This window comes from Schistocerca piceifrons, chromosome X (genome assembly GCF_021461385.2).
Source record: "Schistocerca piceifrons isolate TAMUIC-IGC-003096 chromosome X, iqSchPice1.1, whole genome shotgun sequence".
NCBI classification, from domain to species: domain Eukaryota; kingdom Metazoa; phylum Arthropoda; class Insecta; order Orthoptera; family Acrididae; genus Schistocerca; species Schistocerca piceifrons.
In genome coordinates this window covers 262,258,494-262,835,209 of record NC_060149.1, presented here as the reverse complement: position 1 = coordinate 262,835,209, position 576,716 = coordinate 262,258,494, and the positions used below count along the sequence as shown (strand labels likewise).

The following is a 576,716-nucleotide window of genomic DNA, read 5'->3' as shown; positions in this document are numbered from 1 at the left end:
TTGTTACAAAGATCGTGATGCAGAGATGTTACATAGGCCTACATTGCTCAGAGATGTTATTTGTTTTTCTTTTTTCCATATATTAAATTCGATATATCGGCAAATAATTTAATAAAAACTGGCACTAACATAAGAGCTCAAAATAAAATAAATAAATAAATAAACGAATTCCTACATAAACAAACTTCGAGTGATCTAATGTCTTATTTAATGCACATCGGGCATTATGTGACATAAACAGTTAACTTCCAACTGAGCATGCCCTCATTGGCAGGGCAGACAAGGGCAGCACAGCTATTTTCATATATGAATCAGATGGTTTTAACAAATGTTGTGAATTCTTCATAAATAATAACACAAGAGGTATAGCTTATGACCCCAGTACAAAACCCCAAGATAAAATTAGAAACTTACTTAAAAACTGCAACATCCTGTTGACACCAACTGAAGCAAAAGCACTGCATATTGATGAACCCATCACAACCAAAACTCAAATTATAATCTAAAATCCATAAACCAGAATGTCCAATACATCCCATTGTGAACTCCATCAACAGTCCAAGTTATAAAAGCACTAGGAAACTTAATGAAATTATCCACAAGGCATGTGTATTTGAAAATAATTTGCCCATCAAAAGACAGTGATGATCTCATGAGTAACATAAAGAATATCCCCACCCCAGTTACAGCTAGGTTTTCATCTCTTGACATACTCAACTTATATATGAATGGACCTGTCAAGGAAACAATCTGTATAACAAGAAATAATTTACTCAAACATGGAACAGTGGGTAGAGCGGAAATGTACAAACTCACTGAGATCCTGAAGGTTATACCATCTCACACCTATTTCCAGTTCAACAACAAGTTTTACATTCAGGAAGATGAATTGGCAATGGGTAGTAGTCTTGCAGGCCTGCCAGCAGGTATATATATTAACAATTTTGAAAACAATTTTTAGATCCTAAACCCAACAAAAAAGTAAGCTGCTTTATTATGCACTATGTTGATGACTCTCTCAGCCTGCTCAATGGAACAACATAAGAAATAGAAAATTTAGCCAAGGAATTTAATAATTACATCATAAACTTCAATTCACTGTAGAACAGTGAACACTAGAAGCCATTAACTATATTGATTTAAAAATCAAAAGCATAAATTTCAAATTTTCAGAAAGCCAACAACCTACAGTATTATGTTACGTAGCTCCTATTGCCATCCAGACCAATATAAAGAAGCATTCTTCAGAACAATGGTTAATCACATGCTCCAAATCCCAATGGCCACAAGTGAAAGAGAAAAAGAAACAAAAATTATTAAATCAGTTGCCTCCAGCAATGGGTAGAATTCTGCTATAATAGATAAACTAATCACACAACAAAATTAAATCCACCAACTGCTGAACAGCCAGCCACAAACAAGAGGGCCTTATTTATAAGCCTGCCTTCCCTAGGGAAGATTTCTCGCCAAATTGCCAACCTCTTCAAGAGATACAACATAAAAAGAAGCTGACTAGGCAACAATAAAATACAAAATAAAATCATACACAGGACAAAACCACTATACAACAGTATCAGAAGTCAGGTGTATACAATCTCATTTGCAACTCATGTCCAAGCTTTTACATTGGACAAACTATTAGAAGCTTCACAATAAGATTTAAAGAACACATGGATGCACTCCCTCTTAACAACCTGAACAAATCCACATTTGCCTCACATCCTGCCCAACACAATCATTCTGCAAAAAACATAGAACAAAACCTCCAAATACTCCATTTGATACTTGACCTTCTTGCAGAAACTGAGATGTTTATCAACACAAATACAGCAACTTACTAGTTACTCAATTACCAAACTGAAACTAGGAAACAAATTATTCCTTCAGCACTTCGGAGAGTTACTAGTTCAAAACAACAAATCAATCAACCAACCCTACACTGACTCCCAAACCCCCTCCCCCAAACTTGTCCTCCTATAACCTCCCCTATCTGACTCTCTGCATTCTAACACACTGGTGCCAATGTACATATCCTACCACAGAATAAAATCTGTACTATATTTATAAATGCTGAAGCTCTCTACTGTCGAGATAAAACAGTGCTTTTGTACATATTACCTCTAGCTGAAAAAAACAGAATCTGCCTTTACTAGTATTCCACATCATCTTAATGGAGAAACAGAAATAAGTCAGCAGTTCATTTGAAACTTTGGTCTTTTTTTAAATTTAAAGCTATTCCTCATATAAACAGCTGCAGTTCATTGCAAATAGTATAACTTTGACACATATTGCCTGTAGCTGAAATGTTAATGTAAGAACAGATGTAAGTCAACAGTTCATTTGGACTTTTGTTCTTGGTTTTAAATATAAAGTTCATGGTCATAGAAAAAGCTTTAGTGCATTACAAATACTATAACTTTTATATATATTACCTCTAGCTGAAATAAACAGAATCTGTCCTTACTAATATTCCAGATCATGTTAATGTAAGAATAGGAAGAAGTCAGCGGTTAATTTGAAGTTTTGTTATTGTTTTAAATTTAAATATAAAGTTCATGGTCATACAAAAAGCTGCATTTCATTGCAAATACTAAAACTCTGTATTTTTTCTTCCTGGGAATTCATGTTAATGCCAATCTTGATTAAAGTATTTACTCATAAAGTGACTGTGTTATATGTTAATATACAGTCATAAATAAGACATCAGATGACTTGAAGTTTGTTCTTGTAGTAATTCATATATTTATTTATTTTACTTTGAGCTCTCATATTTAGCCAGTTCTCATTAAAGTATTTGCCCATATATTGATTTTAATACATGCAATAAAAGAAAGGAAAATACATATCTGAGCAAAGTAGGCCTATGTCATATTTTGGTGTAAATATCTTTGTAAAAAGCAACATTTGTATAGCTCATGCTGGATACTGGCAAAGTTTCGCTGTCACAGTGTAATGTATAAGTGTGTGAAGTCATGTACCAACTGGTTATTACAATGGAAGCAGACAGATGGACACTTATAGAAACAAGCTGCCCACACTGTCATAGTATGTATAAAACTAAATTTTGTATTTTTGTAAATGGCGATATATTAAAGCATATTCCATCTTCATGTTACAGTGTCAGCAGGAAGCATTATGCTACAAATAGAAATGTTACTTCTAGAAAACCATCTGAAGATGAACCTGAAAAGTTTCAAAAACCAGTTCATGGAATAATAAATAACTATTCAAAAAAGTGACTGGTTGATGCTTCATGTATTTACTTTTGAATTAACAGACACATATTCTAAAATATCTGTAACAGACAAGCTTAATGTAAAAAAAATATTAATAGCTTCTTTACATAATAAATATAATTATGTTATTCATTATAGAAATCTTCAATTATATTTATCCATAGGAAAGAAAGCTTTAAAAATTAAATAACCTGATTGCTTAAAAAGTATACAGATTTAAATAGAAAAATGAGGACAGAGCAAAACATGAGTTTGAAAAAGATTTCTTCAAATTGACGAATGATTCACTATCTGGAAAAAAATTGGAAAATATACGAAACAGAGTCGATATAAAATTAGTCTCAGTTCCTGTGAACTGTAATAAATTAATAGCTAAACCAAATTTTTAAAAAATAGAACATTGTTTTAATGAAAATATAGTAGCTATCCGTATGAAAAAACAAAAATTTTCTTTAATAATATTGGTATGGCAATACTCGATTTATTGAAAGAAATGGTGAATGATTTTTCGCTATAATGTTATGAAACCAAAATATGCAGAAAATATTAAACTTTATTATCAAAATACTGATAGTTATATCTATAATATAGAAACCAGACTTTTATAAAGATACAAAATCAATGATTGATTATTTTGATACAAGTCATTATCGAGAAAATAATATTTATAATATATCTCTATTAATTAAAAAAGTATTAACAAAATGAATCATCAATGTGAAGGATAAATAATTGAAAATTTTTGTTTAAGACCGAAAATCTATGCTTATAAACTATTTATTTAATAATGAAAATGTATGCTTATAAGGATGGTGAATAGGAAGAGAAAAATTCAAAACTGTCACGAAATATATCATAAGGAACAAAACATGACTACAGCGACTGTCTGTTCAACAATACTGAAAAATATTGAACAGTGAGCATGATTCAAAGCAGAGAACAAGAAACCTATGCAGTTAAAGTAATAAAATAAGATAATACAATAGATACACTACTACACAGACATTACAAAATAAATAATTAGATTTTAAATTCTCAATTATTCTATTAAAAAGTAAGTAGCCCAACTCCATCTGTATTCATTCTATGATTTGTAAAAATTGTGAGGTTGAGACATTTAATTCATGGAAAGTTACAAAGGACAATTATAGAACGATTGGTAGACCTTCTTTAAATGAATGTCGTAAAAATATACTATAAAAATCAAATTCCTTATGTTTGTGGAAAAAATATTTCTAAATATTATTACAAAGAACATTTAAAATGAATTCCAACTGAAGAACACACAAAAATGTTATCATCTATGGAAAACATAAAAAGTAATGATGAAAAGTCTTCTTTGGCTGATCCTAGTTACCAAATATTTGTAAACTGTCAAGAAACGAAAGATTTAAATTGTTTTTATCAGAAAGTTACTTGTAAGGATAAATATTTTAAAAATGTAAAAATTGTATTCTAGAATATAACAGCTCAGGAGAGCTTCTGTAAAGTTTGGAAAGTAGGAGACGAGGTACTGGCAGTAGTAAAGCTGTGAGGATGGGGCGTGAGTCATGCTTGGGTAGCTCAGATGTTAGAGCACTTGCCTGCAAAAGGCAAAGATCCCAAGTTCGAGTCTCGGTCCAGCACATAGTTTTAATCTGCCAGGAAGTTTCACATCAGTGCACACTCCACTGCAGAGTGAGAATATCATAATGTATACATTTAATAGTGTTTGTATCTTTCTTCAGTGATATCTAATCATGTAGTAATCATACTCAAAGTCATTATCAAATAATTGTAGAATAACAGACAAGCAGCTACTCAAGTAGGATGCATTCTGGAGACTGCTACAACAGTCGCTGCCTTCAAACTGCACCTTATTTATCAGATCAGTATCTCCAGTTGGTACAATGACATGTGGTTGAATTTTGATAATTTGTTCTACAAGCAATTTTTCCCATCTTTTTCAGTTTTGAATTTCTTCTCTTCATTTCTTCAGCACACACATAGCCATTTATGTAACATTTTGTGAATTGGTTCTTGTAAATTGTCATTTTTTATTGTAGTTTGTATACATCGTTTTCGAATTGAAGTCAAATTTTCTTTAGTTACCCATTTAGTAGACTTTCTGGCAAGAGGCATATTTGATTTAAATATCAGCTTGTATAATCCAGATTCATTAATAAATAATGTGGAAGATGTAAATTTTGAAAGTGCCCTGAATCAGGCCCTTGCTACAATCAGTAAAACACATTTTATCTTCATCAACTACATGTGCTTGTGTAATATCTCTTGGTTTCCCCTGTTCTAAAATTTCTGCTGCATATTTAGCAATAAACCACAGATTATTCTCTTCATCCATTATCGCAAGAATTTTTTACTGTTATAAACAATTCTCTTTTTATTCTGAAATTACTTATTAATGGTGGTTCTGATCTTGTGGCAGTTGAAGCAAATGTACTTGGAGTTGGCTCCATTTAAAAGAAATCAAGTTTATTAGATTTTTATTTTTATTAATAAAAGTTTTGTATATAAATTTAAGTTGTTATTGAAAATTTTAAGATTTTTGGTATTGATTATAATATTAATTCTGCTAATTATTTTATTAAGGAAGGTAGAGCATATTTTGATACTAAGATAAAAGTTAATAGCAATGACAAAAGGTCAGAATTATTTGAGAATTTTAAATCTGAGTTGGTTCACTCAGATGTTTTTAATGAGTCTGGTTTATTACATGTAAAAAAACGTTATGAATGTTATGTTGTTGTTGTTGTGGTCTTCAGTCCTGAGACTGGTTTGATGCAGCTCTCCATGCTACTCTATCCTGTGCAAGCTTCTTCATCTCCCAGTACCTACTGCAACCTACATCCTTCTGAATCTGCTTAGTGTATTCATCTCTTGGTCTCCCTCTACGATTTTTACCCTCCACGCTGCCCTCCAATGCTAAATTTGTAATCCCTTGATGCCTCAAAACATGTCCTACCAACCGATCCCTTCTTCTAGTCAAGTTGTGCCACAAACTTCTCTTCTCCCCAATCCTATTCAATACCTCCTCATTAGTTATATGATCTACCCACCTTATCTTCAGCATTCTTCTGTAGCACCACATTTCGAAAGCTTCTATTCTCTTCTTGTCCATACTAGTTATCATCCATGTTTCACTTCCATACATGGCTACACTCCATACAAATACTTTCAGAAACGACTTCCTGACACTTAAATCTATACTCGATGTTAACAAATTTCTCTTCTTGAGAAACGATTTCCTTGCCATTGCCAGTCTATATTTTATATCCTCTCTACTTCGACCATCATCAGTTATTTTGCTCCCCAAATAGCAAAACTCCTTTACTACTTTAAGTGTCTCATTTCCTAATCTAATTCCTTCAGCATCACCCGATTTAATTTGACTACATTCCATTACCCTCGTTTTGCTTTTGTTGATATTCATCTTATATCCTCCTTTCAAGACACTGTCCATTCCGTTCAACTGCTCTTCCAAGTCCTTTGCTGTCTCTGACAGAATTACAATGTCATCGGCGAATGTTATATAAAATTTAATTATGGAAAAAGTGGTTGAATTTTCACATTTTGATGAAGACTAATTTTATCATCTATCAGTTGTTGTTGTGTACAGTCATCCAAAATGTTGTAGTACTTGTAACAACCAATAATTCTGAAAGTTTCTTTCATACTTTGGTATCAATTTATTGAATTGTTAGTCTTTACATTTCTTCCTAATTTGGGTGTCTAGCATCGATTCTATATAATTGCCTTTGTCAGTTTTTTCGTTGTGCTCTAGTGATATAATAATTATATTCAAAGTTTTATAAAATTATTTTAAAAGAACGAATGTTGGTCTTAAATAATGGTCTTCAGGTTGTTGTGCAATACATGGTAAAACTCTTTCTGTTTCTTTGTCTTTTCCTTGTATTATTTCCAAACTGTTATCAATTATTCCATATAAGTTTTGTATGTGATGTTCTTGTGAGTCTCTTTCAGATCTTTCATTAATTCCTTTTTAATTTTATATTCCTCATGTTTACAAATTAAAGTTAAAACTTTTTCATTACACCAGTCTTGAAAATGATCTGCTAATCTCATTTTTGATTTAATGATTATTGAGTATAGACCAGGTACATTAATAAAATTGATGTCTGGATATTTTTCTGCAACATGATCTGATATTGTCTTTCTTGTGGTTGTGAATTCTAAAAGTTCAATCATGGTTTATTCTTTTCATCAATAACTGCGAACACTTGCTCATTGTTATATGTATGCTTGTTGATGAAGTCAATGACTGACACTGTTTAATAGAATACATTATTTATTAGAATTTTTCGTGATTAAAATAATAAAGACTGGGTTCTTTGATAAAATGTGTTGATTTTTGTATGAGTTTAGGTAGCGCCACTTCGTTAGTCTTTGAATATTTTTTTAGATTCATCTACATCTTGTTATGTTTTAAGTGTATACAAATGAAGGTAGTTGTACTGATGTTGTTTGTGAAAATAATAGTTGCAGCACCAGCTGAAGCAGGCTTAGACCAGCAGAAGGATGGATAGAGGAAAGTACTAAAATATTTGAATTATTATGGTTACTTAGATATTCAGGATGATACAAAACTTACTCAAGTGAATGACGATGTATTTACTGAGCCTTTAATGTTATCTAAGTTAACACACCATCTTGAGGTAACTGGTGAATACAGTGAAGATACTTTAACTTTTATGAACAGATCTAGATGTCATGTAAAAGATCCATTTGTTAGCTAGCACACTATTAGGTATAAAATGGACTAAGAAAAATATGAAATGGAATTATAAAGGGGCAAATGAAAAAGTATTAGAAGTATCAGAGGCACCATTTCGTTTACGGCAAAAATATACTGTTATTTAATTTGTCTGTGACAGTAATATTCTTGATATTTTAACTACAAGTAAAAGGAGAATACACACATGTGGAATTCCTGGTCACTCATGTTTATGGGCTCTAAATGGAAAACGTTATTTATTAGGTCCAGCGTTTTTCTCAGATATGAAAAATGATCCAGTAGAAAAATATATGGATAAAGATGAGATGTAGCACTGGAAACTGATGGTAATACACCAAAAACTAGAAAATTTCACTTCGTTGTGATAAAAATTTTTTCTATATAATTGTGTACCATGAAATCTAAAATTTGAAAATAATGTGGAGTTGAAAATTCTATAGGTTTGTTTAATTTACAGAAATATGAAAAATATGGTTGTAGGGCAATGTGTAGACAATGTATAAATGATTATCATGTAAGAGTATGCAATAATAAACAAATTCATTGTGTGTGGGGAAAAATGTTTCTCTATATTATTATAAAAATCATTATAACGAATTCCAAGTGAAGAACATTCGAAAATATTGTTGTCAGTGAAAAATTATGAACAACAGACTGAGACTGATATCACATAAAAGAATGTTTTGATCATCAAGGAATTAAAGTTTTAGATTATTTTTACTCAAATACATTGTGTAAAGACAAACATTCAGGTACATGTAAGAAATACACTCGAGAAAATGCGAAAAACAAGAAATCTGAGAGTAGCCCATTTTAAAATCCGTTTGTAAATTTATTTTTATTAAATAGAAATGTAAAACGGAGCAGTTCAGTATTGCCCAACTTCAGGATTATTGTAGAGGAAATAATTTTACTAAGTAAAACAGATTAAGTAAATATGAATTAATTAATCTAATAATATCATATAATTTACCTATTCCTCTAAGGACCCTCAATAATATGTACATAGCTGAACTTAAAGCTGGAGATAAAAGCATTGGTATTATAGGCTACAGTAAATTAAAGAAATCAGAATAACTAAGTCAATTATTTACAAGATTTGTCATTTCATCAAGAATTATTCCAAAAGAATGAAATGAGACGCAATAATATAGCTATAATAAATTATTTTTACTGATTTGGTGATGATGTTGCTGAAAAAACTCGACCACCAAGATAAGAAAGAATAGTGAGGCTAGATGAAATATATCCCTTCAGTAGTAAACTATTTAATCAAGAAAAAGAAAACAAACTGTTGAAAAACGATTTATTTGAGATTATAAAAATAAAATAGAACTTAATAAAAATTTAAAGCTTGATCTGTTGACTATAAAATTGTCTTCAACAATGCTAATATTACTAAACTTGATACCATTAGTGAGAAAACAGGTTATATAATGAAAGCACTTAATTTTATGGTACAAGCAGCTAAAACTAGAACTAACTTCAGAAAAGGAGAGAAGTTTAATATTGCAATGGCAAATACGAAAATGTCTTATCCAATTTCTACAGGATATACAGCATCAAATAATTCTGAACAATCTGTTCAAGTGTTGTGCAATAATATCAGAGTTGTATCAACATCTGATGAGACTACTGATACAGCAAATACTACATTTAAAATAGAAATTTTTAGCAATTCCAAGAAGTAGGAAAGATAATAAAATAATAAATTCAACTGATAATAAAAAGACTAAAAGATGTATTACTAGAATTAATAATAGTGAGAACTTACATTGTCCTAGAGCAATAATAATTGTATTAATATATCACACCGAATTGATCTTAGGCAGAGAATTAACTACTGGAGAATTTAAGAAAATTAGAAAAGGAGATAAATACAAATTACAAAAGGTGTTAATCAGGGTATTAAGTAACTCATTAGCTGAATACAAAGATGAAGGATATACTATAGATGATTTTAAAAATGTTGAGCAACTGTTAGATATTGAGGTAAATGGTTTGGGCACTAAAAATTTCAAGTCAGCTGTCTATAATGATGATGTGTCGACAGAAGTGCCGACACAGTGTTATTTTGAGGTGGCCGATAGGCACGCTATCTAACGCAGACGGGCGTGAATTCTGGAACAGGATAAGTAGTGAATTCTCATAAGAAAAGTATGCAGCTCCTCAAATACTTATCTTTTATTCTTTGATGAATACAGCATTCTCGATGAGACATTTCATATGATAACTTTCAAACTAGGTAAGGCTAATGGCGCCTTGCTAGGTCGTAGCCATGGACTTAGCAGAAGGCTATTCTAACTGTCTCTCGGCAAATGAGAGGAAGGCTTCGTCCGTATTGTCGCTAGCAATGTCGTCCGTACAACTGGGGCGAGTGCTCGTCCGTATCTCGAGACCTGCCTTGTGGTGGCGCTAGGTCTGCGATCACACAGTGGCGACACGCGGGTCCGACATGTACTAAATGGACCGCGGCCGATTTAAGCCACCACTTAGCAAGTGTGGTGTCTGGCGGTGACACCACATTCCTCCCCCGCAAATCGGCGAACGGTCGTGAGATAAGGCTTCCGCCCGCCGTGGGGAGGACCCCATGTTGACGTATGCGATGAGGTGGGGAGCCTAACAACAGGCGAGGCTGTGCCACCCGCACCCGGCCATTCCGTCCGAGGGGAGCTAGGAAACGCCTGAAAACCTAGTCCAGGGTGCACGTCAACATGCGGTGTATGCGCCCGTAAAGAGACAGGAGGGGCCGAAGGGTGGACCTCCATTGCGTCGAGGTAGCCGACGCGCGATGACGTCATGTGGTCCGGAGCGGGCGGGAGTTCCATGGCGGAGGACAGCTGGTCACGGGAAGCGATCGGCGGCGCGTGACCCAGGGAGGCGCTTGGCGGCTGCAGCGAAGTGTCGAATGCGGGCGGCGCGGGCGGGAGAACAGGCAGCGGCGGCGGCGGCGGCGGCGGCGGCGGCTGCTGCGGCGGCGCGTCGCCATGAGGCAAAATGGAAGGCATCGTCGGTAACACCTGGGGATGAGGCGAGCCAGTAGATGGGTCCTCAGGGCGCTGACCGGACGGCACCGTCGCTGAAAGCAGACGGGGAGCGGCAGAACCCGTGCGACGACAGAGGCGCAGCTGATTGAGATGCCGACGCACCTCACCAGAGGCCCCCAAAACCAAATACATCGCGCGGCCGAGGCAGCGAAGAATGCGCCCTGCGAGCCAACGCCGTGAACCTCGATAGTTGCGATAAAATACAACGTCGCCTGGAGCAAAAGCAGGAGTCTGCCGCTGCACAGGAACCTGATGCGGCGGATGCAGCAAAGACATCAAGGTTCGATGAGGCCGACCATGGAGCAACTCAGCCGGCGAGCGACCATCTCGAGGCTGAGAGCGATACGAGGACAAAAAGAGCAACAACACGTCCTCCCGAGAATGCGACTCTTTCAACTTCAACATCCGTGACTTGAAAGTCCGGACCAATCGTTCAGCGGCACCGTTTGACTGAGGCGAAAACGGCGCGGATGTCAGATGTTGAATACCATTGGCCTGACAGAATGACTGAAATTCTGCGGACATGAATTGTGGGCCATTGTCGGAAACAATAGTCTGCGGAAGACCTTCAATGCAAAACATAGCAGACAACGCTTGGATGGTGGCGGAGGACGTCGTGGAAGACATCCGGACAACAAAAGGAAAATTACTGAAGGCGTCGACCAGAACCAACCATCGAGCATTCCAGAATGGACCAGCAAAATCAATGTGCAAGCGTTGCCAAGGGGAAGTGGCTTTTGGCCATGCAAAGACTTTCCGCGGCGGTGCGGATTGTTGTTCGGCACACGCCATGCAAGAAGAACACATATTCGTAATCGCAGCATCGATTCCGAACCAAGTACAGTGCTGACGAGCAAGTTGTTTCGTTCGCACTATACCTCAATGGCCGTGGTGAAGAAGCCGTAAAACAGAGGACTGTAACGAACGTGGGACCACTACTCTGGACTGATCATTATCAGAACGCAGCAACAAAACACCACGTCGAACAAAATGTCTCTCCTTGGCAGCAAAAAATCGGCGAACCAACGGATCCTCGATCCGAGACTTTGACAAAGGCCATTGCGTAGCAACAAAACGCAAAACAGTAGCAAGGACAGGGTCAGCAGTTGTGGCGGTAGCTACACGACGAAAATCAATCGGAAACGATTCGACCACTCCATCGGTTTCCGAATCAATGAACAGGCAAGCAAGTTCGGAAGAATCGAATGCTTGATCCTCAGCAGCAGGCAAACGGGACAACGCATCAGCGTTGCCGTGCTTAGCAGTGGACCGATACAAGATATCGTAGCGGTACTGCGAGAGAAAAATAGACCAGCGAATGAATTTCTGCGCTGTACGCGGAGGTACAGGTTTGTTCGGATGAAAAAGCGATGTCAAAGGTTTGTGGTCTGTGATGATGGTAAAGTGACGACCATACAAGAAATCATGGAACTTAGTAACACCAAACACGAGAGCCAAAGCTTCTTTCTCTATCTGGGAATAATTTCTTTGCGCAGATGAGAGCAACTTTGACGCAAAGGCAATAGGGCGATAATGCGAGCCAACCTTGTGCGCAAGCACAGCACCGATCCCGAAATCCGATGCATCTACCATCAACAAAAGGGGTTTCCGGGGATCGAAAGGCGTGAGGCAAGTATTAGAAAGCAACGCCGATTTCAACTGGCGCAAGGCGCGTTCGCATTCCGTCGTCCAGACGAACGGAACACCTTTACGGCCTAAGCGATGAAGCGGAGCTGAAATGGAAGAGGCGCGCGGCACAAATTTATGATAATAGTTAACTTTCCCCAACACACTCTGTAGCTGTTTCACATTTTGAGGGGAAGGCAAATCTTGTATGGCACGGAGGTGCTCTGGACTCGGATGTATGCCTTGGGCATTGATGACATGGCCCAGGTATGGTAAGTCACGAGCAAAAAACACACATTTGTCCTTCCTCAAGCGAAGACCATTTCGTCGCAAGACCTGAAATAACGTTCGTAGGTTCGCAAGATGATCTTCTTCTGTCTGTCCGGAGATCACTATATCGTCCAGATAGTTTGCTGCAGTAGGGACCGACGCACAAATAGTTTGTAAATATTGCTGAAACAAGGCAGGGGCGGATGCACACCCGAACGGCAGTCTTTTGAACCTGTACAATCCAAGATGCGTGTTAACCACCAATACGCGCTGGGATTCGTCGTCCACCGGTATTTGCAAGTACGCATCGGCGAGATCCAACTTCGAAAAATATTTTCCCGGGCACAGTTTAGCAAAAAGATCTGGCGGGCGGGGCAGAGGAAAAGTAGCAGTCACTAGTTGTGGATTCACTGTGGCCTTGAAGTCCACGCAAAGTTTCAATTTTCCGGAAGGTTTTGGCAAAATTACTAAGGGTGAGGCCCAGAGAGAAGCTTGCACACGTTCAATTACACCCTGTGATTCTAGATCGTTTAATGTTCTTGAGACCTCATCACGCAATGCGTGGGGAACATTGCGCGCTCTGAAAAATTTCGGTTGCGCGTTTACTTTCAGTTCCAAATGTGCTTCATAGTTTTTAGCGCAACCTAAGACCGGTGCAAAAATGTCTGCAAATTCGTCACACAGACGAGAAACACTGTCGGAAGGCACAGTTTGATTCACTGATAGGACCTGATTTACAATAGACATGTTAAACAACTGAAATAAATCTAAACCAAACAAGTTCACTGCAGAAGAAGAACGAAGAACATAAAATGACACAAGTTTTGTTTGTCCCTTATATGTTGCAAGAAGGCTGCACTGTCCTAACACAGGTATATTCTGTCCTGAATAACTATGTAACTTAACATTTGCGGCATGCAACGGAGGTGCGCCCAGTTGTTTGTACGTGTCGTGATTGAGCAATGAAACTGCAGCTCCGGTATCGAGCTGGAACGGTATGACCCTGCCATTAAAGTCCAAATCTACAAAAAGTTTATTGTCCTGCTGACGACAAGAGCGACTGTTTTGTGCAATTTGAACAGACACTTGTACCGAATCACTTGCTAATTGACGTGATTTCCGGCGACGTCGATGCACAGGTTGTGTGGGACGAACACAGTCACTGTTAGAGAAAGTGGCACTGGACGAATCGGAATTAACTACATGAATGTCCATGGGCGAAGGTCCACGAGCCTGAGCGTCCTTGGTTCGATTCCGGCGCGAAGCAAAGGGCCTGGAATGATTGTGATTGTCTGATCTGAGCTTTTTCTGGCAAACACTTTGAACATGTCCTTTCCTATTACAGAAAAAGCAAATAGCTTGGCGTGACGGGCAATGTTCACGCGAATGTCTAGTAGCACACCGCGGGCATGATTTCACTGCATTTGTGGGCTGGCGCGGCACACCTGGTTTAGAGCGCGGCGGCAGCTGCGTTTGTGTGCGCGAGGGCAGTTGACCGGGCCGCGCAGCTCGCCCGGCGGGCCGGTTAATGTTACACACTGCTGGCGAAGTTTCAAAAGATTCCTGCGCACAGTCAAGTGTGTCTTGTCTATCCAATATGTCTATCACTTGTTGAAGGGAGGGATTAACTAGTTTCAAAATTTGCTCCCGTATGCGAACATCAGAAATGTTCTGGGCAATTGCATCACGTACCATTGTATCTGAATAAGAAAGGCCACAGTCACAGTCAAAGGCACAGTCCCTAGTAAGTCCTTGCAATGTTGCTACCCACTCCCTATTAGTTTGACCGGCCGTTCGTTTTGTACGAAAAAACGTATACCGTTTTGCAACCACATTAACTGTTTCTTTGAAATAGGCATCTAAAGCAGACAAAATTTCCTCGTAGGACAGAGTTGCTACGTCGCGTCGGGGAAACAATTTCACTATCACACGGTAGGTGGACACACCGACACAAGAAAGCAAAAACGGCTGCCGCTCATTACCTTGAATTCTGTAGGCGGCTAGATGGAAGGCGAACTGGCGGGACCACTCGGTCCACGACTCGTGCGCCGGGTCGTAGTGCCTAAAAGGCGGTGCAACTGCGAGTTGTGGCTGCGGTAGCGGGGAAGCGGCGGCTGCTGCATGGTGTTGCAGTGCACGTTGACCCTGGACGAGCTGTCCAAGGGCGTCCAATAACGCCTGCGTCTGCTGATTCTGCAAGCGATAAAATTCGGACAGTACATCTGGAGATTGTGGCGAAGCCATGACACAAATAAATGTAAGCAATCAGAAAGAACACTTTTCCTTTAAGCCTCGTCGCCAAATGATGTGTCGACAGAAGTGCCGACACAGTGTTATTTTGAGGGGGCCGATAGGCACGCTATCTAACGCAGACGGGCGTGAATTCTGGAACAGGATAAGTAGTGAATTCTCATAAGAAAAGTATGCAGCTCCTCAAATACTTATCTTTTATTCTTTGATGAATACAGCATTCTCGATGAGACATTTCATATGATAACTTTCAAACTAGGTAAGGCTAATGGCGCCTTGCTAGGTCATAGCCATGGACTTAGCAGAAGGCTATTCTAACTGTCTCTCGGCAAATGAGAGGAAGGCTTCGTCCGTATTGTCGCTAGCAATGTCGTCCGTACAACTGGGGCGAGTGCTCGTCCGTATCTCGAGACCTGCCTTGTGGTGGCGCTAGGTCTGCGATCACACAGTGGCGACACGCGGGTCCGACATGTACTAAATGGACCGCGGCCGATTTAAGCTACCACCTAGCAAGTGTGGTGTCTGGCGGTGACACCACAAATGATCCTACGAAAACAATAAAAATTAAGCTGTATAAAAATCGGAGACAGATATAATTAACAGTATGTTAGCATTATTAGGGTCACTATATATTTATGTGATAAATGTAACAAAGCAGATAAAAACAAGAGTGAACATAACTGCAAAATACGAAGAAAAATATGTATATTATGCAATGCTACAGAACACAATAATGTGGAAAAAAGATACACTGTGAAAACTGTAATAGATACTGTCATAATATAGAATGCATAAACAATCACCAAAATGTTTGTCATATATCTTATAAATGTGAAGAATGTAAAAGGATTTGTTGAGATCGAAAGAACATAAATGCCACTTTGAAATATGTAGAAAGTGTGATCTCAACTTAGAAATTCAAAATCATAAATCTCATATTCAATACAAAATACAAAAAGGTGATATATTTGAAAGAAAATTTAGTGAAGAACATATGGCCAAGGTTAGTAAAAAATGTAGTAAAAATTGTTGTTATGTTAATAAAGAACATTAAAGTTATTATTTTTTAATGTTTGAAATGCAATAACATAATTACAGACACATATTTTTGAAAATAATTCCCAAAGAGAATTCCTTGTACCTATACTGAAAACACATCTGGGTTCATTATGAAGCTCAATATGAAATAGGAATATATAATTCAAATTTCCCAATAGCTCACAATTTTAATGGTGATACTGTTTTGAAATTTAAAATGAACAATGAATTCTGTGGGTGGATGACATTTGAAAAGAAAACAGCAATTATACATTTATGCTAATAGTTATGATTCAGAATTCATTATGAAGTATTGTGTTGAAAATACAATAAAACCATGTAGTATCAACACAGGACCTAAATTAATGTTTTCCCCCTTGGGGAAATTCTCAGCCCCCTCTTCCTGGAGAATCCCCATCCCTTCCCCTTTCTCATCTCCCCACAATCTCTCTCCCCCCTCACCCCACCCAGCAGGAAATGTGTTGGAAACGCTCAGTCTGTGCTGAGCTGTTGGTATGGAAGCATTTCATTACACAAAATTCAAAAAAATGTTGATTACATTGTTGAGGATATGTCACTTATTTATAAAATTAAGTTCGCATGTTCTTTATTTAATCAGTTGCAGGAGACAAGACTCATCCTTCCCACTTCACCTTCCCTCCCCCACTCCCCCCCACCCCCACTTTCACTCGAACCCTCACTTGTGAGTTGGTGGGAAAAATACAAAGTCTGCACTTAGCTGCTAGAGAGAAGGGATGTAAGGTACTGTCTCTGTTTATCTGTTTTATTTATTGTTAAGGGTGTTAGCCTGCTGCTGGTCTGTCCTACAGCTCCCTACTCACTCGCAAGAGAAACGACTAGATTGGAAGGTACAGTCCTCAGATTTGTCGGGAAATTATTCACTTGATGAGATGTTGGCATTGGACAGAGAGAAGTTTATTAAGTCTATTACATTTTTCGAAATTGCACTCAACGAGCTCGAAATGGATACATGCATCGTCCACCTCGTCATCGCAAGTACAATGAAAATGACGCTCGTACTCTTACCATTATCTCCTGTGTTCAACTGGATCCCGAAATGAGTAGTCGTGAGATTCAGAGACAAGCTGGAATGCCGAAATCAACTGTTTTGAGGATTTTGAAGGCACATAAATAGCATGCATATCATATCACACTGACACAAGCATTTACGCTTAAAGATATGCAAATACGCGTGCATTTCTGCCAATGGGTCGTGGAAATGATAAGAGGTGACAATGATTTTTTTTAGATACATTATGTTCACCGATGAAGCCACATCCAAAACAATGGCGATTAAATCGTCATTATTGGTCCCCTATCAATCCACACTGGCATAGACACGTTGACCCAACACAAATGGTCGTTAATCGTCTGGTGTGGAATTTTAAACGCTTACTTGATAGGACCGTTTTTTTTTACCTAAATGTTACTGGGAATCTTATTTACAACTTCTCTGCCATGATTTGTTGGAGCTAATGGAAGATATTGATTTAGAAACTAGGCAACGAATGTGGTTCCAACAAGACGGAGCAGCTCCCAATTATGCTAAAAATGTGCCGAACATTTTAAATTTTCGGTACCCTGGCCGGTGTTTAGGACGCGGCAGACCAGGTTCAGTGGGCTCCACGTTCACCAGACCTAACATTTCCTGATTTTTTCTTGTGGGGTTAATTAAAAAATATTGTTTATGAGAGACAGCCCACAACCCGAAACGATATGGAGCAGAGCATTCGAAGAGCGTGTGCAGCCATACCACGGGATGTACTGCTCAAAACTGTGGACAATTTTCGCAGACGATTGACTTTATGCATTGAAGCAAATGGAGATAATTTTGAACAATTTCTTTTTGGCTAATTTCATTAATTAAGCACCCCGAATTGTGAGAGGTAAGGAGACTCAGGCTAACGAAGCACCCCAACATGTGAGGGGCAAGGGGACTCACACTAATGAAGCACCCCAGGCGAATATCATTCTACTACGTCCATGTCGTTGTTCCTGGATAATGCTAAAAGTAGGATACAGTATACTTTGTACAAAAACAGCTTAATTTGGCGTAACGAAAGAATTGGTGCACTATTTTTCGATTTAATACGTCTTTCTCGGATAATTCTAAATAAGTCAGAGTTCTTCCCCACTTTTACATTTTTGTAGATTTCAGCGACAACTGTCGATGGTTTAAAAAATGTTTCAGACAAAACTTTATTACTTTTTTATGGAGACTCCGAATCTGCAATAAAAAACTGGTGTTCCCATTTAAGATTTAAAAGCTTCCCCCCGCCTCACCCAGGGGTGCGGGGGCTGGAGGTCACGTGTGGTATCGTCTGATGTCCCCCTTTGAACTTACAAACTTGCCTTACCCACTATTTTTACCTGATGTATAGTTTTCGAGGTAATCTCATCTGAAACTTCAGATGGACCATCCCGTATGTTCGAAGTGCTCTCCGTTTGCATCAATACACGTTTGCAAATGGGTAACTAGAGAGTGTTGCACAGATTGTAGAGTTTATACAGATATTGCCGCACACGCCGCAGTAATATGATGTTGCATATCCTCTACTTTCTTTGGGGGGTTCTTGATACACACTCTCACTGCGCCCCAGAGAAAGCAGTCTAATGGCGTCAAGTCGGGGGACCGTGCTGGCCATCGCGCAGTACCTCCTCGCCCCATCCACCTATTTGGAAATGTCGCATCTAGAACGTCTCTGGCAGCTTTTGCATTGTGTGAGGCACATCCATCATGTTGGAACCACACTGAGAAGAGTGATCCTAGAAGAGAGATCCTAGATCCTCCATGTGAAGCGCAAATGTGTGTTGAAGAAATGATGCATATCATTCTCCATACAGTGTTCCATGGTAAGAATAGGGACTTATAATACAGCTAGCAATGATACCGCACCAAACATTGACACTCCACTGTCGTTGATGAGCAACTTGGCGAATCCAGTGAGGATTTTGCACTGACCAGTAGTGAACGTTCCACAAATTCACATAACCATGATTTGTAAATGAAGCCTCGTCCGTACACAACGTATTGCTTAGGAATACTGGATTACCTTACAACTGCTGAAGTGCAAAACAATAGAATGAAATGCGGGATTCAACGTCATTCCCGTACAGTTCTTGGTGCAGTGAGATATGGAACGGATGAAACCGATGCCCATGTAAGACTCTGCACACACTACTGTGGCTTTTTCCTCCACATCGTGCAATTTCTCGTACACCCACCTGAGGATTGTGCGCTACGGCAACCAGAACAGCAATTTCGTTTCCATTGCCATTCGCTGGAGTTGTACGTCGACATTTTGTGGGAGCCCAGCTTCCTGTTTCCTTGAGTGTCTTGCAGATGTTGCCAATGGTTCGACGTGACGGACACCACCGATCTGGGTAGTGTACAGCATACAGTGTCACAGCTGCGGTTGCATTTCTGTCACATACGTCATAAATTAAAATAATATCTAGTTTTTCTTCGTTACTGAAGGCCGACATATCGACTAGATGACGGCAAATGTAACAAGCCACAAGAAAACAGGTTTTAATGTGGCAACGTATACGAATTACGTTACAGTGTGAGAGTAGACCACATTAGGACACACTTGTACACTAAAGGTAGAGCATGCCGTGGCGATATTGGTATGTTTACGGCAGGATGCAGGCGCCAGTGCAGGCAACCCCTGAAACCCCTTAAAAATTTAATCCTTGCAGATGTTAAATAAAACAACAAAAGAGAATTAACTACTTTAATCTCTTTCTCCAACCAATAATTGGAAGAAAAAATATAAGTTACACCCCTATTGGGTAGGGATCTAGAAATATCCTCACAATTTGATTGAAGGTGAAATACGGCTCTGTATTAATATTTCATGCATCTGAATTTCATGTAATACCCCCGCGCACGACACTTTATTTACAGGACTTCCACACACATTAGTTTTGAACGCAAGGAACGCTCTCAGCTATGACAATTTGTTTATCAATTTGAAAGAAATCGGTTGTATCTGTTCTCATGGAGCAGTAAGCGCTTTGTTATTATCGCACGTGCGGTTTTTTCAATAGCTGGTCCGTTATAAAAGGTAAGTGGACTTTAGATACAGTTGTTTCACTAAAAATTACCGTCACGATACAGCTTATAACGTAAATGTATTGGTAGATTGTTTTTGGAGATTAAAAGGTCCACTCTTACTCAAATGAATGTTCCAAAATGACAAGAACATTCTGCTGTGATAGGTAGTTTTCACATCAAAATAGTGGAAGTTTTCGATTCATTAAGATACGTTATCCATTTTATACGTGGTAGGCTTGTACAAGAGATACGTGATAGGTTAATGCATGTGAAAGATGTATCGTTATAGAGCTCCAACCTTCGCAGTTTGCTCATCCGTCATCAACATCAGTATCATAGACTGAGTTCGTACTTCTACCCAGTTGGATGTCATGAAATAACGAGGAGGAGTGGAGAATGATAATTGTAGCTTGCTGTTGAGTGCAAAAATTACTGTGTTTTTTTTCTGACATACGAATAGATAACGTGAAAGCTGCTGTTCTCTATTGATATTTGTGTGTCTGAAATGTATGTAATACCCACAAGCATGACGATTTGTGTACAAGACTTCCACAGACACTAATTTTGAGTGGTTGGAGGGTACAGGCTGCCGGAAATGGCTAGCAACAATAGGTATGGGAGAGCAGTCAGTGCCAGATATTAATATTCACCACTACTGAAATCTCAATGTGGTCTCGGGGCCCGCTCTTTTTGCAAGTACACCCCCTGGAGCTGTCTCTTCCCAAGGGCTGTAGCATGCTATTGGCCATTTTTCTTCTGGAGAAATGTCCATGACAAAGAGTAAAGTATTTCATCATTGTTCCAGGGGCTGGCATTTCCTAGAAATACATCTGATTTTTGCAGACCTGAAACAGTACATAACTGTCAACCAACACCAACCAAAGCAGAGCATTGATAGCAGATGAATCTGTTTGAGTACCCTCAGCAAGAGATTAGAACAGGTCTTCCAAAAGCAGTATCCCTACTTATGGAAGGGTGCAGCTGTGCACTGGGCACAGCATACCAATGTCAACCCAACACGGACCAAAGTAGAGCACGTGCAGTGGATGGACCTCTTTGTGTACCATCAACAACTAGTTAGAAACAGCCTGGTAAACCAGTATCTCTACCTACGGGGGTAGAAGAGGGAGGGAGTAGGGGAGGTATGACTGGTTTGAAGCAGCTTAGTTTTTATCCACACGTCGATGTGAAGACACATGCACTGTTCTGGTGAAGGTTTTCTTTTATTTTCGATAGTTTTGTGATGTTCTTACAGTGTTTCATCTTACTGTAGAAGCAAGGCCAGGATGTACTTGTAACATGCCACAGCTATGTCATGCGAGTTTATTTTTTTAATAGTTGCTCAGTTATAACAGCATTGTGTCTCTCTCCTCCTAAGACACATTGGTACCATTCACGAGAAAAACACGTCAATCCCTCTCAGACCAGCACTACATTATTGGTGGAGTCTTCTACTCACCACAGTGTATGGAACTTACTAGCTGAATGTATGTTTAAGGACTGTTGGATGGTGTTAAGTGCTTATGTTGTAGTATATTAAATGCAAGATTCAATGTTCATAGTTCAATGTTCGTTGTAGCAAGCTTGATTTCATACCACAAGAGTGAGTTTACATTTATTAAACTGGAGATTTCATTGTTATAGTACTATTTCCACTATATGCACTGTTTCCATCACTGTATTCATTTTAGAAGCGGGAGATTACACCCTTTGCACCATGTGAGGTGAGGTCTGTCGGTAATATTCGTTGTAGCAGGCATAAGACTCACATGCGGAGAATATATGGTGGTAATAATTTATGCTAAATATGGTGTGATTGAGTTTATTCAGTCACTTTTTTTAAATGAATGAGCTTAAATTCCAGCAGTTGAGCTGATAAGAACGGCAATACTTTAGGAGACACGTTCGTGTGTTACTCCACGAGGAGCAAGAGACATGTGTAAAATTCCTCCACCATCTGTACAGCACGAATGCCTCTCTTTCAACACCAACATCACTCAATGGTTGTATGTGCATATTCCTTCCAGAGCAGGTTTCAGCCACCCATGGATGTACCTAGAGCACTGTGAACAAAGCCTTTTACTTAAGTGGATCTTCCTAAATAGCAGAGATGTCTGATGAGAGCAGAATAACCCATCCTTCCAACGTATATGAGAACACATACAGAAAGCTGTTATTCAGTACTGTGGAGCATCTGAAATCTCTACCACACAGCCTTCCAACAGTTTACATGAAGAAGTAGAATAAACAAATGTGATGATGGATTATAACCGCATACAGCAGGGGAGGCTAGCTGGTGTGGACACTACTCTCCACTGATTGGTGGCAGAGTGGGTGGATTGGCACACAGTGAGACTACTAGTAAAGAGATCCTTGTGTATCTAATTGGCATGAGAAGTATTATTTCAATGGTTTTCCTACATGAGACTGATTTTACTTAGCCAACGATCACTTTCATGAATTGCTGGCACATTTCTTCATCCATGACAAATACTCAGAAATTTCGCTGTTTTTCCAGGGGTGGGGGCAGTTTTTCCGAGAAATACGTTTATCAGCTTGCAGGAAGCATCCTTTTCTTGAGTCTTTTGTCCACCTGTGAGTGATTTCTGCAATCTGGAAAAATTATATCACTTCCAGCAGGTGGAGCTCTTTGTGTGCCAGCAGCGACAGGTTAGAAAAGGCCTGGAAAACCGATATCCCCACCTGTGGTGGAGCGGGGGGGGGGGGGGCGTCGGAAGGGATGGCGAGGCAGGAGGGGAGGTGAGACTGATTCCAAGCTGCTTAGTCTGTATCCACACACTGATGTGAACACTCACGCAGCTGCCTCCACTCTCTCCTGCAGTCGGTTTTTGTGGTAGTTATCTTATTGTAGTGTTTTCCTCAATTGCCAGTGCAAGGGTTGCATTGTGGTCCGTTGTTTGTGAGTGGTGGTTTTTTCATGACAATTTCGATGTGTAATTAGAGCAGTGAAGCGTTTTCTGTCAATAGTGATAGAGTGTATTGGCCTTCCTACATTTCAGTGATAGTTTGCTGCCCTATCCCTTCTTGACATGTATCTGTGTATAAGCTATACACTTATAGATTGATAGGAGGCAACTCTCCCTACACTTCAGTGATAGTTTGCTGCCCTATCCCTTCTTGACATGTATCTGTGTACAAGCTATACACTTGTAGATTGATAGGAGGCAACTCTTCCTACAATTCAGTGATAGTTTGCTGTCCTATCCCTCCCTATCGTGTACCTGTGTACACGTTCCTCAGCAGCTATAGAATTGTAGATCGGTACTTCGGTAAGAGGCAACTATTCCTACACTTCAGTGATAGTTTTTCATGATGCAATAATTTACCAACAGCCGTATGATTTGTAGAAGTTTATTTTATTTTATGAACTTCTATGTGCTGCTACCAGTTTCGGCATTACATTGATACCATCTTCAGGCCCCACTCGTCATAGTCGTAAAATCGCTAGACACTCAAGGAGCCATATAACTGGATACAGTTCATAAAATAAAATAAACTTCTACAAATCGTACGGCTGTTGGTAAATTACTGCATCAAGAAGTTCATGCCAGCCGTCGTCCCACGATCCATAATGGATCAACGAAGATGAGTGATAGTTTGTTGCCCTATCCCTTCTTATTACATACCTGTGTTCAAGTTCCTTAGCAGTGATACCCTTGTAGATCGATAGGATGCAATTCTCCACACACATCAGTGATCGTTTGCTGCCCTATCGTTACCATGTATCTGTGTAAAAGTTTCTCAGCAGCTATACACTAGTAGAACGTAGAAAGTAATTTTTCCGGCAGCGTCTGTAGAACAGTTTCCCGCCAGTTTCGAGTGGTATTGTGGGCTATGGCACGCAGCAAGGTGAACGTATATGTACACGCGATCGTAAAGGGGAAAATACCCGTTTCAAGTGTCCTTAGTCGAGTCCCATACACCAAGGCAGGCACCTTTGTTTCATTCAGTCTGGGGAGAGGACAAAGTTATGGGTGGGACCTAGGGGTCACGTGTAGTATCATTTGATGTCCCTCTTTGAGCTTACAAACTTGTCTTACCCATTAGTTTTACCCGATGTATAGCTTTCGAGGTAATCTCATCCAAAACTTGATATGGACCACCCTGTATGTTGACGTGACACAGTTTCACAGGTTAAGATGTGGGTGTATTTTCTATGCTGGATCTAATGCACAACAATAAAGTTTCTGTGGGCGACAGGGCACTAGTACATGTGTTTAGCAAAGTGAATTCAAGTGTGTTATCTCTAATTGTAGCTCTAGTTATCATTTCGCTAGAATAAACATACATTCACAATTTGAAAAACGGAACTTTGGGTTGGACGTGTTACTTGTTTATTTTTGTGAATTGTGCAAACCTTTCCATTGTGTGAGCCTCTGACACAGGCAGCATGAGGTACACGCTTGTGTCTCAGGACGTGCAATAACTGTGCACTTCATTTGTTTCAAGTGTCAACTTCGCTTCACAATTTCTCGCGATGTAATCGACGTATTTCGATGCAACCAACGCCATTATTTTTGTGATTTTTCATGCTATTGATTGCATACGAAATAATAGGGGGTGTCCATTTAAAAATTCACACGTTTGTGTTGAAAATAGTATTTGTTTACGTTTTAAAATTTCACATAGTATTTGGTTTCCTAAGCTCCTGCCGTACGTTCATGCTGGTGAAAACCGTTTTTGAATATCTATTAATATTCCAGAGATATTTTAGGTGCCAGAGTTCGGTGAGACACCCTGTATAAGCATACAGTGACTGTGTAGCACTATAAATCGAGGATATTGAATGTGGCATTAAAGTGTGATTTACCTCGGCTGTGTGGGAAATGTTATGTCGTGCAATGCCATTCGTTCACACTCATATGGCGACAGACCTATTTCGTCCTCCTCCAGACATTCACGTTGTGGGTTAATACTATCATAGATATGCACAGGGATGCAGCACTCAAGGTAAAATCAGAGCCTCCATTTACTTATGTTATTAAGTGTTATGAACTTATGTAACAGAGGTGGCACGTTATGCATTGTGTTTGACAGACTGACTCGATGGCAGTCACATGTAAATGCTGTAATCACTGATGTTTGTTATCTGCATGAGTACCATGCATGGGCTGATGACCCAGAACAGTGTTTAAATCCATGTGTCTACACAGTGCCAAAGTTGGCTGCTATCAACCCTCATCATCATTAAATCCATAAAAGCTGAATTTACAGATAGAATACCCAATTTTCATTGCATCTGTCTGTATGAACGCTATACAAACTGCATTTAGCGTGTATAAGAAATAATTATTTGAGAAACAGTGTAGGCCCACAGCTGTTGATGTAGTGAAGAAAAAGAACCAATGGACTTTTTTAAAGGATGAGGGGAAGTCCACTGGACCTGACGGGATACCAATTCGATTCTACACAGAGTACGCGAAAGAACTTGCCCCCCTTCTAACAGCCGTGTACCGCAAGTCTCTAGAGGAACGGAGGGTTCCAAATGATTGGAAAAGAGCACAGATAGTCCCAGTCTTCAAGAAGGGTCGTCGAGCAGATGCGCAAAACTATAGACCTATATCTCTTACGTCGATCTCTTGTAGAATTTTAGAACATGTTTTTTGCTCGCGTATCATGTCATTTCTGGAAACCCAGAATCTACTATGTAGGAATCAACATGGATTCCGGAAACAGCGATCGTGTGAGACCCAACTCGCCTTATTCGTTCATGAGACCCAGAAAATATTAGATACAGGCTCCCAGGTAGATGCTATTTTTCTTGACTTCCGGAAGGCGTTCGATACAGTTCCGCACTGTCGCCTGATAAACAAAGTAAGAGCCTACGGAATATCAGACCAGCTGTGTGGCTGGATTGAAGAGTTTTTAGCAAACAGAACACAGCATGTTGTTATCAATGGAGAGACATCTACAGACGTTAAAGTAACCTCTGGCGTGCCACAGGGGAGTGTTATGGGACCATTGCTTTTCACAATATATATATAAATGACTTAGTAGATAGTGTCGGAAGTTCCATGCGGTTTTTCGCGGATGATGCTGTAGTATACAGAGAAGTTGCTGCATTAGAAAATTGTAGCGAAATACAGGAAGATCTGCAGCGGATAGGCACTTGGTGCAGGGAGTGGCAACTGACCCTTAACATAGACAAATGTAATGTATTGCGAATACATAGAAAGAAGGATCCTTTATTGTGTGATTATATGATAGCGGAACAAACACTGGTAGCAGTTACTTCTGTAAAATATCTGGGAGTATGCGTACGGAACGATTTGAAGTGGAATGATCATATAAAACTAATTGTTGGTAAGGCGGGTACCAGGTTGAGATTCATTGGGAGAGTGCTTAGAAAATGTAGTCCATCAACAAAGGAGGTGGCTTACAAAACACTCGTTCGACCTATACTTGAGTATTGCTCATCAGTGTGGGATCCGTACCAGATCGGTCTGACGGAGGAGATAGAGAAGATCCAAAGAAGAGCGGCGCGTTTCGTCACTGGGTTATTTGGTAACCGTGATAGCGTTACGGAGATGTTTAATAAACTCAAGTGGCAGACTCTGCAAGAGAGGCGCTCTGCATCGCGGTGTAGCTTGCTCGCCAGGTTTCGAGAGGGTGCGTTTCTGGATGAGGTATCGAATATATTGCTTCCCCCTACTTATACTTCCCGAGGAGATCACGAATGTAAAATTAGAGAGATTAGAGCGCGCACGGAGGCTTTCAGACAGTCGTTCTTCCCGCGAACCATACGCGACTGGAACAGGAAAGGGAGGTAATGACAGTGGCACGTAAAGTGCCCTCCGCCTCACACCGTTGGGTGGCTTGCGGAGTATCAATGTAGATGTAGATGTAGAATTACTGTACCCAATGTACAATTTTTACTGATGTATCAAATCACATAATATTTTCTTACAGAATTGTTCTGTTTGTCATGTAACGTGATTTAATAGTGTCTAAAGGTGTGGAGCCACTCTAGTTCAATGAGTAAGATGTTTTCTTCCTAAACAGAAGGCATTAGGCAGAGGCATGAGGACCCTCTAACCGACTTGCTAAGCTGTAGTGACTGCTCATTTTTTATGAAGAATTTATCTTATTTGCTTCTTTTTATAGCCTTGACAATGTGGCATAACAGGAGGAGGTCCTTCAATCTGACATTGTGAATTCAAGTCATAATTTTTATAACAATATTCACACTTGTAAATAAGCACATAATCCTACTTTTATACAAGAAAGTAAATATGTTATTTAACTATACATCTCTTTTCTGTAAGTTGCATACTCTGCGACAAATTAGACTTATTAACACATGATGAAGAAATGCTTTCTCCCAGTCATGTGAGAACTCTCAAAGGGTGAAGATGACGAAATGTGAAGCAGCAGTATAGCTCTCATCATCTGCAGTGAATGCAACATCTAAGTATTAACAATGATGGTGCTATTAAAATGCAGTTTAAAATTGAGAAAATCACTTATATTTCCTTCTTCTTCATGATGCTGAGGTAAAGGTGTCATCATCGTCACTGCAGCCACAAGATGTGAAAATAATGTTGTTTAATAGAACGTACAGTTTAACGAACAGTGAAAGTAAATACATTAGTGTTGGCATGATATCGGATAATGAGTTCCATTCAGTAGTTGTTTTAGAAAATATTCGATGTAGTGACATGAAAGTGACATTATCCATGGATGAGTGCAATTGTCTATGTAGTACTTCATGAAGATTTCCGCCTTGAGCAATGAAATAGCTCATGTTCCATCAGAGATATTAGGTGACTGTATGGTTACTGTGGAGGAGTTTCTGTGAACAGTTAAACTTTTTAACAAGAGAGAGGGTGCACTTATCTGCGAGAGCATACATTTATAAACCAAATGTATGCCAGTTACATGATTTGGGATGCTCTAACAAACTACTAAGCTAGTAGCCATATGTGTATAGATTGTACAAGAAGATATCGATCAATTTGCCGGAGTTAGGTCGTCAAACCATTTTCGTATAGAAGGAATCATCACTCATTATCATGATGCATGTTGTGTATCAATACAGGAAAATATGTATGAATCTACCATGCCAGCTGCAGGCATGGAGACACATTCTTACTTAAGTATGTTCATATGCCCTAACATATTTCAGAGCTTATGGAAAAAATAAAGTGTGTGTGTGAAACCTAGATATGTTTTTTCTCTATATAAAATCGCATGCATGCAAATGTCAACACTTAGTCATTAAAATGGCCGAGTTGGCGAAACATCCATATCACAAGAACTTCATAATAACTGACTGGTCCTGCAGTACTAGTGATAATATACATGCAATAATTGTTGGCACATTTGACTGTGACAAGGCGAATATTGTGTGTGTACTTTCAAACGCACTATTTCAGTCTAAATATCAGCTATTACCGGATTTACTGTAAGGTATCAATTGTGTCACATACTCGGCATTCAGTGTAAGCAGTGATACCCCATCACCTGGAAGAGTAAAGCTGAACAGTGTGTTCATGTCTGACGATGTGGCTGTAGAAAACAAGGAGCAAATACGGAAATATTTCTAATGTGGTCGGCATATTGGACGCGATATCTTTTATTTGAGCCAGACATATTCTAGCATTTCGAAAGAGACATAATGCTAATCTTACTATCGTTTTAGAACAGGACAGTTCGAATTGAAAACACGTTTTTGAATGTATGTAGAAGCTGACATGACATTCAATTAATTTTGTAACCATATGTTGGGATTCCTGGAATCACACTCAGGATGGGCTCCTGCTTATTAAAGAAACAAGAAAATTGAATGACGGATGATACAGATGAAACTTCCAAGAGTACCTTTCAACTTAAAATGAATATATGGTAATGAATATTCGCTGAAGAGCCAAAGAAACTGGTAAACCTGCCTAATATCGTGTAGGGCCCCCATGAGTATGATATGGCATGGACTCGACTAATGTCTGAAGTAGTGCTGGAAGGAATTGACAACATAAATCCTGTAGGACTGACCATAAATCCAGAAGAGTGCGAGAGGCTGGAGATCTCTTCTGAACAGCACGTTGCAAGGCATCCCAGATATACTCAATAATGTTCAGGTATGGGGAATTTGGTGGCCAGCGAAGTGTTTAAGCTCTGAAGAGTGTTCCTGAAGCCACTCTGTAGCAATTCTGTACGTGTGGGGCGTCGCATTCTCCTACTGGAATGCACAGTGAACATGAATGGACGCAGGTGATCAGACAGGATGTGTCACCTGTCAGAGTCGTATCTAGATGTATCAGGAGTCCTATATCACTCCAAACGAACACCATTACAGAGCCTCTAGCAGCTTGAACAGCCCCCTACTGACATGCAGGGCCCACGGAATCATGGGGTTGTCTCCACACCTGTACTCGTCCATCCACTCGATACAATTTTAAACGAGACTCGTCCGACCAGGCAACATGTTTCCAGTTATCAACAGTCCAGTGTCAGTGTTGACGGTCCCAGGCAAGGCGTAAAGCTTTGTGTCGTTCAGTCATCAAGGGTACACGAGTGGGCCTTCGGTTCCGAAAGCTCATGTCGATGATGTTTCGTTGAATGGTTCGCAGGCTGACACTTTTGATGGTTCAGCATTGAATCTACAGCAATTTGCGGACTGGTTGCACTTCTGTCACGTCTTCAGTCGTCATTGGTCACGTTCCTGTAGGATCTTTCTCCGGCCTCAGCGATGTCGGAGGTTTGATGTTTTGCCGGATTCCTGATATTCACGGTACACTCGTGAAATGGTTGTACGGGAAAATCCTACTTCATCGCTACCTCGGAGTAGCTGTGTCCCATCGCTCGTGCGCCGACTATAACACCATGTTCAAACTCACTTAAATCTTGATAACCTACCTTTGTAGTAGTAGTAACCAACGTAACAACTGCGCCAGACGCTTATTGTCCTGTATAGGCGTTGCCGACAGCAACGCCACATCCTGCGTATTTAAATACCTCTATATTTGAATTAGCATGTCTATACCAGTTTCTCTGATGCTTCAGTGTAGGTAAGTACATCAATATACTTTACTGCATGGACAAATTTAAATGTATGTCAAGCACTCAACCCAAGTGTTGAAGAGTGCGTAGACAGAACGTTAGTCCATACGTGAACGTAAACGACAGTCTTAAAAGCTGTACTGCAGAAATTGAAACTGTCAACAAAACTCTTAAACATCACACTATGGGAAGACAAATATTGAGAGGTGTCATGTACTACATGAATACAGTAACTGTAAAGCTCCAGGATATTGTGAAAACGTTAGATTAAAAAAAGACCTCTTATTAACAATAGTAAGGCAAGAAAAGATCGGGAAGAAACCAGAGGAACCTTTCTGAGGTTAATCAATATAATAAATGCAGATATTGACGGGACTGAGAACATTTTAGACATACGACAAGAAAACCCCATTCAGTAGCATGTACAAGTTCAAGAGACTATATAATCCGCATATTATATCGAAGTCCATTTAGAACTTAATTTTGTCGACTACTGTCTGTTTCTTCCATGACTGTATTACTTAAATAAACAGCATTCACCTTCAGTCACAAACTGTCACAACTGCGCATTGAAATAATATCACAGCTTGGTATGCGGTAATATGTCGACAAAACGTAAAATCATCGAGGCACGTAAGAACCATAGCCGCGATTGCTAAGATTAGGATACTTTTAATGAGGTTAGTCTCTCAGGGAAATGTATAACCGAGCTACTGCATCTATTGAACAACTTGTGAAGGGGAAAAAAGAGAAATGTCTGATCAACACTTTCGTTAACGGACACAGTGATACTAAAATAGATAAAATTTATGGTGTTGATATAGGAAGAACGTATACGTTGGGTACACTGCTATAGTGATCACTCAGCAGCTGACGCCGTTCACGTCCCTTATACAGGGTGTTACAAAAAGGTACGGCCAAACTTTCAGGAAACATTCCTCACACACAAATAAAGAAAAGATGTTATGTGGACATGTATCCGGAAACGCTTACTTTCCATGTTACAGCTCATTTTAGGTTCGTCCACCTACGCTCAATAGAGCACGTTATCGTGATTTCATACGGGATACTCTACCTGTGTTGCTAGAACATGTTCCTTTACAAGTACGACACAACATGTGGTTCATGCACGATGGAGCTCCTGCACATTTCAGTCGAAGTGTTCGTACGCTTCTCAACAACAGATTCGGTGACCGATGGATTGGTAGAGGCGGACCAATTCCATGGCCTCCACGCTCTCCTGACCTCAACCCTCTTGACTTTCATTTATGCGGACATTTGAAAGCTCCTGTCTACGCAACCCCGGTACCAAATGTAGAGACTCTTCGTGCTCGTATTGTGGACGGCTGTGATACAATACGCCATTATGCAGGCTGCATCAGCGCATCAGGGATTCCATGCGACGGAATTCTTCAGCGATTTGTTCTGAGTATTTTGGTGTAAGGAATCTATGGCCTCCGATGGTTTGTTAAAGAGTAAATGCATTTTGTTTGATTTCTTTCCACCATTTATCTTCCTACCTCTACTGCACTCAATGTTTCTACAAAGCAATATAAATACTAACGTTATGTGATGCGTGTCTCATTTGGAGGCGGCCTTGTTCCATTCAACTACGTATAGTAATGCCCACCTTACTCATCCCCTTCAAGCATCCATTAAGTACTGCTCGGTTTGCTTTGTTTTTCTGGCAATGTTAGTTGCACCGTAACAGCGATACGTGGTGGTTAGTGTAGATTTACTGATGAAGAATTGGCATTACTTATGGGTTTACTGAGTGTAATAGAAGAGTGGCGCCAAGGTGAGATACTGAGCTATTCCTGAAGTGACAGCAACCACATCATGTACATCCATTACTTTCGTATCTTAAGGTTGTTGCATTACTCTGTGTTTTGTGTTGTACGTTTTTGTGCGTGTATATTATAGATTTTTTCACTGTTATGACGTTATTTTCTCAGAAAAAAATAATCGGGGTAACAAAGTGAATAAATCGAAATTAGTTTATTACCCTGTAAAAGTATTTGGGAACAACATCCTAAATTTTGCGGGTAGAGTTCGAATTCAGCTTTTATATCTTAATGAACTTCAGGTAACTGAGCTATTACGGAAAGTTCTGGACTTTTAGACCAGTCCAGATATCTTGCAAATGCACCGAATTTGAAACCCACATTACAACTGGCTGCTGACTGGGTGTCCTCAAAGAATTAACTTCATAGTGTAAGGCGATCATTCGAGCAAGTTCCTGCATTGTAGTAGAAGTCAGTACAAAATGGTGCGTCAAGCTAAAAGAGGGGCGTTTAAGGCGATTTTTTAGTCGTTGTATACCGCCTTAATCTGCATTGTCCGCTCTGCACCGGTGCGTATTCATTTTACTAATTGCTCAAAAACCTCAAAAAAAAAAAAAAAAAATCCTCTGCCTGGTGTAGGGCGACGAATAAGTTAACTCATTCCAGAAAAGCTATAAAAAATTGAATGTACTGGGCGTGTCACTAAACTGCTCCGTATTATCTGTTAATCTGCTGTATTCTTGTTGCACATTTCAGATCTAGACCTACTAACTAAATACACTGAGGTGCATAGCTTAAGAGAGAAAGTAACTTTTGCCGCGCGGGGTAGCCGAGCGGTCTAGGGCGTCTTGTCACGATCCGCGCGGCTTCCCCCATCGGAGGTTCGAGTCCTCCCTCGGGCATGGGTGTGTGTGTCGTCCTTGGCGTAAGTTAGGTTAAGTTATATTAAGTAGTGTGTAAGCTTAGGGACCGATGACCTCAGCAGTTTGGTCTCATAAGACCTTACCACAAATTTTCAAATTTCCAAAAGTAACTTTCGCATGTTGTGTCACTGCCAAAGTAACATAGTTCGATTAAACTTGGACCATAATTCGAAAGAGCTGCTATAGTATAGTGAAAAAGGTAACTGAAGGAAATACGCAATGAGACACTTTTATTCGAAGACAATAACTACACGGAATTTACTACGATTCATGGTCTCCTGGACATTGCAAACGGCGAGACATGGTTGTTAATAGGATGTGTAATCCCCACGGGCGACAATGCATGCAACATACTCCCATGGTAGCCACAATCCATTACTCCACCAGCGCAGTTGACAACAGTCGTATGGCCGTTGGTGCATTTGGAAGTGCTGCATTGTTTCTCTGCAACGCATCCCACACGTGCTCGGTGAGATTTAGGCCGGTGGAACGCTCAGACGACACCATACTTAGAATATCCTCTCATTCCAACAGCTTCTCCACTTGTGCAGTCCGCTGTAATTGGGCATTGTCAGCCATAAAAATGAAGTCAGGGCCAAATGCACCCCTTCAGAGACGAAAATGGGGGAAGAGTACAGTGTCACAACAATACTGGTCGATGAGCGTACCGTGTCCTAACATTTAAAGGTCAGTATGCCCATGCAACATCATGCCTCCCCACATCATACCACAAGAACCACCAAACGGATCGTGTTCGGCAATGTACTGTATGACAATGTAGCCCCATCTGGACTGTGCTCAAAAGTATTCCAACGACTTATTATACGTCGCACACACTTAACGAAGTATCTGAATCGCTTGAAATGATGAAAATATTGTCAACTGTTTTTTCACTACTGACTTGAAAAAATCGTTTATGGACTGGTTCACCAGTCGCATCAGTAAATTGCATTGGAAACTGTACATCATTTGCTGTGGAATATTAGAATGAGTATACAGCATACTCTCTGGAAACAGCTAAAACTAACGCTTTGCTTATAAAATGTCATTAATAAATTAGCAATAGCAGAATAGCAAAGATGGAATAAGAAACTAAAGATACCAATGACAAACAAATACAGTCAGGCACCCCAAACAGGCAGAGATACTCACTTCAATTCTACCCAAGTCTCATAAACCTTACAGACACCAGACTTAAGGATGAAGAAACACAGCTGTTACAGAAAGGTTTAAAACACAACGTAAACAAAAAGGTAAATGAACATTTCATAGAAAATCTGATCAAAGAATTTGAGAACATACTGCCTCAAGAACAGTTCCGTGAGCATAGGCCTAACCAGTGAATTAACAGGCAAAGCAATTAAAAACATCGTCATAGATTCAAGACATGAACACAATAAAACAAGAGAGATAACCACAGAAACCAAAACTGAAAACCCTTAGAGAAAAGCTGCACAAAGACAACATAATCATAACGAAGGCCAACAAGGGGAACACAGTTATTCTTATGGATATGCCAGAATACGGGATAACAAGGGACAAGGATTCATAAAACGAAAGTGAGACCCAACAAATAGGTTCCACACAATAATGAAAAATGTACTAAAGGCAACAGCGCACACACATGATGACAGACAAAGAGTCCATACGACACGTATGAAGCCTAATATCTGAAAAATCTGGGACTATCCAAAGCTTCATAAAGTAAATACCCCTGTGAGACCCATCGAAAAGATGGAATAAGAAACTAAAGATACCAATGACAAACAAATACAGTCAGGCACCCCAAACAGGCAGAGATACACACTTCAATTCTACCCAAGTCTCATAAACCTTCTGTAGAAAAACATTCTCATACACCCTTGTCACACGTATGATGAACATATTGACACAACAGTACAAAACACAAAATGAGAAAACAGTTAAGATACAAAAGAACTAATAAACCACATAAAATGCTTATATATTCCAGATACAGCTATTTTGGTCTCACTTGATGTAGAAAACATATTGCACAGTCCAAGTCAAAGAAAAAATGAGAATAATAGAACAGGACCTAGATATTTCCAATTAGTTTCCACGGGAGCACGTAACAGAGGTAAGCACACTCCTAAATCTCATTACTTACCAAAATTACTTTGAATTGAACGAAACATTCTACCCATTATCAGGAAAGTTAGTAAATATCTTCATGAACAAAGTAGAAGAAAAAATGTGATCCACAGATTAAACAAACTACACCTGACAAACACAATTGGACATAATTAGTTAGATAGCAAAGAATAACGGATACCAAGAATCCCTAGTAACAAAACTGAACAAGAAAATCCAGAAAAACACGAAGATTAAAGAAAAACAACAAAAAACCAAACACCACACAAAAGCAACAAAAAACCAAACACCACACCGCAAATACACACCAAAACATCACCACCACTGCACAGCAAGGGCACATCACAGACATTCAACAGACAAGCTGTTACACACTCAAATTTGGAAAAAGTCTGCTGTACAGAATTGGGAATATCATCAAGAAACAAGGAATAAAAATAGCATACCAAAGCAATAACTCTACACAGACATGTCTAAAATGGAAGATCACACTGACAGCTATTAAAAATCTGTCATTTTCCAATTTTGTCGTAACAGCTGTGATGGGGTTGGAGTAGGGTTGTTTGGAGGGAGACCAGACAGCGAGGTCATAGGTTTCATCGGATTGGGGAAGGATGGGGAAGGAAGTCGGTCGTGCCCTTTCAAAGGAACCATCCCAGCATTTGCCTGGAGCGATTTAGGGAAATCACGTGAAACCTAAATCAGAATGGCCGGACGCGGGATTGAATCGTCGTCCTCCCGAATGCGAGTCCAGTGTGCTAGCCACTGTGCCACTTCACCCAGTAACAGATGTGATGCTCTATGCTTAGGAGAGACAGGCAAAACTTTTGAAATGAGGTAATAGAAACACAAAAGTGCATGGAAATATAGGCCCAACCATTCAAAATTTGCAGAAAACCTCTGGTAAGAAAACAACCACACTACAATATAAAAGGACATGAAAATATTCAGATTCAGTAACGAGGGACGTCTCCTAAACTTAGAAGAGAACTTCCAACTTCAAAATGGTTCAAATGGCTCTGAGCACTATGGGACTCAACTGCTGTGGTCATAAGTCCCCTAGAACTTAGAACTACTTAAACCTAACTAACCTAAGGACATCACACACATCCATGCCTGAGGCAGGATTCGAACCTGCGACCGTAGCGGTCGTGCGGTTCCGGACTGTAGCGCCTTTAACCGCTCGGCCACTCCGGCCGGCCTTCCAACTTCAAAAAGCAATAATAGAGAAGAAACACATAATGAAGAACCGGACAAACTTCAGCTACTAGACAGTATTTAAACCAATGAAACATATTGTAGAGAAAGAACCAACCCCGCGTCACCACAAAATAATATCAGAAACTAGGTAATGTTCCCACCCTAGATCATCCATTACCGTACCATAGTAATGCAATAATCTACACACACAGTAGTTAGGTCATGCTCCCTTTACACACACACACACACACACACACACACACACACACACACACACAAGGCAACAGAAGATGTTTCCACTACTACTACTACGTACTACTAGTACAAAAAATAGAAAAAAAACGCATTACTCAACAGCAAAACAAAACACACGAAATGAGATGACAGTGGTTCTTCACAACCTAGAAACATGAATATATTTAGTGCAGTGAAACTGCTGTGTGCTAAAATTCAACCATATACATCTGGAATAACAGGAAGTATGACGTAAAGAAAAAACATCATGAGTAACGATAACAGTTAACACTGTTTGTAGCAGTAAGTAAAGCATATGAACTGTTCACGATCTCAGAAAACAAAACTGTTAAAAAAAAAACATATTGTTACAGTGACTACTGGAGATGCTTTAGAATAAAACGAAACGCGTTTGGTATTAATAAGACTTTCATTACAGTTGTAGAAGAGAGTATTTAACTTACACAACTTGCATATCTGCAACTGCGGGAAAAAAAGAGGCCAAAAAATTAAGAATACAACATGTGTAGCAATACATAGTTGCTGAATATGAATTTTTTTAAAATACTATTCCGTGAAACTTGAAATCCTGCAGAACAACACCATGCCCCACTGTGCATGAGGTAGACGAAATAACGCTCTCTGACATGCACAAGGTGTGTGTGACAGTGGCGGAAAACCTGTTGAGAATGCATCAGTGGTACCTCGGCTCCTGCTCAACTTCGGAAGCACTCTATGCCGACAGCATATAAATGACACATCCGCTATAGGAACCTTGGGTGCTCTCGCCACACAGCTGAGGATGGGCGAGTGAGAACAGCCATACCCACCATTCCTGGCCCTCCCCGCTGTCAGCACATCTAGCCCCCACTCAGTCAGTGGTTCCAGACACGCCACACAGAACGTAGGTTAGTACAGCGCACTCCACCTCGCCAAGCAGCACATTGAAGGTAGATACCCCTTCCACAGAAAATTTTCCACGGTCCAAAGCACAACTACGCGTAAAATTTGGTGCATTAGTGTGCCAACAGGGCAGGTCGCAGCTGCGCAAGGTAAAAGCGGCCTGTCTGAATGACAAAGAGAACCTCTTTTGCCTTGCCCTACATCGAGCTGCCCTGCTGTCACTCTGATGCAGGCAAATTTTAAAAAATGGAGCATGTCTTCCTTATCTTTAGCTCTCCATTGTATTGATGATGTTCTCTGAATAGTAGATTTTGACTAGGTGCGGTGTGTACGCCTGTGGTCTTTTAAGGTTGTGAGTATATTTTAGACATTCCTGAAACTGTACTTTGCTTTTTACCATGTAGGTTGCACCTGATGATGTGGCTTTAAGCCGCAAAACCCACTGTGTTTTAACAAACAACAATTTACCAGCTATAAGCAGAGTTTTTCCTAAAATCATGCCTTTCCACAGCTGCGATTGCTCAGAATATAAAATAGCTTGTGACTCTGTGGGGACTAAAGAGGTCTAACTCCCAAACAGTGTATGATAGATATCCGATGCCAAATATTCAGGACTTCATGCCCGCCGGCCGGAGTGGCCGAGCGGTTCTAGGCGCTACAGTTTCGAACCGCGCGACCGCTACGGTGGCAGGTTCGAATCCTGCCTCGGGCATGGATGTGTGTGATGTCCTTAAGTTAGTTAGGTTTAAGTAGTTCTAAGTTCTAGGGGACTGATGACCTCAACAGTTAAGTCCCATAGTGCTCAGAGCCATTTGAACTTCATGCCCTCATATGCAGGAATCACTGTCTTCCTGGGTGATCGACTGTGAAAAAGCATACCTCCAAACTGCCATGCACCGAGATGACGTTGTGGAAAGGGCGATAATCACACCATCTAGCCTGTGTGAATACCTCTTCATGGCATTTGGCTTGAAGAATGCAACCCAAACATGGCAGCACTTCATACACAGTATATTTTTTAAGTTCGACTTGTGCTGTGCCTACTTAGATGAATTCCTCATTTTTTAACCACACCCCTGCAACACAACTAGCACGTTATAAAATTCTCACTGCCTTACAGGCCAGGGGCATAGTCATTAATGAACAGAAGTCTCAGATGCCAAAGGCTGAAGCAACCTCCATATGGCATACAGTAAACACCGCGGGAATCAAACCTACAGCTGACCGAACTGATGTTGTCAAACAACTCCCTCTTCTTCTGAATTTCCATGTGCTTCGATGCAACTTAGGGATATTGAACTTCTATCTGCGTTACCTACCACAAGCGGTACAAGCACCCCTAACTGATACCCTTGCCATGATGAACAAGTAGCGGAAAAGAGAAGTTTGTACCAATAAAAAGAGGGATGCATTTGAACTTGCTAAGGACTGTCTAGCAAGGGCGATTACACTGGTTGTTCATATTCCAGAAGCGCAGCTCACAATCTTCACAGGCGACAATAACACCAGGATCGGGGTTGCACTATAACAATGCGTGGGAAGCTAGACACAACCAATATGCTTCTTTTCGAAAAATCACACAGCTTAACACAGTCGAAGTTGTCTGCCTTCGACAGTGAACTACTAGTTGTTTGTGAGGTGGTCAAGTGCTTCAGGTAAGACATTGAGGGGAGACACGTCATCATGTTCACAGATCACAAGCCACTCTCCTATGCGATTTGCCACCCTTCAGAAGATGTCAGCCTCCACTGCTATACAGCGTTTCTGGACTCTAAAATCCCTAAGGCGGCCAAAGAAAGACGGCCACCGCAGGTTATCTAAAGCGCCAGTGATACCCATCATCATCGCTACAGCGTACGTGGAATGAGTATCTGTTGCGAGCGAGATCGTCTTACTAATTGCGCCTTCAGCTGACTTGCCTGTTCTAAATCCATACTGGTGAGTGCTTATGTCGTGTAGCAGCCTGTGAACTTGTAATCTTTTGGTTAATAGTTTTTCAAATATCTTGCCGTGAACGTTCAAAAGACAAACTGGACTGTAGGATCTGGGTATCATTGGATCATTATCTTGTCCTTTACTAATTATTACTTCAGCGTTCTTCCACGGTGCAGGGACCCTTCCCTATATAATCGGTAACATACTGTAAGGCTTGTATTACTTTGGCAGAGATTCCGTCCGGTCCTGGAGATTTTTTCTTTTTCAGTCTTAAAATTGTTTGCCTAATTTCTCCTTGTGTGAAGGGGTAAAAAAATTTATTGTTTCTATATTCTTCCCGTAACATTTCCCGTAACCTATTCTGATCAGCTGTCTCGCCTTCTTCCCTATCGTCAGGTAGTAGTGTTTCCATCAGCAGGGCAGCTGACTGTTCCCAACTTTCTGTTACCGTCCCGTCATTCCTTTTAAGCTTGGATAAGACTGTTGGTGATCGTATTTCCTCGCAGACTATTTTATATGGTATAGCCCAGAGATTGGTTTCTATGTTAGCCTCCACGAAGTGCGTCCATCGTTCCATTTTTGTTTTCCGCAACACTTCCTTAAAACGTTGTTTAATGCACCTGTATCTACGCAGCATTCGAACTGTTTTCTTGGGTCATGCTGCTCTGATGTAGCTACCTGGCTCTTCTTGTTTCACGTCTTAATTTCTGCAGGGTCTCGGTCTAGATGCAAGGTACTCCTGTAGAATGACCTCTGCTGACAGATATCGATGCCTCCATTGCTCTATGTAGAGCCACTGTCAGCTCTTGCTGGATGGAATTCCTGGACACTGAAACACTCTTTTTAGTTCTTCTCAGTTAGCGTCCTTGATCTTATATTTGGGGCTTATGTGCACGTTTGCTGTAGCGACTTTGACTTCTCTTCCAGTTATGAATAGTGTATGATATTGTGCTCACTCGATGTCATTCCACTCACAACCTTGCACCCTTTCACACGGCGCGCCACTGCTGTATTTGCTAAAGTCATACCAATATTTGACGTTGCTGCGACCCTCCCTTCGTAGGTTGGCGGATTGCGAGATGCGTTCAATACCTGTAGGTTGAGTTCCATGATGGCTTCTTGTACGAGGGTCACTCCAAACAAAATGTACATAATTTTTTTTAAAATCCATCTTTTATTCTACATGTTTGAAAGTTTTACAGTGTGTAGATACATCCTTTATGGACAATATTTTCATTTCTCCACATAATTTTCATCCCTCGCAACTGCCTTACGCCATCTTCGAACCAGCGCCTGTGTACCCGCATGGTAAAATTCTGGACCTACCTGTTGGAGCCACTGTTTGGCAGCGTGCACAAGGGAGTCATCATCTTCAAACCTTGTTCCACGAGGAGAGTCTTTCAGTTTCCCAAAGAGATGATAGTCACATGGAGCCAGGTTAGGACTGTAAGGCGGGTATTTCAGTGTTGTCCATCCGAGTTTTGTGATCGCTTCCATGGTTTTTTGACTGACATTTGGCCGTGCATTGTCGTGCAACAGCAAAACATCCTGCTTTTGCCGATGTGGTCGAACACGACTCAGTCGAGCTTGAAGTTTCTTCAGTGTCGTCACATGTGCATAAGAATTTATGGTGTTTCCGCTTGGCATGACGTCCACAAGCAAAAGTCCTTCGGAGTTGAAAAACGCCATAGCCATAACTTTTCCAACAGAAGGTACGGTTTTGAATTTTTTTTTCTTGGGTGAATTTGCATGATGCCACTCCATCGATTGCCTCTTCGTCTCTGGTGAAAAATGATGGAGCCATGTTTCATCACCTGTCACAATTCTTCCAAGAAATTCATCTCCACCATTCTCGTACTGTTCCAAAAGTTCGCTGCATACCGTTTTTCTTGTTTCTTTGTGAGCCACTGTCAACATCCTGGGAACCCACCTGGCACAAACCTTTTTTTAACGCCAACACTTTCAGTGTTCTGCAAACACTTCCTTCTCCTATCCCAACGTAGCGTGACAATTCGTTCACTGTGATACGTCTGTCAGCAGTCACTAATTCGTTAACTCTCTGCACATTGTCTGGAGTGTGTGCAGAACGAGGCCTGCCGCTGCGAGGGGTATCCTCAAGATTGCCGTGGCCGCTTTCATCACGTAACCTGCTTGCCCACCGACTAACTGTACTGCGATCGACAGCAGCATCTCCATACACCTTTTTCAACCTCTTGTGGATGTTTTCCACTGTCTCGTTTTCACAGCACAGGAGTTCTATGACAGCACGTTGCTCCTGACGAACGTCAAGTGTAGCGGCCACCTTGAAGACATGCTGTGACGGCGACACTCACGGGAACGGGTTGAACTAAGTTTGAAAACAAGTGGGAAGGATGTATCTACACACTGCAAAACCTGCACACATGCAGAATGGAAACTGTATTTTTACAAAAATAGTGTGCATTTATTTGGAGTGACCCTCGCAGTTGCCTTCCACGGTCATCAGTCAGGTGGCTATGCCGTAATACTGACATCGCATTTACATCAATGGTGTATACAAGAGCCTTAGTCCGTCCTAGGTGACTAATATCCTTTAGTTTTTGTAGATACTCGTCGATCTTATCCCTAAATTGAAAATACATGACCGTGTGACCGCTACGGTCGCAGGTTCGAATCCTGCCTCGGGCATGGATGTGTGTGATGTCTTTAGGTTAGTTAGGTTTAAGTAGTTCTAAGTTCTAGGGGACTGATGACCTGAGATGTTAAGTCCCATAGTGCTCAGAGCCATTTGAATTTTTTTGAAAATACATGGAAACCAAGACGCAACTGTCCCTCCTGTTTAATATTTCCACACAGATTACGTGTTATGAACACTGTTGTGATATTTTTGTCACTGTTGTGGCCTTGTTAAGTACTATTATTACTTCCGTAGGACTACCTGGCCAGCTATTGGCTTACTAGGGATCTTTTCTGCCTTCGTTTTTGGTTCTTGGAGGCACAATACATCTAACTGCAACTCTTCTGCCATTCTTCTAGCCTCACGCAATACGCTGACACTACTCATGGTATTAAGCTGTCATATCTTTATCTCCATTACGGGTGATGGGTAAAGATTCGACAGTCTTGCCCTACTCGCCTGTAATGGAATGCTATAAGACCATGCGTCATCACAAAGTGCTTGTGCAACGTATCTAAGAAGAATGAATCATTTCTTCTGGCAGAAACCTGCTTGAATAACTTATCCAGTTTCCCACTTCTGTTGGCAGATTGTTTAGTATGAGATGGATTCTGTCTACGAAATCAGGTACTGGAAAAGTAATATACTCACCTTCTGGATGCTCACACCTTACTAGAGGTCTTAACGTTGTAGTAAGCGTCATCGGCTCTTCCAGTCTAGCAAGTTGCATAACGTTCAGTATGCTTTCATAAATCTGCCGTGGACCTGTTCCGGTCTGTGTTTTATTGATTACTTCTTTGTAGTAGGTGTTTGTTTCCTGTGCGAAATGGCTCTGAGTCTCGTACTGTTTTTCTTGCAGATTCACATCCTGCATTGGCGAAGCGTCTTTTACTTCTGTAGGCAGCGCAGTGTATTCCTCCGGATGCGTGCTGCCGCATTCTATGTACAACTGCCCAGCTTGTATCACCAAATCATGATCGCCTATATCATATGTCACTCCTACATCCGTCTCTGATCTTATCTTCTCTGTTATATCACATAGTTCTGAATTTTCGCCAAAAACTTCTTTCCCGCCTTTTCGTAGGTGCATGATGCTCTACTTCGGTGTGTGCCGCATGCTCTGTTCTTGGTACTTACTGCTCACTTTTTGCCAGAAATTCCTCTCTCTTGCGGCGTCCCTCCTTCTCCTCGATGATGATTTGCGTTTTTTTACATAGACGGCACTTGATGGTGTCATTAGAATTCTCATTGACTGCTAGTGTTATGAGACGCCTGCCCATAATCTGTTCTTAAAATCTGCCTTATTAGCAGTGTTTGATACGTGTGACATTCGTCTGTGTTCTCTGTGCATTTTTTACCCCTATATTTACATGGCACACACACTGCCGCTTCTTTGATTTTATTGCAGTCTTTTCTGATGTATCCTTCTTCCCCACAATGTCCACAAATTACTACTTGTTTATTGCAATATCTTGCCAAATGACAAGGGTCTTGGCATTGAACGCACCGCCTCACTACTAGATAGCCTTTCACTGGAACCGAATGAGACCCAAGATATATATTTTGTCACTTCATGGGAGCTGTTCTAACCTCAGGGCTCACTTCAATAACTTGATGGACCACTTTTATTCCCCCACCGAGTTAAACAGGTTTTCTGAATATTTTCGATATCTTACTCATCTCCAGAGTGACTAATCCTTAATTGAAAATTATGGCCTGTTTAAAATTGGGCCTGGTGATATAATCTTGGGCGCTACAGCGCCCCCTTCCATTGATGAACTACATGAATTTCATTGTGGCTTCTTAAATTTTCCATGTTTTTCCCAAAAATATCATTATTCGTTAAGTTAAAAGATCTTTCTCAATGTAATGCGTCGAGAGAGGCCTCTGGTATTAACATCAATATACTCATTCAACCGGCGGGTCTGCTTGAAGGAGGTGTTGCGAGTGACTAAGCAATACCATTCACAGGTACACGTGAGAGGTTCCTATGGTGCATTATGTGTTACTGTTCTCCCCCAGCGTTGTTGTTAAATTGGGGATGGGACTGCTGCACGGAAATAGACTCTCCGGACAGAGGCAGACCACTGTGCATGTCACGCACTCAGGAAGAATATGCCACAACTACCTCCATGACATATCCTTCACCAGAACCAGTTGTCACATCCATGAAATCATCTAACCTGAGGATGACATCTTTGGATAGCCACCAAAACTCTCCAACAGGTAGCTATTGTTGCATGGCATATCCATATAAGTTTTTAACATCGAGGCACAAGATATAACTCTCATCCTCAGATTCTTTGAAATTTCCACTCGTTCGTGGGTTTTTAGCCTTGGCATGCCTATGGCACATCGGTAAAGTCCGCCATGAGCGCCGCATTCGAAAAAGAGCAGCATGTCGACATCAGTCAATAACGCAATGTTGACACATATTCATTTCAACATTGAATCTCACGAAAGTCCTAGTCCAATGCAATAGAATGTAGACAGAATGTATGTGATCATGCATACACTCTGGCACTTCTCGAAAATATCCGCTAATAGTCGTATGTCAGTGTACATATATTGCTTTACATATTTCCCTAAATCAGAGATGTTGAATTTCTGCCAAATATTCACCACATGCCCATGGCATTCCGTTATAGCATTGCTGTACGGTTACTACTGAATGCGGTTACGTTGGGCAGTGCGATTTCGTTGAGTCTGTTTATAGAGTCCAGGTACTCATCAGGAAAGACCCCTTCTTCGTTGCGAGCTGGCACTTTGCATCACCGGGAAATGGAGCTCTAGTGAGAAGCACTTCCTCCTGAAACAACCTCTCAGTAAGTTTCTAAAGCGTTAAGCGCATAAATCGATGTGAGTCCAGAAACCGTAAGGTGATGTTAGGTGTCATCTGTTTGGAGAACGAAATGTATCTCTCAATGCTCTCAGGTAAGAAATTTACGTGATCGTTGTTTTAACTGAAATCACCCAAGTGCTCAATGATAAAGTGGGCATCATACCAGCTCAAACTGGGGAGAAAGATGGGTATGTGTCTTGGCACTTTGTAATTTAAATTGCATGCACTGTGTGCTGCACCACGGATCTTCCTCATTAGATGATAGTGGTCTCTATGTGGAGTTTCCAATGTTCTGTCTAACAGCAGCCTAGAAATATGGCTTTTGATGGCTTTGTCATATAAGGCTTTATTCTCCTACAAGTTGGTCATGGGGATGTTGATGCCATAAATGCGATCGACTTCCCATGCAAGTCTTTCGAGCTCAGTGAGCAATCATCTCGCAGGATTATCCCCAACATATTATCTGAAACGGTTTTTACCTGTATCGTATGAACACACAACCTTGTATGTAGCAGCATACGGGTCATTCTGCTCTGTGAGTTTTGTTTGGGAGGCAGTGGGGTCCTTTTCCCTGACGTTTTCCTGCCATACATCAGGAAAAAAGCATCTAACGTATGGTGGAAAAATGTACTGATTAATTCATTATAAAGATTAAGAGCTTAATATTTGCTAATGTTAGTGTCTGTTACTGCGATTTTCATTTTGAAGTAGATCTTCATTACGAAAAGGATGAAAAGTTGGTTTTATTATTAAATATCATTTTTAGACCATTTGTGATCTGTTGATTTTAATTTCAAAATTTGACCTCTTTTCATTAATAAAAACTAAAATTGGATTTGTTATAAGCTTTTGTTTTAGACTACTTGTTTGGTATGGCATTTGCTTATTTGTAAACGACCGCCAATGTAGTGTTTCTGTGCATCGAGTGTGGCCTGTGCGTGTTGTCTTATTTATAAATGGACTTCTTGGTTCAATTTAAGAAAGTCTGTACAAAGAAACGACGTATGAGTTCTTATTAGTGTGACTTATACACGCATGTAGACATTATTTTGTTGTATTGATGATGATTATGGTATGCAACAAAGACTTTCCTAAACGTTCGATAGGGTCACCGCCTGCAGGAAAATTTTCTCAGGCTGACCAAGGATAGGCTGTCAGTTTTTGTTTGTATCCATTTTCATGATCACTTGCATTGTACTCCTTTGGATAAAGATTGTCATGATTTTTGCTTTATAGAATAATATCTGTTCTAATTGAATGGTATGTATTTTTATATTTAGACATTGTACTTTGTGACACACATTGGCTGTTCAGTATTTTATGTAACAAATTGTTACTTTAGCGTATTGTTTCACAAGCTGATTCAAGAATGGATTATGATTAAAAACCCGAGACTAATCATTATCAAATAATAAAAAGAGCTCTTTTGCAACTTCGGCTCTTTGTCATATTGAAATAGTATCACAAGTTGCTGATCCTTCAACATCCCAGCATGCCGTAAATCCTTCACTTCTTTCATTTCCTGCACAGTGTCCTCATCTTCTGGCTTACTTTCCTCTTCCTTCACGCTATAAACATGAACTGAATAATGTGGCTTCTACCTCTCGAATTTAGGTATATCCTGCAGTGTCATGGGGAATGAGATGCCATTAAAGTTAAAAAGCCCACAAACATATTTCATTCCGTATGTGGTAGGATACTCAGGATGACCAGTATAATGTCCTTCACAAGCCAGTATTGACCATGCGAAGCAGATTCGGCTTTATTATTCTGAACATTGATGCAAGCCCTTTTCTTCGCTGTATCCTGCAGAAGTTTGTTACAGCTGGACCCCCATTTAATGGGTCAAAGACATGGGTGTGGAAATTCAAGTAACATATATGGTAGAATACCTTACCGGACACTCTTTCCTGCATTTTGGAAAACTGGCCTAGTATGACACTCGAGATGAAATCATGGAACCACTCAGTGATTGAGTCACCCCATGTTACCACGTCGATTTCCTTCTAATGCAGATGATAACTTTCTCCTCAACATCACTATCTTGTTAGGGGGTACATTAATTTGCAGCATAGTACAACGCTGCAATTTATGGTAGGATAACACAGATCTCTTAAGATTTTAGGGAGCTCCCTTTCCAGAATGGGAATCTGTGCATTGAGGAACAGGTCAGGTTCTATGTACCCCACAGTAGAAATTCCTATGAAGGCATATGAGATCTGCTCTCTAAATGCATCTGCAGTCACAAAGTACACATACACTATATGATTAAAAGTATCTAGACACCCACAAAAACATACGTTTTTCATATTAGGTGCATTGTGCTGCCATGTACTGACATATCAGCGTCCTCAGTAGTCATTAGACATCGTGAGAGAGCAGAATGCCTCGCTTGGTGTAAGGAGCGTAAACATTGAACGATTGAACAGTAGAAAAACGTTGTGTGGAGTGACGAATCACGGTACAAAATGTGGCGATCCGATAGTAGGGTGTGGGTATGGCGAATGCCCTGTGAACGGCATCTGCCAGCGTGTGTAGGGCAACAGTAAAATTCGGAGGTGGTGGTGTTATGGTGTGGTCGTGTTTTTCATGGAGGGACCTTGCACCCCTTGTTGTTTTGGGTGACACTATCACAGCACAGACCTACCTTAATGTTTTAAACACCTTCTTGCTTCCCATTGTTGAAGAGCAATTCGGGGATGGCGACTGCATCTTTCAACACGATCGACCACCTGTTCATAATGCGCGGCCTGTGGCGGAGTGGTTACACGACAATAACATCCCTGGCCTGCAAAGAGTCCTGACCTGAATCCTGTAGAACACCTTTGAGATGTTTTGAAACGCCGACTACACGCCAGGCCTCACCGATCGACATCGATACCTCTCCTCAGTGCAGCACTCCGTGAAGAATGGGATGCCATTCCCCAAGAAACCTTCCAGTACCTGATTGAATATATGCCTGTGAGAGTGGAAGCTGTCATCAAGGCTAGGGGTGGCTCAACACCGAATTGAATTTCAGCATTACCGATGTAGGGAGCTATGAACTTGTAAGTCATTTTCAGCCAGGTGTCCGGATACTTTTGATCACATAGTGTATGCTGCCATGTGATTGACCTGGTCCAATCCTATAGGATGGGTGAACGACTTGCTACTAGTCAGCTGGTGACTGTAACTACATGGCGTTGCAGGGTACAAGTGATGCCATGACGGCCCCATGAAAGGTGATGACCCCACATCCATGAGGGTCCTGGACACAGGTAGTGTAGCCACGAAGGCCCTGCATACATTGATGGTGGTGGCGCTGGGTACATTAATGATGGCTTAAGAGACGGTGTTGTTGTTGTTGGCTGAAGTCTGCCTCCAGACGCACCAGATAGTCTCAGATCAGACTGATACAGCCCAGCCATCACGTTATTTTCAACCAATCAGAGACGATAACGTGGCCTCCGTATTCTCCCCCCCCCCCACCACCACTACCAATCAGAATGCAGGACGCCTGGATGCAGAACAGGGTGACATCAACGCCTCCGGAAGGCTGGAACTGGAGTATACCTGACGTAATATGTAAGCCAGACATACAGACAGCCAACCTGATTGGACCTGTTCCAAAGAGTCCGAGTGAAAGCAATATACTGCTTGATAGAGCAGCTATTGATACTGCCCATGAGTATTTCTGGATGATGTAATAAATTTCTGTATCACACAAACGCTGCCTGGAAGATTTGATGCATCTGGCTCTGCCGCAGTAGGCGGACGCTTCTGTACAGTAAATCCCTGTGCATTGTGTAATGAATTTTTAACATCCACCAGAGCAAAGTACTCCAATAAATTTCAATACCGTCTGCTGAAGCGGGTGCTGATGTAGCATCAGAGAGATAAGATGCTACAGTACAGTTCTAACCAGCAGACAGTGTCAGTACTGAACTGGGCTCAGAAGGGTTCTGACTGTCTGGACCTGCTACATACGTAGACAAGTATGTGTTTTGGTGATAATATAAGCCCTTCACAGTTCAAGTGATCTTAACAAATGCACTCATCTACCCTGCTCTGATGTGAGTGGGGAGTGGTAAAGTCAGTTAGACCATGTCACTCTTCTTTAAAGATACGCAAGCACCTCGCAACATACAGTAGTGGACAATGTATCACAAACATCCTAGTGGTCTGCTAATATCTCAGCGAGCTTAAGAGCACACAAAGTGACATAAACAGATATGGGAGTCTCAACCGCTGCGCTGTAAACAAACTGGGACTGCTGGTCACAGGGAGCCACCAGCTACATCGGTCGCTGTGCCGGTCTGCAGCTATGGATGTCATGGAATATAAGAAGCGTGTTTTTTTCAGTGAATGTTGCAATGCTCTCCACTTAATGATTGTATGGCCTTACGCATACTGGGCAGCTCGTGTAAGAGAGTGGCAAACGAACAGTTTACCGATACCAATTTTAAAAACGCATTCGGGAATTACATTAAATAAATGCATTAAATGTATTCGCAGTTGCGAATATGGACAATCATCATCTGTGGAATGGAATAACGATAATAAAAATTTGCGCTAGACCGGACCCGGGTTTCCCACTTATCGCGAGCGGTCGCCTTACCATTTGGCCATCCGTGCACGACACAGGGCCAGACCCAATCTTCCATATGTTGTCAACCATGCATCTACAACCTGTACTTGTTCATCCATTATGTCTATTCCCGTGCAGGTGAGTTATTTTACTTGAAAGTCGCTTGCCCGGTGTCGGCGGATGCATAAGATATTGCAATGCCTGTGTTATTCCGAATTACGATCCAAAGTTCCTTTGGACATGCAGGAAATTTGCATCGTAATTCAGAATAATACAGCCACTGAAATATTGTGTACGGGAACTGTCTCAAATTCTGTCTCCAGTTCTAGAACACAAACACGGAACATATGTGGAAGAATTTGCATTTTCACCATTGAAAAATCTATTGGTAAGAGAAATAAGTCAAACACATAATTTGGTTAAAAAATTCATTTATTGGTCATTCAGCTTAAAAGTAATTTCACGTTATTTGAAGCATAAATAAAAACATTGTTCTCTTCATCATCGTACATTTTCTTGAGTTGGCGGATCGCCAGACAACTGCATGATTGAAGATAACGTACTGAAGTGATCATAAATATTTTATTCATGTAGAACACTCTGTCACTGCCTTTGTCGTAAACTACACTATCGATGTGATCAAAATACCGACATGTCGTCAGCACATGCTCTAGAGACATACCAGATTCGTCCTAGTCCTTTAAATGGTGATTTAATGTCAGCCATAATATTGTCCTCGGAGTTTTCTGGGAATTCATCCTCCTGAATGGTTTAGGAGCCTCAACAATCACAGAGAATATTGCTATTACACTTCCAGCCTTCGTAAAAGCTAGACATACCAAATTTTTGTACATCAACTGTCCAAATGCATCTAAGAACTCTGGTTCACAAGAAATAATATTCACAACCTGAGACTCCATTGTGAAGTAATGTGGATGTGGTGTATCGCTTGTTAATTTATACCTCCTGCTGCACTAGTCCAGTCATCGGACAATAATTCAACACTCTATCATGTAAAAACAATGCGAATGTGGCAGTTTCTTTCGGGATATTGTCTGATGACCCAAATTCTATACGAATATTAACAGTTGCGCCTTTGATGACTTCGTTGTGCTTCGATGTGTCTATAATAACGATCGGCGCCAATTCCTTAAACTTCTGCGGCTTCAGTATGCATCCAGATCTGTCGTCTGACTCTTAATAGGAGACATTTATATGAACAAAATTTCATATAAATGTCTTACAACAGGTTGTGCACTGTATTACTCCAGTTCAGCTGTACGTCATTGTATAGGTAGAATTCGTCATTTAAAAAGACCTTAGCATTTGCTAGTTTACGGTTTCCGAATATGCTTGACTTTTTCTTCACGTTTCCTTCTCATTTCGTCTGCAGCGCCAATATAATGAAATGTGAAGTTTATAACTGAACAGTCGTTTTAACTGTCCAAGACTGACATCCAGTAATCACGAGTGCTGGATATTCATACAGTTCCCATGAATGGAAAGACAGTGATAGCATAGCAGAGAAATTCAGTACCCAATAGAATTGTAGGTGCTATTTGTCTGATGCTGCAATGTGATACATTTTCCAGATGACCTTCTCCAATACTATTTTATTTTCTTCTGGATTTAGCTCTCGCTGAACATAAAATTTGTCATCCGTCGCACTTCCACTAAAGTCCATTCTTGTTTTGAGGGTATAATTACACGTCTCATATCTTCAAGGAATTCCATAAGCACCTAGAGCGGCAAGCTTACACTAAAGCGGTCGTATTCACTTATCGATCTGCCAGTGAGACACCCTGCATTCTGCAGGTAATTGTCATCAAAAGTTGATGCAGAAATGGTTAATGGTTGATATGATATGCACGTTGCATGAACACCATATAACCACAGGGATGGAGATGATAAATATCACGGATTATAGAGCTGTATCATTTTCGTGTAGAGTTAACATGGAATAAGGAGGAGTTACAACATATGTAAAAGTTGGATAAAACGTCAAAAATATTTAAACAAATAGTTTTTGTGTTGCTCAGAATTAAGAAGCATTTGTTCGTGAGTTCCTACTGCAGAATACTTCTCTGATAATTATAATAGTCTAAAGATGCCCTCTAGGAAAACATTAAGCTATTTATGATAAATATAGATGCATTACTGAGCAACCTGTCAGACACTACGAAACAGTTAGTAGTTTGTGGACATTTCAATGTAGATTTATTAAAAGATGCAGACAGGAAAAACGAACTAAAATTATTATTTCTGTGTTTCAATCTAATTTCAGAAGCAATTTTCCAACTCATGTGCAACTACATAAATAGTAGGACACTTATTAATAACATTTTATACAGTGTACAAGCTGAAACAATTAATGTGTACACATTCGCTAATGGACTGTCTGATCATGATGCATAATTAATGAAAAAGAAACAGTATGGCACATTAAAACCTGGAGGCAAGTTTATACAAAGCAGTGAGGCTTGAACAGGATACAGTGTTTTAAGAGAAAGCTAAGAAGTATGGAGTGGAATGAGGAAATGTAAAAAGAGGTACTAATGTAATACAATTTATTCCATAGTAAATCAATATTTGATTGTTGCTTCCTAAAAAATTATACAAAAGATCCATTAAAATACTAATAAGCCGTAGGTACCTAAGGAAATGAAAATCTCATGTAAGAGGAAGAAGGAAATTTATGTAAAAGTATGCATGTACTCACAGAAATAAATAATGCACATAATGAGATTAAAACTATATGGGACATTGTCAAATGGGAGACAGGACAGCCAGTCAATGTTCAATACTCCATAAAGTATATGACAATGTTCTAACTAATAATTCACAAGTCGCAAGTACTTTTCACAGTCACTTCCTAAATGTGGCAGCAAATATAGAATTAAATGGTTGAAGAAGCAAGAGAATGTATTAAAATGTCATTCCATAAACGTGTAAGGAACTAGAAGTAGCATCAACATCCTTCACTGAAATTAATGCAGTCATAAAAATTCGAAAAAACAAAAGCTCTTATGGGGTTGATGGTATTTCAAACAGAATTCCGAAAAGTTGTTCCAATTTAACAAGTAATGTCCTTGGAGATATATGCAATGTATTGCTGGCACAGGGAATTTTTCCAGACACTTTAATACATACAATTATTACAGCACTTCATAAGAAAGGTGACAAGACAGACTTAAAAATTGTCGTCTACTTTCCTTCGTGACATTAATTTACTTAACATATCACAGTATGGATTCCAGAAAGGTTGCTCGACTCTGAATGCTACTTATACACACACACACATCGGATCCTACACACATCAAAAAAAGTTTTGCATCACCTCGGTTACGAGAGTTCCGGAACCCGTACAGAAAATTTGAATAGAGATCAACATAAACATCATTTACGCCCTTTTTATTGCTCATGAAAACCACACATTTCATGTTGTACCACCATACAGTGAGACCTTCACAGGTCCAGATTGCTGTGCACATCGGTACTCTAATATCCAGTAGCACGTCCTCTTGCATTGATTCATGCCTGCATTCGGCGTGGCATACTATCCACATGTTCATTAAGGCACTGTTGGTGCAGATTGTCCCACTCCTCAACGGCGATTCGGCATAGATTCCTCAAAGTGGTTTGTGGGTCACGTCGTCCATAAACAGCCCTTTTCAATCTATCCCAGGCATGTTCGATAGGGTTCATGTCTGGAGAACATGCTGACCACTCTAGTCCAGCGATGTCGTTATCCTGAAGGAAGTCATTCACAAGATGTGCACGATGGCGACGCGAATTGCCGTCCATGAAGACGAATGCCTCGCCAATATGCTGCCGATATGGTTGCACTATCGGTCGGAGGATGGCATTCACGTATCGTACAGCCGTTACGGCGCCTTTCCATGACCACCAGCGGCGTACGTCGTCCCCACATATTGTCACCGCAAAACAGCAGGGAACCTCCACGTTGTTGCACTCGCTGTACAGTGTGTCTAAGGCGTTCAGCCTGAGCGGGTTGCCTCCAAACACGTCTCCAACGATTACCTGGTTGAAGGCACATGCGACACTCATCGGTGAAGAGAACGTGATGCCAATCCTTAGCGGTCCATTGGGCATTTTGTTGGGCCCATGTGTACCGCGCTGCATGGTGTTGCGGTTGCAAAGATGGACCTCGCCATGGACGTCGGGAGTGAAGTTGCGCATCATGCAGCCTATTGCGCACAGTTTGAGTCGTAATACGACGTTCTGTGACTGCACGAAAAGCGTTATTCAACATGGTGGCATTGCTGTCAGTGTTCCTCCGAGCCATAATCCGTCGGTAGCGTTCATCCACTGCTGTAGTAGCCCTTGGGCGGCCTGAGCGAAGCAAGTCATCGACAGTTCCTGTCTCTCTGTATCTCCTCCATCTCCGAACAACATCGCTTTGGTTCACTTCGAGACGCCTGGACACTTCCATTGTTGAGAGCCCTTCCTGGCACAAAGTAACAATGCGGACGCGATTGAACCGCAGTATTGAGCGTCTAGGCATGGTTGATCTACAGACAACACGAGCCATGTACCTCCATCCTGGTGGAATGACTGGCACTGATCGACTGTCGGACCCCTCCGTCTAATAGGCGCTGCTCATGCATGGTTGTTTACATCTTTGGGTGGGTTTAGTGACATCTCTGAACAGCTAAAGGCCAGTGTCTGTGATACAATATCCACAGTCAACGTCTGTCTTCAGGAGTTCTAGGCGCCAGGATGATGCAAAACGTTTTTTGATGTGTATACACACCTTAAATATATCACCAATTGGTATTTCTTGTGATCTCTCTAAGGCCGCCGCGCGGGATTAGCCGAGCGGTCTAGGCGCTGCAGTCATGCACTGTGCTCCTGGTCCCGGCGGAGGTTCGAGTCCTCCCTCGGGCATGGGTGTGTGTGTTTGTCCTTAGGATAATTTAGGTTAAGTAGTGTGTAAGCTTATGGACTGATGACCTTAGCAGTTAAGTCCCATAAGATTTCACACACATTTGAACATTTTTTTCTCCAAGGCCTTTGATTGTGTACCCCATTTACTAGCAATAAAAACTCAGTTTCTGTGGTAATGATGGGTGATTTGAATCGTACTTGAAAAACTGAATGCTGAAAAATGCAGACAGTGTCGGAAAGGTAGAAAAATTTAATGAGTTCGGTAAAATCATGAAGTGAACCCCGCAGAGTTCTACTTTTGGTCCACTCCTATTCCTTACATATGTGAATAACTTTTCACTTAACATTCAACAAGCAAAATTGGTACTTTTTACAAAATGGTTCAAATGGCTCTGAGCACTATGGGACTTAACTTCTGAGGTCATCAGTCCCCTAGAACTTAGAACTACTTAAACCTAACTAACCTAAGGACATCACACACATCCATGCCCGAGGCAGGATTCGAACCTGCGACGGTAGCAGCAGCGCGTTTCCGGACTGAATCGCCTAGAACCTTTCAGCCACAACGGCCGGCTGGTACTTTTTAGAGACAATACTAGTGTTATAATTCATCCCTTTAGAGACAAAGCAACAGTAGAGTTAGTAAACGATATTTTCCAAAGAATTATTTAGTGGTTCTTTGAAAATGGACTCTCCCGAAATTTTGAAAAAGAAAACACTATATTCAGTTACGTACAACAAATGGAGGCATATCAACAATTGATGTATCATGTTAGCAGGAGTCAGTAAGTAAGGTAGAATGTTCCAAATTTTTGGATGTACATACTGATGATAACTTGAACTGGAAGAAGCATATTACTGAGATTCTCAAACAATTAAGTTGAACCACTTTTGCTCTTCGTATAATTGCTATTCTCGGAAACAAACATATCAACATCCTGACAATGTTTGCACATTTCCAATCAATAATGTCGTACAGAATAGTTTTTTGGGGTAGCTCATCACTTAGAAATAGAGTATTGATTAGACAAAAGCGAGCAGTAAGAATAATATGTGGTGTTCACCCACGGATGTCATGTAAGTACCTCTTCAAGGAGCTGGTCACTTTAACTATGCTGTCATAAAACATATTTTAGCTAATGAAGTTCGTCATAAATAATCCACCACAATGTGAGAAGAGCCGGCCGGAGTGGCCGAGCGGTTCTAGGCGCTAGAGTCTGGAACCGCGCGACGGCTACGGTCGCAGGTTCGAATCCTGACTCGGGCATGAGCGTGTGTGATGTCCTTAGGTTAGTTAGGTTTAAGTAGTTCTACGTTCTAGGGGACTGATGACCTCAGAAGTGAAGTACCATAGTGTTCAGAGCCAATGTGAGAAGAACAGTGATATACATACCACAAGTGACCTTTATTTCCCTTTGTTAAAGCTGTCAGTGGGTCAATAGGAGTTCAGTACGCAGCAGTAAAAATATTTGATCGTTTGCCCAAGAACATAAAATGTCTGACGGATAGAGAAGCAAGTTTTAAATCTAATTTTAAGTCATTTCTCCTAGACAAATCTTTCCATTCCATTGAGGAATTTCTACTTATATTTGGTAGCCAGTGAAAAAGAAAAAACTCGTTTTTAGGCGTCGTTGCATGAGTAGGAATAAAATGATAGTGCGTCCAGTAATGTTAACACTAATAATGTATATATACTCTGTAAACTGTGTGCCCGCTTACATGGCTGGTAACGTGCTTGCCTCCCGTGCTAGCGGACCCGGGTTTGATTCCCGGCCGGGTTGGAGATTTTCTCCTTTCGTGGACTGGGTGTTGTGTTGTCATTTAATCCTCATCACCGGCACACAAGTAACCCAATGTGGCGTCCACTGAAAGAAGACCTGCACTTGGCATCCGAATTTCCTCGGATTGGGCCTCCTGGCCAATGATGCCATACGCTCATTTTCATTCATATCCATCCTGTGAACTGACTCGTTCCACACCATTTCGATAAAAGAATCGTTCAGATGATCTATGGAACGTGTAACTAACTAAGTGACTAGTGCAGTTGATTTTTGATTTCATTCATTTCATATCGTATTTCTTGAAACACAAACGCGAACGTGTTGATGTGAGTTTGGAAGTGACTGTAGGCTCTCGATCCTTATTTAAAAATCGCCCTTCCAAATAAAGGAAACTGCTTCTCAGAAGTGTTAGTAGTCAGTAAGTAGGGTAGAATGCTCCAAATTTTTAGATGTACATAATGCTGATAACTTGAACCGGAAGAAGCATATTACTGGTATTGAATCAATATTCGTGTTTCGTCATTACTATTAAACGTCGCTGAAGCAAACGGTGTGTGGGCAAGATACTCCTGGAGATGTAAAGCTATCTCCTGGGCACGAAAATCAACTAAATTTCCGTCCTTAGCTAGAATATTAATCTTGAGATGGTCCAATGTCTGGACGGTTACTAGAAGATATATTGGACTGTGTGAAACTTGTAAAATCTTGTGTCCTGGGCCTACCGTAGGGTAGAACCCGGTGGTATGTTAATACATACCGGACGTTCAAATATGAATTCGTCGCAGTATTACACTCGAAATGGATTATGTTTACCGGTAATATATTCACATCTTCTGCCGTCTCATAAAATTTATCAGATTTCTTCTGTAAAAGTTGACTCCTTCAGAAACCAACTAGCGGTCCTATCGAATCTTTGTGAGTCAAGTTCATTGACTGCGCCATCGTTTTTATCTCTGTTTTAAACGTGGTAATGTTTGCGCGTAACTCAAACAGTCTTACAAACTGTTATATATATATATTCATTAAGGTTGTCAAGGAGGTATTTCCCAAACTTTGCCTCTTGCTAAATGAAGCTTGTTGTTGACCTCGGTGATGTTCAGAATGCTATTGTATGTTTCAAGACTGATCAGTACAATATGCCATTCTCCCTTGCTTATATCTATTTGCGAAAAGTAATCCGCTTTTAATACTGATGATCGTTCTTTCAAAGTTATGGTGTATGACATGACATCTGGATATCGAATGATGCTCTGATGTACATGCAGTTTGTTTTTGTGCATTTTTCAGGCGAATCATTAGACAGAAGTTACCACTGACATGGTTGGTTGGTTTGGAGTGCCAGGAAGTAAACTGCAAAGTCATCAGTCCCTTCATCCGTTAAGTGGCAAACCAGAATGGTCGTCAAACGAAGCAAAAGGCAAATCCTGGAAAGTCTAAGAGTAAATAACACAATACAAAGCCTAGAAGACGGACAGCACAGACAAGTCGTTAAAAGATCTGTCAAGACAAGGCATTAAAACCAAGAAATGAAAAACAAAAAGGTGGAAAGGGTAGAGGACAGGGTGGGCCACAGAGCAAGGGCCAACAAGTGACCTCTAGGAGAGGGGGGGGGGGAGGGGGAGCAGCAAAGGGGTGCCCACCAATCCCTCAGATTGTCAATGAGGCCCAAAAGACCCTACCTAAGAAAGATGAATAGAAGCCACCTTCGCAGGCAAAATATAACACCAGATCAGCTGCTTTTTCATCGTCTGCTAGCATCAGAGGTAGCGTGTCAGGAAGATGAAGATGCCGCCTCAAAGCAGCAAAATAAGGACAGTCTGTGAGTAAGTGGCCTATTGTTAGGCGGGCTTTGCATTGGTTGTGAGGGAGATCCTCATGTTGGAGACTGTGGCCATGTGTCAGGCAAGTGTGACCAATGTCGAGTCGACAGATAACAGTGGATTTCCTGCGAGAAGCATGCAGGGCAGATTGCCATGTGGTCATGGTCTCCTTAATTGCCCTCAGTTTGTTTGAGGACATCAGGGCAGATCATTCTGAGTTCCAGACTTCCAACAGTCTATGGTGTATAAACGAGCAAAGGTGGGTTCTGGGATCCCCATTTGCAAAATCGGCATCCTGGTCGCCGGCTTGGCCAAACAGCTCATTCATTTCCTGAAATCCCAACATGACCGGGGCTCCAAACGAAAACGACTGGCTGTCCAATTTGATGGAGGTCAGAGACAAGATCCTGGGTGGCCATAACCAGTGGGTGAGAAGAGTAGCACTGGTCTATAGCCTGAAGGCTGCTAAAGGAGTCGCTACAGAATAGGATACTCTTGCAAGAACGAACATGGACAATGGCCACCAATTCAGCAGTGAAGACACTGCAGCCATTTGGCTGAGAGTGGAGGTCACTGCACTGTGCATGTGCGTATGCAAAGCCTGTTAGTCCATCAACTGTTGAGGCATCAGTGATTACCATTTCCAAATCCAGATACATCTCAATGACAGCCAAGAACACAGGATGAAAAATCGTGCAGTCAGCGACATATTCTGGACTAAAGGAGGCTTAGAGACAAATCCAAGGTTGAGGCACATGCCATGGGGGCAGATGCGATGTCTCCCTGACCAGAGGTGACAGTGGAGGAAGTTCAATTCCAAACAGAGACACTGGAGGAGTACAGGAATTGTAAACCCCATTCTGGGTCGCTGTTGTGGACGGTGGAGCTCCATTCCAGGGACTATAACATGGTAGTTGGGATGCTCAGGGAACGTACAAATGTGTATAGGGTAATTCAACAGCTGTTGTTGGCGCCTTAAAGGTAATGGAGGCACTCCAGCCTCGACTTCTACGGTGTTCACACGGCTATCTCAGCAGGCTCCTGTCACAAGGGGGATCCCGCAATGATGAATGGGGTCCAGTGTTTGCAATGCTGAGGGTTGTGCTGAACCATATGCAAGACACCCATAATCAAGATGGGACAGAATCAGGGCTTTGTAGAGCCAATCTGTAACCCAGCTAGTGTTACTGAGGTAACGAAGTGTATTGAGGTGTCACCAGCACTTTCGCTTAAGTGGGCGAAGGTGGGGAAACCACGTCAGCTGGGAGTAAAAAAAAAAAAAAGGTTCAAATGGCTCTGAACACTATGCGACTTAACTTCTGAGGTCATCAGTCACCTAGAACTTAGAACTAATTAAACCTAACTAACCTAAGGACATCACACACATCCATGCCCGAGACAGGATTCGAACCTGCGACCGTAGCGGTCGCTCGGCTCCAGACTGTAGCGCCTAGAACCGCACGGCCACTCCGGCCGGTTGGGATTCAAAGATCAATCCCAAAAAGTGATGCGTCTCACCCACAAGAAGTAACTGGTCGTCTAGATAAAGTTCTGGGTGTGGGTGGACAGTACGATAGTCAGAAGTGCATAGCACGAGTCTTGGTGGCTGAAAAACGAAAGCCATCGGTGAGAGCCCATGACTGCGCTTTTTGTGCAGCACCCTGTATGTGACACTCAGCAACACCCTTACTGAAGGAGCAATAATAAAAGGAAAAATCGTTGGGATACAAGGAGAGCGATACTGAAGACCTCACGGCTGCTGCTAGACCATTGATGACCACCAGAAAGAGGGGTATCCTCAGTACAGAGCACTGTAGTACCCTCTGTTGACTTGGATATGGAGGGTACTGAGTGAAGCACCCACTTGAACCCAGAACGTACAGTGCGACAGGTAATTCTTGACAAAAGTCGGGAATCGTCCTCAGAGGTCCCACGCATGTAACGTATTTAGGATGTTGTGACGTCATGTCGTGTCATAAGGCTTCTGTATGTCGAAAAAGACAGTGACGAGGTGCTGACGACGTGATGGACTCTAGATGAACTAAATTGTCAGCAGTGGAGCGGCCTTTGCGAAAATCGCCGTGAGATGCAGCCAAAAGGGCCTGGGACTCTAGGAGCCAACACAGACGCTTGCTCAGAAAGCGTTCGAATAACTTACAGAGAAAGTCGGTAAGGGTAATTGGGCGATAACTGTTCATCTGTTGTGGGTCCTTAGCCGGTTTCATTACCAGAACTATGGCGCTTCCTCACCACTAAGATGGGCACTCACCCTTGTTCCAGATCTTATTAAGGAGGGCGAGGATGTGACGCTGACAGTCCACTAAGAGATGTTTTAGCATTTGGTTGTGGATGTGGTCTGACCCTGGGGTCATATCAGGGCAATGGACTAGAGCACTGGAGAGTTCCCATTCAAGATTGGAGCATTATATGACTCCAGTTGGTGGGTAGTAAAAGATAAGTGCATTTGCTCGACCTGCTGTTCTATGAGCCAAAAGACAGGGTGGTAGTTGTCAGTTGCAGATGTGTGATCATAATGCTCAGCAAAATGTTCGGCGACATCGTCTGGGTCAGTATAAATGGCACCATCTAAGGGAATACCTGGTAAACCTGCATGGGACTCGAAGCCATAGAAGCATCTGAACTTTGCCCAGGCCTGTGATGGCCTGTGATGTGGCCACAGAATGAGGTACTCCAGTGAGGTTGCCGCTTATAGTGTTGGCGAGCCCACCTATGCTCTCTAATGGCCATAGCGATCTCTGGAGTCTACTTGGGTACTGCCTTCCGATAGGAGGATCCCAAGGAAGAGAGGATAGCTTGGTTGACTGCCAAAAGAATGGCTGCCATTGTATGCTGAACAACTGTATCAGTACCCCCTCGCAATGGGGCAAGCGTCCAAGGGAGCAATGCTGAGGGAGGGACAGGAAGATCGATAAGTGGTCACTATCACACAGGACATCGTCGGCCCTCTGGTGGATAGGTGGTAGAAGACCAGGACTGCACAAGGAGAGATCAATGGCCGAACAAGTTCTGTGTGCCACACTGAAGTGTGTGGGGGCAACAGAGTTCAAGAGGCAACGATCGAGCTGCTCCAGTAAAGTTAAAGTTTTGATGTCTTTACCATGACTAATGATCATTGTACCTCGCCACAACGGGTTATAAGGGTTGAAGTAGCCCAAGACCAGGAAAGGTGGAGGGAGCTGAGATAGTATTGCAGACAGTACATTTTGGGACAGGAAATCATCAGAAGGAAGATAAAAAAATCCTGATGTGCCATTACCCAAACAACAACAGTCTACAAAGGTGTATCAAGAGGCACAAGGTCACTGTACATAGAGTCCAGCACATACATACCAACTCTACCTGATACCCTCTCATAATCTTTATTATTCTTAAAATAACCTCAGTAGCCATGAAGTATAGGGGTCCGCCTTGCTGGAAACCACGTTTCCTGCATGGCAATACAGAATGAAGGATAAGTGCTTAAAAGCTGCTGTAGCACAACAAGGTGGTGGAAAAATCCGTTACAATTCCACTGGAGCATCGGACTGTGTGAGTACTGTGGGATAATGAAGTGACTGTGGGTCAGGTTATGACCCAGGGTCATTTGCTGCCAATGGTTGAGATGTCAGGGGATCCACTGACATATTGCGTGGGAAGATCTGGTGTTCCAGGAACCACCGGGATCTCCACCTCGGTCACAGAAACAGTACATGCAGAGTCCAGTGGCGGGGGGCCCACTGGAGTTTCCTTTGTGTCAGAAGACTTCTTTTTGTCCTTCTTGTCTTTCTTCTCCTTAGAAGATGAGGACTACGAAGGTGTCCTTGAATTTTTTTTGGGGACAGAAGAAGAACAAGAAGTCCGACGGCCAGCTGCCTGTGGTTCCTTCAGCCACTGGCTGGCTATGAATGAGCAGGAACATGGAAGGAAGAGTCCTGAGGGACCTCTTCCTAGCCAGAGAAGCCAGAGGAGGATGAGGCATCTCTGGCTGGGGGATGGGGACTGGTGTCTCCGGCAGGTGGGGAGCCAGTGCTCCCAAAGTGGGTGCGGTGGGAGCCCTAGAAGGGCTCCTAACCGCCTGGGGGCAGCTAACAGTGGGCAGCTCTGAGGGTCCACTGTAAGAGGAAGGAACTGTCGACAGAGAAGGCAACGCTGTTGCAGCTGATGTGGAAGATTGTTTCATTTGTGTGGGTTAAGATGTTCATACTTTTTTCTGGCCCCTTGATATGTGCGCTTGTCCAGCGCTTATACTCCTGGATTTTCATCTCATGCTTAAAACTGAACCATGTGGTGAGCAGGGAGAGTGGAGGTCGCCACAGTCTACACAGATGGGGGGAGGGGTACAAGGAACGTTTGCATCCAGTGAACTTCCACAATCCCTGCAGACTGTGGTAGCCGTGCAACGGGAAGACGTATGTCCAAACTCCATTCACCAGAAGCATATCAAAGAAGGAGGAACATAGTGTTTCACATCACATCGGTAGACTACGACCTTGACGTTCTCAGGCTGTGTACTACCCTCGAAAGCGAAGATGAAGGCCCAACTAGCAACTCTGTTTTTCCTTGGTCCCCTATGGACATGACGGTGCCCTGGGCCATGCTGAGACTCTTGTGGGAAGTGACAGTCACGGGAATGTCAACCAACTTTTCGCAAGAGAGCAGCGCCTGTCACTGGGCAGGAAATGACGTTTTAATCAGAACGGAACCATTCTTCGTCTTAGAGATGGCTGAAACTTCCCAGCATTGTCTCCAATGTGTTCCATAAAAAACTAAGAATTTGTGGCCAAAAAGGTGCCCCCATCAATCCTTGTACAGACTGGATGTTGGGGGCAGGTTTTTGCTCCTTGTCGTCTAATCCTGCATTCCTCCCATGGCGTGGTCAAGGATGGGAGCAAATTGGGATCGTACTTTGTTGCATCATACGAGGCCTTTCCATTTAAGAGATGCTAGGACCATATGACCACCAATGGGAGAAAGTTTAAGTCACTTCATGTGCGAACTATCCTCCATGTTGCCACCAACTCTGAACAGGGGCTCTCCGCATGGGTGCCACCCAGATACAGCAACGCCTACCTGGCCGGTTATCCACTGTGGGGAGTCCCCATGCTCCCGTCATGATGGGCACAAATGGTTCAAATGGCTCTGAGCACTATGCGACTTAACTTCTGAGGTCATCAGTCGCCTAGAACTTAGAACTAATTAAACCTAACTAACCTAAGGACAACACACACATCCTTGCCCGAGGCAGGATTCGAACCTGCAACCGTAGCGGCCGCTCGGCTCCAGACTGTAGCGCCTACAATCGCACGGCCACTCCGGCCGGCTGATGGGCACACATGAGGAGTGAGTTTTGGAGACACCAACAGTATGATCCCTGTGTGGCCAGGGGGCTACCATCGAACAGGTACTTGACAATACCCCCGCAATAGAATGGCTACCATGATGGGTTTTGGGTGTAGTATGACAACAGAAGGAAGGCTCCCAGGGTGGGAGGTCACGAGATGCACCTCTATGTAACTTTGAAAAGATGGTAGACCAGACCCAATAATGTTGACCATATAGTGGTTAATGGAAGGTGAAGATAGCGCCAAGAGTGAAACCAGAAGTCAAGACCAGAATCGTGAACCATGTCCAGGCAGGGTCTGCACCTAAAGGACCACCTGACAGAAAGCAATAGTCGAAGTGTGGCTTTCCAGCACAGAAAGAGGAAGAAGTGCTGCAAAGGCTGGAGCTCTGTGGTGTACTCACCAAAGAGTGATGAGCCCTCTGAGGGCGTCCACAGGGATTTGAATCGAAGTCTTGATAATGTTGAAAATTGGAGAACACATGGTTGCTGTCAGTAAAGCATCGGCGCAGTTCTTCTGGCAGATGTAAATTACTGTACAAATCAATGTGGTACACCTTAGTCCTGTTCTTTTTAACATATCCGACCCAGTGAGTTCCAGATCCTCCAGAAACATTGAGATTCACAATGCTGCATTCTCCACTTTTCCAAATCATCTCTGGGAGCTCATCTTTCGTAAACACCTCACAGAATCGTTGGATGGGCGATTTTTTGACGAATTTAAGAAGATCTGTATTTGTAGATGGTCTCTCAGGTGGTACGTTTATGAGCTTGTTTTTCCGTTATGAGCAGTCCATGCCATTTCCTGTATGGTTTTAAATAGAGTCCTCTCCCGATAGTGATAGATGCCATAAGCTTCTTATGTCTTTGTGATTCCCAAAGTTGCCGTTTCACTCTCTGTGCTTCCTTCACAGTCCGCACTATGGCGGCAGTGCTGCCGGCCAGAGACCCAACAGCTTATAAACCAGCCAGGGCTGGTATTAGAAATGGAATAATTCCACACGATGTCTTAGATACTGATAGAACTGGGGCATTTTAGCCCATCTCCTTTTTACTCCTTTCCACTTCAGAACGCTTTTAGCTGCCACCAGCAAAGACAGAACGCAGTTTTTTAAACACCCCAGAGGTTTCTTCACATTCCTAAGCGGTCAAGGAGTGGCTTTCAAAGCCTGTTTGAAATTTATCCCAAAGCCCAATTTAAGTTTGGCATGCACTGTGTTATCAACTGCAAATGCTGCATAACATTCACCTATGCTTATATCACCTCTCCCACATATTTGCTTCACTTTATCCGCTAAAATTCGATCTGACATGAAGTTCTGGTAAACCATTACTTGCAGAGTAGGTTAAATCATGCTCATTACATGCTTCATTTGTTAGATTAATCCCCTTATGACTGTGCACCCGAGGCTTTTAAAATTTTGTTCCAGGCCCACAATAATTATATCCCAGTATGTGCTATTCGATTGACAAACTATTGAGAATACTGCCTTTATTGTGCATGATACGCATCTTATGACATGCATTATGATAATGCATGTTTGGAAGGTTTGGGCGCATTATTACGTACTCCGTCTTTAGCAGCTACCCAGCTGTTACACTTTGCACGGTCAGTCCAGCCATTTTACGAATGCCAAGGTCGCCTGACGTCTTGTAATGCACTCTATGAGAAACACGTTTATTCCCTGTAATTCATCTGTCTAGGACCATCAGCAATTTCTGCACCTTTACTGTCTTTTAAGATGTAAGTCCTTCGGTTTGTACATTGCGTTTTGAAAACTGTAAATATCTCCACTGACCAGTTCGGTAGGTATGATTTCTCAAACACTGTCTTGTATTTTGAAATACAAATCGAGTCGCCTACATTAAATTTCCGCCTGCGTGGATTCAGCATTTTACTTTCACTTTATTTAGAAGCTTATTGTCACTGATATCTATAGGGCGCAGTTTAATGGTTTGATGTTGAGATCGTTTATAGTTTGAAATTATTTGTTGGAGAATATTGAGGCATTAGTACGATCCTTGAAGGTTAAACTGAACCCACATATGGTTTTTTCCTGTCGAACTCAAGTGTTCCACAATACTCACTTTCAAGTGAGTGACTGTCGAGAAATGATTTATTTTCTACCGATCCATTATTACATTGCAACAGCGATTGTAGAATTCATCTCCACGATCAGTTTGAAGATTGTTAGGGCAGCAATTCATCCCTGTCTGTGGCAGTTGTTAAAGATGTCTGCTACTTCCTTACCAAATCTTCTCAGGCAGAGCCCAGGCGAATTTCGAATACGTATCTATAACCATTACAATATTCTTGAAACCTTTAGTTGCTTGTGAATACTGACACATATCCATGTGGCCTGGTTGCCATAAATTATCCAAACCATGTGCAGTAGGTCGTTTACATTCAGATGTCTTTTCCGCTGATTTATGGAGTTCTCAGACAACTGTCTCCCTAATTATTCAATAATGTGTCTTTCTTTTATGTCGGAGCTGAGTGATATGATTTCGTTTGTGTGCACTGTACTCCCAATAGCAGATGATGCTGTGAGCAGCTGTAACCATTCTACAATTTCGTTAGGGTTGCCATAGTGTATGTGTTCCGCAGGCTTCTTGTTCATTTTCCTATGCTCCATATCAATACCATTACCCACATCACGTACAGCTTCTAATGCAGGTGCAATAGCATTAACGTATTTCTTGCTCTTGGGGTGTTTATTTGTCCATCTGGCGTGTTGTTCAGCGTGTATGCGTCAGTCATACAAAGTATTTCACTATAAAATCATATCTCTTTGGGGAGGTATGTGCTAGGATTCAAAGTTTTTAAAAATATCAAATCCACTAAAACAGGTGTTCGCTCAAATTCCTTCTCTCCAACGTCTATTAAGTACCTGGTTAAGTGCATAGGATGCTTTCCCAACATATACAGTTTTTCCTGGCGGTTCAGTATGTCTTATCTGTTTTTCTTGCACTGTGATGGTTAATGCAGTTGGTAACAGTATATTCCCCCCCATGAACCATGGACCTTGCCGTGGGTAGGGAGGCTTGCGTGCCTCAACGATACAGATAGCCGTACCGTAGGTGCAACCACAACGGAGGGGTATCTGTTGAGAGGCCAGACAAACGTGTGGTTCCTCAAGAGGGGCAGCAGCCTTTTCAGCAGTTGCAGGGGAAACAGTCTGGATGATTGACTGATCTGGCCTTGTAACACTAACCAAAATGGCCTTGCTGTTCTGGTACTACGAACGGCTGAAAGCAAGAGGAAACTACGTCCGCAATTTTTCCCGAGGGCATGCAGCTTTACTGTATGATTAAATGATGATGGCGTCCTCTTGGGTAAAATATTCCGGAGTTAAAATAGTCCCCCATTCGGATCTCCGGAGGACGTCGTTACCAGGAGAAAGAAAACTGGCGTTCTACGGATCGGAGCGTGGAATGTCAGATCCCTTAATCGGGCAGGTAGGTTAGAAAATTTAAAAAGGGAAATGGATAGGTTAAAGTTAGATATAGTGGGAATTAGTGAAGTTCGGTGGCAGGAGGAACAAGACTTTTGGTCAGGTGAATACAGGGTTATAAATACAAAATCAAATAGACAGTAATCCAGGAGTAGGTTTAATAATGAATAAAGAAAATAGGAGTACGGGTAAGCTACTACAAACAGCATAGTGAACACATTATTGTGGTCACGATAGACACGAAGCCCACGCCTACTACAGTACTACAAGTTTATATGCCAACTAGCTCTGCGGTTAAAGGCGCTGCAGTCTGGAACCGCAAGACCGCTACGGTCGCAGGTTCGAATCCTGCCTCGGGCATGGATGTTTGTGATGTCCTTAGGTTAGTTAGGTTTAACTAGTTCTAAGTTCTAGGGGACTAATGACCTCAGCCGTTGAGTCCCATAGTGCTCAGAGCCATTTGAACTAGCTCTGCAGATGACGAAGAAATTGAAGAAATGTATGATGAGATAAAAGAAATTATACAGGTAGTGAAAGGAGACGAAAATTTAATAGTCATGGGTGACTGGAATTCGAGAGTAGGAAAAGGGAGAGAAGGACACAAAGTAGGTGAATATGGATTGGGGCTAAGAAATGAAAGAGGAAGCCGCATGGTAGAATTTTGCTCAGAGCATAATTTAATCATAGCTAACACTTGGTTCAAGAATCATGAAAGAAGGTTGTATACATGGAAGAACCCTGGAGATACTAGAAGATATCAGATAGATTATATAATGCTAAGACAGAGATTTAGGAACTAGGTTTTAAATTGTAAGACATTTCCAGGGGCAGATGTGGACTCTGACCACAATCTATTGGTTATGAACTGTAGATTAAAACTGAAGAGACTGCAAAAAGGTGGGAATTTAAGGAGATGGGAACTGGATAAACTGAAAGAACCAGAGGTTGTACAGGGTCTCAGGGAAAGCATAAGGGAACAATTGACAGGAATGGGGGAAAGAAACACAGTAGAAGAAGAATGGGTAGCTTTGAGGGATTAAATAGTGAAGGCAGCAGAGGACCAAATAGGTAAAAAGACGAGAGCTAGTAGAAACCCTTGGGTAACAGAAGAAATATTGAATTTAATTGATGAAAGGAGAAAATATAAAAATGCAGTAAATGAAGCAGGCAAAAAGGAATACAAACGTCTAAAAAATGAGATCGACAGGAAGCGCAAAATGGCTAAGCAGGGATGGCTAGAGGACAAATGTAAGGATGTAGAGGCTTATCTCACTAGGGGTAAGATAGATACTGCCTACAGGAAAATTAAAGAGACCTTTGGAGAAAGGAGAACTACTTGCATGAACATCAAGAGCTTTGACGGAAACCCAGTTCTAAGCAAAGAAGGGAAAGCAGAAAGGTGGAAGGAATATATAGGGGGTCTATACAAGGGCGATGTACTTGAAGACAATATTATGGAAATGGAAGAGGATGTAGATGAAGATGACATGAGGGATATGATACTGCGTGAAGAGTTTGACAGAGCACTGAAAGACCTGAGTCGAAACAAGGCCCCCGGAGTAGACAACATTCCATTAGAACTACTGACAGCCTTGGGAGTGCCAGTCCTGACAAAACTCTACCATCTGGTGAGCACGATGTATGAGACAGGCGAAATTCTCTCAGACTTCAAGAAGAATATAATAATTCCAATCCCAAAAAAAGCAGGTGTTAACAGATGTGAAAATTACCGAACTATGAGTTTAATAAGTCACAGCTGCAAAATACTAAAGCGAATTATTTACAGACGGATGGAAAAACTGGTAGAAGCCGACCTCGGGGAAGATCAGTTTGGATTCCGTAGAAATGTTGGAACACGTGAGGCAATACTGACCCTACGACTTATCTTAGAAAATAGATTGAGGAAAGGCAAATCTACGTTTCTAGCATTTATAGACTTAGAGAAAGCTTTTGACAATGTTGATTGGAATACTCTCTTTCAAATTCTGAATGTGGCAGGGGTAAAACACAGGGAGGGAATGGCTATTTACAATTTGTACAGAAACCAGATGGCAGTTATAAGAGTCGAGGGACATGAAAGGGAAGCAGTGGTTGGGAAGGAAGTGAGACAGGGTTGTAGCCTCTCCCCGATGCTATTCAATCTGTATATTGAGCAAGCAATAAAGGAAACGAAAGGAAAGTTCGGAGTAAGTATTAAAATCCATGGAGAAGAAATAAAAACTTTGAGGTTCGCCGATGACATTGTAATTCTGTCAGAGACAGCAAAGGACACGGAAGAGCAGTTGAACGGAATGGACAGTGTCTTGAAAGGAGGGTATAAGATGAACATCAACAAATGCAAAACGAGGATAATTGAATGTAGTCTAATTAATTCGGGTGATGCGGAGGGAATTAGATTAGGAAATGAGACACTTAAAGTAGTAAAGGAGTTTTGCTATTTGGGGACCAAAATAACTGATGATGGTCGATGTAGAGAGGATATAATATGTATACTGGCAATGGCAAGGAAAGCGTTTCTAAAGAAGAGAAATTTGTTAACATCGAGTATAGATTTAAGTATCAGGAAGTCGTTTCTGAAAGTATTTGTATGGAGTGTAGCCCTTTATGGAAGTGAAACATTGACGATAAATAGTTTGGACAAGAAGAGAATAGAAGCTTTCGAAATGTGGTGCTAGAGTAGAATGCTGAAGATTAGATGGGTAGATCATGTAACTAATGAGGAGGTCATGTTCTGAGACATCGAGGTATCACCAATTTAGTTTTGGAGGGCAGCGTGGAGGGTAGAAATCGTAGAGGGAGACCAAGAGATGGCTTCACTAAGCAGATTCAGAAGGATGATGGCTGCAGTAGGTACTGGGAGATGAAGAAGCTTGCACAGGATAGAGTAGCATGGAGAGCTACATCAAACCAGTCTCAGGACTGAAGACCACAACAACAACAACAACAGTATATTCCTCTTACTACTTTGCTTCCTCCTCTCCTTCCTCCCATCTTTTGCCTCCATCTTTCGTGTGTGAGAACCTGTTAAGACTATCGGTTACTGGCTTAAACATATCTGAAAGAGTATTATCTTGCTCTGGCTGTTCTTATTTCAAAATTGATAGTTTACGGCGAGTAGCATTTTGCGCCACGGTGATTTTGCGTTTTTTTTGGCATATTGCTACATACCAAAGTTACTTCGAAATGGTATACAGCTTATATATACATTGATATATAAGAATTTCCTTTCGTATGTCTAACATTCGCTCAGTCTCGTTAATCTATGCATTTACTACATTAAACTCAGAATGGTGCTAATGTTCCTTCCCGTGCATTTCTTTACTCAATATTTACAGAAGAAGTTTTTTTTCATATCCTCGAATGTCGTTTGAGTCGCATGGGTCTTTACAGTTATCGTTTTGAGGGTGACCTTTTCAGTAGAGCTTTTAAGGCTTTCAATTTTTTTGTCTATGTCAGAGGGTTGCCCAGAATGTAAGTCCCGATTGGTAGCGAAATGGAAAATACTGGGAAAATCCGGTAAAGCTTTGCACAGATGTGTTGGGCAGTGTCTCTAGTATGCCCGTCGATCGTGTCGCGGTGCTCTTTTCATTTTTGAGTGAACAGTGAGCACGTAAAGATGCGTAGCGAATAGCGTCTCCCGCCAAGTATGAGGGCCTGGTTAGAGTTTTCGCCTGTGTCATGCAGCCCACATAACACAACTGTCGAGCAGTTCCTTCTTCATGCCAGTTCTCGGCCGCACACTGCAGGGGCAATGAAGACGCTCCTGCAGCGTTTCCAATGAGCCGTGTTTGATCACCCACAATGCAGTCCGTAATTGGCTCCCCCTGAGTCGCAGCTCTGCTCACAAGAACCACTGGCTATGAAGACAAAATTTTACCATAGACAACGAGCTGCAGACCAGTGCAGATAACTGGGCGATAGCATAGGCGGCTGCTTTCTATGGCGAGGATATTGGAAAGTTGATACAATACTACGAAAAAACACGAAGTTGGAGCAGCGACTATGTAGAGAAGTTGGTGGAATGTGTACCTAACTGTTGCAAATAAAACGTTTCTGTTTTCGCTGTGGTTCCCATTTTGCGACCGATCGTAACTTACTTTTTGGACCACCCCGGTAGAAAGTGATGTTCAGTCTGTGTTAAAAAAATGTCCAAATGGGAGTGAATTCCTAAGGGACCAAACTGCTGAGGTCATCGGTCCCTAGACTTACACACTACTTAAACTAACTTGTGACAAGAACAACTCACACATCCATGCCTCAGGGGGGACTCGAACCTCCGGCAAGAGCGTCCGTGCAATCCGTGACATGGTGCCTCTAACCGCGCGGCCTCTTCACGCGGCTTCAGTCTGTGCATCACACCCTCAGAATGAGTGCATGACATCCTTGAGAGCCTCTCCAGAGCAAACAATGTACTGGCACAGTTACGTATTGGTACAAAAAATGATTCAAATGACTCTGAGCACTATGGAACTTAACTTCTGAGGTCATCAGTTCCCTAGAACTTCAGGATTCGAACCTGCGACCGTAGCGGTCGCGCGATTCCAGCGTATTGCTACAGCATCTAGTAACAGGATGTCCTCGAAATTTCGTCTGCACCGGCAATCATTCAATTTCCTAGTTTTATCGATAACCAGAAAATCATAATGAGAGTTATTCCAGCAGTCACCGCATATGGTGACGAATTCATTGAATGACATGTTGGTTCCTTCAAGAGCTTGGTAAATATGCTTTACATTCGTATCGTCCTGTTTGAAGGTGATAATAAGTTCGCATTATCCTGAATCAGCTGCTTTGGGTGTATGAAATTTGGAAGAATTAACCCTTTCTTCTTCATTTCGGCATCATTGTAGGACCAGTTGGCTACTGCGAAGTCCTTGGAAAGAGGATGTTTTGCCGACTCAGACATGGTGATAACTGCAAGTTTACATTAGCATGCAGGGGATTTTATAGAGAGAAAACACGTTTTGCTCTTATACTTTTATTACTTTATAAATTCTTACAAATGAGTGGATTAATATACATTGTTAAATATGATCATAGTTTGGTGCCAACATCAGACATGGTTGGTTCATACATATTCCCAAGTACTGAACACAGCATGCGTCAGAGTTGGGCAATGATTTCTTATTCCCAAGTACTGAACAGATCATGCGTCAGAGTTGGGCAATGATTTCTTCCGATCGTTTTGAAGTTTGATGTACCAACTCCATCTGATTGGTCCACATTTTCTTGTAGAATCTGGACACATATGGTTGCATGCTTAGCCGTCTGTCTAGAGTGCGCTGAAGTGCGTAACTGGCATACATTGAGTTCTTCAGTGTCTGCTCCTGTAGATGCGTCCACTCCTTTTTGTTACAAATTGTAATTGTTCCTGGGAACTCACCTGTGGCAAGAGTATGGTCACCTAGTATTACTGAGGGAGCTTGACTAATTCCAGTGAATGGGGTGGAAGTTTCATATAGACGAATCCAATCATCTAAGGATATGAAATTACAATGAAATGAAAACCCTTAGCTACTTACAGGCGTTGACATACGTCAACGGGGACAGATGAAAATGTGTGCCCCGACCGGGACTCGAACCCGGGATCTCCTCCTTACATGGCAGATGCTCTATCCATCTGAGCCACCGAGGACACAGAGGATAGTGCGACTGCAGGGATTTATCTCTGGCACGCCTCCCGCGAAACACACATTCTCAACGTATTGTCCCGCACTACATTCGTAGTGTCCCAGCCCATTATACTCATTACTCGCGGCGCGTTGCCGATTCCCGTAAGAGTTCGGGCACTGTTTGTGCATCAGCACAGAAGAAGAAGATGGTCAAGTGGCCGATGAGCCTTAAATATATAAGATGGTATCTGTTCTTTCGAACATGTCCGAAAGAACAGATACCATCGGTGACCATGCAGCTCGTTAGAATGAGATTACAATGAAATGAAAACCCTTAGCTGCTTACAGGCGTTGACATACGTCAACGGTGTGACAGATGAAACGAGGTGCATGGTCACAGATGGTATCTGTTCTTTCGGACATGTCCGAAAGAACACATACCATCTTAGTATATCTAGGGATATTATGACTGATATCACTATATCAGGGATTTTCTAAAACCAGTACTGGGTAGAACTCATGATCTGAGACCATTCCCACATTAGCATGTTTGCTGTCATTGGTGTTTACGTTGTAGGTGACGTTACGTAACATAATTCTAAGATCTGATGGTTTTGCCTCAGCTGCAGGAAGATAAAGATATGTGCATTAGATTCATACATGTATCGTCACGTCCTTTTTTTTTTACTAACTCCAGTACGACTAATGCTTAGTTGTCGCCTGCATTGAGGAGATGATCTGAGATGCACAGTTCGACATCATTTCCCTTTAAAGAGTTCTTACTCGACTGAAACAAAGCTATTTTGCATCTCCGTTAATACACATAACGACCACAGCAGTGTATGAAACATTAAGAAACAAAAAAATACTATATGTAAATCGTCTTTGGTTTCAGGTATATAAGATGAACCTCTCAGAGAGTGTAACAGTCAGTTCTCGCATGACACATATTGAATAAGGCCTGATATTAGACGATAAATGCGATAAGAAGAGAGTAATGGTATTAGTTATTAATTTAAACGTAGGCGATGAGTGAATACTGCAAGTTATCAGCACTGAAGCGTCTTTCAACTCACTGTAGTCAACCATTAATACGCTGTTAAAGGAGAATAACGATTACAGAGCACTAGTGATTTTGGGGAATCTGCTAAGCCTAGGCATTCTAAATATTCTACAACAAATTATACCAGAATACAAGACGATAGTGCGCTAGAAGACGACTATTGGATTCGACAAAACAGAGTGTTTACACATATTGCATGTTCACATAGATTAGATCTAAACGTGTACATAAGGTGATGCTTGAAATATGAAAGGAACTTATGGATGAGTGCTATAATTTGAATAGTGAGGATTACTACTTGTTTCCTAAAGAACCGATGCATACTATATATAACATTAGACACATATATGACAAGCTACCACCAGCGTTTCAGTCTGATGAGTTTATTTCCAAGCACAGCAATGGTGGTAAGCATTTTCAGTAGCATGGAGATTGCGAGATTGATGGTCCACCTTCTATTAAACTGTGATGTGAAGGCTGTAAGAAAGCAAATTGAATGAAAAATAAGTGTTATTTTTTTATATGTCTTCATACTCTTTTCATATAAAATGTGTGACAGATTTAGCACAATCAGCTGGTAATGATGGGGGCCACTCACTTCCTTTGCTCTATATACAGGCACCTTGCCAACTGTGCTACACCAGTTGCGTGCCTGTACGCACTGCGGAGAAAGTGTACATCCTACAGTGGGGGCCAAGCGGATACACTGCAGTCCAGCAGAGAGAAGCAGGGGTGGACAGCACTGACTGCACAGACAGCCAGCGCACTCCCCCGTCAGCTGCCTGCCCACCACTGTCTACCGATGCACCACCATTGCAGCCACAGCTCATGCACTGCACGTCGATCATCTACCCTCCTGTCTGCTTCCGCTTCGGTACAGGACGAGAAGAAAATGAACTTTATAGATAGCCTATCCCAGTGTTGTTTACTGTAATATTAGAGTAGCAAGAGGATATTAGAAAAGTGGTAAATAGTCTTGGGGTACATTATTGTCCTGGAAATTGAATAAGCTTCATAGTGGTAGCAGTGTTGCCCAAGTGAGATTCACATTAAGAATGCCAGTCTCAGGGGACACTAAGGAGCAGTGGGGGTAGCGGTGATGGTGGTGCCGGTGGTGGGGTGTTGGGGGAATGGCCAATAGCACCACAGTGGAGGCATTGGGGACACAAAGACATATTTGTTTAGATTCTTAAATTACTATCATCAATATGACAGTAATCACTTTAAGCTAAAAGCTTTAGATGATGATGATGTTTGGTTTGTGGGGCGCTCAACTGCGCGGTTGTCAGCGCCCGTACAAATTCCCTGCCTTTGCTCAGCCCAATCTCGCCACATTCATGAATGATGATGAAATGATGAGGACAACACAAACACCCAGTCATCTCGAGGCAGGTGAAAATCCCAGTCCCAGCCGGAAATCAAACCCGGGACCCCATGCTCGGGAAGTGAGAACGTGACCGCGAGACCACGAGCTGCGGACTAAAAGCTTTAAACACCTGAATAAACATCAACTATGGCCGTCACCTTGAATATAAATTATGGTAATTATTTTGACAGTTTTTGCCTATTATGTTCTAAATAAAGAAAAAATGTGGCTAAGTGATCAGTTTTGTTTATACAAGGGTCATCAAATTAGGCTAGTGAAACTCGGCAGTTTGCTTACTTAAGATATAAAGGGATTGTCCAGAAACCGACCAACTCTCCCCCCCCCCCCCCCCTCTATCTCCACACACTGACACAGATGCCCCTGTTGACGCACCACCTCTTCAGCTGTAGCCCGCGGCCCAGCTAACCTAGTCCGAGTCCCGGTACGATCGCATCAGACAGCTCCTGTGCCACCTGCTCCTTACCATCTGTATGACATTAGTGCTACTGGTGACACCTCACCAAGAAATGGTCCAGCTGTGTCTTACTTATGTGCTTACCCATGGCATGACCTGTCAGGCGCACCTGCGCAATGCTTTTCTGAGAAATGACTTACACATGCGTGTGCCATGGCATGACTACTGGTCAGGCGCATCTTGCGATGCTGCTATGAGAACTGGTTCAGCCGTGCCCCTCTCATAACTTTCCCCAATGCTCCTCGCTACAGTGGAGGAGGGGGGGGGGGGGGGAGTGCAGGTGGGCTCTGTGAGGGTATTGACATCGACAGCATTGCTTGGAGGCATACGCATCTGTGGGCGGAGAGAAAAGGGAGACACAGCAGGAATATCTGCACAACAGACAAAGACTTCAGAATGATGTGAGACAGTGCAGTGCAGTGCAGTCACGCTTTTGTGTCATTCGATCGCAATCAAGTGTTCTTCGCTCACAACCGTCTCATCTCCATTATTGGAACTGTCCTGGTCGGGAAACCTTCCATAAGTATGTACAACCTGATGATGTGTACTGTGATCGCATAACGTTTTTCACCACGAATTAAGGAGGGGAGCGAAGATAATGTATCACTATAAAAATAAAATTGATAGCAGTTGATTTTTATTTGAAGTGACTGACTCCAGTTGACATCAAGTACGAAACGGAACTGCTGTAGTCAGGGCTATGGCTTTCCAACACTGTAATCAAATACGAAATAACGCCAGTATTTAATAAAAAATACCACACACACACACACACACACACACACACACACACTTGTACGGAGGAAACGCCAATACTTACATATGACCAAAGAGATGTAACATCAGCAGAGATGATGACAGACTCAATGTCTTGAAAGTAAATTGTATGATAAAATTATTTATCATTTATCGAATACAAATACACACACAGGCAGGTTGCATATCTTAAAACGCAAGTATAATTACAGATCTCTATGGAAATTCGAATAAAATAAAATTGTATTATATATAAGACCTTATTCAGTTTTTCAAGCACGGTCACCCTTCCAATTACATATCTCCACACCTAACTTGCCTGTCTTACTCATTACATTTCACTCAGCTTTCATATTGGCACTACTGATAAAAACATTTACGTTAAGCAGCACTCGTTAACGACGAAAGTTTGTTATTGTGCAACACTTTTTGAGCTCTATTAACCAACAAATTAAATATTCCTGCGTTTAGACTGTCTGTATAACTTATTAAAATATATTGGCACTATGTGAATAAATTATGCGAAGGTGTAATGAAAAGTAGTGCCTTCCAATTTTTTATGTGAAAACTCTTAAAGATTATTAAACAGAACAAATCTTATTAACGTTGTACATCTATAGTTTTCATGTCTGCATTTTATTTCCCAACATAGTCACCCTGGTGACGAACACATTGCTCCCAACGAGAGATCAGTTTGTTCATACAGACACTGTAGAATGTTTGACTTTATTGACGGAGCCAGAAACTCACTTCTACTTGCACTGCTTCATTACTATCAAAGGAAAGTCCTCGAAGGTGTTACTTAAGTTTTGGAAACAGATGAAAATCGGATGGGGCCAAGTCGGGACTGTAGGAAGGATGATCGATGACAGTGAACCCAAGACGTCAGCTTGTTGCAGATATCGCAGTGCTCGTGTGCGGTCCATCGTGGTCATGCTGAAGAAGAGGGTGCTGCTCCACGTGTGGAAAAACTCTACGAATAAAAAACTCGATTACAGCACGCTGTTTCTCACACATCGACATAGCTATGTTACACACTGCCACGTTACACGCAACAACAGCAGAGGGTTGCATCTTGCATCAGCGAAGCGTGAAAATTGACTGAGTTTTATGTAGGGCCTGTAATACCTCAACCGATACTGAGATGAGAATAAAAAATTCAGTGGCATTACTTTTCAACGCGTCTTTGTATTATGGACAGTAAAGAGAAAACAGACGAAGATGAGATGGAGATACGATACTGCGAGAAGAATTTGACAGATTACTGGTAGACCTAGGTCGACACAAGGCCCCTGGAACAGACGACATTCCCTCAGAAGTATTGAGATCCGTAACATAATAAATCATGATAAAACTAGTCCTCACGATGCGCCAGATATATGAGGCAGACGGAGTACCGTCAGATTTCAAGAAGAATGTAATAATTCAAGTTCCAAAGAGGGTAGGTGCTGACAGATGTGAATATTACAGAACTATGAGTTTAATAAGTCATGGCTGCAAAATACTCACATAAATTATCTACAGAGGAATGGAGAGAATGAAAGAAGTCAACTATGAAGAAGGTATGTTTGGGTTCCGGAGAAATGTAGGGGCACGCGAGGCATTGCTGATCTTAAGACATATCTTAGACGATAGACTAAAGGAATGCAAACCTACGTTTACAGACTCTATAGATTTGAGAAAGATTTTGACAGTGTTGAATATAAAATGCAGAGAGGAAAAGATTGTCGACATTTGTACAGAAACCATTAGTACAGAAACCTGACTGCAGTTACAACAGATGAAAGACATGAAAGGTCGCGCGGTTTGAGGCGCCATGTCACGGATTGCGCGGCCCCTACCGCCGGAGGTTCGAGTCCTCCTTTGGGTATTATATTAGATGAGATTAGATTCAGTTTTTGTTCCATAGACCCAAAAAATGAGATGATTCTCGCGGGTGTGGAACATGTCAGAAAGTATAACATAAAAACATAAAACTTTTCAATATAATAGTTACTATCCAGACCATTTGTCAGGAGATCGTCGAAACAGGTGAATATAATACGGGAAACTGGAACAGCTAATAATTACAAAATTAATACTCTGTCAGAATGACACATTGTTGTTTTTTTTTCTTTTTTTCCACTATGGGACTTAACTTCTGAGGTCATCAGTCCCCTAGAACTTAGAACTACTTAAACCTAACTAACCTAAGGACATCACACACATCCATGCCCGAGGCAGGATTCGGACCTGCGACCGTAGCAGTCGCGCGGTTCCAGACTGTAGCGCCTAGAACCGCTCGGCCACCACGGCCGGCTGAAACATTGTTATGCACTATTAATAAATTTATGATACACAAAATACCTATCTTGACTGTTGTGACTAGGTGCTGTCAAAACCGAAATATAACAGATATCTTTATTTAAGCTGGCTTAACAGCCTCTGTTAAGATATTCTTCTATGGAGTAGAAGGAGTTGCCTATCAAAAAGTCTTTCAGACTCTGTTTAAACCGGGCTTAATCTGAAACCAAGTTTTTAATGGTTACTGAAAATTTATTGAAAATGTGTGTTCCTGAGTATTGGACCTTTTTTTGGACCAAAGTAAGTGATTTTAGGTCTTTATGTAGATTGTCCTTACTCCTAGTATTGATACTGTGTATTGAGCTATTTGTTGGAAACAGAGATGTATTAACTGCAACAAATTTCATTAAGGAATAAATATATTGAGAAACAGTGGCTAGAATACAAAGTTCTTTGAACAAGTTTCTACATGATGTTCTTGAATTTACACCACAAATGATTCTTACCACACGCTTTCGCACCCTAAAAACGTTTGCTCGGTTTGATGAGTTGCTCCAGAATATGATCCCATATGATTTTAAGGATTCTATGATGGACGCTACTTCTTTGGGAGACGTGAGTGTCATTTCCATTTTACGGAAGCTATTTTTAGAGATTGGTCTCAGATACTCCATTGCACTGTTGACCGAACCTGATAACCCCAAGCTGCCAGTAACAGAAATGAAGCACTTGTTTAAGAGGTTTGCAACACCACATGTACTTGTTACCAAAGTCTCATTTATTTTTACAGCTATCTGTTCCTCTTCCCTCTTGGCCCCACCTGTCTCTGTCTTCACTATATCCCATACGGTTTCTATTTTGTTGCCTGATGTAATTATCTTACAGCTATCTGTTCCTCTTCCCTTTTGGCTCCACCTGTCTCTGTCTTCACTATATCCCTTACGGTTCCTATTTTGTTGCCTGATGTAATTATCCTTTCTTCGTAATAAAGGTGCTTCGATTTCTGGATTGCTTGCTTCAATATTTCCCTGTATTCTTTGTAATACATTACAACTGTAACATCACAGCTGTTCCTAGATAGTAGAGACAGTCTCCTTTTTGTTCCACATGATATCTTTATTCCTTGTATAATCCACGGTTTATTTTGTTGCTTCTGTGTATTTTAGTTACCTTTAGGGGAAAGCAATTTTCAAAAGTGGATGTAACTCTATTAATGAATTCTTTGTATTTTCCATTGGAGTTAGAAGTATTGTAAACAACTATCCAGTTCATGTCTTTGAGGAATTTCCTGAATTTCCCAATTTTTTACTTATTTATTACCCTCCTGTACTCAGATTTAATAGATTTTTTTTATCCTGACAAGTTTCAACATTTAACACAAGATGCTGCATGTCATGATCGGATAGTCTATTTACTATTCGTTTCGTGATATGACTTTTTTCCCTAGATTTGTCTACAAAGATATTATCAACAGCAGTCTCAGAGCCTTTACATATCCTAGTAGCAAAGTTCACAGTAGGAATTACACTGAATGATAGTGTTATTGACTGCAATAATTGTTCACTGACAGAGATTTTCAGTAATTCCACATTAAAACCATCAGCAACCACTATTTCCTTGTTTTTTTATCATGAGATGGGACAGAGGAGCTTCCAGTTTCTTTTATGAAGGGGTTAAAATTTCCTGAAGGTGACCTATCTATACCTACTATTATAAAGGACCTATTAATGAAACACTACTTCTGTTGCACAAGCTTCTAAGTTCTGCTCTGAGCAATCAGTATTCTTGAAATCAAAACAGTTTCTGACAAATGTGGCAACTCCTCCTTTCTGCACATTTCCTCTACAGAAGTAAGAAGCTCACCTGAATCCTTTAATATTTAACATATCTATACCAGTGGCCACATGAGGCAGATTATATCGACAGGTCTGCTCAATTCTAATTCTTCAACACAAATAAGCGACTCATTAAGCTTACTCCCTAGTCCTCGGATAATCTGATGCAATAAAGACAATTGATTTTGTGCACTGGCCGAATTACAACTGGATGAACCTAATTTTCCTGCCAATTTTTGAGTATCTCTAGTTTCAGAGGCTGTCTGCATGAATTGTGTCTACTAAAATTTGTTTTCTGGCTGCCTGTTTTATCAATGTGAATGTCATTTTCAGCCTGTCTCTGAACATCTTTTGTTTCTACTCACCCTACCCTAAAAAAACTGCTGATCTGTCACTTGTAACCACTAGTACTTTACAACTTGTGACAGTGCTCCCCCCCCCCCCCCCCCCCCTCCCTTAAGTTAATTGTTAGTAGCCCAGACAGTTTTCCCTTTCCTGTTCAAGTGAAGAGTGAAGGCCGTACCTAGTATAATCCCATCTGCCGATAGAGTCAGCAGAAACCACACCGATATGGGACCCCATATCTGATCCAAGCAGCCCTTCCACCTTTAAATTAACTCTCCTATCAGAAGAGTTTAAATGAGGCCAGTCATGGCGCCTCAGAGCAGACACAAGCCCAACACCAGTAAGTCTCGTTGCAGAAGCTATCTTTACCAGGCCACTCTCAATTGAATAATTAGGGTTCCTATCTATGCTGTTGCCCGACCCACCCACTATTACCAGTCTTCCTTTGTGAAGTCTTTGAAAAGTGAACCTACATCCTTTATCACCTGACCCAGATTTGCACTAGATTTAAAAAAACTTGTGACCTGGTAACCTGACCCTAGTTCATCCTGCAACAGTTGGTCAACACCTCTACCATGTGAACCATCTAACAACAAAACTTTCTTATTCTTTACAGCTTTTTCTGACTTCTTAATTTTCAAACACTTTTTGAAAGTTTGTTGTGTCACATCTGCTGTAGATCTATTTGTGGCTCATCAGTTTCCAACTGTGACAAGAGGTCAAACTTGTTTTCCACATTCACAACCACACTGTCTGAGAACGTCCTATTCCTATTTCTTCTGTAACTTGTTGTCACTTCCCACCTCTCTTTTCCCTTCTCCCCCCTTAACCTTTCCAGATATTGTTTCGCTTTATCTATCTCCGCCTAAAGGGCAACAATCTTCTTCCCCTGTTCCACTATCTTCCTATCCCTACAGCTAATCCTACACAACCAATGACCCTTTTTTATTTCCTCAATTCCCACGCCACTACAGTCACCCACATGAAAGAAACTGCAAAGAAACTGCAATAACCCTCACACCACAACCCGGAACTAACAGTCCTACGGCAAGTCATACACTTCTCACTCATGGCAAACAAATTTTAGCTTTAGACTAAGTTAAAACAACAATAACTCCTTAGACTACTCAATTAATACATAAAATTTCTTAGAAAGCTTAGGCCTAAAGTTCGGATTCTAATTCAGAACTTCTGGGGAAACAAAAACGATATAACCTGTATTGTTTACGTGACGAAACAAAAAGTAAACACAGAACTGAGCCTACACTATATAAACTCTTCACTTATTTTGGAACCTTTCACTTCGGCTACTTACTAGAGAATCGAATGGATAGCGTATCATGGGTGTGTGTGTGTGTGTGTGTGTGTGTGTGTGTGTGTGTGTGTGTGTGTTGTTCTTAGCATGAGTTAGTTTAAGTAGTATGTAAGTCGAGGGACCGATGACCTCAGCAGTTTGGTCCCTTAGGAATTCACACACACACACACACACACACACACACACACACACACACACACACACACATGAAGGGGAGGCGTAAGTTGAGAAGGGGAGAGGGAGGATGTAGCCTGTTTCCCATATTACTGAGTCTGTGCACTGGGCAAAGAGTAAAGAGAACCAAGAAAAATTTGGAAAGAGGACTAAAGTTCAGGGGGAAATAATAAAAATCAAGGTTTTCCGATTACATCATAATTATACCAATGTCAACAAAGGATTTGGAACAGAAGTTGAAAGGAATTCATAGTGTCTTGAAAAGCGACTGTAAGATGCACATCTTCAAAATTAAAACAAAGCCATGTAATGAAATCGAATTCAGTCAGATGATTCTGAATGATTAATTGGATTAAGAAATCAGACAAGGGATGTAGTATATGAGTTTTGATATTTAGTCATCAAAGAAACCGATGATCATTGTAGTAGAGAGGATATAAAATGCAGTCTGGAAATAGCAAGAAATAGCCTTCCGAGGAAGACGAATATTTTGACATCTAAAATAAATTTAAGTATTATGATGTCTTTTCTGAAAGTATTCGTTTGGAGTGCAACACTGTATGACAGCGAAACGTAGACAATAAACAGTTCAGACACATAAAGTTCCACGTTCTGGCCCTAGATGGGTCATACTCTGCCCGTGGCGTCATTGGATGTGGTGTGGTCAACATACCGTTCTCTCGGTCCTTGTCGGATTTCCCGCTACTAATCGGCCGAGAACTCGTCCGATCGCCGCACAAGGCTGACTGCAACCCGTTGCAGTACTCCCACGAAGGAAGAATCCCTGGCAGTACCGGGAATCGAACCCCGGTGTTCCGTATAGCAGTCAGCCATGCTACAGCGACGGACAGTTCACGCAGAAGGAGAACAGAAATTTTTGAAATGTGGTACTACAGAAGAATACCGAAGATTAGATAGGTAGATCAGGTAACTAACGACAAAGTTCTGAATCGAATTGAGAGGGAATTTAATTTACGGGACTACTTGACTACGAGTAGGGATTGACTGACAGGACATATCCTGAGGCATCAAGAAATCGTAAATTTGGTAATGGGGGGAAGAGTGTGTTGTAAAAGCAGTAGATGGGGACCATGGCAAGCTTCTTCAAACGGATGCAGGTTACAGAAGCTGCGTAAAAATTAAGAGGCGGATACACTAGTCTAGAAAGTTGCGTGAAACCAGTATTCAGACTGGGAAAACCACAACTCTTCTGTATTCGTAACAATAAACGTAGACATGTATACAGAAAATACGCATTGCTCAGCAGAAATGCAGACATGACAATGTTTACAATATTCAAGAAGTCTTCATATACACCATAAAGTTGTGGCAGTGCCAACGAATACATCGAGCCTTGTGATTACTGACTTTGTTGGAGTAAGCGTAAGACGTAAAAATCTGAAGAATACTCTCAAATCTGATAATATTTAGGGGAAATTATGAAAGACATTATGTATCTGCATCTGTACGAAAAATATAGGACTGTGGGGCGTCTCCAGTGGAGTGCAATATGAAAGGAAGCTTAAGGAATCAAACTGGTACTGCTGTGACAACTCTTTTATTAATAAATATCAGATTTTACAGATAATTTATTTATTGCTTATTTAAATAAAACTAATGACATATGGTACATCTGGTGAAAAGTTATTATAAGATAACCGTCAGAGCATGTTGTGAAAATATTAAGCTGACAGTTCCATGCCATAAGGAAGGTGACAGACATTAAATGAAATGGAAGAAAATGAAAAAAAGAGCTCAGCATTACACAGATGGTTAGCGCAAACGCGATGATTTTTGCCAAAGTGTGCAGTGCTGTTTCCGATGGTCTGCTGGGAATGGAAACGAGGAAATGAAGCGAAGAGTGCCCTTAACAGGCAGTTAGAGTTAACTGTAGTCCTTATTACTTAATAATGCTAGGGAAATGAAGAAAATGGATAAGTTGTAATGGTAAGACTCGCTGAAGAGCCGGGAAGTGTGAGATGAAATTCAGTCTATAGAATAATAAAATTCCATTCTTATTTAGAAAAAAATAAAACAAAAAGCGAGAGCGGATATTTGGGCAGGAAGTAAAATCGTTGACATTACACAAAAATGAAGTACTGTGAGCTGCAATAAAGCTATGTGCTATAAAGATAATGAATATGTCGCGTAATTACGTTGGAAAGGACGAAAGAGAGAATTCAGAAGACGACGGGAAAAAATAGTGAAAACACGAAACTATCAATGAGGATAAATAACAACTGCCTAGTGACAAAAGTGTTTCGCCTTTTGTTTCTTGCTCAGATATATGAAATTCTGCACATATCTCTATCACTATATTACAAAAATTGCAATACTTTCAATTTTGTGAAGATCACGAGACACCAACCTCATTTTTAAACGAAAGACAGGGGTAACAGCATAATCACATCTGGAACAATACGTGGACGTGCTAACGTGAAAGTTTAAAAATTCATGGAGCATCACATTGATGGAAGAAGCGAGAAGAATAGAATCACTGAAAAGGGAATAGCATCAGTTGTGTTTCAATATACACGCTATGTCCAATTAACAAGAAAGGCTAAGTGTGTTGAGGTCTTCAAAGACATCGTCACCTCAACAGCGTTTCTTTACAACAAAAACGAAAACACTTTTCGTTATCTTTAACATCAATACAGCGTGTTTCCAGTCAGTGCGGAAATTATGACGGGTCATTTATTTTTATTGCTCATCTTTCGTTTTCCATTTCTTTACTCGATTGTCCTCGACGGCGACTGTTCATCGAAGACAAGGTTATTGTCAGGAGTGTTCCAGGTAATTGTGATACGACCGCTTTTATTGTCTGTGTATAATACATAAATGACTTGACGGACAGGGTGAGCAACAATTTACGGCTCTTTACTAATTATGCTGCAGCGTACGGAAAGGTGGCATCGTTGAATGAGTGTATGAGTATACAAGATGACTTAAGACAAAATTTTTACTTGGCGGAATTTAAGGTGTGCGGAGGTGAAAGTTATGTAAATGCCATTTAACATAGGAGCCGTTATTTATTCTTGTCTGTTTCACAACCACCCACAATTGTCCTCATCACCATCACCACCGTCAACTTCAGGATAGCGACGAACATAAAGAGATTTAAATATAAATCATGTAGAAGCAACAGTCATAAAGTTTTAATTATAATCTCGGAAAATTAAATTTACGTATTTAATTTTTTGTTTATTTGCAGGTAAATGTCTGCAGCCCTGGTGGGCACTGAAATCCCTGCGCCGCAGTACCGTAGCACGCTGCTAGAAGAGTAAAAGCAAGATGGTGCAGCCCGTCGATGGAGTATTGTGCATATAATCAGCAGTGGAAAACTGCATCTGTGGTGGGCCAATCCAGTGGACTTCTGTAGCCGGATAAAGTGAAGTATTAAAAAGTTTGCGATTTTCGCATTTATTCAAAAAACAAAAAAATATACTGGATTTCTGATCATACAGTTGATCTACTGCAGTCTCCATTATTTGATTTCCAGCTATTTTAATTATTTGCTGTTGTATATATTCATGTTTATTTGCAATAGGACACAATATGTAAGGGGCACTCAAATGAAAACCGGACACCAACCACAACTGACCATGGAATGGTTCCATTCAAAGGTAACCGCCACACGTTTTAAGACATTTATCCCACTGGAAGACGAGACGATCAATCTGCGTTTCATAGAACATGGTGGGCTGCTGACAGACCCACAACCGCACCCACTCTTGCACATCCTCGTCTGTCTGAAACTGACGTACACGCGAAAGATGTGAAAATTACACAGCGAAATATCCAGGCTGTAAGAAGTATATTATAGGGTTTCCCAACCAAATCACTGAAGTTAAACCTTCATCCAGTTGACAATATGGGGCGGACGTTAACATGCAACTGGATGATTTCGCCTGACAGCATTCCTGGACATTTTGACTTTATTATACATCGCAATTTCTGCAAAGTATTTTTATAGTGATGCCCATTGGTGGTGCTTCCACGCTTGGGGAACTCGACTAGCAGAGAGATCCTGTAGTCTAAGAATGAGGTCATCATGACCTTACTGAAACTTGTGTGAATACCTTTGGATTCTTTGGCGGGGGAGATGTGGTACGTTTCCATTGTTGGGTTTGGCATTTGCCCTCAGGCTGTCAGAATGCTGGCGGATAGGATTACCCTGATGCACAACAACGCCTGCCTCCACACTGTCAACCGGATGAAAGCTACGCTTCAGCGATTTAGTTGGGAAACACTGTAACATCCTCCGCGCAACTCGGAACTTTCACCGTGTGACTTTCACATCTTTGGCGATCTGAAGAAAGACACGTGTGGACGTCGGTTTCAGTTGGACGGAGAAGTCCAAGCGTGGGTGCAGCTTTGGATCCGTCAGTGGTCGGACGCGTTCTTCAAAACAGGAACTGATCGTTTCATCTCCCAGTGGGATAAATGTCTTCATGCATGTGGTGATTACTTTTGAATGGAACCATACCATGGCCCCGTTGTGGTGGCCGTTTAGTTTTCATTTACCTGCCCCTCATACACAAATATCCTTTAAAAATATTCTAGATACGTGAGTCATTTTTTGGCCGTTATTACAGATGTCAGAAATTGCATCGCCTGGCAGAACACTGCGGTACCACTATAATAATACATATATTGTAAAGCCATCATCAGCATTACTGGAGGCACCGTGCGTAATGTACACTACTGGCCATTAAAATTGCTACACCAAGAAGAAATGCAGATGATAAACGGGTATTCATTGAACAAGTATATTATACTAGAACTGACATGTGATTACATTGTCACGCAATTTGGGTGCATAGATCCTGAGAAATCAGTACCCAGAACAACCACCTCTGGCCGTAATAACGGCCTTGATACGCCTGGGCATTGAGTCAAACACAGCTTGGATGGCGTGTACAGGTACAGCTGCCCATGCAGCTTCAACACGATACCACAGTTCATCACGAGTACTGACTGGCGTACTGTGACGAGCCAGTTGCTCGGCCACCATTGACTAGACGTTTTCAATTGGTGAGAGATCTGGAGAATGTGCTGGCCATGGCAGCAGTCGAACATTTTCTGTATCCACAAAGGCCCGTCCAGGACCTGCAACATGCGGTCGTACATTATGCTGCTGAAACGTAGGGTTTCGCAGGGATCGAATGAAGGGTAGAGCCACGGGTCGTAAAACATCTGAAATGTAACGTCCACTGTTCAAAGTGCCGTCAATGAGAGCAACAGGTGACCGAGACGTATGGCGATGACGAATACACGCTTTCAATGTGCGTTCACCGCGATGTCGCCAAACACGGATGCTGTAAACAGAACCTGGATTCATCCGAAAAAATGACGTTTTGCCATTCGTGCACCCAGGTTCGTCGTTGAGTACACCATCGCAGGTACTCCTGTCTGTGATGCAGCGTCAAGGGTAACCGCACCCATGGTCTCCGAGCTGATATAACATGCTGCTGCAAACGTCGTCGAACTGTTCGTTCAGATGGTTGTTGTCTTGCAAACGTCCCCATCTGTTGACTCAGGGAAGGAGAGGTGGCTGCACGATCCGTTACAGCCATGCGGATAAGATGCCTGTCATCTCGACTGGTTGTGATACGAGGCCGTTGGGATCCAGCACGGCGTTCCGTATTACCCTCCTGAACTCACCGATTCCATATTCTGCTAACAGTCATTGGACCTCGACCATCGCGAGCAGCAATGTCGCGATACGATAAACCGCAATCGCGATAGGCTACAATCCGACCTTCATAAAGTCGGAAACGTGATTGTACGCATTTCTCTTTCTTACACGAGGCATCACAACAACGTTTCACCAGGCAACGCCGGTCTACTGCTGTTTGTGTACGAGAAATCGGTTGGAAACTTTCTTCATGTCAGAATGTTGTAGGTGTCGCCACCGCCGCCAACCTTGTGTGAATGCTCTGAAAAGCTAATCACTTGCATATCACAGCATCTTCTTCCTGTCGGTTAAATTTCGAGTCTGTAGCACGTCATCTTCGTGGGGTAGCAATTTTAATGGCCAGTAGTGTAGAAGGCATATCATCAGGAAACATTCCTCGGTACCACTAGAGAGGATAGTTTATCGATGTAGACCTGTGAAAACTAGTTACACAAATTAAACTGAGTATTGCCCGCGATCCGCTCTGGCCTCTGTCGTCTCAGCCTTAGCTTCCCTCAACTTCAGATACTGGAAGTGAAAAGAGTGAATCCGTCATTCAAGTTGATTAATGTAGAGTAATGACATTTCAGGAATACTCATGTTTAGGTAACATATTTAAGAAATTAACGTTGCAAAATAACAGGTTAATGTAAATGCGAGAAAAGCCGCTGCAAATATGATATACTGGTACATTAATAACCGATGCAGCCGCTAAACTTTTGAATGCAAGCATGCAAAAGCGCATGCACTGTGTGGCACAGGAGCCGAATGTGAGTTTATGTGGGAAAGTTTCATGCCTATTGCACTTGGTCGGTCAATACAGGGGCAGTTAATGTTGTTCGTGGATGACGCTGGACTTGTCATCTAATGATGTCCCCTACGTGCTCGAATGGAGATAGATCCAGTAATCAGGTAGGCCAAGGCAATATGTCAAACACTCCGTAGAGCATGTTGGGTTAAAGCAGTGGTATGGGGCGAGCGTTATCCTGTTGGAAAACATCTCCTGGAATGCTGTTTAATATGCCAGCATAACAGATCGAATCACCAGAGTGACGTACAAATTTGCAGTCAGGGTGCGTGGGGGAACAACGGGAGTGTTCATGCTGTCACATGAAATCGCACACCAGGCCATAACTCCAGGTGTAGGTCCCATGTGTCTAGGCCGAAGACAGGTTGGTTGCACGCGTTCACCTGACCTGCTTCGAACCAACACGCGATCATTATTGGCACTTTCGTGGAACCGGCTTTCATAAAAAAACACAACAGTCCTCCACTCCGCCCGCCAATGAGCTCTCGTTTGACACCACTGAAGCCTCAAACGACAGAGGTGTGGGTTTCGTAGAATGCACGCTAGACACCGCCTGTCTCGGAATTGTCCTTTAAGTAACTGATCTGTAACTTCGTTGTGTAAATGTGGTGCCAACTGCTGCTGCAGACGCAGTACGGTGCGCCATAGCCATACGCCGAACGTTACTGACTTCCCTACATCTACATGTACATTTATACTCCGCAAGCCACCCAACGATGTGTGACGAAGGGGACTTTACGTGCCACTGTCGTTACCTCCCTTTCCTGTTCCAGTCGCGTATGGTTCGCGGGAAGAACGACTGCCGGAAAGCCTCCGTGCGCGATCGAATCTCTCTAATTTTACATTCGTGATTTCCTAGGGATGTATAAGCAGGGGGAAGCAATATATTCGATACCTCATCAAGAAGAGCACCCTCTCGAAATCTGGACAGCTAGCTACACTGCGATGCAGAGCGCCTCTCTTGCAGAGTCTGCCACTTGAGTTTGCTACACATCTCCGTAACGCTATCACGCTTACCAAATAACCCTGTGACGAAACGCGCCGCTCTTCTTTGGAGCTTCTCTATCTCTTCTGTCAACCCGACCTGGTTCGGATCCCACACTGATTAGCAATACTCAAGTATAGGTCGAACGAGTGTTTTGTAAGCCACTTCCTTCGTTGATGGACTACATTTTCTAAGGACTCTCCCAATGATTCTCAACCTGGCACCCGCCTTACCAACAATTAATTTTATATGATCATTCCACTCTTCAAATCGTTACGTACGCATACTCCCAATTATTTTACAGAAGTAACTGCTACCAGTGTTTGTTCCGCTATCATGTAAGCATCCAATAAAAGATCCTTCTTTCTATGTATTCGAAATACATTACATTTGTCTATGTTAGGGGTCAGTTGCCACTCTCTCCACCAAGTGCCTATCCCCTGCAGATCTTCCTGCATTTCGCTGCAATTTTCTAATGCTGCAACTTCTCTGTCTACTACAGCATCATCCGCGAAAAGCCGCATCTCTACTAAGTCATTTATATATGCCCTCCCGGTAAAGCCACATGGCCGTCCGGAGCCAGGTCTTTTTGCGACCGTAACTTCCCGTGACCACTGCTAGTAGCAATCACGTACAGTGGCTACATTTATGCCAGTGTCTTCCTGCAATATCGCGGAAGGAATATCTAGCTTCTCGTAACCATTCACATGACTTCAGTGAGCTGTTGATAATGGAGTCTTCGTCGTCTTGAAGGCATTCTTGATTAACACCAACTCACGACGTCCAATCTCAAAGGTAACTAACGCCCACGACCTTTACAGTGGGCATTTAATGCAAACTTGAGGCACGTCCTCATAGTGCCACTACTGCCGCTATTCTCATGCGACTGGCGCGAAATTTGAATAGACTTCATCTTTCAGATACAGAAACATCCCTTTTCAGAATGGTTCAAATGACTCTGAGCACTATGGGACTTGACATCTGAGGTCCTCAGTCCCCTAGAACTTAGAACTACTTAAACCTAACTAACCTATGGACATCACACACATCCATGCAGGATTCGAACCTGCAACCGTAGCGGTCGTGCGGTTCCAGACTGAAGCGTCTAGAACCGCTCGGCCACAGCTGCCGGCCGTTTATCTCATACGATCCCTATAGCCAAAACTGCAGGCAACCAAGGACATTCGAATGGAGACTAGTGTCTCCATCGAGATAGTGCGCCCAGTCAGTCGACAGAGCAACTGCTTTTGTAGAATTCAATTCCCGTTGAAAACTATCCCACAATTGAATGGATGACTGTGGTAACAAGTTGTTCGAATGTGTTTTCCTTCTTGGAAGCTGGTAATTGGTACAAAGCATCAGTATATTTCAGCAATTTGATGTGTAGGACGTTTACATCTGTTGCGTTTGAAAGCGTTTCGTTAGCAATAGCACAATCCTATTGGACAAATTTCGTCAAACTTGTTAATCCCTCTTAATATTTAAAAGCAAAGAAATTAGCTTTTAGTTACTGAAATTAATTTCTAAGGAATACCACTAAAGATAAGGAATTTAGGATGATTGTTTCCCTGCTTTGTTCCAATTACCACCTTCCATGTAGGAAAGCACGTTCCAACAGCTTGTTATTACAATTATCCAATCAGTGGTGGGATAATTTTCAAGGGGAACAGAATTCTACGAAAGACGTCGGTCGCTCTATCGACTGACGGAGGGCGTTATCTCGATGGAGATACTAGTCTCCGTTGGTATATCCTTGGTTGCCTGCAATTCTGGCTAGGGCACGTTGCCGAAAATATAAGTGACTTGCCACAAAAAGAAGCGTTCATCTGGACAATTAATAACAAATTAGTAGCAGCAAACGTTGACGCGATCAAAACTTGTAAATGGCCTCACATCACTATCTATGCACACACCAAAAAGCCCAGTCGAGAGTATAGTCGAAAAAACAGGCGTTAAACATTTCCTTAACTAGATTTCCTTTGTTTTCTCAGCACCACGACCATAGTTGCTAGTTGATACATTTGATGATGAGCTTTCAGTGGCTTGAAAACTAGTTAATGGTACAATAAATTGTCACAAAAACACGTTTCAATCGTCATATAGTGTGTTTCGTGAAAAAATTGGAATTCGTGTGAAATCACCAAAACTTCCGTTTAACAAAGAAAATTACGCATCCAAAATAACTGCAAACAAGATTAGAGAATCAGAGATCGTAAGTAACATGCTAAATAACGCGACTGATATGGCCTTGTAACATTGATTAAAACGGCCTTGCTGCGATGGTACTGCGAACGGCTGAAAGCAAGGGGAAACTACAGCCGTAATTTTTCCCGAGGGTATGCAGCTTTACTGTATGATAAATGATGGCGTCCTCTTGGTTGAAATATTCCGGAGGTAAAATAGTCCCCCATTAGGATCTCCAGGCGGGGAATACTCAGGAGGATATCGTTATCAGGAGAAATAAAACTGGCGTTCCAGGGATCGGAGCATGGAATGTCAGATCCCTTAATCGGGCAGGTAGGTTAGAAAATTTAAAAAGGGAAATGGATAGGTTAAAGCTAGATATAGTGGAAATTAGTGAAATTCGGTGGCAGGAGGAACAAGACTTCTGGTCAGGTGACTAAAGGATTATAAATTCAAAATCAAATAGGGGTAATGCAGGAGTAGGTTTACTAATGATTAAAAAACTAGGAGCGCCGGTAAGCTACTACGAACAGCATTGTGAATGCATTATTGTAGCCAAGACAGACACGAAGCCCACGCCTACCACAGTAGTACAAGTCTATATGTCAACTAGTTCCGCAGATGATGAAGAGATTGAAGAAATGTATGACGCGATTAAAGGAATTATTCAGATAGTTAAGGGAAATGAAAATTTAATAGTCATAGGGGACTGGAAGTCGATAGTAGGGAAAGGAAGAGAATGGTTCAAATGGCTCTGAGCACTATGGGACTCAACGGCTGAGGTCATTAGTCCCCTAGAACTTAGAATTACTTAAACCTAACTAACCTAAGGACATCACAGACAACCATGCCCGAGGCAGGATTCGAACCTGCGACCGTAGCGGTCGCGCGGTTCCAGACTGTAGCGCCTAGAACCGCTCGGCCACTCCGGCCGGCAAAGGAAGAGAAGGAAAAGTAGTAGGTGAATATGGACTGGGGGTAACGAATGAAAGAGGAAGCCGCCTGGTATAATATTGCACAGAGCATAACTTAATCATAGCTAACACTTGGTTTAAGAGGAGGGTTGGGGGGGGGGTTGTTTGGGGGAAGAGACCAAACAGCGAGGTCATCGGTCTCATCGGATTAGGGAAGGATGTCGGCCGTGCCCTTACAAAGGAACCATCCCGGCATTTGCCTGGAGCGATTTAAGGAAATCACGGAAAACCTAAATCAGGATGGCCGGACGCGGGATTGAACTGTCGTCCTCCCGAATGCTACTACGAACAGCATAGTGAACACATTGTTGTAGCCAAGACAGACACGAAACCCACTCCTACCACATGGACTCTGACCATGATTTATTGGTTATGTAGATTAAAACTGAAGAAACTGCAAAAAGGTAGGAATTTAGAGAGATGGGACTTGGATAAACTGAAAGAACCAGAGATTGTAGAAAGTTTCAGAGAGAGTATTAGGGAACGATTGACATATACAGGGGAAAGAGATACAGTAGAAGAAAAATGAGTAGCTTTCAGAGATGAAATAGTGAAGTCCGCAGAGGATCAAGTAGGTAAAAAGATAAGGGCTAGTACAAATCCATGGGTAACAGAAGAGATATTGAATTTAATAGATGAAAGGAAAAAAATATAAAAATTCAGTAAATGAAGCAGGCGAAAAGGAATACAAACGTCTTAAAAATGAGATTGACAGTAAGTGCAAAATGGCTAAGTAAGAATGGCTAGAGGACAAATGTAAAGAGATAGAGGCATATATGACTAGGGGTAAGATAGATACTGCCTACAGGAAAATTAAAGAGACCTTTGTAGAAAAGAGAACCACCTGTATGAATATCAAGAGCTCAGATGGAAAACCAGTCCTAAGCAAAGACGGGAAAGCAGAAAGATGGAACCAGTATATAGAGGGTCGATGTACTTGAGGGAAATTTATGGAAATGGAAGATGAAATAGGAGACATGATGCTGCGTGAAGAGTTTGACAGAGCACTGAAAGACCTAAGCTGAAACAAGGCCCCAGGAGTAGACAACATTCCATTAGAACTGCTGACAGCCTTGGGAGAGCCAGGCCTAACAAAACTCTACCATCTAGTGAGCAAGATGTATGAGACACGCGAAATACCCTCAGGCTTCAAGAAGTATATAATAATTCCAATCCCAAAGAAAGCAGGTGTTGACAGATGTGAAAATTACTGAACTATCAGTTTAATAAGCCACAGCTGCAAAATACTAACACAAATTCTTTACGTACGAATGGAAAAACTAGTAGAAGCTGAACTCAGGGAAGATCAGTTTGGATTCCGTAGAAATGTTGGAACACGTAAGGCAATACTGACCCTACGACTTATCTCAGAAAATAGATTAAGGAAAGACAAACCTACATTTCTAGCATTTGTAGACTTGGAGAAAGCTTTTGACGATGTTGACTGGAATACTCTCTTTCAAATTCTGAATGTGGCAGGGGTAAAATACAGGGAGCGGAAGGCTGTTTACAATTTATACAGAAACCAGATGGCAGTTATAAGAGTAGAGGGGCATATAAGGGAAGCAGTGGTTGAGAAGGGAGTGTGACAGAGTTGCAGCCTATCCCCGATGTTATTCAATCTGTATATTGAGAAAAAAAAAGAAAAATTTGGAGCAGGAATTAAAATCCATGGAGAAGAAATAAAAACTTTGAAGTTTTCCGATGACACCGTAATTCTGTCAGAGACAGCAAAGGACACGGAAGAGCAGTTGAACGGAATGGATAGTGTCTTGAAAGGAGGATATAAGTTGAACATCAATAAAAGCAAAACGAGGATAATGGAATGTAGTCGAATGAAGCCAGGTAATGCTGAGGGTATTAGATTAGAAAATGAGACACTTAAAGTAGTAGATGAGTTTTACTATTTGGGGAGCAAAATAACTGATGATGGTCGAAGTAGAGAGGGTATAAAATGTATACTGGCTATGGCATGGAAAGCGTTTCTGAAGAAGAGAAATTTGTTAACATCGTGTGTAGATTTAAGTGTCAGAAAGTCTTTTTTGAAAGTATTTGTATGGAGTGCAGCCATGTATGGAAGTGAAACATGAACGAGAAATACTTTAGCACAGAAGAGAATAGAAGCTTTCGAAAAGCGGAGCTACAGGAGAATGCTGCAGATGAGATGGGAGTTCACGTAAGTAATGAGGAGGTACTGAATAGAATTGGGGAGAAGAGGAAATTGTGGCACAACCTGACTAAAAGAAGGGATCGGCTGGTAAGACATGTTCTGGGTCATCAAGAAATCACCAATTCAGGATTGGACGGTAAGGAGAAGGGTAAAAATAGTAGAGGTAGGCCAACAAATGAATACACTACGCAGATTCAGAAGGATGTAGGTTGCAGTAGTTACTCAGAGATAAAGAAGCTTCCACAGGATAGAGTAGCATGGAGAGGTGCATCAAACCAGTCTCTGGACTGAAGACAATAACAACATGACAGGCTGTAAAAATGTGTTCAAAAAAAAAAAAAATGGCTCTGAGCACTGTGGGACTCAACTGCTGAGGTCATTAGTCCCCTAGAACTGAGAACTAGTTAAACCTAACTAACCTAAGGACATCACAAACATCCATGCCCGAGGCAGGATTCGAACCTGCGACCGTAGCGGTCTTGCGGTCCCAGACTGCAGCGCCTTTAACCGCACGGTCACTTCGACCGGCTGTAAAAACGTGTGGCAATTTTAATTCTACCAGCATAAAAATAACTTATTGCCATTGTTACCATCATGTAAAGTATATGTAATGTTATGTAACTATATTTTCCAAACTAGTATTGCAAGCCTAGTTTTCGCCATAGTACAAATATACAGTATTTCATGTATCAGGCGAGTAACATGTGTCATTAAATATATACTGAAAAGGTCGCCAAATCTGACGCTTAATTATCACTCCTTTGTCCATACATATTAATATGGATGTACGTATACAGAGTAGTCAGCATGATTTATTGGTTATGAACCGTAGATTAAAACTGAAGAAACTGCAAAAAGGTAGGAATTTAAAGAGATGGGACCTGGATAAACTGAAAGAACCAGAGGTTGTAGAAAGTTTCAGAGAGAGCATTAGGGAACGATTGACAAATACAGGGGAAAGAAATAGAGTGGAAGAAGAATGAGTAGCTTTGAGAGATGAAATAGTGAAGGCCGCAGAGGATCAAGTAGGTGAAAAGACGAGGGCTAGTAGATATCCATCGGTAACAGAAGAGATATTGAATTTAATAGATAAAAGAAAAAAAAAATATAAAAATTCAGTAAATGAAGCAGGCGAAAACGAATATAAACGTCTTAAAAATGAGACTGACAAGAAGTGCAGAATGGCTAGAGGACAAATGTAAAGAGGTAGAGGCATATATGACTAGGGGTAAGATAGATATTGCCCACAGGAAAATTAAAGAGACCTTTGGAGAAAAGAGAACCACCTGTATCAATATCAAGAGCTCAGATGAAAAACCAGTCCTAAGCAAAGACGGGAAAGCAGAAAGATGAAACCAGTATATAGAGGGTCTATACAAGGGCGTCTTTTTCGAAACCCATGCTGATTCCTACAGAGTAGATTTCTAGTCTCCAGAAAAGTCATTATACTCGAACATAATACGTGCTCCAAAATTCTACAACTGATCGACGCTAGAGATATAGGTCTATAGTTCTGCACATCTGTTCGACGTCCCTTCTTGAAAACGGGGATAACCTGTGCCCTTTTCCAATCCTTTGGAGCGCTACGCTCTTCCCACTGAAGATAGCACAAGAAGTGCTGAAACATTTTTGGGTAAAGGAAAAACAAACAAGCTGTGCCTGCATAAGGCGGAATACCTCTCCAGTTCTCCTGAGTAAGCACAGAGAGGAAGAGCATCAACATCCTAAAAGATGATTATCATTATTGTTATTATTGTTCCTTTCCGAGGAAACATGATTCGTTGCAGCAATGCAAATGTTTGGTGAAAGATAAGAAAAAAAAGAAAAAGACAATACTAACACAGTACAGGCAGTGCCACCTTAAGCGGCTGCGCTAACACCGCTGCTTAATGGCTGGTGCTCTGTTATGGTATTGATGTGTCTTGTTAGACTGAACTTCGATTTGTATGGAACACTTGAGAAGCACGTCGTACTAAAGTAATAATTGTTACATATGAGTACGTTGTACAGTCGTACGAAAGATGAACAAGTTGCTATATTGTCGGAAACTGACTGAAATGAGCAAAATCTGTGACCCGTTAGGTGTTTGCCTCGTTTGTAAGTGCTACGACGTAGCAGCATCCTCGTATGTTTCGGATTCATTGCATGCGTTCCAACATTACGTATGGGGGCGCAGAAGCCGTTAATCGAACTCCCGGTGGAGCATGCGGCCGTGGCGCCGGCCGGATGGGATAGTGCGCAGGCACCGCTGGAAATGCTGTTCGCGAGCGATCAATACGATAATATTCCGGCACAGCACAAGGGGTAGCGCACCTGCTTCTTTGCCATGAGTCACTCTTCGTCCTAACTGTGACAGCAACACAACGCCACTCATCATGTCAGTCAAAGTAAGTGCAGCACTATTTTGTTATTAAATCGTTACATTGTTTACGCCGCGCTGTGACGACTAAAGCATGCCAGCTGGCGAGTGTGCGAGTCCTGAGTGAGTGCGTCTCAGACTAGCGTCTAGTCATCGATTACTTATGCGCTTCGTAGTTAGTTTGGAAATTTGCAAATGCTTTTAAAACTTTTGTACACAGTTTACTGTGATCCGAATTTAGCGCCATGTGACTTCTTTTAGAGTAAAGACGTACGTTTTTCCTCGGCCCACCGGCGATAGTTTTGGATTAATAGCATGGCTCACTCTGCGAGCAGCATAAAAACACTACTTCAGTTGAATTCTGTTCCGGTAGCAAATAATGTCGCTTTCTGTTGATATCAGATAAGTTCAAGGCTATAGACAGACTGTGCAAAGAACTTCGCAATTTTTGAATAGGTTTACGCTATATGCTTTATCCTTTTGTTCTCTTTTGTTATTTTGAAATACTAATTTTAAATTTCAGCGCTTATGTGCACGTTTATGAATATTTTGGATGGTGTAATAACTTCGTGTAAAATGTTACCCTGGAATCTGTCCTGAAGTGTGGGTAGTAAACATCTCAGGTTTCCGGTGAACAAGATATACCTCTAAATCCACGTTTGAAACAGTAGAAAAAACGAGAATTTATTATCCAGTTCACAACTTTCTGTCGCAGAGTCGGTGCAGTTAGCTCTCCGAGGTACCTTATTCTGGTGGAAGTGCTTTGTCACAGCTGAGACAGCACCTAGCAGACTTTCTTATAGGTCTATAAGTCTTGCGAACTGTTCTAGAATTATGTTTATTAACGCCACGTGGTGTATCAATAAGATAGCGGTGACCGTCGTTTTTAAAAAAATTATTTAATGTTACTGCAAATCAGCTGAGTGGAAGTCCATTACAAGTATTTCACATTCTCTTGTACTCCAAATTTATTTCCTCTGTGACGTGTGAGTGTTTATTGGCTTTTGCGCGATTTCTAAGTGTCTGTTGCTTTCTTTTATGTGCAAGTAGTATTTCTGAGAGAAAACGTCTGTTCAATGTATGTGTGTCTATCATTGTAACAGCATTATTAACGTTGTTTGAAATATTGTCAAAGTTAAATGAGCAATTCCTTCGCTTATTAATTGCGGCTGTGAATTAAAAGGCATTTCATATGTGATAATAGAATTCTGAGTCACATCTCACAGCTGTGAATAAAACCATTAATTTATTATAGCTTAACCATTGTATAAAGTTGCTTCTAGATGTTTTCCTTTGAAAAAATACAGAGGTTTTAATTTATGACGTCAAAACCAAACTGTAGCGCTTGCTTTATCTGTTTCACTTACGTTAAGGCATATGCTCTTACATTTGTGAAATATACTCATTTATGTTTAAAGTACTGAAAAAGATTTCGCTATTAAACTGACCACATAACTTCATAATCTACTGACAACGTAAGAATACAATTACTAATAAAATTTCGATCTTACTGAAACATATTACGGTTCAAGATACAGACATAGGACATTATTGGTGATAAACCAAAACATATTACAGATGGAGCATAAATCAAATGAAATATAATATCGTGTCCAAAATATGTTAACGGAGAGCGTTGAATCTATATGGAATAAAAAGACTGCTGAATATGAACTAGTTACGAAAAAATTGGACAAAATAATGAAACAAAATTCCTCCCAAATCATTATTTCGAACGAAGTAAAGAACATCCTTCGTAAGAGGCAACATTAAGCGTAAACCGATCTCCAGTTCCAACAGTGAAACGCGTTGTTTCTGTATTACAGTTCTCGGAATGATCAATAAATGTATAGAGCTTAGCGACATTGATTTTCAGTGAAAACTTCGTTTATTCCATTACAGATGTGTCCATGACAGAAAACAGATCTAAACTGTAGTGAAATCAAGGCAGTTCGTGCAATTATATTCTTCAATCCAGCGATTGCAAGAAATGTCCGTACCTAAATGTGTAGTTAGAAGAAAGTGACTTACTAACGCAACAGTCATTCTGCTGCAACACTGACTTGAAATCAAATGTAACAATTGTATGAAACGCAGCATTTATCTCCTCAATAATAGTTTTACAGAGGAGTAAGCTGCGGGATTCCAGCTTTCTAATGAAATCCATGCACTTAAAATCGCCTCACTTTGCTGTTATTAGAATGTGACCTCTCTCTCCCTTGCTTATTATATCTCCGATAATCATCCTGTAGTCGACAGGACAGTAAACTAGAACCTTCACTCCTTTCTTTTATTGGATAATTTTAGTTTGAGGTAACAGTGTTAATGAGTTCAGTAAATTGAAGGCAGCGTTAATAGTACTCGTAATTCGGCTGTTAAATATCCAATATTTTTTTACACTTTGCTTAGTGTAAATAGCAAAAAATACCGTTCACTAAAAACAAATAATTAACATCACACTTACGAGATAGCACACGAAGCTGGAAAATTGTCTGTTTCAGTTTTCATTCTACTCATTCTGATCACCTGTCTCCTCAACAATTATTCCACCACTTTCACCTTACAAATGACGGGTCCAGGAAAAGAATGAGTGAAGTAATTTTTTTCGTTTTTTGAGTTTTCAGCAGTATATTAAAGCATGGAACAGACCTAATTTTCCTACTGTAGTAAGTAGGTAAAAAACAAGACCAGTCGTACTGTAAATTAGGTTTGACAAATTGTAGTACAGGGAAAGAGTGAGCTCAGTCCATATGAAACAGGGAAATAAAAGGTTCTGTTCAATAAGTGCTGGACTTTAAATAATTATATAGGTTGCAGCCCTGATAAACAGCTCTAGTGTCTGAAATTTTGCGAAAATACAGTTATGGAACGCCATTCATCAAATGATGCCTGTAGTGAAAGTATGGAAGGAGAAACATTGGCGCTTATCTGAGGTAAACAGAAAGATTAATTTAACGTCTCATGATTGGGAGAAAACTGTCATTGTAGGCTACAGTGCTTTGAAAACGCGCCTGAAGAGACAAGACAAAATATTTTAAGAGAATTCAACTTGATGGAATCTGTAGATTTACAGAATGCTTATCTATGTGGTCTCATGACTGTACTTCCAATACAGCGTAGAAGGCCTAGGAAAGGCGAATGTGAAGCAAGATTTAACAATGCAACCTATAAGTACAGAGTTCGACGACAAATAGGGCACTGGACGAAAGAAGCTGTAGTTTGTCGTAAGCATTTATAGCAAAGTACGGCATACCAAAAAGTAAGAGTCAATATTTTGTGTCTAGTGTCGAACTGTTGGGAATACCCCTACTGATAAGAGAGGCAAACAGGAGAACAGGCCCTGGGAATTAAGTGATAAAACAGTTAATACCATTAAGCAGCATACTGTGCCCCTATCCGAGCAGAGATAGCCATTATGGGTTAAAGTATACCTCTCTGAGAAACTAGGTATAAGTAAAATGTTCAATTTATTCAAAGAGCCTTACCAACAGGTAAGGCATCTTACGAAACATGTAGACACATATTTAATACGAACTTCAATATTTCCTTTGGATGGCCCCACGCAGATACATGTAGTGTCTGTGGCGAATATATAGCCAGAATGAAATGCCTGGACCGGGAAAACAAACTGAAGTAGTAAAAGACTCAATTGAAGAATTTTAAAACTTTATAAGATTATCCACATATTTCCAATAAGTGAACATTCTTATTTGGAATGTGATAAAAATATGGGGCTTATAAAGAAGAAAGCTCATACAGAAGTTCCCATAGATTAGACAGAGGTGTTCATATCAGCTCGGTAAAAGCCTTCACCATTTAATGTAGCTGAAGCTAAATCTGGAACTTTTCGCTAATGCACAGCATTCCTGAAGCACTTGTACAAGCAGAAGTGATCTTCTCCTACACTGCTGCTCTGTAATCGGCTCATCCAGCTGAAGGATCCAATGGACTAGACTTTGATTTGACTGAGTTTCATTATACTGGTAAGACTGTAAGATAATCTCCAAACATTGATCTTTTTAGCATGATATAGTTTCAAATTATAAAACGTTATATTTTCAGTCCATGAGAAATACCTGGATTTGCAGGTTTTGAAAAATTTCTGTGGGACAGAAGCACAAGAATATTATGACAGTTCTGTTGCTTGAAGTTCTCACAACAGAACAGGCAACCTTGAACTGTTTTTTTAGTATGGTTTGAGTCCTGTTTCAAGTACTAAGGGAATAAGCAATACTTATGATACCTTGAATTCATGGACTCACTCATTGAATAAGTTACCCTTACACAACTTCTACACTTGTAGCAACGAAAGTTTGAATAAATACCTTATAATATTGTTATATATTTACAAAATATTAGTCAAGCTTTGTAATTTTGTAAAATAATTGTATTTTGTTGCATAACTATAAAATGAAGGAGGGCTTTAAAGAGAAATATTAACGTCCTGTAGAATTTATAAAACAGGACTTAGCTCATTCTTATCCTGGACCCTCCCAATGAGAAAGTTAGTATGGAGGAATCGGTTGTGTAGCTGAGCTGTGTTCTGAATTGTGAGCTTAGGCTGTTAAGTTAAATCTTTAACGTTTGCGAACTATAAATTGGAGAGAGTGGCATCGTTTATGAGTTCATACATTTGTTTGAACAAATTATGGTGCAACATTCGTAAATGATATGTACCCTACGCTTCTCTCTCTCTCTCTCTCTCTCTCTCTCTCTCTCTCTCTCCCTCCCTCTCTCTCTCTCTCTCTCCATCTACTGTCATCCTCATTCTGTTTCTGTTCCATAATACAGAAGGAAACATTTTGCAATCAATTTTCAGTTTCAAAAATTACTGATACATAGTCGTGATGCAATCCTCTATTGTTTTAATGACATGGAGTGCCTACATTACATAATCATTGAATTAGTAGCGTTAAACAGTTTGATTGCATTCCGATTCTATAACGTAAGGATTACAGCACAAAAAAATTTATACTTTTGGGGTATTCTGTGTTTTGTTGAAAGACATTCTAAAGAGTCCACCTTGGTTGTTGCTTACACACATTTACTTCAATAAAACACGCGCAATTGGCCACTTTCGGTCTTGCTTGCTATTTTCAAGTGCTGCAGGTGCCAACATATTTTTTTTCCTGTACTGTAATTTCATTCCTCTGCCCCATATGGGCATGGGAGGGCTGGCAGCAGCACAGTCCACCGCTCTTCAGCCAAACGATTTTACAAAATACATGAAAGGGTAATGCTTACAAAAAAAAAGAGGGGGATAAAAGGAGGACATAAAAAAGCAGGAGATGGAGATGTGCATAACTTAAAATATACACTAATATGGAGACATGCACAGGGTAACAGTTAAAAAGTCGACAGAAAGTTAAAAGAACACAGCTGGCAAGCCTTTGTACACTTAAGTCAAACACAAGTTAAAAGTTGGCCACAGTATAAAAATCACACGAACAAACATGGACTATATATGGGTCGAGCACACAATTAAAGCCGTATCACTGATGATACTGTATAATGGCACTGAACACAACACTAATGCAGCACACTTTTTAATGCAGCATACTTGATAATGAAGAAAAACCTGGGACAATCTTCCAGGGTAGGGGACAAGGGAGAAGGGAAAAGGGAAAAGGGGGTGAGACGGAGGGGAGAGAAAGGGGGATGAGGTGGGGGGGGGGCGCTGAAGGGGGATTGGGGAGGGAAGGGATGGGAGAGGAAAACAGCTGAGGAGGGGGTGCAGGGACTCAGGGGGAGAAGGAGGAAAATCCACTTTGGGGAAGGAGGGGGAGGTGAAGGAGCGCCCTGGGTAGGGGGGGGGTCAACAAGGTCAGGTTACAGTTGGAACGAAGGGTAGATGTCATGGCCAAGTTCAACATCTGGGAGGGGGGGGAGAGGTGTGCTGGAAATTGCCCTGATGAAGGAGATGGAGGGTGTAGAGGTGGAGTGATACAGTGATAGAGGCACGACAACAGGTCGGGGGGTGGAGAGGAAGGAGGATACCAGGGAGTGGGGGGTGCCAACATGTCATACTATCCAATTATTAAACCCCAGAAATGACAGTCTTGGAAGCGAGCACGGAACATGAGAGTGCATAGTTTTGAAACTGAATGTTTCCACAGAAAATGGGCAACGCCTTTTCGTCATCGCTAATTTCGTCCCGATTTATGGTATACTAGTTGAGTACTCGGTGTTTCCTGGGTATATATTAGGTTCATTCAAATGAAATCTGGTCAGTGCATTTACCTTTGCCTTACACGTAATGTGACACCACGTAACTGTGGCTATGGTGGCGCCATGTATTGATAGAGAGACTAACGCGTGTGCACTGTTTGATGTTGCATAGTGCCAGTGTGGTTTCACACCAAAGAGAAGATGGTCACACAAATTACTGTCCACTACCGCACATGCAGACGAGTAAGCAGGAACAACAAGGAGTGATTCGATTTTTGGTGGCGGAGGGAGTTGGAAGCAGCCAAATGTATCGACAGATGAAGGTTGTGTACGGTGAGTACAGTCTGAGTCGTTCAAGTGTTGTGGAATGTGCGAACGATTCCTTGAGGGGCGTGAGTCATTGGAAGACGATGCTCGTCCTGGACAAGCTCATCGTGTCATCACACAGGAAATGGTTGCGGAAGTGAATGCTTTAGTCTTGGACAACCGCAGAATCACCGTGGACGAGGTCTATCGATAACTGAGTATTAGTGTGGGCAACCGATGACGAAATGTGTGACTGCGTCTAGGTCTGGATGTGACAGCAACCCACTAGCTTCTTCAAGGATGGAATCGACCAGGTAGTGTCGCAGTGGGATAAATGTGCCAACAGTTTTGGATATGTGTATGTTTTGAGTATGTATGCTGTGTATAACTACATGTTTGAGTGAATAAAATCATTACCGTTACTTTACACTAGTGATTGGGTTTCATTTGAATGCCCCTTATATACATTCCAATTCTGTTAGTCTATCTGCTCCTCCTGGCTCCTGCTCTCTGTCCACCTCTCCTGTCCCCCTCTCTGTCCATTTCCTTCTAGCCCCTCTCTCTGTCCATTTCCTCCTCACTCCTCTCTTTCTGTCCATCTACTCCTCCCTTCCACCTCTATCTCCTCCTCCCCTCACTGTCCATCTCCTTCTCGCTCCTCTCACTGTCCATTTCCTCCATCCCCCACTCTGTGTCCATCACTTCCTCCCCGTCTGTTCATCTCCTCCTACCCTGTCTATCCATCTCCTCCTCTACCCTTTCTCTGTCCATTTCCTCCTCGTCCCTCATCTGTGTCCGTCTCTTTCTCCCTCCCTGTGTGTCCATCTCTTTCCCCTGCAATTCTTTATCTAAGTTATTACCCTCACCCCAACAGGAGGCTGCTGATTCTTACCCCCACAGTATACCAAGTTTGACTGAAATCGATCAAGGGATTTTGGAGGAGTTTCATCCGCGGCTTTTCCCAAATAAGCACATTCCACATACATTAAATATATTTCACACTTACTTGTACAAATATTTCACCTGTTTCTATAGCGAATTTCGCCCAACAGATTCGTTTACACTCAGCTCAGTGTTTACGACGTCATACCTCCTGAACTGTGTGTTGTATAATAGTACAATTTTGCAAGTATGCGAGTACTGTCTGCAAAGTGTATCGTGGTAAAGAAGTAATAAATTAAATCGTCATGCCTGATGTGGTAGTTTTACTACAAAAATGTCATAAGCGGTAAACTTTTTTCTTTCTTCTTTTTGTGGGATGGGGATGGGGGGTCACCGAGGAAAGGTTTCGTGAAGGTCTGAAATTATGGTTTGTTGCAAGTAACTAAGTGCTCTCATTCTCAAATACTGCATAAATAAAGTCTGAGAACTCACGCGTCTTGGGTTATACTTCTTTTTCACATCCACCCCTTTGAGAGATTGCTTACGGACAGGAAGTGATAAGTGTAGCAAGGTTGTCTGAAATCCGTCGGTTTAGGAGGAGCTGTGGAACGTACATACATATATACGTACATCCATTTTTATAATATGTGTGGATGTATGGATGTTGGACTTAACAAGAAATTGTCAGAAGTGGGAGCTCAGATGGCCAAGCGCTTATGAAAGATAGCATTTTTGGCGAGGGTAGGCCGAGGCTTGAGTCCTTTATGTTAGAATAGTTTCCAGGCAGCGGTCGGCGCAGCTGAAAAAAAAAAAAAAACAGGACTATAATCCGAGAGTCGTGGGGTCGAATCCCTATGCAGAAACTTTTTTTTTCAATTTTTACGATACTTACACTACAAATAACCCTAAATGATGTTCAGTATATTGTATTTATTAATATTGTCATACAAGTCACGAAAAAGAAAGTCAAAATAAAATTTTGAATCGCAAATAAATTTCTAGGAAGGGATTTTAATGCGTACAGCAGAACTTCGCACGTAAAATTAGATACTTGTATTATTTTACAGTTGATGATTTACCCCTTACTGGGGTGCTATTCACCGTAAAAAGAGGGTAAGCAGTGACTTTCTAGGCATCTTGCATACATTATAAACGCCTAATTTTTCTAGTTACATGGTTGTTTTCAAGTTAATATAGAAAAACAAACTTGGTTTCCATTCATTATAGGTTCTCTCCCATCACAGTTTCGCAGTAAACCACGCGCAACGGCCGGCCGGAATGGCCGTGCGGTTCTAGGCGGTACAGTCTGGAGCCGAGCGACCGCTACGGTCGCAGGTTCGAATCCTGCCTCGGGCATGGATGTGTGTGATGTCCTTAGGTTAGATAGGTTTAAGTAGTTCTAAGTTCTAGGGGACTGATGACCTCAGACGTTAAGTCGCATAGTGCTCAGAGCCATTTGAACCATTGAGCCACGCGCAACGCACCATTTCGCCGTACGTTGGCGAGGATGGCTGGTTATATACAATGGAATGTATTTTGATGCAGTCCTCTCGGGATATGATTTGCTTTTCTCTCTATGAGATAAGAGCAGTTTTGAAGGTTTTTGATCAAATTCTTTATGTGACGATAAAAGTAGGCATCGTAGGGTCGCCGTAGTTTCTGAGGACTGCTCAAAGATCAAAATGAAACTAAACGAATACGAAGGTCTGTACACTTTAATTACAATGGTTCCTTGAAAAATTGTTTGCTGAGTCCTGGTGGACGCTGCAAGTACAATCCTTTCTGGGAAACATATTAGCAGTTCTCAAAACTTTCCTTTGTCTTTTCTTTTCATGCCTTTTACGAAAATATTAACAAATACAATATAGTGAGCATTATTTAGATTTATTTGCCGTGTAAATAACGTAAAAATTTAAAGTAAAGTTTCCACATAGGGACTCGATCATACGATCCTCGGATTACCATTCTGCACTCTTTCCGCTGCACCAACCACCGTCTGGAAACTACGTTAACAGAAATGCCTCATGCCCCTCCCCTATTTTTTCCAAACGATTAGTCATCTGGAGCTCCCACTTCAGACACAAATCGGTGATGACAAGTAGGCGCTGTATCCTCGTGAGTGCAGTAATACACTCCTGGAAATTGAAATAAGAACACCGTGAATTCATTGTCCCAGGAAGGGGAAACCTTATTGACACATTCCTGGGGTCATATACATCACATGATCACACTGACAGAACCACAGGCACATAGACACAGGCAACAGAGCATGCACAATGTCGGCACTAGTACAGTGTATATCCACCTTTCGCAGCAATGCAGGCTGCTATTCTCCCATGGAGACGATCGTAGAGATGCTGGATGTAGTCCTGTGGAACGGCTTGCCATGCCATTTCCACCTGGCGCCTCAGTTGGACCAGCGTTCGTGCTGGACGTGCAGACCGCGTGAGACGACGCTTCATCCAGTCCCAAACATGCTCAATGGGGGACAGATCCGGAGATCTTGCTGGCCAGGGTAGTTGACTTACACCTTCTAGAGCACGTTAGGTGGCACGGAATACATGCGGACGTGCATTGTCCTGTTGGAACAGCAAGTTCCCTTGCCGTTCTAGGAATGGTAGAACGATGGGTTCAATGACGGTTTGGATGTACCGTGCACTATTCAGTGTCCCCTCGACGATCACCAGTGGTGTACGGCCAGTGTAGGAGATCGCTCCCCACACCATGATGGCGGGTGTTGGCCCTGTGTGCCTCGGTCGTATGCAGTCCTGATTGTGGCGCTCACCTGCACAGCGCCAAACACGCATACGACCATCATTGGCACCAAGGCAGAAGCGACTCTCATCGCTGAAGACGACACGTCTCCATTCGTCCCTCCATTCACGCCTGTCGCGACACCACTGGAGGCGGGCTGCACGATGTTGGGGCGTGAGCGGAAGACGGCCTAACGGTGTGCGGGACCGTAGCCCAGCTTCATGGAGACGGTTGCGAATGGTCCTCGCCGATACCCCAGGAGCAACAGTGTCCCTAATTTGCTGGGAAGTGGCGGTGCGGTCCCCTACGGCACTGCGTAGGATCCTACGGTCTTGGCGTGCATCCGTGCGTCGCTGCGGTCCGGTCCCAGGTCGACGGGCACGTGCACCTTCCGCCGACCACTGGCGACAACATCGATGTACTGTGGAGACCTCACACCCCACGTGTTGAGCAATTCGGCGGTACGTCCACCCGGCCTCCCGCATGCCCACTATACGCCCTCGCTCAAAGTCCATCAACTGCACAAACGGTTCACGTCCACGCTGTCGAGGCATGCTACCAGTGTTAAAGACTGCGATGGAGCTCCGTATGCCACGGCAAACTGGCTGACACTGACGGTGGCGGTGCACAAATGCTGCGCAGCTAGCGCCATTCGACGGCCAACACCGCGGTTCCTGGTGTGTCCGCTGTGCCGTGCGTGTGATCATTGCTTGTACAGCCCTCTCGCAGTGTCCGGAGCAAGTATGGTGGGTCTGACACACCGGTGTCAATGTGTTCTTTTTTCCATTTCCAGGAGTGTATTTATCACTGAAAGCTGTGTCACGTCGTAAACCATAGTTTGTGCTCGCTGCTCGCTTACGTTTTTAAACACCATCTGTTACTCTTGTCCGCTGTGCTTCCTGCGCGAGCACATAGTGTGATTTATAACGTGGCACTAGTTTGGACGACAGCGCTCGGTAACCATTCTGTTTCTAAATTTGGCACTTGCACGTTATGTGCTCGCTCTCACAACTGCTGTAATCGGATAATATTACGTGTTGGCGCCCTGTAGCTTTCCACAAGTACCACCCAACAGATTACTAATTTGTACCTATAACCGCCCCCCCCCCCTCCCCCCCCCCCCCCCATCGCTACAGAAAACCGTACGTTTTTCGTCTCTGGCTATTTCCTCTTTTCAAACCTTTCACGGAGGTAACAACACTGTATATTTGTAATCATCTCTTCATTAATTTTTTTTGAAAATTTGTCATCTATAAATATGTCTTCATTCATATTTTTGTAAAAGCTCTAGACTAAAGAGTGTGATACTATACCACTGGTGGCCCACCACACCTCCCCATATGGGGCTAGGAGGATGAAATGACAATAAATTAAAAAACAAAGGATATGTTGGTACCTACAACACTTGAACATGACCTGTAAGACCGAATTTGGCCAACTGTGCGAGTTTTAATAAAGTATGTGCGCGTAAGCAATAGCCTAGGCGGGAATTTTACTGCGTGTTTCAACAAAATATGGTTGTGGTACCCCAGAAGAAGGAAATTATCCATGTTCTGTGTTCGTGTTATTTATTGCTGTTTTTTAGACCTGTGCAGATTGCATACGATCATTGCAGCCGTGGTCACAACGTCATTACTGGCTGCAGCTTAATGAATTCTGAGGCATTCTGACACGGATAATTAATTTACTTATTAATCTTCGATCATTACTCTATCACCCATGAGGTACCAATGTAACACACACGTAGCCTTCGGGAATGGTCTGATTCTGGGTAACAATTTTGCGGCAAAGTAGAAAAGTACACGAAAAATAGACGAAAAATAGTTACGTCCCACGTAATGGATAGCACACATTTCCTCTCTTGTGATGATGGCGACTCGTCATGGGATGGACCATTCATGACACAAAATACATTTTAGACCCACCTGTTTCCAGCTGCCTACAACTCATATATATTGATTGAGACACATTCCAAAACGTAGTTAATTATCTCGACGAAACTGAGCTTGGTGGCCTTGGGGCAGACAAGTACTCTGATGCCCTTGTAGTGATCGTCTAATTACTCTGACACTGAGTTTGAGAGAGTTTGACGGTGGGGTAGGGACGTACTCGTCCACTGCTACCACCCTGTATACTGATTTGTAACGAAACTCCTCTGTCAAGGCGCTCTTTGTTCATGCTATAGCAGACCAGTGGTGCTGTTCTTAGACTCATATTTATCTCTATGCCCTACGACGTACCATTGTTTGAGATGTTCGTGTGAGATGGTGGCTTCTGTAGCTCATGATGACTAGAATATTTTGAATGTTATAGCTGCAACCATGATTGTGCAGAGCAATGACAAAACAAATGGTTTACGCTATTTGTGCCGTCTGTCCGCTATCACAATCCGAGCTGGCTGATCGCGATCCTCACCCAACACTCGTCGTTGATGGCAGCAGCAACTGACATTGGCGAAATGATGGCGAAGAAGTATTTACGGTAGATTAGATAGAGAAAAGAGAAAAGAGAAGCAGATGCATGAATATCAAGAGCTCAGATGGAAAACCAGTTCTAAGCAAAGAAGTGAAAGCTGAGAGGTAGTAGTTGCTATTTTGTAGAGATGGAATAGGACGTAAAAGAAGATGAGGTGTGAGATATGAAACTGCGAGAAGAATTTGTCAGAGTACTGAACGACCTAAATCAAAACAAGGCTTCGGGAGTAGAGGACATTCCGTCAGAACTACTGACAACCTTGGAAGAGCCAGCCATCACAAAATTCTTGCATCTGTTGTGCAGGATGATGAGACAGGTAAAATACCCTCAGACTTCAAGAAAAACGTAATAATTCCAATCCCAAAGCAAACAGGTGCTGAAAGGTTTGAACATTACTGAACTATCAGTTTAATAAGTCCTGGTTGCAAAACGCTAACATGAATTCTTTTTAGAAGAATGGAAAAATTGATAAAAGCCGACCTTGGGGAAGATCAGTTTGGATTCCCAATAAATGTAGGAACACTCGAGGCGATACTGACCATACGACTTATCTTGGAAGATAGGTAAAGGAAAGGCAAATCTACGTTTCTAGCATTTGTAGACTTAGAGAAAGCTTTTGACGGTGTTGGCTGGAATACTCTCTGTGAAAGTCTGAAGGGAGGAGGGATAAAATACAGAGAGTAAAAGGCTATTTACAGCAACCAGACGTCAGTTATAAGAATCTAGGAATATGAAAGGGAAGCTATGGTTGAGAGGGGAGTGAGACAGGGTAGTAACCTATCGCCAATGATACTCAATCTGTACATTGAGCAAGTAGTAAAGGAAACCAAAGAAAAGTTTGGAGTAGGAATTAAAGTTCAGGGAGAAGAAGTAAAAACTTTGAGATTTACCGATTACATTTTAATTCTTTCAAAGACAGTCAATAACTTGGAAGAACAGTTGAGCCGAATGGACAGGGTCCTGAAAGGAGGATGTAAGCAGAACGTCAACAAAAGCAAAACAAGGATAATGGAATGGAAGTGAATTAAATATGATGCTGAGCGTATTGCATTTGGAAACAAGACACTTTAAGTTTTGTTATTTAGGCACCAGAATAACTGATGATGGCCGAAGTAGGGAGGATATAAAATGTAGACTGGCGATGATAAGAAAAGAGTTTCTCAAGAAAAGAAATTTGTGCACAACGAATATAGATTTCAGCGTTTGGAAGACTTTTCTGAAAGTATTTGCATTAGTGTAGCCATGTATGGGAGTGAAACATGGACGATAAACAGTTTAGACAAGTAGAGAATAGAAGTTTTTGAAATGTGGTTGTAACGTTGTTGCTTTAATTGTGGTGTAAGCGGTGGTGATAGACAATAAAAGCGGGTTAAAAGCTGTGAGCTGTCTGGGGAAGTTAACCTTGCATTACTGCGCAACTGTTTCACCAGGTATCCAGTTTAGCTTACCAAATTCCCAACGAGACTAACATGAATCATAATCTTTTAATAGGCATACGATAATCGGTGATATATATATATATATATATATATATATATATATATATATATATATATATATATATATAAGAGAATTTAAATAAAAAGAAATAAATCAGTTTATATTTGGAAATTTATTTTAACATTGGTCATTGAAATTTCAGCATATTAAACTTGATTCCTAACTAACCTGGTGCCTTATTTAGGATTGTGAAAATGTGAGATTGTAATCTTACGGAACACATCAAATATGGAGCCAAGACTGGGAGACTGCATACAACACAGCATTCATAAAACAACACACAAAGAACGTTGAAACATATGCAAGAGAAAATTAACCACTACCAACCGATTCAATTTTCACCCAAAGAAGTTACGTTCGTAGCACAATCCTGTCCGTCATGTAATTACCACACACTGGTATACTAAATTCATATTAACTCTTTGTGAAATCTTCCCGAAAAGAATAGCTGAGGGCTACTTTGATGATTACACCACATGCTTCACGTGGTCAACTTGGTTTACACAAAGAGTGTAATTCCACAATAATTTTGATAATTAAAATAAATTAGATCGAAAAGCAATTTACAAAAGAAAAACCTCGAACTGGTTACTATCGTCTTACTATTAACCTGATGGGTCAAACAATTGTATAAGCACGTGGTACTGGTTTCACAAAGTACACCCCACGTGGGTTGAACATAAAGAAAAGTTGCTATATTGAAAAATATTGTCAAGACGAGACGTTATAATCTCACGCACATTCGCATTTAAGATTGATGGACTTAGTTAGAGTTACTGATCAACACGTGGTTCCACTTTACTCACAAAGTAGTGACAAAGCAACTACCGGAATATATTCTGAACTTCACACGAGAATTACACTGCGCTGCAATTTAAGATAACATTAGATATTTTAGAGCTAAACCTGAAATAAAGGTGATTAAATTTTCAGTTAGGCTGAACTTAAGAAATCCATTGTCCTACGGACTTAGCAGACACGCGCTTAGCCGGAGATCTTACCACTTCAGACGCTCGCCACGGACAGACTGACTGGTCCCTTCCTGAGGGGTGGCTCACAAATACAAACGGAAGTGGCCAGAGGGTCAGTTTCCTATACCAACATGACAAGGGACGGACAGGACCATACTAAGGATAGAAACCTCTTTGCTTTTAGAAAGCGTAGCTACCTGTTCCGACGTTGGTCCTACTGTTCTCTAGCAGACAGGCTTGTCTGCTACCCTCAAGCATGCAACTAGAAATACATTTGCTCATTCATCCTCTCACACAGAAGGGAAGGGGGATGACAGTATCTTATCATATACAGTATATAAAAGAAAGCGGATGTAGGTTCCGTATGAGACTGTGTGACATGAATTACATATAAACTGTGTTTTAAAGTGTAGTAGTGTGACAGATCGTTCTTGTTTATGTGTAAAAGTAACACGTTCCACTACTGAGCCTCCTCCCAGATAGTCAGAAACGCCACAGTAAATTTAGGAGAGGAATTTATGCCGTAAATGACAACAGATTTAAGAAATTAAACATGAAAGGAATCCAACAGAGACCTTTCATGGTGCTACAGAAGAATGCTGAAGATTAGGTGGGTAGATCACGTAACTAATGATGATATACTGAATAGAACCGCTGATAAAAGAAATTAATGGCACAATCTGACTGGAAGAAGGGATCGGTTGATAGAACACATTCTTAGACATAAAGGGATCACCAATTTGGAATTGGAGGGAAGTGTGTGGGGGTAAAAATTATAGACGTAGACTAAGAGATGAATACAGTAAGCAGATTAAGAAGAATGCATGTTTCAGTAGTAGAGATGAAGAGGTTCTCACAAGACAGACCAGCATGGTGAGCTGTATTAAACCAGTCTTCGGACTGAAGACCACAACAACAACAACAACAACAATTAGTTTATTTCATGATGTATAGGTGACTTGTACCAGTTTTACATGATAAATTGGGACGAGTCACAGTACAGTGTGCCTATACAGACAGTGCACCAAATATCTTCATTACAATTCGCCTATTCAGTGCTTTTACCTTGCCTAATTTATAATAGAGCATTAGACATTCGCATGCCTATAAGCACTGTGAATTCACTAGTGCACTGTAGCCTTTTAATGTAAGGTCTCTAACCAAAATGTCTTTTATTGTAGTTATTTGTAGCTATCCCACACGAAATTCCCATCCTGTGTATACTTTTTCTCTACGGAAAATTCTTATGAATTCAGCTCTTGACCTACTGTTTCGAAGTATTATTGTCTTTACTTTCTCTATGAGGCATTGTTGTTATTAAAACAAATAAACATTGTCATCGCAAAGGAATGTGCTGGTCTGATCGTTAACTATTCTTAAGATTGGTATGTATCGTTGCATTTGTGAGGCTAACATGATATAAGGTAAAATCAGATGACAGGTAGTTTCTTTCAGTGTCTTTGTTTTTCGTCCCAAGTTTGGTGACAGGAGTATATAATCTTTTAGTTTTCCTTTCCAGATCCTTACAATGTTCTCCGAGACACAGTTAAAGCTGGGAGGAGATAGAACTCCACTTTGCCTTCAACTTGTGATGATTTTGAACTATGTGGCGATTTCATCTAAAACTTTACTTTTAAAAGTGACAGTCACATTATAATAATAATTATTATTGAAGTCATTTGATGAGTCATCGTGCTTGGTTAATATTTATTTAATGTACGGACCAGTATAACACTAATTAAGCATTGTTACTGCCATTTTCATTCACCATACTTATCAAAGTATGGAAGCTAGTAATGCATCTCCCACGACTTTGCTGATATCAAAGGCCTAAATTCTAACAAAGAAATCACAAAAAATATGAAATGGAGCGAGTATGGAACGTTTGAGTTTGTTGATAACTTCATTTATTTCTAGTTGTGCAATGGCAGAGTGCAGTGGGATAAGTTGATGGATATCTTGAAAAGAAAGGGGGTGTGTTTAAAGGAGAGAAGACCGATTACAAATCTGTATTGAGTCAGAAAGTGGAGGTACGTATAGTAATCGAGACTCCGGAAGATAGCAAGATCGGGAGAGGGGTCAGACATGGCTGTTGTCTCAACACATCGAGGTCAGAATGGCGCTGGCTAAAGACCCATTTCAAAAGTAGAACTGAATCTTAGGTGGTTGTTTGAACATAGAAATAGGGAAGTGACTTGCGAAATGGCTGGTATGGAGAGTGGTCTTGTACGGGGCAGAAACATGGACACTGTGAAAGCACTAGGAGAGCAGAATTGAAGATTGTGGAAAGTGGATATGGCACGGAATGGAGAAGAGTACCTGGACCGATAAAGTCAGGAGTTAGGAGGTACTGAGATGTGTTGCAGAAGATCAGAGGATGTTGTTGACTGTGAAGAATAAGAAGCTAAGCTGGATAGTACATAATTTGAGACGTGATTGAATTCTAGCACAAGCAATTGAAGGTTTTATTCTGGGGAAGAGAGGGAAGGGCAAAACAAGATACTAGATGCTGAATGAAGCCAGTAGACCGCACAGAGGGTACCGAAGAATGAAGAGGAAAGCAGAGGACAGAGAAGCATGGACGGCTACGAAGTCTAAACGTGTCGGAAGGCAGATAACCAAATGATGATGACGAACAAATGTTCCAACATCTAGATGCAACTCTGTTCTCAGATATATTTCTCTTCGTCATATTACGAACAATGATTTGAAGCTGGCCGGTGTGGCCGTGCGGTTCTAGGCGCTACAGTCTGGAACCGCGAAACCGCTACGGTCGCACGTTCGAATCCTGCCTCGGGCATGGATGTGTGTGATGTCCTTAGGTTAGTTAGGTTTAAGTATTTCTAAGTTCTAGGGGACTGATGACCTCAGCAGTTAAGTCCCATAGCGCTCAGAGCCATTTGAACCATTTTGGAATCATTTGAAATAAAATAGTCTGTTGTTTTAGCCGCTCCCCCCTGCCCCCCGCCCCCTCAATACTTCTCTGCAATTAACCGTTTAAATTATTTCACAGAAATTTCTATCTTTTAGAGCGCGCATAACAGGATTTTACTATGAAAGATTTGTGGAAATAGACAATACATTTTCCTTTAACAGACTAGTATATTTAAATTTTGGTTGTGCTGATTATTTAGGACATTGGACATTTATCTTGGAAGAAAGTTTTGAAACTCCTTTGATTTCAGTTGATCGTTGTTTAGTTAGCTAAATCACTTCTGGTGAGTTGCGAGATAAGTTGGGAACGAGGGGAGGGAGTGCGTAGGGAAGATTGAGTTTGTTAGTTCGACCAAATAAGCATTAACATCTGAAAAGTTGTTTTCACTGTCTGAGAGAGCTCTGCTATTTGAATATTTACATCAACTGCCTTTACTTTGCATTTGATCCTTCCCACTAGTTTCTTCCTACTCGTAGGAGATGTTGGCAGTGTGGTAATGAATGCTTCTGCGTTCTTCTCTCGCTATGTTGCATCAGTAACTTGCTTAATGCCTCCTGGACTTCCGTCGATTTGTGGACAACTTTCGGTAACGTAATCCCCATTCTCTTGCGATTGTGTTTGCAGTTCTCGGCAATTTGGATCAGTGGAACACATTTCCTGTAGGCAAAGGTTTTTTTAAGTGCTTTTCCAAACGAGTAAGTAAAGCTTGGAGGCAGCGTAGACTTTAGCATTCGTTTTCCTTTACCTTATCGTATGTTTCTGATTGCTTCTTAATTCCTGAATTTTCAACACTGTGGCGGTTAGCTTGTATTCACTGCTCCACATGAGATCTGTCTTTACATCTCCTGCAGTTCATTTCTTATGTCCTTGGCAGAGGGTGCGCAAAACCACTTTCAGGCAATATCTCGACCTTTCCACTATCGAACGGCACATGGCAGAAATAAACACCTAAATCCTTCTGTGCGAGTTGAGATTCCTCTTATTTTATTACCATGGTCATTTATCACTGTGTAGGTGGGAGTCAACAAAATATTTTGCATTCGAAGGAGAAACTTGGTGAAAAATTTTGTGGAAAGATCTTGCAGCAATGAAAAACGGCTTTGTTTCAGTGAGTGTCACACCAGCATGCTCATCACATCCATGACACTCTCCCCGCTATTTTGTGATATTACAAAACGAGCTGCCATACTATGAACTCTTTCGATGTTCTCTGTCAATCCTAACTGGTAAAGATCTCATACAGCGCAGAACATTCTAGCACAGGGGCGTAGTATAGGCAATCTGTTCAGTAGATTTATTGCATCTTGTAAGCGTTCTGCTAGTAAAACGCAGTCTTTGATTTGACTCATCTTCCTCACAAGACATTCTTTGTTATTGTTCCAATTTAATTTGTTCATAAATGTAATTCCTCGGTATTTATTTGAATCTACAATCTTTAAATTTGCATTTTTTAACTTATGACCGAAATTTAATGGATTCTGTTTAGTACTCATGTGGAAGACTTCTCATTTTTTATTGTTCAGGGTCAACTTGCATTTTTCGCATCGTACCAATATCTTGTCTAAATCATTTTGTAGTTTGTATCGATCTTTTGATGACTTTAGTCGACAGCAAACAGTTGCATCATGTGCGAAAAAGCTAAGAGGACTGTTCGCATTGTCTCCCAAATCATTTGTATAACTTAGAAACAGCAGAGAGGTCTGTAGCAATTCCCAGGGGAACGCCAGGTATCAATTAGGTTTCACTAAATGATTTCCCGACAGTTACTACGAACGAGATCCATTCTGACAAGAAATCACGATAGCAGTCGCACAACTGAGACCACACTCCATAGGAATACTCCACTGGAATAGAAGGGAGAACCGATAGAAGTACTCAGAGTACCCTCCGCCACACACCATCAGGTGGCTTGCGGAGTATGGATGTAGATTGATGTAGAGCGCAATTTGGTTACGAGCTGCTTATGAGGAACGGTGTCCAAAGCCTTATGGAAATCTAGAAATACGGACTCAACTAGAAATCTCCTGTCAATAGCACTTGTTATGATGACGACGAAAGAATCGTCGCCAATGTGAATGACTGGTGGCCAATGCTAAATAGAAACATACATATCTCTTCTTTGCATATACAGCAGGTTTGTCAGTGAAGTCGATAAGGAGTTGGCTGCGTGGTCTGGGTCTACAACGACTAAAACAATTAGAAGTTGTTGGTAAAAAATAATATATTGTACTTAAATGATGGTACAGGAGTCTTCATAGTCAGGAGGTATATAATTACAAACAGAGAGGTATAGGGGCCTCACATAGGCCATACTTTAACTAAGCGCCTTGTTAGATGTTGCTTTCTATCAGCTGAAGGCTATATTACTTTCCTACTTGACGTTCCGAGCAAGAGTAGTCGAGCGCACGCTAGAGACTCGTTGCATGTCGCGGAGCGGCGCTAGCGTCGCTAGTCTCGACTCGATACTAGTACGGACCGCGGTCGATAACTGCAACCCCTAACAAGTGTGCTATCGAACGTTTGATACCACAGCACTCATCACTTCGTGTGAATAAAGGGCCAGTTGTGTTTCACACGAACGATATCTTCTTGATTCCGTGATATGTTTCAATAGATCATCACTAACACCATTGACACACTTTGACGCGGATGTACAGGAAGATTCTGTTTCTTGTTCTGACCACATATGGGTCAACCATTACACTGAATCGTCGTGAGCCCAAACATCCGGAATTTGGAAAACCTTAATTTGATACGGTATAATAGGTCGTACCTCGAGGCGGGTGTACCCAGCCTCTACTTCTTTGGGTAGCGAAGGCGTGTTGCAAGTTAAAATGAATTCGTACACTTTCACAAGTTGAGAATTTACTTTCTTCATTATATTCTTGACTTCCGTTACTCTGTTTTTTGACTATTCTTCCTGCAACTCTTTCACGTTGATATCCATGATATTACGCTACGTCGCAAAACTTGTGTAAATGTCGAGTATGTTGTGAAGTTTGCGAGCGATAGTGTAGTCATCTACCGGCCTCTGTGACCGAGCGGTTCTACCACTTCAGGCCGGAATCGCGCTGCTGCTGCGGTCGCTGGTTCGAATCCTGCCTCGAGCATGGATGTGTGTGATGTCCTTAGGTTAGTTAGGTTTAAGTAGTTCTAAGTTTAGGGGACAGATGACCTCAGATGTTAAGACCCGTAGTACTCTGAGCCATTTGAACCATATGATAGTGTAATCATCCAACGTCTTTGTACTCGGTAATTTTGCTCATTGTTTGGTAGTGGCAGTCTCTTTCTGCCCACTCAAAAAGTTATGAACTCGAGCAAATAAACCTGGCTGCCCTCGGCTTTGGTCACACGCACGGGACATATGCTCCTACAATTTGCCGCTTTGTTTGGATAGGTCATAGAACAATTGTTGTAAATCGCCTCACAGCATGAAAGACAACAGATTATGTTTAGCAGAACGGGTATATCATGTTACTGGATTTCCTCGTCCAGTTCACCGTCCATTAAACGACTAGTTTAGATACTGTAGTACGAAACGTAGAAAATTGGATGTAGGCTTGCCACATCCGTTTTCATTACTCATAGACGATATTCTGCTATAGAGAGGGTATTTTATGCACAGAAACTGTTGATAAATAGCCCTTGTTAAAGTGGAATAAGACAATCAGCCGCTTCAGTTGTAAATTGTTTTTTATTAGTTCAAAAGTACTACTGGTTGCGGGAAATTTTAAGTTCATCTTCAGGTGTACAACAACCGTGGATCGCGTGGCCGCCGCCCACTGAACGCTAGGCTGCAGGCAGGTGACCGCCGCACGTGAGGCCGAGGCACGTTATGTTGGCTTCAGTTCCGGCGGCCGCCTGCCCGCAGCCTAGCGCTCAGTGGGCGACGGACGGTTCTTGCACACTTCAAGACGGGCTTGTAATTGGCACAAAGCGGGCGTATTTTTGAAACAATACTTCCTACCAAATCTTATGCTTGTTAAAGTGACTGATAAAGTGTGCGACCCTATGAAATTCCTGCTTACGTGATTACTGTGGCAACTTGTTTTTCCACTCCTTGTGAATCCCGTTTCATCTGTGAATTAAAGTGCATATCGTAAGTTGCAAATTTTACCCGCCAGGGTAGCCGAGCGCGCTAAAGCGCTGCTTCCTGGACTCGGGTAGGCGCGCCGGTCCCGGATCGAATCCGCCCGGCGGATTAACGACGAGGGCCTGGATGTGGTTTTTAGGCGGTTTTCCACATCCCGCTAGGTGAATACCGGGCTGGTCCCCACGTTCCGCCGCAGTTACACGCGTCGCAGACATTTGAAACACGTCCGCAATATTTCGCGATTTATACTAGACGCAGACAGTTGGGGTACACTGATTCCGTCCTGGGGGGGGGGGGGGGGGGGGATGGCGGCAGGAAGGGCATCCCTAACACTAACACTGCCAAATCCGTTGTAACCACGCTGACCCTGCGATCGCTGCAGGACTATGTAATGAAAGGAAGAAAGAAAGAATTGTTAGCTGCAAATTTTCAGCTCTAAGCCTTAGAAGCAATTTTTGAAACTTTGGTCTGCAAGCTGGCGTTCTGGCCTGAGTCTACATTGAAGCCCCGAAGAAACTAGTATAGGCATGCGTATTCAGATACAGATATTTGTAAACAGGTAGAATACGGCGCTGGGTCGCAACGCCTATATAAGACAACACGTGTCTGGCTCAGTTGTTAGACCGATTACTGCTGCTACAATGGCATGTTATCAAGATTTAAGTGACTTTGAACATGGTGTTATACTTGGCGCACGAGCGATGGGATACAGAATCTCCGAGCTAGCGGGATGGAGTGGGGATTTTCCTGTACGACCATTTCACGAGTGTATCGTATCAGGAATCCGGTAAAACATCAAATTTCCGACATCGCCGCTGCCGGAAAAGGATCCCGCAAGAACGGGACTAACGACGACTGAAGACAATCGTTCAACGTGACCGAAGTGCAGCCCTCCGCAAATTGCTGCAGGTTTCAATGCTGAGCCATCAGCAAGTGTCAACGTGCGAACCATTGAACGAAAAATCATCGATATGGGCTTTCGGAGCCGAAGGCCCACTCGTGTACCCCTGATTACTGCACATCACAAAGCTTTACACCTCGCCTGCACCCGTCAACACCGATATTGGACTGATGATGACTGGAAATATGTTGCCTGGTCGGACGAGTCTCGTTTCAAATTGTCTCGAGCGGATGGACGTGGACAGGTATGGAGACAACCTCATGAATCCATGGACCATGCATGTCTGCAGGAGTTTGTTCAAGCTGGTGGAGGCTCTGTAATGGTGTGGGGCGTGTGCATTCTGAGTGATATGGGACCCCTGGTACGTCTAGATACGACTCTGACAGGTTACACTTACATAAGCATCCTGCCTGGTCACCTGCATCCATTCATGTCCATTGTGCATTCCGACAGACTTGGGCAATTCCAGCATGATAATGCGACGCCACACACGTTCAGAATTGCTACCGAGTGGCTTCAGGAACACTCTTACCAGTTTAAACACTACCGCTAGCCACCAAACTCTCCAGACATCAACATTATTTAGCATATCTGGGAGGCCTTGCAGCGTGCTGTTCAGAAGAGATCTCCAATCCCTCGTCCTCTTAGGGATTTATGGACAGCCCTGCAGGATTCATGGTGCCAGTTCCCTCCAGCACTACTTCAGACATTAGTTGAGTCCATGCCACGTCGGTTTGCGGCACCTCTGCGTGCTCGCGGGTGCCCTGCACGATACTAGGCTAGTGTACCAGTTTCTTTGGCTCTTCATTGTATAAGAGACATGGATAAAGTAACAGCTCATGAAGAAGGGAACACACGACGTGGTTGATGTCTGCAGCAACTGCAGTTCTTGTCAACTCGTTCCAGGATCATCTTCTACCAATCGTAACATTCGCTCTCACATGGCCGGCGTGCAAACTGTTCGAGGTTTACCGTGATCTCTTGCATCTGTAGCGAACGGTACCGTGCCTACAAGTCTTTGATATAGCTCCCTGATTTTTTTCAGGTAGAATGCAGCGTTTTGGATATCGTTCGGCGAAAATACACTGATAAGCCAAAACATTATGACCACTGCCCTCTGCAAGGCTGGATGCCTGCTGGTGTCTTTGCGGGCACGTGACTCAGTAAAAAGTATGTAAGCCTAGCAGCGACCCTAGCGAATATATGCGCTGAAAATGGAGAAATCTACTGATATATGTGACTTTGCCAAAGGGCAGATTACTATTATTCAGAGCCTGTGAATGAGTATCTCGAAAACGACGAAGCTTATCGAATATTCACGTGCTACTGTCGTGAACATGTACAGAGAGTGGTAGAAGGGCAGTGAAACTACCACTAGGCTCTAAGTGGTTGGACGTCCACGACTCTTCACAGAACGTGGGTTCAAAATGGTTCAAATGGCTCTGAGCACTATGGGACTTAACTTCTGAGGTCATCAGTCCCCTAGAACTTAGAACTGCTGAAACCTAACTAACCTAAGGCCATCACACACATCCATGCCCGGGGCAGGATTCGAACCTGCGACCGTAGGGGTCGCGCGGTTCCAGACTGAAGCGCCTAGAACCGCTCGGCCACACCGGCCGGCCAGAACGTGGGGTTTGGAGGCTTGTCTGCTATGTAAAGTAGGAAAGATGGCGATCTGTGGCACCTCTGGCGAAAGAACACAATGCCGGTGGACGCACGGGTGTTTCGGAGCACACCATTCAGCGCACATTGTTGAACAAGGGGCTCCGCTGCAGATGACCCTTGCTTGTTCATATGTTGGCCCAAAGACATCATCAATTACGATTTTACTGGGATCGGGATCATTGAGATTGCACCTTGTATCACTGGAAACGTGTCGGTTCGTCGGATGAATCAAGTTTCACCAGGTCTATGGTCTTCACAAACGCCATCATCCAGGCGTGCAGCTGCTCGAAACGTGCACCGCGTCACGGGTGCATGTTGGTGGGAGCAGCATTGTGCTATGATAGACATTCTCCTGCGTTTGTATGGGACCTGTGGTAGTAACCGCAGCTGCTTCCCGTCAAGATTGATGTATTCCCTGAAGACGATATCATCTTTCAGCAGTAAAATTGTCCGTGTCTCGAAGCCATAATCGTGCTACAGTGGTTAGAGGAGCATGATAGTGAAATCACGTTAATATCTTGGCCACAAAATTTGCCTGATGTGAGTCCGAAGGCTCCCAACTGTGTCGCTATCGAGGGCTATCACCGCGTGCACAAGTCAGCGGTCAGTTATTTACGGGAATTACAAGACACGTGCGTAGGCACCTGGTGCCACATAGCTCCACAAATCGACCAACGAACTATCGATGATACGCAGAATCGGTGATATATTTTGTTACAGAGATGGTCCAACAAGCTATTAAGCAGGCGTTCATAATGTTTTGGCTAGTCAGTGAATAACTCCGTTCTGTAGATTTAGCTGAACCGTAGCAGAGTACCATGCTTGCCGCTTTCCAGTTGGAATAAGACATCTACAGTTGGTTTACGTTGTTCACACTACTACAGGTGACAGATGTAGCTGCTATGACTGACATCAACACTGTAACCGGTGGACTGAGTAGAGAGACAAACAACAAGTAATAAATCAGAAATGAACAGCAATAAGACAGCCACGTCACTAAGTACTGAACATTCTCGACGTAAGTAAAATGGCCCATATCTCAAAAAAGGTATGTTTAATCTAATTTTGGCAGATGAAGATATGGTTGGAAACCGTGTCTGCTATATGAAATAAATTGTTGCAGTACACCACCAGCAATTTATCTCAAGAGGTATCTTTTTCAGGACATATGCCTACCTGACGTTTTTTCCTATTTTGACAAATACTATTTCCTGTAAGGTTATGGAAACACTTTTTTTTAACATCTTGTATACAGTTTGCTGAAGGCAATAATTTATTCATCATGAACACCTTAATCAAAAATGGACATGAAACCCAGATCACGACTCTGAATGAAATAGATTTTATTACTCCAAACCAAAACGAAGTGATCACAGAAGAAAAACTAGCGGAAATAATAATGAAAACTACGAAAGAAATAGGGGATCAGTGAAAGTTACTGAACAACCGCGGAAGTTATCGAATGAAACCAGGGAACTGCCGTTAAAAACACCAGCGATGAAAATTAAAGATACAGCAAGAATGCCATAAAATTAGCACTAGAAAATAAAAGGAGCTGTAAAAAAGTTAAACAAAAGCGTATGATTGGTAAAAAAGAAATAATAGCAATTGACAGTGGTAAGGGGCACGTAATAGATAAGGTAGAAATCTAGATCACATAGGGAATTTTTAGAGCGAACTATATCAAAGAACTCATGAACCACTAACAACACTTGATGAAAACAAAAATGACGAAGTCGGGTCAACGGAAGCGTCCGATTCCACCCGTCTGCTTTGACCCGCGACGTAATAGTATTGTAGTGTGTCCTCTGGTGCAGGGTGTAAGGTGTTCATTTGAGGTTCCGTGCCGGACTCTGTAGCCGAGCGGTTCTAGGCGCTTCAGTCCGGAACCGCGCTGCTGCTACGGTCGCAGGTTCGAATGCTGCCTCGGGCATGTGTGTGTGATGACCCTAGGTTAGTTAGGTTTAAGTAGTTCTGGGACTGATGACCTCATATGTTAAGTCCCATAGTGCTTATAGCCATTTGAACCATTTTTTGCGGTTCCGTGTTGACAGTGCAACGTTGCTGGGAGTGTTAGTTGCTGGTCACGTATCGTGCATTGGAAGTGTTTTCAGTGAGTTATTAAGGACTTTTTGTTTATGTGTTTGGCGTTTTTGTCAGGTTTCATCGGTTTGATGTTTGTTGTGCGGTAAGAAGTTGAATTCGTTGTTTGGTTTCTATTGTTAGGAATGGATATGACCGTGAAATATAACACAGCATCATTTCGTGCTGAGATGGGGAAGGAGATGATGTCGGTTATTAAGTTCTTGCAGTTATTGTGTCATATTGCGGAGGTCGTCAGATGCAGCATTCGTGGCGAAAATATAAGTAACGGCGTCTCAGACCAGGGACGCGTATATGCGGCAGTATTTGATGGGGGTTTTTTGAGGGGGAGAGGTGTGAGGTGGGTGGTGTGGGTTGGTTTATGGGTGTTAGATAGTGGGTGGTTTGGGAGTTTGTTTGTTCGTGTATTTTTTGTGTTCGTGTGTGTGGATGTGTGTGCCAGTCTAGTTTGTATCGTCGGAATACGTTGGTGGTAAGTAATGTTTGTTTTGCGTTTATTCTACACGAATTCTGATGTTTTGTGTATTTATGGTAGATTGATTGTGCTTTAATTTATGTAGTGATGTCTAATTTTTGGGTTATTGAGGTGTTGGGGCTTTCGTTGTATTTTTCGTACTTGTGAAGTGTTGGTTTTTTGGTATCGACAGTAGTGGTTGAGTTATATACACTATGTGTATCCAGACATCCCCAAAACATACGTTTTTCCTATTACATGCATTGCTCTGCCACCTACTGCCAGGTAATCCATACCAGTAGAGATGGGCAAACTGAAACACGTAACTGTTTCGAAACAAATGAAACAGTACAATGTAATGTTTCGATACGCTGTTTCCTAACAGTTTGTGTTTTGTAATCTAATAAACCTACACATTTTATCATCTTGAATGTGTACTGTATAAGTATGTCCATATAAACACAAATGATCACTTTGGCAGTTTCGTATTTCATGCAGCAAATGCGCTGCTTTCGTGTCGTGTGACTTTCATACTTTTCAATTGGCTGAGGACAGCCATAGCTGAAGACAGAAGAACCACCACGAACGGAACTGGAGGTGGGAGCAAACTGCAGAAACAACGGATATGCTACTGGGCTTCCCACATTCCGTTAGTATGGGTAATATACCCATCCTACTAATTTCCATGCACACAAAGGGAATCATTGTGGATAATAGGCACAGTGACTATAGACTCACAAATAATGCCAAATAATTCGAATAAATAACATACACTATCAGCGATATGTCAAACAGATTACTTGAAATTATACCTACATCAAATTTATGTATATGTCTAATAACTGTCACTCTAAGCCTTTTTTTATTCAAAATGTTGTAGGCTTACTTGCGTTTCTTAATATGATTACTGTACATGAACAGAGAAGCGTATGTTGTAAAAAAAAGTGTAATTTAACTGAATGGTTTTCACATATTTATTATTTTGAATGTGAATAGTATGCGTTGTTTTATTGTTTGGTTAGTGTTTATAAAGCAGATGTTACACCATTTTGGAATAGGACAGTCGGCTAGAAACGAAGCTTCATTTTCCGATATCTTAAGCTTCATGCTATTGCTTGTCAAAAAGATTTCGACACTCTTGAGAGTGTTTCACGAAGTGGTGTGTTGTGCTTCAGTACCTGTGCCGAGCCCGTATCTCATCCTACACAGAGCGGAATGAAACATCACTGTTTTGATACAATTAGTCCGTTCCAAGCACAGGTGGACTGAAACAGTCTTATTTTGAAACAACGATACAGTTTCTGTGTCTGGCTCGAGATCGAATCAAAACAGTGAACTACAGCCGTTCCGAAACACTGAAACAGTTCCACGTATCGATACACTGTATCGAAACATAGAAACAGTGGCCAAGTCTACATACCAGTGACATCAGTAGTCGTTAGACATCGTTAGAGAGCAGGATGGGGCGCTCCGCGGAACTCGCGGACTTCGACCGTGGTCAGGTGATTGAGTGTCCCTTGTGTCATATGTTTATATGCGAGATTTCCACACTCCTAAACATCCATAGGTCTACTGTTGCTAATGTGATAGGTAAGTGGAAATGTGAAGGGAGGGACACGTGTAGCACAAAAGCGTACAGGCCGACCTCGTCTGTTGATGAGGGCCGTAATGTGTAATTGGCCGACATCTATCCAGACCATCACACAGGAATTCCAAACTGCATCAGGATCCACTTAGGCGGGAGGTGAGAAAATTTGCATTTCATGGTCGAGCGGTTGCTCATAAGCCACATACCACGCCGGTAAATGCCAAACCACGCCTCGCTTGGTGTAACGGGTGTAAACATTGCGCTATTGAACAGTGGAAAACGTTGTGTGGAGTGGCGAATCACGGTACACCATGTGGAGATCCGATGGCAGGGTATGGGTATGGCGAATTCCCGGTGACTGCTAGCGTGTGTAGTGCCAACAGTAAAATGCGGAGTCGGTGATGTTATGGTGTGTTCATGTTTCTCATGGAGGAGGCTTACACCGCTTGTTGTTTTGCGTGGCACTATCACAGCACAGGCCAATACTGATGTTTTAAGCACCTTCGTGCTTCCCACTGTTGAAGAGCGATTCGGGGATGGCGATTGCACCTTTCAACACGATCGAGCACCTGTTCACAATGCACGGCCTGTGGCGGAGTGGTTACGCAACAATAACATCCCTGTAGTGGACTGGCCTGCACAGAGACCTGGCCTGAATCCTATAGATTACTTTTGGGATGTTTTGGAACCCCGACTTCGTGCCAGGCCTCACCGACCAACATCGATAACTCTCCTCAGTGCAGCACTATGTGAAAATGGCTTTCCCGAAGAAACCTTATAATGCGGCAATTCTTTCTATGCTGGTCTAAGCTTCATCGAGCAGCGTTAATTGGCAAGGACACAGCATGTGAAAGTTACTTTCATAATTAATTTTTCGCACAACTGTAGTACATGCAGGTGAACAAGTGCACTATGAGATCAAAAGTATCTGGACACCTGGCTGAAAATGACTTACAAGTTCGTGGCACCCTCCATCGTTAATGCTGGAATTCAATATCGCAAACGGTCTCCAAGTAGCCGAACATAACCATTTCTAGTCAATTATTGGTTCATTGAGACCACAGGGCCCATTCTGTTCCATGTAAACATAGCCACACCATTATGGAGGCAACACCAGCTTGCACAGTGCCTTGTCGACAACTTGGGACCATAGCTTCGTGGGGGTCTGCACCACACTCGAACCCTACCCTCAGCTCTTACGACTGAAATCAGGACTCATCTGATCAGGTCACGGTTTTCCAGTCGTCTAGGGTACAAGCGACATGGTCGTGATGTTAGCAAAGGCATTCGCGTCGCTCGTCTGCTGCCGTGTCCCACTGACGCCAGATTTCGTCGCACTGCCCCAACCGATACGTTCGTCGTAGTCGTACGTCTCACATTAATTTCTGCGATTATTCCACGCAGTGTTGCTTGTCTCTTAGCACCGAGAACTCTACAAATAAGCCTCTGCTCTCGGACGTTAAGTGAAGGCTGTCGGCCACTATGTTCTCCATGGTGTGGAGTAACGCCTGAAATTGGGTATTCTCGGCACATTCTTGGCTCTGTGAATCTCGGAGTGTTGAATGCCCTAACGATTTCTGGAACGGAATGTCCCATGCGCTTAGCTCCAAATACCATACCGCTTTCAAAGTCTATTAATTCACGTCGCGGGGTCATAATGATGTCGGAAACCTTTTCACATGAATCACCTGAGTACAAAAGATAGCTCTGCCAATGCACTGTCCTTTCATACGCTGTGTAAGTGATATTACCAACATCTGTATATGTGCATACCTCGACCCCATGACTTTTGTCACCTCAGTGTATTGCTTCTTTTCCTCCAAGAGCGTTATAATGTTCAAGCTTAAGGTAAGTTCTAGGATTATGGAACAGATGGACATCAGCAATATTGATCAGTAATTCTGTGAATTCTTTGACTGGATCTCTTTACTTTACACAAAAAGCTTATCATTCCCTGCTGATTATTTAATTTTGGAAAATGCAAGTCTTGTAAAATACATCAAAGAGAAGTAATTAAATATGTAGAGAGATCACTTTTTTTCCAATCGTTCCAGGAATGTCGTCATGAAATCGACATCAGCATAAAACATTCACCGCACGTAATTACACTGTTACAGATCTGGTAAAAAAACATTCTCACTGTGTCTTCTCACTGACCTTATGGCAGACGTGCTGGGAGCTGCAGCTGCGCCAGCTCAAATGTTCAAATGTGTGTGAAATCCTATGGGACTTAACTGCTAAGGTCATCAGTCCCTAAGCTTACACACTAGTTAACCTGAATTATCCTAAGGATAAACACACACACCCATGCCCGAGAGAGGACTCGAACCTCCTCCGGGACCAGCTGTACAGTCCGTGACTGCAGCGCCTGAGACCGCTCGGCTAATCCCACACGGCCGCTGCGCCAGCCACCTGGCGTATTCCCGCATGCGCAGGTCAGGAGAGAGACGGCACGCAGGGCCAACTCATGTGGCATGCAGACTGGAAGTTGCACAAATCCCCCGAACAAAAGCTTCATGCGGCTGCAACCCTTTGATATTTGATACCTGGGAAACCATCTCCGCTCTCTCTCAAGTGGCTACTTCCAATGCCACAGACAGCACTTGTAATAAGTATTTTTCTCCCCCACCACTTTTCTCGGGAATCAATAGGAATACAACATTCACCCTTCCCACAACTGAAAATTACTGGAGACCAATAGCAATGTGAGAACAGTACATGTGGTCATGTGACCTTTACGTTGGGGAGACGTGCTCTCAGTTGCAGTCAGTCAGTGGAAGAACCACAAAGTATCAACAGCAACTGAGATCCTCATATGGCTCTGCATCGCAGAGGTTCTTCCTTTTCTTTCTCAAGTCTCTTACCTGTGTTCAACTCCATGTCCTTCTCTGTGGATGCTTATTGGTTCTTCATCTTTGTTCAGCAGCATCCAGCTTGTCTGGACTGGCAGCAACCTCTTGCGTGTCTGGACCACTGGTCTCTGTCATATGCCAGAACATTCCGGTGTTATTGCAAGGACAGAGTGTTGATGTGGTGGGTGAGAAGCTGCCAATTCCTCCCAGTGCTGTACTGCTTTTCACTTCAACTTATAATTTAACAACTAGTGGTTCTAGGTACTTAAATATTGGTATAGATGCGTCAGTGGGCACTGCCTGGCGTATTGTGTTAGAGATTAAGAATGCATCGAGAAGTGTTAAAGTGTGGTTTACGGAGTTGGAATGGGATGAACTGTGTAATGCAGAGCCCTACATCAACAGACAGATGACCTCTGAGTATTCTCTATCTCCGAACATTTACTGTGCTGGTCTGACACTTTCTATAGCATCACTGTGCGATGGAGTGACACTCATGGTGAGATCTAGAGGTTGGTCCATTTATCTGCTACACTCTACCGTTACAAGCTTGTTCGGCCTATCCCTTATGCTGGTAAGACTGAACCATGGGCTGCCGCATGTTCGAACTGCATATGTAGGTATTCTGAACTATCTCCGTATGTATACTGTGTATGCAGACAATTTAGAATACTGCATCAATACAGTGTCAAAAGAAGGAGCTAAAGGAACACCTATCAGTTTGAGAGACATACACGCTGAATTCTGTGCATACAAGAAATCTTTATTTGCAAAATACTGTATTTATATATTTACGCATCAAGTTCCGTAGGACCAAATTAAGGAGCAAATTTCCAAGGTCATGGAACGTGCCAGTACATAAAATTACAACATAAAGGTATTAACAAATAAAAATAAAATGTTTATGTCAAGCCATAAGTTCCAGTAAAAGCAGTCAACAATATAACATAAGAATCAATATTTCAAGGAACTCCTCAACAGAGTAGAAGGAGTGACCCATGAAGAAACTCTTCAGTTTCGATATGAAATCGCGTGGATTGCTGCTAAGATTTTTGAATTCTTGTTTTGCTTACTGCAAATGGATGCAGCAGTATACTGGATACCTTTCTGCACAAGAGTTAAGGAAGTCCGATCCAAACGCAGGTTGGATTTCTGCGAGTATTAACTGAGTGAAAGCTGCTTATTCCTGGGAATAAGCTGATATTCTTAACGAGAATCAACAGTAAAGAATATACAAACATCAAAAAAGTTTTGCATCACCTCGGTTCAGAGAGTTCCGGAACCCGTACAGAAAATTGGAATAGAGATGAACATAAACATCATTTCCGCCCTTTTTATTGCTCGTTAAAACCACACATTGCATGTTGTACCACCATACAGCGAGACCTTCAGAGTGGTGGTCCAGACTGTTGTACACACCGGTACTCTAATACCCAGTAGCACGTCCTCTTGCACTGATGCATGCCTGTATTCGTTGTGGTATACTATCCACAAGTTCATCAAGGCAGTGTTGGTCCAGATTATCCCACTAGTTAACGGCGATTCGGCGTAGATCCCTCCGAGTGGCTGGTCGGTCACGTCCTCCATAAACAGCCCGTTTCAATCTATCTCAGGCATGTCGTTAGGGTTCATGTCTGGAGAACATGCTGGCCACTCTAGTCGAGCGATGTCGTTATCCTGAAGGAAGTCACTCACAAGATGTGCACGATGTGGGCGCGAATTGTAGTCCGTGAAGACGAATACTTCGCCAATATGCTGCCGATATGATAGCACTATCGGTCGGAGGATGACATCAGCCGTTATGGCGCCTTCCATGACCACCAGCGGCGTACGTCGTCCCCTCATAATGCCACTCCAAAACAGCAGGGAACCTCCACCGTACTGCACTCGCTGGACTGTGTGTCTAAGGCGTTCAGCCTGACCGGGTTGCCTCCAAACACGTCTCCGACGATTGTCTGGTTGAAGGCATATGCGACACTCATCGGTGAAGAGAACGTGATGCCAATCCTGAGAGATCCAATTGGCATGTTGTTGGGCCCATCTATACCACGCTGCATGGTGTCGTAGTTGCAAAGATGGACGTCGCCATGGACGTCGGAAGTGAAGTTCCGCATCATGTAGCCTATTGCCCACAGATTGAGTGGTAACACGACATCCTGTGGCTGCACTAAAAGCACTATTCAACACGGTGCCACCGTGTCAGGGCTCCTCCGAGCCATAATCCGTGGGTAGCGGTCGTCCACTGCAGTAGTAGCCCTTGGCGGCCTGAGCGTGGCATGTCATCGACAGTTCCTGTCTCTCTGTATCTCCCCCATGTCCAAACAACATCGCTTTGGTTCACTCCGAGACGCCTGGACACTTCCATTGTTGAGAGCCCTTCCTGGCACAAAGTTACAATGCGGATGCGATCGAACCGCGGTATTGACCGTCTAGGCATGGCTGAACTACAGACAGCACGAGTTGTGTACCTACTTCCTGTTGGAATGACTAGAACTGATCGGCTTTCGGACTCCTTCCGTCCAATAGGCGCTGCTCGTGCATGGTTATTTACAACTTTGGGCGGGCTTAATGATATCTCTGAACAGTGAAAGGGACTCTGTCTGTAATACAATATCCACAGTCAACGTCTATCTTCAGGAGTTCTGGAAACTGGGGTGATGCAAAAACTTTTTTCATGTGTGTATATATTGAGATGTCAAAATGTGAACACTGAACCAGTGAATTCTTACTGATGTATACCACTGCTGATATGTGAATAAAAAAATATTATCGCCAGTCTTTGTTGTTTCCCTTATTTAACTAACCCATAATTATACTGTAAGGTGTATCCATTGTTGCGCTTTAGTGGCTACATATGTTATTATTGTTATTATTATTATTATTACAAGTGTTCATTTTTCTATAAAAGCCCATTGCACACCAAAACCTGATGTAGTCTGTATCATGGCAGGGTGGATGAAGCATCAGGACCTCGTTGTAAGTGACTGGTCCTGTGATAGTGCGGAAGAAGACCAGAAGAAGTGGAAGAAGAATGGGATACGCCTACCTGATGATATACGGGCGATAATTGTTGGTCCATCCAACTGAGACATGTCACTACTAACACACCCAGATGAAGTCCACTTTGAGCATGTATGTGTATTTTTTAAAAAAACGCTGTTGGAACCCAAGCACCAAGTATTTTAAAAGATACTGCATGGTGTAGATGGTGTAACATACATAACATACAGTCAAAGCAGTCAAATATCCCCCTGACAGAAAAAATAAAGCCGAACATAATTTTCATATTTGAGGATGTTGCTGTGGAAACACAGGATAAAATTCTACGATATTTCCATTTTGGTCGTTGTATGGATGTTTAAGTATTTTGTATGAGTCAGACATATTCCAGAATCCTGTAACAGTTGACAGGTATAATGCAAATCTCATTATAGCTTTCAAACAAGAGAATTTGAATTTAAAACACATTCACCAGGTGCATGTAGGAACTGACACGTCATTCAATGATTTTGTAAAGATATGCGCAGATTGCTGGAATAACACACAGTACTGGTTGTTAATAAATCAAGAAAACTGAATGACAGTAGGTATAGACAGAACTTCCAGGAGTTTATTTGTATGTAGCTACGAAAAAAAGTGATGCATATGTTGGAATATAATGCGCCATGGACAAGTTCGCACGTATGTCAGGCACTCAGTGCAAGGGGATAGGCGTGCATAGACAGAGAATGCATCTGTACATAGATGGAAAATTGCACTCTTGCGAAGGTAATGTTAAGAAGCTAGAGATATATGCCCCGAACCTTCTGAGACTGATCAACGAATTAGATACTAGGGTTAAGGAACTAGAGATGTACACCCGGATCATTCTGGAAAAAGAGGAGGCTACTTAGCTATAAAGGTTAATGGAATTGAAAATAAAGTACATGACTTAACTGTAAAGATTGAGCAAAACTTATGTAAGGTGCAGCCTGTGAAGCAGCCCAATTAGTATATAGCAAGAAGTCGACTATGCGTAAGGTAATCACTACACAGAAGGTTGTTCAAGAGATGTTTCGGCTGCTAAGGGCTGGACATTTGGACCAAGAGCAAGCACCGAGAGAAACCTTTAAATCTGTCACTGAATCTCTCCATGAACTCTTAGTGATATTACACAACGATGAGGAAGACGCTATTGCTAGTTCCAATAACTATCTCAGCGATGCTAGGGTAGACAAAACATTTCGTGTCAGTGGTGAAAAACCATGTATGCTGGGCATGCAACCTATAAATTTAAATGAAAAAACAATACAGATAGGCTTTCAAAGAACACTAGGTCTACTGAATCTCATTTTCCTAAAACCCTTAAGAACAACGAAATTTTCACCTAAAGATTTGGTGATGTATGGTTAAAGAATACAATTGACTGGCGTACACAGAAAAGCAGGAAACCAACGCAGTGCGAAATACGAAAACGTAATAAAACAATTATTGTCAGAGAGTCTGTATAGCAGCGGTGAATGTATTGACATTCAGTCTAAGAGTCAGCAGTCAGCCCTCTCAGTATATATACTATGACGATCACAATGAGATAATAAATCGACTATGACTGCTTGTGGCATCAGCTGCTGTGGGCAATACAGCTCATTCGAATGAGATTTGTTTTAGTAATTTTAGAGCTTAGAGAGAGAGGTATAATCGAATACCTATGCAGTCCTAGAACTGCACATAATAGCATTCAGAACATACCCCCGTAGGCATGTCATGATTATAGGTTTGGAAGACTTACGGCAGGCTGATCTTGTAGATATGAGGAAGTATCTACATGAGGATAATGAATTCAAATATATTTTAATGGTTATTGATACATACTCCAAATTTGTCTTGGCATTACGTGTTGAAACAAAAATCGAGAGAGGTGTTTGAGCGTTTGTTGCAGACAGGGATGAATCGATGGCTGGACAACCTTCAAACCGGTCGAGATGGAGAGTTTTACAACAGGGATTTCAAGACTATGATGCAGTGGTATGGAATACATCACTACTCAACATTCACCCACCTGAAGATGAGTATCGTGTAACACCTGAACAGAACAATAAAGGGTCAAATGTGGTTGTGTTTTAATGGACCGATATTCTCCCAGAAATAATTTCACAGTATAATCGAAACAAACATATGACAATAAAAATGAGACCAAGCAATATTTGTGATAATTGACTCATGGATATGGTGTACTATCGTATTACAGTGCTGGATCCACATAAACAGAAATTTAATGTGTGCGATTTGGTAAGTATCTCAAAACACAGGACAGCATTTGAGAAGTCGTATCTCCCAAACTGGATCAGTGAGATATTCGCAGTTTCCAAAGTGCAGAGAACAAATCCCAGGACTTACATATTAAAGGATGGCATGGCACTAAAATTTCAGGATGCTTTTACACCGAGGAAATGCAGAAGAGCTCAGAACTACACGTGTTTCTCAAAGAGTGTGTCATAAGACGTCGAGGGAATAGAGAATTAGTTAAATGGCTTGGTTTTCCTGCAACACCAAACAGCTGCATCGACGCTGACGATTTGCTACGTAACGGGCGCACAGAGCACAACCAGCACAGTAGCATTACATGCACGATAGGAGATGCGTTATAGGACGTGGTGGTATTCTCGACAAACTTCCCTTCAAATATCACATTCCGGGGTATAATTACTGTGGATCTGGTACAAAGATTCAAAAACGTTTAGCTCGTCATGATAAGCGGATTAACCTGCTTGACGAGCTGTGTTTGGAACACGACATTGCATATGCTAAACATAACTCCCAGGACGTCACATTGCAGACCGAATTTCAGCTGATAAAGGCAAGGCAATACATGTGAGAAAGGATAGTGGTATAGGGCAGCGCATTAGAGCATTTATAGTTGTTAAAACCATGCATGGTAAAATTAAATTGAGCTTCGCTGTGAATTTCAAGCAAGTTATGAACACCGCACATAGTGCACTGAAGAAGAAAAAGAAGAAGAAGAAGAGAACGATGATGAAGAAGAAGAAGCCTAGGCAGGTGCTTAAAAAACTGTATCCTGACAGCGATGTATGCAGCTAAAACTGCTGTGAAGCATAAGGGAACAATTAAAGCTTCCAGGGTTCTGCTGGTACCAAAGACTTCAGGTGGACTTACCCTCTTCTTCATTCCAGTCCTTGCAGGTCGCTAAGCGACGGGTTCACTGGCTGTTAGTGCTGCAGCTTTTTCCAGAACAGGCAACAACACACAAAACTCCCAGGAGCAGCTAAAGGAAGCAAGAATACATAACTGTATAATGGAAGCCGCAGCCATCGGAAAGAACTAACCTGAAGCGCTACAAGAAAGGACTAGGTGTCTTCAAAAATAAAAAAAACGGCCGTTAGTTATTCTATCGGACAGACCGCTTACAAATAAAAATCTGCTCAAATTTGTTAGGAAAAAGTTCAGCATTCCAATATTCCATGATGTGTTTGTGCGGAATACATTACCGAAGACTATGTGGAAATCGGGAGAATGTGGAATTGTGAATTTAGATGTTTCTGGGAAGGGGGGGGGGGCGGGGGAGGGCAGGAACCCACTGAGTGGCGTGTACGTTCAGAAAAATACAAATAACGCCTTCTATTTTGATTCATTTGGAGACCTGCAGCCTCCAGAAGAGTTACAACGATACTTTACCGACAGAAGACGTGTGTTCTACAATTTTCATCGCTACCAAGACCTTAATAGCTACTTATGCGGACATCTGTGCATCATATTCCTCCTAAAGTTTACGATGAATCATATATATAAGGAGATGCCTTAAGCATCCGCCCGTCAGTTAAATGCCTTATACCATGATTCTAAAACAACGATGTCAGAATTACGAGCGAACTACTTCCCAGCGATTGATTTAAGTAATGGGTTAAGTAATGCAATGATTGGACTGGAGATATACAACAGCATTCCGAATATCACTGAGGCTAACAGTAAACGTCTTCTGGATATTAATGGTGCAAAAGAAACTGTGGAATTAGAACCTGTTGGATAAGATATTGACGATTTAGACGAAGTTTTAAAACGGTCTGGAAAAGGGATTGCGCTATGTGCAAACATCAATACACTTAAATCTGAAATAAAGACAAGAAGTGCAACTACTGACATTACCCAGAAAGGTTCAATAGGGCGGCTACTGAGTTTCACAAAAGAACGGGTTTTGAAGACGGATCCTAATAAATTCTATAGATCCGACCATTCAGCTGATATACTCCCTGTCAACACAATCCGTGTTGGTTGTAACATTGCAACAAACTCTTACCTCAACAACAGATTGATTTACAGATGCTTACCATCAGTTGGGACAGGGTATAAAACCACTGAGACTCATATCAATGCTATTTACCTCCAAGTGACAGGTCAGGCATTGGACTGTGTGAAGCTGCGTATTGCGGACCAGATAATCAACTGGTCGACTTTCCTGGTGAGGATATCATTGTACGGCTACATCTAAAGTGGAACCAGCGGTGATCTTGAATGTGTAGGGATCTAGAAGCAGCGGCGGTGGCCTTCAACCAGCCGGGACCTGTTGGAGGCAGAAGCGACGACCTTTAACTAGCTAGACGGGAAGCGTCGGCGGCGAACTTCAACCAGTCAGGGATCACAGTATCCCTGTATTGTCAACAAAGACAGGATGGGCGTAAGGTATAAAACCAAGGTGCACGACGCACAACGCAGCACTTCACAACAGAACAGCAAGGTGATATCACGAGTAAATTAAGAATTTCTAAAATCAGTAGGACTGAAACTGTGCAATAACGTCGTTCAATATAACAAGCCCAGTGGAATATGAGAAATATATTATACACCAGGAATACTTCTTGCATAAACCTCATGCATCAACCACATTCAACAATAACGATGAAATTTGGATTGCCATCCAACACCAGGACGCTTTAACCCTTCCATGCAAGAGTTTCACAAATGTTGATAGATCATTTACGAAAAGGGATGGCATCGAAACTTACATGTAAAATGTTTTAGCATTCCAGTTTCATGAGGTACGATGTAAACGTAAGGGGGTCGAGACTGACTGTACACGCAATGTGGGCATAGCATCAACTCTTAAAACGTACGTCTCTCCTTCTCCCTCGGATTTGAACGATTTAGAAAATGCTGGGTGGCTCATTGACGAGTCAGTGAATGGAACAGTAGAAGAGCACAAGAGATTTACTGCTTGTATACCTTTAAAATTGTTTGTGGGATACTTTGAGAACATGCTGCGAATTGGTCTGAATGCTAAACACGAACTTATTCTGGTATAGAGTGCAACGGATAACAACTCTTACATTCAAGGGTTCAAGAACAATACGAGATCACCATTAGTAAAATGATATGGAAAATGTCGCACATAATTGTACTGGATGAACAGCGTTTTAAGATTTTAAAAGTTCTGAATGCTGGTGTATTTCTACTGTTATCTCTCCATCCATTGGAGGTTTTTGACTACCAATTGCTACTGGCTACAAACTGACAAACGTGATCTTTTGAAACCTCCGCTCAACTGGAGACGTCCAGGTTCATCAACTTGCGTTTCAGACCAACAGGAGAGGGAATATAGCAAAGGATTCCAACAAATTTGATAATTGCACGTAAGTACTGCCAGCGTCTGCCTGAACTCTGAAGTCTACCCATATGATAATTTACAGCTGCAGAGGAATGAAAATGTATGCAGTCTAGCATATGACATGTATGTGAGGTTCCATGCTTCATAGTGCAATCGGGAAGGATGTCTACTCAGTCCGTGGGAGCTGGCGCCAGTCATCAGAATAAACTCGCCAAAACAGAACGAGATAGTTAAATCTGGACCTATAGATGTACGAATTGAATTTGAATCTTCGGGAAGTTTCCCAGAACACATTTCAGCTTGTGCTCTAGTTCTGCATGACAGTGCGATTAACTCTTGCCCCTTCACTGTTGCTGCGCAAAGAGCTATATAAATGAACAGGTGCTGCGCCATACCCAGAGGATTTCGCAATGGTATCTCAGTATGTGAACATCATTGCAGAAGCTCAGGGTTTGTATGATGAGGAGTGTAGGCAGTTGATATATAAAGATATTGCACTCATAGAGTTACAGAGAAGATGTTGGAATAATAGAGACATTCTCAGCAAACGTTGCATCACCAAGGTCTTTCAAGGATGTGTCGTGTGCTAAAAGACAAAGGAGTGCAAAGTGATTAACACATTTCTACCATGCAATTCACTGGGATGACCTTGTCATACCCTATAAATAGATGGTGATGCCACTTTACCTGTTAAACCACACAGATACCATCATAGACGTCAAAGGTGAAGGAGATCACATGTACGCCTCGAATCTTCAAGTTTGCTGCTATTCAAGACCTGGAATTCTTTGGGTGTCCTGCTTTCCATCGACTTGAGACAAAGAAGAAGAAAATTACTTTTAAGTGGGATGGAAAGTAAATGATTTTCTATCTCACAAACTGTGTATAATTTCTCTTCACCCTGTTCCCACTTCGATAGTATACAGTTTTAGCCTGTTTATGGTTTTTTTTCAAGTACTGGTGATATAATTTTAGACATGTCAGATATACGTCTTTGCAAGTGGACCGGGTCATGTGCCTCCTGCTCCCAATTCGTAAAGCGCGATAGGCGGAATCCAGTCGTGATCAAAAGTGTCTGGACACCTAGCTGAAAATGACTTACAAGTTCGTGGCGCCCTCCATCGGTAATGCTGGAATTCAATATGATGTTGGCCCACCCTTAGCCTTGATGACAGCTTCCACTCTCGCAGGCATACGTTCAATCAGGTGCTGGAAGGTTTTTGGGGAATGGCAGCCCATTCTTCACGGAGTGCTGCACTGAGGAGAGGTATCGATGTCGGTCTGTAAGGCCTGGCACGAAGTCGACGTTCCAAAACATCGCAAAGGTGTTCTATAGGGTTCAGTGCAGGACTCTGTGGTGGCCAGGGATGTTATTGTCATGTAACCACTCCTCCACAGGCCGTACATTATGAGCAGGTGCTCGATCGTGTTGAAAGATGCAATCGCCACCAGGGGCGAATTCCTCTTCAGCAATGGAAAGCAAGAAGGTGTTTAAAACATTAATGTAGGTCTGTGCTGTGATAGTGTCACCCAAAACAACAAGGGGTGCAAGGTCCCTCCATGAAAAACACGACCGCACCATAACACCACCACCTCCGACTTTTACTGTTGCCCTACACACGCTGGCAGATGCCGTTCACCGGGCATTCGCCATACCCACACCCTACCATCGGATCGCCACATTTTGTACCGTGATTCGTCACTCCACACAACGTTTTTCTACTGTTCAATCGTCCAATGTTTACGCTCCTTACACCAAGCGAGGCGTCGTTTGGCACTTATCGGCGTGATGTATGGCTTATGAGCAGCCGCTCGACCATGAAATACAAGTTTTCTCACCTCCTACCTAACTGTCATAGTACTTGCAGTGGATCCTTATGCAGTTTGGAAATCCTGTGTGATGGTCTGGATAGATGTCTGCCTATTACACTTTACGACGCTCTTCTACTGTCGGCAGTCACTGTCAGTCAACAGACAAGGTCGGCCTGTACACTTTTGTGCTATACGTGTCCATTCACGTTTGGACTTCGCTATGACATCGGAAACAGAGGACCTAGGGATTTATAGGAGTGTGGAAATCTCGCGTACAGAGATACGACACAAGTGACACCCAACCACCTGACCAAGTTCGAAGTCTGCGGGTTCCCACGGAGTGCCCCATTCTGCTCTCTCACGATGTCGAATGACTACTGAGGTCGCTGATATGGAGTGATGACGATGAGGTCCCATACTCCGAGGAGCGTAGGGGACGATGCGCGAGACCCGCACCGCCGTGCTAGGCAAGGTCCTGGCGGAGGTAGTTTGACATTGCCTTCCTCCGACTGTAATGGGGATGAATGATGATGATGACACAACAACACCTAGTCATCTCGAGGGAGGAAAAATCCCTGACACTGCCAGGAATCGAACCCGGTCCCCTGTGCGCGGGAAGCGACAACGCTACCGCAACACCACAAGCTTGATATGGAGTACCTAGCAGTAGGTGGCAGCACAATGCACTTAATATGAAAATCGTATGTTTTCGGGGGTGTCCGGATACTTCTCCACTGCAGGAAAGTTCTCATTGAACAATGTGGTGCGCGTAAAACATAGTCTGGCGACGCATTCTCTTAGCCCCCCCCTCCCCCATCGCCCATCATATTCGGTTCTAATCCAAATTTCATGACGTTCCCTCAAATTCTCTATTGTTTTACCGAAAATTGAATTATTCGTTAATTTTAAAAAATATTTCTCCAAGTTACACATTATGGAATCCCTCAGTGTCGTATTCAAATCGATATACTTCTTCAACCAGGTGCTTCTAACCAGCATCATCCCCAATCTGAGCTGGCCGGAGTGGCCATGCGGTTCTAGGCGCTGCAGTCTGGAACCGAGCGACCGCTACGGTCGTAGGTTCGAATACTGCCTCGGGCATGGATGTGTGTGATGTCCTTAGGTTAGTTAGGTTTAATTAGTTCTAAGTTCTAGGCGACTGATGACCTCAGAAGTTAAGTCGCATAGTGCTCAGAGCCATTTGAACCATTTTGAACCCAGTCTGAGACATTACTGGAGATTACGATAGTGAGTAATGTATCTCCACTTATTACCCATCGTCATCATTAGTTTTGGCGTAGAGCGTCCTCATGGAACTAGTCGCTCTGGACACAGCAGAAAATCGGCGTGCGCATCATGCAAACTAATAGGATATGTGAGTTCTGCCTCCACCACATACCCCACATCAGCCGCCATACCATCGATTCTTCCACCTAATCCCTTGCATTTGGGTTCAGGCACCCATTGAAACTCCTGAATTGGCAGTGGTTGTTGCGTGGCGTGCCCGTATGTGTTATTGACATCCAAGAACACGATGTAACTCGAATCAACATGATGTAACTCACCGGTACTTTGGTTATTTGCCTTGGTGTGCCTATTGACACATTGGCAAAGTCGCCCATGGATCCTTCGCTCAGACAAGAGAAGTATGTCAGCATCACTCAATAACAAAGACTCGTGTGAAGTTATTCTAGGAGCGCCCTCAACGTAAAACCTTGACCAATTGGATAGAAAACCAACTCGAGATGGGAACATATTCGATATCTTGGCGACAAACAGACCTGATCTTTTTGATGACGTTAATCTAGAAGAAGGTATTAGTGACTATAATGTCGTTGTGGCTTCTATGTCAGTGGAAATTGCAAAAAGACCAGAGAAATAGCGTAGAGCGCTCCAAACATTCACGGTGGGACACAAAGATATTGAGAATCTTTGGTCGGAATTTAAAGGTATTATCCATCACGTGATAGAGTGGCATGTGCTAGCAAAAATATAGGGGAGGGAAAGGATCCACCTTGGTACAACAAACCCATTATGAAGTTGCTGAGAAAGCAGAGAATTTTGCAGAGTCGTTTTAAACGTAGTCACTGCCCCGCTGACATACAGAAATTATGCGAAATGAAAGCAGCTGTCAAAAGGTCAATGAGAGATTCTTTTAACGAATTTGAAAGCAATATTTTATCTTCAGATTCTAAAAATAGCACCAAAAAATTTTGTTCACACGTAAAATCTATGAACCCTATAAATAATTCAATACTTTCTCTTGCTGACAGTATGGGTAATGTAACGGATGATGATAAACAGAAGGCCGAAATTCTAAACCTAACTTTCAAAAATTCGTTTACGGTAGAGGACTGCAGCACCATTCCTCCTTTCATTTATCGAACAAACGCAGGGATGGCTGATATAGTGTTTAGTGTATCTGGGATTGTAAAACAGTTAAGATATTTAGACGCCAGGAAGGCATCTGGCCCAGACGGTATTCCCGTAAGATTATATGTTGACTATGCTACAAATATAGCACCATTCTTATCCATCATCTATCAGAGATCATTGGAACAGCGGAAAGTTCCAAGGGACTGGAACAAGGCCCAGGTCATAGCAGTCTATAAAAAGGGGAGAAAATCGGATGCACATAATTACCGGCCAATTTCACTGATATCGTTTTCTTGTAGAATCATGGAACATATTTTGTGTTCAGACATAATGGCCTTCCTAGAATCTGAGAAGCTCGTCTGCAGAAACCAGTACGGTTTTAGGAAACAGCGGCCATCCGAGAAACAGCTGGCTCTCTTTGTGCATGATACACAACAGGCTCTAGATACCGGCTCCCAGGTTGATGCCATACTTCTCGACTTTCGAAAGGCGTTCGACTCAGTACCGCACTGTTGCTTGCTCCAAAGAGGGCGCGCTTACGGTCTATCCGATGACATATGCGGTTGGATAGAAAGTTTTCTAACAGACAGAGAGCAGTATCTCGTCCTGAATGGGGTGACTTCAACAGAAATAAGCGTAACTTCATGTGTGCCCCAGGGCAGCGTAATAGGTCTGCTGCTTTTTACGATTTACATAAACGATATGGTTGATGGTATTGACAGCTGATTTAGACTGTTTGCCGATGATGCTATAATCTACAGGAAAGTAGTGTCACACGAAAGTTGTGAACGGATCAATGAGGATTTGCAGAAAATAAATGCGCGGTGTAATGACTGGCAGTTATCTTTCAATATTAGTAAATGCAACCCACTGCGTGTAAGGCGAAAATCCCCATTAATGTACGAGTACAAAATAAATGCCCAGTCTTTGGAAGCGGTAACATCAGTCAAGTATCTGGGTGTGACTATTCGAAATGATCTCAAATGGAATGATCAGATTACACAAGTAACGGGTAAGGCGAACTCTAGATTACGATTTAATGGTATAAACCAGGGCTTAACAACTGGCCGGTTTTGAGCGCGAGTAGGTACTCGCGTCTGCTCAGGCACGTGCTCGCGAGCAGCTGCAAGGTCGCGGAGTAGGGAGGGAGGGGAGGGAGGGGAAATGCGCGCGCACGTTTGAATAGGGCTGCAGCGGGCCTATTGAATTCGCGCCGACTGAGTAACGTTTAAAGTACTACTATCAGCTCTAACAGTCACTTCGCTGGTTAAGAATCATGTCAAGTCGCCGTTGTGTAACCACAACCATGCTTTCGCAGTTCAACCCCCATTGGGAGGAATTGTATCTGTTTACAGAAAAAGATGGTGTTGCAAAATGTTTAGTATGTCACAAAACGCTGAATTCTTTTAGGAAATTTAATTTGCAACGACATTATATGTCGTACCACGCGAAAGACTACGGAAGTGGAAAATGTGATGGACCAGATCGTGCACAGGGAGTTATTAAACTTAAAAGAAAGCTATCCGAAGAAGATCTGGACGACGAAGAAAAATCAACTGAGGCAGCTCTCAGAGTGAGTTACAAAATTGCTTTGCTTTTAGCAAAATCCCTGCGCCCCTTCACTATGGCGATTTAATAAAAGTATGTTTGGTAGTTGCAGCAGAACATTTGAGTCCATCTCAAGTTGAACAGTTTCGGATTGTGCCATTATCTAACACGACCATTATGCATCGCATACAGGACATGGCAGACGACGTCCAGAGCCAGCTTGCAAATATCTGTAAAGATTTTATGGCGTATTGTCTAGCTCTGGACGAAAGTGTTGATATCACTTGAACAGCGCAGCTTGCCATATTGATTAGAGGTGTTAAAAGAGATCTTCAGGTGAGGGAGGAGCTCCTCGATGTAGTAGCCATGAAGAACACTACAACCGGAGGTGATATTTTAAGTAGTGTTGAAGCAAGTGTTGAAAATATAGGATTGTCGTGGAATTGTTTAGTTTCTGTGTCTACAGACGGTGCACCAGCGATGACAGGGAAAAAGTCAGGTTTCGTTGCGCTGTTGAAGGAGAAAATGCAAAAACTGACCGTGCCGAATGAAATAAGGGGCGTTCACTTTGTGATCCATCAGGAAAACTTATGTGCAAAGAGTATCACTCTAAAAAATGTGATGAGTGTTGTTGTTCGTACAACCAATTGTATAAGGAAGCATGGGCTACAACACAGGCAATTTAAAAGCTTTCTTGAGCATGAAAGCCAGTATGGTAGCCTGCCTTATTACAACGAGGTCCGCTGGCTTAGTCGTGGCGAATTATTAAATCGATTTTTTTGCCTATTAGATAGGATAAATATGTTCATGGAAATAAATGTGTGTTCCTGAATTGAAAGAGCCTTCATGGAAATGTGATCTCGCGTTCTTAGCAGATTTAACTAGCCCTCTGAATGCTTCGAACATTTCACTACAAGGCAAAGATCTGCTAATTACTCATTTCATAGATCGAACACGAGCTTTTAAAATGAAATTGACGCTTTGGGTGAGTCAACTGGAAACAGGAAATCTAGTTCATTTTCCTAAATTATCATCCGTGCAAGATGTTCACAAAGACTGTGAACGTTATTCACATAGTTTAGTTGCCCTTAAGGAAGAATTTGATCAACGCTTTCAAGATCTGACAGCACTAGACAGTGATTTTGATCTGTTCTCCTCTCCATATTCAGCGAATATTGAAGAGATTCGTCCTGAGCTGCAACTAGAAATTATTGATCTCCAGTGTGACAGAGAATACAGAGACAAATTTCAGAACAAGAAAAACATTTTGGAATTCTACAGACACTTCCCTCAGGATAGATTTCCTCGTTTGCACAGATTGGCAGCTACAATAATATCAATGTTCGGTTCCACGTATGTTTGTGAACAACTGTTCTCTGCATTGAAATGTAACAAGACGCGCCTGAGAAACGCATTGTCTGATCGAAATTTAAATTGCACGCTGCGCCTACAATGCACAAGAACAATTACTCCGAACATAGACGCAATTGTAAAGAGAAAAAAAGTACAAGATAACCGAGAATCCCACACTTTGGGACTGATTGAAGAGATTGAGAGGGTCCAAAGAAGACCGGCAAGATTCGTGACTTATTACATTTAGCCATCGCGAGAGCGTTACAAATTTCATAGAAAGTTTGAAGTAGGACACACTTGCAGATAGACGACGCGCTAAACGGAAGGGGTTGCTCACGAAATTCCGAAATCCGATCTTCGCCGAGGATGTGGAGCATATATTATTACCACCAACGCCCAAATCGCGCAATGATCACCATTCAAAGATAAAGGAAATTAGACATCGTACTGAGGCGTTCAGGCAGTCGTTTTTCCCTCGCGCGATCCGCGAGTGGAACAATGAGTGGCGGGGAGGGGGAGCGGGGGGGGGGGGGGTATTATGATTCTCGCGCGAATTGTGCCCTCTTCCACACACCACTTGGTGGCTAGCTGAGTATATATGTAGATGCAGATGTAGATAGTTCGATGCTGCGCTTCATTTTCTAGATTATAGCACCCCAAGACAACCCAAGTGCTGTGTAATAAAATGCGGGATCCAGAGAATATGTGGTCATGCCTAGACTGATAGACTCCGAAATTTCTCGAAAACGTCCGCAAGCAAGCGCATGTCCGTGTCCATTTAAATCTGTGCATACTCTCCTAAAGTGGAGATGTTGAAATCCCGCCAGACATTCACGGCATGCTCATACTCTGCATCTGTTATGGCATCGCCTATAAGGTCGGTGGAGAATGGGTTTACGTCGGGTAGTCTAGTTTCTTTGAGTTTTGCCATACTATCCTCGTACTTATATGGGGAATCCCCCTTCCTAGTCACAAATTGAAACTTTTCCTCATCGGGAAATGCAGCTCGAGTGATATGCATATCCTCCCGAGCTAGAGTTTCAACGAGTTTCTGGAGTGGTGCCTGCATAAAACGGAGTGAGTCAAGGAAGCGGAGCGTAAGTCTTAACATCATTAGTTTGGAGACTGAAATATATTTCTCAAGACTCTTAGGCAGGACACTGACCTGATACCTGCTTAAATTGTGAAATAATACGGGTATGTGCCTTTGTAACTGGTGTTATGGGTGGTGCTGTGGAATTTCCCTGAAAGATGACAGTGGTCCTTACAAGGAGTTTCCACTTCACTTTTCTATCTGGTGGAAGACCTCAGATATGACAGTCAACCACGTTATTTTACAAATCTTCATTCTCCTTCGAATTGGTCAAGGGTACATTGTCGCCGTAAAGCTTATCAATCTCCCATGAAAGTTTCTCAAGTTCAGCGAGAAGCCAAACCACACGATTATCCCGAACATAAGATTTGTATTGGTTAAGACCCGAATCGGAAGGTGATACAACTATGCTGCCACATATGGTACTATGTGAGGCTGTAGGGTCACCGTCACAACAGAGCACAGGAGCAAGGAGGTTCAAAGTCGACATACACCACAAATGGGCATAGCTCCTGATGGTGAGGATTTTTAAACTATGAATCTGTTTTCCTCAGGAGGCATAATAACACGTACTGGGTCCTTGGAAGTGTAATCTACTAGATGCTTTGCTAATAACTTGGCCGAGGAAAAGACATTGAGGTACCTTAAGCAAATATACTGTTTATGCCCATGTTTACTCATCTGGGATAAAAGTAAGTGGGACATGTCCCTGATCCAGTAGTGATGATAATTGCCTTTCTACTTATTTTTTTCATTGGAGAATAGCAGCATATTTACATGCAGGTTGAATATAGAGAAATGAAGGGGTGCGCCGACTATATGCTCGTTCTGCTCATCTGACTTGTTTCTCCAGGCTGCAAAGATGAACCGATATTCCAGTATTCTGCGCCTCAAGTTTAGGTATACCTGCATCTTGAAGGGGGAAGCCATACCACCAGAGTCATAACACTCATGAATGTCAGGATAGCTACCATATTAATGTGTGTGCTGCTGATTTTTCGTGTAATTTCTTTCGCAAGCCAGGACTGACCATGCAAAACAAGCCTGGTCGGTTTTATTTTTGGCATTAATGCATGCCTTCTTATCATCTATATCCTTAGGGAGCTTGATATAGCTGGACCCTCCATTTACTGCACCATAAACATGTGTATGGGTGTCAAGGCGTAGTATCGCTTTAGCTGCCCCTCTAATTTCCATCTTGGAAAACCATTCCAGTATAGCACTTGAGGTGGACTCACAAAATCGGTTGGCGATTAATGTGCTCCATGTTATCACATTTTGTCCCAAAGATAGTGAATGCCAGAGGCCTGTTTGGTATGAAGGGGGGAGGGGGGGGGGAGGTGCGACGTGTGACCACAGCACTATATTTAATGGTGGGATACCACGCTTCATTAACAGCTTTGAGAAGCTCCGTTTCCAGAACAGGACGGCACACTTTCAGAAACCCTACCGCTGGATTCTCAATCCTAGCAAACGAGATTCGATCCTCAAAGGCGCCCGCAATCATCACTATCTTAATTGCGGTACAGTGTTACTAATCTGATGTCCTTCACTAAAAGGACGGGAGAGGGAACTGCCACTAGCCTCTGGATTACTACTGCTATTACTATAACTACAGCTTGTTGACGACGATGCTGTTGCTACAGCTGGCTGCGTGGAGGAGCATGGAGGTGCTTGTACCTTGCAGTTCAGGCAAGAACGTGGGGAGAATGAGATTGTATGTTGCCCCAGAGTGAATAGTCTGGCTGCGGCTGCAGAGATGGTTGTTACCACAACCCTGAGCCAGTTGCCTAAGGGAGGGTTGATCATGGACGCCAGAGTGGAGCTAGTGAGGGGGCAGGGTCAGCGGCGGCTGTGGCTACAGCTGCTTGCGCTGCGGCAGCTTCCCGTGCAGTGACGAGGTCCGTCTTACATAGCAGAGCTTGCCGCATAGGACCGCGTCTTGTTGGTGGATTTTTCACCGCCCCTGTTACCCACGCTACTGCATATTGCGTGGATGGTGGTGCTGTAGAGAAAGAATAACGAGAAATAAGTACATCATTCCAGACATGGCCTGCTGCTGTAAGGAAAAAAAGAACAATGGTTATTTGTAAGCAGAGTGAGTACATGTACAAATTACCTAAATTGTTCTGGCTCCGTTCATATCCCTCAGGTCATCCGACATCTTCTCAAGGCAACGCAGCTCCCTCTCCATCTCCTCCATCCATTCAAGCATCTCCTCGCCTGAACCACCACGTGTCAATCAACCGAGACTTCTCCAAAATCACCTACAACAGCAGCATATTTATTTAATAAAAAGTACACACTCTAAACTTATATTAAAATTTAATGAATGAATACGTACTTACATTATAGCTGTGATGCAGATGGAATCACAACCTCTGTCCCTCCCTGCTCGCCGGCCGGTGTGGCCGTGCGGTTCTAGGCGCTACAGTCTGGAACCGCGTGACCGCTACGGTCGCAGGTTCGAATCCTGCCTCGGGCATGGATGTGTGTGATGTCCTTAGGTTAGTTAGGTTTAAGTAGTTCTAAGTTCTAGGGGACTGATAACCTCAGCAGTTAAGTCCCATAGTGCTCAGAGCCTCCCTGCTCCTACTCCTCAAAATCATCTACGACAACAACAACAACAACAGCAAAGAATATGCAACATTTTACGTATATGATAAAATTTTTGTCTACCTGCAACATATTATGTATACACAGTATTACGAAGAACTAAAATATAGTAAATATATACTCGTACTACTGACAATGCTACTGCTACTGCTGCTGCGGTTGCTTGCTTTCAACAGCCAGGTTATCAATTATCCGCTGGACATATACTGAAACAATAAGACGTCATGCATTCAATTTTACTACTACTACGAAGTTCTTAGTGAAAAAGTTATAGTTATCAATTTTGGTCCTTGAAATCATGTACAATAGCAAACACTCACTGACCACCAAATATAAACAGCACATTACATATACAAATAATAAAATATATGAACCATGGACCTTGCCGTTGGTGGGGAGGCTTGCGTGCCTCAGCGATACAGATAGCCGTACGGTAGGTGCAACCACAACGGAGGGGTATCTGTTGAGAGGCCAGACAAACGTGTGGTTCCTGAAGAGGGGCAGCAGCCTTTTCAGTAGTTGCAAGGGCATCAGTCTGGATGATTGACTGATCTGGCCTTGTAACAATAACCAAAACGGCCTTGCTGTGCTGGTACTGCGAACGGCTGAAAGCAAGGGGAAACTACAGCCGTAATTTTTCCCGAGGGCATGCAGCTTTACTGTATGATTACATTATGATGGCGTCCTCTTGGGTAAAATATTCCGGAGGTAAAATAGTCCCCCATTCGGATCTCCAGGCGGGGACTACTCAGGAGGATGTCGTTATCAGGAGAAAGAAAACTGGCGTTCTACGGATCGGAGCGTGGAATGTCAGATCCCTTAATCGGGCAGGTAGGTTAGAAAATTTAAAAAGGGAAATGGATAGGTTGAAGTTAGATATAGTGGGAATTAGTGAAGTTCGGTGGCAGGAGGAACAAGACTTCTGGTCAGGTGACTACAGGGTTATAAACACAAAATCAAATAGGGGTAATGCAGGAGTAGGTTTAATAATGAATAGGAAAATAGGAATGCGGGTAAGCTACTACAAACAGCATAGTGAACGCATTATTGTGGCCAAGATAGATACGAAGCCCACGCCTACTACAGTAGTACAAGTTTATATACCAACTAGCTCTGCAGATGACGAAGAAATTGAAGAAATGTATGATGAAATAAAAGAAATTATTCAGATTGTAAAGGGAGACGAAAATTTAATAGTCATGGGTGACTGGAATTCGAGTGTAGGAAAAGGGAGAGAAGGAAACATAGTAGGTGAATATGGATTGGGGGACAGAAATGAAAGAGGAAGCCGCCTGGTCGAATTTTGCACAGAGCACAACATAATCATAACTAACACTTGGTTTAAGAACCATGAAAGAAGGTTGTATACATGGAAGAACCCTGGAGATACTAAAAGGTATCAGATAGATTATACACTCCTGGAAATTGAAATAAGAACACCGTGAATTCATTGTCCCAGGAAGGGGAAACTTTATTGACACATTCCTAGGGTCAGATACATCACATGATCACACTGACAGAACCACAGGCACATAGACACAGGCAACAGAGCATGCACAATGTCGGCACTAGTACAGTGTATATCCACCTTTCGCAGCAATGCAGGCTGCTATTCTCCCATGGAGACGATCGTAGAGATGCTGGATGTAGTCCTGTGGAACGGCTTGCCATACCATTTCCACCTGGCGCTTCAGTTGGACCAGCGTTCGTGCTGGACGTGCAGACCGCGTGAGACGACGCTTCATCCAGTCCCAAACATGCTCAATGGGGGACAGATCCGGAGATCTTGCTGGCCAGGGTAGTTGACTTACACCTTCTAGAGCACGTTGGGTGGCACGGGATACATGCGGACGTGCATTGTCCTGTTGGAACAGCAAGTTCCCTTGCCGGTCTAGGAATGGTAGAACGATGGGTTCGATGACGGTTTGGATGTACCGTGCACTATTCAGTGTCCCCTCGACGATCACCAGTGGTGTACGGCCAGTGTAGGAGATCGCTCCCCACACCATGATGCCGAGTGTTGTTGGCCCTGTGTGCCTCGGTCGTATGCAGTCCTGATTGTGGCGCTCACCTGCACGGCGCCAAACACGCATACGACCATCATTGGCACCAAGGCAGAAGCGACTCTCATCGCTGAAGACGACACGTCTCCATTCGTTCTTCCATTCACGCCTGTCGCGACACCACTGGAGGCGGGCTGCACGATGTTGGGGCGTGAGCGGAAGACGGCCTAACGGTGTGCGGGACCGTAGCCCAGCTTCATGGAGACTGTTGCGAATGGTCCTCGCCGATACCCCAGGAGCAACAGTGTCCCTAATTTGCTGGGAAGTGGCGGTGCGGTCCCCTACGGTACTGCGTAGGATCCTACGGTCTTGGCGTGCATCCGTGCGTCGCTGCGGTCCGGTCCCAGGTCGACGGGCACGTGCACCTTCCGCCGACCACGGGCGACAACATCGATGTACTGTGGAGACCTCACGCCCCACGTGTTGAGCAATTCGGCGGTACGTCCACCCGGCCTCCCGCATGCCCACTATACGCCCTCGCTCAAAGTCCGTCAACTGCACATACAGTTCACGTCCACGCTGTCGCGGCATGCTACCAGTGTTAAAGACTGCGATGGAGCTCCGTATGCCACGGCAAACTGGCTGGTACTGACGGCGGCGGTGCACAAATGCTGCGCAGCTAGCGCCATTCGACGGCCAACACCGCGGTTCCTGGTGTGTCCGCTGTGCCGTGCGTGTGATCATTGCTTGTACAGCCCTCTCGCAGTGTCCGGAGCAAGTATGGTGGGTCTGACACACCGGTCTCAATGTGTTCTTTTTTCCATTTCCAGGAGTGTATAATGGTAAGACAGAGATTTAGGAACCAGGTTTAAATTGTAAGACATTTCCAGGGGCAGATGTGGACTCTGACCACAATCTATTGGTTATGACCTGTAGATTAAAACTGAAGAAACTGCAAAAAGGTGGGAATTTAAGGAGATGGGACCTGGATAAACTAAAAGAACCAGAGGTTGTACAGAGATTCAGGGAGAGCATAAGGGAGCAATTGACAGGAATGGGGGAAATAAATACAGTAGAAGAAGAATGGGTAGCTTTGAGGGATGAAGTAGTGAAGGCAGCAGAGGATCAAGTAGGTAAAAAGACGAGGGCTAGTAGAAATCCTTGGGTAACAGAAGAAATATTGAATTTAATTGATGAAAGGAGAAAATATAAAAATGCAGTAAGTGAAACAGGCAAAAAGGAATACAAACGTCTCAAAAATGAGATCGACAGGAAGTGCAAAATGGCTAAGCAGGGATGGCTAGAGGGCAAATGTAAGGATGTAGAGGCCTATCTCACTAGGGGTAAGATAGATACCGCCTACAGGAAAATTAAAGAGACCTTTGGAGATAAGAGAACGACTTGTATGAATATCAAGAGCTCAGATGGAAACCCAGTTCTAAGCAAAGAAGGGAAAGCAGAAAGGTGGAAGGAGTATATAGAGGGTCTATACAAGGGCGATGTACTTGAGGACAATATTATGGAAATGGAAGAGGATGTAGATGAAGATGAAATGGGAGATATGATACTGCGTGAAGAGTTTGACAGAGCACTGAAAGACCTGAGTCGAAACAAGGCCCCCGGAGTAGACAATATTCCATCGGAACTACTGACGGCCGTGGGAGAGCCAGTCCTGACAAAACTCTACCATCTGGTGAGCAAGATGTATGAAACAGGCGAAATACCCTCAGACTTCAAGAAGAATATAATAATTCCAATCCCAAAGAAAGCAGGTGTTGACAGATGTGAAAATTACCGAACTATCAGCTTAATAAGTCACAGCTGCAAAATACTAACACGAATTCTTTACAGACGAATGGAAAAACTAGTAGAAGCCAACCTCGGGGAAGATCAGTTTGGATTCCGTAGAAACGCTGGAACACGTGAGGCAATACTGACCTTACGTTTCTAGCATTTGTAGACTTAGAGAAAGCTTTTGACAATGTTGACTGGAATACTCTCTTTCAAATTCTAAAGGTGGCAGGGGTAAAATACAGGGAGCGAAAGGCTATTTACAATTTGTACAGAAACCAGATGGCAGTTATAAGAGTCGAGGGACATGAAAGGGAAGCAGTGGTTGGGAAGGGAGTAAGACAGGGTTGTAGCCTCTCCCCGATGTTGTTCAATCTGTATATTGTGCAAGCAGTAAAGGAAACAAAAGAAAAATTCGGAGAAGGTATTAAAATTCATGGAGAAGAAATAAAAACTTTGAGGTTCGCCGATGACATTGTAATTCTGTCAGAGACAGCAAAGGACTTGGAAGAGCAGTTGAATGGAATGGACAGTGTCTTGAAAGGAGGATATAAGATGAACATCAACAAAAGCAAAACGAGGATAATGGAATGTAGTCTAATTAAGTTGGGTGATGCTGAGGGAATTAGATTAGGAAATGAGGCACTTAAAGTAGTAAAGGAGTTTTGCTATTTGGGGAGCAAAATAACTGATGATGGTCGAAGTAGAGAGGATATAAAATGTAGGCTGGCAATGGCAAGGAAAGCGTTTCTGAAGAAGAGAAATTTGTTAACATCCAGTATTGATTTAAATGTCAGGAAGTCATTTCTGAAAGTATTCGTATGGAGTGTAGCCATGTATGGAAGTGAAACATGGACGATAAATAGTTTGGACAAGAAGAGAATAGAAGCTTTCGAAATGTGGTGCTACAGAAGAATGCTGAAGATTAGATGGGTAGATCACATAACTAATGAGGAAGTATTGAATAGGATTGGGGAGAAGAGAAGTTTGTGGCACAACTTGACCAGAAGAAGGGATCGGTTGGTAGGACATGTTCTGAGGCATCAAGGGATCACCAATTTAGTATTGGAGGGCAGCGTGGAGGGTAAAAATCGTAGAGGGAGACCAAGAGATGAATACACTAAGCAGATTCAGAAGGATGTAGGTTGCAGTAGGTACTGGGAGATGAAAAAGCTTGCACAGGATAGAGTAGCATGGAGAGCTGCATCAAACCAGTCTCAGGACTGAAGACCACAACAACAACAACATATATTTACGATGTTGATTCTTCTGCTGCTGCTACGTCACAGGCTCCAACTCATACACGATTTGATGAATATATGATGAAGCAACAAGAAAAACAACTAACGCCGAAATCCAAACAAATGCTATGAAATATGAACGCTATGAAACCTATGAAATCTGAACAAACAGTATGATTTGATACAACACTTTTCTTGCGAAAATATACTTCGAACTCTGAATACACAGTGATTTGATACTGCAAAACTTTTTTACGAAAGTAATGCTATGAAACCTAAATCTGAGCAAATGCTACTATACCGAAACCCGAGCACAGTGTGCTTCGATACCAAGAAACTGTTTATACTTAAATATACCCTACGGAGTCTGATCTCATGCTATGAAATCAAACATAGACTTACCTGGTAATTCTTCTTGCCTCAGGCGTTTGGTATTGTAACTGGTGCTGCTGCTGCTGGTGCTGCTTGAAAAACGTTTCATCTAGCCAGCAAACTACACTGATACAGGCAAAGCGACAATCAGCCTAACAGAAACGTGAACGATAGCATAATGAGGACAAGAGTGGAGGGGTTATGCTTTATACTCCTTCACTGCTTCAGCATTAGCCAATAGGAATTCAGTATTCTGAGGAGGGCTGAAAACCTCCGTCTGTGTATTTGGACTCGTTGGTTCACGCACGAATAGGAAATAGCCACTTGAGAGAGAGCGGTGGGAGGAACTCCCCAGGTATCAAATATCAAAGGGCTGCCGCCACCTGATGCTTTGTTCGACAGAAAGCAGCCACGACCTTATCTCGACATTCCTATTACAGTCTGTCTTTCCTGGAGCTCATTAAAGTGTGCTAACACCAATTTCTGTCAGCGGAAACCTTCACAAAGGTGACGTGTGTGCGAAGTGCGCAGCCATGTACACTACTGGCCATTAAAATTGCTACACCAAGAAGAAATGCAGATGATAAACGGGTATTCATTGGACAAATATATTATGCTAGAACTGACATGTGATTACATTTTCACGCAATTTGGGTGCATAGATCCTGAGAAATCAGCACCCAGAACAACCACTTCTGGCCGTAATAACGGACTTGAGACGCCTGGGCATTGAGTCAAACAGAGCTTGGATGGCGCGTGCAGGTACAGCTGCCCATGCAGCTTCAACACGATACCACAGTTCATCAGCGTATTGTGACGAGCCAGTTGCTCGGCCACCATTTACCGGACGTTTTCAAGTGGTGAGAGATCTGGAGAATGTGCTGGCCAGGGCAGCAGTCGAACATTTTCTGTACCCAGATAGGCCCGTACAGGACCTGCAACATGCGGTCGTGCATTATCCTGCTGTAATGTAGGGTTTCGCAGGGATCGAATGAAGGGTAGTGCCACAGGTCATAACACATCTGAAATGTAACGTCCACTGTTCAAAATGCCGTCAGTGCGAACAAGAGGTGACCACCCCATACCATCACGCCGGGTGGTACGCCAGTATGGCGATGGCGAAAACACTCTTCCAATGTGCGTTCACTACGATGTCGCCAAACACGGATGCGACCATCGTGATGCTGTAAACAGAACCTGGATTCATCCGAAAAAATGACGTTTTGCCATTCGTGCACCCAGGTTCGTCGTTGAATACACCATCGCAGGCGCTCCTGTCTGTGATGTAGCGTCAAGGGTAACCGCAGCCATGGTCTCCGAGCTGATAGTCCATGCTGCTGCAAACGTAGTCGAACTGTTCGTGCAGATGGTTGTTGTCTTACAAACGTCCCCATCTGTTGACTCAGGGATCGAGATGTGGCTGCACGATCCGTTGCAGCCATGCGGATAAGATGCCTGTCATCTCGGCTGCTAGTGATACGAGGCCGTTGGAATCCAGCACGGCGCTTCGTATTACCCTCCTGAACCCACCGATTCCATATTCTGCTAACAGTCATTGGATCTCGACCAAAGCGAGCAGCAATGTCTCGATACGATAAACCGCAATCGCGATAGGCTACAATCCGACCTTTATCCAAATCGGAAACTTGATGGTACGCAGTTTTCCCCCTTACACGAGGCATCACAACAACGTTTCACCAGGCAACGCCGGTCAACTGCTGTTTGTGTGAGAGGAATCGGTTGGAAACTTTCCTCATGTGAGCACGTTGTAGGTGTCGCCACTGGTTCCAACCTTGTGTGAATGCTCTGAAAAGCTAATCATTTGCATATCACAGCATCTTCTTCCTGTCGGTTAAATTTCGCGTCTGTAGCACGTCATCTTCGTGGTGTAGCAATTTTAATGGCCAATAGTGTATTTCAGCATTTGACGCGCGTTTTCAGAGAAAATGGTTACAGTAAGGGAAAAATTGCAAAAGGTTTCAAGTGCCACCAATTAAAGACGACAGGCGAATCGACGGAAGAAACCAACCCGGCTGCATTCCTTCCACATTGTCGAGCAACTAGTAGCAGGATTGGACGCGTGTTGGGAAGTGGACTGAGACCAGTGTTCCAACATAGGTCTTCGTGTTCCTGACATTCATGGTGTCACCTGTGAATGTGGTAGCGTTTACGTAGGTCAAACTATTTGGACTGTTGAGCAGAGTACTCACGGCATGTTAAACAAAGTGTACTTGAGAAGTCGCCGAGGGCTGAACATTACCTAGAAAGCGGGAATAAAATACAATTCGAAAAGCCGGCAGCTGGTGGCCGTGCGGTTCTAGGCGCTTCAGTCTGGAACCGAGAGACCGCTACGGTCGCAGATTCGAATCCTGCCTCGGGCATGGATGTGTATGTGGTGTCCTCAGGTTAGTTAGGTTTAAGTAGTTCTAAGTTCTAGGTGACTGATGACCTGAGATCTTAAGTCCCATAGAGCTCAGAGCCATTTGAACCATTTGAACATTTCGAAAAGACGAGAGTTTTGGTTCAAACATCGCCATATTGAAACTCACTGTTAAGACTTTGGACATTAATATTCCGGATAAACAGAAACAGATATCCAGGGATCTTGAACGTTTAATGCTTTGATACAAGCTATAGCATATAAAAAGTATAGGGCTTAATGTCACCTCGACAACGAAGTCTCTGGAGACGGAGAAAAAATTCGGCTTGGAGAAGAACAGGGATGGAAGTGAGCCATGCCCTTCTAGAACAACTATGTCGGCGTTCGCCTTAAGCGGTTTAGGGAAATCCTAACTCCCTAAATCTGGACGACTGGAAAGATATTTTTTTTTAACCGCCGCCCTCCTGCATACGAGTCCAGTGTCTTATTGCTACCTCTCTCGGTGTAGCTGTAATACAGTGTGTAGCTGGGGTGGGGTGGGGTGGACGGGGGGGGGGGGGGGCGAGGAGGAGGCTACTATCGACTATGCCTTTACCATCTCTATCTAGGAGCGCGTTTTCAAAAGCGATCCAAGAAGAATTGTGCTGAATTCTGGCTACTTCTCTTTTCTGTTCCTCCGCCCTCTGTAGTTAATACCTTTGGAAACGTGTGGAGTGGGGTGAAAGTAACCTCTTGAACCAAAGACATCGACAAATCTTAAACATGTCAGCATTAATAACATTCTTCGAGGATTATCTTAACTATCTGTGCAACCTATGTCTTACCGAGATGGAGCATTGAAAGAAGCTACATCGTGCCCCAGCTCTATCTAAGTATTTGGCATTTCACGATTAGAGTGTTGCCAACTTCGGCCTATCTTCACTGAGAACCCTACCGAAAGTCGCGTACAGTAGGTTAGCCTAGAGGTAAAGTACCGGGTGATCAAAAAGTCAGTATAAATTTGAAAACTGAATAAATCACGGAATAATGTAGATAGAGAGGTACAAATTGACACACATGCTTGGAATGACATGGGGTTTTATTAGAACCAAAAAAATACAAAAGTTCAAAAAATGTCCGACAGATGGTGCTTCATCTGATCAGAATAGCAATAATTAGCATAACAATGTAAGACAAAGCATAGATGATGTTCTTTACAGGAAATGTTCAATATGTCCACCATCATTCCTCAACAATAGCTGTAGTCGAGGAATAATGTTGTGAACAGCACTGTAAAGCATGTCTGGAGTGATGGTAGGTATTGGCGTCGGATGTTGTCTTTCAGCATCCCTAGAGATGTCGGTCGATCACGATACACTTGCGACTTTAGGTAACCCCAAAGCCAATAATCGCACGGACTGAGGTCTGGGGACCTTGGAGGCCAAGCATGACGAAAGTGGCGGCTGAGCACACGATCATCACCAAACAACGCGCGCAAGAGATCTTTCACGCGCTATCTGTCGGACATTTTGTGAACTTTTTTTTGTTCTAATAAAACCCCATGACATTCCAAGCATGTGTGTCAATTTCTACCTCCGTGGTTTATTAAGTTTTCAAATTTATACTGACTTTTTGATCACCCTGTACTTTATTTATCAGACATATTCATGTATCAGCTAAGTCATCCTATCTTTAAGGAATTTTTTTTTATTTTCCTTTCCTCAAACCAAACAACAATTAATGTAGAGCAATGAAAATTTTGTGAATACACTTGTCTACATAGGAAATATAAGTGATTAATGTTTCAAAACCACAGGTTGATATAAGCACGAGAAAAGCCGTTGCAAATGTAAAATGCTGGTACATTAATAATCAGTGTAACCGCCAGAATGTTGAATGCAAGCATGCAAAAGTGCATGCATTGTGTTGTACAGGTGCCGGATGTCAGTTTGTGGGATGGAGTTCCATGCATGTTACAACTGGTCCATCAATATAGGGACGGTTAATGCTGCCTGTGGATTACTCTGGAGTTGTCGTTCGATGATGTCCTTATGTGCTCGACTGGAAACAGATCTGGTGGTCGAGCAGGTCAAGGCAACACGTCGACACACTGTAGAACACGTTGGGTTAGAACAGCTGTATGTGGGCGAGCCGAATCCTGTTGAGAAACACCCCTTGGAATGCTGTTCATGAATAACAGCGTAACAGGTCGAATTACCAGACTCATATACAAATTTGCAATCAGAGTGCGTGGGATAACTACGAGAGTGCTGCAGTCATACGAAATCGCACCCTAGATCATTACGCCAGGCTGTGTTCAGTGTGTGTAGCACTTAGACAGGTTGGTTGTAGGCACTCAACTGGCCTCCTCCTAACTAACAAAAAAATGTTCAAATGTGTGTGAAATCTTATGGGACTCAACTGCTAAGGTCATCAGTCCCTAAGCTTACACACTACTTAACCTAAATTATCCTAAGGCCAAATACACACACCCATGCCCGAGGGAGGACTCGAATCTCCGCCGGGACCAGCCGCACAGTCCGTGACTGCAGCGCCTAAGACCGCTCGGCTAATCCCGCGCGGCCCTAACTAACACACGGCCAACACTGAAACCGAGACAGAACCAAGTTTCATCAGAAAACACTATACACCTTCACCCTGTCCTCTAGTGAGCTCTGGCTTGACGCTATTGGTAGAAAGCACGCTACAGAGCGTCTAGCTCGGAGCTGACCTTGAAGTAACCGATGTGTAACCGTTCTTTGTGTCACTGTGGCACTAACTGCTGCTCAAATTGCTACTCCAGATGTAGTACGATGCCACAGAGCCATACGCCGAATACGATGTTCTTCCCTCACGATAGTGCCACAGTCACGGTCTGGAGCCCGGTCTTCTTGCGACTGTAAATGCTCGTGACCACCGCTGCCAGCAACCTTGTAGAGTGGCTACATTCCTGTCAAGCCTTTAAGCAGTACCACAGAATCAACATTCAGTTTCTCATAGCCTTGTTACACGAACCCGTTCAAACTCAGTGAGGTGTTGGTAATGGCATCTTTGTGGCCTTAAAGGTATTCTTAACTAACATCAACTCACCACGTCCAGTCTCAAAGGTAGAAACACGCCTACCAACTTTATTTTATATCGAACAACTCTTTCTTGATGTTGCGATTTTTTTCTGTCAGCGTATAATTTGTCATGGGTTTTAACAAGCCGTTAGAGGATTTTCTTTTATAATACAGTATACGAAGTAGATAATGGTTCAAATGGCTCTAAGTACTGTGGGACTTAACATCTGAGATCATCAGTCCCCTAGACTTAGAACTACTTAAACCTAACTAACCTAAGGACATCACACACATCCATGCCCGAGGCAGGATTCTAACCTGCGACCGTAGCAGCAGCGCGGTTCCGGACTGAAGCGCCTAGAACCGCTCGGCCACAGCGGCCGGCGAAGCAGATAATGTATCTAAGCTTTACATATCTGCCAAATATACAAACTCGTTAAGAAATACTAGCACAGTCAGTTACTATCGTGGGATTAGCTCTCCTGTAACACACACTTTGTGACCAAAATTGTCTGTACACCATTGTGTAATAAGAAATTGCCCACTAGATGTCAGGAGAGGCGGACCCGCCAGTATGAAAGGAGGCATGTAGTATTCTGTTGTCAGAAGAGAAGCAGTAACAGCAAAATGGGTCGCTCAGCAGAGCTCAGTAACGTCGAACATGGACTGGTCGCTGAATGTCACATGAGTAACAAATACATCAGGGAGATTTCGACCCATCTAAAGCTGTCTAAATTGACTGTTGATGATGTGATCGTGATGTGGAAACGCATAGGAACAACCACAGTTAAATCGAGACCAGGAAGACCTCGTGTACTGACAGACAGGTACTGTCGAGCACTGCAGAGGAGTGGTTGTAAACATCGCATGAAACCTGAGGTAGGAATCACTTGTAAGTTCCATAGTGCTACCAGCAGTCCAACTAGCACAATGACTGTGCGTAGGGAATTAAAGAGAATGTGTTACAGTGATAGAGCAGCTCCTCGTAAGCCAGAGATCTCAATCGCTAAGTCCAAGCGATGCTTGAGGTCGTGTAAGTATCGACACAACTGGTCAGGGAATGAATATCCGCCCCGATAGCTAAATGATAAGCGTGACGGACTGCCGTCCTCAGTGGCCCGGGTTGGACTCCCGGTTCGGTTGAGGATATTCCCTGCTCAGGGACTGGGTCTTGTGTTGTCTTCATCATCATTTCATCCCCATTCGGCGCGCAGGTCGCCCAATGTGGCGTCGACTGTAATAAGACCTGCACTAAGGCGGCCAGACCTGCCCCGTAAGGGGCCTCCCGGCCAAAGACGCAAAACGCTCATTTCATTTTCCAGTGAATGAATGGAAACTAGTGATTTGAAATTATGAATTCGCTATACTCTATAGCAGTCCGATGGAAGGGTTTTGTTTGCCGAATGCGTGCGAAACGTTACCTGTCGTCATGTGTGTTGCCAACAGTGGTCATGTAGTGGTATAGTGTTGTTTTTCGTGGTTATGGTCCCCTTATTGCTCTTAAGAAGACGCTAATTTTGGAAAGATAAGAACGCATTTTACAGCATTGTGTAATGCGTATAGCAGAGGAATAGTTGGAGGTGATGATTGTTTGTATCTGCATGGCAATGCAACTTGTGATAACGCAGGAACTGTGAGGCAATTGTGAACAACATTTCTGAAATGGACTGGCCTGTCAAGAATCCCGACCTGAAACCAATGGAACACGTTTGAAATGATTCAGAACGTCGACTTCGCTGCAGAGACATGCGTACAAAATCACATCTTCTCTGCTTTAGGCTCTTGAGCAAGAATGGGCTGGCATTGCTCCGCAGTCATTCAGACAACTCACTGAAAGTGAAGTATCCATGGCCATGAGGCGCAACTGTCAGTACTGAGATATACACTTGAACTAAACTTGGGCAGTCGCTGATGAGTAGCGAGGTGCCGTAACGACATGGTTCCATGAGGTGGTGGCCCGTGGACCGTCACACGCAGATACTCCGCAGTGGTGCCCTCGGGAACGGCTGACGCAAGTCCAACGTCGTACGAGGCTTGTGGCGAGGGTGAGACGACATCTCGCTGGGCAGCAGGTGTTGGATCTGTAATGAAAACTCGTGGTTGCTGATGGTCGGTCGGAGCCTGGAGCGTAACTGACTCTAGAGGGATGGAGCAGCAAGCTAAGCAAGAGTCCGTAGAACACTACATGAGCGGTGTCACGCGGACACGTGACTGAGTGGACTGCAACTGCATTGATTTCTACTGCTTAGCGGTAAACAGCTCAGTGAATCTTCTATTGGTAAACAGCGTCCATGGTGAGACAGGGGCTGTACCTGGCCCGCGAAGCATATCTAGAATTGCGGGGGCCGTATATGTGGGGGTGCAGCGCTGCATATGCCACACCCCTCACACCCTAAAAAAGGGATTGCTCAACCATCTTAGAGAAGCTTAGCATAGAAGGAAGGAGACACAATGTAGCCTCCAGAGCACACTGTCCCAACAACTGGAACGAAACAACAGTATAATCATCCAGTGTGCAAAGATGCGTCTGATAAGTTACCAACAAGTTGCTGAATTGTGTAACACAATATTCCACAAGAAACGGACATACACAAAAATATGCATAAAAATAACCTCCGAATTGCATCTACCACTGAGGGAGCATAGAAGACAAAAGTAAGAAGGCGGCGGAACATGGGTTGCATAACAAATGCCATCTACACAACTGGCCATTAAAATTGCTACACCACGAAGATGACGTGCTACAGACGCGAAATTTAACCGACAGGAATAAGATGCTGTGATATGCGAATGATTAGCTTTTCAGAGCATTAACACAAGGTTGGCGCCGGTGGCGACACCTACAACGTGCTGACATGAGGAAAGTTTCCATCCGATTTCTCATACACAAATACCAGTTGACCGGCGTTGCCTGGTGAAACGTTGTTGTGATGCCTCGTTTAAGGAGGAGAAATGCGTACCATCACGTTTCCGACTTTGATAAAGGTCGGATTGTAGCCTACCGCAATTGTGGTTTATCGTATCGAGACACTGCTGCTCGCGTTGGTCGACATCCAATGACTGTTAGCAGAATATGGAATCGGTGGGTTGAGGAGGGTGATACGGAACGCCGTGTTGGATCCCAACGGCCTCGTATCACTCTCAGTCGAGATGACAGGCACCTTATCCACATGGCTGTAACGGATCGTGCAGCCACTTCTCGATCCCTGAGTCAACAGATGGGTACATTTGTAAGACAACAACCATCTGCACGAACAGTTCGACGACGTTTGCAGCACCACGGACTATCAGCTCGGAGACCATGGCTGCGGTTACCCTTGACGCTGCATCACAGACAGGAGCGCCTGCGATGGTGTACTCAACGATGAACCTGGGTGCACGAACGGCAAAACGTCATTTTTTCGGATGAATCCAGGTTCTGTTTACAGCATCACGATGGTCGCATCCGTGTTTGGCGACATCGCGGTGAACTCACATTAGAAGCGTGTATTCGTCATTGCCATGCTGGTGTATCACCCGGCGTGATGGTATGGGGTGCCATTGGTTACACGTCTCGGTCACCTCTTGTTCGCATTGACGGCACTTTGAACACTGGCCGTTACATTTCAGATGTGTTACCACCCGTGGCTCTGTCCTTCATTCGATCCCTGCGAAACCGTACATTTCAGCAGGATAATACACGACCGCATGTGCAGGTCCGGTACGGGACTTTCTGGATACAGAAAATGTTCGACTGCTGCCCTGGCCAGCACATTCTCCTGATCACTCACCAACTGAAAACGTCTGGTCAATGGTGGCCGAGCAACTGGCTCGTGACAATACGCCAGTCACTACTCTTGATGAACTGTGGTGTCGTGTTGAAGCTGCATGGGCAGCTGTAGCTGTACACGCCATCCAAGCTTTGTTTGATTCAATGCCCAGGCGTATCAAGGTCGTTATTACGGCCTGAGGTGGCTGTTCTGGGCACTGATTTCTCAGGATTTATGCACCCAAATTGCGTGAAAATGTAATCACATGTCAGTTCTAGCCTAATATATCTGTCCAATGAATACCCGTTTATCATTTGCATTTCTTCTTGGCGTAGCAATTTTAATGGCCAGTAGTGTAATACACAAGAATATAAAAACCATATAAGTGTTTAACAACAGCTTGCAAAATATCAGCGCAAATCTAAATAACACAATAATACGATCCCATCCTGAGAAGCACGCCATGTCGGTTTAGTGAAACGGTAACATGCCGCCACAGGCGACGACGCGGAAAGCCGAGGCTAGGGAGGGCTTGGGGCGAAATTTCCACGAAGGCGCCACCCACAGCCCTGAAGAACACACGGCGGGGTCGGCGGCGCCAGCATGGACGGTGTGACCGGCACCAAAGGTAAGGGGGGTCAAGGGGGGAAGGCTCCAGGGACGGCTGCGGCGGCGGCGGCGGCGGCGAAGGGGCCGGCGACGAATGCACTGACAGTGGGCTGTCGGCGGCGGCGACAGGGCCGGTGTCCAATGGCGTCACTTGCAAGAGCGGGGGACTTCCGCTGCTAGGGCTGGGCCGACATCAGAGGGGCTTCCGCCGTAGAACTCCGTGAACAAGAAACCGAGTGCCACATGGCACGACAAATTTGCAGATAACCTTGCCACACACAAAATTCTTGGTCGCCCAGTCTGGACACTCTTCATGATCACACTCACTCTAACACTGTGGGGAAGATTGTCCGTCATTAACCCAGAAAGAGGTATGTTCTCGGGGCTGCCGGAATGCAACTGTCACTACAAACATACACATCTAATCGGTCCATTAACGAGTCAAAATCTTGCGGACGAGAGTGTGGGAAAAACTAACGACACAAACAAAAGATTTCTGTACCAGCACCTGCAATAAAGTAAGCACTGTGCTGCGTACTTTGTATGCCGTATGCTATAAAGTGCATCTTCAACTGTTGACGATATATGGTCCAGTCCTCTTTCTGACCGTCAAACATCCGAAAATTTTGCGCAGATTCAGAAGTAGCTTGCCGAGGCACGGCCTTCGTAGTCAGAAGCTGAGAGAGTTGAGTTACGGTTTACAGCTGTTTCTGAATTTTCTGATCCTGCAACTGAATGACTTGAGTCTAAGGCAGCTCCGACGATCGGAGAGAGATATAAGTCAAAAGACACTCAAACATTACACGAAAATACACTGGCAGTGAACTGGGACCTGAACTGTCACAGAAGTACGAAAAAATTCACCAAATAATCACAGATAACAATGCAGACCAACTGCATCAATTAAGAGAAGACCTACTGCATTAACACACGAACGCACCACCCAAACTATGCAAAAAATAAAACTACTGAAAACGAGTTTCACAAACTGGCAGCTACTAAGAAACTTGGACACCATTTGTAAAATGGATGCCTACCAAATTCTAGACAACCAAATCAACATACAGTAACTGAATCCAAGAAAAGAACAGTCCTTGTCCTGTACACAGCTGAACACGTTCGCATTATAGTATTGTTTTAACAGTCCTAATACGGTACAGGGCTGGACGCAATTGAATCAGTCATTTCAAAAAGGCCATATATCCACCAAAGTAAAATTTTCATAAGAAAGAAAAATCTGTTTTGATTGCAAATCTAAAGTGTGAAATGTCTTCGTTTGTATTTAGACTATAATGTAGGATATTTAGCATAAATGCGACCATAAAATCGTGTGCCAAAACAATACATGTCCCATGTTGCTATCGAGCAACCGATGTAGAGATATGGCCTTTTCGAATGAAATAGTTTTTATGAAATATAACATTCTACGAATTGTTGATACCCTGCAGCTGTGTCTAGTAAATAAGTGATTAAGATGTAATTAATAAAGAATGCACCATGATGGATGTTTAGGTATGCTTTTTATTACACAGTCTTTTAAGTTTGGAATAGTACATAACAGAAAAGCTGTTAAACATCAAAAGCCTTCTTAATGCACACTCAGGACGTTTGTGGGCCGTTCACAAAGTTCCTTGTGGAAGTCTAATTTATCGCCTTGTACGTGCTGAATCAATTTCATAATTTTTTTTCGTATTGACTGGAATTTTTTCTTTGTATGCAGAACTGTTTATTAGTTCAGGTGTGGACTCCACAGGCTTCCCTAACTAAAAATCTTCTCGTTGTAACCCATCGATCCACTGATATGCTTTCAACAAACCACATTCACTTGGACAATATTCAGACATTATATACTGCCACCATTGTAGAGTCACTTGTTCACGTGGAATTTTTGTCAGTGTTTTCCTTGACTGGACAGATTTTTTATAATGTTTAGTCCACCATGCCTTAAAATCAATGATGTTACTAGTTTGCACTAGATGAACTTCGAAATTGGAAACTGCTCTTTGTATTAGTGTGTTGATTTCGTCTGAAGTGTACATTCTATGTATTGTGAATAAGTCCCTTTGCTGTGGCAAAAGCCCTGTCACAAGGAAGGAATGAATGTCCTCTGATAGGTAAATAATGAATAATCTTTTCAAGTCTCCCAGGCGATGCTGCAGCTAACAAAAATCTGAGCACCGTGTTGTTTGTATTTTGACCATCTGAGAAGATATGTAGGTCTTTCACCTCCTAGGGAATATTTTGCTGAAAATGCTTGTTTAGCAGTGGGCAGACTTCACTGGATCCTTTACGAGCCTGCCCTTAACGGTAAGAGGAAAACATTGCCGTATGATCCCGCAAGATGACAATGGAAAATTAAAAAACCCACAATTGTCTGTAGTAAAACAGCTCCTGCACTGGAATATCCGGCAGTGGGAAGTTCTGCATGTAGTCGATAATAATGCACCTACAGTATTGTTTTTCTAGGCAAGCATCTTGAACGCATCAGTTTTCTTGTATAATTTCTTGGTTCTCTATTTATGTACTATGAGTTCTACTGTAGCCACTCTTTACGCATTGTCATTCAAATGCGGGCATTTAAATTTTTCATTCTGTTCGTCACTTGTCGAGCACGTGTCAATCTGCAGTTTCCCAAATTTACAATCAAAATTTTCCTTGAAAGATTTCAAAGAAATTTGTAGTTCGCTTTCACATCAGGATACTGTTGTCTAAAGAACTCATGCATTTGCTAGACATCCGACTGTGCTGATAAATATTTTCTTCATTTGTTGTTCAAATAATGGACTTCATGTACAGGTTCGAATCCTGCCTCGGGCATGGATGTGTGTGACGTCCTTAGGTTAGTTAAGTTTAAGTAGTTCTAAGTTCTAGGGGACTGATGACCTTAGAAGTTAAGTCCCATAGTACTCAGAACCAACCACTTCATGTACAGGGAATTATTCAATATGGTCCTTAGTCGGGAAATATTCTCACCTATTCCATAGAGAATCAAGAACGCATTTTTACAAGCTTTGGTTCTTCTTCCACACTGCTCACGTGATAAGGAAAATTAGCCACTTTGTGATTTGTAATTCTTGACTACCTTTCTCTTTTTACCGGATGCGCATCAATTAGATCTTGCAAATAATCACACTGAGTATCTTTATCAGCAAAACTACTCATATTTGTCAATATCTGCTTTTGCTATTCCTCTGTCACATTGTCGAAACAATTTCTTGGACACCTGAAAACACCAACACACTCAACCAACTTGTGATCAAACAGCCCATTTTACGAGGCACAGCTGCAGGCTAATTAAGATATGATTTCTAAGAGAATTGCGCAATACGGCGGTAAGTTATCACCGAAGGTATAGCTATTACGTTCTAGGCTCAACATCAGTAACTACACCTGCATTGAGGTGCCGTTTTGCATGTTGGTACGACATTTACACCGTTGCTCACATGCTGTTTCCCTTGGAATTTTGCCCTTGTTATTCCATCACATTTACTCAAACTACCTTTTTTCCTTCTCTTTGCACCCTCACACTCACTGACACTATCACTTTCACTCATTATAAACAAAACTATAACATAATCCTATGAGGAAGCACTGTCATTGTCTACACAAATAGACGTCGGCGTGCAGCGCATGCAGTGGTCAACACTTGATTTCAGAGGTGGCGACCGCGCGAAGTCGAATCGCAGGAAATATGGTTCTTTCCTGCGGAACGTGAAATGCGAATCTTAATATCACCTATACAGGAATTAGCGGGATATGGCCATTTCACAGGGAATGCGCGTTTCTTTCATTGCTTGCAGATTTTGAACTAAAATGGAAATGTGGTGGGAATGGACATATGGCCATTTCGAAATGACTGATTCAGTTGCTCTGTAGTAGGATTTGCGTATGGCGATTGACGCCACTGAATACAGACTGTCATAGCACAGCTCCATCAAGACGAAGTAACACACACGCGAAAATCCATTTGGAAACCACACGAATAACCTAGAAGAACGAAACTCTGCTTCATCAAAGCGACTGATATACCACAAGAAACACAAAAACATACGTGATAGCCGGCCGGGGTCGCCGAGCGGTTCTAGGCGCTACAGTCTGGAGCCGCATGACCGCTAAGGTCGCAGGTTCGAATCCTGCCTCGGGCATGGATGTGTGTGATGTCCTTACGTTAGTTAGGTTTAAGTAGTTCAAAGTTCTAGGGGACTGATGACCTCAGAAGTTGAGTCCCATAGTGCTCAGAGCCATTTAAACCATACGTGATAAACAACAGCCTCGTCCCAGTTGAAGTATGGCGGACGAGGGATTAGCACTGAAAAACCACGTCAAACCATTATACTCGTCGCCATTCAAGTGTCCTTGGCCGGGTGGTATCATTGACAGTATTGAAATATTCAAAAATGGTTCAAATGGCTCTGAGCACTATGGGACTTAAGTCATCAGTCCCCTAGAACTTAGAACTATTTAAACCTAGTGTCTATTCTTACACACACGTCGAGGCCGCTGCTTCCGCAGAACATCCCGATGCAGCTGGTATCATTAGTTCCTTCCCTCCCCTTTCCTTTCCTTTCCTTTCTCCCCCATCCACCTCAAATTTACATAATATACGAGTATATCGCAGCAGCTAATTCCTCTTGGTGCCTGTTCTTTCAAACATGTCCGAAAGAACAGACACCACGCGTTCATATAATTGATTCGCTTCTATGGACAGTGACTCAACAACCTTTAGTGCTGATGCACGTTTACGTCCTACCTCCAGCAGGAATCTACAATTAGCGAGCATGGACGACATGGACAGGACTGCAGATAGCTGGCAGTAGGTGGGAATATAAGCCGGTCGGGGAGCGTGCAGAGATAATCCGCAGTCCGTGTTCGGGTGGCGCAGTGATTAACGCAACTGCCTAGTAAGCACGAGATGCCGAGTTCGAGTCCCGGTCCGCCACACATTTTCACTCTTCGGTGTTGATTTCGGATGAGGTCCCGATGCAGCTAATATCATCAGTATTGAAATACACACCTGCAATAACAATTGTTTGTTTATTCACATGAAATAAACAAAGCACAGCTTCTGAGAACTAATGTCCATGAACGTGAAAGTAGCGAGGAGCAGGGAGGATAAGCAACGACACTTTCCCACGAGTTGGGAGCTCAAGGGTAGTCACTTACGAGCAGCAAGGTGCCATAATGACATGGTCCCACGAGCCGGTACCTCTTGCGCCGTTAGATGCATCCTACGATGGAGTGCCCTTAGGCTGGAAAGTACGAGTGTGCGGAAGACTGTTAGTCGATCATAATATTATTGTATCTGGGTTCAAATGGTTCAAATGGCACTGAGCACCATGGGACTTAACATCTGAGGTCATCAGTCCCCTAGAACTTAGAACTACTTAAACCTAACTAACCTAAGGACATCACACACATGCCCGAGGCGGGATTCGAACCTGCGACCGTAGTGGTCGCGCGGTTCCAGAACCACTCGGCCACACCGGCCGGCTATTGTATCTGGGAGTGAGGGCGCTTCAGCAGGCTTATATAAATTTTAATTATGATATTTCACGAGGACCTGCGGAACCAGTTGATATATCCACAACTGTCCTGAAAGCATTTGCAGTGCAATGCACTTTCCTTTGTCACCACTGTATTTGTTTACTTTAACGCCACTGCGTGTTTCCCGTAACGGCCACGGGAGACCAAGTGCAATAATACTGCGGTCGGCTAGTACACGCCTGGTGTAACGTGAGCACGTGACCGCGCTGACGAAGCACTGTGTAACGCGGCCTACACACTCATGTATCGGTGCAGCTTGCATCTCAACACACAGTGGCTGCTGCAGAATATATGGTGGTCAACAGTTCAATGCCTCTTCTATTGACAAATAACGCCACGGTGAGGCAGGGGCCGTATCTGGTCCGCGAAGCATATCAATAAGCCTGGAGGGCGAATATCCAGCAGAATACAAGCCACAGTAAAGGCGGAAGATGGGTACTTTTTTTTTTTAGTTGCTATGGGACCAAACTGCTAAGGTCATCGGTCCCTAGACTTACACACTACTTAACCTAACGTATGCTAAGAACAACACACACACCCATACCCGAGGGAGGATTCGAACCTCCGGCGGGAGGGGCTGCGCAACCAGTGACATGCCGCCTCTAACCGCGCGGCCACTCCGCGCTGCGGAGGATGGGTACCCCATATTCATGTTCACTAGCAGGTGTCCGGATACAACTGATCAGATATTGTAGACATAACATTTAACAATTGAGTTTAAGCTCCTGTGTATGTCACTAACACACAATATTTGCTTCGATAGATGGATTTACTACCGCAACTTTTTGGTGGGTGCCCAACTGGTCTGAACAGTTGCATTTTTGAAACACAAAAACTGAAGTTTTTAGGGAGGAAAGTTATAATTTAACGCCTCCTGAAGTTTGGGTAATTTTTTTATATGCTAGTACAGGCGTTGAAGAGGGGGGGGGGTCTATAGAAACTGTGGACAAGATAGCATTGAGCAAGCAAGAGGAATGAAATCGGCTGTGCTCTTTGCAAAGGAACCGTCCTCACATTCGCTTAAACCGATTTAGGGAGCCCGCGGAAAACCCATATCAGGATAGCAGGATGGGGATTTGAGCACTGTCCCAACAAGAAGCGAGTCCAATGTTCTAATAGCTGCGACGCAGCAACCGAGGTATACTTTAGGCCATCTCTGCTCAGACGTGGATAAATAGAGGGCAATACACGTAACTGAAACAGGTATTATCAGATTACTCTACATTAATTCGCTTAATGCGAATTCATTGACATCAACTGTATCAAGTGTAAATCTACTACCCAACAACAACACACGAAAATTTTTACCACGCCGGGTACTCGAACCCGGATTTCCGGCTTATAGCGAGTTGTCGCTTTCAACACTTCGAATATGCGTGCACACTCCCCAGACCAACCCAGACTTTCATGCGTCACACATCCTTATACAGTAGTAAATTTAAACAAGATTGCAAATGAACATTTGTAATTTTTCTATTTTTTTCCTCTAGTTTTATTCTTTTGTAAAATTCTCAAAAATGAACTAGTAATAAAACAGAATTTGTATGATACAACATGTAAAATTACAAAATGTACGACCTGCTATATAATAACAGGCAGCAGGCCTTTACTTGAGAAATAAATAAATGCCATAGTTCACCTAACGCTCACAACATTGCTTGGATTCCCGCAACATGGAAAATGAGACAATGAGGAATTGAGACCAATGCTATTACCGTCGTTACCCACCTAGGCTTGTAATACTTGTTTGCATGTCTGAAACAACAGCCACTTGGGACAATCCGCATCTGTACAAGACAATGCGAAATTAATTCGAGCCGGCCGCGGTGGTCTAGCGGTTCTAGGCGTTCAGTCCAGAGCCGCGCGACTGCTACGGTCGCAGGTACGAATCCTGCCTCGGGCATGGATGTGTGTGATGTCCTTAGGTTAGTTAGGTTTAAGTAGTTCTAAGTTTTAGGGGACTGATGACCTTAGATGTTAAGTTCCATAGTGCTCAGAGCCATTTGAACCATTTGAATTAATTCGAGGAATGCGAATTCCATGAAATCAGCTTTATCAGGTGTAGATGTACTACTCTATAATGACATGAAAATCTGTGCCGGACCGGACTCGAACCCGAATTTCCCGCTTATCGCGAGAAATCGGCTTAACCACTTCGACTATCATGCACGCTCCCGAGACCGACTCAAACTTCCTTACGTCAATATTTGATAGTAGATTTACTCCTAATACTGCTCATATCGAGGAATTCGCATTCAGCGAATTAATTTAAAATTACGTAGTACAGCTGTGGATCGTAAACAGTGTCTGTTCGCTCAGATTTGTACAAGTACTACCAGATTGCAGGATTAGCAGTAAATTGACTGGTCCTGTCACACAGGAATCAACACCATCATCTGACATCATGACATTGAGCGATTACGTGAAAGTAACTATAGGGAATGCGAATGGAGGACATGTACACAGTCCAGACACATTAATGTGAGCACCGTCTATATTCGACGTCAACGTGCAATAACCATACAAAGACAGCAGATGTCAGCACTAGCAGTGGAGAGTATATAAAGTGTGACGGGGAGACGCGAAAAAACAGTGCTGTAGTTGTCGTAATACAGAAACGGAGCGATTTATCTTAAGTCCAAAGGGGTTTGATCACTGGATTTGAAGCCAAGGGTGCAAGCATTTCCGAAACTGCTAAGTCTATAAACTGTTCGCATGATGACATGGTTCAAGTATTGAGTGCATGCCAAAATGGCGCATAGTAAATGTATAGGGGAAGACAAAAAGTAACCGGACACTCCCAAAAACATACACTCCATATCAGCGACCTCAGTAGTCATTACACATCGTGAGAGAGCAGAATGGGGCGTTCTGCGAAAATCGACTTCGAACGTGGTTAGATGACTGGATGTCACTTGTGTCATACGTTTGTACGCGTGTTTCCACACGCCTAAACATCCCTAGGTCCTCTGTTTCCGATGTGATAGTGAAGTGGAAGCGTGAAGGGACACCTATAGCACAAAAGGGTACAGGCCGACCACGCCTGTAGACTGACAGAGACCGCCGTCAGTTGACGAGGGTCGTAATGCGTAATATGCAGACATCTATCCAGCCCTTCACAAAGGGAATTCCAAGCTGCATCAGGATCCACTGCAAGTACTATGGTAGTTAGGTTGGAGGTGAGAAAACTTGGATTTCATGGTTGAGCGGCTGCTCATAAGCCACACATCACGCCGGTAAATGCCAAACGACCTCTCGCTTGGTGTAAGGAAAGTATATATTGGACGATTCAACAATGGAAAAACGTTGTGTAGTGTGACGAATCACGGTACAGAATATAGGAATCCGATGGCAGGGTGTGGATATGGTGAATGCCCGGTGAATGTCATCTGCTGAAAGTGTGTAGTGCCAATAGTAAAATTCGGAGGCGGTGATATTTTGGTGTGGTCATGTTTTTAATGGAGGGGGCTTGCACCCGTTGTTGTTTTGCCTAGCACTATCACAGCACAGACCTACGTTGATGTTTTAAGCACCTTCTTGCTTCCCACAATTGAAGAGCAATTCGGGGATGGCGATTGCAACTTTCAACACGATCGAGCACCTGTTCATAATGCACGGCCTGTGGCAGAGTGGTTACAATACAATAACATCTCTATAATGGCCTGGCCCGCACAGAGTCCTGACCTGAATCCTATCGAACACCTTTGGGGTGTTTTGGAACGCCGACTTCGTGCCAGGTCTCACCTACCGGCATCGATACCTCTCCTCAGTGCAGCACTCGGTGAAGAATGGGCTGCCATTCCCCAAGAAACCTCCCAGCACCTGATTGAACGTATGCTTGCGAGAGTGGAAGCTGTCGTCACGGCTAAGGGTGGGCCAATACCATATTGAATTCCAGCGTTACCGATGTAGGGCGCCACGAACTTGTAAGTCATTTTCAACCAGGTGTCCGGGTACTTTTGATCACATTGTGTAGAACAAGCAACAAATGTACTCAAGCGACAGCTTACAATAAGCTTGACTTCTGGAATATTTCTGCGTTGTATGGAATCCTTACCAGATATTATTCCCGGGGACCATCGAGAAAGTTCAAAGAAGGGCAACTTGTTTTCATTGTTGTGAAACAGGGAGGAGAGACTCACGGATATAATACGCGAATTGGGGTGGCAATCATTAAAAAAAAGGTGTTTTTCGTTGCTGCGAGATCTCAACACGAAATTTTAATCGTGATATTTCTTCTCCGAATATGAAAATATTTTATTGACGTCCAACTACATAAGGAGAAACAATCGTAATACATTAGGACACGCCAGAGCTGGCGTAGATAAATTTTCGGTGTTCATTTTCTCCCGTGCTTTGGAGAGTGGAACGGTCGAGAAACAGTGTGAAGGAGTTTCTATAAATTGGCACCAAGGACTTGACTGTAAATTGCAGAGTAGTCATATAGTCTTAGTTATGGCCCGTGTTCTAATACATCTTTCTGTGTCTAATATTTAATCTCTTAATGCTGGAGACATCACTAGATGTAAATACCGGCTGTGAAAGCCTACACTGTTTGATTAAAAGGAAATATTTTGAAGAAAGGAGAAGTCGTTGTCGCTAGCCCTTTTTGGTAAATTTAAAGTATTCAAGGGGAACTGAGGAATAATTCTCGTGCCTGCATCTAATGTTTCGCACAGAGACCAGCGGAATAATATAAGATTTGTGTGCGCAACGAGGCATTGTTTTAGACTGCCATTTGTCCGTCGCTCCGTATGCAAATGGAATATGACTTAAAATCGCTAATATTGGTACGTACTGGTTTCCTCTATCCTCTGCACCGTGTATTGTGGAGTGTGTACATAGGACATCAAATGCTCACAGGAATAAAGTGAACATTGATAAAAGTATGGAGAATTCCTAGGCTGAATCGCGAGAATAATACCTAGTCATTTGCCATGTATGGATTCTTGTAATTCGTTGCTGCTTGCGGAGCGTAAGCAAAATAACAGGCGCCGGCACTGGTAGTAAAGGTTGCGTCACCGCGAACAACGAATGCTGCAACTGCAGCAGCGTGAGAACGTGCGTTTCTGTGGGCGCAGACACGAGTGGCAATGGTGACGCCTGACTGATCCCACGCCGAACACCTAGCCCCTTCTCATTTCGTTCCCATTTCCGTTCAAGGCCAGAGCAACATGTTAGTTTTCAAGTGTCTGAAAATCATATTTTAAGTCAATCAATAGAGCGTCCAAGGTGAGAATTAGCTTAACAGTGGGAGAAAAATCGACGAAACGAGTTGTAATGAAGCGATCGTCGCCGTCTGTCAAAAAAATGGTTCAAATGGCTCTGGGCACTATGTTACTTAACATCTGTGGTCATCAGTCCCCTAGAACTTAGAACTACTTAAACCTAACTAACCTAAGGACATCACACACATCCATGCCCGAGGCAGGATTCGAACCTGCGACCGTAGCGGTCACGCGGTTCCAGACTGAAGCGCCCAGAACCGCACGGCCACACCGGCCGGCTCGCCGTGTGTCACTGAGCCCCGAACCGCACGGCCACACCGGCCGGCTCGCCGTGTGTCACTGAGAATTTCTGTGTAATATCCTAACTCTTATTTATGACATTTGTATGGGGATGGCGGAAATAAGAACAAGCAGTAAAATGGGTGTATGAAGACATCGTATGTGATAGTGTGGCGGATTGGAATTCCGTTAGTAACTAGTCGCAGCTCCTGTATCTGGGTCGGCTGGGAATGGTTGTTTTACTCGCGTGGATGGACGCGCAGTGAAGCTATCTTTATCTGCAAACATGTACCAATATTTCTTAACTGGAATTTGCCACATTATAACTTAAATTTTCTCGGGATGTTGCGGAAAAATGCACTGGGAAACACTATCATCTCTGCGTATTAGCCCGATAGGTCACCGTTTCTTCCTCTCCAGTGGCGTCATTCACATGCTGTATGGAGGTGCTTGGAATCAGCACACTTTTCTCGCGGCTGTTGTGGGCCTCCAGCCAACAGAAAATTCATGGGAATCCTACTTCTCCGAACAGCTGTCAGACAGACTGACCACTTAGCTACGGACGTGGACAATATTGGGAAATCCTCCTCTTTTATTAAAATATCCGGTAATAGGTTGTTACATGATTTTTTTGCGAAGGCAATAACGTTCTCTTAGTATGGTGGGTTGTATTGTTATATGTTTGAATGAATAACCGGTTTGTTAATAGACTATAGTCCGCAGCTCGTGGTCTACTTGTTAGCATTGCTGCCGAATTCGATTTCTGGCCGGGCTGGCGATTTTCGCTGCCCGAGGACTGGGTTTTTGTGTTGTGCTCATCATTTCATCATCATTCCTGAAAGTGGCTGGATTGGACTGTGTAAAGATTGGGACTTTGTACGGGGGCTGATGACCGCGCAATTGAGGGCCCCACAAACCAAACATCATCATCACCATTAGCAGACTATACGAAATGGGAAGTAGAGTGATTAAATAACAAAGGAAAAATTAACATTTATGTATCTTATGCAGCATTGTGGAATCCAAGGACTTCCATAGTACTGCAGGCGAACTCGAAACCGGTTGTAGCGATGTTCGTAAGTAAGCATGTAACAATTATCATAAGTTCTGAAGTGATGGTAAATGATTTAACAATGGAAAAATCCGGTAGTTCGCGGGCAAATAAAATGCAAAGATAATTTGCACGTAGTCATACAAATTTTCAAAGAGAAGACAAGAATCGCTTATCTTCCTTATGTTTTTCTATTGTCCGGAAAAATATGTTGCGGCCCGTGCTTCAGGCAGGCCTTTGCAACCAGTCAAGGCATACGCGGGCCAGACACCGATATAATTCTTCAGCTGTGTGCTCCAGTCGTATTGACGCAGCAAGCTGCAGTGTGTCGTTCTGCCGTTAGTGGCTGACTAGGTTATCGCATGGTGTTGCAGAGTGCAGAGAGCTAGAGGGAATAGCAAACTGTCACCAGCTAGGTGAAGCCACTGACCTAGCAGCTGTCAGCTAGTCCTGATGGTTCCAGGCTTCGAACTGGGTCCACTGAGGCAAGGTCACCCAGCGGATGTCGTCGCCATAACATTCCAGTCAGTCTGCAAAGGTCCTGGAATCGATGTCGAGCCTGTCCACGTCCTGTCAGACTCACAGAACGCTGGCAGTAATCACTGCCGCTGGCTTGACCTTAAGGCCAATTCATACTTGACGGTCCGGCACGGCATGTCACGTCAAAACATACCACAATGCATTACATATGGCTGCAATCACACAGGCCGTCAACGGCACGGCACGAAACGTCACGTCACGTAACGTCACGTCACCGGCAAGGTTTCTCAGGAAGGAAATTGAGAAGTTGAAGGTGGTGGGGGAACTGTGTCGTCGTCTGCTAACATTGAAAATTAACCTACTTTCGAATCGCTCACTCATGTTACAGTAGCGTATTGCTCACTTCTCTATCTTCTCCATTTTTATTTTGTTACTTTGTTTTGTTTTCGTGGTAAATTGTAAATTGTCCATGACGACTTGGATATTTTTTCCATTGAGTGTTTTTGCATAAGCGAGACCAGATACCTGAAAGTGAAAAATGATTTAGGTTTTACAATGACAGAATAGGGCTGCTCGCGTTGGTCGAGATCCAATGACTGTTAGCGGAATATGGAATCGGTGTGTTCAGGAGGGTAACCCGTAACGCCGTTCTGGATCCCAACGGCCTCGTATCACTAGCAGTCGAGATGGCAGGCATCTTATCCGCATGGCTGTAACGGATCGTGCAGCCACGTCTCGATACCTGAGTCAACAGATGTGGACGTTTGCAAGACAACAACCATCTGCACGAACAGTTCGACGACGTTTGCAGCAGCATGGACTATCAACTCGGAGACCATGGCTGCGGTTACCCTTGACGCTGCATCACAGACAGGAGCGCCTGCGATGGTGTACTCAACGACGAACCTGGGTGCACGAATGGCAAAACGTCATTTTCCGGATGAATCCAGGTTCTGTTTACAGCACCATGATGGTCGTATCCGTGTTTGGCGACGTCGTAGTGAACGCACATGTGAAGAGTGTTTTCGCCATCGCCATGCTGGCTTACCACCCGGCGTGATGTTATGGGGTGCCATTGTTTACACGTCTCGGTCACCTCTTGTTCGCAGTGACGGCACTTTGAACAGTGGACGTTACATTTCAGATGTGTTACGACCCGTGACTCTACTCTTCATTCTATCCCTGCGAAACCCTACATTTCAGCAGGATAATGCACGACCGAATGTTTCAGGTCCTGTACGGGCCTTTCTGGATACAGAAAATGTTCGACTGCTGCCCTAGCCAGCACATTCTCTTGTTCGCTCACCAAATGGAAACGTCTGGTCAATGGTGGCCGAGCAACTGTCTCGTCACAATACGCCAGTCACTACTCTTGATGAACTGTGGTATCGCGTTGAAGCTGCATGGGCAGCTGTACCTGTACACGCCATCCAAGCTCTGTTTGACTCAATGCACAGGCGTATCAAGGCCGTTATTACGGCCAGAGGTGGTTGTTCTGGGTACTGGTTTCTCAGTATCTATGCACTCAAATTGCGTGAAAATGTAATCACATGTCAGTTCTAGCATAATATATTTGTCCGATGAATAGCCGTTTATCATCTGCGTTTCTTCTTGGTGTAGCAGTTTTAATGGCCAGTAGTGTATCTCTCAATTGCCGTCGATACTATGTCTTTGAAAGCATTCCACATCTTTTCTACGCTTACATGATCAGATCGGAAGGAGTGGAGACTGTTTCTTAAAAATGGGTTAAGAAAATTTTTATTAGGTTTTTTAAATACATATTTTTGCGTTTCTTTTTGATGGTTGTGAGTGTTGCGGTATTTAGCCTAGCAGCAACTGCCTTGTGGTCGCTAATCCCTGTATCTGTCGCGATGCCCCCTGTTTATCCAGGATTATTTGTTGCCTAGCAGCAACTGCCTTGTGGTCGCTAATCCCTGTATCTGTCGCGATACCCCCTGTTTATCCAGGATTATTTGTTGCTAAGGGGTCAAGTATGCTTTCGCAACCATTTACGCTTTGAGTGGGCTTGTGAACTAATTGTTCAAAATAATTTTCTGAGAAAGCATTCAGTACGATTTCGGATGACGTTTCATGGCGGCCGCCGGCTTTAAACGTATAATTTTTCTAGCATCTCGATGGTAGATTGAAGACACCACCGGCTATAATTGTATGAGTGGGGTACCTATTTGAAATGAGACTCAAGTTTTCTTTGAACTGTTCAGCAACTATATCTTCTGAGTAGGGGGATCGGTAAAACGATCCAATTAATAGTCTAGTCCGATTGTCCCGTATATCCTCTACCCATACTATTTCGCAGGAATAGTATGGGTATTTCTTTATTGCTTGGTCCCGCCGTACAATATTTCAACAGTAGCGGCCCAGATGCCGGTCGTGGCTAGTAGACAGTGGAGGTAGGTAGGTAGCGACCTTGCTGATGCAACACGTTTGGTAGTATAAGACCAAACGTGCTGGCAGCGAGTAACCACCGATGGTCTGTGACGCTGGCAGTAAATGGGCAGGCACTGTATTGAACATTGGATGGCTCATAGATGTCTAATTGGTGGCGTCCACAGAAAGTTGGATGTTACATGGTGAGAGGTCATTGTGACTATAGCAGCCGGTACTGTAACAGGTGACAGTTGAAGGAACGGACAGTTTATGTCAATAAGCAAGTAGTTACTATGTTATTCATTACAAAATGCCGCGGAGACAACATTTGGATGACTTCGCACCGTGCAGAATCATCAGGAAACTGGAAGAAAGGCGAAGTGTTACGAGTATAGCAAGGATTTCGATATTGCTCATAGCACTATTTCACGTGCATGGGAAGCGTTTCGAACCACAGACACTGCAGCCCGAAAGAGAGGAGGTGCTCGACAACAGCAGATAATGGCTACATTGTGCAACAGGCAAGGAAGCACCCACGTTAAACAGCAGGTGCAACTACAACCACATTTAATGTGCAATGTCAAGCTACTCAGCAACACGGCGACAGCAAAGGGCTGGTCTCTTTGCTCGGCAAATACAGGGTGATTCTAAAGTCACTATACATTTTGTGATTAAACAAATTTTTTTAACCAAAATGTAATGGCACTGCAACTTATTTCACAATAGGAAATAACTTCAGTACATTTCAATGTGACCACCTTGCATGTCTAGGCACACCCCCAGCGCTCCACTGTAGACCGAAAAACCTGCCTAAGCATATCTGGTGTAATCTCAGCAGCTGCGGCTCGAATCCGCTGTGTTAAGTGTTCAGTGCTGCGGATCTTCACCTGGTATACCTTAGACTTGATAAACGCCCATGCAAAAAAGTCTAACGGTGTTGATTCAGCAGAGCGGGGTGCCCACATTCGTGGAGAGGCACGACCAATCCATCTGCCGGGAAATGCTTGATTCAGATAATCCAGAACAACGAGGGCAAAATGGGGTGGTGCACCATCCTGTTGAAAAACAACAGTATCCATGATCCCATCAGATATCAACTCAGGCTCCAAAAACTGTTCCAACATACCTAGGTATGTGGTTCCAGTAACGGTTTGTTCTGCGAAGAAGAAGGGCCCGTACACTGTTGACCTCGTTATCCCTAACCACACGTTCACTTTTGCTGTGTCCCATTGCCACTCCTGCAGCATACTTGGTTGTTCGTCCGCCCAGGTCCTGCAGTTGTGTCTGTTCACGCGTCCACAGGTATGAAATGTAGCTTCATCAGTGAACAAGAAATTTTGCATCAAATTATCATTTTCCACAGCTTGTCTGTCTGTGTAGCCTTCCACTTCAAGCTTATGTACGACCCGGACATGGTACGCACGTGTGTGCAGCTTGTAACTAAAAACTCTCCATGCAGTGGTTTGAGGAATACCAAGTTCCCTACTAAGTCTCCTGGTAGATGCGGAAAGGCTACGTGTGATCGCATTCTGCACACTTTGCACGGTGTCTGGCGTTATGGCTGGCCTCCCTGGACGTTCTTCATCTGCAACACTACTAGTACGCTGTAATTTATTGACTAGGGTCTTGATAGCAAGCCTGGTGGGGCCTGTGTTCCGGAATCGACGGGCAAAATCTGTCCGCAGCTGTTCATACGTCATTCCACGAAGACAAGCAGAAACAACAGCAATTCGTTCTCCTTTGGTTAGTATTCTGTCGTAGTACCTGCAAGAAACGAATAGTCCCTTACCAGATCACTTCAGAATCACCATGTAGTACGTTATGTTGACACCTGCACATCGGCGGCACCGTTTGCGATAGTGCCAAGAGCATAGTGACTGAAACAAGCAGGAGTGGGGTCACGAGCTTTTTTCAGATGAAAGAAGATTCAGTCGGAGTAGAGATTCTGGACGTACATTCTTCTGGTGTGAAGTGGGAACACGCAGTGCACCCAGGAACATTGTCGATCACGATAGTCTTGGTGTTCATTTTAGTTATGGTAGCTATGGTGTGGCGTGGCATGATGTTGCACGGGCGGACTGACCTCCAAATCGTTGAACACGATTCACTCACCGGTCAACGTTATTGTGACACTGTGCTCCTTGCCCACGAGCGAATTTACAGGCGTCGGCCCCAACTTCATTTTTATGGATGACAATGTGGGGCCGCTTCAAATAGCGCAGGTGAGGAGCTCTTGGAACGAGAGGTTATTCGGCGTGGCCAGCCCGGCGCCCAACTAATATCCCATCGAGTACGTGTGGAGTGCACTGAGGAGACGTATTGCAGTACGCCCACATGCACCAACTACCATCCAGCGCTTATTATCCGTTCTAGTGGAGGAATGGAAAGCCTTACCACAAGAGCGTCTTACCAACCTTGTGAACAGTATGGGAGCACATTGCAGAGCACGCATTGCCGCCTGTGGTGATCACACACCTTAATAAGGACCATGCCCTGCCTATTGTAATGACCATGGGACCATAATACACTACTGGCCATTAAAATTGCTACACCGAGAAGAAATGCAGATGATAAACGGGTATTCATTGGACAAATACACTCCTGGAAATGGAAAAAAGAACACATTGACACCGGTGTGTCAGACCCACCATACTTGCTCCGGACACTGCGAGAGGGCTGTACAAGCAATGATCACACGCACGGCACAGCGGACACACCAGGAACCGCGGTGTTGGCCGTCGAATGGCGCTAGCTGCGCAGCATTTGTGCACCGCCGCCGTCAGTGTCAGCCAGTTTGCCGTGGCATACGGAGCTCCATCGCAGTCTTTAACACTGGTAGCATGCCGCGACAGCGTGGACGTGAACCGTATGTGCAGTTGACGGACTTTGAGCGAGGGCGTATAGTGGGCATGCGGGAGGCCGGGTGGACGTACCGCCGAATTGCTCAACACGTGGGGCGTGAGGTCTCCACAGTACATCGATGTTGTCGCCAGTGGTCGGCGGAAGGTGCACGTGCCCGTCGACCTGGGACCGGACCGCAGCGACGCACGGATGCACGCCAAGACCGTAGGATCCTACGCAGTGCCGTAGGGGACAGCACCGCCACTTCCCAGCAAATTAGGGACACTGTTGCTCCTGGGGTATCGGCGAGGACCATTCGCAACCGTCTCCATGAAGCTGGGCTACGGTCCCGCACACCGTTAGGCCGTCTTCCGCTCACGACCCAACATCGTGCAGCCCGCCTCCAGTGGTGTCGCGACAGGCGTGAATGGAGGGACGAATGGAGACGTGTCGTCTTCAGCGATGAGAGTCGCTTCTGCCTTGGTGCCAATGATGGTCGTATGCGTGTTTGGCGCCGTGCAGGTGAGCGCCACAATCAGGACTGCATACGACCGAGGCACACAGGGCCAACACCCGGCATCATGGTGTGGGGAGCGATCTCCTACACTGGCCGTACACCACTGGTGATCGTCGAGGGGACACTGAATAGTGCACGGTACATCCAAACCGTCATCGAACCCATCGTTCTACGATTCCTAGACCGGCAAGGGAACTTGCTGTTCCAACAGGACAATGCACGTCCGCATGTACCCCGTGCCACCCAACGTGCTCTAGAAGGTGTAAGTCAACTACCCTGGCCAGCAAGGTCTCCGGATCTGTCCCCCATTGAGCATGTTTGGGACTGGATGAAGCGTCGTCTCACGCGGTCTGCACGTCCAGCACGAACGCTGGTCCAACTGAGGCGCCAGGTGGAAATGGCATGGCAAGCCGTTCCACAGGACTACATCCAGCATCTCTACGATCGTCTCCATGGGAGAATAGCAGCCTGCATTGCTGCGAAAGGTGGATATACACTGTACTAGTGCCGACATTGTGCATGCTCTGTTGCCTGTGTCTATGTGCCTGTGGTTCTGTCAGTGTGATCATGTGATGTATCTGACCCCAGGAATGTGTCAATAAAGTTTCCCTTTCCTGGGACAATGAATTCACGGTGTTCTTATTTCAATTTCCAGGTGTGTATGTTGTACAAGAACTGACATGTGATTATATTTTCACGCAATTTGGGTGCATAGATCCTGAGAAATAAGTACCCAGAACAACCACCTCTGGCCGTAATAACGGCCTTGATCCGAGCGGTTCTAGCCGCTTCAGTCTAGAACAGAGCGACTGCTACAGTCGCAGGTTCGAATCCTGCCTCGGGCATGGATGTGTGTGATATCCTTAGGTTAGTTAGGTTTAAGTAGTTCTAAGTTCTAGGGGACTGATGACCTGAGATGTTAAGTCCTATAGTTCTCAAAGCCATTTGAACCGTTTGAACGGCCTTGATACGCCTGGGCATTGAGTCAAACAGAGCTTGGATGGCGTGTACAGGTACAGCTGCCCTTGCAGCTTCAACACGATACCACAGTTCATCAAGAGTAGTGACTGGCGTATTGTGACGAGCCAGTTGCTCGGCCACCATTGACCAGACGTTTTCAATTGGTGAGAGATCTGGAAAATGTGCTGGCCAGGGCAGCAGTCGAACATTTTCTGTATCCAGAAAGGCCCTTACAGGACCTGCAACATGCTGCCGTGCATTATCCTGCTGAAATGTAGGGTTTCGCAGGGATCGAATGAAGGGTAGAGCCACGGATCGTAACACATCTGAAATGTAACGTCCACTGTTCAAAGTGCCGTCAATGCGAACATGAGGTGACCGAGACGTGTAACCAATGGAACCCTATACCATCACGCCGGGTGATACGCCAGTATGGCGATGACGAATACACGATTCCAATGTGCGTTCACCGCGATGTCGCCAAACACGGATGCGACCATCATGATGCTGTAAACAGAACCTGGATTCATCCGAAAAAATGACTTTTTGCCATTCGTGCACCCAGGTTCGTCGTTGAGTACACCATCGCAGGCGCTCCTGTCTGTGATGCAGCGTCAAGGATAACCGCAGCCATGGTCTCCGAGCTGATAGTCCATGCTGCTGCAAACGTCGTCGAACTGTTCGTGCAGATGGTTGTTGTCTTGCAAACGTCCCCATCTGTTGACTCAGGGATCGAGACGTGGTTGCATGTCCGTTACAGCCATGCGGATAAGATGCCTGTCATCTCGACTGGTTGTGATACGAGGCCGTTGGGATCCAGCACGGCTTTCCGTATTACCCTCCTGAACCCACCGATTCCATATTCTGCTAACAGTCATTGGATCTCGACCAACGCTAGCAGCAATGTTACGACACGATAAACCACAATCGCGATCAAAGTCGGAAACGTGATGGTACGCATTGCTCCTCCTTACACGAGGCATCACAACAACGTTTCACCAGGCAGCGCCAGTCAACTGCCGTTTGTGTATGAGAAATCGGTTGGACACTTTCCTCAAGTAAGCACGGTTTAGGTGTCGCCACCGGGGCCAACCTTGTGTGAATGATATGAAAAGCCAATCTTCTGCATATCACAGCATCTTCTATCTGTCGGTTAAATTTCGCGTCTGTAGCACGTCATCTTCATGGTGTAGCAATTTTAATGGCCAGTAGTGTAAATCGCAGTGACTTCACGGTGATTGTTTTCATGAAATTAATGTGACATTTCTGTTCGTCTCATTGTGTATTTCTTACAGTTAGCTTCTGTACTATACCGTAACAGTTCTTTCTATGTACTGTCCAGGTTTCATCGAGCTATGTTACTTGGCAGTGACACATCATGTGAAAGATACTTTCGCCCTTAAGTTTTGCACACCGGAGTACATCAGTTACTGGGTCCACACCACTGCACGAAATATGACTCGCATCAGGCCTCAGAAATTCACTACAAGTGAACAAGTTTTGGCTAAACTTTATATAATGTAAGATTTGTTTACTGTGTAAATGTGTATATTTCTGACACGATAATAATAATACAATTTTCTTTTTATGTCACAGTAATGCTAATTTCCTTTGAGTTTCAGAAGACTTGTTATTTCATTCTCTGGTCCACGCCAGTTTAAGTCCCCACAGATTCTCAGATACACGAACAGTATACAACTGGTTTTAGCAGTTCATGTGTGGAAGAAAACCATTTACACTCTCTCGTCCAGTCTTTCCTACCTGCATTAACCGTGAATGGGTACCATTAGTGACGTAAGACGTACTCTCTAACACTATGCCTTACATTGCGGGACAGAAAGAAATCGATGTATAAGGGACAGTCAAATAAAAACGAGACAGATGGAAAGAAAGTAAGTAAACCGTTTGTTATTTCAAAAGTAATTGTCTAAATTGTTAAAACATTTATCCCACTGTGAGACAAGACTGTCATTGCCCTAGTAAAATGTTTTCGGTGCCCACGGAAACATGATTGTACCCAAGAAACCACCTCTTCATCCGGTGCAAACGAATGCCTTTCTCCAGGACTCAAAAAATATGGAAATTGCATGGGGAGAGATCCGGACGTTGTGGAGTATGTGTAAGCGCTTCCCAGCAAAACTTCTATAGCGTGCTCGAAACAAACTTGGCAACATTGGTTGTTAATGCTAACAGTTATGTCCAGAAACTTTCTAATCTATTTGTGGATCAACAAACAGAAGATGAACGACTGTATTGATATTTTCAGCAAGATGAAGCAACGGTAGACGACGCCTTGACAACCTTGTCATGAGTGTATGAAGTGTTCGGTGATTCGAGGACGATCAGCAGAGTCAGTGCAATCTACGGGCTACGTCGATCACCTGATCTCTCTTCATGTGATTTTTAGCCGTGAGGTAAATTGAAGAGTCAGGTGTAGCACCCAGAAGGGGAGGAGGGAACTAAATGGAAATTCACGAGTTGATAGGATGTGTGATGTTATTTCAGTGATTCCAAAACCAAGTCAAATTTACAAAGGACTTAGCAATCTGAGTCGACTCATCTGTTTGACGTTGCATCTCCTCTGTCTGGATGCATGCTCTGCCTTGTTTGGGAAGGGTTTCATGTAGCCACTGTCTCCTCTCGAGAGGAAAACTGGCCTACATCTGTCATAACTAGTCCTTGATATGCTAGACACTAGCATTGGGACAGAGTTGACGCTCGAGCTGGTACCACTCATGTTCTGTCGGGGGCCGATTGTGGGATCTTGCTGGCCACAGGAGTAGCTCAACATCACACAGGCAGTTCATAGAAACACGTGCCATGCGTGTGTACGAGCATTTTTCTATTGGAAATGGTACCACGGTAATGTCGCATGAGGGGTAACACATAAGGATGCAGGGTTACGACGTACCACTGTGTCGTCAGTGTTCCCTCAGCCACTACCAGCCATGAACTATAGTCATACCCTATGGCTCCCCACACTATGAAGCCAGGATTAACATCGCTGCGGGTATCCAAATACCGTAGTATGAAAATGGGACTCGTTCCCAGGGCGTAGCCATACGCGCCAACTATGGTCGTCCATGGTAGTACGGAACCATTATACGACACTGAACACAATGCGACCCCATTCAGCAGCAGTCCTTGCTTTCTGGCCACGGCACCACTCCAAACGTAACCATCCGTGTTGTGGTGTTAACGGCTAGCTATGCATATGAGGGTAGTTCCTTATTCTGGCTGCTGCAAGTGCGGTGTGCCACAGAATGTTGCATGGAGTCCATTACTTGGTCTCGGATGGCAGGCGCACATGTGAAACGTTTTCGACGTGCTTCGTGCACAGAACGACTTTCCTCTCTTGTGGATGTCATATGTGGTCAGCAGAACCTTGAAAATGAGTCTGATTGCCCTCAGTTCTCATGCAGTCCAGTATCAGTTCACTGTCACATGAAGTGCCCCACAGATATGGATATTGCAGGTTTCAACTAGCTGGCCAAATGGAGACCCTCAATGAGGTCCCTTTCGATCTCCATCAGGTGTTGATAACTCTGTCTTAAACGAGTACGCTGTATCTCCCCATCCTTCACAGTGATCATTTAACTACGGACGCTGTTCAAGCCCCTTATATACCCTACCAGGCATGGTAAGAACAGTAAACAAGAACAACGCTAATGTACTCCGGTAGTCGTTCTTCCTGTCACAGAGAATTACAGCGTGTACGAAGTTACATTGGCATCCGACCATGTCTTCTGGGTGATTCACTTTTTTGTCTGGTAGTGTATTTATTAATCAAGTTGTCACGATGAGCGAGTAACAAGGTGCTTAAACGGTTTTCTCGTTGAAAATTGACAGCCTTCCCTAAAATTCAGATGATTTAACACTCATACACAATCAAACTAGAGTATCTCATTACAAACAGTACTGTAAGATGCTTAAAAATGTTATGAGGAGTTCGAGTCTCGGTCCGGCACACAGTTTTAATTTACCAGGAAGTTTCATATCAGCGCACACTCCGTTGCAGAGAGAAAATCTCATTCCAGCTCACAATTGGTTCACCTCTTACTTTAGCAACAGACAGCAAAAGGTCATTATCCACAGTGTTGGGAATGGCTGTGATGTGGGGTCTGAGTGGGATACGATCAAATTGGGGGGGGGGGGGGGTTGGGGAAGGGGGGTGCCCCAGGGATCAGTGTTGGGGCCATTCCCGTTCCTTATTTATATAAATGATATGTCCTCTAACATTATGGGTAACTCTAAAATATTTCTGTTTGCTGATGACACTAGCTTGGTAGTAAAGGATGTTGTGTGCAACACTGGCTCGGTTTCAAATAGTGCAGTTCATGACATACGTTCATGGCTTGTCAAAAATAAACTAATGCTAAATCACAGTAACAATCAGTTTTTACAGTTTCTAACACACAATTCAACAAAACCTGACGTTTTAATTTTACAGAATGGGTATATGATTGGTGAAACTGAGCAGTTCAAGTTTCCAGGTATTCAGATAGATTGTAAACTGTCACGAAAAGCCCACGTTCAGTATCTGGTTCAAAGACTTAATGCTGCCATTTTTACTATTCGAGCGGTATTTGAAGTAAGTGATCGTTCGATACGAAAATTAGTCTACTTTGCTTATTTTCATTCGCTCATGTCTTATGGTATTGTATTTTGGGGTAACTCTTCACATTCTAAAAGGATGTTTTTGGCTCAGAAACGGGCGGTTGCATCAATAAGTGGTGAAGTTCACGAAGCTCATGTCGACCCGTGTTCACGAGTCTGGGAATTTTGACATTGGCCTTTTCTTGCTAACAATATTAGCTTATTCCCAAAAATGAACAGCTTTAATTCAGTTAATACTCGGCGGAAATCAAACCTGCATTTGGATCGGAAAGGTGTGCAGTATACTGCTACATCCATTTGCAGCTGCCACTAGAATTCAAATATCTTAGCAGTAATCCACGCGTTTTCAAATCGAAACTGAAGAGTTTCCTCATGGGTCACTCTTTTATGCTGTCGAGGAGTTCCTTGAAAAATTATGCTGATTCTTATATTATATTGTTGTCTGCGTTTACTTAAACTTATGGCTTGGCTTTTTTCGGGTTCATAAACATTTTATTTTTGTCTGTTATTACTTTTACGTTTTAATTTCATGTACTGACACTTTCCATGACCTTGGAGATTTGCCCCTCAATTTGGTCCTACGGAACTTGACGTGTAAATAAAAATAAAAACATATACACTGCTAAAACATGGCCCCATGGATGGTTGGTCCATGTGACCCAGAGGCCGACAGCACCTATCGCAGAAATTCGCGGTGGCTTCTTCATGAAGGTTCAAAAAGTTATCAAATGAGAGCCACTGATTGCCTTGGATCTTATTACAACCCGCGGCATCCCCTCTCCCTGCCCAAAGAAAAAGGTCGACAGACAAAAGTGGCATACATTTTATGGTCAATCTAATTGTGTCTTTGCAACAGTTCTGGAGGGACCATTTTGGGACGTAAAGTTACCAGGCACTGTTGTCTTTCCAAAAACCAAAGTCGCCTTGCAGATCTATCTACGTGCACGAAAGCGTTCAAGGTTTTGCTAAGCTTTGGTTTTAACGATAATTGTTATCTTGACCATAATTAGTAACTTTTTTTTTATAAAGCTAGGTATCGACTTGCAAAAATTTCCTCTATACCTATGTAAAGTACTATCGTTATCTATTTATCATCTTTCGGTCGTCCACACACCACATACAAAATAGGACTGGTGAGTTGGAAAAGGAGTCGTGTTCACTTTTTTCTCAAATAACATTTACTGGAGATATATGATATTTATATCTGTATGCATCGTTTAGTATAATAAGGGGTCATGTTCCATCAACTTAAGTGCTCGTGAGTCAGAGAAGGGGACATATCCGGAGATGACTCTAGAGGATTATAAACTTTGATACGTCCACCGTCTCTGAAGCAGAAATTTACGGTCATAAACGTGGAGACAGAACATATTCAGGACCTCAAGGCCTAAAGGCCTAAGCACTACAGAAATAATGTTACTTCAGTATGTTCCTATGGTAGCAAACCAAAAATGAAGTTTCAGACATCTATGTACAGCCACTTCGCTTCCCGTAGCGATTCAGCTGGAATTATTGAAGCCAGGCTGTTCGTTGATAGACTCACTGCTTTCCAGTTTCCTTTACTCGAAGAGAATGTAAGGTAGACCTCCCAGATAAAGAAAGTGGACCTTTGCCGACAAAAGAGAAGAAACTACGCGATGTAACGAAAACTGTGCTGTATATACCTGACGAGCAAAAACCATTTTATAACAGTATCTGCCACCCGCCAGTGGAGAATAGACAAGATAATTGAAGCATACCCACCAGACCGCTTTGCTGTATTTTGGGTACATTATGAATAAACCTATATGCTCGTAACATATTATTTTATTGCAATAACAAATATGAATAATACAAACTTGCATAACACATTCCTTCCGCTGCAAACCAGAAGGCTAGTTGCCTCTGCATCATCATCAGATATGAAAAAGGGTCATCTCCTCTTCAAATTGGATTGCTGACAACCACTCGATGGCTATAGTGTGTTGTAATAGTGTATACTGTCTCATCCTGGGGTCAACTGTTACATAGCAACTCCACGATACCATCCTTAATCCCGTTGTGTTATTATAGAAGTTCCAAAATTAATTTTTAATCTCAAGTACTTCATTTTTCGTGCAATTAATTCTAAAGTTTTTTCACTATCTCTAGAGGATGTGGCATCAGTAGAACCCACATACGACTTCTGTTAGAGCTCACGAAGAAATTGGTTCGAGGATTGTTTGATAATCATCGTCTAGAACTCATACTCAAGTAACTGCAGCAGCTCAACTTCATTTTCTCTATTTCGCACTACACAGTACCGTTCGACAAGCTCAACAATCATATACTAGGGTTTGATGGAGATGCACAATATTTCAGTCTTGATGGCAGAAAACTGGATAGATCGAGAAGGACGTGTTGTTTAGCCGCCTCGTTCACCTGATTTACCATCCCTTGTTCTTATATTTTTCTTATGGGGCATTTCAGTATTGTAATTTACATTAGCCCAATTTCCCACAAACTGAGAAGATGGCCCAAATCGGGGAACATTCATCTAGACTTCCATGGGATCTATGGCGGTAGTAGAAGGCACGATGACACCTGTGTGCCTCATAAACATTGTTGTTGATCATATGAAATGAAACAAAACGCTACCATGATCGACAGAATTTGATAATCATTTCCGGGACGTATCAAGCAACACAAAATTTAATATATCGTCCAGACGAGATGCCAAGCGAACCTCGACAATGTATGAAACAGACAAGACGCGTGCCGCCCAGACACAAGGAAGAAGAGCCAAGAACGGTTGAATGATCGGACAATATGTCAGCCACCCAAGACATGAATGGAACGTGGGACTGTTTTAGAATATGTAACTGTTTACAATGAATATTTTCACTAGTAATAAACTATAAATCATGATAAATTGTGAGACATGCAAGGCTGAGGTCTGTGACATAGTGCTGTTTATCTCCATTACTTCAAAAAACAAGAAATATTGGCAATGCAATGCACTCACGAATTTTTGCACATACCGTGATGAGCCGCAATATTATGAACATTGCTTATCACGGCATTGAATGTAGCCTGTCGGTGTCGCGTTGCACGTGACGCGGTAAGGAAGTAAATAAGTGGAGCAGGGACGAATCAACAATCATTCTGCGACAGTACTGCCACCAGTGGAGAAACTTACTGTGAGAAGCGACTTTGACAATGAGTACAGTGCTGATGCAGGCACAAATGTTTCAGAGGACAGCGTTCAGCGCACATTGTTGAACAGGGGGCTCCATAGCTGACAATTCCTACATGTTGCCGTGTAGACTGCACGACATCGTCAACTACGACTGTAGTGGGCACGGGACCCTCTAGCTTGGACAGTGGATCAATGGAAATGCGTCAACTGGTCGGATGAATCACGTTTCTTGTTCCACCAGGCTAATGGTTTGGTCTAGATACGCCATCATCCAGGTGAATGGCTGCTCGAAACATGCACTGCACCACGGAGTCGGGATTTAGAGGCAGTATTATGCAGTGGGGAACATTCAGCTAGACTTCCATGGGAGCTATGGCAGTAGTAGAAGGCAAGATGACACTTGTGTGCTATATAAACTTATTGTTGACCACCTGAAACCTTTCAAGTTTGATGTATTTCCCGACGTCGATCGCATCTTCAAGCAGGATGCTTGTCCATGTCACACGACCTGAATTGTGCTAAATGCTGTATCTCTGCCATCCAATAGCGAGGTCGATACCCTGCAGTGTCACACGGACCTGGCTGGTGATGTCAAACCGGAAATAAAAACCGACCATCGGGCGGCTGCAAGACACTATGAATCGTACTTATATTGTTTTCATGACCTGGCTGTTTCAAATGATTCAAATGGCTCTGAACACTATGGGACTTAACATTTGAGATCATCAGTCACCTAGAACTTAGAACTACTTAAACCTAACTAACCTAAGGACATCATACACATCCATGCCCGAGGCATGATTCGAACCTGCAACCGTAGCGGTCGCGCGGTTCCAGACTGAAGCGCCTAGAACCGCTCGGCCACAAAGGCCGGCACCTGGCAGTTTACTGGATTTAAACTTGACTACGGTTTGGATTGCTGTTTTATGGATTATTGACGAATTTGCTCAACTTGGACTATCTGGATTATTCTCTTGGTGTATTCTACAATTTACGACTACCCGATGTGGAATGGAATTGTGAACTATCAAGTGATTACACTCTATCCATGTTTCTGTGCAATATCGAGCGTGTTGATCATAGTAGGTGTAGTGCGACAGTGGTTGGAAAAATATAATAGTGAAATCACGTTGATGTGTTGGCCACCAAATTTGTCTGATCTGAACTCGATGGAACACATCTGGGACGCAATCGGGTGCCATTTCCGCTCCCACAAATTACGGGAACTGAGTGTCCGTTGCGTAGACACCCGGTGCTATACACCTCCGGAAACCTACTATCGACTTGTGGAACCCCCTAATATCCGACAAAATTAAAATCTCATCCGAAGCTTTTACATTCTGGGATTCTGTTATTAAAGTAACAGTACAATGTAGAATGTACGAGAACAACGTCAACCGGACAGCATGGAAGCAAGACAGAGAAATGCGCGAAACTGTTCCTACGACAGTGATGGCGCAATCAACGCAGACAGGGGCACAATTCCTAGTAGCATGACGTAATGATGAAACACCCTGACCAACTACAATCCGTCTATGGGCTATAAATAACCACCACAATAGCTGGGGCGCCAGTCAGTTGTTCCCAACGAAGATAATGTAGGATTTCGTAGAAAGCTCGAGGCTTTATTCAGATTTGACATGGCAAGAAAATTAAGAACGTTTTATGCAAAGTTATCGTTGATAGAAACTTCAATTTCATAATGATCTTAAGGGTCTTTTCTAACAGACAAAACTTGAACCACTCCTATGAAAACCATTTCTGGCTAAGCTAGACATTACTTCTCTTATTTAAAAACATAGTACATGAAAAAGTCCCAGGGTATCTTTTTGTGCAAAATTTGGTTACTGAGCTCGTGAAAGAAACTTTAGTGCGCAAATTCAAAAACCTAGGAGAAATAATCCGACTGCGAGAATTAAATCGTGGAGCTAACAGAGAGAGATAATTCACATTACAAAACTCACAGTATGAGCTGAAACATATGCAACAACAAATCAGCACCTTTGGAAGCAAAACCAAGACATTGTAACACAGTAACCTAGCCTTAAGCATTATGTACATGCATGACGTACATTGAAATCCGTGAAAACTGCTGGCAAATAGGCAATAAAGATATGGAAAAGCATGAAATCAAAATTATAATACAATTTCCAGTCCAGTATGTATAGCGGAAATTTGCAAGAAAATTTAATTGGTGGAAAATGAATAATACAGATACAAATGGTAAGAAATAAAAATTATGATAAAATTTATGGTACAGTATGCATTGTGGAAATCGGGGGACAGAAACTGCTATAAATTATACCAAATATTCTAAGAAAATTTATTACACTTTAAGGAAGAACACACTAAAAATGACATGGTATCATTAACAAAATTAATACATTGGCTGAAATAATTGAATTTATCTTCTCAATAATAATCTAGAAAACTAGAGACTTTCAAGAAACAGGAATTAAAAATGACAGAAGCAAATTCAAAATTCTAACAAACTGTTATCAATTTACGGAATAATCAAACACTATATCTAATAGTAAGAACCTGGACCAAAGAACGTAGTAGAGACTTCAGCCAGAGGCCGAAGAAATACTGAGAGAAGAAAGGAGAAAAATTAGACAATTAAGTTGATTCGCTCTCCTCCATTGGGTATAACGATGTAATAAAACATTATTAAGTCCGGATTGTAATATCGTTGTTAACTGTTACTGTTGACCTGTCAGTTACAGAATTATTCATTTTAGGCTTCCGTTCTGATTACAGTAGTGCAAAACACGTTTTGTTGTAACCAGTTTAGTCAAGAATATAAGATCTCATAGTTTTATAAGTCTGCTATCGTTCATTCAGCGCACTTCGCTTCGTTCGTTTATGAATGATCACCAGTGTCATGTAATACGATTTTTTAAATATAAGCAACAGATACGTCACAAAATAATTGTAACACTTCTCTTCTTTGGAGTTCCGGCATAAGACTACTTAGGACAAGTTGAAAATAGTCAATAAGGCACATATTAGCACTATTTTCAAAACGTATTGGGTACACTTACGAAGTTTTGCAAATCCCGTGCAAAAATAACCCATTAAAATGAATGAGGGTTTATAAATAGATCATACACGAAAATGAGCCATTACTAACCTGGAAATTTAGTAATCAGCAGTGTTAGCAATGGACAAATTACAGAGAATAATTGGCTGTTTAGACTTATACGGAAAGCAGATAGCAGCTATACGATTTAAAGAACATGGAATGCAGGCAAAAACTGTGAAAGAAGTGACAGATCTGCAGCCTATGCCCTATGATACTCAATACGTACATAAAGAAAGCAGTGAAGGGAACGAAAAGGAGATTGGAAAAGGAATTAAATTACAAGGAGAAGAAATAAAAACTTTAAAGACTGTAATACTGTTAGAGACGGCAAAGGACTTGCGAGAGCAGCTGAATGGAATGGATAGTGTCTTCAAAAAAGAATACAAGATGAACAACAACAAAAGCAAAGCAATGGTAATGAGATACAGTAGAATCAAACCAGTTGATGATGATGGAATTAGATTAGGAGATGAGACACTAGAAACAGTATATGAGTTCTGAGATGGGACACTAAAAGCATTATATGAGTTTTGTTATTTGGCATCAAAATAATTGACAACGGCTAAACTAAAGAGGATACAAAATGCAGGTTAGGGATAGCACGAAAAGTGCTCTGAAAAAGAGTCTTCTTAACGTAGAATATAAATTTAAGTGTCGAAAAGTATTTTCTGGAAGTATTTTGGAACGTGGACAATAAACAGTAGAGGGAAGAGGAGAATATAAGCTTTTGAAGTTTGGTATTGCAAAAGACTACTGAAGATTAGATAAACAGATCCAGTAACTGAATGAAGAGGTAGTGCATCGAACTAAGGAGAAAATATTTTTATGGCGTAATTTGATCAAAAGAAACAATTTTTGATAGGGCACATGCAGAACGACCAAGTCTCGTAGGTAATTTGATAATGGAAGAAAATATTGGAGAGGGGGTAAATTTGCAGATGGAGACAGTGGCTTGACTACAATACGCAAGTCGAAGTGGGTGTAGGATGCAGTCGTGATGCAGATATGAAGAGACCTACACAAGATATAATAATAACATAGAGAGCTGCATCAAACTAGTCTTCGGACTGGCGAACACAAAACAACGATGAACTGGGAAACAATGTCAGTTAAGTACAAAGCGAAGTAGTGAAGAAACGGAAAAAAGCAATTAGCGACACATACCCAGCCATCTGATGAGTCGTATGAAAACCATGACTTACGGTCACACTGAATTTATCTGTCTCATGAAAATAAATATGCAAAACAACTGTGTTTAGCAAAGTAACTACCATTCACATAGTACACTTTTCTTGGATGTTGGAAAAATTTCTGCTCTTCAAAGCGAGGACAGTACATAATACAAGCTCAGATACCCGCAGCACCTTGCTTTGACTCCAGAGTTTACCGAGAACAGGATCAGTCTTAACTAGGGGCAAGTAACATTTTCCGACTAATATTGTCCTCGATGATCCATAATCCAGCATGAGAAATAGTACATGGAGAGATTCTGCTAAATGGGCAAAACTGTAGGAAACGATCCCTGATAGGATAGGGAGCTAAAAAGGTCGTGTGGGCATATGATCGGAAATGCATTCCAAGGGAGGTCCTGCCAGTTGAAGAGATAAAGATCTGTGACAATGACCCTGCAACAGCAACAGCCTAATGATCCACCAACATGGGAAAGCCATGGAACATTCTCCACAACTGCCAGTATCGGTATCACTGACGTGTGCAGGCCTTATTACCTACGGACTTGGTGCCACGGCGACGGTTTCGTCACTGATTCGTCGCACAGGCCACCACGGTAGTGGTATTTCATTCATCCATTCTATTCTCGGCTGAGGCTACCTTTACGAGAAGCAGGATCGTCAACTGACACAGTCCCCATCTGTGGACTACAGAGAATCGCTATGGTATGGTGACAGCGAACCATCAGCGCCCGCTCAGCCTCAATGTGTGGGTGGGGATTATTAGCAACCCCCTGTTGGGACCCATCACCTTCCCAAAACGTCTCAAAGGCGAAGCATATGTACACTTCTTGCAGGTGGACCTGCTGGTTCAAATGGCTCCATGCACTATGAGACTTAACATCAGAGGTCATCAGTGCCCTAGACTTAGAACTACTTAAACCTAACTAACATAAGAACAACACACACACCCATGCCGAGGCAGGATTCGAACCTGACCCTACTGGAAGACAGGCCTTTGCTAGTACGAAAGATAATGCGAGCAGTACATGATGGTACTCCAGCTCTCTGCCCTCTTGAGTATGAAGCTGAAACACTAGCATAGACAGAATATCCCCACTTGTCTGGTACGTTCACAGGTGTGCTTTCAATCACTGAAACGTACATTGTCAATGATGTCTTATCTCCTTCCTTATCCTATCAGGAATCGTTTCCTGCAGTTTTTACCCATTTAGCAAACCCTCATCTAATTCCACACAACATTTGATTCAGCTCCAGTTGCAGGCGAGAGTCATCATGCACTGTCTGTGGTAACACGGGACTGGATATCTTTCCATGTTGCATGGATGGTTTGCAGAACAGCACGTAATCTTTCATTCGACTGATATACTCCCGCTCCTGCTCTCAACGTTACCGAAATTAAACTGCTTAACGCGATTGTGCGCCATGTGCATATCTAAGAACGTGTTTGTGCTTTATTCAACGGGAGAAGGGAAAGAAATAATAAGCCTTATGAAACTAAGAAATTAACTTCATTGCGAAATAAAAACAAAAAAATAACCAACATAAAGTCAGCCCGTTCTAAAATACATCATTGCACACAATTAAAATTAAAGTATGTTGCTGGAGTAACGTTCAAGACAGTGTTGCTGTACCTAATGCATTGTAATAGCTTCACTCCTCCTTAGCATTATGCCCATAGGGTGGCCAGATGTTGCTCCTCAAACCAGTTCCACTCATCCTCGGTAGCCCTCCAGAGGTCAACCAGTGTGTGACAAGGGATCGTTCCTGTGACGACACCATGCAAATTTTAGCTCTTCGTAAGCATGTTCAGTTGAGTACATAACAGCAGGAACCGCATGCCATTCCATTCAACTGATTCGTGTCTCCCTGAGGAACGTGTTCACGAGGTCAGCGCGGAGTGACAGTTGAAAGACGAACCCATTGCCGAAATGTTGGCTATAAGGCTGGACAGTAGATTGGAACGTCCTGTTCCGGCACTGCACGACCTTCTAATTATCCTGAATAGCTAAGAGAGGGGTCCAACTTTCGTATATGATACCGGCCCGAAATATGGCTGACCCACTTACATGCTGAATCCGTTGGGCTGCGTGCCTGAGAGGCTTAGTGGTTCCCAGCCGCCTCCAGACTTTTCTGTGACGACCACCAGGCGTCAGACAAATCCTGCACTCATCAGTGAACAGAACCCGACGCAAATGATCCGGGTTTCATCCCAAGTGTTTGCTTGCCCACCTTTACGGTGCTTGCTGCTGTTCGAAATTGACGTTTGAGTCAAACTTGTGTTGTGGAGACGGTTGCGTATCATCTTGGTCCACAGAAGACATCCAACTGCCTCAAAATGAATGCGAACAGTTCTGTTACATTTTCCACGGGGTGCTTACAAACCGTAGTTTATAGGCAGCAGTCATCGGCTGTTGACGCGGGGTGACCACTGCGAGGCCGACACTCTCTATAAAGCCTGAACGTTCGAATGAAGTCCACACCACCAACTGTGGACTCAGGCAGTTTTAGAATGGTGAAATCCAATACCTACTCGACGTTCAAAGTCATTAAGATCACCTGACCACCCCATTCTGCTGTTACTGCTTCTATACTAACAACACGATACTCCCCGTCTCCTTTTATACTGGTGGGTCCGCCTCTCATAACATCTAGTGGTCAGTTTCGCATTACGTAAAGCTGCGCAGATACTTTTGATCAGATGCTGTTGGTGGGGTAAATAACTTTGATACTGCAGGACGACCCCGGATGTCAACTATAATGTCGTACGAACCAGAAAGTTATTATTCATTTTCGATCTCACAAAGACTCCCTCACGCGGAATGGACGGTCATTACTACAAAAGACCACTACTCAGTAAGTTAGTGCAGTTGATAAGAAACCGACCTTCTTTTCGGGGGGTTTCCTGAGTAGTAATGTGTTTTGTCTGTCTTGTAAGATTCTTGTGATTAGAGTGGAGCGTCAGGAACAGGCTGTGAGGAAACTGAGGATCGATAATTTACACGTTCTCCAACTGGCCGATGTGTGGAAAGTGCGTTATGACAAGTATTTTGAAATTTAATTATAACGCGAAGGGGAATTTTGTAAAAATGTGTTTTACTTACGATGATCATCATTCCCAACACATTTTCTGCTTCAGTTCGTGGTTTGAATAGTCTTCAGATGAAGTGTCCCAAATTGCTGGTCTCATCTGAATGTCACAGATAAAAGATTCGCTGTCAAGACTATCAGTAGCATACACGTAGAATTAAAAGAAAACTATGTACAGATAATGATCGAGTAGTGCTTGGCAGCTGTGCTGGTGTGGGACCTTCCATAAGCCACCGTGCATTCCACTGGCTCGCAGGCTAGCCGGCAGAATTCGCGGCGGCAGCACCTCTACTAGCAGACCTTCTGCGTTGAGTTTGGTTGGTTGATTTGGGGAAGGAGACCAAACAGCGAGATGATTGGGCCCATCGGATTAGGGAACGATGGGGAAGGAAGTCGGCCGTGTCCTTTCAAAGGAACAATCCCAGCATTTACCTTAAATGATTTAGGGAAATCGAGGAAAATCCTGCATCAGGATAGCCGAACGCGGGTTTAAACCGTCGCCCTCACAAATGCGACTCCAGTGTGCTAACCACTGCGGCTTGCTGCCTCTGGATCACGGGGTCCCGGGTTAGATTCCCGGCCGGATTGCGGATTTTCTATACCCGTGGACTGGGTGTTTGTGTTGTCCTCGTCATTTCAGCATCGTCATCACTCATGACAGTGGCTAGATTGGACTGAAAATTTGGACTGTGTCAAAATTGGGACGTTGTACAGGCGCCGATGACCGCGCAGTTGAGCGCCCTACAAACCCAACATCATCATCATAACAACTGCGCCACCTCGCTCGGTCTGTCTTGAGGTAAATTTCAGGTGCGGGAAGCTCCATTGCGCCCCTTTTATTGTGTTTTGCTTCTCTGCCAGCAGAGCTGCTGTGATCACAGTGATGGCAGGCCCTTATAGTGTCTGGGGATCGTCCAAACAACAGAAATCTTGGTACGTGAGTCGCAACCGCAGTTCTAAGTGTGGTGCCGCTGTTACACACCGAAATTCGAGCTGTTCCTAATTGTTCTAAAATGGACACTCGTGTTGATATTTGTACCTGGCTTCGAGTCAAGAAATGTATTATTGAGGAGATGAGATATTCATGTTAATGAGTCCTTGTTTGTGGCAGAGGTAACTACCTAAAATTCGCAGCATGCACTGACTATAAAAGAAAGATATTCTTGAGATTTTATTATTAATCATTATTTACTCATTGCTTCAGACACTGACTTCATAAAATTTTGTGATTTGAAGGATCTGGTAGCAGACCATTAGTATCAATCAATAAAGGATTAATTATTACCTTGTCAATGTGCTGATTCTGCAACTATTTGTTTATTTAATGAAAAGCCACTCCAGCTTTGGTTGTGAATTTTATTGAGTTCAGGCAGAAATCAGATAAGCTACAGATAGTAACTACTTTTTATTCAACAACAAAAAAGAAAAAGACAGCCTGAAAATTATAAATCCCAGAAGGTCTATACCTATAAATTAAAACGCACAAGATCAATGCTCCTAGACATGTAGTTAACATTATAAACACAGCTATCTGCCAGCCAAAACTTAATAAACCACTACGAGATCATTTTAAGTTTCAAAATAACTACCCTGTAAAAAACAGTAACAAACTTAGGTTAATAATTGGCTCCTTTTACCGACCTCCCGACTCAGCAGCATTAGTGGCAGAACAACTGAGAGAAAATTTGGAATACATTTCACATAAATTTTCTCAGCATGTTATAGTCTTAGGTGGAGATTTCAATTTACCAGATATAGACTGGGACACTCAAATGTTTAGGACGGATGGTAGGGACAGAGCATCGAGTGACATTATATTGAATGCACTATCCGAAAATTACCTCGAGCGATTAACCAGAGAACCGACTCGTGGAGATAACATCTTGGACCTACTGATAACAAACAGACCCAAACTTTTCGACTCTTTAAGTGCAGAACAGGGAATCAGTGATCATAAGGCCGTTGCAGCATCCCTGAATATGGAAGTTAATAGGAATATAAAAAAGGGAGGAAGGTTTATCTGTTTAGCAAGAGTAATGGAAGGCAGATTTCAGACTACCTAACAGATCAAAACGAAAATTTCTGTTCCGACACTGACAATGTTGAGTGTTTATGGAAAAAGTTCAAGGCAATCGTAAAATGCGTTTTAGACAGGTACGTGCCGAGTAAAACTGTGAGGGACGGGAAAAACCCACCGTGGTACAACAACAAAGTTAGGAAACTACTGCGAAAGCAAAGAGAGCTTCACTCCAAGTTTAAACGCAGCCAAAACCTCTCAGACAAACAGAAGCTAAACGATGTCAAAGTTAGCGTAAGGAGGGCTATGCGTGAAGCGTTCAGTGAATTCGAAAGTAAAATTCTATGTACCGACTTGACAGAAAATCCTAGGAAGTTCTGGTCTTACGTTAAATCAGTGAGTGGCTCGAAACAGCATATCCAGACACTCCGGGATGATGATGGCATTGAAACAGAGGATGACACGCGTAAAGCTGAAATACTAAACACCTTTTTCCAAAGCTGTTTCACAGAGGAAGACCGCACTGCAGTTCCTTCTCTAAATCCTCGCACAAACTAAAAAATGGCTGACATCGAAATAAGTGTCCAAGGAATAGAAAAGCAACTGGAATCACTCAATAGAGGAAAGTCCACTGGACCTGACGGGATACCAATTCGATTCTACACAGAGTACGCGAAAGGACTTCCCCCCTTCTAACAGCCGTGTACCGCAAGTCTCTAGAGGAACGGAGGGTTCCAAATGATTGGAAAAGAGCACAGGTAGTCCCAGTCTTCAAGAAGGGTTGTCGAGCAGATGCGCAAAACTGTTGTTGTTGTTGTGGTCTTCAGTCCTGAGACTGGTTTGATGCAGCTCTCCATGCTACTCTATCCTGTGCCAGCTTCTTCATCTCCCAGTACCTACTGCAACCTACATACTTCTGAATCTGCTTAGTGTATTCATCTCTTGGTCTCCCTCTACGATTTTTACCCTCCACGCTGCCCTCCAATGCTAAATTTGTGATCCCTTGATGCCTCAAAACATGTCCTACCAACCGATCCCTTCTTCTAGTCAAGTTGTGCCACAAACTTCTCTTCTCCCCAATCCTATTCAATACCTCCTCATTAGTTACGTGATCTACCCACCTTACCTTCAGCATTCTTCTGTAGCACCACATTTCGAAAGCTTCTATTCTCTTCTTGTCCAAACTGGTTATCGTTCATGTTTCACTTCCATACATGGCTACACTCTATACAAATACTTTCAGAAACGACTTCCTGACATTTAAATCTATACTTGATGTTAACAAATTTCTCTTCTTCAGAAACGATTTCCTTGCCATTGCCAGTCTACATTTTATATCCTCTCTACATCGACCATCATCAGTTATTTTACTCCCTAAATAGCAAAACTCCTTTACTACTTTAATGTCTCATTTCCTAATCTAATCCCCTCAGCATCACCCGATTTAATTTGACTACATTCCATTATCCTCGTTTTGCTTTTGTTGATGTTCATCTTATATTCTCCTTTCAAGACACTGTCCATTCCGTTCAACTGCTCTTCCAAGTCCTTTGCTGTCTCTGATAGAATTACAATGTCATCGGCGAACCTCATTGTTTTTACTTCTTCTCCATGAATTTTAATACCTACTCCGAATTTTTCTTTTGTTTCCTTTACTGCTTGTTCAATATACAGATTGAATAACATCGGGGAGAGGCTACAACCCTGTCTCACTCCTTTCCCAACCACTGCTTCCCTTTCATGTCCCCCGACTCTTATAACTGCCATCTGGTTTCTGTACAAATTGTAAATAGCCTTTCGCTCCCTGTATTTTACCCCTGCCACCTTCAGAATTTTAAAGAGAGTATTCCAGTTAACGTTGTCAAAAGCTTTCTCTAAGTCTACAAATGCTAGAAACGTGGGTTTGCCTTTTCTTAATCTTTCTTCTAAGATAAGTCGTAAGGTTAGTATTGCCTCACGTGTTCCAACATTTCTACGGAATCAAAACTGATCTTCCCCGAGGTCCGCTTCTACCAGTTTTTCCATTCGTCTGTAAAGAATTCGCGTTAGTATTTTGCAGCTGTGACTTATTAAACTGATAGTTCGGTAATTTTCACATCTGTCAACACCTGCTTTCTTTGGGATTGGAATTATTATATTCTTCTTGAAGTCTGTGGGTATTTCGCCTGTCTCATACATCTTGCTCACCACATGGTAGAGTTTTGTCATGACTGGCTCTCCCAAGGCCATCAGTAGTTCTAATGGAATGTTGTCTACTCCCGGGGCCTTGTTTCGACTCAGGTCTTTCAGTGCTCTGTCAAACTCTTCACGCAGTATCTTATCTCCCATTTCATCTTCCTCTACATCCTCTTCCATTTCCATAATATTGTCCTCAAGTACATCGCCCTTGTATAAACCCTCTATATACTCCTTCCACCTTTCTGCCATCCCTTCTTTGCTTAGAACTGGGTTGCCATCTGAGCTCTTGATGTTCATGCAAGTAGTTCTCCTTCCTCCAAAGGTCTCTTTAATTTTCCTGTAGGCGGTATCTATCTTACCCCTAGTGAGACAAGCCTCTACATCCTTACATTTGTCCTCTAGCCATCCCTGCTTAGCCATTTTGCACTTCCTGTAGATCTCATTTTTGAGACGTTTGTATTCCTTTTTGCCTGCTTCATTTACTGCATTTTTATATTTTCTCCTTTCATCAATTAAATTCAATATTTCTTCAGTTACCCAAGGATTTCTACTAGCCCTCGTCTTTTTACCTACTTGTTCATCTGCTGCCTTCACTACTTCATCCCTCAGAGCTACCCATTCTTCTTCTACCGTATTTCTTTCCCCCATTCCTGTCAATTGCTCCCTTATGCTCTCCCTGAAACTCTCTACAACCTCTGGTTCTTTCAGTTTATCCAGGTCTCATCTAATTAAATTCCCACCTTTTTGCAGTTTCTTCAGTTTCAATCTGCAGTTCATAACCAATAGATTGTGGTCAGAATCCACATCTGCCCCTGGAAATGTCTTACAATTTAAAACCTGGTTCCTAAATCTCTGTCTTACCATTATATAATCTATCTGATGCCTTTTAGTATCTCCAGGATTCTTCCAGGTATACAACCTTCTTTTATGATTCTTGAACCAAGTGTTAGCTATGATTAAGTTATGCTCTGTGCAAAATTCTACAAGGCGGTTTCCTCTTTCATTTCTTCCCCCCAATCCATATTCACCTACTATGTTTCCTTCTCTCCCTTTTCCTACTGACGAATTCCAGTCACCCATGACTATTAAATTTTCGTCTCCCTTCACTACCTGAATAATTTCTTTTATCTCGTCATACATTTCATCAATTTCTTCATCATCTGCAGAGCTAGTTGGCATATAAACTTGTACTACTGTAGTAGGCATGGGCTTTGTGTCTATCTTGGCTACAATAATGCGTTCACTATGCTGTTTGTAGTAGCTAACCCGCACTCCTAATTTTATATAACTATAGACCTATATCTCTGACGTCGATCTGTTGTAGAATTTTAGAACATGTTTTTTGCTCGAGTATCATGTCGTTTTTGGAAACCCAGAATCTACTATGTAGGAATCAACATGGATTCCGGAAACAGCGATCGTGTGAGACCCAACTCGCTTTATTTGTTCATGAGACCCAGAAAATATTAGATACAGGCTCCCAGGTAGATGCTATTTTTCTTGACTTCCGGAAGGCGTTCGATACAGTTGCGCACTGTCGCCTGATAAACAAAGTAAGAGCCTACGGAATATCAGACCAGCTGTGTGGCTGGATTGAAGAGTTTTTAGCAAACAGAACACAGCATGTTGTTATCAATGGAGAGACGTCTACAGGCGTTGAAGTAACCTCTGGCGTGCCACAGGGGAGTGTTATGGGACCATTGCTTTTCACAATATATATAAATGACCTAGTAGATAGTGTCGGAAGTTCCATGCGGCTTTTCGCGGATGATGCTGTAGTATACAGAGAAGTTGCAGCATTAGAAAATTGTAGCGAAATGCAGGAAGATCTGCAGCGGATAGGCACTTGGTGCGGGGAGTGGCAACTGACCCTTAACATAGAGAAATGTAATGTATTGCGAATACATAGAAAGAAGGATCCTTTATTGTATGATTATATGATAGTGGAACAAACACTGGTAGCAGTTACTTCTGTAAAATATCTGGGAGTATGCGTGCGGAACGATTTGAAGTGGAATGATCATATAAAATTAATTGTTGGTAAGGCGGGTACCAGGTTGAGATTCATTGGGAGAGTGCTTAGAAAATGTAGTCCATCAACAAAGGAGGTGGCTTACAAAACACTCGTTCGACCTATACTTGAGTATTGCTCATCAGTGTGGGATCCGTACCAGATCGGTTTGACGGAGGAGATAGAGAAGATCCAAAGAAGAGCGGCGCGTTTCATCACAGGGTTATTTGGTAACCGTGATAGCGTTACGGAGATATTTAATAAACTCAAGTGGCAGACTCTGCAAGAGAGGCGCTCTGCATCGCGGTGTAGCTTGCTGTCCAGGTTTCGAGAGGGTGCGTTTCTGGATGAGGTATCGAATATATTGCTTCCCCCTACTTATACCTCCCGAGGAGATCACGAATGTAAAATTAGAGAGATTAGAGCGCGCACGGAGGCTTTCAGACAATCGTTCTTCCCGCGAACCATACGCGACTGGAACAGGAAAGGGAGGTAATGACAGTGGAACGTAAAGTGCCCTCCGCCACACACCGTTGGGTGGCTTGCGGAGTATAAATGTAGATGTAGATGTAGAAACGATTAAACATACAAGTATACCTTCTAAAGCAAGGTTCACGTCGTTTGAAATAGCAAATACGTATACTAATATTCCAATAAACGAAACAATGAAAGTAATAAAACACAATTTGCTACCCCAAGGAACTATTACTGAAAACCTGAAAATTTGTAGGAAAGTAAAACTGTCTTATATTCCAAGACAGTACCTACCTACAAAATGATGTATTAACTGTAGGACCTCCAAAAGCAGGTATACTGACAAATATTTCTGACAATCATTTGTAAAAGAACTTCTTCGAAGAGCACCCTGAAATTAACGCCTGTATAGAGAGTTACAAATGTTATGTTAAGCACGTCGTCGTCTTATATAGTGGCTTACAATAAGAAAATGAGGAATTTGGAGATGCCTTTAGAAAAATACGTATATAATAAAATTACTGTTACAAACGAACGGCAGCGGGAAAACGGTATTAAATTTTTAGATCTAATAAATCAACATAAACATGTTTTTGGAACTTATTGTAAACCTACATCTTCTGACCGCAGCATTCCCGCTGCAGCATGCCATGCTGATCAATATAAAGAAGCCTTATTTCGTTCTGCAATAAATAGGCTCCTTAAACTGTCACTGCATACCAGTGAAGTAGAAAGAGGGATTAACTAGTTATGAAATATAGTCCGGAATAACGGCTATCACAGCGTGATCGTTGATGAAATTTATAAATTGACGAAGTCTAAAAGGAATCAGTTGACACATGTCGAGTTGCTACAAATAAAAAGAAAAAATTCTATCTCTTCCTTTCAATGGTCAGGTCTCACATAGATTCAGTAACCTTTCTAAAAAAACAGTGTACACATCGATATCATTCTCAGCCTTCAATGCTACATCTCTTAGTTATGACACTGACATAACACACGACTTCTATCAAAACAATGGCATATACATAATTTAGTACTCTAATTTTGAGGCTAGCTACAGCGAACGTCCTTAAGATGGACTAATGAGCCGAAAACTAGTTTGAAATATACAAAAATCAGTGGAACAAAAACAGTGTACTTGTTATTCAACCTTAAAAAACGGTAAGGAGTTTTGAAACGCTTTACAAGGATAGGTACGAGTATTACTCGTGCACTGAGGGTTCGGTAGAAACTTAATTTTGCATGTACGAGTGTGTAGGTCACCCACCCCGGGAATCGAGAAAGTCGATGATTTTTGCTTTCAAACGATATCGATATCGGCAAGATATCAGTTCCCTGACATTCCCATACTTTCGAGGATGTTTTAAGCTTTAAGTGTAAATTTTTTGTGTGATTTCGCATTTGCTATAGTTGTTTTTCATTAATTTGATTAATTTTGTAGTTATCAAGAAAGTGCAGATTCGTTGACTTCGTCTGATCTCTTCCCTGTTGCGATTACTGGTAAGATTTGACGAAAGTCCGTGGAGAAGGAACCGGTGCAACCGGCAATAGGGTTATTGCTGTTACGCAAGTTTCGAACTATTCTGTGGAAAGCTTTAATGGATATTTTATGGGATATGGGAATCTCATTCCAGACAATGGAAGTGCAATCCTGCATCAGTTACCAGTATTACTTTGCTTTGAAACATTACGGATGCTGTACCTGTCGTAGACATAGCCCGTCAGCGTGGTAGTTGTGCGGCCTTTCGCCTAACACCGCTAGATGGCAAACGCTTCGTTTTCACAGTGGCAGGGGACTTTTATTTCATCGTAGCTCAGCGACGTAGCACGAAGTATTTGTAAACTATATACGCAAACCTTTCTCGTGAATCACTATACCTATTACTGAAAAGTAAATCAAAATCTCTGCAGCCCTGCACTAGTTCCTGAAAGTTCTGACAGATTACGAATGCAATGTTAGTTTGTAACGGGAAAAAATATTTTTTGTGGGATATAATTAAGAATTAACAGTTTTCGTATTCTTTCCTTTACTTGTATTATGAAGCCTTCCTTCTTGCCAAATTTCATGATTCTAGGTCAACCTATAGGCTTCGATGAGTGAGTTTGCGAATAACAAACAAGCCGTTTCTTTTCACTGCATTGACTAAGCCTTAATGTGCTTACACCGCCAAGGGACTGTAGACCAAAGTATGTGATATAAATTACAACTTGATACCTCTAAATGTTCTTGAGAAAAATGGATCTTAACAGTCGGACAGCGACGAATAACGACGTGATCCTATAAGGGTTCCGTTCTTACCCACTGAGGTGCGAAACCCAAAAACAGACAGAAAATAAATCCACCTTCGCAGTTCACCTCATACAACAGAATGACACATTATCGAAAACAACCTCGTAATGCTTCATACAATGGAGAAAATATACCTTATTAAGATATATGAAGAATTGAAAATTACGCCCATCTGAAAAAATCAAAGGAAAAGACGCTCAATGAACATCGTACGCTAAAAAACACATCTTGGACATCTGCGGCACCGTTGTTGACAACGCCCTTAAAGTTACTCATCAAACTCTTAGCTGTATCTAGAAGTTTGTAAACATGTTCTGTAAGCAGTCCACGATGCGTTCAAGCTACGCTAACGACCTCTGAAGTTCCCGTAGTTCAGGTTTCACACGCTGCAAGATGCAATTCTACACTTGACTTGGATACCCCCGTCCACTGCAACTATTTCTATGGTTTTATTAAATCTAAAAAAACTATTTTCAACCTTTTATTTATAATACACACAATTTGGAATTGTCGAATATGTCGAGACATACATGGTTCAAATGGCTCTGAGCACTATGGGACTTAACATCGGAGGTCATCAGTCTCCCAGAACTTAGAATTACTTAAACCTAACTAACCTAAGGACATCACACACATCCATGCCTGAGGCAGGATTCGAACCTGCGACCGTAGCGGTCGAGCGGTTCCGGACTGAAGCACCTAGAACCGCTCGGTCACCACGGCCGGCTAGACATAAATCCTCTTAAAGCCAAAGAACAATTATTATATGTAATCTTGATATGTTCATGGTTCTCACGATATTACGAGGTGCATTCAAGTTCTAAGGCCTCCGATTTTTTTTTTCTAATTAACTACTCACCCGAAATCGATGAAACTGGCGTTACTTCTCGACGTAATCGCCCAGCAGACGTACACATTTTTCACAACGCTGACGCCATGATTCCATGGCAGCGGCGAAGGCTTCTTTAGGAGTCTGTTTTGACCACTGGAAAATCGCTGAGGCAATAGCAGCACGGCTGGTGAATGTGCGGCCACGGAGAGTGTCTTTCATTGTTGGAAAAAGCCAAAAGTCACTAGGACCCAGGTCAGATGAGTAGGGAGCATGAGGAATCACTTCAAAGTTGTTACCACGAAGAAACTGTTGCGTAACGTTAGCTCGATGTGCAGGTGCGTTGTCTTGGTGAAACAGAACACGCACAGCCCTTCCCGGACGTTTTTGTTGCAGTGCAGGAAGGAATTTGTTCTTCAAAACGTTTTCGTAGGATGCACCTGTTACCGTAGTGCCTTTTGGAACGCAATGGGTAAGGATTACGCCCTCGCTGTCCCAGAGCATGGACACCATCATTTTTTCAGCACTGGCGGTTACCTGAAATTTTTTTGTTGGTGGTGAATCTGTGTGCTTCCATTGAGCTGACTGGCGGTTTGTTTCTGGATTGAAAAATGTCATCCATGTCTCATCCATTGTCACAATCGACGAAAAGAAAGTCCCATTCATGCTGTCGTTGCGCGTCAACATTGCTTGGCGCAACATGCCACACTGGCAGCCATGTGGTCGTCCGTCGGCATTCGTGGCACCCACCTGGATGACACTTTTCGCATTTTCAGGTCGTCATGCAGGATTGTGTGCACAGAACCCACAGAAATGCCAACTCTGGAGGCGATCTGTTCAACAGTCATTCGGCGATCCCCCAAAACAATTCTCTCCACTTTCTCGATCATGTCGTCAGACCGGCTTGTGCGAGCCCGAGGTTGTTTCAGTTTGTTGTCACACGATGTTCTGCCTTCATTAAACTGTCACACCCACGAACGCACTTTCGACACATCCATAACTCCATCACCACATGTCTCCTTCAACTGTCGATTAATTTAAATTGGTTTCACACCACGCAAATTCAGAAAACGAATGATTGCACGCTGTTCGAGTAAGGAAAACGTCGCCATTTTAAGTATTTAAAACAGTTCTCATTCTCGCCGCTGGCGGTAAAATTCTATCTGCCGTGTGGTGCTGCCATCTCTGGGACGTATTGACAATGAACGCGGCCTCATTTTAAAACAATGCACATGTTTCTATCTCCTTCCAGTCCGGAGAAAAAAAATTGGAGGCCTTAGAACGTGAATGCACCTCGTATTGGGGCCATAACATTTTAAATCCACCTGACTTTCACTCTTTATCATTCAGACGTTACTCTTCTACAACATAATCTTTGGTTGGTTGGTTTAAAGATCAAAGCGACTAAACTGCAAGGTTATCAGCCCAGCATACTTGTTCAAATGATCTATGGAACACGTAACTATCTAACTAACTATTTAGGTGTTACACTCTGACTGTACTTAAACTATAAATATGTAAGGCTTGGCTTTTTCATCTTCTGTTATATACAACTTATATTTATGTATCTACCTTATTTGTGGCAGTTTTCAGAATCGCTTGCAGATGGTCTAAAGCAGACTTGTGTTGAAGACCTAGCGAAAACAAACATTCATGATTAATTCAAACCGTCTAGAGATATCACTACTCACGTCATATATTTCATGGGGATAGTAAAGATTCAGCAAAACGGGTGACTGAACAAGTGTTTATATCACATCACCGGGACATAATCTCTAATACTTTCAATGGGATAAAGACAAGTGAAGCCTGTCTGTACGTGTCGGGAGTGTGTTTTGCCCCGCTAAGATATTCACCAAAAGTTAAATCCAGATTCTTCACCAACTTCTCTTATAGTATTTGATTAACATAAAGAACAGAGGTCAAGTGTTGGTGGAATTCACATCTTAGGAGAAATTAAAATTACTCGAAAATTATTGGCATTTAATTCAAGGTTTACGTTATGCACCCATTTGGAAAATGAACACAGCTTGTCATTATTGTGAAAAAGGGCAATATTGATTCATTCAGGTTTGGCACACAAGTAGAGCTCGATGGTAATCGATATAGAAATGATATTTGAAATACCAATGAGATGTGGACGTACACGGAGGACAACTATTGACCAAGAACTGTGCCCTGAAGTACTGTAGAGAGAACTTGCTTTCAAGACGATTTTTCATTCCCACATACCACACGCTACTGTCTGTTTCTCAAGTAGGTTGCAACCATCATCAGTGCATTATATGAAAAATTTAGCTGTTGGACTTTCGTTAGCAATATGTCAAATGCTGATGTCGTGTAACACATATTGCGACCTCGCTGTTCTTTATGCCATATTTCAACTCATCATTTACCTTAATTAGATCAGTATTCGTGCCAAGGTATTTACAAAACAAGGGGAGTTGAATGTCTGTTAGCACATAGTTAGTTAATCGTGAACAATGTATGCCAAAGCTTTCGATACAGTGGGTAAAATGTTGATTGGCCTGTAATTGCAAAGCGATTTTATTTTCTCCTCAGACCACTACAAATTTGCAAGTATTCTTCAAGTTTTGGACTGAAGAGTCCACATCTTGGGTATCAGCTCAGTGTCTGACACAAAAGCAAAACTAGAAACACGTTTGCTATCTGCTTCCTGGCCAGGTCAGTCGGCCTTGAGATTTTGTATGAACTCCAGTCAGTTTTTCTGTCAATGAATTTGCAATTAGAGAATTTTGTATTGGTCTGTGGATTCATCGAAGAATATATAAATATACACTAAGAGCCAGCACTCCCAGTAGAAAATGAAAAATGAAGAATATCGTGCCTGAAATACACTGGTTGTACAAACCTTAAGGACGAAAGTAACTTCCGCATGATACGTCACTGCCAAGCATCTTGAACCGTATTTACAGCTGCCTGTAACATGGACACGTCTACCGGCAACCAGATCTACCGGCGGCCCTCGTGGGATGAATTCGTATTCTGTCTGGGGCAGAGGTAGTGTTTTGGTTTAAATGGCTCTGAGCACTATGGGACTTAACATCTGATGTCATCAGTCCCCTATAATTTAGAACTACTTAAACCTAACTAACCTAAGGACATCACACACACCCATGCCCGAGGCAGGATTCGAACCTGCGACCGTAGCAGTCGCGCGGTTCCAGACTGAAACGCCTTGAACCGCTCTGCCACCGCGGCCGGCGGTAGTGTTTTCATAACGTATTTCTGACGTTAGGAGTAAGTGATCCTTCGTTACCAACCTGTTTATTTCTTGTAGTATGGAAAACAGAGAGAATCCGAAAGTGCGTGGATGTGGATTTCTGGGTGAGTAATTGACGATTTTCTTGACGAGTAATGCCGTTTAGCGAGTGTGCACACGCTCAGTAGGTAGGGACCGCAGATTAGGTTGTGGAGACAGGTAGCTAGCTAGACGGTGGTGTTTTAGTGAGACGGACTTGGCGAGACTTAATTCAAAGAAGTAAATTCCACTAGCTTCAATGGACATCCGAATGTGGTGTGTATGTGACTTTCTCCGTATCTGACTGATCTGTATTTCCGTTTTGTCGTTTTGGAGATTATCGGCGGAAGCCGCCATGTGTCAGATGGGGGCGAAAGTATGAAGATGCACGTTATATAATGTTATTTTAAAGATTTTTTTGGTGACGATCGTCTATATGCAACCAATTAAAAGCAGAAACGTTTCGCCTCAGTTCATTAAGGTACCATCAATTGCTGTTACTGTATTAGGGCTGTACTAAGTTGACAACAACGAGAATTCTAACGGCCGAAGTGCTAAGCCAATCGAAATCGGTCATAAGCCAACAGAAATCTGAATGTAACAAGAGAGCATATTTCCCTTTTGAACACGCGAGTGTTTAAGTGTGGCAGAATGTTAGCAGATGAGACTTCTAAGCTAGCGAAAACACAACTGACGCGACGCGGCGGTCACCGTAACTCCTCGTCTCGGAAACCAGGGACTCTCTCCAGCACACACGACGCGAGCGCGCCCTGTCCGGGGCCGCCGTAACCATTTCGCTGGCCGCCACCACCATTGCTCCCGCGTATTCTGTTGCCATGGGATTATCGACATGTGCGGATACAAAAGCTGTATGTGATGACATTGCTCTACATGTGCGTTTTCTGTACTGATCGTGAAGCTGTTGTTCTTCTTGTACGACTAGAACCAAGTTTCAACACAGGACGCAAACTGCACAGGTATTTAGGTAAACAAGCTGGAAGAGAACGAGTGTGTGTGTGTGTGTGTGTGTGTGTGTTGAAAATTAGTTTTTGTGCTACTGTAAAAAAAAAAAACCAGATTATATATATGAAGATAGTAACTGTTTTCGAAAGAACATATACCATTGATGACCGTGCAGCTTCTCTAGAATAAATGATAATTAATTGAAACCCTCATCTGCCAAAAGGTATTGTTGATATACCTCGATGGGGACAGCTGAAAATGTGCGCCCCGACCAGGACTCGAACCCGGGATCTCCTGCTTACATGGCAGACGCTCTATCCATCTCTTTTTTTTCTTTTTTTTTAGAACTGATTTTGTTCTATATTGTTTGTTGAATTTGTTCGGGGCGCGCGTCCGATGACACCCGTTCAGGTTCTTCGTTGATCCGTTCACTCAGTTTTTTATTACAGAGGGTAGCTAATCCTCTGACCGAGCACGCTGAGCTACCGTGCCGGCTCCATCTGAGCCACTGAGGACACAGATGAATAGCGCGACTGCAGCGACTTATCCCTTGCACGCTTCCCGCGAGACCCACATTCTCAACTGTCCACAATCTACACACGTAATGTACCTGTCGGCAGTTTTTTTTTTCCTTTATTGATTTTCAATTCCCCCCGAAGGGAGCGGGCTGGCAGCAGCTTAGTACACTGCTCTACAGCCTACAAACTTTTATTTTAAAAAACGGAAGAAGAAAAGAAACAGGAAAAACAGGCGATAAAATGGTGACGTCAAGTGTAAAATGGCGGAAATATTCGGAAAGTTAAAACAGAAAGCAAAAGGGGTTGGCAACGTTAGTAAAAGACACAGGAATCAGACAAGTAACATAGTACAGACACAATTAAAAAACACGGCGACAGTCTGGTTTCTGTTCGTAAGAGATAAAAGACACACCCAGCGACAGTATGATGGCCGTTCGCAACACTTCCCAAAAAAAAAAAAAAAACAACACGGAACACTCACTGTAAAACACTCACTGTAGAACACTCAATGTAGAACACTGCACGAAAGTGGCGGCACAAAGATGACACTCCCGAGCCAATGGCAGATGGGGGGGGGGGGACCTGGAGGAGGGGGAAGAACAAGGAGGGAGGAAGGAAAAAAAACGAAAAAGGGGTGGAGGGGCAAGGAGGGAGAGGACTAATAAAGGGGGAGAAGGGCAGATGCGAGGGAGAATGAGAGGAGGCAGAGGAGGGAAATGTAAAGGACTCGGGGGGGGGGGGGGAGAGAAGGGGGCAAAGAGAGGGGAGATGGGGAAGAAAGAGGATGGAAGGGGGGGAGAGGGAGCCCAGGAAAAGGACAGAGGAAAGGAGGGGGAGTGAGGATCAGAGTTGATAGGAGGGATAAATGGAGGGAGAGCGGGCATCATCCGGGAGGGGGAGTTGATGGAAGCCACCTAGGGAAAGGAGATGTAGGGTGTAGAGATGGAGGGTAGGGGGGACACAACAGTGAAGACATGGCAGGGGGTGGGGATGGGAGAGGAGAGGAGCAACCAGGGGGTGAGGGGGTTCAAGGCGGCGGGAGGTGTAGAGGATCTGTCGGCAGCTGAGGGTTTCAATTAAAAAAAAAACAGATTCCCCAGCAGTACATCAAGAGTGCATGTCGAGCGACGTCAACACACACAACCATTGATATTGCCTTCATAAATTGAGGCGAAAAGCGTCTGACAAAACAAATATTTTCTTTATTCAGTTGCATGCACAGGATCCTAACCTAAAAATTGTAAATATACGCTATCTGATGAAAAGTATCCAGTCGCCCTTATGTAATGTGGAATTGACCACTAGATGTCATGACAGGCGGACCGTGTAGTATAAGAGGAGGCGGGAGGTATTGTGTTGTTAGTAGAGCAGCAGTAACATAAGAATGGGGGCTGACTGGAGTGGCCGAGCAGTTCTAGGCGCTACAGTCTGGAACCGTGCGACCGCTACGGTCGCAGGTTCGAATCCTGCCCTGGGCATGGATGTGTGTGATGTCCTTAGGTTAGTTAGGTTTAATTAGTTCTAAGATCTAGGCAACTGATGACCTCAGAAGTTAAGTCGCATAGTGCTCAGAGCCATTTGAACCATTTAGAATGGGGCGATCAGGTGAGCTCAGTGGCTTGAATGTCATCTGAGTAATAAATCCACCTGGGACATTTAAATCCTTGGCGGCCGGAGTGGCCGAGCGGTTCTAGGCGCTACAGTGTGGAACTGCGCGACCGCTATGGTCGTAGATTCGAATCCTGCCTCGGTCATGGATGTGTGTGATGTCCTTAGGTTAGTTAGGTTTAAGTAGTTCTATGTTCTTGAGGACTGATGACGGCAGAAGTTAAGTCCCATAGTGCTTAGAGCCATTTGAACCATTTAAATCCTTATAAAGCTGCCCAATTCGACTTTCGGTGTGTGACTGTGAAGTGGAAACGTGAAGGAACAACCACAGCCAAACGAAGACCAGGTAGATCTTGTGTACTGCCAGGTAGGAACCCTTGAGCGTTGTGGAGGGTGGTTGGAAAATATCACATGAAACGAGTGACAAGAACAACTTCTGACTTCCAAAACTGCTACCAACATTCCAACTAGCACAATTACTGTATGTAGGGAGGCAAAAAGAGTAGGGAACTATGGACGAGCATCTACTTATGAGCCACATATTTCTGTAGTCGCCGGAGTGGCCGAGCCGTTCAATGCGCTACGGTCTGGAACCACGCGACCGCTACGGTCGCAGGTTCGAAGCCTGCCTCGGGCATGGATGTGTGTGATGTCCTTAGGTTAGTTAGGTTTAAGTAGTTCTAAGTTCTAGCGGACTGATGACCACAGCAGTGAAGTCCCATAGTGCTCAGAGCCATTTGAACCTTTTTTTCTGTAGTCACTCTAAGCAATCCTTGGGGTGGTGTAAAGAGCGACACCAATGTGCAGTGAATAACTTGAACCGAGTGATTTGGAGTGATGAATCACGCTACGTTCTGTGGAAATCCGATGGGAGGATTGGGGGTGCCTGGAGAACATTACCTGCCATCATGTGTACTGTCCACAGCGAAGCATGGAGGCAGGCAGTGTTACGGTTTTGTTGTGTTACCCCTCGTGCGTTTAAGAAAACGCCAAATACAGAGTTGTGTACTGCGTTTAGTAGAGGAACAGTTCGGAAACGATGACTGTAAGAGTTTGAGATTTGACATGTGATAAAGGAGCATCTGTGAGGCAGTGGCTTGTGGACAATAACTTTACCGACATCGACTGACAGGCCCAGAGTCACGCTCCGAAGCCAATGGGATGGAAGCCTTTGGGATGATTTAGAACGTCGATTTCGCTCCAGAACCCAACGTCCAACATCACTACCTTCTCTGGTTTCGGCTCTTGACGAAGAATGGACTGCCATTCCTCCACAATAATTCAGACACCTCAATGAAAGTGATCGCAAAAGAGTTCAAGTCGTGATAAAGGCGAAAGGTGGACACACCCCATATTAATATGCACTAATATGTGTCCAGACACTATTAATCAAATAGTATTTTTGCCCCGTATTCAGCTGCATACAGAAGGTCGTAACATAGAAATCATTAATATAATATTAATAGTAACTGAGTATTTACAGATCAACAATATTGGGAGGATCAGTTGGGATTCCGGAGAAATGTAGGAACACACGAGGCAATACTCGCCCTACGATTCTCATAGAAGATAGGTTAAGGAAAGACAAACGTACGTTGATAGCATTTGTAGACTTAGAGAAAGCTTTTGATAATGTTGACTGGAATACTCACTTTCAAATTCTAAAGATGTCAGAAACCAGATGCCAGTTATGAGTCGAGGGGCACGAAAAGGAAGCAGTAGCTGAGAAGGGAGTGAGACAGGGTTATAGCCTATCCCCGATGTTATTCAATCTGTATATTAAGCAAGCAGTAAAGGAAACAAACGAAAAATTTGGGGTAGGACTTGGAAGAGCAGTTGAACGGAATGGACAGTATTTTTAAAGGAGGATATAAGATCAACATCATGGAATGTAGGCGAATTAAATGAGGTGATGCTGAGGGAATTAGATTAGGAAACGAGGCACTTAAAGTAGTAAATGTGTTATGCTATTTGGGAAGCAAAATAACTGATGATGGTGGAAGTAGAGAGGATATAAAATGTAGACTGGCAATGGCAAGAAAAGCATTTCTGAAAAAGAGAAATTTGTTTAACATCGAGTATAGATCTAAGTGTCTGGAAATCCTTTCTGAAAGTGTTTGCATGGAGTGTAGCCACATATGGAAGTGAAACAGGGACGATAAACAGTTTACACAAGAAGAGAATAGAAGCTTTTGAAATGTCTTTCTATAGAATATTACTGAATATTACATGGATAGATCTTGCAACTAATGAGAACGTACTGAATAGAGTAGGGGAGCAGAGAAATATGTGGTACAACCTGACTAAAAGAAAGGACCGGTTGGTAAGACATGTTCTGACGCAGCAAGGGATCACCAATTTAGTGCTGGAAGGAAGCGTGGGGGTTAAAAATCGTAGAGGGAGACCAAGAGATGAATACAGTAAGCAGATTCAGAGGAATGTAGGCTGCAGTAGTTATTCGGAGATAAAGAGGATTGCGCAGGACAGAGTAGCATGGAGAGCTGTATCAGAGCAGTCTTTGGACTGAAGACAACAACGACAACACAACATTAAATATGTTATTATCAGATTGTGTTTCTCCAACTTCTGTATAGAAACCCGAAGTGACGCAGAGGACGCGGAGACAAGTAATTTAATACAAGACACCTGGGACAGCAACTGTCGGGAAATACCCCAAAAATAGATGACAAATTTAGAGCATGTGACGTCACCAGATGACGTATCTCGCCGCGCGTGCAGCCGTTGACCCTATCGATCTCTCACACCTGAGCCGGCCTTTGTGGTCAAGCGGTTCTAGGCGCTTCAATCTGGAACCGCGCGACCGCTAGGGTAGCAGGTTCGAATCCTGCCTCGGGCATGGATGTGTGTGATGTCCTTAGGATGGTTAGGTTTAAGTAGTTCTAAGTCTAGGGGACTGATGACCTCAGATGTTAAGTCCCATAGTGCTCAGAGCCATTTGAACCATTTGATTTGTCGCACCTGATCAACACAACCCAACAGAAGTCAAGTATTCACGTCGCTGAGGCTCTGGGCCACGTGCGCAACTTAAGCGCTTGGGGCTGGCGTCTGGAGTCTTGTGCGTAGCAGACAGTATTATTTTTTTTTTGCGTTGCGTTAGAGAATTATGTGTTTACATTGAGGTCAGATTTACTATTTTATCTAACAGTCTCACGATCTCCACCGGTTTATTGCAAAGCACAGTGCAACGCAAACCTAGCACATGGTGTCACAAGTAAATGAGTATAAGCTTCTGAATTGCGTCGCTTCTAGTAAATGACCTACGTTCTCTTTGCTAAGTAAAGAACGTAAATACACTCCTGGAAATGGAAAAAAGAACACATTGACACCGGTGTGTCAGACCCACCATACTTGCTCTGGACACTGCGAGAGGGCTGTACAAGCAATGATCACACGCACGGCACAGCGGACACACCAGGAACCGCGGTGTTGGCCGTCGAATGGCGCTAGCTGCGCAGCATTTGTGCACCGCCGCCGTCAGTGTCAGCCAGTTTGCTGTGGCATACGGAGCTCCATCGCAGTCTTTAACACTGGTAGCATGCCGCGACAGCGTGGACGTGAACCGTATGTGGAGTTGACGGACTTTGAGCGAGGGCGTATAGTGGGCATGCGGGAGGCCGGGTGGACGTACCGCCGAATTGCTCAACACGTGGGGCGTGAGGTCTCCACAGTACATCGATGTTGTCGCCAGTGGTCGGCGGAAGGTGCACGTGCCCGTCGACCTGGGACAGGACCGCAGCGACGCACGGATGCACGCCAAGACCGTAGGATCCTACGCAGTGCCGTAGGGGACCGCACCGCCACTTCCCAGCAAATTAGGGACACTGTTGCTCCTGAGGTATCGGCGAGGACCATTCGCAACCGTCTCCATGAAGCTGGGCTACGGTCCCGCACACCGTTAGGCCGTCTTCCGCTCACGCCCCAACATCGTGCAGCCCGCCTTCAGTGGTGTCGCGACAGGCGTGAATGGAGGGACGAATGGAGACGTGTCGTCTTCAGCGATGAGAGTAGCTTCTGCCTTGGTGCCAATGATGGTCGTATGCGTGTTTGGCGCCGTGCAGGTGAGAGCCACAATCAGGACTGCATACGACCGAGGCACACAGGGCCAACACCCGGCATCATGGTGTGGGGAGCGATCTCCTACACTGGCCGTACACCACTGGTGATCGTCGAGGGGACACTGAATAGTGCACGGTACATCCAAACCGTCATCGAACCCATCGTTCTACCATTCCTAGACCGGCAAGGGAACTTGCTGTTCCAACAGGACAATGCACGTCCGCATGTATCCCGTGCCACCCAACGTGCTCTAGAAGGTGTAAGTCAACTACCCTGGCCAGCAAGATCTCCGGATCTGTCCCCCATTGAGCATGTTTGGGACTGGATGAAGAATCGTCTCACGCGGTCTGCACGTCCAGCACGAACGCTGGTCCAACTGAGGCGCCAGGTGGAAATGGCATGGCAAGCCGTTCCACAGGACTACATCCAGCATCTCTACGATCGTCTACATGGGAGAATAACAGCCTGCATTGCTGCGAAAGGTGGATATACACTGTACTAGTGCCGACATTGTGCATGCTCTGTTGCCTGTGTCTATGTGCCTGTGGTTCTGTCAGTGTGATCATGTGATGTATCTGACCCCAGGAATGTGTCAATAAAGTTTCCCCTTCCTGGGACAATGAATTCACGGTGTTCTTATTTCAATTTCCAGGAGTGTAGGAGAAGGAGGGACAAAGCACAGAAACACAAACTTAGAACAGCTTTTGCTTGGTTACAGCGAGGACAATAATTTTGTAGCTTCTACGTTCACAACTGATCACATCTACAAAAGGTGTTCGAAAAAAAGAGTAGCCTAGCGGAGCACTGTGCACCTCTGCCCCCTACCAGCGAAGGTAGGATCGACGAGCCCAGCCGGTGCACGTGTGGAGAGGTAGTGTCATCTGGTGCCGTCAATCTCCACATTTGTCAAATTATTTTCTACATCTACATCTACATCCATACTCCGCAAGCCACCTGACGGTGTGTGGCGGAGGGTACCTTGAGTACCTCTATCGGTTCTACCTTCTATTCCAGTCTCGTATTGTTGTGGAAAGAAGGATTATCGGTATGCCTCTGTGTGGGCTCTAATCTCTCTGATTTTATCCTCATCGTCTCTTTGCGAGATATACGTAGGAGGGAACAATATACTGCTTGACTCCTCGGTGAAGGTATGTTCTCGAAACTTCAACAAAAGCCCGTACCGAGCTACTGAGCGTCTCTCCTGCAGAGTCCTCCACTGGAGCCTATCCATCATCTCCGTAACGCTTTCGCGATTACTAAATGATCCTGTAACGAAGCGCCCTGCTCTCCGTTGGATCTTCTCTATCTCTTCTATCAACCCTATCTGGCACGGATCCCACACTGCTGAGCAGTATTCAAGCAGTGGGCGAACAAGGGTACTGTAACCTACTTCCTATGTTTTCGGATTGCATTTCCTTAGGATTCCTCCAATGAATCTCAGTCTGGCATCTGCTTTACCGACGATCAACTTTATATGATCATTCCATTTTAAATCACTCCTAATGCCTACTCCCAGATAATGAATGGAATTAACTGCTTCCAGGTTCAAATGGCTCTGTGCACTATGGGACTTAACATCTGTGGTCATCAGTCCCCTAGAACTTAGAACTACTTAAACCTAACTAACCTAAGGACATCACACACATCCATGCCCGAGGCAGGATTCGAACCTGCGACCGTAGCGGTCGTGCGGTTCCAGACTGTAGCGCCTTTAACCGCTCGGCCACTCCGGCCGGCCCTGCCCGAGGAAGGATTCGAACCTGCGACAGGAGCGGCCACAGGGTTCCAGACTGAAGCGCCTAGACCGCATGGCCACACCGGCCGGCTAACCGCTTCCAGTTGCTGACCTGCTATATTGTAGCTAAACGATATGGGATCTTTCTTTCTGTGTATTCGCAGCACATTACACTTGTCTACATTGAGATTCAATTGCCATTCCCTGCACCATGCGTCAATTCGCTGCAGATCCTCCTGCATTCCCGTACAATTTTCCATTGTTACATCCTCTCGATATACCACAGCATCATCTGCAAAAAGCCTCAGTGAACTTCCGATGTCATCCACAAGGTCAGCCGGCCGGAGTGGCCGAGCGGTTCTATGTGCTTCAGTCTGGAACCGTGCGACCGCTACGGTCGCAGGTTCGAATCCTGCCTCGGGCATGGATGTGTGTGATGTCCTTAGGTTAGTTAGGTTTAAGTAGTTCTAAGTTCTAGAGGACTGATGACCTTAGCTGTTAAGTCCCAAAGTGCTGAGAGCCATTTTGAACCACAAGGTCATTTATGTATATTGTGAATAGCAACGGTCCTACGACACTGCCCTGCGGTACACCTGAAATCACTCTTACTTCGGAAGACTTCTTTCCATTGAGAATGACATGCAGCGTTCTGATACTTTTGGGATACTTCCCGACATTTGCAGCCCCCGGTGGTGTCTTATCTTAAATTACTAGCCTCAGCGTCATCTACGTCGCTTCGGGGGTTTTTAAAAGTCAATAAGCACTACCCCGTATAGTGTAGACCTCATTGGCGACAGGACATTAAACTCGAATCCTTTTCGCTTCCTTCCTAAGCGTATGCTGAGAGCGTCACAACCGCAGCGTCGTCTGCGGCTGCTAGAAATGCTGCGAGCGCGGCGGGCGATAATGCAGACGAGTGCTTTTCGGTGCTAGTGCCGCGGCTCTCTCCGCTTCGGCGCGTGGCGCCAACACAAACGGCGTGGCGCCGTGCATCGCGACGCGGGGTGGGGGACGCCGATTTAGGGGAGCACCGAAAAACAAACGCTGACGTAAAGGGCACAGCTTACGGCGGAGACGACGAGTGCAAAGCGGCGTCTGTCCTTGACACGTCGGGGGCGGAGGAGGGGGGAGGCGCTTCCTACTTACGCCCACGCCACGCCCCGCGGCAGTCGGCGACGCGCGCCCGCGAGGTGAACACAGGCCCGCGACCGCGAGATGGCCAGTGGTCGCCGATAGACGCCGGTCGCCCCGCCCGCGCCGCGCTGCGCCAACAACGCCACAGGTTCGCCTCTCGCTTTCTCATTGTGCGTTTCTCATTATCCCTTCTACGCCTAATGCTCTGCTACTTAGAAACTCACCGTGTAACAATTTCGAGATGCACAGTATTCCCGACTGGAAAAAAAATGGTTCATAATTACTTTAGGATTGACAGCGCCAGTTCAGCCCTTCGCTACTATTGCCAACTACTTTAACATTATTAGTATGGTGGTGCTTAAATAACCCAAAATCAAATGTTTCATTTTTTCGTTCTAAAAACAGGTGAACACATTGTTAATTATCCTCGACAACATACATCAATAACAAAAAACAAAAAAAAAATATTTTCCGTGATTGTATTATTTTCTTTATGTTCTGAAAAGTTTTGTAATTTTCAGTCATAATGTCCACAGTTTCAAAAATAAGAGAAATAATAAGTACACTTATATTTTCCTAATTTTAGTTGAAATGTATAGTTTCCTTACAAGTAAGATTTGGAGTAAACAGTTTTCATTCGATGTCTTCTTCATCACTGAGCCACCTTTCACACATTAGAACAATGTGTTCTCAGCACAAAAATTTACTGCATACACCACATCGATGTTTAGTATTCCTATCTTTGGATCCTGAACATACCACGCACTTGCTCTGTGATGATAGTTTTTTAGGGGCAGATTAATTGGAAATTGTGTTACATTTCCTTTTCAGCTTCAGTTCAATCTCTCTTGGCAATCTACTTGATGACTGTGCTTTGTGCTGGATAAAACTTTCTGACATCTGAATACCAAGATTCTTTAGAAATTCTCTTCTCTTCATCTTAGATCCAGTGTTTCAAAAGAGCACCACATCTGGATTAGTTTATATTACAGCTTGGACTTACAACATTTGGAATAGCAGAGGGACTAAACTACTGTGGTTTGGTGTCATAAACCACAGCAACGAAAAAGGCGTCTGTCTTTCTGCACGAACGAGGCTAAACTGACGTTAACTGCAGTAATGCCATCCACAGTTTGTAAAAGTAACGTAACGAGTTATTCAAGTACGAAAGTCATGCGTCATTTCACGACAACGCTGAGAAATACATCGACTATGGTGTCTGAAATCTCAGCACAGCAACTAAGGGTTAAGATCGTGCGGCGTCCGTAACATTGATGAACTACGGGCCCCATATTCCGCAATATGAACTTACGTTGTTGTAAAAGTATTATTTTACTTCCATATAACATTTAAATGTAATAGTTATTTTCTTCACGTATTTAAACCTAACAGATGCTACGCAGCTTCATTTTTGAACCATTATCCGAGAAACATAACATTTCCCAATACGTAAAAACTATCCGTCGCAGTTGACACCAAGTCCATTCCCACAGCAAGGAAAAATCACTTTTTACTAAAACTGACGAAGTGGTCGGGGTGTTCTTGCTGCTGTTCAGATTTTTTCCACGTTCGAATTATTGGTAACCAGAAGTGACATCTGCTCGCCGTTGCAGGCACTAACTTGTGCAGACTGTAATGAAACTGAATTTCTTACAGCATTTATCATCATAAAAAAGTAAAAGTAGTTAAATTATAAATTTAAAAAGTTTAGAACTCTGTATACGACAGAATTTCGCAACACAATACTTACTTACGTGCCGCGCAGCAATATGTCGGCATACACCAACACTGTGCGAGAGTAAGTCAACAAACGGTGTTTGAATGAGCTCTGTTAGCTATGTAAAGCAAGCAATGGCTGTCGACGATACTGTGGTGCAAGTTCGTAATAAGCCATAACAGAGCATAGTGGAACAAAGCATGTAGAAAAAAAATTCTTTTTCCAGTTTATAATACGTAAAATGTGGTTTAACAAAACAGAAATGCCGAATGTATACTTCAAACGTTTGAAAATAAGCGCAATTTTTTGTCAATGTTCTTTCTTTCAGTGCTTTAAAAGTACTGCTCAATCATTCGCACATAATCTTAAAATTCAAAACTACCATCGGTTCATATTACTCCGTCAAATAGTCGGTGTGGTGTAGTGTTCCTTGAAGGCACTACTCCCATAGATATGCTGCTATATGGATAATCCGCTTCTGAGGAGTGACACTTCTGCAGAAGAACGTGTAAGTCACATCCAATATGTAACACGAGAGTAAGCTTACATTTCAGCCAACTCGGCCAGAAGTGGAAATTACTCAGCGTGTTCTGGAAGAGATGCATTATGCTTTCATTTTAGTTCTAGAGGGTGAAACAGAACTCCACCGACAAATTTTTACATGTTATTCAGTGATATTTTCTGAGTATTTGGTATGAGGGATACATGTCTCAATGGCTCTTTACAAATTAATTGCATTTCGTTTTGTTTTTTGCCCTCATTTATCTTCGTATCTGTACTATACTGAAAGTATCTACACAACAGTGCAAATGTCGACGGTATAAACTGCGTGTCTCATTTGGAAACAAACTAGTTCAATCCACACACGGTATTTGCTGTTAACAACAATAACGCCCAATTTAATCCTTGTGCTCAAGCTTGCATTGTTTACTGCTCGGTTTCCTCTCGGGTTTGATTTTACGACATTGTTAGTTGAACGTTGACAATTATACGCAGCAGAAATATGGACAGTTTTAATGATGAAAAATTGCCCGATACGCACCTTGTGTAGGGAGTCTGTGAATGCAGTGGAAGAGTTTCAGAGCAACACTATGCGGAGCTATTTGCGCAGCGACGGCAACCAAATCACATCACTTTTACATCTGGATATAGGAGCCCACGAGAAACGGGATGATTTTGCGTTATGGAAATTGCAAATCACAGACTTGTTCACTGTTGTGAACGTATTTTCACAGAAACAAGGGTAACTGGAGTAAGAAATCGAATAAATCCTAATTACATTATTACCTTGTGACGAACCACCGGAGATCACGGCTCCTTCATATCAAAATACTAGGAGTATCCATGAACAATCTCCGAAATTGTGTCGGTGGAGTTTGCTTTCACTCTGTAGAGGAAAAGAACTGAAACATGTGTTAGCTTTCTTCCTTTCATTGTTTATCTACATCCGTCTGAAATTCGATGTGACATTTGTTTACCTTATTCCAGGGCGAAGATAATTATAGTATCCTGATATCCGTGGGGGAATTTAAACTGAAGATCAGTACACACCAAATACACGTGTAATGCGCCGTTCTTCGCTCTAACCAGGTGTATCTATTGCAGTTTTCTGTGCGTGAAGTCTTCAGAATTTGGCGGGTTTACAGTTGTTTAAATTGCAGCAAGAATTATTCAGTTCTGACTCTGCTTGTTGTGCGTTAGTATTTGATATAGGGCGTTGTTATCGAGAACATTAAACTAGTACCATCTGATTATTAATTTTCTACGTCGGATGATAAACGAGATACTGAGTATAATAAATCTTATTGGTGACGAAAATACGGTGTTACTGAAAATAATTTTGGGGAAGTATTTTCTCTTAACGTCACTGGTATTGACTAAACACCATAAATAATTATTGGATATGTTAGTGATGATTTCCCTGTGATTTTCATATTTTCATTCTGGCAAGGTCAATAATCGCTCATTATTACACAAAACTAAATTCTCCTTTCTTCGCAATATCTTCAGATGAATTAGCGTAATTTACTTCCTGGTCCCTCCAGTTGTTCATAATATGCCAATAAATACAAGATGTCACAAACTTTTAGGATCAAGAGAATACAGGCGGTAGAGCGTTTTTAACTGAGTATTTTGTCTTCAGAAAATCAGTATTTCAGGTGGTACGAAATCTTGAACGAAATGCGTGTGTCATGTTTTATTGTAAAGTTCTTGGGTTTCGTAACAAGCAATTGCCTGTCACATCGATGTTGGAGACGCTAGCTTAAAAATAATATGCAGTTATTTTTAAACTATACACGGTGGATGAAAATGGCTCTGAGCACTATGGGACTTAACATCTGAGGTCATCGGTCCCTTAGAACTTAGAACTACTTCAACCTAACTAACCTAAGGACATCACACACATCCATGCCCGAGGCAGGATTCGAACCTGCGAGCGTAGCTATAGCGCCTAGAACCGCTTGGCCACAACGGCCGGTACACACGGTGGAATTTGCCACTATTTACAATTTATGACTGGTTTTCGAAGATGGAGATATTCGTTTAATGTATGCTGCAGCTGGATGCATCGCCATAAAAAGCGAATGAGTCGGCAGAGAAATGTTCCGCAGCATACGTCACTGTAATTTGAAGAAATTTATTGCCGTGGATAAAAACTGGGCGCTCAAGCTACAGAGAACAGGCCAAGGTTCTCGAGAAAGAACTGCTCGTACACTATCTAATTAAAAGTATCCGGACACCCATTAGGGGACATTAATATGGGGCGTGTTCACTCTTTCGGTTTATGACGGCTTGAGCTCTGTTGCGGACACATTTTCAGTGAATGTCTGTGTAAGAGTGGCTGCCCATTCTTCCTCAAGAGCAGAGACCAAAGAAGGTAGTGGTGTTGGACGCTCTGGTCTGGAGCGAGCGGTTCTAGGCGCTTCAGTCTGGAACCGCGTGACCGCTACGGTCGCAGTTTCGAATCCTGCCTCGGGCATGGATGTGTGTGATGTCCTTAGATTAGTTAGGTTTAAGTAGTTCTAAGTTCTAGGGGACCGATGACCTCAGATGTTGAGTCCCATAGTGCTCAGAGCAATTTGAAGCATTTCCTGGAGCGAAGTCGACGTTCTGAGTCATCCCAAATGTGTTCCATTGTGCTCAGGTTGGGACTCTGTGTTGGTTAAACGATTTTAGGAACGTTATTGTCGAAAAACCATTGCCTTACAGATGCTGCCTTATGACAGGATGCACTAACATGCTAATCCAATCATTGCCTCCGAACTGTTCCTTTACTGCACGCAGTACACAACGCTGTAAAATGTATACCGGTATATATCCTCCCTGATTTAGCGTTTTCCCCAGTAGGGGAACCACACTCAAAACATACCGTAACACCAATTTGTTGCTGAAATTTTTGATACCCTATAACAAGGCTTTTCTTGTGTTGCGCGCAAAACTTCTTCTCGTTATAATTTCCACTTTATACACTGAAGTTTCCATTTTCTTAAAGCACATGGGTTCTAAAAAGAAAAGAAAAAAAGAGATTGTCACATCATTCACTTTGCAAGCCACTCCTCCTTCCACGAATTCACGACATCGTTGCCTCTGATTTCCTTCAGTCATTGCTGCAAGCCAATAAGTTTTACATTACTACCTGTAAAAATGGCTTTCTGTGCATTCACTCTTCCCGCGTTCAACCGTGCACTCACTGACCAGGTATTTTAAGTACCCAATCATTAGTTTAAACTGAAACGTTGTGACGCTTCTTTTCAGTGTTTACATAAGGCGGGAAGATTAGATTAACAACCCTAGCACAAGCTCAGATTAGATAACGACGGGGAGAAGAAATCGATCGCTTTCGGAACTATAGAACCAAATGTGACCGTCTCCTAGAGTAATTTCGAGGAGCCACAGAGAACCTGAATAAGCCCGGCCAGATGGATATATGACACACACTCTTTCCACATACGAGTCCGATGTCTGAACACCACCTTACCGCTTGGCTATCTGAAGAAGATACCGATATTTCGCTAGAATCCCTCTTTTTCCCCTCAGGATAGTGTATCAGTTGTAAAACTTTGTATTGCGGATGATAGATGAGTGCATATGTAGCGCTGAACAAACTGGCGGCTGAACAACACATGTTTGTTATAACACTCTGACAAATATGTGAAAATTACAAAACATACAAGGAAAAAATAAAGAAATCTGAGGAGAAAGAAGGAAAGGAAGAAGACTAAGAGAGAGAGAAAAGAATAAAGTAAATATGAATGATTAAATGTTCAAAATGTTCAAATGTGTGTGAAGTCTTATGGGACTTAACTGCTAAGGTCATCAGTCCCTAAGCTTACACACTACTTAAGCTAAATTATCCTAAGGACAAACACACACACCCATGCCCGAGGGAGGATTCGAACCTCCGCCGGGACCAGCCGCACGATCCGTGACTGCAGCGCCCTAGACCGCTCGACTAAGCCCGCGCGGCTGAATGATTAAATACCCGGAAGCTTAAGCACTGAACGGATTGAAAATTTTTAAGACGGTGCGAGTCTGGGGTTCAAAACCGGATAATTTAGATTTGAGATCCAGTCATATACCACTTAATTTGAATTTTTCAGGAAGATTCATTCCAACACATCTCCTGTCGAGTAGCTTTCCGGATTGGTGAAAGCTCTGATGATGAAGCTGTCCGAGGCTTTGGACATGCAATGGAGGGTAAGACAACTGTACGCTGGCAAGGAGCTAACACACCGTTTTAATGTAGAATAATCCCTACGAAGTCAAACAGTCTTACCGGTGTTATATACTCCCACAAAACTGGTTTTCCACAATTGTCAAGAAAAGAAAAGAATTGATTCACATGGACTGGAAGATTTGTTCAGATATGTCCGTAACTTATACTGTTTGAACTGTGGAGAGTAATGATGTGGCCCACGGTCATTACATTGCGCCAGATCTATTTGCGTATCAAAGACACGTTGACGGCAGGCTGTTTTCCGAGCAGAGCCTTATCACCTTGAGTTAATTCATTTGCTGGATATTACACAGCTTCTGTTGTACTTATTATGTTCGGAAACTTTTGTGCGTTAAATCGTGTCTCCTAAGCATTCAGTGTTCCAACCAGCATCAGGAAGATTTTATCCAGTTTGGTTTATAGAACACTACAAGAATTTCGGGATACCATATTGTTATATAATACCACAGAAGAGATAAACTACCAAGCCCTCTGTGGAACGTTGATGAACGTTTGAGGAAAACAGAGAAAATGTAGACAACAGATGCTTTAGTCGTTTAATTTACAAAAATGTATGATTGACGGTTGTTAAACGATCCGTGTTACTCAGACAAAAAAAAATCCCTCTGTAGTACGCAATCTGAGATTGAGCTGATCATAAAGTAAACTCAGTTAAGTGATAGAGAAAATGCAAAAGAAAAGAAGGAATAAGAGACAAAGTCCTCGATTTACGGTGTATATTAAGGATACAGTTAATGTGTAGCCAACGCTCCATTTATAGACACGACCCCCCAAAAATTGTGCGGGTGATATAAACTAAAAATAACTTTTTGCAGAACCATCAGAACCAACAGAAGTGAAGTAACTCATTAAGCAATACATTAGATCACGTAACATACAAAGTTTTGCCTAAGCTGTTGCATGTATTACAAATTGGCAAAAGTTTCACGCAAGATATTTTCAGCACAATGACTGCTATATTCACTTATTTTTATTTCTCAAATTCAAGCAAAGCTAAAAAAAGAAAAACCTCTGTGTATCCAGTTATGACTAAGACTAGAGACTTTAAATGCACTACTTAGTTTTGATAAAAGTTGTGTAATGGATCCCAGTGAAGTTCTGTACACTACAGGAAACTGCTTAAATTAAGAATTACTTTGTCATTAGTTGAATGATTATGAAAATATAAAGTGAAATTAAAGCATTGAATACAACAAAATGATACGTCGACTACGTTTACGGGTGTTCTCCTACATACAATTTTAGTGTTCATTTAATATTGTCTGAAAAGGTGATTAACTTTTCTACCCAGAAAAAGGAATACTCCTCGTCAGTGTGTTCTGTTTTTACGTTTTGAATACTTTCTTCACCAGTATCAGTTGAAAACTGTTTACTAGCCTCATCCAGCCCGCGAACTGGCTTATGGATGGAGACACTTGCTAGAAGCGAAGTTCAAATTTCCGATCTGCCATTCCCATTTATTTTTGTCTAACTCAGCACCTGTGAATGCCGAGGTAGTTCCCTCTTCCCCCTTCTTAGCTGACATTTGGTTGTTAGTATACTCAGCCATCTCATCAGTTTTGAGGACTTATCAAACATTAACGTTGTATTTAATTATTTTTATTAGTTTCTCTTAAATTTTTTTCATTTCTTTCTCTCTCTCTCGCACGCGGGTACACACATACACACACACACACACACACACACACACACACACACACACACACACAAAACGGGCATACATACAATTGGCGTTTCCAATTATAGGAAAACGCAAAACATACAGTAATTATGTACTTAAAGCACACACCAATGCAGTCTGAAAGGCCACTTTGCGAGATTTATAAGATTTATGTGGTTAAAAGCAGTTGTAACACTGCTCTTAATAACGGAGGCCAGATTTAGGGAAATACCTACATAACATTCGTAGATTTCAAGAAGACTTTTGATACCACAGAAAGGAATGAAACACTTTCCATTCGGAGGCACAGTAGCCGGATGGTGTGGACGAACGGTTCTAGGCGCTTCAGTCTGGAACCGCGCGACCGCTACGGTCGCAGGTTCAAATCCTGCCTCGGGCATGGATGAGTGTGATGTCCTTCGGTTAGTTAGGTTTAAGTAGTTCTAAGTTCTAGGGGACTGATGACTTCAGATGTTATGTCCTAAAGCGCTCAGAGCCATTTTCGGAGGCAGAGTGGCATCAGTTTCACACAGAGAGAAGTGTAGATTACTTATTTTATTTGAAAAAAAACGAAGGAAGGGAGACTAGAGTTGAAGGTCCCGTCCGAAACGAGGTCATTAGGGACGGAGCAGAAGCTCGAATTAGGGAGGTATGGGGGAAGGAAATCGGCCGTGCCCTTTCAAAGGAACCATCCCGGCATTTACCTTAAGCGATTAAGGGAAGTTACGGAAAACCTAAATCAGGATGGTCAGACGCGGGGTTGAACCGTCGTCCTCCCGAGTGCGAGTCCTGTATGATAATCAGTGATCTAGCCCTCTCGGTGTGCTGGAGGGGGTAAACGTATACTTGGACAAGAATATCTTGAGAGGTGGGTGAATTTTTATCGTCTCGGCAGTAGAATAGACAAGGAAGGAAGGCGCTAGAAGTCGTAGTCGCAAATATTGCACAATGCAAAAAGACTTTCTACAAAAAGAAACAGCTTCTAGCCTCCAAAAATATAAACCTTTAGACCAGAAAAGAGATTTATGACACTATAAGTTTGGAACACAGTTCTGTGTGTGTGCGAAACGTTGACAATCAGAAATGTGGTGTTACGGGAGACTGCTGAAGATGAAATTTGGAAATTTGTGGTAAGATCCTATGGGACCAAACTGCTGCTGTCATCGGTCCCTAAGCTTACACACTACTTAATGTAACTTAAGTTAACTTACGCTAAGGACAACACACATACCCATGCCCGGCTGAAGATAAAATGGGTTGATCGAGTAGGGAGTAAAGACGTCCTGTAACGAGTCAACGAATGAAAATCTATAAAGCCCGTAATGAAACTACGATATAGAGGAGTTGGGCACATATTAAGACGTGAGGCGCTTTCTAATACAGAAGCTGAAGGGACTGTAGAGGGAAAGAATCGCAGCAGCAGCTCTATATTGTATACATAAGGCAAACCGTTTATAATGAGGGATGGAGCAGTTAAGATGAGCTGAAGAGGTTAACTGGTAAGTGACAGAAGCGGGATCAAACCGAGTATCGGCCCAATAATCAGAACAACGAAAACTTAAAAACAGTTATGCATTTGTGCACCTACGTAACTTTATGATTAACATTGCTGCCTTCGGTGCCGAAGGACTTGGGTTCGATTCCCAGGACATTTTGACATTTTCTGAGCTAGAGTGGCCTGGAATGGGACCACTCAACTTCGTGATGCCAAGTGAGGAGCTTCCTGAATAAAGATCATCAGGATCCATCCACTGGCAATAACGGCTGGAGAGATCGGAGACCTAATGATAACATGCCCCACGATCACAGACTGCTCGTCGTACTGCTTTGTTGGTAGTAGTTGACCAGCTGGAACAGGCCTCAGTGAGGTGGTGGTGGTGGTATTTGAGCTCTAAAACTGAATATATGCGCTTATAAAAAAAATGATATCCAGATTTCTCGACTATTACCAGACCATTTTACTCTTACATAGGACCCGTGAAAAATGAACACCTGTTTCCGCGCGTGATCTGGTTTGTCTTATTGTATTACGATGGTCGTTTCGCCCCATTTAGATGAGTCTCAACAAAATATCTTCGCAGTCGGATGAGAAAGTGCGTGACTGAAATTTTATGAAAAGATCTCGCCGCAAACAAAAGAGCTTTCATTTTAATGACCGCCACCGCAGCTTGCGTATCATATCTATGGCACTCTCCCCCCAATTTCGCAATAGTACATAACGCATTCGCGATATTACAAAACTATCTGCTTGTCTTTGAACTTTTCCGATCTCCTCCGTCAATCCTATCAGGTAAGGATCTAATACCACGCGGCAAAACTCTAGCAGAAGGTGGACAAGCTTAATGCAGGCAATATTTTTAACAGATATGTTGCAACTTCTAAGTGTTTTGCCAATAAAACGCAGTCTTTGGTTCATCTTCCCAACAATATTTTCTTTGTGATTGTTCCAATTTAATTTCGTAATCGTTATCCCTGGGTATTTAGTTGAATCGGCGACTTTTAACTTTGGTTTATTTATCGTTTAACTGAAATTTGAAGGATTATTTTTAGTAATCATGTGAAGGTCCTCACACTTTCTATTGTTCATGGACAGTTGTCACTTTCTGCATCGCACAGATATCTTGTCTAATTCATTTTGTAATTCGTATTGATCTAAAAACTTTACTATGGTAAACAACAGAGTCATCTGAGAACAGTCTAAGACAATTATCTCATTGTCTCCCAAAACATAAGAGAGCTTTAACACTTCTATTGGGATCGCCAGATATCACATCTGTTTCACTCAATGACGTTCCATTAATTGCTGCGAACTGAGACCTTTCTGACAGTCGCACAACCTAAAAGATACTACAAAGACACGCAATACGATTAGAAGACGCTTGTGAGGAACAGCGTCAAAGGCCTTTTGGAAATCCAGGAATATGGAGTTAACTTGAGAATCATTGTCAATAACATTCATTATTTCGTGTGAATAAATGACCAGTTGTGTATTACAAGAATATATTTTCTGGATCCATGTTGGCTGAGTATCAATAGATCGGTATCTTCGATGTATTTCATGATGTTCGAACACAATTTATGATCTAAAGTGTTACTGCAATTTAATGTCAACTATATGGGTCTAAAATTCAGGGGATTACTTCTCTTTCTCTATTGGTTTATTGGTGTGACCTGAGCCACTTTAAAGTCCTTATGCACGGATCTTTCACCGAGCCAGCAGTTGTACATGATTGCTAATTATGGATATACAGGGTGTATCAAAAAGAATTGTCCGATTCTAAAAAAATCGTAACTATTATGGTATTTGCGATATGTCCATGAACAATGACCTGCTGGAAAATGGCAAACTCTCGAGTTTTACATGGTTCCCACTAGGTAGCAGCAGTGTGTGCCCAATTCAGTTCTAGTGAAAATGGTGTCAAGACAACAGAAAGCGTTTCGTGTTTTACGTTTTGCGCAGTGTGGGTCAGTAACAACTGTTCAGCGTGACTTTTGTCCTAGGTATGGTGTGGATCATCCTACAGCACAGAGCATTAGTCGATGACATGAACAATTCCGAGAAACAGGTTGTTTGTGTAAAGGCAAATCGCAGGGCCGTCCCCGACTCCACATCTACAAATCCCTCATACATCCTATCCTCTGTTATGCCAGCATTGCCTGGATCTCCGCCCCCCCCCCTTTTACAAGGCCCTCCCAATTCTCAGATGCCATGCGCTCTGTCTTGCCTTCCGTATCCACTTTCTTTCCCCCACACGCCTCCTGTATGACCTCAACCCCTTCCCCCACCTGCTCCTTTTCATCCAACATCTCCACATCCTTTACACTGTCCGTAGGCTTGATCTCCCCCAACCCCTTGTTTACTCCTTCCTCTCCACCCCCTGCCTGTTGCTGTGCCTCTGTCGCTGTATCCCTCTCCCTCTCCGCCTCCACACCCTCCATCCCCTTCATCAGGGCAATTCCCAGCACCTCCTCCTCCCGGATGTTGAACTTCGCCATGACATCTACCCTTCCTTCCAACTGTGGCCTGGCCTTGTTCCCCCCTCCCAGAACCCCCTTTTTCCTCTCCCCTCCATCTTCCAGAGCGCATTTTCCTCCTTCCCTCCCTGAGTCCCTGCACTTCCTCCTGGGCTGTTTTCCTCTCTCATCCCTTTCCTCTCCAGGCGGCCTTTGGCGCGTCCCTCACATCATCCCCCTTTCTGTCCCCTCCTCCTCACCTCCTTTTCCCCTTATCCCTTTTCCTTTGCGCCCCCCCCTCCCCCCCCCCCCCCCCCGGCAGATCCTCACAGGTTTTTATTCGTTATCAGTGTGCTGCGTCAAGAGTTGTGTTTTCGTGCCTTCATACAGTGTCCTCTGTCCTCTAGTGATGTGGTTTTAATTGTGTGTTCGACCTCTTTATTGTCCAAGACTGTTCCGTGCTACGCCATCCGTCACGTGGCTGTTTTCATCATTCTACGACTTTTTATGCTTCGGCCGTACTTTGCCTGGTGCCTTTTAATCTAGTTTGTGTTTTTTGTGTAACATACTTTTTTAGATTTTTATCTCCAATTTACAGTCACCACTTTGTATGCTTTCTTTTCTTATGTTCCGCCTTTTTGTTTCTATATTCCGTCATGTTTCCTTCTTTATATTGTTTTAATGTCTTCCTGTCTATTTATGTCTCTTGGCTGAAGAGCATTGTGCTTACGCTGCTGCCAGCCCGCCTCTGATGGGGAATGGAAATTACGATAAAGGAAAAAAAACCTTCCTCGACCGTCTGACGCGGACGTCCAACGCATCCGCCATAGTTTCACAAGGAGTCCGCAGAAATCCGTTTGCTGTAGAGCTCGACAGCTCAACTTGCCCCTGATGCCAGTCTGGCGTGTGTTGCGATGACGTTTACACATGGAACCAAACAAAATTCAGCTACTGCAAGATGTTCGTTAAGGTGTCAAACAACAACGTGTGGAGTTCTGTAATTTCGTTCTTGGGTAATTGGAGGATGACAAAGTGTTCAAATGTGTATGAAACCTTAGGGGGCTTAACTGCTAAGGTCATCAGTCCCTAAAATTACACACTACTTAACCTAAATTATCCTAAGGACAAACACACACACCCATGTCCGAGTGAGGACTCGAACCTCTGCCGGGACCAGCCACACAGTCCATGACTGCAGCGCCTAAGACCGCTCGGCTAATCCCGCGCGGCGGAGGATGACATTTTTCTTCCTCACTTAGTGTTTAGTGACGAGTCAACGTTCCATTTAAATGGAAAGGTGAAACGTCATAATGTGAGAATGTGGGTACAGAAAAACTACATGAAGTTGTACAACATGAGTTGGACTCTCCAAACTTTAATGTGTTTTGTGCAGTTTCACGGCAAAAGGTGTATGGTCCATTTTTCTTTGCCTAGAACACTGTTACAGGAAGCACATATCTCGATATGCTTCAGAACTTACTTTTACCACATTCCGAGACTGATTCGAACGACTTCTTTTACAAACAAGATGGGGCACCGACACACTGGCATCTGGAAGTGCGGGAATTTTAAAATCAGAGGATTAGTGAACGATGGATCAGTCGCACTGAACCAAATGATTCGGATTTATATTACTGGCCTCCAAGGTCACAAGACCTGACTATATGTGACTATGTCTTGTGGGGGTTTATAAAAGACTCTGTTTATGTGCCTCCGTTATCAACAACAATTAGTGAATAGAAACATCGCATAACAGCAGCTGTGGAAGTTGTAACTCAAGACATGCTCGCTGCAGCGTGGGAACAATTTGAACACCGCATTGACTTATGCCGTGCATCTCAAGGGGGCGTATTTAACACCTATGAAAAGGTACGAAAAAACTTTTTGACTTTCCTGTTCATCAAAAAACATAATTCATTGCATATATTTATTAGTTTCAGAAATATAGTGTTACATCGGACAATTCTTTTTGATACACCCTGTATTACATCAGCATACTCCGAAGGGCTCATAACTGGTATGCAATGTGGAACGCAAGACTTGCCTTTATTAAGTGACTTACGTTGCTTCGCTACACAGAGTGTACCTACAACTAAGTTGCTCATGTTGGCAACTGTTCTTGATTTGAATTCTGGAATATTTATTGCATCTTCTTCGGTGAAGGTGAAATAATTGCGGAAAACCATGTTCAGTAACAGCATTTCAGTGCCGCTGTCATTGGTAGCACTACCACTGCTATAGTACAGTGAAGGTATTGACTGTGTGTTGCCGTTGATGTGTTTTACATACGACTAGAATCTCTTTAGTTTTCTGTAAGATTTCGCAACACGTTTTCAATGTGGAAAGTATTGAAAGCATCTCAAATTGAAGACCGAACTAAATTCCGAGCTTCTGTAAAGCCATTGTCCATCTTGGGGATTTTGTGTCCTTTTATATCTAGCATGTTTTTTTCATTGCTTCAGCAACAGCGTCCTGTTTTGTGTATCAAGGGGGTCTGTTCCGTCTGTTATTAATTTATTTGGTACCAATCTCTCAATGGCTGTCAGTACTATTTCAGTGAATTTAAGTCTCATCAGGTCTACGCTTACATAGTTTAGATGGAATTGAAACTGTCTCTTAAGAACCCAAGAAGCAAATTTTTTCTGTTCTTTTATATTAACTTATATACTTGCGTCTGTTTTGGTGGATTTGGATGTTACGGCGTTTAGTCTCATTACATCGACTTTGTGGTCACTAATCTATGTATCCGTGTTGACACTATTTGTTCATAACTGTTTGTTGTCAAGAGGCCTAGTTTGTTATCGCAACCATTTATACTTCGTGTGAGCTCCTGAACTAATTGCTCAAAATAATTTTCGGAGAATGCATTTAGTTCGATTTCGGACGATGTTTCATGCCTATCACTGACTTTAAACAGAGATTTAAGTCACCTCCAACTTTAATTGTATGAGTCGGATATCAGTTCGAAATTAGACTCAAATTTTTCTTGAACCCTTCACTATATATATCATCTGAGTTGGGGGGCGGGAGGTGGGGGTCGGTAAAAGAAAGATTAATTTATTCCAGTTGTCGAGTATAGCCCCTCCCCACTGTAAATCCCAGCAACCAGCGCAATTTCATTACACGATAAACTACTTGCAACAGCAACAAACACGCCACCAACTACTGAACTTAATCTATCCTTTCTGAACACCTTTAGATCACTGGTAAAAACTTTGGTTGAACTTATTTGCGGCTTTAGGTAGCTTTAAGCACCTATAACGATTTCTCCTTCGGCGCTTTTTATGAGCGCTGGGAGTTCTGGGTCTTTCCCAACACAGCTACGACTATTTACAACTAGAGTGCCAATGCTTCCTAGGTCTATCCTCGTCCTGTGTTTGACCTGCACCCCTTTAGACTGAATCCCTATTTTTATACTTCGACAACCTTCTAACTTCACGCGATAAAAATTTGTAGGAAAAGCAGTGCTGTACACCATGCTTTGGTTGTCGGTTACAGGGTGACGATTTCCCTACAACGTGAAAAAGAGCGTTGCACAGCACATGTCAGCCTTTCACGTTTAAAGAAAGCGATATGCTGTACTGTGAAGCCTTCAGGAAGCGATGCGGAAATATCACCGCTCAGCGCAGCAGCGGCAACAGAATACACAGTTTCGAAACCGTCGTATTCCTTCAAATAGTAACGAGCTTTTTGTACAGTTGTGTCGGCCTTACTTCCGGTTACGTTTCAGAGCGCTGCAAAGGCATTGACGACCTCGCGTATTGCTTCAGTCAAAAGCAAATCAAAAGCTTCTCTTGCTTTGATAGCCTTCATACAAAATCTAAAATTTGCTGTTGTGTAAAGTCTGATTTCAAATGTGTGTTGGAGCGCAAATTTCATAAAATATCGTTGAATGGGACAACGGGCTAGGGCTACTTCCGTAGCTATATTGTGATTAATTTCAATTCAGTATAGTGCTTTAACAAAACCAGCCGTATTTTCTCGCAAATACGATGCAACAAATGAATGACGCAACAGCGTGAATCGGTTTAGAATAGCTTGCTCGCAATCCCTTGGTTCCTTTTTCCATCTGTTAAAAGTAGAACAACATCATCTTAACGAATGCAGTTAGATCATTAATTCCATGGATTCCTTAAATCTCCAATCACTGGACGAATCGGTGACAGTTTTCCGCTCGTGTCAATTTAACAGGAATGACGGAGAATACTCACCGTTCTTTGAAAATGCACCAGTACAGATACTTCCAAATTAACCTACCAATCAGCTCGCATGTCTAATCAGTTCACACACAATTATCCGCATTGCTTCATGTTTCGCAAACTCGATGCATGGTTTCAATGACACGCATTGACAGATAGAGTTTTTTCATTGTTGGTTGATTGGTTGATCGGGGGATGGGACCAAATAGCAAGGACATCGGTCACATAGGATTCAGTGTGCTAACAACTGCCTCACCTCGCTCTGTTTTCTCAATGTTGCTTCGTCGGGTGTCCGGTGACTTGTGAATCTGGACAGAAATACATTTATCTGTGGGTTATTTAACTCAACGAAAAGTATATTAAAATAATTCAAGCTTCTCACGAATCCATAAAATACACCCCTTGTGAAATACCACATGATGTGGCAGCAAATGCTTCTGCAACACGCTGGTCCCGCTGATTTGACGAACTCTTCGCTGCCTGATGCTTTTGTTCTGCATTACCTGTGACATTTGAAGCCCACTATTTTATCATACAGCTTACAAAAAGAAAAAAAAAAAAAACTATTGCTCTTTCACTAAAGAACAAATTTGGGGATTTTGACATATTACTTCAGTTTTGTCGACAAATTCGTTCGTAATCTAGGTATGGTGATGGTTCAAATGGCTCTGAGCACTATGTGACTTAACTTTTGAGGTCATCAGTCGCCTATAACTTAGAACTAATTAAACCTAACTAACCTAAGGACATCACACACATCCATGCTCGAGGCAGGATTCGAACCTGCGACCGTAGCGGTCGCTCGGCTCCAGACTGTAGCGCCTAGAACCGCACGGCCACTACGGCCGGCAGGTATGGTGAAATCATTTCCTACCAGCAGTTAAAAATAAAAACTGTACCCCATGAAACATACATCAGAAGCAACATTCACAACACTGAACTGCTGGGAAACTTTACACACTCGAACAATCGGAAATCAATTGGCGTGCTTGAATAAGATGTACTGTGAAATCCAGTATGTCACTTGTACTGGTGCGTCCACGATTTTCCGCTCTTGATTCGATGCGCCACGGACTCAAGTGGATCGCAGAAAAAAGGAACTTAATGAGATATATAATCAGTAACATGTAAAACTGAATTCAGTCTATAGAAAACACCTTTCAAATAAGTGATTTATGCTATTTGTGTTATAGAAAACGGGAAAATATGCAACTTATAAGCTTTATCACTAAAATATTGTAGTAGAAAAATAATGTACGTAGTTTTATGTGCTCATAAGTTCTTCATCTACATCGATCGACACACATACTCCGCAAGCTAGCTTTCAGTGCATGGCGGCTGTACCATGCGCCACATCTAATCATTCTCTTTCCTGATCCGCTCGAAAATGGAGACAGGGAAAAAAAATTGTCTATATGCTTCCGTACGAGTCTTAATTTCTGTTATTTTGTCTTTGTGGTGATTACGCGAGATGTATGTTACTGGCTCTATAATCGTCGTGTAGTCAGTCGTAAATGCCGGTTCTCATCAAACTTTATTAATAGTGTTTAACGAAAAGAATGTCTTTTTCCGACCAGGCATTCATATTTGAGTACACGGAGAATTTCAGTAATGCTCGTGTGCCGGTCGAACCTACCGGTGACGAATCTGGCAGGGTGCCCCTGAACTGCTTCGAGGTCTTCCTTTAATCTGACTTGGTGTGGGTCCCAAACACTCGAGTAGTACTCAATAATGATTCGCGTAAGTGTTCTGTACGTGGTCTCCTTCATTTATGCAGCGTTTCAGATGTACTGGTAGGTCTCCCAATAACACGAAATCGACGATTCGCCTTTCCTACAACCCATCTCACGCGCTCGTTCCATTTGATGATGCTTTGTAACGTTACGTCTAGGTATTTAATCGACTTGGCTGTGTCAAGTAGCACACCACTAATACTGTATTCTAACATTATAAAGCTGTTTTTTTCCACTCATCTGAATTAACTTACATTTTCCCAGTTAGAATCATTGCCGATCGTCACTCTAATGTGGTCTCAAAACACATACCAGTCCCTGGAGGTTTGCCACTTGTTTAATAATTATATAAAACATAAAATTTAATTTCTAATAATAATTCATGTATAATCCATTCCAATGCCACAGGCGGGCTTACGAAGCAGCAACGCTGCTCCAGGAGCACAATCTTTTTATTACTAAAAGTCTTGTAATATTTTGAAGTATAATAAACTACAACATTGTACAGATGTTGATGCAATGTATTACCATTACCAACACATTCTTCAGTCTACTTATATTAAGCAAGGAATAACAAAAATAAAGGATGTCTGTCTATTATACATTACGACGCTCTTCAACTCTTGGCGGTCTCTGTCAGTCAACAGACGAGGTCGGCCTATGCACTTTTGTGCTGTACGTGTCCCTTCACGTTTCCACTTCGCTATCACATCGGAAACAGTGGACCTAGGGCTGTTTAGGAGAGTGGAAATCTCGCGTACAGACTTATGACACAAGTGACACCCAATCACCTGACCACGTTCGATGTCCGTGAGTTCCACGGAGCGCCCCATTCTGCTCTCTCAGGATGTCTAATCACTACTGAGGTCGCTGATATGGAGTACCTGGCAGTAGGTGGCAGCACAATGCACCTAATATGAAAAGCGTATGTTTCTGGGGGTGTCCGAATACTTTCGATCACATAGTGTACGTTTACCATAATTTGGGATAGACTGTATAACGATTCGGCTGCCTCTGTCCTTTACGTCAGAAGTACAAGATAAAGGAGGTTAAGATACATAGCAAGGCATTCAGGTGGACTTTATTCATTGGCAGTACGCGAGTTTGGCAGAAAAAAGGAACAAATTGACAAAGAAATACTCTCCGAATTGTATTGTTGTCGCATGTGGAAAGTACGTATGCGCTTAGATAGAGTTTCTAACAGTAAAAACAATAAGAAATTTGCAAAAAAATATTAACATACAGTTTTTCCTAATGTTACCCCAGTTTCGTTACAGCGTCCACCACAGGACCCAGAATGGTAATGGGGCATCGGACACTCATTCAGATGGGTGGATACCCCTCTTACTGCAAGGGAAGGAATACTGTATACGCTAGCTGGCTGCAAATCACGTAAGCTTTGCTGACGTGATTCATGCGAAACAGGGTAGCGTAATACACTGCGACGCGTGTTTTTGTGATTCACAAGTTTCTGTGAAACACCCCGAGTTGAAGTGCGCTACAGGACAGCACAGTTTACTGCGCGTGTCGCGTAGTTTCACAAACTAAAGAGTCCTCCAGCCCAAGAATGCGAAGTATCTCGCTCATATGACGCTGCAAGTCTTTGTTACTCTAAGTAAGGCAGTGGCTGATCCGTTAAACCGAACTTATAAATATTGTGAACAATTTTCATAGGTAATTTTCTAAACCTACTTATACAACTCTTGTCAAGATTGAGGTTTGATGAGCCGTAAAGCAAGTCAATAGAGACGAAATGTACAATCATCCAGGAAAAACAGTGGGCGGAAATCGGCCGTATTCTTTCGACAGGAACTGATACGACATTTGAACTACGTGATTTCGGAAAATCACTGGAAATCTAAAATCATGAAGACTGGACGAGGACAGTAGGATGCTACTTGCTTTTTTAACACATCCTGCGATATTGAGAGAGTTTTCCAAATGTTTGCTTTTTAATTTCACATAAAATTCGAGCTGTTTTGTTATACGAAGTTATTTCCTGTCATTGAGATTAGATAATTGTTTATCTTCCCTCGACAGTTTGAGTGCAGTTCAGCTGCATCGATCGATGATGGACCATTACGCCGGATGATCATAAAATTTCTATTATGAGCTCAAAGAACCGTGGCGATGGTGTCAGTCCTCCATATATATTCACCCTTCAGTGGAGTATATTGTTTCTAATGATGGCTGACTTGGGGGAGACTTTTATTGTATAACTGCATTTTGAGTGTAAGGAACCGCCACACTACGAAAATCACCTCATTGTCATTCTGGAAATGCGTGCCTCGCAATGGTTTCTTCATTCTAGGAAAGAGGTAGAAGTCACTGAGAGCCATGTCAGAAGAATACGAGCATAATCTGTTAGTATCACACCATGCCAGTCCCGTCCTAAAAAAAGCATTTACTTCCACTTTATTCTATGGTGTTTGAGTCTTAATTTTTTTTTTACATGGAATGCATTCGCAGTTGCAAATATGGACTACCACCAGCCGTATAATGGAATGACGACAACGAAAATTTGCCCCGGATCGGGACTCGAACCCGGATTTCCCGCTTATCACGAGCAGTCACCTCACCATTTTTTATTTTTATTTTTTTTAATTGATCTCATTTTGTTCGTGTTTGTTCGTTGTATCTGGTCGGGGCGGACGTCGCAAGACACCCGTTTCAGTTCGTCGTTGATCCATTAACTCAGTTTTTTTTATTACAGAGGGCAGCTAACCCTCTGACCGAACACGCTGAGTTACCTTGCCGGCATTCTTTCGACAGGAACGCCCCATTTGGCGGTCCGAGCACGAATCACGGCCAGATCCAAACTTCCCTATATCGTCAGCCATGTGTCTACAACCTGTACTCATACATCCATTATGTATATTCCCGTACAGGGGTCACATTTTACTTGAAAGTCACTTGCCCGGTGTCGGCGGATAAATATGATATTGCAGTGCCTGTGTTATTCTGAATTACGATGCAATGTTCCTTCGGACACGCATGCATGTCCACAGAAACTTTGCATCATAATTCGGAATAAGAAAGGCACTACAGTATTGTATTAATTTTTTTTAATTTCTCGGATGAGATGATCCACATGTTTTCACGTCTTGCTTTTCTACTTTGTCTCGAGATCATAGATATACATACAGTAACCGTCCACGGTGATTATGTATCTAAAGAAATCGTCCGTATTGGGTAAATGATTGTTCACGCTGGTCGTTCTTCGTGTTAACTGGTCATTCAGAATTAACGCCTCAGGCGAAGGTAGCTGATGATACAAAAAGTGTGTGTATCGTCTTAATTGTACGATTGGATTGTGATTTACTATCGGAGAGATCACAGTTCGTAGTAATTGACGGAAAGTAATCAAATAAAATAGAAGTGATATCTCGCGTTCCCCAACCTATATAAACGATTTAGAAGACTACCTGAGCAGCCATCTTAGATTGTTTGCAGATTATGTTGTCATTTACCGTCAAATAAATTTATCAGTAGATCAAAACCAATTGCAAAATGATCTAGACAAGATTTCTGTATGGTGCGAAGAGTGGCAGTTCGATGTCAGGGGTTATTCACATGAATACTAAAAGGAACCCGTTAAATTTTGTTTACATGATAAGTCACACAGATCTAAAGGCTGTCAACTCAGCTGAATGTCTAGGAATTACAATTACGTACAGCTTAAATTGGAACGATCACATAGTTAGTGCCGTATGAAAGGCAAACCAAACACTGCGTTTTATTGGCGAAACTCTTAGAAGATGCAACATGTCTTCTAAAGAGACTACCTACACTACGCTTGTTCGTCCTCTGCTGGAGTATTGCTGGCAGTATGGGATCCCTATCAGATTGAACTTACGGAAGACTTCGAAAAAGTTCAAAGAAGGGCAGCTCGTTTTGTATTATCGCGAGAGAGTGTCACGTATGTGATATCTACACGAGTTGGAGAGGCAGTCATTAAAACAAAGGCGTTTTTCGTTGCTGAAAGATCTTTACACTAAAATTTCAATCTCCAACGTTCTCCTCTGAATAGGTAAACATTTTGTCGACACGCACCTGCAAAGGGAGAACTGATCATTTTCATAAAATAAGATACATCAGAGCTCACATGGAAAGCGTTAAGTGTTCATCTCTCCCGCGCGCTATTGGAGTGTGGAACATTAAAGAAATAGTGTGAAAGTGGTTCGATGAATGATTCTGCCAGGCACTTAAGTCTGAATTGAAGAGTAGCCGTGCAGATGTAGATGTGTTCATTTGGAAAACAACGATAATTCAGTTCTTCTGGAGACGCCAGTAACTGTTCAAATGTTTGTTTTGAAAATAATTTAATTTTCCGGCACAATCACACACAATTTCAATACGAAAGCATCTATCTCGGTCGCCACCGGGAATATTCAGATCGTAAGACGGATGACGCAGTTCACTCCGAGCACTGAGGAATCGACTGCGTGGTTTCCTTAGTGGACGGAATGGACTCCGGTGTCTGTCGTATGGTCTGAAGACGGCCGGTGAAATCTGAAACCGGTAATTTCGCATTTAAACTGTGAGCGAGTGTGACGGAGAATAAATTATATTAAAAAAGGCGTTCATTTTTTAAAATATTGTCCGACATACCACACTATTAGAATTATGCAAGTGTGAACTTATCTTGTTCTGTGGACCGTACTGTTCGTGTGTGCAAAGTATTTCAGTGGCTCACAACATTGTCTAGAAACGAGCCGTTCGTGTTGTATTGACAAAGCTGTGTGTCATGGATACGCTAGCGAGTGGCAACCGTGCAGCGCGCCCGTCCTCGTCATTACACGCGGAGGAACGTCCACGGCAGCCGACCTCCAGACCCTTCAAGTGCCACTTGTTGTAACGGTCTGCGCCGCTTATCTGCCCCTGCTGGCCTAGCTTTCTCCTCACAAAGACAAAATAGCATTAATGTCATAGGCTCCGTTAATACGACAGTTGAGGAGAAATTGCAGTGACACGCAAGAAGTGCAACACCCGAACTTGACAGCAAATCTCAAAATTCAAGCATCGTGTTAATCGCGTTGATGCATCTTAGCGTGAGACTAATGTATTACCTGGCAAAGCGAACTGAAGACCTGATCAAGTGTCAGCATCGTCGTTTTTACTCCCAGGAAGGAGGAAGGGAAAGTTCAGATTTTGAGTTCCAAAGAAGGCAGGATGATGACAAGTTTGAATATTACCGAATCATCCGTTGAATAAACATTGAGTGCAAAATACTGACACGTATTATTTACAGAAAACTGGAAAAACTGGTAGAAGCCGATTTCGGGAAAGATCAGTATGGGTTCCGGAGAAATGTAGGAACTGTGAGGCACAGGGTGCGATTTGTGCTTTTACCAGTGGGGGGGGGATGTCTCTAGGGGGTTAGTAGAAATTATATATATAACTAGCTTGGACCGTGGTGTTACGCATGGTTAAACAGCTATTTATAAATAGATGTTAATGCCGAAACTCACTATTGATGCGTATGTACTATCAGAAAAAGCCATCCCTTGTTATATGTTTAAAAGTACATTACAGGTAAAGCTTATTTACAAAATCATCTACATATGGGTACAGATATACGAGGGGAATTCAAAAAAATGGTTCAAATGGTCTCTGAGCACTATGGACTTAACATCTATTGTCATCAGTCCCCTAGAACTTAGAACTACTTAAACCTAACTAACCTAAGGACAGCACACAACACCCAGCCATCACGAGGCAGAGAAAATCCCTGACCCCGCCGGAATCGAACCCGGGAACCCGGGCGTGGGAAAGCGAGAACGCTACCGCACGACCACGAGATGCGGCGGGAATTCAAAAAGTAGAGCACATTTGTGAAAAGTTGTACTTATTCTGATGATAGAAAACTGAAACATACTAATAGTATTAATAATAAGTCTTATTAAAATCTTTCAGTGTTCGGCTCCACAAATTTAAATTATATGTAAAGTTTTACTTCAGTGCGTGGGAAATAAACATCCCAGGTTGGGATGCATAAACTAAAACCAGACGAGGGGATGTGTCTGAATGCAGAGGGGGGGGGGGAAATCCCCACCCCCCCATCCCCCCCTGTAAATCGCACACTGGTGAGGCAGCACTGACTGTCGATTTATCTTAGAATACAGCGTTTGGAAAGGCTGACTATACTACTCTCATTGACATTTTTAAAGCAGCAGGATAAAATACTGGACCGAAAGGGTATTTACAACTTGTACGGAAATCAGAGTACAATTATAAGAGTTGGAGGACATAAAGGGAACCAGTAGTTGAGAAGGAAGGGAGACAGGGTTGTAGGAATTAAAGTTCAGGAAGAAGAAATAAAAACTTTGACGTTAGGCGAAACATTGTAATTCTGTCAGAGACGGCAAAGGACTTAGGGTAGCAGCTAAACGGAGTGGGCAGTGTCCTGAAAAGAGATTATAAGATGAACATAAGCGAAAGTAAACCTGGGGCAACGGAAAGTAAGACGAATTAAATCATGCGAAGCTGAGGCAATTAGATTAAGAAATAAAGCACTAAAAACAGTAGACGGGTTTTGCTGTTTGGACACCAAAATAACTGAAGATGGACGAATTAGAGAGTATGTAAACTGCAGTCTGCAATGTCAAGAAAAGCATTTCTGAAAAAGAGGAGTTTGTTAACATCTAATACGAATTTCAGTGTAAGGAAGCCGTTTCTGAAGGTAATTCTCTGGAGTATAGCCTTGTACGGAAGTGAAACGTGCAGGATAAAGCAGTTCAAACGAGAAAAGAACAGACGCTTTTGTATTGTCGTGCTGCTGTGGGTGGTCCAGATTTAGAGGGATAGATCTCATAAATACTGAGGAAGTGCCGAATCGAATCGAGAAGAAATTTTAATTTATGGCACACCATGACTGAAGGAAGTGGTCGGTTGATAGGACACATCCTGAGGCATCAGGGAATCGTAAATTTGGTGTTGGAGGGAAATGTATGTGTGTGTGTGTGGGGGGGGGGGGGGGGGGGGGTGGGGGATTGGAGAGGGTGACCTAGGCGTCAATACAACTAAGCAGGTTCAAGTTGATGTAGGCTGCAGTAATTACTCAGAGACGAAAAGGATTACACAGGATAGACTAGCGTGGAGAGCTGCACCAAACCAGTCTTCAAACTGAAGATCAGAACGACAACAACCGAAAGCATGTTCTCCATGCTTGCACTTTGAAGTAACAACAAGCACTGGTGCCTATACTCAGTTACCTGATCAAGTTAGTTTCTCCTACGGCCGTCCGTTGATCATCGATATTTACAAAATATTTATGTCGGGAATTTAATCATCTATGTTACAATATCGACACTGAAGTCTTTGAAACTTTGTAATATCGATGTTAAAGACAAAATATTGACCTGCGATGGCAAAAAAGCCATGCTACTTGATGCCTCAGTCAATTATTTTTCCGTTATTTAAACGAATCCTTTTTGAACATGTTCCGTAACGACATCAGTAAAGGAACAGAAATAGCATTTGGGGAAAAAGTCATATATCGTGTTTTGCTCACATGCTTAGTTTGGTAACAAAAATTCTATTGAAAAGACTGAAAAAGTGCCTGGGTTTATTACCGATGAAAAGGATAGTATTTTTGTTCAAACAAGTGTAGTAGCAAGAGACTAACTACAAAGAGAATGAGACGTCAAACTAATTCAAGAAGTATCCACTAAATGAAATTCAGCGTTTTATGTGATAGGTAATTTTCGGAGTTCTGCGTCCAGTGATTAATAACGCCTCCATGACGGTGTGCCTGGACGCGGTCGTCGACCTAATTTTAAATAGATTATCTACCAAGTTTCGCTGCCATATGATAATTACTGCCTCACTGGATCTCTGCGAGTAGCTGCACTTTAATTATAACCATCGGTTATCAAAAACTGTACTTTAGCGTTATCTTGACTATACTTGCCAGGGCGCACATTAAAAAAAAACAAAAAACTTTAATTCCTGTAATCTGCAAGGCGGTTACATTATAAGCGAGGCGTAATCGCATACGTATAGCAAACGTAGATGAAAGTGTGTGGCAGTGTAAATAGCGAATGTGTTGTCTGTTGCAGATGGCGCGCTACAAGCAGGCGGAGTTCGACGACGACGCCAGCAGCGTCGGGTCGGTTCAGCTGACTGGCACTTCGACGCCCGGCGGCCCCCGGATCCGATTCCGCATGGTAAAGTTTTCTCTCACCGTGGCCTTCATGTACAGCCGCATTTTTGGTACTTACCTCCTGTGTTCTTGTTGGGCGCACATTATCTTACTGAAATCGAGTACTACTACGTAGAATTTATAGGTCGACCAAGGGAGTGCGTACACGAACACGGTATTTACACAAGGCAGGTAGAAATTTGACAGATAGGCCAATTCCGGCTAATACGCTGCCACTGACCAGCGGCCTGTGACGCCACCAGAGAGACAACAGTGCTATGGACTTCAGTTTTCCATTGTGCTAAGCGTTGACTGTGATATTCCTCGGTGTATTTCTCGTGCTGATCATATATAATCACATCTTGTATTTCTGGTACATTTATAAACACTGTTCTAATTAGTCGGATTGAAAAGTTATACAGGGTGGTCCATTGATAGTGACCGGGCCAAATATCTCACGAACGAAAAAACTACGAAGAACGAAACTCGTCTAGCTTGAAGGGGGAAACCAGCTGGAGCTATGGTTGGCCCGCTAGATGGCGCTGCAGTAGGACAAACGGATATCAACTGCGTTTTTTTAAAAATAGGAACCCCAATTTTTTATTACATATTTGTGTAGTACGTAAGGAAATATAAATGTTTTAGTTGGACCACTTTTTTCGCTTTGTGATAGATGGCACTGTAATAGTCACAAACGTATAAGTAGGTGGTATCACGTAACATTCCGCCAATGAGGACGGTATTTGCTTCGTGATACATTACCCGTGTTAAAATGGACCGTTTACCAATTGCGGAAAAGCTCGATATCATGTTGATGAATGGCTGTTGTGATGAAAATGCCCAACGGGCGTGTGCTATATATGCTGCTCGGTATCCTGGACGACATCATCCAAGTGTCCGGACCGTTCGCCGGATAGTTACGTTATTTAAGGAAACAGGAAAGTGTTCGGCCACATGTGAAACGTCAGCCACGACCTGCAACAAATGATGATGCCCAAGTAGGTGTTTTAGCTGCTGTCGCGGCTAATCCGCACATCAGTAGCAGACAAATTCCGCGAGAATCGGGAATCTCGAAAACGTCGGTGTTGAGAATGCTACATCAACATCGATTGCACCCGTACCATATTTCTATGCACCAGGAATTGCATGGCGACGACTTTGAACATCGTGTACAGTTCTGCCACTGGGCACAAGAGAAATTACGGGACGATGACGGATTTTTTGCACGCGTTCTATTTAGCGATGAAGCGTCATTCACCAACAGCGGTAAGCACTATTGGGCAACGGAAAATCCACGATGGCTGCGACAAGTGGAACATCAGCTACCTTGGCGGGTTAATTTGTGGTGCAGCATTATGGGAGGAAGGATAATTGTCCCCCATTTTATCGATGGCAATCTAAATGGTGCAATATATTGCTGATTTCCTTCGTAATGTTCTACCGATGTTACTACAAGATGTTTCACTGCATGACAAATGGTTCAAATGTCTCTAAGCACTATGGGACTTAACATCTGAGGTCATCAGTCCCCTAGACTTAGAACTACTTAAACCTGACCAACCTAAGGGCATCACACACATCCATACCCGAGGCAGGATTCGAACCTGCGACCGTAGCAGCAGTGCGGTTCCGGATTGAAGCGCCTAGAACCGCTCGGCCACAGCGGCCGGCTCACTGCATGACAGAATGGCGATGTACTTCCAACATAATGGACGTCCGGCACATAGCTCGCGTGCTGTTGAAGCGGTATTGAATAGCATATTTCATGACAGGTGGATTGGTCGTCGAAGCACCATACCATAGCCCGCACGTTCACCGGATCCGACGTCCCCGGATTTTTTTCTGTGGGGAAAGTTGAAGGATATTTGCTATCGTGATCCACCGACAACGCCTGACAACATGCGTCAGCCAATTGTCAGTGCATGTGCGAACATTACGGAAGGCGAACTACTCGCTGTTGAGAGGAATGTCGTTACACGTATTGCCAAATGCATTGAGGTTGACGGACATCATTTTGAGCATTTATTGCATTAATGTGGTATTTACAGGTATTCACGCCGTAACAGCATGCGTTCTTAGAAACGAAACGTTCACAAAGGTACATGTATCACACTGGAACAACCGAAATAAAATGTTCAAACGTACCTACGTTCTGTATTTTAATTTAAAAAAACCTACCTGTTACCAACTGTTCATCTAAAATTGTGAGCCATGTGTTTGTGACTATTACAGCGCCATCTATCACAAAGCGAAAAAAGTGGTCCAACTAAAACATTCATATTTCTTTACGTACTACACGTATATAATAAAAAATGAGGGTTCCTATTTAAAAAAAACGCAGTTGACATGCGTTTGACCAATGGCAGCGCCATCTAGCGGTACAACCATAGCGCCATCTGGTTTCCCTCTTTAAGCTAGGCAAGTTTCGTTCTTTGTAGTTTTTTCGTTTGACGCGTATTTCGTGAGCTATTTGGCCCAGTCACGATCAATGGACCACCTTGTGTAATAAGAGGGTTACAAGTAGAAATAGAATGCTCAGATAAGTAGAACGTTGCACATCCAACTTAAACCGTCTTCGCAGTTACATATATTTACCATTTGTAATAACTATCAGATAAAGATAAAATATATTACAGAAAAAATAAAATTTTAACCACAGTAATATGTCCCATCAGAAATGCTATGCAAGCTAATATGTAACGGTGATTTTACTTCAAACGATGTTTGGTAAATTAGACTTTAACAATGCGCTCAGCGATTCTGTTAATGGAGATATGAGGCCTTCTTTAAAAATCCAAGTATCCAGTTATGATCTGCGACTCCTTTAGTAGGAGGCAGGCAGTTTCTTATTTCACCTCCCAGTGAATTTTCAATGTTCTTTCCTTTAAAGACAATGTATCCTGTGAGGTTAATTCAATGTGTTGAGAGCCGAATATTCACTGGGAAATATTGAACAACTGCATGCTATATTTAGAAACAAATTGTCTTCGCTTCTATCTTTGGCGTTATTATAGCACAATTTACTGGTTAAAGTGGCACCTAGTTCGACGTATAACTGACTAGAGAGTTTTCATAATCTAGGTTGGTTTCTTCAAAAGCAAACTATTATCTGAGGAGACAGAAGTATCCTTTTCTTTGCCATTCAACGCTCAAGACGTGGACGAAACAACTTACTTTCAGCTGGAGGAGAACTATTTAAAATCTTCGAAGAGGTACGCCTCCTTACCTCCGATAAAATATTGATAATCGAATAGTTTACATCTGCTGATGCGATACTTCAGTTTACGGTGGTGGCCCGCAGCTAATTTTCGGCGTGGAAACAGCCAGTATAACACGTCTTCGACGTCACAATGACTATTGAGCTCTATGAAAGAATAATAAAAGATATCGAAAGAGCTGAACAACCCATTGTGACTGTTATTTGGTACAAGGGAGCCAAGAAATGCATGGAAGTAACTTGCCCTATTCATAAATTAAACTTAATCCTCAAACCATCGGATTCGTGACAGAATCGTATGGGTATTCTGTAACACATTCATTGTTGAAATTGCCAAGAAACCATTTAGGCCTACTGCACGAAGGACACGTTTTTCAGGTGTCATGACCATGACAAACAAATTGATACAAGATCTTCTGGATCATCTGATGAACGAGCTTTCAATTCCTTTTCATATTTCAGAAGCGCATCTAAGTATTCCTGGACACTCCCGCCAAAATGTGTGGACAGCTGAAGAGTTACTTTCACATCACTCCGTGCAAGCTGAGAAAATATATACTAAAGAAAACGTGAAGATAATTTCATGGGACTAGTAAATGATACTTGTGAAACTCGAGATACACCGAAGGCGAGATGATTTCCGTACAAATTGAATATGGCCTCAACATTAATCTCATTTTAAGAAGATTTTTGACAGTTTGTCGTGCCTTGATTGTAGGAAGAAGGATAAGACACAAAGCATTCTGGAAATGAGTTTTGACCTCCGTGATCTTTAGTGATTGGTTCCCATAGCGACCTAAGAAACCTTGGTGCATCTCACATATTGAATGCTAGGTTGAACTGACTAACGAATAATTTTTCCATACTTTTCGGTCTTGGTGCATTCCGCTGTAGTCTGACAACGATAAAACTAAAAAGCATCACGCTCTTTATAACATTCATCGGAAACGTGAACGTTAATACTTTCTCTGATGGTGCTATAATTTTGGGAACAGAATTCAGCCATCAATTCTACTTCTATTGCATTTTTAACAACGGCACAAGACTCTACTCCAGATAACAGGTTTTCCATTTTTGAGTAAACATCGAATCTGCTCTAGTATGAGAAGTTATGACAAAATAACATGTACGTCATTACTAACAGTCTTATGTTTCATTTTATACTTATATAAGACACTACGTGACGATAGCCTCAGCTTCATTGTTAATAATTGTTTCTCGAGATCCTCGTTTTATTTTAGTGTTACTAATGTGGCTGAAACCGGAACAGAATCCCATAAACGATGAACATAGCATCCCTTGTATTACGGGCTACCTTGATGCAATGAGTGGCAGTACAATTATGCCTGCACTAATTTATTTCTCCAGAAATTCAGTTATCACCAGAAAAGTAGCAACGACAACCCATACCACCGAACTATCCGCACACGAAACCACTACTATTTGCCAGACTGCAGCTAGCGGTAATGTTCGATCTGTCGCTGTATCTTCCCAGTGACGTCACAGGCAGCATTCGCTGACTTGAGTTTCATGCGGGAAGACGGAATACACCCTCGTGATGTATACATGCACGACCCTCACCCAACCCATTCTCATCTATGACAATGTAGAATGAACGTCCGATTCTCTCAAGTTTTGCTTCTCTCTCCAAACCCTTGAACGACATTCAATCAGCCGACTACCTTCTCCCAGCCTTGCCCTGTACTAGTTTATAAAATCTCTACACCACCGCAAATATCTAGAGTACCTTTGCCTATCCTATGCCTCCCGTGCACTTGGGTCCCAATATACCACTGGATTGCTTACCCATTACAATTCCAACCTGCTGCCGCACATACAAGGCGATTCAAAGTCTCTGCACTAAATGACTAGGGATGATGGATCACGTCATGGGGAACAAATTTTGTTAGAGACAAAATTTTCTGTGACAGTTCCCGGCGACGCTAGGCGTCTTTTTATTGAATTCTCCGGCTTGGGGATGAAGATATTTCACCGACCTATCAGGTTCTACTGACAAGGTGTGCTGCATCTGTATAGCGCCTTCCCCAATAAATCGATAGAGTAATTTTAAACAAGAGAACCTTAAAAATAAATGTTTCTAAGCGGAGAAGCATATTTTAGAAGCTCGGTCTACCCTTTCCACTTGGAGCAGACGACTGGCTTATAGACAACACACATTACATATGACCCATGCAGAGTGTCTACGCCACGCCGCCCTTCAGGAGCATAACTAATAATAAAAGACTCTTTGCGTCACCTAGAAGCATCGGCGAACATCCTGTCTCTAACAAAAGTTGTTGCCATTAATGTGACCTATCTCCCTTAGATGTTTGACGCAAAAAATTTGAAACATCCCGTATATCGGCACACGACACCTTCTGTTCATCTACAAACAACGAAATACTTCCCGTATCAGTTCTGAAACCTCCCTCTGGCAGTCCATGAGATAATCCCGAAGATCTACCCATCATGTGGACTGTAACATACACCACCTGCTCTACCCAAAATTATAACTCCATCTAGGGACGACTGAAAGTCACACGGGGCCCATATTACCTATAAACTGCAGGACCTGTATTATTGATAAACTGCGGGACCCCTATACGGAAATATGACCGAGCGAGGTGGCGCAGTGGTTAGCACACTGGATTCGCTTCCGGGAGGAAGACTGTTGAAAGCCGCGTCCGTCCATCCTGATTTAGGATCCAACCTGACGCTCACTAATTACGTATTCATCGATGCAGGCTCATGGCCATCTATTCCTGTCACTCTTCAACCAAAACATTTTTACTCTTGAAAACAAAACTTAAAGGAATATTCTTATAATTTTCCAACAATATCCCTCTCAAATACAGTTTTTTTTCATTTTAAAAACCAAATTTCTCCCTTATTGTAAATTAATAATTTTTCAAACCTTCTAAGTCAAATTTTCATTCTTTGAACTTAAAATTCGTCCGTCTGTGAGACTTCAATTTCTATTCGATCGAAATTTCTCATCTTGTGTTCTCGGACGTCATTTTGTACCTTGCGTGGTTTATTTTGCCGGCTAATGAAAATCAAGTCCTCTCGACAGGAGACAGTTTGCATCCCTAAATATGTCCCCGTATTTACTTGAGGTAACCAGGGGTTTCGGGTGACGCACACCACTTTTCCAGTCGGAAGTAGCACCGACTTATCATGCTCTTGGGTAAAATATTCTCGAGGTAAAATATCCTCCATTCGTATCTCCTGCGGAGAACCCCTTAGGAGGATCGTGTGATCGGGAAAGATAAATTTGGTGTTACAGAATGAATTTTTTCTCTGCATCAGAGTGTGCGCTGGTTTGCTTGGAAGATTAAAACTGTGTGCCGGACCAGGACTCGAAAGGGGGACCTCTGCGTTTCACAGTCAAGTGCTCTACCGACTGAGCTACTCATCCACAACTAACGCACGAACTTTTCCTCCCCCAGACCCCCTCTCCTCCCTCCTCGCAGCTCTACCTCCACCAGTACCTCATCTCCTACCTTCTATACTTTCACAGTTCTGGAAGAAAGGCTATTGCGGGACATGGTATGGTGGAGAATTTCTGTGAAATTTGGAAAGTGGAAATGAGGTAATGGCGGAAGAAAAGCATGAAGACGTGTCGTGAGTCGTTCTTGGATAGCTCAGTCGGTAGAGCATTAACCCGCGAAAGGCAAAGGTCCCAGGTTTGACACCTGATCCAACACATAGTTTTAATTTGTCAGGAAGTTTAATATCTAGTGTCATACGGGTCGGAACGTCGAATGTTACATCTTCTTAATCAGGTAGATAGGTCAGAGCCTTTAAAAAGAGAAATGGATCGGTAGAAGTTAAATATAATGGGATTAGGTAAGGGTGTTGGTTGGCAGAACAAGGCTTTGGTCAATTGGATACAAGATTGTAGACACAAAATCAAATATGGGTATTGCAAGAGTAGGCCTAGTAATGGATGACGTTCTGGTTCCCTCTGTGTTTACTTGTTCTGGAGATTTGTTCGATGGCCTGTTTTATCAGCCTCAGCCTGTATATATTTCGCAAACCTAGGTCTTTTGCCTCCGCAAGGGAAACCAAAACTTGGGGTGTTGTGTCCTACTGGTTTTCCGTGATCAGTAGTTGACGTACTCACAAACAGATGCACTGTGTGCGGTCGAATGCGGCACCTGGCAGGCTGATGCAAATCAACAACCTGACTATGCGGGTCGCAGTGGCTCTGCACGTCCGTGGCCGAATGCAGCCGGAAGCAGGCTTACTAGCTGGGCCCAGTTTGCTCCGCACCTTCGGAGGGTGTTGACGTGGAACGTCACTGTTCCGCTCACAGCAAGTCAGTTTTCTCGTTTACCTTGCGTATAGTGAAGACAGCAAGATCTAAGTATCTCTCAACAAAGTTAGCATTCTCACGCTACACTGGACACGATAAGAAACAAGTGTAGATTACGGAACTAAGTGCAACAGAAATGGTCACTTTAAATACTGCGGACAGAATCGACAGTAATCTAAGACTATCTGAAGACGTCGAGATGATGAGTCATAAGAAAAGCTTGCGGAAGCGACTGATGAATGACAGCGACAACGCGCACGAAAGCGGTAAAATGCTTTGTGCAGATGCAGAAAGTCACCCCGGATGCGGCTCTAGTAAGGAAGACACACGCCACACGGAAGCTGCTGTAGCACATGCAGAACCGGTAAGTGATCGAGGCACAGTCTGTACGCCAAATAAATGTGTACGCTCAGTCTGGCGTTAGCCCATTTTATATTTTCATTGAGAACAAGGATAATGACTTAGGTCAGTTACACTCTATCTTTGATAAATCGTGAGTGTAGTGCGATGAATAAATATCGTCGATCATGTAGAAGAAATTGAACATGATGCAACCTAATATCTAGACGGTTACCTTCAATAAATAAATACACTCCTGGAAATTGAAATAAGAACACCGTGAATTCATTGTCCCAGGAAGGGGAAACTTTATTGACACATTCCTGGGGTCAGATACATCACATGATCACACTGACAGAACCACAGGCACATAGACACAGGCAACAGAGCATGCACAATGTCGGCACTAGTGCAGTGTATATCCACCTTTCGCAGCAATGCAGGCTGCTATTCTCCCATGGAGACGATCGTAGAGATGCTGGATGTAGTCCTGTGGAACGGCTTGCCATGCCATTTCCACCTGGCGCCTCAGTTGGACCAGCGTTCGTGCTGGACGTGCAGACCGCGTGAGACGACGCTTCATCCAGTCCCAAACATGCTCAATGGGGGACAGATCCGGAGATCTTGCTGGCCAGGGTAGTTGACTTACACCTTCTAGAGCACGTTGGGTGGCACGGGATACATGCGGACGTGCATTGTCCTGTTGGAACAGCAAGTTCCCTTGCCGGTCTAGGAATGGTAGAACGATGGGTTCGATGACGGTTTGGATGTACCGTGCACTATTCAGTGTCCCCTCGACGATCACCAGTGGTGTACGGCCAGTGTAGGAGATCGCTCCCCACACCATGATGCCGGGTGTTGGCCCTGTGTGCCTCGGTCGTATGTAGTCCTGATTGTGGCGCTCACCTGCACGGCGCCAAACACGCATACGACCATCATTGGCACCAAGGCAGAAGCGACTCTCATCGCTGAAGACGACACGTCTCCATTCGTCCCTCCATTCACGCCTGTCGCGACACCACTGGAGGCGGGCTGCACGATGTTGGGGCGTGAGCGGAAGACGGCCTAACGGTGTGCGGGACCGTAGCCCAGCTTCATGGAGACGGTTGCGAATGGTCCTCGCCGATACCCCAGGAGCAACAGTGTCCCTAATTTGCTGGGAAGTGGCGGTGCGGTCCCCTACGGCACTGCGTAGGATCCTACGGTCTTGGCGTGCATCTGTGCGTCGCTGCGGTCCAGTCCCAGGTCGACGGGCACGTGCACCTTCCGCCGACCACTGGCGACAACATCGATGTACTGTGGAGACCTCACGCCCCACGTGTTGAGCAATTCGGCGGTACGTCCACCTGGCCTCCCGCATGCCCAGTATACGCCGTCGCTCAAAGTCCGTCAACTCCACATACGGTTCACGTCCATGCTGTCGCGGCATTCTACCAGTGTTAAAGACTGCGATGGAGCTCCGTATGCCACGGCAAACTGGCTGACACTGACGGCGGCGGTGCACAAATGCTGCGCAGCTAGCGCCATTCGACGGCCAACACCGCGGTTCCTGGTGTGTCCGCTGTGCCGTGCGTGTGATCATTGCTTGTACAGCCCTCTCGCAGTGTCCGGAGCAAGTATGGTGGGTCTGACACACCGGTGTCAATGTGTTCTTTTTTCCATTTCCAGGAGTGTATATCGCAAATATAATAATATCATTAGACCGCAATCGCATAACAACGGAAACTTGTTCTGGAGATGCTGCAGACGCTTTAGTTCTCAATCACATTTTTCAGTATAGTGATACGCAGGTTAATATTTCATCTTTCATACCAACAAAGCAACGTATAGAGCCTGCAGAAGAAAATTTGGAAGTTATCTTCAACAGCGTACCCCTAAGTGCTTTATCAGAAATATTACAATAAAATTGAACATTTCAAAAAGCCCTACTCCAGTACTTCTCATAACACTGAAGTCGCAAGACAGACCAGTTTACTTTCCAACTCATGGAGTAAGACAGAGTGTGGTAGTCATTCTACCATTCGTCTTTCAATATCTGAACTGTTTGAGATTTACACTCGAAAGTAGAGAGTACCATAGTTAACTTAAGTGTTTTCATTCTGAAGAGACTCATAAAGGTGCTGGCTGTGACCGAGCTAAAGATACTTTACTTACAAAGATTTGCTGCGCAGCTCATGACAAGACTGCAGAAATAGACCCAAAATTGACCAGACCATGGGAAATACAGAAAAAAGAGTAGGGTTCGATGTAACCTGCCAATGCTTTTCTATCAATGTACACCGTTCATGATATAATATAAGCCGAACCTCCTGCTACCCAGCCAACATATTTCCCTCTTGCAAGCGGGTCAGTCCCACCGCCTGCCGTGTTGTGTTCACAACAGCCGGCAACTGCACCAGCTCTGATCGTACAGACCAGAACCTTGCCTTTCTCGGGCAGTGCTCTTACTGACTGAGATATCCAGGGACGACTCAAAATCCGTCCTCACTGACTTACTTTTGCTAGTACCACCCTTCGTTTCAAACTTCATAGACGTTCAACCTTGCCTTTCTCGGGCAGTGCTCTTACTGACTGAGATATCCAGGGACGACTCAAAATCCGTCCTCACTGACTTACTTTTGCTAGTACCACCCTTCGTTTCAAACTTCATAGACGTTCAACCTTGCCTTTCTCGGGCAGTGCTCTTACTGACTGAGATATCCAGGGACGACTCAAAATCCGTCCTCACTGACTTACTTTTGCTAGTACCACCCTTCGTTTCAAACTTCATAGACGTTCTCCTGCATACCAAGGTTCATGAGTACTTACTGAGGAATAATTTAGTCAAGTCTACGGGAGTGTTCTCATAATGAATAATTCATTCTGCAGCTGAATCTGTGATGTTTTCAAACTTGCCGGCAGATTAAAATTGTGTGCCGAACAAGGACACGAACTCGGAACCTTGCTTTTCTGGGGCAGTGCACTTATCAAATGAGCTATCTCGGCACCGTTTAAACCTGTCCTCACTACTTCACAATGTATTTGGTCAGTCAGTGTAATATCATAGCAACAAGTCAATAAACAATATCCAGTGAACATAAATACACTATCTGAAAAAAGTGGCCGGCCAGAGTGGCCGAGCGGTTCGAGGCGCTTCAGTCTGGAACCGCGCGACCACTACGGTCGCAGGTTCGAATCCTGCCTCGGGCATGGATGTGTGTGATGTCCTTAGGTTGACCTCAGAAGTTAAGTCCCGTAGTGCTCAGAGTCATTTGAACCATTTTTGAAAAAAGTGAAGCTCCGAGAACGGGAGAAGGGAACGAAATGAAATTTTACGGGTTGAGTGTATATATGATATTATTTTAGTTACTACAAAATCGAGACGAATTTACAAACAACGTGACGGTATGCGCCTACTTAGAAGCACGACGATGCACACCCTCTGGCCTGGATGTATGCACTGATTCGGTTGGAAAGGTGTCATAAAGCCGTTGTATCCTCTCCTGAGGCAAGTTGGCCCACAACTGTTGTAACTGGTTTTTGGTATTCTCGATACTGGCATTGGGATGGAGTTAAAGTCCGAATTGGTAAGAACATGTTCTATGGAGAACAAATCTGGCGATCTTCGTGGCCTCGGGAGTACCGGAATATCACGCAGAGATTTCATAGACATACGTGCTACGTGTGGACGAGGATTGTCCTGTTGATTAATGGCACCACGACACTGTCTCTTGAGAGTTAACATGCAGGATATCCGTGACGTACTGTCGAGCCACCATAGTTCCCTAGTGATCTGAAGTCACCCGCTATGGATCCCCACATCATCCTACCAACAATAATACTTCAGTGCCTCTCCAAGACATTGGAAGAATGTGACCCCTTCCGACGCCCCCCCCCCCCCCCAATGTATCTTCTCATGTCGTGATGCCAACGGCACCCTACACGTGGGAAGTTAATTACCTAGTCTGGCTGCTGCTAATCTCCGTCCAATGGTGAGGGATAACACAGAATGTTTCAAGGCATCAATTACTTGTTCTCGGATGGCAGACGCATATGTGAAGCGCTTATAATGTCCTTGGTGCACAATGCAGAGATCCTCCCTTGTGGTGCTCAGACACGTTCCCATGCAGTCCACCGTCGGGTTACTGTCACATCCGAAGAATCTGGATACTGCACTACTATTCGATCATCCGGCCAAATGGCCTGTTTCAAACACTGTCAGGTGCCGATATACCTGTTTCACACGATACGCGGCATCTCCGTGTTCTTCACAGTGATCACTCAACATCTGACGCTATTCACGACCCTTATATACTCTACCAGGTCCTGTAACAACACTAAACATGAACAACACTAATGCCTTCTGATTGTGTTCCACCTGGCACAGAGAATTGCATCTTTAATCATTTACATTCCCGCCGATGACGTGTACATGTACAAAGTAGCATTGACGTCCAGCCATGTCCTCTGGGTGCTTCACTTTTTATGTCAAGCAGTGCAAATAGACAAAAAAATCTTAGAACTAAGAATTACAGAGTCGGTGCTCTTCCACATCCTCCCCACTCTGGTCGGCTTCCAATGGTACGACCAACTGGACAGTCTTGGTGACATATTCCCATTCGAGTTGACTAGGAAGACAATTCGGTTTAGTCCATATCGTCTAGTTCGTAATTCTTTTAACCTGCCCTTCTTCCACATGTGGCAAGGAGGGACGTCCTCTTGTAGAGGGCCAACGTCTCCAAATCGAATTTTCAAAGCTCACCAGGTGTGTTTGACTCAATTGAAATGCCGAAGGAGCTGTAGGTACTCTTTACTCGTCCGCTTCCAAAAGTCCAAACGTCCGCAGCTATCTTCTACTGGAGCTTCAATAGTTCCACTGAGTTGATTGTCTTTGGTGACTCAGGCCCTGTGAGTATTGTAGTCCCTTTCCAACTGGGAAGGACGTTGAGGTAATTCATCCCTAGTTTCTGTGATGAATATTGCAGGAAGCGCGGCTTTTACGTTCCCTTACATTGTTTTTAGGCCTTCCTCGTCCATTTTGCAGTGTCTGAGGACTTCGTGGAGCTATCTTTCTGTGAAGTCAATCATCCGCTCCCACTATCCTCCCCACCAAACCGCATGTGGTGTTAAAGTTCGACTTGACAACTTATTGTGTGATGAACTGGCGGGTCCTGCCAGCACAGATAGCGATTCATAGTTCCGCAGTTCCGATATCTCTCGATTACCTACATGAAACATTCAGGAATTATCACTGTAAACAGTGTGTGGAATGTAGCGCCTACTTACAAAGCTTTGAAGAGCTAATAAGAATCTGTCTGTTGTGAGTTGGTGGTTAGTTTCACATGGATAGCTATGGTTACAGCACAGATGAATATGACATTACAACGCTTGCCTGTAACACAGCTTTTTTTAAATATTGTGATCCTTCAGTATCTATTCCAGTAACTTCAAACGGTTTGTGAGGCTTTGTTTTATCTGTTTGAGCTTGAGCATGCCTTCTATCGGTTAGTCAGCAATGCTACGTGCAGTTTTACCGGGGAGACAACGATATAGAACCACTGTGGTGACAGGACGAGCGTGTTTTATCCATGACTCTCCTAGTTACAAGAGAACGATTGGTATTGCAAGATGATGTAAGTTGATATGGGTGCACATAATAAGGTGTTTAGGGATTTGGCTTCTAGAATAAGCGGGGTGAAGTCCTTCATTAGATGCGTCGGCATATTTCAGGTGATTTCTGGCCCTAGATTAGCCAATCGGATCCGACCATCTGCCTTATCATCTTTTGCCAATGATGTTATTGGATGAGGGGCATGTGGCCAGCACACCGTTCTCCCGGTCGTTGTCAGATTTCTTGACCTTGGAATCGCTGACCAGATCTAGCATACACATAACCTAAGTCGACCCAAGCTGTCAAGCGACGTGAGGCAATCTGGAGACAGTCAAATCATATTGCTCGCAGTTTTATAAGGCTTTGCGACAACGAAAAGGCTAATGGTAACCAAACACAAATGCAAAAGATGACCAAATGTGCTGCAGTGAACTACACGATACACGAAATTTCTTAAGACGTATAGAGTTTATTTCCATATTACTGTCTTACTGTCTTTGTCATTTTCAGCAATAAATTGTCTTCTCATTGTCCACAGTGTTCTCAAGACATTTTGTTCCTAATATCGTTTTGTTCCTTCTCTGCAAAGGAGAATAACAGTGACTGTGAAAGGTTTTGCTCAATGCTCCATTTTTCGTTTGTGCTTAGTGCCAGAACTGATTCTTCTCTCTCACTCCGTAGCATGACAAGGCCCCCTGCAGCCCCCATCCTAAGACACACTTCACTTCGTCAAACCGTCAAACTGAGGTAGACAGCAATAAGATTTTCTTTTCAAGATGAACAATGTTATTTAGTAACTGCCCTTTATAAGGTAGGACAGAGGAAATACAAGATAACCCGTTGTCATTATTTCTCCTTTTCTTGATTTCTGTGTAGAATCAAATTTAACAGGTACAGGGAGACGAATATGGATTTCAGAAATAAGCGGAACGTTGACCATAATTTTGCACCTCAACGGAATTAGGACTGATATTCTTCGAGTATTCTTCTGCTGTAAAGCAAGGCATTAAACAAGAAGAGTTCTAGCAGTGGATTTAATTGTGTCGACCGAGAACCAAAGCAGGAATAATATTACACTATTTAACAAAATGGGTGTAATTACAATAGGATGGAACAAGCAGTGTATATTTTTCGGTGTCCATTATCCCTGAGTGGACCATTCACTAGTAACACACGCTCGACGTTGGTGTCATTATTTTCAGTGTAAAGAAATTGAGATAAAAGCGTCTTGTGTCAGATGAAAACTGTTTTCTTGGATCCTTTTGTGTATACGGCATCTTTAGACAAATACTGGTATATGAGAGCAGATTGCAGACTTTTACCAAGACATTCTCTCCCTCGTAAAGAAGAAAAGGGAAGCGGACACAGTTCAGTTATACTTTACTACCCGCAAAGTCAGTGACACTCTTTCCTCACGCCACAAAAGTTACATCTTGCTTTATATTCCAGAGTTAAATGAAAGACTTCTGTCATGTATTGAGATATAGTAAGAAAACAAGTGGAAGCGAGCGACTGGGTTATCGCTGCTATGCCTCACTTCCTGGGTGCAAGAATCTCATAATTCAGGCCATGAGTTAACAAGCGGAAGACATGCTCAGAGAAAAGCATTATATGTGTCAACACTATTAACCTTCTGACCTCGGGTGATATGTCGACCACTTCAGGAAACAACGTTTAGACGAAATGAAACTGTGAGCAGGATTTCCAAGCTGACGTTGCAAGTCTAGGTGAACTCCTGAACCATACTTCTCACTTTGAAACTGACTCTGCTAACTATTTTAAACTATGTAGGAAGCATCATTCATTAGTGGATTACGGGATGATCGTGAAATATTGCGAAAATTTAAAACTGTGTCTTATTTCCGGATCCAAGCCCAGATGCACTTCTCTAACAGACAGCACTCTTCCATCTGAGCTCTCTGAGCTCCGCTCAAAATTAGATTTCTATGTGTTCCCACCTCTCGGGGAGTACATCCAACATTGTCGAACATGAACGTTTTGGTGGTGAAGGACTTACAGAGGAGAGAATCTTCGGTGAATCGACTGGTCTACCGGTTCCCCAGACTTAAATCCCATTGAATACGTGTTGGATGTGTTGGACAGATGTACTGCAGCACTTGCACAAGCGACAACGACCCTCCAGCTACGCCCTACGACAAAAACTCCTTACGAATCTTGTGGCCAGCACGAGAGCGCGTTGCAGAGCACGTAATCTACATCTACATCTACATCTACATCTACATGATTACTCTGCAATTCACATTTAAGTGCTTGGCAGAGGGTTCATCGTACCACAATCATACTCTCTCTCTACCATTCCACTCCCGCACAGCGCGCGAGAAAAACGAACACCTAAACCTTTCTGTTCGAGCTCTGATTTCTCTTATTTTATTTTGATGATCATCCCTACCTATGTAGGTTGGGCTCAACAAAATATTTTCGCATTCGGAAGAGAAAGTTGGTGACTGAAATTTCGTAAATAGATCTCGCCGCGACGAAAAACGTCTTTGCCTTAATGGCTTCCATCCCAACTCGCGTATCATATCTGCACACTCTCTCCCCTATTACGTGATAATACAAAACGAGCTGCCCTTTTTTGCACCCTTTCGATGTCCTCCGTCAATCCCACCTGGTAAGGATCCCACACCGCGCAGCAATATTCTAACAGAGGACGAACGAGTGTAGTGTAAGCTGTCTCTTTAGTGGACTTGTTGCATCTTCTAAGTGTCCTGCCAATGAAATGCAACCTTTGGCTCGCCTTCCCCACAATATTATCTATGTGGTCTTTCCAACTGAAGTTGTTCGTAATTTTAACACCCAGGCACTTTAGTTGAATTGACAGCCTTGAGAATTGTACTATTTATCGAGTAATCGAATTCTAACGGATTTCTTTTGGAACTCATGTGGATCACCTCACACTTTTCGTTATTTAGCGTCAACTGCCACCTGCCACACCATACAGCAATCTTTTCTAAATCGCTTTGCAACTGACACTGGTCTTCGGATGACCTTACTAGACGGTAAATTAAAGCATCATCTGCGAACAACCTAAGAGAACTGCTCAGATTGTCACCCAGGTCATTTATATAGATCACAAACCCTATTAGGTGCCATATCTCGTCTTTTGTAATGTCCAGGGGACTATCATATAACGCGGTGACTTCAGTGTGATTACGTACTTCTTTCAGTTGCCGTCTGTATTATAGTGTAGCAGTTCTTTGTAGATATGGTTCAAGTTTCATCGAGCTATGTTACTTGGCAGTGATACATGATGTGAAAGGTACTTTGTCCGTAAGTTTTACACACCAGTGCATTCAGTAAGATTCTATTTCATGGAATAGCTCTGTAGCAGAAAGAGGTATTGTTAGGTTCAGCTTCTGCGTATGCAGCCAACTTACTCCATAACATGCATTCCATGTGATAAGGTGGACTGCAAGATGGATTTTTCGAAGGCAGAAAAAAGGAGAGATCAAGTTTGTGAGAGACGGTGCAGTGGTTCAGTTGCAGAGAAATGGGGTAAGCGAGCAATCCTGTTTTAGGCCTTTATCACTTGGCCACCTTCGTCGATTGGATTGTCGAGAGCACTAAACACTGACTGTGATACGTGCTGTGTCTTCTTTACAGTACAAAAACTTTAATTCATAGAGAGCAAAAAGATGACGGTGGCAAAATTAGGTACGTGGGGAATGCGAAGAGCGCCGGACGCCTTAGTGTATCTTGCGAAAGAAATGAGTGGACGCGTTGTTGTGGCGGAGCAGCCAATTGACCTTGCCCCACAGTTCAGGCCATTTGCGCCCAGCAGCTCCGCGGACGCCTCACGACGCCGCAGTAGAACTTACGGTCGACGATCCGAACAGTGACACGTATTCATCGTGCATTATCTGAGGAATGTTGAAAGACATATAAAGACTATCTCTTGACGTACCCAACATTTTCTGACTCCGTAACAACAGAGCACTCTCTTTTCTTACATATTGCACCCTGGCAAGAACAGTGACATAACTAAAGATGAGTATCGTAGGACCGTTTCTACTCACAATATACATAAATGACGTTGTGGATGACATCGGAAGTTCACTGAGGCTTTTTGCGGATGATGTTGTGGTATATCGAGAGGTTGTAACAATGGAAAATTGTACTGAAATGCAGGAGGATCTGCAGTGAATTGACGCATGGTGCAGAGAATGGCAATTGAATCTCAATGTAGACAAGTGTAATGTGCTGCGAATACATAGAAAGAAAGATCCCACATCATTTAGCTACAATATAGCAGGTCAGCAACTGGAAGCAGTTAATTCCATAAATTATCTGGGAGTACGCATTAGGAGTGATTTAAAATGGAATCTTCGTATAAAGTTGATCGTCGATAAAGCAGATGCCAGACTGAGATTCACTGGAAGAATCCTACGGAAATGCAATCCGAAAACAGAGGAAGTAGGTTACAGCACGCCTGTTCGCCCACTGCTTGAATACCGCTCAGCAGTGTGGGATCCGTACCAGATAGGGTTGATAGAAGAGATAGAGAAGATCCAACGGAGAGCAGCGCGCTTCGTTACAGGATCATTTAGTAATCGCGATAGATAGATAAACTCCAGTGGAAGACTCTGCAGGAGAGACGCTCAGTAGCTCGGTACGGGTTTTTGTAGAAGTTTCGAGAACATACCTTCACCGAGGAGTCAAGCAGTATATTGCTCCTTCCTACGTATATCTCGCGAAGAGACCATGAGCATAAAATCAGAGAGATTAGAGCCCACACAGAGGCATACCGACAATCCTTCTTTCCACGAACAATACGAGACTGGAATAGTAGGGAGAACCGATAGAGGTACTCAAGGTACCCTCCGCCACACACCGTCAGGTGGCTTGCGGAGTATGGATGTAGATGTAGACGTAGATGCAATATTTGAGAAAAATCGGCTTAAAGAATTTTATAAAACTTATGCTGGTGCTGATTTTCCATTTAACATTTGACGATGCCACTGTGGCTGCAGTACATTGGGACTTTGTTTTAATAAAACAGATCTCATGATGGTCATTATAGACCGAAACCAGTAATCAGTTACCAAAAAGGTTGTCACCATAGACGTAAATGAAAGGAAACTTATTACATTGAAATAGTATATGCTTCTTTTAAATTTCAAATAACTTTGCGGCAGTAGATTCCAATATATTCAACACAAAACTAATATGGACATGTAGCTCTGTTCTCGTCGAATATGCAGTTAATTAGTTCTTTGAGCTGAGTCTCTTTTCTTGCCTTTCTAATTTTTTTTTGTTATAACGCCTCATGTAATATTTTTAGCAGTTTTCCACAGCAAATAACTTTTTTAATTTTATTTTCTACAACACAATACGACATTTGAACCTCCATAAATCAGAATCGGTACTTAAGTTAGAATAAAAAATAAAAAACAAATTGAAATTGTTTTATTGGAAAAATACAAACTAGAAAATTATAATTTATGAAAATTAACACAGTTTAATAAGGAACATCAATTAGGTACAATTTAAGAAAGACAACTTACGAAAACACAGACTCATAAATGGGCTTATATAATGTAGGAATACTTTTAGCAGTTTTCCAGTATGAACTTTCATTATAGCAGAAAATCCATTGTTTTCTTGTACGCTGCAACGCACGAAGTTTCGTAGTATGTGGTATTTACAGCATCTACATCTACATCTACATCTGCATCTACATTTGTACTCCTCAAGCCACCCAACGGTGTATGGTGGAGGGCACTTTACGTGCCACTGTCGTTACCTCCCTTTCCTGTTCCAGTCGCGTATGGTTCGCGGGAAGATCGACTGCCGGAAAGCCTCCGTGCGCGCTCGAATCTCTCTAATTTTACATTCGTGATCTCCACGGGAGGTGTAAGTAGGGGGAAGCAATATATTCGATACCTCATCCAGAAACGCACCCTCTCGAAACCTGGACAGCAAGCTACACCGCGATGCAGAGCGCCTCTCTTGCAGAGTCTGCCACTTGAGTTCGCTAAACATCTCCGTAACGCTATCACGCTTACGAAATAACCCTGAGACGAAACGCGCCGCTCTTCTTTGGATCTTCTCTATCTCCTCTATCAATCCGACCTGGTACGGAGCCCACACTGATGAGCAATACTCAAGTATAGGTCGAACGAGTGTTTGGTAAGCCACCTACATTGTTGATGCACTACATCTCCTAAGGACTCTCCCAATGAATCTCAACCTGGTACCCGCCTTACCAACAATTAATTTTATATGATCATTCCACTTCAAATCGTTCCGCACGCACACTCCCAGATATTTTACAGAAGTAACTGCTACTAGTGTTTGTTCCGCTATCATATAATCATACAATGAAGGATTCTTCTTTCTATGTATTCGCAATACATTACATTTGTCTACGTTAAGGGTCAGTTGCCACTCCCTGCACCAAGAGCATATCCGCTGCAGATCTTCCTGCATTTCGCTGCAATTTTCTAATGCTGCAACTTCTCTGTATACTACAGCATCATCCGCGAAAAGCTGCATGGAACTTCCGACACTATCTACTACAGCTGCAATCGTCAAAACAGTGTCTCTTCCTTCAGGCATGCATGCATGTCTGAGGAACATTGTAATATTAGATAGAGACTGTGCATAATACAGATATTGCCGCGCGGGATTAGCCGAGCGGTCTTAGGCGCTGCAGTCATGGACTGTGCGGCTGGTCCCGGCGGAGGTTCGAGTCCTCCCTCGGGCATGGGTGTATGTGTTTGTCCTTAGGATAGTTTAGTTTAAGTAGTGTGTAAGCTTAGGGACTGATAACCTTAGCAGTTAAGTCCCATAAGATTTCACACACATTTGAACATAATGCAGGTATTGTAATAATAAATGGTATTAAATGTGACGTTCAACTGACCTTATACATGAAATGTTCCACAAATCAGAATGTGCCGCTCTTGTTGAATGGCCGATCCACTCATGCCAGTGACACTGTTCTTGCCGTGCCGAATCATGGAGTAGCCTCCAACAAAACTGGCACAACTGCCCTGAAGTGGAGATACTAAGAGATAGAGATGTGACTTTTTTGTGCACGTTGGGTCACTTAACATATATTTTTCAGTGATATAAACTAGAAATTGCCGTTTTTTGAATTGTGTCACTTTCCTTGCCGGAGTGCGATATAGTGACTCCATATTTAAGGCGTTTTTATACGGGAACACGGAGCCAGTGTAAAGTTGCGCGGAGCAAGTGGCTCAGATGAGCCAAACGATCCATATTTAGCGATATGTCCTCATTTTTTGAAGTACTATCTTAATTTCATATAACATCTGAGGGAAATGTCTAACAAAATTTTATTTCACTAGTCTAAGCGCTAGCAGATGCTAAGTACTCATTAGCTCAATTCGATTGTAAAGGAAAAGGTCCCGTTTACTGATAAAAAGTCTCTCAATCATGATCTTAAAATACATTTTTAAGACCACTACGTATTTAGGTGTGTATACAAACCATAACTGGCCAAGTGGTCAGGGTTTTTATTACGCTTGATTTTATTATGTGAGAGCGGTAAGAAGATCATCATTCCACGTTTTCACCATAGCTGGAATTACTAGGTGAGCGGAACTGTAAAGCGCTGACTTATCCATGCTGTCTAGAAATTGACTGCAAATTATTAAGCTCACTTTAAAAAGCCAAATTCCTCGTATAATAAAGTTTACACCTCCGGTTAGAACAAAACTTCGCAACGCACTACGTAGCTCTAAGCAGCACAATAAAACTTCGCGACACGTAGTTTTGGAAAGTCTGATTGCTGTGCTTAGTGGAGGGAGCTGTAATCATGATTTACTCGGTGGGAGAGAATGAACACGCCGCGTATGAGAATCGGTTAAGCATCAAAGCATGCACTGAAAATTTACTGAAATGTTTCATACAGGAGGCGTTGGACAGCTTTCATGAATATTAGGAGCTGCATCATTTAATATACAGCCGTACTTATTTTTTGTTTTGTCTGTAAATTTAGGTCGAACTTTGACCATCCTCGGGTCATAACAGATTTTTTCCACTGCGCATTGCACGACTGCAATGACTAATCATTCATGAAATTTTCTATTTGGGTTTAACATGAGTTATAACAAAAATATGTATTTAAATAGGCACATCTTTGAACACAAAACAAAATTTGACAGTATTTCGTAGTTAAAAGCTCTATTCGCGCCGTCAAATTCCTGGCATCTTTCTCTATACATTTATAGATCCATATCAATTAAGTGATTGAAACTAGTTAACAAACAGAGAAAATTCCAGACCACATGGACTATGCACAACATGTCCCATTCGATTACAGTAGCTGCAATCTCTATCCTCATCAACCGCAACTATTCTGTGTACATTATTATTCTATTCCTGGCATTGTATCTTATAACTTTACTGCGGATTTTATAACACTCGGGAACCCTAAGAAACGTCACGCATTAAACGCTTTAAGAGATCAATGTCCATTAGAAAGGGTAGAAGAGATAAAAAAACTTCCTATGCCTCCAGCGGAAGTACCCCGACCATACGTCTGGCTCAATGGTCGAGTGCAAAGCTTTCAATTTGAAACCACTTCGACAAATTTTAACATGGGATCAGATTCACGTCTCGTTCCTGGCAGCTCCTCACATACTTGAGAGGTGAAGGTTAGATTAAAGGCAGACTGAAAATTAACATGGTCCGTCCGGAATACGATCCCGCGACCTCTCGGTTTCCACGCACAAGCTTTGTCACCAGACTAGCAGTCCCGACATGGTAGCTGTAGGAGATGTATTTAATTTTCTTACTATCCGCTCGGATGACTACGCATACGTTGCAGGTTTGCGAACTAACACTGAATAAACAATCGAACAACGTCCTCCAGCTACTAGCCCGACAGCCCACAAGAGCGAGAAATATTTTCGACTTCCTGACTTAAGAAAAAAAGAACACAAAGGAAAAAAATCCGGTCCTTTTGAGAATGTCATCAGAAAGACAGCGCCGGTCGCTGTGGCCGAGCGGTTTTAGGCGCTTCAGTCCGGAACCGCGCTGCTGCTAGAGTCGCAGGTTCGAATCCTGCCTCGGGCATGGATGTGTGTGATGTCCTTAGGTTAGTTAGGTTTAAGTAGTTCTAAGTCTAGGGGACTGATGACCTTAGATGTTAAGTCCGATAGTGCTTAGAGCCATTTGAAGAAAGACAGGAAATATCACCCATGATGGAATTACAACAGCTTGAAGTATTTCAAGAAAGATAGGAGATGATTTGTGGTTTAATAGAATTGATAGTATGTGACATCCTTCGTAAAGAGCGATCTGGGAATATGTAGTTCACATCAGGTAAATGCGGAAGGTTAGTGGTCAAACGTCAAACTTGCTCTTGGATAATTACGTATGAAGTAAAGTAATGAACGATACCAAATTCCCATCTTAACTGAGGTGACAAAAGTCTTTGGATAACTATATGCACGGTAACATCGCGTACACAAGGTACAACAGGGAAGTACTTTGGCGGAGATATTATTTGACCTCAGGTGATTCATGTGAAAAAATTTCCGATGTAATTATAGCCGCACTACGGTAATTATCAGACTTTCAACGCAGAATGGTAGTTGGAGCTAGATGCATGGGACATTCCATTTCGAACACTGTTAGGGAATTCAACCTTCCGAGATCCACAGCGTGAAGAGTGTGCCGAGAATACCAAATTTCAGGCATTCTCTCTCACCACGGACAACGCAGTGGCCGACGGCCTTCACTTAACGACCGAGAACAGTCGTTGTCAGTGGTTACAAACAAGCAACACTGCGTGAAATAACGGCGGAAATCAATGTGAGACGTACGATGAACGTATCCGTTAGGACAGTGCGGCGAAATTTGGCGTTAATGAGCAATGGCAGCAGACGACCGACGCGAGTGCCTTTGCTAACAGTACATCGCCTGCAGCAGCTTTTCTGGGCTTGTGACGCTTTCGGTTGGACCCTTGACGACTGGAAAGCCGTGCCCTGGTCAGCTGAGTCCAAATTTGAGCTGGTAGAAGTTGATGATAGGGCTCGAGTGTGGCGCAGACCCAACGAAACCATGGACACTAGTTTCAAAAAGGCACTATGCAAGCTGGTGGTGGCTCCATAATGGTCCGTGCTCTGTTTACGTGGAATAGACTGGATCTTTGGTTATGTGTGGCTAGTTGGAGACCATTTGGAGACATTCAAGGACTGCATGGATGGGATTTTAATGGATGACAGTGCGCCATGTCACCATGTCACAATTGTTCGAGGTAAGTTTGAAGAACATTCTGGAATCGGAGTGATTGATTTGGCGCCCCAGATTACCCGACATGAATCCCGTCGAACATTTATGGGGCATAACCGGAAGGTCAGTTCGCACACAAAATCCTGTACCTTCAACACTTCCTCAATTATGGACGGCCTTAGAGGCAGCCTGGCTCAATATTTCTGCAGGGGACTTCTAACGACTTGTTGAGACGATACCACGTCGAGTTGTTGCACTACGCCGGATCACTACAAAGGAGAATGCAGGGAAACTGTTAAAGAAAGTTTATTAGTAATTCGTACATTGTTAACAGTGGCTATGTGTGAAACCAACAACCATTTTCATAAAAACATACTAGTGGAAGATTCACTGATCAGCCAGAACATTATGACCACCAACCTATTATCGATATAAATCCATCCAGGCGATAGCATCGTTACCTAGCGAGGAATGACTGTTACTCAGACACATGCATGGTGTATGCAGTAACAGTGAGCGTGCTGTCCGTGTGTAGAATGGGGAAGGCGCACGATCTATCTGAATTTTACCGACGGCAGATTGTGATGGCCCGGAGGCTCGGCACGAGCATTTCGGAAATGCACGATTTTCTGGGTGTTGGAGGAATGCTGTGGTGAGTGTCTTTAACACATGTAAAACCAATGTGAAACCACGTCCAGACGTCGTAGGGTTGGGCGGCCACCCCTCATTACAGATGTCGGACGTTGTAGGCTGGGCAAACTGGTAAAATAGGACAGGCGGCCAACTGTGGTGGAACTGGCATCAGACTTTACAGCTGGGCAGAGTACAAATGTGTCTGAAAACACAGTGCACCGCCGACGACTCATGCATGTGCCAATACACCACGACATCAGCACCTACGACTGAAATGGACATGTGACCATTTGCACTGGACGTTGGCGCAGTGGCAGAGCGTTGCATGGTGTGATGAATCCCGATACCTTATTTACCATACCGATGGGAGGGAGCGAATTCGTTGTCTTCCAGGGGAAGAGCTTCTTGACGCCTGTACTGCGGGATGGAGGCAAGCTGGTGGTGGCTCCATTATGCTCTGAGGAACATTCACACGAGCATGCATGGGCCAATTGAAGGTTGTGCAAGGCACCATGAAGGCCAAGGAGTATCGTACGCTGGTTGAAGACCATGTACACCCCTTCATGACGATCATGTATCCCAATACCAGTTGGCCGGCCGGGGTGACCGAGCGATTCTAGGCGCTACAGTGTGGAACCGCGCGACCGCTACGGTCGCAGGTTCGAATCCTGCCTGGGTATGGGTGTGTGTGTGATGTCCTTCGGTTAGTTAGGTTTAAGTGGTTCTAAGTTCTAGGGGACTGATGACCTCAGAAGTTAAGTCTCATAGTGCTCAGAGCCATTTGAACCCAATACCAGTTGCGTTTTTCAGCAAGACGATGCGCCATGTCACAAGGCCAAGAGGGTGATGGAGTAGTTCAGGGAACACAGTGGCGAGTTCCAATTGATGTGCTGCCCCCCCCCCTTCCCCTCCAACTCACCAGATCTGAACCTTATCGAACACATCCGGGATGCGACTGAACGTAATGTCAGAGCTCGTCCCCCCCCCCCCTTACTTTCCAGGAATTTACAGGAATTAGACGACTTTGTGGGGCAGATGTGGCGCCAGCTCTTTCCAGCTACCTACCAAAGCCTCATTGCGTCCATACCGCGACGCGTCGTCGCTGCTATCGGTGCCAAAGGTTGATACACCGGCTATTAATTAGATGATCATAATGTTCTGGCTGATCAGTGTTTATCAGAGAACTTTAGGAGATTCTGGCTCTTTGTTAAGTTAAAGAACGGAAGGAAATCCATGTGTTGAAACTGAAGACAGCACATACAAAACCGAAACGTTAACCCCCCCCCCTTTTAAATATACATTCATGAAAGAGTAAACTACAACCGTACCATCGTTTCACCGGCACAGAGAGTAACATATGGCTGATATTAAAGTACATTCGTTCTTGAAAAACAGTTAAAACTAATAAAATCGAACAAAACAGCAGGTCCTTACAGAGGCTGTACGAAAACGATAAAAGAAGGATATAGAGCTCTAACATTTTGACAGCTCGAGCATTTGACGTTCCTACATTAACACAACCTTCTCACAAACAATCAGCACAGTTTCGGTGAAATCACTTATATTAAACTCAGTTATTTTCATTTACTTTGTAGGTAGCAAATACAGTCGAATCGGTGTTTTCTATTTCCCCAGATTTCACCGAGCGTGCTAGATTCCTATTCGGGAAGCCGACGATTCAAATCCGCGTCCGGCCCTCCTGAGTTAGGTTTTCCCTGATTTCCCTAAATCGCTCTAGACAGATGCCGAAATGGTTCCATTGAAAGGGCACGGTCGATTTACTTTCCCATCCCTGATACAATCCGAGCTTGTACTCCTTTCTAATGACCTCAATGTCGACGAGATGTTACAGACTAATCTCCCTTCGTTTTTCTTCTTACGTTTCCGAAAGTCTGTCACATCATCTGCAGATAACCAATACTATCATAGAGGGTAGTCTTATAATTATATGTTTGGCACGAAGTATTTTGCATTCAGTGGATAATACTCAACCGGTTATCTAAATTAATCTAGCAGAATTTCACGAGAACAATATCGTTTTACTGCCACAGATTCCGATTTAAGTGTCCTCTTAGATTATCTAATGAACTGCACTGACCTGCAGTGACGCTGTCAGCAAACCGCTAAATTCGTTCAATATCTGTTGTCATGGTTGCTTGATTAGAATTCCAAACGCAATAACAGTACTCTAGAATCGGTATCACTAGCGTCTCGTGTGGTTTTTCATTGGCCAATGCACCTATTTTCCCAGAACTCGCCGAACACCTAAACCTTTAATTCGCCTTCCTTACCACTGATTTCTCGTTTTCGCTTAGCAGAGGAATTCTTATGTATTCATACAATGTGACGGACTCCAAATGTTGACCATCAAACCTGTAACCAGATGTCATCTGGTTCTTTATCTCGGTTTCGGGAATTATCTTACACACTTACTAAAATATTCCAGGCTATTATGCCGTGGTGGGATGAATTTATTATTGAAAGCCAACGTTTCCTCCTCGTGTTGAGGACGCCTTCAAGGGAAGTAGTAACTTTTTCAAATGTCCCTTGCACGCTCTGGCTCGCTACTGACAGAGGTAAAATTCTTTTTCCTCGTGTAACGTCATATGTTTTGAAAATTCTAGCGCAATCGGCCGCTATTGGTTGTCATCGTCGGATATTGCTACCATCCAGTGATGGAAGGCTGGTAGATATCTTCTTCAGCACCGGTATCCAGATACCATTTAGTTCGCACTCTCCTCCTTGTTATGAAACTTACTGAGATGTTTAGTGAACTCTATGGCCTCTCTGTATAGCTTTACATACACTCCTGGAAATGGAAAAAAGAACACATTGACACCGGTGTGTCAGACCCACCATACTTGCTCCGGACACTGCGAGAGGGCTGTACAAGCAATGATCACACGCACGGCACAGCGGACACACCAGGAACCGCGGTGTTGGCCGTCGAATGGCGCTAGCTACGCAGCATTTGTGCACCGCCGCCGTCAGTGTCAGCCAGTTTGCCGTGGCATACGGAGCTCCATCGCAGTCTTTAACACTGGTAGCATGCCGCGACAGCGTGGACGTGAACCGTATGTGCAGTTGACGGACTTTGAGCGAGGGCGTATAGTGGGCATGCGGGAGGCCGGGTGGACGTACCGCCGAATTGCTCAACACGTGGGGCGTGAGGTCTCCACAGTACATCGATGTTGTCGCCAGTGGTCGGCGGAAGGTGCACGTGCCCGTCGACCTGGGACCGGACCGCAGCGACGCACGGATGCACGCCAAGACCGTAGGATCCTACGCAGTGCCGTAGGGGACCGCACCGCCACTTCCCAGCAAATTAGGGACACTGTTGCTCCTGGGGTATCGGCGAGGACCATTCGCAACCGTCTCCATGAAGCTGGGCTACGGTCCCGCACACCGTTAGGCCGTCTTCCGCTCACGCCCCAACATCGTGCAGCCCGCCTCCAGTGGTGTCGCGACAGGCGTGAATGGAGGGACGAATGGAGACGTGTCGTCTTCAGCGATGAGAGTCGCTTCTGCCTTCGTGCCAATGATGGTCGTATGCGTGTTTGGCGCCGTGCAGGTGAGCGCCACAATCAGGACTGCATACGACCGAGGCACACAGGGCCAACACCCGGCATCATGGTGTGGGGAGCGATCTCCTACACTGGCCGTACACCACTGGTGATCGTCGAGGGGACACTGAGTAGTGCACGGTACATCCAAACCGTCATCGAACCCATCGTTCTACCATTCCTAGACCGGCAAGGGAACTTGCTGTTCCAACAGGACAATGCACGTCCGCATGTATCCTGTGCCACCCAACGTGCTCTAGAAGGTGTAAGTCAACTACCCTGGCCAGCAAGATCTCCGGATCTGTCCCCCATTGAGCATGTTTGGGACTGGATGAAGCGTCGTCTCACGCGGTCTGCACGTCCAGCACGAACGCTGGTCCAACTGAGGCGCCAGGTGGAAATGGCATGGCAAGCCGTTCCACAGGACTACATCCAGCATCTCTACGATCGTCTCCATGGGAGAATAGCAGCCTGCATTGCTGCGAAAGGTGGATATACACTGTACTAGTGCCGACATTGTGCATGCTCTGTTGCCTGTGTCTATGTGCCTGTGGTTCTGTCAGTGTGATCATGTGATGTATCTGACCCCAGGAATGTGTCAATAAAGTTTCCCCTTTCCTGGGACAATGAATTCACGGTGTTCTTATTTCAATTTCCAGGAGTGTAGCTTATGGCTGTAAGTATTTGAGTCTCATCAAATCGAATCTGGTGGTCTCCTGGGTACAAAGCATGTTCATCAATATCTGATCTGTTAGTTTCTCCTATTACACACGTGCCCTCATGTTCATCTAGTCGTTTTTTCGACCATTCGTTTAGTAGTACCCGCGTACAGGTCTCCACAACTATACGGCATTCTATGAATTCCTGATTTTTCCAGTTGTTTGCGAGCATCCTTGGCCGGCTTTAAGTGTGCCTGTATCTTCCGGGTGGGTTTGTAGGTTACAGCTATCGCTTTTTGTCAAGATATTTCCTATGCGATCAGTAACGTCTTTTATGAACGGCGGGAAAAACTTAGATTTTGCATAAAATGCTGCGGTTAGAGTATAGCTTGTGTACGAATGAGACTTTTTATGCCCTCATGAAGCTTATTATTCGAAAGATAGGAATTTGCCATTTTGCATTTCATGACGTTTGGGAATGAAACGCGATGTGCCAATTTTCCAGAAATTGTTTTGTGCTTACGAAGAATGCCAAGGTCTTTTAGTAATTGAAATGGCAATTTCCACTGTAAATGCTGAAATTGTTGGTTTAATGTTTATATGTTTTTTCATTTCTATTGTGTATATTTACATCTTACTTATATAAATAATGTGGGCTACATATTCCTATGGAAGTTAGTTTCTTCATTTCTGACAAGGAAATTACAGTAAAAATATCAATAGTTCCTACCAATAACTTAACACTAGTGCCTTCGAAGTGAACAATTTGACGATACCACACTTGCTCGTGAACCTAAAATATCGCGAAATCAATTAGTCCTAATTTTGATGAGCTGTCACATAGGCCAAACAGTGCCTACAAAGAATTTCGCGATCGGAAGTTTCACCATCATATATTTTTGCGTTTTTTCTAAATTCCATACACACATATCGAACAGCACTGAAATAATGAATCTATGTCAATGAAAAATGTTTTTTTCGGAGTTTAGTTTGTTTTTGTGTCACAGATACCGTTGAAGATTTTTTATTTTTGCTTTTAGCGATATAATATTTGTTGCCTTTACAACTAGCATCAATTATAAGTTTGAAAGTTTAAGGAAATCATTACACTGAAGTATGAAAATATCGCAACTGTCTACAAAATTATGGCCAGCAAAACGTACGAGGACATCATGATAAATCACATGGCCGCATTACACATATATTAATTCTTACGATAGTCCCATATGCAGTCGGCAGGTTTTGACTCTTCGTATAAAAATGGCTCTGAGCACTATGAGACTTAACATCTGAGGTCATCAGTCCCCTAGAACTTAGAACTACTTAAACCTAACCAACCTAAGGACATCACACACATACATGTCCGAGGCAGGATTCGAACCTGCGACCGTAGCAGCAGCGCGGTTCCGGACTGAAGCGCCTAGAACCGCTCGGCCCCAACGGCTGGCACTCTTCGTATATTGATAATAGATTATTTTGAAAACATCACCAAACTGTCCACTAATCTTAAAATATTAATATAGAGATACAACGATGTGAATTTCACAACCAGACTGTTACCGTAACATTTATTAAATCAGCTGAACTTTTAGTGCATTTTAAAATCTGTACATTGGCCTGCGTCAGAAAATTCTCAGTCATATATATTTATTTATGTCACATTTAGAGAGTTAAGAAGTAACACTTTACTTAAACGAATGTATTTGGTAGTCAGGTTCCTACACCTTGTGCTTTGTGCTTGCTAATGCTATGTGCATGACACTGTCGCTTAGTTCAGGTTAGCTTCATCACGACTTAAAGAATCTATAATTTTTATGCAACGTAAATATGCACGTTATCTTGTGATCCCAACATTTTAATGATTTGGGACATAATCTGACGTTAAATATATTCCACGTGATCGAATCACCAGCTGAAGGATACGTCCGGTCGTATTACTACTGCTGTCTCCCATATATTTCTGAGATTCGTGCCAATCGCATTTCCAGTGGCGATAGGCATACACCCAGATAATAGTATGAAACCATAATGTGGAATCGACGTTAGATGGAGCTTACGTGGTCCAATACTTCTCTTTACTAAGGAGTCAAATCTTTCGGTATGAACAATTTCGTGAAGTCTTTTACCGGTAACAAATGAGATTCTATGTCGATTTTCTTTGTTACTGTGATTTTTTGTAATATTTCCGAAATATACGTGTTAGTTTACTTATCCCATTTCGGATACAGTTATTTCTGCAAAGCGAATTGAATGTCTGTAGTCCAGAATAAATAACTTCTCTGGTTGTCAATAGCAACGCTGTATTGATGGTAGCTTCGTTTAGCAATGCATCATTTTGATGGCTCCATTAGCTGGTAATATTGTGTCCTGCAAGACTGATGGGCTTAAATTCTGTCATTCCTCGCAGCTTCCCACTAGTAGAGGAGTTCGTTTAATATTTTTCCTGAGTGGTGGCTGAAATAACAGCCAATATTTGGACACTCGCTTTGTGGAAATGTGACTCCATATCGCTTACCGGCTCATGAAGAATGTATCCGAAAATATTTGTTTTTTTTTCTTTTTTAATCTTTAGTGGCATTTCGAAATCTTCTACTAACAGTACTTTAGCTGGGGTAGATTCATACTTTCAGGTGTTTGGCGGATAGCTCTATAATCGACAGCACCCGAATTCCGAAAAGATATTTAGATGCGTTGACACATACAATGCTTCCGTACTCACACACAAAGCGAATCAACACCTCTTACCGTGTCAAGGGTACCGACGAACCTGATCTCCACCACACTCTCGCCATTCTTCTTGATAGATTCATATTTTTCCCATATTGTTAAATAAGTACTCAATATGACAACTCGTCGTTAATTTACTGACCTAGAAGTATCGGAAAATTATGCGAACCAAGCCGTATTCTCGGTTGTACTTCTTATTTCTTGTAAATGCCACTCCCACATCTAAATATACATATACAGGGTGGTCAGATACAATCTGAAAAGCTTTTAAGAGCGTTGCACGGTGGGTTGTGGTAAGAAATAATTGTGACGAAAAAATTCGATACGTTGCGCTGTTTTCGAGTTAATTAGCACTGAAGTTAGCCAATCGGACCGTTGCGCGTGTAATTCAAGCGGTCCGCCAAGGTCGGTGTCGCCTAACGTGATACTCGTTCCTAAAACCGAGCAAGAGAGCGATACAAAAATTGGACATGGAACGGTAGTAAGGATCAAACCCGAGCCAAAGGTAGAGCAGTCTCGTGCACCATCATCTACGCTATGAGAACAACTGATACTAGTTGTATCTGGCGGGCCTCTTAAATTTTCGCGCACAACGGCCTGATTGGCTAACTTCAGTGCTAATTAACTCGGAAACGGCACGAACGTATGTAATTTTTTAACAATTATTTCTCAGCAAAACCTATTCTGCAACACTCTTATAATCTTTTCATAATGTTTCTGACCATCATGCATACACCACCAGTCACTGTACAGTTCAGGGCAGAGGGTATACTGCACCAATATTATCAGTTTCCTTTCCTGTTACATTCTCGTATTGAGTGAGGAAAAAATGATTATCTGTATGCTTCTGCATGTGCCCTAATCTCTCTTATCTTATTCTCATGACCTCTACGCAAGATATATAATGATGGCAGCATAAGTTAGGTGGGATAGTCTTTTCGAATACATGTTATTTAAAATCATCCTACATGATTTCGTGAAAACTAAGTTGTCTTTCTTCTATGGATTTCCGTTTAATTTCCCCCTAGCCTTTCTGTTATAGTTTCGCATGAATTATATCGACCTTTTATGATCCAAACAGCCCTACTCTGAATTCGTTCGACGTCTACCCTCATCCCTAAACACTAGAATAATACTCTAGAATTGGTCGCCTTAGCGTCTTGTACGCTATTTCCTTTACAGATTCAATGCATTCACCCAGAACCCTTCCAACATATCTATGTCTTCCATTTACCTTTGCTAATAATGAATCTACGTGATCGTCTCATTCCATATCACTTCTTTGTTTTACCCGTAAAAATATACACGATGGACGTGCTCAACATCAGAACTAACCTTGTAAGAAGATGCTACCAGATTCTTTCCTTTTGTTGTAGGTATTATCTTACGTTTATTCACATTTACAGAGAGCTGCCATTCATCATAGCAAGTGAAAATTTTTCTCAAGTCTTTCTGCAAATCCTTACGCTCGTCCAACATCGATACTTCCCTGTAGACTACAACAACGTCAGCAAACGATCTTATAGCGCAATCAGATACTCACTATCATGAGCGTTTCTCTCAATGTTAAAGGTCAGAGATGTGATATTCTGTGGAGTATCTTTTCGTTTTATGAAGTATTGTTAATATTTAATTGCACAAAAATCCGAGTTAGTTCACTATAGTATTTATTTTTAACTTTAAAACGTAAGAAATAAATGAAGGTCTGTCGCTCGTGGTCTCGTGGTAGCGTTCTCGCTTCCCGAGCACGGGGTCCCGGGTTCGATTTCCGGCGGGGTCAGGGAATTTCACCTGCCCCGACATTACTGGGTGTTGTTGTGTCTTCATGATCATCATTCACCCCCATTACGGCAACGGCAAACGACCTCCATTAGGACATTGCCTAGTACCGCGGTACGGGTCTGCCGCATCGTTCCCCTACCCTCTGTCAAGAAGCATGGGACTTCATTTCCATTCCAAAGAAATTAAGAGGATTACATCGAGCTGAAATACAGAAGTGATGGAGGAGGATGAAGAAGGAAAGAGGAAACTGACTATGAAGAAGTAAGGAAAGTTAACGATTGGGACATGGAATGTGCTCACACAATTGCAGGATAGAAAGCTGGAAAATGTTAAACAAGAAATGATGATGAATAGGCTGGATATATCCGGTGGATGTGAAGTGAGATGGGGAAGTAATGGAGAGCTGATAGTGGTGAGTATAAATTGTTTTACTCGGGCAAGAAGAAGTGTGGCAGATGTCGCGTGTCAGCTACGGTAGGAAAACGGATGATGAAAAGCGTATTGGAAGTGGAAATGGCTAAATGGTTCAAATGGCTCTGAGCACTATGGGACTCAACTTCTGAGGTCATCAGTCCCCTAGAACTTAGAACGACTTAAACCTTACTAACTTAAGGACATCACACACATCCATGCCCGATGCAGGATTCGAACCTGCGACCGTAGCGGTCGCGCGGTTCCAGACTGTAGCGCCTAGAACCGCTCGGCCACCCCAGCCGGCTTGAAAGTGGAGTACATAGTGGAAAGACTGATGATGATGTTGATGATGATATTAAGAAGTGACGACATGGACGTTGCTTTAATACAAATATACTTGCCTACAAGTCAACGCCCTGATGAGGACGTAGAGGAATAGTATGAAAAGACTGAACAAATTATGGATGAAGAAAAATGAAATGTTTGCATCATCGTAATGGGGTATTTGAATGCAGTGATAGGAGACGGAAAAGAAGACGGAGTTGTTGGAAGATTTAGATTGGGAAGTAAAAATTTCTGTGGAGAAAATTGTCTTGCGGTTGGAAACATTGTTTGAACATCATACAAGACGAAGTTATAGGTGGATATCTAGAATGAATGACGACATACCAAATTGACTATAGCATAGTTCAGAACCGGTACAAAAACTGCCTAAAGAATGCCAGAGCATACTCTCGAGGAGATTCGGAACACAACTTGTGGGGGCGGACTTGCAAATATGGTTGAAGAGAGTGAGAGGAGGAAAACCAAGAGAGAACTTTGACCTAGAAAGACTCAAGGAAGAAGGTAAGGATGCTGAGTTGGAAAACACGTTTACGTCAAAATAGGATGGAGGACTCAATGAAGAGAGTTCAAACGACAAATGGAAGAGGATGAGATAAAACCTTAGGGAAAGAAGTCGTAGAAGGGAGGAAATTCGAAAGAATAATACCGACTGAGAAGAAAGGAATGCCAAGAAATGTGAGGATTTTAGAAACGTAACTTTGATTTCCCATGCAGCAAAAGTTCTGCTATGCGTGATAAATAAAAGACGCCAAGGAAGACTGGAAAAAAGTACTGCAGAGGAACAGTATGGCTTTAGAAGAGAGAAAGGTAAAAGAGATGATTGTACACCATTCAGGTTCCTCTCAGAGTATGCAAATAGCTCCATATTTAGTAATCATATACAACCGATCACTCGTTGAAATATCCGTACCTAAAGGAAGTTGAACAAGTCACTTCAATACCCAAGAATGGAAATACGAGTAATCCACTAAATTGCAGACCCATATCGCTAAAGTCGATTTGCAGTAGGATTTTGGAACATTGACTGTGTTCAAACGTCATGAGTTATCGCGAAGAAAAAAAAATGGCTCTGAGCACTATGGGATTTACCTTCTGAGGTCATCAGTCCCCTAGAACTTAGAACTACTTAAACCTAAGTAACCTAAGGACATCACACACATCCATGCCCGAGGCAGGATTCAAACTTGCGACCAGACTGGAGCGCCTAGAACCGCTCGGCCACCCTGGCCGGCTATCGCGAAGGAAACGATTTATTGACAAACAGCCAACACGGATTCAGAAAATATCGTTATTGTGAAGCACAACTAGCTCTTTGTTCTCACAAAGTAATGAGTGCTATCGGAATTAAACGTATAAATTTTGACCATTAATTTTTAATAAATACAAGCTAATTATTATATCAAAAATTCAATTACATGATTACCTTACTAAAAGTATTAATGATTAAATGATACGATTATTTACGGGAAGCTCGCGCTATTTGTGATGCTACAAAGGCATGTGATTCTGTTGATGGCAGTCCATCTGTTGGAGAATGGAGTTTCCTCAGCGTGCTTGTGAGTGAAGTACTGCTTTCTTTTGTGGTATACATCACTGTGTTTTACATGTTTTAATTTTGTTGTAAGCTGTATAGCTTCATTTTTAACTTATTTTCATTTCATCTTGAATTTTATAGATATAAGGGTAGCCTATGACAGCCGAAACCGCTGATTTACATATGAAATTTTATGTGATTGTCCCAGACAAGGAACCATTTTTTTTAAAAAAACTAGAAATGATACGACTTAGAATTAGATTGGCTACAGGGAAACGATGGGGACCGATGAACTGTAACAAGGAAAAGTGGATGAAGAAGGATCCGCGAACCACGTTTTAAATTCTAACGAGCAGTCCGTTTGATTTGTTACTTAGACTGGGGAGGAAGAGCTCCAGCCAGCTTTTGAATCAAGTAGGGTGCAGCAGACTTGTAGAATATATGAAGCTAGGTCGGATGCAAAATAAAGCAGAAAGAAAAGTCTTGCTGCCACTTACAAGTCATGAGAGCAATGTACTTTACTTGCTACAGGAAAATATAGGTGTAAAATACTAGGTCACAAATAAGGTGCATCTCGGTTACAGCGAACATGGGAGGGGTGGGGGCCTTATGAAAAAATTTTGAAGAAAAATATCAGGCACTCGCAGTGGGAGCAGCACGAAAAGGCCCAACGATTTGCATTATAGCACTGAACATGAACTGGATTCAATAAGAACGGCAACGGAGCACGTAAGTGAGTTTTTTGCGGAAGTTTCACAACTCCATTGTCGGCAGCTGTGAGCCGCGTAAGCAAAACGTTGGATGGGCAATTGTTGAATAGCAAAATCTATGCTGTACCTGATACTAGAATTGGGATGCTGGGATATACTAAGCACGACATGCATCTGAATTGGAGGAGCGAGGATAGATTATTTGAACATCTTGCAGGAAGTATAAGAGAATGGGGGACGGGCGGAGTGGGGGGGGGGGGGACAAGGGAACGAGGCAAAAAAAGTCCCTGTAATTACTGGAGTCTGCGAGTCACATTTTTAAAACCGCAGTGATAATACAAACAAGCAGTCTTGAAAGATATGAGAATACACAGGTCGACAAAATACGTAACAGTTATCAGTGGAGTAAAGTGAGTTGGCTTCATCACTGAAACTAGTGGATTTATTCCTAAAAAAAAGCTCACATTGTGGTAATGGAATACCGAACAGAATTATGAGGTGACGTTCTAAGTTAATAATTTAAGTTTTTAGTGATATATCTAGTGCATTTTTCCAGACGGCCTAAAATTCTACGTTGTTAAACGTCTTTATTAGGATTGTCACAGGAAAGACCTAAATAGATGTACAATAATTTCCTTTACTGATGGTTTTTCCAAAAACATTCAGTAAAGTTCTCAGGTATAATAGCGCATCACGCTATGGGTCCCAGAAAGGTTGTTCAACTGAGAATGTCATCTTTATATGCTGGCACAAATTTTCAAATGTCTTCAGGAATTGGACTGGCTGCCAGTTGAGCTCTTGAACCTCTTCATAAAAAACACGATACATCACTCCGGGAATGTGTGGCAGCTAGATGCAGCCACATTCTCTACTAATTGTTTTGTTGTTTTGGAAGTGATATTTCCGTTGCGTTTTCTTTTTTGAAATGTAATGCTTTCGTTTCAGTCCTTTCCAAATTACGTGTTTTGGATACAGTACTGTAAAAAAAAGTTACATATCCTGTTCAGGAAAGGAACATAAGTGACTACGAAAGTATGAATGAGCTCTGAAGGCGTGCTCGGGTATCGTAATGGGCTACTGCTCGTGAAAAGAGGGAAATCCGGTTTTGAGCCCCATTTCGTCACAAAAATCATCTATTTTGATTTCTTGGTTTTTATTAAAACCTATCTCTAGCGTACAAGTACCATTAGAACTAAGGGCGCGTTTTGTAACAAGTAAAACACCTAAAAACGTTTACAACACTGCAGTTCCTCTGGAGAAGTATTGAATAAACATGCCTCACTACATTCCATATTAGCAACTGAACAGACTCATTCGGATTAATTTAAAACTTTCACTTTTTGCAGAAACGTAAGTACATTGCCCTGAAAAACTTAAGGGGAGTTGGAATGCCCTATCCCGACAAAGTTAAATTTCGTGACTTGGCTTCCCTGTATTTCAGGAATCACTGTAGCCATGGGCATGAAACTTTTACAAGGCATTAAACTGTATGTTCTGAGTCTACTGAACTACAATAATTGCATTTCAGCCCATGCTTTCGAAAATACAGTTTTTTAATTACACCGTTAAAATTTTGTGTACTTTTTTGTACGTTATCCTAAATAATTTTAATTATACAAAACGTTATGTTCATTTTTTTAGTTCAGTAGACTCAGGATATGTATGTTATTACTCCCTGAAAATTTGAATACTCTACTCGAAGTGGTTTCTGAGATTTAGGGAAAAGTGCAACAGAAAATGTAAATTTTCATGAACAGCTTCTAAAGTTTCAAAAGACTGTAACTCACTTAACATATGCTTAATATTTTATTTTTAGTCACTCAGAAGCACCCTGCACCATACTGTATAGCATCCTCTTGATTTTTTTCCAAGTATTTTCTTCTTTTCTTCTTTCTGGACTCCTCAGTGGGCAACTGTGCTGCATACTCTGCTTTATCAATGCGAACCTTGTCCATCCGTTCAAGTCCTCTGATGCAGTTTGCTCCAGGATTAATTCCCATATGCTGTAGCACTTTCATCCTACCAATCTTGCCATCATTAAAAGCATAAACAGCATCACTGACTGTCTTCAATCAAACAAAAACATTTTTTGGTAAGCGAGTCCATATAAAATTATTGAACGACTCACTGGGATTTTGAGTCTGACCATGCAGACACTTCCTCAGTAATTCAGGATTTGCCAGGTCTCTGTAAATAAGTTTTATGATATCCATGACTGCTGCTGGGATGGAATGTTTATGGCTGTATGAACTGTTTCAGTACTGGGCACTGCGGTAATTGCACCATGAATCAGGTCCAGGAGGGCAAAGGTGGTGTACCAGTTTTTCATCAGTTGTCATTCAGTGGAAGAAGGTAGCCCATACTGCCTGCTTCACTTTCAACAAATCCTCAGTAGTATTTCTAATGGCCATCCCATAATACTGCTGTAGTTCATCAATAATTTTGTCTGTCAGCCTGCCCCTTATGGTTTTACCATCAGAAAGTTTCTTGTCTCTCAAACTTTGTTTCAACTTCCGTAACCTGGTGCCCACCCTCTTCTGGACATGACCAACACATTCCAGCCTTCTATATAAAAAATTACCGATTTTATTAGATCTTGAAGTATTGCACGTAAAAATTTAACATTTTCAACCGGTGTAGATTATATTTAAAAAATAAAATAAAATACTTCCCATGCTAGTTTATAAGTGATATTTATATCATTTTATTCGAAAAATTCCAAATTTTATAATGAGATAAAAATCCGGAAATTTGGAAAAAACTTTTTCCGTTCTAATTCCCCTTAAGGACGGACAACATAAAGTAACATAACATATTGACTATTTGGTGGGCATGAATGAAAATGCGTTACCATGTTACCACGGGTCTCAAAGTCGTGAACAGAAAGTTGGACGCCACATGGCGTGAGGTCAGCGTGATTATAGCACCAATTGGAGCTGGCTCCGCAACGTGAGGCAGTTGGAGAAACTGGAAAAGATGTGTGCGTCAATCAGAGAGCAGTTACGGTGCACTTCATTAAAACATGACCCAGAGACAACATGTGGATGACTTCACACGAGAAAGAATCATTGGGAAACTGGAAGAAGGGCGAAGTGTGACGAGTGTGTTTCGTATTGTTAACAGGATTGTTTCACGTGCATGCAGAGCATTCTGAACCGCAGACACTGCTGCCCGGAGGGGAGGAAGTTGACCACGGTCAATTACAGCGGCAGATGACCGCTATATTTGAACAAGCAAGAAGGGACCCACGCCAAATAGCGGGTGCAATTACGATCACATTTAACATGACTGCAAGGCACGCGATCTCACGCTCCACAATGGCACCGCAAATGCGTGGAGGTGGTCTCTTTTTCCGACGAACAGTATACTGTGTTCCGTTGACATCCGCACATCGGCGCCACCGTTTGCGATGGTGCTAATAGCATAGGGACACGGACCAACGAGGAGTGGTGTAGAGTACTTTCCTCTGACGAGTGATTCTGGGCGTACAGTCATGTGGCGAGTTGGGGGAACACGTAACGAACCGTGGAACATTGTCGAACATGATCGTTTTGGTGGTTCAGGTGTTATTATGTGGGGAGCCGTAATGTTGTATGGGCGTAGTGACCGCCAAATCTTCGAACATGGTCACTCACCGGTCGACGCTACTGTGACACTGTACTCCCTCTCCAAGTGCGTCTTTTCAGGGGCGCAATCGCTTCTCACTTCATTTTTATGGATGACAATGCGCGACCACACCGAACAGCGCAAGTGGTGGAACTCTTGGAACGAGTGGATATTCGACGAATGGACTGACCTGACCGTTACCCCGACTTGAACCTCATCGAGCATGCATAGGATGCATCGAGGAGACGTATCTCAGAACGTCCACATGCACCAGCGACCATCCAGCAGTTGTCATGCGCTCTGGTGAAGCAATGGAACTCCCTACCACAAAACTCCTTAAGAACTTTGTGGACGGCATGGGAACACTTTGAAGAGCATGCATTGCCATACGTAGTGCTCACACACTCTATTAAGAACCATGTCCCGCCGATGGTAATGTACAGGGGACCATCATGAATTGCGGCCACTTCAGTGTAATTATTTTCTTTGAATAAACATGTCATTTGTGTTCGTCTCATTGCGTATTTCTTTCAGTTATCTTCTGTACTATACTGTAGCAGTTCTTTCTATGTCTGATCCAAGTTTCATCGAGATATATTACTTGGCAATTACAGATCGTGGGAAAGTGACTTTCGTCCTTACGTTTTGTAGGTCATTGTGCGTAACAGGGTAGGGAATCTTTTGTATACGGCTTATGTTCGTGTTAAGAGGGTTGACGTTCAATTGTAACATATGAAACATGCAATATGGAAGTATACATCTTGTTGAACGTAATTAATCGCTACAGTAATAAGAAGTCTTCTTCCTCGGATTAAAAAAAAAATTGTTCAAATGGCTCTGAGCACTATGGTACTTAACTTCTGAGGTCATCAGTCCGCTAGAACTTAGAGCTACTTAAAAGTAACTAACCTGAGAACATCACACACATCCATGCCCGAGACAGGATTCGAACCTGCGACCGTAGCGGTCGTGAGGTTCCAGACTGTAGCGCCTAGAACCGCTCGGCCACCCCAGCCGGCCCTCGGATTAAAGACAGCACACTCACCACAGCAGAGGGGAAATGCAAAGGGTAAAATGAATACAGAGTGGGAATTTCGGCACATATTTCAACATGCAGGAGCAGTAACAGAAAGTGACGCCTCATAAGAAGAGACTGTGCAGACCGCAGACCTGCTCTGCATTCACCGCTGTTAAAAATAGCCAACCGTCGCCGATTGGAACAGTCTATCATGCACGCGCAGCGTCCTCTGCGCTTTTTACCCTTGATGTCTCATCATCGACCGCCGGCACTCGTTGGCTGGTGCAATGTACCAGACATAGGAATGTATTCTATGACGACTACCGTAAAAGGCGGTCGCAAAAGGGTTCGTGGCTGTAGCAGATAAGGAAATAAGTCAGCACCGACGCCTGAGTAGTGCAGATCGCGTGTACCGAACGTTATCTTTTTGCAGAGGGGAGGGGTCTGATACGGCGCTGCCATATCAAATGGTTTTTGCGTTGCACGGCCAGCGCTGTAACGCGACCTACGTAGCTCGCTGCCCTAGAAAGCCCCTGCTATGTATTCACTTAATTCATTTAAGCTGTGGTGTTCGTGAACAGTAACATTGGGGGGCGTCCTAGGACGACTTCTGCTCAACAGTGAACAGTCACCGAATGTAATTAAAAGCTTCCTAGCAGGTTAAAACTGTGTGCCGGCTCAGTAATTCTACACAGACACTTCTCAGGCAATAACCAGTCGCAGTCTGAAAACACGTAACAGAGTACCTTGTTGTATTGGCTCCAAAGGAGCCCACAAAGTCAGCTAATCTTGCGCCATTAATGTGTGGGTCAGATGAGTTACATTTCATCACTGGTTCGATATATGGTCCTGATATGGTTGATGGAGAATGATGTCTTGTGGATATAAGAATGTCATATCCATGAGCACATTTGCTTTGTCCCAGTTATTATTTGGAAAATAATTACTCTGTTTCACACATTATTAGATATTCGTACGCCAGTCTCAGTATTATGGTTGTGGGAAGAAGGAAGGAAGATTTAGATTTAACCTCCCATAGACTACGAGGTTATTTCGAGACGAAACACGTAGCTAGGGTAGGGAAGGATGGGGAAGTAATTCGGCCATGCCATTTACAAAGGAACTGTCCCGTTATTTGCCTGAAGCGATTTACAAAAATCACGGAAAATCTAAATCTGGCTGGATTTGAACCGTCATCTTGCCTAATGCGAGTCCACTGTCCTAATAACTGCCCAGCCTCGCTCAGTATATTGTCGCAGAGAGGCTACAAGCGAAACTAACCGAACTGTAGTCGTTGTAAGTGTGCCATGCATTTATATTCCGTTTAGATACATATATCTGATGTAGAACAAATTATAAGTCTTTACTGACGCATTGATTATAATAAACTTCATCATGACGGTAGAACTGCACTTCGAAACCGCACATCCTCCAGTTGAAACGTCGGTTATAGCTCACGACTATGGATCGACAGAGTTATAACAAGTACATGTTATTGGCTGAATGAAAGCAAGAGTGAAACGTGAATAATATTTACCTCTGTTAATAATAGATTCGGAGTTTCCACACGGAATGTAGAAACGTTATTGATCAGTTAATGTCAAGCATGAAAAGACTTGAATAAAATCATACATGACTATTTTCAGGTAGGTAATAACATTTATTTGCTTCCTCTCCCAGTGATTTGTCTACAGCAAACGCCCCGAATGACTCTAAACAAAAAATAAACGGAATATAATTGCGTGATACAGTTAGACAGTAATGTATGAGCTTATTTTCATCTCATGCAACATATAACATTATGGTTGCTCCTGTTCTGTTGTCAGAAACGGCCTGAAAAACTTGTAAGGATGTTGCAAGGGGACTGAACTGAGAGATACGTGTTTTAAAAAAATCGATGCGTTGCCCAGTTTCCGAGTTATTTTGAATTGCCGCTAGCCAGTCAGGTCGTCGCACGCGCAAATTGAAACAACTTGTCAGAGACTGTGTAGCCAAATTTGTTCTTCGTTTGGTTTCCTCAAAAGAACAAAAGTAGTCTGCGCTCACCTAGCTTAAATGTATCACTTCCAAAAAAAGACACGTTTTAACTGGTAATAAGGATCTGACCAAGTGGTAACTCACGAACCCACAAATTTCTGTGCATTACGACTTTTTGGCGCGTGCAAGTCCTTGAACTTAGGCGGATGAAAACCTGATTGGCTAACTCTAATGCTAAATAACTCGGAAATGGCTCAACATACCGAATTTTTTCTTAACAATTATTTCTCAGCGCAACCTCCCCTACATAACTAGGGAAACTAAATAAAGAACGTCTCAGGAAATTTAAAAATGAAAAAGTACTTCCTAGAAAGAGATCAAGGTGGCGCTGAGATATCGAAAGGGCTTGTAGCAACAGCAGAGGATGCATAATGAGCGAATCTCATGCCAAGATACCACAGCCGGCAGCAGTAACGCCGAGGGAAAAAAATTGCAGTAGATACATTTTATTCTGTAAAACCCTCTTTTTGCAAAATCGCAAGCAGAGAACAAGTTTCTGGGTCTGTAGAAAAGATCAGAACGCCCCTCCTGCAATAGTTGATTAGAAATTTTCTGTGCATGAAATGAAATATAACTGCCATGCTGAAATCCACGCGCATTGTGCGTAAAAAGAATCGAAGACCTACATGGAATACTGAGTATGAACATTCGTAGAGAGACAGAGAAAGAGAGAGAGGAAGCAGTATCGGGGAAGACGTGAAACACTTCCAAAAGGACAGAATTTGTGTTGAAACATGGGTTAGTGTAGGGCCTAAGTCGTGACTGAGAGAGGTTCCACCGCCAGTTTCACCGACGAGCGTTGTAGTAAGTTATATTAAAACTCTTGCTACAGATTATTATTATTCTGCATACTGATACTCTGGTGCTCACTATGCTGTTTTCTAGCCGTATGGCAATGCTGGTAAGGAAACGAGACAAAACTTTTGCGGGGCTTAAGGTTCAAATGGCTCTGAGCACTATGGGACTTAACTTCTGAGGTCATCAGTCCTCTCGAACTTAGAACTAATTAAACCTAACTAACCTAAGGACAACACACACATCCATGCCCGAGGCAGGATTCGAACCTGCTACCGTTGCGGTCGCGCGGTTCCAGACTGTAGCGCCTAGAACCTCTCGGCCACTCCGGCCGGCGGGGCTTAAGTAAAAGGAAAACGTGTAAATGGGGCCTACATCTTGAAGAGAGAGCTGTTAATTATCAATTGACGTGAAACACTCAGGCCAGGGATTAAAGTATGAAGCAGAACGAAAAAGGACGTACAGCACTAGTGAAATGAAACAGTATACAGGAAAGACAGACAGGAAGTGACAGGAAGGCTAATAACATGTTATTCGGAAAGACCTAATTCATCTAAATAAGTTAGTAGAACTAACGACACTGAAAGATTGCCATGCTGAGTGTGTAAGTGCTGTCTCAGCAGTTCATCATCTGAAACGCCGACATACATGCTGCATTGATTATACTGTATATTCCAAGTGATTAAAATAACGGGAATTTTTTTATTTACTCCACATTTCTACCTATTACCTAGTATACTACAATAAGGCATTTTTATGTCTACAGCTGTATTCCTAGATTCACTCAAAAGAATGGCAACTAAGAGAGTTTGTACTTTCCTTCATAATAATTCGACGTGGCGAAAAATATGGTTCGAAAAGTCGGCTGTTACTGAATTTTCTGTCTTGGTCGGTTTAAATTCGGGAACTAGCAGACCAAAACTGCAAGTTTAATTGTCTTATCGTAGTGCTTGCTATACAGTATTAAGCACCATTCTACCAACTATGCCTTTCGATCATCAAGCTGAAATTAGTTCTTTGATACAAAGTAAGTTAATTATTGGAGAACAATCGGAGCAGTACTTAGAATGGAATAAACAGGGTGGCAATTCTGCACGCATCTTGTTTACATTCGAAGTTTAACGAGGTGACACTCTAGAGACGAACTCTTTGTGTTTGCTACATTACATAAATAGCCTCTCGCTCGTTATTGGCAGCGTATGTTCCAAACCTTCAGCTTCCCAGATCAACCAGGTGAGACAAAACGTCCGCAGCTCGTGGTCGTGCGGTAGCGTTCTCGCTTCTCGTGCCCGGGTTCCAGGGTTTGATTCCCGGCGGGTCAGGGATTTTCTCTGCCTCATGATGACTGGGTGTTGTGTGCTGTTCTTAGGTTAGTTATGTTTAAGTAGTTCTAAGTTCTAGGGGACTGATGACCATAGATATTAAGTCCCATAGTGCTCAGAGCCATTTGAACCATTTTTGAGACAAAACGCTCAAATCTAAATCCACAAAGCTGTCCTGTGTAGCGCTCGATAGCTCAGTGGATAAGTGCCAGACCACGAATCAAGCCGTTCGACCTTCGACCCTTAGTTGGTGGTAGTATTCTTTCTGTAGCTTATCGCTTCTTTCATCTCTGTAAATAATTAGTTAATACGAAAAATGAGTTTCAGCATGATGTGGAGTCCAAATTAAACTATAGGTCCCCTAATGGCTAGCTGGGTATGTCAGTTCGAAAGGTTAAAGGAAGTCAAGGGCATACCACTCCTAGTAAAGCACAGCGCTGTCCAAACAAGTATTAGAGTTGACTACTTTACTGAAAGCTTTCAACAAAAGTCATTAAAATCGAATGTCCCTGTTTAGAAGATACTATTAAAAATTGGGAAATTTCATCTTGCAGCGCCGAGTACGTAAACTGAATAGGCTAGTGCTGACACGACAGGCGCGCTGGAGCCGAGTAGAGTGCGCGGCTTCGAATGTTGCTTCCCATAACTGCCAGGCAGATAAACAGCATGTGCGTGTCCCATTGTGTGCCATATTTATCCTATGCAGGGGCCTGGCTGGGTGAAAAGCCTCAGATGTAGGATCCCTGATCTAAAAATAACTGCAGCAAAGCGCTCGTCCCATCACTGGCGCCTGCATTCTGTTGTAAGAAAGACTTTCACGGTCTATTCTTGGATAGCACAAGAATGTACAAATGTGAGATCGTGTTACATATCTCCATCGCTAATAACCTCGGTGTTGATGGGACGTTAAAGTCTAAGCCACTTTCTTGCTTTTCTATACTTTATATGTTCATAAAAGAAATATGGAGGTACTAAATGGAAACGTTGGAAATACCACTCGCTCATTTATCTGCAGGAAACTGCAGATAAAAGCAAGCGCTGATATCGAGAATATGATAATTCAGCAGAGAATATCACGGGAACGTTTAAAAAAAGACAGTTCAGAAAGAGAAAGCGTATCGCAGTAATTATTCTGAGAAAGTTACAATGAGAAGGGGAAAAAATGCGGATTCCTTTCTGTCGGTCTTTATGGAGGTAAATATACATGCCAGTCCAAAAGTCACCAGGGGATTTTAATTTATGAATAACTTCTTTATTTATCATTAATTTCCATCAACAGTTCACACACTTAAAGACCAAGGATGGTCAATCTCCAGCCCTTTCTCTTTCAGAATCTGAAATAAAAGGAAGGAGAAAAAGAGTGAATGAAGAAAGATATTAACAGTTATGATCCAGTCTTGGCTTTTGATCAACCCTATCTCACTGGTCTTTGACCAAAATCTTGTGAATATTGAGTTCCGTGCGCAGTTAGGTCGTGGATGACTGGAGTCAGAAGTAATTCGTAAGTCGTGTTCTCATTCTCGCTGCTCTTGATGGAAATGAAAAAACTGTCATAAGATCACACTGTAATATACGCTTTAACACAGAGTTCTACGCACTAAGACTATGATATATTATACTGTGTCTTCGGAAGACACTGATGAGAGGTTTGGGATTGAATCAGCATCTCTATGACTATGCAGAGTCTATAGAAGTGCGTGCGAGCATAATGTTCACAGTGGGAGACACAGCTGTGAATTTCTTCGATGAACGCAACATTTTTCCATTCCACTGTAATATTCATGAGAAACTCTTCCTAGTCACACAGCTAGCTTATATAGACATTTCCATATGTCTGCCTGTATAAAAAACACATAAAATCATCGAAAACAATAGTGCGAATGTAAAATAATTGAAAAATAGTTTCTCAAAACAAGGTGCCACACGATGGGCTACTGTCCGTGATGGTTTACATACTACAGCAGAAATGATACCGTTTGTAATGATATACAGTCGTGGCACTTAAGGCAGGAAATAGCTATGCCAAAATATAACTTTGTCCAAAAAATAAAGCTGAGGATAGACTGAGAATTACAGAAATCTATTTACCTATATTTATTCGTATACCACAATAAAACCTGGTACACAATAAAAATAAAAACCGATTACAAAGAAATAGGGAGCTACAAAATGGGAAGTTCGAGAATATACAAATTTAAAGAAATATTAAAGCATAACAAATGTAAAGTCAGTATTTAAAATAGTGCAACATAATTTGTTGTGCAGCAACACATTTGTATCAACATTTATATCCTCAGTAAAGTAGGTGATGAGGTACTCAGTAAGATTATAGATGATAATCCTATTTGTCAGTTTGAAGACTATGAATAGAATTGCCACTTTGGTTTTGTTCGGCTGTAACCAGAATGTTACCAAAACAATTGGGGAAATATCTATTGTGTAGATCAATTTACTTAATTATGAGGGCATTCAGTTGATTTGCGAAACGACTAAAAATTTCAGTCTCTTTCAGAATATAAACTTTCTTTCCTTTCTTTTCATAATAAAGGATTTGTAGCTTATCGTTATTCTACCGTGACGTGTGATGCTTGTCAATAATGTTCAGCCCGGAGGCACTTGCACAATTCTCATTACGTGTGTATCGAGCAAACAGGAAGAATTCCCTGGTTCGTGCTACAGTTCCATTTGTTATATTCACACTGACAGATAAAGTACATTGCATCGTCTATACTTCGAGTGAAATTAATAATACAGATGTGGTGTTGCTCAACAATTATTGTGAACGTTTTAAATCTTGGCATTACCTTTGCAAAAGAAACCTTATATTTAAATTTCGATTCATTAATATTTTGAAACATTCTAACATTTCCATTTTGCATTTCCGTATCTCTTTTTAATAGCTTTTTATTTATTTTTTTCATCATATTTTATTTAGATATACTAACAAACACATGTACATTGCTTTCTGAAGTTGCTAGGCTGTCCTCAGCTTTTTTGTTTGGTCAGCGCCATATCTCTGCAGAGTGCACCTACTGCTTGCAAACCATAATGAATGGCAGCATTTCTATCACAGTTTGTAAACATCACGGATGATAGAACAAAGTGTGTGGCACTTCGCTTTGGACATCTGTTTTTCACTTGTGTTATAGTTCACTAGTGTGTTCTCGTTCCGGCCAATAACGTCATGTGCTTCTTACGCAGGCAAACATGCGGAAGTGGCTACATAATCTGAAATCAGCTGTGTTACTAAGAGGAGGTCTTAATAAATATTACAGCTTAAGTGAAACAATGTCACCTTGATGCATACCAGCAACTTACACCACCCCTGGTCTTTTACTAGTAGTGAAACTGGTTACCACCGACAGGATTCAAACAGTAGAACATACTCTGTTTAACAGTTGCTAAAGAACAGCTATACTTTAAGTTGTAGTGTTTTCATTTGGAAATCAACTGACCATTTGATCATCCAGAGAATATACTGATTGTATTACACGATACTGCTGGTATTCTTTGGCATAATCTCAGGTAGGACCATGACAAACAAGAAACTATACACTCGAAGCAATATCGCTCGATGACAAGTATTGTCCTTAACTCGGCAATGCAGCAAAACGATTCAGGAGTATGACCCATGTGTATAGCAATGCAAGGCGAACTTGATTAGGACCTATTCTACTAGTCTGTTCAGAAATCCTGTAGGTATGCTCTCTTGATACTCCATAAAAACGATTTGCAGGGCCAAAAGGGTCGGAGGTGGTAGCATCGTTTGGGAAACAGGTCACCCGTGAACACTCGAGCCATATCCTGTAGAGTGTAGATTAAGGTCAGGCAAATATGCGCCACGTGCTCTCTCTCCAGTGTCTCAGGCGCTCGACTGCTTCTGCGGGCACGGACGTCGCCGTTCCCTAAAATGAGTCACAACTCACACGGAAACGTCCAGTATGATCCTTCTCTATTTCAATATATTATCTCTAAATTGTGATCGACCTTCCTGTAAAGACACGCAAAGATGTTCTTGTATTGATTAGGATACACCTGTACGTCATGACTCCAAGCCCATTAGCCGGCCGGTGTGGCCGAGCGGTTCTAGGCGCTACAGTCTGGAACCGCGCGACCGCTACGGTCGCAGGTTCGAATCCTGCCTCGGGCATGGATGTGTGTGATGTCCTTAGGTTAGTTAGGTTTAAGTGGTTCTAAGTTCTAGGGGACTGATGACCTCAGAAGTTAAGTCCATTAGTGCTCAGAGCCATTTGAACCATTTGAACCAAGCCCATTGTTATGTTCCAATATGCTACGAGAAGTGTAATTAGTTCCTTGTTCTCTTCGCTCTACGTGGTGGTCAGAATTTCTTTTTACAATGAACCAATGCCAATCTAACATCAGCGTCGCTCGCTATGGTTTTTTTCCATCATGATATTCCTTAGAACAGATTAGTTAATTTCTAAAACGCTGAACGAGAGATAACATCCGAGTTACAAGAAAATTTGAAAAATTATAAGCATATGTTAACAACTTCTCATCCCTTGTTCATAAATTTCTTCGTCTTGAGGGGAACTTCTGTTACTTCGCAATACAGATTTAAATTATTACATGACTCAAAACGGTGTATCAGTTCCAGTCAGACACGTGTGGAGAATGTCTGAGAGTGGGTCCTCATTTAGAGTAGAGGGTTTTCAGTTTAAAAGTTGTGCTATTGCCAGACTTATAATTTTTGTACGGACGCACTTAAACGCTTTTACAATTAATAAGAATTGTAGGAAACGTATCTACCTCGCTTCCTGCACTTTAGTTGCAATTAAGTTAGGAATGTGATGTTACATTCTAGCTAAACTGGGGAAATAGTGGAAGGGTAGAAAGTGTTAAAACTGAGAGCAAAATTTTGTTGTTGTAGTCGTGGGCAGTAGTTATAATTTAAAATGGAAAACCTTGTTGCTAAAAAGATGATACAATTGACGTGGCAGGAACTAGCGTAATTATCTACCGCCAGGCAATGTTTTTTCCAATCTAGCGCCGCTGGTTCGAATCCTGCCTCATATATCGTTACTGTGTGCGTATGTTTGTCATTAATATGTGGAAACAACAGTTCAATGTAAAATACGAGAAACCGTGAAGAGGGGTGGGGGGCGGTTGTACTGCCACTACTGTTCACAGCTTGTGTTAAAGACGCATCATTATGATGTCAAAGCACAGGGGAAGATGTCACCTTTTTTTTCGAAAATTGCAGCGTTCGTAAAACTATTCTAAAATCCAGTATGACCAATCGAATTTTTAATATTTTCCTGTAGTCGCTCACAAGCGTTAGATTATAATCGACTGGGTTTATGAATTTTTAAGCATAATGATGTTAATATCAAGCTAGAAGCTTGCTTGGAATAGTGACTCGAATCGTTATGAAACCGAACCAGATTATAAATTTCATTATGTCAGATCATCATTAAACAGACAAATGAGAATCTCATATATAATTCATTGATTCTTACATACACACACAGAAAAATACCCACATTTGTGGGATTCATAAAAAATAGACACTAATACAATAAAAGTTAAAAAGTGCGCAAAAGACATTCATAACATATCTTTCCACATCAAATGGAAAAAACGCCGAGGAAATGTGTGTTTTCATATAAATATGGAATAAACGATGTTGCAATTACACATACACACCGGAAGCCATTGTGTAGTTCATGATGAAGGTTACATAGTACCAGTATCTGCTGTTTTTCGTCGCATTCCATTCACACACTGATAGAGAGAAAAATGACTATGTGTATACTTCTGCACGTGCCGTAATTTTTCTTATTCTCAAGACCCTTACGCGAGATACACAACGGTGACAGGAGCATAGTCGCCCAGTCTTTCTCCTAGATAGGTTCCCTAAATTTACTCAGGAGGCTTACGCCAAAACTACGCCGCTTTCTTCCAAATATTCTCCCATGCAAGTTCCTTGAGCATCTCTGTTACACATTCGAATGGGATATACCGACCTTTTATCATTCTAGCAACGAATCTCTGAATCCCTTCGATGTCTTTTGCCACTCATATTCGATAAGGACTCCAAACGCTGGAATAATACTCTAGAATTGGTCGTACTAGTGTCTTCTATGCAGTTATCTTCAGAAATGTACTGCGAGGTCATGGGTCTCCAAGGTTTTATCACTTACAATTGTTTTCAGATCGTAGTCTAATTGTCTGCAGTCTCTCTACCTGAAAAATGGAGCATCTGAGAACGACATGATCAGCGGAACCATCCTCTCCACGTTCATAGATTAATGTGGTACTAAATCCCACTCGAGCAAAAAATTTGGGATACGGACTGTGACTTGTTAATAGGTGCACTGTACCTCGAGAAGGGGAAATATCGCACAGTTTGAACCTGTTCCTGATGCTTGGGAATATGCTGTAAACACACCTTGCAGTGTCTAGAGTGTCATTCATCCAACTTCCAGGCTCGTAAATGTCTTTTATCAGTAATATGCGTTCCTGTGATCTCGTACACACCATCATATGCAGCACTGCTATTTAGTACAACGCGCTGGGTTCTGTTAGTGAAATAGTCGTCGGAGAAGTCGTATATCTGCAGGGATACTTCGTATGGGCGTATCTTTGTTAGTAGCTGACAGTTTGGTACAGATTAGAACGCCTTTCGGAAATCTAGGAAGACGAAATCTACATGTTCACCTGCATCTACAGTCTAGATATCGTATATGAAAACAACCGGCTGTCTTTCACACGAGTGGTTCCTCTCGAATCTGTGGTGATTCTCTGAGAGAAATTTCTTTTCCTTCAGGAACGGCATAATGTTTGATATTAGAGTATGCTCTGTCAAAGTAACACTTCGGTGAAACATTTAAAAAGATGATCCAGCCACATTAATGACCACCGCTTATGTTCGACGTCAACGTGGAGTAACTACTCGTAGACGGTAGCTGGCAGCAGCACTAACAGTGGAGGAGAGAGAAACAGAGAGAGAGAGAGAGAGAGAGAGTGAGAGAGAGAGAGAGAGAGAGACAGAGCGTGTCTGTGGGAAAACAGTGCAGTTGTTGTAATGCGAAAACGGTGCGATTTATCTGACATCCAAAAGGGCATGATCACAAGGGCCCGGATTTTAATTACCTAAAAAACAGTGAAATATGCAAGCATTTATGACCTAAAACTTACATAAATATAACCTTAAAAAATAAAATATGACTTAACAGAAGTTTATTTAAAGCATTTTTGTTTGTTTATTTAATTTTTTATTTATCATAAAGTAATACAGAATTCACTTCTCAAAATATTGTAAGTATAGTTCTTTCTTTCTGTAGGGTTTGTGGCTAATTTGCACCTATTTTTGACTGTCTGAATGTTTTATTTTCTAAAGGCAAAGTACAGTGAAAAGATCATCTATCGAAACAGTAAAACAATATTTTAATTTCTACATAGTATTTAAAGCGTTTCACATTATTTAATACCGTATGTCAATCTTCAGTATCTGCAAAGTTGCACTGGATCACAAGGTGCATTTTCAGGTTTTCCATTGTCAAAGATCTACGGTTGTCTCTGAGGATAGTTTTGTACCTGGAAATCTCCCAAAAGTAGGAAAGATTTAGGGAGTTGATCAATCAGTGCAGCCAATACGTTCAGGCGTAACGCACCATCTGGAGGGAGATATACGTTGCAGACAGTTATTTCCTGACAGCTGCAGCTTCAAGCGGAGTTTGAAGGGGCACAGGTTCACTACATACCGAGTTCAGAACATAAACATAGACTCCACCTGACACTCTATTATATTCACTATGGTTCTTGTTATGTTGCCTGTAGCTACGAAGGGCAGAGGTCTGCATTGCCGGGAACCAGGTTTCCTGGAGGGCAATGCACAAAGCAGGTGTAAAGCTTAACAGATGCCATAGCTCAACCAGGTGGCGGAAGAAACCGCTGGAATTCCACTGGTGGATGACGTGATCGTGAGACTGGGAAGGGATGAAACACTCAATGAGGCAGTCTGCGCCTCAGGGTCAACTGCTGCCACCAACTTATTTCCTGAACGGGCTATATCCATTGTGTCTGAGGGTCTGGTGAGATCTAGGTCCTCAACGGACGCCAAATTCTTCACCTCATCCTCAGACGCAGAGCTTGTAGGCAGCAGTGGTGTGGGCGCCACCACAATTCCCTTGGACTTGAGGGCCTTCTTTCTGAATTTCTCTCGCTGATCCTTCGGTTTCTCTGGCTGGGAGGGCTTCACTGATTCAGTCTCTGGGACTGAGGATGATAGTGAAGCCCTACAACCAGCTGCTTTTGGTCACTTCAGCCACTGGTGGGTGTCATCTTCCCCACTAGCAGAAACCTGAGAAGGGAGTGACCCAAGGGACCCCTTCCTAGCGAGAGGAACTGAAGAAGACTTATGCTTCTCCGGCTAGGAAGTGGGGACTTGTGTCCCCGATGGTTGGGGGGACATAGCTCCCGAGGAAGGTGGTGCAGGAGCAACAGGGAGGGAAGTGACCCCCACGATCAAGGGGGCAGGTGTAGTCTTTCAGCTCTGAAAGCAGACTGTAACTCGTGGAACTGATGGGGCTACAATTGTTCTCGTAGTGGTGGCATAAGAGGAGGTCGCCTTGTATTCCATGATTTTCCTTTCTCGCTGTAAAATCCTGCAGTCTAGTGAGCAAGGGGAATGATGCTCTTCACAGTTGACACAGATGGGAGGCACGGCACATGCAGTATTGGGATGGGATGGGCATCAACAATCTCGACATGTGATGCTGGAAGTACAGCGGGAAGACATATGGCCGAACTTCCAGCACTTAAAGCACGACATTGGTGGAGGGATAGATGGCTTGACATCACAGTGATAGACCATCACCTTGACCTTCTCGGGTAACGTGTCACCCTCAAAGGCCAAAATGAAGGCACCAGTGGCAACCTCATTATCCCTCGGATCCTGACAGAGGCATCAGACGAAACGAACTCCTCGTCGCTCTAAGTTGACACACGGCTCGTCGTCAGTCTGCAAAAGAAAGTCCCTGTGGAATATAATACCCTGGACCATATTTAAGCTCGTATGAGGCGTGATGGTAACGGAAACGTCCCCCAACTTGTCACAAGTGACTAATGCCTGTGACTGGGCAGAGGATGCCATTTTTATCAAGACCGACCCTGACCGCATTTTGGACAAGCCCTCCACCTCCCCAAACTTGTCCTCCAAATGCTCTACAAAAAACTGAGGCTTCATGGACACAAAGGAGTCCCCATCAGCTCTCATACACACGAGGTACTGGGGTGAATAAGGTTCACTGCCATCCTTAGCCCTGCTTTCCTCCCATGGTGTGGCCAGTGAGGGAAACGATTTAGGATCATACTTCCTTGCACTGTACTGAGACTTGGAACGCTTAGAGACTGCTGGCGTTTGATCACCAACAAGTGATGACATGGTATGCTTCATCGAGCGTCATCCGCCCTGATGCCACCCACTCCGACCAGGGCCCTCCACACAGGCACCACCCAGCCGCAGCAGAGGACACCTGGCAGGATGGCCATTTCCGGGAGTCCAGATGTCCCAGGGTGACGGGCATCTACTCCTTGGCATACGTGGGAAGTTAACGGTGTAGGCATCAGCAGAGCGATCCCTGTATAGTCAGGGGGCTACAACCAACAGGGTACATGGCGCCCCACCACAATGGACTGGCTACTGTGCTGGATATGACGTGCAAAGAATTCCATGGTTGTCGTCGGTGCAGAAAACGACACTGCATAGTGGGTGGAGGCAAAAGCACCCAGAAAGGTGTCCTCGCTGAAGAGATGGAGGATGAGCGGGACTGCAGTGCCACGACGAGAAATTGGGCTAAAGATGTGAGTGCACGATGGACACGATGCACCATTTAAGACGCCCTTCCGCAATTGGCTCGCTCTTCGGGAAAATTTTGAAAAACGGAGGTCAGACCCTACAGGAGACCATCACATATAGGCCGAAAGGTGTGAGACTCCTTTTAGTCGCCTCTTTCGACAGGCAGGAATACCTCGGGAATATTCAAACCCCCCGAGTCCGCAGGGGGGCATGCTGTGAATGATTTCATTAGTCTCGTGCTGAGGCAATAGTGCCCATTCTTCCTGTAGAGCTGCTTGCAAGTCTAGGAGAGTGGTTGCTGAATGCTAACGTGATGTAACCCGTCTCCCTAGGGCATCACAGATATGCTCTATGGGATTCAAATCGGGAGAGTGAGCAGGCAACGCCATACATGCAATGTTTTCCGTTTCCAAGAAAACATCAACCACCTGTGCTCTATGAGTTTGAGCATCATCTTCTATCAGCACGAAGTCTGGGCTGACAGGATACCGCAGCAACTGCGTGTGAGGTCCTAAGATATCGTCACGATGCCCGACAGCACTTGAACCCTGCCGATTCAACCGTACAATTTCATGAAGAGGTCTTACAGTGGTCAACATAATCCCTGTCCACACAGTTACGGATCCTCCTCGATATCAATCTCTTTTCACAATGTCTGAGTACCAAAATCGTGTTTCACGTTCCCTCCAGATGCGAATCCGCCGAGAATAGCTTTCCAGACAAAATCGGGGCTCATGTGTGAGAAGAACGTTGCCCCACTGTTCGACCGTCCAGGTAGCATGATGATGACTCCACTTTAGACGTTCCCTTCTGTGAAGACGCGTCAGAGCTACACATATAGCAGGTTTCCGACAGTAAAGGCGACTCTGCCGAAGCCTTCTGTAAACCGTTTGCCTCGATACAAAAACGTCCAATGGATACTGCGAGGTCAGATGCCAGTTGCCGTGCAGAGCTAAGGCGGGCCATTTTGCCATTACAGCTAAATAACGGTCCTATGTTTCTGATGTCACACGTAGTCAGTCGTGCCCTGCTTTTTGGGATACAATTTCGGTCTCTACAAACTGCCGCCACATTCGAGAAACAAGCCATCGGGCCATGTGTGTTTGCAACTTTCCTGCTTCCATTCTTTCTATGGCTCTCCACCTCAGAAAGTCTGGTAGGCGTCTTCTCTATGCCATGCTGCAGCGTCTGTGACTGTGTACACAGCGATTGTGGATGTGGGTCTACCACGCAAACCCTACTCCGTTTGATAGATGCCATGACATCATCGTTCGCGTGATTGTCCGTTGACCGGAATGACATCTTCCGTGCAGAAGACGATCGTACGAACATCTGTTGACAGTTTGTATGATTACATCGTGAATCAGACACAGGACGAGGAAATAGCGGTTTGTTGCTTTAATTTTGGACACTAGTGTATTTGTAACAATAGCGTTGTTGTTACTGTAACCAAGCGAGGTAGCGCAGCGGATAACGCTCGCATTCGGGATGATGACAGTTCAGATCTCCGTGTAGCCATCCAGATGTAGGGTTTCACTTTAGATGTTGAAGACAATCGTGCAGTTAGCTAAAACACACTGAAATAACGAAAACCTTTGATTCTCTTTTGGTCATGGTAGATAGATACCCAACTGAGAATGGAGAAAGTTGACATTGGATAACCACATGTAGATAAACATGTAAGTAGTCATCTAAATGTTAGAGAGGTAGCAGAAGAGATAAACAGAGATAAAGAAAAATGACATGTTACGTACTGTAAATTTAGTTCAGAGTTCACAATAGAAAAAAACACAAAAATACACTCCTGGAAATTGAAATAAGAACACCGTGAATTCATTGTCCCAGGAAGGGGAAACTTTATTGACACATTCCTGGGGTCAGATACATCACATGATCACACTGACAGAACCACAGGCACATAGACACAGGCAACAGAGCATGCACAATGTCGGCACTAGTACAGTGTATATCCACCTTTCGCAGCAATGCAGGCTGCTATTCTCCCATGGAGACGATCGTAGAGATGCTGGATGTAGTCCTGTGGAACGGCTTGCCATGCCATTTCCACCTGGCGCCTCAGTTGGACCAGCGTTCGTGCTGGACGTGCAGACCGCGTGAGACGACGCTTCATCCAGTCCCAAACATGCTCAATGGGGGACAGATCCGGAGACCTTGCTGGCCAGGGTAGTTGACTTACACCTTCTAGAGCACGTTGGGTGGCACGGGATACATGCGGACGTGCATTGTCCTGTTGGAACAGCAAGTTCCCTTGCCGGTCTAGGAATGGTAGAACGATGGGTTCGATGACGGTTTGGATGTACCGTGCACTATTCAGTGTCCCCTCGACGATCACCAGTGGTGTACGGCCAGTGTAGGAGATCGCTCCCCACACCATGATGCCGGGTGTTGGCCCTGTGTGCCTCGGTCGTATGCAGTCCTGATTGTGGCGCTCACCTGCACGGCGCCAAACACGCATACGACCGTCATTGGCACCAAGGCAGAAGCGACTCTCATCGCTGAAGACGATACGTCTCCATTCGTCCCTCCATTCACGCCTGTCGCGACACCACTGGAGGCGGGCTGCACGATGTTGGGGCGTGAGCGGAAGACGGCCTAATGGTGTGCGGGACCGTAGCCCAGCTTCATGGAGACGGTTGCGAATGGTCCTCGCCGATACCCCAGGAGCAACAGTGTCCCTAATTTGCTGGGAAGTGGCGGTGCGGTCCCCTACGGCACTGCGTAGGATCCTACGGTCTTGGCGTGCATCCGTGCGTCGCTGCGGTCCGGTCCCAGGTCGACGGGCACGTGCACCTTCCGCCGACCACTGGCGACAACATCGATGTACTGTGGAGACCTCACGCCCCACGTGTTGAGCAATTCGGCGGTACGTCCACCCGGCCTCCCGCATGCCCACTATACGCCCTCGCTCAAAGTCCGTCAACTGCACATACGGTTCACGTCCACGCTGTCGCGGCATGCTACCAGTGTTAAAGACTGCGATGGAGCTCCGTATGCCACGGCAAACTGGCTGACACTGACGGCGGCGGTGCACAAATGCTGCGCAGCTAGCGCCATTCGACGGCCAACACCGCGGTTCCTGGTGTGTCCGCTGTGCCGTGCGTGTGATCATTGCTTGTACAGCCCTCTCGCAGTGTCCAGAGCAAGTATGGTGGGTCTGACACACCGGTGTCAATGTGTTCTTTTTTCCATTTCCAGGAGTGTATATTGTCATATGAATTCACGTAAATATAATTTGATGTGTGATGGTCCATTGCTTTATCTAGGAATTTTACAAGACTTAATAAATAAATAAATAGGTATTATTACGAGGAATCAACGGAGTGTTGGAACGGCAAATGCCGGACAGATTCATTGCAAGGAAATGTATTAACCTGCATAAGAGGAAGTTTATTAAACCGTCTTTCGACTGATTCTGGAGCACTTCTAACAAGATTGGGATCCTTGCTAGGTTTTTCTCGAACTCTAGTGTTTGGCACTACAAGGGGAAGGGGGGTGGGTGGGATGTTCACCAGGGACAAGTTTACTGTTAATATTTCCAGAGCGTAGCGTTCAATTAATCAAGTAACATATTAATCATTCCCACATACACCTTGCAAATCGCCATGGCGGTAAAGATCAGGGAGAGTCTGCCTGATGATGAAAGCATGTTACAGTAGGTAGCTTCAAAATGGCCGAGGGGGCGAAATTAGCTAATAGCGAAAATTCATGAAATAAAGAATTTATTCCATAAAGAAATATTAGATAACTTGAAGCTCTCACAGAGGATTGCAGACTGTTTTTCTTTCCACACATCTTTCGCTGATGGAACGGGAAAGGAATGTAGATGTAGATAAATGGACAGGACAGCAGAAGAACGAATGCCAACGCCGGTTCAGAGGTTGGAACGAGTTGACAGTCGCTATACTACGGAGCAGTTGATCAGCCAATGGAGCAGAGGTCAGCCGGTCAATTTGCTCTTTTCGTCGACGATTATGTGCTCCGGATTCACAAATACGGAACCTATACTGCATCAGCAGGCACCAGTCTAGTTCATCACCGAAAGAGGTGGCCTAGTGTTTATGCCATCAAATTTCCAACAGGCTGTCAAGATTAAGGTTCTTCATAAAATTCCTTCAGGTGATTAAACTTTATTGTTATGTTAGTATATACAGTGCCTGACAAAAAAGTGGAGCACACCTAAGTTGAGGAGGAAACGAAATGAAACTTCACAAGTAGAGAGGGAATGTGATGTTATTTCAGTGATCACAAAATCAAGTCAAATTCATTAAGAACTTGGCGGAATGAGACGACTTAACTGTACGACATTGACTAGATGCAAGCGTTGATTCAGTTGGGAAAAGTGTCATAAAGCCGTTGTATCCTCTCCCGAGGCAATCTGGCTCACAACTGTTGTAATTAGTCCTTGATATCCTGGATACTGTCACTGGGATAGAGTCGACATCCGACCTGCCCCCACTGTTGTTGTGTCAGGGAAAGTCTTGGGAGCTCACTCTCCACAGAAGTCCCTCAACTTCAAGCAGACGGTTTATAGAAGCACGTGCCATATATGTATGAGCATTGTTCTGTTGAAAAATGGCACCACGATACTGTCGCAGGAGAGATAACACATAAGGACGCAGGATGTCCATGGCGTACCGTTGTGCCGCCAGAGTTCCCGCAATCACTACTAGCTGTAACCTAAATCGTACTTGATGTCTCACCACACCATGACGGGAGGATTAACACTGCTGTACCTTTCCAAAACACTGCGTGAATGCGACCTCTTCCCAGAGCGGCGTCATACTCGACAACGATGGTCATCTAGGGACGTGCAGAACCGCGATTCATTACTGAACACAATAGGACCCCTTTCATCAGCAGTACACGATTCCTAGTCACGGCACCACTCCAAACGAAGCCGTATGTGCTATGGCGTTAACGGCAGCCTGCGCATGATACAGCAATTCCTTTGTATGACTGCTCCTAATCTACAATCTATGGCGCGGGATGACACAGAATATTATAGGGAGTTCATTACGTGTTCTAGGACGGTAGACACAGATGCGAAGGGGTTACGAAGTGCTTTGTGCACAATACGGCGATCCTCCCTTGTAGCGGTCAGATGTAGTCGACTGGAAACTTTACGACGAGTGTGCCCGCCCTCACGGTCCCATGCAGTCCAACATCGGGCTACTGTCACAACCGAATCCCCCAAAAATCTGGTTATTGCACATATCGAACAGACAGCCAAAGGGAGTACCACATTGAGGCCACTCTCAAACTTTGTCAGTTGCTGATAATACTGTCTCATTCGAATATACGTCATCTCCATTTCCTTCATTTCACAGTGTTAACGTTCCTTATACGCCCTACCAGGCCTGGTAACAAAGCTAAACACGAACAACAGTAATGCACTCTGGCGACAGTTCCACCTCTCACAGAGATTGAATTTAAATGTCCGCCAATGGCATAGACGTGTATGAAGTTACATTGACATCCGCCCATGTCTCCTGGGTGCTACACTTTTTTGTCAGGCAGTGTAATTTTATCGATTATCTGTTATGTAAAACGGTTATATCCTCATGACCAGTCTAACTAATAAAATTCTATTTGGTTCCAAATCCTGTCACACGTGAACCACGTTGAAGATAGAACATATACGTATCTTTGGCATGACTTCGTGTATGATCAACTACACTAAGATTATGGAATCACAGAATTATTATCGCTGGTTTCATAAGTAAATAGACCTCGACTCATCCAAAAGCGTCGGTTTGTCATCCATTATATATATATATATATATATATATATATATATATATATATATATATATATATATATATATATATATATATATATATATATACACTCCTGGAAATGGAAAAAAGAACACATTGACACCGGTGTGTCAGACCCACCATACTTGCTCCGGACACTGCGAGAGGGCTGTACAAGCAATGATCACACGCACGGCACAGCGGACACACCAGGAACCGCGGTGTTGGCCGTCGAATGGCGCTAGCTGCGCAGCATTTGTGCACCGCCGCCGTCAGTGTCAGCCAGTTTGCCGTGGCATACGGAGCTCCATCGCAGTCTTTAACACTGGTAGCATGCCGCGACAGCGTGGACGTGAACCGTATGTACAGTTGACGGACTTTGAGTGAGGGCGTATAGTGGGCATGCGGGAGGCCGGGTGGACGTACCGCCAAATTGCTCAACACGTGGGCGTGAGGTCTCCACAGTACATCGATGTTGTCGCCAGTGGTCGGCGGAAGGTGCACGTGCCCGTCGACCTGGGACCGGACCGCAGCGACGCACGGATGCACGCCAAGACCGTAGGATCCTACGCAGTGCCGTAGGGGACTGCACCGCCACTTCCCAGCAAATTAGGGACACTGTTGCTCCTGGGGTATCGGCGAGGACCATTCGCAACCGTCTCCATGAAGCTGGGCTACGGTCCCGCACACCGTTAGGCCGTCTTCCGCTCACGCCCCAACATCGTGCAGCCCGCCTCCAGTGGTGTCGCGACAGGCGTGAATGGAGGGACGAATGGAGACGTATCGTCTTCAGCGATGAGAGTCGCTTCTGCCTTGGTGCCAATGATGATCGTATGCGTATTTGGCGCCGTGCAGGTGAGCGCCACAATCAGGACTGCATACGACCGAGGCACACAGGGCCAACACCCGGCATCATGGTGTGGGGAGCGATCTCCTACACTGGCCGTACACCACTGGTGATCGTCGAGGGGACACTGAATAGTGCACGGTACATCCAAACCGTCATCGAACCCATCGTTCTACCATTCCTAGACCGGCAAGGGAACTTGCTGTTCCAACAGGACAATGCACGTCCGCATGTATCCCGTGCCACCCAACGTGCTCTAGAAGGTGTAAGTCAACTACCCTGGCCAGCAAGATCTCCGGATCTGTCCCCCATTGAGCATGCTTGGGACTGGATGAAGCGTCGTCTCACGCGGTCTGCACGTCCAGCACGAACGCTGGTCCAACTGAGGCGCCAGGTGGAAATGGCATGGCAAGCCGTTCCACAGGACTACATCCAGCATCTGTACGATCGTCTCCATGGGAGAATAGCAGCCTGCATTGCTGCGAAAGGTGGATATACACTGTACTAGTGCCGACATTGTGCATGCTCTGTTGCCTGTGTCTATGTGCCTGTGGTTCTGTCAGTGTGATCATGTGATGTATCTGACCCCAGGAATGTGTCAATAAAGTTTCCCCTTCCGGGGACAATGAATTCACGGTGTTCTTATTTCAATTTCCAGGAGTGTATATATATATATTTAAACAACCTCTACGGCTAACAACCGCAGTTGTAACTCGGAGCTTGCTCCATACAAGGTTGACTACCTTTGAAAGTCAAACATGGAAGGAAATCTTTCAAGGAATAATCCACCGCTTGGCAATAACCAAGGAAGACTGCACTCGGATACGGTGGGCAGTCACCTGAAAGATAACTTGGATGAGTCGGAGCATCTGAAAATACCCAAAACGGACAGACGACCAAAACTCAAGACAGGAGAAATAAACTACATTGCGACACACAATATAAATTCCCTCATACAACCAGGCAAACTCAAAATTCTGACGGATGAAATGGATCGCAAGGCGATTCTCATAACTGGACTTCAAGAAATGAGAAATACTGATCAGGAGCCGATAGAATCACAAGGATATAGGATTTATAAGGGAATACCAGGGAAAAGAGTCATGAAACAGTGTCCACAATTTGGAACAGGATTAGTGGTGAGTCTGAAAATAATAGAGTCCATAATAGAATTTAAAGCACAATCTCCCAGGCTCTCAACATTAACTCTAAAAGCTGCAAATAAAATGTACACAATAATAAATGCCCATGCCCCGACAAATGATAAAAATAATAAAAAAGAACACAGAGAAGAGGTAGAAAAATTTTGGGAGCTCTTAGATCAAACGACAAATAACATTAATAAAAATCACATCAAAATTTTAATTGGAGACTTCAATGCCCAGTTAGGAAGGGAAAAGAGATATAGAGACATAATAGGGAAATGGACAGCACAAAGAAGAACAAACAAAAATAGCATAAGACTAGTGGAATTTTGCAGAAACCATGACATGATCTCAAAGTCGACGTATTTTAAGAGAAGACCAAGTAAACTAAAAACTTGGAAACATCCAGACTGGAAAAAAGGAGAATGGCAACTGGACCATGTCAGCATGGATAAGAATTACCACAAGGAAATTTACAATGTGAAAGTACTGAGAGGGACAGATACCGGATCAGATCATTACATGATAAAAATAAAAATTAAATTAACCCCATTAGCGAAGGAAAAATCCCACCAGAAGAAGAAGAGAACCTATGACCCTCATAAACTGATACAAAACGAGGATTATGAAGCACAAACCAGGGATATAAAAATAACAGATGATCTGGAAGAAATAATTCCCAAATTGAAACAAATAGCTGAACAAGTTGCCCCTTTAAATCCAAGGAAAAAACACCAGTGGTGGAACGATGAATGTGATGAAGTAGTGTTGGATCGACACCAAGCCTGGTTAAGGCATCAAAATGAAAAAACAGAAAAATCATATTTGGAACTCACAAAACAAAGGAAGACAACACAAAAAATAATAAGGAGAGTTAAACGTCAGTACCAAAAAGATATACTTCTAATGATAGAAACAAATAGTGAAAAAACAAACTCAAGAGACTATTACAAAATATTTGGCAGACAATTACAAAGATATGATCCTCCAACATTAATGTTAAAAGATAAAGATAATAACCTAGCCCATAGCAATAGTAAAAATACAGAAATTCTAGCAGAAACATTTAACAAGTTACTAAATTGTGAAGATCCCCCAGAACTTCTTCAGATAAACACAGAAACCCCAATTAAAACACTAGCAGAAAATATAAATCCACCTACAATTAATGAGGTCTACAGAGCTTTGAAAGAACTCAAAAACTACAAAGCAAGTGGAGAAGATCAAACGTTTGCTGAACTTTGGAAATATGCAGCAGAACCAGTAAAGATAGCATTACACCAATGCATAGTAAAAATCTGGAATGAAGAGAAATTACCAGAAAATTGGACTACTTCTATAATACATCCATTACATAAGAAAGGAGAAAAATCAAATCCAGACAACTATAGAGGAATTTCCCTTTTGGACTGCACGTATAAGATCATGTCAAGAATACTATACAACCGCTGTAAAGATCAACTAGAATTGGAACTGGGAGAATATCAAGGAGGATTTAGATCCTGGAGAAGCTGCCCAGCACAGATAATCACCTTGAAGTTAGTTATGGATGTCTACAAAAGAAGGCAAAAACAACTAGTCATAACCTTTGTAGATTTCAAAAAGGCGTATGATTGCATCCATAGATCTTCAATGATGAAAATATTAAGGAATTTTGGACTTCATCCTAAATTAATAAAAATGATACAGTTAACCTTAACAAACACCAAATCCAACGTAAAATTTAGAGGAGAAATATCTGAACCATTTACGATTAAAACAGGGTTGAGACAGGGAGATTGTTTATCACCATTGCTATTCAATTGTGCTCTTGAATATGTAATGAGAGAATGGTACAAGGAAAATCCTATGAATATTAAAATTGGAACTAAGAAAGATAAAATAAACCTAAATTGCTTGGGATTTGCTGATGACCTAGCATTACTAGCTAATAATATTCAGGAAGCCACGAAACAAATAACAAGCTTACAAAATATAGCACAAAAATTAGGACTCCAGATATCATTTGAAAAGACTGAAATAATGGTAACGGATCCACTTGTAATAGATCACATCACAGTGAATAATAGGGAAATTAAAATAGTGAAACAATTTAAATACCTGGGTGAAATTATAACACATGAATTGAACGAGAAACCTGCATGGCGAGCAAGAACTAATAAAATGATAAAAGCTCAAAAACTAACATGGTCTACGTACAATAAAAAATGTCTATCAATTAAAACAAAATTAAAACATTACAAGACGGTGGTTCAACCAGAGGTTACATACGGAAGTGAAACTCTTTTTAAAGTCACCCAGAAAAACAGAATTGACAAAATTTTAAAAGTAGAGAGAAGAATTGCTAGAACATGCATAAATAAGAAATATCAAAAAGCTGGGCAATGGCGGATAGTTCCAAATGAAGTGGTATACAGAGAACTGGAGCCCATCACTGATACTATACGAAAGAAAAGGATCTCTTTTTGTGGTCACATTCTGAGGACACCAGAAACCAGATTATCAAGGAAAATTATTGAGAAACTCTGGAATTTGAAACAACAAGGAGGATGGCTTAAGGAAATAAGAGAGGATATGGAAGAACTGGAAATAACTCTGGATGATTTGCAGAACAAAACGCCAAATTTAAAGAAGTTGAGGGACACAGAAATAAGATTTAAACCAAAAATTGACAAACGACATACAATGAAAAGGGTATTTACAGATAAGGAACGACGAAAAGCATCGGAACGAATGAAGAGATACTGGGCCACTCGGAAGGGAAAAATACCAAAGAAGAGGACCAGAAATGATTGACTGAAGTGGTCCAATGAGGCCGTAAAAGCAGAAGAAGAAGAAGATATATATTTAAAGTGGAATTTTAAATGTCCATTCGATAGAGTGGTACAAAATTAGACTAGTGGGATATTTTTCATCGATATTTATTAACAAAGACGGTGACACAAAAAGAATATCCAGTACCCTAACAGGGACAGCACCACCCTGGCCTGCGCTAATTGCTACCGCCATGCAGCAGAGCTTCTCAGCTGCTGCTAGAGTACTGGTTATTCTTCGTGTTTTATTGTGTCTGTTAATGCATACCGATTATATGAATACTGCAGAAGGCTAATCTGGGACCGCTCCTGTGGTGTCACCGCCAGACACCACACTTGCTAGGTGGTAGCTTTAAATCGGCCGCGGTCCATTAGTACATGTCGGACCCGCGTGTCGCCACTGTGTGATCGCAGACCGAGCGCCACCACAAGGCAGGTCTCGAGAGACGGACTAGCACTCGCCCCAGTTGTACGGACGACTTTGCTAGCGACTACACGGACGAAGCCTCGCTCATTAGCCGAGCCAATAGTTAGAATAGCCTTCAGCTAAGTCAATGGCTACGACCTAGCAAGGCGCCATTAGTAACATTGCATGTATCTAAAGAGTCTCACTTGTATCGCCACAATCTCCAGATGTACCAAAAGGATGGATTAAAGTTAAGTAGTCCAGAAGCTACGTACTTTTCTTTATAGCATTCATTACGTATCCTGTTACAGACCTATCTCTTGCCTGTTAAACGCGTGCCTTTCGGCTACTTCCGTGGCGTGGCTGTCTTGCTACGCCACAACAGCTCCATCGAATGGGTGCATAAATATTCCGCTTAAAAAATAATTTCGTTTGCAATGGGAAACAAACCGACGTTTTCCGTCGACATTGGGCTTCGCGTGAAAGACGTGATGAGCATTATCTGTTTGAGCTGACTCCAGCTACACATTACAACAACGAAATTGCACATATCTGCCGAAACGTGAGAGAAAATGTGCCTGACGATTCGTACGAGAACGCCCTGTATGCAGGGTGTTTCAAACTCTTTGCAACAAATTTAAGGCGGAACAACTATTATTAGAGACAAACTGCTGATGCTTGCCGGCGACACAAGGCGTCGTTTAAGAGTGGTTATGATTCTGGGAGGCGACTGCGAATAGGCACTCTGCGGCTTTCATATGCCGTATGCATTGCCTACCATCCAGTCATCTGCTCCAAGTTGGCTGGGCAAAATTAAAGTTCATAATTCGCTTCTAAAATGTATTTCTTCGCTTAGGGGCATGTTTTCTTGTTGCAAATCATTCTGTCAGTTTAATGGGGTAGGTAGTGCACTGCATACCTGGTTGGTAAACCCTGCTAATGCAGTGAAACCTCGTCGTCACAGGACCAGCTTATACTAAAGGATGCCTAGCGTAGAAGGGAAGCGTCAATGAACATTTTGTCTCTGACAAAATTTGTTCAAAAATGATTCAAATGGCTCTGAGCACTATGGGACTTAACATCTGAGGTCATCAGTCCCCTAGACTTAGAACTACTGAAACCTGACTAGCCTAAGGACAGCACACACATCCATGCCAGAGGCAGTATTCGAATCTGCGACCATAGCAGCAACGTGATTCCGGACTGAAGCGCCTAGATCCGCTTGGCCACAACGGCCGGCAAAATTTGTTCCCCATGACGTGATCTATCACTTCTAGGCGTTTGTCACAGACTTCGAAACACCCCATATATGTATACTGCGTGTCCCAGAGTGACAAAATTCGAGTGGTTGTAGAGGTGCATTGAGGAACAAATCGAGGATAGGAACCCGTGTCGGGAAACGTCATCCAACGACGCTACAGAACGTCGGAGTTATAGGCGGTTGCACCTGCCACTAGGTCACCCCTTCAACAGCAAACGTGACTTGGTATGCTGACGGACTGTAGGCGGAACGTTTCACAATGTTGTTTGTTATTCAGTGATCGCAACTGATTTCCACGATGGCCACTGGACAATCTGCTGTGTAGAAAGGCTTTGTCTACTACGAATGTAATGCTCTGCTGCGTAGACGGATGATCATTTTGGACACATGTTTCCATCTGCAATTTATTTTTTTCCTGGAACCCTCTACAGTCTCCAATGTTTTACAGCATACAGGAGAAACATAAACTGCTGATGGAAACGAGCGTCCGAAACCCTCATCCAGCAAGGCAACAGAGCATTGCATTCATAGGAGACAAGGCCTGTCTATGCAGAAGCTAGCTCCATCTTCCCTACTAGCCATCACTGAATAACAAAGAACATTTCGAGACGTTTTGCCTACTTTTATACAAATAGCGATGGTATCACAAAGTTAACAATCCAATAGGACATATAGAGGTCGATTTCAGAACACAGGGTACGCTTTCCTCATACAAAGTGTTCCACAAACGCAGCAGTTCTCAGTTTTACACGTCTATACGTCAAGACTGCAGCGCATATAATGCAGATGACGGTAGCACAAAACCATTGTCAGCTCTTCATTAGTACAGGGCGGTTATAATTAAACTAGAGAGCGTAGTCATGAAAAACGAGTGATAGTAGGACAATGAAACTTTTGGTAATTTTTGTAAGGACATGCGTAAGAGAAATCACGAATAAAACATTGGAAGAAACCACTTTAATTCCCGTTTGAGAAGGTAACATTTGTTAATTGCGTACCATGTTTACATTCCGGGCTACAGACGTTGCTGTATGTGATGACCACCTGCATTCATGACAGTCTGAAACCGCACTACGGACACAATCGTTCGCAGCCCTTTTCGTACGGTGGAGCATGGAATGTTCAGCTGTCGTGACAAAGCTCGTGCACTGCTTGAAGATCGCACATTGCATCCCGCATTCTCAGCCATGGAAACAGTAACTTCTTAAACAATTTGTGGCGCAACTGGCTGTCGGCTTCTTCCAAGAGTAATTCCCAAAACGATGGTTAATTCGAACTTCCGAATCATGGTTTCAACTCCGGTGCAGAAAGAGGATCTCTCCGTATTCCTTTAATGCATCGATACTCGCGAAGATCAGCTGCACTATTGCTGTTGTTTTGATAAAACAGTTTTATGAGTAAAGTCCTGCTCATCATGTCCAAACCCATATTAACTTTCTGCAACTCTAATGAACACAGATGCTTGTGTTTCAACCCTACGTCACCATACCATTACCTGCGCTGAACGGCAGGTTATGACACCAACACTATTAATAACGCAAATACTGCAGCGCATAGTCTGAATATCATTCCTATAAATTCCTATAAAGTTAGGTACCCATACGCTAAATAGTTTTCCGTCTACAATGGCTCAAGTAGCTAAAGTTTAATTATAACCTCCCTCTATACCAATAAAAGAAAACACTGCTGTACGGTAACTGTGTAGCTGATCTAAACGGTATAGTAGCTAGTCAGAATTCAGTAATTACACAATCTACATACACATTTCTTAGTGGTAAGAACATTGAAGTTTATTTTCAATGAGAAATCTTCATCAGAAGCATTGGCGACAATGCAGCATTAGATTATGAATTCTGTTTAGAAGCTACATGTTATTTCAAGCGAAATGTCACATATGTATGAGGTAGTAATATGAACTATTGATAGTACAAAAGGATCAAATGCTATTGTCTCACTCAGTGTGGTGGTACAAGCGTTGAATGTGACAAACAAGACGAGTTTGTTGTCCGTAACTTTCGTTTTGTAGAGACGGATGGGTTGCACACAGTATATGTTGACTAGCAGCGTAGAGATTCGATGTTGCTGCCACCTCAAAACAACGCCCCTCAGACTGTTTATGAGGACCCTTGCGTGCAACTTCATAACTGCTGCGTCTTCGCTTATAATTAACAGTGGACAGATGTTTAAATCATCACTCTTTTCTTATGCATTAAACGTAATTAATTTTTTTTCTCTCTGAAAGCACCTCATATCCATTACGCAGGTGAGATACGTCCTAATGCTGTCCCATATTTGTGTAGATATTTAAGAGGCCTTAGACAGTGACCATCGGCTGTTGGTAGCCACCCTGAGAGAGAAAAAAGATAGGAGGGCAACAGATATACAGGAGAAAAGGTTGAAGACATGGATGCTGAAAGAGGATGAACGGAGGACCCAGTACCAGACACTGATCAGGAAGAAGCTGCCAAAGGAAGATCAGAGAACAGTGGAAGAAGAATGGGGAGATTTTAAGAGGGCTCTAGTTGAGGCAGCTGAGACTGTGTGCGGAAGAACTAGTACAAAGAGGAGAAGTAAGGAAACCCCATGGTGGAACAACATACGTAAAGAGGCAGTACTTCGAAAGAACAAAGCCTTCAGAGAATGGTTCCAGACCCGAACAGAGGAAGCTAGGGTAAAATATAAGGAAAGCAAGAAAGCGGCACAGACCATAGTAAGGGCGGAGAAGAAGAAGTGGATGGAAAAATGGACAAGAATGTTAGAAGAGGACAGTGAAGGGAACAAAAAAGTACTTTACACCATGGTAAGAAATAAGAGGAACGACAGAAGCGAGTGCCTGAGGATCATGGATAATAATGGAAGAGTTGTGGAGGAAATGCATGAGCTCAAAAAGATTTGGAAGGAGTACTTTGAAGATCTGTTGAATGCCGCCAAGCGGGTAACTAACAGCGATGGAGAGCCTAAGGCAGCAGACGATTATAATAGTGGGGAAATTGATGATCTAACTTGGAATGAAGTGGAAGAAGCCATAAAGAGGATGAAAGGGGGCAAGGCACCAGGTTGGGACGAAGTAACAGTGGATATGATACGAGCAGCAGGAGAAGTAGGAACCCAGTGGCTATACAGAGTGCTGAGGGTGGTGTGGAAGGAGAACAGAATTCCTGAGGATTGGAAGAAAGGAATTATAGTCCCGATCTTCAAGAAAGGGGATAAAAGGAGATCACCCTGCTATGCCACTGTGGAAAAATCTATGAAAAGATCCTGGAGAAGAGAATAAGAAGCAGTATTGAAAGTAGACTGCAAGAGGAGCAGTATGGTTTCAGACCGGGAAGATCAACAACGGACCTCATATTTGCGGTAAGGCAACTACAGGAAAGGCACTATGAGTACGGGAAGGACTCAATCATGGCCTTTTTAGATATTGAGAAGGCGTATGACAGTATCTGTAGGGACAAGCTCTGGGATGTGCTGAACGCAAAAGGGATAGATAAAGAGATAACACGAAAAGTAAGAAAAATGTATGAGGGAAGTGAGAGTTGTGTGAAAGTGGGGAGGGAACGTACTGCATGGTTCAAGCTGGAAAATGGGCTGCGACAGGTAAGTGCACTTTCGCCTTTATTGTTTATTATTGTTATGGATGAAATCCTACAGCAAGTATCAGATGCAATTGGAGATCATAAAATGAAAGCAGTGCTTTTTGCCGATGACCTGATGTTATGGGGAAATTGCGAGAAGGAGGTGCAAGAGCAGTTAGATGTATGGGAGGCAACGGCAGCACAATATGGAATGCATTTCTCTGCAAAGAAAAGTGAAATAATTGTCACAACAAGGAAGAAGAATAGGCCAAATGTGGATATAACTTGTGGAGGGGAAAAACTACAAGTGGTAGAGAACTTCAAGTACCTGGGAAGCATGATTGAAAGTAAGGGGGAAACGCAATGGAAATAAATGAAAGGTGCAGAAAAGCAGGGCAGTTCTACAAACGCATTAGGGGGCTTATTTGGAGCAAGGAGGCGCCACAGAACTCCAAGGGAATTATATACCGAACCTACTTTGTCCCCATATTGGCATACAGAAGTGAGACATGGGTAATGCACAAAAGCGACAAAAGTAGAATACAGGCTAGTGAAATGAAGTTCCAGAGGAGCAGGTTGAGTGTAACAAGACGAGACAGATTGCGAAATGTGTATGTGAGGGAAAGACTAAAGGAGGAACCAGTACAGGACAGGATAGAAAAATCAAGACTGCAGTGGTATGGACACATGAAGAGAATGGATGAGGGAAGAACTCCAAAGAGGATGTTTGATCTGCAACTGGAGGGGAAGAGGCCCAGAGGAAGACCAAGAGATAGATGGGTGAAGGGAGTGAAGGAATGTGTGACGAGAAGAGGAGAGAACTGGACGAAGGTGGAAGAGGGGGAATGGTGGAAAGACAGAACACGATGGAGAGGCTTGTGTTCCCGACAGACCCAGCCAGTGGCTGGAAACTGTCCAAGATGATGATGATGATGATTAAAAGATATTGTGCTCTACAACCGTAAACATACTCGTTGATTAAAGTGCCTGCCAACATAAAAAGTGCAGAGTAACGCATACGAAACAGAGATGTTAAGATAACGTTCCATTAAAGTGTCTGATAGCCGTGACATCCATTACATAGTGGTCAACTACAAAGATAAACGTGTCAAGATAAAAGTAGACGCTGAAACGACGGAGAGGGAACTTTGGTTCTACCCCTGTGGTGAATAAATAATAACACCAAAGACGTCGAAGGGGCGAACATCTTAAAGGCAAAAAATTAAAAAAAATAATGGAAGCACATAGGAACGACTGCATAACTCTGAGTAGCTTAGAGTAAGCACTTAGCGAACAGAAATTTACGGTATGAACGCTCGAGAAAAGGTCTGAAAATGCTGTCGTAGGTGATGCTCTCCTGTATCGAAACGCAGAGGGACTACTCCCAACTCATAACCGCCGGACAGAAATTCTAGTAGAGTAAAGTTTTAAGGACGTCGGGGAGGCATGAACAGACGTCACTAGGTAGGCTTTTCCCCACGAAAGAAAGTCATTTGGATTCGGGTCCCTGCCCAACACAAATATACAGCCTGTCAAAAAGTTTACTATTAGTAAAGCTTTTTCTCATTCGTGAATGCGAAATTTCAGTTCATACATAATTGATTCAACCCAAAAACGTAAATTAAGATAGCCCAGAGTGAGGTCCATATGTTTCTTCGAATCTAGATGTTGCTGTTAGGAAATTATTTTATTTGTTCCACTGTTTATGTGGTTGGTAGTGTTCAACTATGCATGAAAATGGGTTGCCAACGAAACTCCTATCTTTGCATATCTGGCGACATACGACAAAAGCAGGCAATTTTCTTATCGTTTTCGATGAAATACGATTTCTGTCATCACAGGAACAAATTCGCATTATTTACGCATGATGCTGATAGAAAGCAACGCACTATTGTTAGATATTCCCAGATATGCCACGTGATATACATTGAGTGTTGTTAAGATGTTTCTTTTGGAAATTGGCTCTATCGCATTTACTTTCATCATAATTAGTAACTGGCCTATGTCTACAGAGTTACACTCCTGACTTTTGCTGCCTCTCATGTTCTTTATCTTTACCTCTATCAGTTGAGGTGGCGTTAACGTCCTGCGCTTTAACGCAAACAGTATTGACAAGAGGGAGGAGGACGTGGGAGAAGTATACACCCTAATAAGGAGTTTCCTTCCTTTTAGAGTCTCATGCTAGCGGAAAGACACCTCGTGATACCCTCGAGATCACTATTTAGCACGACTTGAAACAAGAAATGAGTAACTGTGGTTCTGTAAGGGCGACTTATGGCCTGTGTTGGTGTCACGTGGCGATAGCACCAATATCTATCTAATAATTCCAAAATCTGTTTAACATTTTAACTCTATACACGTAAAGCTAAACTGAAATAAGTGAGTTTCATTTAATAAATACATCACTGACTAAGCAAGCGATTAGGGTGAAAGTATTTATCGCGTTGACCAGCTTTGTAACAAGGAAAATATTCCAACACTGAGTGAACTGCTTTTGGTATCATAATGTTCGTTTTCTAGTTCATAGCACATGAGTATCTTCTCTCATTGTTGTTTAGACCGATTAGTAAAATTCTCTCGTGTGCGTCGGTTTCCCCAATATTTATGCTATAGTGGTACCTGACTTGAAAGCCTTGCAACTTAACACTGAATTTTCGTTCATCACGTATCCTGTTCTGACGTTAAGATTACATATAATCAAATATCTCTCGTCAGTTCACTTTCTCTGTTCACATTGTTTACAGTGAACATTTATCTCTTAAAATTATAAAGCATTCTTCAGAGCTGCCGTATCCAATGGACCCAATCAGTACTAGTTTGTGGCCGCGCGGTTTGAGGCGCAATGTCACGGATTGCACGGCCCCTTTCGACGGAGGTTCGAGTCCCTCGGGCATGGGTGTGTGTGTTGTTCTTAGCATAAGTAGTGTGTAAGTCTAGGGACTGATGACCTCAGTAGTTTGATCCCTTAGTAATTTACACACATATGAACAAATTTACTAGTTTGTGCCACTTGTTGTCTATGACACCTATTAATCTTTCCCATTTTCCTTTCCGCAGTACAGACAATGCTCCACACTGCACGCTCTCACTCCGACATCAACCATAGCTTATCCAGCCGCGACATTTTACCCCATCACCCACATCCACACTCTCCACAGTTTCCGTTGTCTCATGCTTCCATTGCCTTCTGATTTAAATGGCTCGCATTAATTCTTGCTTCACTGTTGAAAATTTTTGTTATCAGGTGCGTGCTGCTACGAAAAGCACAGCTACAAAGAGCACCATCTATCGAATGTCAACAACTTGCGTCGTCATTGCAAGGTTTACTACAAAAATAACAACATTCATGATAGTCACTGTGGAAAGTTCGTTACGAAACGTTTATAAAAACTCTAATAACAAAATCCTTGTTGAACAGAGAAGACCTAGATTCCTAGCAACTTTGCTCCAGTTTCGAATTCGCGATTGATACAGCTATTATTGTAGCTGAGAATAAAGTTTGCTGATACATGTTCTGTAAAAATGTTGCCCATTTCGCATTATATGCTTAGCATCGTCTGTTCCTAATTCAAAAGCACATTACACTGAATGAAAATAGCCTTCCTTATGGCATTCCTATCTATAGAATTCTTATGAATGTACTCTTATGTTCTTACCTCGCATATTTAAATTTTGCCCAGAGTGAAATTTTACCCTCCTCTTTTTTATTTAGATGATTTGTAGCGCGGAACAATAAATTATTTTTCCAGACCAATTGTTGACTCTTGATTTAGTCGCTAGTAATTATTTTGTAATTATCCACGTGTTGGTATTTTCGCTGTCACATGAATTTGTTCGTGAAGTTAATCATGGAAGCTTTCTTTAACTGTCAATCGATATTAAGCCGAGATAAATTTCTAGTCTGTCGTCATAACCACCATGCGAAGTTAATTCTGCGGAGCAAGACACTTTTCAAGTCCTACGGGTACGTTAACAGTTTTTCAAGCTAAAAGTCACAATACGATGCTGTTTTCGACTAATTTTTTGATGGATCATTTTCCATATTGCCTCTATAACAGAATGCCCGTCTCCTTGGTTGAGGGCGCTAATTCAAACTTGTTCCGTGACGTTCGACTTGGAGGTAGTCAGTTCTAATATTGGTGGTGAAGATATTTCATCGCCAGTGTTTGGATAACAATGAATGAGCAACATTCCGTATCACTTGTTATTGCACCAGCGTCCTGGTTAAAATCCAAATCCCTCCGAAGTTGCTCATAGAGTGTCGTCTTGTGAAGTTATTGATAGAGATCAGTCCGTTGGATCAGAGTGATAAGCCAGGCGATAGGAACAGGTTATGTGTCGACACCACGCTCTCCCATCTCTTATCCTCGTCACCCTAGCAACTCAACCATCATCTCTCTCATCAACATCAACACAAACACGACATTGCAATGTTCACGCCATCATGATACGAACGAGAGGTAATTAAAATCTAGATACGCTGAAAGCAAGTCTCCCATATCGCGTCAACCAGAAAGGCTAGTCCAAAGCCGTAAGCCACACGAGTAAAATTAAAATAACGAAATACGTTTTACCGAGGTTTAAAACTGCTCACTCAACGCCTGAGATACACATCTGTACGGTAACAGTGAAGCGATTAGCAGGCGTCCCATGCGCTGCCCAGACCACACAGCACATGGCGTCTGGCTTTCGTCTGCTGCGTGTTCGTTTCCACACCAGCTGCGCTCTCAAAACAGTCACCACGTTTTATTAAATGTCAACTGTTTCCATATCTGTAAGCAAAGCTGACATTTCCTACCTCATGGGTGTTAAGCAGGAATCACTGGCTTATTTTCGTGGCCCAAAATGTTACGTTGCCACGAATCATATATCTGTATTGTTTATTTGAGTTTTTGTCACGAATCATATCTGTATTGTTTATTTGAGTTTCAAACACGCGTGGTAACTGTCGTATACTTTCGCTAAACGATAAATGGGCACAATATTAAGGCAGTGCCAGTTATATAGTAGAAATTTTAACACTTAAAAAGATTATACTTACACTTTTTGTGGATATAACTGAAGTTTTCATGGAAATAAAGGGTCGCGAGAAATTGAAAGTACTTTAAAGATTGCTATAGCCTTGAAATATGAGCTGTACGAAGATCTTGAGATATAAAGAAATGAAAAGCTTAGAAATTGTTTATTTATATACATGTGTCAACTCACAAATGAATGCTTAGTGCATTCTTGGCCTACGCATACGTAATGACAAACCTAAGTAGTTCTAGACACGGTGAATAATTGCTGTGTTCGTAATAAAGACTTAAAAAAGGTTAATTTTTGTTCACTTTCTTATTTAGCATGTTTATGCACAATATTTCAACACATATCAGAAATTTCTCGAACAGAACAAGTGGTGGGCCGTGTAATGCATACAAAAGTATCCGGTTCAAAGTCACCGCAACCCACAGCCTGCACGTATTTCGTTTCTATAATTTCTATAATCTTCCAAATGATTTTGTTTCTCAATAGATCCGCGCTTCTAATATTATGTTTCTAATCTACACTCCTGGAAATGGAAAAAAGAACACATTGACACCGGTGTGTCAGACCCACCATACTTGCTCCGGACACTGCGAGAGGGCTGTACAAGCAATGATCACACGCACGGCACAGCGGACACACCAGGAACCGCGGTGTTGGCCGTCGAATGGCGCTAGCTGCGCAGCATTTGTGCACCGCCGCCGTCAGTGTCAGCCAGTTTGCCGTGGCATACGGAGCTCCATCGCAGTCTTTAACACTGGTAGCATGCCGCGACAGCGTGGACGTGAACCGTATGTGCAGTTGACGGACTTTGAGCGAGGGCGTATAGTGGGCACGCGGGAGGCCGGGTGGACGTACCGCCGAATTGCTCAACACGTGGGGCGTGAGGTCTCCACAGTACATCGATGTTGTCGCCAGTGGTCGGCGGAAGGTGCACGTGCCCGTCGACCTGGGACCGGACCGCAGCGACGCACGGATGCACGCCAAGACCGTAGGATCCTACGCAGTGCCGTAGGGGACCGCACCGCCACTTCCCAGCAAATTAGGGACACTGTTGCTCCTGGGGTATCGGCGAGGACCATTCGCAACCGTCTCCATGAAGCTGGGCTACGGTCCCGCACACCGTTAGGCCGTCTTCCGCTCACGCCCCAACATCGTGCAGCCCGCCTCCAGTGGTGTCGCGACAGGCGTGAATGGAGGGACGAATGGAGACGTGTCGTCTTCAGCGATGAGAGTCGCTTCTGCCTTGGTGCCAATGATGGTCGTATGCGTGTTTGGCGCCGTGCAGGTGAGCGCCACAATGAGGACTGCATACGACCGAGGCACACAGGGCTAACACCCGGCATCATGGTGTGGGGAGCGATCTCCTACACTGGCCGTACACCACTGGTGATCGTCGAGGGGACACTGAATAGTGCACGGTACATCCAAACCGTCATCGAACCCATCGTTCTACCATTCCTAGACCGGCAAGGGAACTTGCTGTTCCAACAGGACAATGCACGTCCGCATGTATCCCGTGCCACCCAACGTGCTCTAGAAGGTGTAAGTCAACCACCCTGGCCAGCAAGATCTCCGGATCTGTCCCCCATTGAGCATGTTTGGGACTGGATGAAGCGTCGTCTCACGCGGTCTGCACGTCCAGCACGAACGCTGGTCCAACTGAGGCGCCAGGTGGAAATGGCATGGCAAGCCGTTCCACAGGACTACATCCAGCATCTCTACGATCGTCTCCATGGGAGAATAGCAGCCTGCATTGCTGCGAAAGGTGGATATACACTGTACTAGTGCCGACATTGTGCATGCTCTGTTGCCTGTGTCTATGTGCCTGTGGTTCTGTCAGTGTGATCATGTGATGTATCTGACCCCAGGAATGTGTCAATAAAGTTTCCCCTTCCTGGGACAATGAATTCACGGTGTTCTTATTTCAATTTCCAGGAGTGTACATGGACAATAAACAGTGTCCTGCAGATAAGTCCAAGCATTGCTCGTAATGAAACCTGGTAACTACTGGTAACTACGCTTAGAACGCATGTCAGATACACGACTGACGCTACAAAAGTTCTACAAATGTGACGTTCTGCGTCCACAAGTCCTTCGATACAAAATAAAATCTGTTCATACGTGCACTGTAGCCAGGAATTCTAAACTTGTTGTGCCCCCAGAATAAAAGTATCTTAGAACATGTTAGAAACTATTATTCGTATCATTCTGAAAGGACCCGTAATCCTTTGCGGGTTTCACACTATTTCAGAAAGAAGCTTATAGCATCACATATCTGTCTGTTGAAAGGAATACTCAAACACTTGAATATGGCAAATAATGCTACGTTTACGACAAAGCCCCTATATATCGCTTCCATAGGGACCGTGAGGATAAGATTAAATTATTTAATTACAGCACACACAGAGGCATTTAAACAATCGTTTTCCCCGCATTCTATACGTGAATGGAAAGGGAAAAAGCCCTAATATCTGGTGCTAAGTAACGTACCCTCTGCCAACACTGCACAGTGGTTCGTGGAGTACAGATGTAGATGTATGTAGATGTTCCAGACAATTCCGGAAACATTGTTTGAAGATGTTATACAAATTCTGAGGTCCAAAGTACATGGTACACCAAGAAGATACAGCCGACGGCTTTGTTGTATCTACGAGGAAGCAAAGAATTTGTTGACTTGCTTTAGACACTACGTTCTCTTTATTTTACGAATCAGCGATGTATAGTGTTCTTGTTGAGTTTCCAATTGGTGTTGTTGAGCTTTGCTGTGATTCCCACACCAAGACCAAAGAAATCATTCTGAATTTCCATTATAAGCGAATGCTCGTAGAAATATTGGAGTATCGCTTCCCGCCTACGTGGAGACCATTAAGAACGGAGCGTTATTTCAACTGATCACAGAAGGTGATGAAAAACATGGGTGGGTTTGTTGAAGGAACCGTCGCGATATTTGTCTCAAATTATTTACAGACTTTGTATTACTTTTTATTTTTCTTACTTTTTATAGCAGTTTATTTTGGCCCATCGTGTGGGGAGCTATGGTAGACCTCTAATTTGCTTAATTTTGTATTTCTACTGAGGATATACGTAGCAAAGAATGGAATTACTTCATTGACGTAATACTTCAGTTAACTGAACGGAATTTTATACATACGTTTACCATGCCTTTGTTACTATAAATTGCAAATGTAAGTATATAACAAGAAAGGATATAGTTTTTTTAGAAACTAGCTTATCAACTAAAAACAGCAATCTAACGATGGAATATTTGAGATAGTTGAAGGGAGAGGAAGACGTATCCTATCGTAGCTGTCGGAGTGATTACATCAAGTCTTCCACTTCACTGGCCGGTTTCCACTTATATATCTTATAATACCACACATGCTACCAACCAACAATTCCAACCATGCCTCCAGCTTGATAGACCGATCTGTACGTAATTTAGACGGTACTACATTATGGCGCTTACAGCTAATGTTGGTGAATCTGCCAACGACTTATTCTGATAGCTGGGTTTTACGATGAAACGGAGAACTTATCTGTAGGGTTAGTATCTAGCGGAAGGTCGAGTAAAAGAAAATGGTTCAAATGGCTCTGAGCACTATGGGACTTAACTTCTAAGGTCATCAGTTCCCTAGAGCTTAGAACTACTTAAACCTAACTAACCTAAGGACATCAGATACATCCATGCCCGAGGCAGGATTCGAACCTGCGACCGTAGCGGTTGCGCGGTTCCAGACTGTAGCGCCTAGAACCGCTCGGCCACTCCGGCCGGCTAAGGTCGAGTAAGATACAGAACTTACGATCTGGAGATATTTTTGATCTTAATAATTTTTGGTTGGGCAGGAAACTTTTCACAATATTCAGTAGAGCAGTGTACTTAACAATACTGTATAGTTCGATACAGTGTTCCTTCGGTCATAAGTGAATTATGAAATGCATTCGCAAACTGCGAATACGATTGTACTAGGGCTATACGATTTACTAGTAACGTATGAAAATGTGTACTGGACGGGGACTCGGATCCGGATTTCCCAGTTAACGCGAGCGGTCGCTTTAACTACCTTTTTTCCGCTAGCGGTCGCCTTACCATATTTTTTTTGTTTTTTAAAGAGCAGAAAGGCAGGTTAAACAAAATATCTTTATTCTTACAATGGTGCCCTTCCAGGAATAAAAAGATGACAAACCAACAAAAAAATTAAATCATAAATAGAACGTAAAGACCGCCCTTCTGGCGGAACCAACATTAGACTCGACGCACACTGTTACCATCGATCAACATGTCCATGGAGTCTTCTAACTCATCATTCACGAAGAAAGGGTTCATATGATTCTGTCACTTGTTCCGATCCGTTCCGTTAAATTAATATTCACATAAGGTTAACTTCTCATACCCGGCACACCCCAGCTGTAGGAAGGGTCCAAGAAGACACTACCGAGATACTTAGCGAAGTATTGGCGGTAGCTCGGATGAATCGTTCCAATAGGAAGGTCCAAAAATCGCGAAATTGATTGTCATAATCACGGTGAAGATGTAATATGGTCAGGCCCTTCGTCCATATCACTGCATTCATCTTAGTATGTGGATAAAATGTCATATCTGGGACAAGAGGGGATGTTAAAGTCACTGCTGTAGGGGGCCTTTCGCCAACATCAGTCTCGTCAACGTCGACACCTCCATGGCGGACCCACATCCCAGACGGTGTTCATCTGTATCAGACAGATGTCACTGGGGACATAACGGAGAATCTGCTATACGTATGGAATGGAGTGTCTGGCTATTCATTTATTGTAGTTGGCCACCAAATATCAGGTCACGCTGGTATCGGAATCGAGAAGAGCACCTTGCCTCGGCCATCTGATCACTCTTCCATGACCGATCCAGATTACCATATACCCAAGTGTCTACGTCGCATAGTGCTCGCATACAAATAGTATGATTCCCGCACAAGGAGAGACATTGTTTTGCTCGTCAGATTGCCCTGATCTGGGGTGAAATGCAATAGGAGTGCCTGCATTTTACGGTGCATGTATAGTTCGATGCAATGTTCCTTCGGACATGCATGCATGTGTGCACTATAGGAGATACACACTAGAACATATGAGTTTTTTGGTCGGTTCTGGAGGGCCGCTCGGGTGGCAGAGGCGATTAGGGCAAACGTTCACTTTTAGCGAGAAATCCGGGTTTGAGTCCCAGTCCGGATCTAATTTCCATATGTTACTAGTTAATCGCACGGTTATACAATCGTATTGGCAATTTGCGAATGCATTTCATAATTTAAAAATATTCGTAGAAATATATAGTTTAAAGTAATATTAAACAAAATCGATTAGTTTCCATCATTTTATCCCCATCATTTTCTTTTATTGATAAGCGCCGTCAGGTGAGCTTACTGACAAAGACAACGATCAACTTCAGTAGTAGGTAGTATTAAGGCTTAATTTTAGGGACTGAGAAAACAAAACACAAGTAAAAACTCTTGACTTACAAACAGCAACAATAATCGGTTTTCCATTGACGTGTTTCGCTTGAATTTCGCCTTATTCGATGCATGTGACAAGGGGCACCTTGCTTGTAAATAAAACATTTTAACCATAATGCAATTTTCCCTTGTCCACCACAAATAATGCAATTTTCTCCATAATCAATCTTTTCCTGGTTCATATCCTCATCCCTATAAATGCATGGGAGAGCAATCGCATCTTAACCTTTAGATACGTCAGGTATCAGCTGACCCATCGAAAGTTGCTTCTTTTTAGCAGGAATCGGGCGAGCGGTTCTAGGCGCTTCAGTCCGGAACATTGCTGCTGCTACGGTCACAGGTTCGAATACTGTCTCGGGCATGGCTGTGTGTCCTTAGGTTGGTTAGGTTTAAGTAGTTCTAAGGCTAGGGGACTGATGTTTAGATGTTTAGTCTCATAGTGCTTAGAGCCATTTGAACCATTTTTTAGCAGGAATCCACAGTTTGAGACGTTTAATTACTTCACTTTTCAGCGTTAACGTTTATTGTCTGCCGGTGCGTGTAATATGTTGAAGTCTTCAGGTTATGACCTTCTACTCGCAACAGAATAAAACCAATTTTCTCAAGTCCTATTCATTTCGCCTTTATTTTTTTGAAAGACATCACCAGTGGCAAAGTTTGTAGCTACTGCTCTACACATGCGCTTGCTCTTCTGGTTTTCAAGCTGTTCTTCTGCTTCCAGTCTTTCAAATATTTTCTGGCACAGCATTTTAGGTTTAAAAATAGCGAACCAAGCACAGATGTGGAGCAGCATCTACAAGTCTTGCCTCTCATGCCTTTCAAGAAAATGAGGACGATACGCATATCACATGATAAAATTGATTTTAATCAGTTGCACATAGTTAGACGTAACCTGAAAACTATCAACATAATAAGACGTCAGTTATCTCTAAATTTAGTAACCTTCCTTCGTTTTACTCATTTTCTTCAAAGCTTAGAAGTGTCTCTTTCACCGAAGTTCTAGTGAAGTGCACATTCGAGCGGTTAAAGGCGCTACAGTCTGGAACCGCACGACTGCTACGGTCGCAGGTTCGAATCCTGCCTCGGGCATGGATGTGTGTGATGTCCTTAGGTTAGTTAGGTTTAAGTAGTTCTAAGTTCTAGGGGACTTATGACCACAGCAGTTGAGTCCCATAGTGCTCAGAGCCATTTGAAGTGCACATTAAGTAATTTCTTTTCAGGTCTTCTAGATTATTTCCTTGCACATTGGGAATTTGCGAAAGATTAGAAGTCGTGTTTATTATCAGTGGAACATGAGCAGAAGATGGACAGATATTGTCGTAGTTACACTGTTCAAAAGAATTAGGGGAACACGTGTATCACCGTCCAGTATGTTAAATCTATTTTGATACAGGCGGTACCTGTGGTCTAATTGAACGGCTTCAGAGCTTCTCTTTGAATGTAGGCAACAATTAAAAGCATTCTCCATATATTGGCTGTGTTATGCGTTACAGTATCAGGTGACCCCTAAGAAGGAAATGAGTACACAGACGACAGTTGTAATTCGAGGACGTTGTATTCAACCAAGCACATGCAATACGACATCTTACTGCAGTGCAAGTTGCAACGGCAGTCTGTTCGATCCAAAAAGGACGGACTTTCGGTCGTGTTGCTGCAGATGCCAATGCTTCTCCATGTACCATCCGTAGGCTATGGACACGCTACAGGGAGACAGATCAGTACACAAGACGTGTTGAACAAGCTCCACATTACAACCCCACGTGAAGAGAGATATCTGGCCATCTCTGCGCTGCGGTGTCGTACTGATACCGCCAGAGCACTGAAAGACGATCTCTGAAGGGCCACTGAAACCACTGTCTCCGATCATACTGTAATTAACACATTGCGAGAAAAAAACCTTACTAACAGATGTCCTGTTCAAGTACCCTGTTTGACAAGACAACTTCTTGCAGCTCACCTTCAGTTCTACCGTTCCCATGTTACCTGATAATTTCGTCACTGGCGAAACGTGTTATTCACAGACTATTTCAGATATTCTCAGATGCGGCGTAATGACCGTGTTCATGCGTGGAGACCTGTGGTCAGCGGTACCTGCTAAACGTTGTCAAGGAAATCGACAGATTTCTAAGGTTCTGCGATGCTGTCGGGAGACTTCAGTGTTGGCAGCCACACGGACCTTGTCGCTGTCCATGGTCGCCTGACCGCCAGGCAGTGCATCGAAGAGATCCTGCCGAACCATGTGGCGGCTACTGCATGCGCTGGTGGCCCTGAATTCCTTCTAATTCCAGGGCCTATGTGGTGGGCGTCAGCAATGATGTCTCGTGAAACCTGGACGTTGAAGTAATAAAATGGTCGGCGATGAGTTTTCGTGGTCGTCCTGTTCCATCACACATTCTCAAGTACTAACGTGGGCTATCAACGAAACGCATACCTCAGGATGACCTTCGTAGACTTATAAAGGAGAATGTCACGTAAGTGTCAGGCAGTTTTATGCGCTAACGGAGGGTGCACACGTTGTTAAAGCTCTCAAAGTCTATTGAAAAGCACCCAAGATGACTGGATGAACGATTGTTTCCACTTTGTTTTCGATACCTGTCGGAAATTTCAGTTCTATTTATGTAAACGATAGAGAATATAATAACGTTTTGCTGTGTACTTAATTTGTGAAAGATAAAGGTACAGTGTGGTTGTAATATGGGAACATACGCAGTCCTCAATTATTGCTCAATGCTGTCCGGCAGACACCCAGAGTCATGTTCCTCTAGTTCTTTTGGGCAGTGTCTGTTGGGCAGAAACAGATTATAAAGCAACTCGAGTGAATTAGAATCAGCAGTTTCTGAGATATATATGGGGTGTCTCACCTAACTCTGCCACCTCAAATATCTCTGGAACAACAATAGCAACAATAGATATTCAAAAACGGTTTACACCAGCGTGAACGTACGGCAGGAGCTTAGGAAACCAAATACTATGCGAAATTTTAAAACGTATACAAATACTGATTTCAACACAAACTTGTGTATTTTTGAAATGGACACCCCCTAATATTTTGTATGCAGTCAATGTAATGAAAAATAAAAAAAATAATGGCATTGGTTGCATCGCAATACGTCAATTACATCCCGAGAAATTGCGAAGCGAAGTTGACCCTTGAAATAAATGAAGCGCACAGCTAGCGCACGTCCTGAGACACAAGCGTGCATCTCACGCTACCTATTTCAGGGGCTGACACAATGGGAAGGTATGCACAATCGCCGGCCGCGGTGGCCGTGCGGTTCTGGCGCTGCAGTCCGGAACCGCGGGACTGCTACGGTCGCAGGTTCGAATCCTGCCTCGGGCATGGATGTGTGTGATGTCCTTTGGTTAGTTAGGTTTAAGTAGTTCTAAGTTCTAGGGGACTGATGACCTAAGATGTTAAGTCCCATAGTGCTCAGAGCCATTTGAACCATTTTTATGCACAATCCACAAAAACAAACAAGTAACAGGTCCAAAGCAAAGTTACGTTTTTCAAATTGTAAATGTATGTTTATTCTAACGAAATGACAACTAGAACTACAATTAGACATAACACACTTGAATTCACTTTGCTAAACACATTTACTAGTGCTCTGTCTACCACAGAAACTGTATTGTTGCGTATTACATCCAGCATAGAAAATACACCCACATCTTGACCAATGAAACTGTGTAACGTCAACATACGTTCGAAGTGCCCTCCATTTGCATCAATTTACGTTTGCAGACGGGTAACGAGAGAGTGTTGCACAGATTGTAGAGTTTCTACAGATATTGCCGCACACGCCGCAGTAATAGGATGTTGCATATCCTCTACTGTCGTTTGGGGTTCTTCATACGCTCTGTCTCTCACTGCGCCCTGGAGAAAGAAGTTTAATGGCGTCAAGTCGGGGGACCGTGCTGGCCATCGCACAGTACCTCCCCGCCCCATGCACCTATTTGGAAATGTCGCATCTAGAACGTCTCTGGCAACTTTTGCATTGTGTACGGGACATTCATCATGTTGGAAACACATTGATAGACGAGTTTCCACTCCTAGATCCTCCATGTGGAGCGCTAATGTGTGTTGAAGAACTGATGCATATAATGGTCCATTCAATGTTCCACGGTAAAAATAGGGACCTACAATACATTGACACTCAACTGTCGTTGATGAGCAACTTGACGAATCCAGTGGGGATTTTGCACGGACCAGTTGTGCATGTTCCGCAGATTCATATTATCATGATTTGTAAATGAAGCTCAAAGGATGCAAGTGGCTCTAAGCACTATGGGACTTAACATCTGAGGTCATCAGTACCATAGACTTAGAACTACGTAAACCTAACCAACCTAAGGATATCACACATATCCATGCCCGAGGCAGGATTCGAACCTGCGACTGTAGCAGCCTCGTGGTTCCGGACTGAAACGCCTAGAACCGCTCGACCATAGCGGCCAGCTGTAAATGAAGCCTCGTCCGTAAACAACGCATTGCTTAGGAATACTGGATTATCTTGCAACTGCTGAAGTGCAAAACGACAGAATGCAATGCGGGATTCAAAGTCATTCCCGTACAATTCTTGGTGCAGTGAGATATGGAACGGATGAAACCGATGCCGATGCAAGATTCTGCACACACTACTGTGGCTTATTCCTACACCTCGTGCAATTTCTCGTACACCCACCTGAGGATTGTGCGCTACAGCAGCCAGAACAGCAATTTCGTTTCCATTATCAGTCGCTGGCATTGTACGTCGACGTTTTGTGGGAGCCAGCTTCCTGTTTCCGCGAGTGTCTTGCAATGGTGCGATGTGACGGACACCGCCGATCTGGGTAGCGTTCACCATACAGTGTCACAGCTGCGGTTGCATTTCTGTGACATTTGCCACAAGTTAAAATAGTATATAGTTTTTCTTCATTACTGAAGGCTAGCATATTGACTAGAAGACGGCAAATGCAATAAGCCACAACTACGCTTCGCAATTTCTCGGGATGTAACTGACGTATTGCGATCCAACCAACGCCATTATTTTTGTGATTTATCATTCTATTGATTGCATACGAAATAATAGGAGGTGTCCGTTTAAAAAGACACAAGTTTGTGTTGAAAATAGTGTTTGCTTACGTTTTAAAATTTCGCGTAATATTTGGTTTCCTAAGCCCCTGCCGCACGTCCATGCTGATGAAAGCCGTTCTTGAATATCTATTGTTGTTCCAGAGATATCTGAGGTGGCAGAGTTAGGTGAGACACACTGTATATAGAAGTTTCACTTTGTCGAAAACTGACATGGAGAGAGCGTGACTGTGTAAAAATATACACTCCTGGAAATGGAAAAAAGAACACATTGACACCGGTGTGTCAGACCCACCATACTTGCTCCGGACACTGCGAGAGGGCTGTACAAGCAATGATCACACGCACGGCACAGCAGACACACCAGGAACCGCGGTGTTGGCCGTCGAATGGCGCTAGCTGCGCAGCATTTGTGCACCGCCGCCGTCAGTGTCAGCCAGTTTGCCGTGGCATACGGAGCTCCATCGCAGTCTTTAACACTGGTAGCATGCCGCGACAGCGTGGACGTGAACCGTATGTGCAGTTGACGGACTTTGAGCGAGGGCGTATAGTGGGCATGCGGGAGGCCGGGTGGACGTACCGCCGAATTGCTCAACACGTGGGGCGTGAGGTCTCCACAGTACATCGATGTTGTCGCCAGTGGTCGGCGGAAGGTGCACGTGCCCGTCGACCTGGGACCGGACCGCAGTGGCGCACGGATGCACGCCAAGACCGTAGGATCCTACGCAGTGCAAAGTATGGCTATTGTAATTCATATTCCTCTTTTCGCTGGAGAAGGCACGGTAACGTGTGCGGAACACAGAACATAGCGGGTCTCAAGCAATTCCAAAATGCACCACACACAAAACTATAGAATACACTCCAGTTTGATTCTCGAAACTTTCTCGACACAATGAGAATTACATTAAATTTCGGGCTTGCAGCTGCATGACGTCGATATATTGGGCAGTAGACTTGAGCAGTAGGCTTGAGTGGCTAATGAACGTGACGGAGAGAGAGAGTTATTAATCTGTACGTTGTATTTTACTAGATAATGCTGGTATATTTTAGAAACAGTTATACACTGACGTGACAGATGTCATGGGATAGCCATATTCACAGTTGAAGATGGTGGTAGTATAGCGTAACCAAGGTGTAAAAGGGTAGTGCATTGTTGGAGCTACATTTGTACTGAAGTGATTCATGTGGAAAAGTTTTCTACGTGATTATGGCCGCCGATGTGAACTAAAGACTTTGAACGTGGATTAGTAGCTGGAGATAGACACATGGGACATTCCATTTTGGAAATCGTTAGGGAATTGAGTATTTCGAAATCCACAGTGTCAAGAGTGTGCCGAGAATACCAAATTTCTGACATTACCTCTCAGCACGGACAACGCAGTGTCCGACAGCCTTCACTTAACGACTGAGAGCAGCGGCGTTTGTGGGAAGATGTCAGTGTCAACAAACAAGCAACGCTGCGTGGAATAACCGCAGAAATCAATGTAGGAAGTACGACGTATCCGTTACGACAGTGCAGAGAAATCTGGCCTTAATGGGCTACGGCAGCAGACGACCGACGCGAGTGCCTTTGCTAACATCACGACATCGCCTGCAGCGCCTTCCTGGGCTGGTGACCACATCGTTTGGGCCCAAGACGACTGGGAAACTGTGGCCTGGCCAGATAAGTCCCGATTTCAGTTTGGAAGAGCTGCCGGTAGGGTTCGAGTTGTCAACAAGGCACTGTGCAAGCTTGTGGTGGCTCCAGAAGGGTGCAGGCTGTGTTTACATGGAGGGGGTTTGGTCCTCTGGTCAAATTGACCGATCGTTGATATAAGAACGTAGGCTTCCGCGGGCGGTGTCATAGTGATTAAAATTCTTCTGGGTATTATGCCGCGTCATTGTTAGAAACTAACAACAATAATAAACTAAAACTGACGTTTCGGCCGAATTGCAACGGCCTTCCTCAGGGCACAACTGGTTTTGAATGGGGATAGGTGTGGTGTCACCGCCAGACACCACACTTGCTAGGAGGTAGCCTTTAAATCGGCCGCGGTCCTTTAGTATACGTCGGACCCGCGTGTCGCCACTGTCAGTGATTGCAGACTGAGCGCCGCCACACGGCAAGTCTAGAGAGACTTCCTAGCACTCGCCCCAGTTGTACAGCCGACTTTGCTAGCGATGGTTCACTGACAAATTACGCTCTCATTTGCCGAGACAATAGTTAGCATAGCCTTCAGCTACGTCATTTGCTACGACCTAGCAAGGCGCCATTATCTTGTGATGCATGTACCGTCAGACCGATGTTCACTAATTGTGGATTAAAGTTAAGTATTCCAGCAGCTACGTACGTTATTGGCTATATTAATTACCTTGTCCAGTTCCAGACCTCACACCAGCCTGCGTGAGCTTAAACGCGTGCCTTTCGGCTACCCGTCATTGTGGATTGGCTGTCTTGCCAGTCCACAACAATAGGTGCTTCTATTTATTACAGACTATCGATGTCTGACATCACTGTTGTAAAACTTTTAATTGGCCCTCTAATGTGATTGGCTAGTCATTACATAACGGAAGATGGAAGGCGAGAGGCTATTCGTGGATGTCCATATCGTTAACGATTGGTAGCTGTCCGCCAGTCAGCGTTCGGCTTCTGGTCGGCAAGTTTTCCTCCTGGTGTGCGCGGAAGTGGACTGAGTAGCTAATCATACTAGAGGGCCAATTAAATGTTTTACAACAGTGACGTCAGACATCGATAACATGTAATAAATAGAAGCACCTATCCCCATGCAAAACCAGTGGTGCCCTGAGGAAGGCCGTTGCAATTCGGCCGAAACGTCGGTTTTAGTCTATTATTGTTGTTAGTTTTTAGCAATGACGCCTCATAATACCCAGAAGAATTTTAATCACTATGACCGATCACTGACTGGAAATGATTATGTTAGGCTCGTTAGAGACTATTTTAAACCATTCATGAACTTCACGTTCCGAAACCACGATAGGATTTTTATGGATGACAACGCGTCGTGTCACCGGATCACAATTGTTGGCGATTGGTGTGGAGAACATTCCGGACAGTTCGAGTGAATGATTTGGCCTACCAGATCGCCCAACATGACACATAATCGAGAGGTCAGTTCGTGCACAAAATCCTGCACCGGCAACAATTTCGCAATTACGGACGGCTATAGACGCAGAATAGCTCAATATTCGTGCAAGGGACTTTCAACGGCTTATGGAGTCCATGCGACATCAAGTTGCGGCATTGCGCTGGGCAAAAGAAGGCCCGACACGATATAAGGAGATAACCCATGACTTGTGTCACGTCAGTATACACTGTTCTCAAGCACAAGTTTGGAATTGGTCCTGCTGATAATGTGCGTATTCCAGTGACATTCGCAATGTTATATTGCAGTTACTCCCCTACAGCTTATTTGTCGCAACGACTACGGCAAGCGCTACTGATAGTGAAATACTTGTGAGCGTCGGTACTGCAGTTGCAGAGGCTGTAATGTACGAAAGTGCAGCAAGCGCCTGTGTAGTGAGGCACGTGTTGTGTTGTTGTGCAGGGCTGGTCTCTGTGGCAGTCGCGCACACTGCTGGAGCGTCTGCTGCTGGTGGTGATGGGCGCGCTGCTGCTGGCGCTGCTTATCGTGTCCGCCGTCCTCCTCTCCAGGCCCTACACGCCGGCTCTCCTGCACGCCGGTAAATATCGCCTGCATCTCTCTTCTCTTCTATTTATTAACTTGCACTAACACGCAACAGTACGCTACTGGCCATTATAATTGCTACACCAAGAAGAAATTCAGATGATAAACGGGTATTCATTGGACAAATATATTATACCTCAACTGACAGGTGATTACATGTTCACGCAATTTGGGTGCATAGATCCTGAGAAATCAGTACTCATAACAACCACCTCTGGCCGTAATAACGGCCTTGATACGCCTGGGCATTGAGGAAAACAGAGCTTGGATAGCGTGTACAGGTACAGTTGCCCATGCAGCTTCAACACGATACCACAGTTCATCAAGAGTAGTGACTGGTGTATTGTGACGAGCCAGTTGCTCGGTCACCATTTCCCAGACGTTTTCAATTGATGAGAGATCTGGAGAATGTGCTAGCCAGGGCAGCAGCCGAACATTTTCTGCATCCAGAAAGGCCCGTACAGGACCTGCAACACGCGGTCGTGCGTTATCCTGCTGAAATGTAGAGTTTCGCAGGGATCGAATGAAGGGTAGAGCCACGGTTCGTAACACATCTGAAATGTAACGTCCACTGTTCAAAGTGCCGTCAATGCGAACAAGAGGTGACCTAGACGTGTAACCAATACATGCTTCTAATGTGCGTTCACCGCGATGTCACCAAACATGGATGCGACCATCATGATGCTGTAAACAGAACCTGGATTCATCCGAAAAAATGACGTTTTGCCATTCGTGCACCCAGGTTCGTTGTTGAGTACACCATCGCAGGCGCTCCTGTCTGTGATGCAGCGTCAGGGGTAACCGCAGCCATGGTCTCCGAGCTGGTAGTCCATGCTGGTGCAAACGTCGTCGAAATGTTCGTGCAGATGGTTATTGTCTTGCAAACATCCCCATCTGTTGACTCAGGGATCGAGACGTAGCTGCACGGCGTTCCGTATTACCCTCCTGAACCCACCGATTCCATATTCTGCTAACAGTCATTGTATCTCGACCAACGCGAGCAGCAATGTCGCGATACGATAAACCGCAATCGCGATGGGCTACAATGCGACCTTTATCAAAGTCGGAAAAGTGATGGTACCCATTTCTCCTCCTTACACGAGGCATCACAACAACGTTTCACCAGGCAACGCCGGTCAACTGCTGTTTGTGTATGAGAAATCGGTTGGAAACTTTCCTCATGTCAGCACGTTGTAGGTGTCGCCACCGGCGCCAACCTTGTGTGAATGCTCTGAAAAGCTAATCATTCGCATATCACAGCATCTTCTTCCTGTCGGTTGAATTTCGCGTCTGTAGCACGTCATCTTCGTGGTGTAGCAATTTTAATGGCCAGTAGTGTATAATTTATAATTAGCCACGATAAATGACGTTTCGAGACAAGTGTTCCTATCCATAAATACTTGCTCACGGCACCCTCTACAAACTTTAGAAAGTTAGTTATACCCTGTATAAAATACTCAAAAGAAGTTTTGCGCTATTCTCACAACTTACATGTTCGTGTTTTTGACGGGAAACCTTTCCTTCAGCACTGTTTTCGATAAACTACGTAGCCACTTGAGTAATAGCATTCTCCGTGTAGTTCAACAGAACTCTCTTTGTATACAAATTAAAAGAGAGTGCGTACACTTGTCAGTCTGTCAGCATGGCTTTGTGGTGATTTCAAGTTTAGAGCGTACATGCAGTGTCACTTTACGGCAAGAGTGTTGTCAGCACGGGAATCTGCCTTTTGAAGGGGCTCTTCCGGCAACCATTCAGGGAACAAAGAGCAACAATCTGCAGGTAGTAGTTAACGTTGGAAGGAACGGTGTGAAATGTCTGGTTCCACGGAGATGTCCACTAGAAAGACGGGTAGCGATAATATAACAAATTTATTTCTCGAACGCAGCTTTAACAAAGTCTTCAACGTACTGTGGATGTAAAGTTCCTTCAAGTCTGAAATTAAACGAAGCTCTTACACAAGTGAAAAAGAAACAGTAGTTCTCTACTGGCAAACAATATTAAAGTTCCTGAAACGAAAGTGAACAAAATCGTGAAGTCTGAATAAAGCCAAAGTTCAACATAAAACAAGTTCCTAAATTCTCGAGTCTGAAAGTATGCTCTAGCTCACATCGCGGAAGCAAACACTTTCAAAAGATCTTACAGTGTACTTCACGTGAGAAGTTCCGATGACCAAACCGTACAGAAAATTTTTAAGTCCGGCAAAGATAAAAAGCACTATTTTGTCGGTGAAGTAAAAATAGTGGAAACAGTACCAAGTCCCACCTACCACGTCGCCGATCTCACTTAGAGTCCAGGCGGAGGTGCTGTGCTGGAAGACAGTATTGGAGTCCATAGCGAGGCTTGCTGAGATCTTTTTGTCGGTTGCTTGCTGCGATGAAACTCTCTTGCTAAGCTCACGTGCCGGTCTAAATAGCTGCGGGGCTATCTCCAGCACGTCGCACTGCGGAGGAGGTGCTGCCGTACGTCAACAACTTCTACCGTCGCCGTGCACGCTACCTGATGGCCTGTTGTTGCCACCTGCTGGGCTGACCGAGGAGTTCCGGAACTCATACTTCCCGTGACGTCCGTTCCGTAGGAGCGAAGCTCGCGGCAACCCAAACTACTTAGACGTTGTGCGTGGTGCCTTCGACGCCTGCTTTCTAGGGCACCACTGCACGATGCCTGTCATCAGAGGTTCGAGAACATAACTGGTTCATTCCAACGACAGGCAGAGAGAGCTGCGAAGACCACCTTTGCTCATGGAGTACCAAAGAAACTCACAGTCTGCAACATTGTCCCCAGAAGTGATCGGGGTCCTCTGGCTTTGAGGCGAGGGTGAGTGGAAAGCTCGAAACATACACTTCGAAGGTTCTTCTACGAGCTGTGCTCTTGAACTTACGCCATAACGTTGAGAATTGTGAGGCCCCTCAAAATGAGTCAAGGGTGTACTGCTGCCCAGGTGACTTACTATGTGTAGAGCACACAAGGTTTTTTTAGCTTCGACGACCCACCATCCAATCAAGATAACGATAGCTTTGGCAGTGTTGCATGAGGCATGTTAGTGGAAGACCCAATGAAATGGCCCCACAGGTGAAACGATTAAAATGCTAGTGATCAACTACCCAAGCATTCGCAACAAATCCCGAGGGTTTGAAGCAGTTCTAAAAAGTGTTGGGACTCATACAAGAGTAAATTTAAGCGTGTATCGAAAGGGAAATGAATATAATGTATTTGGCGCAGTAGATAAGAAACTCAAATTCAACTAGATAGGAATTGAAACTTCATGTGTGATGTTTTGAGCAACATTCACTATTGGACATAAACCTGTGATCGAGTGTTCAATCGACTACCAGACTCATACCCAGATGACACTTAGCAGTTTAATAGACAATATTAGTGAATCATTACGTATGTTCCTCAAATATATTGAAGGAGACACTAATCATTTAAGAATCGATTGAGAAAATTGCAGCTTTATAAGTGGTGTGCGTGAAAAGACATCCTGCGAAACATCACTAAATACCTTATCTGATGAATGTCTAGAAAAAACCGCTCGGAAGCCCACTCATCATGGAAATACGCTGATGAACCAAAAAATTATAACCATCTGCTTAATAGCATGTTGGTCCTCCTTTCGAACGCAATAAAGTCCCATAGTGCTCAGAGCCATTTTTTGGCATCTGGTAGCGTGCGAAATGTGTACCATCGGGTTCATGGTAGCCTAATTTGGTGGCGAAGACATCAGCTTCATTTTAGTATCATACCCTTCAAACCACTGTAGCACGATTCTTGCCTTGTGACGGGGATAATTATCCTGTTCGAAGATGCCATCACCGTTGGGGAAAACATCAACCATGAAGGGTTGCAGGTGATCTAAAATAATATTTACGTTGTTCACAGCTGTCATCTTGCCTACGATTATAACCACAGGTCCAATGGAATTCCAGGCAAATGTCTCCTATAGCAAAATACTGCCCTCATTGTCCGTGACAGTGTGTGTGTTTCGAACAGCCATTCGCCAGGATGATGGCATATCTGGGCATGGCAATCGACCACTTAGTTCAAGACATGTGACTCATCCGAGTATACGTCACGTTCCCGTTGATCCACAGTCTAATCTCGATGGTCCCGTGCCTACTGCAATCGTAACTGATAATATCGTCGTGTCAACATGGGAACACATATGGCCCTTCTGCTGAGGAGTCACATGTTGAACAATGTGTGCTGAAAGATGTGCTCCTAAACGCTTGTGTCTGCACCAGGAATGTGTTCTGTCGTCAGATCTGCCATAGATCGCTGCCCATCCTGGTGTACAGAGTGGACAAGCCTCCGACCTCCACATCCTGTGATGTGGCGTGGACGTCCAACACCTCGGCACCTACATATGGTTCCGCAGCCGTTCAAACATTTTCCACAGATGTTCAAGGCAGTAGGACGCGAAAAACCGACCAGCTTCGTCGTTCCTGAGATGCTAGTTCCCACGTACCGGGCCATAACAAACTTCTCTTTCTCAAAGTCGCTTACGTCCGTGGATTTCCCCAATTTTCGGCACATATCATCGCAAGGATGATTCCCCATTCGTCTCTGCTCTGCTTGTATACTTACGTTATCTTGTCACGTGCTCGCTACGTCACCCGTCGGAAATTCGCTCTCAATACAGGCAGTGGCCATAATGTTTTGTCTCATGAGTATATACAGTATTAGATCTAATGGCAAGAAACAGATCTGACCTATATTTAAAGTGATAACAGTGACGTTAAGTCCGTTATAGTGACAATGATTGCCATAGTGGAAAGAGCAGCTAAAACAATAACGAAGATTTACATTTTTAGCAAGGTAGATAAAGAGGCTGTCGTGTTATATCACACAGAACAGCTCAAATCATTTAAATCTGGGCACTAGCATGCAGAACTATGGTTCAAGTGTAGAAAAATAGTTGACCATCCATCCATATGGATCCATAAGTACATAGTACAACAGTTCATGATCGGAAGGACTCTCAATGGTATACCGTCACTATAAAGAAACATCTAAAGAAACAGCGACTATTGCATAATAGACTTAAAATAATATATAGGGCTATAAACAGAGAAACGTTGAAGGAAACACGTTTGTCTGGCATAAGCCAATACATGAAGCCTTTAGTGATTGCTGTAACAAAATCTTATCGAAAGTGTAGTAACCAAAACCAACTGCGGGAACGCCTTGGGCTGCGGATCGGAGCCGCCAGGCGGGGAAGCCACCGGCGGTGGAGCACGCACCACCGGGTAAACACAGGACGAGTCGGACGACAGACCAACGACAACTGACAACAACCGACCACGACCGACTATGACCGACACAACAAGGAAGAGATAAACAACGGAGGCTTGTGGAAACCAAAATACCAAACACCAACAGTAAATCCACTCAGAACCAGAGCCAGGCAAATGTCAACAACGAGCAACGACCAGAACGCAGTACCGCCGAGATAGAAACGAAATCCAGAGCGAGTACCAGACTGGCTGGACTAGGTCTTTTTTTTTCTTTTCTTTATTGTGATTTCATTCCCCTGCCCCATATGGGCAGGGGAGGGCTGTCAGCGGCACAATCCGCCGCTCTTCAGCCGAGTGACATAACAACTTAAAATAAGAATAAAATGTTACATACATAAGGCGAGAAAGAGGAACTTAAAACAGAATAATGGGAGAAAATGGAGGTGAAAAGTAGACTAACATGGAGACGTTCATGGAGGACAGTTAGTCCGCAGCTCGTGGTCGTGCGGTAGCGTTCTCGCTTCCCACGCCCGGGTTCCCGGGTTCGATTCTTGGCGGGGTCAGGGATTTTCTCTGCCTCGTGATGACTGGGTGTTGTGTGATGTCCTTAGGTTAGTTAGGTTTAAGTAGTTCTAAGTTCTAGGGGACTGATGACCATAGATGTTAAGTCCCATAGTGCTCAGAGCCATTTTTTGAGGACAGTTAAAAGTCACCAGAAAGTTAAAAAACACAGTTGGCGAGTCTTCAAAACTCAGAGAAGACACTGAATGGACATGCACACGTTAAAATTTGGCCACAGTAGTAAAAACACTCCGGAACAACACACTTAAAACCCACTTGGAGCACACACGACGAAGAATAAAACTGCCAGGCGGGACCTGCTGAGGGAAAGGGCAGAGAGGATGGAAAAGGATGGGAGAGCATGGGGCAGCAGGGGAAGCGGCGGGATGAAGAGAGGAGGGGCATCAGTGGGTTCACGAAGAGGCAGGAGACAAATGGCTCTGAGCTCTATGGGACTTAACATCTATGGTCATCAGTCCCCTAGAACTTAGAACGACCTAAACCTAACTAACCTAAGGACATCACACAACACCCAGTCATCACGAGGCAGAGAAAATCCCTGACCCCACCGGAAATCGAACCCGGGAACCCGGGCGCGGGAAACGAGAATGCTACCACACGACCGGCAGGAGACACGTGGGGCGGGAGAGGAAGAGGGAAGACAGGGCAGGAGGGAGTGCAGAGACACTGAAAGGAGGCACAAGAGATGGAGAGGGAGTAGGAGGGGGAAGCCGCTCAGGAGGAGGGAGGGGGAGGAGAGGGAGCCCTGAGGAGGAGGCAGGAAGATGGGGTTAGAGTTGGTAGGAAGGGTAGATGTCAGAGCGAAGCTCATCATCCGGGAGGGATAGACGGTGGAAGTTGTGTCAGGAAAGGAGATGGAGGGTGTGGAGATGGAGAGAGGGTGGGACACAACGGTAAAGGCGCGGCAACTGGTTGGGGGTGGAGAGGAAGGGAGACACCAGGGGGTGAGGGGGATCAAGGCAGCAGACAATATACAGTGTGCGGATGTGTTCAAGGAAAAGGAGAAGTTGGGGGAAGGGGAAGAGGTCGTAGAGGATGCATGTGGGGGACAGAAGGCGGATGCGGAAGGCGAGGCGGAGCGAATGGCGTTTGAGGATTTGAAGGGCTTTATAGAACCGGGGAGGGGCGGAAATCCAAGCGACGCTGGCATAACAGAGGATGGGGCGGATCAAGGATTTGTAGGTGTGAAGGATGGTGGAAGGATGCAGACCCCACACCCAGACGGACAGGAGTTTCAGGAGGTGGAGGTGGTTTTGAGCTTTGTTTTGGATGGTAAGGAGATGGGGAGTCCAGGTGAGGTGGCGATCGAATGTGAGGCCAAGGTATTTGAGGGTAGGAGTGAGGTGGATAGGACGATCATAAATGGTGAGGTAGAAATCATGGAGGCGGAAGGAGCGGGTGGTGCAGCCTATGATGATCGCCTGGGTCTTGGAGGGATTAACACAGAGGAACCACTGGTTGCACCAAGTGGTGAATTGGTCAAGGTGGGTTTGTAGGGTACGTTGGGACCGTTGAAGGGTAGGATAAAGGGCTAGGAAGGCGGTGTCATCAGCAAACTGGAGAAGATGAACAGGGGGGGGGAGGTTTAGACATATCAGCAGTGTACAGAAGATAGAGGAGAGGGGAAAGGACAGAACCTTGGGGCATGCCGACAGAGGGATAGAAAGTACGGGAGTTGGAATTGTGGATAGTCATATAGGAGGGACGATGGGAGAGGAAGGAAGCAACGAGACGGACGAAGTTGATGGCGAGAGCATAGGTCTGGTGTTTGAAGAGGAGCCCGGGATACCAGACACGGTCATAGGCGTTCTGGAGATCAAGGGAAACAAAGATAGCGGAGTGACGGGAGTTAAGTTGGTGGGAAAGAAGATTGGTAAGGTTAAGGAGCCGGTCGTCGACGGAGAAGGAAGGCCGGAAGCCACATTGGGTAAGAGGAAGGAGGCGGTGCTGGTTAAGGTGGCGGTGAATGCGGCGAGAGAGGATGGCCTCGAAGACCTTACTGAACACGGACGTGAGGCAGATTGGACGATAGGAAGAGGTATCAGAGAGGGGTTCGTTAGGTTTAGGGAACAGCAGGACACCTGGACTAGGGCAGAGCGGGTCCTTATATACGAAACCGGAGGGAGCGGCTATTGGCTGCTGTCTGCACGTGGCGTAGCGGTGGCGCCCTCGCTGTGCGAGAGCCGCTGCGCGGAATAGCCGCCGCGGAGGCAGAGCCCTCTATGGGCTGACCACGTCCATTTGTCCTGGCGCGTGTTCGACTTCCGCGGCGGAAGATACTAGAGAAAGATCTCTCACAAAATCCAAAGAAATTCTGGTCATGTGTAAAGGCCGTCACTAGCATCATACTAACTGACCAGACACTAATGGAATTGAAATTGAGGGTAGAAAAGCAAAAGCTTAAATGGTGAACCCCTTTTCAAATGGTGAACCCCTTACTAAGCAAGTTACAGAAGTACTTACCAGTTTACTTTTCACGACAGTGCAAAATGAGTTTGTACAGATATTAGTGTCACTGGCGCTGAGAAATAGCTAAAATCGCTACAACTAAAACAAGGCTTCAGGTCTCGATGGAACCCTGGTCAGATTCACCCATTTAAACGATAAAACACCGCAGATGCCTTGAACAAAAAATACCGAGCCCAGTAATTGGAAGAAAGAGCAGGTCACGCCTGTTCACAAGAGGGATAGCAGAAGTGATCCACAAAACTACTGACAAATCTCACTGTCGTCCATCAGTCGTAGAATTCTAGAACGTATTCTGAGCTCAATCATTATGAGGGATTTCCAACAGAATGACTTCCACGGTGACAACCAGCATGTTGTACGACAACATCGATATTATGGAACCCAACTTGCGATTTTGTTACATGACATCCTCAGAGCTGTGGATCAAGGAAACAGTATTTCTTGATTAGCAAAATGCAGTTGACTTGGCACTATACCAACGCTTACTATCAAAGATATGATTGTTTGGAGTATCAAACAATGTTTATTGCTAGATTGAAGATTTCTTGATAGGGGGGACACAGGATGTTATCTTTGATGGAGATTCATCGTAGGTAGTAGAGCTAACTTCAGGCGTTCTCAAGGGACGTGTTTTAGGACACTTACTGCTCATAGTTTTCATTAATAATCTCGCAGACAATTAAAATCTAAGCAAAACAAGACGCACCACGAAGGAATTATCCAAATGAGACGGAAATCGGTAGATGTGGTTTACATATACAGACAAACAAATGATTACAGTTTTAGAAAAATTGGATGATTTATTCAAGAGAAAGAGCTTCACAAATTGAGCAAGTCAATAACGCGTTGGTTCATCTCTGGCCCTTATGCAAGCAGTTATTCAGTTTGGCATTGATTGATGGAGTTGTTGGATGTGCTGATGAGGGATGTTGTGCCAAATTCTGTCCAATCGGCGCGTTAGATCGTCAAAATCCTTAGGTGGTCGGTTGGTCCTGCCCATAATGCTCCAAAAGTTCTCAATTGGGGAGAGATGTGGCGACGTTGCTGGCCAAGGTAGGGTTGGCATGCACGAAGACAAGCGTTAGAAACTCTCGATGCGTGCATGTGTGCGGGAGGGCATTATCATGCTGAAATGTAAGCCCAGGGTGATTTGCCATGAAGGGCAACAAAAAGGAGAGTAAAATGTCGAGACGTATCGCTTTGCTATAGCCACGGATGGCAAACAAAAGGGTCCTGCTATGAAAAGAGACAGCGCCCCAGACCAACACTCTTGGTTGCCTGGCCGAAGGGGGGGGGGGAGGGGGGCGCACATTTAGTTTTGTATCCCATCGCTGTCTAGGACGTCTACAGCGCGTCTTCGGCCGGGGATCTCATTGACTAGAGTAGAATTGTCTTCAATGGTCTGGAGACTCACTATGCACCTAATCTTAGAACAGGCAACCACTCATAGAATATTTCTCAAATTTTTGTAACCTATACCAAGTAGGACTAACAGGTAATATTAAAACTGGCAGATGCTTGCAGATAGACAACGATTATCCTGCAAAAGCCTACTTGTAAAAGAATCACATACCAATATTTAGTGAAGAATCGAGAGATAGTCTTTTCAGCCCCCCTCCCCCTCGATGTATTGGTCCCTTAGTGGCCATGAAGACAAGATTAGAAGAACCATTCTTCGCGTGTTCCACAGGCGATTGGAACGGAAAGAAACTCTAACATGTAGTACCACTCGAAGTAGCCTCTGCCACGCACTTTACAGTAATCTGCAGAGTAAGTATGTAGATGTAGAATTAGTTTACACCACAGTGACCTCTTTCGAACATTATACCGCTATCGCGAGTGACAAAACATTGGATACTTGCATGATAGTGCTCAACGACACCAACTGATGGCATAGGATTATGGTTTACAGATACTCCGAGAAGAACGCAACATAATTATAAAGTGGACAAGGGAACGCCCGGAATGGGACATGGATTCACGGCGTGGAGTTCTCTTTGCCAACGAATGCTAGATTTGTCTGACAACTGATGATGGCCTTAGAAGGGTCTGGAGGCAAGTCATGTTCCGATGCACGATTTTGAAGTCCAATGGGTTCGTCCGCAGCTCATGGTCGTGCGGTAGCGTTCTCGCTTCCCGCGCCCGGGTTCCCGGGTTCGATTCCCGGCGGGGTCAGGGATTTTCTCTGCCTCGTGATGACTGGGTGTTGTGTGGTGTCCTTAGGTTAGTTAGGTTTAAGTAGTTCTAAGTTCTATGGGACTGATGACCATAGATGTTAAGTCTCATAGTGCTCAGAGCCATTTGAACCATTTTTTGAGCTGTAAAGTTTTGGGACAGGAATCTTCTACCTGTTGTCCAATCATATAGTTAACACTTCGGCCATGGGCTCGTCGTTCAAGAAGATAGTGCACGAGCAAACCGCACCCACCACGTGATCAACTTCCACGATGAGGCATTAATCAACCGGATGGAATCGTCTGTGGTATCTGGTAACATTATCCATATTGAGAATGCTTAGGATCAGTTGAAACTTCAAAAGCGTCGTCACAGGAACCCACCTGACACACTGGACGACCTCAGGATGGCCGCGTCAAAGTGTGAGACAGGTTTCGGCAACAAAGTCTCGACCACCTTGTGGACAGCATGCCACGGAGGGTCCAAGCATGTTACAGTGAACAGCGTAGAGCAGTAGAGTACTGAATGTTACCCAGTGGCAGAATTTGATTTCAGAGATATGCAGTCATGATCAGTTTGAAACAGGCTTTGATTTGTACAAAGATGAGCACTTTTGAACAAGCTGCCTTTAGTTTGGTTATTTTTTTGTTTTTATTTCACGGTAATGTTATTTCCTTTTACTTCATGAGGCATATTTTTCCATTCCCCTCGTCCCTTGAATCTAAGCCCACATACACTATCTGATCAAAAGTAACTGCACACCTATTAGTGGATATTAATGTGGGGTGTGTCCATCCTTCGCTTCAACTCTGCTGGGAGCAATTTCAGTGAGGTGTCTGAATCTGATTATAGCAATAGCAGCCCATTCTTCCTCAGAAACCAAAACCAGAGATGTTAGTGATATTGGACGCCGAGGTCTGGAGCGAAGTCCAAGTTTCAACTCATCCAAAAGGTGTTACGTTATGCTCAGATCGGAACTCTTGACAGGGCAGTTATTTCAGGAATCTTTTCTGCCATAAACCATTGCTTCACAGACGCTGCTTTATGAAAGGGTGCGTTGTGACGCCGATGCAAACAATCATCGTCTCCGAACTGTTCCTCTAGTGTGCATAGTACCCGAAACTGTATAATGTGTTCGTAGCTTGAATTTAGCGTTTTCCAAGCTCCCTAAGGGGGCTGCATCATAACCACAAAAAACACTATCTGATTGTAACACCACTTCCTCTATATTTCACTGTTGGCACCACACCTGATGGCAAGTTACGTTCTCCAGGCAAACGCTTCCATCAGAGTGAACTGGTTGCTGTCCGTAAACAGCTGGATGCTGTGTTGGCCATGGTCGACAAGCTTCTAGCAGTTGCTCAGAGCTGTGGCGACACCAGGGCGCCAGTGACGAGACCTGCAACATCTTTGGTGTCATTGGAATTCCCTGTTGACTTGGCTGTCGCTGCATCTTCCGATACGCAACATGTGACCGGTCTCTCGTCACTCGAGAGTGAGTGGCGGACAGTGGTAGGTTCGCGTGACACTGCGCAGAAGGAGAAAAGGGATGGGCCACACGGCTGGCTCCTTATTCCTTAGCAACAGGTACAAGGTGCTACCAAGCGTTTATAAAACTTCTGAGATAGCACGGGATACCTCACCTGTTAGGACAGTGACCGATATTCCTGTCAAGTCCGGTCGGGATCGGAGGGCTGGTATGCTAGACATTGAGAGTTCCAACGGATCCCATCAGAGAAATAACAGGCAGGGTGGGAAATACGACCAGTGTGCACTTGGTGTGTTTGCCAGGGGGTGTGGGGATGACTTCCGAGACATGGAGGAGGCCCTTCCTGCAGCTATCGAGCGCACTGGGTGCAACCGGCCGCAAATAGTGACTCATGTCAGCACGAATGTTGCCTGCCGCTTGGGTTCTGAGACCCTCCACGGCTCTTTTCTGCAGGTGCCTGATTTGGTGAAGACACGTTTTGGTGGCACAGATCCTTGTCGTCACAATTTCTTGATGACCCACTCTGGTAATTCTTAAAGATTTTATGGACTCCCCAAGGTCCACCAAGATGGGGTGCCACTACACCTCACTGTCAGCAGCATCATGGCTCCTACATATTTGCCGACAAAATATCTGACAGATACTAAGTCCTTTTGTGGATAAATGCCCATATTATATCCACAGTTCTGTGGACTCAGATATCATGGTGAGCTTTGACATCGTTTCGTTATTCACCAGGGTGCCTCTACGTGAGTCTCTAGAACTCATTGATCAGAAATTTTACGAGAAGATCACCGACTTCTTCAGGCAAGTCCTAACCTCCACGGACTTTCTGTTTAATGGAGAATACTATAGGCAAACGGAGGGAGTCGCAGTGGGCAGCCCACTCTCGCCAGTCGTTGCGAAGTTGTGTATGGATCACTTCGAGGAAGAGGTCGTGACGTCAACCAAATGGAAACCCCCTTGCTTTTCCCGTTATATGGATGACACGTTTGTCTTCTATCCCCTTGGAAGGGAGAGACTCCTTGACTTCCTTGTACATCTGAACTCCGTGCATCCCAACATCAAATTCTCTATGGAGACCGAAGAAGAAGGAAGACTACCATTCCTAGACGTCATGGGAAAGAGAAGAGACGATGGCACCATGGGTCATAGTGGGTACCGGAAGAAAACGCACACTGATCTGTATTTGCGCGCACGTAGGTGCCACCATCTTGCGCAGAGGAATGGTGTACTAAAAATACTAGTACACAGGGCGCATGTCATCTCAGACACAGAGTGATTTCATGCGATTTTTTACAACCACTCTCCGCAATCCTGACGATAAGGTGGGAAGATTTTGTTTTAACGTTCTGTCGACATCGAGGTCATTAGAGATGGAGCACAAGCTCGGATTGTTTCAACGATGGGGAAGTAATCCACCGTGGCGTTCCCAAGAAACTGTCCGGATATTTTCCTGAAGCGATTTAGGGAATGGATGGCCGAACGAGGACTGGAACCGTTGTCCTCCCGAACGCGAGTCCCACGTCCTAACTACTGTGTCACCTCGCTCACTGCTGGACGGTCCCTGTTGATCAGCAGATGAAGCCTGCCTGATTTTGGTTTAGCTGCGGTTCTTCTTTCGCGTTCCAAGCTCACAATCACATCACCAACAGCCGACTTAGGTAGCTTTAGAAGGCCTGATTGTGTCGTTCAGGTGAAACAGGAGACACGTTGACCGTCATAGCAATGAGCGTATTTGTTGCTCACAGTTTGATTTTCTTATATGAAGCAGTTAGTGCCTCTTTGTACCATGTTGCGTAACTAGTTACGGTTGATAAGAATGGGTGTGGTTTGAGAATGTCCGACTCAGCCCGACACTTGTAACCACTGCAGCAGTAAATTGTATATTCATGCAACTGAGACGGACAAAATAAAAATGTACCAAGTTTTCCTCAGCCTTAGAAGGGTTGAAATGACCTTGACGAATTTATTACTCAGCAGACATCGAATGGCCAACAGCCTTGCAGCAGTGGTAGCACCGGTTCCCGTCAGATCACCGAAGTTAAGCGCTGTCGGGCTGGGCTAGCACTTGGATGGATGGCTATCCGGTCTGCCGAGCGCTGTTGGCAAGCGGGGTGCACTCAGACCTTGTGAGGCAAACTGAGGAGCTACTTGATTGACAAGTAGCGGCTCCGGCCTCGGAAACTAACATACAGCCGGGAGAACGGTGTGCTGACCACATGCCCCTCCATATCCGCATCCATTGACGCCTATGGGCTAAGGATGACACGGCGCCCGGTCGGTACCGTTGGGCCTTCATGGCCTGTTCGGGAGGAGTTTAGACATCCAATTACTAGTCCACGTTCGAAGTCAGTGTGCTGTCCTGACCGACCGATTCTGTTGTTAGTGCTTTTCTACTGAAGACACAATACTCCCCTGCCTCCTTTTATACCAGGGCTTCACAACATACATGCTCGCGAAGCAAGCTGTGAGCAGCAAGGCGCGAGCACGGAGCAGCGAGCAGCGCGAGCACGCTACCCCCACTACCGGACCAGAGCGGAGAGTGGGGAGAGTCACGTGGGGCACACAACAGCTGCCGCCAGTCAATGTAAATCCGTGGCCACCTGCAGGGATATCACTCACGAATTATTACTGTGACAAATGAAACAAATAAAGGAGAATGTACACGTACCATATAATTTTATAGGCTTAGTGTATGCCTCTACATTCGTATTAATTTGTGAACTGTTACACAATAAAAGGTGTCACTGAAGTGTGGGATTCTCTGTTATCTTGTACTTTTTGCCCTAATCGCGTCTATGTTCGGAGTAATTGTTCTTGTGCATCGTAGGTGCAGCGTGCAGTTTAAATTTCCATCAGACAATGCGTTTCTCAGGCGCGTCTTGTTACATTTCATTGCAGAGAACAGTTATTCACAAACATACATGGAACCGAACATTGATATTATTGTAGCCGCCAGTTTGTGCAAATGAGGAAATCTATCCTGAGGGAAGTGCCCAACGGCGACTTGACATGATTCTTAACCAGCGAAGTGACTGTTAGAGCTGATCGTAGTACTTTTAACGTTACACAATCGGCGCGAATTCAATAGGCACGCTGCGGTCCTATTCATACGTGCGCGCGCATTTCCCCTCCCTCCCCTCCCTCCCTACTCCGCGACCTTGCACCTGCTCGCGAGCACGTGCCTGAGCAGACGCGAGTACTCGCGCTCAAAACCGGCCAGTTGTTAAGCCCTGTTTTATACTATCGGGTCCTCCGCTCGTGACATCTTGTCTTCAACTGTGCATTACATAGAGGTGTTCGGGTACATATGATTAGATAGTGTACGTTCGCAGATACGCAGGTTGTACGAAACTTTTTTCGAGAACTTCTCGCCGAATTAAAAAGCGTCTAAGCAACCAAACCCCATTACTGTGACCTACTTGCGAAGTTCAATCTGGCCAATGGCTTGTAGTTCGACTTACACGTTAGATACAGCGCAGAAGAATGAGGGCTGCTCACTTGTTCACTCATTCTTTGAATGTATATTTCAGGGTTCAGATTGTCACAGAACATTTGTATGGCATGAATTTGAATACCGCTCAAACCTGCGAGGTCAGGTTGAACTGAAAAGGGAACACCGTGTGTATATAAACACAGCCAGCGTGACTGGTGGCACGCTTATTTGCCTTGCGGGAGACTAAAGGAAATGCTGAAACAACAAGCAGAGACTCTGAGAATGACGCCGTTTATCTGGTAGAAACTGATTTACTGAGAACTGGTTTTCAAGGAGGAAGTTTGGAATTTTGTTGAGCCGCTACGTGGGTACAAGCCCGGTATGCACCTAGCTGGTCGTGGGAAACCACCCAAAATCCATATCCAGGCTGTCTGGCACACGGCTCCCGTCGTTAACCCACCGGGCGAATTCGATCCGGGGCCAGCGCGTATCCCCCTGTCCCGGAGGCGGGCGCCTTTTCCAGCCTTTTTTCCTCTCTTCGCAGCAGTTCGTCACCTTATATTATTGAATTCACACCCCATGGCGCTCAAGAGCGCAAGTCTTGAGACGGTGTAAACGTGTTCGGATAACCTGGCGGGTGTATTGCTCCGGTAGATATCGCGACAGTAACATAACAGCTCGCACAGAGTCACTCTTACCGCACATCACCCGTGAATGGAACGGGAAAATTTTTCACTGAATGCTACATAAAAGGTCCCTCTAATTCGCATTATACTGTAATTCGCGTAGCGTAGATAAAAATGTTGAAAGTCTTCTTACAGAATATTGGCGAAGAATTGTTTCTTCCTACGGAATATTGTCCAAGAATTGTTGCTGAAATGAAAGCAAAGCTCCTCGTTCTGGCCTTGATGGACCAAGCCGTACCGACTGACCGCCGTTTCATCCTGGCGCCATCTGATGCGGTATGCAGGGGCGTGGGACCAGCACATCCTTCTCCAGGCCGTTGTCGACTTTCCTGACCTTGGAACTGCTACTCCTCATTCAAGTAGTTTCCCAGTTGGCCTCATAAGGCTAAGTGCGCGGCGGTCCAGTACTCTCACCAACGAAAAATTCCGTCGCGGTACCGGGATCGAACCCGGGTCCTCTTCAAATCGAATTGACGTGCTGACCATTGAGCTATGGAGGCGGACAATGCTAACATGTACAGCTGCACATAAACAGATATTTGGGCTGTCGTTTTTTTGGGGGGACACTATATATTTTCATAACCGAAAATTGCTTAGAAATTATGCACGTTCGCCACTTAGTTAATGCACCATATCTTACATATGAGGATTTCCAAAATTATGTGAACTAAAGATATCATCAAACGATAAGCGGACATTCCAAAATACAGAAGTTCTTCAACATTGTCGTATGATATGCATACAACGGATGATTAATTCCGCATTACAGTTTTGTAGCTTCATTTTATAAATGAAAGATACTCGTTCCGTAAACAGTTTGCAACATTCCTTTTTGATAAGCCCTTATAATTATTAAGTAGTCCGCGGTTTATAAATATTTACCCTGATGATATTTAAAATTAAATGGACTAGAAGCAAGGTCAGCCAGATCTTAAGAGAATTTGCTACCGTTTGTTTTAAAAGCCGATGCTTAATTTACAATTCGTTGTGCATAGTGCATCAACTATTGTAAAACACACACACACACACACACACACACACACACACATGCGCATGCGCATTTACGCATATAAATTGAAGCTTTTGTCTTTAGATGCATATTCAGGAGTCGTGTTTCCACGCTGGCTTAAATCCGAGTTCATTGTATATCATGTGCACTGTTCATAAGAAAGCCATCGTAAGCACTTCCTCCTTTAGGCATTAACGAACATTCCCTAATTCTATGTTAATCTTAAGGGGAAAATTTCGTCTTGTGGCATCACTGAGTTACGTGCCACCCAGTTTTGCATTCTCTCCTTCTTGCCTACTTCTATCAAAATAAAAATGAAGTCATGCTGTAAGTAGGCTCAATTTTTGTAAAAGTCCCATGTTAACTTAGCAAAGCCTTACTAAGGAAGTGGAAACAACGGGATGGAGAGAAATGAAAGACTATAATATTGTTTCAACTTCTCTTTCGCTTTAATTTCGTACTGCAGTTAAGGCTTTCTCGCTATTATTATTGTTACTTTTTTCGGAATTTGCACTTCAATAGACCAACTCCATTGTCGGATAACTCAAAATTTGGGCAACCCGATTAATATTTGTTAGAATGAAAATTAACACTTTATATATTTCACCCCATTAACAAATTTTATTAAACTCGTTAAACTAAAAAAATCAATGCATAACTCCAACTCGGAGGTATGATGCACAGCGGGCTGCCAGTAGCAGCTGTTGTACAAAAATATCGTACCTCAGTGGCTTATCGCTGTGCTTTAAGTCTTAAGTTAATATTAGTATCCTGTTAATCTCTCAGCTACGTACTGTGAAAACATTTACTAAGGCTGTAATGGTAGGTGAGGCTTTGGAATTCACTCCATGGAAGATATTTCTTGGAGCCTCACTGTCTGAGGAGACGTAATTTCCTACATTGGCAGTTGGTGGACAGGGGAGACACTGATCTCAAATTGAAGTAGACTCTGTATAGGAATTCTGATCCCCGTATGGCCACTAAGGTTTAGGCTTCCCGTGGTTTCCATAAATCGATCAGCACGAATGACGGGATGTTCCCCATCCTTGTCTTGACCGAGTTTTTGCACCGTTTATAATGAACTCGTGATGTATGAAAACATCATGATCGACAGGTGACAGTGCACAGCTGCGCGTTATATCTTCCAAAGGTCAATGAGCGTTGTATTAAAGAGGGCGCCGCTATCTGCGTAGTTCCTTCTGGATCTAATGGTCGAACAGAATGAGCTGAGTTCCATAACATTAATTTTTGTGCTGCTAGGTGACCATACCTCAGGAAACCTCCTATCTAACCTTCCATTTCAGTCACCGACAAACAGTTAAACTTTGTATGTGTAAAGTAGCACGTGAACTAACCCTGAACTCAAACGCCAGATTACGAAGCACTTTAATTAGGAGAAAATACCATTCAGGAAACGAAATTATTGGCGAAATTATTGAAACAGTATTACTTTAATTGTTAAATCCTGTGAAGACATACGTTGTAATACACTCGTGTGCAAAACTTACGGACGAAAGTAACTTTCGCATGACGTATCACGTAAACTAACACGCCTCGATGAAGCTTGGATCATATAATGCATAGAAAAAACTGCTATAGTATGTACACAAGATAATTAAAAGAAATATTCAATGAGATGAACATAAATGACATATTTATTCAAAGAAAATAATTACACTGAATTCATCGCGATTTATGATGGTCCTGTGGACATTAAAAAAGGCGGGATGTAGTTCTTGATAGGGTATGTGATCACCACAGAGGGCAATGTATGCTGTGCAACGTGCTCCCATTCCGGCACAACACTGATAAGGAGCTTTAGTGTTAGGGTGTTCCATTCCTCCACCAGCGCAGATGACAACTGCTGGGTGGCCATTGGGGCTGCAATACGTCTCCCCAGTGTATCCCATACGTGCTCGATGGCATTTGAGTTGGCGTAACGGGTAGACTAGTCAAGTCATCGGATACCCTCTCGTTCCATGAGCTCCTCCAACTGTGAAGTTCGATGTGGTCTCGCGTTTTGATCCATATATATGAAGTCAGGAACGAATGGACCCCAGAAATGACGCATGTGGGGTAAGAACGTAGGTATACCCATGCAACATTATGCCTCCCCGAACCACAACACCTAGACCACCAAAATTATCATTTTCGACAATGTTCCTGGGTGCATTACATGTTCTCACCTATCGCAATAAGGTATGTCCAGCATTGTCGAATATTCTGGACTACACTGCAGCAGTTCTTTCTATCTGTGGTAAAGGTTTCATCGAGCTATATTTCGTGGCAGCGACACAAAATACGAAAGTTACTTTCATCCGTAAGTTTTTAACACCACAATAAGTGGAAATCATGACAAATGGCGTAGGGCTGGAAGACCATGGCGTTAGCTGGGAAAATATACCCCTGGAGGGAGACGCCAAGCAGGGCGGTTCTAGGCGCTTCAGTCGAGAACCGCGCGACCGCTACGCTCGCAGGTTCGAATCCTGCCTCGGGCATGGATGTGTGTGATGTCCTTAGGTTGGTTAGGTTTACGTAGTTCTAAGTTCTAGGGGACTGATGACCATAGATGTTAAGTCCCATAGTGCTCAGAGCCATTTTTTTTGGAGCGCCACTTAGCTGAATGGGTCGCGAAGCGTCTGTACCGACACGTTTTAAAAGTGCTCAACAACGGTGCACGGGTGGCACTGTGTGTGTTGCCGGACTGGGGAGTCTTAGAGGGACCCTTTGTCGTTTTATTCATGCATGTGTCAATATTGGATCCCCACTCACATCCACCCTGATGATGTTGCAAGCGGGCATGAAGTAGGAGTACTAAAGAAGCATTAACACCCTTTGCTGGTTCAGATCAGATTCAGACGTCGTCGAATGGTTTGGAACGGTCGCCAGTGGTTCCATCCTGTATACCAAAGCAAACAACATGGCAGCACTAGACTCCGAAGGGGACAGATCACGTTCAATGGGTCGTTGCCCCGCGATGTTTTTAGAGAAGGATTGAATCTTGCCCCAGGAGCGGGGTGCGGGGTCTCAACTCTGTCGAACGTTGTTAGACGGCGTTCCGTTGCAAATCGTTCTGGAAAATGTCGCTTTGAAGCACTAAATGTGTGGGAATCAGCGCCCCAAGGTAAGGAGTGGTTTCATTGACGCCCTTTATATAACCTCCTGAGGCCTCTCCGTGTCGATTCTGATCGGTTGTGTGTCTGAAATGTTTTCCTCGGCCACCCATAAGAAAGCCAAGTGATTTCAACGCTGGGCGTCGGGGTTCCGACCTCCATCGCGGAGGCCTGAAAAGAAGGCGTGAAATGTTGGTAAGAGGGGATGTGACGACCTTCCCATAATGACACGTCCATGGTGGCGTTGAGCAGAACTGTGGTGAAATTTGATGCCAATGTGATATCATTAACTCATCTTGCACCTCACGCGAACTTCTGAGCTCTGGCGTTGTTTCTCGCTTGCCTCGACAACTTACTGCTTGAAACATTGCCAAGGCCGACGATGACGTCACAGGGCACCATGCTTTTTCACCATTACAGAGGACGGTTGTGGGCACCTTAAGCCAAATTTCGAACTTATGCGTAGCAATGGGAGACAATTACAGTGTTTCGAAATAGTGACCCTTTGACAGTTTTGCGCAGGGTGTAAATGCTAATGCAAAAGGAATGAGTGTAGGTCTGTCATATCTGAATGAATCATTTACTTATAAATCTACCTCAAGAAAGGATCAACGCACTCTAGTAAAGTGAAACCTCATATCAAGGTAACAAAGAACTGGTTTTTATTGTAGGCTTTGCAGCATAATTCGTCAGACGAAGAAGACACCATTTCTAGACTTGGGAATGTCAGTGTGGTGTCCATATCGCAGAATCTCTGCATAACTCTCCTCACAGTCAGATTCTATGCAAAAGCGCAGTCAGATCCAATAATACGGACAGACATAAAAATTCCGTTGCTCATAAACATTAAAATTTTTCGAACAAAGAGCATTAGGCGTATTATACTTGTCGATGATGAACATGAAGATGATTTGGGTTGAGGGGGGCTCTCGACATCATGGTCATCAGCGCCCTGACGAAAAGTCAACATGCAAGTCTCATGGGTGGGGACGAAGGCTGTCCCCACATGCGGATGTTTTAAAGACTGCCGCCCTTCCCCTTTAATGTAGGGATGAGGCCTGACAGTTCACAAAATTTCACCACCCGTGTAACATTGGTATCGGTATCTACGAGGATGGTGGGCAGATCTCCAGTGAGACTGAGGGCTGCCCTAATATCAGTATACAGGACACACGTAGCCACAATATGCTGAACTGAGAGCGGCACGCCACAAACTTCACAGAATGGTGGATCCTCCCGCCGGAGGAGGAAGCCATATGTGAAAGGGCTATGCCCGATGCGCAGTCTGGTAAGCAAAACCTACTTCCAGCGCCGAGGCTGACATGAAGTTCTCCAAGCCTTTGTGATCGATTTGACTGACCGCAGTTTGTTGTCTGTCACCTGCAACCATTCAGTCTCACACTGACACATGATGGATATGTCAGAAAATGAGATGATGGCGGGAAACGGGATGCGACATTGATGGACAGCACTATCCCAACATGCTTCCTTGACGTCTTTGTCGGCCATGTCGTTGACCTGTATCCCAATGTGGCCAGGTACCCAGCAAAAGATAACCTCCTTGCCGTGGTGTTGGAGCCACTGTAAGGAGTCATGAATGAGCTGAATCAGCGGGTCTACTGGATGCATTTGGTGAAGTACTTGCAGTGAACTAAGAGAGTCGGAACAGACAAGAAACCTTGTACAGTGATGCCTGTGAACGCTTTCCAGTGCCATCAGAATGCCTTATAACTCCGCATTATAATTTGTGAATTGTTCTGTAAGACGCACTTTAAAAACCCTATCAGGAAAACAGCAGAACAACCGAGAGCATTTTCCTGCTGGGATCCATCTGTATAAACAACAATAAAACTGTGGTACATACTTAAAATAAAGGAAAACAAAATTGTAGAAATAAATTCTGGAGTGCAAGTTTTCTTGTACTGTGTCAAGGTTAAAATCACTTTGGGCCTCTGAGACGCTAAGGCGGCAGTGCGTTCCATCCCTGGGTGTCTGAGAGATTCAGATCCTTGAGACAGTCTGTAGCACGTATACCAAATGGCTTGGTCATTTGGATCGGATTCCTGAACAGTCGTTCAAATATGGGTTGGACCACTGAACTAAATGCCAATGACTGAGGTGACGCTGAGATTTTCAGCGGCTGTCGAGCCAAAAGGATATGTGGCCGAATCGAGAGTGGTGGTTCACCAGCTCCTCTGTACACAGACTCGGAACTGGGCTGGTCCGAAAGGCTCCAGCTGATATCCGAATGTCCTCATTGTGGACAGCGTCTAACATCCTGAGGTAAGAAGGACGGGCCGATCCGTAGACAACGCTGCCATAATCTAAGCGTGCAACGAACAGGGGTATAATGACTTTGAAACTTCTTGTTTCATTACTGCTACCTGACCTCAGCTCTGTTTCAATGCGCGAATATACCCCCAGTATCGTTTGCATCGAATTAATATGATAATATATTTTATTAATAAAACTATTATTCTATCAGTAGTTTTCTACCTACATAAATGATAAAGCTTTGATTATGGTCTGTTATTAAATCGTACATTTATTCATTAAAAGTAGGATGAGCAATATTCCTAACCTAAAACATTACAATCAAATTAATTCCTTAAATTAACTATCCTACCATTGCCACAATGGAGACTCTATCACTAATCGTCCCTTTCCCTAACTTACGTAGGTTAATACTGGCCACGCAAGTGGTTTTACTGAAGTTCCAACTAGACGGAGAATTAGAGAGCTCAATCAAAGAGCTAGTGGAATGCGTACGCAGTTTCAGTTACAGTGCCCTACTCTGCCAGCTGTTTGCTCTAATATCACCATAATTTCGAACGTAGATTATGACAGTCGTCCCTGGCACCAGCGTGATGTCGCCTTTCCCCTGTGAGAGCTCTTGCGGAGCAGACCCTCAGCGTCCGCCTCGCACCACCGTCGACACCAGAGTCCTTATCTTGTTGCCGCCAAACTATACCGTTCCTCGTACATGTATCCATACGCGTTTTTTGGCCAATCAGGACTCTGAATTTTCGCGCGGTTCTTGTTGCAACCAAACTTTGCCGAAACATTCGCTCTCTGTCTCGCACGTACGCCCTCTTCCTCTTCTTTCACCTGTGAGTTCTCAGGCTCCCTCAATACCCCCTGTGGTCACAAGTGTCACTTAACCGACAAACCAGCCTCCGTGTGAAGCACCGGCCAGCTGCCGGCCACCTCGCTTGTTCGACATCACAAGCAACTCTTCCCTGTATCCGTCCAAACCACCTTCCCAATGATAATATGCACGGTTCTAAAATCTTACGTACCAGTATTAACCTTGATATGTTGATATTAGTATCGTTCTGTCAAATGGCTATCTCTATCCGCGTGGTATTTGTCATATATTGCCGGCCGGAGTGGCCGAGCGGTTCTAGGCGCTACAGTCTGGAACCGCACGACCGCTACGGTCGCAGGTTCGAAGCCTGCCTCGGGCATGGATGTGTGTGATGTCCTTAGGTTAGTTAGGTTTAAGTAGTTGTAAGTTCTAGGGGACTGATGACTTTAGAAGTTAAGTCCCATAGAAATCAGAGCCATTTGAACCATTTTTGTCATATTATTGTCTGAATAAATATCATGTAAGGTGCTAAAATCTGCTACCTTACAAGCGTCATCGAACAAATGACCTATAAAACTGCAGGAGACGGGACCTGTCAGCTCCCCACGTTTTCCCGCCAAGGCGTTTCAAAATATTCGCTGACTGGAAGCCCTTAATTCGTAGGTCTTTCAGGTGTGGGAGCCAAGTTAATTTCGAGTAAAATAATAAACCCAAAAATTGCACAGTGTCTTGAAAACGTAAAATCTTGTCCCCCATTATGAGCACTCGTTGGTTAAAACTCCGACGAGCACGGTTAAAATTGACACATGCAGTCTTCTCTGGTGAGAACCGAAAAGCAGTTGTCCGGGTACAGGTTTCCGGCCTCTTAATGGTCAGAGGAAGAGTAGAAGATTGCAAAGTTATTCACAAAGAGTATTGGACTGGGCTCCTGACTGCGGAGGAAATGACATTGATAGCGATGGCAAACAATGTGACATTGAGGACACTGCCCTGGGGCACCCCATTGTCCTGAACATAGCAATGAGACATGGCATCGCCAATGCGATAGTGAAAACGCCGGTCCTCGAGAAAGGATTGGATACGAAGCGGCAGGCGTCCACATAGTCCGCATTCATGAAGTTGGCGAAGTATGTTGTACCTCCAAGTAGTGTCATATGCTTTTATAGAGGTCAAGAAACAAACAAAGCAAATGGTTTCGGCGTAAGAAGGACTCCTGTATTGCTGTCTCCAGTAGAATTAAGTTGTCAAGGGTGGAACGGTTGCGCCTGAAACGGCACTGGGAGCGGGTCAGGTGTTCTCGGGAATCGAGCAGCCAGACGAGGCGGCGGTTGACCATGCGTTCGAGAGTCCCACCCATACAACTGGTATGGGCGACACTTCGATAACTGTTAGGGGCGCTATGGTCCTTGCCTGGTTTCCAGAATGGAATTAATATTGCCTCCTTTCAAGTCGTGGGGTACTGTCCATCAAACAAGATCTGATTGAAACAATAGAGGATGTGTTATTTCACTTCGGGACACAGATGACAAAGCATGGTATAATGGATCTCATCAGGTCCTGGAGCAGTGTCTCTGGCTGCAGACAAAGCTGATTCCAGTTCCCACACTGAGGACGGAAGATTGTAGACTTCCTCATTATGCGAGAAGAAATTGAGCTTCCTCATCTCTGCAGTCCTACGGAACACCTGAAAAGCGGGAGTTCGTCTGGATGACGTAGTAATAGTAAAGAAGTGTTCAGCTAAAACCTGAGCAATGACTTCTGTATACTTGTCGACCTGTACTATGACAAGACAGCACATATAAATGCTCTTAAGGACGAGATATATAAAGTAAAGAAACATATTAACATCTCGGTGGAAATGAATGAAAGTTCGGAAGCATGTCGACGGAGGTCTCTCAGTTGGGCACAGAAAGCATGGTGTGACGTCAGCGTGATTATAGCGCCAAATGTGGCTATCCCCACAACAGGAGGCAGTTGAAGGAACGGGAAAAGACAGTGTGTGTCAGCGAGTAGTTACGGTGCACTATGGTACTATTCTTCATTATAACATAGTGCGGAGACAAAATTTCGATGACTTCATCCGAGGAAGAATCATCGGGAAACTGGAAGAAGAATGAAGTGTGACGAGCGTAGTCCAGGAGTTTGGTATCGCACACAGCCCTGTTTCAAGCGCATGAGAAGCGTTCCGAACCATAGACACTGCCCCCGAAGGAGAGAAGGGGGTCGAATACGGTCAACTACAGCTACATTGCGCAACAGGCAATAAGGGACTAACATCAAACAGCGGTTGCAACTGGAACCACATTAAACAGGACTGTAAGGCATACAATATTATACTCAACAGTGGCACGTCAACTGCAACGGGGTAGTCTCTCTCCCTGACGACCAGACTGTCGTACCTTCATATGGTGAGAGCTGGGAACCCTAAATGCATCCAGGAACGTGTCGAACATAATTTTGGGGGTCCAGGTGTTACGGTGTGAGGAGGCATAATGATGCATGGCCGTAACAACTTTTCTTTGAATCTTTGATCACGGTACAATCACCGATCAACTTTATTCCACATGTGCGTCTTTTTTGGAGTGCATTCATTTTTATGGATGACACTATGCGACCCCATCAAACTATGAAGGTGGAGGAGCTCTTGGAACTGGCCTATCCGTTCCCATGATTTAAATCCGATCGCGCACTATGCGGTGCGTTGGGGAGACGGATTGCAGCACATCCACTCACACAAATGACCACCCAGCAGTTGAAACTTCCTGTCAGATTAAAACTGTGTTCGCAGAAGGGCTTCTGGGAAGTTCGGAAGGTAGGAGACAAGGTACTGGCAGAATTGAAGCTGTGAGGACGGGTCGTGAGTCGTGCATGGGTAGCTTAGTTGGTAGAGCGCTTTCCCGCGAAAGGCAAAGGTCCCGAGTTCGAGTCTCGGTCCGGCACACAGTTTTAAACTGCCAGAAAGTTTCGTATCAGCGCACACTCCACTGCAGAGTGAAAATCTCATTCTGGAAACGTCCCCCAGGCTGTGGCTAAGCCATGTCTCTGCAATACCCATTCTTCAAGGAGTGCTAGTTCTGCAAGATTCGCAGAAGAGCTTCTGTGAAGTTTGTAAGGTAGGAGACGAGATACTGGCAGAATTGAAGCTGTGAGGACGGCTCGTGAGTAATGCTTGGATAGCTCAGTTGGTAGAGCACTTGCCCGGGAAAGGCAAATGTCCCGAGTTCGAGTCTCGGTCCGGCGAACAGTTTCAATCTGCCAGGAAGTTTCATATCAGCGCACACTCCGCTGCAGAGTGAAAATCTCATTCTAGCACCCAGCAGTTGGCAGCCGCGCTGGTGCAGGAATGGAACACCCTACCACAAGAACTCCTTATTAAACTTGTGGCCAGCATGGGAGCACGTTGCAGAGCACGCACTGCCGTCCGTGATGATCATACATCCTATTAAGAATCGTGTCCAACCTTTTGTAATGTCCAGAGGACCTTCATAAGTCACGGTGACTTCAGTAATTATTTTCTTTGAGTAAGCATGTCATTTCTGTTCGTCTCATTGCGTATTTATTTCATATACCTTCTGTACTATACTATAACAGTTACTGCTATGTATGGTCCACGTTTGAACGAGGTATGTTAGTTGACAGTGACACATTATGTGGAAGTTACTTTCGTCCGTACGTTTTGCGCACTAGTGTAGTATAGCGAAATCCATGGTGGTTTCTACAGGATAAGTCGTTTCCAAAACGTTATAATGTGCGATGCATATAAACGTTCTATAATTCTACAATTGATTGTCGTTAACTATATAGGCCTAAGTAATGCGTACCGCTCTGACTGTCCTTCCTGAAGAAGGAGTTAGCCAGCGCCATTTTGCAAGCGCCTAGAACGCTTCGTTTCCTAAGCGCTCTATGAGAAATTCCATCTTTAGCCTTCTTCCCTCTCTGGTCGTGTTTACTATGTGGGCTGTAACCCCTAGTTCAAATGGTTCAAATGGTTCTAAGCACTATGGGACTTAGCATCTGAGGTCATCAGTCCCATAGACTTAGAACTACTTAAACCTAACTAACCTAAAACACACATCCATGCCCGAGGGAGGATTCTAACCTGCGACCGTAGCAGCAGCGCGGTTCCGGACTGAAGCGCCTAGAAACGCTCGGCCACTGCAACCCCTAGTCATTGGATATAATTCTCTCTGAAATGTGGAAAGAAATGGATTTTACTCCGTTTCAAAGTAACCGCTTCTTCCCGCATCATAAGCTATTAACGGAAACCATGGTATATCTAAAACAGGATTCGAATTTGAACCACTGTTCTCTCGATATAGAGCGTTTCAGAGAGGCACAGACGTAAGTGTTCCCTGCGCCGAGATTTTCAGCTCCTTCGTATGTTGTCTTCACCCCATTCACATTAAAATGCAGTACAGACGTCATAGTATGCCAAGTTACGCTCACGAGGTGAATGCGTACCGCCATAACACGATTTCTCAGAAACTTCGCTCAGTGGAAGAGGGGTCTAAATATGTGAATACGTTTTTCGGTTTATGCGCAGATATTCGACTGCTGCTGAAAAAACCACGGCGAAGGTTTTCGACGTAATTCAGATGCATTTCAACGCACGAGAAGCTCACATAGTGAATAGCGTCTCATGTTCGAAATCCGAATATTGTTTTTATTTTATTTTCATTTATCTACTATACGAATGTTTCTTATGAAGTTAGGAGATACAAGAGAGTTAACTTAATTGTAAAATTATAACTAGGTTTCACAATATGTATCATTCATTCATTATTGAATATATATGTGTGTATGGTATATTCAGGGCTTACAATCTTTTTAAATTCTCATATTTTAATTTTTCGTTTTTATATCAATTCTTATATGTCATTCTTACGTTTTTTCTTCAGGAAGATTTGGCGCAATCCCTTGGATGACACCGATAATTAAAATTCCGAACACCACAAGCATCGCGCCAAGGCAGGTTTGCAACACCGACATTTCTTGGGTTTACCACACTCGGGAAAGAATCCTCGTCATCACTGCTCAAGATTTACCACTTTGGCAATAGTTTCGGGGCAGACCAAGCATAACAGACAACTTTTCCGAAAACTGGCGTTTGCTATTGATTATGAACAGGAATTTCATTGAGAACAATTTCAAATAATTTTTCCATTCACCTAAGGACAACGCTATTTCAGTATACACTGGAAAACATCTGCGTAGTAATCTTCTATAGCGATGGGTAGATAAATGAAAAAAATAAATAAATGAAATAAATAAGAGCAATAATCGGGTTTCGGACACGGGATGCAAAAGTGAGAGGCTGCGACGGTAGCCACTGTGCCACTAGTTGGGCTAGGCTTGTCACACGTTAAAGGACATCTACATTACGTCGAAAACTCTGACGGTCGTTTTCTCAGAAACAGTCGGATAAGCCGAGACACGTGTTCGCTTATTTGGACCCCTATTCCACTGAGCGAAGTTTCTGAGAAATCGGGTCATAGCACTTGCTGTGTTCTCCTCTTGAGCAGCAAAGAAATGTTAGTCATGCCTTTAAAAGAGCGCACTCGTCGCTTTGGAACGCTGTAGATAGGTATGAACTAGTGCCATGCGGCCGTGTGACCGTCCGTCACTGATTAAAGTCATGGCAGTGAAGTACTTGCCAGTCGGTTGTATGGGATTAGCACAGTAAGATGAATCGACGTGGAGACGTCACGGAATGGCAGAAAACTGTCGACTTCGGGCGTACCTGTAGACACAAGTTTAATGATTTACTTGACTAGTTGTTATACCAATGAGGACTGTCCAGCGAGTCTAGGACTGGTGTACCACTCGCAGCCCTGTACCACGGCGTAAGAACAGTGGGCGTAAAAGGATCCCAACCGACAGGGACTGGAGTAAAGTGTCACGCCTTCTCAATGGCAGTTAGTTTTAAACCCGAGCAGAATTGCAACTGTAATTGAATGCAGGACTATCTCAAACAGTTTCCAAGCGATCCTTGCGAAGGGATTGTATGCAATGCATATTTCTTGTAGCGTACCTCGCAATATGTCATTGCTTATAGCAGCACATAAACGTGCGCGTTTTCATAGGGCAAAACAACGCAGAAAGTAGACAATAGTTGACTGGAGCCATGTAGTGTGGCCCCATGAGTTGCGGTTTTGCCGATTTTCAATTGATGCAAGGCGTCGAATGCATCGACGGCCCAATGAGGAGTTGAGCCCACAGTGAATGGGGGATGCAGTTTAGGCTGGAGATGGTTCTGCGATGTTTTGCAGGTGTTTTTCGTATCATGACTTTGGCCTGCTTGCAACGACGCGGTTATGTGTTCGTCCCACAGAAAATGTCCACTCAACCTTCGGTTATACCTTCTTCTGCAGTCCAATCCACGCGCTTGTCCTGTTAGGAGACGAATAGTGTTTCCCTACTGGAGAAGCTGTAGTAGAACTAGTAGCGTCACACGATTCTAAAGGGCGCGTCAAGTTTTCCTTTATCAGATAAATTGAGCGACTGAGTAAAAGTCAAGTCTTCGAATGAAATTTGAACTATATCCACGCTTCCTTGTTACAAGAAACCGCCAAATCCGTGCAAATTAGAACTTATAGTTTCGCCATCACGGTCATTCTTATTCAGCCAGCTAATAGTATTTACCGAACCTGTTACCGGAAAAATTACAGAACGGATTGTCTGTAACAGAATGCACGCTCAAATATTTCGCAACTCGAGCCATTTGACCATGTAGTTCTCGGTCCCAACTTGCACAATGCTCCACGCGGAATTTAGTTAGTTCAAAAGCCACAGCTCACATATTAAAGCCAGAATTTCGCGCCTTCGTCTTTATTACTGCCCGCGATTACTTCATGGCACTCAACGCTCAATTTAAACGCTAATTACTCAAAATTATTACATATACTCAGAGCTCCTTATACACTCGTCCGGTCGTTATGGTGTCTGAGCTTCGAACTGAACGTAGACTCCAGAAAGCAATTCTTTAGCTCACAAAACGCGCGCGAATGTGCTCTCTTCTTCTTGGCTGAAAAACGTTGCAGCCAATGATATGTCAGTGTAAACCTGCGCTATTCAGCTTTTTCACACTGGACCAATCGCAACTTAATAGTTTTTGTGAACAGTTTATTAAAAGAACAAATTTATAAAATCCACAAATATCAAAATAAAAGCCTCTTTAGACAACTGAATTACCGTAAAATGTTTCTTCTTTCCTCATGCCATAAACTGGCGAATTACACTTTACAAATTTCCCCTGAGCTTATGATTCACTCTCTCTGTACAAATACGTCTGCAACAGTACCTTTTCCTCAGTTAATAGTCAGCACAATATTCATTTATTATATTACCTGGCATTCGCACTTTCATTCACACTAATAACTAAACACTTTAAATCAACAATAATTGATAAAAAACGTAGTATAGTTTCATTTCCAAATACATGGTTTTGACTACATACAAGGGAAACTCCCCAGCGCACACCCCTCACATTTAGCGGTAAAATGGCTCAGTGGATAGCTTGTCAAAAACTGAACACAGATCAGGCACGAAAACAGGAAAAAAGAAGCAAAATATAAACGGTGAGCGGTTCAAGCTCAAGATGTGCAACACCGAGTGCATTGTAAGACCTTCGACGTCGTCGTTGTGTGGTCACGATGTTGGACTATAAAACGGGAAATCCGTGTTCAGATCTCCCTTTGCACCATTTTGTTTTCTCCACAAAATTATGAACTTTCCGTCCGGTCATTGACGTGTCTGTTCTCCTTCTGTAGTCTTGGCAATTGTGGTACTGCACATTGGTTACAAAATATGAGTCATGTGGTAAAAATACACTACTGTCGCAAGTAAATGCGATAAATAGTGAGAGCAAGCGAGGTGATGCATAGACCTCTCACAGAAATGAAAACAAGAAATAAGCGGATGTGAACTATGTTACAACAATGGATTTCAAGAGTCAAACTTGCAAAACAGAACGCAAGAGTCATAACATGTGGTACTTGTATAGAACAATTAGGAGATATGTACGTCTGGAGGTTTCTTCGTCACTCCCGCTGTTGCAAACGGAGGTTATACGACGACACAGACACAACTTTGAATACAGCAAACAGATACGTCAGTGATCACAGGGTCAGTTTGTGATTTTGTGATTAAAAACAAATTGGGGCACGAGGGTGATGTGAACACGGATCTTGTGCTTCGTAACCCAACACCTTGAGCACACACCCAGGACGCCGCTGTTATTGACGATCTTTCGATGTTGCTCTCCTTGACCTTCGACCGTACACTGTTTCTATTTTGCTTCTTTTTTATCATGATACACAATACACCTTCTTCCTGTTTTCATGCTTGATCTGTGTTCAGGTTTTGACAGGCTATCCACTGGACCATCTTATCACTAAATCTGAGGGGGAAGCGATGAGGAGTTTCCCTTGTTAAGATTTCATAGTGAGTAAGATGCTAACACGTTTCGGCCACAGCCGTCACTATTTTTGAACTGCTGCTGGATCGGAATGCACATAAGTTACAAATGTTGTGACACATCGTCTGTATGAAGCTAACAGCTGTCGTCCGACTTATATAGGTACGATTCAAGGCGCTACGTCCCACACACTTTCAGGTTACCGTTCATTTTGGAACATATTTTTGAAAATTTATCAATTTCATTAATTTATTTCTCTAATTGATGAAATTCATTATATAGTTTATTTAGTTTGAGGTTCTGTCTATCTGTGCATGAGAAACGAAGATCAACAACAACACTTACTACTATTACTACTACTACTACAACTACTACTACCACCACTTATGCTACTATGAACTCCGACCCTTTCTTTGGAGGATGAGCTCTAGTGCACCATAGGGCAATGACACATATTTCCTGCTCGGTCACACCGAATTTACGCCTCATTTTATGCAGGACAAAAGTACCACACCCTACTATGTACCACGTAACGGCAAAGCCGGAACACTAGTCTACTGTCCACAAGTACATACCCTCCACTGTGACTCGTTCCACGCCGTCTACATGCGCCAGAAGTTGCTATTAGTTTCGAAATCTTATGAAACGCCACTCTAATTTAATACTTTGGAGTGAAAAAGATTTATTGCAGCTCCGAGTATCGTTACAAAGGCAGTTATTTATGTACTGATGCACCTGTATTAGTCTGAATATTTAATTAATTATTTACAATGTTACTATTCATGTATAGCGGTAGTTCTATGCCTTTACGATGATTACCTTGCGGCGTTAAAATGCGTTGTCCATTAGTGCACAGTTGTAATCTCAAACTTAACGATTTTAAGTAATTTACAGCTCTCAAATGTTGCCACTCCAGCGAATGGAGAAACTCAGTGTTTCCGATTGTTGACAGAGGAAGCGTACTGCGTGACCATGTCGTGCGTGACGGCAGCGGCGTCGGTGCTGAGCCTGATGGACGAGACGGCGGACCCGTGTACCGACTTCTACCAGTACGCGTGCGGCGGTTGGGTGCGCGCCAACCCCATCCCCGACAGCAAGTCCATGTGGGGCACCTTCGTCAAGCTCGAGCAGCAGAACCAGCTCGTCATCAAGAACGTACTAGGTAAGCTATCAACCAAAAAATTCTAACCACGTTTATTACAAGTGCAAAGTTGGAAACATCAACATTTTTAAATCTCTAAAACGTTATAGATCAATTCTCTTTAGCCATATGAATGCTAAATACACTGCTGGCCATTAAAATTGCAACACAAGGAAGGATAGCAAGTACCGATGGTTTTCTTATTGTGCGTACACGCAAGGACATAAAAAGAGGGCTCACCACGAAGGAATTACCCGAATTGGACAGAAATCGGTAGATGTGGTGTACTTGTACAGGCAAACAAATGATTACAATTTCAAAAAAACTGGATGGTTTATTTAAGAGAAAGAGCTTAAACTGGGCAAGTCAATAACGCGTTGCTTACTTGTGATCCTTATGCAAGCAGATATTCGGATTGGCATTGGTTGAAATATTGAAAAAGGTAGGAAGATTTATCTGTTTAGCAAAAGTGACAAAAAGCAGATTTCAGAGTACTGGACGGCTCAACACAAAAGTTTTATCTCAAATACAGATAGTGTTGAGGATCAGTGGACAAAATTCAAAACCATTGTACAGTCATGCTCAAAAGTATCCGAACGACCTAAATTGCATTTCTCCTGATTCGCATGCAATCCACATAACACATCTGTCTAGCACGTCCTCTAATCGCTCCTTGGTACAGTGGTTTACCTATTGAAAATGGTTCCAACAAGTCACCACTAGAAAACACTAATCTGTATCGCAATAACTCAAGATGTAAAGTAATACTACGATACTACAAATATCAGGGAACACCTTATCACAGATAAGACTGTCCTTAAGGCTTGTAAGCTCACATTTATTACAATAAATGACATACCTGAAATGTTACCACTCTCATTATTAGGTCAGATAGGTAATGCACGTAATAAGTTCGTTGTATTCATGATATCCTCTTCAAAGTAACATACCGTAATTATTATTTAACACAAAATGAGATTAAAAATTTAAGTTATTCACGAGCAGATAGTTGAGAATGTGTATGAACTTCAAATGACACGACGAACCGTCTTGTTCTGCACATGGATTCAAACCCAGCTCATGCAGACTAAGCAAAGATTTCGTGACTGACGGAAACTAACAGTCATTCCTGATTAGGCATACAGAGAGTGATATACCTCGACTTTAGACAGTATTAATTAGCAAATACCAACTTTAAATTACATAACGCAAACATTTTTAACGGACGCGAATTCCTACCCAGCACCTATTGTCCCTGTTAACGAACTACGAGAGATGTCAAATATTGCTTCTTAACAAGTAGCTTACTTGAATTGCCGTGAGGTAAAACTTTGTGTTGGACAGGGATTCGAACCCAGAACCTAATAAGATAGATATCGAAGCACAATCAACTGTGACATATCGCCTTTTCTCGGCAGTAGCTAGATTTTTTAACTGAAATGACGAGACGAAACATTAATTTTTTCCTTCCCAGGACTCCAATCCGGCACCTATCGCTGTTATATTCTAGAGAAAACGAACGTTAAATATGGGTTTGTTGCACCAGCAGCGACATGTGAGCATGTTTGAACGAGAAATAATATGACGAAGAGTTCAGTGCTGACTGGGAATAGAGCTCCACACATATCGTTGTTGACTACACATAAAGAGACGTCAGCTATCGAATTTTTCTCCACCGGCATCTCGGAATAACATCCTTGAACTTACACTGATCTCGCAGATAGTTCTGTCTCTCACTGGGAGTCAAAAACGTCAAATATCGTTTGTGTTGACAACGAATGAAAATACATCAAACATCGAAATTATTATTCACCAGCAGATAGGTGTTCTCATGGTAGAGCTTGATAATACATAATGAAATCTTTAGTGCCGGACCAGAATTCGAACCCATTCACGTGCAATATGTGGAGATGTTGACGAATCTGCAGCTTTGAACAAACAACAAATTCTAGCCGAGCTGTATTGTCACGAAGGGACCAAATTCCGCGTTAAGGGCGGTTTGAGTTGCATTCCCAGTTCAGAACCAATTTTATCGACATACTGAAGCTCAGATAAAAGATGGAATAAGTGTCCTGTGAGCCTACATAGCGTTTGTTTTGTCACTAGAAATAAGGAACTAGAATAAGAAGGGTTACTGGCGATAGCGTTTCTACATGTCGCCACTCCAGACTTTATTGTGGCTCAACCTAACGTCTGCTTGGTAGAGAAGGAATATCATCTTTAATGTGAATTTCAGACCACAATGCCATTATATCTTCTTCGCTTGGTGTAGCCAGAAGAGAATGGAATCTGTCTCTCCTTATCTAAAATCACTCACTGAAGTTGGAACCGAACCCACACCATAGATACATGAACCTATCATCAGCCGAACAGACCGCCAAATCCTCTTCTCAGTGGCTCATTTTTCTATCGTAACGCCATTGTGCTACACTGGCTGAGAATTCTGACACACAGGCTCCCTGTATCAATTTGCTGCATGTTCAGTAAATCCATTTATTTGCTTGAACAAATCACCATGAACTAGCTGCCTCGGCTACCCAGTGCATACATTCAACTTTATTTTGTAATCACCAAAATAAAATCACGCAACTGCCAACAACACAGAACTGCCAACAGTGTAGGATGCAGAAATTTAAATTGGAAGTGTTCCTTTCCACTTGAGCTACTCTATTGTGCTATCTGTTTGTTGAAAACGTCGTGCAGTGCAAAGGAAAAGGTATAACTGTTTGTCACTCATGAGTATTGACCTGGCCATATGCATTATCCCACAGCGCTGTGGAATGCAGAAGTTCTGGAAGAATTCTTGTTGACTTCTGGAGCTGTTACAGCAACGTGTCAGATAGTAGCGTAATGGTAAGTATCGCGCACGGTAGTTAAGATGTCGCGAGTTCGAGTACATTCACTGCTATATTTTTTAAAACGCAGTGCTGCTGTCTGCTAAAGTAATCAATCTAATGGAACTTGTAACATAATTCAATTCACTTCTCAAACCAAAATAGTCGTATGTGGAAAAAGGACTAAATTCTGTGACATTTTGTTCATTTCAGGTTTAACAGACAGTAGATGCATTTCGAAACATCTGTATTATGTATGGGTAGAGCGCATCGTGCCAAAATACGTCGGAAAAGTATTTTCTACATTAGCTGTCGTCTGTTAGTGGCATTTTATTCTTCTTCAAACTCAGAACAAGTTTTCTACATGCATGTAATCAATAAACTACATGTGCATTTTCAGACTGTTATAGACAGAGAATTCGCATATATCGTTGATGGTTAATTTCTCTCTCATGTTTACTATTGTTTTAAGAACGTTAAAGGAAACCTTACGAAAATTGTGAACTGTAGTATAAAAAATGAAATAAAACTACCCACGATAACCTTACGACGAAAGTCTGTTTTAATAAAACTGAGTATCTGAACACAAGTGTGCCTCTATCGTCACGAATTGGTAAAATACTACTCACTTAGATTTTGATTGGGTCTGTGTTTAATTGGTATGCTGTGTCATACTCAAGATGTATGCAAATGTTGCATTTCATAAATAAAGTTATGTATTCCTAGAAACCCAAAATTTGCTTGTCAGCAGCGGAAAGAGGCGTTACCTGTTGTGCAGCATTGTAAGCTTTTCACCATGAGCCGAAAGTATTTTCTTGAGTTTTCATTAGTGATGTTTAATCTGACTGCTTGCAGCTCTTTCACAGATGGGATAAAAACGCTACATTCAGTGAGACGAACTGCGAACCATAACAGACGCTTTTTCACAGGACAGCACGTTACCACAGAGCTGGCAAAGAAGTATGTCTGTTTGCTTCCTCTTATGAGACCAATAATGGCTAGAACTCGTAAACCGCTATTTGAAGGACGAGATTAGTTGCGATTTCCACCTGCAACGACTTTCCTGGGCTGAAAACCGTAAATTTACAATCTTTTGTTACACCTCAAGCGATAATAACTCAGATTATTCAATGGAAATGACAGGTTAAATCATGTGAACTTTGAGGCTTAATTCCGTGTACACCAGGAAGTAACTCGTCGATCGCAGAGTTGCCAAACATACATTGCCCTGTTACCAAATCTCAGTTACAATACCAGCAGGAAGAAGACGAACCGATGTGATCTCACAGCGGTCTGAGAAGTGACCATAGCTGGTGTCTCCAAGTCGCGGCTGCAACGGCCTGGAATACGTAATGCGTCTGATTCGCATTTCTGTAACTAGGTTTAGGGACTGGAGCATAGTTACTAATAATACTCAGAACTGACTGCAAACTAGGCATCATAAATCAGTAACTCTCATAGTTGTTTTTATATTTTTTTTGTAAGTGTACTCAAAACTAAGAAACTCATTCACAGATGTTTTCGTGCCTCCTCAACAGTCGAGCGCAACAAAAAAATAAAAATAAAAAAAGAATGTGTGTGTGTGTGTGTGTGTGTGTGTGTGTGTGTGTGTGTGACAGAGAGAGAGAGAAAGAGAGAGAGAGAGAGAGAGAGGAATAAAAATCAAAAAGAATGAGAGAGAAAGAGAGTAAAAAATTTAAAGAAATTGAATCATGGTATGTAAAGAAATCTTTCATTAAAATGACATGTTCCACATCATTACGAAATATCGTATTCATGATTCATGAAAAAGGAATTAATCTAATGTAATCTAATCTAATCGTATTATATTGATGATTAAACATTGTCGTAGCTGAAGGACTTTAGTTTCGTCTTAAATCGTCTCAAACGGCAATGTTCACAGACATCTCAAATAGGAAAAAGCTCATTATCCAGCTACGAAGGTTGTGAAACAAACTTTCCACAGTTTGTGTCTGTTTGATCTTTTCGTCTGATAGCACTGCGTAAGTATTTTGTCTATGAGGTATCACAAGCAGTGTTTCTGTAGCTGTGGGAATCATTGGTTGAAAACGAGTTTAACATCAATTGGTACAGTACTGCTATATATTCAAAATGATTATCAACCTAAGTCTGAGTTCATCCGCAAACTGAGGCGAATTTATAATATTGAAGCTAGACTGTGTGTCCTTGTCTTCCTTGAGTGCGCATTGGAAGGCGTTTACACACACATATACAATACTATGAATACTTCGAACGCTATAGTTAACGTTGATCTCATAAACCTATTTGTTTTTTAATTCTTCTGGGTCTTTGGCGTTCAATATGTGTTGTAGATACAGTCTTAGACAAAAAAATTGACCACCTAGTCATTCACGTAAGGTGGACAATACAGTCATGGTCACCTCAGAATTCTATGTCCGGCAATATGCTCAATCTGGCAAAATTGTAGACTGCGGCACTTCCCAGAGGAAGTCTTGACTTCAGTCTTAGTACTTTATCCTCGACTACGACCGTAGTCTTGAGGTAAAACGCGAGTCTAGCTAATACGACGTCTGGTAACTAAAAGCACACGTCGACCAAGTTTTTATCGCCCCTTTCCTCTCGGTGCTGAAACTATGAGTGTAATTCAAGCGAATCTACAATAGATTTCGGTTTCTGTCACACTGGTAATAACAGTTTGGTCCAACAATGTTTTAGCGAAAGATTTCTTTGCCGACCATCTGCCTCTGAACACCGCATGCATCAGAGTTCTCTGGGACCCGTTTACTGCCTACCGGCGGGGGCTGAGGCACTACATTGTCTCACCTTCTGCCGACAACATCTGCTCCACTCTGCACTCTTGACCACGTGAAATGCTTTAATGTTGTTGAGTGGTGACCCATAAAACTTGTCTACGGTTTGTGTTTCACTCTTGATAGCAAAGGAAGCACAAAATCGTTTTTATTTGATGATTATTTTATTACACTAGAACTCCATACATCAATGTGGCACAGAATTAATTTCATTGTTTCTGATCCAGTGCACTACAATTAAAGCGTCACATTCTGTTCTTTTTCCTTTCACGGGAGGTTCCTCAAATAATTTATTATTGTCATGGATTCATATGTGTTAGTCAAGGTACAGAGAGTAAATGCAGTGTAATGTGTTTGATTTCTTTCTTTGATTCTCTATGGTAAATGGATGCAAAAGATTGTGTCAATACCTATCAGGACCTGCTCTATAGCTACTCAGGCAAACAGCTTGTTTTGAGGTCTATACCTTAATTAATGGAGAAGTGAACGCTGTTCACAAGTGATATTTAAAATATTCAGTTGGATTTAAGGTGATAAAATTGCCCATATTTGAAGCTACCCAGAGAAAAAGTAAGTTGCTAGAGCCGCTGTTAGCAAATGTCTGCAGGGAGTTCCTAATTGCTACTGTGGAAATTTAGCATAGAGGCCCTATAGTAATCAAGAGGTTCATTTCCTTCATACTTATCACCCTGGCATGTGAGTCTTAAGTGAAGAACAATATTGAAATTCGTATCGCTGATGGTCGATTCGAATTTCTTCAGAGACGCTGGTATTGCGAAGCAGCTTGGCAGTCAGAAAGCCAAGATCTATGACCATTAACACAGCTTACTGAGTCGAGCTACCAAGAGGATTTGATGTGTAAAGGTTTTCTTCCGATTTCGATACAGTATTTTTTCTGGAAATTCGCAGCTTCATAAAATATATCAGAAAAAAAAGCTCGCATACGCTGGCCCCTACCACGGTTAGAACTGACGACTGATTAACGCGTTCTGACCCGAGACACGGGCGGTACCACCGGGCTACGGACACACTGCTGCCTGGATGCCACTCTCATCATGGTATTTGTCGCTCAGCCTCATAACGTATCGTGAAAGATAATAAAAGTTGTCATAAAAGTGAGGAATAGCATTTCTTTAGGCAAAAAATTGTATTTTCTGTCTCAGTGTCTTAGTTTACATGAGGATTATATAGCACGAGTCATTCAAATGGAAAGGGAATATCAAGTGAATTTAGCGAGTCAATATAGTACCATACACGGAAGTGATTGCACTGTCACAGTGTTGCCTAATGTCTGTGACGATGTTGCCAATTCTCAGCTGTGCTAGGAACAGCTCTGTAGCGGTATGCGAGGAGAATCCTGTGCTCGTGTCATAGGAGGATAAGAAGAGGAGGCGCGGGGTTTGGTTAATATGCAGCGTTTTCCCCTACCAGTTGTGTCAAACATTCAGGTGTATAATCTTCCATCACGATAACAGTTTCCTGCAAAATATATACGAATAAAACACTTACCTTGTTACTTTGTGACAAAAGATTATTTCAGTACAATAAAAATTCTTTGGAAATCACTTATGCCCACCTGCCACAAAAGTAAGATGACAAACACTTTGCACCTCGAAATCGATTGCACCTATGTGCAGTCTTGTGACGTTTAAATAAATCGTCTTAACGGCACTAAATCGTGGTTTGTGAATCATTTACCGGCCGTACTCTGCCGCATTTCTCTGGTTGGAAGGCAAAAAGCTTACTGACAAATTTCACAGAAGAAAAAGGGGGACGAAATGTCTCCCACTGGAAGGTCATGTTGTTTTATTTAAATGATTACAAAATCAGGTAAAACGAACAGTCAGCTTGTCAGTATAAGCACATTACTGTTGTCAGTATGATGTTGCACTGTCCAGGGCCTGTAATGATAAAGGGCCCGTTTAGGTCAGGCATATTGTATACAGAAGTGGAAGAGAGAGCACCACTAAATTCTAATCCGTATGCATTGCATACACACAGAAATTACTGTTACAGTGTACTTATGGAGCCCAGTGAGTGAATTGCGTATTTTCCGGTGAGAAAGAGCACTGACAAACAGTCTTCGCTACATTAGGTTACTTAATCTGGTGTCACTCTGAGCTAGAATTTATGGTCAGCGACTAAGTGTAAGGTCAATGAGTCGGATGCGAGTTTTGCAACTGTGAAATACTTTCCATTATAGAAGCGAATATTAAATTTGAACTAATATTGAGCAAATTTTGTACATGGATAGCTTAGAATGAAAATCTTTCTGTTTATTGCAAAGGAAAACAATTGATTTTCTAAAACATTGTCTGTCATACACAACTTGAAACAGTCAAGCTGACCAAATCATATGGAAGAACGGAAAGCGACGTATATCGGAAGGCAGTAAGATCTCTTGCCTTTTGGTTTGGCAGTACTCGATAGCCATTTCTAGGCGCAAGTAAATGAAGAAAGGCAGCGCGTTTTTGTTATCAAGTAACGTCTTAATCAATTACTTTAGTTTTAACGTAATCTACGAGTAATTGCTGATGTTTGATATTAACATGAAAAGGATTCCGTAGGCAGGGAAAGAACGTATTTTTGGGAGACTACTTCTATAGTGACCAAAAGGTATCAAATGATCTTCAAGTACAGTGTTCCAGCAGCGGTATGAAGAAAATGATAGTAATAATGACGGTAATAATCGAATTATCCGGTAACTTCACACTTCCCAGTGGATTTTCTCGAACTAAGAAATTTGCTCAATTTGTGAAAATTTCAAAATGGCTTCATATCGAGCCTATGATGCCTAGAAGAGTCTTTACATCCTGCTGACATGAGAATAGCATAATCTCCGCTTCAGAAGCTTGATTCTACTTAACCATTTAATAGACTCGCTTTTTTTCCACCGTGACTAATTTTGTAAGCTAAGGAAATCATCTGTTACAGCACACTCCTGGGGCTGGGAAATGTGGCCACAATGGTCTGGCGGAACGAACTATCACAGGTGCAGCCGGCCGAAGTGGCCGTGCGGTTAAAGGCGCTGCAGTCTGGAACCGCAAGACCGCTACGGTCGCAGGTTCGAATCCTGCCTCGGGCATGGATGTTTGTGATGTCCTTAGGTTAGTTAGGTTTAACTAGTTCTAAGTTCTAGGGGACTAATGACCTCAGCAGTTGAGTCCCATAGTGCTCAGAGCCATTTGAACCATTTTTTTATCACAGGTGCAATGCGTGGGTTGAGGCATTTGCTTTTAAGAGGCACAAACAGATTTACTTTAGCCCTGGTAACATCAAGAGAAAGACGTTATAATCCAGAATCTGCATTAAACATCACGTTCCTTCATTACCAACGGGGCAGAGCCAGTTTACGTTGGGAAATGACATAGCGGAAGTCATGGTAAACTTACTTACATTAGAAAATTTTACTTTATTTGATGAACCGATAGCCATTTAAAGGAACAGGGCTCTTACTTTACTTGTACTTGATTGAACTAGAGACGATGAAAAATTTGGTGCTGGACTGTGATTCGAATTCGTATCTCCTCTTTCGAGGATCTGAATCTCTCGGAACAGTATAGTTCAATCATTTCGATCCTTTTCTCAAGACTGCACTCTTCTGTAAGTCTCCTCCAAAGGTAAGTATGTGGGTCCGAATCCTGATCCAGTACAAAAATATTTATAATTTCATTTCAAGCCCTATCACGTGCACACCGGCCTGTTTGTGAAAATTAACGTACCTTTTTAATGTCTGTTCATGTGTTGCAAAAAATCGCAATAGGTGTCGTTATTTCTGGTCAAACAGGCACACATCTTAATATTGGTGAGTAAGCAACTGATACTTAAGCTTTATTCGTGGATGCACGGTAGGTGTACAGTTCGATTTTCGCTTAGGCACAAAAGTTTGTATCCTTATTTTAGATTTAAACACCTAGCAGCTGGTAAGACAAACCGATACGAAACATTTGATTTTACTTAGTTAACAATCCGATTACGTGTTGGATTCGTATCTCCGTCACAGAACTTCACATATGCATTTCATCTTTAAATGCATGCACACTTTGTTACTTTAGAATAGAGGTATATCAGACATCTTTCGTGGTCAGTTAGCAGGGACGAAAGGGACTTGATAGCAGTCCCGGTTTATTACAAAAACTGTCGTCTTTTATTTTCACGTTTAGATTTGGTTACTGGTATTAGCAAAAATTTCGGTAATTCATGACTCTTCATGGCTAGTCATCAATATGATATGATTAGATTAGATTACATTAGATTAATTCTTGTTTCATATATCATGAATACGATATTTCGTAATGATGTGGAACGTGTCATTTTAAGAATAGACTTCTTTACATACCATGATTCAATTTCTTTACAATGATTTTACTCTCTTTCTCTCTCATTCTTTTTGATTTTTATCCCTCTCTCTTTCTCTCTCTCTGTCACACACACACACACACACACACACACACACACACACACACACACACACACATTCTTTTTTTATTTTTATTTGTTTGTTGTGCTCGACTATCGGCGAGGCACGAAAACGTCTGTGAATGAGTTTCTTAGTTTTGAGTACACTTACGAAAGAAATATAAAAACAACTATGAGAGTTACTGATTTATGATGCTTAGTTTGCAGTCAGTTCTGAGTATTATTAGTAACTACGCTCCAGTCCCTAAACCTAGTTACAGAAATGCGAATCAGACGCATTACGTATGCAGCCGCGACTTGGAGACACCAGCTATGGTCACTTCCCAGACCGCTGTGAGATCACATCGGTTCGTCTTCTTCCTGCTGGTATTGTAACTGAGATTTGACAACAGGGCAATGTATGTTTGGCAACTTTGTGATCGACGAATTACTTCCTGGTGTGCACGGAATTAAGCCTCAAAGTTCACATTATTTTACCTGTAATTTCCATTGAATAATCTGAGTTATTATCGCTTGAGGTATAACAAAAGATTGTAAATTTACGGTTTTCAGCCCAGGAAAGTCGTTGCAGGTGGAATTCGCAACTAATCTCGTCCTTCAAATAGCGGTTTACGAGTTCTAGCCACTATTGGTCTCTTAAGAGGAAGCAAAGAGACATACTTCTTTGCCAGCTCTGTGGTAACGTGCTGTCCTGTGAAAAAGCGTCTGTTATGGTCCGCAGTTCGTCTCACTGAATGTAGCGTTTTTATCCCTTCTGTGAAAGAGCTGCAAGCAGTCAGATTAAACATCACTAATGAAAACTCAAGAAAATACTTTCGGCTCATGGTGAAAAGCTTACAATGCTGCACAACAGGTAACGCCTCTTTCCGCTGCTGACAAGCAAATTTTGGGGTTCTAGGAATACATAACTTTATTTATGAAATGCCACATTTGCATACATCTTGAGTATGACACAGCATACCAATTAAACACAGACCCAATCAAAATCTAAGTGAGTAGTATTTTACCAATTCGTGACGATAGAGGCACGCTTGTGTTGAGATACTCAGTTTTATTAAAACAGACTTTCGTCGTAAGGTTATCGTGGGTAGTTTTATTTCATTTTTTATACTACAGTTCACAATTTTCGTAAGGTTTCCTTTAACGTTCTTAAAACAATAGTAAAACTATAACAGTCTGAAAATGCACATGTAGTTTATTGATTACATGCATGTAGAAAACTTGTTCTGAGTTAAAGCTCTCAAACAAGGTTTGAAGAAGAATAAAATGCCACTACCCGACGACAGCTAATGTAGAAAATACTTTTCCGACGTATTTTGGCACGATGCGCTCTACCCATACATAATACAAATGTTTCGAAATGCATCTACTGTCTGTTAAACCTGAAATGAACAAAATGTCACAGAATTTAGTCCTTTTTCCACATACGACTATTTTGGTTTGAGAAGTGAATTGAATTATGTTACAAGTTCCATTAGGTTGATTACTTTAGCAGACAGCAGGACTGCGTTTTAAAAAATATAGCAGTGAATGTACTCGAACTCGCGACATCTTAACTACCGTGCGCGATACTTACTATTACGCTACTATCTGACACGTTGCTGTAACAGCTCCAGAAGTCAACAAGAATTCTTCCAGAACTTCTGCATTCCACAGCGCTGTGCGATAATGCATATGGCCAGGTCAATACTCCTGAGTGACAAACAGTTATACCTTTTCCTTTGCACTGCACGACGTTTTCAACAAACAGATAGCACAATAGAGTAGCTCAAGTGGAAAGGAACACTTCCAATTTAAATTTCTGCATCCTACACTGTTGGCAGTTCTGTGTTGTTGGCAGTTGCGTGATTTTATTTTGGTGATTACAAAATAAAGTTGAATGTATGCACTGGGTAGCCGAGGCAGCTAGTTCATGGTGATTTGTTCAAGCAAGTAAATGGATTTACTGAACATGCAGCAAATTGATACAGGGAGCCTGTGTGTCAGAATTCTCAGCCAGTGTAGCACAATGGCGTTACGATAGAAAAATGAGCCATTGAGAAGAGGATTTGGTGGTCTGTTCGGCTGATGATAGGTTCATGTATCTATGGTGTGGGTTCGGTTCCAACTTCAGTGATTTTAGATAAGGAGAGACAGATTCCATTCTCTTCTGGCTACACCAAGCGAAGAAGATATAATGGCATTGTGGTCTGAAATTCACATTAAAAATGATATTTCTTCTCTACCAAGTAGACGTTAGGTTGAGCCACAATAAAGTCTGGAGTGGCGACATGTAGAAACGCTATCGCCAGTAACCCTTCTTATTCTAGTTCCTTATTTCTAGTGACAAAACAAACGCTATGTAGGCTCACAGGACACTTATTCCATCTTTTATCTGAGCTTCAGTATGTCGATAAAATTGGTTCTGAACTGGGAATGCAACTCAAACCGCCCTTAACGCGGAATTTGGTCCCTTCGTGACAATACAGCTCGGCTAGAATTTGTTGTTTGTTCAAAGCTGCAGATTCGTCAACATCTCCACATATTGCACGTGAATGGGTTCGAATTCTGGTCCGGCACTAAAGATTTCATTATGTATTATCAAGCTCTATCATGAGAACACCTATCTGCTGGTGAATAATAATTTCGTTGTTTAATGTATTTTCATTCGTTGTCAACACAAACGATATTTGACGTTTTTGACTCCCAGTGAGACACAGAACTATTTGCGAGATCACTGTAAGTTCAAGGATGTTATTCCGAGATGCCGGTGGAGAAAAATTCGATAGCTGACACCTCTTTATGTGTAGTCAACCACGATATGTGTGGAGCTCTATTCCCAGTCAGCACTGAACTCTTCGTCATATTATTTCTCGTTCAAACATGCTCACATGTCGCTGCTGGTGCAACAAACCCATATTTAACGTTCGTTTTCTCTGGAATATAACAGCGATAGGTGCCGGGTTGGAGTCCTGGGAAGGAAAAAATTAATGTTTCGTCTCGTCATTTCAGTTAAAAAATCTAGCTACTGCCGAGAAAAGGCGATATGTCACAGTTGATTGTGCTTCGATATTAATCTGTTCGATTTTACACAGAGTACGCGAAGGAACTTGCCTTCCCTTCTTGCAGCGATGTACCGTAGGTCTCTAGAAGAGCGTAGTGTTCCAAAGGATTGGAAGAGGGCACAGGTCATCCCCGTTTTCAAGAAGGGACGTCGAACATATGTGCAGAACTATAGACCTATATCTCTAACGTCGATCAGTTGTAGAATTTTGGAACACATATTATGTTCGAGTATAATGACTTTTCTGGAGACTAGAAATCTACTCTGTAGGAATCAGCATGGGTTTCGAAAAAGACGATTGTGTGAATCCCAGCTCGCGCTATTCTTCCACGAGACTCAGAGGGCCATAGACTCGGGTTCCCAGGTACATGCCGTGTTTCTTGACTTCCGCAAGGCGGTTGATATAGTTCCCCACAGTTGTTTAATGAACAAAGTAAGAGCATATGGACTATCAGACCAATTGTGTGATTGGATTGAAGAGTTCCTAGATAGCAGAACGCAGCATGTAATTCTCAAAGGAGAGAAGCCTTCCGAGGTAAAGAGTGATTTCAGGTGTGCCGCAGGGGAGTGTCGTACAATTGCTATTTACGGTATATATAAATGACCTTGTTGATACCATCGGAAGTTCACTGAGGCTTTTTGCGAGTAATGCTGCAGTATATCGAGAGATAGTAATAATGGAAAATTGTACTGAAATTCAGGAGGATCTGCAACTAATTGACGCATGGTGCAGAGAATGGCAATTGAATTTCAGTGTAGACAAGTGTATTGTGCTGCGAATACATAGAAAGAAAGATCCTTTATCATTTAGCTAGAATATAGCAGGTCAGCAACTGGAAGCAGTTAATTCCATAAATTATCTGGGAGTAGGCATTAGGAGTGATCTAAAATGGAATGACCATATAAAATTAATAGTCGGTAAAGCAGATGCCAGACTGAGATTCATTGGAATAATCCTAAGGAAATGCAGTCGGAAAACAAAGGAAGTAGTTTACAGTACACTTGTTCGCCCACTGCTTGAATACTGCTCACTGGTGGGATCCGTACCAGATATGGTTGATAGAAGAGATAGAGAAGATCCAAAGCAGAGCAGCGCGCTTAGTTACAGGATGATAGATAGACTCTAGTTGAAGACTCTGCAAGAGAGACGCTCAGTACCTCGGTACTGGCTTTTGTTGAAGTTTCGAGAACATACATTCACCGAGGAGTCAAGCAGTATATTGCTCACTCCTACGTATGTCTCGCGAAGAGACCATGAGGATAAAGTCAGAGAGACTAGAGTCCACACAGAGGCATTCCGACAGTCTTTCTTTCCACTAACAGTACGAGACTGGAATAGAAGGGGGAGCCGATAGAGGTATTCAAAGTACCCTCCGCCACACACCGTCAGATGGCGTGCGGAGTATAGATGTAGATGTAGATGTAGATTGATATAGTTGTTGGAAGTCGTCTTGAGGGTCAATTTCTGTACAATTGAAGAGGTGGATCGTCAAAATCCCGAGATGGTTGGAGGGCCTTGCCAAATGTTCCGTACGTTCTCAGTTGGGGAAGATGCAGTGACTTTGCTGCTGAAGGTAGAATTCGGCAAACACGAAGACAAGCAGTAGAAACTCTTACTGTGTGCGGGAAAGCGTAAACCCAGGATGGCTTGCCATAAAGGGCAACGAAACGGGTCGTAGAATATCATCGACGTACCGCTGTGGTGTAAGGATGCCGCGGTTGACAACCAAATGAGTCCTGATATGAAAAGAAATGGCACCCCAGACCATTACTCTCTGTAGTCGGCCTTTATGGCAGCTGACCCAACATGGCCTGACTGGGGTGCCATTTCTTTTCATAGCAGGACCCCTTTGGTTGTTATCCGGAACACCCATACAGCACAGCGGTACGTCGACGATATTATACCCTCCGTTTCGTTGCCCTCCATGGTAAGCCCTCCTGGTTTTACATTTCAGCAAAATAATGCCCGACTGCGCACGGCAAGAATTTCTACTGCTTGTCTCCGGGCTTGCCAAACCCTATCTTGGCTAGCAAGGTCGCCGGATCTTTCCCGTATTGCGAAAATTTGGATCATTATGGGCGGGCCCTCCACCCAGCTATTTTGACGATGTAACGCCAATTCGACAGAATTTGTCACGATATTCCTCAGGAGGATTTCTAACAACTCTATCAATCAATGCCGAGGCGAATAACTGCTTAACTGCTTCCACAAGGGCCATAAATGGACCAACGCGTTATTGACTTGCTGAATTTGTGGAGTTCTTTAGCTTGAATGAATCATCCAAGTTTTCTGAAATTGTAATTATTGTTTTGTCTGTACATGTACATCACATCTAATAATTTCCGTTCGATTCTGATAATTCCTCCGTGGTGCGTCGTTTTTTTTGTCGAAGAGTGTTTGCAGTATAATGAAAAGAATTTATGATTAAATCTGTAGGTGATTTTATGGTACACGACGTGTGAAATTTATAACCCAGAGGTACCAGCTCTTACAGCGGCAACGACTGTAGACCGACTGCGCATCGAGCCGAACTTAGCTTGATAGGCAGATATGTGTAGGAGAGTTGCCAAAATTGTGCCACTTTTGAGATTTTATTTATTATATCCTAAACAATAAGTTACAAAATTATTTAAACAATGCCATCCTCAGCTGGAGCATGTTGTTCTTGGCATATGATTTAAAGAATGGAAATTCTGTGAAAAATAAACACATGACGCTCAGTTTTCGAAATGCCCGCAAGTGATACAAATTAGGAATCTGGTTGAATCAATATTGGGTGCATAAATTGTTCCATCCTTATAAACAATGTCCCTGAGCTTGCCCGAGCGAGGTGGCGCAGCGGTTAGCACACTGGACTCGCATTCGGGAAGACCACGGTTCAAACCCGCATCCAGCCATCCCGGTTTAGGTTTTCCGTGATTTCCCTAAATCGCTTCAGGCAAATCCCGGAATGGTCCCTTTGAAAGGACACGGCCGACTTCCTTCCACATCCTTCCCTAATCCGAAGGGGACCGATGACCTTGCTGTTTGTCCTCTTCCCCCAAATCAACCAACCAACCTGAGCTTGAAGGTATGTACTGGTCTATATTATGGAAATGCTCCATATTTTAATTCTTACATCACTACATGCAGATGTTACAAAACAACTTTTTCACTCTTTCACCCATCCATCCACACTGTCCATGAATTCACATTTTGCATCTCATGCATCTGGTCATTTTTTCCATTAGATCAGGCTTGCACAACACGCAATACCATTCCGCTGGTTTATAAATTAATTTCTTATGCTCTCCCTTTTCAGACGAATTTGTGGTTCTAGATTTATTCTGTTTTTCTTCGGTAAACTTTTGTTTTGCATAGAGTGCTCGTCAGTTCACAGGCTCCTTGGCTAGGCCTTGAAGGTTTTCTTGGAGCTTTCATCATTTCCCTCGGATTCGGTGATATTTCTTGGCTGGACGCCTTTGGCCCACTTTTTATCTTCCATGGGTTCATCTGCATTGAAACTGTGGAAGAATCCGCTTGCGGCTGCTGTGGCCGAGCGGTTCTAGGCACTTCAGTCCGGAACCGCGCTGCTGCTACGGTCGCAGGTTCGAATCCTGTCTCGGACATGGCTGTGTGTGATGTCCTTAGGTTAGTTAGGGTTAAGTAGTTCCAATTATAGGGGACTGATGACCTCAGATGTTAAGTCCCATACTGCTTCGAGCCATTTGAACCATTTTAGAATCCGCTTCTTTCTGCAATGTCGAAAGCAAGTTTTCTTACGTCCGACATGCATAAACTGAACAAAATCTTCAAATGTAAGAATACTCTTTCATTTCATATTCAACTTCGTTGGAAGACATATTTTCTGCGGGTTTTTATAAACCCGTTTGCATTTTTATTTTCAGCATGCCTCTCAACGATTGGCTTAGGCCTATTAAGTGCACGCACGTTCATTTAATCCATGATCCCCAGTTATATTGTTGCAATTACATGCTGTTCAAATGTGATCCACTTCCCATAATGCCTTTCTGTTACGATACTATAATATAAAATAATTATTTAATTAATAACATGGGATAAAGAACGCATTAGAAAACTCACCACATCCTTGCAGAACATTATGGTGCACTAATGATGCTACATGCATTTTTAAAGCTCACTATATGAGTAAGTTTCTTAAACTGTACCGGTACAATATCGAAAATTTATACCGATAAATTATAGACAACGTCGCCATTTTCTCTTTGTCAGTTTCCTACAAACGAATCACAGATTTGGGACTGTCTGAAAGTAAGGTTAGTTCATGTATATTCAACCATAAATAAAACAATATGTTGGGCCTTACCTTACAACAGTGATTCTCTTCGCCAAGTCTACAAAAAGTTAGAAGAAAATTAAAACAAAATCTACGCTGTTTTCAGACGTTCTGCTCCTGAATACACAGGACGCATAGCTGTCAATATGGCACAAAGAAGCACGTAGTTCACGCTGATCTCTGTAAATGTCGGTTAGTACAGGAGGTACGAATTTTATAGCGGTAGTACAAATTAGGAGCCAGTAAAGTATACGCAACTCTCCCCTACGTCATTCCATGCCGCTTCAACTGTATGTCAGGATGTACAAATAGTAGTGGTTGAAGTGTGGTGGCCTGTCAATCACTCGGTAACCCAAGACCAGATGTATTCAATGGGCGGGAGATGTGGAGAACGTACTGGCCAGGACAGCGGTTTAAAACCTTCTGTATCTGATAGGTCAAAGCAGGTCAGCCAGTATGGGATCTTGAGCTGTCTTGTTGAAACATGTGACGACTGCTGCCCGAAATACCGGCTATACGAAATAGGGGCGGTCGTATTGTGCAACCAATGGCATCGCTTTCCATCATGCCATTTTCTGGGTCCGTATCTAGATAATGAATTAAATCTGGCAACGTTCCGTTCGTTCTCTCTGGAGATTCCAAAAGCGGATATGTCCATCGTGTCTCTGTATGCAGAGCCGGGACTCCTCTGAGAAGATGACGCGGTGTCACTTTTGCGTCCAGTGTTGTTGGGAGTACCACTCTCGGCGCATATCTCTCTGATGGCGCGTCAAGGGAAGCAGCACAATGATGTTGTTCTGACAGTCCGTGGTGCCTCAGACGTAGTCGCATTGTCTGTATGGGTACTTGTCTTACTGCAAACAAACCCATTTCCTAACTCAGGTATGTAACGTGGATGTATGATCCTGCAGAGCGGTGCAACAGTCGTTTTTACTGCTCTTGAGTGTCCGGCCGAGTGCAGTCGTCTTTGTAACACGATATTTAAGCAGCGTACCTTACCGTCTCTGTTGATCAACCAGTCGGCCACTCGAATTTCAGTAACCTCCTTCAGAGCACAGACCCAAAACGATAAGGTCTGTCTTCACACTTCCGTTTCTTCATATTTCATTGAGTCCCCAGAGCCGTGCGATGTTCTGCAGTCGCAGATTTTGTTGGTTCTTAAGTTCAGTGTGTCTTCTGTGTTCCTTATATCTTTCTTCGGCTGTCCGCTCAATCTGCCCGATGTATGCCTTAATGCATTTATGTGGAGCACGGTAAACACCCGTTTTACGGTGTCCCGAGTCGTCTTTCAATTTTGACACAGCCTGTATCATTCAACACACTGTCCGCCCCGGTAGCTGAGCGGTGGCCGGCACGGTAGCTCAGCGTGTTCGGTCAGAGAGCCGGTTGGCCTCTATAATAAAAAACTGAGTGGAAGGATCAACCACCGAACTTGAACAGGATGTCTTGCTACGTCCGCAACAACCAAACACAACGATTAAAAAAAAAAAAAAAAAAAAAAAAAAAAAGAAAGAAAGTGGTCAGCGTGACGGATTGCCGTTCTACGGACCCGGGTTCGATTCCCGGCTGGGTCGGGATTTTCCTCCGCTCAGGAACTGGGTGTTGTGCTGCCTTCATCATCATTTCATCCCCATCAGGAGCGCAGGTCACTCAATGTGGCGTCGGATGTAAGAATACCTGCACCAAGGCGGCCGGACCTGCCCTGCCAATCGCTGATTTCCATTTTTCCATTCAACACACTTTAAGTTACCACCTTTCGGCACGTCTTGCTCCCTCAAACCTCTCTTTAAATCCTTTGTTGTATATAAATAGTCCCACACTCAGGGAATGAGTGTAGGGGAAGCAGATGCAGGAATCATGCACCGCCGCTCATGGCAAGATCCTAGTGGAGGTGGTTTGCCGTTGCCTTCCTCCGACCTGTTATGAAGTGTCAAGTGTCTATCTGTATCCAGAGGATGACTGTGATGAGCGTTTGTACAGTTGGGTTTGTGTTGTTATGGATGAAGGGAATGGAGAGGGGCCCCTGAAACTAAGGTCACAATCCGACGGACGGATCGCCATCAGAAGTGTCACATGCCCTCACTATATGAGACACTGCGGAGAGGTTTGGAATTTAGTCCAGGACGTTGGCGCAAAGGCTGGTGGTCAGACTCTTTACGCTACCTCCTCTCCTGCCCTTGCGGCCAAATACTGGCAGTGAAAATTTCATCAAACACCAGGAGACGAACCAACTTGCGTCTGATCTGGGCGCCACTGCATAGGCGTGCGTTAACGACGCAGGCTATCGAATCAGATTTGTTTTATATATGTTTCCTTATACATTTGTCTAAAGAAATCCGCTCACGGTGAGCTAGAGCACAATGATGAAACACACTGTACCCGCTCTTGTTGCATAACTGAATAGGAAATTAACCCTTTTAAGCCACACATTTCTCTGTAGCAACAGCACACATTTGATTCAGTGACAATAGCCATCAGAACAGGGAAACGCTTTTACGAAAAAACTGACTTCATGAATGATATGCCAAGAGTTCTACGTAATAATGAATTATTCAGATGTCGGTCGCTGTAAGAAGGATAATCCAGGACCACTCAACCCAAGTGCCGCAACAATGCCCTACTTAAGGTCCCGAACTGCCACTCAGTGACTTTCATCTTTATTTACATATTTTCTCAGGTTCAGGATATGTTGTGCCATCTGACTGAAAGCTACTTGGTCAAGGAACGAGACATTGGATACACACTTCGTAAAACTCCACATAACAGTTGATACATAAAAAAATAAAAGAAAAAATGAAAATAAAATATAAACAAACGAAACAAGAAAATTTTCCAACGTTTTACGCAACTGAGCGTACAGTATAGCGGAATACTCATAACCATTGAAATAAAATCTAGGATAGAGCAAAGTTGGTTCTGTAAAGAAGCCTTTCAACTTAGCTTTAAAAATATGAACTCTATGGCTCTTGCGTCCCATTGCGAATATTGAGCTTGCATATTTTTTTCTGTATAACGGTAAGAAGTGTTACTGAAGTAAATATGGTGATGATAATAATGATATTTGTTCATCATTTCAGTATTTTGTAGAAGGATATGGACAAGTCACTTAAAAAATAAGTGTGCAGAGTGACTATAATGTAGCAGCGAAATAAATTTTCGTCTGAATTGTATACAAATACACGTACAATGAAAATCTTACACTATATCACATATCTCATCACTTCTAGAGAGAGTCTCTGTCTCTCTGTCTCTCTCTCTCTCTCTCTCTCTCTCTCTCTCTCTCTCTCTCTGTCTCCCCCCTCCAACTCTCTCTCTTTCTCCTTTCTTTCACTCACTCTCTCTCTCACGTACCTACCAATCACACACACACACACACACACACACACACACACACACACAAACAAACAAACAAATATCTAACAAGTTTTCTCTCAGTGAATGTTGTAATTGTTTCTAAATCATAAAGAAGTATAAGAGCAAGGGATCACAATACTGCAGTAAGTGTTAGATGCTTGAAGATCACTCTACACTAAGTTCCCTAGCTGACATCAAAACCTGACGTGATACCCTTTGTATGGGCTACAACTATCCAGCATTAACGCACATAGTTCCTCCAAATACCGTGCGACATAATACAACTTTTCATGTCTCAGCAATGGTGGAGAGTTTTCTGATGCTCAAAACAGCAGTTCTCAGTTATTGCCTAAGTTCCTGAATATGTAGCATACACAGTCCCAGGAATTCAAAATTTTCAGTTTCACTAACTACTCCACACATTTTGGTGGAATTAGCTCGACGCATTTATAACAGATCTTTGTCATAACATGGATGCACTGTGTATTGTTGCAGTTCGGATAAAATGAATGTTCCGGATGCCACATGAGGGTGTTACCCAGTGTTAAATCATTTACATTAAATTCAAAATCTTTTATCAAAGTACCTGTGGCATTTTCAAACAGGAAATGTTTTGAACCATTTGACATGTAAAGGGCTAGTTGAAGTGATATCAAAACACCGGAAATGTTAATGTTGACTGAAAAAGCGTTTTGCATATACACTGCTGGCCATTAAAATTGCTACACCACGAAGATGACTTGCTACAGACGCGAAATTTAACCGACGGAAAGAAGATGCTGTGATATGCAAATTATTAGCTTTTCACAGCATTCACACAAGGTTCGCGTCTGTGGCGACACCTACAACGTGCTGACATGAGGAAAGTTTCCAACCGATTTCTCATACACAAACTGCAATTGACCGGCGTTGCCTGGTGAAACGTTGTTGTGATGCCTCGTGTAAGGAGGAGAAATGCGTACCATCACGTTTCCGACTTTGATAAAGGTCGTATTGTAGCCTATCGCGATTACGGTTTATCGTATCGCGACACTGTTGCTCGACTGTTAGCAGAATATGGAATCTGTGGTGTCACCGCCAGACACCACACTTGCTAGGTGGTAGCCTTTAAATCGGCCGCGGTCCATTAGTATACGCCGGACCCGCGTGTCGCCACTGTCAGTGATTGCAGACCGAGCGCCACCACACGGCAGGTCTAGAGAGACTTACTAGCACTCGCCACAGTTGTACAGCCGACTTTGCCAGAGATGGATCACTGACAATTGTGCTCTCATTTGCCGAGACGATAGTTAGCATAGCCTTCAGCAACGTCATTTGCTACGACCTAGCAAGGCGCCATAGCATTTGATAATTAATATTGTGAAGCATGTACCGTAACGAGAGATGTTCTACAATTGTGGATTAAAGTTAAGTATTATATCAACTACGTACTTTATTTGCTACTATTAATTCCCTTAACTGTTCCAAACCTCGCGACAGTCAGCGTGTAATTAAACGCTTGCATTTCGGCCTCCTCTAGCAACACAGTGTTGGCTCTTCTGACAACACTACAGAATCGGTGGGTTCAGGAGGGTAATACGGAACGCCGTGCTGGATCCCAACGGCCTCGTATCACTAGCAGTCGAGGTGACAGGCATCTTATCCGCATGGTTGTAACGGATCGTGCAGCCACGTCTCGATCCCTGAGTCAACAGATGGGGACGTTTGCAAGATAACAACCATCTGCACGAACAGTTCGACGACGTTTGCAGCAGCATGGACTATCAGCTCGGAGACCATGGCTGCGGTTACCCTTCACGCTGCATCACAGACAGGAGCGCCTGCGATGGTGTACTCAACGACGAATCTGGGTGCACGAATGGCAAAACGTCATTTTTCGGATGAATCCAGGTTCTGTTTACAGCATCATGATGGTCGCATCCGTGTTTTGCGACATCGCGGTGAACGCACACTGGAAGCATGTATTCGTTGTCGCCATACTGGCGTATCACCCGGCGTGATGGTATGGGGTGCCATTGGTTACACATCTCGGTCAACTTTTGTTCGCATTGACGGTACTTTGAATAGTGGACGTTACATTTCAGATGTGTTACGACCCGTGGCTCTACCCTTCATTCGATCCCTGCGAAACCCTACATTTCAGCAGGATAATGCACGACCGCATGTTGCAGGTTCTGTACTGGCCTTTCTGGATACAGAAAGTGTTCGACTGCTGCCCTGGCCAGCACATTCTCCAGATCTCTCACCAACTGAAAACGTCTGGTCAATGGTGGCCGAGCAACTGGCTCGTCACAATATGCCAGTCACTACTCTTGATGAACTGTGGCATCGTGTTGAAGCCTCATGAGCTACTGTACCTGTACACGCCATCCAAGCTCTGTTTGACTCAATGCCCAGGCGTATCAAGGCCGTTATTACGGCTAGAGGTGCTTGTTCTGGGTACTGGTTTCTCAGGATCTATGCTCCCAAATTGCGTGAAAATGTAATCACATGTCAGTTATAGTATAATATATTTGTCCAATGAATACCCATTTATCATCTGCATTTCTTCTTGGTGTAGCAATTTTAATGGCCGGTAGTGTATTAAGTGCATAACAAAAATACATGTAAGCAATTATATGATATGAAACATATCGTGTTTTGAAATCAGAGGACGTAAATGCTATGGCAATCAAAGAGTGCCTGCATTTGACGCTATGCCGGCCGCGGTGGTCTCGCGGTTAAGGCGTTCAGTCCGGAACCGCGCGACTGCTACGGTCGCAGGTTCGAATCCTGCCTCGGGCATGGATGTGTGTGATGTCCTTAGGTTAGTTAGGTTTAAGTAGTTCTAAGTTCTAGGGGACTGATGACCACAGCTGTTAAGTCCCATAGTGCTCAGAGCCATTTGAGCCATTTTGAGCATTTGAACCATTTTTGATTTGACGCTATGGGATTCTCCTTTAGGCGGTTTCTTTAGTATTGCTGCTCACTGGCTATGACAGCTGATTAGAGACAAACCCGATGTCGACTAGAAGTAACGCCACGCCGTCTCGCTATAAGACAATGACGCAGCGATGCGGTCCTGGCTGCTTGTCGACAGCAACATACGAATATCGGGTCGCAAAGCAACAATTTACTTACCGTTGTTCTGTGAAGTCTGTTCTCACGTTCCATACAGTACACAGCACCTTGCTTTACTACGGATTTGATTTTTAGTATTGCTTGGGATTATGCATCAACAGCTTTAGTATGTTTGGTTTCTAATTCCATTTTCGCTTCGTCATAGGCCATTTTCATGTTCTATGCGTCATCATCCATTCGTAAATGAATCACGAAGCCTCTAATGATTGCTATAATATTATAAACTGAACTGCGTCAAAAATAAACTCAATGGTCAAAAAGCACAGGAAAGGTTGTCCCTTTCGAAGATGTGCCGTCTCTGAAATCCAGCAGTTGTGGCTAAATGAAGCGTATGGCGCGAGTGGAGACTCGATATCAGAGCTATGTGTTACAGATAGGTGAGCAGTGAAGATGGCACGACGTCGCAAGTTTTCCGACTTAACAATGGATTGTAATCGGTACGAGACATATGGCTCATAGCATATGGGAGATTACTCGTGTTTCCGTTACCGTTACGTTTTCTCGAATTTCCGCGGTCAGTAGCGCTAGGGTAGATCTTAGATATCGCAGAGACAATGTTTACACTACTGCATAAGTGTCCGCCGAAACTTATCCAAGAAGGGACATGATTCTAAAATTGTCATTTTTCATCCAGTTAAGTAGGTGACTTTGAGAACATGAGCTCCCGAGAAACTAAATTCTACGGGAAGTACACAAAACTTATTTTATCTTAAACGGTAGAGCGAATGAGTGTTATTCACTCAGTATTTTGAGGTCAATTACTCTGATACCTAAACAGTAAATACAGGGTGTTACAAAAAGGTACGGCCAAACTATCAGGAAACATTCCTCACACACAAATGAAGAAAAGATGTTATGTGGACATGTGTCCGGAAACGCTTAATTTCCATGTTAGAGCTCATTTTAATTTCGTCAGTATGTACTGTACTTCCTCGATTCACCGCCAGTTGGCCCAGTTGAAGGAATGTAATGTTGACTTCGGTGCTTGTGTTGACATGCGACTCATTGCTCAACAGTACTAGCATCAAGCACATCAGTACGTAGCGTCCTGATTGGGCCCCATGTTCTTCCACCTACGCTCAATGGAGCACGTTATCATGATTTCATACGGGATACTCTACCTGTGCTGTTAGAACATGTGTCTTTGCTAGTGCGACACAACATGTGGTTCATGCACGATGGAGCTCCTGCACATTTCAGTCAAAGTATTCGTACGCTTCTCAACAACAGATTCGGTGACCGATGGATTGGTAGAGGCGGACCAATTCCATGGCCTCCACGCTCTCCTGACCTCAACCCTCTTGACTTTCATTTATGGGGGCATTTGAAAGCTCTTGTCTACGCTACCCCGGTACCAAATGTAGAGACTCTTCGTGCTCGTATTGTGGACGGCTGTGATACAATACGCCATTCTCCAGGGCTGCATCAGCGCATCAGGGATTCCATGCGACGGAGGGTGGATGCATGTATCCTCGCTAACAGAGGACATTTTGAACATTTCCTGTAACAAAGTGTTTGAAGTCACGCTGGTACGTTCCATTCCATGATTAATGTGATTTGAAGAGAAGTAATAAAACGATCTCTAACATGGAAAGTAAGCGTTTCCGGACACATGTCCACATAACATATTTTCTTTCTTTGTGTGTGAGGAATGTTTCCTGAAAGTTTGGCCGTACCTTTTTGTAACACCCTGTATATTACTATATGCAAACTGTACCTATAAATATTATTAGTATGCCACTTCCTTAACTCAGTGATCTTAAATCATATCCTCATATGATGAAATTAAAAATATAGAATGAGTCAGAAAATAAAACTGAAAAATATCCACAAAACATTTCTTTCCATATCAATAATATCAAGCTGAAACAGAGAGTTAAAATTTTGAAGTAGAAAAACAATCAAAACAAATTAGAGAACCCTGTCTGATATCAACAAAAATATGTACAATGGCTGTACGAGGAAAAGAAAGAAAATAGATTATCGACACTGTTTTAGCATTGATTGCAGGACATAGCCCCGCCGCAATGTCAAGGAAAAGACATAATGTGCAGTGAATAGCGTGAGTATGACACAAAACTGTATTATACAGAGATTGATAAATCTACGGTATTTTCCGTTACTATCAGTATTCCTGAACCTACGCTGTAGTATAATCGCACTCAGTCATTGCTATAACCCCGTAATAAATAAGAAGTCTATCCCCTGATTCCCTCCTCCCCACCCCCACCCCCTTCCATTAACAATGGACCTTGCCGTTGGTGGGGAGGCTTTTGTGCCTCAGCGATACAGATAACCGTACTGTAGGCGCAACCACAACGGAGGGGTATCTATTAAGAGGCCAGACAAACGTGTGGTTCCTTAAAAGAGGCAGCAGCCTATTTATTAGTTGCAGAGGCAACACTGTGGATTATTGACTGATCTGGGCTTGTAACATCAACCAAAACGACCTTGCTGTGCTGGATCTGCGAACGGCTCAAAGCAAGGGGAAACAACAGCCGTCATTTTTCCCGAGGGCAAGCAGCTCTACTGTATGGTTAAATAACGGTGGAATCCTGCTGGGTATAATATTCCGGAGGTAAACTAGTCCCACATTCGAATCTTCGGAGAATGTCGTTATCAAGAGAAACAAAACTGGCGTTCTACGGATAGGAACGTGGAATGTCAGATCTCTTAATCGTCCAGGTAGTTAGAAAATTTAAAAAGGGAAAAGGATAGTTATAGTGGGACTTAGTGAAGTTAGGTAGCACGAGGAACAGCACTTCTGGTTGAGTGAATACAAGGTTATAAATACAAAATCAAATAGGGTAATTCAGGAGTAGGTTTTATAACGAATAAGAAAATAGGAATGCGGGTAGGCTACTATGACCAGCATAGTGAACACATTATCATAGCCAAGATAGACACAAACCACACACCTGTCACAACAGTGCAAGTTTATTTGCCAACTAGCACCCAAGATGATGAAGAGATTATTTGATGAGATAAAAGAAATTATTGAGATGGTTACGAGAGACAAAAATTTAATTGTGATGGGAAACTGGAATTCGATACTAGGAAAAGGAAGAGAAGGAAAAATAGTGAGGGAATATGGACTTGGAGAAAGGAACGAAAGAGAAAGCTGCCTGTTAGACTTTTGGATAGAGCACAATTTAATCATTGCTAATTAAGAATCATGAGAAGTTACATACGTGGTAGAGGACTGAAGACGCCACAAGGTTTCAGACTGATTATATAATGATAGGACAGAGATTTCGGTACCAGATTTTAAACTGGAAGAGATTCCCTAGGGCAGATGCGAACTCTGACCACAATTTATTAGTTATGAACTGTAAATTAAAACTGAAGAAATTGTTGCAGCCATGTTTAAAATCTTGTAAAAAGGTAGGAATTTAAGGACATCCGGTCAGAATGAACTGAAACAACTAGAGCTTGTTGAGTGTTCCAGAGGGAGCATTAGGGAACATTTGACAAGAACAGGAGAAAGGAATACAGTAGATGAAGAATGGGTAGCTTTGAGAGACGAAATGGTGAAGGCAGCAGAGGATCAAGTACGTAAAAAGTAGAGGGCTTGTGGAAATCTGTAGGTAACACAAAAGATATTGAATTTAATTGATGAAAGTAGAAAATATAAATATGCAATAAATGAAGAAGAAGAAACGGAATACAAAAGTCTAAAAAATGAGATTAACTGACAGTGGAAAATGGCTAAGCAGGAATGGCTACAGGACAAATAGACCTATAAGGATTTAGAAGCATATATCACTAGGGGAAAGATAGATATCGCCAACAGGAAAATTAAAGAGACCTTCGGAGGAAAGAGAACCTCTTGAATGAATATCAAGACCACAAATGGAAAACCAGTCCTAAGCAAAGAAGGGAAAGCAGAAAGGTGGGAGGAGTGTATCGGAAGGGAGGGAGTGTAGGGAGATGAACTTGAAGGCAATATTATAGAAATGGAAGGGACGTAGATGAAGATTAGATGGGAGATATGATACTGCGTGAAGAATTTGACAGTGCACTGAAAGACCTAAGTCGAAATAAGGCCCCGGGAGTAGACAATATTCCGTTAGAAGTACTGATAGCCTTGGGAGAGCCAGCCATGACAAAACTGTTCCATCTCGTGAGCAAGATGTTTGAGACAGGTGAAATACTTTCAGACTTCAACAAGAACATAATAATGCCAATTGCACAGAAAGCAGGTGGTGACAGGTGTGAAAATTACCGAACTATCGGTGTAATAAATCATGGTTGCAAAATACTGACAGGAATTCCTTGCAGAAGAATGAAAAAACTGGTAGAAGCTGACCTCGGGGAAGGTCAGTTACGATTCCGAAGAAATATAGGAACACGTGCGGGATTATTGACTCTACGACTTCTCTTAGAAGATAGGTTAAGGTAAGGCAAATCTACGTTCATAGCAATTGTAGACTTAGAGAAAGCTTTTGACAGTGTTAAATGGAATACTCTCTCTGAAATTATGAGAGTTGCAGGGGTGGAATAAATGGAGCGAAAGGCTATTAACAACTTGTACAGAAACCAGATGGCAGTTATGAAAGTCGAGGGGCATGAAAGGGAAGCAGTTTTTGAGAAGGGAGTGAGACAGGACTGTAGCGTATCCACGAATGTTACTGAATGTGCACATTGAGCAAGCAGTAAAGGAAACAAAAGAAAAATTTAGAGTAGGAGTTAAAGTCCAGGGAGAAGAAATAAAAACTTTAAATTTTGCCGATGACATTGTAATGCTGCCAGAGACAGCAAATGGCGTAGAAGAGCAGTTGAACGGAATGGTCAGGGTCTTGAAAGGAAGCTATAAGCTGAACATCAACAAAAGCAAAACGAGGGTAATGGAATGTAGTCGAATTAAATCAGTTGATGCTGAGGGTATTAGATTAGGAAATGAGACACTGAAAGTAGTAGGTGAGTTTTGCTATTTGGGAAGCAAGATAACTGACGATGGCCGAAGTAGAGACGATATAAAATGTAGACTGGTAATGGCAAGAAAAGCTTTACTGAAGAACAGAAATTTGTTAACATCGAGTATAGATTTAAGGGTCAGAAAGGCTTTTCCGAAAGCATTTCTATAGAAATGTATGGAAATGAAACATGGGTGGTAAACAGTTTAGACAAAAAGAGAATAGAAGCTTTTGAAATGTGGTGTTGTTGAAGAATGCTGACAATTAGATGGGTAAATCATGTAACTATGAGCAGCCACTGAGTAGAAATGGGGAGAAAAGAATTTGGTGGCACAACCTGAATAGAAGAAGTGACCGATTGGTAGGACACATCCTGAGACATCAAGGGATCACCAACTTAGTACTGGAGGAAGCGTGGGGGTGGAAGGTTAAAGTCGTAGAGGGCGACCGAGGGATGAATACAGTAAGCAGATTCGGAAGGATGTAGGTTGCAGTACTTGCTCGGAGATGAAGAGGCTTGCACAGGACAGAGTAGCACGGAGAGCTGCGGCAAGCCAGTCTTATGTAAGGAACCCACGTTACCAGCACTCAGCTCTGCACGGAGAGAAGTGCATCGCATAGGTTCCGGCGGTAGAGTAGTGGCTCACTAGTGTCATCACACCAATGTCTTCTTATGACTTTTGGCCACTCAATGTAAAAATAATTGTATAGATATGAGTGTAAGTGCTGCTGAGAAACATCTGAAATCGTTAAAATTGGACAGCACCACAGGGCCCGAAGAAATGCCTGTCAGATTCTATATAGAATTTGCAGTTTCGTTACCTCTCTCTTAATCATAAGATAGCGTGGTTCCAGTGAACAAAAAGATATGCCCATTGGTTGGATAACAAGACACATCAAGCCCGTCTTAAAAAAAAAAAAAAAAAAAAAAAAAAGGGTAGCAGGAGTGAGCCACAAACCTACCCCACAGAGTCATTGACATCTCTTGTAGAGTCTTACAACATATTCTGGGCTCAAACGAAATGATAAATCGCGAAAATAATGAACTCCTTCATGCCAGCCATCATGGATTCGGGAAACACCCGTCACGCCAAACCAAAATCGCGTTCATCTCATATGACATCCTAAAAGCATTACTTCCACGTCAAACGCTTCTCAGTACCACATAAACACAGTTTAATGAAGGTACATTCATGTGAATGTATCAAACGGATTCAGGATTTCTTGGTTGTGAGGATGCAGCATGTTACCTTGGATGCAGAGTCAACGATGAGTCTAGCAGTAATGTTAGGTTAACTGTAAGTAAGTGCATTAAGACCCCTTACTGTTCATGTCCTATAATAAAGACCTGGAAGATATGATTAACAGCAACCTCAGATCACTGCACATGATGCAGTTAACTATAATGAGAAATGCTGCACACATATCTCGTTAGAACTTGTTGAGATTTTAAAGTGATGTAAAGTTTGCAAACTTGCTTTCAGTGTTCAGAAACGTACAGTTCGTTGTTCAGAATACGTAAACACGTGATATACGATGGTTAAAGCACATTGCTAATGGCCCAGTTATCTCAGCTGTAACAGTTTCTGGGAGTATGAAATGGAACGATCATATAGGCTCTATCGTAGCTAAAACGGGCGGCAGAAATATGGCAGCTATTCCGTGAAAGCCGAGCGGTCTAAGGTGCTGCAGTCATGGACTGTGCGGCTGGTCCCGGCGGAGGTTCGAGTCCTCCCTCGAGCATGGGTGTGTGTGTTTGTCCTTAGGATAATTTAGGTTAAGTAGTGTGTAAGCTTAGGGACTGATGACCTTAGTAGTTAAGTCTCATAAGATTTCACACACATTTGAACTTTTATTCCGCGAAAGCCTACTTACAAACAGTCCATAACCAGTATTAAGCGAGAATCTAACAGTACACTACAGTCCCCTAAGTACTGCACCTATAGGAACAGCGAAGAGACTATTAGAGCGATTAGGAAGGAAGGAAGATTGGGTTTAACGCCCGGTCGACATGGAGGTCATTACAGACGGAGTACAAGCTCGGATTGTATCAAGGATGGGAAAGGAAATCGGCCAGACCCTTTCAAAGGAACCAACCCGGCATTTGCCTGGAGCGCTTTAGGTAATCGCGGAAAATCTAAACCTACCGAGCGAGGTGACTTAGTGATTAGCACACTGGACTCACATTCGGGAGGACAACGGTTCAAACCCACGTCAGGCCATCCTGATTTAGGATTTCCGTAAATCGCTGCAGGCAAATGCCAGGATGGTTCCTTTGAGAAAGGGCACGGTCGATTTCCTTCTCCATCCTTTCGCTAATCCGAGCTTGTGCTCCAACTCTAACGACCACGGCGTTGTCGACGAGACATGAAACACTAATCTCCTCTTCCTCCCCCTCCTCTTCCTAAATCTGAATAGCCAGACGCAGATTTGAACCGTCGTCCTCCCGAATTTAGACGGGTTATGGTGTGCACAGAGGCATTTCAGTCGCCTTTCTTCCCGCACTCCATTTTCGATTGCTCTTCACAGTGGTCTTCAGAGTATGGATGTAGACGTATATTAGACGAGACGTCGCACGGTTTTATTGTCAATAGAAATAACGGAGTAAGAAGCGGCGAGAACTGCTTAAGAAACCATCCCGGCATTTTCCTATTGTGGTTTAAGAAAATATAGGAAATATTAATTCAGAGTTACCGGACAGGGTACAAATCTTGCTCATTTCGAAACCTGTTACATAGCGGCTGCTCGATGTCGCCCGGTGGTTGGTATTACAGCACTCTGGAAACCCACACAGTTCCCATTGATATACGACTGGTAGCTGATAATGTTACAGATTGCCCGTTGAGCTTCTACCATGCATTTTATAATGGATGTAACTGTATAAATGTATTTTACGTTGAGAATAACATTCCATTCTCTCACTTTAACATAGTTATTAAAGTTGTGAACATTTTACAGCTGTTTATTTCCTGATGTAGATTATATTTCTATTGAAATATGGTTACCATAAAGTTTGACATACTGGCGCTTCATGTATGACTAGAATTAACTTTCAAGAAAAAAGTTGTCGAATTTAAGTTAATCAGTATACATTAAGGGGGGGGGGGGGATGGAGGTATTTCGGTCTGTTCGGTCGAGGCCACACTGAAATAACTAATTGAAAATGAAATTCTTTAGACGGTAAATTTGAGAATGATATACAGTTTTTGTTATTGCACGTCCTAATGACCGCGGAAAGCATTGGTTGCTGTCCGTCATTGTTGCTGAAGACAGAGTATGAGGTTAGATAATGGTGTGGACAAGGCTAACCAAAGACTGCATTTTATTGGCAGAACACTTAGAAGATGAAACAAATCCACTAAAGAGACTGCCTACACTAGCCTGTCCGTCCTCTGATACAAAATTGGTGTGAGGTATCGGATCCTTAATATATGGAAGTGACGGAGCACATCGAAAAAGTTCAAAGAAGTGCAGTTCTGATACACGAATAGGGTGGCAATTATTAAAACATAGGCGTTTGTCGTTGCGGGGAGATCTTCTCACGACACTTCAATATCCAGCTTTCTCATCCGAATCCGAAAATATTTTGTTGACGTCCATCTACATACGGAGAAATGATAATCGTAATAAAATAAGAGAAACCGCAGCTCACATGGAAAATTTCGTTATTCCCACACGCTGTCTGAGAGTGTAATGGTAGAGAAATAGTGGAAAGTGGTTATGTTAAACCTCTGCCAAGCACTTAAGTTTGAATTGCGGACTAGCTAGGTAGATGTTCATGTACGACCTCCCTGTTTTGTGGAACTGTACTTAAGCGTGACACCAGTAGCCTTCAGCAAACTGTAACGACATAATTGCAGATAGTGAGTAAGTAAAAGAGAAAATGCGCTACAGGCGTTCCTATGCACGTTGTCATTGTCAGCAGAGAACAGAGAAGTGTCATAACGAGGAACATCACAAAATAATAAATAATAGAGAATTTTAACGTATGTGATAAGCTAAGTGCTGCAACTGGCACCATTAATGAATGATAACGTCATCATTTTTCCTGCCATACGTGTGTATACAAGGTGAATCCGACCTCCAGCTACAAAATCTCGAAGGTCGTTCAAAGATATTTTCTGAGTATTTTGTTATGAGGGATCTGGGGTGTCTGGTGGCTCGTTACGTAGTAATTACATTTCGTTTGATTTCTTGTGATCTTCTATCTCTGTATCTTTGTTACACTGAAAATGTCTGTACAACAGAGAAAATGTCAGTGGTGTGTGCTGTGTGTCTTGTTTGGAAAAGAAATTGTTCGATTTACTCACGTCACTTGCTGTTGCCAACAGAAATGCACACTTTCCTTTTCGCCTTCAGTTTAGCACTCGGTACTTGTCGGTTCTGGCTCGGGTTCGGTTTTCCGGTAAAACTGTAATACACACCAGTATGAATATGTTTACTGAAGAAGAGATGGCCGATATGCACCTGACCACTCAATACAATAGCAAAGCGGCACCACGTTGATATGCGGAGCTATTCCTGCAGCGACGACAACCACATCACAGCAATTTTGCACTGGGAGTTCTTGCATTACTCTCTATTTTGGGTTGTACGTTTTGTTGATTGCATATTACAGGCTTTTTCACTGCTTTGAATGCATTTTCAGAGAAACAAAGGCAACTAGATAACAAACCTAATTAGTAATAATTACATTATTACTCTGTAACGAAGCGCAGATGACCACCGTTCCTGACACCAAAATATATATCCCTGAACAACCTCCGAAATGTTGCCTGTGGAGATCGGGTTCAGTTCCATACACCGACGACAGGTGTCGTTGCTAAACGCGGCGTCAGCGGCATTGTTTGCTGGCTCTTTGTAGCTGGGAACTACGCTCCGAAAGTTTTAATCACGTCCGCAGCATTCACCTTCAGTTATTGACTCATGCGTCAGGGCTTTGTCCTCTGTGAACAGCGCTAGAATATTGCATGAGACACTTATTTTAAGTTGATTGTGCCTGGTAATCGCTAGCAAAAAGACTTTGATTTGTTTTGAATTTCAGATGGCCGGAATTTCTTCTACCTCTTTCGATTAGTTGCAGGAATTCTCCTAAGTCTCCGATATAGAAAACTTGTAACCTTCAGTGTGTTTTAGGTAAATCCTTCATCTAAATCTGAACAATGTTAGTACGTAAGGTGCATTACAGAGGGTAGATAGTGTACCAGAAATTTTACCTTTCTCTTGTAACACAAAACTGGTATGAGGTAAAACATTGCCAGTATCCCTCTCTATAATAACGAATTTCTACATTTTCACGCGTGTCAGTTAGCAAGTTTGTGGTGGAGAAAGTAATACTTCACAGGGTACTGCAACATGTACTCCTGGAATACAGAGAGTAAGGTCCTCCACGATGCCTAACACCTTTCTTGCAACGTTTCCTACACTAATGTGTTGAGAATTTCAGTGATGCTCTCACACTATCTAAACACATAACTTCTTTGAATCATTTCTCTCTCTCTCTCTCTCTCTCTCTCTCTCTCTGTCTATCTATCTTTCTTTCTTTCCCTCTCCCGTTAACTTTATAAGGGACGTAGACTGACGAACAGTTGAATAATTTAGAAAGAATCCAACTGACGTTATGCACAAGTGTGTTCATCTGACTTAGCGGTGAGTCCACCGCATCAAGGCAGAAACGAAACGGCCGTTGGCTCCGCAAAAGAAGTCGATTTTATCTGCGGGAAAGGTTAATTCTAGTGTTTTCTACAAGGAAAAAGGATTGCCTTTACTGATTGCCTAGAAGACGTAAAACGATGACTGGCAAGTTTTCAGATCCAATTGGATACAAGATATAGGTTGTAAAAGTCCTGTATTGAACGAAAGTATCTTTCATCAGGACATTGGAACTTTCCGAAAAGGAATTTAATGAAAGGAAAAACTGGAGAATTTGATTTGTACTTTGTTGGAACGTTCAATCTACTCACTAAATTTCTTAGGGCTTTTTAAATTCGCATATCTCACAGCTGTAGAAACTCGTGGCAGCAAACGTTTTGAGTCAAATACAGCGGTTATAACAACCAGAGATGAGTATTTTGCAGACCTACCAGAATCTAAATTCAGGAATGGAATCTACTCTCGGAAAAAACTTTGGACTATGAGCGTTAACCCATAACGGAAATTTTCGCATTGTCCTTCTACCTGAGATGGACCCATGACTTAACTTCAACTGATACTCTGGTAGACATCTGTATACTTCCGTACGTATACTGTGTGTGTGTGTGTGTGTGTGTGTGTGTGTGTGTGTGTGTTGTGCTTACGGGCGCTCAACGTCGAGGTCATCAGCGCCTTGACACACATTAAAAGAAACGAATGTGGACAATTTACTAAAATGGAAGCATACACGCAAAGAAAGCGGGAAAAGATGAAAAATGCTGTATAAGAAAATAAAACGTAAGGAAAACGAGAAAGCAGCGTCAAGGATGCCACAGGAAATTGTCACTGGCTGGCCACTTACGTAAAATATGGGCGAGCCAGTCACCCTGTCAACAAATTAAAACCCTGAATGAGATGTTCACTCTGCAGCGGAGTGTGCACTGATATGAAACTTCCTGGCAGATTAAAACTGTGTGCCCGACCGAGACTCGAACTCGTGACCTTTGCCTTTCGCGGGCAAGTGCTCTACCATCTTTTTTTTTTTTTTTTTTTTCTCATTTTTTTTTTTTTTTTTTTTTTTTTTTTTTTTTTTTTTGTTCGTTGAATCTGATCGGAGCGGATGTCCTAAGACACGCTTTTAAGTTCGGTGTTGATCTATTAACTCAGTTTTTTTATTACAGAGGGCAGCTAACCCTCTGACCGAACACGCTGAGCTACCGTGCCGGCTAACCATCTGAGCTACCGAAGCACGACTCACGCCCGGTACTCACAGCTTTACTTCTGCCAGTATTTCGTCTCCTACCTTCCAAACTTTACAGAAGCTCTCCTGCGAAACTTGCAGAACTAGCACTCCAGAAAGAAAGGATAATGCGGAGACATGGCTTAGCCACAGCCTGGGGGATGTTTCCAGAATGAGATTTTCACTCTGCAGCGGAGGTGCGCTGATATGAAAGGTAGGAGACGAGATACTGGCAGAAGTAAAGCTGTGAGTACCGGGCGTGAGTCGTGCTTCGGTAGCGCAGATGGTAGAGCACTTGCCCGCGAAAGGCAAAGGTCCCGAGTTCGAGTCTCGGTCGGGCACACAGTTTTAATCTGCCAGGAAGTTTCAAATTAAAACCCTCTCCCTAAAATCTTGGTAAAAACATTGGACAAGTCACAGAGAATCACCTCCTTCCCCAGTCTTTGTAGTTGGAGGAGGGCATCCTGGATGTTGTGGACTATCTTATCTGCTGGATACAAACGTCGCAATGAGTGAAGGGCACTTAGTGAATTGGAACATACAAGAAATTTAGGACGGGAAGAGCATCTCATCTTCTCCAGTGCCCCTAAGATCGCAGACAATTCTTCATCAAAGACAGTAAATCACTCTGGGACTCTCCAGTAACTAGGGTGGCAGGCGGCTAAAACCCTGGATTTGGGGCTGTACAGGCTTCACACCGAGGGACTTAAATCACTCTGGGACTCTCCAGTAACTAGGGTGGCAGGCGGCTAAAACCCTGGATTTGGGGCTGTACGGGCTTCACACCGAGGGACTTAAATCACTCTGGGACTCTCCAGTAACTAGGGTGGCAGGCGGCTAAAACCCTGGATTTGGGGCTGTACGGGCTTCACACCGAGGGACTCCAGCACACGTTGCACACGGATCCCTAATGGCATCGTGGCTCGTGGACGGTTGGAAAATAGGCGCTCCAGAGACGGACGAGCAACAATATGGTAAGCGGGTGAGGTTGGAGCTGCATAAACTTACAAGCGTGGCGCACCAACAGGAACTGCCGCCGGATGGTAAGTGGCTGTTTTCCCGCCTCAGCACAGAGGCTGGGTATGGGACTTGTCCGATAAGCACCCGTGACCAGTCGAATCCCCGCATGGTGGACAGCCTCAAGGATCCGCAGATAAGAGGGCCTCGCTGACCCACACCCGTACCTATACTGAGCCGTCTGTGATGGCTGAGTACAGAGTAGAATGAAAAAATTTAAAGGAACAATTATTTCACCTGAAATCACTGAATGTCTAGTGATTTAGGCTCAGATTAATTATTTATGGTCACTAAGTTCTCACAGGGGCTTATGAAGAATAGAAGCGCCTGTGTAGCACTTACCTCGTCTTAGGGAATGTTCTCTGACACACATTACTAAGGTATTAGCAAGGTTATTAAGGCCAATGTTACGCAAGTCACATTCCTGAAAATACAAAACAAAAATTGCAGTTTGCTTGTGTTACGGACATACTTAAGGGTCATGGGCTTTGTTTATTTACTTTTACAATAATTTATCCATTTTACTGGCTGCTGAGCTCCGTGACTGTGGGTTATATTATTTTAATAAATACAGCAACCAGCCACTTTGTTATGTATTTTTATTTAAGCTAATACGCGTTCCGTGTTTTCACCCATCTTCAGTTAGCGTAATACATATTTGAGTCTTCAGTCAGGACATAGTTAAAACATCGATAACAAATTGGATGCTGCAGCTGCCCCGTATTAAACAGAAGAAAAATAACGTTTGTGCAACATCCGTAAGGGCGAGAATCGGAATAACAACAACAGAGTAGAAAGTAAGTGTACCGAAACAACAATACATCGTAAATATACAATTCGCGAAGTGTAGCAGCCAAACAAAATTGTTACTTTGCACAGGGCATCTGCAGCATTCAGTTTACTGTCGATGTTGTAACTATGTACTGACTGGAGATTCAAATATGTATTACGCTGACTGAAAATGGACAAAATCCGGAAACACGTATTAGCTTAAATAAACACACTTAACAAAACGAATGATTGCTGTATTTATTAAAATAATGTTTTTCTTTTTTCTGAATTGATTTGTATCGATTAGAATCCCGTTAGCTATTAAGATCTCGAACTTATGTTTTTATAGCATAATTAACTCAACTCTTTTCGTCGACTATAATTATAGTAGGTGGAAACACTTCCCCTACCATTATGGTTATGTTTTTATAGCATAATTAACTCAACTCTTTTCGTCGACTGTAATTATAGTAGGTGGAAACACTTTCCCTACCATTATGGTTTACAGGTAAAGGAAGGAGCGGAGAAGCCTGGCTTACTGAATGCAAGCCTTACAAATGGTCCAAATGGCTCTGAGCACTATGGGACTTAACATCTGACGTCATCAGTCCCCTAGAACTTAGAACTACTTAAACGCGAGACCGCTACGGTCGCACGTTCGAATACTGCCTCGTGCATGGATGTTTGTGATGTCTTTAGGTTAGTTAGGTTTAACTAGTTCTACGTTCTAAGGGACTAATGACCTCAGAAGTTGAGTCCCATAGTGCTCAGAGCCATTTGAACCATTTGAACTACTTAAACCTAACTAACCTAAGGACATCACACACATCCATGCCCGAGGCAGGATTCGAACCTGCGACCGTAGCGGTCACGCAGTTCCAGACTGAAGCGCCTAGAACCGCTCGGCCACATAGGCCGTCACAAGCCTTACATCTACATCGAGATCTTCCGAGACAGTAGGTGTTAAGATGTTGAAGGATTCAGACCAGCATTAGCCTAAAGTGGTCTGGGAAATATTGTGATGAAGCAAAATCAATGGAGGGTTGGAAGGGATTCCATTTGCACTTTGCGCTGCGTAGGGGATTGAAGATATTTACCGTAACTATTAAAATAACGATCACTAAATATTTCCTATAAATCAAATAATATATTCCGCGCTGGACCGTATCAAATTTTAATAGCGTAGGTTTCAGCAAAAGAAAAACGAATTTTCACCATTCACCTCATTTCTGGATAGCAATGAGAAAACTATTCAGGTTTTATTACAATATGTTTCTTCTTGCTGTTAAAATTTCATTAACATCAAGCAAATCAACACATTTAAAAACAGTTAATAGTAGGAAAAGAATCTGGCTAGGACACTCGATGAGAAAGGACTGTATAATAAACGACACACTCAGAGGAATGGTGACAGGGAAAAGGGCCAGAGGCAGTAGAAGATACAGTTTAATTCACGATATCAAGATAAATGCATCATACGCAGCTACGAAAAGTATGACACAATACCGGGGGGGACTTGAGGATGCTAAATTTGAAGTGATCGACCAGCCTAAAGGACAAAACTCATCATCATCATCGTCGTCGTCGTCGTCGTCATCGTCATCATCATTATCAACAACAATAACAACACATTTCGTGCCTTGTAACTATAAAAGGCGCCCTCGGCCTTCCCTCTCGTAACCTTTTACGCACAGAACTATTTGTGCGCTCTGATGATCATGTTGTGTACCCAACGGCATACCAGCACGCCAGGAGCTGGCCCTATTTGACGCAGACGAATGCAATCGGATATCGTTAGTTCTCCTTGGAGACTCCACACATAGTCTATGAGATCAAAAATATCTGGACACCTGGCTGAACATGACTTACAAGTTTGTGGCTCCCTCCATCGGTAATGCTGGAATTCAGTATGGTGTTGGCCCACCCTTAGCCTTGATGACAGCTTCCGCACTCGCAGGCATACGTTTAATCAGGTGCTGGAAGGTATCTTGGGGAATGGTAGCCCATTCTTCACGGAGTGCTGCATTGAGGAGAGGTATCGATGTCGGTCGGTGAAGCCTGACATGATGCCGGTGAGGCCTGGCACAAAGCCGGCGTTTCAAAAAATCCCAAAGGTGTTCTATAGGATTCAGGTCAGGACTCTGTGCAAGACAGTCCATTACAAGGATGTTATTGTCATGTAACCACTCCGCCACAGGCCGTGCATTATGAACAGGTGCTCGATCGGGTTGAAAGATATAATAGCCATCCCTGAATTGCTCTTCAACAGTGGGAAGCAAGAATGCGCTTAAAACATCGATGTAGGCTTGTGCTGTGATAGTGCCACGCAAAACAAGGGGTGCAAGCTCCCTCCATGAAAAACACGACCGCACCATAACACCACCACCTCAGAATTTTACTGTTGGCACTACACACGTTGGCTGATGACGTTCACCGGGCATTCGCCATACCCACACCCTGCCATCGGATCGCCACATTGTGTACCGTGATACGTCACTCCACACAACGTTTTTCCACTGTTCAATCGTCCAATGTTTACGGTCCTTACACCAAGCGAGACGTCGTTTGGCATTTACCGGCGTAATGTGTGGCTTATGAGCAGCCGCTCGACCATGAAATCCAAGTTTTCTCACCTCCCGCCTAACTGTCATAGTACTTGCAGTGGATCCTGATACAGTTTGGAATTTTTGTATGATGGTCTGGATAGATGTCTGCCTATTACACATTACGACCCTCTTCAACTGTCGGCGGTCTCTGTCAGTCAACAGACGAAGTCTGCCTGTACGCTTTTGTGTTGTACGTGTCCCTTCACGTTTCCACTTCACTATCACATCGGAAACAGTGGACCTAGGGATGTTTAGGAGTGTGGAAATCTTGCGTACAGACGTATGATACAAGGGACACCCAGTCACCTGACCACGTTCGAAGTCCGCGAGTTGCGCGCCATTCTGCTCTCTCACGATGTCTAATGACTACTGAGGTCGCTGATATGGAGTACCTGGCAGTAGGTGGCAGCACAATACACCTATATATGAGAAACGTATGTTTTTGGGTGTGTCTGAATACTTTTGATCACATAGTGTATCTACGTCAATCGCGATAACGCACGTAGAATCAGGAATCGATTAAAAGATGACGTGTTGCTACTCATGTGTACAGTATTATCCTTGGGCGCATCATAGTCGGCGAGCCTCGTCTTATTTGTTTGGAGTGTGTTCATTTGTTTGAAATTACTGAAATTTCAACGGCAAGAGGAAACACATCGTAAGAGAAATCACAACACTCGTCACCACGCTGAACGCCCGTTATGCTCCACACATCACAGCACAGTCCGTGTTAATATAACTTGTCTTGCTGCAAACAAGCCCATTTACTGACGGAAGCTATGCCACCTCAATGTACAGTACTGCACGGTCGAGCGAACAATGTGTGTCCTCTTGGGCGCTTGTCGCGTGGCGCTGTCTATATCATGCATGGCGTCGAGAATGGTTCTCTTGAACCCATCGATTCCATATTCGCACAACAGTTACGGTATCCCAACCAATGAGAGCAGCAATTTCATCGATCGATAGACCGCAGTACTAATGGGTCACGAATTGCAAAACGTGCTGTTAGTTGTTTCTCCTTCTTATTCGAGGCAAAACAAAATTTTCTCTCAAAGAAACAACATTTGTAATGTATTTACCAGTGACAAATCCGCTTTGTAATATTTCCTTTCATAAAGAATCCAGACGGCGTTATTCCGTAATAATTTGCGTATACCAGGAAGTTACAATTAAAGTGCTGCTAGTCACGAAGGTCCTGTGTGAGCTGCACTTATCGTATGACAGCTAAACTTGGTAGATATGCTAATGAATTAATGCTGTACCGATCTGCCCTGGAAAAAATTAGTTCCAATTTTGGCTACCAGGTGGAAATCTGGCGCTGTACAGCATCTTGTCGGCGTCTCCGGTGCTTGTATTGAACGAACTGTGCAAGCGGCGGTTAATAGTAAAATCAACATTATGTCTTTCTCAATTGTTTGATCTATTTTGCTCACGTCCCATTCCTAATATACTGCATATGGAAATATTTTTCTACGCCTTTATTGCATTCACGGCTTCGTATTTGCATCTAGTGGCCAAAACTGGAACTAATCTTCTCCCAGCATAAATCGGTTCCGCATTAACGCATTAGAATATCTTCCAAGTTTTGCTGCCATTCGATAATTACAACCCACAATGGAATTCCGTGAGTAGCTGCACTTTAATTATAACCACCCAGTACAAACAAGCAATTCAGGGTCATGCCAATTTTATGCTTGTTGCATGCGGCTTTCGTGGTGTTGCAATTTTAAAGACAAGTAGTACATAATATTATTATCCAGTAAGTATGAATAAGGTGGTATGGTTTAAAACTGTTGAGGTAGTTGTGTGGCCCAGTAACTAACTTCTAATTTAACAAAACAAGGGGAGTGGCAACCTATTATATTTCAAGATTACGAAATGTCAACAATTTCCGCGATATTCACTCTTAATGGCCTCAAGTAGAAACAGAGACCTCTGAACATAATCTGCAAGTGTGACAAAAGCATTCCAAGAAAGATAAGTTATTGTTTAATGTTTAGTCGACGTCTTGATAGTTAAAAATTGAATATTAACCCTCTTAGACATAGGCAGAGAAGGGAACTGACTGTGACTTCGTTGGAGTAAAGGCCTAGCATTCATGTGAAGTACTTTAGGGAAACCACGGGAAATCTAAATCAGGATGTCTACACGGAGAATTGGACTTGATTCCTGGCCGATAAGAGTTTTAAGCACAGTTCCACCTTGTTCGGTTCTTTCATTCTGATTATGCCGTATATGGAGTAACATATTTGTACGTTTGTATCCATTATTAGTAGGTGTTGCAGTTCTTAGATACAACAGTGTACTCTCTCTATTGAATTGTTAATTGCGCTTAAGTATGTTCTTGTTTTAATAAAAATAACTCTTAGACACTGAAGTAAGTGAAAAAGGTTTTCATATTCCGAAGTTAAATTTCCCATGAAGCTTTGGAATAATTATATATTACAGCTAAGCTAAAAAGGTCAATTTTTCATTTAAAAGATCTGTACAAGTCTTAATTGTGATCGCTTTTATACGACTTCATGTGCATGTACCTTTTTTGCAGAGCAGCCAATGTCAGAGTTCAAGAGTGAGGCAGAGCGAAAAGCGAAACTGTACTATATGTCCTGCTTGGACGTCAACGACACAATAGAAACCCTGGGGCCAAAGCCAATGCTGGACCTTCTCGAGAAAATTGGAGGGTGGAACATTACTGGTAATTTCAGCATTAAGAATTGGAGCCTGCAGAAATCGCTGGAAACGTTACAGAACCGTTACAACATGGGTGGACTATTCACCTGGGCCGTAGGTGAAGATGATCGAGATTCCAAGAAACATATTATACAGGTAATTTCGAATCTTTTCCTTTTAGTTTTAAAATTTTATCGGTATTGTTGTTGTTTCCGTCCAGCATTTACTGACCATTGCTGTGCACACTTACGAGCAATTGAATCTGAGATACCGTGTACTTCATAATAACGGACGCATCACCGAATGTACTCCAGCAGACATTGGAAGCGTTGGAGAGCCATCCTGATTCATTCTCAACAGCTCGTGGAGATGGTTAGGACAGGGTACTCGATGCATTCATTTCTCTCTAGATGCACTCAATATTATGAGGTCTGGTTTTATGCAAAGGGGCCTGACATCTTTAAAGCCGTAAGCGTATGGAAATTCTTCAACAGATCAAAAGACTGTGACACATGTAAGTGCCCTATTCGACTACAAATGCGTGTAGTTAGCGGTATCCTATTCCCGCTCGTACGATATCAAAACTGTTCGGGACAGATGGACCGTGTGGCGAAGCCTTACGCCGGGCGCATTAAATATATAAAGTATGTGACCGTATATAATTTCGAGAGGGTGAGGGCTTCATTCGAACACAGTTTACAACTCGGTGTTTCTCACGCGCTGACATAGTTAAATTACACACCGCCATATTACACGCGACACTGCAGTGTAGAATTTCCAGGGAAGTATGAAATCTCATAATCACTCTTGAAGGCAGGAAGACAATATCTCAGTTAGATCTCAGGTACAGAATCCAATGACAGAAAGAACCGTCCAACGATGAGAACATTTGTTATCCATAGTCGCGTTGCAATACAGATGCTGTTAATTACGAAAATTAATTTGCAAGGACAATCGCAGTGATCCAGATAAAGCCAGAATTGGAATGTGTAGCAGCAGAAGAGGAATTCATGGAATCATGGGACACAATACAGGATATGGAATACAGATGAGCTTTTATAGATTTGGCGCGAGCGTAACGAGTAGCATTTACCTTAGTGTGTTGTGGGGGCACTGAAATTCAGTGCAAGCGATGAATTGCATTCGGGGACCGTCAGCGAACTTCTACCACAGCGGAGTCTCTGTCATACTGCAGTAAAGCGCAAATAGTTTTCTATGATAAATGACATCATTCCTTTGGACTCAGATCGATCATATCCAGTGTTATTATGGGGACAGAGTTATGGTATTATTAGGGTGTTATGCGTATTCGTGATACGGTGAGACTGTCACCTTTAAGAAAGAGACTAAATTAAGGTACCTGCTAACCAAGAAACAATATACGTTAAGGATGCGCGTAGTGTAAGTTCTTGGAGCTAGCGGGAGAAAACGTGAGAGACAGGAAGGCCGTCTATGTATGTTCCTTGTGTGTGTGTGTGTGTGTGTGTGTGTGTGTGTGTGTGTGTGTGTGTCCGTATGTCCGTCCATGTACACTAGCTGGCATGTATAGAAGTTACTAATATATAATTTAATAATAATAATAGGTAAATAAGCTCTAGTTTTAAAAAAGTAATGAAATTTATTGGTCGTCTGTTAAATTAAATGCAGCTAACTGTAAGAACTTCCACTTAGATGCCATTAAAAAGTTCGGTTCTGGTAATGTAATGATATGACGGAGAGTATTCTGATTTTGTTGTGGCCGTTAGGTTTTATCTGTGGAAAAATTAACGAAAGTATTGTAGATAATAGTAGGTTTCTCACACTGTGGTGCAAGTTTAAAACTGGACCTTTCTTTGTCTATCACCATGAGAACCCTTCGATCTAAATGAAATGAGATGAAGAAACCTATTTCAAGCCCAAAACTGAAGTCCAAATAATTTTTTTTGAATAAACTGGAGTTTTCGTTGCGTTCCTGATCAATTCGTCCAAAACAGTGCCCAGAACGATTCCCCTCGGTTCAGAGGAGTGGAAAAATTCACTTTCAGTGAATAAGAAGTTAATGATAAGCCTTGCCTGTAGATTAACATCTGCAATGAAGCGAAAGCAACTCGTACGCGCAATCAGTTAGAAGGGTGACTCTTTGGTATCCACATGGATTGATACCAGGAGACTTTTGGACACATAGTGTTTGCTACTGCAGATTTTCCATAAATCTTACTAATTTCTTATAGTAGCTATTAAATTATTCCTATTTCATGATCTTCGGGCCACTTCCCAAAATATATATGAACCTTGCAGTTGTATTACAGACGCAGTTACATATTTTTGGACTCGTTTTAAAGCCTTTAAAGAGCTATCGGTAACCCTGAATGTTAGGATAAAATAGACTTTCGGTTTGTGTTGCTTAGAATGGAAACCAGAGTCGTTTCTTCTCGTTACCTTTTTGCTAATATAAGATTAATTATGTGCGGTTTCCCAAAATCAGTCTCTCTCTCTCTCTCTCTCTCTCTCTCTCTCTCTCTCTCTCTCTCTCTCTCTCACACACACACACACACACACACACACACACACACACACACACACACACCCTCTGAAATCGCCATTCGAACAAGCTATTGTTCTATTTATCTAGGCATGTCTTTGACAGAACGACAAATGATACAACTGTTTTTAATGAATGAGAGATCTGCACAAGATTCAAAGCCGTAAGTAACGAACTAAAACAGAGACAATTTCTTTCAGTAGTCGAGGAATAAGTTTGCTCCACTAATTATAACGCTCAAACAAAAATTTGTGTAATTCGAAAGTATAAAAAATGCTGTAATCGGAAAGTAAGAAAAAATTACTGCTTTCAACAGTCACAATGTGTCCCTGTTAGTACAGTATAATTTCTTTCAACAGATTGATCAAGGAGGCTTAACTCTCCCAACTCGTGACAACTATCTCAATGGAACTATGGATGATAAAGTATTGTCTGCTTATCTGGAGTATATGACTAAGGTAAGTTCACATATTTAAAATACTGAGCACTATTTTTAATTTTTCCTTATAAATTTGCACAATAATAGTAAAAATCAGCAAATTATTTGTTCACATAGTAACTAAGATCTGTGATAGAGAGAAAACAGTGTTTCAGCAATTATTTTTTGTCAACTCCACTAACTAGACAAAAATGGCTCTGAGCAATATGGGACTTAACATCTATGGTCATCAGTCTCCTAGAACTTAGAACTACTTAAACCTAACAAACCTAAGGACATCACACAACACCCAGTCATCACGAGGCAGAGAGAAAATCCCTGACCCCGCCGGGAACCGAACCCGGGAACCCGGGCGTGGGAAGCAAGAACACTACCGCACGACCACGAGTTGCGGACCCACTAACTTGAGTTTCGAACATCAACAGAGAAGTCCAATACCTCATCACTGAACATTGTGCTATTCGTATGGTGCCCTGAGTATCTCCTGCAGTCTAACACATATTTTAGGAATAAAAAACTCCATTTTAGATGTTACAGGAATGTAGGAAAATTTCACGATTACCACCATGTTCTCCTATCTCCGATGATACCGTATGCAGGTCCTGTGTCAAATTGCTACTGATTCCCCTCTCGTTATGATTCGGTCCACAGCACAGAGGCCTATTTTGTGGAAAAGGCGGACAAAAACAAAAAGAAAAAATTCAGACGGAAATGAAAATTGGTATCATGGATTTTTAGGGTCACTGACTATGAATTCTATGTTATTTTCTCAAAATTCGATAATCGATATGGCGAATCAAAAATGGTGGAGTTTCTAATGACAAAATCGCTTATTCGGAAAGAAAAAAAAACAAGTTCACAAATGTTTGTAACGCTGTTAAATTCTAAAATAATTATATTCGCCGTTAAATTAAATGTGGCACACGAAAATGTTTTGAGGGTCACTGACTATGAATTCTACGCTATTTTCTCAAAATTCGATATTCGATATGGCGAATCAAAAAGCTGGAGTTTCTAATGACAAAATCGCTTATTCGAAAAACAAAACGTAAACAAATGTTTGTAACGCTGTTAAATTCGAAAATAATTATATTCGCCGTTAAATTAAATGTGGCACATGAAAATGTTTTGAGGGTCACTGACTATGAATTCTACGCTATTTTCTCAAAATTCGATATTCGATATGGCGAATCAAAAAGGTGGAGTTTCTAATGACAAAATCGCTTATTCGAAAAAAAACCACATTCACAAATGTTTGTAACGCTGTTAAATTCGAAAATAATTATATTCGCCGTTAAATTAAATGTGACACACGAAAATGGGGCAATTTCTAATTACAATTGTTTTGTTTGAGGGAAATAAGTTCATAAAGGTTTTGAAAATAATTAATTTTGGAAAATATTCTGTACGCTACTTTTATGATTTATCTAAAAATAATACCTTTAAATTTTTTGTACAATAAATTTTCAACTATTTACACACATCTGTTGCACCCGAGCAAACATCAGAGTCATTTGACGAAGATGCAGCTATTGCTTGTGCATAAGAGGGCAGCAACAATTGCGTCGCCCCAAATGACAATTCGTCAGATTTGTTCATAGTTTTAATCGTAAACTATAAATTAAAGGTCTGATAACAAAAGCGACCAATTTATAATATCTGTCATGGTATCTTCTCTGGACGATTTTCACGAATACATTTCTCGATATTTTTGTGCCGTTCTTTCACTATTCTTGAGCTTCCTTGAATAGTTGCCCAATTCACAGTGGTGTCCATTTGACAATGAGGGATCCATGAGTGGCAGGAGGCATACAATACCACAGGAAACGTTCTACCAACATTTTCACAGTATCCGCACAATACTGTTTCAGGAGATCTACATTAGCACCGAATCCACGTAACAGAACTTTCATTATAATGTCTGCGTGAAATTTAAATGATTTCTTTATTTTGGTAAAAACAGTTTCTCCAAAGTTTCACCTTTTTTCCAACGTTCCATTTGTGTCCTGCGTGGCGTCGGTATAAACTGTTTACCGTCACTTGCTTCAGTGAGTTCACCGAACTACAGGAAAGCAACACACGTTCCTGTTAAGTCCGCGATAGAAGTGAACGAAGCGCTAACAGGTCCTGGACGTAGTGCGATCGGCGTGGCAGTGCAGTAGTTCCCAGTCAGGAAACACTAAAGAGAAAGACGGCGGCCCGCAGCAGCCACTCGCAGCCTCATTTTTACAAGGTCTTTGTCACGGCCTTTCTGACACGTCCACGTCCGTGCTGGGTGGGGAAACCGAATTACCGTCGGATACAAAAGTTCCAAATGTAATTACTTATACAGATTATAGAATATTCCCCGCCAATCGCACTCTACAGTATTCGCTAAAATACTCAACGTCGACTTTAAAATACTTATAAATTTAATCACTTGAGAATGACATTGAGGCAAACATATCTGGTTTCAATTACACAATGGAACCAACTTAACTGCCACGACCCTATAGCGCACGCTTCTTGGTTAGGCGAGAGTGGTGATACTGAAAATGATTGTGAAAAATGCCGTGGTGCCTCGTGGTACGAGATTTCGGGGAAAAAATCGAAAGTCTATACACTAAACTTCATGTTAAAATAAAGCAGACGATCAAAATCGTTAAAACTCACAGCTATATTGTTTAGTTTCAAACATATTAACGGATAACAACAATAAAAAACAGTCAATTTCGATGTCAGTGCCGGCCGGTGTGACCGAGCGGTTCTAGGCGCTTCAGTCCGGAACCGCGAGACTATTACGGTCGCAGGTTCGAATCCTGCCTCGGCACAGATGTGTGTGATGTCCTTAGGTTAGTTAGGTTTAAGTAGTTCTAAGTTCTAGGGGACTGATGACCTCAGATGTTAAGTTCCATAGTGCTCAGAGTCATTTGAACCATTTTTTTCGATGTCAGTATTTATACGAAGCTATATATAACTTACACTGTAAGTTGTATAATTTACGAGGGTAATCCCAAAAGTAAGGTCTCCTATTTTTTTATAAGCACATAGACCTGTTTATTTCTACAATGGTTTACATCAGTTTACAGCTTGAACATTTAGCTATTTTTCGACATAATAACCATTTCTGTCGATGCATTTTTGTAGACACTGTGGCAGTTTTTGTATGCCCATGTCATACCAGCTCGCCGCCATGCTATTCAGAAAGTTGTGAACGTCTTCTTTCACCTCGTCGTCGGAGCTGAATTGGTTTCCGGCCAAATGTTCTTTTAAACTAGGGGACAGGTGATAGTCACTGGGCGCCAAGTCAGGAATATAGGGTAGGTGGGTGATTATGTTCCACTGAAACTGTTGCAGGAGAGCATCGGTTTGCCGAGCGATGTGTGGGCGAGCGTTGTCATGGAGAATGTGTATGCCCTTGCTCAAAATTCCTCTTCTCCAGTTCTGAATTGCCCGTTTGAGTTTCTTCAGAGTCTCGCAGTACCTGTCAGCGTTAATTGTGGTCCCAGCGATTCAGCTCCGACGACGAGGTGAATGAAGAGGTTCATAACTTTCTGAACAGCATGGCGGCGAGCTGGTATGACATGGGCATACAAAAACTGCCACAGCGTCTACAAAACTGCATCGACAGTAATGGTGATTATGTCGAAAAATATCTAAATGCTCAAGCTGTAAACTGATGTAAACCATTGTAGAAATAAACAGGTCTATGTACTTATAAAAAAATAGGAGACCTTACTTTTCAGATTACCCTCGTAAATTATACTATACAACTTACAGCCTAAGTTATATATAGCTTCGTCAACGCTTTCCATTAATATTCTAAAAAAACACTTGGAAAAAATATTTACGATTTTCAATAGCGCTCCAATTTATGCTGCAAAGATGTGGCAAGAGCGTCATACAAGTAAATTACTTTGTTATGTAAACTGAAGGTGGAGGGGGGAGAAAGGAAAGGGTAGGAATTATTGACGTCAGCTGCATCACGATTTTATGCTAAATCAGTGGCGACGAGTGAGGATGTGTGACGGGCAGGGACTCGAATCCAGGATCCGCTGCTCAGTAGACAACTGCGTTTATCACTGCGGCGTCCGCACACAGTGTTTATCACCGTTGCGCGGACTAGCTGGGCACGCCTCTCAGCCGACTCACATTCCCACCGAGCGCCACGTATCTCAGTCCCCATCCACGTGCTCCACGCTCGCTACTTTCAGACACTAGTAGGAGATTGAACGTACCTACGCATCCCCACTGAAGGTGGTGGGTTCATGGCCCATCCAGGCGAATCAGTTACGTGGATGCGTGGAGTCTGTTCTTTCGGACATGCATTCATATAAGTTACTTTGATCTCGTCTCACACTTAAACTTGAAGGACCAAATGAGTATGACTGCTCAATGTCAGACAGTCGTGTCACTTTTATTAGATCATGAGCTGTTACATATAAAACAGAGAGCTTTGGTCTTTGGCAAATGAGATACTGTACACTGGTACAACACTCGAGTTCATTCTGATAGACATGTACTCGTTTCGTGGCTCTATCGTTGGATTTACTTTATTTTCGAATTGACATTCATTTGGTTTAAACAGAATGCAGCATCGCAACTAACTTAGTAGCAAAAATCTTATTTCTTTTGTATTAAAAACAAGTTTATTCCTGACTCGCAGATAACAGCATCCACTGACAATCGGTGGTTCCTCAGCAGCCTCAAGAAAGACAGCAGTTACCTAATGTTTCAGCTCCACACTAGATGAAGTTACAAGACATAGGAAAATATATTTTAAGGATCACTTTTCGCCTTTGACTGTCAGCTGTTTTCAGTCGCCACGATTGCAGTTTCGACTGTAGGGAAATGTTTAAGTGGAAGTTTTCATCCATACGCACATATCAAAATATTTAAACATACTCTGACATACACTGACGATAAAAATGTCGCATCATCAAGAAGAAGTTGTGCGACATAAACGAAGGTTAGTAGGCATGTGTCCACATCTGAAAGATGATGGCTATTCAAATTTCAAGCCAGTTACATAAGAGTGGCGCTAGTAGCGCCCCTATGAGGATGCAAAGTAGGTTTGCTTTAAATACACACTGTAACGGTCGTGAGCGTTAGTTACCTTTGAGATTGGACATGGTGAGTTGATGTTACTCAAGAATGTCCTTAAGGCGCCAAAGACGCCGCTATCAACGCCTCACGGAGTTTGAACTAGGTCTTGTCAGATGTAATAGGGCTACGAGAAGCTGGATGTTCCTTCCACGATACTGCGGATAGACTTCGAAGGACTGTAGCTACTGTACCTGACTCTTGGCAGCGATGGTCACGGGAATGTAATGTCTGAAGAAGACCGTGCTCCTGACGGCCATGTGGCACTACCGAGAGGGAAGGCCATCGTATTAGGTGTTTAGCTCTGGTGCTTCGCATAGTGTCTACAGCAGCGATCTGAACAGCGGATGGCACAACAGTGACACAACGAATTGTTACAAATCGGTTACTTCAAGGACAGCTTCGAGCCAAACGCCCTGTAGCGTGGCCGGCCGCGGTGACCGAGCGGTTCTAGGCGGTTCAGTCCGGAACCGCGCGACTGCTACGGTCGCAGCTTCGAATCCTGCCTCGGGCATGGATGTGTGTGACGTCCTTAGGTTAGTTAGATTTAAGTAATTCTAAGTTCTAGGGGACTGATGACCTCAAATGTTGAGTTCCATTGTTCTCAGAGCCATTTGAACCATTTTGAATCCTGTAGCGTGCATGCCACTGGCCCCAAACAACCGTCATTTGCGACTTCAGTGGCGCCAAGCGAGAGCTCACTGGAGGACAGGGTGAAAGTCTGTTTTGTTTTCTGATGAAAGTTAGTTCTGCCTCGGTGTCAGCGATAGCCGTGTGTTGTTAGAAGGAGGCCAGTTGAGGCCCTGCAACCAAACTGTCTGCGTGCTACACACACTGGGCTACACCTTGAGTTATCGCCTGGTGTGCGATTCTGTATGATAGCAGGAGCAATCTCGCGATTATCCCACGCACCCTGACTACAAATTTGTAAGTTAGACTCGTGAATCAACTTGATGTGCTGCCATTCATGAACAGCATTCCAGTTGGTGATTTTCAATTTGAACTGCTTGCCCACATACGGCTGTTTTAAGCCAATATGCTGCTCTGCATAGTGTCGACAAGTTGCCTTGTCCTGCTTGATCACCAGTTCTGTCTCCAATCGAGTACATATGGGACATCATCGGGTGATAACACCAGCGTCATCCACAACCAGCAAGAACCGTCCCTGTATTGACCGACCAAATGCAACATCCAACAAACTGACATCCGACACCCGTACAATACAGTCCATGCACATTTGCATGTTTGCATTCAACATCCTGGCGGTTACACGGTTATTAATGTACAGTCGTGCTCAAAAGTATCCGAACGACCTGAACTGCATTTCGCCTGATTCGCATGCAACCGCCATAAGGCGGCTGTCTAGCAGGTCCTCTAATCGCTCCTTGGTACAGTCGATTGACTATTGAAAATGGTTCCAACATGTGACCGCTAGAAAACATTGCTCTGTATCGCAGTAACTCAAGATGTAAAGTAATACCACGATGCTACAAATATCAGGGAACACCTTATCACAGATAAGACTGTCCTTAAGGCTTGTAAGCTTGCATTTATTACAATAAATGACATACCTGAAATGTTACCACTCTCATTATTACGTCAGATAGGTAATGCACGTAGTAAGTTCGTCGTATTCATGATTTCCTCTTCAAAGTAACATACAGTACTTATTATTTAAAACAAAATGGCATTAAAAATTTAAGATATCCACGAGCAGTTAGTTGAGAATATGTATGAACTTCAAATGACACGACGAAACGTCTCGTTCTGCATATGAATTCAAACCCAGGTCAGGCAGACTAAGCAAACTTTTCGTGACTGACGCAAACTAACAGTCATTCCTGATTAGGATTACAGAGAGTGATATACCTCGATTTTAGACAGTATCAATTAGCAAATTTCAACTTTAAATTACATAACGCAAAACATTTTTAACGGACGCGAATTCCTCCCCAGCATCTCTTGTCCCTGTTAACGAACTACGAGACATGTTAAATATTGCTTCTTCACAAGTAACTTACATGAAAGGCCGTGAGGCAAAGCTTTGTGTTGGACAGGGATTCGAACCCGGAACCTAATCGGATTGATATCGAAGCACAACCAACTGTGACATATCGGATTTTCTCGGCAGTAGACAGGTGTTTTAACTGAAATGACGAGACGAAACACTAATTTTTTCGTTCCCAGGACTCCAACCCGGCACCTATCGTTGTTGTATTCTAGAGAAAACGAACGTTAAATATGGGTTTGTTGCACCAGCAGCGACATGTGAGCGTGTTTGAACTAGAAATAATATGACGAAAAGTTCACTGCCCACTGGGAATAGAGCCCCACACATTCCGTTGTTGACTACACACAAAGAGACATCAGCTACCAAATTTTTCTCCACCAGCAGCTCGGAATAACATCTTGAACTTACAGTGTTCTCGCAAATAGTTCTGTGTCCCACTGGGAGTCAAAAACGTCAGATATCGTTAGTGTTGACAACGAATGAAACAACATTAAAAATTAAAATTGTTATCCACCAGCAGATAGGTGTTGTCATGCTAGAGCTTGATAATACATAACGAAAACTTTAGTGCCGGGCCAGGATTCGAACCCATTCACACGTAATATGTGGAGATGTTGAGGAATCTGCAGTTTTGAACAAACAACAAATTGTAGCCGAGCTGTATTGCCACGAAGGGATCAAATTCCGCGTTAAGGGCGGTCTGAGTTGCATTCTCAGTTCAGAACCAATTTTATCGACATACAGAAGCTCAGATAAAAGATGGAATAAGTGTCCTGTGACCCTACATAGGGTTTGTTTCGTCACTAGAAATAAATAACTAGTATAAGAAAGGTTACTGGTGATAGAGTTTCTACATGTCGCCACTCCAGACTTTATTGTGGTTCAACCTAACGTATACTTGGCAGAGAAGGAACTGGCGGCTAAGTGTAAGATCAATGAGTCGGATACGAGTTTTGCAACTGTGAAATACTTTCCTACTTTATAGAAGCGAATATTGAATTTGAACTAATATTGCGAAAATTTTGTACTTGTATAGCTTAGAATGAAAATCTTTCTGTTTATTTCAAAGGAAAACAATTGATTTTCTAAAACATTGTCAGTCATACACAACTTGAAACAGGTCATGTCGACCAAATCGTATGGAAGAACTGACAGCGACGTATATCCGAAGGCAGTAAGATCTCTTGCCTTTTGGTTTGGCAGTACTCGATAGCCATTTCTAGGCGCAAGTAAATGAAGAAAGGCAGCGCGTTTTTGTTATCAAGTAACGTCTTCATCAATTACTTTAGTTTTAATGTAATCCACGAGTAACTGTTGGTGTCTGTTATTAACATGAAAAGGATTCCGTAGACAGGAAAAAACTACTTCTATAGTGATCAAAAGGCATTAAATGATCTTCAAGCACGTCTGTTCCAGCAGCGGTATTAATAAAATGATAGTAATAATGACGGTAATAATCGAATTATCCGGTAACTTCACACTTCACAGTGGATTTTCTCGAACTAAGAAATTTGCTCAATTTGTGAAAATTCAAAATGGCTTTACTTCGAGCCTATGATGCCTAGAAGAGTCTTTACATCCTGCTGAAATGAGAAAAGCATAATCTGCGCGTCAGAAGCTTGCTTCTACTTAACCATTTAATAGACTTGCATTTTTCCACCGTGACTAATTGTGTAAGCTAAGCACATCATCTGTTTCAGCACACTTTTGAGGCTGAGAAATGTGGCCACAGTGGTCTGGTGGAACGAATTATCACAGGTGCACTGCGGGGGTTCAGGAATTTACTTTTAAGAGGCAGAAACAGATTGATTTTACCTCTGGTAACCTCAAGAGAAAAACGTTATAATACATAATCCGCATTAAACATCACGTTCCTTCATTACCAACTGGGCAGAGCCGGTTTACGTTGGGAAATGACATAGCGGAAGTCATGGCAAACAGAAATACAGTCGCCAGTAAACTTACTTACATTAGAAAATTTTATTTGATTTGATGATCCGATAGACATTTAAAGGAACAGGTCTCATATTTTACTTGTACTTGAGTGAACTAGAGACGTTGAAAAATTTGGTGCTGGTCTGTGGTTCGAATTCGTATCTTCTCTTTCGAGGATCTGAAACTCTCAGAACAGTATAGTTCAATCATTTCGTTCCTTTTCCCAAGACTGCAATCTTCTTTGGGTCTCCTCCAAAGGATCCAGTACAAAAATATTCACAATTTCATTTCAAGCCCTATCAAGTGCACACCCACCTTCAAGTGAAAATTAACGTGCATTTTTAATGTCTGTTCATGTGTTGCCAACAATCGCAATAGGTGTCGTCGTTTCTGGTGAAACACGCACACATCTTACTGTTGGTGAGTAAGCAACTGATACTTAAGCTATATTCGTGGATGCACGGCAGGTGTGCAGTTAGATTGTCGCTTAGGCACAAAAGTTTGTATCCTTATTTTAGATTCAAACACCAAGCAGCTGGTAAGAAAAACCGATACGTAACATTTGATTTTTATTAGTTAACAATCCGATTACGTGTTGGGTTCGTATCTCCATCACAGAACTTCACATCTTGCACTTCACCATTAAATGCATGCACACTTTGTTACTTCAGAACGGAGGTATATCAGACATCTTTCGTGGTTAGCTAAAGGGACGAAACGATCTTGATAGGAGTCCTGGTTTATTACAAAAATTTTCGTCTTTTATTTTCAAGTTTAGATTTGGTTACTGGTATTGGCAAAAATTTCGGTAATTCATGAATCTCTATGGCTAGTCATCAATATGATGTGATTAGATTAGATTAGATTAATTCTTGTTCCGTAGATCATGAATACGACATTTTGTAATGATGTGGAACGTGCCCTTTTAAATGAAAGATTTCTTTACTTACCATGATTCAGTTTCTTTACATACCATGATTCAATTTCTTTGCAACAATTTTTTACACTCTCTCTCTCTCATTCTTTTTTATTTCTCTCTCTCTCTCTCTCTCTCTCTCTCTCTCTCTCTCTCTCTCTCTCTCTCTCTCTCACCCTCTCTCTTTCTCTGTCACACACGCACACACATACACAACCATTCTTTTTTTATTTTTATTTGTTTTTGTGCTCGACTATCGGCGAGACACGAAAACACCTGTGAATGAGTTTCTTAGTTTTGAGTACACTTACGAAAGAAATATAAAAACAACTATGAGAGTTACTGATTTATGATGCTTAGTTTGCAGTCAACTCTAAGTATTTTTAGTAACTACGCTCCAGTCCCTAAACGTAGTTACAGAAATGCGAATCAGTCGCATTACGTATTCCAGGCCGTAGCAGCTGCGACTTGGAGACACCAGCTATGGTCAATTCCCAGCCCGCTGTAGGATCACATCGGTTCGTCTTCTTCCTGCTGGTACTGTAACTGAGATTTGGCAACAACGCAATGTATGTTTGGCAACTCTGTGATCGACGAGTAACTCCCTGGTGTGCACGGAATTAAGCCTCAAAGTTCACTTGAGTTTACCTGTCATTTCCATTGAATAATCTCAGTTATTATCGCTTGAGGTGTAAGAAAAGATTGTAAACTTACGGTTTTCAGCCCAGGAAAGTCGTTACAGGTGGAAATCGCAACTAATCTCGTCCTTTAAATAGCGGTTTATGAGTTCTAGCCACTATTGACCTCGTAAGAGGTAGCTAAGTCACATACATCTTTGCCGGCTCTGTGGTAACGTGCTGACCTGTGAAAAACTGTCTGTTATGGTTCGCAGTTCCAGTCTCACTGAGTGCAACGTTTTTACCCGTTCTGTGAAAGAGCTACAAGCAGTCAGATCAAACGTCAATAAGGAAATCGCAAGAAAATACTTTCGGCTCATAGTGCAATGGTGAAAAACTTACAATGCTGCACAACAGGTAACGCCTCTTTCCGCTGCTGACAAGCAAATTTTGGGTTTCTAGAAATACATAACTATATTTATGAAATGCCACATTTTCATACCTCTTGAGTATGACACAGCATACCAATTAAACACAGACCCAATCAAAATCTAAGTGAGTAGTATTTTACTAATTCGTGTCGATAGAGGCATGCTTGTGTACAGCAACTCAACTTTATTAAAACAGACTTTCGTCGTAAGGTTATCGTGGGTAGTTTTATTTCATTTCTTATAATACAGTGCACAATTTTCGTAAGGTTTCCTTTAGTGTTGTTGAAACAATAGTAAACATGAGAGCGAAATTAATCATCAACGGTATATGCGAATTCTCTGATGTTATCTATAACAGCCTGACGATGCACCTGCAGTTTATTGATTACATGCATGTAGAAAACTTGTTCTGAGTTAAAACTGTCAAACAATGTTTGAAGAAGAATAAAATGCCACTACCACACGACAGCTAATGTAGAAAATACTTTTCTGATGTATTTTGGCACGATGAGCTCTCCCCATACATAATACAAAAGCTTCGAGATGCATCTGCTGCCTGGCTGTCTATTAAACCTGAAAAGAACTAAATGTCACAGAAGTTAGCCCTTTTTCCACATGCGACTGTTTTGGATTGAGAAGTGAAGGGAATTATGTTCAAAGTTACATTAGATTGGTAACTTCAGCAGACAGCAGAATCGCGTTTTAAAAAAATTTAGCAATAAATGTATTCGAATTCTCGACATCCTATCTATGGTGCACAACACTTACTCTTACGCTACTAGCTGACACACAGTTACAGCACCTCCAGAGCTGAACAACAGTTCCTCCAGAACTTCTGCATACCACAGCACTGCGAGATAATGCAAATGACCGGGTCTAGACTTCTGAGAGAAACAGTTACAGCTTTTCTTTTGGGCTGCACGACGTTTTTTTACAAGCAGATAGCGCAATAGAATAGCCCAAGTGGAAAGGAACACTTCCAATTTAAATTTCTGCATCCTACACTGTTGGCAGTTCTGTGTAGGTGGCAGTTACGTGATTTTATTTCAGTGATTACAAAATAGAGTCGAATGTATGCACTGGGTAGCCGAGGCAGCTAGTTCATGGTGATTCGGTCAACCAAGTAAATGAATTTCCTGAACATGCTGCAATTTACTACAGGGAGCCTGTGTGTCATAATTCTCATCCAGTGTGGCGCAACGGCGTTATGATAGAAAAATGAGTTATAGAAAAGAGGGTTTGGTGGTCTGTTGGACTGATGGTAGGTTCTTATAGCTATGGTCTGGGTTCGATTCCCACTTCCGCCAATGATTTTAGATAGGGAGAGAGAGATTCCATTCTCTTCTGACTACACCAAGTGAAGAAGGTATAATGGCAGTGTGGTCTGAAATTCACACTAAAGATGATATTCCTTCTCTGCCAAGTAGACGTTAGGTTGAACCTCAATAAGGTCTGGAGTGGCGACATGTAGAAACTCTATCACCAGTAACCTTTCTTATACTAGTTATTTATTTCTAGTGACGAAACAAACGCTTTGTAGGGTCACAGGACACTTATTCCATCTTTTATCTGAGCTTCTGTATGCCGATAAAATTGGTTCTGAACTGAGAATGCAACTCAGACCGCCCTTAACGCGGAATTTGATCCCTTCGTGGCAATACAGCTCGGCTACAATTTGTTGTTTGTTCAAAACTGCAGATTCCTCAACATCTCCACATATTACGTGTGAATGGGTTCGAATCCTGGCCCGGCACTAAAGATTTCGTTATGTATTATCAAGCTCTAGCATGACAACACCTATCTGCTGGTGGGTAACAATTTTAATTTTTAATGTTTTTTCATTCGTTGTCAACACTAACGATATCTGACGTTTTTGACTCCCAGTGGGACACAGAACTATTTGCGAGAACACTGTAAGTTCAAGATGTTATTCCGAGCTGCTGGTGGAGAAAAATTCGGTAGCTGACGTCTCTTTGTGTGTAGTCAACAACGGAATGTGTGGGGCTCTATTCCCAGTGAGCAGTGAACTTTTCGTCATATTATTTCTAGTTCAAACATGCTCACATGTCGCTGCAGGTGCAACAAACCCATATTTAACGTTCGTTTTCTCTAGAATACAACAGCGATAGGTGCCGGGTTGGAGTCCTGGGAAGGAGAAAATTAGTGTTTCGTCTCGTCATTTCAGTTAAAACACCTATCTACTGCCGAGAAAATCCGATATGTCACAGTTGGTTGTGCTTCGATATCAATCCGATTAGGTTCTGGGTTCGAATCCCTGTCCAACACAAAGCTTTGCCTCACGGCCTTTCATGTAAGTTACTTGTGAAGAAGCAATATTTAACATCTCTCGTAGTTCGTTAACAGGGACAAGAGATGCTGGGGAGGAATTCGCGTCCGTTAAAAATGTTTTGCGTTATGTAATTTAAAGTTGAAATTTGCTAACTGATACTGTCTAAAATCGAGGTATATCACTCTCTGTATGCCTAATCTGGAATGACTGTTAGTTTGCGTCAGTCACGAAAATTTTGCTTAGTCTGCCTGACCTGGGTTTGAATTCATATGCAGAACGAGACGGTTCGTCGTGTCATTTGAAGTTCATACATATTCTCAACTAGCTGCTCGTGGATAACTTAGATTTTTGATGTCATTTTGTGTTAAATAATAAGTAGTGTACGTTATTTTGAAGAGGAAGTCATGAATACGACGAACTTACTACGTGCATTACCTATCTGACGTAATAATGAGTGTGGTAACATTTCAGGTATGTCATTTATTGTAATAAATGTGAGCTTACAAGCCTTAAGGACAGTCTTATCTGTGATAATTTGTTCCCTGATATTAGTAGCATCGTGGTATTACTTTACTGCGATACAGAGCAGTGTTTTCTAGTAGTGACTTGCTGGAACCATTTTCAATAGTCAAACGACTGTACCAAGGAGCGATTAGAGGACCTACTAGACAGCTGCGTTATGCCGGTTGCATGCGAATCAGGCGAAATGCAATTCAGGTCGTTCGGATACTTTTGAGTATGACTATTAGCATTTCATATTTGCAATGGCTTATCTCACACTTATATTGACCTGTGATCTTGAAATGTTAATCACTTAAATACGCTACGTAGAGAAATGTATTAACGAAATTTCATTACTCAGCACGAATTATTTTCGGGTGCTGCGATTTTTTTCCGTCAGTGGATGAGAACAAAGTCTTTCGCGACGGCACAATTCTCTATAACTTTCTCGAAGTTCTATTCTTGTCAGTTGAGGGTAAAACCTTGAGTATTTGACGATTACTCCCATCATCTTCGTCAGGAGCTATAGTTGCTCGTGACGGAGACGAGGGAGGCAATCGTCGAAAGATCGAGGTTTAACCCTGAACTGATTCGACAAGAAGTGCGATAATGTTTTATACGTACTCTGAGATACATTAACATTTCACACCACTGTCAATAAAGATTAGTCAATTGATGTTATGCCAGAACACTAGCATTAAAGGGGAACCATCGCGGAAAATAACCAGTTCGGTCAACGCTGAAGGTAAACTAATAAACGAGAAAGTATCCCGGCAATGTTGACTGGAAATGGCTTTGACAGACGATTACATTGCAATTACAACTATTGATCGACAGAACTTTTCTAATAGTTCCAGCAGTCTACAACTCTGACAGTGCTATACGCCAACTATTACATGTCAATGGCTTGTGAAATGTAGGGAAAAAAAACTCCATCCGAAAAGGTATCGGAAGGCCCAACGGTTCCAACAGACTGTCGTGTTATCCTTACGCGATAGGCGTCACTGGATGCGGATATGGAAGGGCCCGTAGTCAGCACACTTGTCTCCCGACTGTTCTCAGTTTTCGTGACCGGAGCCGCTACTTCTCAATCAAGTAACTTCTCAATCGGCCTCGCAAGGGCTGAGTGCACCCCGCTTGCCAACAGCGCTCGCCAGAACCGCACGGTCACCCTTACAAGTGCTGACCAGTTCCGAGAGCGCCTAACTTCAGTGATCTGATTGGAACTGGTGTTACCACTGCGACAAGGCCGTTGGCTAAAACGTAGAAGACACCATGTAAAACGTGTTACTTTCAGACAATGGCAAAGATATCTTCTCCAATTCACTATGCTTTAGTTTATGAATTGTGGATAAAGGGTGGAAAAGACCCACCATGGTTAATGCCGAAATTCGGAAGATGCTGAGGAAACAGAGGCTGTTGCGCTCTCGGTGCAAAAGAGAACACACAAATGACGGCAAACTAAGGTTAGTAGAGATTCGTGCGTCTGTGAAATGATCTATGCACGTAGCATACAACAACTGCCACCGTCACACCTAAGAAAAAAATCTGTCAGAGAAACCGAGAAAATTCTAGTTCTATGTAAAATTGCTAAGCGGGTCTAAGGCTCCCATTTAGTCCCTTGTTGAACAGACTGGTGTGGCAGTTGAAAATAGCAAAACGAAAGCCGAAGTTTTAAATTTCGCGTTCAAGAAATCGTTCACGCAGGAGAATCGCACAAACATACCTTCATTTGTGAATGGTGGGTTCCATGTGGTTCCCAAGTTGTGCAGCGACCGTAAACCATAAAATTACCAAATAAGCAGCAACCAGTCGCAAAATCATGTTTTATTTATTTGATATTTGACCTCTGCTTAAGACAGTGTTACTACTCAGGGCACATATTCGTTAAAAGCACCGATGATGGCTTTTAACCAATTGAAATCGATTAGGAAAAGTAAATAAATAAAACATGATTTTGCGACTGGTTGCTGCTTATTTGGTAATTTTATACCCTCATTTGACCATCGGACAGACTCCCTTGTGGACGACATAGTAACAAGCGTCTCTGGCGTAGAGAAACAACTGGAAGATTTGAAAGCAAATCAGTCACCAGGTCCAGATGGAATCCCAATTCCGTTTTACAAAGAGTACACTACGACATTGCACCCTTACTTAACTAGCATTTATCGCGAATCTCTCGCCCAGTATAAAGTTCCAAGCGACTGGGGAAAAGCACAGGTCACTCCTGTATACAAGAAGGATAAGAGAACGGACCCCCAAAATGACAGACCAATGTCTCTAAATTCAGTTTGCTGCACAATCCTTGAACATATCTCAGTTCGAATATAATAAATTTTCTTGAGACTGAGAAGCTTATGGCCACGAATCAACATGGTTTTAGAAAGTATCGCTCGTGCGAAACTCAACTTTCCCTTTTTTAACATGATATACTGCGAACAATGGATGAAGGGCAACGAGCAGATTCGATATTTCTAGATTTCCGGAAAGCCTTTGACACGGTGTCCCATTGCGTGTTGTTCACGAAGGTACGAGAATATGGAATAATTTCGTAGATATGTGAGTGGCTTGAAAACTTCTTAAGTAGTAGGATTCAATATGTTGTCCTCGACGGCGAGTGTTCATCAACGTAGAGTATCGTCAGGAGTGCCCCAGGGAAGTGTGACAGGACCGCTGTGTTTATCTATATGCATAAATGACTTGACGGACGGGGTGGGCAGCAATCTGTGGTTGCTTACTGATGATGTTGTGGTGTACGGTAAGGTGCCCAAGTTGAGTGACTATAGGAAGATACATGATGACTTAGACAACGTTTCTAGTTGATGTGATGAATAGCAACTAGCTCTAAATGTGGAAAAATGTAAATTATGCGGATGATTAGGAAAAACCAACCTGTAATGTTCGGATAAAGCATTAGTAGTGTACTGCTTAACAAAGTCATGTCGTTAAACCCTCGAGCGGGAGCGCCGTTTTTCGTAATACGAGCGGGAGCGCGGCGCGCTTTGTAAACATGAAAAGAATAGCTTTCCTTATGTTACCGAGGTAAGTCATGCATGATCAAAATCGTAGTTTATTCTCAGTTCATTTCAACAAAGAGAAAATAAACTTACATAATATGAGCTAAACTACTGTTTTATTAAACAATAATGAAATAAATGTTCACTACAACTCTTTTGCCAAGGACTGGTATTAAAGAGGCAGTAATGATGCATTCGAAGAATTAAGCAGTGCAGTTGCATCAGATCTCGGTCAGCTGCTTATCCGATCACTAATTATCTCGTAGACAACTGCCTCAATGTGGTATTATGTTGCTATTTTCTAACTGGGGTCTTTTTTTTTAACTGATCGTAAATTTTTTCTCGCCAAGCTCGTTTTGTATTTTATATTACTGCTGCTCCCTTGGACATACGACAACGCAATTTTTCGCTGTGTTACCTGAAGCAATACTGAAGGACTAGGTATAGGTTTGCAGCTGCGAAACAAAAATGGAAGCGCACAAAATCATTTTATTTTTGGTTGGCGCGTTTTATACACAAGGAACGCACGCTCGAGGGTTAAATACCTGAGGGTAACGTTGCAAAGCGATACGAAGTGGAACTGACATGTGAGGGTGTGGTAGGAATGGCGAATGATCGACTTCGGTTTATTGGGAGAATTTTAAGAAAGTGTGGTTCATCTATAAAGGAGACCGCATATAGGTCGCTCGTGCAACCTGTTCTTGAGTACTACTCGAGTGTTTGCGATCCGTACCAGGCCGGATTGAAAGAGGACATCAAAGCAAATCAGAGGCGGGCTGCTAGATTTGTTACCAGTAGGTTCGACCAACACGTAAGTATGAAGTGCATTCAAGTTTTAAGGCCTCCGGTTTTTTTTCTCTGGACTGGAAAGAGATAGAAACATGCGCTTGTTTTAAAATGAGGCCGCGTTCATTGTCAATACGTCCCAGAGATGGCAGAACCGTACGGCAGATGGAATTTTACCGCCAGCGGCGAGAATGAGAACTGTTTTGAATACTTAAAATGGCGACGTTTTCCTTACTTGAACAGCGTGCAATCATTCGTTTTCTGAATTTGCGTGGTGTGAAACCAATTGAAATTCATCGACAGTTGAAGGAGACATGTGGTGATGGAGTTATGGATGTGTTGAAAGTGTGTTCATGGGTGCGACAGTTTAATGAAGGCAGAACATCGTGTGACAACAAACCGAAACAACCTCGGGCTCGCACAAGCCGGTCTGACGACATGATCGAGAAAGTGGAAAGAATTGTTTTGGGAGATCGCCGAATGACTGTTGAACAGATCGCCTCCAGAGTTGGCATTTCTGTGGGTTCTGTGCACACAATCCTGCATGACGACCTGAAAATGCGAAAAGTGTCATCCAGGTGGGTGCCACGAATGCTGACGGACGACCACATGGCTGCCCGTGTGGCATGTTGCCAAGCAATGTTGACGCGCAACGACAGCATGAATGGGACTTTCTTTTCGTCGGTTGTGACAATGGATGAGACGTGGATGCCATTTTTCAATCCAGAAACAAAGCGCCAGTCAGCTCAATGGAAGCACACAGATTCACCGCCACCAAAAAAATTTCGGGTAACCGGCAGTGCTGAAAAAATGATGGTGTCCATGTTCTGGGACAGCGAGTGCGTAATCCTTAGCCATTGAGTTCCAAAGGGCACTACGGTAATAGGTGCATCCTACGAAAATGTTTTGAAGAACAAATTCCTTCCTGCACTGCAACAAAAACGTCCGGGAAGGGCTGCGCGTGTGCTGTTTCACCAAGACAACGCACCCGCACATCGAGCTAACGTTACGCAACAGTTTCTTCGTGATAACAACTTTGAAGTGATTCCTCATGCTCCCTACTCACCTGACCTGGCTCCTAGTGACTTTTGGCTTTTCCCAACAATGAAAGACACTCTCCGTGGCCGCACATTCACCAGCCGTGCTGCTATTGCCTCAGCGATTTTCCAGTGGTCAAAACAGACTCCTAAAGAAGCCTTCGCCGCTGCCATAGAATCATGGCGTCAGCGTTGTGAAAAATGTGTACGTCTGCAGGGCGATTACGTCGAGAAGTAACGCCAGTTTCATCGATTTCGGGTGAGTAGTTAATTAGAAAAAAAAAAAAATCGGAGGCCTTAGAACTTGAATGCACCTCGTATTACGGAGATACTTCGGGAACTCAAATGGAAATCCCTGGAGGGAAGGCGACGTACTATTCGAGAAACACTGTTAAGACAATTTAGAGAACCGTCAGTGCGGTGGCTTGCGGAATATCTATGTAGATGTAGATGAAGATTTTTGGTGGCCTGCTACATATGTAGGTTCTTATGCTTGCCTATATTGTATTAGAAACAAGTAGAATTTCAAAGTAGCAGTAAGATAATACGTAAATTAAAATATCACATGGTATTATAAAAATTATAAATAATTAATATTTTGTTCCTTTTTGTTACTAATAACTGTCATTCTTCTTAGATTGGTGTGCTGCTTGGTGGTGAAGAGAACAACGTGCGCACTCAGATGAAGGCGGTAATAAAGTTTGAAACAGAATTAGCAAAAATCATGTCACCACAAGAAGACAGAAGGGATGAAGAGAAGCTGTATAACAACATGGAGCTGGATTTGGTGCAAGCGAAGGCCCCCTTTGTAAGTTCCATCTATTCTCATTGCTATGCCTGCAAATAAGATTTATAAATGTTTGCTTTTCTCATAACACTACATTAAAAAGTCGGAAATGAAATTTAGTAAATATAATCTCTTCTTAGCAAATAATGTATGTATATTTGCTTCGAGGTCAGTATGTATTAGATGTTACTTCAGCACTTTTTTCTCGCTACGTCATTTCTGAGAACTACTTGTTATGGGTCAAAATGATTAACTAGAGAGTTTCAAAAACGTTCATCGATTTCACACCACATATCTTCTACAGGGATAAAAGTAGAAACTTGGAGTAGAATTCAACTCATGCAACTTCTCGGCAGTATCTCTTGAAATGATGGCATTTGACATTATTGATGGTGATCCGTCCGTCGGATGGGGGCGTTAAGTTTGGCGGTGGTCTTGGTGCTATTCGTGAGGAGTAGGCTATGCAGCGGCATCGTGTTTTACATTCTCCCTTCTGTCATCATCATTCAACACAAACATAACACCGCACAATACATGCATGCGTTACACTCACCTGTACTATACAATTACACATACGCCACAATTGTCGCATATCCGGAAGGAAAGGGGCCAATGTGCGCGTAGGAAGAACAGTTTCCGACAGGCGGCTGAACCTACGCTCGTTCGATTCCCAGCCGGATCGGGGATTTTCTCCGCCCAGGGACTGGATGTTTGTGTTGTCCTCATCATCTCATCAATATTCACGAAGTGGCGAGATTGGAAATGGAAAGACTGGAAACTTGTACGGGTGCTGATGACCACGATGTTGAGCGCCCTCCAAACCAACATCATCATTGTCATCCATGTGAAAAGGTTTCCGCCGTGATTGTGGCCTCACGGCGGTAACTAACAGCATCTCGCCACGGACAACGCAACGGTTGACGGCCTTCACTTAACAACCCAGAGAAGCGGTGTTTGCTAGAGTTACCAGAGCTAACAGGCAACCAATATTGCGTGAAATAACCGTAGAAATTGCGTTGATTGGCTGTTCCGTCGATTCCTGGTAGAATAGTCTACACATTATGAATGAAACACACACAACTTTGATGTAATATTCTACATCAATGAATTTGGCGGTAATGGGCTATGGCAGTGCGCACCCTCGACGCCATGGAACCGATTTGTCAATAAGGCACAGTGCAAGCTGGTGGTGGCTCGATAATGGTATAGACTGTGTTTACATGGAGTGAACTGGCTCCTCTAGCCTAGCTGAACCGATCATTGACTGGAAAAGGTTAGGTTCGGCTACCTGAAGACGATTTGCAGCCATTCATGGACTCCATGTTCCCGAGCAACAAAGGAATTTTTTATGGATGACAGTCTGCCATGCCGCCGGACCACAGTTTATCCCGATTGATTTCAAGAACATTCTAGACAGTTTAAGCGAATGATTTGGCCATCCAGATCGCCCGACATGAATCCCATCGAACATGTATGGGACATAATCGAGAGCACGGTTCGTGCATAAAATCCTGCACCGGTAATAATTTCGTAATTATTTACGCCTACAGAGGCAGATGACTCAGTATTTCTGCAGTGGACTTGTAACGGCTTGTTGAGTTCATGCCACGTCGAGTTGTTGCACTACGCCAGCCAAATGGAGATCCGACACGTTATTAGGAGGTAGTCCATGACTTTTGTCACATCAGTGTATTAGGTGGTTAAATCAAGTAACTAGCAGGGAGGTACTGATTCGAATTGGGGAAAAAAAGCAATTCATGATACAGCTTGACTAAAAGAAGCAGTCGGTTGACAGGACACATCTTGTTTATGATGGAATTGTCAGTTTGGTTAAAGAGGAAAGAGTGGGGAATTAAACCTGTAGAGAGGGACCAAGGAATGAATGCAGTAAGTGGATTCAAACGGATGCAGGTTTCAGTAGTTATTTGGAGATTTAGAGGCTTTCACAGGACACAATAGCGTGAAGAGCTGCATCAAACCAGTCTTCGGACTGATAAACAACGTGGCACTTTACCTTCTACAGCGTAAGCGGAGTTCTGATCTCGCATTGTACAATTGGCGTCCACTGTCGCTTGATATCACTATACGAGATTATTTCGGATGGCTCATTAAAGACTCTGTCTCTGTGCCAACCCATACAACTACTTTGGATGGACTATGACGCCGTATTTAATAGCAGGGACTTCAGTATGTCCAGAAATGGTCACAAAGTATGGGGCGAGCTTATTATCGTTTGGATGCTGGACCTGCCTCTGGTGGAGTGCACATTTGACTTGGATGAAAGGTAAACGAAAACTTTTGATCCTAATCGCAACTGTAAAAAGTATATCAGTTTTGCATCTACATGAATATAAAATTTATACCCTTGTAAAATTGGGAGGTTCTTATGAAAATAAAATCTTTTTTAGTCCCATGCGTAAAAACTCACTGGTGACTACGTAAGAATCTCAAAAAAATGCACATCATTTTTTAATTTATATCCTACTGGAATATGCCATCCAGTAGTTTCCTCAAGGGAGCGCCTTCTCTTTTGTGGGAGGAAATGAAAGACAATAAAAAAAGAATATAAAAACGAAATGTGAGGGACGGACCACCATCACGTCAATGGCGGACCGCAAGTTGCCCATGGACCGCGGACAAACTGTAGTTTCGAGGGAGTTATAAAGTGCTAAGGCATAAGTATAGAGAATCCCAGTATACAACGTTGAGCAGAACAATCGATACAAGAGCCCCAAACAACGAAAAATCTGGAACGAAACAAACAGACGATATTTGCTGATAAAGTTTTAAAAAATGCGAGATGGAGGAACAGGGAGACTTCAGTCTGAAGAGATACTGCAGGTGGGAGGAAATTAATTATAGAGACACAAACATCAGTTTCATAATTTAATTGGGCAGAATCCTCAGAATTTTTACAGCACATGTAAGAAGTACAAGACTATAAATAGACATTGGGAACCAAAATTAAATCCAAGCTGACAAAATATATCGAATTTAGGGGAAAATGAATACGCAGTGGACTTAAACATCTGTACATACCGAGATATGAAGCAACACTTAATATCAATAGTGAACTATTTGTTGGCTTGAACATTCTTATAAAATAAGGTATAAGTTTCAGTTTGATATCAACGGTAGGTAATGATAGAGACACAGCCATTTAGAATCAAAATGTACTGGTAGTTAATATTTACATTCTGTGTCGGTGAGATCATACATGAGACAGATGAGAAGAAATTTTAGCATTTCAGCTGTGTGATTCGAAAAGCTGAATTCTAGAACTATAATTATTCTAATGAGTTGAGGATTTTAATAGATAGGCTTAATACGAAGGACGCCTTGGTGCAGATAGACCCTAGTCGAAAAATCTTTTCTTATGCAGTTGCATCAGCTGCTGGTGGCCGAGTTACGTTCTCTGTTACGGAATATAGTTGTTTAGGAATGGTTCTTGGGAGCGTATATCTGGCCACTGCGTGCTTCAGATTGTTATGTGCGGCACATCTGATTAATGGTTAACGGCAAACAACTGTTTGGAGACTTCGTAGTCATATTCGTAGTCAACTGTTTGGAGAGTCTAGCTGACCAATATTTGTTGTGAGTCGATCTTGGAACCTTTGTATTCTGCAATTTCCTATTGACTAGAGTATGTTAAGCTAAAACAGAATCCTTGTTGCTCTACTCCAAAGTCAAAGCTTAGAATAAACACACAATAGAATTTTACTTTATATGTCAAAGAGACTTTTACCATAAACCGTTGTGTTGGACTCAATACATCTTGCCCTTGAGGACAGCGAAGTCAAAAGTTGCCCCTTTAATCCAACAGTCGTTTCTATGAAAGAAACGAAAAAGACAAAAATTGCTCTCTATATCATTTAGTTAGAGATGAAAAAAGAGCACGTTAAAAGATAATAACACAGTTAACAGTTAGCAGCAGAACACGAGTGCATACATATGCGTAAATTAGGTTACAGGTGATGGGTTGTTTTACGAATTTGTACGAGGAGGCAGACAGGAGTAGATTTCTAACTTCATAAGCGAAATAATTAATTGTGAATACGAGTATGATAAAGGACTTATGAGTGAATATCCCAAGAAGAAATTTTTAACAATTAAAGTCTTTCCGCAGCACCTAATTTAGATGGCTTCCCTCTGAAATTTAATTTGGTACATTGGGATATTTTTCGGGGAAGAAATCACTGACATGTATAGCGAACTACTAAGAGAAACACGTATGCCTCATCAGTTCTCCAGCTCAGGCGCTGCAGTCATGGACTGTGCGGCCGGTCCCGGCGGAGATTCGAGTCCTCCCTCGGGCATGGGTGTGTGTGTTTGTCCTTAGGATAATTTAGGTTAAGTAGTGTGTAAGCTTAGGGACTGATGACCTCAGCACTTAAGTCCCATAAGATTTCACACACTTTTTTTTTTTTTTTTTTTTTTTTTTTTTTTTTTTTGAGTTCTCCAGCTCGTGGTTGTACTTGTCGCCTAGGTTAATGACGCAGATGAGATAAAAGACTATACACCAAATGCGTTGCACAAGGTGGGCTATAAAATATTAGCATGGCTGATCAATGACTGAATAAAGCCACTTTTCATCATAATGTTAGGTCCTAATCATGCAGAAATATGACATATATCTTATTTTATTTTTATTTTCTATTTTACACGTCTATTTCCGTAGGACCAAATTGAGGAGCAAATCTCAAAGATCGTGGAACGTGTCAGTACATGAAATTACAACATAACTATAATAATACATAAAATAAAATGTTTATGAACCCAAAAAAGACAAGTCATAAGTTAAAAGACAAGTCATAAGTTTATGTAAACGCAATCAACAATATAACACAGGAATCAGCTTAATTTTTCAAGGAACTCCTCGACAGAATAGAAGGAGCGAAGGAGTGACCCAGGAGGAAACTCTCCAGCTTCGGTTTGAAAGCGCGTGGATTACTACTAAGATTTATGAATTCTTGTGGTAGCATATATATATATATATATATATATATATATATATATATATATATATATATATATATATAGAGAGAGAGAGAGAGAGAGAGAGAGAGAGAGAGAGAGACAGACAGACAGACAGAGAGGCAGGCCAGAGTCAGAACACCCAGACTAGTGAACAGGGGTCAAGAAGAGTTCGCGAACTTCACCACTTATTGGCGCAAACGCCCGTTTCTGAGCCCAAAATATATCCTTTGAGAATGGGAAGAGTTACCCCAAAATATAATACCATACGTCATAAGCGAATGAAAAAAAAAGAAAAAAAACAAAGTAGACTACTTTTCGTGTCGAACTTACTTCAAATACCGTTCGAATAGTATAAACGGCAGCATTAAGTCATTGAACAAGATCATGAACGTGGGATTTCCACGATAGTTTACTATCTGTCTGAGCATCAACAAATTTCAACTGTTCAGTTTCAATAATCATATGCCCATTCTGAGAAATTAAAACATTGGGTTTTGTTGGACTTTGTGTTAGAAAATGTAAAAACCGAGTCTTACTGTGATTTATCGATAATTTATTATCTAAAAGCCATGAACTTATCTCACGAAATGCACTATTTGAAACACTGCCAATGTTGCACGCAACATCATTTACTAGTGTCATCAGCAAACAGAAATATTTTAGAATTACCTGTAACACTAGGGGCATATCATTTATACAAAAAAGGAACAGGAATGGCCTCACCACTGATCCCTTGGGCGTCCTCCATTTGACCGTTCCCCACTCAGACCGCACATCATAGCCATTCTCAAAACTGTGGGTAATGACCTTTTGCTGTCTGTTGTTAAAGTAAGAGGTGAACCTGTTGTGAGCAACTCCCCGTATACCGTAACAGTCCAATTTCTGGAGCAATACTTGTGATCGACACAACCAAACGCCTTAGTTAGATCAAAGAAGATGCCTAGCATTCGAAACATTTTGTTTAATCCATCCAGTACCTCACAGAGAAAAGAGGATATAAAATTTTCAGTTGTTAAACCGCTTCTAAAACCGAACTGTACATATGATAGCAAATTATGTAAAATAAAATGATCAATTATTCTTATATATACAGCCTTTTCAATAACTTTAGCAACCACTGATGGCATAGAAATAGGTCAAAATTGTCTACATTATCTGTTTCTCCCTTTTTATAAAGCGGCGATACTACTGAGTTCTTTAATTTTCCAGGAAACTGACCATTCTTAAAGGAAAAATTACAAATATGGCTACATACAGGGCTAATTTGTGCAGCACAGTACTTTAATATTCTGCTAGGTACTCCATCATATCTATGCGAGTTCTTGATCTCTCAAAGGCCTTTGATGATCTCTCAAAGGCCTTTGATTGTGTAAATCATGAAATTCTTTTAGATAAGCTAAATCATTATGGTTTGAGGGGGACAGTGCGTAAATGGTTTAATTCATACTTAACTGAAAGAATGCATAAAGTTGAAATAAGTGGTTCATGTAATGTTAAAACAACAGCTGATTCCTCAAACTGGGGGGGGCTATCAAGTACAGGGTCCCACAGAGTTCAGTCTTAGGTCCTTTACTGTTCTTGATATACATTAATGACTTACCATTCCACATCGATGAAGATGCAAAGTTAGTTCTTTTTGCTGATGATACAAGTATAGTAATAACATCCAAAATCCACGAACTAAGTGATGTAATTGTAAATGATGTTTTTCACAAAATTATTAAGTGGTTCTCAGCAAACGGACTCTCTTTAAATTTTGATAAAACACCATATATACAGTTCCGTACAGTAAATGGCACAACTCCAGTAATAAATATAGACTTTGAACAGAAGTCTGTAGCTAAGGTAGAATTTTCAAAATTTTTAGGTGTGTCCATTGATGAGAGGTTAAACTGGAAGCAACACATTGATGGTCTGCTGAAACGTCTGAGTTCAGCTACGTATGCTATTAGGGTTATTGCAAATTTTGCTGATAAGAATCTCAGTAAATTAGCTTACTATGCCTACTTTCATTCACTGCTTTCGTATGGCATCATATTCTGGGGTAGTTCATCGTTGAGTAGAAAAGTATTCATTGCTCAAAAACGTGTAATCAGATTAATTGCTGGAGCCCACCCACAGTCATCCTGCAGACATCTATTTAAGGATCTAGGGATCCTCACAGTAACCTCACAGTATATATATTCACTTATGGAATTTGTTGTTAATAATCCAACCCAGTTCAAAAGTAATAGCAGTGTGCATAGCTATAACACCAGGAGAAAGGAGGATCTTCACTATGCAGGGTTAAATTTGACTTTGGCACAGAAAGGGGCAAATTATGCTGCCACAAAAGTCGTTGGTCACCTACCAAACAACATCAAAAGCCTGACAGATAGCCAACTAACATTTAAAAATAAATTAAAAGAATTTTTAGATGACAACTGCTTCTACTCATTGGCTGAATTTTTAGATATAAATTAAGGGAAAAAAACAACTTAAACATTAGTGTCATGCAATATTTTGTGTAATGTAATATCTTGTACAGACATCTTTTATTAACCTGACACGTTACACATCATTACGAAGTGTCGTATTCATGATCTATGTAACAAGTATTAATCTAATCTAATCTAATCTAATCTTAGTCTTCAGTTATTTAATTATTGACTCAATCTCCCCCTTGTCACTATCAGAGATTAGTATTTCAGACACTAATCTCGGAAAGGCATTTTCCAAGAGAGTTATATGATTTCCTGTTTTTATTTAATTCACCAGCAATTCTTAGAAAGTGATTGTTAAATACTGTACATATATCTAACATATCAATAAAAAAATATTTTTAGTACGAACGAACTTTATATCGTCGACCTTATGCTGCTGACCAGATACTTCCTTCACGACTGACCATATTTATAATTTTATCCTGTGAATTACCTATTCTATTTGTGTACCACATACTCTTTGCCTTCCTAATAACATTTTTAAGCACCTTATAATACTGTAATGGGCTACTCTAGCTCTGTTGTGACTACTTCTAACATTTTGATATAATTCCCACTTTGTTCTACATGAGATCCTTATCCCACTAGTCAGCCACCCAGACGCCTTTTACTGCTAGTACCCTGTTTGGAACGTTCTAGTGGAAAGCAACTTTCAAAGAGCACGAGAAATGTGTTACGGAAAGCATTATATTTCTCATCTATGCTATGGGCACTACAAACATCCTGCCACTCTTGTTCCTTAACAAGATTTAACAAACTTTCTGTTGCCGTTCGATTAGCTTTTCTACATAGTTTGTAATTATATACCGGTATAACATTTTTTGAGTACATAAACCTTTTAGTGTTAAAATTTGAGCATCATGATCTGAAAGACCATTCACCCTTTTACTAACAGAATGCCCATTTAGTAATGAAGAATGAATAAAAATATTGTCTGTGGCTGTGTTACTTTTTCCCTACACCCTGGTTGGAAAAAACACAGTCTGCGTCACATCATATGAATTTAGGAGATTTTCCAACATCCTTTCTCTTGCACAGTCACTTACAAAATTAATATTGAACTCACCACATATAGCTAATTTTTGGTACTTCCTATAAAGTGAACCAAGAACCCTCTCTAGCCTGAGCAGAAATGCTCTGAAGTCAGAATTAGGGGACCTATAAACAACAACAATTAGTTGTTTAGTTTCAATAAATTCAACTGCCCCTGCACAACATTCAAATACTTGTTCACTGCAGTGTCGAGATACGTCTACGGACACAAATGTAATACTGTTTCTTATGTACATGGCCAATCTCCCACTCTGCGAAAAACTCCTTAAAAAACAACCAGCTAATCTGTATCCTGGTAAAGGAAGCCTCTGAATTGTCAAATTATTTAAGTGGTGCTCCGATATATCAATAATGTCAGAGTCACCATCTATAAGCAGTTCACTAACTTCATCGCTAATACCTCTTATATTTTGATGAAATATTCTAATTCCTACGCTGATTGGATACCTGGCCTCCTTTGAAGGTGATTCCTTTGTTAGAGGGACTTCATTTAAACAGGGATACCTATCAGCTGACTTCAATCTAAAAAAGGTGCCGCTCTAACACCATCTACTACACGAATTTTTCCATGAGTGATACCACCACCACCCACTACACTGTCACCTATAAGCTTTTTCAGCCTCCCAGTACCATACTTATTGAAGTGCAGGCCACGCCTAGTGAAACCCAATCTGTTGATCGACTGCCGGCCGGTATGGCCGAATCGTTCTAGGCGCTTCAGTCTGGAACCGCGCGACCGCTACGGTCGCAGGCTCGAATCCTGCCTCGAGCATGGATGTGTGTGCTGTCCTTAGGTTAGTTAGGTTTAAGTAGTTCTACGTTCTAGGGGACTGATGACCTCAGATGTTAAGTCCCATAGTACTCAGAGCCATTTGAACCATTTTTTGTTGATCGAATCAACTGGCACCATTGCAATGTGAGCTATGCCCTCCGCCATCAGCGCCTTCTCCAGCCCCACGTTAACACGCCTAACACCAGCATTAAGATGAGGCCGATCATGACGCTGAAACAGTTGCACGAAGTGCACAATAGTGCCACCAGTTTGAGTTGCTATCTTTACCAGGTCACCACATACATCATACTCCCTGTCGCTATTAAGACTATTCCCAGATTCATCCACAATCACTACTGATCCTCTTTCGTAAAACTTCTTTGTAACTCCTCTGTGTTGCCAGTCATCTGAGACAACCATGCAGTAGGCTTCACAATGCTGGTGTGTGATCATTTTTCTACTGTGCACGAGTCGAAACAGCCCAGCTCTATTTCTTGTTGACTTTGACAAAGTATTCCAAGGCTTTAGGCCCAATCTTCCAATAAAATTCCAAGTAGACTTAGTTCCGATAATTCATTTACTGAGATTATTTAAAACATAATCATCAGCGCCTCGTTAACAATAAAAATTAAAGGCCAATTATCCAAGTCGCTTCAAATAGAACGATCACTGCGACAAGAAAGCCACACTCTCGTCAACTGCTCTACATTTCACATGTAGAATCATCGGAAATTTCAATCCAGTTTCAGTGGTTTATTTATTTTTGGCACCAATACTAGCTGTGAAGCTTACACAGACGCCGTCAGCGTCAGCATAAGGCACACAAAATAACAAGAATCCTCCAAAAAATCCCACTTGAACAATGTTGTGAGGCTACTGGCGCGAAAATCCCACAGATTGCAAATATTAAAACTGGGCCGAATTTGAGTATGATGGGCACCAATTATATACAGCCACCCACAACCAGCATAGCGTTGTGGTGTTGATTACCTGCAAACTCACATGAATTAATACATATAAATTGTACATTAAATTTTTTCTCAACGCAGCGCACAAAAATAGAACAGCGAGACAGTGACTTAAACAGATTACAGAGGATTTTCTCGTTAAATGAATATGCGCTTAGTAAGGCAACCTACATTGCGTCAGTTATTTCTAGCTCCACATATTGCGTACAGTGATGCACATACAGCAAGGAAACCAATCACGCTGTAAAAAGCACTTTAATAGTGATAACGAAATCTATGTTCACAGGACTAAAGCCAAGACAGTGGATGCCGTCTGTCAACGAGGTCCACATAAATACAGACTTAGAATATGTACGTCACTGCTCTGTAGACATGAGATGTCTGCCAGGAATTTTGCGTAATACACGTTGCCAGAAGTGTTCTGTGGCCAATGGAGATTACTTTGAAAGTGAATCGACGGGCTTTGTTTTAATCTTCTGTTTCCTAGATTTTTTCCTTTATTGTAATTTCCATTCCCGATCAGGGGCGGGCTGGATGCAGCATAAGCGTTACTCTTCTGCTGAGAGACATAAATAGACAGGAAGACATGTAAAACGATATAAAGAAGGAAACATGGCGAAATGTAGAAACAAAAAAAAGGTGGAACAGAAGAAAAGAAAGCATACAAAGCGGTGACTGTAAATCGGAGATAAAAATCTAAAAAAAGCATGTACACAAAAAACACACACTAGATTAAAAGGCGCCAGGAAAATTACAGCCGGAGCATAAAAGTCGTTGAACGATGAAAACAGCCACGGGATGGACGGCGTAGCATGGAACAGTCATGTACGAAAACCAGGTCGAGCACACAATTAAAACCACGTCACTAGTTGTTGTTGTTGTGGTCTTCAGTCCTGAGACTGGTTTGACGCAGCTCTCCATGCTACTCTATCCTGTGCAAACTGCTTCATCTCCCAGTACCTACTGCAACCTACATCCTTCTGAATCTGCTTAGTGTATTCATCTCTTGGTCTCCCTCTACGATTTTTACCCTCCACGCTGCCCTCCAATACTAAATTGGTGATCCCTTGATGCCTCAGAACATGTCCTACCAACCGATCCCTTCTTCTGGTCAAGTTGTGTCACAAACCTCTCTTCTCCCCAATCCTATTCAATACTTCCTCATTAGTTAAATGATCTACCCATCTAATCTTCACTAGAGGACACTGTATTACGGCACCGAAACACAACACTAACGCATCACACTGATAACCTATAAAAACTTGGGATGATCTGCCAGGGAGGGAGGGGGGGGGGGAGGGGACAAGGAAAAAAGGAATAGGGGAAAAGGAGGCGAGGAGAAGGGTGGAGGGGAGAGAAAGGTTTTTCCTAGATTTCATAATGCACTTTTTATATCAACACTATGGGAGCTTGGGGTCTGTAGCAGTTTCACTGGACTTTATTGCAATCGCACTTACGGTTAAAGGAAAGGGAGATAAGTTGTACGTTACATTTCCAGAGCTTACCAATAATTCATATGGACGAAAGATATTGTTAACTCAAATCAGTGTTAGAAATTGTGTGTAGGTGACACGTAGACTTTGAGACATATACCCAGTCCAGTCACGTAAATGTGAGCACCACCTGTTTTCGACGTCAACGTGCAATGAACACTCGTAGACGGCAGGTGGCAGCAGTATCAGTGGAGGGCATATAAATCATGTCGGGGGAACGCGGAAAACGGTACAGACGTCGTAAAGCGGCAGTGGAGCGATTTATATGACATGCAAAAGGGCACATTCATTGGCTTTCGGATCGGGGTGGAAACATTTCAGGAACGACTGAGTTTGTAAACTTTCTCATGCTGGTGTGGTTAATGTGCACGTCCAAATGGCACTATCTAAAACCGGCGTCGATGGACCTGATGGGATACCAGTTCGATTTTACACAGAGTACGCGAAGGAACTTGTCCCCCTTCTTGCAGCGGTGTACCGTAGGTCTCTAGAAGAGTGTAGCGTTCCAAAGGATTGGAAATGGGCACGGGTCATCCCAGTTTTTAAGAAGGGACGGCGAACAGATCATCGATCAGTTTTAGAATTTTGGAACACGTATTATGTTCGAGTATAATGACTTTTATGGAGACCAGAAATCTACTCTGTAGGAATCAGCATGGGTTTCGAAAAAGACGATTGTGTGAATCCCAGCTCGCGCTATTCTTCCACGAGACTCAGAGGGCCATAGACTCGGGTTCCCAGGTACATGCCGTGTTTCTTGACTTCCGCAAGGCGTTCGATACAGTTCCCCACAGTCGTTTAATGAACAAAGTAAGAGCATATGGACTATCAGACCAATTGTGTGATTGGATTGAAGAGCTCCTAAATAACAGAAAGCAGCATGTCATTTTCAATGGAGAGAAGTCTTCCGAAGTAAGAGTGATTTCAGGTGTGCCGCAGGGGTGTGTCGTAGGACCGTTGCTATTCACAATGTACATAAATGACCTTGTGGATAACATCGGAAGTTCACTGAGGCTTTTTGCGGATGATGCTGTGGTATATCGAGAGGTTGTAACAATGGAAAATTGTACTGAAATGCAGGAGGATCTGCAACGAATTGACGCATGGTGCAGGGAATGGCAATTGAATCTCAATGTAGACAAGTGTAATGTGCTGCGAATACACAGAAAGAAAGATCCCACATCATTTAGTTACAATATAGCAGGTCAGCAACTGGAAGCAGTTAATCCCATAAATTATCTGGGAGTAGGCATTAGGAGTGATTTAAAATGGAATGATCATATAAAGTTGATCGTCGGTAAAGCAGATGCCAGACTGAGATTCATTGGAAGAATCCTAAGGAAATGCAATCCGAAAACAAAGGAAGTAGGTTACAGTACACTTGTTCGCCCACTGCTTGAATATTGCTCACTAGTGTGGGATCCGTACCAGATAGGGTTGACAGAAGAGATAGAGAAGATCCAACGGAGAGCAGCGCGCTTCGTTACAGGATCATTTAGTAATCGCGAAAGCGTTACGGAGATGATAAACTCCAGCGGAAGACTTTGCAGAAGAGACGCTCAGTAGCCCAGTACGAGCTTTTGTTGAAGTTTCGAGAACATACCTTCACCGAGGAGTCAAGCAGTATATTGCTCCCTCCTACGTATATCTCGCGAAGATACCATGAGGATAAAATCAGAGAGATTAGAGTCCACACAGAGGCATACCGACAATCTTTCTTTCCACGAACAATACGAGACTGGAATAGAAGGGAGAACCGACAGAGGTACTCAAAGTACCCTCCGCCACACAGCGTCAGGTGGCTTGCGGAGTATGGATGTAGATATAGATGTGGTGGATCATGGGCCATAGATGACAGGAGATGTGTACGGGCGAGTAAATGTGTAACTGTTGAGCAACTGACAACACGGATGAACCAAGGGGCTATCAACGGTGTCTTCTCAGCGACCGTTCAGCAACGTTACTGCACATACGCCCCGCAGGAGATGCCTGCTTCATGCACCCGAGCTGACTGCTATTCATCGGCGACGAAGGCTGCAATTTTCACACCAATACCGCAACTGGACGTTCAATGAGTGGCGATAGGTGAATTTTTCAGATGAATCACGTTTTTGTTCCATCGGACAGATGGCCGTCGGCGTGTACAGTGTGAAATTTCTGAAAGCAAACACTCGGCAACCGTCGTTGGAAGAGTCCAGGCTGGAGGTGGGAGCGTTATGATCTGGGGAATGTTTTTGTGACGTTCCCTCGTTATTCTGGAAGGCAAAATGGATAACACTAGTATGCATCTATCCTTGGGGTCCATTTCCATCCCTACATGTAGTTTGTTTTTTCTCGGCACTATTGCATCTACAGGCAAGTCAAAGTAACATGTCACACAGCTCGCAGAGTGCATGCGTGGTTCTAAAAGCTCCAAGATGAGTTTACCGTAATCTCCTGGCCACCAGACCACCAGGATTAAGAGCCAGCCGAGAAACTGTGGGACCATCTCCATCAGGCTGTTTAAATCATAGATCCTCAACTGCGAAACGTAGCACAGGTTGCCACGGCACTGGATTTAGCATGGCTCAAAATCCCTGTTGATACATTCGAGAATCTCATTGACTCTAAGCACGTCTCGCAACAGCCCGCACTGCAAAAGATCTTTATTCAGATTTCTGAAAAGTGGTCACATTAATGTGACTGGATAGTACAGGGTGTACATAAAGCCTGGAAACACGTTCAATTATTTATTGCACAAGAACAAATCATTGTACAGATGTCATACATATTGCATTTTGAAAAGATACTCTGAAAGGGTTTTTTTTACAAACATTCGATATGCGAACCATGGGTGGCCCGGCAGACGTCAATATGGTAATCGAATTCTTGCCGCCGCGCGGGATTAGCCGAGCGGACTGCGGCGCTGCAGTCATGGACTGTGCGGCTGGTCCCGGCGGAGGTTCGAGTCCTCCCTTGGGCATGGGTGGGTGTGTTTGTCCTTAGGATAATTTAGGTTAAGTAGTGTGTAAGCTTAGGGACTGATGGCCTTAGCAGTTAAGTCCCATAAGATTTCACACACATTTGAACATTTGAATTTTTGAATTCTTGCCATTCCCGTCCCAGCATGGCATCGTCGACTGTGGCAGTGGCTTCCCGTATTCTCTCCCGGAACTCTGCTACATCACGTGGTAGAGGCGGTACATACACCAGATCTTTAATGTGTCCCCACAGAAAAAGTCACACAGAGTGAGATCTGGTGATCAAGGAGGCCATTTCATGAAACAGCTGTTCCCTTCTGTAGTACGGCCGATCCATCGCTGCGGCAGCTCCGTGTTCACGTACCCACGAACTTCACGATGAAAATGGTGTGGCGTTCCACCCTGTGAAAGATGAATGTAGAGTCCAATTGCATTTTAGGCATCAGCCATTGCTGCAACATGTCCGAGTAGGAATATGTGACAATGCTCTCGGCGAAGTTTTCGACGTTACAAGGCACAAAAAACATTTACCTTTGGAGAGTCACGCTCAAATTCAGTGCATTCGTGTGGATGCTTTGTACCCCAGATTCGACAATTATGCCTGTTCACTTTCCCATTAGTGTGAAAAGTGGCTTCGTCGCTGAAAATTAAGCGATCAACAATGCCATCCCCATCCTCATTCAGTTGTTGTAACTGTGAACGAAACTCAAAACTCTTGTCTTTATTGTCGTCATTGAGCTTCTGCACTAGTCCAATTTGAATAGTTCCATAGACAGCTTCTGTCGCAGGACTTTCCACACTGACATTGGAGCCATTTCGAGTTCATGGGATGGATGACGCACCGATTTCTTTGGACTCCTTACGAATGGCTCTCGGACGCACTTCACATTCACTTCACTGACACTGGGACGTCCGCTTCTCTTTGCTGGGCACAAGCAACCAGTCGTAAAGAAATTTGTTGTGCCAGTGGTAAATGGCCTTCCTTTTTGGTGGCTTCTTACCGTACTTGGTTCTAAACATCCGTTGAACAGCTGTAGTACACTTGTTTTTGTCAAACTCCAACAGCCGGCCGAAGTGGCCGTGCGGTTAAAGGCGCTGCAGTCTGGAACCGCAAGGCCGCTACGGTCGCAGGTTCGAATTCTGCCTCGGACATGGATGTTTGTGATGTCCATAGGTTAGTTGGGTTTAACTAGTTCTAAGTTCTAGGGGACTAATGACCTCAGCAGTTGAGTCCCATAGTGCTCAGAGCCATTTTAGCCAAACTCCAACACACAGAAAGCTCGCTCCGCACCTGAACTCGCCATGTTTGCGGCTAGCGCTGACTATCGGCAAATTACCAAACTACGCTGTGGCGGTATACATGAAAAAAAAAATAACTTTCAGGGTTTCTCTTCAAAATGATATATGTATGATATCCGTACAATGTTTGGTTCTTGTGCAATAAATAATTGAACGTGTTCCCAGACTTGATGTACACCCTGTACATAAGACGAAGCAGCAGCGTGACATCCATTGATGCATTTCATTTTCTCTCTCTTTACAGAAGCTCCTGCTTCAATGGATTGCTACTGCTGCCTCTGACTGTTACTTGTGTTACAACGTCTTGTCAGTTCTGTTTCTTGCACTGTGTTAGACTAATAACCTTCTTCACCGTCAAATCTGTAATTGGGAAACTTTCATTTAGGAATACTTCAGAACAGTTTTCTTAGATATTAGATGTACGATGCCAAATTATCTGCTTACTACATGAAAATTTTTTTATTCAGTTCCTATTTCATATATTACACAATAAAGTTTCCCATTATCTACTTCAACACTGTAGCATTCCTCATTTCAAACTATTTCATATTCTCTCAGGATTTTATGACTTCCTTATCCAAAATGTTAGTGTTTACTTAACGTCTTCGCCGCTTCTTGTGTGTTTAGAATTACAGTTCTTTAATTTTAAAGATCTTTTATTTCTTCTGGTATAACTGTTGTTATACTGGGTGACCCAGAAACGTTGTCACACAGTTCGAGGGGATTTAGAGGCTTTCGAGAGGAAAAATATCGAGGACAGGAAAAGTCATCCAATGACGCTACAGAGTATCGAAGTTATAGGCGCCGGCGACTGCCACTAGGCCATCCACTCGGCAGCAAACGTGACTTTGTACTCTGACAGATCGTAGGAGAAACGTCTCACAATGTTGTCTGTCATTCAGCAATCACGACTGATTGCCACGATCGCCAGTGGAGAAGATGTATCTAGCTGCTGCGCAGACATTGGAGATTTTAGAGGGTTCCAGGAGAAAAATAAATTTCGGGTGGAGACCCTTGTCCGAAACCGTTATCTACCAAGACAACAAAGCATCACATTCATTGGAGGCAAGGCCTTTCTACGCAGCAGCTGGCTCCATCTTCTTCAATCGCGATCGTGTAATTAGTCGCGATCACCGAATAACAAACAACATTCCGAGACGTTCCGCCTATGGCCCGTCAGCGTACGAAGTCACATTTGTTGCCGAAGGGGTGGCCTAGTGGCAGACTCTTGGCCGGTAACTTCGTCGCTCCGTAGGGTCGGGCGCGGTTTGCTATCCTTGATTTGTTCCTAAAGACACCCTCTACAACCCCTCGAAATCTATCGCAACCTTTCTGAGACACCCTGTATACAGAGTGGTCGTTATAACTCGAGGCAAATAAATATCTTGAAAACGACACATCATACGAAAAGAAAGTTCTTCGTGAAAGGTTAATATTTGTAAAGAGTACATCTGCCTGTGCTACAACTGGCCACCTCCTAACCACCCCTCCAGCATTGGTGGGGTCAACTTTCTATTTTCAAATTGGAACCCGTCATTTTATTGCATATTCGGATTCTACGCGAAAAAATACGTACGCTTTACTTAAACCATTGTTTTCTATTCGCAGTAGATGCCGCTGTAATCGAAAAATATCAGGTGTGACTGTTTTCGCAATTAAGAACCGACGCATTTGATTTTACTTTTCATTTACGATGTAAATGTAAACCTTTGTATTCTAACGGTGCATATTTATGTTCGAAATTTTCTCTAGTGTTGCAAATTTGATTGTACAGTACAATACGGTTAACCGTTTAAATATCTGATGAGAAACTACGCTTAACGTGATCCAAGAACAACGATATAGATGTAATAGTTTCTGTTCCCATGCGGAAGCTTGGTTTCGGTGAATCCCATTGCCTCTCACGATTGAGGTGCTTCATTTCAGTGTGTCCCTGTCTTTCTCACCATAATTATAATTCACAATAAATGCTCAAACTAACGACCTTCCGTTTCGATATATTTCTTAATTACTTCCAGGAATGCATGTACACAGCTTAAATGTATTGTGAATTACAATTGTGTTGAGAGGACAAAAGTTTACATTTACATCGTAAATGGAATGGAGAATCAAATGCACCTGTTCTTAATTGCAAGAACAGGCACACCTGATATTTTTCTATTACAGTGCCATCTCGCACGAATGGAAAACAATGGTCTGAGTGACCCACATGTGTGTTTGGGCACAGAATCAGACTATCCAATAAAAATGGGAGGTTCCATTTTGAAAATACAAAATTGACTCCGCCCATGCCGGCCGGAGTGGCCGTGCGGTTCTAGGCGCTACAGTCTGGAATCGCGAGACCGCTACGGTCGCAGGTTCGAATGCTGCCTCGGGCATGGATGTGTGTGATGTCCTTTGGTTAGTTAGGTTTAAGTAGTTCTAAGTTCTAGGGGACTGATGACCTCAGAAGTTGAGTCCCATAGTGCTCAGAGCCATTTGAACCATTTTTGAACTCCGCCCATGCAGGAGGGGTGGTTATGAGGTGGCCAATTCTAGCACAGATAGCTGTCTCCTTTACTAATATTAACTTTTTACTTAAAACATTTTTTTCGTACGATGCGTTTTTTAGAGATATTTAGTTATCTCAAGTTAGAACAAACACCTTGTACGGTGGGAGAGTAGTTACTCTGTTGTATTGAGTCTTTTGCTCTGAGTAATACTATCAAACAATTTATAACAGACTTTTCAGTCCTCTCAATATCTAATTTATATCCTTTACCGTCATAAAGATATTCAAACATCATACCCACATTACTTATTTCCTGTAAAAACATAGATTTCTCGACTATTCACTAGACTTCAGATTGATTACTTCTACAGTCTAATCAAGAAGTATTTCACATATGTAATACAGTCCTATTTTCCACGCTATCTGGAGAGCTTGTACGGTTTTTGTGGTTCTACCCACCACAACATTATAGATAACTGTTTTATTGAGTCGTTTGCTCTGAGTAATACTATCAAACAATTTATAAAGGACTCTTCAGTCCTCTCACAATCTAATTTACATCCTTTACCGTCTTAAAAAAATTCAAACATCATGTCCACATTACTTATTTCCTGTAAATACATAAATTTCTCGACTATTCACTAGACTTCAGATTGATTACTTCTACAATCTAATCAAGAAGTATTTCATATATGTAATACAGTCCTATTTTCCACGCTATCTGGAGAGCTTGTACGGTTTTTGTGGTTCTACCCATCACAAAACTATAGATACATGAAAATGTCAATATCGTCAAAAGCCATAGTGCTTGCGAAAAACGGAATCGCGAAAAGCACACTATTTCAATCGAGTTTCATTAATTTTTCTCTCTTCTTCTAATCAATTATGTTCTTGAACATGAATGGCAACCTGGGCACGTCAAATATATGTTGAAATGCACGGAGTTGACAGAAGTCATGGATACCTCCTGATACCGTGTCGGATCTCCTTTTGCCCAGCGTAGTGCAGCAACTCGACGTGGCATGGATTCAACAAGTCGCTGGATGCCCCTGCAGAAATACTGAGCTATGTTGACTCTACAGCCGTCCATAATTGTGAAAGTGTTGCCAGTGTAGGTTTTTGTGTACGGACTGACCTCTCGACAGTGTCTCATACATTTTCGATGGGATTCATGTCGGGTGATCTGGGTAGCCAAATCATTCGCTCCAACCGTCCAGAATGTTCTTCAAACCAGACATAAACAACTGTGGTGCGGCAATATGACTCATTGTCATCCATAAAAAATCGCATCGTTGTTTGGGAACATGAAGTCCATGAATGGCTTCAAATGGTCTCCAAGTAGCCCGAACATAACCATTGCACTCAATGATAGGTTCAATTGGACCAGAGGGCCCAGTCCATTCCATGCAAACACAGCCCACACAATTATGGAGCCACCACCAGCTTGCACAGTGCCTTGGAAACTCGGTTCCATGGCTCCGTGTGATATGCACCACACTCGACCCAGTCATCAGCTCTTACCAACCGAAATCAGGACTCATCTGACCAGGCCACGGTTTTCCAGTCGTCTAGGGTCCAACCGATATCGTCAGGAACCCAGGAGAGGCGCTGCAGGCGATGTCGTGCTATTAGCAAAGGCACTCGCGTCTCTCGTCTGCTGCCATAGTCTATTAACGCCAAATTTCGCCGCAGTGTCCTAGTGGATGCATTCGTCGTAAGTCCCATATTGACTTCTACGGGTATTTCACGCAGTGTTGCTTGTTTGTTAGCACTGACGCTATACGCAAACGCTGCTGCTCTCGGTCGCTAAATGAAGGTCGTCGACCACTGTGTGGTCCGAGGTGAGAGGTAATGGCTGAAATCTGGTAGTCTCGGCACACTCTTGACGCTGTGGATCTCGGAATATTGAATTCCCAAACAATTTCCAAAATTGAACGTCCCATGCGCCTAGCTCCAACTACCAATTCCGCATCCGAAGTTCGTTAATTACCGTTGTGCTGCCATAATCACGTCAATAACCTTTTCACATTAATTACTTGAGTACAAATAATAACCCCCCAATGCACTGCTCTTTCATACCTTTAGGATGTGATACTAGCGCGATCTGTATATGCACACTTCACTATGGCATGACTTTTGTCACCTAAGTGTAAAACAGTCATTCAGATACAAGTAGTCTCAATAGTGATAACCAAAGGTATAGGCCTCAACTTCTAGACGACGTTATTACTGTTGCGGTGGGAACAAATTCTTAAACTTTCATAAATTAAATGATTGTTCTTTGATGTTACAGAAATGTAGTAACGCAGTTGCCATAAAGAAATAAAGAACAATATTTTTTTCGGAAAAATCAGGCCTCATACTGTTACGTTCTTTTATGTGTATTACCGACATATCATTCGTCTAATTTATTGCGTAAAAATTTACTTTAAATTTTCTGTGTGGAGCATACTGTTTGCCTACAATACAACTTTTCCAAAATTCCAAAGTTTGTACAGGCATTGCTTTCGGTACTCTGTAAGAAAGGATGATTTGCTTCCTTCATCAACAAATTATAGTGCTCGATTTTGTTCTCGTTTCCTTTACACAGGAGGTTTGTAACCAAGATCTACTTTCTTCTACCCAGTGTCTAATTTTCTTCAGTAGATTTACCTTTAGAACTTTAACTCGATGGATAAGGAAGCGCGCCAGTGAGATGTGGATTCAGTCCTTACGGCCGTTATGAGAATCTTATTCTCGCGATTATGATTTAAGCTTTCATAAACCACTCCCCGAGAATGCCAGTCTACAGTGAAGAGCCAAAGAAACTGGTACACTTATCTAATATCGTTTAGGGCACCCACGAAGACGCAGAAGTGCCGCAATACGATGTGCCATGGACTGGACTAATGTCTGAAGTTGTTCTGGAAAGAACTGACATCATCAATCCTGCAGGTTGTCGATAAATCCGTAAGAATACGACGGCGTGGAGATCTCTTCTGAACAGCGCGTTCCAAGGCATTCCAGATATGCTCAATAATGTTCATGTCTGGCGAGTCTGGTGGCCAGTGGTAGTGTTTAAACTCAGAAGAGTGTTCCTGAAGCCACTTTGTAGCATTTCTGGACGTGTGGTGTGTCGCATTGTCCTACTGGAATTGCCCAAATCCTTCGGAATGCGCAATGGACATGAATGGATGCAGGTGATCAGACAAGATGCTTTCGTACTTGTCACCTGTCAGAGTCGTATCTAGACGTATCAGGGGTCCCTCATCATTCCAACTGCACATGCGGCACGCCATTACAGAGCCTCCACCATCTTGAACAGTCCCTTATTGACATGCAGGGTCTATAGATTCATGAGGTTGTCTCCATATCCGTACATGTCCATCCGCTCGATACAATTTGAAGTGAGACTCGTCCCACCAGGCAACATGTTTCCAGTCGTCAACAGTCCAATGTCGGTGTTAACGGGCCCGGCGAGGCGTGAATCTTTGTGTCGTTCAGCCCGATGATGTTTCCTTGAATAGTTCGCACGCTGACACTTATTGATGGCGCAACATTGAACTCTGCTGCAATTTGCGGAAGGGTTGCACTTCTGTCACGTTGAAGGATTCTCTTCAGTCGTCATTGGTCCCATTCCTGCAGGATCTTTTTCCAGCCGCAGCGATGTTGGAGATTTGATGTTTAACCGGATTCCTGATATTTACGGTAAACTCGTGAAATAGTCGTGCGGGAAAATCTCTGTTTCATCGCTACCTCGGAGATGCTGTGTTCCATCGCTCGTGCGCCGACTATTAACCGATTTAACAATTCCGCCAGACACTTGTAGTCTTACATAGGCGTTGCCGACCGCAGCGTCGTATTCTGCCTATTTACTGATCTCTGTATTTGAATACACATTTCTATACCGGTTTCTTTGGGGCTTCAGTGTATAAATTAATATATCGTTTCAGAGTTTCTTTCTTCCTTTTTTAAGAACGGATTGTGTGGTTATATTATCTGCACCTCATTTTGTACATAGTAACGCATTGCAATTTGTCTTACACTGTAGCGCACATAAAATCATTCGCACTATAGTAACAGTTGTATATAAAAACGTTTTGAGAGATTTTTTGAAATATTTTGATTTTTTATCTCTTTCTCATGTCTGAAAGGAGTTTTTCCGCGGCTTTGTCTTTGTAGAAGAGGGCTTTGATTTCAATTACATGACGACGCGGCTGGCTCATGGAAGTAGTTCCTTTTCCTTATGTCATGATTCTGATGTGTCTTGATATCTTGACTATCGAGAACGTATATGAATTTTGTCCAGCACAAGAGTTCATTTAGAGTTATTCTTGGTGGTGTTAATATCTCAAATGCGTCAAATGCTGGCCCACATGATTCTCTCCTTTTCAGGTTGGCTATCATTCTTACTTATCTTTTCTGAATTTTGAGTACTCTATTAGTGTTCGTTCTGAAGGTGTCTCCCTAAAAAATTAAGTCATAACTAAATGTAGAACGAATAAGTGCATAGTATTTCATTTTCAGAAATCTGTGTCTTTTAGGTAACTAAGTTCGTGCGGAACATATAGCTCCGAGCTGAATTTTCCACTTATACACTCAAAAGAAAGGAAAAAAAAAACAGTATGATGAAGGAATTATCCGAAAGGGAAGAAATCGGTATTGTGATGTGCAGGTACAGACAAAAAAATCATTACAAATTCAGAACAAATTTGATTTATTCGAGAGAGCTTCACAAATTGAAGTCGTCAATAATGCGTTGGTCGAACTTTGGCCCGTATGTAACCACTTATTCCGCTTGCGTTGATTGATAGTTATTGGATGTCCTCCTGAGGGATATCGTGCCAAATTCTGTCCAGTTGGCGTGTTAAATCGTCGAAATCCTGCCCGTAATACTCCGAATGTTCTCGGATGGGGAGAGATCCGACAAGCTCGCTGGCCAAGGTGGGGTTTGGCAAGCACGAAGACAAGCAGTAGAAATTCTCACCGTGTGTGAGCGGGCTTTATCTTGCTGAAATGTAAACCCAGGATAGCTTGCCATGGAGGGTAACAAAACATGGCGTAGAATATAATCGACGTACCGCCGTGGTGTAAGAGTGCCACGGATGACAACCAAAGCGGTCCTGATTTGAAAGGAAATGGCACCCCGGACCGTCACTCCCGGTAGTCGGCCTGTATGGCAGCTGACAGTCAGGTTGGTATCCCGCAGCTGTCTGGGGCGTCTCCAAACATGTATTTGCTGGTAATTGGACTTGAAGTCTCATTGACTAAAGTAGAATTGCCTTTAGCGATGAGTTCCGCTTCTAACTGAGCTCCGATGACCAGCAAACACGTCTCTGGAAACGCTCTGGACTGTGATAGGATACCAACCTGACAGCTGCCCGCCATACGGCCTGACAACTAGAAGTGATGGTCGGGGGTGCTATTTCTTTTCATAGCAGGACACCTCTGGTTGTCATCAGCGGCATCCAAACAGCGTAGAACATCGACGATATTGTACGCCACGTTTTGTTGCCCTTCACGGGACGCCATCCTGGGCTTGCATTTCAGGAAAATAATGCTTGCCGGCACACGGGGAGAGTTCTACTGCTTGTCTTCGTACCTGCCGAACCCTATCTGGACCAGCTAGGTCCTCGGATCTCTCCCCTATGAGAACGTTTGTAATATTATGGATAAGACCCTCCAACCAGCTCGGGTTCTGACTTAACTTCTGAGGTCATCAGTCCCCTAGAACTTAGAACTACTTAAACCTAACTAACCTAAGGACATCACACAGATCCATGCCCGAGGCAGTATTCGAACCTGCGATCGTAGCGGTCGTGCAGTTCCAGACTGAAGCGCCTAGAACCGCTCGGCCACTCCGGCCGGTTGTAACGCGTCAATTGGACAGAATTTGGCACGATATTCCTCATCCTCAGTAGGACATCAGAAAACTGTCAGTCAATGCCAACCCAAATAATTACTTTTGTAAGAGCCAGAAGTGGACAAACCCGTTACTGACGTATTCAGTTTGTGAAGCTCTTTCTCTCGCATAAATCATCTAATTTTTATCAATTTTTAACCATTTGTTTTTCTGTACATGTAAATCACATCCACCTACTTCCGTCCCATTTGGATTATTCCTTCGTAGTGTGTATTTTCTTTTCTTTGAGTGTATATTCTATGTGATTATCCCAATATACATCTTCATTACTATTAGTGGCTAGCGAGTGGTGGCCTGCCAGTTTTGGTAACTTATGACCAAATGTTTTATTTACTTACCTGTCAACAAAAGCAGCAAAAATGGCCGACTTGATTAAGTTGGTTCAAATGGTTCAAATGGCTCTGAGCACTATGCGACTTAACTTCTGAGGTCATCAGTCACCTAGAACTTAGAACTACTTAAACCTAACTAACCTAAGGACATCACACACATCCATGCCCGAGGCAGGAGTCGAACCTGCGACCGTAGCGGTCGCTCGGCTCCAGACTGTAGCGCCTAGAACCGCACGGCCACTCCGGCCGGCCTTGACTAAGTCCATGGCGCTCCAGAGTTCGTCTCACTGACAGTGCAGATACTTGTCTTGCTTCCGGCATCTAGGCGCTTCAGTTTGGAACCGCGTGACTGCTACGGTCGCAGGTTCGAATCCTGCCTCGGGCATGGATGTGTGTGATGTCCTTAGGTTAGTTAGGTTTAAGTAGTTCTAAGTTCTAGGGGACTGATGACCACAGATGTTAAGTCCCATATTGCTCAGAGCCATTTTTTGCTTCCGGTAAGCACATTTCCTGAAACAGGGACCGTGACGTATCTTTACGAACCTGTGTAGAAGAGGGGACATTATGTCTGTCCTCTCTGGCGCTGGTCGCACGGGGCCGTTGAGATCCTGCTTGGTGTTTAGTATGGCCCTACTGAACCTATCATTTCCATATACGAATGACAGTCGTGGGATACCGGCCAAAGCGAGCAGCAGTATTGAAGAACAACACAACTGTGTTGCTGTCGAATTCCGACACGCTCTGGTAGATATTTCTCATTGTTACTCGAGGCATAACACGATATTCTCACAAATAAACGACATTTAGATACAATCTCCTAATGAGAAACCTGCTGTATATTGTTTCTTTATACAGGGTGATTCAGCTGCCCCTTCCGATTAGTTACCGATCGTTTATTCCGTTTATATACTTAATCTTTCGTAAACGGTTCAAAGGTTACATAAAGGATAATGGTTAACTGTACACTTCCCATTTTGATATCTCCTTTTAATTTCAGTGTTTCTGATGGTGTAATACACTTTATAAGGCAAAGTTCCTGAACCATTTACGAAAGGTTAAGTACCATAAATGGAGTAAACTGTTAGAGGCATCCAAAACCTGTATGACTACGCCACTAATTACAAAAAAGAAAGATTGGAGACACTTGAATAAGTATATCAGAAGTAAGGTATATCTTGGTACAAAATTACCGTGTGACTCATGGCTAATCCTCACTTCCATTTTTTTCAGTATGATACCGTTTACTAATACTCACCAAAAGTTCTGAGACGAAACTTATGCAGATTACGTCGCTGTCGTCTGTCTGGATACCTCCTGATACAGATGTAGTGCGGTTTACGTGAAACGAATCAATAGGGGCATCTCTATCACGCTGTATACAGAATGTACGTGGCGTTACTACTACCTACTTTGTGGGGTTGCAGTGAAATGCTAATGATTTGGATTTCCAAGCATATGGTACACTTAAGCCCAGTTTGGCATTTATTGCCTGTCGCCTTAATGGTTTTCCAGTTTTAATGGCCGGCGGTGTAGTGTTATCAGACACACATTACTGTGGGTAGCTGTGTGGACGCCCGCCACTGTGGTGAATATCCGTGGCCAGTGCGTTGTTTGTAGTCTCTGCGAACGGCGGCCACCACGCCGCTGCCTGGATCAGCTGCCCTTGCTGGATGTCGCTATGGTGGCCTGCACGGACACACGGGCATACACTATCTGATCGAAAGTACCTGGACTCCTATTACTGGATCTTAATATGGGGTGTATCCTCCCTTCGCCTTTATGACCACTTCAGATCTGTCGGGGATAATCCTAATGAGGTGTCTGAATGAAACTTCCTGGCATATTAAAACTGTGTGCCGGTCCAAGACTCGAACTCGGGACATTTGCCTTTCGCGGGCGAGTGCTCTACCGACTGAGCTACCAAAGCACGAATCATGACCCGTTCTCACAAGAGCCCTTGCCCGCGAAAGGCAAAGATCCCGAGTTCGACTCTCGGTCTGGGACACAGTTTTAATTTGCCAGGAAGTTTCATATCAGCCCACACTCCGCTGCAGAGTGAAAATTTCATTCTGGTCAAGTACCTGAACATCTGTGGAGGAATGGAAGCTTATTCTTCTTTAAGAGCCGAAACGAAAGAAGTTAGTGAACGCTATGCCAAATAAGAAGTCGCTTACTTTGTTGGTAGCGAAATGGACCTTCCTGTTTGAGCACTGAGTTTCCTGATTACGTAAAGCATAATTTTCATTTTGATTTCAGATTGACTGGCATGCATTTTTCTCAAATGCAATGGAAAATATCACGCGTAAAATCAGCAAGAAAGAGAACGTCGTTGTTTACGCTCCGGAATATCTAGAAAAATTAAATGACATAATCAAGAACTACACCAACACCACTGACGGTAAAATGTAAGTAGTCATGCTTCCATAACTATTGTCGTTTATATACGTATGAAAGCCATTTGTTAACTTCACACTATCCTCAACAATAGATTATATCAATAATTTTGTGTAAAATCTATAATATTGCTTAATTTCGAATATACGAGTATCCAGACCTAAAGATTAACGAAAATTCACAGTCCCTGAATGAGATAAAAAATTGTAGTGAGATTTGTTTCAGTGACTGGTAACAATTATCAGCACAACATACACTGAAGTTCAAAGCCTCAGGGAAGTTCCAATATTCATGTTTATTAGATATACAAAATATTATTCGACATGTATATTAAAAAATTAAATTTTTGTATGATACGTGTGGCTCCTGAAGAGGCGCAGCAGACTATTTAGTAGTTGCAGAGGCAATGTATGAATGACTGAACTGGCCTTGTAGTATCAACCAAAACAGCATTACTGTGCTGGTACTGCGAACTGCTGAAAGCAAGGGGAAACTACAGCCGTCATTTTTCCCGAGGGCATACAGCTTTACTGTATGGTTAAGTGATGATGGCGTCCTCTTGGGTAAAATATTCCGGAGGTAAAATAGTCCCCCATTCGGATCTCCGGGCGGGGGCTACTCAGCAGGACGTCGTCATCAGGAGAAACAAAACTGGCGGTCTACGGATCGGAGCGTGGAATGCGGGCAGGTAGGTTAGAAAATTTGGAAATGGAAATGGATAGGATAAAGTTAGATATAGTGGGAAAAAGCGAAGTTCGGTGGCTGGAGGAACAGGACTTCTGGTCAGGTGAATACAGGGTTATAAAGACAAAATCAAATAGGGGTAATGCAGGAGTAGGTTTACTAGTGAATAAAAAAATAGGAACCCAGATAAGCTGCTACGAATAGCATGTTGTAGCCAAGATAGACACGAAGCTCACGCCTACTACAGTAGCACAAGTTTATATTCCAACTAGCTCTGCAGATGATGAAGAGATTGAAGAAATGTATGGTGAGATGGGAGAAATTATTCAGATAGTGAAGGGAGACGAAAATTTAATAGTCACGGGAGACTGGAATTCGACAGCAGGAAAAGGAAGAAAAGGAAAAGTAAGTTAATTGGACTGTGGGTGAGGAATGAAAGAGGAAGCCACCTGGTAGAATTTTGCACACAACATAACTTACTCATCGCTAAGACTTGGTTTAAGAATCATGGAAGAAAGTTGTATACGTGGAAGAGACCTGGAGACATCGGAAGATTTCAGATTGATTATATAATGGTATGAGAGAGATTTAGGAACCAGGTTTTGAATTGTAAGACATTTCCAGTGGCAGATGTAGACACAGACCACAATGTATTGCTTTTAAACTGTAGATTAAAACTGCAAAATGGTAGGCAGTTAAGGAGATGGGACCTGGGTAAACTGAAAGCACTAGAGGTTGTAGAGAGTTTCAGAGGGAGCATTAGGGAATGACTGACAAGAACAGGGGAAAGGACTACAATAGAGGAAGAATGGGTAGTTTTGAGAGATTAAATAGGTACAAAGACGAGGGCTGGTAGAAATCCTTGGGTAATACAAGAAATATTGAATTTAATTTATGAAAGGATAAAATATAAAAATACAGTAAATGAAGCAGGCGAAAAGAAATACAAACGTCTCAAAAATGAGACAGACAGGAAGTGCAAAACGCCTAAGCGGGAATGGCTAGAGGACAAATGTAAGGATGTAGAAGCATATACCACTTGGGGTAAGATAGATGCCGCCTGCGTAAAAACGAAAGAGACGTTTGGAGAAAAGAGAAACGCCTGTATGAATATCAAGAGGTCAGATGATCAACCAGTCCTAAGGAAAGAAGGGAAAGCATAAATGCAGAAGGTCTAATTAAAGGGGCTATACAAGGGCGATGAACTTGAGGGCAATATTATGGAAATGGAAGAGGACGTAGATGAAGATGAGATGGAAGAGATGACACTTCGTGAAGAAACACTGTAAGAACTTGGTAGAAACAAGGTCCCGTGAGTAGACGACATCCCGCTAGAACAACTAATAGCTTTGGGAGAGCCCACCATGACCAAACTCTTCCATCTGGTGGGCAACCTGTATGAGACAGGCGAAATACCCTTAGACTTCAAGAAGAATATAATAATTCCAATTCCAATTCCAAGGAAAGCAGGTGCTGAAATATGTGAAAATTACCGAACTATCAGTTTAATAAGTCACGACTGCAAAATAATAAATGGTAGAAGCCGACCTCAGGGAACATCAGCTTGGATTCCTGGCAAATGTAGGAACACGAGAGGCAATAATGATCCTATGACTTATCTTACAAGCTAGGTTAAGAAAAGGCAAACCCACGTTTATAGCATTTGTAGACTCAGAGAAAGCTTTTGACAGTATTGACTGGAATACTCTTTCAGATTCTGAAGGTGGCAGGGGTAAAATACTGGGAACGAAAGGCTATTTATAATTTGTACAGAAACCAGATGGCAATTATAAGAGTCGAGGGGCACAAAATGGAAGCAATGGTTCAGAAGGGAGTGAGACAGGGTTGCAACCTATCCCCTGTGTTATTCAATCTGTACATTGAACAAACAGTAAAGGAAACCAAAGAAAAAATTGGAGGAGTAGGAATTAAAATCCAGAGAGAAGAAATAAAAACCTTGACATTTGCCGATGACATTGTAATTCTGTCAGACACAGCAAAGGACTTGAAAGAACGGTTGAGCGGAATGGACAGTGTCTTGAAAGGAAGCTATAAGATGAACATCAACAAAAGCAAAACGATGGTGTAATAGAATGTAGTCGAATTAAATCAGGCGATGCTGAGGGAATTAGGAGAGGAAATGAGACACTTCAGGTATTGCTATTTTGGCAGCAAAATAACTAAGGGTGGTCGAAGCAGAGAGATTATCAAGTGTGGACTGACGATGGCAAGGAAAGCGTTTTTGAAGAAGAGAAGTATAGATTTAAGTGTCAGAAAAACTTTTCAGAAAGTATTTGTATGGAGTGTGGCCATGTATGCATGTGAAACATGGACGATAAATAGTTTAGACAAGGAGAGGATAGAAGTTATTTTTTAAATGTGTTGTTACAGAAGAATGCTGAAGATTAGATGGGTAGATCACGTAACTAATGAGGAGGTACTGAACAGAATTGCGGAGAGGAGGAATTTGTGGTACAACTTGATTACAAGAAGGGCTCAGTTCGTAGGACACTTTCTGATGCATCAAGGGATCACCAATTTAGTACTGGAAGGAAACGTGGAGTGTAAAAATCGTAGAGTGAGACCAAGAGATGAATATACCAAGGAGACTCGGAGATGAAGAAGCTCGCAAAAGATAGAGTAGCATGGAGAGCTTCATCAAGCCAGTCTTTGGACTGAAGACCGCAACAATAACAACAACAACGACGACGACGACGACGAGTCCATTGTTAATTATTGATATCCATTTTTAAAAAGCTACCAAAAACGTAAACCGTAAAAAAATAGAATAACAGAGATCACAGGGTAGTAGGGATTTAGTCCACATACGTCAGCATATTGCAGTTGTATAAGTTATTCACGAATAGAGACATAAACAGGCACCTCAAGTGTAAACATACGCTAATTTCAGATCTTGAGAAGAACTATTCATGGATTATAGCGAAACATACAGGTTTTTTATTTTGTTAGTTATTTTGAAAATAATACGCTTCTTATTACACTTTACTACCAAGTTGGCCCAATATAAGGTCGAAAATTGTCACTCTGATATCTGTTTCCATAATTTCCGTTAAGCACTCTGAATGCCTACGTTGCTACTCGACAATGCACACAAATTATACGTCATCGACGAAAAAAATTAGCTAGTGTTAATAATTTTTCTTACTTGTGGGTCATCAGCCACTACAGTTTCAGCGTTTGAAAATGGCCCAACAACTGAAACTGCACATACACAAACAACAGTTACAAATTCTGGCAGTTTTTGGAACATGTTGTCATTTAGAAAACTTAGCAAGTGTTTCAATATTTTAAAATAATTATTATCGTCTCATACGGACACCGGCCATATCCGTATAGACCTCCAAGTTCGGTTCTTTCAACGAATTTTAAAGGGTTATCAACATCGTTAGAGCGTAAGGTAAGAGTAACTTGGACATTAAAGCTTTTATGTCTCTACATAGAACATTAAAATTGTATTATATCACGTTTCTGCTGCTTAGTACTTAAGTCATTTGGTTTTCAGACTGTTTTATTATTTAAATTCAGGGGGATAATTTCAACAGGAGTTGATTAAAAAGTGTGGTAAAGTAGAACGATTATGTGAAAAATAAATGATAAAGGAGTCATTTTGTAGAAACAAATTAATCAATTTTAATGAACATTACGATACAGCCTAATAATGGCAAAAATATTTCATAAATTGAAAACAATCTAGAGATAAAACTAAGCGATAGAACTAATTCGGGTTTAAATTCTCTACAGAACTAACGTGATTTAAAAAAAATGGTTCAAATGGCTCTGAGCACTATGGGACTTAACATCTATGGTCATCAGTCCCCTAGAACTTAGAACTACTTAAACCTAACTAACCTAAGGACATCACACACATCCATGCCCGAGGCAGGATTCGAACCTGCGACCGTAGCGGTCACCCGGTGACTGAAGTGCCTAGAACCGCTCGGCCACGCAGGCCGGCTTAACGTGATTTAGTTATAGGTACAGCTGTATAGCATTTTAATTACAAGAGAATTTGTAACATAAGCATTACATTAATGCACTTAAACTACATTTTTAAGGTAAAAAATCTCTTTACTGACACAAATTTTGCTTGAAGTTTACAATATTATCGTTAATATGTTAGTACCTGGCTCCTTTGAAAAGTGCATGACAGATTTCCTTCCCCATCCTATTCCAGTATGAGCTTATGCTCCGTCGCTAATGACCCCACCGAGAAGGCGCTAAGGTGTGAGTTTCCATTCTTGTACTTTAAAACTGACGCAAGTTTGTCTTTTTTGTAGACATCGGCTCCATCTTTCTCTTTCGATATTTTCCTGGATGAGGAGTCATAATGTTAGTCATGGCCATGTGAAAGCTCAGCTTCACGTGTATTTTGAAATAAGAAAGCTGAGCAAGTCTTATTCTTGTTCTGGTATCGGTTGTATCAGTTATTCGCAGAGAAATCAAGTTTCTTCGGAAGAATGTATTCTGATTTACCAGAGTCATCAAGCGTTACAAAAAGCAAATTTGTAATTTCTGGTGAAAACAACAATATTTGCAGTAGCCTAAATATTATTTGGAAGGAGTCAAACTAAAAATCCCCTTTCTTACAGGATTGTTTTCAAATTCTGATTACACAGAAACGGATTACGTAGAGGTGCAAAAAGAAAGTACCGGAAAACATCAAGATCACACGAACCTGTGAAGTGGAACTTGACCAATACTAGAATCGCTGTAACAGGTCTGATACGTCGAGTAATAATTACTTTCATGCAGAGCGCACTGAGATTTAATCACTCGCTAATCGTTTCTACGAGCTTTTATAACGCCTGAGTTTCTTGTAGTTCGAGCTCTGCTTTTCCTACTGTCGAAGTACTTTTTCCTTGACGGTTATGGTTACCTTTTATTTTGAGTTTGTTTCTACAGTACACATCAGGCGTAATGCGTCATGTTGTGCGTGCAGCATGCTGGTTTGCTGGGCATGTCGCGGGCGCGGACGAGACGACGACGACGAGCAGGATCTTACAACAGTGCTGCAGCCACTGGTTGTAGTGCTTCACTTCCCATTTCCTTGTTTCAGGTGTTGTCCTCTCCCTCTGCCAAGATTGCAAGGCATGTTATCGAGTTACAGCGGCCTTGAACTTCACACAGCCGTAGTAGCTCGCTACGTTGTCGCCATCTCAGTTCTTGCACTGTGGGGGTTGCGACTCGGCGAACGGGTATTGCCCACTGGGATGACAGACCACCTGCACATTGCATGCTGGCAGATGGATTATTGGGTAGGCCTTCTTTTCTACTTCAGCGTCTACGCTGTGACAATGGTAACAGCTACCCGCATCACCTGAAAGATTTTGCGGTTTTCCATATTGTCTGTGAGGACGACGAGAAATGATGGCGGATCTTTCTAGGTCCTAGGAGGTTTGACACGCATCCAATCAATGTCCTCCAGCTTTTCTCGAAGGTGATATGGATTCATGCAACGAGAGAAACCCCGAAGGACCACTTTGACTTGTCTGTCTGAGGTGGTGGCATGGATGCAGAATGGCAATTGCCGCGCTGCAGCCTCACTCGTCACACTCGAAAATCTTCCATAGATAAAAGACACTCTACACAGGTCACGTCCGACAGACTTCACAGTGAACGCTGTGGTCGTCCACTGCTACTGCAGCCGTCTTTCAGTTGAATGATGACTGGTGGCAGCTTAGGTTCAGACCACTTACCACTAAGCGGCTCTCAGGTCTTTCCGTCTTCTAGGGCAGTGGGTGGGTGTCCGCCTTTGCGGTCTGTGGTTGTTCGTCAATCTCAGCATTGACAACGCCTCGAAGTTGTTGTTGGTTGCTGCTGGTGAGCCGCTGGGTATCTGTGCTGGATGGACCGCGCATTTAGATGCCTTAGTGGCCCAGGCAAGGCCCATACCGCTGGAATCGGCGACAGTGCGTTCCTTTCCACCGATTGTCGAAATAGTGACATGCCTCTTTGCTCTTCTCCTTTTGTGAACGTTTTGTGCTAACTGACTACATCACCGTCTGTGAACTGTTTCGTTGTCTGATGTCTAGATGGAACAGCACCCCTGCCACCTCTCGATACTTCTGCCCCTCCTCTGATAGTTGCAAATAGAGTTGTGACGCCTTCGGGAAATCCCTCTGCATCGATCGCATCTGTTGACTCAGTGTGGATGTCCACGTATGTGATCAAATTATTGTACGTGGGGGCCCAGATGGGGCCGCCGACGAAACGAGCTATGCTGGATTGCAAACCACCACACCCTTCACTGCAACACGTTCATTTGCATACTTCGCCATCCTGGCGCAGAACGTACTGTTACAGGTGCAGACATTACTGTAATCATCAGCACTGTTCTGGTGCCGACGAATAACAGAGCGCTGCCAGCATAATTTTTTGGAATGAACATTGCCGAAACCTACATCTTCTTACTGTCACAAATGGTTGGGCCATCTAATTCCCCGCATTGGTGTAGTCTACGGGCCAAGGTGCGGATGTTGTCGTTGGTGGAGTGCAGACACTGTTTGTAGAAATTCTGCCCCATCTTTTAGTGGCTGCATACCGACCAGTCGATTTAGCATGTGTATGGAGTGTCCCTGAGTGTCCAGAGTGTTCCAGTTTAGATGTGTCTGTTGGCATCATTGCCCCACACAACTGCAGTGTATTCTAGTAGCAATCGTACTAGGCACTTGTACAAGATTGTCCTGGCGTGTAGAGGCAGGATTGATGATGAGCAAAGCACTGCATGTAGGTCACACATTCGCCACAGTGCATTTCGTCTGACATCGCTGATATGAGAACCCCACATCAACACTAATCTATCGCGATGCCTATATAATGAGTGTTGTTAGTCCGTGGTACTGAGGTGACCCTAATGTTGACTTGCTACAGTGGACTTGATATTTAGCTCTTTTTAATGATGACAGCTTGCGTTTTGGTTGCATTAAAAGCAAGCCTTCCTGTGGTGGCCGAGTCAGCTAGTTGGACTGCTGCTTGCTATACAACTAGATAAGTACCGGGATGGCACTCTGGCTCTTCCTATGTAGTGCTGTGTCAGCAGTGCATGGCACTATCAGCACGCAATGTGATTGCATCATGTTCGCTGTATAGAGAATGTAAAGGAAGCATCCCGGTTACTGTTGGTGTACCGTGCAACCACCTTTACATCGTAGTCCCAGGCAGAGAGCATTGCTAATGCAGCAGCTTCCTGCACCTCCTTGTGGTACAAGCAACAACCTGATTGCTGTAGATCACAGGTGCTAGTGGTGTCATTTGTATCACGCATTGTCAGTACAAGACGTGTATTCTAAATCTCTCGGTTTGAAGAACAGGGCTAATTGTTACCACTGGTAGTCCATCTTCTCATCCATGTGGAGCCATGGGATGAAATAAAATGAAGGTGATAAAATATAACATACGCATTGCTGTTCTAGTGAATTAGACAGAACGGCACTACTTATTGAACTTGGAATTCAGTCCGCAACGCAATTGACAGGAATATATTTGTTAGGTTCGGGGATAAGTTTATTAAAGACTAGTTTAGACGCCTGCATGAATTTTGTTGCTGAGTCCATTATGATCTGAAAGATTATGCAAATTCTGTATAGAAGTATGCTTACCAAAATATGTTGTTTATGTTTCAGAATCCTTAACAACTATTTGGTGTGGCAGACAGTCAGGAGTATGACCAGTTATCTCTCAAAAGCTTTTCGTGATGCCTACAAAGGATTAAGAAAGGCCCTCGTAGGCTCTGAAGGAGGAGAAAAGCCTTGGAGATACTGTGTTACTGACACAAACAACGTCATCGGTTTTGCTATTGGTGCTATGTTTGTCAGAGAGGCTTTCCATGGGAATAGTAAACCTGCAGTAAGTAGTGCAAATATAAAATTTTATTAATGTAAAATAAATTAACTTTGGATTACAGGATGAATGAAATTCATAACAATTATTATGTACAAATGTTTTTCATAATGAAGAAACCAGTCTATGGTCCAGTTTGTAATGTAGTTTAATATTAGTTTATGTGCATTAACCACAAAGCATTCTACTGTAACAAAATTACTACACTATTTTTTAAACAAATTTTTAGTACATGACCTCTGACTTTAACGGTCAGCAATAATTCACAAAAGCACTGAAACATGCCTATGATCATTATTATGAATGACAGAGGCACATTACAATTATCTCACTCTCTCTTTGTGACACTTTTAGTACTGGTTTGTATAGTTACAGTGGTATCATTTGATTTGCAAGATAAATCTAACAATGATCATGCACAGCAACTAATACAAATGCTGCTTTGGAAACTAACAAGAGGTATGATGACTATGGGTACTAAAAAACATTGCCAATGTTATGTTAAAGACTAAAGACAAAGAAAAATGAAAGGTATTATAGTGAGAAGTAAAATAATCTCTTTAAAATAGCACATTCACTTCTAACCATGTTTAGCACTGCCATTCATCATCACTGGCCATTTTACATTCACTGTTGGATAAACACCTCCTTCAGATTTCTCCATATGTCAAGGTTTCCAGCTATAAAAGTACATGTCACTCATGCTTCTCTTCTAAAGCCATCTATTACCTTTCCAACAGGGCATCATCTCAGTTTTTTCCCCTTCTTCTTCTTGGGATCCAGTAAATAAGTTACTTGGTCCATCTACACTGCTTGTTTTTAACACTGCAACACCATGAAGACAGCAGGCAACAGACAAAATTGTCATGAAGTGTATTACATGCTTGTATATGCAAATGATAAGGATTTCAGTGCAACCACACAAAACAGACAGGTGTAACATGATCCACATTCTATGTACAGGATGGTCAGAAACAGTTTGAAAACCATGTAGGATGTTACAGAGTAGGTTGTGCTGAGAAATAATTGTTAAGAGAAAAATTAAATATGTTGCACTGAGTCCAAGTTAATTAGTTGAAGTTAGACAACCATGCTGCTTCATGCACAAATCCTGGCTGGGTTAGAGATTTTCTCCGCTCAAGGACTGGGTGTTGTATTGTCTTCACCATCAGCATATCATCCCCATCAACATGCAAGTTGCTGAAGTGGCATCTACTCAAAAGACTTGCACCAGGCAACAGGTCATTTCATTTTGGATCACTCTTTTGTTGGGCTTTAGGAAACCAAATGAAGGACACATTTGATCACCTGGTCTCTGACAGGCTGCTGGAATTTGCATGTGCATTGGCCTGACTGGCTGCCCCAAAACATGTGCAGAGTGGTCTCCAACAGAACACCATGTTTCCCCTAAGTGGATTAAGGGTGAATGCGGAGACCGTTTCTTTCAAAAAGACAGAGCCTTGTTTCCTTCGTCATCCTTTTCCTGTATGAGCGTATTGTTTGTTCTGTATTGGATTCATCACTGATAGCCGTTGTACCATAATCTTTCTTCTTTTGACAGTAGATTACTGATAAGCTCATGTTGTAGTACTAGACATGTTATATCTTAAGAACACAGAAGGCAGATTTTATTCATAAAAATAAATAATTGTATCCCCACAATTTATTAGTGCTACAGGCCCCACATGATCATAAACAGTTAACTGTGTGCCTACCTCTTGGTATGTCTGTACCAGCTATGCAACCTTATAGTAATTGAAAACAGACTATTTTTTTTAAATATATGAGATATGAGTCTTAAATTGCAGCATAGTCATTACCTAATCTTTTTTTTTTTTTTTTTTTTTTAAAAAATTACCTTATCTTGGAATGTGACACAGTTCTCACTTATCATTACAAGATCACATAGTAAAATGGAGTTTCACCTAATATGCTGTAGTAGAAAGATTCCAGTTACATTTTGCAAGGTTTTCATAAATGAGTCAAACCAGTACTGAGTCATTGCTAAAAGCTTATCTCACTTCATACCCAAAAACAAGAACCTTGGCAATATGATGCTGTTGGAATATCTAGTGGCTATCAGCCAGAAATGTGCTGACATCCCAAGAGTACCTTGACTATGTAGGATATTTGTAGAATATCTAATGGCTATCAGCCAGAAGTACACTGACATCCCAAGAGTAACTTGACTTCACTATGCAGGATATTTGGAGACTGTTTTAAGCAGTAATCACCATCATACAATCAAATTCTCTTTCAAATTAGTTGTTGCAACTATATTTCTGAAGTAGTATTTTTTAAATTGCTTCGATCAGCAGAATATTTCCTGCTAGTCTGTCTGTCTTGGCAATTTCTCTAAGATGAAGTTAAAGCTCAGAAATGAGATATATTACTTCCAAAGTGATGTATTGCCACTTGACAAGTAAAGGCAGTTTCTCTCAGAATTGTTCACATTATAGTGAAATACTTTCATGGAACTGGTGGAAAAACAGGGTGTATTTTATCAAATAATAAATATTGTGGGAAAGGCATTGATATCACCTGAAAAGGGGCTCTTGGGAAATCATGTGTTAGATAGGTGCTAGGTTTATTGCTTATCCTGTCAAGGAAGAAAGTTATTTAAAAAGGTAGGTTAAATGGCACCAGAAGATCACAAAGAGGCTCAATAAATTTAGATCACCATTGTCACAAGTTAATCATATTTTAATAATAATGTTAATTTGCACTTTGTGAAAATATCTGCTCATTCACAGTATGTATAGCACAGAGGCCATCACACCACCTAAATAATTTCAAAACTGCTAATTGTTAGTGAATTGTAATGTTGACTGTTTCCAGGCAGAAAACATGATTAATCAGATAAGAACTGCATTCAAGAACAACCTGAAAAACCTGAAATGGATGGATGCTGAGACACGGAGGGCAGCAGAGAGGAAAGCTGATGCCATAACTGACATGATAGGTAAGGCATGAATATATTTAATGCAATACACCATTAGTGAAATGCTCTTAAAAATTAACTCTAACTACTGAAAGGAATGCATCAACTCGATGGTTGGTTTTCCACCATTGTGTCTTACTAATAATGATCTTATTGGATGTAAAACACTTTTGTCTCCTAAGCTCAAACCAACCTCACCCATTGAGTTATCAGAACTACAGAATTTAAAATGGAATCTGAATTATTCCCAAGCATACTGTATTGACACGAGATGGAAAAATACATGGACAAAAAGCATAGCGACAAGTGAGGATTGAATACAAGATCTGTTAATCAGTTTCATACTTCAGCAGATTTTCTAACTTAGGGAATTAGAGAAATACTGCAGTCAAGGTAGGAGGCTGTTAAATATGGTTGTTTCCACATATGGCTGTCAGAAATTCTTTTAAGTTTTATTTTTTGCTACTGCAATTTTGAATAGTCCTGTTACTCATCTTCTGGCAGCAGTCTCAAATGCCTGAACATATTTGTCATATAAAACAACACAAGCTCCACAGGCTATTGTGCCTGGCTCACTTCTGACTGTGCTATAGGTGATTATAAAATGAAGTGATGTGATCCGACTATAGAGTTATGTCCATAAATGTACATTAGTCCATGTAAGGGTCATTGTTGATCTATTATGAAGTGAATTTGGAGGTTATTTGTTTAGTGAATTTATGAGACAATTAGGCAAAAAAGTTGTTTTCATGTAAAATAAGATGGATTTCTTCTGGTTGGGATGGTACCTACATCTAGCCTAATGTGAGTGTTGACAGCCAGGGAGAGTGTTGCACCTTCAGACACTTTTCAGACTTTCCCTCTAGCCATCCCTGTGAGAGAATTTTACTGTATTTCCCTATTTCATTCTTCAGTGATGAAATTCAGTTTTTTGTGCTGTAGTCTTTTTCTGAAATTGCAAAAATTACTTCAGAAAATTAAGGTTTTTCAAATGTGAAAACATGTTCCAAGGTACAACATGGTCATGTAGGTACAAATATTTGATTGAAATTTCAAAGAGTTTCAATTGAGAAATTTTTATCAATATTGTATTTAATAGTCAATCTATTACATTATTACACTGCCACATGTCAATAATCAGTAAGTGAAATCAGGAAGTATTATCATATACCAGTTACAAGTTAAATACGTTTTGAAACATAAGCTATTGGAAACTAACCTAAATTTCCATTTTCAGCCCAGGTAAAATTATTAAACCTTAAGGAAACTCAGCTCATTTGCAAGTACACATGTTTCATGGTAATAGACCTTTGGTTTCAAGGTACAAGATTGTACATGATTGATTAAGTATAAATATAAATTGTTATAAAAGTAACATAGCATTTTACTCACCATAAAGTTCTGTACCTGGAGAATTAACAATACATTCCAAATGGATTTAATGTATTATATAGCACTTACATGTGAAGAACATGAAATATTTCAAATGCTACACGAAACACAACTTCATATCAATCAACAATAAAAACGGCACAAAACGGCAGAAACTGCTTATGGCAGTCTGCAGTGCACATTCCTTCATGCAATTCTGCAGGCAATAGGCTGAAGTATTGAACAAAGAACACCATGTCTTCCTAGGTACACTGTTGTTCATGCACAACACTCTTCCATATAAAATCAGTGTACAGTATAACCCAGAACACTTTGTTTTGAAGGGTTAGCAGTTGTTGCAAGTGTTTTTTGGTGGCCAATGACAACATTTCTTAACCATACAAGATGGCTGGAAGTATTGTCAGTTTTGCTTTGTCTGATAGTGTGTCACTTTTAAAGAGTGGGTACAATAAGCTATTTTCCTATGTCAAAAATATGGTTTGGACTGTTGTTATTCGGAGAGATTATAAGATTCAAATCACATGTATTGTCAGCATTCTCACAAAATATCTCTTATTTTTATGTACTTAGAGCTTAAAAATCATTAAATAATCAGGATTTGGTCACATGATCATAAACGCTCTGTTATTGGCTAATGCTCTGTTGACGTCACAGACTAGGTGTAAGATGAAACTATACAGGAGTGTTAGCCATAGTTCCTAGGTTTTTACATACTTTTTCTGCTAGTTATGTAGCTACTGGAAAACGCATTTACAATTTTAAGTAACAATAAAAAGGAATTTTGTGAACGATGATACCGTAAACCTAATGAAAAGTGATGTTTTTATGCTTCCCTCACTTAGAGGATGGATATTCTTTTCCCTACTCCCTGCAGCCTCATTAAACATGCTCAAAGCTATAGAATTGTGGAACATATGTTGGTTGATTTGGGGGAAGGGACCAAACAGCGAGGTCATCAGCCCCATAGGATTACGGAAAGATGGTGAAGGAAGTCGGCCGTGCCCTTTCAAAGGAACCACCCTGGCATTTGCCTGAAGCAGTATAGAGAAATCATGAAACACCTAAATCAGGATGGCCAGACATGGGTTTGAACTGTCATCCTCCCAAATGTGAGTCCAGTGTGCTAACCACTGCACCACCTAGCTCAGTGGAACTTTTGAAAAATGCATCAGTACCTTATATACAGACTGTCAACTATGTCATGAAATATGATCCAAAGCATGACAAAATTATTCTTGACAAATCTTAGTGCTGATTTCTGCTCTGCAAGATACTCAGCAGGCAAACAATCATGAGCACATGCTCTTTGGCACAATGGTGAGCACATATAACTATGGAAAAAAAAATGCAACTTGGAATCCTGGAAATGTCATAAATTATTTAAAGTTTTACACAAACTATGAAAATAGCCTTAACAAGAACTCATTGTAGCAGTTGTTTTGATGATGGGATGTATTGTGTATAGTTTCACACTAAGCGTAGTCTGAAAAATGGCCAGCTGAGAATAAATGCATCTACTATGCCTATAAACCATTGCCTTTCTTGGAAAACATTGTTAGTAGTGAATATATCACCACATGCTCACAGTACAATAAGTTGGTCTTGTATGTGGGGAGATATAAAGCATGGGCAACATGCAGGTAACACAAAGGTAATGGCTGTACTGTTTGTGAATGTAAACTAATGTCAGTGTCTGAAGCAGACTTAACTTCATCTTACATAACATGATGAAACTTCAAAAGCTTAAACAATAAGGATCCTACCTGGACAGTGTGAAGATAAAAGAAAAAACATAGTTTCTAATAAAGTAAAAAGTGTGTGGTCACATTAACTAGAAAATATCTTTTTGAACATGATGTATGTGAACAGCTACTGCAAAAGTAATCACATGTAAATGCCAAGGAAAACATAATAATATTCTGTTTCTAATCAATGCAGTGCAGTTTTATAATTGTGATTTGATTTTCGCATGAAAGTACTGTCATTTTCTTTTAGGAACAAGTTAAAATATTGTAAATATTGTTGTAGGCTAGATTTCATCTTTTCATATTCGGCAGTCCACAGCTTCACCAACTGGCCCACCAATGTTATGAAAAAAAAAAAAAAAAAAAACAGTTACAATGACAATTTTTTCTAAGAGTAACAGTGGAAAAGCATATCTCAGAGATAAATTAATGTTAACTTCAGACTACAAGACATTTTTAATTATGTAAGTGGACTTGGCACAGACATCGTGGAATTTTGCTGCTACAATACAACCACTTTTTACAAACCTCCTCATTCCCTGAAACACTCGGAAACAATTTTTCAAGAGTTTTTATAGGTGTATTTGTACAGTGTGATACTATGTACCATTTGTAATCCATTTCTGAAATGTAAATTCCAACACAAGACATCAATGTGAATTAGCTTTATGAAAATAGGAGCAGCGTGCTAGCCAGCGACATCACAGGCATCACATGAGTTGAATGGAGCACATAAGTGGGCTTTCAAATTATTTGAATTTCATTTCCGTTTTTATAAAAGAATACTGAAATTTAAGAAGGAAAAGAAGCATGCTATGAGCATAAAATGACATAATTAGCCATTCAAGACAATTTCCACAGAACAGCCGAATGCACTATTCATGAAGCAGGCCACAAACCTTGTTGACCACACTGGTTACATGTGACAGCTAAATCGAAGCTATGTGACTCGGTCATCCTAAGTCAAGTCTGAGTCATCAAATGTGGGTTGGTACGTGGAGAGCTTGATCTTGGCTGTGAATAGCATTGATTGGCTCTTGTCAGAATTGATTTTTACCTTCCATACAGTGCACCATTGATTAATTTTGTCTAGATGTTTCTGGAGGTGCCTAACCATAACATTTAGGTTTTGGCAGTGCATGAATAGTGCAATATCACTGGCATACAGGATGGTTTCCCCTCCCAGCTGCTTGGGTTAACAAATGGAAATATGCACACAGGCATAAATTCAGTCACTAATTCAAGTGCGTATGAATGGTGTCAAAGTCACAGAGTACTCAAACAAACACAAAACCAGACAAAAAGTACCATTGTAATGTATTCCTCATGTTTATATACCCATGCCTGACAGTTAGAGAACAACATTTTGGCATTACTTAACTTGTGGTCTGACACTAAAATAGACAGATCACTGCGATGAAACACATATAATGTGAATGCCAAAACCTATAGCCAAAACTGCAGTACACGGGAAACACCAAGACTACAATTAATGTGAGCCTGAATCAGTAGCAATGAATGAAGTTGGAATCAATATACACAACAACACATGCACAGAAGATTTCCAAAATCAAAGCCAAAGAAGAGAGGTAATAACTGTATCTGACAATCTATGAAACAATAGCTTCACTAAAATAATATGGGCTGGTGCATCCATGCCTGGTATTTATTTCTAGTAGAGGTCTAATGGCCATTCCCACAAGATGTAAAACTTCCTGGTACTTTTATACATAATAACTCTAAATAAAAGTCCTCTCCATGTTCTTTTGCCTGTATGTTATGGCTTATCTCAGGAAATGCTATAAGGATTTTGATACTGTTTTCACTAATAGAGAGACTGATCCGTGATGAAGGTTTTGTATAGAATTTATTGTTTATAGTAATGATGAGTGTGTAATATATGTACTGTTATCTGTTCCATCTTTAATTGGCTTTTGGAGTGACATCTTGTGGCACTAATGGGAGCTATTAGCTAGTTAGCTACGGGGGACATGATATCTGGCAAGGAAAGTAATAAAGTGTCAGCCACTGCAACTCCAGGGAGCAGTGAAGCTTGACCTGAGTCTATACATATTATAAATTAAAGTCATCCACTGTGTTTTCCTTTTTGTATATGAAGGCCAGCCTCAGGAACCACTGTAGGGATTTTGATACAGTTTTCACTAATAGATGGATTCATGAAGGAAGGTTTATGTATATCACTAAATATTAAAAACAAGGTCTCCAGCCGTAGATGCTTAGTGCTAATTTTGTGAGGATGAGGCAGGTCGCTAGTTAAAAACTGCATGCCAGACTTGAGCTCAGAACCTAGCCTTTGCAAGCAATACTCTTATTGACTGAGATATCCATGCACATTTCATAACCAGTTCTCTCAGTTTCATGTGCCTCTCTCCTACTTTGGAAACTTCAGACATGCTCTCATCCATAATGTGTTGACCTAACACTCTTGGAGGAAATGATGTAAATGAGAAATGGATTACCAACAGTCTAGATGATTGTTCCAAGAGTGATTCTTTCACACTAAAGTGGAGTACGCATTTTTTTTTGAACTACCTGGCAGACTGTGACTCGAACCCAGAAACTAATCTCTCACAGGCTTCTATGAAGTTTGGAAAGTACGAAAGATGAAACGCAGAAGTGGAACTCTGATGATGATTGGTGAGCTATGACTGTATAGCTAAGCCACTAAGGGCATTGCTCACAAAGGGAAGATTACAGGCTCATGTTTTGGCTCAGAGCACAGTTTTAATCCAATAGGTAGCTTCAAAACAGAGCATATGCCATTATGGAGTAAAAATTTGTATTGCAGTCAGTCCCATAGGCTATGGCTGAGCATTTTCTCAATGATATGCTTTCTTCCTGATGTACTAGTACAGCAAGCAATACAGAAGAATATCTATGAAATTAGGCTAGTAAGCTACATGTTGTGGGGGAAAAAATGTGGAAAACCTAAATATGTGTTAGAAAGAAATGTCCATCACAAAATAGACGATCCTAGCCAACAGTTAAATATTGGAAAATAATTTCATTATTTCAATTGTTTTCTGAATAACTGGGTCCACAGTTATCAAATATTGCTTGAATGAAAACTTTTGGTTTCAGGATGAAACTTTATGTAATGAAAATAGAAGTATTCCATGAAATTACAGTCTAAGCAGAAACATATCTTCATTTAAACAGTTTCCTTATTAATACAATGCCATGTGCAACAGTGGAATTCTTGTCACAAGACATCTCAGTGGGTTCATCTTGTATGTCAACTATTGGGCTTTTATATTACAAAAGATCTAGAAGCTCATGTGGAGTAACAAAAACGCCCACTCTTCAGGTTACAACCCAAACTTTCTCTCACTCTACTCCAATTTTCATCACATCCTTTATAAAGTCATACAACAGTATTTCCTTAATCTTCATAATGTAGTATTTTGTTTCTTTCAGTTAATCATTGCAGGTATGTATATCTTATATTCCTTAAGCTCTCCCTGTTGCTCTACAGTGTTAGTATTAGATTCCTGGTTAGTTGAATACATCTATTTGTTCAAAAAGTAACTCATTTCTCAGAATTGTACAAGAAGCAAAAGAGAGAACACTTTTGATTTGCATCATGACTATGTACACTATTTGTAAACAAAGGGAAATAAAAATGAAATCTTGGTTTCTAAGTGAAAAATTTAAGATTAAATACAAGGTGTGTACAAAATTCTATAATTAGTATCCTTTCTGTTTCTCCTGTTTCTGTAGTAAAAGTGCAACTTCAAACATAGCTGACATCTGAAAAAAAAGGAATCTGCAGCCTAATGAATTCAGGTCACACATAACACCAAAGCATCAACTTTGGAAGTTTGTGATACAAAACACTTTTTTATCAATTTTAAGGTGCATTATACACTTAAACATAATTAAGCATGTAAAATATGTTACACATTTATTTCATGTTTAATTATACTTTGTTGTTCTAGGTTTTCCAGACTATATACTAAATCCAGCAGAACTGGATCAGAAGTACAAAGACCTAGAAATAAAAGAAGATGAATATTTTGAAAATAATATTCGCGTCAATAAATATAATCTGAAATCAAATTTAGAAAAACTTGATCAACCAGTTAATAAAACCAGGTATAAATGTTATTTGTATTATATGAACTTGAACTTGTTCATTTATAGTTTATATCAGTACATAAGATACTAAAACTGCATTTATGGATGCATCAAGAACTGTATGATTTGTGCTTCATGAAATAATAGTTGTCTGCAGGGATATATCCAGGCTACTTTTATTTTCTTGCATTGCTAATATAGTGTTGTTTCCTAATGTGAAATTCTAGCATCATAAAAATATTACTTTTGGAAGAGCAAAACTGCATGAAACACTAATTGAACTGCAAGATGTGGAAAGGTACATTTAACAAAATTTTAATTTCCATTTCTCTGCATTGTCTGATAGTTGGAGCATAAATCTATCCACTCTGCAAAGGGTCACATATACAGGGTGGTCCATTGATAGTGACCAGGCCAAATATCTCACGAAATAAGCATCAAACGAAAAAACTACAAAGAACAAAACTCATCTAGCTTGGAGGGGGAAGCCAGATGGCACTACGGTTTGCCTGCTAGATGGCGCTGCCATAGGTCAAACTGATATCAACTGCATTTTTTAAAATAGGAACCCCCATTTTTTATTACATATTCATGTAGTACATAAAGAAATATGAATGTTTTAGTTGGACCACTTTTTTCGCTTTGTGATAGATGGCACTGTAATAGTCACAAACGTATAAGTACGTGGTATCACGTAACATTCCACCAGTGCGGACAGTATTTGCTTCGTAATACATTACCCATGTTAAAATGGACTGTTTACCAATTGTGGAAAAGGTAGATATTGTGTTGATGTATGGCTATTGCGATCAAAATGCCCAATGGGCGTGTGCTATGTATACTGTTCGGTATCCTGGATGACATCATCCAAGTGTCCAGACCGTTTGCTGGATAGTTACATTATTTAAGGAAACAGGAAGTGTTCAGCCACGTGTTAAATATCAACCACAACCTGCAACAAATGATGATGCCCAAGTAGGTGATTTAGCTGCTGTCACGGCTAATCGGCACATGAGTAGCAGACAAATTGTGCGAGAATTGGAAATCTCAAAAACGTCAGTGTTGAGAATGCTACATCAACATCGATTGCACCCACACTATATTTCTATGCATCAGGAATTGCATGGTGATGACTTTGAACATCGTGTATAGTTCTGCCACAGGGCACAAGAGAAATTACGGGACAATGACAGATTTTTTGCACGCGTTCTATTTAGCGACGAAGCATCATTCACCAACAGCGGTAACGTAAACCAGCATAATATGCACTATTGGGCAATGGAAAATCCATGATGGCTGCGACAAGTGGAACATAAGTGACCTTCGCGTGTTAATTAATGGTGCGGCATTATGTTTCATTGCATGACATAATGGTGATGTACTTCCAACATGATGGATGTGCAGCACATAGCTCGCATGCAGTTGAAGAGGTATTGAATAGCATATTTCATGACAGGTGGATTGGTCGTCGAAGCACCATACCGTGGCCCGCACGTTCTCCGGATCTGACATCCCCGGATTTCTTTCTGTGGAGAAAGTTGAAGGATATTTGCTATCATGATCCACCGACAATGCCTGACAACATGCGTCAGTGCATTGTCAATGCATGTGCGAACATTACGGAAGGCGAACTACTTGCTGTTGAGAGCAATGTCGTTACACGTATTGCCAAATGCATTGAGGTTGACAGACATCATTTTGAGCACTTATTGCATTAATGTGGTGTTCACAGGTAATCATGCAGTAACAGCATGCGTTCTCAGAAATGATAAGTTCACAAAGGTACATGTATCACATTGGAACAATGGAAGTAAAATGTTCAAACGTACCTACGTTCTGTATTTTAATTTAAAAAACCTACCTGTTACCAACTGTTCATCTAAAATTGTGAGCCATATGTTTGTGACTATTACAGCACCATCTATCACAAAGTGAAAAAAGTGGTCCAACTAAAACATTCATATTTCTTTACGTACTACACGAATATGTAATAAAAAATGGGGGTTCCTATTTTAAAAAATGCAGTTGATATTTATTTGCCCTATGCCAGCGCCAACTAGTGGGCCAACCATAGCGCCATCTGGTTTCCCCCTTCAAGCTAGACAAGTTTCGATCTTCATAGTTTTTTCGTTTGACTCTTATTTCATGAGATATATAGCCTAGTCACTATCAATGTACCACCCTGTATACCCACTGGAATGTGATTTCACTGGCTGTTGATTATCTTGAAAGATGTAGAATGAACATATGTAGCACAGCTGTTTCCTTTCTACAAAGCAGGGAGTGTTTATTATGGTCGACTTGAATGCATGTATGTCACCTCTGATTTTTTGCACTGTTCGTATTGTATGTTTGCCAAGAAGTAATTGCAAAGAGACCTCGTCATGAAGTTTTAGCTTTATGTAGGACTAATCTGAACAAAATAATAAAGAACAACATGTACAGCTTCTAATACTGTTCAGTGACACATGTCCTTGGCAAAATAGAAATCATACTCTGGTTTATTTTCTGCTTAATATTGTTAATAACAATATACTGAAGACTATAACTCTGTATGAGCACATTCCGTTCCATGCTGTGACAGGGACTTTTGGGCTATTTGATGGCTCATCAGGAGGAGTGACAGAATATTTATAAGGGAAGAATACTGTGAGATTATGAGAAAGAGCAATGTGCCTGGATGTTTCTCCATCAAAGTGTTGAATGAATTCAAATGATGTTCTAGCTTTCAAGAAATGATGGCCCAGGCACTACAAAAAGATGAGCCAGCAGGAAGGGATATTTCTAATGAAAATAAAATTACTTTTCAGTTGTCTAAGTTGAAGAATACTGAATATAAATCAGATAAGAAAGAGAAGATTGTTGCCTTTGAGTACCTATATTTCTGGACTAATCAGTCACACATTTCCTCACAAATGCTCTGAGTCTACCTCAGGAGAAAGCATGCATCACTGGTTGTATTCCAATCATGATAAAGAAAGTGGAAGATCTCCACAAACTTGACAACATGTTCCTGCAGGAACAGTAAGTTTTATGAGACACTTTTCAAATGGCCCACAATATACACAGAAGAAGAAGAAATTAATGAGAAGAAAAACTGCTTGTAATTACATGTGAAATAACTTGATAAAAGTTTTTTTCTGACAGTTTATTGTTTATTTCATTACAATTTTTAAAATTCATATGATTGCAAGAGTCATACTTTGTAAAAAGGGCATATATACAACATGTAAAATGCATAATAATTGCTTGATATTCCACATGTTGGAGTAGCATTCCTTTCAGTATTGTGACAAAACATGACTGCAAAGCTGCAGAAAAGTTTCATGTGCAAACTTTTTGTTTCAAACTATCTATGAAGATTTTTGTGTCTACTGTAAACTTTCATTTTTGTTAGATATGTCATTTCTGCATCTTATAATTCAATTGCAGAAAATAGTAATGGTTCTATGAATACCAGGAGATGGATCAATGTGCATTCTGGTGTTTGTTGATCATGGCACTAGACTGGAATGAGTTGTAATATAGGCTGATTCATTTGTTCACTGATTCTTTCATTCATACGTGTTTCGTAAATACTTTTACAAAGGAGAGTCTTCTAGAATGTAGAATGAGTGATGTTATAGATTAACATGCAGAAACAACCACTGCAAGCTACTTCTGTAAAGTACACTAACAACAAATTATGCCTAGTGCTAATCTACTCACACTGAGAATTACGGGAATCACTTCCAGATGATATGAATGTACATATATTTCCAAATAAACAGTTACTCTGGAAAAGTCACTGATCCTCCTCTTAAATCACAAAATTGCTGTTTATATCTCATACATAAAACAAAGCATTTATGTAACTGTATACAGAACAACATAATCTGTCTACATGTTTAATGTAAAGATTAAAGCAAAGTGAAATTTACATCCATGAGTTCAAACATTCTGATAAATGGTATATATGGCAGCTAATAATGCATCTTTTAATTTGTTCTGGACTATTCAGAATCTTTTCTTCAATTCCCTGTTTCCTATTTATCAACAACATGTTATAACCTTTTACACCATTGTATAAAAGTACATTCTGAACCCTAGATAAGGATACACCTATACAAGATGGTCGGAGACAGTCTGAAAAGCTTGTAAGGGTGTTGCAATATAGGTTATGTTGTTCAGGAAAAAATTCAATATGCTGCAGTGTTTCTGAGTTATCTATCATTGAAGTCAGCAAATCAGGCTGTTATGTGTGCAAATTCAAGTGACCCACCAAATACAGTATCACCAAATGTGTTCTTCATTTCATTTCCTAAAACCAAACAAGTGAGTGATAAAAAATTGAACATGGGATGCTAACAAGGACTGAACCTAAACGAAAGGCTGAACAGTCTTGCACACTATCATCTACATTATGAGAACAACTGACACTAATTTTACCTGGCAGACTGCTTAAATTTGTGTGCACAATGGCCTGATGATCAACTGACACTAATTGTATGAGGCAAGCTACTTGAATATGTGTGCACAAGGGCCTAATTGGCAAACTTCAATGCTAATTAACTCAGAAATAGCACAATGTGCTGTGTTTTTTTCTTAACTGTCATCTCTCAGTACAACTTACCCTGAAACACCCTTATGAGGTTTTCAGACTGTTTCTGACCACCCAGATTATGGAAATTATTTTTACTTTTAGAGTGATGGTTGCTCATCCAAAATTCATTCTTATTATCAACCACAAATACCATCAGAGAGTAAATGCATTGGCAGAGAAGTGTAAGAATCAAAAGAGCCTTGAAAATATTTCTGAAAGATGTTTAGTTATCAAAGTTACATAATATTCTTACCACATATTTTTGTGGAATAAATATTTTTTCAGTTATCTGCAATCTGCTATAAGGACAGTATTGAGTAAAAGTATGTGAAGTGTGATAGCAATACCTTCTGTATGTAAACATAGCAGGAGAGATTTAGAAGAGCAAAGCAGGCAGAACAGAAACTTCTGTTTAACTCAACCATGTTTTGGTGCCAGCTCAGCTTATGCCCCATATAGTTCCTAGGAACTTCACACATGGATCCTCATATCGTATTGCCACTGATTTCTGCTTCTGCTACATGTAAGTCATTTTTATTTGTTTGGTTTTGCATAGTAGGGGTCTTTATACAATTATGGATAAATCAGATTACTGTAAACCAGCTGTAAGACTGTTTCAGACTGTGTCTCATTCTGATGTGATTGGGTCCTTTATCCATGTATTTATATATTTGAAAATATGACAGTTTTTTGAGAATCTTCCAAAATCTCTCCTAAATCATTTATGTAGGTTGAGAACAGGAGCAGGCAAAGGACTGAAACTTATGGGCTATTGTAACTCTAATGGTTGTCTAGAGTGATTTAAGATGTAATGACCACATAAATCTACTTGAAGGGAAGGCAGATCCCACATTGAGATTCATCAGAAGAATTTCAAGGAGCTGTAATAAACCCACAAATGAACTTACTTACAAAAACCCTTGTTTCGCTGATTATTCAGTTCTGTTTGTTGGTATGGAACCCCTGTCAAATTAAAATAATGGAAAAGACAGAGAAGATTCTAAGAAGACCTCCATCTTCCAATTCAGATATTGTTAATCACCATGAGAACACCTGTAAATGCTAAACTCATTTCCATGGCAGACACTATAAGAGAGGTACTATGAAATATCAAGATTCTTACACTCAGAAAGCCCAGAGACCATTATGAGTCAAGATACATTTTTACTTCCTTCAACTTATGGTATGGCACAAGCTATATTTTCCATGAGGTCACATCAATTCCTTCAATCTTGTTTTTAGTCCTATTCACTTTTTCATCTTGTCATAGTTTTATCTTATGAACACATTCACTTTTAAACACATATGTATAAGTTCATTCTTGTTTTTCTGTATTTTGTACATAAATTTTTTCCTTCTGCCTATAATTACCCTAGCTGTGACCCATTTTCTCACTTTAATAAATTAATCTTGAGCCAGATTTTTACGCTTCTTTTTGTTTTAAACAAAATTACGTAATATGTTGACAAACATAACTGGTTCCAGCATGTATGTAGTGTAACAACACATTGTTCACCAAATACCGTCTATGGTGTGTAGGTATGACTCAATGTATTTTGATTTTTAATTTACATAGATTATAAATAGAACTGGCCAAACAATTTACAGGTTTTAACTTTTTAAAATGGATTTATTTATTTATTTTTCCTATTTTACGATCTGAAAAGACCCAATGTAAAGCTCAAACTGGCTACAATTGTTATATTATGTGATTGTGTCTGAAATAAAAAAAAGTGTATAATATGTGAATCATTTTTCTCCACAGACAGAATGCCATTCTTTCCAACTACAGTTTTTCTCTTTGTGTATGTGTGTGATAACTCTAAAGAAAGAAAGATTGGGATTTAACATCTCATTAAAAGGGAGCTCATAAGAGATGGAGTACAAACTTAAATCAGGGAATGAATATGGAAGGAAATAAGCTATGCGATTTCAAATGAGTCATCCTAACACTCTCTGTAAAAGATTTAGAGGAAGTATGTAAAATTATACAAAGAGGGTTTTGTAGGCTCTTTATTTTTGTTGAAACTTCCAGGCTGAATTGCTATGCTCAGTACATAAAACAATTCTCAAATATTTCATCCTCATATATGGAGGACATATTGAACACTGGGAACCATGTATAAGTCATGTAATTTTATAAAGTCATTATTAGCTGTATAAAGAACACCACAGTTTGCAGTGGGATGCACGATGCATATGACTGTCTCTGACAGGTAACATACATCTCAATTACAAATAAATTATAATTATAATTTCTCCCTTTGTGCAAAGTCAGAATCAGGATACTTTTACAAAATACTGAAAAACTAAATCTGGGTGGCTGGTTGGGATTTGAGCTTCCATCCTGCCACATATAGCTGAGTGCCAACCAATGTGCCACATTGCTCAATGTGAAGATTGTGTTACAGTGCAATTTAGCAATGCTTTAACATCCAGTTTTAATTCAAATTGTGCAAAATGTTGTCAGAGAAACACACAGCATTGTTGCAAGAATAAAGAACAGAAATTATTAACACAAAATGTGTACTGTATGTGACTGTTTCAGAGCTATGACAGGTAGCTGTTGGTAATGCACCATGCTAGAGTCAATAGTCTACACGCCCTGATCAGGTTACTGTTTTTGAGATTCATATCAGCTAAATTAGAGAGTATCAAGGGCAATGTTAATGCCAATATTCACAAATACATGAGTTGGCATTTAGGCAGCTGAGATTAGGTTGAAGGCAAATAGAGTTTTCTGTTTTGTTTTTAATTTTTTTATACCATTCACCTATTTTCTTAGGTACGCCTTGTACCCAATGAACTACTATCTCTTGTGTGCTTACTTGAGTTGATCATATTGTAAGTGTGAAGGAAATAATACTGTCATGTGGTTATTAATTCTGTAACTATAAAGTGCAGGTCATAATGTGTCTGAAACACATTTTGAGGTATAAGTAGGAAGTAGCCCAACACTTAGTTAAAGAGGCATGGGAAAATACCAAAAAAATCGTTACCTTGTTGGTTGGTACATCATATTTTGTTTCCATCTAGTGTATTTGATTTATTTGGGTCTAATCACGTTACTTTTAATTGTTTGGAATTTCAACTGTGGGCTGCACTGGATATTTGTCATATTCCTAGGGAAGATAACTGAAGATTCAATTGAACCTTAAATCACTCCTTAGAAAGATATTCAGGAAAACTGATGTCTTACAAAGTACTTTCTTTTTCAGAATTTAAAGAAATTTATCATTAGTTTCTAGTTTCTGATCAGCATTTTGCATCTAATATTAGATGATTACTATCTGTGATTTTCCTAGACTGTATGTTTTATAAAGACAGATTCAATTAATATATTCTGTTAACATAATTACTTGCATTTTATGTGGTATTCATTTTTGTTAGTTTCATGTAGGCTGTCAGGGCAGGAACTTAAATATCAATAATTTAATCAGTCCAAAAAAAATTGAATATATTAGAAATACTGCTCTGTTTCAGAAATGGATACTTATGAACATATTTGGAAACTAGATCATGTTACATAGTTATTATTTTCCATATTTGCGATTATAGGTGGGGTATGACACCTCCCACTGTAAATGCCTACTATACACCAACCAAGAATCAAATTGTTTTTCCTGCTGGCATTTTGCAAGCTCCATTTTATGACATTGGACACCCAAAATCTATGAATTATGGAGCAATGGGAGTTGTTATGGGACATGAACTTACTCATGCATTTGATGATCAAGGTTTGTTGCCAATTAAAATTTTACTAATATCTACATGTTTGCACAAAAGTCTTGCAAATATACGTGTATACTGTGCATTCACTGTGCATCATACAATGTTCTACAGACATGCATGTCATTTATATGAGATTAAGCAATTTATGTGATGTCTGTGTGCTGATATCAATTTCATATGTTCTTATGCTTTGTTTATTATTTTGTATCTTGCATATGCTTTACATCCTGGTCACAACTTAAGCTGTAACTGTGCACACATAAGGACACCCAAAGGCACACATGTGTGTGCAGCTCCCATCCCCTCCCCCCTTGCACAAAAATATGTGTATGTATTATATGTAGCTCCAGAGAGGTCCAGTGTAGCTTGTAGCTTTTTTTTTAATGAAGCGCTGAACCATGACCATCATCTCACCTCTCTTATAGTGCTTTTGACTCTTATACTTTGATAATAGGTTCTATTTATTCTGTCAGTTAAATGCTGACACATGAGAGGTCAAATGTTGGTATGATACCAAGGACTCCAATTTCTGACAAAGGGGCCAGGGCAATATAGAGGCATCAAAAATAGTTTTGCATCACTGTGGTTCCCAGAAATCCTGAAGATAAACATTGACTGGGTTTGAACAGTCCACGGGTGTACTGCCAGTCCATAGTGTCCAACAGGCACAATATTTCAGCGATCAGACATGTCGCTATTGTCAGGTGCACTGATGAACTGAGCTCCTGAGGGCAGGCAGCCGTCCTAAATCCCCTTCTCCTGTGAGGAATTCTCTCCACGGTCCGCACCCATGGCCATGCGTCGGTTGTCGCTGAGAAGCTGGCGTTGGCATCTGTGGTGGCGTCGGTGTAACTGCCTCGTCCGCCCTGGTCGCTCATTTGTTTTGTTTGCTAAGCCTCTTTTTAACTAGACTCAGTGCTGGTTCCCATGCCTTGCTGAGGTTATAGCCGCAATCTCTGTTGATGAGTCAGTCCCTGGTACGAATTTTGATAGCCTCTCTAACGACGCAGTCCCAGTATTTAGATGTCTGTGCCAAGACCCTGGTATGTTGGTAGTCCATTTCGTGATTTTCGGACAAACAGTGCTCTGAGACTGCTGACTTGTTGGGGTACATATGTTGATGACACGTTTGTGATATGGCCCCATGGAAGGGACAAGCTCCTAGACTTCCTTACACACCTGAACTCCATACATCCGAACATAAAATTCACTATGGAGACCAAAGCAGAAGGATTTTTACCATTTCTGGATGTCATGGTCAAAAGAAGAATGGATGGCACCCTGGGCCATGGGGTATACAGGTGGAAATGCACACTGACCTGTATTTGCACGCAAATAGCTGCCACCACCCTTTGCAGAGGAATAGGGTACTAAAAACACTGGTGCACAGGGCACACACCATCTCCGATGCAGAGAGTCTGCCCCATGAGCAGGAACACCTCAAAACTGTATTTCAGAAAAATGGGTACTCGGAATGGCAGATCAGACGCACTCTCTGCCCCACCTCTACAGTACACTGTGTGGAGATGGACGAAGTCACGGAGGAAGAGATAGCCACCGCCTATATACTGTATACTGGCGCACAATTGGGCAAAATAGGACGAATATTGAGGAAACACTGAGTAGAAACTGTCTTTTGCCTGCTCAATAAAACACGAGCATTATTGGGAAGTGTCAAAGACGATCTCGGTTTGTGGAAGGCCGGCATAAACCAGATTCCCTGTGAGTGTGGGAAGACTTACATTGGACTGACAGTGTGCATCATCAAAGATCATTGCTGAGAACATCAGAGGCACACTCGGCTTATGTACCCCAACAAGTTGGCAGTCACCGAGCACTGTTTGTCTGAAAATCATGAAATGGACTACCAAGATATCAGGGTCTTGGCACAGACATCTAAATACTGGGACAGCGTCGTTAGAGAGGCTGTCAAAATTCGTACCAGGGACAGACTCATCAACAGAGACTGCGGCTATAGCCTCAGCAAGGCATGAGAACCAGCAATGAGTCTAATTAAAAAGAGGCTCAGCAAAAAAAACAAACGAGCGACCAGGGCGGACGAGTCAGTTACACCGATGCCACCACAGATGCTGACACCAGCCTCTCAGCAACTGCTGATGTGCGGGCGCAGTTGTGGACCGCGGAGACAACGCCTCACAGGGGAAGGGGATTCAGGACGGCTGCCTGCCCTCAGGAGATCAGTTCGTCAGCGCACCTGATGATGGCGACATGTCTGATTGCTGAAATATTGTGCCCATTGGACACTATGGGCCGGCAGTACACCCATGGACTGTTCGAGCAAGAAATATGCTGGGAGAAGTTGAAGAATTACATTGACTGTGGGTATTGTATGACAGACACAGTCCATTTGACTGTTCAGAGATATCACTAAACCCACCCAAAGATGTAAACAACCATGCATGAGCAGTGCCTATTAAATGGAGGGGGTCCAACAGCCAATCAGTTCCAGTCATTCCACCAGGAAGGAGGTACATGGCTTGTGTTGTCTGTCATTCAACCATGCCTAGACAGTCAATACCGCAATTTGATTGTGTCCACATTGTTACTTTGTGCCAGGAAGGGCTCTCAACAAGGGAAGTGTCCAGGCATCTAGAAGTGATCCAAAGCGATCTTGTTCAGATATGGAGGAGATACAGAGAGACAGGAAATGTTGATGACATGACTCACTCAGGCCACCCAAGGGCTACTACTGCAGTGGATGACCGCTACCTATGGATTATAGCCCGGAGGAACCATGACAGCAATGCCACCATGTTGAACCTTTTTGTGTTATGACTCAAACTGTGCACACAGGCTGCATGATGCACAAATTCACTCCTGACATCCATTGCAAGGTCCATCTTTGCAACCATGACACCATGCAGCACGGTACAGATGGGCCCAACAACATGCCGAATGGACTGCTCAGGATTGGCATCACATTCTCTTCCCCCATGAGTGTCTCTTATGCCTTCAACCAGACAATCATCAGAGACATGTTTGGAGGCAACCTGGTCAGGGTGAACGCCTTAGACACACTGTCCAGGTAGTGCAGCAAGGTGGAAGTTTCCTGCTGTTTTGGGGTAGCAATATATGGGGCCAACACATGCCACTGGTGGTCACTGAAGGCACCGTAATGGCTGTACGATATGTGAATGTCATCTTCTGCCCAATAGTGCAACCATATCGGCAGCATATTGGCAATGCAGTTGTCTTCATGGATAACAATTATTGCCCCCATCATGCACATCTTATGAGTGACTTCCTTCAGGATAATGACATCTCTCAACTAGAGTGGCCAGCATGTTCTCCAGACATGAACCCCATCGAACATGCCAGGGATAGATTGAAAAGGGCTGTTTATGGACGATGTGATCCACCAACCACTCTGAAGGATCTATGCCAAATCGCCATGGAGGAGTTGGACAATTTAGACCAACAGTGCCTTGATGAAGTTGTGGATACTATGCCGTGATGAATACAGGCATGCATCAATGCAAGACAATGTTCTACTGGGTATTAGAGGTACCGGTGTGTACAGAAATCTGGACCACCACCTCTGAAGGTCTCACTGTATGGTGGTACAACATGCAATGTGTGGTTTTCATGAGCAATACAAAGGGCAAAAATGATGTTTTTGTTGATCTCTATTCCAATTTTCTGTACAGGTTCTGGAACTCTAAGAACCAAGGTGATTCAAAACTTTTGGTGTATACAACTTTCGGGAGTTAATTTGTGATCATATAGCAGCTCCTCCAGCAAATTCCACACCTAAGACCTCAAGGGCAAAAGCTGTATTGCCTTTGAGCAATGCACTCCATATAGAATTTAGCCAATCAGCAGGAGTGAAAAGTGAGTCCCTGGCCTCTTAAAACTGGGACAATTTTGCCAACATCCACTAATCTTAACAGAACAGTCCCTTGGTTCTCAAGTTTGGGAACTGTGCGTGGAGTTAACACCTACAAACTGTAAAACTGTCGCCATTAGGAATTGTGGCAGAATAGGTAGAAGAACTACAAAGAGAAGATAAGAAAACATGGGCTTAGATTTGAATTTTAGAATGTGTAACACATGAAAAGAAAAGGAACAGCAGTTACTATTGTCTCCAAAATTAACAGATATAATCTGAATGTCAACAAATCTATGGGAATTAAGTCAATTAGAAGAAGGAACAATAGTTATAGAAAACTAAGTAATTATTTATGAGTGCCAGTTGAAAGGCACGTACTAATGTATGAGATATGATAATTTCTCTGGTGTTTCTTTTGACAGTTATACATCAGCAGACAACAAACATATTATTTGTAGTCAAAGGATTTAAATTTACAAATGAACCATATACTCTTGTTTTTGACAAGCATTTTTTGCCCTAATTAACAATCATAACACAATAAAGCATCATTGGTCAAGAATAAAATATTTTCCATAATGAGCCTCAACTAGACATATGGAAATCTACAGCATTCACCTGTATCACCACTAAATAAAAATTTCAACAAAAAACTGCCAAACAGGTTGAATAAAGTGTCAAAATACAGACATAACATACTGCAGCTCATGATTTGAATCTACATTGTGTTTAATTCATGTTTCTTGCAAGCTATCTACTTTTTGTATCTGCAGGAAAATGTCAGCATGTTTTTAAGAGAGAACAATGTCATTTTCATTTTAAAGGTTTCTCAACATATTTCCACAGTGCTCTGAGAAAAACAGTTATTGTCATTCATAGTACATACATTTGGACATGTAGTTAGCAATAACAGATTAACGAATATATCAGTTTTCCTGTATGCAAAACCTTCATAGAGAGATCTTTTTCTGCTTTACTGTCAGTGCTCATAATACAAAAATCATATGCCAAAACATATTCTTTCTTCATTTCCTATTTCTTGCAGACTGAAATAGCTATTATCTGATACTGATATTACTAAATCAACAAAACAACTCCAGCCTGTAACACATTCATTAACTTTTTTAAATGGTGTCATCTTGCTTTCAGCTGTTAGTGCTTGCAATTTCAAAATTATGCCCTTTTCAAGTGTAAGATTTTGACCAATAGGTTTACATTAGGCAGAGATTTCTGTGTAATGCAAACCTGAATCTCAAAAACATATGCTTGTAAATGGCATAATGCCAAAAATGCAATCATAAAATAAAACTCTAACAGCTGAAAGCAAGATGACATCATTAAAAATATTTATAGAATCTGTGGGCTTATATTACAAGAAAGTAACATTCATTAACAATATCTCATCTTAGCTGTACTACTCATCAAGAGACTCATAGATAACCATGTGTGGGAAAGTAACACATAATTTCTAGATGCAAACTTTTGAAAATGGATGAACAAGTATTTGACATCCAGTCATTCACCTTAAAATAACAACTTGAAAATGCATACATACAGATGTTGTATAACATACATTAATTTCAATTGATGCTATCTGAAAACAGTCCACATATTTGTACAGCTACATACAAAAATACTATTTTTTTAGCTTCAAGATATTCTTTAATACTGTAGACATGCTATTAATACTATATTGGAACTGTATATGTACCAAAATTTGTGTAATACGTGATGAAATTCAGAAGCCTTTAAGTTAGTGTATATACCTTCCAATTACTGCTATTTTCATCTGTCTCTCATAGAAATATCTGTCTGTGGCAAATGGGCTCCAATCACATGTTTTTCAGTTACTCAGTATTATATTGCAATTATCTCAGTTCCCTGCATAAGCACATACACATAATACACAGTAAGCAGATGATACCTAACTAAATAGTTTACAGATGACTGACATTTACATACAAAATTAGATTTTATTACCATTTGAGTAATCCTTATTTTTTTGCATTAAGACTTCTGCTACTTCAACTATCCTATTCAGCTTACAAGTATTTCAGGAAATCTAATGAGACAATTTTTAAACATTAATTTTTTTTGTTCTCCCAGATTGTTATATGTGTGATCATTATACACTCCTGGAAATGGAAAAAAGAACACATTGACACCGGTGTGTCAGACCCACCATACTTGCTCCGGACACTGCGAGAGGGCTGTACAAGCAATGATCACACGCACGGCACAGCGGACACACCAGGAACCGCGGTGTTGGCCGTCGAATGGCGCTAGCCGCGCAGCATTTGTGCACCGCCGCCGTCAGTGTCAGCCAGTTTGCCGTGGCATACGGAGCTCCATCGCAGTCTTTAACACTGGTAGCATGCCGCGACAGCGTGGACGTGAACCGTATGTGCAGTAGAAGGACTTTGAGCGAGGGCGTATAGTGGGCATGCGGGAGGCCGGGTGGACGTGCCGCCGAATTGCTCAACACGTGGGGCGTGAGGTCTCCACAGTACATCGATGTTGTCGCCAGTGGTCGGCGGAAGGTGCACGTGCCCGTCGACCTGGGACCGGACCGCAGCGACGCACGGATGCACGCCAAGACCGTGGGATCCTACGCAGTGCCGTAGGGGACCGCACCGCCACTTCCCAGCAAATTAGGGACACTGTTGCTCCTGGGGTATCGGCGAGGACCATTCGCAACCGTCTCCATGAAGCTGGGCTACGGTCCCGCACACCGTTAGGCCGTCTTCCGCTCACGCCCCAACATCGTGCAGCCCGCCTCCAGTGGTGTCGCGACAGGCGTGAATGGAGGGACGAATGGAGACGTGTCGTCTTCAGCGATGAGAGTCGCTTCTGCCTTGGTGCCAATGATGGTCGTATGCGTGTTTGGCGCCGTGCAGGTGAGCGCCACAATCAGGACTGCATACGACCGAGGCACACAGAGCCAACACCCGGCATCATGGTGTGGGGAGCGATCTCCTACACTGGCCGTACACCACTGGTGATCGTCGAGGGGACACTGAATAGTGCACGGTACATCCAAACCGTCATCGAACCCATCGTTCTACCATTCCTAGACCGGCAAGAGAACTTGCTGTTCCAACAGGACAATGCACGTCCGCATGTATCCCGTGCCACCCAACGTGCTCCAGAAGGTGTAAGTCAACTACCCTGGCCAGCAAGATCTCCGGATCTGTCCCCCATTGAGCATGTTTGGGACTGGATGAAGCGTCGTCTCACGCGGTCTGCACGTCCAGCACGAACGCTGGTCCAACTGAGGCGCCAGGTGGAAATGGCATGGCAAGCCGTTCCACAGGACTACATCCAGCATCTCTACGATCGTCTCCATGGGAGAATAGCAGCCTGCATTGCTGCGAAAGGTGGATATACACTGTACTAGTGCCGACATTGTGCATGCTCTGTTGCCTGTGTCTATGTGCCTGTGGTTCTGTCAGTGTGATGATGTGATGTATCTGACCCCAGGAATGTGTCAATAAAGTTTCCCCTTCCTGGGACAATGAATTCACGGTGTTCTTATTTCAATTTCCAGGAGTGTATTTCCAATTTATGTTGAATTTACTGACAGTACACCACCTAGTTTCTTTAAGAAATGGAGATTAATAATATTCCCACAGAGTTGTACATGATGTCCCAAATTATATATTTAATGAATTCATTGCAGCAAGTTATTGCCTACTATTCTGAAACTGATTTGACAGTAAATGAAACAAGCAAATAGTTCAAGCTTCTATCTTATCTTTTTATTAAGCAGCTTCTCTGAGGAAGAAAAAGAAGGATATGGTTTATTGTCCTATTAATGATGAGATCATTAAAGAGTGAGTAAAACATCAGATTGGGAAAGGATGGAGAAGGAAACTGGTTGTGTAATTTTTAATAGAACCATTCCGACATTTACCTTAAGTGATTGAGAAAAATAACAGAAACATCTTGACAAGTGGGAATGGATTTGAATTCTAGTCTTCCTGAATGTGAGTCCAGTGTCATAATTATTGCAACATCACCTGATTCTTTCCAAGTGTTTAGTGGTGAGTAGAGCAGATGAACACAATACAGCATTCTAAATACATGTTGGTTTGCTCATCCACGTATGGTGCAATGTTCTGCTTTAGTAATGAAAATGTATAAAACCATCTGATGTCATCCATCTTAATCTTCTGCAGTCTAACCAAACCTGGAAAATTCTCCTAAGAATATTAGACTTGTGTTATTCATGTTGAAGCAAAAGGCTGTGAAAGAAAATCTCCTTCTGAAATAATTACAATGTTTCGATAAAAAACAATACTAAAGTTAGTTAAAGTAATTCATAAGACATTCATAAATGCTTGACTGTAAACAAAGTAGTCTAGATGTTTCAGAAACTAAATGCAAATGCAAATGGTGATAGACCTACAAATCTACAGTACAATAATTAATTCTTTGGGCAACTAATAACTATTTACCATATAGTGGAGATGCTGAATCACAGATAGGCACAACAGAAAGACTGTCACATAATCAGCTTTCAGCTACGAAGGCCTTTGTCGAAAAAGAGGCAACAGACACACAGACACACACACACACACACACACACACACACACACACACACACACACAAAAATGCAGCTCACCCACACATGTCCACAGTATCTGACTGCTTCACTGGCTTCAGCTGCCAGGGACTGAGGTCATGTGTGTGTGAGTTGTGTTTGCGCATGCACTTGTGTTGTGTGTGTGAGTAGCAGCTATCCTTTTCATAATATTGTTACATTCCATTCTGGTTTTTCCATTGTTTAGTAACTATTTAATAATGTATGAAGGAATATTTCTTATGAATAAATTCAAGTCACTTAGGTGGACAGCAGATTCACTAGGTCACATTGTTAAGAAGTTAATCTGACACTGTTAATCAGTTACTTGGCAGTATCAATGAAAAGGCATACTGGCTTGCCAGATATTAGAGTAAGTAATGAATACACTAAACTGTGCATATAATGACAGTTTTATGGTACTTATAGTTACATAACACAAACTACAATATCATTAGAGATCTTTTTCAGCTCTTCTTCAATACTGGAGCAAAAATCATTGAAGAGGAAATGTGCTATATAATAAAGGCAGTAAAAGTGGAATAACATGACTAAATAAATAAGAGAACATGAAAGGTTATATAGAAGAAACTGAGAGGAAGAGAAATGTATAAGGCGAAAAGAAATGAGTGAGCAAAACCAAATCAAAGCATATGGATAATTAGATAAACGTCCTTTTATTTCATCTTCTCTGGTTTTTTGCTCCAATAATCTAACATTTAAATTCTGTAATGGTTTATAGCCTTCTTCAGGATCTGGCCCTTTTGGACTGTTCTCTTTCTTCAAAATTGACTCCCAAGAATCGTTGTCCTTTTGATACATGTTAATTTATTGTTTCAGTAATTCTCATGTTTGTTCTATATGTTGTTTTCATCTTGCCTGGTATTGTGTTATTTTTTCAGTAATATTCCGATTTTTTAAAAATTCTGCATGAAAATCTTCTTTTCTCATGTACACTACTGGCCATTAAAATTGATACACCAAGAAGAAATGCAGATGATAAACAGATATTCATTGGACAAATATATCATACTAGAACTGACATGTGATTACATTTTCACGCAATTTGGGTGCATAGATCCTGAGAAACCAGTACCCAGAACAAGCACCTCTGGCCGTAATAATGGCCTTGATACGCCTGGGCATTGAGTCAAACAGAGCTCAGATGCTGTGTACAGGTACAGCTGCCCATGCAGCTTCAACATGATACCACAGTTCATCAAGAGTACCATAGTGACTGGCGTATTGTGACGAGTCAGTTGCTCGGCCACCATTGACCAGACGTTTTCAATTTATTTTATTTATTTAAATGTCAAGTTCTGTAGGACCAAATTGAGCAGCAAATCTCCAAGGTCATGGAACGTGTCAGTACATGAACTTACAACATAAAATGTAATAACAGATAAAAATAAATGTTCATGAACCTGAAACAAAATCAGTCCATAAGTCTAAGCAAATGCTATCAGCAATACAAAGAGAATCATCTTAATTTTTCAAGGAACTCCTCGACAGAATAGAAGGAGTGACCCATGAGGAAACTCTTCAGTTTCAATTTGAAAGCGTGTGGATTACTGTTAAGATTTATGAATTCGAGTGGCAGCTTATTGAAAATGGATGCAGTAGTATACTGCACACCTTTTTGCACAAGCTTTAAGGTAGTCCGATCCAAATGCAGGTTTGATTTCTGCCGAGTATTAACCGAGTGAAAGCTGCTTATTGTTGGAAATAAACTAATATTGGTAACAAGAAACAACAATAAGGAATATACATATTGAGAGGCCAATGTCAAAATACCCAGACTCGTGAAAATCAGTCGACAAGAGGTTTGTGAACTCACACAACTTATTGCCAGAACCGCCCGTTTCTGAGCCAAAAATATCCTTCTAGAATGGGAAGAGTTACCCCAAAACATAACCCCATACGACATAAGTGAATGAAAATAAGCAAAGTAGACTAATTTACATGTCAAAATATCACTCACTTTCGATACCGTTCGAATAGTGAAAATGGCAGTATTAAGTCTTTGAACAAGATCCTGAACGTGGGCTTTCCACGACTGCTTACTATCTTTATGAACACCTAGGAATTTGAACTGTTCAGTTTCACTAATTATATGCCCGTTCTGTGAGATTAAAACGTCAGGTTTTGTTGAATTGTGTTTTAGGAACTGTACAAACTGAGTCTTACTGTGATTTAACGTTAGTTTATTTTCTACAAGCCATGAACTGAGGTCATGTTCTACTCTACTTGAAACCGAGTCAATGTTGCACACAACATCCTTTACTACGAAGCTAGTGTCATCAGCAGACAGAAATATTTTAGAGTTACCCATAATACTAGAGGGCATATCATTTATATAAATAAGGAGCAGGAGCGGCCCCAACACTGATCCCTGGGGCACCCTCCCCCCCCCACCCCACCCCCCATTTGACAGTACCCCACTCCCATATCACAGCCGTTATCAACACTGTGAATAATGGACTTTTGACTTTTGCTGCCTGTTGCTAAAGTAAGAGGTGAACCAATTGTGAGCTACTCCCCTTATTCCGTAATGGTCCAACTTCTGGAGCAATATTGTGTGATCAACACAGTCAAATGCCTTTGTTAAATCAAAAAATACGCCAAACGTTCAAAACTTTTTGTTTAGCCCATCCAGTACCTCACAGAGAAAAGAGAATATAGCATTTTCAGTTATCAAACGACTTCTAAAGCCGAACTGTACATTTGATAGCAAATCGTGTGATATAAAATGATCAATTAACCTTACATACACAGCCTTTTCGATAATTTTTGCAAACACTGATGGCATAGAAATAGGTCTAAAATTATCTACATTATCCCTTTCTCCCTTTTTATAAAGCAGCTTTACTACTGAGTACTTTAATTGCTCAGGAAACTGACCATTCCTAAAGGAAAAATTACAAATATGGCTAAATACAGGGCTAACATGTGCAGCACAGTACTTTAGTATTCTGCTAGACATTCCATCATAACCATGAGAGTCCTTAGTCTTCAGTGATTTGATTATTGTCTCAATCTCCCTCTTGTCTGTATCACAGTGGAGTATTTCAGACGTCAATCTCAGAAACGCATTTGCTAAGAAATTTGTATGATTTCCTGTAGATACTAAATTTTTATTTAATTCACCAGCAATGCTCAGAAAATGGGTGTTAAATACTGTACATATATCTGATTGATCAGTAACAGAAATATTATTACTGCAAACTGACTTTATATCGTCAACCTTGTGCTGCTGACCAGACACTTCCTTCACAACTGACCATATGGCTTTAATTTTATCCTGTGAATTAGCTATTCTATTTGCATACCACATACTTTTTGCCTTGCTAATAACATTTTTAAGCACCTTACAATACTGTTTGTAATGGGCTACTGTAGCTTGATTGTGACTACTTCTAAAATTTTGATATAATTCCCGCTTTGTTCTACATGATATCCTTATCCCACTAGTCAGCCAACCGGGCTGTCCATTACTGCTAGTACCCCGTTTAGAATGTTCTAATGGAAAGCAACTCTAAAAGAGCATGAGAAATGTGTTATGGAAAGCATTGTATTTATCATCTATATTATCGGCACTATAAACATCTTGCCACTCTTGTTCCTTGACAAGTTTTGAAAAACTCTCTATTGCTGTTGGATTAACTTTCCTATGTAGTTTGTAATTAAATACGACATTGGTTAGAGTACAAAAACCTTTTAGTGTTAAAATTTGTGCATCATGGTCTGAAAGGCCATTCACCCTTTTACTAACAGAAGGCCCATCTAGTAATGAAGAATAAATAAAAATATTGTCTATGACTGTGCTACTGTTCCCCTGCATCCTAGTTGGAAAAAACACAGTTTGCATCAGATCGTATGAATTTAGGAGATCTACCAACATTCTTTTTCTTGCACAATCATGTACAAAATTAATATTGAAGTCACCACACAGAACTACTTTCTAGTACTTCCTACAAAGTGAATCAAGAACCCTCTCTAGCTTAAGCAAAAATGCTCTGAAGTCAGAGTTAGGGGACCTATAAACAACAGCAATTAGAAGTTTAGTTTCACTAAATTCAACTAATGCTGCACAACTTTAAAATATCTGTTCAGTGCAGTGTCGTGATACGTCTATGGACTCAAATGAAATACTGTTTTTTTTGTACAGAGCCACTCCCCCACCCCGCAAGGAACTCCTTGAGAAACAGCCAGCTAATCTGTAGCCTGGTAAAGGAAGCCTCTGTATTATCAAATTATTTAAGTGGTGCTCTGATATACCAATAATTTCAGAGTTAACATCTATTAGCAGTTCACTAACTTTATCTCTAATACCTCTTATATTTTGATGAAATCTGCTAATTCCTTCTCTACTTGGAAACATTACATCCTCTCGAGGTGAGCCCTTAGTTAGAGGCACTTCCTTTAAGCAGGTATACCTATCAGCTGACTTCAGTCTAAAAAAGGTGCAGCTTTAACACCAACTACTATAGGAATTTTTCCATGAGTGATACCACTACCACCACCACCACACACTACACTGTCACTTATAAGCTTAGCCAGCCTCCCCTTCCCATACCTATTGAGGTGCAGGCGATGCCTAGTGAAACCCCATCTACTGATAGACCCAACTGGCACCACTGAGATGTGATCCATGCCCTCCGCCATCAGTGCCCTCCCCAGCCCCACATTAACGCTCCTAACAGCCTCATTAAGGTGAGGCCGATCATGACACTGAAACAGTTGCACGAAATGCACATTAGTACCACCAGTTTGAGTAGCTATCTTAACCAAGTCACCACTGACATCATATTCCCCGTCCCTATCGAGACTGTTCCCTGCTCCACCCACTATCACTACCTGATCCTGTTTCGTAAAATTCTTACATAACTCCCCTATGCTTTCAGTCACCTGAGCCAACCCTGCACTAGGCTTCACAATGCTGGTGACGTGGTACTCTCTCCCCAATGCTTCCTGCAACTGCTGGCCCACACCTCTACCATGGGAACTACCTAGCAGCAGAACCTTCTTTCTGATAGACTTTGCAACTATCCTAGGCCTCCTAATTGCTGAGGACTGCTGCAAGTTACCTACTTCTACGGCTACACGAGGCTCCTCTCCACTCAACTCTGACAATTGGTCGTATCTATTGCATGTATGCAAAGTAAAACTGTCTGAGTACCTCCTCTTCCTAGCTACCTTCTTGCCAGCTGCCAGTTCCCATTCCCCACCACCCTTCACCCTCCTCAACCTATCTAGTTCCTCCTTTGCGCATTGTAACTGCACCTGAAGGGCACAGATCTTACGCTCCTGCTCCTCTATTAACTTGTTTCTACTACAGATTCTACATTCCCAGGAGAGGATCTCCCTAAAATAACCACTGGCTTCTCCAGTGCATTCCCCCCAATGAAAATACTTTGAACAAATCCCACACTGTAATCCACTACTCACAAACCTAAGACAGAGCCCACACTTTTCACTCATGGTAAATTTCACAGTTACTGAAAAAAAACTATACGTCTATGTTACCAAAGTTCAGTTACACCAGTAGAACTATTTAAGAACTAACAATAATAGTCTCGAAATTCTCTGCCTACTAAGAAAGCAGCTACTTGTATTAATACTACTACAACACAGCCGATACCAATACCAGCAAAACTTCACAAAATTATTAGCTACAACCAAAAAATTAAAACTACCACTGTAACACTAAGCGAAGTTAAAACACTAAATGAAAATTTTACTGAAATATTTCACTAGAAAGAATAATAAACGTCAGTTGAAAACTAAAGCACGAAAATTACTAACGACTTCAACACACTGAAAACTCTCTAAAACACAGCAAGCGAACAATTACAAAAGTTTATTAAGTCATTATTTCGCCACAAACGGCACGCAACACCACTGAAATCTATTAAATTTAATAACTGTATTACAGAGCACAAATAAGTTTGTCAGTTCCGGTACCTAGCTTATAACTGCTACAGCTGCAGTGCACGCTGCAAAAAAGATTGGTGAGAGATCTGGAGAACATGCTGGCCAGGGCAGCAGTTGAACACTTTCTGTATCCAGAAAGGCCCGTACAGGACCTGCAATATGCAGTCGTGCATTATCCTGCTGAAATGTAGGGTTTTGCAGGGATCGAATGAAGGGTAGAGCCACGGGTCGTAACACATCTGAAATGTAACGTCCACTGTTCACAGCGCCGTCAGTGTGAACAAGAGGTGACCGAGATACGTAACCAATGGCACCCTATACCATCACGCCGCGTGATACGCCAGAATGGCGATGATGAATACATGCTTCCAATGTGCGTTCACCGCGATGTCGCCAAACACGGATGCGACCATCAAGATGCTGTAAAAAGCAGGTGCTCCTGTCTGTGATGCAGCGTCTAGGGTAACTGCAGCCATGGTCTCTGAGCTGATAGTCCATACGTAACCAATGGCACCCTATACCATCACGCCGCGTGATACACCAGTATGGTGATGATGAATACATGCTTCCAATGTGTGTTCACCGCGATGTCGCCAAACACGGATGCGACCATCAAGATGCTGTAAAAAGCAGATGCTCCTGTCTGTGAAGCAGCGTCTAGGGTAACTGCAGCCGTGGTCTCTGAACTGATAGTCCATGCTGCTGCAAACTTTGTCAAACTGTTTGTGCAGATGGTTGTTGTCTTGGTAATGTCCCCATCTGTTGACTCAGGGATCAAGACGTGGCTGCACAATCCATTACAGCCATGGGGATAAGATTCCTGTCATCTCGACTGCTAGTGATATGAGGCCATTGGGATCCAGCACAGCGTTCCGAATTACCCTCCTGAACCCACCGATTCCATATTCTGCTAACAGTCATTGGATCTCGACCAACGCGAGCAGCAGTGTCGTGATACGATAAACCGCAATCGCGATAGGCTACAATCCAACCTTTATCAAAGTTGGAAACGTGATGGTACGCATTTCTCCTCCTTACACGAGGGATCACAACAATGTTTCACAAGGCAACGCCAGTCAACTGCTGTTTGCATATGAGAAATCGGTTGGAAACTTTCCTCATGTCAGCACATTGTAAGTGTCGCCACCGGTGCCAACCTTGTATGAATGCTCTGAAAAGCTTATCATTTGCACATCACAGCATCTTCTTCCTGTCAGTTAAATTTCACATCTGTAGCACGTCATCTTCGTGGTATAGCAGTTTTAATGGCCAGTAGTGTATTAAACTGTATGAGATTACATATAAATGTAATTTCATTGGTGCCCATTCTTTCTTCTCACAACCAAGTTATCACTGTCATATAGCAAAGCTGGGTTTATTTGCAAACTTTTCTTCAGTGTTATAGGATACACATAAATTATTGAAAGCACTTATCCTCTATTTTTGTCTTAGTAAGAGAAATGTTCACATTGAACAGTTTTTTAGTACCTGTATAATTCAACTGGAAAATAGCTTTCTTTACATAATTTTTGAGTTTGTAGATAATCACTTGATTTTCTTCAGAAAGAAGTACATTCAATTTTATGTCATTAATTGTAGACTATTCAATAACTTTCAATCAGGCTATCAGCTTGCGGGCTGTAAACAATACCTGTTTACAATCTGCCATAATGTCATAGTTTAAATCAAGATGAACAGTTTGATATAGGACAATTTTGTTCTGTCAGATCAAAAAAATAACCTGAAACTGAGCTATAAAAGCCACTAAAGCTACAGCATATACACACCTCACAAGATTTAAACTCATTTCTTTTTCTCACAAAAATCATTCTTGAATATTAAACACAGTTTGTTCTTGAACTTACAGATTACACCCCTGACTATTTCTTTAAAGTTTTGTCTAAAATGTTTGTGGATTTTAGCAGCAAAAAATTAGTAATTAAATAATTTTGGTTCTCTGACCTTCTTATTGTTTTATTGATTACATTTAGATTGAATTGTAAATGTAATTAGTTTATGCATAACTTTTGTAACTTTTTTTCCCATTACCATCATAGGAAAATTTAAATTCCTGATCTATACAAAATAAAAATACATGACTGATTAAACTGGTGGCAGTTCCATGTGTCACACATGCACTGTAGCAGAGGTGGCCTTTGTAGGCCAAACTGAGTTTGTTTTATGGTTAGATAGACCACAAGTGTCCTATGTTAAATTGTTCATCTTGACTTCCACTATGATATTGTGCTACATTGTAAACAATTATCTATTACATGCCATATAGTAACTAGTTCATAGTATACATTCCTCTGACTTATCCACACGGTTATAGTAGGTATAACATGGACTCTGGACCACAAGGCATTTTTCTGTAGTAGTAACATTAATTCCCCGTCTGAATTTTCCAGTTGTGCCGTGTTGTGTTAATGGGCTTTCTTGAAATAAATTCCAAAGAATTTCGTCATTTCCAGAGTTTTGCATTTAAAACCACATCTAACAAAATAACTGGCAAACTAAATAAAAATAGGCATTTTACTGAGTATGTTAGACATTATATAACCATATTGAAAAACCTGTGAAGGCAACCATGCAAGTGACACACAGTTGGTTCATCTTAAAGGTAAGACACTGGCAGTGTGATAAATTATCAAATCAGAGTTAGAGGTTACAGTTAGTAGTTATGAAATATAATAGTAGATGATAGCCTATTTTACACCCAACTCAATATCAGTGTCATTCTTCATAAATTTGTCAGAGTCAGATGTTGACATAGAGGAGTATCAGAGTAAACTAAATCCCTTTGGACTACACCAAGAAGCTGAGTACCTCACAGATTTAAAAAAAAGTCACAATAAAGGATGTGGGAAATATATTATCATTAAAAATGAAAACTCTACTGGCTGGGGTGGGATACCGACAAACGTGCATAAAGCAAAGTATCATATAATAGAACCTCCAGTAGTTCAAATAACCAACCAATCTTTTGAACAGGGGTGCTTTCCTGATGTGTTGAAGCATGCCAAATCAGACCTCTGTTCAAGGAAGGGTCAAGGGAAGACATGGTAAACTATTACCCTATTTCCAATGGTGCTGTAAAAATGATATTATTATAAATAACCAATTTGGATGCCAACAAAGGAAACACACTCTGGATGTAGTGAACAACTTTATTGAAATTATGTGCAAAGCACTGGATCACAGTAACAAAATTTCAGGTATCTCCTGTGATCTTATACAAGCCTTTGACTCTGTAAATCATGCATTGCTTATCTACAAATTAAATAAATATGGGGTTAAGGACAGTTCTCTGAAATGGCTTACATCATACCTGAATAACAGAAAACAAAGGGGAAAAATCACTTCAATTGCAGTAAATTATTATTCTGAATGAATTACAGTATCACAAGGCATGCCTCAAGCCTCCATTTTAGGGCCACTCATCTCCCTATTCTATATAAACGAATTACCTGTAAATATAAATTTCCCATCAGGTTTGTTTGCTGATTGTACTTATGTTTTAATTGAAGATGATGATGTAGGAAAAATTCTGAGCTCTATTGTGAGCACACTGAATACCCTAGAAAACTGGTTCCAGTTAACCAGGTTGAAACTGAACATTGCCATAACCCATATGATATGTTTCAAAACAAAGCATTCAAAATGTGTGAAACTTAAAGTAGAACACAAATATAAACTTATGGAAGAAGTTGGCACAGTCAAATTCCTTGGCATAAATTTGAGCAAGAACTTAAGCTTGAATACACATATTGATTTTCTATCAAATAAATTAAGTCATTTTTCATTTTCAGTGCAAATACTAGGAAATTCTATTGGCATGATTTCATGAAAAGTAGCATCTCCCATCTGCCCATCTCTTTCTCACCACTCACTCTGTCCCATTCCTCCACCTCACACTGTCTATCTCCTTCTCTCTCTCTCTCTCTCTCTATCTCTCTCTATCTCTCTCTCTCTCTCCTTCCCTCCCTCCTCCCCTTCTCCTCTCCCTGCCCATCTCCTCTTCTTTCTATCTGCTCTTCCCCTTCTCTCTGTCCATCTACACCTCTTCCGTTTCTCTGTCCATACCCCCCCCCCCCCCCCTTTCCCGTCACTGTGTGCACCTCCTCCTTCCTCAAATCTGTATCAATGTCTTCCTCCCCTCTCTGTATCTGCTCATTTCTTAGTCCCTCCTTCTTATCTCTCCATATTATCAACCCCATCCTAAGAGGAGGTTGATGGTTCTTGCCCCACAGTATTTCTTGCCAGATAGTAAACTGTGTACTACATTTGGTAGCAATCAATCGATATAACAAAACTGTAGTGCTATTAGTAGTGAAAGGATTTTAAGGTTCAAATTATTGTCATAAAAGAAGGAAAAATGTTCTGAAAACAAATACAGAAAGGTGCTGATGAAATTACTTTATTTGGATTTAAATCAGCTACATTAACTTTCTTTGTTCCAAGTACAGGGTTCTTGTTACACTGGATTACACACACCATTTCAGTGTTTTTTACAGTAAGTCACTGCACTGTGAGCTCAGTAGCTTTTTATATACTCAGAAATTCCACTTGACATCTATAGAAACCAACAGAGCATATCTTGTCAGCACAGGAAGTTCAGTCAAAGTTGCAAAGGTTTCCACATCCAGATAGTTCTTCAAATTTAATTCAAATCTCTCATTAGCAGATCCATCACAGAAGTCCCTAACACTCATCAACTTCTTCCACTGTTCCTGCTTCTCCATACCTTCTTCCAGACTCAGCATCACATCAGGCAAATAGCCACACACAGCACAAAGGCCTTTAAATATGTCTGCTTGTATCTGTATATGTGTGGATGGATATGTGTGTGTGTGTGCGAGTGTATACCTGTCCTTTTTTCCCCCTAAGGTAAGTCTTTCCGCTCCCGGGATTGGAATGACTCCTTACCCTCTCCCTTAAAACCCACATCCTACATCTTTCCCTCTCCTTCCCTCTTTCCTGACGAAGCAACTGTTGGTTGCAAAAGCTTGAAATTTTGTGTGTGTGTTTGTGTGTTTTTTATTGTGCCTATCTACCAGTGCTTTCCCGTACACATTGTTTAAAGTTAAATTTACAGAAATTACAATTAAAACTTAACTTATTAAATTTACTGAATACATTGAAAAATTGGTCCTTTTTAACAGTTTCTTCTGCCCTAAGGGTTAAACCGAATTATTTGTTTTAATTGTGAAATTAATAAATATAGTTACACAAACAATACTTTTGACAAAACTGCTGTTAATTAGTTTGGAATTAATTCAGGGCTGGTTTTGCTAATATGTTTTCGAATAGTGCCCTAAAGATACTTTAAGTTTACTAGTATTTTGTCTTCCAAATGTTTATAACTAGTACAGAATTTATATTTGTTTGTATACCAACAATAGAATTTAAGCTGCGAAACTATTACTGATTTCATTGTATAATAAAAGATACTAACTAGGAATAGTCAAAATAAATCAGAAAATCAATTACCTGCATAAAACTAAGCACAAAATTAGATCTGGTGTCATATTCTTTCAAGCTGAGGGCCAGCCTTTCTCTTTTATGAAAATGCAGATTATATTCACATATGCTAATGTTAAATAGTTAAAAGTAACAAAACGAATTTAAGGAGGCAGATGGCAAAACAAAAGGGGAATTAAAATTATCCCAGATTGATACATCACAAGCAGACTTTGATTTGTACACTTTCAAAGAAATTGTATTTTTATTTCATAGTAAAGTCCCCCCCCCTCACACACCTGTGGTTCTCTTGAATCTAAACCCACTTTGGTTTCCGGATATACTCCTGGTGATAACCATTATGTGGGTAAGTTATATAGGGAGGGGACATCATTACAAGCTTGTTACAGATGTAAAGAGACTTGCAGATGATAAGTATCTGGTGCAAAAATTTGTGGTATGCACTGAATATAAATAAATGTAATGCACATAAATATATACAACAATCCAACATTGTTTGACTATATATTGGCTGTTAGTCACTGGCATCAGCTCAAACCTCCAAGTAACTAGATGTTGCTGGCTGGAGGAGGTTATGGTGAAACAACTACATAAATCAATCCATCTATCCCGGACAAGGCAGATATCAGATCCATATTTCTTGGAAGAATCCTAAAAGGACATGTAATGTCCACATGAAAGAAGTCAGTTACAACAACCCATTTCATTAATTCTTGGGTATTTTTTGTCAGACTGGGAGAAGAAATAAGAAAGAGTCAAAGAAGAGTTCCATAATTCATAATGGATTCTTTTAATCAGTGGGACAGTGTAACAAAGATGCTCAACAAACTTCATTGAAGGGCATAACAAGAAGGAAGTTTGACTTCAGTGAGAGCTGTACCCACAAATCCAAGACCCAATTTGCAAAACAAATCAAGAAATATACTACATACTCCTAAATACCTCTCTTGTAATGAACATACTGCAACATTAGAGTTAGAGATATTTCAACTCATACTGGAGGATACAGTCTTTCTCCCCACGTACCATCTGACAATGGGATATGAAGAGGAAGAAAATGTACTGGTACCCTACTTGCCCTGCACCACACAGTGTGTGGTGGCTTGAATAGTACAGATGCAGATGTAAATGGAGAAAATGCATATATGCCCAGATCTATTTAGAGTTTAATGGAGGTTTCATTCAACAAAATTGTGATTGTTTGCAATTTATTTCACATTGTTATGTTTATTTATATTTAATCAATACTCAAAAAAGGGCTTCAATTTAGTATTTAAATTCTTGTTATATGCAGAAGCTTTACTAATTATTACTGGGATAAAACTTAATATTTTGTGAATGATTAAAACGTGTACATTCTACAGCTCAGATTAAAGAACATCACCCTGAAATTTTTCACAAATGTATATTTTTCTAGGTAGAGAATATGATCAGAATGGTAATCTACATAAATGGTGGAACAACCAGACAATTGAAGCATTCAAGGAAAGGGCACAGTGCGTAGTTAACCAGTATTCCAGCTACACAGTTGACAATAAACACGTAAATGGAAAACAGACACTAGGTAAGGATAAATAATACTCAAGTTAACCAAGATGTGTTTGTAACATTCATCTTCTGTGCCAAGAATAAAATTCTCATGGCATTTTACTGTTAGAAAGCCACATATTTCAGTCCTATATATCTGTAATGCAGCTCCTTAGCACCTTCAACCAAATCTGTGGAACAAGATTCTTTTTGAATGAAAGCTAAAAGGTAATGAAGTGTAACTTAATAATTTTATAATGTAATAATTTTATAATATAATAAATAAAAACATAACAATTTACTATTGAAAGAAAGTGCAAAATAAAAGTCTGTTAATTTGTCCATTACTAATGGTATAGTTTTACTGCTTGTGTAATTTATCTGAAAATTTAAATTTATGATAACGTAACAGGACAGCAAGTAACTCAAAGAGTAATTCAAAAAAATCATTCATTTATTTATACGAATAGAAAAAACATCATAAGAAAATCAGTTACAGCTTTTGACGTATGTTTTGAAATTTTGCAATAGTTGGTTCTTAACTCATTGCAACTTAATGTTGTCATCAAATTTTGCAAAGTCACAGTGTTACTCTAATTTGTTAGTAGACTTGTTAAGGTTACTTGTTGAGACTCTGAAGTGTTGTTTGTCATGGCAAACTGAAACATAGATCTGCAAAACTCATTTCCTACCAATTTTATATTTTTATGTGAAGATTTCATCTTAGACAAACAAAGTAATTTTATAAAGTGTAAAGACAGTAACTGAAATTACAGGTAAAATCACACTGAAGCAAGGAAAGACAGTGTTTTTGTCCAGGACGTAGTTAAACTGAACCAATAAATACAGTCTTACGGTGCAGCAATTTCAAATTTTGTGTGAGTCTAGTACCAGAAAAATTACTGATGAAGTAAAGCTGATTTGAAAGTTCAGGCTGCAATACCTCAACCTTATGATTCATTCTGCATAAATTTGTTCTTCCTGTCTGGCCACCCATGGACACTGCATTTATATTTAATATGCATTCCATCTACTAGTAGGGTGAATGTCTTTCTAGGGTAATTTAAAGCCAAAAAGTTTTGTCCATAAGCAATCTCTGATGTTCTATACTCACACACATCTCTCAGACCAATTGATCAGACACTAAATATCACCCACTGCTGAAACAATTAATTCATGTTCTCCAGTAGCGCTTTGACTATCTCTGGCTGCTCTCTCCAAAAGTGGTATTCTACTGCCCACCCAAGCTGTAAAATGTGTTTAACTGCTCTTAAATCTGCTCCTGCTCCCAATTTCTTGTCCCAGGGGACATCCAGTCACAAAATCTATGTATCAGACCCATCCCATGCATCAGTCTATAACATCTTTTTCTAGCAACAACATCTGCATTTCTTACTTCATGAAAGGCAGAGCCACCTGTGAAACTTGCCACATCATGTATCAAATTCATGACTAAAGACCAACTAGACCATCTATCTGCAGAGTGAACCGCACAACAAGGTGCAGTTGATTTCAGTTTGTGTTTCATTTTGTAATGTGTACCTTTTTGACTCTTCATACCATTTCTGGATTGTCTCATTTCACAAGTGGGAATTTTCCATGAACCTATCTTCCTTCCAACCCTCCCCCAGATCTATATCACTGCTTCTGATTATGCCCCCATTTGTGATTTCACTCCATTCCAACCCAGCCAACATCTAACTTCCCCCGTCTATTTTCTTTTCTATCCCAACTATCTTCACGGTAACTTTTGCTGCCTCCGATCTTTCTCTTCTGCTCTTTGTACTTCTAACTGTACTTCACATTCTCTCTCTATGCATGCCTCCCAACATACTTTTTACTTAACCTGCCCCAGCACTTTATGTCTCTTGTCCTGTTCTTCCCTCCCCTTACGCCATACCCCTTCCATTAACCCCACCAACCACTCCATCTGAGATTACCACTCGCTCCAGTAAACTGGCAGCTTAGGGAAACAGTGTTGTTCTGTGATGTTGAGCCAGTAGCTTGATTTAAGAAACGGATATATTATTACCAGTGCTAATATGAATAATAGAAACTTTCTGTTACAATTGTAACATTAATTTGAATTCAGAATTCTTTTAAAATATTTCTGGAAACATGGTAATTTTTAATGTAAACCTCTATATATTAATCCCCATTATATTTTATGTAGCTATAAAGTGACATTCCTTACTGTTTGCACTCAAATTCATGCTTCTCTTGAGTATACATTTCAAAAACATGGATTATACAAGCAGAACTTTATATGAAAAAGAGTTTTCATTTTAGTGTACAAGAACTCTGCGTATTAAAATCCACTCACCTATGGTCATGTAAATAATACATTATGTACAGTGACGTGAAGGCTCACACAGATGTATGTTACATTGTTTAGAATCATAACTAGAGAAAATTCTGCTCGAAACAATACAACTTACGTAGTTTTATTAGGGAGTGCTTATTAACCATGTCTAACATTAACTTTTGTCATCTTAGGTGAAAACATTGCTGATAATGGAGGACTTAAGGCAGCTTATCATGCTTATCTTGAATGGGAGCAAAGAAATCCTCGTGAATTACCTCTGCCTGGGTTAAACTTCAGCCACAAACAACTTTTTTTCCTCAGTTTTGCCCAGGTATTAATTATTAACTATTTCCTTAAATTTATATCTCTGCTATCAGTGGCTCATATGTCAGCAGTGATGTGACTGACAACGAAATACAGTATACAAATTGATGTCACATCTTTTAGCAGCATGTGAAGAATATTTCTGGACCACTATTCAAGCATTTGTCAGTTGTGTTGTCAATTTTTATTCACAACACATATAATCTGAATTCTGATATGTTTGATGAAAATAATGTACAGTACTGTATAAAGACAAGACACTGTTAAATATTATTACCAAAAATCTCAAAAAGGTTTTGACTCATTCACTCCAGAAAATAAACATTCAGACAGATATAGGCTTTATGTATTTATAATATATTAATATATGTTAGCAAAACTCTTGAAAAGTTCTTGATCAGCTGAGCAATAAATTTTGAAAACTGTTCCCTGATAGAAGAGATGTATCAAGAGACTTGGCATATTTGTTGGAAAGTAAGTGAGTAGCTGTAGTATATGAGTATCTTTTAGAATGTCAAGTATTTTAAATATCTTTTGAAATTTTAATCCACATTTATATTAAAATACAAAAACCTCTCTTTCACTTAATTTTATATTTTTCCTAAAGAATTTTTATGGCAGTTCTAACTTCCTGTTATAGCTGTAAATTAAGTCTTGTCTTAGTTTAAATATAATTCAATATTTCCATATTCTCTCATTCTGAAACTAATTTATGTTTAATGGAAATGCAGGTATGGTGCTCTGCAAGCACAGAGGAAGCTATAAAATTGCAGCTTGAGAAGGATCCTCATGCTCCACCAAAGTTTAGAGTTATTGGCCCACTTTCCAACCTGCATGAGTTCTCATCAGAATTTCGTTGTCCTCTGGGATCCAAGATGAATCCTTTGCACAAATGTGAAGTGTGGTAAAGTGTCAACAATTCTGAAATCCAGGGTAAATGTGCATACATTGCCTTAATGTCACACAATGAGTGTTTCTGGTCAAAGTGAAGGAACAAATGGGAAGCATATCAGTATATGGTACTTGAAAATGTGTTAAAAGTTGTAATAAAAAGAACAAGATGTATAAAATGCAATCATATATGCTGTTGCTTGGTTTTGTATACAGTGCTGTTTTACATGTGAAGAGATATGTATTGTTTTCATTAAAATAAATTATTAATGAAAGTATTTTTTATTGTAGCCCACAGATTACCATTTGAGAAGAATAATTTACAACAAATAGACATGTTTCATAATTTTTCAGTCTCATATCTCATAATGATCACATCTTTACAGCTATTTTACCTACAAAATATCTTTAATAGTTCACTATATTTCACCAGTGTAGTTTCCTTGTAATTCTTTGAATTCTATGCATGTCTTAGAAAATATCTATCTTCATGTTGACAGAGAAAATTGGCATGCCAGACAAACAACAAGCCTCTTCTACTGAAGTCATATTTGGAAATAATTTACTCCATTATATGTCAGTTGCTGAGAGAAATAACCATCGCTATTTTGAAAGGCTTTTTTTACTTAGTAATTTAGAATTTTTATTACAAATTTAAGATTTCTTTCAACTTGCTCTCACATGGCTCACTACTCATCAGGAATGTATTGGTATTTCACTTCTCAGTTCAGTATAAAGAAATGTGTGTTAGGGGATGAAAGTTTCTATGAAAATACCATCACAAGATTGCAAAAGGTATGATTAACAGAAACATTTGACTTCAGCCACCGGAACTGCTTTTTCATCAGAAGTACATTTGGGAAAGCCCACACTTCTATGGCCTTAATTGACATGGAAAATTGAGAAGAAGGTGTTGCAATTTGTGAACAATATAAAATTTTGATTAAACAAAACCAAAAGAAGTCTGTGTAGACCATACAGACTACATGAGCAAAGCAGCAGGTGCTTAACTAGTTACACATATAATCAAATCATACACAAATGAAGAGCACTATACTGTGGATTTAAAATGCACTTATTCTCGGGTTACACAAGTACATTTAGTGAAAGAAAAACTATTGACACATTTTAGAATTAATTGACTCCATGATTCAGTTTAGGGCTATATGGAATGTTAGCTATAAGCCATTTCTTGATGTGTGTCAAATCTTATGCCCTCTAACATTTTGAACTCACTGGGTAAGTAGGCACATTATATGGCTCCATTGATACATGGACTGCTTGCCATAAAATCTTCCTCTCTCATTGTATTACACCCATAAAATTCCACATTTCTGCTAGTTATTTTTCTGTTCTCTATCACCATTTTAATTGTTTGGAACATACACATTGTATGTACAGTCATAATATTAAAATTTGTAAATAGATCTTTACTCGAGGTTCTTCCTTTGACTTTTCAGTGCATTCTTCAGTATCTCAAAGACACTAGTCATGTGTGTGTAATGGGTTTGTACCTACAGTAGCCTAAAATGTCATAACAGAAAAGGGCATGCAAATCAAAAGTATATTATCCTCAGTGTTTTGGAATTTAGGTGTGGTAATACAGTATATGGTGTAACTAAATTCCCTTTACGGAAGGTGAAGACTTGTAGTGGGGCAAAGCTGGTTACATTTATGTAGGAACACATGTCCAGAAACATATCCTTCTCCTGTTACATGTAAAATACCATGACACAAGTTCAAATCTCCTGCATTTTTGGAACCACTGACTTGGCTAGTATGTATGTCATGCATCCATCACCTGATATCCCATGCCAATACAGTTTTGTTTACATGCCATTCTGTTGAATTTGTGATCTGCTGTTGCGCTTGTGGTCTTTGCTCATGTTATGCTACAGCGCAGTAGAAATCATTTACTGTTGCACAGAATGAAAGACGTGTGTACATTTTATTATTAGTTGACCATGGTGAACTACATGCTAGTGGAATACACCCCCATGATATTATTGTAAGGTGAAGCTTGGTGCAATGGGAGGGCTGCTCTTCAGTTGTATGCTAAGCATATTCCACGCCACCATATACCTGCTTTACTACTGTGTAACCAGGGGGCCTCAGAGATGCATACATGCACCATGAACTGTGTTTGTCTGCAGCAGCCAACACACACCAGAGTTTGAAGAGGCTGTACTTCCTGCAGTGGAAGAGGCTGCAGTGATGAGTACCTGAAACATGGCAAGTAGACTGAATGTGGATCACCAAACTGTCTGGTGTGTTCTGTACGACCAGCAGCTACACCCATACCACCTCCAGAAGGTACGGGCAATGCAGCCACAAGATTCTGCATCATGAGCCCACTTCTGTAGGTGGTTCTTGCACTGTTGTGTGGACAAGCCTGACATCCTATGATGGATCCTTTTAATCAATGAAGCCAAGTTCACCAGGGAAGGTCTTCTCAGTTCCTACAACAGTCATGGGAGCTGATGAAAACCTGCATGCTGTGCACCCCCATGGGTTTCTGGAACAAAAGAGTGTGAGCACTTGAGCTAGGTGTCCTGGATGGACTTGTGATTGGGCCATACCTCCTTCCACCATATCTCACAAGTGCTGTGTACTTATGATTCCATGACAGTATAAGGGAGAATGAGGATAGTTGAACCTTTTTTTTTCTTTTTTTCTTTTCTTTTTTTTTCTCTAGAAGCTTAAACAAAACTGAAACTGGAATGATAAACCTTGCATTTTACCTATTACATTACATGTTTAAAAATATGAATAGTAAAACACAAATATGGAGAAATTGTTTACAAAAATGCTTTATGCCATGGGTCAAGGATACCCATGGTGGAAATACTTGATCCAGGGAGTGTGGATCCTTGAGCTGGAAAATAATACACTTAAACCATCATTTTGTACTCAAAACATTTTTGTTTAGGACTTCATGTCTCAAGTTAATAACATTATAATCATAAAAATTTAAACTCTAAGAAACAGAAAGTCCTTAAAATGCACTTTTATAAATGAAACTCATCACAATATCATTTTTTCTATTGATGATGAGGCTGAAGATTCATTTCTAGTTGATTTTCAGCAACAACTGTGATGTCTCCAATTGCAGACCATTTAAACTTAAGAGTCTGCAATTCTTCTTACAAACTTAACTTTGAGCCTTCCTCTTGTATATTAATAACTTTTCCAACAAATCACTTAACACATTTTCCCCTTCGAATTTTACCATCAACCAATCACTGACACTTGGGATTCCTGACCACAACTACATTGTATCTTCACTGTTATTCTTATTATTCTGTGTCGTGGATGAGCTCATACTTTTTGTGAATAACTGAAGGGGTTGGAGAGATATAGTCATAAGCCACAGGGCACTAGTTTTGAAATACACCAAGTTTAAAGTTTCATGGAAATCTGAAAATGTTTAATATGGTTCAAATGGCTCTGAGCACTATGGGACTTAACATCTGAGGTCATCAGTCCCCTAGAACTTAGAACTACTTAAACCTAACTATCCTAAGGACATCACACACATCCATCGCCAAGACAGGATTCGAACCTGCGACCGTAGTGGTCGCGCGGTTCCAGACTGAAGCGCCTAGAACCGCTTGGCCACTCCGGCCAGCTATTTAATACAAAACAGAAACCTACTTCGTACTTCAAACACTTGCTCAATACTTGCAAAGCATGCAGTGAAATAGTCAACTCTTTTTATGCTACATAGTATTAATTTTAGAGTCAATCTAATTACGAGGTAGTCAATAGTGGCTTATGTCTATACCTCCCAGAATATAATTTAAAACGTAAAATATAAATTTGTAGGGATTTGTTTTGAACAACTCTTACACAGTGACTAGTATTTATAATTTTTAATTTTTACACATCTATACATACATGTAACTGAGACTAATAAATTGTTTTATACTGAGACAGTTACATCAAGGAATTTCCTCTATCTCATCATTGTTCATGTTATTTCCAGCCCATGACCAAAAGAAATCTTGATTTGCTACAGGCACATATGTGATAAGAGACAGTACATCATCAATTATTTTCCGTTTAATCCGAAGTGGCTTTCTATATTTTATTGGCAGCTCTTATGGATCTGGTTCAACAAGCCTTCCTTTCCTCTTGATAGGAATATCCACTGATGTGAGCAACAGTGTTTTACACTTGGCCTGAAGGGATCCTCAGACTCAAACTTGAACCACATCACTTCACTGAAATGAAGAGGATCTCCAGACATGAATAACTTAAGTTTTGAGATCAATATTTTCAGGGTTTCCATGCTTCTGAAGTCTTCTCTTTCAATTTTAGTCACAATGAAATTTTTTGGATTCACAAGTTTTATCACTTCTCCCACTCATCTGATGTGTACACTATTGAATGTCTGTTTCTTGCATACACTTCAATGCAGCCAGAATCATGGTCACAAGGGAGGCTGATGTGACCTACCACAGGGAAGCAATGCAGAGCAGATTGAAATCTTGAAGGAGCAACAAGGGACCTTTCCAAAGCAACATTAATCCATTTCTTTGCCAGTCTCTTGCAGCTGTCTGTGATTATGTGGAGATGTTTTGTTTGAGGATTAGTTATCTGCAAGTACTTTAACAAGCAGCTCCCAACCTCGTCCAAACCACTCTCTCCATCTTTCTCACTCTACAGAAATATATAATCTTTATTTGGTCCACAGTCATGGATACTATAGTTGTATGTCAATATTTTCCTCTTGTAAACTACTAGACAAACTGTGCATCTTCATGTTTTCATTGTGTGAAGGCTGTTCCATAAAATTTTGGGTGTGCAGCTGTATAAATTCAGTTTTTTCTTCTTTTATGCTGAATTTATGTTTATGGAACATACTAGACCAACTGTTTTAGGTGTTGAGAATGTCTGCTGCATGCCCATTGCTATCACATGGTGCTCTTACAAGTTCTCTTTGCCAGAGCAGTTAATGATACAAACATATTTTGCCCACTGTCAGCTTTTTGACATGCAGTTCATATTTTTGTTTCCTTTCTGTAACTTCTTCTGCACATAATTCAGGGTTATTTGCTGTCATTAAAAATTCATCACATTTTGAACTGTTGTTACCTTTTGGCAGTTTCAATCCTATGTTAAATTCAGATACAAACATTTCTCTGTAGTTACTTTCAGATACTGTAGGAACCTGCTTTCCTTTGCAGTATTCTGAGTATTTATCACAAAATAAGGATGTAATTATGAGATCACATTCTAAACACATTTTTGTGTTTCTGTTGCCTTGTAATGACTATTATCAGAATGAGATTTTCACTCTGCAGCAGAGTGTGCACTGATATGAAACTGCTTGGCAGATTAAAACTGTCTGGCACACAGTTTTAATCTGCCAGGAAGTTTTAATGACTTATATTTTGGTATGGCATTGAGAAAATCTCTGACACCTTGTACAGCTTCATATTGGAATTTATGTGGGTAGTTTCAATGTTTTCCTGAAAAAAAAAAATTGAGTTTATAGTCTCTTCCTAATGCAAATATTTCTACAATATTCTATTTGAGTAAATGCCTAACATTATAGTACAGTGTAACATACAAAGCTCTTCCATCCTCTTTTGGAATTGCAATACCCTGCTTCATTTGCTGTTGTACGTTTCTTACTCTTCCTGCATGATTCCGAGGGCCATGAACCCTTTTAGAAAGCTTCCTTGCAGATCATGACTTCCATTCCACATTCACATTATATGAAAACGTAACAGCCCTAGATCATGTTTTCTTGGTAGTCTTTTTTTGATAGCTGTGAAAGAAGTTATGATAAAATTGAACAAAATAAAGTAAATTTACGAGATATTAGACTATCTGTATTTAAAAACTAAACAAACCTCTGTTTTTTTCAGTACCATTTTTATGCAGCTCATCAGGTAAGCATTCTGGGCATTAAAGTTTCCTGTGTCCCAAAATGAATTGAAAATGTTTTCTTATTCCCCAACTAGTTTTGTGTAGCACTTAATTGAACAAGTAAAGTGACTTCCTATAGAGGCTGCCTGAATAGTCTTGTTGGCTTTTGAAGACATATACTGCTGACCAGCATTTTGACAACATTTTGTGTTAATTTTTCCCCACTGATCAATATTTTGTTTCCTTTTCTAGGAAGGCTTTTTTTTATCAGGTGATTCTTCATTTACTCTATTTACTTCAAGCTGTAGTATGAAGAGCAACACAGTCTCAGAATCTGTGTGAGATATAGTCATAAGCCACAGAAAAAATAAAATACCACCAAAATGACATTCATGAGACTAATATTTTTTCACATCTCTTGCCATCAAAACTACACTCTTGCAACATTAAGCAGTGCTCATAAAGTTTCCTCATCAATTTATAGTACAGCGATCAAATGTGTTAGCAAGGTTAAGAGAAACAAAGTCAAAAGTGATAGAATATTAGTCACCAGTAATAAATTGTTTTATATACTCATAGAAACATCATCTGAGCTGGAACTGTTAGTCAACAGATGCCAAGACACATTGCTGTCTGTATCCAAAGGATAAAACTCTTCAGATCCACCACTACCTGACACATATATTTGTTAAAGATGCAAAAATGCTTCAGATGTTCGTGAACCATATGCCATTTTGCTGTGGTTTGTGACTATGTATCTTCTGAAAATATCACCATATGACAGAGCATAGAACTGCAGTCCATCATATTCTGCTATCTGTTCCAGAAAGATGGAATGTTTTCAACTGAATATGAAAAAGGCATTGTTAAGAGTATTTTATCAAGATAAACTCAATTCTGAAATAGTTGTGGCTTATGACTATATCTCTCCAAGCCCTTCAATTATCAGATTCTGTTTCAGATGATTCTGATGAAGTCTTCATTTTGGATTTCTGTGAGAGACACTGTACTTGCCTTTCATTAAATGTGGCAAGGCTTTTGAATAAGGTCTCACAATTTATGGTGAAACAGTGGCTTCATGGGTTGAGAGCTCTGGTGAGATTATCTACATAGCACTTAGGGTGACAGCAAGTCTAATCCCAACCACACCAGTTGCAAAGTGCTCATTATATTTTGATTAGTTGAAGAAGCCCCAGAACTTCCCACTAGGACATGTGACTTTGTCAGTGTCCTATCAGTTCCATAAGAACTCAAATTCATCAGTGAAAATATTTTCATTCAGGGGGAAACACCACTAATTTGAAAACCTTTGCAAATATTTACACTCTTGAAAGCAAGTCGATAAGGCTTACCTACTATTTTGGCCATACTGTAGATAGAAATAGGCTGGCCTGGACGTGTCAATAACCATTCATCAGCAGCAATGATGATGTACCATTCTAATGGACCATAAACAGTGTGGTCCAGTGGTTACGATTTGTGGCTTGTATGTGGGGAAAAAGTGACAGCAAATTGCCATTGTCTTTGACCAAATTGAGGAAAGCAACAGAAATGTGGCTGTCATGATTATCTAAAAGCATCAAAACCATATTGTCAACGGAGCACCTAACATACTTGATGAAATGCTTCAGAAAGAATTGAGAGTTTGCTGCTCTCATCCAACCAGATGGATATGCAGAACCTGCGCAACCCAGTAGACCACTTCTTAAAAAACAATCTGTTGTATTGACCCTTGGAAAAAATGAAAGAGGGAGGAGTTGCGTATTGCATTTATTTCACAGCATAAGTTGACTAAAGCACCTTGTTTGGCAGAGCTAACTTCGCTAACTTATTTCTCTCCCTTCTACACCACAATCTTCCCTGGCTTTCATATGGTAGTGACCCCACTCTCATCAATGTTCCAGATACACTATGTGATCAAAAGTATCCGGACACCACCAAAAACATACATTTTTCATATTAGGTGCATTGTGCTGCCACCTACTGCCAGGTACTCCATATCAGCGACTTCATTAGTCATTAGATATCATGAGAGAGCAGAATGGGGTGCTCCACAGAACTCAAGGACTTTGAACGTGGGCAGGTGGTTGGGTATCACTTGCCTGTATGCGAGATTTCCACACTTGTAAACGTCCCTAGGTTCACTGTTTCTGATGTGATAGTGAAATGGAAACGTGAAGGGACATGTACAGTACAAAAGCGTACAGGTCAACCTTGTCTGTTGACTGACAGAGACTGCCAACAGTTGAAGAGGGATGTAATGTGTAATAGGCAGACATCTATCCAGATCATCACACAGGAATTCCAAACTGCATCAGGATCCACAGCAAGTACTATGACAATTAGGTGGGAGGTGAGAAAACTTGGATTTCATAGTCGAGCAGCTGCTCTTAAGCCATGCATCATTCCAGTGAATGCCAAATAACACCTCGCTTGGTGTAAGGAGAGTAAACATTTGAAGATTGAACAGTGGAAAAACATTGTGTGGTGTGACGAATCATGGTACACAATGTAGCAATCTGATGGCATGGTGTGGGTATGGCAAATGCCCGGTGAACGTCCTCTGCCAGTGTGTGTAGTGCCAACAGCAAAATTTGGAGGTGGTGGTGTGATGGTGTGGTCATGTTTTTCATGGAGGGGGCTTGCATTCCTTGTTCTTTTGCATGCCACTATCACAGCACAGGCCTACATTGATGTTTGAAGCACCTTCTTGCTTCCCACTGTTGAAGAGCAATTGACGATTGCATCTTTCAACATGGTCGAACACCTGTTCATAATGCACGGCCTGTTACATGACAATAACATCCCTGTAATGGACTGGCCTGCACAGAGTCTCGGCCTGAATCCTACAGAACACCTTTGGGATGTTTTGCAATGCCGACTTCATATCAGGCCTCACCAACCAACATCGATGCCTCTCCTCAGTGCAGTACTCCATGAAGAATGCACTACCATTCCCCAAGAAACCTTCCAGCACCTGACTGAACATATGCCTGCGAGAGTGGCATAGGCTAAGGGTGGATAACACCATATTAAATTCTAGCACTACCGATGGAGGGCGCCACGGTCTTGTAAATAATTTTCAGCCATGTGTTCAGATACTTTTGATCACATAAAGTAGACTGTAGTCCAAAGTTATATTTATCAAGCACAAGTTTGAAGTTTGTGTGGAGGCGCTAAATTAACATTACCTTGATTAAAACTTGTGACTCTTGACAGGCTTGTTGCCTGGGCCTCTCTGAGACAAGTTTGGGTGTCTTTTGTGACCAAATCCCCATGATCTTTTACTATTAGGTCAATCCTTGCTTTTTAATTAGCAACAAATTGTGTAAAAATTGCATCAAATTCTTATCTCAAAAGTACTACAATGACTGTTGACTGTCAACCAAGGGATCTTGTATTTTGTTTATGGCTTCAGTGAATATCATTTTATTAAACAGGTCAGTTTAGTGACAAAAAGCCACATTCTGCATCGCTGGTCACTGCATCCTGTTTCTTGTCTCTCCTACCATTAGCATGAACTGTGAGGGCATGTGACACTGGTCTCACCAGCACTGTGTCACTGAAACTGTCACGGCAGACCCCATCGCAAGCATGAATTTTGCTTCCATTTAGTGGCTCCCCAATGCTGTTAATATCTAGAAAATAACAATAACAGTTGTGATGTGTTTTGGTTGACCTGTGTGTGCCCTGCTTGGGATGTTTCAAGATTAAGAAAGGTGACTGACTACTTATTCCAAAGCATCTGGTGAATATAGGGATCCAGTCCTCAACTACATAATGTTAACACTACCTACCTTTGATATCATTTTGATATCATAATTATATCCACCAGTTAACGGTTGAAGATTCCAGCTCAGTAAGGAATTGTTTGTGACTCACTTTGGAACTGTAAGTTTCCAGAAGTTAACATGTTAAACTTAACCATCTTGGTCCCTTTACATATCCTCAAAATTTGTAATGAGAATTTAGTCACACAGAAAACTTGCAAAGAGGGCTTGTGTTGTCAAGGAGTCATTCACACCTTGCATTTTGTTTATTTGATCCATCCGGTTGAGAGTACTTTACTTTGGTTTTTTACATGTTAACCCTCAAAACTATCACTTTCAAAATGTTATTGCATTTTTTTCTTTAAATTTTTGAGCTTTCTTATGAAGATTACCTGGATCTTCTGCCTGACAAAGACCAGATGTATCATTGTCATAGTGAGTCACCATTGGTTGTGAATGGTTAATTATCTTCAGTATTTGGAAGGTCATTTACATATCTCATAAACAGATGTGATCCCCATGGGATAAAAAATTTTGTGTCTCTCATTCTGGACCTGTTCCTGTCTACAACATTCCCATTGCAACAGTTTCAGTGCATTGAGGCCTATTTGTCAGATATAACTATAGTAATGTCAGATTTCCACTGAGAGCATCTTTTGCAAGTGTACCAGGGCATGCTCTGTCAAAAGCTTTGGAAAGATTTAAAAAAAAGGGTGCCTGCACTGTTTCATCAATTTTGTAAGAGCATCATGTAATTTTTTTATGCCTTATGTATAAACTATACAGCTGCTAACATTGTGCTCTGCCTTTTACTGAAGTCTCACTGTTGTAATGACACAGCACATGCTTTACTATAATTCTTTTGATAAGTTTACTAAAGTTGTAGCTTAGGCCAATAGCCCCATGGTGTTAGAGAAGTTTACTATCTCTACATTGAAACTGAGGCTGGCAAGTTATCAACTTTGAAGCTGCTGGGGAGTATACCTTCCCAGGAAACACAGTTTAGCAATTGAACCAATGGTATAGACACTTTTCTGAGTTGTGGTGCAGAAAGACCAAATGCACTAGACAATGATAACTGATACATTTATATGACCGCTTTGAAAAATACACACACCAGATAAAACAACAGCTTGAATACATTGTAATTATCAGGGGTTAACCTGAGCAGAAGTGCATTGTGTGTGGACATGCACGTGCACACACACACACCACACACACACACACACACACACACACACACACACACATATATATATGAGTTGGCTAACATTTTCATAAATAAGGTATGTATACTGGCAGTTCAGTGATATGGTTAGGAACTACCACTAACAGAGCATTTACAGCTGCCAAGACATTCATGAGAAGGATACAGGAGCAGCGGTCAGTCCTTTTTTTTTCAAGTCAGGATCAGTATTGTTCAGAGAGTGATTGTGAGGATGGAATGATCTGGAGATTTTCAGGGTATGTTATCATCCATGTAGATTCACTGAAGGGAACCACACATAGTGCAGATATTCTTGTTTGACAATGTGACTATGACATTTCAGCAATACTGGGAAAATTAAGTGATGTGTATGCAAATGATGATGATATATACTTTATCAATACAATATTCATTCAAAGTACATCTAGATGGACAAAATTGGATGGAAAGGGTATTATAAGATTGCAATATCTAATAAGCTTGGCAGAAAATGTCACAAACTCTGACATCCACTTCAAATATATCCTGTGTGTACACAGTTTGAGCTGGTTTATACATTTATTAATGTACACTGTGGCATAATAATCTCATGATGAAATTTCTCACTGAAAATTTATTGTAACTGAATCAATTGAATTCATCTCTGATGTTTCGTAAAAATTTGTAAAAATTGAAAAAAGTACAAAATTTTTCTTGTTATTGTTGCATAACACCAGGAAAAGGTATTTTTAGGATTACTAACTCTCTTAAACTGTGGTAAAAAACAAGGAGCCACAATAAAAGCTCCAGACATTTTAAGACTTCTGTAAGGCCTATGAAATCCAGCATATAAAATTCATTCCATTTTAACCATCAAAGTAATTGGGAGGTAGACAATTGTTGAAGCTTTCATGGGCACTTTTTGACATTTAGTTCATTGGCCTTTCTCTTGGGACCTTTGCCTGCATTTGTAATGATTTTTCTGACATTTCATTTACATCTACATCATACTCTGCAAGCCAACTAATGATGTGTGGCAGAAGGTACTTCTGGTACCACTGATCCTCTCTGCACTATTCCATTTGCGAATGGCACATGGGAAGAATAACTGGCTGTAAGCCTTTGTGTTGGCTCTAATTTCTTGAATTTTCTCTCCGTTGTCATTTCACAAGACGCATATGGGAGAAAGTAATATGTTGTCTGACTCTTCTTGGAATGTTATTCTTCAGCATTTCGATAGTAAACATCTCTGTGGTGCACAATGCTTCTACTGCAATGACTGTCAGTGGAGATTGCTGAGCATCTCAGTAAAGCTCTTGTGCTGATTAAATGATCCTGTGACGAAATGGCCTGCTCTTTGTTGGACCTTCTCTATCTCTTCTATCAGTCCTACCTGCTAAAGACCTCATATTGATGAACTATACTCAAGAACAGGTACTTCCTTAATTGATGAGTGACATTTTCTTAAGATCATTTCTACGAATCTGTCTGCTTTTCCTGCTATTTATTTTCTGTGGTCATTCCACTTAGGCTCTTTCCACATAGTTAGATATTTTATGGTAGATACTGTTTCCAGCAGTTTCTTGTCAACTGTGTAACTGTACAGTGGTGGCTTTCTTATCTTATGTATGCATAAATATGTTACATTTATTTACTTTCAGGGACAAATGCCAGAGCCTGCAACATTCATCAATCCTCTGCAGGTTGTTCTATAGATCGATGCTCTCTTCTGGCATCGCTACTTTGTTACAGACAACTGCATCATTTGTTAACAGTCTTGAAGAGCATCTGACGCTTTCAACTAGATCATTTACAGAAATTTCAACTAATAATGGTTCTATCACAATTACTTGGGGTACTTCAGAAATTACCTTTACGTCTGTCATTTTTTTCTGTTAAGAGTGATGTATTGAGCTCAGTCTGCAAGAAAGCCTTTAATTCAGTCAAAATCTGGTCTGATACTCAATAAGCTCATAATTTTTCACTAAACAGCAGTGCAGGGTGCTGATAAATGCCTTCTTTAACTCAACAAACAGGGTGTCAACCTGTGTACAGTTGTGTATAGTGGTGTGGATCTCATGCAGGAACAGAGTGAGCTGAGTTTAGCAAGCTCTCAGTTTGCAGAAACCATATTGATTTTTATAGAGAAGAATTTTGTTCCCCAACAAATTCATAATTCTTGAGCATAAAACGTATTCCATAATTCTACAACAGATCGTTGTCGACAATATAGGTCTATAATTGTAAGCATCTGACCTGTGGTCCTTCTTGAAAATGGGAATGACCTGCACTTTTTTCCAGTTGCTAGGTACCCTTTGTTCCTCCAGCAATCTATGATAAACTGCTGATAGAAGGGGAGCAAGTTCTTTCACATAATCTTTGTAGAATATCAGAGGCATCTCGACTGGTCCTGACGTCTTTTCACTACTAAGCAATTGTAGTTGCTTTTCTATTACATGATCAGTTATCTCAATATCTGCCATTTCAACATACATATGACTATTGAAAAGAGGGCCTGTGTTACAATCTTCCATGGTGAAACAAATTTGGAATACTGAATTCAGTATTTCTTTCAATTATCTTCCATTTTGGTGCCAGTATGATCACCGAGTGAATGAATAAATGATTTCAAACTGCTTACTGATTTTACATAAGGCTAAAACCTCTTAGAGTTTTTACTCAGATCAGTTGTCAAAATATTACTTTCAAAGTCATTAAACACTTCTCTCATTGCTTTCCTTATACTCATTTTCACTTAGTTCAGCTTTTGTTTGTCAGCTATATTTAGACATCTACTGAATATGAGATGAAGCTACCTTCATTTAATAGCAGCAGTTTTCTAACATGGTTATTAAACCACTGTGGGTCTTTAATGTGTCTTTTCCATCCCTGATGGCGTTAGCATGCTAAGGTCATGTAATAACATATACATTTACAAGACTTAAGTCTATATGACTTCATACACACTGACATTAGCTATACTGTACCTGAAATCTAGATCTGCAATAAAGTACAGATTGAATTGTGATGACTGCTGGTTTCTTTCTTGTCTGAATTAAATATACCTGTAACACCAATGTCTTCAGGATTTTCCCTCATCTTTATTGCTGTGGTTCTTTCCTTATTACCTGCAATGGTCATTTTCGGCAGCATGGGAATCCAGGAACCACTTACTTTGAGACTCTTTTCTTTCTTATTAAAACTGTTGTTATGTTTGTGAATTTCTATGGTTTCCCTGCAAACATGAACACAGTAGCTCTTCTCCTCTGGAAAAATCTGTGTGTTGGCAAATTTTATTATATGGTCAATATCACACAGTGCATGCTCCACCCTGGCCCATTGCTCCACACATCCTAGTGTGCAATAACAGTTATGTTTGATGGTCCTTGTACTGATGGATCATCCAGTCATTCCGACATAAACTTCTATACATATACACAGTATACAGTGTATCCCCAAAATTGTGAGTTCATCCCTTTTGTCCTTTGCTGATCTGACACACTCTTTAATCTTCTTGGTCAGAAGTAGATTAAAGATTATTTCAGATAGGGAGACAGAGTGGATACTCCAGACTTTCAGCTAGTAAATTTTGTAATGGTCATGAAAGCAGCAACAGAATAAACCCTGATATTATTCCATAGTATCTATTACATCATGTTGGTAAATGGCAAGAGCTCAGCCAAATTACACATTGCTGTCAGTCCAGGACACTGTTGCACCTCTTTTACCCTTCCTATAAGTCACTATAGTCTGACTCATCAGACTGTTTCTGCCCTTGCATACAAATTCATGAGCATACTCTTTTGGGACATCCACAGTATGGATGCTGATCACTATAGAGCCTACCCACGGTTGCCTTGACTGTGCAGTGTCCGCCATAATGATAGTTGTTGGCATCATAAAAATAACCTTTGGCTATGGCGACTACACAAATGGACATCAACATTGAGCCACTTGGATGAACTACCACAGGAGCAAGACCAGAGAACACTGCCCAGGACCTTGACTGTCAATGTGAGTGCCAGCTGACACAAAAGCAGTGCCACATTTGACACTTAGGCATGTGGGAACTGGCAGTGGTTTGACATCATCTGGCACTCATACTTGCAGTCATGGTAACTTACCCTCCAGGACACCAAGATGTCAATCATGGCACAGGATACAAACTCCAGTGACACAAAGATTTCCAGCAATACAGTCTCTCCCCATCCCCCTCCACACTGCAGGAGTCATCACCATAGTGCTCATTTTGGACTTACATCCCAAACCCAGTTAGGAGGTATTCAGTGTCTAGCAGAAGTACAAAGGGCATTCAATAAGTAATACAACACATTGTTTTTTTCTCTGTCAGTTACAGGTGAAAAGATGCAGAATTTGTTGTGGGACATTGTGGAATATTTCTGCTTCAGTACCTATGGTTTAATGATGTTCCCATAGGTGACAGCACTATAGATAGCCTTCAAAATGGTGCACGTAACAGAAGTGCATTCAAAGCAGAGAGCTGTCATCGAGTATCTTTTGATGGGAAACCAGAGCATTGAAAACATTCATAGGTGCTTTTAGAATGTCTATAGAGACCTGGCAGTGAATAAAAGCACAGTGAATCATAGGATGAGGAGCCTGTCATCATCGCACCAAAGTTGGTTGAACTTGTTCCCTCTTCCATGTGCCAGCTGTCCACACATAGCTGTGTCTCCTGCAATGTTAGAACATATGGATGCTCTCATATGAGGTGATTGATGGATCACGATCAAATAACTTTCTTCTGAACTGTACATCTCTGCAGGTAGTGTTGACACACTCTTTCTGCTGCATCTGCTGGGTATCTTGCTGCCTTGCAGAAGACCATAGAGAGCAACAAAGGACCATCTGTGTGGAATGGATTATGCATTATGAGACTGATTGTGAGAAAAAAATGGTTCAAATGGCTCTGAGCACTATGGGACTTAACATCTGTGGTCATCAGTCCCCTAGAACTTAGAACTACTTAAACCTAACTAACCTAAGGATATCACACACATCCATGCCCAAGGCAGGATTCGAACCTGCGACCATAGCAGTCACGCTGTTCCGGACTGAGCGCCTAGAACCGCTAGACCACCGCGGCCGGCGATTGTGACAATTTTTGTTGAACATCACTGCACATGATGAAACATGGGTTCATCACTTTGAACCAGAAACAAGATGGCAATCTATGAAATGGTACCATACCACCTCTCCTTTGAAGAAAAAGTTCAAAGTCATACCCTCAGTTGTTAAAGTCATGGTGACAGCCTTATGGGACTCTGAAGGGGTTATTCTGTTACATGTACTCCCTCATGGTGCAACAATCAACTCCAAAGAGTACTGTGCTACCCTCAGGAAACTCAAGAAACCACTTCAGTTTGTTCATTACCACAAAAATGCAAACAAACTTCTCCTCCTCCACGACAGTGCAAGGCCTCACAAGTCTGCACACATGAGAGGAACACATAAAGCTTCATTGGACTGTTCTCCCTCACCCAGCAAGATCTTACACCTCCCAACTCCCATCTGTTTAGCCCAAGTAAGGATGCACTCAATGGAAAGCAGTACATGGATGATGGGGAGAATATTGATGCAGCACAACATTGGCTCTGACACCGACCAATAGAATGGTACCATGTGGATAAACAGACTCTCTCCCCCCCCCCCCCTTCCCCAGTAAGAATACATAAGGCTGTCACATTGAACAGAGATAATGTTGAAAAATAGGATTTTTTTTAGCCAAAAGAGTGGGGAATAATATGGTGTGTTGGAATCTTGAAATAAAAGGTGCTTTCATAAAAAAACTGTGTTTCATTACTTATAGAACACTCCTCACACAAAGTTACAGTTGCAGTCACACACACATTACTTTGATTTGTTGTTACTGCCGAACTGCTGATCTTTGAGGAATATTCATAATGGGAAGGTGAGCCAAAGGTTGTGTTTCATTGGCAGGACACTTAGAAGACGCAACAAGTCCACTAAAGAGACAGCTTACCTACACTCATTCATCCTCTGTTAGAATATTGCTGCGCAGTGTGGGATCCTTACCAGGTGGGATTGATGTAGGACATCGAAAGGGTGCAAAAAAGGGCAGCTCGTTTTGTATTATCACGTAATAGGGGAGAGAGTGTGGCAGATATGATATGCAAATTTGGATGGAAGTCATTAAAGCAAAGACGTTTTTCGTCACGGCGAGATCTATTTACGAAATTTCAGTCACCAACTTTCTCTTCCGAATGCGAAAATATTTTGTTGAGCCCAACCTACATAGGTAGGAATGATCATCAAAATAAAATAAGAGAAATCAGAGCTCTAACGGAAAGGTTTAGGTGTTCGTTTTTCCCGCGTGCTGTTCGGGAGTGGAATGGTAGAGATATAGTATGATTGTGGTTCGATGAACCCTCTGCCAAGCACTTAAATGTGAATTGCAGAGTAGTCATGTAGATGTAGATGTAGATGTAGATGTAGACACTAATATGGTTATCACTTGGCAAATTATTGGCAGGCCTGCGTACATCCTGGGGGATTACCTTGGCTGTGAACCTGTTCCAGAGTAGATTACTTTTAAGCAGGTCTTTTTCTTCACCACTGACACCTGGAAGGTCTTGGCTATTGCTTGTACTCTATCTGCATCCTAGATAAACAGGAAATGTAATGATATACATAGTGGTCAGTAACCATGAGGCCAGCTAGAGAGACTAAATACTGTAATGTTCAAATCCAACAAAAATGCAATATGTATGTATATTTAAAAAAACAGCTAAAAATACTGCTTGACACCTTCCCAAGAGATATGCTCTAAACCAACTATGTAAGCATAGACCAGGTGTGGCTTGAATTCAGAAAAATAATGTTATCAGCAATTGAGACATTTAGAGCAAATAAATTAGTGACATTACCCATGGTAAAGAAAACATGTCATAACACTATTTCAGAAGCAATGTCAAAAGTGTGTCAAATTTAAAACAATACAAAATAGCCAAGATTACCCACATTTTATTAAAGCTCAAAAATTAGCTCATACCTCAAAGTGAGATGCTTTTGATAGCATCCACAACAAAACTCTGTCTCAAAATCTTGCAGAAAATCCAAACCAATTCTGTTCATATGTAAAGTGTGCCAGTCACAAGACAATCAAAATGTTCACTGCACAATAGCAGTGCTAATATTACCACTGACAGTGCCATTAAAGTGGGGTTACTAAATACAATTTTCAGAAATTCCTTCACCAAAGAAGATGAAATGAATATTCCAGAATTTGAATCAATAAAAACTGCCAATGTGAGTAACTTAGAAATAGATACCTTCAGTGTGGCTAGGCATATTAAATCTCTTAATAAAGGCAGGGCTTCCTGCCCAGACTTAAAACTAAGTAGCTTCCTTTTGTAGTATGCTTATGTTTAACAGTCACATACAACTGCTCACTTAATGAAAGATCTGTACCTGAAGACTGGAAAGTTGCACAGGTCATGTTAATACTCAAGAAAGGAGTTACAGACCCATATCACTAACACTGATTTGCAGTAGGATTTTGGAACATATACTGTGTTCTATCATTATCAATCACCTCTAAGAAAATGGTCTATTGACATATAGCCAGCACGGGTTCATAAAACATCATTCTTCTGGGACACAACTATCTCCTTATTCACATGAACTAATGAGTGCTACCAATACAGAATCCCAAATTGATTCCATATTTTTAGATTTTTGGAAAGGCTTTTGACATCATTCTGCACAAGTGATTTCTAATCAGATTGCATACCAATGGATGATAATCTCAGTTGTGTGACTGGGTTTGTGATTTCCTGTCAGGAAGGTCACAGTTCATAGTAACTGATGGAAAGTCATGGATTAAAACTGAACTAATATCTGGTGTTGCCAAAAAAAGTGTTTAGGTTTCCTGCTGCTCGTAATCAATTTAACAATGTCTAGTAAAGTCATCAGAAGATGAAAAGCAATTGCAAAATGATTTACACTAGATGGCTGTAGGAGTTTAGAGGTGTCAACTGACAGTAAATAATGAAAATTATGAGGTCATCTATATGAGTACTAAATGGAATCTGTTAAATTTTGGTTAGACAATAAATTACACAAATCTGAAGGTTGTCAATTCAGTTAAAGTGTTCACAGTGTGTGGGCAACTTAAATGGAATGATGACACAGATTCTGATTCTCGTTCAGATGCTGTTGTGGGGAAGGTGAAACAATGACTGCATGTATTGGCAGAACACTTAGAAGTTGCAACAGGTTTACACTACTCTTGTCCATCCTCTTCTGGGGTACTGCTATGATGTATGTGATCAAAATGACTGTACCAGATGGGACTGATAAAGGACATCGAAAAAGTTCAAAGAAGAGAAGCTCATTTTGTATTATCATGATACAGGAGAGAGAGAGTGTCAAGGATATGATACATGAGTTGCTGCAGCCATCATTGAAATAAATGCATTTTTCATTACAGTGAGATCTTTTCATGAAAAATTTCAATCACTCACTTTCTCCTCTAAACGCAAAAATATTTGCTGATGCCAAACTATGTACAGAAGAATGATTATCTTAATTAAATAAGAGCTTACATGGGGAGATTTAAATGTTCATTTTTTGCATGCACTGTTGGACAGTGGAACAATAGAGTAATAGAGTGAAGGTGGCTGGATGAACATCCACCATATGCTTAAGTGTGAATTTCAGAGTAGTCATGTAGATGTCATGTATGTATAGAAGAAGTCACAAAGTAAGGCCAAATGATATTTTCATTTAAGATATTGGTATAGCCTTTTACAATTATTTTTAATAATTATTTCATAATATTCTGAGATATTAAAAACTGTTTGCATTCAAATTGAGGGAAGTGACAATTGATGAAATTCTATACTATTGTAGAAAATATCAGTATGCAGTAACATTTATGCATTTAACATGTATCATGAATTATGATAAGGAAGATTACTTTTCCTATCACGAAACACAATAGCCATCATAATGAATTACAATAAAGTGTGTGTTCCAATATTTAGAACATTGTGGCCTTTCATCCAAATCATCCTGAGAAACAGATGAAAGCATTCTCATTGCTTATTTTTTTATCCCCTGGATAGCACTTCTCTGAAAAGTGTTGTTTCTGGCCAGAAATTTTTATTACTTTTTTATCAAAAGGTGCTGGAAAATATCTATCTTCACAGAAAAGTCACTAGTCCTTATATCATCCTAGTAGACTCCGGCCACAATCCACTGTAGACAGATTAGGGAATGACCAACCCATAAGCACAAGCAGGGCAAAGACTAAATCCACTGGAAGACATCTCTTGCATCCCTAAGAGCCAAATGGACATCACCACAGCATTCCAGGAATGATGTGTTACACTTTTCAGAACTGATTGTCACTCTTCAGCGGTGAGTTTGCTGATTTGGAACTTCCTGTCAGAGTGAAACTATGTACCAAACTGGGACTCATATCTGGGACCTTCACCTTCAGTAGGCAGGTCCCCCACACACTGAGCTGCATTTTAAGAAGCACAACATGCGTTACTGGCGAAAGTAAAGCTGTGAGGGTAGATTGTGACTCATTCTCAGAGAGCTCAGTGGGCAGAACTATTAACCACGAAAGTCAAAACTTTCAACTTAAAGTCCCAGTGCAGCAAATACTTTCAACTTGCCAGGAAATTTCATGTTACACTTTGTTGAATTCATTAGCTTCTCTAATAGGACTGCTCTTAAGGTTTTATACTCATAAACATGTAAACATACACTGGTGAAGACCCGCTCCTTTGTTTGTGTGCTGAATGGGTTATTGTTGTGGTTTTGAGTCCAGAGATTGGATTGATGCAATTCTCCATGCTACTCTATCCCATGCAAATCTCTTCATCTCTGAGTAACAACTGCAACCTACATCGTTCTGAATCAGCTTACTGTATTCATCTCTTGGTCTCCCTCTATGATTTTTACCTTCCACACTTCCCTCCAGTACTAAATTGGTGATCCCTTGATACCTCAGAATGTGTTCTACCAACCAATCCCTTCTTCTAGTCAAGTTGTGCCACAAATTCCTCTTTTCCCCAATTCTGTTCTGTGCCTCTTCATTAGTTACATGATCTACCCATCTAATCTTCAGCATTCTTCTGTAGCAACACATTTTAAAAGCTTCTGTTCTCTTCTTGTCTGAACTGTTTATCATCCACTTTCAGAAAATTATATGAATGTGTGGTGTCTGTCCCTCCCCCCCCCCCCCCCCCTCTATAATTTACATATAATTTCAGAAAAAGACTTCCAGACACTTAAATCTATACTTGATGATAGCAAATTTCTCTTCTTCAGAGATGCTTCTCTTGCCATTGTCAGTCTATATTTTATATCCTCTCTACTTCAACACTGTAAGTTATTTTGCTGCCCACATAGCAAAACTCATCTACTACTTTGAGTGTCTCATTTCATCATCTAATTCCCTCAGCATCACTTGATTTAATTTGATTACATTCCCTTATCCTCATTTTACTTTTGTTAATGTTCATCATATAGCTTTCTTTCAAGACACCGTCCATTCCGTTCAACTGCACTTCCAAGTCCTTTGCTGTCTCTGACATAATTACAATGTCATCGGTAAATCTCAAAGCTATTATTTCTTTTCCCTGGACTTTAATTCCTACTCCAAATTTTTCTTTTGTTTCCTTTACTGCTTGCTCAATACACAGGTCAATAATGTTGGGGATAGGCTACAACCCTGTCTCATTGCCTTCTCAAATGTTGCTTCTCTTTCCTGCCCCTCCACTCTTATAACTGCCATATGGTTTCTGTTCAAATTGTAAATAGTCTTTCACTTCCTGTATTTACCCCTGCCACCTTTAGTATATGAAAGAGAGTATTCCAGTCAACATTGTCAAAATCTTTCTCTAAGTGTACAAATACCATAAATGGAGGTTTGCCTGTCCTTAACCTATCTTCTATGAGACGTCATAGGGTTAGTTTTGCCTTGCATGTTCCTACATTTCTTTGGAATTCAAACTGATCTTCCCCAAGGTTGGCTTCTATCCATTTTTCCATTCATCTGTAAAGAATTCATGTTAGTATTTGGCAACCATGAGTTATTGAACTGATAGTTCAGTACTTTTCACTCCTGTTGGCACCTGCTTTTTTGGAATTGGTATTATTACATTCTTATTGAAGTCTGAGGGTATTTCATCTGTCTCATTAATCTTTCTCACCAGATGGAAGGGTTTTGTTATTTTGGAATTGGTATTATTACATTCTTATTGAAGTCTGAGGGTATTTCATCTGTCTCATTAATCTTTCTCACCAGATGGAAGGGTTTTGTTATCGCTGGCTCTCCCAAGTCTATCAGTAGTTCTAATGGAATGCTGTCTATTCCTGGGACCTTGCTTCAACTTAGCACTTTCAGTGCTCTGTCAGGTTCCTCACGCAGTATCATATCTCCCATTTCATCTTCATCTACATCCTCTTCAATTTCCATAATATTGCCCCCAAGTATATCACCCTTGTATACACCCTCTATATACTTCTACCACCTTTCTGTTTTCCCTTCTTAGCTTAGAACTGGTTTTCCATCTGACCTCTTGGTATTCATACAGGTGGTTCTCACTACTCTTTAATTTTCCTTTAGGTGGCATCTATCTTACTCCTAGTGATATAAGCTTCTAGATCCTTATATTTGTCCTCTAGCCATTCCTGTTTAGCCATTTTGGACTTCCTGTCAATCTCATTTTTGAGATGTTTGTATTCCTTATAGCCTGCTCCAGTTACTGCATTTTTATATTTTCTCCTTTCATCAGTTAAATTCAATACCTCTTTTGTTACCTAATGATTTCTCCAAGATTTTGGCTTTTTGCCTACATGACCCTCTGCTGCCTGCAGTATTTCATGTCTCAAAGCTACCCATTCTTCTTCTACTGTATTCCTTTCCCTTATCCTTGTCAATCATTCCCTAATGCTCCACCTGAAACTCCATATGACTGCTGGTTCTTTCAATTTATACAGTTTCCATCTCCTTAAATTCCTAACTTTTTGCAGTTTCTTCAGTTTTGATTTACAGTTCATAACAAATAAATTATGGACAGAGTCCACATGTGCCCATGGAAGTGTTTTACAATTTCAAACCTGGTTCCTAATTCTCTGTCTCATCATTATATAATTAATCTGAAACCTCCTGGTATCTCCAGGTCATTTCCACATATACAATCTCCTTTCATATCATTCATCCAAAACATCAAAAAAAGCTAAACGAGGATAATGGAATGTAATCGAATTAAATCTGGTGATGCTGAGGGAATAAGTAAAGGAAATGAGACAATTAAAGTAGTAAATGAGTCTTGCTATTTGGGCAGCAGAATAACTAATGACGGTCAAAGTAGGGAGGATATAAAATGTAGACTGGTGATGGCAAGGAAAGCATTTCTGAAGAAGAGAAATTTGTTAACGTCAAGTATAGATTTAATTATCAGGAAGTCTTTTTTAAAAGTATTTGTATGGAGTGTAGCCATGTATGGAAGTGAAACATGGACAACAAACAGGTTGTACAATAAGAGAATAAAGCTCTTGATATGTGGTTTTACAGAAGAATTCTGAGGATTAAATGGGTAGATCACATAATGAATGAGGAGGTACTGAATACCTGTAGAAATGGAGAGAGGAGGAATTTGTGGCACAACTTGAATAGAAGAAGGGATTGGTTGATAGGACGCGTTCTGAGGCATCAAGGAATCACGAATTTATTATTGGACGGAAGCATGGAGGGTAAAAATCGTAGAGGGAGACCAAGACACGAATACAGTAAGCAGATTCAGAAGAATGTAGGTTGCAGTAGTTACTCGGAGACGAAAAGGCTTGAACAGGATAAAGTAGCATATAGAGCTTCATCAAACCAGTCTTTCGACTGAAGACCACAGCAACAACAACATCCACAATGATATGAGGAGATTGTTGCTAAAATTGTAACTCGAATAATATACTCCCTATTTGACCAATATTACCATCCAAGGAAAGTAAAAAAAAAACTGCTGTTGCTTGAAAGGAAGTCTTGGTATTTCTCAATGCAGAGTAGGCCTACTTATGCGAAACATCACTGGATTAAGGTCACTACCCTTCACTTTGTTATGTATTATTTGGAGAAGTGTAACTGTAAAATGTAGTTTCATCTGTGGCAAAATTGCCGCATTTCAGTCCAGAGATCCAAAAAATTACGAACACATTGTTCCATGTGACCATGATGATCTAATTACAGGCCTACGAAATGTACATTGTCTCTAATATAATCCAAACTAATATAATAAATTCTAACCTGTTCGGAAGAAAGGAGTTATCTGTACTGTACCTGCAGTTTTGCCTGGGGCAAACTTCGAATTTCTGCCACCTGCCCCATGTCAAGTCACTTCATGATTGTTATTATTATTTATTTGTTTTGGTGTGGACGTGGGGGGAATGGCCACTGTCTAGAAACAGTTGCAAGTTGTGTTGGTCGTGGACGACATGCTTCAGGCTGCTACCCTGGACTTCAGTGGCCTTGGGTCACCTGAGACGAGAGTTGTGGCACCTCTGGTACGTGTAACGTCTCAGTATGTCTTCCGATGCACTTGATCTGATTGTCTCACATCCACTGGATTGTGAATGCCATACAGTGCAAGCGTCATGCATTTCTGGGTGGAGCACAAAAATTGGTACTGGTCATGTGGTATGGGTGCTGCTTACACTATCAGTCAGGACTGAGGTCTTGCACTGCTGGAAGTTTATCTGAGCTAACATGGGACTCCTGGTGTGTTGAAATTGGACTTGATCTTCCTGAAACGTCCAGACGTGCACACAGGGTGGGTTTGCTGGTCACAGGTAGCTCCAACGTTAGGAAAATACTGGTTTTGTCTGGAAGGAAGTTCAGTGTCCACTGTTAGCTTGCTAGGTGGGGTCTCGTCTAAAAATGGAGGAGGCCTTGCAGGCAAAAGTTGAGGGCAGTGTGTGCAACCAGCTGTAAATTGTGACTCGTGTCAGCATGAATAATGCCTGCCGCCTGGTATCAGAGACCATCATCGATTCAAATGCTTGGCTGCATGCATTGGCAAAAACAATTAGTCTCGTCTGCAGTGTGGAAGCCGAACTTGCGTTTTTAAGCATCGGTCCCACAAGTGACTGAGGCACTCTGATTTGGAGACAAGTGCAAAGCTTAAACCAGAGGCTCAGACGATTCTGTGTCGATCTCCACGACCCCTTTCAGGTAGAGCATTGGGACACCGCTCTTAGTTCAGGCGATCACTACACTAAAGAAGCAGCTACTAGGGTAATAAAGTATGTGTGTGGAATATTTTGGATAAAGACATTCATTCACAGGCCCAATACGTTAGTTCTGATTTCACAGATGGAAGAATATTAGCTCATAAATTGAAAAGAGTAGCATTCGTCATGGCAGACTGGAGCAAGAAAACGTTAATATACATATTATTACATAGTTGCGGGAGCGTCTATGGAAAGATGCAAGAATTAGTCTGGCTTATAAACGTTAATAATGCCCACACAGTACTAGGGACAAAAAGCTGGCTGGAACCTGGTGTTTATAGCAATGAAGTCTTAAATTCTGATTGGAATGCTTGTCGCAAAGATAGACTGAACGCTAGTGGTTGGTGTAAATAATACGATAATCTCTATTGAGCACAGTACAGATTCCGAATGCGAAATATTTTGGGAGAAGCTTCTAAACCTCTTGCCTCAGGAGCACCAGCGGCGGGATATATCAGGGAAAACCTTGAGAACGTTGCGCGTAAATTTGCAGATCACGTATAGTATTAAGGGGAAATTTCAACTTACCATCTTACCGGAGACTCGAATGATTAAAGCTGGTAGTATGAGCAAGAAATCATGTGAAAATTTTCTAAATGCCTTATCCGATAAAGACATCGGGCTGTTAATCAGAGAACTGACTTGTGAAAGTAACAGCTTAGATTTACTGGGTAGAAACTGGCCTGAACTTTTCGTTTCGGTTGAAATAGTACAGAGACTCCTTGATCATAAGACCATTATGGCATTACTAACTAAAAGTGTCGACAGGAATGTAACGATTTTTATGCTTAGCGAATGAGACAAACAGATTTCAGATTACCTCAGCTATCAATATGAAACATTCATCTCTGAGACTGAAAATGCTGAGTATAAATGGGCAAACGTCAAGAGTATGTACAATACGCGTTAGATAGATACGTGCGAGCAAGGTCGTGATAGAGGGGAAAGACCCACCATAGTCTGATAGCGGTGCTATAAAGCTGCTCAGACAAGAAAGAGAACGTCTCCGCAAATTTAAACGTAAATAAAACCTCATATAGAAAATAAACGACGATTAATGTAAGGAGAATCTTGTTTGGAAATATTCAATCAATTCCAAAGTGAAATTCTATCTACCTATCTCACAGAAAACCGGCCGTTGTGACCGAGCGGTTCTAGGCGCTTCTGTCCGGAACCGGGCTGCTGCTACGATCGCAGGTTTGAAATCTGCCTCGGGCAAGGATATGTGTGATTTCCTTAGGTTAGTTAGGTTGAAGTAGTTCTAAGTCTAGGGGACAGATGACCTCAGATGTTAAGTCCCATAGTGCTCAGAGCCTTTTTGAACCATCTCACAGAAAATACTAAGAGTATTTGCTCTTCAAGCAGTAAACGGAGCAAAAACATCTGTCCATACAGTGTGTCGAAGATGACATTGAAACGGAAGATGACAGAAACATTTCAGAAATAGTAAACTCTTTTATCCAAAATTGTTTTACTGAGAAAGATTGTACTACCCTTCCACTTTCAAATCATCGCACTAACGTCAAAATCGCCGGTATCAAAGTAAGTGATTGCAGATAAAAAATAAACTGTACCGCTCAACAGAGGAAAGACCACTGGACCTGATGTGATATGGTACCTAGCAGCAATGTATTGTACGTCGCTGGACGAAGGGAGTATTTCCAATGATTGGAAAAAGGTGCAGGTCATTCCTGTTTTTAAAAAGAGGTCTATATCGTTGGCATTAGGCTGCTGTAGAATTTTAGAACAAATTTTATGCTCCCGTATTAAGACATTTCTGGAGTCCGAAAATCTCCAGTGTAGGGATTAACCACCAAAAAGATATTTTGAAACGCAGCTCACTCTCTTCGTCAACGACACCCAGAAGACAGTAATACCAGCAGTCTGGTTGACCTCACGAAGGCTTTCAGTAAAGCTCTGCACTGTCGCAAAATAAACAAAATACGAGCATATGGAATGTCAGTTCAACTTTGTGACTGGATTGAAAAGTTCCTAGCAAACAGAACAGTGGTCATCCTTAACGGAAAACAATCTTTAGATGTAAAAGTGACCTTCCGGCTTACACCAAGGATATAGGACCATTACTTTTCACATCATATATACAGGGTGAACATTAATGAAACCGATAAACTGCAGGGAAGGATTCCTGACTGTAAATGGATGAAAAAAGGTCCTGTGCACATGTGTCCGGAAATGTATGTTTGCCACGGTAGATGGTGCTGACAGAATGACAGTTCTTCTGAGCACGTGTGGTGCTTGTGTGTTGCAGGCTGTGTGCTACACAGAGCGTACTATAAGCAGCAGAATGGTCCGGTATTCATGTTGGGAACAAGCCAAGATAGTGTTTGTGTACGGCCAAGCAGATGAAAACGGTTGAGAGAAAGTGCGGCTATACCAAAGCAAGTACAAAGTGTACTAGGAAAGTTCTGCAATACAGCTTTTTTTATTTAATTTTTTCGAAGTAACTTCCGCCACACTGAATAAACCTCTCCATCCTCCAAAACCAATCCTTAAACCAGTTCTCCCAAGTTTCCGTAGGGAGTAGGGGACACTCGTTGTCCCAAGACCTCAGGAGGTCCTCATCACTTGAAAACTACACTCCTTTCAGCTTCATTTTCACTTTCTGGACCGTACAAAGTTACAAGGGGCAAGATCTGAACTGTAAGGAGCGTGCTCAAGACGTGTCAGTCCTGTATTCCGCAAATACTCGGTGCATGCTTTGGCGCCGTGAGGTGGAGCGTTGTCGTAATGGAAGAACCAAGTATCCGTTCTTGACTTCGATCGGAGGTTGTGACTTTGGACAGCTTTCATTTTCCTCTTTACAGATCGGGACTTTCCGACAGCTGACAGCTATGGGGAAAAGACCCAATCTTTGTTTTGAGTCTTAGTCGGCACGTCATAATAGTACAGCTAAGTCTCGTCACCTGTCGCGATGTTATTTACCTACTGAAATTATTCCTTCAGAAACTTCTTTGACATCTCCCGGCACCAAGTTACACGTCGTGTCATCTGCTCTATGCGGCACCCAGAGAAAACGAAGTTTCTTTACTTGCAAATGATCATGCAGAAACGAACGAATTGCTGGTGCATTTAGCCCTAAGGTATCCTCTATCTGCTTATAGGTCACTCGCCTGTCTTCGTCTAGTATTTTCCTCAAATCATCAATGTTTTCCTCTGTAACTGATGACCATGGGCTTTCTGTCCTCTCAGCGCTGTCCAGAGTGAAGTTTCCTCTTTGGAATTCTCTGTATCGCCTGAATATAGTTGTACGATCTGGACACACAGCACCAAGTGAAAGAGTCATTTCTTCAAAGCACTGGTCTATGTTTAAACTACGCGCGAACTTGTACCGCAAAATTGCCCGAATCTCACTTTATGACAACGATGTCATAGCAAGCACTTCAAACCAACACTGCTAGTGAAAGACTGCGCCCACAGACTTGGCTACAATGCAAGTACGAAGTATTTTCAGAACACAGTAACAATCAGCCTCCTGCGACATATTGTTGCGTCGTGTCGCAAAACTTCCCTAGTACCCTTTGTACCTTCACAGACACAAACCACATCACACCACATTTCAAGCCCTTTCTGGGCGTTTGCGTGATCATGGGTCCTTCCAGAAAGACGTACATGCAGGGAGACGGCGGACTGCACGTAGAGCAGATTTGGAGGACCAGTTTCTACAGGATACTGAGATGAACCCTAGTACAAGGTCTAGGCAAGTGCGGAATGAGATTTTCACTCTGCAGCGTAGTGTGTGCTGATTTGAAACTTCCTGGAAGATGAAAACACTGTGCCGGACCGAGACTCGAACTTGGGACCTTTGCCTTTCGCGGGCAAGTGCTCTACCAACTGAGCTACCCAAGCACGACTCACGACCCGTTCTAACAGCTTTAATTCTGCCAGTATCTCGTCTCCTTCCTTCCAAACTTCACAGAAGCTCTTCTGTGAACCTTGCAGAACTAGCACTCCTGGAAGAAAGAATATTGCGGGGACATGGCTTAACCACAGCCTGGAGGATGTTTCCAGATATACTGGCAGAATTAAAGCTGTGAGGATGGGTCGTGAGTCGTGCTTGGGTAGCTCGGTTGGTAGAGCAGTTGCCCGCGAAAGGCAAAGGTCCCGAGTTCGAGTCTCGGTCCGGCACACAGTTTAAATCTGCCAGGAAGTTTCTCTAGGCAAGTGGCCCGCCAACATGGCGTAAAGTTGTAAAGTTGTGGTAAGATCTTATGAGACCAAACTGCTTAGGTCATCGGTCCCTAAGCTTACACACTACTTAATCTAACTTAAACTAACTTACGCTATGGACAACACACACACCCATGCCCAAGGGTGGGCAGCCGCCAACATGGCGTAGGCCAAAGTGCAATTATGTGTACTCTGCATGGAAACCGCTACTATCCCTGTCATCTGTAATCCCATGGAGGTCACTTTGAACATCTGTTAAGACGTGGATGCGATGCAGTTCTGTAATGTGTACAGGGAAATTTGTTGTCGTTGCACGCACACCGTCCTTTTCTGAACACATGTTCATAGGACATTTTTTCTCCTCATTTCCAGGCAGGAATCCGACAATGTGGCTTGTCGGTTTTATTAATGATCGCCCTGTATCGGACGTAATGCAGTGATCGTCAAACAACGGCCCGGAGGCCGCATGCTGCCCGTATTAAGTATTTCTGCGGCCCTCGGTTCTCAGCTGTATTTTATAAAAATATATATCTGACAATTAACAGCCGACTTAAAAATCGTCGACTAACGTTAAGAGCTTCTTAAAACAAAAATACAGAGATAGTAATATTTTAATACGAGCTTAAATTTAATTGAAGTTGAGGAATTCTACCGTGAGCCAAGTAAAGTTGGCCATTTACATCAGGGACAGAGGGGTAAGTAAGCGCGGCAACTGCGGGGTTACAGAGTATGAGAGGGAGAATGTTTTATTGTCTGTCTTCCAGTACTGTTCGCCTTAGAGTGCTAACAACCCATGGGCGTGCGTGACTCATATCGATCAGCTGCTATGGTATAAATTTCGACACGGAAGCGACATAGAATCGTGAATGCACATTATAAAGTCGCTCATCTACAAATGCGGTAAACATTTGTACCGACGAACAAGAAATTAAATTAAGACTATTTTAACACAATGCAATGAGTAGAAGCAAAATGCCATTCAAAACTTTTTGTAAATGTTTGGGATAGTGTCTCCTATTGCACAACGCCTTTCAGTGTAGGTGCAATTATTGTTATTAATACGTCATCCACTCACACAGACAACAACACTTCGTCAGGCATATACAGTGTCACAACTTTGGGGGTCGCTGAGGTGTGGCAACGACCTGAAACAGAACAGCGGACACGAAGTGTTCCAGATGGTGCCTACTTTTAACGATCATTGCTTTGGTCGGTGGCCAACTTATGGCGCCATTACTTTAGCTAATCTGTTGGGGGCTCATAAGATATTAATTTATGTAGGTTACCAATTAATAATGAAATCGGTATATAGTCAGAAACAGACTGACAAGCTTGTAAGAGTGTTGCAGGGTAGGTTGTGATGAGAAATAGTTGTTCAGAAAAAAATTCGATACGTTGCGTCGTATCCGAGTTAATTAGCATTGGCCGACCAGATTGGTCAAGCGGTTCTAGGCGCTACAGTCTGGAACAGCGCGACCACTACGTCGCAGGTTCGAGTCCTGCCTCAGGCATGATGTGTGTGACGTCCTTAGGTTAGTTAGGTTTAAGTAGTTCTAAGTTCTAGGGGACTGATGACCATAGATGTTAAGTCCCATAGTGCTTAGAGCCAATTAGCATTGAAGTTAGCCAATCAGGCCTTTGTGCGCGGAAATTCAAGCGCCCTGCCAGATACAATTAGTGTCCTCTCACAGTGCGGATGATAGCGCACGAGACTGCTCAGCCTTTGGGTCGGGGCCGGATTCGATCTTCACTACCGTCCCATGTCCAATGTTTTTATCGCTCTCTTGTTCGGTTTTAGGAAACAAAACGAGGAACACGTTTGGCGACACCGTCTCTGGCGGGTCCCTTGAATTTGCGCGCACAACGGCCTGATTGGCTAACTTCAATAATAATTAACTCAGAAACGGCGGAACGTATCGAATTTTTTTCTGAACAATTATCTGTCAGCACAACATACCCAGCAACATCTTTACAAGATTTCAGACTGTTTCTGACCATACTGTATATGGGCCCCGAGGTGTCGCCCATAAACGTCAATATTAGCTCTTGAGGAAACATGTTTGACGACCACTAACATAGTTGATAACGTCCGATGTTTCATGAGGATTTTCGCAGATGATGCTGTTATATACAGATAAGTTGCAACGCCAAAAGATGTAGCGAAATGGAGGAAGGCCTGCAGTAGATTGACGCTACCGAGCGAGGTGGTGCAGTGGTTAGCACACTGGACTCGCTTTCGGGAAGACGCCGGTTGAAACTTGCGTCGGGCCATCCTCATTAGGTTTTCCCGTGATTTCCCTAAATTGCTTCAGACAAATGTCGGTGTGGTTCCTTTGAAAGGGCACGGCCGACTTTCTTCCCCATCCTTCCCTAGCCCGATGGGACCGATGACGTCGCTGCTTGGTCCCTGCGAGCTAACATCCCAAAGACGTTCGGGCTCACATTCGGTTCCTCTTCGTAGAAATGTATTGGCTCAAACTCGTGTAGGGGTTGAACCACACGTGTCGCATTACACGCCATAAATTAGACACTTGTGACCCATTGGTTAAATTGTCTGGCTGATTGCAAGTTCGCGAAATACAAAGTTAATATAACATATAGTAACAGTAATAATAATATCTGGAACTAAATTAATGACCCTTAAATGATGTAGGTCACACAGTTTCTATGTGGTTAGAATAATTTTTATTCAGAAAGCAAACTAATAGCGAAAGTGGTCGTACTTAGAGTTACTGTCACACTCGAGCGCATATCCATTTGACACAGTTCGATCATTCACAGTCTCATCGCGCATTGCAAGTCCATCTCGTTAACTAACACCAGGCACGCGGCTGCCCACCGCTCAGAGACTAAGTCCCGCGATACCACACAATGTGAAATTTTCAAAGTCGTTTCACTTCCTAGCCACCTAAAGACCGACCTTCCGCTTCCGCGTCTCCACCAGCACCGTCCCCTTTGGTGTCTAGACCAGAACTGTCCGCTTTCGCCCGTCTTCGGCCGCGTTTTCCCGCGCCGAACATCGTCACTTAACTGACTAGGGCAGTTCCCTTTCCTGAAGCCATCCAGCTGATTGGCTACAGCTTATTCTACATTAGTTTACATGTTAACATATTTAAATCATCGAGGCTTGACCACTTTCACGTTCTAAATAAAGAAACAATAACATCCATTACATAATAAGCGTTAAATTCTTTTACATAAAACCAATACAATTTCCTTCTTAGCTTTGAATGCCACGGCCAGTAGCCTTGCACCAATGTGTTTTCTGATAAATAAATAAAGAACAAAAGTAACTATTCTACACTAAACTTTACAACAAATATTCTATTACCTAATGATTCAATAAGGTGTAATGATAATTGAATCAAGACCCTACGCTGCCGAGAGACGTTGATATACATCAAGGGAGACAGCTGAAAATGTGTGCCCCGACGAGGACTCGAACCGTGATCTCCTACTTACATAGCAGACGCTCTATCCATCTGAGCCACAGAGGGCACAGAGGATAGTGCGACTGCAGGGGCTTATCCCTTGCAGGCTCTTGATTTAATTATCATTTCATTCTAGAGCGCTGCATGATCACCAACGGTATCTGTTCTTTCGAACATGTCCGAAAGGACAGATACCATCTTCATATAGTTAAAGCTAACCGGCCATTGACCTTCTTCTTCTGTGTGGATGCACACGTATTGCCCGAACTCTTACGGCACTCAGTAAGATTGTCTGCCGCAAGTAATGAGTGTAATGGACAGGGGGACTACGAATGTGGTGTGTGGACATTAAGTTGCGAATGTGGGTCTCACGGGGAGCGTGCAAGGGATATGTCCCTGCAGTCGCACTTTCCTCTGTCTCCTCGGTGGTTCAGGTGGATAGTGTGTCTACCATGTAAGCAGGAGATCTCGGGTTTGAGTCCCGGTCGGGCCACACATTTTCAACTGTCCCTGTTGATGTATATCAACGCCTGTCGGCAGCGTAGGGTTTTGATTTAATTATCATTTCACTCTAGAGCGCTGCATGGTCACCAATGGTATCTCATCTTTCGGACATGTGCGAAAGAACAGATACCATCTTCATCAATAAGGTGTCATGCTGTCATCGTTCAGTGTGTTTTGTGTGGAGGAAATGATGATCCGATGCTTAACTGAAAATACTGATAATTTAAATTTACTATATCTTTAAAAAATAAAGTTTCAGAGCTGATATTTACAACAGTTGTCATTTTAGGGATGTGCTTCAATATGAAATGTCGATCGTTAAGGTCGACCAGAGTGTTCAGATTTTACCATTCAGTTCTTTGTTACAAAACTTGTTAATTTCACTTTAACAGTAACTCTATTGTAGATATGATCAATATTCAAGTTTTATTAGGATCACCATGAAATTTTATGGAGGATGGCAGATTGAAATTACTGTGGCTTCATTCCCTGCACTACTACAGAATCAAATAATTTTCATAAATATTTCCCTTTATGGCCGATCTTAGGTCCGCCAAATTTGACACTGCTACGTTGCCTTGGCCACAAAAGCCTTCTACTGGGTTTCCCTATGACGTAGGTTCTCGTCTGTCTCACTCGCACACTGCAGTGCTTAAGCCTCAATAAACAATAGACGCCTGTGAGTCTCCCCATCTCGTGGTGAATCTGCGCCCTTTGTGGCGTCCAGACCTGGACGACAGGGTTCGTTTTACAATTCCTGAAGGCTGGCTCTTTCGGCCATATACTTAAATGAGAGCGAAATGTTCTTTAACTCACATCCCCTGCCCCAAATCAAGCAAGCAATCAATGATCGACGCTTGATGCAGAGATTGGCGGTTGACCCTCAACATTAGCAAATGCGCATAAATAGGTGGAAAGATCCTTTATTGTATAATCATACGGCTGCAGAAAGATCACAGAAGCTGTTTCATCGTTAAATATAAGGGAATAGGTGCACGGAGCAATTTAAAGTGGAACGACCCCATAAAACTAATAGCAGCAGAGGCGGATTGACTCATTGGAAGAATCCCCAAGAAATGTAGTCCAACCAAGAAAGAGGGGTCTTAAAACACTTCCATTCGAACGATACTTTAATATTGCTCGTCAGTCTGGGACACCTACCGAAAAGGATTGATGGAGGAATCAAAGATGATCTGCGCGTTTCATTACAGGTTTGTTTAGTAAGCTCGGAAATGTTGCGATGCTCATCCAGCTCCAGTGGCAAATATTACAAGAGGTATTGTGCATCACGGTGTGGCTTAACAGTTAAAATTCCGTGAGCACATGTTATTTGCCAATGTCACATGCAAAATTCACAGAAGAGTGGTTTATCGAATTACAGGTAGGGTATTAAATGCTTATTGTTTGTTTGATTAAATGAAATAGGTATTTACCTGACATCGATGTCTGCTTGCTGAATCGCATGCCAGTTTGGTTCCTCTTGGCTAACTCAAAGGCCAGTTTCCTGACATCATTCAATGTAAGTCCAAATAGCCTGAATTCATTGTCTTTAATGTGCTGTAAGAGCTCAATTACGAACTGTGTTGGAAGAGTTTTCTGGAACCAACATAAACCTTTACCAGCTGCTATAACCTGCTTATTCTTGCCTTGTATTCTCATTCATAAAGTAGCTTGAAAAGCACCAACATTTTTGAGGCAGGCTAGCAGTCCATTTCCTTGTTATTAACAACATCAATAGCGTTCTTCACGATCTCTGAACCCTAGGACTGCCGAATACTCATTCTCTCACAATTTCCAATAATTGTTACTGAAATAATAACAATAATAATAAAACTAAAAACTACATGTCACATTCCATTTTGTTTCCGTATTGCATTTACGCTTGATGAGTAATATGTATCAAGGAAATCTGATTTATATTTGTTAAAATGTTTTTCTCAGCATGTATATTGCGTTACACGTATAGTTTCTCCTTCAGTATAAACCATTTATACTCCTTCAATACATTAAAAATGTAGGACTTATTATGTAGCTATATAGTGTGCGCAAAATGACGTCAGTTGCATGAAAAATTCTTACAGATGAATCAATAAATCAGATCAAGCAGAAACGAAGGGAAGGCAGGAAGCATAAACTGCAGTTTGTGTGTGTGTGTGTGTGTGTGTGTGTGTGTGTGTGTGTGTGTGTGTGTGTGTGTGTGTGTGTGTGTCACTTACCTGTGACATTTTACCCCCACCCGCTGTTACAGTATCCTTACAATGTAGATATGGTGCAGAAGTAGCAAACCTCCCTGTGTGCTCCCAGCTTGCGTCGGTAACTATTCTCGACGAATACTGCGAAAGCGCGAGTGCGTTGGAGGAAGGTTGGTTATCTTAACAGACATGTATGATGGCGGTTAAATGATAGAAGTACTCTCTTTTGACCACATATTGTGTGGCGGCTCCTGATTTTCGGTACAGTCTACGTTGGCATTGTGTGTGGCCCCAGTTACGTGCACTGTAATGTGCTAAACATTCCTCAGCTATTAGGGAGGAAGACGAGACCAATTGACGAACGCTTCGATTTGTAGAGAACCTGAGCAATTTTGTTACTGACGTTGGTGGCATAAATTACTCAGAAAATTGTATGTTACTTAGCTAGAAGAATTTAACTGTGTCTGTGCCTATTACAGGGCCGTTTTGTGATGACACTACCGTGATCAAGTCGGCTGCCAAAGACAACATAGCTACCATAAAATACCTAGGAGTAACCGACCTGAAGTGGATCTGAAATAACTACCACTACGTGCATGTAGGAGAAGGTTCAAATGGCTCTCAGCACTATGGGACTCAACTGCTGAGGTCATAAGTCCCCTAGAACTTAGGACCACTTAAACCTAACTAACCTAAGGACATCACACACATCCATGCCCGAGGCAGGATTCGAACCTGCGACCGCAGCGGTCGTGCGGTTCCAGACTGTAGCGCCTTTAACCGCTCGGCCACTCCGGCCGGCCGGTGGGGGGGGGGGGGGGGGGGGATGGGAGATGAATAATGCGTGTGTTATCAACCCAGTATGATGATTTGGATGAAGATTTAAATTATAAGCTAAAAATGAAGCTGAAAGTTACTAAAACTGTACCGAGGAAACAAAGAAAGCGCTACGTTTTGTGTGTAAATATATATGCAAAGATTAATAAAGTTTCAAATGGTTCAAATGGCTCTGAGCACTATGCGACTTAACTTCTGAGGTCATCAGTCGCCTAGAACTTAGAACTAATTAAACGTAACTAACCTAAGGACATCACACACATCCATGCCCGAGGCAGGATTCGAAACTGCGACCGTAGCGGTCGCCCGGCTCCAGACTGTAGCGCCCAGAACCGCACGGCCACTTCGGCCGGCCAATAAAGTTTAAGCACCAAAATATTTGTTAGGCCGGTACGGTAGCTCAGCGTGTTCGGTCAGAAGGTTAGCCGCCCTCTGTAATAATAAATAAAAAAAAGCTGTGTTAATAGAACGACGATGGACTTGAACAAGCGTCATGGGACGTTCGCCACGAACAAATAGAACGAGCAATCACGAACGAAATAAGATCAACAAAATAGAAGTATACGTTTCATGTATAGAAGTTTTGTTATTGTCACCAGCACATCAGTTTATTTAATTTTTACTTCATAATTTCGTAATCTTCGAACATTGTACACATGGCAGAGGATACGTGAGCCCTCAAAACGTCAGACTGTCATAACATGCAAGTGACTACACCTCCAAGAACACTTAAGGATTTTAGAGAGGTGGTGTATAATGATGAGTGCTTTGCTATGCAGGAGTACTGGCTACTCTTGCTCCTAATACATGCCAACTAAACGAGTATCAAATAACTGTCTAAAATAATTTTTTTCGTAGTAAGAAACAAACTAAAGCTTTCCATCAGATTAAAGATGTTGTGAGGAGTATTTGACTGAACTGACTGCAGCTACAAATTGAAAACAGCTGCCCAATTACCTTCTAAAATGCACATGACGACTATTATGAGGGATATCCTATATTTCCGATTGCTACAATAGTCGTAGCATTATTAGTAAGTGTTCAGATACTTTGATCAGAATATAGTTCGCACATCGTTAGAAGTGTGGCAAATTCACTCCAATAATAAGTTTCGTAGTTAGCGTTAATAGATTTGACCAACTGCCAGAGTTGAGTGGAGAGGATCCTCTTGTATCTGTAGATGTAGGGAACATGCAGCAGTCCTCAGCAGTTAGGAGGCCTAAGTCAGCTGCAAAGTCTAACAGAAAGAAGAAGGTTCTGCTGTTAGGTAATTCGCACGGTAGACGTGTGGGCCAGCAGTTGCAAGAAGTGTTGGGGAGTGTGTACCAAGTCACCAGCATTGTGAAGCCTAGTGCAGGGTTGGCTCAAGTGACTGACAGTATAGGGTAGTTATGCAGGAATTTTACGAAGGAGGATCAGGTAGCGATAATGGGTGGAACAGGGAACAGTCTTGATAGGGACAGGGAGTATGATGTAGGTGGTGACCTGGTAGAGATAGCTACTCAAACTGGTGGCACTAATGTGCATTTCGTGCAGCTGTTTCAGCGTCATGATCGGCCTTATCTTAATGTGGCTGTTAGGTGCGTTAACATGGGGCTGGGGAATGTGCTAATGGCAGAGTGCGTGGGTCACATCTCAGTGGTGCCAGTTGGGTCTATCAGTAGACTGGGATTCACTAAGCATGGCCTGCACCTCAAAAGGTATGGCAAGGGGAGGCTGGCAAAGCTCATAGGTGACAGTCAGCTGATAGGTATGCTTGCTTAAAGAAAGTCGCTCTAACTAAGGGCTCACCTTCAAGAACGTAATGTTTCCAAGTAGACAACGAATTAGCATATTTCATCAAAATATAAGAGGTGGGAGATAAAGTTAGTGAACTGCTTATAGATGCTGACTCTGAAATTATAGAGCATATCAGAGCATAACATAAATAATTTGACAATTCCGAGGCTTCCTTTACCAGGATATAAATTAGCTGGCTGTTTTTCAAGGAGTTTCTTGTGGGGTGGGGGAGTGGCTATGTACGTAAAAAACAGTATTCCATTTGAGTCCATAGACGTATCACGGCACTGCACTGAACAGATATTTGAATGTTGTACAGGGGCAGTTGAATTTAGTGAAACTAAATTTCTAATTGTTGCTGTTTATAGGTCCCCTAACTCTGACTTCAGAGCATTTCTGCTCAAGCTAGAGAGGGTTCTTGATTCACTTTGTAGGAAGTACCAGAAATTAGTTATATGTGGTGACTTCAATATAAATTTTGTGTATGATGGTTCAAGAAAAAGGATGTTGGTAGATCTCACAAATTCATCTGATCTGATGCAGACTGTGTTTTTTCCAACTAGGGTGCCGGGAACAGTAGCACAGCCATAGACAATATTTTTGTTCATTCTTCATTACTAGATGGGCATTCTGTTAGTAAAAGGGTGAATGGCCTTTCAGATCACGAGGCACAAATTCTAACACTAAAAGGCTTTTGTACTCAAACAATAATGTCACATATGATTACAAACTATGTAGGAAAGTTAATCCAACAGCAATGGAGAATTTTTTAAACCTTGTCAAGGAACAAGAGTGGCAGGATGTTTATTGTGTCGATAACATAGATGATAAATGTTATGCTTTCCTTAAAACATTTCTCTTGCTCTTTGAGAGTTGCTTTCCATTAGAACGTTCTAAACTGGGTACTAGCAGTAACAGGCAGCCAGGGTGGTTGACTAGTGGGATAAGGATATCATGTAGAACAAAGTGGGATTTATATCAAAATGTTAGCAGTAGTCACAATCAAGCTGCAGTAGACCGTTACAAACCGCATTGTTAGGTGCTTAAAAATGTTATTAGGAAAGCAAAGAATATGCGGTATGCAAATAGAATAGCTAATCCACAGGATAAAATTAAAACCATATGGTGAGTTGTGAAGAAAGAGTCTGGTCTGCAGCACAAGGTCGACGATATAAAGTCAGTTCGTAGTAAAAATATTTCTGTTACTGATAAATCAGATGTATGTACAGTATTTAACAATCATTTTCTGAGCATTGGTGGCGAATTAAATAAAAATTTAGTTTCTACAGGGAATCATATAACTCTCTTGGCAAATACCTTTCCCAGATTTAGGTCTGAAATACTCCTCTGTGATGCAGACAAGAGGGAGATTGAGTAAATAATTAAATCACTGAAGACTAAGGCATCTCATGGTTATGATGGAGTGCCAGGCATAATATTAAAGTACTGTGCTGCACATGTTAGCCCTGTATTTAGCCATATCAGTAATTTTTCCTTATAGGAATGGTCAGTTTCCTGAACGATTAAAGTATCCAGTAGGAAAGCCGCTTTATAAAAAGGGAGAAAGGGATAATGTAGATAATTTTAGATCTATTTCTATGCCATCAGTGTTTGCTAAACTTAATGAAAAGGCTATGTATATAAGGATAATTGATCATTTTATATCACACGAATTGCTATCAAATGTACAGTTCATCTTTAGAAGTCGTTTAACAACTGAAAATGCTGTATTCTCTTTTCTCTGTGAGGTACTAGATAGGTTAAACAAAAGGTTTCGAATGCTAGGCATATTTTTTGATTTAACTAAGGCATTTGATTGTGTTGATCACAAAATGTTACTCCAGAGGTTGGACCATTACGGAATATGGGGAATGGCTCACAATTGGTTCACCTCTTACTTTAGCAAGAGGCAGCAAAAGGTCATTATTCACAATGCTGAGAATCGCTGTGATGTGGGGTCTGAGTGGGGTACGGTCAATTGGGCAATTGGGGGGGGGGGGGGGAGGGGGGTGCCCCAGGGATCAGTGTTGGGGCCACTCCTGTTCCTTATCTATATAAATGATATGCCCTCTAGTATTATGGGTAACTCTAAAATATTTCTGTTTGCTCATGGCACTAGCTTGATAGTAAAGGATGTTGTGTGCAACATTATCTCGATTTCAAATAGTGCAGTTCATGACCTAAGTTCATGGTTTGTAGAAAATAAATGAACGCTAAATCACAGTAAGACTCAGTTTTTACAGTTTCTAACACACAACTCAACAAAACCCGACGTTTAATTTCACAGAAAGGGCATATGATTAATGACACTGAACAGTTCAGATTTCTAGGTGTTCAGATACATAGTAAGCTGTGTGCTTCTCACATAAAAAAACAGGAGGAATTACTTTTCAGCACGCCCTCGTATACAAAAAAAAGAATCTACATTTGTAGATAAAATCTGTAAGTCGTGCCCCAAAGGTACAAAAGACATTTTGAAGTAAACTCACCACAATCTGATAAAATTTCTATTATTCTGCGACTATAAAAATTTTTAAAGCCTGCCAGATGATAAGAGTGTTGCCTAATAGTAACAAATCTAACAGGTTGTGGTGGGTTCACATCAAAATACTTTGCAGATTAAAGTCTGTCGTGTGGCTAAAAGGATGATAACCGCGTTTCATGGAGCAGAGGAGGTGCATCTCCTTATGTGAGTGATATTGTTGCCGGCGTCAAAACCAGAATTTACTGCTGTCACGTTGAAAATCGCAAAACAGGAAGTAGGCTGCGCCCGTCATAATTTGTAAATCCTGCTAGAACAATGAAAGCACTGTGGCCTTTTGTGTCATCCCAAGCACCTGTTGAAATGTGTGATTCTCTGCTCTTAACGCAAAACGAGAAATGGTTCGTGGAAGCGCCCGTGTCAGGTAGTGGAATCTCTTAAAACTAAACGTACAAGACACAGACGTGACAATTCGTTTTTCCTTAGTACAACGTCCCAGCACACCGGCAATTTTTTAATGACTGTTTAGCTCCTCTAGGCTTCGGTGTTCAAGAAAATATTCCAGAAGGCTGGTATTTATTGTGGGATTAGGGGGGGGGGGGGTTGAATATTGCAGGTCGGCTACAGGCTCATTAGAGATTAAGAACTTTCTCGTACCCAGTAAAACGCGGAAAGAAATCGACTATGGCCTTTTCAAAGACCTCATAATGAAGTGATTTAATGAAAGCGCGAGAAACCTAAGTCTCGGTGAGTGGCTGTGAATTTGAACACTCCTTTTCGGCATAAGTGCCTATTGTCTTGAAAACTGCTTCAGTTCGCTCAGTACTTTCGTCTTTTCTCACAGGCTTTGTTTTTTACATTCGCGTAGTCATCTCCAATGTATAAAACGTCCTATTAATCATGTACACCATGACGCTGGTTTTGTAATCCAGTGGCGGAGTGTATACTGTCCAATTACAGTAATGTGACCACCTGTCAAAAGCCTGAGTAACCAAATTCTGCATCGGCGACCGCTGCGAGGCGTGCAGGAAGAGAGTCAGGAAGATTGTGGAAGATACCGACAGGTATGTGGAGCCATGGCGACTGCAGTGCCGTGGGCAGCTGTTCTAGGTTTCTCGATTGGAGATCCATGGCGCGAACAGCCTGGTCAAGGTAGTCCCACAGAATCTCAATTGGGATTAAATCCGGTGAGTTTGGTGGCCGGGGGGTACGGTAAACTCATCCTGGTGCGCCGCGAAACACGCACTTATCTGCAAGCTTTGTGACAATTTGCTTTGCCCTGCTGGTAGACGTCAATTACAAACGGCATGTAGGGGTGGATGTGGTCCCAAAAGACGGATGCATGATCCTGTAAAGATAGGTCGGTGCCGTGCGAATCAGTAGATGGATCTGGTGTAGCTTGTGAGTGAAGCGAGCGAACAACTTTGCAAATTTTCACTGTCGTGCAAAACTTAAGGACGAACTAAAGGAACATAATATATTAACTACACGTGGGAATGAATGAAAGTGCGGGAGCATGTTGCCAGAGGTCTTCCAGTCGTGCACATGCCAACAGACCAGTGTGACTATGGCGTCTAGTGTGGCTCCGCAACATCAGGCAGTCGAAGGAACGGGAAAAGACAGTGCATAACAATCAGCGAGCAGTTACGGTGCACTGTGGTTTGTTCTTCATTACAACGATGCCCGGAGACAACATCTGGATGATTTCAAACAGGGAATAATAATCGGGAAACTGGAAGGAGGACGAAGTCTGACTAGTATAGTCCAGAAATTTGGTACTGGACACGGCATTCTTTAATGTACATAGGAAGCGTTCAGAATCACAGGCACGGCACTGTTACCCGAAGGAAAGGAGGCGGTCGAACACGGTCAACTACGGCAGCGGATCACCGCTACATTGTGCATCAGACAAAAAGGGATCCACGTCAAACAGCGGGTGCAATTGCAGCAACATAACAGGACTGCAAGGTATGCAATGTCATGCTCCAAAATGGCACTGCGACTGCGAGGGGATGGTCTCTTTGCCGGAGGACCAGTACGTTGTGTTTCATTGACACCTGCGCATCGGTGGCACCAATCGCGAAGCCGTCTGGAGCATAGGGACTGCACCAACGAGGATCGGGGTCACGTGCTCTTCTCGGATGCGAGCAGATTAGTGATTCTGGACGTACTTTCAAGCAGCGAGACGTGAGAACATATAATGCATCTATGAACATTGTCGAACAGGATCGTTTGGTGATCCATGTGTCATGTAGTTGGAAGGCATAATGCTGCACGGGCGGACTCCAAATCTTTCACCACGATACTCACCGCTCAACGTTATTGTGACACTGTAGTCTTTCACCATGTGCCTCTTTTCAGGGGTGCGTTCGGCCGTGACTTCATTTTTATGGATGGCATTACTCGACAGCTTGGAACTGCATAGGTGGGTAACTCTTGGAACGAGAGGATATCCGGCGAATTGACTGGCCTGCCCGTGCCTCCGGCTTAAATCCCATCGAGCTCTATAGGGGTGCGTTAGGGAGACGTTTTTCAGCAAGTCCACATACACCAATGATCATAAGGTAGTTATCAACCGCGCTGGTGGAGGAATAAACGCCGTACTCGTAAGAACTCCTTATCAACCGTGTGGTCGGGTCTGGAGCTCGTTGCAGAGGATTCACTGCTATCCGTGGTGATCACAGACCCCATTAAGAATCATATTCCGCCTCTTGTAATGTCCAGGGGACCATCATAAATCGCGGCGGCATTTTCTTTGAATAAATGTGTAATTTCTGTGCTTCTCATTGCGTATTTCCTTAAGTTACCTACTGCACTCTGCTGTAGCAGTTCTTTCTATGTATGGTCCAAATTTCATCGAGCTATGTTATTTGGCAGTGACACATCATGCGGAAATTACTTTCGCACTGAAGTTTTGCACATCAGTATTGTTTACGTGTTACTTGAGATATTGTTACTTTGTTATATGCGTTTGTCATGTCCGTATAGACCACTACTAAGTACGTGTTTCTCGTAAAACAGAAATGAATGCGGAAGTCAGGTAAGATGAACTTCTGATACCGTTTAATCACGCCTGAAGTCATAACGGCTACTCGTCAGACGGTTGTTACGTTCGGCCCACTACTCTAGTCTGTTTTAGTCCATTCATGCTAGAATTTTGTTTGGTAAAGAGAACAGTACGATACCACTTTATTCTGTGACTTATTAGATTTTTTAATGCTTATTTTATAGGGACCGGAAAAATTCGCGTTTGCGATAAATGCGAATTTATGTGTGAATTCTGCCTCAAAATGCGAAAAATGTGGAACTGTTCAATAAATGCTATTTTGATGAGAAATGTATCGAGATAAACTATTCTATCTGCAGCATTTCGAGATAACTTCATTTTCTGCATATAAATATCTACAAAACGATCAATTTTCTAGTAGTTGTATTTTACAATATCGGGCAATGCAAGAATATGCTGCCACATATGACGACGATGTACATGATGTCTTAGAACAAAGACGTAAGCGAACGAGACTGTTGACGAGGTAATTGACGGAAATAAATGAATCGATAGAAGTCGATATATGTTGATTTGGTATCGCTATGCTGTTGCTACCAATTTTTCACATGTTAACGGATGGGATGATTTCAATCTCAATTATACTAAACACTTCGTCAGTCATTAACTCTGCGTGTTACTTTTGGTTTCGTAGGTACGGTTGCCCCAAACATAATGTTATCGGCTAACTACTGTTGGTAGTGACCAGAGACAAATAAATGCTGGTCAATGTAATTTGATAATCGATTCCGCTCGCACCAGTCACCACCCCGAATCCGAAAGTGTTCCTCGAGAGAACGCGGTGAAGGTCGGATCGTTACGTTTCTACTGTTTTTGTTTGTACGTGAATTATGCGTCGCAGGTCTGTGAAAGCACATGACAGGAAACAGCAATATGCGAGTCACGGTTTATACGCCAAGGATAATATCGAAAAACATATTAAATCAGAGAAGCATTCTGCCCAACGTCAGAAAAACTCTGCGACTGCTTCTCAATACAGGCAATCATCGATCGTTGATTGTTTAAGCGGATCCAAAAGAAGAAAGCAAGATAAAGGCATTTTCGGAAAAAACTGTTGGGGCATATTTGAAAGCCAGTATTCCACTCGAGAAGTTGGGAAATTCCGCCTTACTATCGAGGATTTTTGAATTCTCCAACGGGGATCTGCCTTGTGGGAACACAATGCGTGAAAAATATTTACCAGGTAAGCAATTTGTTTTTGTGACTTTACATTGTGGTGTAGATGGAAACAGGGGAAACAAGCAACCCCGCGGGTCTTACATGAAAAATACGAGAGTTTTGTGTACAACGTGAATATACAACGTGAATATATAATTCTTGACAGCCCTTAAGTAGTGAACTAAACAGCATATTCAAGTCTTCTGGTCACTGTTGTCTTAAATTCAAGCGGAATTATCAAAGTGACAAGTATATTTCTCGAATGTGTGGTGTTTGCGCGTAAATATGCTGTATCGTGTTTCTTTGGCCACGTGTGTTACACCGTGGTAACTGATATATTGAGCTTTGTTTCAAAATAAGCTGCCACAGAAATGAGAACTTCGTAAAACAAATACGTTAATTGTCCTTGTTTACTACGCTAGTTTTTTCATGTACAGTTTTAAGATTTATGAATTAATATTGAAAGTTAAGTTTCACAGTGCACAGTAAAAACACATATTCCGGGCGTTGGCGCATCCTGTTAGTTACTGCATTCGTAAAAAGAAGTGGTTTAGTTTTTCATGTATCAAAACGTTTACTGCGTTGTACGATTTTTATTTCATCTCCGGCATAATTTGTATAAGTGCGTTTTACTGCTGTGATATAGCATCTTAAGTGTAGAGCTATGTGCTGTAGTCGCTGTATTAAACTGATTACTTGATTCACTTAAACATGTTATTTTAACATTACCGGTCTATTTTGTCTTATAGGTACAGTCGTGCTCAAAAGTGTCCGAACGACCTGAATTGCATTTCGCCTGACTCGCATGCAACCGGCATAACGCAGCTGTCTAGCAGGTCCTCTAATCGCTCCTTGGTACAGTCGTTTGACTGTTGAAAATGGTTCCAACAAGTCACCACTAGAAAACACTGCAATAACTCAAGATGTAAAGTAATACCACGATACTACAAATATCAGGGAACACCTTATCACAGGTAAGACTGTCCTTAAGGCTTGTAAGCTCACATTTATTACAATAAATGACATACCTGAAACTTTACCACTCTCATTATTACGTCAGATAGGTAATGCACGTAGTAAGTTCGTCGTATTCATGATTTACTCTTGGAAGTAACATACCGTACTTATTATTTAACACAAAATGACATTAAAAATTTAAGTGATTCACGAGCAGCTGGTTGAGAATATGTATGAACTTCAAATGACACGACGAACCGTCTCGTTCTGCATATGGATTCAAACCCAGGTCATGCAGACTAAGCAAAGATTTCGTGACTGACGGAAACCAACAGTCATTCCTGATTAGGCATACAGAGAGTGATATACCTCGATTTTAGACAGTATCAGTTAACAAATATCAACTTTAAATTACTCAACGCAGACATTTTTAACGGACGCGAATTCCTACCCAGCATCTAGTGTCCCTGTTAACGAACTACGAGAGATGTTAAATATTGCTTCTTCACAAGTAACTTACATGAAAGGCCGTGAGACAAAGCTTTGTGTTGGACAGGGATTCGAACCCATAACCTAATCGGATTGATATCGAAGCACAATCACCTGTGACATATCGGATTTTCTCGGCAGTAGCTAGGTGTTTTAACTGAAATGACGAGACGAAACACTAATTTTTTCCTTCCCAGGACTCCAACCCGGCACCTATCGCTATTGTATTCTAGAGAAAACGAACGTTAAATATGGGTTTGTTGCAACAGCAGCGACATGTGAGCATGTTTGAACTAGAAATAATATGTCGAAGAGTTCAGTGCTGACTGGAAACGGAGCCCCACACATATCGTTGTTGACTACACACAAAGAGACGTCAGCTACCGAAGTTTTCTCCACCAGCAGCTCGGAATAACATCTTGAACCTACAGTGATCTCGCAAATAGGTCTGTGTCTCACTGGGAGTCAAAAACGTCAAATATCGTTAGTGTTGACAACGAATGAAAATACATTAAACATCAAAATTATTATCCACCAGCAGATAGGTGTTCTCATGCTAGAGCTTGATAATACATAATGAAATCTTTAGTGCCGGACCAGGATTCGAACCCATTCAGGTGCAACATGTGAGATATTGAGGAATCTGCAGTTTTGAACAAACAACAAATTGCAGCCGAGCTGTATTGTCACGAAGGGATCAAATTCCGCGTTAAGGGCGGTCTAAATTGCATTCCCAGTTCACAACCAATTTTATCGACATACAGAAGCTCAAATAAAAGATGGAATAAGTGTCCTGTGACCCTACATAACGTTTGTTTCGTCACTAGAAATAAATAACTAGTATAAGAAAGGTTTAGTGGTGATAGAGTTTCTACATGTCGCCACTCCAGACTTTATTGTGGTTCAAACTAACGTCTACTTGGTAGAGAAGGAATATCATTTTTAATGTGAATTTCAAACCACAGTGCCATTATATCTTCTTCACTTGGTGTAGCCAGAAGAGAAGGAAATCTGTCTCTTCCTATATAAAGTCATTGACAGCAGTTGGAATCAAACCCAGACCGTAGGTATATGAACCTATCATCAGTCCAACAGACCACCAAATCCTCTTCTCTGTGGCTCATTTTTCTATCGTAACACCGTTGCGCCACACTGGATGAGATTTCTTACACACAGGCTCCCTGTAGTAATTTGCACCATGTTCAGTAAATTCATTTACTTGGTTGGCCGAATCACCATGAACTAGCTGCCTCGGCTACCAGTGCATACATTGGACTCTATTTTGTAATCACCGAAATGAAGTCACGTAACTGCCACCTTCACAGAACAGCCAACAGTGTAGGAGGCAGAAATTTAAATAGAAGTGTTCTTTTCCACTTGAGCTACTGTATTGCGCTTTCTGTTTGTTGAAAACGTCGTGCAGTGCAAAAAAAAAAAAGAAAAAAGCTGCAACTCTTTGTCTCTCAGAAGTCTAGACCCGGCCATATGCATTATCTCACAGCACTGTGGAATGTAGGAGTTCTGGAGGAATTGTTGAGTTCATGGTAAGTGTCGCGCACTGTAGATAAGATGTCGCGAGTTCGAGTTCATTCGCTTCTACGTTTTTTACAACGCAATTCAGCTGTCCGCTAAAGGTATCAATCTAATGGAACTTTGAACATAATTCCCTTCGCTTCTCAACCCAAAATAGTTACATGTCAAAAAAGAGCTAACTTCTGCGACATTTTGTTCTTTTCAGGTTTAGTAGACAGCCAGGCAGCAGATGTATCTCGAAACTTTTGTATTATGTATGGGGAAAGCGCATCGTTCCAAAATATGTCAGAAAAGTATTTTCTACATTAGCTGTCGTGTGGTAGTGGCATTTTATTCTTCTTCAAACCTTGTTTGACAGCTTTAACTAAGAACAAGTTTTCTACATGATGTAATCAAAAAACTGCATGTGCATTGTCAGACTGTTATAGATAACATCAGAGAATTCGCATATATCCTTGATGATTAATATCTCTCTCATGTTTACTATTGTTTTAACAACACTAAAGGAAAACTTACGAAAATTGTGCACTGTGTTATAAGAAATGAAATAAAACTACCCACGATAACCTTATGACGAAAGTCTGTTTTAATAAAACTGAGTATCTGTACACAAGCGTGCCTCTATGGACACGAATTAGTAAAATACTACTCATTTAGATTGGGTCTGTGTTTAATTGGTATGCTGTGACATACTCGAGGGGTATACAAATGTGGCATTTCATAGATAAAGTTACATATTCCTAGAACCCAAAATTTGCTTGCCAGCAGCGGAAAGAGGCGTTACCCGTTGAGCAGCATTCAAAGCTTTTCACCATTGCACTATTAGCCGAAAGTATTTTCTTGCGATTTCCTTATCGATGTTTGACCTGACTACTTGAAGCTCTTCCACAGAAGGGATAAAACCGTTACACTTAGTGAGACTGGAACTGCGAACCATAACGGACGCTTTTTCACAGGTCAGCACGTTACCAAAGAGCTGGCGAAGAAGTATGTGTCTTAGCTTCGTCTAATGAGGCCAATGGTTACTAGAACTCATAAACCGCTACTCAAAGGACGAGATTAGTTGCGATTTCCACGTGCAACGGCTTTCCTGGGCTGAAAACCGTAAATTTTCAATCTTTTATTACACCTCAAGCGATAATAACTCCGATTATTCAATGGAAATGACAGGTAAAATCAAGTGAAGTTTGATGCTTATTACCGTGCACACCAGGAAGTAACTCGTCGATTACAGAGTTGCCAAACATACCCTGCCTTGTTGCCAAATCTCAGTTACAGTATCAGCAGGAAGAAGACGAACCGATGTGATCCTACAGCGGGCTGGGAAGTGACCATAGGTGGCGTCTCCAAGTCGCGGCTGCTACGGCCTGGTATACGTAATGCGTCTGATTCGCATTTCTGTAACTAGGTTTAGGGACTGGAGCGTAGCTACTAATAATACTCAGAACTGACTGCAAACTAAGCATCACAAATCAGTAACTCTCATAGTTGTTTTTATATTTCTTTCGTAAGTGTACTCAAAACTAAGAACTCATTCACAGACATTTTCGTGCCTCGCTGATAGTCGAGCACAACAAACAAACAAAAATAGAAAAAGTAATGTGTGTGTGTGTGTGTGTGTGTGTGACAGAGACAGAGAGGGAGAGATAGAGAGAGAGAGAGAGAGAGAGAGAGAGAGAGAGAGAGAGAGAGAAATCAAAAAGAATGAGAGAAAGAGAGTAAAAAATTGTTGTAAAGAAATTAAATCATGGTATGTAAAGAACTCTTTCATTAAAATAACACGTTCCACCTCATTACGAAATGTATTCATGATCTATGGAACAAGAATTAGTCTAATGTAATCTAATCTAATCATATCATATTGAGAAATAGCAATGAAGAATCATGAATTACCGAAACTTTATCCAATTCCAGTAACCAAATCTAAACTTGACAATAAAAGACGCCAATTTTTGTAATAAGCCGGGACTCCTATCAAGACCCTTTGTCCCTGTTAACTAACCACGAAAGATGTCTGATATACCTCCATTCTGAAGTAACAAAGCGTGCATGCATTTAAAGATGAAGTGCATGATGTGGAGTTCTGTGACGGAGATACGAACCCAACACATAATCGGATTGTTAACTAAGTAAAATCAAATGTTACGTATAGGTTTTTCTTACCAGCTTCTAGGTGTTTGAATCTAAAATAAGGATACAGACCTTCGTGCCTAAGCGACAATCGAACTGCACACCTACTGTGCATCCACGAATATAGCGTAAGTCTCAGCTGCTTACTCACCAACAGTAAGATGTGTGCGTGTTTGACCAGAAATAACGGCACCTAATGCGATTGTTGGCAACACATAAACAGACATTAAAAATGCACGTTATTTTTCACTGGCAGGCCGGGAAGCACGTGATAGGGCTTGAAATGATATTATGAATATTTTTGTATTGGATCAGTATTCGGACCCACATACTTACCTTTGGAGGAGACCTAGAGAAGATTTCAGTCTTGGGAAAAGGAACGAAATGATTGAACTATACTATTCCGAGAGATTCAGATCCTTGAAAGACGAGATACGAATTCGAATCAGAGTCCAGCACCAAATTTTCGACGTCTCTAATTCAATCAAGTATCAGTAAAATAAGAGCCGTGTTCCTTTAAATGGCTATCGGTTCATCAAATAAAATAAAATTTTCTAATGTAAGTCAGCTTACTGGCGACTGTATTTCTGTTTACCATGACTTCCGCTACGTCATTTCCCAACTTAAACCGGCTCTGCCCAGTTGGTAATGAAGGAACGTGATGTTTAATGCGGATTCTGGATTATAACGTCTTTCTCTTGAGGTTACCAGTGGTAAAGCAAATCGGTTTGCGCCTCTTAAAAGTAAATGCCTGAACCCACGCATTGCACCTGTGACAGTTCGTTCCACCACACCATTGTGGCCACATTTCCCAGCCCAGGAGTGTGCTGTAACGGATGATGTGCTTAGCTTACAAAATTAGTCACGGTGGAAAAAATACGAGTCTAATCAATGGTTAAGTAGAATCAAGCTTCTGACGCGGAGATTATGCTATTCTCATGTCAGCAGGATGTAAAGACTCTTCTAGGCATCATAGGCTAGCCATTTTGAAATTTTCACAAATTCAGCAAATTTCTTAGTTCGAGAAAATCCACTGTGAAGTGTGAAGTTACCGGATAATTCTATTATTACCATCATTATTACTATCATTTTCTTCATACCGCTGCTGGAACACACATATGCTTGAAGATTATTTAATGCCTTTTGGTCATTATAGAAGTAGTATGCCAAGAACAAGTTCTTTCCCTGTCTGCGGAATCCTTTTCATGTAAATATCAAACATCAGCAATTACTCGAAGGTTATATTGAATTACAATTACTCGAAGATTACATCAAATTTAATATTCGCTTCTATAATGTAGGAAAGTCACAGTTGCAAAACTCGCATCCAACTCACTGACCTTGCACTTAGTCGCTGACCATAAATTCTAGCTCAGAGTGACACCGGTTTAAGTAACCTAATGTAAAATGAAATGGCTCTGAGCACCATGGAACTCAACTTCTGAGGTCATTAGTCCCCCAGAACTTAGAACTAGTTAAACTTAACTAACCTAAGGACATCACACACATCCACAGAGAAGAAGATTTGGTGGTCTGTTGGACTGATGATGGGTTCATATACCTACGGTCTGGGTTCGATTCCAACTGCTGTCAATGACTTTATATAGGAAGAGACAGATTTCTTTCTCTTCTGGCTACACCAAGTGAAGATGATATAATGGCACTGTGGTTTGAAATTCACATTAAAAATGATATTCCTTCTCTACCAAGTAGACGTTAGTTTGAACCACAATAAAGTCTGGAGTGGCGACATGTAGAAACTCTATCACCACTAAACCTTTCTTATACTAGTTATTTATTTCTAGTGACGAAACAAACGTTATGTAGGGTCACAGGACACTTATTCCATCTTTTATTTGAGCTTCTGTATGTCGATAAAATTGGTTGTGAACTGGGAATGCAATTTAGACGGCCCTTAACGCGGAATTTGATCCCTTCGTGACAATACAGCTCGGCTGCAATTTGTTGTTTGTTCAAAACTGCAGATTCCTCAATATCTCACATGTTGCACCTGAATGGGTTCGAATCCTGGTCCGGCACTAAAGATTTCATTATGTATTATCAAGCTCTAGCATGAGAACACCTATCTGCTGGTGGATAATAATTTTGATGTTTAATGTATTTTCATTCGTTGTCAACACTAACGATATTTGACGTTTTTGACTCCCAGTGAGACACAGACCTATTTGCGAGATCACTGTAGGTTCAAGATGTTATTCCGAGCTGCTGGTGGAGAAAACTTCGGTAGCTGACGTCTCTTTGTGTGTAGTCAACAACGATATGTGTGGGGCTCCGTTTCCAGTCAGCACTGAACTCTTCGACATATTATTTCTAGTTCAAACATGCTCACATGTCGCTGCTGTTGCAACAAACCCATATTTAACGTTCGTTTTCTCTAGAATACAATAGCGATAGGTGCCGGGTTGGAGTCCTGGGAAGGAAAAAATTAGTGTTTCGTCTCGTCATTTCAGTTAAAACACCTAGCTACTGCCGAGAAAATCCGATATGTCACAGGTGATTGTGCTTCGATATCAATCCGATTAGGTTATGGGTTCGAATCCCTGTCCAACACAAAGCTTTGTCTCACGGCCTTTCATGTAAGTTACTTGTGAAGAAGCAATATTTAACATCTCTCGTAGTTCGTTAACAGGGACACTAGATGCTGGGTAGGAATTCGCGTCCGTTAAAAATGTCTGCGTTGAGTAATTTAAAGTTGATATTTGTTAACTGATACTGTCTAAAATCGAGGTATATCACTCTCTGTATGCCTAATCAGGAATGACTGTTGGTTTCCGTCAGTCACGAAATCTTTGCTTAGTCTGCATGACCTGGGTTTGAATCCATATGCAGAACGAGACGGTTCGTCGTGTCATTTGAAGTTCATACATATTCTCAACCAGCTGCTCGTGAATCACTTAAATTTTTAATGTCATTTTGTGTTAAATAATAAGTACGGTATGTTACTTCCAAGAGTAAATCATGAATACGACGAACTTACTACGTGCATTACCTATCTGACGTAATAATGAGAGTGGTAAAGTTTCAGGTATGTCATTTATTGTAATAAATGTGAGCTTACAAGCCTTAAGGACAGTCTTACCTGTGATAAGGTGTTCCCTGATATTTGTAGTATCGTGGTATTACTTTACATCTTGAGTTATTGCAGTGTTTTCTAGTGGTGACTTGTTGGAACCATTTTCAACAGTCAAACGACTGTACCAAGGAGCGATTAGAGGACCTGCTAGACAGCTGCGTTATGCCGGTTGCATGCGAGTCAGGCGAAATGCAATTCAGGTCGTTCGGATACTTTTGAGCACGACTGTACTTCCAAATAGGGAAGTTATTGTAACATAATTTTGAATGTTATGTTCTGTAGAAAATCATATGCTTATAATCACTTACAGTTCACTTCATTATTTCGTCATTGTAATCACTCTTACATTTGACAGTAGCTATAGGCCAAGAAACCTCAGTAACAATAAAATTTTCACGTGTTAAATTACAGTAGTCACCACCATGATTCAGCAGTTCACATAGGCCTACAGCATCATACTTACGATGCCATAATGCAGTATGAAAACATGGTTGATGAAATTACTTGTTGTAACATGATACGCAAAAAGTAGTAGTGACTGTTACATGTAATAAAACCATGTCAGGGCCCAACAATCATTTAATACTGAATAAAATGAACTTGTATAAAAGCAGACCTAGGATATGATAGTTCTTTCTGTTGTTTCTACAAATTTCCTCTGACCACAAAAAATGCGCAAGTGAAGCTCTAACTGGAAGAAAAATAAACATCTTGCATGACGAAACAACAGACAGGACTGAACGCTGTGTTTTCATTGTCCTGTTTCAAGTGCCAGGCTTCGAAGACCGAAGCTATACCCTGTTGCAATGAAAATTCCTAGACACAGCAAATGCAAAAAATTGCTCTCGAATAATATTAGAGACGTCAAGTGATCACAAAGTTCCGTATGAAGCTGTACAGGTGTTAGCGAGTGCTCTATACAAGATTCTGTGTTAACAAACATTATTGTGTGCGTAAGCTCAGTTTGATTGGTAAGTGCTGGACAACAGTTTGTCGGACTTAAGTCAAGTAGTGACAATGGTAAAATCGGCTCTCTTAACCACTCGGAAGCGCAAATATAAATACGTACAACAGTACAAATTTGCAAATTTAAAAGAAGCCAAACTTTCTCCCATAGCAGTTGTGGCTCATTGGAAGAGCTGGTTCGAAGCTGTGCTTTATTTGGAAAATTAGTTTCATATTTCTACAAATTGCCTCTGACCACAAAAAATGCGCAAGTGAAGCTCTAACTGGAAGAAAAATAAACATCTTGCGTGACGAAACAACAGTCAGGACGGAACGCTGTGTTTTCATTGTCCTGTTTCAAGTGCCAGACTTCGAAGACCGAAGCTATACCCCCCATGAACCATGGACCTTGCCGTTGGTGGGGAGGTTTGCGTGCCTCAGCGATACAGATGGCCGTACAGTAGGTGCAGCCACAACTGAGGGGTATCTGTTGAGAGGTCAGACAAACGTGTGATTCCTGAAGAGGGGCAGTAGCCTTTTCAGTAGTTGCAGGGACAACAGTCTGGATGATTGACTGATCTGGCCTTTTAACACTAACCAAAACGGCCTTGCTGTGCTGGTACTGCGAACGGCTGAAAGCAAGGGGAAACTACAGCCATAATTTTTCTCTAGGGCATGCAGCTTTATTGTATGATTAAATGATGATGGCGTCCTCTTGGGTAAAATATTCCGGAGGTAAAATAGTCCCCCATTCGGGGGAGGACGTCATTATCAGGAGAAAGAAAACTGGCGTTCTATGGATCGGAGCATGGAATGTCAGATCCCTTAATCGAGCAGGTAGGTTAGAAAACTTAAAAAGGGAAATGGATAGGTTAAAGTAAGATATAGTGGGAATTAGTGAAGTTCGGTGGCAGGAGGAACAACACATTTGGTCAAGTGAATACAGGGTTATAAACACAAAATCAAATAGGGGTAATGCAGGAGTAGGTTTAATAATGAATAAAAAAATAGGAGTACGGGTAAGCTACTACAAACAGCATAGTGAACGCATTATTGTGGCCAAGATAGACACGAAGCCCACGCCTACTACAGTAGTACAAGTTTATATGCCAACCAGCTCTGCAGATGACGAAGAAATTAATGAAATGTATGATGAGATAAAAGAAATTATTCAGGTAGTGAAGGTGACTGGAATTCGAGAGTAGGAAAAGGGAGAGAAGGAAACATAGTAAGTGAATATGGATTGGGTGTAAGAAATGAAATAGGAAGCCGCCTGGTAGAGTTTTGCACAGAGCATAACTTAATCATAGCTAACACTTGGTTCAACAATCTTAAAAGAAGGTTGTATACATGGAAGAAGCCGGGAGATACTAGAAGGTATCAGACAGATTATATAATAGTAAGACAGAGATTTAGGAACCAGGTTTTAAATTGTAAGACATTTCCAGGGGCAGATGTGGACTCTGACCACAATGTATTGGTTATGAGCTGTAGATTAAAAATGAACAAACTGCAAAAAGGTGGGAATTTAAGGAGATGGGACCTGGATAAACTGACTAAACCAGAGGTTGTACAGAGTTTCAGGGAGAGCATAAGGGAATAATTGACAGGAATGGCGAAAGAAATACAGTTGAAGAAGAATGGGTATCTCTGAGGGATGAAGTAGTAAAGGCAGCAGAGGATCAAGTAGGTAAAAAGACGAGGGCTAGTAGAAATCCTTGGGTAACAGAAGAAATATTGAATTTAACTGATGAAAGGAGAAAATACAAAAATGCAGTAAATGAAGCAGGCAAAAAGAAATAAAAACGTCTCAAAAATGAGATCGACAGGAAGTGCAAAATAGCTAATCAGGGATGGCTAGAGGACAAATGTAAGGATGTAGAGGCTTATCTCACTACGGGTAAGAAAGATACTGCCTACAGGAAAATTAAAGAGACCTTTGGAGAAAAGAGAACCACCTGTATGAATATCAAGAGCTCAGATGGAAACCAAGTTCTAAGCAAAGAAGGGAAAGCAGAAAGGTGGGAGGAGAATATAAAGGGTCTATACAAGGGCGATGTAATTGAGGACAATATTATGAAAATGGAAGAGGATGTAGAGGAAGATGAAATGGGAGATATGATACCGCGTGAAGAGTTTGACAGAGCACTGAAAGATCTGAGTGGAAACAAGGCTCCGGGAGTAGACAACATTTCATTAGAACTACTGACAGCTTTGGGAGAGCCAGTCCTGACAAAACTCTACCACCTGGTGAGCAAGATGTATGAGACAGGCGAAATATCCTCAGACTTCAAGAAGAATATAACAATTCCAATCCCAAAGAAAGCAGGTGTTGACACATGTGAAAATTACCGAACTATCGGTTTAATAAGCCACGGCTGCAAAATACTAACGCGAATTCTTTACAGACGAATGGAAAAACTGGTAGAAGCCGGCCTCGAGGAAGATCAGTTTGGATTTCGTAGAAATATTGGAACACGTGAGGCAATACTGACCTTACGACTTATCTTAGAAGAAAGATTAAGAAAAGGCAAACCTACATTCCTAACATTTGTAGACATAGAGAAAGCTTTTGACAATGTTGACTGGAATACTCTCTTTCAAATTCTGAAGGTGGCAGGGGTAAAATACAGGGAGCGAAAGGCTATTTACAATTTGTACAGAAACCAGATTGCTGTTATAAGAGTCGAGGGGCACGAAAGGGAAGCAGTGGTTGGGAAGGGAGTGAGACAGGATGGTATCCTATCCCCGATGTTATTCATTCTGTATATTGAGCAAGCAGTAAAGGAAACAAAAGAAAAATTTGGAGTAGGAATTGAAATCCATGGAGAAGAAATAAAAACTTTGAGGTTCGCCGATTATATTGTAGTTCTGTGAGAGACAGCAAAGGACCTGGAAGAGCAGCTGAACGGAATGGGCAGTGTCTTGAAAGGAGGATATAAGATGAACATCAACAAAAGCAAAACAAGGATAATGGAATGTAGTCGAGTTAACTAGGGTGATGCTGAGGGAATTAGATTAGGAAATGAGACACCTAATATAGTAAAAGAGTTTTGCTATTTGGGGAGCAAAATAACTGATTATGGTCGAAGTAGAGAGGATATAAAATGTAGACTGGCGATGACAAGGAATGCGTTTCTGAAGAAGAGAAATTTGTTAACATCGAGTATAGATTTAAGTGTCAGGAAGTCGTTTCTGAAAGTATTTGTATGGAGTGTAGCCATGTATGGAAGTGAAACATGGACGATAAATTATTTGTACAAGAAGAGAGTAGAAGCTTTCGAAATGTGGTGCTGAAGATTAGATGGGTAGATCACGTAACTAGTGAGGAGGTATTGAATAGAATTGGGGAGAAGAGGAGTTTGTGGCACAACTTGACAAGAAGAAGGGATCGGTTGAGAGCACATGTTCTGAGGCATCAAGGGATCACCAATTTAGTATTGGAGGGCTGCGTGGAGGGTAAAAATCGTAGAGGGAGACCAAGAGATGAATACAGTAAGCAGATTCGGAAGGATGTAGGTTGCAGTAACTACTCAAAGATGGAGAAGCTTGCACAGGATAGAGTAGCATGGAGAGCTGCATCAACCAGTCTCAGGACTAAAGACCACAACAACAACAACAACTTTCATGAGTTTTTGGCCATGCGGACAGAAAGTGATTATGAAATGTTTGCCGAACATTGTTCGCTTGTATTGTGGACACCCACAAACAATGTTGATAGTGAGAGAATTCTGAGCACTATAATACAGTTGTAACCGATAGGAAATGTGATCTAAAAGTCAGTTTTTTCCAGTTGCCAGATATGAAGTACACTTGCAATAGTGGTGTGAATTCACACATGGTGTTTGTTAAGGATCACACCAAGCCACTTGTGGACCTTCTAACATTACTTGAGTGGTCAAAATATCCCACAGGTCACATGGTGTATCCTAAATTAAACAATCTGGAATTAAAGGTTGCAGACACACGTGAAGGACAATATTCAGATTCGATAAAAAATGCTCTGCAATCTTTAACTGTTTTGGAGCAAGCTGCTTGTAAAGATACCTTTTCTAAGGCAGCTAATGCTTCCAAAAGTAATCTTACTGCACTCAGAGGCAGGGATCGTAATCGTAGGTAATTTGAGGCTTTGGCACGGGGATTTTATCCGAGAAATGTCGTTCTGAATAGTGCTAAGGATCCTAAAACTGAAACACTTCTGAGTTCTCCAAGAGTAGCAACACACATAGCTTCTAGTGGGTATACGTGTTTCAAAGAACTTGAGAAGGAGCTGAAGGAACACAATAGAGTTGATGTGATCAATGTTTTTAGGGCCATGCGGACAGAAAGTGATTATGAAATGTTTGCCGAACATTGTTCGCTTGTATTGTGGACACCCACAAACAATGTCGATAGTGAGAGAATTCTGAGCACTATAATACAGTTGTAACCGATAGGAAATGTGATCTAAAAGAAAGTAGTGTAGAAATTCGTACTCTCTTTCGAAGAATAGATTTTGGTGTAACCATAATGGAATTACTGCTGAAATTTGTACTCGGTGAGAAACAGAAATACATATTTTAAAAATTCAATTCCCTTTCATTTCTCAAACCCATTGACTGTACAGTAGTATTAAATGAAACAGTTGCCAAGAATAGGATGTAACAGTGACAAATCAGATTATTTTCTCGGTCTAATTGTAGCCAAAAAATAGAAGCTAATTTGGCCAAAATAGATGCTAATCTGGCTAAAAATAGATGCTAATTTCATCAAAAATAGATTCTACAAATTCTCGTTCCTACACCTATTAATTTGGATAGCTTCAGTTTAGGAATGTTGATTGTTGGTTCCATGCTCTCTTTGCAATTCCTACAAAACTTGTTTCTCGCGATGGAGGCAAGTGCCACAGAAAGCTGTAATGTATATCGTCATGGCTCGGTTCTGTGTTTTCTCTCATTAATAAGACTTTTTACATTTCTGAGGTACTAAAGGGCTGTCGTAAGTCATGGGCCTCGGTAGTCGTGCAGCGAGGTGGTTAGAAGTCTGCTGATGGTGGAGATGAGATGGTTTTTGCAACCTTCCTATAAGACATCCGTGCTTAGTAACGCCTCTTGCCCGGTCGTGAACTTGGTGCGGTAGCGTTGGATTTTGCGACAGAAGTCATCGGTGTTCGCTTGGTTAGTTTAGAGCAGTGGTTCCCAGTCTGGTAATAACTACTTTCTAAGGGGTAAAATGACATTTTCTGACGGGTAAAAATTACGCGATTCGAGTCTGTTTCAGTCACGGAATTAAGTTATTTTAAAAGATTATTACAATTATCATAAGTTTGTAAGACTCTAATATTGATTATACAGGGTGTTACAAAAAGGTACGGCCAAACTTTCAGGAAACATTCCTCACAGACAAAGAAAGAAAATATGTTATGTGGACATGTGTCCGGAAACGCTTACTTTCCATGTTAGAGCTTATTTTATTACTTCTCTTCAAATCACATTAATCATGGAATGGAAACACACAGCAACAAAACGTACCAGCGTGACTTCAAACACTTTGTTACAGGAAATTTTCAAAATGTCCTCCGTTAGCGAGGATACATGCATCCACCCTCCGTCGCATGGAATCCCTGATGCGCTGATGCAGCCCTGGAGAATGGCGTATTGTATCACAGCCGTCCACAATACGAGCACGAAGAGTCTCTACATTTGGTACCGGGGTTGCGTAGACAAGAGCTTTCAAATGCCCCAATAAATGAAAGTCAAGAAGGTTGAGGTCAGGAGAGCGTGGAGGCCATGGAATTGGTCCGCCTTTACCAATCCATCGGTCACCGAATCTGTTGTTGAGAAGCGTACGAACACTTCGACTGAAATGTGCAGGAGCTCCATCGTGCATGAACCACATGTTGTGTCGTACTTGTAAAGGCACAGGTAGAGTATCCCGTATGAAATCATGATAACGTGCTCCATTGAGCGTAGGTGGAAGAAACCCCGGTACCAAATGTAGAGACTCTTCGTGCTCGTATTGTGGACGGCTGTGATACAATACGCCATTCTCCAGGGCTGCATCAGCGCATCAGGGATTCCATGCGACGGAGGGTGGATGCATGTATCCTCGCTAACGGAGGACATTTTGAACATTTCCCGTAACAATGTGTTTGAAGTCACGCTGGTACGTTTTGTTGCTGTGTGTTTCCATTCCATGATTAATGTGATTTGAAGAGAAGTAATAAAATAAGCTCTAACATGGAAAGTAAGCGTTTCCGGACACATGTCCACATAACATCTTTTCTTTATTTGTGTGTGAGGAATGTTTCCTGAAAGTTTGGCCGTACCTTTTTGTAACACCCTGTATAAGTTATCAATAATTACTTTTTCTCAGTACGCAACATTAATGCGGTGGATGTCACAGGTTCCTCACATAGTTCACCCACAACACACACAACATATGTTGTGCTTTGACCCAAAGATCGCTTATGATAAAAGTGAGACACGTACGTAACAAATGCTAAATATCTCAAGAAAATGGCTTCTTCTAATTGTAGATAGTAACTGTGGTAGTCCATAAACTGCTTCATTAGTCGCTTCGTGACGGATAAATGAATTAATTGGCATCACGACAAAGCAGTAACTACATAAGGCTACTGTTTTGCTGTACACAGTGTTATTCTTATTATAATTTTTATTACTAGAATGGTTAGACACAAAACAGTGATAACCTGAAGTAGTCCAATCTCTGCCAATTGCAGAAATACGGAGTGCAGCAATTAAGTGATTTATGAACAGTTAATTGTAGTGCACACATTTGAACCAGTTTGATTTTAAATGGGGTTGCAGTGTGTAAGTGATGCAAGTGCCGCAATGGGGAGGAGTAATGCAGGGGAAGTCAGTTTCGTAACACGTGTCTGCCCCCACTATGGGTAGTTAGCTTTCTCATGTGAGAAGGAACTTTGGGTAGCACTTGCGATGCTCCACGAATTCCATCATAATTCATTCTAACACACACACACACACACACACACACACACACACACACACACAAACGAAATATAATTCATGTTTTATCATTTTAAAAATAAAAGTGTCCCAAGAAAAGTCTTTCATTTCACAGTTAATTTGGTGCTAAAGCTGCTGATGATAATGTGGGAGGTGGGGGAGAGGGCGGGGCTACTAGCTAATGTCTGATTGCACTCAAGGGTAATGGTCTAAGAAAGGTTAGGAACCACGGCTTTAGAGCAATATTCCTGCCAAATTTTTCTTTTTTCCCTTTTAAAGACGTCTTTCGTATTCATAACCATGTGTTCTTGACGTAAGTGATTTCCTCGTATGGCGTTCTCTTTGTAACAGTTATGGCCGATCTTAGGCGCAATCACCGCATTCTGACAGCCAGCGTCCAACCAAATGCACCGCTGTCGCCGTAATAGTCTAGCCCTGATCTGTTCCGTAATTGCTTTCTTTACTGCGTTTTGTATGGTGCGAAGCCAACTGCCGTAGTCGCTTACTACGTCTCCTTTGTCAACACACTGTACTCGATTTTCATCTACATATCAACTACGATTCTTCCAGTTTGCCTTTCTGACATGCTATCATATATGTAGAGTAGATGAAATCCATTATAAGAAGGTGCCCGGTGAATACGATCGGAAAATTATCAGAACTTAGGGTGTCCTGCTGTACTTCCCATGCCTCGGTCAGAGCTAGACTGACTGATGCTACTGATAGGTAGACTGCTAATGGGGATTGTTGAGATAAGCCAATGAGTGTGAGGATTTGGTTATTCAGCTCGTCCATCAGCCCGAATCTATCGCTGTGGTGGGAGCTCCACGCTGCGCGGTGGGTACTGGTCTCCTAGAATCAGTTTCAGAACTGATCCTTACGCATTGCCTTTCAAAGAGATGTTTTTGGTATTTTCATATTAAGTGTGTTGTAGAGCGGTGTATGTAACATAAAACATGCCTCATGAATGGCAACTGGAACTGTACAAGCCTGTTAGCATTGCGGTATATTGCTTGTAGGACCAATTTCGTACGCAATGTTATTCCGATCGAACATTACATATCTTCCGAAACCATTTGTTCTGTCTCCTCTAATCAATTGATATCCAGGGAACATGGAAATTTTTCCGGGTATGACTAGGCTTCGATAAACACACTTAGTGGAATCTCTTCCGATTGAATGGCGTTCACAAGAGTTATTCTTCTGCTATTCATGTATCTTCAAGTGGTTCAAATGGCTCTAAGCACTATGGGACTTAACATCTGAGGTCATAAGTCATAAGTCCCCTAGACTTAGAACTACTTAAATCCAACTAACCTAAGGACAACACACACATCCATGCCCGAGGCAGGATTCGAATCTGCGACCGTAGGAGCAGGGCGGTTCCGGACTGAAACGCCTAAAATCGGTCGGCCACAGTGGCCGGCTTCATATATCTTCCTTTCGATTACAATACCGCATTCGCCGAGAACTTAATGGACAGAGGAAAAGAGTGGCACTGACTTAGCCGTTCATCTACGGATTGCTGCAGATCGCAAACTCACAGCGGCTCTCGTTCGAAAAATTGTTTTACCTGGTCAGATAGATGTTCAGCTACAGTGTTTCTGATTGGTGATTATTCCCTATACTTCTTTGGGGTTCAAATGGTTCAAATGGCTCTGAGCACTATGAGACTTAACATCTATGGTCATCAGTCCTCTAGAACTTAGAACTACTTAAACCTAACTAACCTAAGGACATCACACAACACCCAGTCATCACGAGGCAGAGAAAATCCCTGACCCCGCCGGGAATCGAACCCGGGAACCCAGGCGTGGGACTTCTTTGGGGAAGCAGGAGTTGATACCTATTACAGTCCCACTTACGCCCCTGGAATCACTGACGCATTGAATCACAGGGTTGTATTTGCGACAGTTATGGCGATGTGCGATTCCACCTCTCCCGTCTGGTCGGTGGTCATTTTGAGGACCATTAGTGATTCTCTGTGTGATGTCCCGACACCGAGATGATGGCTGTACACTGATATCCGGACATCTATTAATGGGAATTAATATGAGGTCTG

General features: G+C 42.2%; 1 protein-coding gene across 3 annotated transcripts; it reads left to right on the top strand.

The window, feature by feature from the left end:
- The first annotated feature begins 97,070 nt into the window (after positions 1 to 97,070).
- On the top strand, positions 97,071 to 514,044 carry LOC124721627 (endothelin-converting enzyme homolog). 3 transcript variants are annotated; one of them, XM_047246685.1, is made up of 15 exons: positions 97,071 to 97,191; positions 246,981 to 247,088; positions 336,669 to 336,804; positions 369,462 to 369,671; positions 412,237 to 412,517; positions 415,242 to 415,340; positions 434,582 to 434,752; positions 461,718 to 461,866; positions 470,183 to 470,405; positions 473,238 to 473,361; positions 480,437 to 480,593; positions 488,716 to 488,894; positions 510,155 to 510,301; positions 512,761 to 512,900; positions 513,625 to 514,044. In XM_047246685.1, the coding sequence occupies exons 1-15, from the start codon at positions 97,180 to 97,182 to the stop codon at positions 513,799 to 513,801; spliced, it is 2,313 nt and encodes a 770-aa protein (XP_047102641.1). In that variant the 5' UTR covers positions 97,071 to 97,179; the 3' UTR covers positions 513,802 to 514,044. The 3 variants fall into 3 exon arrangements, with proteins under 3 accessions (XP_047102641.1, XP_047102642.1, XP_047102643.1); XM_047246686.1 differs by lacking the exon at positions 97,071 to 97,191 and adding an exon at positions 220,965 to 221,067; XM_047246687.1 differs by lacking the exon at positions 97,071 to 97,191 and adding an exon at positions 220,971 to 221,089.
- Positions 514,045 to 576,716: the final 62,672 nt, after the last annotated feature.

Coding starts and splice junctions, on each gene's coding strand:
- LOC124721627 (XM_047246685.1), top strand. Junction 369,672..412,236: donor CGTCATCAAGAACGTACTAG/GTAAGCTATCAA, acceptor CCTTTTTTGCAG/AGCAGCCAATGTCAGAGTTC. Junction 434,753..461,717: donor TGCAAGCGAAGGCCCCCTTT/GTAAGTTCCATC, acceptor TTTTGATTTCAG/ATTGACTGGCATGCATTTTT.